At 42.2% G+C, this 530,411-nt stretch overlaps 9 protein-coding genes across 12 annotated transcripts; 3 read left to right on the top strand and 6 right to left on the bottom strand.

The window, feature by feature from the left end:
• Nucleotides 1-4,412: 4,412 nt before the first annotated feature.
• Nucleotides 4,413-8,314, bottom strand: mrpl20 (mitochondrial ribosomal protein L20). Its single transcript, XM_072586498.1, has 4 exons — nucleotides 8,147-8,314; nucleotides 7,865-7,975; nucleotides 6,240-6,317; nucleotides 4,413-4,766 (listed from the first exon to the last, which is right to left on the bottom strand). Exons 1-4 carry the CDS (start codon nucleotides 8,231-8,233, stop codon nucleotides 4,593-4,595), a joined length of 450 nt encoding a protein of 149 aa, XP_072442599.1. The 5' UTR covers nucleotides 8,234-8,314; the 3' UTR covers nucleotides 4,413-4,592.
• A 6,381-nt stretch (nucleotides 8,315-14,695) lies between these two features.
• LOC140487252 (uncharacterized) lies at nucleotides 14,696-18,446 on the bottom strand (the record flags this gene model as incomplete). Its single annotated transcript, XM_072586879.1, has 2 exons — nucleotides 14,696-15,124; nucleotides 17,925-18,446. Coding segments are annotated over 2 exons (951 nt in total), but the record flags the coding sequence as incomplete, so codon positions are not given.
• A 37,256-nt stretch (nucleotides 18,447-55,702) lies between these two features.
• LOC140487062 (transmembrane protein 88-like) lies at nucleotides 55,703-93,167 on the top strand. Its single transcript, XM_072586499.1, has 2 exons — nucleotides 55,703-56,373; nucleotides 90,181-93,167. Exons 1-2 carry the CDS (start codon nucleotides 56,098-56,100, stop codon nucleotides 90,448-90,450), a joined length of 546 nt encoding a protein of 181 aa, XP_072442600.1. The 5' UTR covers nucleotides 55,703-56,097; the 3' UTR covers nucleotides 90,451-93,167.
• A 137,943-nt stretch (nucleotides 93,168-231,110) lies between these two features.
• vwa1 (von Willebrand factor A domain containing 1) lies at nucleotides 231,111-278,655 on the top strand. 2 transcript variants are annotated; one of them, XM_072586501.1, is made up of 6 exons: nucleotides 231,115-231,443; nucleotides 249,346-249,909; nucleotides 267,432-267,710; nucleotides 270,759-271,031; nucleotides 274,479-274,754; nucleotides 276,939-278,652. In XM_072586501.1, the coding sequence occupies exons 1-6, from the start codon at nucleotides 231,338-231,340 to the stop codon at nucleotides 277,001-277,003; spliced, it is 1,563 nt and encodes a 520-aa protein (XP_072442602.1). In that variant the 5' UTR covers nucleotides 231,115-231,337; the 3' UTR covers nucleotides 277,004-278,652. The 2 variants fall into 2 exon arrangements, with proteins under 2 accessions (XP_072442603.1, XP_072442602.1); XM_072586502.1 differs by lacking the exon at nucleotides 267,432-267,710 and having other exon boundaries at nucleotides 231,111-231,443; nucleotides 276,939-278,655.
• Nucleotides 278,652-293,668, bottom strand: LOC140487064 (uncharacterized). Of its 3 annotated transcripts, XR_011962702.1 has the most exons (6): nucleotides 293,581-293,668; nucleotides 291,602-291,711; nucleotides 288,297-289,215; nucleotides 286,563-286,736; nucleotides 284,054-284,228; nucleotides 278,652-283,228 (listed from the first exon to the last, which is right to left on the bottom strand). XR_011962702.1 is itself a non-coding variant. In XM_072586503.1 (5 exons), the coding sequence occupies exons 1-5, from the start codon at nucleotides 293,634-293,636 to the stop codon at nucleotides 284,153-284,155; spliced, it is 1,335 nt and encodes a 444-aa protein (XP_072442604.1). In that variant the 5' UTR covers nucleotides 293,637-293,668; the 3' UTR covers nucleotides 278,652-284,152. The 3 variants fall into 3 exon arrangements, 2 of the variants coding, with proteins under 2 accessions (XP_072442604.1, XP_072442605.1); XM_072586503.1 differs by having other exon boundaries at nucleotides 278,652-284,228; XM_072586504.1 differs by having other exon boundaries at nucleotides 278,652-284,228; nucleotides 293,101-293,654.
• Nucleotides 293,669-293,888: 220 nt separating this feature from the next.
• On the top strand, nucleotides 293,889-353,395 carry atad3 (ATPase family AAA domain containing 3). Its single transcript, XM_072586505.1, has 16 exons — nucleotides 293,889-294,134; nucleotides 294,381-294,457; nucleotides 297,651-297,752; nucleotides 298,295-298,354; nucleotides 302,573-302,642; nucleotides 303,936-304,101; nucleotides 307,445-307,514; nucleotides 312,841-312,996; nucleotides 314,565-314,621; nucleotides 314,764-314,889; nucleotides 322,287-322,411; nucleotides 323,064-323,115; nucleotides 329,074-329,144; nucleotides 333,168-333,335; nucleotides 339,488-339,596; nucleotides 351,002-353,395. Exons 1-16 carry the CDS (start codon nucleotides 293,918-293,920, stop codon nucleotides 351,176-351,178), a joined length of 1,803 nt encoding a protein of 600 aa, XP_072442606.1. The 5' UTR covers nucleotides 293,889-293,917; the 3' UTR covers nucleotides 351,179-353,395.
• A 9,962-nt stretch (nucleotides 353,396-363,357) lies between these two features.
• tmem240b (transmembrane protein 240b) lies at nucleotides 363,358-367,376 on the bottom strand. Its single transcript, XM_072586507.1, has 4 exons — nucleotides 366,675-367,376; nucleotides 366,406-366,512; nucleotides 365,539-365,747; nucleotides 363,358-365,007 (listed from the first exon to the last, which is right to left on the bottom strand). The coding sequence occupies exons 1-4, from the start codon at nucleotides 366,729-366,731 to the stop codon at nucleotides 364,859-364,861; spliced, it is 522 nt and encodes a 173-aa protein (XP_072442608.1). The 5' UTR covers nucleotides 366,732-367,376; the 3' UTR covers nucleotides 363,358-364,858.
• A 166-nt stretch (nucleotides 367,377-367,542) lies between these two features.
• Nucleotides 367,543-462,385, bottom strand: ssu72 (SSU72 homolog, RNA polymerase II CTD phosphatase). The gene is made up of 5 exons (XM_072586506.1): nucleotides 462,207-462,385; nucleotides 445,275-445,418; nucleotides 371,232-371,371; nucleotides 371,022-371,140; nucleotides 367,543-367,835 (listed from the first exon to the last, which is right to left on the bottom strand). The coding sequence occupies exons 1-5, from the start codon at nucleotides 462,284-462,286 to the stop codon at nucleotides 367,734-367,736; spliced, it is 585 nt and encodes a 194-aa protein (XP_072442607.1). The 5' UTR covers nucleotides 462,287-462,385; the 3' UTR covers nucleotides 367,543-367,733.
• A 56,810-nt stretch (nucleotides 462,386-519,195) lies between these two features.
• Nucleotides 519,196-520,971, bottom strand: fndc10 (fibronectin type III domain containing 10). The gene has a single exon (XM_072586509.1). It carries the CDS (start codon nucleotides 520,578-520,580, stop codon nucleotides 519,810-519,812), a length of 771 nt encoding a protein of 256 aa, XP_072442610.1. The 5' UTR covers nucleotides 520,581-520,971; the 3' UTR covers nucleotides 519,196-519,809.
• Between the last annotated feature and the right edge of the window lie 9,440 nt (nucleotides 520,972-530,411).

Below are 530,411 nucleotides of genomic sequence, written 5' to 3' on the forward strand. Positions count from 1 at the left end.
CACCATGTGTTCTCACTCCCGCTGGCGGCACCCCTCACGCAGCTCCATCAGTTCATTCAGTCCTCGCGTGGCCTCCAGTTTAACATGAGCTGTTCACTCATTCACTCTCGCTTCAATTCCCAGCTACACAGCAGGAACTGGTGTAACTAATCACATCTGGATGGAAAACTCAACCCCAGTCACCTCCAAACGAAGCAGACCCTAACAGATGTAAAATTTGGAGGTGCTGTTGTTGGACTGGGGTGTACAAAGTTAAAAATCACACAACATCAGGTTATAGTCAAACAGGTTTAATTGGAAGCACTAGGTTTTGAAGCACCACTCCTTCATCACAACCAGTTGATGAAGGTGCGGCGCTCCGAAAGCTAGTGCTTCCAATTAAACCTGTTTTTGTGTGATTTTTAACTTCTAACAGATGTATGTTAGTTTACAATGATTGTCAGTGTCAATGCCCACTTACACTTAGGCCACTTTTGACTTCTTCAGTCTCACTTGACAAGAAACCCAATCTGTCTCTAAACTTTGCCAAAATATTTCCCCATCAACCCATTAGATAGTCCTGATGAAGAGTCACCTGACTCAAAGTACTGACTCTGATTTCTCTGCCCAGATGCAGCCACACCTGAGTTTCTCCAGCAACTTGTTTTTATTTGCAATCTCCAGCATTCACAGTTCTTTGTTTTATTTTAACCCAATAAAGAGGCGGAGATGTTTTCATGAGAGCGAGGAGGTTTTGGCATGTCTGAGATGTACAAGGTTTTGAGGGGCACAGGCAGGATAGTTGGGGGAGGAAACTTCTCCCCTTAAAGGAGTCTATAACAAAGGAGTATTGTTTTAAGGTAAGGAGCAGGGGGTTTGAGGAAAGTACTTTTCACCTGCGGGACTCCGGATGTGTGGAGTTCACTGCCCGAGAGACAGAAACCTTCAAGGCACTTAACTATTTAGATGAGAAGTTGAATCACCATAGCATACAAGGGTTTTGGACCAAATGTTGGAAAAAGCATTTAGAATAGATGGATGTTTGATAACCAGTGCGGATATGATAAACCAAAGGGCCTGTTTTTGTATTGTAAACAATATCACCTGTCAGCCAAATACTCCTCTCATGCATGCTGAAGGTGAGACTGAAATATATTTGGCACTTTGCATAGCATGGCAGTCATTATTTACAGGGATATCCAGCACTGGATCAGCTATGTCACTTCCTGAGGGAATGATGTAGTGGTAATAATCCTGTGTTCTAGACTAGACTTCGACAATGGGTTCAAATTCTGTGACAGAGTGAAATATAAAACAAAGCTAAACAATGATGACCTGATTAGCATTAAAAGAACATGTGATTCCTTAATACACTTTAGGGAAAGAAATCTGATGTTGTCTGGCCTACTTATGACTCCAAATCCACGCTCATGTTGTTGACTCCTGGGTGAGATAAGAAATGGCTTGGTCGGCCAATCAGTTCAGGGGCCCAGCCAGTGATCCCTTCATCTGATGAACAAATAAAAGAGAAACCTCTGCCATCCACAAATTACAGCAGCAAGTGTTTGCCAACACACTCTCCATAAATCAACATCAGTTCCCAATTCCCCTCACATTCAAGGTATTTTAGAGTTGCCTATCCCACCTACAGATGCATTCATGGCCCTGAAATTTGCAGGCCAGCTCAAAGGAGCTCCAGCCCTCAAACACAAATCACCAAGCTGCATATGATTTTTTTACCTCAGCGTTAAGAAGCTTCAAATATCCCTGCCTCATGTTGGGGAGCTTTGGTGGATGAATGAGGGTCAAACATAAATAAACTGAAAACAAACCCTCATTGTCCCAAGAATCGGTTTCTATCAAATGAATATCACCCTCTCCCTGGGCAGCTACACAAAGACCTTTTTACACTGGGATAGAGCATGGGAAGTGGGACCAACCAAGTTACTTTTGGTGGGAGTCAGCACAGACACAATTGCTACAAGATCTGCTGTGCTCTAATTGATCTGATTCTTTTATGATTCTATCACTGCGCTGTTCAGCGGGCAGCAACCAAAGTAACAGCCAACTATCATGTTTTCAGTAAACATTACATTTGTTTTCTGTATTTTAGACCTGGGTTTCTGGTTGGAATTGGCCATGCTCCACCAGTTGTTATTATGGCCAATCATCTAACTCAATGGCCTGTTCCTGCTTTCCCCCACCCCCTTATCCTTTGATCCCATTAGCCCCAAATGCTATATCCGATTCCTTCTTGAAATCATACAATGTCTTGGCCTCAATTGGAATTCACTACCACAGAAAACACAGGCTCACTGGGTGAATAAATTTCTCATCTCCAGCCGAAATGGTTCACTCACTATCCTTTGACTGTGACCCTGGACTCCCTCACCATTAAGAATGTCCTTCCTGCATCTATCTTATCTAATCCTATTACAATTTTACAGGTTTCTAGGAGATCGCCCTCTTTCGGAATTCCAGCCAACATAATAGTGATTCAACCTCTGATACGTCAGTCTGTGTTCTCTCTTTAACAAAGACATCCTTCCTCAGATAAATGATCAAAACTGCAGAGTACTCTGGGTGTGGTCTCATTGAGGCCCTGTTTAATTGGAGCAAGACATCCTTGCTCTCCAACTCCTTCAACAGGTAACACAAAAATTCCACTCCACCACATCTTTTCCCAAACACATTTCATGCCTCAATTGACCAGACTAGCTGTGATGTGGTCACTAATGGACATTAAGCACATATATCCCTGTCTATGTGTGTGTGTGCATGATCCTTCAGCTTCCAGACACAAACTGACTCAGCAGCTCAGATAATCAGATGCCACTTTCATCTAGGATTCCCATACAGGACAGCAACTTTTCCCAATCCCATCCAAACAAACCTTGGGAACTGTAGGTCAGTGTGTATCGAGCAATCACTGATCTTTGACACTTACCTTACACCCAGGCAAATCTTTCATGAGTGAATCCTATGAAATTCCAGATAGCTTTCTCTCTTAGCAGGACAGAAAGGAACAAGAATAGAGGAGATGTGGGATAGAGGCGGTGAGGGATACAGAAACTTGGAGAGCACAGGAGAAAGTGAGTGAAGAGGGGAATAAACGAAAGTAAATGATGGAATAGGAAAGCTGAGGGAAAGACACAGAGGGAGAGAGTGGATAGATATCAGTGCAAGAGATGGGACAGAGCCGTGGAGGGGCAGGAGAAAATGTACATCCATTAAAGTGAAGAGGGAGAGTCTCTGCGATTTGTTTTTGTTTAAAACATGCAACACTTCCAGCCACTTTGAAAACTTGTGCTGTCAATCTCTGCAAATTTCAGTAACGGAATTTGGACCAAATCAGGCTTGTGTGTCCAGGCTGGAGAGGTCCAATTTAATCGAATGCTCCAGTTCCTCTGTCCCCAGAACCCAAATCCTAACTCTTCAAGAACTTGTTACATGTTTGAAGCTTCCCAGGGAATTTGCTTCCAGGGGTTTGGTATCCCAACTGAACAACCTTCTCCACAACAGAAAATCCCATTTTGCACTCGACTTCCTACAATGGTTTCAAATTTGTGACCTCGGTCGAAGGCTGACTTACCAAATGGTTAGCCGCAGCAACTGTTGGAGTCACTCGGAGTTAGCTCTACTTAAGAATGCCTTACTTAAGCTCCCTTACAGAAACAATGGCCCAGCTAACAGTAGAGTCATAGAGATGTTCAGCCTGGAAACAGACCCTTCGGTCCAACCCGTCCATGCCGACCAGATATCCCAAACCAATCTAGTCCCACCTGCCAGTACCCGGCCCATATTCCTCCAAACCCTTTCCTATTCATATACCCATCCAAATGCCTCTTAAATGTTGCAAATGTACCAGCCTCCAGCACATCCTCTGGCAGCTCATTCCATACACATACCACCCTCTGCGTGAAAAAGTTGCCTCTTAGGTCTCTTTTATATCTTTCTCCTCTCACCCTAAACCTATGCCCTCTAGTTCTGGATTCCCCAACTATAATGTGTCTCATTTTCACAGACATTCCTGGACGAGTGAAGTGTTTTAACTCAATTACATTCATATTATAGGAGAGGCATTGTGTAAAAACTGCATTGTGTTTGATTGACCAGGTGTATGTCATGTCATAAAAAGGCAGCCAGTGACTAAATACAACATGACAACTTACAGTTTGGGTAAAACTGTAAACAGTATTGGAAGGAAACAATGAGAAGGATAAAGGCAAGGAAACCTGCAATCTGACAAATAGGCTTCTCACAAAACCCCTTGCTTGCCAACATATTCACTCATTCCACAGCACAACAACATCACTCCTTTCCACCCCATTTCCTGTGAATGAACCAAAGTCCTCAGGAGGATTTCCAATGCTTCTTTCTCCAACCAACATGCCCGCTCACCCCACCTCTCCCTCACCCAGCAAGTTACTGCATTTCAATATAAAAAAATCTTTATTCAACGAATTCCACACAATTCTCATTCAACGCAGTCAAGCCCATAAAGTGACCAAAAGTCTTGGGAAAAGCAAATATCTGTCATAAACGTTTCGTTAAAATGGGAGTAAAGTCAGTCATGGTGAGAAGTGTTCGCATCAAATATTCACATTCCATCCTTAACTCGAATGTACAATGCGTGAAAACACACCATTGGGTTCTCGGCCATCACCCAGTGCATCATGGAAGCCTTCTTCTCTCCTTCGCTTAGCCAATGCTGCCAGGGACTTGAATGTCTTTGGTTCATATATGGCCAAATCCGAAAGGACTTTCCTGTTCAACTCCACCTGACACTATTGAACACAGAACAAACATTTCAGTTAGCAGAAAGGGACCTCATACAATTTCCAAAGTAGCTTTTTGTTTGAAGTCTTAGGATATAAATGACTTATTAAAACGCAGTCCTGCTCAATACATGTAAAGTATTTTCCAAAACGCAGTAAGTCGCCATAGTCCTACCAGGTCATTGGGATACCCACTCACTGGAGATAGAGGGAGAGAGTGAGAGAGACAGACAGACAGAGAGAGGCAGAGAGAGAGAGAGAGAGAGGCAGAGAGAGAGAGGCAGAGAGAGAGAGAGAGAGAGAGAGAGAGAGAGAGAGAGGCAGAGAGAGAGAGAGAGCGAGGCAGACAGAGAGAGAGAGAGAGAGAGAGAGAGAGACAGAGTGTGAGCTGGTAGTGGTTTAACCAGAGGATGACCATGCCTCAGGAGGGGAAAGATTGCGAAGGAGAGTCTCCCACGGTAACCTCAGCTGGTGCAACAATTTGTTGATGAAGCCACACTAGTTAGGCATGTTCAGTTCATTGTGATACTCAATTTAGAAATACACAGAAAAGGTCCATGTCAAGCCTGGTCAAACACCAACATTATACCGCTGATCATTTCGGAAAGTTGCTAACAATCCTGGTCTTTGACCTTTGACAGCACTACTCTCAAACCTTGTCTCTGCTTCAGCAGCCATCAGGCAGACTACACTCTGGGCCATTTTCTGGCAACACCTTTGGCAACTTACTATTTATGTTTGTTCGCTGAGCCCTGTAACATATCCACCTCAGAGAGTGAGCAGCTCACGTTGATGCTCTCGAGAGAACAATGGATACGCAAGAAGGAACTGAATGTATTGATTTGTGGTTCTGCTCTTCACCGTCATTTCTAAGCTGCAACTGGGAATTCCTTTAGCGAGATCTATTTTTTTTTCTCCAAAATGTTAATACACAAGATGGAACAAAATAAGTGATCGTTCCTGCTCTGCTATTGACTTTAGCTTTCCTGCACTCTGTTGGACTTCACATGGCAGAAAGATGAACCACTTACAGACTTCGTATTTTCATGGTGCCCCTACTAAAGCTTTTCAAAAGAAAGAAAATTGTTTTATTTTGCAAACAGAAAGCCTTTTGCTCTCCAAACAGTGGTTGTGGCAATGCCCAGCAAGATCCTAAAGCAGCAACTTGGAATAATGATTTTTTGAATACAAAAACAAACAGTGACTGTTGGCCAAAGCACTGGGAGATCTCCCACACTGGTCTTCAGTCCTGTCAGCTGGGGTTGCCTGACACCACATGCAAAAGTCAATGCCTCTGATGTGTCCTCAACTGAAGTGGCAGCTAGATTGTGTGTTCAAGTCCTGAATGGGCCTAGCGTCCACAAGGTGCCTGCAACCAACAGAATCAAATGTAATATACAGTGCCAGAGACTATGACCTCAATTAAATTTAACTTGTTGACCCTTGAAAGTCAGTCAGGTCCGTTTAGACAAGCAACCTCACCTTAACCAGGTTACTGATCAACATGGGGTACTTCAGTCCATGCTCCCGGGAGGCAGCTGCTATCCTGTTTATCCAAAGCTGAAACAGAACAAAACATTTTTCAAGATCTCCTTTTAACTGGGTTAATACAGGATGTTTAGGATAGGTACATTTTCAATAGAAATCAGGTGAATCATCTTCCTATTTGTAAAAGAACTGTAGATGCCGGAAATCAGAAAAAAAACAGAAATTGCTGGAGAAACTCAGCATGGCTGGCAGCATCTGTTCTGAGGAAGTGTCACTGGACCCGAAACGCTGACTCTTGATTTCTCTCCACAAATGCTGCCAAGCCAGCTGAGCTTTTCCAGAATTTGTTTTTGTACTTGCCTACTTGTGCCCGTTCTGATGATTTAAAATACAGCATCTCCATAACTTGGGTTTGGGTTCACTCTCTCTTGCAGTCAATAGTTCAGGTTTGTAAATATGTTAAAGTGGGGCGGCTTTGTGCAACAGGTGGGTTAGGGCAGCTGGGGGTGAGCAATAAATGAAAGTCTAGTGCACTTCCTATTAACCTCCAAACAGCAGCCCACTTAAAACATAATTACCAGGAACAATACTTAACAGTTACCCGCTGAGGACAGGCAAGGTGGGACTCTAGGGGAGGGGATAACTAACCACAATGAGCCAAGAAAGGGAAGGATAGTACCAGATTGAAAGAAAAAAATATAACATGGCAAAGTGATAAACAAGAGGTTTCAGAAAGCTCTAAAAACGACCAGACAAAAAGAAAATACACAGAGGGCAAACAAGCAAATAATATAATAACAAACAATTAGAGTTTCTGTAAATTTATGAAAAGCACAATAGAGACCAAAGCAAACATACTCCTTTAAAGAATGAGGCTGGGAAAATAATAATGAGGAAAGGGCAAATGGAAAAGCAGTTGAAGAAGTACTTTGCATCAGTTTTCACAGGGTGGACATTAACATCATTCCAAAATTACTAAATAATCACAGAGTTAAATGTGGGAGGAGGAGGTGGAAGACTCAGGCAAACAAATAGGGCAAAAGGCCAATATGTTCACTGGCCCTGATGGGTTGCTTTGTAGGATTTTAGAAGAAATAACAACAGACATTGTGGATGCTCTGGTAGTAATCTTCCAAGAACCTTTAGATTCGGGAAAGTCCCAGACAATTGGAAAACTACCAATATAGTACCTTTATTACAGGGATGAAGACAACTGTATGAACTAGTTCTTGCTCTGTTATTCTGAAGGTCTACCACTGCGTGTGAACTCAACTCTTGATCATGATCCTAAAGTATTTAAGAGAGGCTGTTTGACCTGAAGCCTCACAGTTCACCACCTTCCCATTCAAACAGCCTCCTGATTGTATTTACTCAAACCTTCCCAATTGTACAGATGACCGAACCTCAAATTTGTTCACACGGACCCCTTCTCTCCCCACGGGCCTGGTCCAGCCACTTGCAGACTGTGACCATGACTCGCCCAGTACGACTTGCCGATCTTTAGCAGAACCACATCAGTTTCTACGGCCCTCGGAGGGCTGCCTGCCTGTCGGGGTTCACTCGACTGCCCAGGCCCAGTACGTGCGGCCACCCCTGGTCTGCCCCGCCTGCCCGTTTACCGTCCTCATGTTCCGCTTCTTGAGTGTCCTGGCCCTGGTGGAATAGAGGAAGGCTCTCCGCACCGCCCGCAGAGCCAGGCTGTAACATCGGTTCTTCCTGCCTCGGAAATGCTGCGGAAAAAGAAAGGCCCTCATGAGAATCGGGGTCTCAATGACATGGGAAAGGCCCCGGGACAGCCAGAGGCATCCATGAGGAGGTCTCAGGTGCCGGACGATAATTCGACTCTCTCATCCACACCCGCTCGGCCAGGAGCCGATGCCGTTTCCTTCGGCCTCTCTCACCCGGGCATGTTTCAACACCTCCTGGACCCGCCAATAGCGGTCAGGCCCTCGGCTCCGGATCCAGCGGGACAGCGACAGAAAAACCATTGGTGGCTCCGGTACCCTCCGCTTCTCGCCAGACTCGGCCTCCTCTAACACACCGGGGGGTAATGGGCCTCAGTGAGCTCCACCTCCAGGTGGGAGGAACCTCAGCTCCTGCATCAAGCCGCAGCCTTTAAAAAATGGCATCACTCCTTTACAATGCGATGTGTTTCTTTTAGAACACGGTGTATTTCCTTCAGAACACCGTGTATCTGTTTTAGAACGCTGTGTATCTGTTTTAGAACACGGTGTATTTCCTTCAGAACACCGTGTATCTGTTTTAGAACGCTGTGTATCTGTTTTAGAACACGGTGTATTTCCTTCAGAACACCGTGTATCTGTTTTAGAACGCAGCGTGACTCCTCTAGAACGTGGTGTATCTCCCTTGAAATATACAGTTTAAAAACTTTATTCCACTCCTCTTGATATTTTAACTAAGCCAGCGGTTCCAATAGAGCTCCAGATCCCTGTTCAAGCACTCATTGAGCCCTGACCACATTCTGGCGATAATAATGAAGTGTTCTGCATCAGAACTGGCACCCCCACCCTAGTTCCAAGCTGTTCCAGTAAAGCTACAGCAGTGGCATTCCCCACAATGTGAAAAGTTGCCTGAATATGTTCCATCCACAAAAAGCAAGTCAAATCCAGCCTGAGAATTACTGCCTCACCCATCGATTTTCAGTCATCAGCCAAATGATGGAAGGTGTCATTGGCAGTGCTATCAAGGCACACTTCCTTACCGGCTCGGTGATGCTCCGTTTCGGTTCCCCCAGGGCCACCAGATCTTGACCATTGCAGCCGTGGTTCAAAATTGTCAAAAGAGCTGAATTCTGAAAGTGAGTTGAGAGTGATGGCCCTTGACATCAAGGCAGCATTTCATTGAGTGTGACATCAAGGAGTCTTGGCACAACTGGAGTCAATGAGAATTGGGAAAAGTTTTCTGCTAGTTGGGGTCATATCTACCACAAAGGAAGATGGTCATGATTCTTGGAGGTCAATCATCTCAGCTCTTCAGAAGTCTCTTGGGATTGAGTCCTCAATCCAAACCTCCTCAGCTGTTTGATTAATGACCTTACTTCCATTGGAAGGTCAGAAGTGAAGTTGTTCATTAATGATTGCACAATGTTCCACACCATCCTCAGATGTGGAGGTAGTTTGTGTCCGTGTCCAGCAAGGCCTCGATAATATCCATGCTTGGAACAATAATAAGTAGTAAATATCACTACACAAGTGACAGGCAATGACTGTTTTCAAAAAGAAAGAATCTAACCCTCTCCCCTTGACATTCAGTGGCATTATAATTGCTGAACCCCCCATTGTCAACATCCTGGAGATTACCTTTGATTAGAAACCAAACTGGACCAGCCGCATCAATATTGTGGCTACAAGGACAGGTCAGGAGCTGGGAAGTTTAAAGCACGTGACTCACCTCCTGAATTTCTAATGTTCACAAAGTACAAGACAGAGTTCAGGAGTAGATGAGGGCAGCTCCAGCAAAACTCAAGGTGATTGACACTGTCCAGGACAAAGCAGCCTGCTTGACTGGAACCACATCTACCATCTTTAACATTCACTCCGTCCACTACTGGCATCAAGTGGCAGCTGTGTGTACCATTTATAAGGTGCACCGCAAGAACTCACCAAGGCTCCTTTATCACTGTTCCTTCACTGTAGTTAAAATCCTGGAACTTTCTTCCCGACAGTACTGTTGGTGTACTTACGTTCCAGGAAGGAAGTCCACTACCTAGCCAGCTATGCCTACTTTCTTGAAAGAATTAAAAAAGGATGTACATAGCATACATACAGTGTACATAGCATACATACATACATACATTCTGCCCAACAAGTCCACACTGACTCTCTAAAGAGTGTCCCGCTCAGACTCACCCCCCACCTTATCTCTTATCTCTGTAACCTGGTATCCCCGTGGCTAATCCACCTAACCTACACATCCCTGGACACCTTGGGCAATATAGCATAGCCAATCCACCCTAACCTGCACATCTTTGGACTATAGGAGGAAATCAGAGCAGCCAGAGGAAACCGACACAGACACAGGGAGAATTTGAAAACTCCACACAGGAAGTCGCTTGAGATCGGAATCGAACCAGGGTCCATGGGCTGTGAGGCAGCAGTGCCCACCATTGAGCCACCGTGTTGCCCTGTTTTGCTTAAAAAAAAATTCTTTAAAAATGCTAAAGAAAAGTCACCTTGTGTAATAAGCAGATTGACCAACTCTTGAGTTAACTGAAGGGACAAATTGGTATGGAGGTGGAATTCAGAATAATAACAGTGGCAACTTTCAGACTGGACACAGCCCTCCTGGTGACTGGGGTCTTTTGGTTGGTAACTTGCAGCATTCAGATCTGTTGGTGCACACACACCTACTTGCCCAACCAGGAGACTGACTTACAGACAGGCAGAGGAGTGGGCTGACGGCAGAGTTTGGGATGAATCGTCCTGGAAAGACCTGACCTGCAACAAAAGATGAAAAGCCAAAATATGGAATAGCCCCAGAAAATCCAGGACAGTTCTCCCCACCTCTCTGTCCCACTTAAAACCTCCCACTTTCACCAAGCTTTTTATTTTACCTCCTTAAGTCACTTGGTGTCATCGTTAGAATGTTTCATTATCTTAAAGGTGCCACATAATCATTAATAAAAACAAAAACAGAAATTGTTGGAGGAACTCTCGAGAAAGCAGAGTCAATGTTTTGGGGCCAGTGACCCTTCATCAGTTCAATATAAATATTCATAGCATAGAATAACATCCCTACAGGGTCAGGTGGAAACAGGTCATGTGGCCCACACCAACCCTCTGAAGAGTAACCCTCCCAAACCCATTACCCTATCGTATTGCTTTATATTCACCTCTGGCTAATGCACCTAACCTAGCAAAATCACTTCAAACTCTAGAGGCACTTGGTACCATTCAACTGGAAAGGTAAAAGAACACAAATAAATCTTATCTCTAACATTCACACTCAAACCCAAGAAAATGTATTACAACTTTATTCATTAACCAATGTAATGAATAGAAGGATCTGGAGTTTTAGTTATAAGCCATGAATCAGGATCTGACTGAAAAAATAAACAAATCTTTGAATGTTGTTGCCCAGTTCACACACAAAAAATAAACAGTCTGTTGCGCAAACCCACAGTAAGTACAAGTAGGACCGCAATTTACGTTAAAGAACATTCTGTTGTTAGACCCAGTTGAATGGACAATGGAACTTAGTTCTTCTAATGTAATGCATGAGTTCGAAATTCTTATAGACATGCACATCTTTATAATCTAGTACATGTACCAATTACAACTTAAATAGAATCTGATGTTATTCATAATAGTAACATCAGGGATAATGTCATTTTGAAAAGCTTTGCATTATTGAATTAAGACTATCCACTGTGGCTGAATTGGTACAGCACTCTCATATTTGGTATCTGAGTCACATTTTTCTGGGTTTAAGTTCCACACTATGGCTTGAGTGCAGAAATCAAGGCTTACACGCCAGCAGGACCTTGATTAGATGGGTCAGTGGGCGGAGGAGTCTCAGATGGAGTTTGATTTCGATAAATGTGAGGTGCTGCATTTTGGAAAGGCAAATCAGGGCAGGACTTATACACTTAATGGTATGGAAAGTGCTGCTGAACAAAGAGACGTAAGAGTACAGATTCATAATTCCTTGAAAGCACACTGGAAGATAGTGAAGAAGGCATTTGGTATGTTTGCCTTTATTGGTCAATGCATTGAGTATAGGAGTTGGGAGGTCATGTTGTGGCTGTACAGGATGTTGGTGAGATAACTTTTGGAAAACTGTGTTCAGTTCTGGTCTCCCAGCTATATGAAGGATGTTGTGAAACTTGAAAGGGTTCAGAAAAGATTTTCAAGGATGTTGCCAGGGTTGGAGGGTTTGAGGTATAGGGAGAGGCTGAGGCTGTTTCCTCTAGAGCAGTGGAGGCTAAGGGATAACATTATAGAGGTTTATAAAATAATGAGGGGTCTGGATAAGATAAAGAGCCAAGGTCTTTTTCCCAGGGTAGCAGAGTCCAAAACTAGAGGACATAGGTTTAAGGTGAGAGGGGAAAGATTTAAAAAGGACCTAACGGGCAACATTTTCATGTAGAGGGTGGTGCATGTATGGAATGAGCTGCCAGAGGAAGTGGTGGAGGCTGGTACAATTCAAACATTTAAAAAGCATCTGGATGGGTCTATAAATAGGAAATGTTTAGAGGAATATGAGCCAAATACTGGCAAATAGGACTAGATTTATTTAGGATATCTGATTGGCATGGACAAGTTAGACTGATGGGTCTGTTTCCATGCTGTACAGCTCTGTGACTCTAAAAAGAACATGGACGAAAACCCAAGAATTATCTTCATATTACTGCATTATCTCTGGTTAGTATCTGTAGTATAAATTGTCTTCTCTAATGCTGTGAGCTCGAAGTGTGTGAGGGTTAACATTCACTGCAACACTCACAAGAGAACTTTGCAAAACATCTGGTCTCTTTTTATGTTAATTTATAGACGCAATCTCCAATGTTGATTTGTCATTGGGAGCTGGGGTCATGAAGGAGAATAGGAACAACCTTTTAAACACAATCTTAGACTTGAAAAGGCTGCAATTCTCTTAGCCTTGGTGTTAGTATTTGGTGTTCCTCCATTTGCAAAGGCTATTTTGAAATGGCTGCCGAAACTCTATCTGATACGACAAGTGTGGAGTTGGAAATGGAATCTGAAGACAAGTAACACAACATTAATGTTTTTCATTTGGCTGGACGTTGAGGGGGTGGGAGGTGGGGAGCTGCCTTGTTTGCCACTCCAGAGGATACTATGGCAGTTTGACTGACAAGATATAACTCTAAACCTAATGCATTTGTACACACCTGGACTAATAACAGATATGGAAGTCAATAGCATTTTGAAGTGGCGAAGATTAACACACCTCACAATTTAATTTACAAGGGTCGTGGCCCATTGGGATCCATTACGAAGTATTTGCTAGCTATGTGTTTATTGCCAACATTGACGACACAAGCTTGTAGCTCTATGATTGCTGACCATATATCTCCACAAGGCATGTATTGTAGTGTGACTAATGTAAAACCAGATGATGTGGCACATTTTACACCTTAATTCCATTTCACATATCGAGTTGCTTTAAAACAATCTCTCTCTGTGATGCAAGCTTACTTACGGATCATTATAGTGTGCAGCTACAGCTCAGCAAAGTGTTCCTTCCATTAGTGATGCGTACGATCGATGACATAAGGTCAACAGGACTCAGATTGATGGTTTTCAGCAAGCAATACTGAGGGGAATGAGAGGAAGAACTTTATGTATACAGTGAGTGGTACTGACCTGGAACCTTAGTGGGTGGCACAGTGGTTAGCGCTGCTACCTCACAGCACCAGGGACCTGGGTTCAATTCCACCCTTGGGTGACTGACCTTTGGAGTTGAACATTCTCCCAGTGTCTGCATGGGTTTCCACTGAGTGCTCTGATTTCCTTCCACAGTCCAAAGATGTGCAGGTTAGGTGGATTGGCAATGATAAATTGCCCACAGTGTCGGGGATTTGCACGCTAGGTGGGTTAGTCATGGGAAATGCAGAGTTACAGGGACGGGGTGGCTCTAGTTATGATGCTCTTCAGAGGGTTGGTGTGGACTCGGTGGGCTGAATGGCCTGCTTCCACATTGTAGGGATTCTATGATTCTAACTCAGCACCAATGAGGTGGGTGTTGGAAACAAAGACAGTGATATCAAAAAGAAATGGCCTCTTTCTGTGCCATTAAAACTCAAGTGAATTCCTCTTCTGCTGACACCAACAGTGGGAACAGAAGGAAGAACCTCAGAGGTTGCTGCATATTAGTTTGAGGAAGCAGCACTGAGTAAGTCGAAGGACAAGAGTGAGAAGGAACAGGGTGCTGAGGAGGTGAATAAATCTGCACTTTAATATCAACAGAGTTCGGAATCACAACTGGACATTGGTACTGGGTAGGGACGGAACACTGCCATTCCTTTTTCATGAGAAAGAATCCTTCAGCAGATTAGAGCAGGGGTGGAAGCTGTTTTAACCATCTAGACTGTGAGAAGCCCTCACTCGTGCCAAAAATCATCAGACTGCCCTGCTCTCTTCCAAAAAGCTCACCATAAATTTCCCTCTGTCACAATGGTGACAAGTTGCATGGGGGTGGGACTCCATTCCACAGTGAGTTTGGACCATTTGGTATCGTGTCGCACTTGGGGATTGTGATACTAGGGCCAAAGGCGTAGAAGCTTTGTAGCTGTATACAATGGTGCATTACACAAGGTATATCTGTGTTCAATCTGTGCTACTGTGGAGTACACAAGTGAACAGTATGACTGTGTGCAGAGTATAGCATTGTACCTAGTAGAGTGATTTGTAATTTTTGTGACCGTACATGGTATGACTTTATTTTAAATTTAAAACCAGAAAGTAATGTCATTTCTGCATTTCAGAAGTGATTTTTCCAGATAAGCCAAAACACTTTTCCAAAGCTTGTGCTGATGCTACAGTGAGAGGGGTTTCATTCCATTGATTTGTAGCATCCACATTCGCCCCTTTGCTCAGCAGGAGGTGGATGGTCTGCTCATGACCTTTCTCTGTGGCCAGGTGGAGTGGGGTTTTCTGCAGCCAGCCCCGGGCCTCAATGTCAGCTCCATGGTCTATTAGATATTCTGCAACTGTAGTGTCTCCCCTCTCCGCTGCTCGGTGAAGTGCTGTCATCTTCAAGCTGTCTCTAACGTCCACACTGATCCCTCGTTGTGTCAGCACTTCTATTATTTGGAGGTGACCACTCAGTGCTGCAGCATGGAGAGCAGAGACTCTATTACTGTCTGCAGCCTCATGTGCAAGTAAATCTATGATTACCTACAGGAAACAAAGAACAAAGTAGTATCTCTGCTGTACTTTATCAAGAAGTGCTATATACAATGGTTAAAGCACAAATTGAGGCTTTACTAGTTCACGTTGGCTCCTTGCAAAAGCAACTCAGTCTCACTCATCCCTCTCACAACAGTTTCCCCTCCCCCACCCTATTCCCAACAGCTCTGATCACTTTTCTACAGTTGCTTAGCCATTCCCTTTTGGAAGCTTCAATTGTACCTGACTTCACTCAGGGCAGGGTAGAAATTATGGATCTGTTATTTTCCAGTCTGAACCCCTGACTCAGGCCTACGCATAGGCCTCAGCCTCGATCTGAGCCTATCAGGTCCCCCTGGAGCCCAAGGTAATGGGCACAGAGATGGTGACCTCCAACATGCCCCTGCCTCGGTCTCTGTCTCAACCATACTCTCTGTTCATTCCAGGTCCCCAAAACTATCTCTGCACATCCCTCCAATGAGTGCAAAAAGGATGCAATGATGTCGAATTTTATTGTTTGATGTTGAAGTAGGATGGGAAATGTATGGGACTTAGGAGCAGGTAGAAGCTAATCAGGTTGTGGTCTCAAGTTCACTTTCCTGTCTGCCTGGCCTAGCAAAAACTAAACTCTTCAAAATGAAATTCAATGACGTTGCCCCTCTTGCTAACTGCAGTCGGGAATTTGGCACACTAACAACTCTCAAAAAGAATGCAATCTCCTCGTCTTGGTCTTAGAAGGGAAACCTCTTATTTTTAAATTATATCTCCTAGTTCTACTCTCCTACAAAGAGGAAACATCCTTCAGTATCTAATCTGTCCCTGAAATCAGCCCACATTCATCGAAACTGCAATGGCTGTAGGCTCAACTTGTTCAAACTTTCTTCATAAGATAAGTCCTTTAGCCCAGGAATGAGTAAAGGTAACCTTCCCTGATCTGCTTCTAGTACAATTGTATCTTTTTTTTAAATAAGAAGAACAAAATTATATACTACTCCGGATGTGTCTCACAGGACCCTGTCCAGCTACAGTAAAACTTTCCTACATTTATATTCCATTCTTTTGCAATAAGCAACAACACTCCATTTGCCTTCCTTTTCACTTGCTGTACTGCATACTAATGTTTTGTGATCCATGTATCAGGACACCCAGCTTCCCCTATACCTCCAAGTTCTGCAGATCTCATTCTGTTTAAATAGTATACTGCTTTCCCACTCTTCCTGCCAAAGGAGACAAGCTTACATTCTCTCACATTACACTCCATCAGCCAAATGTTTACCCATTCACTTAACTTACCTTTAACCCTTCACAGATTCTTTAGCTCCTCCTGTCAATTTATTTTCCTACTTATCTGGGCGTCATTGGCAAAATTACCTCTTATACATTTGGACCTTTCATTCAAGTCATTGATGTTGACTGTAAATAGTTGAAGCCCTAACACTAATTGCTGTGGCATTCCGCCAGTTACAGATTGGCAACCAGAAATCCCATTTGTCCTTTCTCTCGATTAGTTAAACCAATCCTTTCCCCAAGCCAACATGTTACTCCTACACATGCTCTCATGTAATTAAATAATTATTCAATACCTTTGGCATTTCCTTGTTGAATTCCCCCAGTCTCACTCTCTGGAGGACCAAAACTAGTTTTAGTTAATTGTTTTCTAAGAGAAGCAAGATAACTTGGCTGATTTTGAATTACTCTAGTTTCGACTATAAGTTGTATCTGCAGCTAGGAGTTTAGACATTGAAATGTAGAACATCAAAAAGATATTCTCACATTTGGAGCAGCGAGTTGAGTAGGACAATCAGTCAGATCTGCAAAGCTTCACTCAGGTGAAGTGGTCAGAAATGTTGTACCATTGGCTGAAGTTGTGAATGAATTAAATGACTCGTCATTTCTTCTGTATAAGTTTGAGTTCACTGTGAAACAAAGCAGCTGCTCATTTGAACCAAACCTCACTTCTTCCAATGTTAACTCAATCCAGCATTGGAAACAATGAGTCATGCAAATTACATGAGTGTTCAGGCTGGATGCCGGGAGATTTTATTGTCACAACTCTGGGCTATATTTCCATCATGCAAGTCAGTTCCAATAAAGGTACCATTTTCAGACATGAATAACATCTTTAATATCTTGAAGGTATCTCTGACAGACCTGAATTAAAACAGATGCTGAAGTTCTGAAACAAAAATGGATAATTGCTGAAGAAACTCAGCAGATCTGCCAGTGGAGAGAAAACAGTTTCAAGACCAGTGACCCTTAATCAGAATTACCAACACATTCCCACTCCCAACTTTCCAAACAAATCTCTGTTCATGAGATCTAAGGTGGGGGGGGGGGGGGGGGGGAGGTGTGGGGGGAGGTGTGTGTGTGTGGAGGGGAGGGGGGATGGTGGACGGGTGGGTGTAGAGTGTACAGTATGGCCTTTCACTGGTTTATATAAACTGTGGATGAGCTTGGCTGTAGTCAATTGTGAGCTGAAAATGTGTTGCTGGAAAAGCGCAGCAGGTCAGGCAGCATCCAAGGAGCAGGAGAATCGACGGTTCGGGCATGAGCCCAGGAATGAAGAAGCTCTCTTCCAAGCTCCTTGGATGCTGCCTGACCTGCTGCGCTTTTCCAGCAACACATTTTCAGCTTTGATCTCCAGCATCTGCAGTCCTCACTTTCTCCCTGTAGTTAATTGTGTTTGTAATTGGACACCAAGCAGAAACAAGAGAAGCTTATGTGTGATCTGCTTCTACCAATGTATCGTGAACATGGCTGTGATGTTTTGTTTGTCACGTCAGCACTGGTGCCTGTGGTCTGAACGTACCTCCCGATGGCCATTAGCAGCAGCAATTGATAATGCAGTCCTTCCCGCAGCATCTTCAGCATTGTGTAAGGCTCCATTGTCTAGCAGCAATTGAATGATTTCTCTGTTTCCAACTTCCACTGCCAGATGCAAAGCTGTCATGTTGCCACTTGTTGTACAATTGACTGAAGCTCCATTTGAAAGTAGCAATTCTACTATGTGGGCTTGGTCACTCACAGCTGCCCAGTGCAATGGAGTCCAGCATCTTGCATCAGGCATGTCTTGGCTGGCACCGTGGCTCAGGAGATGCTGCAGGGTCAACGTGTGCCCATTTGCAGCTGCACAATGCAATGCTGTCATCCCACAGCTGGTACATGCACTTGTCAAAGCTCCCCGACACAGCAAGAACTCAGCAATCTGGCTGTGCCCATTCCATGCAGCTCGATGAAGAGCAGTCCAGTCATGCCTGTCCATGGCATCAATTGGTGCTCCCCGATGAACAAGAAACTTAACCAACGCCAGACAGCCATTGAATGCTGCATGATGCAGAGCGGTCCACCCATATTCATCCCTGTGAGTAATAAGATGACAATGTCAGAACAGTTAAATGCTTAACTCCTCCCACACAATGTCTGCAAACAGCACTGCCATAGATTCGACACAGCCTTGTTCATTTGCTGAGAAACTGCCCCCTCCTAAATTAAACACATTCTATTCTGCAATCTCTGTCTAACATATTACAATACAAATAGGGACAGGGAAAGATCACCTGGTTATCAACCACCCTCAAGCCACTCTGCAGTTCACACAAGGCTATGGAAGACTAAGGAGAGAAAGTTCCTCAATGTGCCAAGTCTTTGAATGGGCCTCAAAACTCAATAGGTAAAAGTGAGGACTGCAGATGCTGGAGATCAGAGTCTAGATGAGAGTGGTGCTGGAAAAGCACAGCAGGTCAGGCAGCATCTGAGAAGCAGGAAAATCGACGTTTCTTGAAGAGCTTTTGCTCGAAACGTCGATTTTCCTGCTCCTCAGCTGCTGCCAGACCTGCTGTGACTTTCCAGCACCACTCTAATCTAGACGCAAAACTCAATATGTTCGATCATTGCAACACCAAAGTTCTTCCACTGTGTGGTAATCGGTTCCATCAAATGCTCTTCTATGATGGAACCTCTTGAACTCAGAAGAAGAGGCAGGCAAATTGGCTGAAATTTGAATTCAAGGAAGTCCTCACACTCCTTACACTCACTATCAGCAAAGAGGAGAAATGGAAGAAGATTGATGAAGAATGTTCATTGTTTGGAAGAGCAGCTTAGGGTATCCATGAGGATTTTGAAGCCATCAAAGGATTTGAAGGAGAAACATTGGTCATTTGATGCTCAGAGAGCTGTGTGTAATCTACCTATAATCCTATCCTACTGACCCCTATGGTACATACATTATGCTATTTCACAATGTCTTTCTGGGTCAATGCTTTTCCCAGCAATGACTTGCAGCCTACCTGCCATCTATTGGAGCTCCATGCTGTAGCAGTGTCTTCATGAGGCTGGTGTTGCCACTATAAACTGCCTGATGGAGATCAGTCCATTTGCCCAGTTTTATATCTCCTGTCATATCATGTTCCACCTCACTGACTGCTTCACTGTTATCCACCAGTCTCCGAAACAAGTCCATTGTCATCCCAGGGGCGTCCTCCCTCTGTCCAGAGTCAGTGAGTTTAACATACCGTTCAAAACTGGAAAGTACAAAGACAACAATCTTTTGAATGTGGAGTAGTGTTCATAGGTGTATGATTTTTAAAAAGCACTGTATAAAGCCATATTTGCTGGTTGAGGAAAAAAGATTTGATCCTACAGAGATGGAAATTGGAGTGGGGTCCAGTATTTCCAATTTTTGCCTTTTGTAAAACCTTTGTAGAAATGTGGGACAGGAGCTGAATATATGGTAACTCCTACTCTTTGTGCTCTCCTACCCTCAGCTCAAGCATGTGTGTTCCTGACATGCAGCATTGAGAAAGCTGTTGGAGGATTCACAAAAGGCCAAAGCTGAGAGATACCACAAAGCTTTAAAGGTCTCACAAATCTGCAAAACCAACTCTTCAATGCTGAGGCCAATCCCAACATGGTCAGGAGTCCATTAACATTTCTTAAGAAATGTTACATTGCACGTGGATCTTGGGATGTTTTAGCTTGGGCCACAGCTCCGTGGCTCTCTGTGTGTTGCTCACAGATTCTCTCTCTCTTTTTTTCCTCACACGCTCTCATAAGAACTAGGAGCAGGAGGAGGCCATTCGGCCCCTCAGGCCTGCTTTGTCTTTCAGTACGCTGATCTCACCTCAGCCTCAACTCTGCACTTTTTTGCTCATGCTCCGTTATCCTTCAACCCTTTACTAATTAAAAAATCTGTCTGTCTCCTCCGGCCCTCCTTAGTGGCTCAGCGGTTAACTCTGCTGCCTCACCGCGCCAGGGACCCGGGTTTGATTCCAACCTTGGGCGACTGTCTGTGTGGAGTTTGCGCGTTGTCGGCGTGGGTGCAGGTTAGGGCGGATTGGCGGTGATACATTGTCCCATAATGTGCAGGATAGGTGGGTTAGCCAAAGGGAATGCAGGGTTACAGGGGGGTGGGTCTGGGTGGGATTCCCGTTGGAAGGTCGGTGTGGACTTGATGGGCCCGCTTCCATACTGTGAGGATTCTATGATTAAATAAATATGCAAATCTACTAAGAGGTGGCAAGAGCTATCCTGTCTTACTACTTCACTGACACTTGTGAAAAGCAGGGGTTACATTGACGGGGAGATTTCACTGCATGCGCTCACCTACCTGTGATTTATTGCTTTTTTTTAAAGAGACAAGAACAGTAGGAGATGGGACCCAAAGAGAAAAAAATCTCAGCCAGCAGGAGATTAGAAAGGATGTTTTGAAGACAAGAGATCACACATGCAGGATTCTCAGAAGACTTGACCTGGTAGATACAGAAAGATTATTTTCCCTGATAGGAAAGTCTGCAACCAGAGGGCAGCAGGGATCATACATTTAAGACACAGATGAGGAGGAATTTCTTTTCTGAAAGGGTAGTGAATCTGTGGAATGACTCACTGCACAGGGCTCGATGATTGAAGTATAATAAAGGCTGAGGCAGTCTCAGTTTTCATCAGTGAAGCGGGGTTGAGGGTTATGGGGGGAAAGACTGGAAAGCGGAGTTGAGGATTACCAAATCAGCTGTGATCTCATCTAATGGTGGAGCAGACTTGATACGCTGATTGACCTCTGTCTTATGGTCTATAAGAAGGAGACAGAGAAGCCCATCACAATTTGCATCTTTTTTTAACTCGCATTAATAGGTGCACAAACTTTGACAAAAAAAACCCAGCCATTTACCTGCACAACCACAATGTGTTGCTGGTGAAAAATGACCTCTATTTCAATAATCAGGCTCGAAACATTAACTCTGCTTTCTCTCCACAGCTTCTGCCAGACCTGCTGAGTTTCACCAGCAATTTCTGTTTCAGATCTTCAGAATCTGCAATGATTTGTTTTATTCTAATTTATCATTGGTGTTTTGTTTCTAGGTGCTGGTGTTGGACTGGGGTGGACAAAGTTAAAAATCACACAACACCAGGTTATAGTCCAACAGGTTTATTTGGAAGCACTAGCTTTCAGAGCGCTGCTCCTTCATCAGGTAGCTAGTGAGGCAGTATCATAGGACACAGAATATATAGTAAAAGATCAAAGTGTCATACAACTGATGCAAAGTATTGAACAAACCTACATTGCTGTTAAGTTTTTAATCACATAGAATGAGTTGCAGGTTTTGATTCATTAATATGTAAATCCCAGAACTTCTTTCAAGTCAAATTCTTGAGATAAGTTAAGGTTTTATTAAAAAAAAGGTGACATCTCAGCTCAGACAATGCATTAAAGGTGTGAGATTAGCGTCTGTTTGCATCCCAACCTTGAGTCAGACTGGTTCTGTTTCCAAAGTAGGAATTTATAAAATGTCACATGGACTAACTGCCTACAGATTGCGTGCTTTTTGAACAAAATAGAACATTTCTTCAAATACAAATCTGCACATGCAAATTCACCCCATAGATTTATGTGTGTGTATGTAAGTGAGAGAGAGAGAGAGAGAGAGAGAGAGAGAGAGAGAGAGTGTATGCCCGTGCTTAATAAAGTGTGTGGGTGAGTGTGACAGAGTATATGCCTGTGAGAGTGTGTGTGTGTCTGAGATAGAGCATGGTGTTGTGTGATTTTTAACTTTGGCTTGTTATGTTATCCAGCACTAGACACTGCTCTTAAACATAATGGCCTGTATAATTTTTAAGAGAAGGACTGAAGGAAATAAAATTGAATCATGCACCTCACTACCGATCATTAGCTCGACTACCATTTGAGTGACGTGCATCTGCAATTTGCTAAAACAAAGTCTTTTAACAAATGACTTCCATTCTGATAAATGCAAAAAAAGATAATTTAAAAATCATCCTCTTTTTCAATTTGTGAAACAATTTTTCTCAAAGAATGTCCTTTAAGTATGAAAAACCGTGTTAGAATAATGTGCTTATCATATAAGAACGATACCTGATGAGGAGTACGAAACAAAATCAAGACTTTATTCTCTTTCTATCAACTTCAGTCCTGAGGTGTGAAGACCAGCCTTCCCTGGTGTGTCTGCTCCACTATTCCAACAGGGTGTACAATGATCACTGTTTGTTTGCAGTGGGTCAACAGAGTTTGGGGAGATCACTAAGTGACTATTGTGTAGCTCCTTTAAGACATAATCCTAACAAGTAATAAGTAGCTAAGCAACTCTGATAAATGATACCCTTCAAATACCACATGGGATCACTGCAAAATTACTTTGCTAATCCTCTCAGCACCTATTTCACTTCCAAGTTATGTACCTTTACTGATTCTTGTGGCGTTTGCAAAGGCATAAAATAAGGAGTCTACTTAATGGAGAAAGTGTAGAAAGTGAGGACTGCAGAGTTGAAAACTGTGGTGCTGGAAAAGCACAGTAGGTCAGGCAGCATCCGAGGAGCAGGAGTAGCAGAAGCCCTTTGTAGACCTGGGAGAGTGTGGCCCTGAGCTGGGGCAGGGCTGACTGCAGGGAGAGTAGGTGGTGGTGCATGGCTGCGAGTGTGGAGTGGAGGATCCGGAGCAAGAACCGTTTCTGGGTGCTTTAGATTGGCTGTCGGTAGTTGTTGGCCTTGTCAGATCCAAACTGTGATAGTCTAAATGCAGTCTTGAGTCCATGTAGGATAAGTCGGTTGCATAGGCAGGTGCTGAAGATGGAGGTGTGGCTATAATAGCGGATCTACCCTCCTGCTCCTTGGATGCTGCCCGGCCTGCTGTGCTTTTCCAGCGCCACACCTTTTGAGCCTATTTAATGGCCCAGAGCAGATGATGATGACAGCCAGCAGTCAGAGCACATGAAGACCCCCTGTGCTGGTCTGCTGCGGAGAGCCCTTCGACAGAGACTGTGACGTTTGTCTTTCTAACTTCCTTCTTGTTTTTCTGACCTATGGGTATACTGTGTATCGCTGTCATGTAACGTTTCTTCCTTTATTTCTCTATTCTGTAACTAAGGATTGTACCGAGTTACCCTGTAACTAAGATGGTGCCGTATATTGGTGACACTCTTACACTGTAACTAGTCTTGTAACTGAAGATTCTGTACCTTTGTATCTAAGTTGACACTACAACTAGCAATTGAACAACTTTTTTCTATAGTCATTTGAGTACGTGACAATAAAGCTAATTCAATCCAATACATGTGATACCAATAAAGAAATGGGTAATTTATAATCTCCCCTGGTATTGTACATGGAGAGTAATGGAGATGCTGATGTAGTTAAATTTAAGCTCTGGATAACTAGCTGGATGTAGTTAGTTTTAAAATGGATGTGATAGTGACCATCCTTTACAAAGCAGCAGAACAGCAGCTGCAATCACATGTGAAGGGACATCAGGATGTTGTACATGGCCAATCGAGGAGGGAAAAGGGCCGTTTGAAGGTGGCCCACCTTGTCCACAGGGTCTCTTGGGCTTGAATGATGGTGAAAAGTAGTGTAGACAGAGTTTGGTCTTCATACAGTGGAGATTCTGAGGAGTGTTGCAGGCCTTCACCCCAGTTAACATTCTGATACCTTTGGCCATCAAAGTTGCCGCAGTCTGAATTTTCAGGGTTAGCTCATTTCAGGAGACAAAGCTTCGATATACTGTGGGGCACACTCCCATGAAGCACATTCAAGATTTACTATTTGACAGGGCTAACCATTTCACCAGATTCCCCATTCTAGGCAAAAGTGAGGACTGTAGATGCTGGAGATCAGAGTCTAGATTAGAGTGGTGCTGGAAAAGCACAGCCAGTCAGGCAGCATCCAAGGAGCTGGAAAATCGACAGTTCGGGCAAAAGCCCTTCATTAGGGGCTTTTGCCCAAAGCGTCGATTTTCCTGTCTTCTTCTCATGTCTCCATCCTGCAGCAGTCCAACATAGGCCTTGTCTTGGACATGGAGCAACATGTTTTCTGTCTGATTGCTAGTGGTCTACTTCAAAATCTAAGCACGTCAAGGGAAACCAGGCAAGGTAGGAGGCTAAATGAGACAGTACTGAGTGGTCCTTGAGGAACCTGAACTTGGACTGGTCCTGGAGTTTCCTACAGAAGAAAACTCCAAAAGATTGATTCAAAAAAGGAGGAAAAAACACTGTGTAAAATTGCAAATGCCCAGTATTTTGCTCTTAGAACACCTCCAGTGTTTTGAGATGAGGATTTCACACTAAAGTGAAGGAAGTGGGTGGGGACTTTGGGCATTAACCTGTTGGGCTGAATGACCTGTTTCTCAGCTGTAATGGGGCATCAAGTAGTCGATACATCCCAGGCAGAGTGTTGGACAGCAGCCTGAAACTGCAGCCATTCCCACAGCGATTGATCCAATTGTATCACAGAAAGGTGCCTTTATTCTGCAATACATTAGAACTTCAATAATTGGCCGACACTCCTGGCATTTCCCACGGGTGCTTAACGTTGAACATTCTGTTTTTGTTAAAATTTAATCAAACAAATAAAGTAGACAATGTGGTGGCCTTCTGCACTGTAATGGGCTTTCTGGCAGAGCTACAAATAGTCTCCTGTTGATTCCCCACCACAGGAACTAAGGGAACTTTCCAAATCTAGGATCCAGTGGCCAAGTTCAGAAAACATCTGGTCACACACTCTCCTTTGCCCATTGTTGAGACTCTTGAAGACCATCTTTCTTAGAAATGGAGCTACTGACTGAGCTGAATTGCCCTGATGCTTTACTTGCATTGAAAAGGGCATCTATCGGTCAACACAGATCACCTGCATCCATCCAAATCGGAGAGAGAACAGATTCAGTAATTTGTGGGGATGACCCTGTAAGCAGCTCCACAAACTGCTAACAGCACAACCTCATTTTTTACAGACATTGTGTTGGGATTGGGGAGAGACCTTAGGAGAGTGGTTCCATTAATCCTTTCTCCACCTCGTTGACCAGGATTAAAAGCTTCATGATATGGTACCTCTGCAAGAATTGATGGTGCAGTGGTAAGCTCACGAGCACACACTAGATTAGCTAATGTTCTGGGGACATTAGTTTGAATCTCATCACGGTAAATGATGACATTTAAATTCAATAAACATCTAGTGATTTTAAAAATACTAGTATAATGATGTATTTTTTTAAAAAAGGTCTGATTTACTAACAAAGAACTGCAGGTCTGGCAGTGTCTGTATAGAGAAAGCAGAATTAACGGTTTGGGTCCAGTCACCCTTCTGTTCTGAAGAAGTGTTTTTGGACCCAAAACATTAACTCTGCTTTCTCTCCACTGATGCTGCCAGACCTACGGAGCTTTTCCTGGTTTTGAATCTGATTTACTAATGTCCTTCAGGACAGGGAAGTCTACCAGCCTCACCAGATCTAGCCAATATGTGCCTCCAGACACACAGTGATATGATTGACTCTTAGGTGCTCTCTGGCAATTAGTGATAGACAAGAAATGTTGTTTTGCCAGTGATGCCCATGATCAACCGTTGATAAACTGGCGCAGTTCTGCAGTGACCTCATTCTCACCTGATCAGAGTGGAGCCCCTGCAGCACCACATAACTCAACAGTCATTTCCGAAGGAGTCTACCTTTCAGCTGAAGTGAAATTTGATGAAGAAGGTAATTGTAATTGAGTCAATGTCTGTCCTAGAAAAGAAAATCGCATTTAACTGCAGTACTGCTAAATATCAGCAGATGGAAGTGTTGACTGTTTAACAATCTGTACTCCTTCAGAGGAGAGTTATCAAACCAAACTTGGCAGTACTTGGAACTTGATGGGACACCTCTGGTAGCCATTTAGCAGAAACTGGCTTCTAAATTCATAACCCTTGATTATTCAAAGCTCCTCTTCCTCCTTCTCTTGGGGTCCCAGTTTCTGCCATGTGCTCACCACCTGTTTTTGGAACCCCCCAGTTCCTGTTTCTTATTAAAATATCCTTACTTGTTTTGACAAACCTGCGTGCTCCTTGCTTTTGTTTTAGATTCCCCGATCCCATTTTTACAAAGCCTGTTTGCCCTGCTGTTTATTGCACCCAGTTCATCACCAGATCCACTAGTTTCTTTCACTGTTCCCAGACGAAAGCCCAGTCAGGATCTCTAGGAGATGGGAAGGAAAGAAGGATAGATAGAAAGAAGACTGATGAAGGAGGTAAAAAGAGAGATGGGGTTAAAGAAATCAGTAATGTAAGAGCCAAGAAAAGGAAGAAACGGGAAGAAACAAAATGAAACAAGCTTGAGGCAGGAGACAGACAAAAGTGGAGGAGTCTAGATGAGAGTGGTGCTAGGAAAGCACAGCCGGTCAGGCAGCATCCGAGGAGCAGGAGAATCGATGTTTCGGGCAAAAGCCATTCATCAGGTGGAGGAGTGTCAGACCAACTAAGAACAATTCTCTTTTGAGGTAATTTGAGATTTGAAAGCTTTCTGCTGGAACAGAATAGTTTGAGAACTGCTGAATCGGGTGATGGTTTATTCAAGGAATGAAACAAAGATCTTTGTTAGCAATAAAAACAGAGATAATGTTGGAGATACTCAGCAGGTCTGGCAGCATCAGTGGGGAAGACAAAGAGAGTTAACATGGCACGTCCCATTTGACTTTTCTTTCGAACAGATCATTAACGTTTAGGTCTTGAGTCTCTCGGCAACATGGAGTGAGTGTGGGAATAAAATAGCTTCCTGGACAAAACATTACCTGGTCCTTCTTCTGGGACGCACTGTCTGATCAGTGCTTGGGCCTGCCTGACATATGCCTCAGAGATAGATCTGTGAGAATATTCCCCTGCATGCACTGCTGCGATGCTCCTGCAGATGGCACCAATTTCTCAATAACTCCCTGTACATTACCAGTTCAAGAAGTCAGCTGTGTAATACAGTCTTGAACTCTTCATTGCCTTACTTCTGTTGTAGGAAAGGATTTGGAAAGGATTATAAGAGATAAGATTTATAATCATCTAGCAAGCAGCAATTTGATTTCAGATAGTCAACATGGTTTTGTCAAGGTAAAAACAATGACTGCAGATGCTGAAAACCAAATACTGGATTAGTGGTGCTGGAAGAGCACAGCAGTTCAGGCAGCATCCAACGAACAGTGGTTTTGTCAAGGCCAGGTTGTGTCTCACAAACCCTCATTGAGTTTTTTGAGAAGGTGGCCAAGCATGTAGATGAGGATAGGGCAGTTGACAAGGTATACATGGACTTCAGTAAAGCCTTTGATAAGGTTCCACATGGTAGGCTGTTGGAGAAAATGCAGAGGCATAGAATTGAGGGTGATTTAGCAGTTTGGATTAGAAGCTGGCTTTCTGAAAGAAGGCGGCGAGTGGTGGTTGATAGAAAATACTCAACCTGGAGTCCAGTTACTAGTGGTATGCCACAAGGATCTGTTTGGGACCACTGCTGTTTGTCATTTTTTTATAAATGACTCAGACGCAGGCATAGGTGGTTGGATTAGTAAATTTGCAGGCGACACTAAAGTCGGTGGAGTAGTGGACAGTGTGGAAGAATGTTACAGGTTGCAGGGGGACTTGGATAAACTGCAGAATTGGGCTGAGAGGTGGCAAATGGAGTTCAATGCAGCTAAATGTAAGGTGATGCACTTTGGGAAGAATAACAGGAAGGCAGAGTACTGGGTCAATGGAAAGATTCTTGGTAGTGTAGATGTGCAGAGGGATCTTGAAATCCATGTACATAGATCCCTGAAAGTTGCCACCCAGGTGGATAGTGCTGTTAAGAAGGTATATGGTGTGTTAGGTTTCATTCGTAGAGGGATTGAGCTCCGGAGCCGCAATATCATGCTGCAACTATACAAAACGCTGGTGTGGCCACATTTGGAATATTGTGTACAGTTCAGGTCCCCATATTTCGGGAAGAATGTGAAAGCATTGGAAAAGGTGCAGAGGAGATTTACTCGGGTGTTGCCTGGTCTGGAGGGAAAGTCTTATGAGGAAAGGCTGAGAAATTTGAACCTGTTCTCATTGGCAAGAAGAAGGCTAAGAGGGGATTTGATAGAGACACACAAGATGATCAGAGGATTGGATAGGGTAGACAGTGAAAGTTTTCTTCCTAGGATGATGATGGCAGCTTGTACGAGGGGGCATATCTACACATTGATGGGTGATAGATTTAGGACAGATGTCAGAGGCAGGTTCTTTACACAGAGAGTGGTAAGGGTGTGGAATGCCCTACCTGCTAATGTAGTTAACTCAGCTACATTAGGGAGATTTAAACAATCCTTAGATAAGCACATGGATGATTTTGGGATAGTGTAGGGAGACGAGCTGAGAATAGTTCACAGGTCGGTGCAACATCAAGGGCTGAAGGGCCTGTTCTGTGCTGTATTGTTCTATGTTCTTTGTTCTAATACAATAGACTGGATCAGCTGCCTTGACCTATTGGAATAGCTTTCACTCTGAGGGTTAAAGACTGCACCAGAAGAAGTTATACCCGACTTGAAACATTAACTATGTTTCTCTCTCCACAGATGTTGCCAGACCTGCTGAGTATCTCCAGCACTTTCTGTTTTTATTTCAGGTCTCCAGCCTCTGCACACAATACTTTGCCTTTATATGAAAAGAGTGATTCCAACGGGCCCAGGGACATACTTGATCCTCCACCCAGTGGAAACTTGCACTCCACAACTCACTACCTCTTGTCTGATCACAGGACCACCCTTGTGTCCTCTCTCAGTGATAGCAGTCACTCTCGACATGAGCCTCCCACTTTCAGCAGCTGACAGATGATGTACTGAGTGACAGTGCTCTGGTGACTCCTCAGGGCCTTTTGCCTTTTTGTAATTAATTTTCAAACAAGGGGTTGAACATATTTACAGTCATAGAGTCATAGAGATGTACAGCATGGAAACAGACCCTTCGGTCCAATCCGTCCATGCCGACCAGATATCCCAACCCAATCTAGTCCCACCTGCAGCACCCGGCCCATATCCCTCCAAACCCTTCCTATTCATATACCCATCCAGATGCCTTTTAAATGTTGCAATTGTACCAGCCTCCACTACATCCTCTGGCAGCTCATTCCATACACGTACCACCCTCTGTGTGAAAAGGTTGCCCCTTAGTTCTCTTTTATATCTTTCCCCCTAAACCTATGCCCTCTAGTTCTGGACTCCCCCACCTCATGGAAAATACCTTGTCTATTTACCTTATCCATGCCCTTCATGATTTTGTAAACTGCTGTAAGGTCAACCCTCAGGCTCCGACATTAAGGGAAAACAGCCCCAGCCTGTTCAACCTCTCCTTAAAGCTCAAGTCCTCCAACCCTGGCAACATCCTTGTAAATCTTTTCTGAACCCTTTCAATTTTCACAACATCTTTCTGATAGGAAGGAGACCAGAATTGCACACAATATTCCAACAGTGGCCTAACCAATGTCCTATAGAGCCACAACGTGACCTCCTAACTCCTGTACTCAATACTCTGACCAATAAAGGAAAACATAAGAAATGCCTCTTTCACTATCCTATCTACCTGCGACTCCACTTTCAAGGAGCTATGAACCTGCACTCTAAGGTCTCTTTGTTCAGTAACACTCCCGAGGACCTAACCATTAAGTCCTGCATTAAGTATAGGTCCTGCTAAGATTTGCTTTCCCAAAATGCAATACCTCACATTTATCTAAATTTAACTCCATCTGCCACTTCTCAGCCCATTGGCCCATCTGATCAAGATCCTGTTGTAATCTGAGGTAACCTTCGCTCACCACTACACCTCCAATTTTGGTGTCATCTGCAAATTTACTAACTATACCTCCTATGTTCACATCCAAATAATTTATATTAATGATGAAAAGTAGTGGACCCAGCACCAATCCTTGTGGCACTCCACTGGTCACAGGCCTCCAGTCTGAAAAACAACCCTCCACCACCACCCTCTGTCTTCCACCTTCAAGCCAGTTCTGTGCCCAAATTGCTAGTTCTCCCTGTATTCCATGAGATCTAACCTTGCTAATCAGTCTCCCATGGGGAACCTTGTCGAACTTTTTACTGAAGTCCATATAGATCACGTCCACCGCTCTGCCCTCATCAATCCTCTTTGTTACTTCAAAAAAACTCAATCAAGTTCGTGAGACATGATTTCACATGCAGAAAGCCATGTTGACTATCCCTAATCAGTCCTTGCCTTTCCAAATATATGTATATCCTGTCCCTCAGGATTCCCTTCAATAACTTGGTCACCACCGATGTCAAGCTCACTGGTCTATAGTTCCTGATCTGTAGTTAACTTGCTCTGCTGACCTGCAGGAAATTGGATGTCCTGAGGCTAGGGTGGGATGCCTCTGCCTTACAGATGGATTGTAAGAAATTACATGATCATCTCTTATTATTCAGAGCCATTTACATGGCCATTTCCTTGCCATTCAGAAGCCATTTGCATTGTCATCTCCTACTATTTACATTTTCATCCCCTATTCAGAAATCAATAAGAACAGTACACTTGGAATTTGACTATTCCCCTATAGTTACAACAAAATGATTTGCAACAGATTTGACCATTAAGGGATGATTTGCATTACATTGTTTCTGGAGACGATGTGGTCACTGCATTGTGTCTTGAGTGGCAAGTGACTGTGGGTTGTCTTGTGGGCATCACAAATTGTGATGTAAAGATTTTGTATAAAGGAAGGACTATTTCCTTTGTCTGGGGAGAGCTTTTGACATGACTCTGTAAGCTCTGTCAGGTGTGTGTTAAATGTTCCTCCAGAAAGTTTGTACTGTACTGTGAACATAGAACATAGAACATAGAATGTTACAGCGCAGAACAGGCCCTTTGGCCCTTGATGTTGTGCTGACCTGTGAAAATAATCTGATGCCCATCCAACCTACACCCTTTCATTATTATCCATATGTATGTCCAATACCCATTTAAATGCCCTGAACATCAGCGACTACTGTTGCAGGCAGGCTGTTCCACACCCCTACTACTCTCTGAGTAAATAAACTACCCCGATATGTGTCCTAAATCTATCACCCCTCAATTTAAAGCTATGTCCCCTCATGTTAGCCTTCACCATCCAAGGAAGAAGGCTCTCACTGTCCACCCTATCTAAACCCTCTGATTATCTTATATGTCTCAATTAAATCACCTCTCAACCTTCTTCTCTCCAATGAAAACAGCCTCAGTTCCCTCAGCCTTTCCTCATAAGACCTTCCTTCCATATCAGGCAACAACCTAGTAAATCTCCTCTGAACCGTTTCCAAAGCTTCCACATCCTTCCTATAATGTGGTGACCAGAACTGTACGCAATACTCCAGGTGCGGCCTTACCAGTGTCTTGCACAGCTGCAGCATGAACCTCGTGGCCCCGAAACCTAACCCCCTACCAATAACCGCCAACATACCATATGCCTTCTTAACAACCATATCAACCTGGGTGGCAACTTTCAGGGATTTGTGCACCTGGACACTGAGATAACTCTGTTAATTTATACTGCCAAGAATTTTACCATAAGCCCAGAACTCTGCATTCCTGTTACTTCTTCCAAAGTGAACTACCTTGCACTTTTCTGCATTAAACTCCATTTGCCACTTCTCAGCCCAGCTCTGCATCTTATCCATGTCCCTTTGTAACCCACAACATCCTTCGTCACTATCCACAACTCTGCTTATCTTAGTGTCATCTGCAAATTTACTAACCCATTTTTCTAAGCCCACATCCAGATCATTTATAAAAATGACAAACAGCAGTGGCCCCAAAACAGATCCTTGCAGCACACCACTAGTACCTGAGCTCCAGGATGAACATTTCCCATCAACCACCACCCTCTGTCTTCTTTCAGCTACCTAATTTCTGATCCAAACTGCTAAATCACCTTCAATCCCAAAACTCCATATTTTGTGCAATAGCCTACCATGTGGAACTTTATCAAACACCTTACTGAAGTTCATATACACCACATCAACTGTTTTATCTTCATCCACCTGTTTTGTCACCTTCTTGAAGAACTCAATAAGGTTTGTGAGGCACGACCTGCCCTTCACAAAACCGTGTTAACTATCCCTAATCAAGTTATTCCTTTCCAGATGATTATAAATCCTATCTCTTATAACCTTTTCCAACAACTTACCCACAACTGAAGTAAGGCTCATTGGCCTATAATTACCAGGGTTGTCCCAACTCCCCTTCTTAAACAAGGGAACAACATTTGCTATTCTCCAGTCTTCTGGCACTATTCCTGTCAACAATGATGACATTAAGATCAAAGCCAAAGGCTCTGCAATCTCCTCCCTGGCTTCCCAGAGAATCTGAGGATAAATCTCATTCAGCCCAGGGGACTTATCTATTTTCAGATCTTCCAAAATTGCTAAAACCTCCTCTTTGTGAACTTCAATCCCATCTAATCTTGTAGCCTGTATCCCCATATTCTCACTAACATTGCCCTTTTCCAATGTGAATACTGACGAAAAGTATTCGTGAAGCAATTCCTCTGTGGCCTCAGATTCCACAACAACTTTTCACTACTATCTTTGATTGGCCCTAATCTTACACTGGTCATTCTTTTATTCCTGATATACCTATAGAAGGCCTTAGGGTTTTCCTTAATCCTATCCATCATCAACTTTTCATGTCCCCTCATGGCTCTTCTTAGCCCTATCCTTACATCTTTTCTGGCTAACCTATAACTCTCAAGCCCCCTAACTCAGCCTTCTCACCTCATCCTCACATATGCCTTCTTCTTTCTCTTGATAGGATCTTCAACTTCTTTAGTAAACCATAGCTCCATCTCTCGACAACTAGCTCCTGCCTGACTGGTACATACTTACCAAGGACTTGCAGAGCTGTTCCTTGAATAAACTCCACATCTCAAGTGTGTCCATCCCCCACAGTTTCCTTCCCCATCCTATGCATCCTAAGTCTTGCCTAATCGCATCAAAATTGCCTTCCCCCCAGTTATACCTCTTCCCCTGTGGTATATACCTATCCCTGCCCATTGCTATCGTAAACGTAACTGAATTAGTCACTATTGCCAAAGTGCACACCCACCTCCAAATCCAAAACCTGGCTGGGTTCATTCCCCAGTACTAAATCGAATATGGCGTCACCCCTTATTGACTTGTCTACATACTGTGTCAGAAAACCCTCCTACACACATTGAATGAAAACTGACCCATCTAAACTACTTGAACTATAGTTTTCCGATTGGGGAAGTTAAAGACCCCATAACAACTACCCCGTTACTCTCACTCCTATCAAGAAACTTCTTTGCTATCCTTTCCTCTACATCCCTGGATCAATTCAGAGACTGACAGAAAATTCTCAACAGGGTGACCTCTCCTTTCCTGTTTCTAACCTCAGTCCAAACTACCTCAGTGAATGAGTCGTCAAACGTTATCTCAGCTGCTATAATACTACCCTTGATTAACCGTGCCACACCCCCGTCCCCTCTTTTACCATTATCTCTGTTCTTGTTGAAACAGTTAAATCCCGGAAAGGGCCACAACATCGAAATCCCAGGTACTATGCTGCAAGTTAAAAAGAACAAAGAACAAAGACAATTTACAGCTCAAGAACAGGGCCTTCAGCCCTCCAAGCCTGAGCCGATCCAAATCCACTGTTTAAACCTATCGCCCAATCCTTAAGCATCTGTATTCTTCTGCTCCCCACCTACTCATGTATTTGTCCAGACGCACCTTAACTGAATCAACCGTGCCTGCCCACGGTTCACCCACCTTATTCCTAATGGTCCTGGCATTGACGTACACATATTTCAAACCAACGTCCTGATCACCGGTGCGCTCTCGCAACCTTGTAAACCTATTCCTGACCTCACTACCCTCAACCTCCTGTTCACTGGAACTGCACTGTGCTTAACAAATTTTCGCTTGTTGGTGTGTTGTAGTTGCATCAAGTGTGTAAGAAGTACCTCAGAAAAAAAAGAACCTAACAAGAACCTGACTGCCAAAGACTTCACTCTCGCAGCAGAGAACTCAAACGTTTAGCTCCAGCAGCCAGCGAAACCATCAACCGAAAGCAAAACCAAAATCCTTTTGGGTCGGTGTGAGCCTGACACCGTCCTCTCATGATTATTTTTGTCATACTTGTTAAAAAAAACCCAAGGAGAACTCGAAGCAGTTTACCAACTCCCGGTCTGAAGAAAACATTTTGGCACCACTGTGACCTTTGCTAGAGAAACAGGACAGAACATATCTTTTAATGGCACAGTGTTGTCACAAAGGAAAAAATGTAGTAAAGACAAACACTTTGAAGAAATCCACAAGTAGCATCGTTTACCATCTTGGTAGCTAACAGTACACGTGAAGCATGGAATCAGAAAATGAAGTTTTTTTGATTCCAGCCTCGGGCAACTGTCTGTGTGGAGTTTGCACGTTCTCCCTGTGTCTGAGTGGATTTCTTATGGGTGCTCCGGTTTCCTCCCACAATCCAAAGATGTGCAGGTTAGGTGGATTGGCCATGCTCAATTGCCCATAATGTTGGGTACATTAGTCAGAGGGGGAGTGGTTGCTCTTCAGAGGATCGGTGTGGACTTGTTGGGCCAAATGGCCTGTTTCCACACTGTAGGGAATCTAAATCTAATCAAAATTTCCCAGTTAAATACATCCTACACTGAAACCAATCTGCTGCCTTAAAAATGAATACGTTAGTATGGAGCTGATTTTCTACAGTTAAATTGGTAGAAGAGTTTGAAAGGAGAGGATTGGTTACTATAGTCAATCATAACATCCATGTTTGGCACAAGAAATTAAACATTTATCGGGTGTAAGAAAATAATTCAAATTGTGCCTGTGGCTTTCTAGAGAAACATAGAATTCAACAGGAAGGTGAAAAATAACCTAAGTTTATTCCAAGGCCTGAGCAGTTTCAACACAGCCAGGGGAACAGCTGGGATAGTTTAAATAAGACTCACTGATAGGCAGTGTTTGTAACTTGTTAACTGGATAATTTGTTAATTTGGTAGCGGGTTTATTTATATAACATCTGACTAAGTGCTATCCAGTTAATCTCTACAAGAAATGACATAAATAACTCACTAACATCCATAAAGTCAACTTAAGTGACCTATTTTTTAATCAACCTAGTCAGAGATGTTGTTTAACACCTCTGGAACTGGTGGGTCTTGAACCCAGGCCTCCTGGCTCTAAGGTTGGGACACTACCACTATGTCACAAAAACCATTTAAAGCATTAATGGATATGAACCCAGGATCCTACTGTGTACCAGGCAGGTGCTTTAACAAAATAAGCCATGGTATCAGCAAAGTTTTATTTAGCCTATTTTTCTTAGTGATCTATTACACAGCTCTGGAGCAAATGAAACTTGAGCCTAAACCTCTAGGTCTAGGGGTAGGGAACCAACACTGTGCCAACTGAGGGCCTTTCAACTTAAGTGGAGGCATCTACATGACATTGACTACAGCTGTTGATAAATAAGACCCAACTCTATCATCGCGTGGCAACAAATATTGGCCTCAGAGATGCCTATGACCTGAGGATATTTCAGTCCCAAGACATCAGTGCAGGACTTCCTCAGGGTACGGTCTTAGACCCAACTATCTTCAGCTGCTTCATCGGTGACCTTCCGGCTTATAGAAATGGGAATGTTCACAGATGACAGCATGAAGTTCAGCGCCATTTGCAACTCTTCAGATATTGTTGCAGTTTATGTCCATGTGCAATAAGGTTGGAGTTGATAAGTGGCAAGTAACAAATGGCATACAATTGCTGGGAAATGATTTTTGCCAATGATCGATATCTAATCATTGCCCCATCATGTTCAATGACATTACTATCATTGATTTCCCCACTGTCAACATCCCAAAAATTACCATTGACTAGAAACTGAACTGGATCAGCCATATATGGCTCAAGAGCAGGTCATAAACATCCAATAATGCATCTCCTGTCTCCCTAACGCCTGTCCACAATCTACAAGGTACGATTCAGGAGTGTGATGGAATACTCTCCACTTGCCTGGATGGAGGCTTCAACAGCACTGAAGAAACTCAACACCATCCAGGACAAATCAGACACTTGACTGGCACCCCACCCATAACCTTCAGCATTCACCCCCTTCATCAATGCAAAAGAACATCACTGTGTACTATTCAAATGAATTAGATTGTAAGGGTTAAACAGGGCTTTTCATATTTACAATAAAAGTAAAGAGCATGCACCCCCTCCATTTCACTTGAATATATGATTGTAAACCTGTACTCAGTCTCTGGTGGTCATTTATCAGAAGTAACAACATCATCACCTACAAGATGCACTGCAGTAACTCACCAAGGCACCTTTAATTGCACCTGACAGATCTTTACCACCTAGATGGATAAGGCCAGTAGATACATAGGAATTATCACATCCTGCAAGTTCTCCTTCAAACTACTCACCAGCCCAAGGACTGCAGCGATTCACGGAGACAACACAATTAGGAAGGGGCAACAAATGCTAGTTTAGCCAATGATACGACATCCTATGTACAAATAATGAAAAAAACAGAGTGCCACTAGATTCACAAAGCTTTTCTGGATATAGATCACAGCCTTGATCAGAAAATAAAGCATAAAATTATTTTTATAATATATTATTGAATTTATCTCCTACCCTGATGCTTCTTGTTCCCAAGAAATAAGATCATGACCATGAAACCATCAGTGCAGGTAAACTGGAATACCAGAACTATGGAATGCATGATCCAGCCATCAGGAAGGGGTTCAGAAAGGTGGATGGCCATGATTTTTTAACACAGTTTTCTCGTATAAACATTTACTGGTATTGCACCTGATGTAGCATCACAGCCAAAGAATCCACCCACTTAGAGTTTATCAATCACCCACACCAGCTGGCATTCAGTATGATTTTATACTACAGGCTGCTCAGCCTATGTTCATTTAGTTAGCCAACACTTCACTCCCCCCCCAAAAAAAAAGCCATCTGCCCAACTCCACACTGCTGACCTTGAATAAATCTTCAGGTTTTACCTGTTTTATCCATTCCCAGTGTTGCCTCTTCTCTCGTCTAATCCCAGCATTGCTCCTAAACTGTTAACTGCTCCTGGTGTCTTGCTAGCACCCTGCATTTGTCTAATGATTCCTGTCTCGCTCTCTATAGAGACTCTTTACCGGTGCTGTGTACTACCAATGCTGAGCTTCCCACTAATTGCTCAGGTCGGACCACCCTGATTATGAGGGCACAGAAATGTACATTTTGACCTACAAGCAGGCATAGTTATCTGAATCAACATGGGCAGGTGGAACTTGAACCTGGGCCAGAGGTAGGCACATTATCACCCTGCCAATAGAGCCCCTAATATAGGCTTGCCAGTATCTTTAATTAACCTGTTGAGTTGAATTATGACACATGTCTGGAGCAGATGGGACTTGAACCCGAGCCAAAGACCGAGACATCACCACAGCACCATAAGACTTGTATGGTTACTATGTATAAGCAAGTCTGATGATAGATCGTCAACAATGTCTTGGACAGCTTCCAATCTGTCCTGACTTAGTATTGTATTGTGGAGTGTACGATAGACAATACATATTAAATATTACAGAAGGACCAGAAATCATACTGAGGGAAATAAGCCATTCTATTTCACCTTTCTATGTTTTATCACTGTCTACACCACAAGTCTAACACCCACCTCTGCATCCAACATGCAGTGTCTTGCTCCTGCCTGTGATTAATTTTATCTGGCACAGTTCTGTCTATTTACAGATTCTATCAAATCCATTTTCTAGCTCTTTGACTGCTTCCTCAGATCAGACTACTCATTGAAAAATGCAATTCATTCACATTGGGGTTCTGCTTCCATGTCATCCCAAACAGCACATTAAAGGATTGTGTCATTATTTCATTCCCACCTTAACACTGCCTGCTTTTACTGACCAACATTGAGTTTTAATTTGTTCCACTAATAAAGGCTGCTGGAAAGTTTTCATAACCTAATCGTTTTTCACAATTAAGTGCAATGTTTTGAGTGAGAATTGTTAACACAATTAACATAGAACAAACCTAATTGTACAGTGGTAGTGTCCCTATCTTGGAGCCAGGTGGCCTGGGTCAAGTCCCACCTCCTTCAGAAGTGTATAATACCATTTTGGAAGAGGCTGTTTAGACAATATTGAAAACAAACTTTGAGAGCTAGGGTCTGGTCAAAGCCAGGCGATATTATATATATCATCTGATGACCTACACAAAAGCAGAAACATAACCTGCTGAATGTTCCTGGGACAACATCCACATATTGAGGCGAATCCACAAATCCCACCCATCGATACTAAGTGACCCTGTTCAATGTTACCTTTCTCTGCAAACAAACAGAAATGTTTATGAGAAAAGTTATATTCTATTGTAACAGGGAATTATACATGAACAAGTACACCACATGGTCTACACAGCTGGGAACAGAGATTGATACAGTATTGGCTACAACACACTGTATAAACATGTGTAATAAAGAGTTCTGGTGTCGTCTACATCACATTGTAAATACAGAATCAGGAACTGTACTAAACCAACCTCTTTATGCATAATTATCTGATTAATGAGACAGTGAACCATCTCATCAATTATGAATTAATTCCTTCCAGTAGTGGTTAGCAATAAATGATGGGGGTGAATGGTTCCTTTTGCACAGTAACAATTCCCAGGCTTGGATTATATCTATGCAGGATCATTATGACATTATTCATTTTACTTATTGATGCTACTCACTGGCTTGACTGTGTTTTGTCTGCTGGATGCTGATATGTGTGGAACCCCATTGTCATATTGAAGAGATTTAGTGTAGAATTCCAATCACGTTTGCAATTCAGAAGTTGCAAACAATTCAGTTTGCCTGTTATGGCTTAGTATCCACTCTTGCTCTCTCTATGTATAAAGATATACATAGGAACACCTAAGTGTCTGCCCTACATTCATTATCTGCCTCCTATTATGTTAAAGGATAAAGTTGATTTGAGGATTTTATCAACGGTGACCTAATCTCAAGGCAGAGATGACAGCTTCAATTGCCACTAATTTTCAGCACAAAGCAAATACGTGTAATAACTGAATACAGCTATCTAATATTGCAGATCAGGTCAGTGAAAAAATCAGACAGTCTTACTTTGCAACTTCTCTTTAACCCAGACAATATTACTTTAGATCTTCCTAGTTACCACAGATGGTCTTTGATGGTTTCCCACTTACATCCTCCATTAACTGCAGCTCATTTTAAAACCTCTGCTGCCTACATCCTCTCCTCCACCTACTCACCAGCCCTTTGATTAGATTACTTACAGTGTGGAAACAGGTCCTTCGGCCCAACAAGTCCACACCGACACGCAACCCACCCAGACCCATTCCCCTACATTTACCTCTTCACCTAACACTACAGACAATTTAGCATGGCCAATTCACCTAACCTGCACATTTTTGGATTGTGGGAGGAAACCGGAGCACCCGGAGGAAACCCACGCAGACACGGGGAGAACGTGCAAACTCTACACAGACAGTGGCCCGAGGCAGGAATTGAACCCAGGTCTCTGGCGCTGTGAGGCAGCAGTGCTAACCACTGTGCCACCGTGCCACCCTTGAACCCTGACCTTCACTCACCATCTTCCTGTGTTATTTGAGAGGGTATTTTAATTGGCCTGTACCTCAACTAAAGAAAATTAAATCAAACTAATGATAGACTTCTACAAAACAGCGATCAGAGTACAGTTAGGATGGTAAATGCTGCATCAAATATGCGTTAAATCAACAGAGAAGCTACAGTGTGAAATATATTCATCAGGATGATGTGATGGCTGAGAAACTAGAGTTAGAAGGACAGTTTGTGGTGTTCTGTCACTTAATGGAGAAAAGGACATTTAATTCAGTTTAGTTTTTAATGATTAAGAGCTTTGATCAATAGTAATCATTTTCTCTGGGTGGGGAGTCAGCACAAGACTATCATTTCAAAGTAGGAGTGCAAGGAGAGAGATTACAAAACACATTTTTAGGCATGAAATGCTGAGCTACAGGGAACGGTTCCAGCACTGCCTCATTTGTTAAGTGATTTTTGTTTTGTTTTGGGATATGGGCACACAAGAGCTGACCTCCTTCAGAGTAGGCAAATAGAACAGTCAGGATCTTACTGAATGGTGGGCAAGTCTCAAAGGGCTGACTCCAACTCCTCATTTGTGTGATAGCACGGCAGCTTAATCCTTACATTACAGGGCTAATGATTCAGGGATGTCAGTTCAAATCCCACCACAGATGTTTAAATTAATTTAATAGAGTCATAGAGATGTACAGCACGGAAACAAACCCTTCGGTCCAACCCGTCCATACCAACCAGATATCCTAACCTAATCTAGTCCCATTTGCCAGCACCTGGCCCATATCCCTCTAAACCCTTCCTATTCATATACCCATCCAGATCCCTTTAGATGTTGTAATTGTACCAGCCTCCACCACTTCCTCTGGCAGCTCATTTCATACACACACCACCCTTTGTGTGGAAAAATTGCCCCTTAGGTCCCTTTTATATCTTTCCCTTCTTACCCTAAACCTATGCCCTTAGTTCTGGACTCCCCCAGCCCAGGGAAAAGACTTTGTCTATTTATCCAATCTATGCCCCTCATGATGAGGAAGGATATTTTGGCTATTGAGGGAGTGTGGCGTAGGTTCACAAGATCAATTCCTAGAAAGGCAGGACTATCATATGTTGAAAGATTGGAGTGACTGGGCTTGTATACACTTGAGTTTAGAAGGATGAGAGGGGATCTGATTGAGACATATAAAATTATTAATGGATTGGACACTCTGGAGGCAGGAAGCATGTTTCCGCTGATGGGTGAGCCCAGAACCAGAGGAAACAGTTTAAAAATAAGGGATAGACCATTTAGAACAGAGTTGAGGGGAAACGTCTTCACTCAGAGAGTGGTGGATATATGGAATGCTCTGCCCCAGAAGGCAGTGGAGGCCAAGTCTCTGGATCCTTTCAAGAAAGAGATTGATAGAGCCCTTAGAGATAGTGAAATTGAGGGTTATGGGGATAAGGCAGGAACAGGATACTGATTAAGGATGATCAGCCATGATCACAGTGAATAGTAGTGCTGGCTTGAAGGGCCGAATGACCTACTCCTGCACCTACTGTCTATTGTCTATGATTTTATAAACCTCTATAAGGTCACTCCCCAGCCTCCAACGCTCCAGGGAAAACAGATAAAAAGCTGGTTTCTGTGAGTATTAGACTAAAGATTACTATTAAAAACCCATCTGGTACTGCTGGAGGGAAGGAAATCTGCCATCGTTCCTTAGTCTGGCTTTATTTGGTTATTTGACTGTCATTGACACTTTCTGCAGTTGTCCAGCAAGTGATGCAGTTGTACCTGGAAGAATAATAAACACTAGCCTTGCAGGTAACATCCTGACCCCTGAATTCCAAAATGATTCCTTGCCCATTTGTAAATGTGTTGAGAAAATGCTGCCGGGTTTTTCTGTGAATTGTTACAATTCTCACAATGGAATCAGGTAAGGAGTTCCAGAGTTGTGACCCAGCAACAGCAGGAGAATGGCCTAAGACGATGGGGGACTCAGAGGTGAAGGGGCTGACAAACATTGCTGCTTTTGGTAATCTTATTCATTGTTCTTTCAGTGGGCATTACCGCAAGCTCAGCATCACAAACTGAACTGAACAGCTTGCTTGAAAGTTAAGAGTCAACCACATTTCTGTTAATGACCTGGAGTCCAGACCTGGGTGGTGATGGCAGATCTTCTTCCCTGTGAAGGACACTAGTATCCTAGAGAGGTTTTGTTACTAGTTTGGTATTCCACATTGCAGAGTCTAGCTTTTGATTCCAAATTTATTAATTGAACTTGAATTTCACCAACTGCCATTTTAGAATTTGAATATTTGTTCCTAGGATATCCAGTGACATTCCCACTACCCTACTATCTCTCCTCATTCTTACTGATAGGAAAGTGCATCCAGCAGGTTGGATGTATTACAGACAACACACACTAGTCAGGAAGGGAGGACTGGTTTTAGAGTCCAGTAGCAACACAATAATCAAGTGAACTGCTCTGTACTGGGTGATGCTTTATTAATTGGGGATTGATACAGCTTTAATATTTGAAGCAAAGAAAGGTTAAAGGGAATGGGATTCATTTTGGGTTGCACTGGCATTGACCAGCATGAACAGAATGGGCTAAGTGGCCTCATGAAAGAGAAAAACACAACACATGTCTCACATCCAGACTGCTATCTCTCCTCCCATTATGTTCACAGTCTGACATAACTCCCAGAGGATGACGTGTCCATTTGCTTAGCATTTCTCCCTTTTACGCCCATCCCTTTGAAACTTCCGTGTCAGGTGTGACATTCAAGTTTCTGTCTCCACCAGACACTCAATTTACATCTGCAGCCAGCTTTTGACTTCTTATTAACAAAAAAGTTGAGTTAAAAGTTCAATATGTTAACAGTGGCTCAGTAATAGCACTGCTGCCTCCCAGCACTAGGGACCTGGGTTCACTTCCAGCCTTGGGTGACTGACTGTGTGCAGTTTGCATGTTTTCCGTGTCTGCGGTTAGGCCATGCAATGGTGTCCAGGGGTGTGCAGGTAAGGTGGATTATCCATGGGAAATACAGGGTTTGGATCTGGGTGGGATGCTTTTTGGAGGGTCAGTGCAAACTTGATGGAGTGAATGGCCTGCTGTCACATTGTAGGGCTCAATGATTCTATGTCTTAAAAACTTCGGGATTCCTTTGTCATGACATTAGTTGCTACCACAATCTATAATAGCTATTATCAATGTCCCCATCCAATAAAATGATGAATGAAGGAAGTCTGAAGAGCCTTGTTAGCTGTTGTGCAAAAAAAACATTGCCAATTGTTATTCTTGCCCTGTGGTAAGTGGTATTGGGTGAAAGTATCAGAGAATAGAATCCCTGCAGTATAGAAACAGGCCATTCAGCCCATCAGTTACAATCCGACCGTCTGAAGAGAATCCCACCCAGACTCATCAACCCCCCCCACCCCCCTCTCCCCCATTCATATCCCAGTAATGCTGCATTTCCCTTGGCTAATCCACCTAGCCTGCACAACTCTGGATACTACGCGCAATTCAGCACCACCAATCCACATAACCTGCACATCTTTGGACTGTGGGAGGAGACCAGAGCACCCAGAGGAAACCCATGCAGACACACAGAGGGAGAATGTGCAAACTCCACAGAGACAGTTGCCCGAATGTGGAATCAAATCTGGGACCCTGGTGGTGTGAGGCAGTAGGGTCTCCGTGCTGCCCTGGTAGTTAGGATATGTTCATTTTGATAAAGGGTATTTCCCTGATGTGGGCAAACAGGCCCAACATTTACTGGGACCTCAGCAGCTTTGTTCAATTAGCATTTTCTGCTTTACTGGTCTGTAGCTTTTTTGACAACCGGCTGTTGGAAGCTTATAATTAAATTGGAGAGTGTTCAGAAAAGATTTACCAAGTTGTTGCTGGGAATGGAGGATTTGAGTTCTAGGGAGAGGCTGGGACTTTTTCCAAGGAGTGTAGGAGGTTGAGGAGTGACCTTATAGAGGTTTATAAAGTCATGAGGGACTTGGATAAGATGAAAAGCAAATAGCTCCCCAGAGGGGGAGAGTTCAAAATGAGATGGTATATTTTTAAGGTGAAAGGAGAAAATTTAAAAGGGAAATGAGGGCAACATTTTTATATACAGGCTGGTTCGCATGTGGAATGAACTGCCTGGTAGACGCAGGTACAGTTAGGACATTTAAAAGACATTAGGACAGGTACATGAATAGGAAAGGGATATGGACCAAATGCAAGGAAGTGGGACAAGTTCAGTTTGGGAAACTTGGTAGGCATGCAAGAATTGGACTGAAAGGTATGTTTCCCTGCTGTACAACTGTATGATTGTATGACTATATAATGCAAAAGTGAGGACAACAATATCTTACATTGTTATAACACAAATTGATGCTTCAGAATCAGATGGAGATGTTCTAACTAGCCTTCAAATGGCACTGATCACAGCTACATGGAAAGCATCTGAAATATTTGCAAAGATCAAGCCAAAAACTGAAACATTGCTGGGGGCTTAGTATCAGGGCCTCACCACATTCCTAACTGGATGGAAATTGTAGGTCTTCCTTTAACTATTTTTTTTTGAAAAGCTGGTGATTAATCTTTAGAGGATTTATGATCTTGATGCTAAGCCCAATACTAGGCAGCCTGACGTCTACCAGTGTATTGCTACTCACCTGCCTCAGAGAGCTGAATTGCTAAAAGCTCTTGAAGTAAACTGTTACAATGTCAATACGATATATCTGCTTTGAGTCTGCACAATGAACTCTGTTTGTCTGGGAATTTGCAGCCACTGCTGGCATGGGCTAGATTCAGTGTTGGTCATTCTAGGGATGCCAACTCTACCTGTCACTAGGCAATAACCATCTGCCGCAGTGCTACCTCCTCAGCCCCACTTATAATGTGCAGAGGACCTTTCCCCTGCAAAACATGCAATTGTCTGAAATAAAAACAGAAACTCAGCATCTGTCAAGAGAGAAGCAGGGTCAATGTTTCAAATCTAATATGACTCTTCTTCAGACCTGAAGGGAGGTGAAAGGGTGATGGAATCAATGTTGTTGGAAAGGACTGGGAGGGAGGGTGGAGTGGTTGTGTCAGAGAAAAGGTTAAGGGAGATTGTTCTGTGACACCTTTCATCTCCAAATGGCGAAGGAAGTGGGAATGGTTGTAGAGAGGACAAGATATTGATTCAGAAGCTAATAACAGAATGAAGAGGTGCTCTGGCTGAAAACAAGACTCTGAAAAGCAAGCTGCAGACACAGGTGGGAGGATGGGGGGAGAGATGAATAAGCCAGATATTATTTAAGTGGAGGACAGCATTCATGGCCTGATTTAGTTGAACTCAATGATGAGTCTTGGGAGCAGTGAATTGCTGAACCAGAAATGGAGGTGCTGTTCCTCCAGCTTGTGTCCTCTGACATGGTCTTCTCCAGGAGTTATTTAGGAGTGGTCTGGCCGTGCTGTCGGGTGTTTAGTCTGATATGGCCAGTGATGTGAAGCTTGGAGCAGAGCAGCACCCCTTCCACCACAGGCTGTGTATAAGCAGGAGCAGGGTGAGCAATCTGGGAAGGAGTGTGGGACAATGTCAACAGTATAGGATAGGCAGAGTTAAGCAATGTCACCACCATCGCAACCTGCCAAATCCAGACATGAGTGATCGTGGACAATTCAACAAGTAACAGGACCAACTTTGAGACATATCCTACTGCTTAATGGTGTGAAAGATAAGGCTGAAACAACTGTGGCCAATAAGCCAAAAATGCTGAAAGAATCATAGAATCCTTCAGTGCAGAAAGAGGCCATTCAGTCCATCGAGTCTGCACTAACCCTGCATCCCACCCCATCACCATGGCCCACATGGGGTTTTACCATGGCTAACCCACCTAACCTGCACATCCCTGAACACTATACTGGTTATCTTTTTTTAAAAAATTGGTCAATCCACCTAACCTGCACATCTTTGGACTGTGGGAGAAACTAGAATACCCACACAAACAAGGGAGAATGTGCAAGTTCTGCACAGACAGTTGCCTGAGGCTGGAATCAAATCTGGTTCCCTGACATGGTGAGGCAGCAGTGCTAACCACTGTGCCACCAGTGACCCATTTCAGCCTCTTCCTCAGTTCCCCAGCATCATGGATGAAGGTCAGTCTTCAGCCAATTCAATTCACTCCATACAATATGAAGAAGCAGCTGAAACCACTGGATACTGTAAAGGCCATGGGCCCTGTCAACATTCCAACAATTGTACTGAAGATCTGTGCTCCAGAAATAGCCACATCCCCATTCAAATTGTTCCAGTGCAGCTATAACACTGCTTTTGTCTGACAATCATGAAAATTGCACAGGTGGGTTCTCGGCTCAAAATACAGGACTAACTAACTCGACCTACCCACCCAATTACTTCCCCATCAGTCAATGCTTGATCATCAACAAAGTAATGGAAGGCACCATTGACAATGCTATCAAGTGGCACCTGCACTATAATTAGCTGCTCACTGTCGTTCAGGTTAAGTTCTGCCAGAGTCACAGCTCCTCTCCTCATTACATCTTTAGTCCTAAATAGACAGAAGAGCCAAACTCAGGAGATGAGCTGGGAGTAACATCAAGGCAGCACTGGGACATCGAGGAGTCTGGGCAAAACTAGAGTCAATGGGAATAAGGGGGAAACTCTCTGCTGGTTAGAGTAACTCCCAACATAAAGGAACACCTCTCAGTTGTGGAACATCATTGCAGGAATTCATCAGAGTAGTGTCTTAGGCCCTACCATCTTTAGCTACTTCATCAATTACCTTCCCTCCATCAGAGGGAGAGATATGGGGCTTTTCACTGATGATTGTACAAAGATCAGTGCCATCCAGCACTCCTCAGATATGGAAGCAGCTTATGTCCAAACATCGTAAGACCTGGAAGAACTTTCAGGTTTAGGCTGATATAAGTGGCAAGTAATATTCGTAAGAAATGACCATCCTCAAAAAGAGAGAATCTAACCCTTTTCCCCTTGAAATTCAAAGCATTTCCATCACTGTATCTCGATTATTATTGGGAGTTACCGTTGATCAGAAACTGAACTGGACCGGATATAAAAATTCAGAAGTCTCGAGAGCAAGTAGGAGACTGGGAATTCTGTGAGATGTAATTCAGCTTCTGGCTCCTAAAGCCTGTGCCCTATTCACAAGGCACCAATCTAGAGTGTGAAGGAATACTATCCACATGTCTGCATGACTACAGCTACAAACAGCACACAAGAAGCTTGATACAATCCAGGACAAAGCAATTCACTTGACTGGCACTCCATCCACCATCCTCAACAATTATACCCTCTTTTGCCACAGTGGCGATAGTGTGTGCTATCTACAAGCTATACTGCAGTAACTCATTAAGGCTCCTTTGTCATCACCTCCCAAACCCAAACCTTTACCACCAAGAAGGACGAAGGCATCAGAAGCAAGGGAACATGGCCACATCCCCTCCGCACAACACACCATCCTGATATGGCAATATAGCAATAGGTCAGAATCCTGGAACTGCCTTTCGAACAGCAGTATCACCTCCTCCATCCCCACCCCCAACCCCCCACCTCAATGGCCTACAAACGGTTCAAAAAAGAGCCTCACCACAACCTTCTCAAGGGCAATTAGGGATGGGCAATAAATGGTGGCCTAGCCCACAACATCCATATCCTACAAAAGAACAAAAAAGGCCAAACTAAGGACTTGGATCCAGGAGATCACAACAGACAAACACATGAGCTTGCTGCTATTTCTATTACCTAAGATAACTGATTGTCCTGAACTGACCATACAGTTCAGAGGGCAGTCATCAATGAAGATGGCCCTCAGCATCCTTGTCATGGAGACTGTAATGACTAGAGCTAAGGAATGCTGGGGAAAAAAAAGCATCATTTTGATAAAGATCATGCCCATTGAACGTGAGTTGATTAGAATCTTTGGTCAAATGCGAATCAGTAATTAAGTCTCCAAAGAAAATAAACTCGAGTTCGACAAGAGCAAATTCAGATCTTTCAAAGACTTGTGGCTGCAATGATGTGCTAACTGGGCAGCAGTAAATCTATGAGATCTATCTTTCTTTATTGCGAGATAATATGTCATTAATTGCTTATATTGACCACAGTTTGCCTGTTAATTCCCATTTAATTTCTGTTGATTTTTATTTGATTTTTGAAGTAAAATGTATAAAAGGTGAAATATCTCCTAATTTCTTTTTCTTTGGGGTTGTTCAGTGAATTGGTTCTTTTGCTTTGTTGGTTTCCATGGGGAATGTAATTATCAGGACCCAGCATTTATGGGTTCCAGCAAGCTTTTGGCATTCCCCAAGTTACTGATGTCTTAACTGTCCTCCCATGGTGCCACTGAGAGAATGCATCAGAATGGCCATGGACTTTTCAGCTCAATAAAAAGATCAACAATCTTCCGATGTCAGGTCATAAGGTCCAGGGACGAATGTATTATCTCTTTCTTTGGAGATAGTAACCATGGGAACAGCTGGACTGACTCTACATTGTCTCTAATGGTACTTGACAAAGTGATAGATAAGCATAAAAATAGAATATCAAGTTTTCAATCAGTGTTTATGAGCACTCAGCCAAGTTTTCTTCATAAATCTAAAGTGTCGATGCAAATTAAAATGCAAATTCCACCTGGTCCGGGACCTGATCCATTTCTGTCGACGGGCTGGTCTGCCGAGCGCCTTCCTGTCTCTCGACCAGGAGAAGGCGTTCGACAGGGTCGATCATGAGTATCTGCTCGGGACTCTGCGGGCATTCGGGTTCGGGACGCGGTTCGTCGCCCGGATCCGACTTTTGTATGCCGCCGCAGAGTGTCTGGTTAAAGTTAACGGGTCCCTGACGGTGCCCCTTTGCTTCGGGAGAGGAGTGCGTCAAGGCTGCCCCTGTCCGGCCAGCTGTATTCCCTGTGCGTGGAGCCTTTCCTGCGCCTCTTGTGGAGGAGGTTGTCGGGGCTGGTTCTGCGTGGCGCGGGCACGACGTGGTCCTCACTTTCACTGACCCAGCTGACCTGGGGAGGATGTGCGAGTGCCAGGCCGTGTAATCAGCAGCGTCTTCCGCCAGGATCAACTGGGCCAAATGTTCCGGACTACTGGTCGGTCCGTGGCGGGTGGACTCTCTGCTGGAGGAGTTACTGGGGTTCAGCTGGAGTACCACCCATCTCCTCTACCTGGGGGTCTACCTCAGCCTGGCTGAGGAATCCTGGCCAGCCAACTGGCAGGAGTTGGAGGCCAAAGTCTCGGCTCGCCTAGGCCGCTGGACAGGACTGCTCCGAGTGCTACCTTACAGGAGTCGAGTGCTGGTCATAAACCAGCTGGTGGCCGCCATGCTGTGGTACCGGCTGGTCACTTTGGTCCCTCCTCCTGGTTTTGTCGCTGACATCCAGAGAACGTTGGTCGACTTCTTCTGGGATAAAAAGATGGTCTGGGTTGCTACGCAGGTTCTGAGTCTCCCTATTGAGGAGGGCGGTCAGTCGCTGGTGTGCGTCTGCACCCAGGTCGCGACGTTCCGCCTTCAGACCTTGCAGCGATACCTTTACGTCGAGCCTCCTCCTAGGTGGTGCGCCCTGGCGACGTATTTTTTCCGCCAGGTGCATAACCTCAACTACGACATGCAGCTCCTGTTCATCGACCGTGACGGTTTGGAGGTCGCCCTCAAGACACTGCCTGTCTTTTACCAGGACCTGATCACTGTCTGGAACATGGTCGAATCACGTTGCGCCTACCCTCCGGCTGGAGTAGCGGCTGTCGTCAGGGAGCCGTTGCTCAGGAATCCGCACCTCCGCACTCGCGGGTTCGAGTGGCTGTTGGAGGGGAGGGCCGTGGCGGCGAGGGCGACCAGGGTCAGGGACGTGCTGGGTGCCGGGGGCCTGGGCTGGACCCTGCTGCAGGACATAGCGAGCAGGGCAGCGGTAGACGTCCGGTACGTGGCCACCGCCATTCGATGCCTTAAAACAGCGGTGCTCGGACCCGATGTAGTGCACCAGTTGGAGGATGCTCAGGTGTGCGGTGGGATCCCGTCCGCGCTCACCCCGGCCCGGACGGAATTTCACATTGGCCCCAGGGTCCCGTACTTCCCGCGAGAGCCCGTGCCCCACAACCTGAGCCGCCTCCGGAATTTTCATTTTGTTCCCTTTCAGGGGGTAAAAAGGCGGGCCCTGTATAGACTGCTGCTGCACACCATCCACCTCTTCTCCCTCATCCACCGCCCGGACACACCTTGGCGTGCCTATTTGCCACCGGGCAGTGGGGATCCCCAGTGGAGGGCTCTCTACGCGGGAGTCCTCCCCCTTTCTCTCGGGGATCTGGGGTGGAGGGTGCTGCACGCAGCGGTCCCCTGCAACCGCAGATTGTGGTGGTTCACGGACTCCCAGCCCAACTGCTTGTTCTGTGGCGCTGTGGAGTCCGTGGACCACGTGTATATTGAGTGTGGGCGTTTGCACTCTCTTTTTGACTTTCTTAAAAACCTCCTCCTCTGCTTTTGGTTGCACTTCAGTCCCACGCTCCTGATCTTCGGGCACCCGGTACGGAGGAGGGAAGGCAGGTCCGAAGACCTCCTCGTGGGTCTGCTCCTGGGCCTGGCCAAACTGGCCATCAACAGGTCCAGGCAGCAGGCCGTGGAGGGGGTCGTTAGGGCCGACTGCCTGCCCCTCTTCCGCGGTTACATTAGAGCCCGGGTGTCCTTGGAGAAGGAGCACGCGGTCTCCACCAACACCCTGGAGTTGTTCAGGGAGAGGTGGGCGTCACAGGGAGTGGAGTGCATTATTTCCCCCTCCAACTCTATTTTGATTTAATCCCTGCCCTCCCCTTCACTGTTTGATCACACAGCATTGCCCTTTGATGTGAAGGGCAGTGCTTGTCACTGGCCACTCGGATGTTTCCTATCTTCCTGGTGGTGGAAATTGAATAAAGATTCGTGCACCTTGTGTCTCTCACTGTGTCTCACACCTGCACACACACACCATGGGTGCTGGGGAAAAAATAAGCACTACCGCAGTTAGGCAGTAGTGTGAGAAAAAAAAAGGAAGAGAAAGAGGAAAAAAAAAATAAATGCAAATTGATTTTTAAAAATCAGTTTATTGGCAAATCTTGCAGGAAAATATGTTGAAATCTGCATTTTCTCATGTTTGAACTAGTGTTGTTGATGGCCACTTAACAATGAACCATCACTAATGATAGGCCTCTCTTCTTAGATAATTTAGAATACGCTGAAATAATCACCTAACGACAGCAGCAATCTACCATACCACAGATACAGAAAGCACTGAGTGATGATAATGAGATCATTGTCAGCTTGATAGGGAGTGTGTGGGTATTACTTGCTCCAGGAACATGTGCTGGGTCCTTCCTTATTTCCGTATATGGTTCCCCGAATGATTCAGACACACAGTGGAGAATGGTATCAAGGTTGGACTGATGATCCCAAATTTGACGATACCTGTACTTGTTGACCAAAAGGAAATATTGCATTTGTATAGCCCTTTTACAACTGCCAGTTGAATCAAAACACTTTACACCTATTTTGGAATGTAGTCACTGCTATGATACAGGAGACATGGCATCAAATGTGCATTCAGAAAGCTCCCTCAACTTCAATGTGCTAATGATCAGATCATTTATTTTTGTAATATTGACTAATGGGAAAATATTGGCCAGGATACCAGGGAAACTTTCCCAGTATTCTCCAAATAACCATGATGTGGAGGTGCCAGTGTTGGATTGAAGTGGACAAAATCAGAAGACCCACGACACCAGGTTATAGTCCAACAGGGTGGTAAAAACAATGACTGCAGATGCTGGAAAGCAAATACTGGATTAGTGGTGCTGGAAGAGCACAGCAGTTCAGGCAGCATCCAACGAGCAGCGAAATCGACATTTCGGGAAAAAGCCCTTCATCAGGAAGTTCAGTTGAGTCCATATGGTAGAATACAGGAGTTTCAGAATTCCTTTGAAATTGGTGATGATGTAACAAGACGATGGTTATAGGCAGGAGATTCAGTTTACTCTTCAGGTTTATAACCTGGTGTCATGTGACTTCTGACTTCAGACAAATAGATCATTGTATCCACTGGGCTTGGGTTTAGTGTCTCAACCAAAAGACAGCACCTCCAACAGTGCAGCATTCTGTGGAATATCAGCCTAAGTTTTGGTGCTTAGGACATTGAGTGGAACTTGAAGTCATGACCTTGTGTGTCAGAGGCAAGAGGTTCAGTGGACACAGTGATCCAGCCACGTTTCATGTGGACACAGTCTCCAGGCCCTATTTGTGCTGGTAGGCGAAATCCAGTTGCTTTCAGGCTCCTTGGAGTCTCTGTATGAGCTGCTGTGTGGTTGTTTTCAAACATGTATATATTTAGCAAAGAGTGGGGATAGATGAGTGCTATTCTGGCTGGCAATCAGTGTCTAGTGGTGTGTCTCAGGGATCAGTGTTGGGACCGCAACTATTTACAATCTATATAGATGATTTGGAGTTGGGAACCATGTGTACTGTAACAAAGTTTGCAGATGGTATTAAGATGAGTGGCAGAGCAAAGTGTGCAGAGGACTGCAAAACTTTGCAGAGGAACATAGGTACATTGTGTGAGTGGGAAAAGGTCTGGCAGATGGAATACAATGTTAATAAATGTGAATTCATAATTTTGGTAGTAGTAACAATAAAATAGATTATTACTTGAATGGTAAAAAGTTGCAGCATGCAGAGGCACCTGGGTGTCCTTGTGCATGAATCACAGGAGGTTGGTCTGCAGGTGCAACAAGTAATTAGGAAGGCAAATGGAATTTTGTCCTTCGTTGCTAAAGGGGTTGAGTTTAAAAGCAGAGAGGTAATGTTACAGCTGTACAAGGTGCTGGTGAGGCCACACCTGGAGTACTGTGTGCAGTTTTGGTCTCCTTACTTGAGAAAGGATGGACTGGCACTGGAGTGGGTGCTAGGTTGATTCTAGAGTTGAGGGGGTTGGCTTATGAGGAGAGCGGAGTAGATTGAGATCATATTCATTGGAATTCAGAAGAATGAGGGGGGACCTTATAGAAACATGTAAAATTATGAAGGGAATGGATAAGATAGAAGTAGAGAGGATGTCTCTACTGAGAGGTGAAACTAGGACAAGACGCCATACCCTCAGGATTAGAGGAAGCAAATTTAGGACTGAATTGAGAAGGAACTTCTTCACCCAGAAGGTTGTTAATCTATGGAATTCCTTGCCCAGGGAAGTAGTTACCGCTACTTCAGTAAACACTATAAAGCTAAGGTAGATTTTTTAATAAAATAAAGGAATTAAGGGATACGGTGAGAGCACGGTTAAGTGGAGCTGAGTCCATGAAAAGATCAGCCATGATCTTATTGAATGGTGGAGCAGGCTCGAAGGGCCGGACGGCCTACTCCTGCTCTGAGGTTCTTAGCAAAGTGAGAACTCTAGTGGAGTAACCTCACATTCAGCAGCCTGAAGTCAGTGGATAAGAGGGGACATCTTTTATTAAAACTCAGTCAGGGAATCTGGATCTGGCCCTTGTTGGCTGCGACAGCCTTTATTACACATTCCTAGCTCCCCTTGAGAAGGTGGTGGTGAGCTGCCATCTTACACTGCTGCAGTCCTCTGTTCACTAAGGAATGAATGATCCGTCCAGATTGTTTGATGCTTTTCAGGACTTAGCAGCTCTGAATTTGTTACCAAGGGCTGTGAAAATATATTGTAAAAGATGGAAGCAGAATGTGAGGAGGTAGGAGCCAAACGGCATCGCAGTGGGGAATAAAGAGATGAGGAGGACAGAAATAGGGGAAAGGATGATATGGAAGAAAGGAAGGGAAATGAAGAGATGAAGACAAGGGAAAATCAGTGGCAATGAAAGGGAAGGTCAATGGATAGCAAAAGAAGTAAAATGCATATAGATTTTAATGAAGTGGTAGGAAAGAACTTACATTCATATATCACCTTTCACATCCTCCGTATGTTCAAAAACATGGACTAGCAAGAAAATACCATTGATATGTAGTCATTGTTATATTGTGGGAAAATATCAGACAGAGCAAAGTTCCACAAATGAGATATTTGGTAATGACAATGTCTACATCTGGATCTCTGATATCTGTTGTTCTAATATGGTTGTCTGCAGCATTGACTGATATAGATTACAGGAGGCTACATTGTCAGTAAACGTGGCTGTTTATTAAACATAGTAACTACTAACTGTTCACAGGACAAGGCTCTACGTGAGGTTGTTTGACAGACCCATCTCTCAATCGATGTGGTGGCCGTATGACCTTACATCACTTTCCCTGATAATGTAGGCTACTTTATTCAAATATTAAAATCAACCTCTTACACTATATTCCCCTGTCTCTACTCATTACATCACTCACATTGCTTATCCAACAAGTCAGCTTCAGAAGAATTAAAATTATAATTAAAAGTGTCTGGTTTTTTTTATATTCACCTGAGTGTCAGTGTTTGGTGACTCTTAAAACATGCCTCTGCTCCCAATATGTGTTATTTGAGAAGTAAGAATATCTGCTGTGTTCCTCCGGCAACATTTTGAGATCACCTCCTCATAAAGTTCTGCAATTGAGCTGTGGCAAGATGCAATTCTTGCACTGATACAAAGGCAGTGCGACCCTGTCTCCCTTCTGCCACATGCCTAGGCCTCTGAAAGGGCTGTCCGTAAGACACACACATTCTACTATCCTTAGACACAGCATGTGAATGGACTCCTACCTTGCACTTTGCAGGTCAGGTTCTGTACGGCCGTTGAACTGTGAGAATATGGAGTGAACATTACTGTGCAGGATGGTTTCTATAACTTGTTAACCTTGCGGTATTATCAGGGCCTCCTCACCATACCAGGATTCACAGTTATCCTATTGGATCTCTGGGAAAGGTGTCTGCACTGCAGATAATCTTGCAGGTGCTGCATACCCCATGGTGAACTGGGCTATTGCAAAGCCATCCTTCGTGCTGATACAGATTCACGTTGTGGACTCTAGGTTCCAATTAAGGGGAGTTTGGTGCTGCGCTTAATGGAGATGAGGAATTAAGTTGTTAAAACACATTTGTCAATGGGTTGATGGCAGAATATGAAAAAGAGAATGGGGGCAGATTTAAAAACTCATAAATCCCCTTGGCAAATAATGACAGAATTGATACAGCCCTTCATCAATTAAATTATTAATTTTGCTTTATTTTAATTTCTGAAATTAATAAAGTGATTGCAAAGTTATTGATATTTAAATAAATTGTTGGTCATGCAACTGAATTATGTATAAATTTTATCCCATTACCAGAGCTTCATCTATTTTAGGCAGTGGTTGGCTACAAAGTATGATGTAATATAAGTATTGCTATGAGCTACTCTACACGAATTATAGAACAGTAATTTTATTTGTTTATGGTTCCTCGATGCTGCAGTGTAAGAATCAATGTAAAATTTTAAAACTGCATTGTGCTGTGTAGCAAAATATTATTAAGGTAATGCTATTGGGAATTACTCCTAATGTTGGATTGAGAACATAAGGACTATTTATTTCCTAACTGCAGGTTTGAAAAATGCTACACTTCAGTCCACTACTTGTTCTTAAGCACAGAATGCATGGTACTTCTTTAAGATTTTGCACCTTGTGTGTGTAATTGCAGCTGGTACCTGGTGGATGCTGCTTCAGTTTATCCTGACTGTCTGATACCCAGGTGCTGATCTGGGTGGTGCATTCTGTGGCTGGGGATACAGCACAAGGGGATTGGTTCGTGGCGGGAAGGACTGCATCCTCAGGCTGCTTGTTAATCTCGACTAACTGGCTTAGTGTCAAAAGGCTGATAGAATCAGCTGCCGTTTGTGGATGCTGCTCAGGCAAGGCTGGAACTCCTCACCAGCCCTCAACGCTAAGAGTAATTCATATCAATTGCAGGACGGGGCGCCGTTAATGTGGGAATAACAGGGTGACCGACAAGGAAACTATTTGTGTGGATCGGAGCCTGTAGCCCCAGTATCTCGTCGGACCCCGAACGCTGAAGCTGGGAGCTGCAGCAAAAAAAAATCAATTAACTGTGGAAGACAAATCAAAAAAGAAATATCTGCAGTGGTAAAATGGCAGGGCAAGAAATTGAGGACTTTGATGCCGACAGTGTATCGGACACAGCTTGCATGCTCAATCATGTTCACCCTCCACCGTACAGCATTGATGACCAGCCATGGCCTCTGGAAACACGCAGCATGTGCGAGTTCTGGGGATGGGCTTTCCTGGTCACTGCCTTTAACTTTCTGTTGTTCCTCCTGAACTTTGTCCTCATGGGCACTGTGTTTTGCATTGTGCTGCTGCCCACTATCGTGGTGGTGTACTTTGGGTTTCAATGTCACTCCAGGGTAAGTAAGTCATGGCTAATTCTCAATTTGTTTTGTAGTGGCTGTGAAATGAAGCTGAGGGCCCTTCTGCCCCAGTTGAAGATACAATCCTTTAACTTTAGTCGGTGGTAAAGACTGCATGAATCTTTCGATAATTATGCCTTTTCCATGATTGTGGGTGAGGTGTTCTCGTTGAATGTTAAAGGATAGAATTGCACCAGTTGTGATGAATAGAGAGAAGGGATTGTGCCCCTTTTATGTGGATCTAAATTCACCTCTTCATCTGAGTGATAGAGGACTGCTACTGATAATGACCTGCTAGTGAGGAAGTAACATTCCTTAAAGCTTGTCTAATATTAATAAAAAAACTTTCAAACGCAAACAGATGGTGCAGCAAAAAAAAAACATTAAAATGCTCCAGTTCTGTCAGCAGTGCCAGTGAGTGAATCTTAGCTACTGCTCTGCAGCTGCATGTGATGCCTCGGGTGTGAATCATACTGTAACAATATAGCCAGAAACTTCAGTCAATGAGGCATTTTCTGTAGTTATCTTACGTTAAAGCAAATTTTTATCTAAAGGTGTACTTTCGAGGTAAAAGAACTCAAGTTTCAACCTTCCACACATGGTAGAGATTGCAAGGGTCTACCTTTTAAACAGGATCTCAGAATTACCTTAACAATGCTTCCTTTGAGAAAAAAAAAATCATGTCTGAATGTAAAAACAAAGAATACATAAGGGAATCTTGATCCATCTTTATAAGTCACAAACCAGGCTATTGTTTGATTTAATGATGGGCCGCAGGCAACGTGGAAGTGTAGGTTTGATTCACATCTGCACCTGTCAGTAAGTCACTGCAAAATTCCCAAATTCCTACTTTAGGGGGATCCGGTTACTTGTGACCATATACATTTAATTATCAAGGACTGCAAAACGTGGACAACTTACCTGCTGAGCCACATTTTCTTTATTCTTTCATGCGATTGAGCTTCGCTGGCTAGACCAGCATTAATTGCCTAGTACTAACTGCCATTGAGAAGGTGGTCGTGATCCATCTTGAACCCGTGGCAGTCCAAATGGTGTAGATACACCCACAGTGTAATTGGAGTTCTAGGATTTTGATCCGTGGTCTTGTGTATATCTCGGGAAGGGGTGTAGGTGGAAATCTGCAATCAAGTTGCTTCCTTGTCTGCATTCCCAGATGTTGATGTATGAGAACTTAAACTGGAGAAATAAACTGAAATTACCAGTAACTTTTAAACTGCTTCAGCATCAAGGAACTTAAAAATCTATCAAGTGATAGAGTGAGTCAGTATTTTCCATTAACAGGTCTGTACCCATTGGAAAATTTCCTTTTTGTATTAAAATAATCCCCTCTCTATGTTTCTGAGTTTTAAGCGTACAGCCTTAAGAAACTTTCCCAGTTCATGTAAAATTAGCTTCATTTGAAAACCCACAGTGAAATTGAATGAATAGTTGTGTGTTGCTAAACCTAAAGTAATCTCAACACAAATTCATGAGGGAAACAAAAGAGACATGATGTGAAACTAAGATTACACTGTACCTTAGCAACGCACAGTGAGCTACTCAGAGGACCACATTTTTGTTTTGCTTCTCTGATGATTACAGCTTATACCTGATGCTGTGACATTGACATGACTGTGGCATTTGGTGGAGATGGACACAGTATTTATTGTTCTGAGGAAGGGTCGCTGGACCTGAAACATTAAATCTGCTTTCTCTTCACAGATGCTGTCAGACCTGCTGAGTTTTCCCAGTAATTTATGTTTTTGTTCCAGTATTTATTATGTCACCCTGTTGTGGGAGGCAGAGACATGTCTGGCTAAGGTCTTGCTGTTCAAACTTTTAGTTACATCCCAGGGTTCGCTTAGTACAAGTCTTATGGTATCCAGTTGTAATACTTGTTGGTCAAGCCTTAAATCAAGACAGGAGGCTGGTGGGGATGAGAAGGAAGAAAAGCCCCACATTTCTGGGCAAAAAGGGTTACGGAAGCCAACAAATAATGGATATCTGGTAGAAATGAGTTCTGCAGCAAATTACTTCCATTTGCCCAGATAACGCAAAGGTTTTTATTCAGATTATTTTAGAGTGTAGCAGAATCCATATTACACATTAGTTTGTGTAAACGTAAGAGAAAGCCAAATGAGGAGCTTGTATTTATTTAGCAACTTTCATAACCTCATGAGGTTCCAATGTGCTTGTCAACCAATGAAGTAGGTGTAGAAGATTAGTCACTGCTGCAACATGGAGAAATGGGCCGGTCAGTTTATGCACAGCAAGATCCCACAAACCACAATGGGCTAATCAATCAGGTAATTTGCTTCTGAAGAACGTATTCATGAGATAAATCATGGGTAACACCCTAGAAGAACTCACCTGCTCTTGGTCAAATGGTGCCATAGTATCTTGCACTTCTATATTGGTTTAGTGTCTTTTCTGAAAGTGTAGCATTCCTTCAGTACTGCACTGCAGCGTTCACCTAAATTATTGGTTTCTTTCATGTGCTGTGCCTGATACAAATGATCAATATTTTATGTACGTCAATCATTTCCATTTGACTTTAAAGATTACCCTGAGCTCCTATGTTTAGGAGCTGGAATATTGAGTGGAAACAGTTGGCAGCTCTTCTCCATGTTTTCACTTCTTGCCACGAGTCTTTATTCAGTATTCTGCACATAGATCTGTACTTTCAGGTCCCAGGGTTCCTTTCACTTCAAAGTGCTGTTGACGTATCGTGAATCACCCTCTGTGGCCATAACACTCCTGTAAATGCCAGGGGGGTTGTTAAAGCTGCAATGATTGATTGGAGATTAGCAGTAAAGTGTTGGGATGCGTTTGGATGCTGTAAACACCATTATTTATAACATGTCTTAATCACAGTGTAAGTTGAGAATCTCCTATTTTGTTTAACAGCAACGTATGCTATTTGATGGTTCAGATGTTTAAACTAAGTTAAGTAGCAACAAACAATGGGGTCTTGGACCTGCAATTCTGTTCCACTACCACAACAGGGGACTCCTCCACTGGGAATACAATTCCTATCTGAATTTTCACAGCCCAACAATGTAATTAATCTGCGCTGGAAATACTGAAACCATATGTTGCAAGTAGCTTGGTGGAGGCCTGTATCATAAAAAAGGAAGGACCCTTCTCCAGGAGATTGTTGCTGTCATGAAAGCAGTTTCTCAGAAGTTGCTGGATCCTTGCTTCCACCTTTATGAGCATTCTGAGAACCTGCTTCATGGGAAGGCAGATGAGATAGGGCATCCCGTGGGTGACAACTTCTTCAATGTCCTTTTAAGTTGCCAGAACCTGCCTCCCTTTGAGAAACACCTGTGATAAACAGTGCAGAAACCCAGAATAACCAACACAATGCTTACTGCTGCAAGACCCCTCACAGCAAAGACATTCCAATGTGTACTGACCATGGACCAATATGTTTAAGGTAAGCTACGTTATTTGCAAAATACATAGAATTACTTTTTCTCAGTCCTTAATGTTGATCAAGAGAAATCTTATTTTACAGAATTATTTAATTTTTGGGAATGTTGTGATTGCTACAAATCCAGGTTAAACTGAGGCAAAGGAGTGTAAAACATAGAGTCTCTTGTAGTCAGACATTAACCATACCTTGTCATGTAAGAAAGCGGACCATGAAATCACCACAATCTATTGGAATGTCCACACCAATACTTGCTATCATCTAAGATCAAGCAAAACTGTGGATTATTCAAATCCTCCTAACTTTCACCATTCTGTCACGGCTCTCTGGCCTGCACAGATATTCAATTTATTTTGCATGATTCTGTTCCACATGTACAGAATTTATATCTCTATAAGACCTGGAGAATTTATTGATGATATCTGTTGGTCCTTAATATGGCATCCAATGTAATCCTGTTGGAGTCATCAGATCTTAAATAATATTTCTCCTTGGCTCCACCACACTCTGTTGCATTGTTAACCAACCAGCTAACCTCTCATCCCCAGCCTCCATTTGTGTAATGCCTCTTCCTCATTACTTTTGCCTTCTTTGTGCTTTATTTGCTTCTTGTCCTGCCAGTGAGCTCATTTTCTTGCTAAATTTCTCTTGGTAAGCTTTCTGCAGCCCTTAAACTTTATGAACTGCAAATGCAATAAATTGAATCTTTAAGTGAGCCATACTTACAGCTGTTCTCTGCACTGCTGGATGACAGCCCAGTCTTTGGAGTCTGTGCCACAATATAAATGAGGCAGTAATTTCCTTCCAGGGGCAAGAAATACCACCTCATTACAAAGTGATAAATACAAATGGTTTCTGCTGAAACTGCTTGCCCTAGGGGATTGCTATTTTCTGCAGGTTGGAGATGAAGTTAAGAACCGTAGAATGATCAAAAAGGCTAATGGAACACTGACCTTTATGTCTAGAGGAGTGGAACCCAAGGACGTAAATGTCATGCCTCAGCCACACAAAATGCTGCTTCTACAACATCTGGCATTTGCAGTTCAAGGCACTCTGAACACCTTGAGAAGGAGATATTGGCATTGGAGAGTTACCAGAATGAAACCTAGACTGTGAGGATTAAATTCCAAGAGGCGTTATATAGAGTCATAGAGATGTACAGAACGGAAACAGACCCTTCGGTCCAAATTGTCCATGCCAACCAGGTATCCTAAACTAATCTAGTCCCATTTGCCAGCATTTGGCCCATATCCCTTTAAACCCTTCCTAGTCACCCAGGTGCCTTTTAAATGTTGTCATTGTCCCAACCTCCACCACTTCCTCATTCCATACATGCACCACTCTCTGTGTGAAAAAGTTGCCCCTTAGATCCTTTTTAAATCTTTCTGCTCTCACTTTAAACCTATGCCCTCTAGTTTTGGACTCTCCTGCCCTGGGGAAAAAGACCTTAGCTATTCGCCCTATCCATGTCCCTCATGATTTTATAAACCCAAAATATTACCCCTCAGCTCCTGGTGCTCCAGGTAAAATAGTCCCACCCTATTCAGCCTCTCCCTATAGCTCAAACCCTTCAACCCAGGCAACATCCTTGTAAATCTTTTCTGAACCCTTTCAGATTTCACATTTTATCTATACCAAGCGACCAGAACTGTGCTGGGGTGAATACCTTGAAATTTAGAGTGAATAGATTAGGATTGATGAACATATTACAAACTCAAAGCTAATGCACAGGTCCCCACCCACCCCAACAATGCTCAATGTCTTAGAGTTTCACACTGGCCTCTAAACAGGTAGATTTCATCAGAGGACACCCTAATTAATAGGAGAGGTTGGTCTCCAAAACAGCTCAAACCAACAGCTTTAAGAACCCCAAATTCATCGATGGAAAGCATTGGTGGTTTTTGAGGCTATAGCTTTAAAATTGTTTGGAAGGTATTTTATTTAATATTATAAAAAGGAAAATATAAAATAATATCGTAAAAGTGGTAGTGATTAAACTAGGCTGCTCCAGTTCAAGATTTAACCTTGGTCATTCTGATAGATCATAAAGCTTTCTGTGCTATATAAATGTCATCTGTAGATTTAAATTAAATTCACTCTGCAAATCAATTAGATTTGGAATTTTGACATTGAATTTTGTTTTTGAAATAATGGATTTCATAATTGTATTAGGGGCTAGTTGTTAAGTAGTAAATTCACTATTATTTCTCTGTCTGATCCTTCACACCTTCAAAATGGTTATATTTTTCCCAGAATAATTTGAATATTTTGGGAGGGGTTGGTGGTTGGTGGGGGTCTAGTTGTAGTGGCAGAGAAAGAGAACAACATGAAAGCCACTTCCTTTGTAATAGTGAAGTGCAGTAAGAGAGCATTAAAAATGACCTGCCTCACTGCCAGTCAGGCTATCATCAGTACGAGTGGATTTTTCACAGAGCGAACTTCTCTTAACAGCAGGATGAAGCATTTACTGGCATAGTGAGTGACACTGACTACTTTTAAATGATGGGCAGGTGAGTGGTTCCCATAGATCAGAAACATCAATCAGCCGATAAGATAACACCCATCACAACCAATTTTCACAGAAGCCACTTTGTTTCTGAAATGGACATTGACGACTGTTGATTTATTTCAACGGAGACAGCTGTTTCCCTTCATCCTGTCTTGGAAAATCAGTGCTAATAAGGGTTCCCCTGGCAACTTCACTGCCACCAAGAAACTTGTGAGAGATGGGGGATGCAGGAAAGTGAAAATAAATGTCGTGTGCAGCCACAAAGAGTACAGCACAAGGCCCTATGTCGCTCAGGACTGTGAGTAGGTCCAGCTCACCTCTATTACTGAGTTTTTCCAACAGATTAAAAGAAACATTCATTCACTTTGTGATGATGGCTCTGGGATTTCCTAATGGACTACTCATCTCTTTTTTATTCACTTGTGGGGCATGAGATGTGGGAAATGGGACACGAGCGTTGCTGGGTGAGGCAGCATTTATTGCCCTTGAGAAGGTGGTGTGTGAGCTGCCTTCCTGAATCACTGGAGTCCACATGCTGTGGGTAAACCTACAATGCCATTCAGGAGGGAACTCTAGAATTTCGACCCAGTGACATTTCCAAGTCAGGATGGTGAGTGGTTTGAAAGGGAACTTGCAGAGGGTGGTGTTCCCATGTATCTGCTGCCCTTGTCCTACTAGATGGAAGCAATTGTGACATTGGAAGGTGCTGTCTGAAGATCTTTGGTGCATTTCTACAGTGCACCTTGTAGGTAGCATACACAGCTGCTCCTGAGCATTGGTAATGGAGGGAGTGGAATGTTTGTGGACATGGTGCCAGTAAAGAGGGCTGCTTTGTCCTGGATGGTGTCAAGCTTCTTAAGTGTTGTTGGAACTGGACTCACCCTGAGTTGTGCCTTGTGGATGGTAGTCAATAAGAGTCAGGAGGGTAAAAACAATGACTGCAGATGCTGGAAACCAGATTCTGGATTAGTGGTGCTGGAAGAGCACAGCAGTTCAGGCAGCATCCGAGAAGCAGTAACATCGACGTTTCGGGCAAACGGCCTTCATCAGGAATAAAGGCAGAGAGCCTGAAGGGTGGAGAGATAAACTAGAGGAGGGTGGGGGTGGAGAAAGTAGCATAGAGTACAATAGGTGAGTGGGGGAGGGGATGAAGGTGATAGGTTGGGGGCAGGGCGAGGGTGGAGTGGATAGGTGGAAAGGAAGATAGGCAGGTAGGACAAGTTCATGGGGACAGTGCTGAGCTGGAAGTTTGGAACTAGGGTGAGGTGGGGGAAGGGGAAATGAGGAAACTGTTCAAGTCCACATTGATGCCCTGGGGTTGAAGTGTTCCGAGGCAGAAGATGAGGCGTTCTTCCTCCAGGCGTCTGGTGGTGAGGGAGCAGCGGTGAAGGAGGCCCAGGACCTCCATGTCCTCAGCAGAGTGGGAGGGGGAGTTGAAATGTTGGGCCACGGGGTGGTGTGGTTGATTGGTGCAGGTGTCCCGGAGATGTTCCCTAAAGCGCTCTGCTAGGAGGCGCCCAGTCTCCCCAATGTAGAGGAGCCCGCATCGGCAGCAACGGATACAATAAATGATATTAGTGGATGTGCATTAGTGGATGACTTGTCCTACCTGCCTATCTTCTTTTCCACCTATCCACTCCACCCTACCCCCCCCCCCAACCCATCACCTTCATCCCCTCCCGCACTCACCTATTGTACTCTATGCTACTTTCTCCCCACCCCCACCCTCCTCTAGCTTATCTCTCCACACTTCAGGCTCTCTGCCTTTATTCCTGATGAAGGGCTTTTGCCTAAAACGTCGATTTTACTGCTCCTCCGATGCTGCCTGAACTGCTGTGCTCTTCCAGCACCACTAATCCAGAATAAGAATCAGGAGATGAGTTATCCACTCCACCCTCGTGGTATTTCTAGCCTCTGGTCTGTTCTTGTTGTCACTTGTAAGCAAGAATGTACTCACTGCTGATTGATACGGATTGTACCTCCCAGCTCCTGTGATGGATCTGCTGTTGATCAGCTAATGGGATTCAAAATTAGTCAAGGTTTTATGATCAGGATGTAAGTTGTTGGAAAGCCTTTCCAGTTGAAATGAAGTAGTTGAGAAAATATACAATTAAACTGGACCAACACTCTTTAAGGTGGAGTGAAGATACAAGGGGTCATTCTCTTCCCCTCAAGGAGATCAATGCCTTATTCAAAGGAATCATCCGTTGGCCCTAAAGGTCAACCTACTCCCTAGGTGGAACAACATTACCACATAAGATGATCACATGGTCATCAATGATCAACTCCACCATTCACAGAGTAGACTTAACAGTTTAGAGCAACGGAAGATCAATTCCTTCTTTCTCCACCATTTTTTACATTTGTTTTCAGGATGCCTGGCGTTTTGGGTTGAACACCCTTCTGAGATGAAAGTTAGGACTGCAGATGCTGGAGATCAGAGTCGAAAAGTGTGGTGCTGGAAAAGCACAGCCGGTCAGGCAGCGTCCCAGGAGCAGAAGAGTCGATGTTTCAAGCATGAACTCTTCATCATCATTCCTGATGAAGAGCCCATGCTCGAAACATCGACTCTCCTGTTCCTCAGATGCTGGCTGACCAGCTGTGCTTTTCCAGCACCACATATTTCGGCCCTTGTGAGATGAGCCCCGCTTGGCTGCCCTGGTCAGATTTGCTGGTGTCAGCTAGCCAGTGTGGTTACCTCTCTTGAACAAGCTTGTTGGCTGAGTCATATTTCACCCTTTCAGTCATAAGCAGTTAACACCAATGAGCCAGACTGCTTATAACAGAGACTTGTCATGAGCTGGTAAGGCTTTACCCCTTACACTGTAAATGCTTGAGCAAGGAGTGCCTTAGTTATGGAGGATCATCCGCCGACATTTCCGCCACCTCCAAACGGACCCCACCACCAGGGATATATTTCCCTCCCCATCCCTATCTGCTTTCTGCAAAGACCGTTCCCTCCGTGACTACCTGGTCAGGTCCATGGCCCCCAACAAGCCACCCTCCCTTCCTGGCTCCCTCCCCTGCCACCGCAGGAATTGCAAAACCTGCACCCACACTCTTCCCTCACCTCCATCCAAAGCCCCGAAGGAGCCTTCCACATCCATCAAAGTTTTACCTGCACATCCACCAATATCATTTATTGTATCCATTGCTCCCGATGCGGTCTCCTCTACATTGGGGAGACTGGATGCTTCCTAGCAGAACGCCTTAGGGAACATCTCTGGGACACCTGCACCAATCAACCCCACCGCCCTATGACCCAACATTTCAACTTCCCCTCCCACTCTGCTGAGGACATGGAGATCCTGGGCCTCCTTCACCACCGCTCCCTCACCATCCAACGCCTGGAGGAAGAAGGCCTCATCTTCCACCTCGGAACACTTCAACCCCATAGCATCAATGTGGATTTCACCAGTTTCCTCATTTCCCCTTCCCCCGCCTCACCTCAGCTCCAACCTTCCAGTTCAGCACTGCCCTCATGACCTGTCCTACCTGCCTATCTTCCTTTCCACCTATCCACTCCACCCTCCTCTCTGACCTATCACCCCCATCCCCACCCCCATTCAACTATTGTACTCTATGCTACTTTCTCCCCACTCCCACCCCCCTCTCATTTATCTCTCCACTTTGCAGGCACACTGCCTCTATTCCTGATGAAGGGATTTTGCCCGAAACGTCAATTTTGCTGCTCCTTGGATGCTGCCTGATCTGCTGTGCTTTTTCAGCACCGCTCTAATCTAGACTCTTAGTTATGAAGGAGCCAAGTAACTGAAGATGCCTGTGCTCACTGGAGAATACAGGAAGCAATCTACCCTGCCAAGTAGACTCCTCATATTTGGAGTCGGATTGGTAACCATGTGTTTCCCATTTTTGCCTGACAAGTTTCAGTTCATAAATGTCATTTTTAGTTATTCATGGCATTCTTAAGAGGCAAACCTTTTGGCCTGTCATCAGGAAGCTGAATTTTGCTTCTTGCTTAATTAAATTCCCCCCGCCCACACTTCGAAAAGCTCTGTGCAAACCCAGAAATAGTTGCTCTAGGTCATTTTAACCAGTCTGCTGGGTGAAGAGATGCTGAGATTGAACTGATTGCCTGTTTAACAGAGTGCCTTGTTCTCTCTCCTTTTTTAAAGTCATTGGAGAGTATGATTAGGTTGTGGGTAATTTCAGATCAGGAAATAAGCAGTGGACTCAGTCACATTAAGTTCAAGTTAACATGTTCATATGAATTCACAACGTAGCTTCATTCTATTACTGCTGTTATTTATAGTTTTGTTAGTTTTAAACTGGTAAAATATAAATAATTCTCAGTTATTATTTTGTTGACATTACGTGTATTTTTTATCAGTGAGAGGTGAGAAAGAATTTTAGCTGTTCGTGGTTTGGGAGATGGATTTCTGTTTATTGCCACTTGTTTTTGTGATAACAGAATTGATTATTGTAGCCAAGCACTGGCTGCCTCTGAGAGAGAGTTCAGAAGCAAATCCTTGTTTATTGCTACAAAGGTACTGGACTGATCTCAGCTGGGAACTGGTACTGTTAACCTCTATATGAAATCTGGACTTGGTTGGCTAAAAGCAGCTGTGCTGTTAAACTTTGTCACGGCGCAAAAAGCCAGACTTCAAAAGAGTTAGAGTAGTGTTTCAGATGTTACTGAACTATACCCCAAAGAACTGGCAGTTGCAGGATTGTCTGCCCATACGCCATGATCCAGAGTTTGCATTGTGACATTTCCCATCTGCCTCTCGGAGAATTAATCAGAAAAGACAATGTTGTGTTCCAATCACAATTTTACCCAGCAGCTCAATCCAACATTGCAACTCCTTTGATTCCTCACTGTGTCCAACATTTAGTAATAAATGGGCAGATGTTCTCTCCAACTAAATACTGAGAAGACTGCAGCTAACGTCTTCAGTCTTCACCATAAATTCCATTCCCGAGACACCAACTCTATCCCTCTTGCAAGATACCAGCTTGACTTAAACCAGGCCATTGACAACCATGGCATCCCATTTGACCCTGAGCTGAGGTACCAACTTAGTCTCATCTTCATCACCAAGATCTTCCACATACGCTTCAATAATGTCAGCTGTCTTTGCCTCAGTTCATCTGATCCTGAGACCTTCATTCATGCATTAGTAATCTCTGTATTTGAGTATTTCAATGGTCTCTTGCCTGGTCCATTACTTTGCACCCTATGTAAATTTGAGTTCTTCAAAAACTGTGTTGCTTATCATCTTCCTCGCACTAAGTCCAGTCATTTAGCCTGCCAAACCAACTGGTGACCATTCTCACTGGTCTACATTGTCTCCTCATCCAACATTGTCTCATTCTTGTTTCCAAGTTCCTCCAAAGTTTCACGTCTTCCCATGTCTGGAACCTGCTTCAGCCCAATAAAGCTCTGAGATCTCAGTACTTCTTCAATTCAGGTCTTTCATGGTATCTCTGACTTATTACTTACGTCTCCACAGTAAACTCCTTTCACAGCTTCTTTGCTCAAGCTTTCACTTATTTTTGTATTTAATAAGATTGTTGCATCACTGCTGATCCTATTCCTGCCAGAATGCAACCAATCCCCTTCACAGGAGTCCCTAAAGGCTGCACGCCCCTGTGCAAACCTCATCACCAAGATCACAGGAGTAGTCTTTCACAAGTTCCCTAAGGAGTGTGATTTTCACCCAATTGATGGGAAGGCTGGCTTCACTTTGTTGCCCAGTAACTGCTCCCTATGTCCTATCCCCAATCCTTAGCTGAAATGGTTAAAATCAGGAAAAGAAGAGACAGACCAACAGGCACACCACTTTGGCTTTTGTTTAACTGTTCCCTCTCCATTCCATGCAGAATTGTTACAGTCTCAGAAAGGGGCTATTAGGCCCATCTGATTTAAACCTGCTCTCCAAATCACTGTTTCACATGGTGGTATTCCCCTGTCTTCTCCTTGCAACTCTGCTCATTGTTCCTTTTCAAATAACCATTTATTTTTCCTTTTGAAAATTTTTATTGAACCTGCCTTCACCGCTCTGTCAGACAGTACACTCCAGATGCTAACTATACACTGCCAGAAAATGTTTTTCTCAATGTCACTTTTGCTTCCTTTCCTTTTAATGTTTTAAATCTGTGCCCCCTCTTTCTTGATCCTTTCACAAGTGAGAAATGTCCCTTTTTACTCTGTCCAGAGCGTTCATGATTTTGAATACTTCAATCAGATCTCCTCTCAGTCTCCAAGGTGGAGAGTTCCAATTCTTCATAACTGCAGCCCTTCATCCCTGGAACCATTTTCCTAAACCTCTTCTGCAGCCCTTCCAATGCCATCACATTCTTCCTAAAGTGCAACACCCAGAACTGACCACAAAACTCTAGCTGAGGTCAAATTAGTGTCTTGTACAGGATCAGTATAACTTCCTTGTTGTTGTATTCCATACTCCAGCTAAAAAAGCCCCAGATACTGTTTGATTTATCAACTCCTTTTTTATGCTGTTCTGCCTCTTTAAATGACTTATGCTTGCATGTACATCCGGGTCCCTCTGCTCCTGCACCCCATTTAGAGTTGTACACTTTATTTTCTATTGTATGTTTATGTTCATCCACCAAAATATATCCCCTCACATTTCTCCACATTGAAATCCATCAGCCGTTATCCATGCCATTCACCAACTTGCCTATTTCTGTTAGAAGTCCTACACCATCCTCCTCACAGCTTGCAATGCTTCTAAGCTCTGTAACAAATACAAATGTTGAAATTGTACCCTGTATACCAAGGTCTACATCATTAATATATATCAGGAGAAGCAATGATTCCAACAATGATTCTGGGGAATGCCAATACAAGCCGTGTCCCAGCCTGAAAAACATCCATAAATTAATATTCTGTGTCCTTTCACTCATTCAATTTTGTATCCATGTTAGTTTTTAAAAATTTATTCATAGGATGTGGACATCACCCCATGGGTCAGCAGTCAGACGGCAGTTAAGAGTCTAGAGTCACATGTTGGCCAGAGTGGATAAGGATGGCAGTTCCTTCCACAAAGGAATTGGGGAACCAGATGGGTTTTTTTTTGTGGTTCCTCTTATTCCATGAACTCTGACTTTGCTTACAAGTCTATTTGTGCAGGACCATATCCAAAGTTTTCTGGGTACAACAAAGCATAACCCATTCTCTTCCAAAGAAAAAACTCCAGTAAGTTAGGTCAATACGAGTTTCCTTAAAGAAATCCATCCTGAATCTCTTTGCATTTCATAGAATCGTAGAATCCCTACAGTGTGGAAGCAGGCCATTTGGCACCTTGAGTCCATGCTGACCCTCTGAAGAGCATCCCCCATGCTGACCCTCCATTACCCAGTCCCTCTAACCCTGTTCATGTAACTATTCACTTTGTCCTGAACTCTCATTTCTGTATGTTTCCAACCACCAAAGTTAAATAGACGGGTCTGTAGTTGTTTGATTTACCCTTACATTCTTTTTAGAACAAGTGTGTAATGTTTGCAATTCTCCAATTCTCCTGCACACCCAAAGATGACAGAAAAATTATTGCCAATGTTGCTGCAATTTCCCCTCTTGTTTCCCTCAATATCCTTGCATGCATCGCATTTGGTCCAGTTGTTTGCATTATTTCAAATTTGATTTTAAGGTGACTGAAGCAGATTGGCTTCTGTGGAATGGGGACCAGAATGTTGGAAGGAAGAATCACAAGGAAAATACATTTGTGCTTCATAGCCAAATAAACTATGCTATTGATTATTTATTCGCTTTTAACCTTACCCATTCCTTCGCATATGGAAACTGGGTTGAATTTCAGACTGAGATCAAGATTGAGATTTATTTTTAATTACTTGCCTCCAGATCATAGAAACAATATTATCTCACAGAATAAAAACATGAAGTGCAATGGAAGACCAGGTTGGAGGCAGTAACTGATGCAGTTTAGGTTCAGTCCCAGCGAGAAATTCTACAGAATGAAGCTGTTAAATTAGTTGTCAAAGTGCAGTGTCGCACTTCACCAGTTTCATTATTCGCTTGGTGCCTATTACCTTCAATATAACCATGATGGATTATTGACAGATATTTCCAGAGACACACGAACAATCGATGGCTTCGGCAACACTGACTAGATAACACAATTTGAGGGAGAGCTATCTCTAATTTGACTGTCACTTACTGCAAATCTATTTCATGTTTCATGGCCTCTAATTCAGTCTTTGAGCCGCATCCATAAATTCAGAGACACAATATCAAGGTAGATTAAAAAAATGAAGTTCTGAGAATCTGGTGGTGTGAGGTAATGGGAAGGGACAGTCAGTGGCAGCTAATGAAACGAGTGGAAGGGAGAGTGAGTAAGCATCGGCGTTGAAGTGATGGATTTGTCTCATATTGTGTCATTTCTCAGTGCAATATTCACAATGAAATCTATTAATTCACATGTGTAGCGGATCACAGCCGGCATGAAGGCATAGAGCAGGCGTTATTAGTAATGTTGCTGCTGGATGATTTTGACGACTTTTGGCGGGAAAGTAGGAAATGAGGAATTAATTCAGTGTGGCTTAGTAAGTGTATTTTGGGATGGGGTGGGGGAAGTGGGATGAGATAAATGTGGTTGGGGGTGAAAGTCTCTGTTCCCAGTGATGGGAATGTTGCATGGCAACAGCGCACTGTAGCTGGGGTAATCCCAGTGGGGCAAGTGAAGCCCTCAAATGGACCACAATTGACAGAGAGGCAAGAAGGAGGTCCATGGACCCTCCCAACCAGAGCTTAATGTTGATGGAGGCGAGAAGGTGGTGGAGTTTAGGTACGCCATTATCCCACTTAAATAAGTTCTGTTCTTGCCTTCGAACCTGCCTGTACCAGGAGCAGAGGATTTTATCCTTTTTTTGTGGCACATAAAGAATGACTGTGGGGCTTCAGCCACTTGTAACACCCCCTCCCCCACCCCAGTCAGGAACTGGTCCTGACTGGCCTGTTGCTAAGCAATGTTCATGAGAGCTACAACACTGCAGCTGGATTGTCTCCCTGGGCTGGGGCTGTCCTTCGATCAAAGACCCTTTAGCGACCAGAAACATTGGACATTGGGTATGGGTGTGCTTTCTGGAAGCAAACCATACCATCACTCTGACTAGTGACACCCCCTCCCCTTCCCTCCCTCTCTGCCTATGACCACCTAACACCACATCATTCCCCCCACCCCCCACCGCCCCACACACACACACACACACATCAAGCTTGTTTGTTTGGGTTCTACACGATCCTCAGATTCTGGGAATAATCTTCTGGCAGCAGCATTTGCATCCTCCATGGAATGGCTGAGTGTGACCTGCAGGGCTCTGATTGGCTGGCAACTCTTATCAGGTGGGACTTCTGGCCCTTGGCCTATCAAAAGCCCCCTGCTGGCCTTATCACTGCCTGATTAGCATGTGGTTTGGTGGGTCTTCTTTGGAAGAGGCAATGCGGTTGCTTGCCAGTTCTCCAGTTTTCATCGCTGCCACCATGTTGGAGTTTAAGTTTATCTGTTAGTTCAGCACTGGCCAGGCATCAAGGGGTGTCTTTAAATGGATTTTATTAACAATATGTACACGGTATTATTGCAACAGAGTTCTCTAACCTAAACTGCCCTATTTCCAACTCGCCAGCAGAGTCTCTCCCACATGACAACAGAGACATAGTTACATTCTCCATTTCCACATTAATGCCTTGTGCTCCTAGATCAATGATTCCCATTAATTAGGCATTAAAGCAGATTGTTATGACCATGGGCATGTCGATGCAGTACTGTTGTTCATTCTAGAGGAACAGAATTTAAAAACAGCAAAGTTATGCTGAACTTGTTTAGCACGTTGAGCACACTAAGAGCACTGTGCAGAGTTCTGCACCCCCCCTCCACCAACACACACAGTGGAGAAAAGAATACAGAGGCACTGGATAAAATGAAACAAAAATACCATAATAATGCCAGATCTGAGTGATTATGACTTTAAGGAAAAAATAAATAGGCTGTTGTTCTTTTTTCACTCAAAAAGAGAAGGTTGAGAAGTTCCTTACAGAGATCTTTGACATCATGAAGGGATTTGATAGATTAGATGCAGAGAAGATATTCCACATGTCGAATCATGATTATAAGAAACTCACTACTAAACTCAATAAAGAATTTAGAACAAATATCTTTACATGGGGGAATATTAAAGTGTGTAACCTGGTACCTTATGATATCGTTGATTTGGATAGTGTTGATCCAATTAATGGAAAATCAAATAAGTACATAAAGGAGAAAGAATCTGCTGATGGGGGGGAGGTAACCTGTGTGAAGCATAGTCACCAGCACTGATCAGATGGGCCAAATGGTTTCTCAGTTGTAAAAGATGAAAATAATGTCTTGTTCTTACATTGTGCATGACATCCAAAGTATGCCACAGTAAAGGAAGTGCTTTTGAATTGCTAATTTACACACCAAAATCTCCAATAAAGAGCAATACATTCAAAATAACTTTACCGAGGCTAGTGTCCCATCACTATGTCACCCTTTGTTCACTAGTACACAGCCAGCTTCGAGTCAGTCCTCATCTGAGGAGATTCTAATCTCCTGGTTATGTTGGTCAGCCAAGGCTTTCCTAATTAGACCAATCAAGAACTTCATAGTTAACAGCTTCAACCTGGTTCCAATCACTATGACGATAGAGAACAAATAATTTGACTGCAGGATAAACATTGACCAGGACGTTTTACTATTCCGTTCCCCCAGTTCACCAATTTTTCAAGTCAATACAAGGATGTTTCACATTTTAGATTTTCTATTTTTGCTCTGGTTGGTTAAACGTGGTCAATAGTACTGATGTGCAGCTGGCAATGCTGCCAGCCCTCCTCTCTCTCCTGCTAAGCAGCTGTCTCCTCTGCTACTGTCTGTCACTACATCAACAATTCTGCTGTTACTCCTTCTACAATAGCTTTGCCCATGCTGACCCTGATTGAGGTGGCTGGCATGTTTCCAATTATCCTGTTGTATCCATCACAGTACAGTTGATTTCCTTCCCTTGACCCCTCCATAATATTGGTGAAGCCGACCCTATTGTCTGAATTTTAGTGTTGGCTTAATGCCAAGCTTGTAGGCTTTTGTCCCAGATCAGACTGGCGGGTCATATTAAGCAACACATCCTTCAGCTGCTCAGAACAAGCAGAGTAAAAACTGTCTCCAACCAGCCTGTGCTTGCAGAACTCCTAGCCTAGTGCCTTATGTTGGATGCAATCCTGTAATTGGACAAAACTTGCTAAACAATCATGATTGCACTAATAACTAATTTAAGATGAATAGTTAGACTTACAATGTGACTCACTTAGTGGTGCAAGCAGCTGCATATATTAACACACAGGATCCTGTCCTTTGCAACCCAGAAAGAAGATGCCCAGCTGAACAAAAGGTTGGACGATAGACATTCCCTGGTGTATGACCCAGCAAAGCTCTGGCCAATCAAAGTCAATTTACCTAGTTTGAATTTGAACAAAGGTTTGACAGTTAACCAGAATGGTACATTCTCCATGGCAACACTCTACTAATCTGAGTCCATTTGCAAATTAATCAGCACCCTCATCTCCTGCAGTATAAGTTGTTGTTCCCATTGAGGTTTGAAATTCTTGCAATTCTGCCCTGAAAGTTACAAGGTGAAAAGATTTTTCAGCCTGTCTTTTTCTCAGCAATACCTAGATTTTGTAGAATCAAGTGACTGTTCACTTTTTGTGTCCTTTACCTTAACAGAAAACAGAAGTAATGGAAGTTATACTTGCATAATCAGGTTAATGATACTTCAAAGAGAAAGGTAAATTCCACTTGAAATTGACAATACAACAAAAAAGCTTCTGTCTTACGTGACCACAAGAAGACTCCTTCTAGAGGGATTGCACAACAGATAAATACAAAGACTTTTACATGCAATCTCTGGAATGCCAGAACATTCACTTTCCCCTGAACAGATTCCGTTTTTGAGTCACATTCTTTGACAATTGCATTCCATCCAAGTTCCCCTGAATATGGTTAACACCAACGAAGCACATGGGAACAGATCATTTCTCAATGTGGTCACATTAGTTCTGATGGCGTAGCTTTCCATAGCTCCTTTCTAACTGATTAACCACTAATGCCCATTTCACAATCAGGTTCTCTGATTCAAACTTCCAATTCTTTTGCATGCCTGATTTATTCATATTGCCTTTAGAATCCAGACCTTTTAGCTTGCCTGTAAATCACTTCCACAAGAGCTTAGACAGTTTTATCTTACTTCTTTCTGTCTAACAGAAGGCTGACGTTCCTTTCGTAGAGAGCTCAGCTTGCACCAAAACACACCAGGAATTTGATAACTGTATCTTGCTGCAACAGCACAGAAACAGGTCATTTGGTTCAATTAACCTCTGCTGTTGTTCACATTCCACATGAGTCCTCTCTGACTCAATCGACATCATCTCAGCCATTTTTCTCAGCCATATCTAAAAGCATTTGTTTTGACTTTTTTCTCTGGCAGTAGCTCCCATATTGTGCCTGCTGTCTGAATTAAGGAATTCCCCCTAATTTCTCATATGGATTTACTAGTCACTATCATATTTTCACAAGCCTTGTTTCAGATTTTTCCATAATGGAAACATTTGCTTCATGTCTCCTCTATCCAGTCCATCTACAGTTTTAAAAACTCCATCAAGTTTCCACTAAGTCTTCTCTTTTCCAGACACAACAGCCCCTATCCATTTGACCTTTCCCAATACCTGACTTCTCTCAATTCTACTGCCATTCCAGTTGTTACATTCTCACCAGTGTGTCTATGTAATTTTCAAAGTACAGAGTTCAGAACTGCATATAGTCGTCCAAGAGCAGCCCGATCAGGGTCCTTTACAAGTTCAACACAATGTTCGTAGTTGTGAATTCTACATACCTAGGAGTTGCTAGATCTTTTAATTGGTTTTCCCTCCAGTTTTGTTCACCTTTCTCTTCCTTTAATATTACCTTGTGTCTTCTTTTCTACAGCCATTAAAGCTGGCAGTATTATAAGCTTAGTTACAGGCGGAGGATGACATTCCTGATGAAGGGCTGATGCCCAAAACATTGATTCTCCTGCTCCTCAGGTGCTACCTGACCTGCTTCCAGCTCCACACTCTTCAACATTGTCCCAGTTACAATGGCAGACCCAGCAAGAGCACCCAACAGCGGTGTCTCACTTGTGACCTCACCAGGAAAGGCAGGCACCATTGATGCAGGCGCGAGATCACAGTAGTGCCTCAATGTAGGGGTGCTCTGAAGAATCTAGAAATGCTTGACAAAGCAAAGCTCATGTTGGTGTGAGGGAATCCTTCATAGGATGGCTCATCGCTCTCTGACACCTGCAAATCAGAGAGGGACTTATTTAAAGGAGTTGAGGGCCCATTGGCTCCCTGTTGTGGGGCTGTCTCGATGTAATGACCAGATTACGGTCGTAATGCAAGCCCTGTCCACCTTTGGGATGAATCCAGTGGTGTCAATACTTGAGCTCTGTTTGGGGTCTTTGTTACGCAGACTTTGTTTACTGTAGCTGCTGGGTGAGTAGGCAGAGTTTATCAGATCCCTCGTCCAGCAACAGTACTCAAAGGTGGGAATGTGTCACAGGAATCTGTTATATTGTTTCTGGTCCCACCTCCAAAACCACTTAGCAAAATTAAATTTTGGGGTTTGATCACCATTAAAAGTGCTGAATCTTTCTGTGATGTCATTTAGAAGGTTTCAACCAACATCCACAAAGTTTTTTTTAGATCTGCAGGTCTGAACCTGCCTCCAAGAGACATTTTGCCTGACAGTTGCTTATCTGATGATAATGTGCTGGTGAGAGCTCATTTGAAAGAGACAGAATTCATGCTAACAGATGATATGCAGCAGATAAAAATCTCAGGCTACTTAAGGAGTAGCCATTCGCAGTGTTTTCTTCTTAGACAACATCAATTTCACATTAAAACTCAGGCTTCAGGGGCTCTGGGCATGTGCTGCTGCATCTCTATCTGTTAATCATCCCGTTTCAACTCCATGAAGATAGAGGAAACACCAACTCAGAGTGAAACTAATGAAACAAAGAAGGCAGCAATGGAAGGAGCTATTGTGGCTCTGATTGACAGGGAAGGAATAGATAGTTGATGCTGGCAGTTAACTGGTCCTCTTTCGTATCTCTTTATGTAAAATCCAGGCTCATACATTGTACGTCCCTTCCTTACCAGTATTAATGTTGCTGGGCAAAAGGAGGCTAAACTTCATAGGCACTGGCATAGAAATATAGAAAACAGGTGCAGGAATAGAGTCAAAATGTGTGGTGCTCAAGAAGCGCAACAGGTCAGGCATCACCCGAGGAGCAGGAGAGTTGATGTTTCAGGCATAAGCCCTCCATCAGGAATGTAGGCAACTCAGCCTATCAAGCCTTCTCCACTATTCAATATGGTCATGGCTGATCATCCAACTCCATCCCCTGTTTCTGCTTTCTCTTCATACCCTATGATCCCTTTAGCCTTAACAATTATAACTAACACCTTCTTGAAAGTGTTTTGGCCTCATCTGCTTTTTCTGTGGCAGAGAATTCCACAGGTTCACGAGAGTCATAGAATCATAGAGATGTACAGCATGGAAACAGATCCTTCGGTCGACGACCAGATAGCCCAACCTAATCCCAACCACTCGCCAGCACCTGGCCCATATCCCTCTAAACCCTCCTTATCCATATACCCATCCAAATGCCTTTTAAATGTTGTAATTGTACTAGCCTCTACCACTTCCTCTGGCAACTCATTCCATATATATGTACCACCCTCTGTGTGAAAACGTTGCCCCTTAGGTCTCTTTTACATCTTTCCCCTCTCATCCTAAATCTATGCCTTCTAGTTATAGACTCCCCCACCCCAGGGAAAAGACCTTGTCTATTTATCCTATCCATGCCCCTCATGATTTTATAAACCTCCACAAGTGAAGAAATTTCTCCTTATCTCAGCCCTAACTGGCCTAGTCAGTGCACTTAAACTTTGTCCCATGGTTCACCGCATCTAGCCCTGTTAGAGTTTAATAAGTTTCTATGAGACCTCCCCCTCCATTCTTCTTAACTCCAGCAAATATAATCCTAACCGATCTAGTCTCCCTTCCTGTGTCAGACATCTGACTCATATCCAGGCTGGATCTGAGAGAAGCTGAAAGTATTTTCCTGGTCTTGCAGAATCATAGAATAAAATCCCTATAGCGTGAAAACAGGTCATTTCAGCCAACAAGTCCACACCAACTCTCCAAAGAGTAATATACCCAGCCCTATTACTCTACATTTACCTCTGACTAATACACCTAACCCACACTTCACTGAACACAATGGGCAATTTAGCATGTCAAATTTACCTAGCCTGCACATCTTTGGACTGTGAGGGGAAACCGGAGCACCCGGAGGAAACCCGCACAGACATGAGGAGAATGTGCAAACCCCGCACAGGCAGTTGCCCGAGGGTGGAATTGAACCCGGGACCCTGGCACTGTGAGGCAGAAGTGCTAACCACTGAGCCAACGTGCCGACCAAGAAGCTAATCTCAGCAACAGAGCCTCCAAGTAGACTTCATTTTCAAGGCCCCTACATCTTTCCTTAAAACATGGGCTCCGAAACAAGGGTAGAGATTCTACCCAGTAAAGCAATTTAAATCAAGTGCAAAGATAAACAGCCTGCCTGAAGGGCCCCAATGCCTTTCACACTGGTCCAATCAGCGAAGAGGAAAATCAGGGCACTCAGTCAAAAGACAGAAAAACATCAATGAGAGAACATAGCAGAGAAGGAGAAACAGAAACAGCAATATACACACAAGAAAAATGAGCCACTGCACTCGACTGGCCGAGGAATGGATGTAGCGATGCGATGTCAAAAGAGGTCCCTCTGTCCATTTGTGTAAGCGCTAATGATTCAAGATTCATTACTTTGAAAGGAAACACTGTTTTCACTTGTTCTTTCTCACCTCTAGCCAATGTTTAGTAACACCATGCAATAGGTCGGGGGATCTTCTGTAATTCTGCTTACAATTCTGGTCACTTTGCCTTAGGAAAGATATTATTAAACTTGAGAGGGTGCAGAAAAGAATTACAAGGATGTTACTGGGATTGGAGGGTTTGTGTTTTGGAAGAGGCTGAATAGGTTGGGGCTTTAGATTAAATGCCCCACAGTGAGGAAACAGGCCCATCAAGTCCACACCAACCTTCCGAGGAGTAATCCAGCCAGACCCTCTAACTAATGCACCCAACACTATGGGCAATTTAGCATGGCAAATTCACCTGACCTGCACATCTTTGGATTGTGGGAGGAAACCCACGTAGACACAGGGAGAATGTGCAAACTCCAAACAGACAGTCACCTAAGGCTGGAATCAAACCTGGGTCCCTGGCGCTATGAGGTAGCAGTGCTAACCACTGAGCCACCGTGCCACCCAATTCCCTGGAGTGTCAGAGACTGAGGGGTGACCTGATCGAAGTCTATAAAATAATGAGGACTATGGATAGGGTGAGTAGCCAAGGTCTTTTTCCTAGTGTGGGTGAGTCCAAAACTAAAGGATATCAGTTTAAGGTGAGAGGGGAAAGATTTAAAAGGACCTGAGCGATAACTTTTTCACACAGAGGGTGGTGCGTGTAAGGAATGAGTTGCCAGAGGAAGTGGTGGATGCTGGTACAATTGCAACATTTAAAAGGCATCTGGATGGGGATATGAATTGGAAGGATTTAGAGGGATATGCAGGAAAATAGAGCTGGGTCAGATGGAGATGTCTGGTTGGTGCCGATGAGATGGATGAAGGGTCTGTTTCTGTGCTGTATGACTCTATGACTCTAAGACTCTAAAATGTCCTGTGGGAAATTTGCAATATGAAAACTCTCAAACAGCATATAATTGTACCCAGGGCCATTACACACAGAGTCATCCGAGAACCTTTTTGAACGTCCCCATTTTAAAGTGATGGTGGAAGAATGGAAAATGCAATCAATAAATAAAATATTTTGAAATGTGCAGGAATTATCCATTACAAGTTAAATTTGCATCGCTATTTACTTAGTGGCAACTGCTGTGATGTCACTATGGTTTTAAGAGGTGTATGTTGTCCTTTTCTTGTGAAGAGAGGTTTTGAGCCGTCGGTGGTGAGATGTCTCCTCCAGGCCAATAAAGCAAACAACTTCTGAGGCTTGGGTTTTCTTATCTGTGGTTATTTATTATTATCTTTGCTTTCTTGTTCATTGTCAACTGCACAATACAATCAAGCATTACAGAAAAGGTAAGGTGCCACATAGGGAAAGCAATAATAATTCATCAGAGTGATTCCGGGTTGGTTTGTTGGACAAGGAGACATTGGGTCGACTGGACCTGTATTCACTGGAGTTCAGAAAAGTGAGGGGGGAATCTCAAAGAACTGTATAAGATTCTGATGTGGTTGAATAAACTGGATGCAGGAACGGTGTGCCCCCTGGCCGGTGGGCTTTCCCCCCACCTCCGCACTCCCCGAATAAGAGGTCATGGTCTCAGGGTACGAGGTTATGTCAGACTGAGCTGTGTTGGTTTTGGGGCCTTGGTGATCACAGTCACCTAATATAGGCAGCTGATAATTTATAGCAATATTTTGATAGTTTATTGAGTTTGTTAAGAAGCGGATATGATACATTGATAATGAAACAAAGAGGAAGTGTGACTGTGATAACCACAAGCTCATGACTTCAGGATGACTGTTATCCCCTTGCCTATCTCCATTTAAAGGTTAACTTGCAATCCTTTTAAGAACAAAAACTTGTCATTTTTCAAAACACTGTATTGGTAATAGTGTAGTATGGTGCCTGATAAATCTCTAATGTGAGTTATGACCTCAGTGATTTTCATAACCTCTCCTCTGTTTTCATGCACTGGAGATCTGTTTATATTTGGCTAGTTAATGCTGTAACACACATGTTACAGAAAGAATTTCAGTTTTAGGGAAGACCCCAGTTTCCAACAGATGAGGCGCAATTTGTTCACTTGGGGTTAGCAAACCAGTGGAATTCTTTACCTCAGAAAACTGCGGAGGCCAATTGACTGAATATTGCTTCAGGGAGAAACAGATTTCTCGAGGATAAAAACATCAAGGCCCTGAGGAGAGAGTATGGTGTTGAGAATGAAGATCAGCCATGATCATGTTGAATGAGAGAACAGGCTGAATGGGGACTCCTCCTGCTCTGTTTCTAAAACTGATAACTTCATGCACAGAAACTTATTAGTTACAGAATAATCTTTCTGTTATAATGAAGCAGCAATTTTCAAATTTGATTTTGGCTGTGTCAAACATAATTCATACTTCAGCACTTATTGTATTCCAAGATCACAAGATGGTGTTGTGTGTTAGAATTCACGTACAGACATGTTGCTCCCACATCATATGAAGAGAGAGGCTTTTCTTACATCAAAGTGAGCACCCTCCATGTCTGAGCAATGATGCCACAGCTACACCTGACTACATTCTCACCCAAAAATCACTGTTCAGGAGGAATCATTGGACATTGATCACAAACCTAGTTGATTTCTTCTCTCTAGCTGAGAAATCAGAGGCACAATTTTGTGGTTTGGTTCCTGTCAAATAGCAATCTTGACCCCACAATGTGTTGGGAACAATCACTCAGCAGTGACTTACTGAATTGGTCATTTTGTGACCAAAAGGAGGACTCATTGTCAAAGTGAGGGTTTTTCTTTTCTTTCACAGGATGTGGGCATCACTGGCAGGGCCAGCATATATTGGTCATTTTAATTTCCCTTGAGAAGTTGGTGGTAAGTCGCCTTATTGAACTCCTGCAGTCTGTAAGGTATAGATACACTCACAGTGCTGTTGGGAGCTCCAGGATTTGGACCCAGTAACAATGAAGGAATAATGGCGTAATTTCAAGTCAGGATGATGTGTGGCTTGGAGAGGAACGTGCAGGTTCAGGTGTTCCCATGCATTTGCTGCCCATGTCCTTATAGATGGTGGAGGTCATGGATTTGGAAGGTACTGTCAAAGCAACTTTGGGAGAGTTGTTACAGTGCATTTTGTAGACAGGATGCACTGTCACGAATATACCTCAGTGGTGCATGGATTGAATGTTTATGGTGATTGATGACATACCAATCAAGTAGGACTGCTTTTTGCGAACTGTTGAGCTTCTGTTGTTGGGAATGTACCCATTCAGTCAAGTTGTGCACATTCCGTCTCACAATAGGAGGTGAGCTACTCACAGAAGTTGGAGCTTCTGAACTGCACTTATGGCCACAGCATTTACAGTTAGCTTTTTTAATCAACTTGTTTGGACATTTTTTGAAACAGGGTAGGTGGGACTTGAATCGAGCCTCCTAGTTCAGAGGTATGGACATTACTGCTGCACCACAAGAGCCTGTATTTGCAGGTGCTCTCCCATGCAGGTAGTAACCAGGCTCGAGTCTTGGGGCTTTTCAGGCTAGTATGGCTATATGCAAGCAACTCCACTGCATTAATCAACTGACTAGAAACCATTCGGTTTCTAACTCAGTGGTGGGCTCTCAGAGATAGACAGCTAACTAGAAGCTCTCCGACATTGAAATAGGTAAGGGATTGATGGCCATCATCCATTCTCTCAGCTCTTTTGAAAGGTTTGGATTAAGAAATGGTCACATTTATGAGCAGGTTGCCACGGTAAGGGGTGTACACTCCTCAAGCCTGTCTTCAGTGTCAAGACCAGATTAGTCTACCATCTGACCACAATGAAGGATGTGCAGACTGACTGAAAATCTCATTAATGGGCTCTTTTGCTGACTTTAATCTACAGTCTGCTACTTACAGGAAGGAGGCCCCCAGCATCCCTTTAGGGAAATAGAACCAGGAGTGGGCTGGTGCTGGTAGATCATCACGATGACCAGCAGCATGAAATTATGGTCCCATTCAAAGGAACTGAGTGGGAGAAAATTCTTCTCCCGTTGTCAAATCCCTAATGCTACACCAACCATGATCAACCAAATGCCAAGTAGTGCAGGAAATTGTCACAGCTTAATATGATGCCACACAATCCAGGAGGGAGAAAAACACCTGAGCAATTCTGCCTATGGCCTCTAAGATAAACTTTGTGATAAAACTAAAGTAATAAAATTAAAGTATGTTGTTAATTGAGGCACAGTTGTCTGTGGGAGCAGCCTCACCTTGATCCAACCCCAGTGAATGCAATGTGGCAAAATTGTACCAGTCAGCATGTTCATCATGGCTACTGCTGGCTACTCACTGGAAGTGAAAAGCATCTCTTACAGGTAGGAAACCTATTCTGGGGAGCCAAAATAGATCTACAATAAATCAACCCATTTATGGTTTACGGTGAAGATAGCTCGGATTATTATAATTTGTAATAAGAGGGAAAGAAAAATAATCCTTAAATAAAAAGGGGAACATGTCATGGAGTGATCATTGGTGGAATAATAAACACTTGAGTGCTGTACCACATCAATTGTGAGTGAGTTGGTAGGTGCACCTTCCCCGACTGACCCAGGTACATTTGACACAAATCGATCCAGAATTCTATTGATTGTCCCATTCCCACTGTTGCTGTAGCTGCAAAATGTCGCCTTGAACTCACTGCTGAGTGGTTGCTGCTCCTGCCTCAGTCAGGGATTTAAGAAGTAAATCAGGGTCTTATGATTGCTGTGGAATTCAGTTTTCAATTTGAGGGCTATATGCTGAAGGAGGGGACTGGGAATCCGGAGAAAAACGAACCAATCGTTAAACTAGTGTTCATTTCACAAGGAGGAAGAGTAAACCTCCTTTAAACTCCACAAACCCAACTAAGCTTGAGGTGTGAGGCCTGAGGCCTTCCGTTACATCATTCTGCAAATGAGCATCAAAAAAATGTCAGTTTTACTTCATATGATTTTATAATGTGGAGAGATCGGATATAGCAGAATCCATTATTATCGCTTTTAAAGTATTGAAAACTAAATATTTCAAAATGTACAATGCACAGAAGTAGATAGCTCTCTGAGAGATCTAGCACAAATGCAATAGGGCCAAATGGCCATCTTTTGTTTTGAAAAATTCTGCAATACTGAAATGATAAGTATATTTTCTTTCTGAAATATTAGATATAATATTTAATGCTGAGATTGTTACAAGGATTTACCCAGTGCTTGGTCTGAATTTCTCAGCAATTTGAACACTGCACAAAACAGTTGATCAGGTGCTTTCAGCTAAGTCACTGATGACAGATTTTAATTGAACACTTAAGAAGCTAAACCACTAACAGACAAGGAAAGTGAGTGTTTGTTATGTTACCTACTTGGGAGCAGCTGGCAAACTCCTCTCCTGTGCTAATATCGTGACTAGGTTTGGGGGCGGAGAGGAACTCTCTGGAAAATGGATTTCAAACAAATAACCTTAAAAAGAAATTGGATGACAGCATTTGAATGGTTTCTAATTTGCTGCCTGAATGATTCCAAGCAAATGGGGTGCTTGAGGAGATTTTTGAAGCTGGCTCCTGAAAAGAAAACTGACAGAAATAATCAGCCAACAAAGATATCCTCCTTATCGGTAATCATAAAAAAAGCTCCACGCATCCAATCCACAGGAGATCAAATTAGCACAAAACATCATTTTTCATTTGACAAAGAATAATTGAGAAAATAAACAGTACGTTATTAGAACTCTAACTCTACATAACAGTCAATTCTCCGTGTTCCATACGTAAAAGCTCCAATATATAAAATTCACCGTGATAATGTTCCTTCTGCACTGAAATATCAGTCTAGATTATGTAGCTGCTGCATGGAGTTTGAAGTCAAGAGTAACCAACATAAAGGCTTCTATGTACAGTTACCAATAACCTGCTCTCTGATGCTCCATTGAGGTTCTGCCAGTGCACTCAACTCCAGATTTTAACGGACTGTAGTGCAAGTATGAAGGAAAAGCTGAATTCCTGAAACGAGATGAGAATGATTATCTTTGACAGCCAAATAGCATTTGACAGTGTGGCATTGAATGGCCCCAGTAAAATTATGCCAATTGATTCAAGAAACAGCTCTCCACTGATTGGAGTCTTTGTGAGCACAAAAGTCAGTCATTATGATTCTTGGAGGCCAATACTGCCACAAACAAAGCTTTTCACTGTACTTTGATACACATGACAATCAATCAATCAATATTCTCAGTTTCTGAACATCTTTGCTGGAGTTTCTCAGGGCTATGCCCTATGCCCAATCATTTTGAGCTAATGGTTGTTTCTAGCTCCAGTCATCTTGAGCTGCTTCATCAAAGGTCTTCTCTCCCCACAAAGTTGGAGATGAGTGCCCAGTGTTGAGGTCCATTCACAAGTCCTCAGAGTTGAAGCAGCAAAATCTGGACAATGTACAAGAATGGACTGCTCCGTGGCAAGTAATGTCAACTACAAAATGCAGTGCAACAATTCAAGAAGTCACTTTTAACCACACCTTCCAAAATTACCTCTTCTATCACCCAGAAGGACAATACAACAATCACATGCAAGATCCCCTCCAAGCCACACATCGGCATGGAAATTTCATCATTCCTTCACTGCCTCTGGGTCAAAAGTTTTCTTCCCAACAGAACTATGAAGTAGAGAATTCTAAAAATTCACAATTCTTTGAGTGAAAAGATTCTTCCTCATCTCATCCCTAAATGGCTGACTTCTTACTTTTGGACTGTCTAGCCCAGGGAAAGAGCAACATCAATGCTAGACACTCATTTGTTGGCTTTATGATTGTGAAATTTGAAAGTGATTGGAATAATGGCTCAAATGACACTGTAAGTGTAGCAATTGAATGTGACAGTTGAATGTACCTATAGTACATGCACTACAATGGTTTAAAGAAGATTGCTCAGCTTCATCTTCTCAAAGGCACTGAGGGATGAACATTAAATGTTAGCCCCACCAGCGATGCTCATATTCAATGAATGAATGAGTAAAGTTGGACAACATAAATATTAAATGCAACATTTTAATATATAATAAAATTTACAAATGTGGTCCCAAATACACCCACTGACATCAGCTTAAGGCATCTGACAAATGGCGTGGATTGAAGCCTGCCACTCATCTTTGCATCACCCATTTCGACCTCAGTTGCAAAACGTTTTAAGAGCGGGTCAACCTTTGAACCGAATAGCCTTCCTCGGCCTAACATTGGGGATGGATTTCTAATTGCCACTCTACAAAGGGAAATGAGTTAGGAAAACTTACTGCAAATTCTGCAGAAATGCTGTGTTCCTGACTATGCACATTGGTTTGCAATGGGAGTCTTTCACTGATATACCAAGTTCAGGAGCATTCAGATCTTACAATGGATTCTTACAATGGAATGTTTGAATTGCTGTATCCCTGTAGTTTTCAATAGATCTATTGGGTCACTTTGGGCAATTAGCCTCATGGCGTTGCGGGCAGAGTGAGTCAGGGATTTGTTACGGGTCCAGGTTGTAAATCCAAGTTTACGAGTGGGAATGTTTCTCAGCACTTTGCAACTTCCAGTGCACCCAACCTTTGAGCAGTTACTGGTTCTGAAATGCCTGGGTTGACTTTTCATTGTGGAAATGTGATTTGGCAAATGCTTGCAGTTCTCTTCAAGTCTTTTTGTGGAAGATTCAGTATATCATTAAGAGGCACTCACTGTAACTGAGACAAATGTGAGTGCTACAGGTACAAATAATGGGTTTGTTTATCCAGACTCTACTCTGTATGCTTTTAAATGACTTTCAATTCACTTTGAGAAACCCAGCAGTATCATTCACTAAAAAGCCAGAGGATTTTTTTCTCCTCTGACTGATGTGAAGTAATGTTTCTGGATGCTGAGGACTGAGCTGGGTGCCAGTTTAATGAGTGCAAGGCATCTTTCCAATACATGACCATGTGCAGTTAGCAGCATAATAGAAATTTTACTGTCACTGTGATTCTTACTGTATGCCAGTATAATAACTCTATTCTGTCAGTAGGGTTTAACTACTTCTAATGCATAACATCACACAAATGAAAACAGGCAGTAAGCTTAACAAAGAAATCCTGTTACTTCATCTGTGAAAAATGCATTGCCTCATGTTGATGGAAATGTAACCTTTCTTCTATAAAGTGAAGCCTTGCTAACTGGACACGTTCTTTGTAATGGTATATATTTTCATTGTTAGATTACTAGGAAAGTGTTTGGCATCCTTTAGAGGAGATAGCACTGCAGGCCCAACACACACTTGGAATGAAAACGCTTTGCATTGTGAACGTGAAGTTTCAAATGGAAAACAAGCAGAATGTAAGAGCCAAATATGTTCATGTTAAATGGCGCCCACTATTTAGTTTGAAAGTGATACAAGTTTTATATCAGAATTGGGATCAAGAATCAAAGCATCAAAGTAAATCAAGGTTATCAGGTTCCAATTGACCTGCAATAATGTAATTATTTGGTATTGCTTAGATTGTATGCTAACTTGGTAGCTACCCCAGGAAATACTACAGCTTGCAATTTTCTTCCAGTGAATTAAGCAAATATATTAATACGGACTGACTAACTAACCCATTAAACCAATTATTATGCATCAGTAATGGTCGAATGAAGACAATCACTCATTTGTGCCAATTAATCTGAGTACATTGACCTTGATTGCCACCACCAACTCCATTTCCTAGCCACTGATACTGGCCTTCTCTCTGACACCATCATTCTTTTGAACAACTGCAGGAGGATAAGCCAGACTGGTCACAATCCCTCTTCCATAATTTTCTGAGCTTCTGAACACATATACACAACATCATGAAGAGTGTCTTTCTCCACCTCTGTAACATCTTTCAATGCCACTCTGCCTCAGCTTATCTTTTGCAGAGACTTCATCCAGGCCCTTTTTAAAAAAAAATTTCTAGACTTGATTATTCCCTGGCCAGCCAGACATCGTCCACCTTAAGTTCTTCAAAATCTTTGCTGCCAGCATTCTGTTCACCCATCATCCTTGTGCTCACTGGCTCCCAGTTTTGCAATTATTTGACTTGAAAGTTCTTGCCATTGATCTCAAATCCCTCTAAGGCTTTGTCCTCTATATATCTGTAACCATCTCCAGCCCTACAAGCCTCTGAAATATTTAACAATTTTCTAAGTCTTGCATCTTTTGAATCCCCAGTTTAACTGCTCCACCCCTGGTGGCTGTGTGTCCACTCGCTGAGTCCCTAAGCTCTGTAATTTGCTTCCTAAATTTCTCTGTTTCTCTATTTCTCTTTCATCATCCTTATGAAGCTCCTTAAATCTAACTCTTTGATTAAACTTTTGGTCATCTGGTTCAGTGTCAGATATTGATTGGTAATGCTTCTATAAAGTGTCTTATATTAAAGATACAATATAAATATATTGTAATCTTACACTTATAGATATATATTCAATCATCAAGATGATGTTACAGAAAGGTTTGAAAGGCCTAATAATGACTTTGGGAAATGTGGAGACCAAGTTAAAACTAGCCAAAGGAATTTCTTCATCCCCGCCCTCTACTAGACTTCTGCATATCATCTGTTACCTTGCTTTATTCCCAGCCTGTGGCACAGTGACTAAATGTCCATCTGTCCGAAAGACCTCCAAACATAAATGACTGTTGGCTATTATTCCAGTCTACTGCATCAATTCAACAGTTCACACAGACTAATATATGGTAATAAATGCAAATAAACACAAATACTGCCTGAGAAAGTGAAGGTGGAGCATAGAGACACTTAGACAGATGGTCGTGTTGTCCTTGCACTGTCGCTGTTTGTGGTGACTGAGCTGTCCAGGGATTGACGCTTGTTTTCCAGCATGACCTCTGAGGCAGAATGCCACCAGCTCAAACTGCGTTGCAAGATTCTGAGCAGATAATCTAAGCTGGCTCCTCAGCAAAACTCCCTGTACTCTGCTGAACAACACAGCTTTTGTCAGTCCTCAAGGGCAGACATTTAATTTCACAAACCTGCATATGCATACAACTGCTCTGAATGATTTAGCAAATATTTATCCTCTTCTTCCCTCAATGTTTCTGTCTTTATCTTCAAGAATGGTCATTGGACCCGAGACCTTAACATTGCTTTCTCACCACAGCTGCTGCCAGACCTGCTGAATTTCTCCAGCAATTTCCAAATTTTGTTTCATATTTCTAGCATCCAGAGTTATAGAGTCATAGACCCATCAGTCCAACTCGTCATGCTGACCAGATATCCTAACTCAATCTAATCCCATTTGCCAGCACTTGGCCCATATCCTGACTTGTCCGGACTTTTCCGACCTGCCTAGCTCCTTTTCCACCTATCCACTCCACCCTCTCCTCCTTGACCTATCACCTTCATCTCTTCCCCCACTCACCCATTGTACTCTATGCTACTCTCTCCCCACCCTCACCCTCCTCTAGCTTATCTCTCCACGCTTCAGGTTCACTGCCTTTATTCCTGATGAAGGGCTTTTGCCTGAAATGTCGATTTTGCTGCTCGTTGGATGCTGCCTGAACTGCTGTGCTCTTCCAGCACCACTAATCCAGAATTTGGTTTCCAGCATCTGCAGTCATTGTTTTTACGCCATATCCCTCTAAACCCTTCCTATTCATATATCCATCCAAATGCTCTTTCAGTGCTGCAATTGAACCAGTCTCCACTACTTTATCTGGAAGCTGATTCCATACATGTACCTTGTTTTACTTATCTTTTTATTCCTCTCCTGCTGGTAGGAGCACATTGACTGTTCTCAGAGATCCTGCTCAGTTAGGTAATCTTCAGGTGTGAGTCTAACTGTGGGTGTTAACAATATGGGGTATCACAGTCATTGCTTGACCCTTTTCCCACTGAATGCCTACACATGTTCATTTCCAGCCGGAATAATTGGATTGTGATTGAAAGAGGGAACCCTGGAGCTTTAACTCCTATTTTTGTCGTCTTCATGGAGACTCTGAGCTGGGAGATGTGCTTCACACTCATTATTGATGTGCAAACATTTTGCTCGTTTGTCTTATTTTGAAGAAGCTTTATTTGCTGTCAGTGTGACATCGCCCAGACCAAATATATTTTCAGCACAATCCCTTTTCAGTCTCTACTGACACATTAGAACCTGATGTTCTGAGGCTACAAGATTTTCTTTGTCCTGTGTGCAACTTTTATTCAGATATTTTTCTCATGAGTTTAATGTTGAAACGGAAAGTTGAGGTCGAATAGAGAATGTCACTTTGGATTCAGCAAACTATACAGAATATGTTACTACTGAAGGACATGGGAAAATAAATTCAGGAAAGATTCAGGTTAGTGGTGCCTGTGGTATGAAACATTTATTTATTGTTACACACAAGGACTTTCCATCAAAGAGGTGCACCACAGGTCATCACAGAGACTAGTCTGTGAATCAATGAAACAATGATCATCTAATGAATCATTCCTAATCGATGGAACTATCGCCAATCTGTAATGAAAAGCAATAAATCTGTGGGTTTCAGAAGATAGCCAAATTACAACCTTATTAAAAATGGACAGAAATACAAAACAATGAACTACAAATCACTTAGATTGATGTCAGAAAAGGAAAAGTGATGGAATCTGCAATCAAGGACATTGTGGGAGTGCTTGTCAGGTAAAAGGATTTAAGAGACCGAGAATGAGGATAAAATCCATCTAAAAATTGGGCCGATATGTCAAAACGATAAAATTGGCAGAGTAGTCACAATGACTGACGTTTGAATGTTGCTGTCTCTCACTTCGCTAATCACAAAATGTGTTCAAAGTATGTAACAAAAATGTATTATTATTCATAACCATTTCTAATAAATTGCATAGAAATCTTATTATAGAATTTTACGCAAGCAAATTACTTAGAATAAGCGTTGTCTATGTGAGTTGAGACTAATTTTTGTTTTATATTTGAACTGCAGGTTATTCATTCCGATGCCTACTACTGTAAAACTATCCTCGATGATAACAGTTCCTCTGCACTCATCATTCTCGGTTTTGTCCTAATGTCTCCCCTGATTGTGATTGCCATGGTGACCTACTGCAGTGTGGCACGCCGTCTGCGTCTCTTCCTTTGCTTCCTACCCTACTCCCGAGCCATCTACAAAGGCTTGAAGTGGACTGGGCATGACCACCCCAGCTTCTGTTGCTGTGGAAGAGAATGGGATAGCAATTTAAAGGCTTGGGTTTGATCGGGTTTGATGATAAGTTGTATGTACTGCAGCCTGTTACTGCATTTGCATCATAATTGTATGCTCCATCTTCTGTCTCCTGCATTGTGAAAATATTGACAGTGACATTTTAGCATTAAGATCAAAGCAGTGATTACTGGGAATACATACCAGGTCCCTCAACATTTGTAAAGGGAAAGGAAAGATTGATGTCTTGGGTTGAGAGATATCAGAGCTAAGATATCATTCTGAGCTGTTGTGTAGTTCCAACAATGCAGCTTCCCCCCGTCCGTTTTTATTCCTATAATTTGAAGTCGAAAATATTTATTCTAGTCTCTTTCAAGACGAGTAGCCTCAAGCATTTTCAATTATTTTTACTAGCTTTGCCTACATTATACACATCTATGTGCAATATTTGTGCATCTGAGTGTTTTAAGCTGCCTATGTAAACATGTCACACGGTAATGACTTTTCCCCTCCAGTTGAGATACTGCAGCGCTAACACTGGCGGGAAGGTTTCCCTGCATTATCTAGCGTAGGTTTGTCACTGATTACAGCAAAGAGCCCGATTGCTGAGAGGGAAGCTGGTTAGGATGCTAAAAGCCTGAATCACTTGGCCCACACGCCATGCCGGACAGGGATTGAAACATTCCCCAGAGCTGCTCTTGCCTCCCTACCAGTTGTATTTAAAATGGAGGCAGAATATTTATACATATTTAAATATATCTATTTAAAAGAGCAACGCACATTTGTGAGTGGACTGCTTAGCCATCACTGTCAGAACTACCATTGGGCAGATTCGCAGACGGAGTTTATTTGTTTGATTTATTGTTGTCACATGTACCGAGCTACAGTGAAAAGGATTGTTTTGTGTGCTGTACAGGCAGATCACACCATACAAAGTGAGTCAGAGCTGCAGAACAGTGTTACAGCTGCAGAGGAGGTGCAGAGTGAGAGATCAAGATTTAAGATTTTTATGGATTATTCCATCCCACCCAAAACTTCCGATTTCTTCGGGGTTAAAACCCCCTAATTAGGAGCAAAACGATAAATGAGTTAGTAAATTACATGAGTCCTGCAGACTTTATTTTTCTTTATTCTTTCTTGAACGGTATCAGTGGCAAGGCTTATATTTGTTGGAACTGAGAGATTTAAAGAGTAAACCTCACTACTGTGGATCTGGAGGTCAGGTAAGGATAGCAGATATCCTTCCATAAAGGATTCATGTGTATCAGATACAGTTTCACCACTATCAAGATAGTTTTAAATTAAACTTTAATTCCAGATTTATTAATTGAATCAAATCCCATCTGTGTGATTTAAACTCACACTCCAAGGGCATTAGCCTGGACCATTACATTACTAATCCCGTGATATTACTGCCAGGCCACAGTCTTCCCTCAGCTCAGGTCTTTTGTACATCAGTAGTTTCCCGATTTTCTCTACCACCTTTGTATTAACATGCACCAAAGCTACTTTTATCAATTAGAAAGTTGCAGTCCCAATTTCCCATTGACAGCCATGATCAGAATACTTAATAAAAACCAAAAGAACTGCAGATGCTGCAAATCAGAAACAAAAATAGAATTTGCTGGAAAAGCTCAGCAAGTCTGCCAGCATCTGTGGACAGAAATCAGAGTTAACATTTCAGTGGCCGTTGGACCCTGAAACATTAACTCTGATTTCTGTCCAAGGTGCTGCCAGACCTGCTGAGCTTTTCCAGCAAATTCTATTTTTGTATCGGAATACTTCATGCTGCAATACTATTGATGGCTGTAGTGTGATGGCACATTGTTATATTCTGTGGCAGAACAGCTACAGACTGTACAGTGTTTGAAAAATAGCCTGAAGGAAAATTCCACAAAAAGTAATAAGATTGCAAGAAAATAAATTCACCCATCACAATGCTTTGAAAACCAGATTGATTATCCTCACGTCAAGAGTTCATTGCCAAATTTAGAGTTTGCAACCATTTTTTAAAATATCATCAAAACGGGAACAAGAGTGTGGACCTTGCTGTCTAGGTTAACACACTTCAATTACAGAACGGCTGGCAAATGAAGAAAGAGCTATCCAATTTTTGTCAAATTAATAATCAGGGAAAGTTTTCTCTGATGCAAAGCTGACAACTTCCAAATCTGTTGTCCCAGGTTGCTTTTAGGATTAGTATTCGATGGATCGAAACAGTCCCAGCTTGTAAATTCTGGTCTGTATTTGCAAGTCATGACCCTTTTGCGAATGTCAATCCCATCTGAGGAGAAACATTATGGGAGGACAAATATCTAGAACTTAGAGATTCACTTTACCTTGGTGCCTCAATCAATGCAGGAATAGAGGAGCGAGAAACATGATTTTAAATGATGGACTCATTCTCTGCTGAAGTCATGGCAATGTTTACCTGCAGTGCCCCTGAATATCAATATCTGGTTTGTATGTTTGCTGATGCTCCGACACAATTGTGAGAACCCGTGTCCTCAGTTAATACTGAAGTGTAAATAACAGTTAACATACGCTGCTTGTTTGTTCCGTTACCTTCTAAAATGCCTGAAGTAAGGTTCAACCAGAATAACTTTGCTATCACTGTCTGCCTTGTCCAATAACGTGATCGTTTTAACCCTTTGCTTGCACCTAAATGACCGGCTTCAGATTGGGCAGCTCGTGAGAACAAAATTAACAAAATGCAAACTGTTAAAAAATAATTAACTTGTAAAAAAATGCTAAATGAATAAAGTGACTGTATGCAGAAACTGGGAGAATGAGGCATCTTTACTTGAAATTTCATAAAGATTTGAACAGAGTATTTTCAGTGACTCCTATCATTCACACATGCAATGAACAGCTCTGAAACCTAACTCTTGTAATTTTACTATTCAACAACAGTACGACAGTATTCAACAACAGAAGCTTCTGAATCTCAGTGTCATAGTATCATAGAGATGTATAGAATGGAAACAGGCCCTTCAGTCCAACTCGACTGTGCTGACCAAATATCCAAAATGAATCTGGTTTCCTTTGCCAGCATTTGCCCCAAGTTTCTCTAAATCGTTCCTATTCAAATATCCATCCAGGTGCCTTTTAAATGTTGTAATTGTCCCAGCCTCCACCACTTCCTCTCATTCCATACACGCATCACCTTCTATGTGAAAACATTGCCCCTTAGGTCCCTTTTAAATCTTTCCCCTCTCACCTTATACCAGCGCCATCTACTTTTGGATTCCCCTACCCTGGGAAAAAGACTTTGGATATTCACCCTATCCATGCTCCTCATGATTTTGTAAACCTCCATAATGTCACCCATCAGCCTCCGACACTCCAGGGAAAATATCTTCAGACTATTTGACTTCTCCCTATGGCTCAAACCCTCCAGTCCAGGCAAAATCTTTGTAAATTTTTGCCGTACCCCTTCAAGTTTAACAACATATTTCCTAGAGCAGGGAGACCAGAACTGAATGCAATATATCAAAAGTAGCCTAACCAATGTCCTGTACAGTCGCAACATGACCTCCCAACTCGGTTACTTAATGTATGGTCCAAAAAAGGCAAGTATTACCAACACCTTCTTCACGATCAAAAATATAAATTGCTGGAAAAGCTAAGCAGGTCTGTGGAGAGAAATCAGAGTTAAAGTTTTGGAATGTCTTCCCTACCCTGTCTACCTGTGACTCCAACTTCAGAGAAGTATGAACCTACACCCCAAGGTCTCTTTACTGGGCAACACTCCCCAGGACCCTACCATTAAGTGTATAAGTCCTGCATAATCGGTCAGTGCCAATGGAATATTTTTACAATATGGCTGTAACCAATGTTGATATTATAACAACATTTATCAAAATGTTGGGTTAACACCAACATCCATCATTGCAGGTGGAATAATATTATGATGTTGACATCAATCAACACTGGAACAATATCACAACAATATTGACAGCTCTGAATGCTCTCACCAAGTCATCACAATACGATTTCTCAGAGCGGTTAATTTGTTATTACAATTTGGACATTTATTATTCTGGCATCAAGGGAAGGCTTTGATCTGGACCTGCCTCTGTTGCTGTACATAACTGTTGCATGCCTAAACTAAAAGTGCTGAGGATTAATGGGAATTTGTACTTAGGCCTCAGCAAAATTAATAGTGTCAGCGTTGGTCACACCTCCACTGGGAACATGTCTGAATGATGAGATCAATGTTGAGGTTCACTCAGGTGATTTCTCGTATGGAGGAAATGTCTTATGAGCAAAGGTTAAACAGGGTGGGACTCTACTCACTGGAGTTTAGAAGAATGAGAGGTGATCTCATCGAAACATACAGGATTCTTAAGGGGATTTTATTAGAGTAAATGCTGAGAGGATGTTTCCCCTTATAGGAGAGTGTAGGAGCAGAGGGCATAGCCTCAGAATAAAGAGGCACCAATTTAAGACTGAGGTAAGGCGGATTTTGTTTCTCTCAGAGGGTCATGAGTCTTTGGAACTCCTTGTCACAGAGAGTTGTGGGGACAGAGTCCTTGTGTGTAGTTACGGCTGAGTAGGTAGATTCTTGATCAGTAGGGGAATCAAGGATTACAAGGAAAAAGCAGGAAAGTGGATGTGAGGAATATCAGATCAGCCATGATCTTATTGAATGGCAAAAGAGGCTCAAGGGCCGAATGGCCTGCTACTGTTCCTATTTCTTATGGTCTTATGAACTTGCCTATTTCCTTAACAACAAGCTACTAGTGTATCTTGAGTAAGATCGGTTTGGAAGCAATTTTCTTTTAGCTTTTTTAGCTTAATATTTTTAATATTTAATACTGTTTAATGTTTTTATCTACCACTGATTATTGCAGTGTAAAACCGCTCTTGCTGTTGGGAGAGATATTCTTTTATCTTGTGCTTCCTGAACAAGGATGAGTCCCAGGGGATTAATCAGGGGACTGTAACCATGATTAGTAGCATCCAGGTATGGTGGCCCACAATTCACAAACCCTTTTTCACCACGTCACAGGAAGTTTGGTAAAGATTTCCATTATTGAGTCTTCAAAGTTAAGGACAAAATCATCTTCATATGCAGTTGGAAACTGTACATGCACAGTAAGTGCACAATTTACATACCTTGGGTGTCGGGAATTCATTTCGCAGCTAATGTTATTCTAAACAAACTCAAAGACAAAGGACTTTGAAAGATGTGTGTGGAGACCAGATTTATCATGTAAATTGTATTCTATTCCTTCCTCGGGCATGGATATTCATGATTTACAAATGTAATCTCTACGGTTGCACAACAGCTTGGTGTTGGCAGGGTTTAAAGCATCCAACTGCACAGCCATCCAGGATACGGTTGGATATCATTCCCTTGTCAGCTTCCTTTGGGTGTTGAATTGTTTTTGATCTAGACTCATTTCCTGACAGCAATATGTGCACAGCAATGAGCCTGCACCTGCCATCAAAGGTTCCCTGGTTTCCTGGAGTGGAGGACGTCCTAAGGCTCCTCAGTCAACTGCATGTCCATCTACCTCTCCCTAAAACAGGGGAGTGGTTGCTACACTGCTCACTCACATCCTCACAAAAGTACAGCTGTGCATTCACTTTAGGTTTCCTTTCGTTCCATTTATGTCTATTTTCACCTCTGAACCCATCCTTCACCAAGGATCACATACATATAAAACCGATTTTGAAGCTTGATTAAATAAAATAACCTCCTTTTCCATTTGCAGACCCTCATATTTAGATTCATACATCATTTTAAAAGGGATTTGATAGCCAGAAATTCTATTCACTGTAATTGGCTCCAGGTGGGAGAGCAAGCCTGTACATTATTCCCATGCACTGGAGCACATATTACAGGGCAATCAGTGGTCTGCAGCCTAAACTGGTGAAAGATTCACAAAACCCTCATCACTACAAAAACTATCTCTCAGTGCTGACAGCATAGAAATGCAAAGCTAAAGTCTAAATGCAGATGCCGACATCTAGCCATGTTGGCAGCACACAGGGCTAAAGTATACCAGTTCTTGGGTAGAGAGAGTGCAAAAGTATATATATTTTATCACTGCTTCGAAGAAGAATTGCAAAGCTGTAGCATCCATGGTGAACTGCACTGTTCCATCAGACTAAATTCAAGGTTGCAGTATTGATTCGTGGGTCAGATATGAGGGATCAAGATAGTAATCTGCAAAATGTGGGCTCAGAAGGAATCAAGATACTAACATCTTTACATTACAGTAGGCCACAGCCTTGAGTGTAGACGATGAGGCAGAAACATCCAGACTGCGAAAAGAAAGCATCCATCTCACTCCCTCCCTTTTGTGGGAAGACATTATAGAGGTTTATAAAATCATGAGGGGCATGGATAGGATAATTAGACAAGGTATTTTTCCTGGGTTGGGGGAGTCCAGAACTAGAGGCATGGGTTGAGGGTGAGAGGGGAAAAATTTAAAAGGGACCTAAGGGCAACTTTTTCATGCAGAGGGTGATGGGTGTATGGAATGGGCTGCCAGAGGAAGTGGTGGAGGCCAGTGCAATTACAACATTTAAAAAGCATCTGGATGGGTACATGAATAGGAAGGGCTATGGGTCAAGTGTTGGTAAATGGGACTAGTTAGCATGGACAATTTGGACCGAAGGGTATGTTTCCATGCAGTATGTCTCTCTGACTCTATGACTGTAAGTAAAAGAAAATCCTTCGTAGCTCACTACTCTTTCTCAACCTGCTCTGTAAACTGCTGCCTCTGAAAATTCCCTACTGAAAGGAAATTGGAGAATAAACACCTTCACAGACACTGAAAGAGTGAATCCTCCACCGAGGAGGGAAAACTTGAAGAGCGGTATATCCAAAATCTCACCCCATTACCACAAAATCGGAAGGAGTCAGCAGAAAACCAAGAGGAAACAACTCATTGTTTGAGATCCAGACTGGTGGCAGAACTGTGTTTCTCTGACCTTTCTTGTCCTCCCTACCACAATATATATGTTTGATCTTGCCTTTTCATGTGTCTATTTGAATGTGGATGGGAATTTCTAAACAAGGGGTTGAGCTGCAGTTATAGCATTAGTAATAAGCAATTCAACTTGTCTATTTTTTTTGCCATTGGTTAAACAAAGTTACAGTGAACAGTTATTCTCTTGTCAATGTTAAAAAAACTGATGTTCTTTTAACCTGAATTAGACAGTGAGGTAAAACTGGACAATCAACTTTTCACACGTGTGACAACTTCATGAATAGTGAGGCTTGATTACCAATGCCTCACTCCTGTCAGTCATGACAGTGAATACAAGGCAACTCTCGATACAGGATTACAGCCTTCCACATCAAGCTAGATTCTGTCATTGGATAGAAACTGGGGCTGCAGTTTCCCATCACTGCGTAGATACAGAGTCACAGCACTTCTTTGCATGGTAACCACAGGCTGATGATATTCCTACATTGAGGAGATGCATGGCCAAAGTAATCCATATTCAGAAAGTTCAAAAGCTACACATTTTATCTCTGGATAGACGCACTGCTACAGTTTTCCACGATAACGTAGGGAAGTGTTTGACCACTGGGTATGTATTAGAACTATGACATAACTAGAGGCTGCTATATATTAAAAAGTGTAAAGGGTATGGTTTCTCTCTGAAAATATTGATGGAATGGCTTTGTTTATATCATTTGTTCAATCTGTCACTTTCCCTTTCTATCAGATTGATAGTGCTGGGAAGCAAGTATGAAGCTTTCTGCCTGACCACTCCATGGTAAAATGAGTTAAAAGCTGTTTGCTGGGGTAAATTCATCAATATCCGACACCAAGTAAGAAGCCACATTGGAAAATAATAGATGTTAGATAATGAAGTTCTGCAGCATTAACTTCAATCCACCCAGCCTCCAGTGCAGCTTCTGGTTAGACATCTAGTATTGACAAATTTATTCTGGAAAATTCTCAGGCGGCAAAATAGTCATTTAATGTTTTACCATCCTAAGTATGTACTAGGTATCACCATGGCAATTGAGAGGCGACTGTTGCAGTGATACAGAAATGAAAATTATTTTCTTGATTGGTTGACACTCCAGTGTATTCTCATTTATTTTTCACACTGGACTTGAATGGCTGCCTTATTAAAAACTAATAGGTATCTGGAGATGTCATTATGGTTTGACTGCTTGTATGTTCTATAGATAGAAGAGATACCTATTCCCATAAAAAATAAATAACACTTAAAGTTGTCAGTAGACTTTTGAATTCTTTCTAGAAGTTCTGCTCACTGATGGTGGAATGGGCTCGTCCAAGTCTAAGGAATGTCTCACAAGATCTGTGCCAGAGAACTGAACGCGGAACACAAAGCGAATGCAAAACTATCCTTCCAGCACAATGTCCTGCTACTGGGGCCCAGCACACACACCCAAACTCACTCACACATGCACATGCACACAGTCACACTCACGCATATAAACACACTCACGCATGCGCACACACACATACACACACACACACACTCCTTACATTTACATAAACACACACTCACTGACACACACAAATGCACACTCACACACACACAAACACGCACATCAATTCACACACATACACTCACTGGCACAAACACATAAAAACACATGCATACACAGATACAGTTCAAAGTCCATGGAGTAGCTAATGGAAGGTTACAATTACAAACATGATAAAAATTGCACAGGGTCATGGTGAAAAGGCAGCAGTTTGGCATCAACTTAAAATGCTCGGTGAGCTGGTGCAGGCATAATGGACCAGAGGCCTCCTTCTGCACCGTAACAATTCTATGAAGATATTGGTTGAGTAGTTCAATAGAATTTAAACTCTGGATAGGAGCACTGGAAGGATTGAGTATTTTTGTCCAATATTACTAACAGTTTTGGTATATCCAATGTCAGAACACACACCCAGGTGGAGAGGCTATGGGCAATGTTTAATGGAGGTGAAGGTGATCTTCTTTGCCACCTAGAGAGCTGCTGAGAACTCTATAGCCCCTCTGTTTGGGAATGTTCACCATGTTCTCTGGCCTTCTGAGGTTTAAAGACTCCAAGGACACCTGCCAAGAGCTATCATCCACTCAGAGGCCACTAGGGTCTTCCTGACTTGACAGCTCCTCCCAGCAGGTGATAGCTGCTACTGGTACCATGCCCACTTGAAGCCTGTGATTGCCTGTGATTGGGTGAGGGGTTTCTGGGAAAAGAAGAAGGGGTTTTGGCAAGGGTGGGGGAGATCCCTCCTCAATGCTGGGTCCCTCAAACAGGCACTAAATTCAAAGGGAATTAATTAGCTCCAAATGGTAATGGAATGGGAAGGTCATTCATTTGCCTAAATTGCACTCACTAAAAGCCTACTTTGTCTCAACATTGTCTGAGAAGTAATGGGTATGTTAGGTTGAACTATGTTATTCTTAAGGTGTATAAAAATATGAAGTCTCTTTTTTGATTATTAATGGAAAGATAATTAGGAATTTGATAATGACACAGTATTACCAATTCTTTTGTTGCAGATATCATTTTATCAGAATTTCTGAAGCAATTCCTGTGGGGCTATGTCCTACAGGAATAACAATCAGTTTCCTATAACTTTTCCAAAGTTCGTGGTTACAGTTCCCATGATTATGATTCATGAAAAACATTCAGATGCGTCAGTTAGAATAAAATTGAAAGCAGCAAGATCGAAAAGCAGCAGGTGGTGAAATCTCGGGCGTTCACAACTGGAATAATATTAATTGCTAATTCACAATACAATGACAAGACTGCTCAGCAAGGAGTTGCAAATCTTTCCTTAACAGGCAAACAATGTCTTGTGTTACAGACTCAAAATGTTGCAGTGTGTGCACTTATCTTCAGGTCCAATTGGCAAGATTGGTGAAATAACTGCTGTTTTGGAAAATGTTATCAGCAGTGCACAGTGTGACAAAGAATTACTTTGTCCAGTTTCAACTTTTCCAGCTGAGTTGTGAGACACCAACAGGAACATGAACATTTTTCCAATGAAAGCAAAGTAACTGAGTAATGCCAGCTCAGTTCACACACATGGCCAGGCAATAAAAATAAATACAAGTTGATTATCGCACAATAAATCACTCACTGACAGAATTGCATTCATATAGTGCCTTTAATAAATTGAAACATTTCAAGGCCTTCAGTATGAATGCAATCAGAAAAAATGGGCCAAAAGCTTGGTTAAAGAAGCAGGAGTCATACAGCATTGTAGAAGGAGGAAGAGAGTTGAAATGGTTTTGAGGAGGGCTCACCAGATAGTAAGGCATTGATGCTGCACCTCATTCATCTTGGGGAAATGACTGCCCCTCACCCCCCCCATTCCTCCAACACATTCTGAGGGGTCCTGCAGCTGTGACTTCTTCCTGTGCTGTAAGCTCTTTCCCCTCTGTGAGATTTGCTTGCTATCACATCTGCTCCTCCTCCATCACCTTCTGAGCCAGGCAGACACAGTGATGAACATCTCACTGTGGCTGGACCCATCGCCCTTGCTGCCAAAACCCTGTGTTGGGGGTATTAGGAACGGAACATGTTCTTAGTTCTGAGAAAGGCCAGTGTTGGCATTCCCAGAGAATGCTGGCAGCACAAACTCAGTAGGCCACGCGGAGAGAAACCCTCCATGAAATCCGATGAAATTGAAAGCAGATCTTCAAAGGTTCTAGCCATTCAACTACCAGTGCTCTGTGATTGAATTAACCTTCAGCTTCCATGTGTTTTGAGTGCTGCAATGTGATCAATGAGACCTGGCACTCCCAGACCATGGGCCTTAGTGAGTAGCACCATTTGTACTCACACTCTCCCCAAGGCCTGATTCTAACTGGGACATTATCAGCCAATCAGCCGTTTCCTGATTTCATGTGGAGTGAAATGGATAGTCAAGAGACTGGCTTCAAGACAGGGATTTCAGAGTGAAACTGAAATGAATCATTTCTCGCTGATGATGATTGCGAATGTTACAGCCTTGTCTTCTATATTCAAGTGCTTGACATTGCCATAATTAAAGATGAAGATATTTGCAAAGCCTCCTATTACCACTACTTGCTTCATTATTTACCATCATTCAACATTGATTGTGGTAGCACTGCAGAGTCAAACTCTGATCCATTTGATCATGGTGTTACTTACCTCAGTCTATAGTACGTTGTTGCTACTGTTTGATATACCTGCAGTTCTGTGTCATAGCTTCACCATGGCCACACTCATTTATCAGTGCACCTGATGTTGTGCCTGGCATTCTCTTCTCCATTCCTCAGAGCTCCTGCTTTGCTAGCATCACCAAGACATGATGTTGCAGATTGTGAAGGAATAGAATTCCGCTGCTACTGATGGGCCTCGTGGATGCCAAGCTTTGAATTGCTGGATATGTTCTAAATCAATTCCATTTAGCACAGGGTTACCAGTACACAATTAATGCAGTGGAAGATGCCCTCTGTGGGAACAGAGGACTTGGTTTCAATAAGGACTGTTTGGTGATTTCTCCTATTGATACAGTCATGGACAGATGCATCTGCAGCAGCAACTAGTAAATTGGTGAGGATTAGGCCAAGTAGACTTTTTCCTACTGTTGAGTTACTACCTGTCATTAGTCTATTCTGGCAGCTAAGTCTTTCTTCATGTGACAAGCTCAGTGCTGCTCTTGCTAATTGACCTTGAATACAAAATACATATGATGCATTTGCTATCCTCAGTGTTTCTTCTTAGGGATTATCATGGAGGAATACTAAGGGAGAGAGGGAGAGGGGGAATGGAGATGGCAACCACCTGTAAGTATCCTGCCCATTTTTAACCTGGTGCCATGAGACTTCATGCTGCCTGACGTCAATGTTGAGCACTCCCAGAACTTCTATTTGTTGAAAACTCAGACAGTTAACTGGATAGCCAGATATTACATAATATGAAACCAGAATATTAATTAGAACAAAAGAGCTAGGTGAATGCTTGTATTGTAGGTGGAGCAATAGAAGTAACATTGACAGGTATTATCAGTCAGATAATACTGCTCTTCAGATTCTGGTTCATCCTACAATCGATTGGTTCAGGCAAAATGTAAATGAGTGTCTTTGGTAACAATAGCTCCCAAGAAGATGTGTAATTATGTAAAGTCAACAAATAAAATGTGCTAATAAATTGAAGCAGGTGGGAACATTTAATCAAGGTTTTCCATCTATTATATTGTATTGGAGAGTGAAATTCCTCTAGGGCTCATGAATGATTTTAAATGGTAATTACTGCACAGAATGGGATGAAGTAATTAAAATTAGACCACCAAGTGGGATATTTTTCTTAGTTTAGTTAGAATCATTCCAAAGGGAAAGGCTGTCTATGATTTCATCTGAGCACTATTCACCAGATGATCAGGTACCAATGTATAATCCAGTGAAAGGTAGCAAATCATAGTTAAGAATGGTTCTGCTGTAAGATATTTGCTGTTCTTATTAATACTAAACAATAAGGAAACGTCATCTGATAACCTGTCCACGAACAAAGACCTTGGGACAATATAAAGGGAAATGAACAAAGATTGTCAGATTGAAACTCCTGAAACACCAACAATCTGTTGATCTCCCACCCACAGCTTCCAACCTCATAGTCTGGGAACCCCACACTGCCTGGTTCTACCTCCTTCCCAAGATCCACAAGCCTGACCACCCTGGCCAACCCATTGTCTCAGCATGTTCCTGCCCCACTGAACTCATCTCTCCCTACCTCGACACTGTCCTATCGCCCCTAGTCCAGAAACTCCCCACATACATTCGAGACACCACCCACGCCCTCCACTTCCTCCAAGACTTCCGTTTCCCCGTCCCCAACGCCTCATCTTCACCATGGATATCCAATCCCTCTACACCTCCATCCACTATGACCAGGGCCTTCAAGCCCTCCGTTTCTTCCTCTCCTGACGTCCCCAACAGTACCCTTCCACCAACACTCTCATTCATTTGGCTGAACTGGTCCTCACCCTTAACAATTTCTCCTTTGAATCCTCCCATTTCTTCCAGACCAAAGGGGTAGCCATGGGCACCCGTATGGGCCCCAGCTATGCCTGTCTCTTTGTTGGCTACGTAGAACAGTCCATCTTCCGTAATTATACCGGCACCACACCCCACTGCTTCCTCCGCTACATTGATGACTGCATTGGCGCCACCTCGTGCTCCTGTGAGGAGGTTGAGCAATTCACCACCACATTCCACCCTGACCTTAAATTTACCTGGACCATCTCTGGCACTTCCCTCCCCTTCCTGGACCTCTCCATCTCCATTAATGACGACCGACTTGTCACCGACATTTTTTACAAACCGACCGACTCCCACAGCCACCTGGATTACACCTCTTCCCACCCTACCTCCTGCAAAAATGCCATCCCGTATTCAGAATTCCTCCACCTCCGCTGTATCTGCTCCCAGGAGGACCAGTTCCACCACAGAACACACCAGATGGCCTCCTTCTTTAGAGACCGCAATTTCCCTTCCCACGTGGTTAAAGATGCCCTCTAATGCATCTCGTTCACATCCCGCACCTCCCCCCTCAGACCCCACCCCTCCAACCGTAACAAGGACAGAACCCTCCTGTTGCTCACCTTCCACCCCACCAAACTTCGTATAAACCAAATCATAAGCCTACATTTCCGCCACCTCCAAACGGACCCCACCACCAGGGATATATTTCCCTCCCCACCCCTTTCCGCCTTCCACAAAGACCATTCCCTCTGTGACTACCTGGTCAGGTCCACGCCCCCCAACAATCCACCCTCCCTTCCTGGCACCTTCCCCTGCCACCGCAGGAATTGCAAAACCTGCACCCATACCTCCTCCCTCACCTCCATCCAAGGCCCCAAAGGAGCCTTCCACATCCATCAAAGTTTTACCTGCACATCCACCAATATCATTTATTGTATCCGTTGCTCCCGATGCAGTCTCATCTACGTTGGGGAGACTGGATGCCTTCTAGCAGAGCGCTTTAGGGAACATCTCTGGGACACCCACACCAATCAACCACATCGCCCAGTGGCCCAACATTTCAACTCCCCCTCCCCCTCAGCCAAGGACATGGGGGTCTTGGGCCTCCTTCACCGTCGCTCCCTCACCACCTGATACCTGGAGGAAGAACGCATCATCGTCCACCTCAGGACACTTCAACCCCAGGGCATCAATGTGGACTTCACCAGTTTCCTCATTTCCCCTTCCCCCACCTCACCCCAGTTCCAAATTTCCAGCTCAGCACTGTCTCCATGACTTGTCCTACCTGCCTATCTTCCTTTCCACCTATCCACTCCACCCTCCTCTCTGACCTATCACCTTCACCCCACCCCCATCCACCCATTGTACTCTTTGCTACCTTCCCCCACCCTCCTCCCTGACCTATCGTCTTCATCCCCACCCCCATTCACCCATTGTACTCTATGCTACTTTCTCCCCACCTCCATCCTCCTCTCATTTATCTCTCCACCCTTCAGGCACTCTGACTGTATTCCTGATGAAGGGCTTTTGCCCGAAACGTCGATTTCCTGCTCCTTGGATGCTGCCTGACCTGTTGTGCTTTTCCAGCACCACTCTAATCCAGAATCTGTTTCCAGCATCTGCAGTCATTGTTTTTACCTAGTTGATAATGTAATTGGAAAGCCCAAGCTTGGGTCAGATGTTATGTGTCACAAAATATTGAAATATACAACTTGTAGCTTCTGAGGCAACCAGGATGCTGAAATGTATGATGAAGATGCATGGTGAAGAACAGGCCTCAGCCGTGTTCAGTTAATGACAATAGCGAGACCTGGAACGTTTAAAGTAGTTCAGAACAGTGAGAAATCAAGGCACTGACACATGCTTCTAGAGAAATCAATATTTAATGAAACCATTGGGATTGACACAGGTACATGTGAGAGGAACTGAAATCAAAAGTAATGATGAGCATAGAGTTTGAATTTGCAAAATTGATATTTGGGTACTCTGAGTGAACAATAAAATTGCAGCAATTGATGAATAGGGAGAATTAATAACTGACAAGAATTACCACAAGATTGATAAGGAGAAAAGGAGAGTTAAAGAATCTTTTAAGTCCAGGATTTCTTAAAATATTGTACTGTAGCAATCTGCACAGTGAATTATGACTCTGCCTATATGATGATGTCACATGTTGGCTAATTAAAATTTAAATTACTTATCGTAGCTGTTTTGGTTAAGTAAGCCCTTACCAAATTAAATAGGAAATCTAAGGAATTTCACAGACACGGTGGGAGAGGATCATCTATAAATGAATTAAGGCTAAAGAACTGCTAGATAAATAATTATACATTAAGCCTGTTTCTGTGGCTAGAACTAAGGTAAGAGGGGTGCACTAATACCTTTCTAGTCCTATTCGCCCACTAGTCATAATATGTTTTAAATATAACCAGGCTGGTGTTATGGACAGTTGAATAGTCTCAGACTGTGTCAGGTTCAGTATTAAGAATAAACCAACTGAGTTTTTTTAATCAATAGCATGTTTATCACTAACGCAACTTAAACAAACAGTGATCATTGTCAAAAAAAAATATAAACTGTGCAAAGATAGATCTTCCTTATATTCTAACATCCCAAACTTAACATGTGGTCAGTAAGGGTAATAGGCAAATGATGGCTGAGCATCTTATAGAACATATTAAATAGCAAATACACTTAAACGGACCTTTAGGATTTTTCAGCAATCCTGTCAGAGATTAGTGACACTGTAGCTCATCAGTTCTTATGAAACTTTACAAGAGATTATGATTCTTCACTTTTGAAGACCTGGCCTTGAAACACCCTCAAATCTGCTCTATCAAGGACAGCCTCAATGAGTGCTCACATTCAAATGGTTCATCTTCCTTTCCTAGATCTATGGTCTCTTGGGATCTTCGAAATTGTGCTCCAGAGCTTAGTGTTAAGGATAATACTAGCTTTCCACATGGGCATCCCCAAACCTGCACTGCCTCCGAGCTCTAATCTACCTTGGTTGCCTAAAGCAAATATTGCTCATAGGATTTTAACACTCACTGTTTACTGCACAGAGCGATTAATGGCATACAGCCTCTTCTGAACCCCAAGTTTTCCAGGACTTTTCCACAGCCCTGATCCCAACATTTCACTGCCTACCAATTTCTAGAACTTCTGTCTGAATTCAAACAGTGCAGAGATGACCAACTTTGCCAGTGCCTTACCAACAGGTTCAATGTAGTTAAGTTTTTTCTACAATGCACATTAAGATGCTCTGCATGGACATTTCTTCTCTTTCTCTCTCTTTCCCTAAGACTTCTCTGAACTCCAGCTAGACAGAACTTACATAGCCTTTAGGAGCACAGCACAGTTTTGCCCATCATGGAGTCTGCCTCCTGAGTCTGTCACTAACTATGACCCTGCCAGAGTTTTTCAGTGACCTCTGAACTATTTTGAATGACCTACTGAAATTCCTGCAACAAGATCTACCCCCTATCACTAGCCAGAATCGAATGTACTGTATTTAGTTTTGGAGCAGTCAGATGTAACAAACCTTTCTATTCCTAACCTGCAATCTTCTTCCTGACCTCTCTGCCCCCACCCCCACTCCAGCCGATCACCCTCACCTTATCACCCTCACCTTAACCTCCTTCCACCTATCACATTTCTAACGCCCCTCCCCCAAGTCCCTCCTCCCTACCTTTTATCTTAGCCAGCTTGGCACACTTTCCTCATTCCTGAAGAAGGGCTCATGCCCGAAACATCGATTCTCCTGCTCCTTGGATGCTGCCTGACCTGCTGCGCTTTTCCAGCAACACATTTTCAGACCTGTCTGTACCGCTGAAAATTGTAACGTTATCATTTTCACAGAGTGCTTGCTATCAGCACAAATTGGGCCCAACAAAAAAAATGTAATTCATCACACTGTAGAGTCCCTATCCCTGAACTGGGAGGTCTGGGTTCAAGTCCCACCTGCTCCAGAAATGTGTAATAAAGTCTCTGAACAGGTTGATTAGAAAAATAGGTTAAATATTAAAAAAAAGTAGCCACTTACAGATTCAAGCTGATAAAGGCTGGGAGAAAGTTAAAGACAAAGAACTAATATCTGACAAGAGTTCGATTGATCAGGGCAAGAGACTCAAACAATCTTTTAAGTTCAGGAATTCTTGAGAATATTTTACCGTAGCATTCTGCACAGTATATAACATGTTGACTAAATAAAATTTAAACTAGTTATCATGGAAATATGGTTTAAGTAAGACTATCAAATTGAATGGGAAATCTAAGGGATATCACAAATGTGGAGGGGGAAATGAAAATTGAACATGAGTTAGCTAGTCAACTTCAAAAAGTGAAAATAAGTTACAATATTTTAGTAATAGAGATCTATATTTATTATGACATAGGAAGTGACCATCCAGTCCATTGTATTTAAAACTAAAGAGTCATTACTGAGCTCTAGATATTTTTGGAGAGGGTGAGTGCCAGTGGCCAGAGAGCTTGAAATACAGAGATTTTTGAAGTTTCAAAAGCAGGATAATATACATGCATAGAGAATCATGCACCTAAATCAGAGGCACACTTGCTCACCTCCCAACCTACCACAGTCACTGGAGCCATTGAAAGTCTGCCAAAGTAATAAACACACATGAAAAAGGATGTGAAATTTCAGCCCAAGGCAGCCAACTAGCACAGAGATGGAGCATTCTTGTTCCAGAAATTGAAATTCATGTGCATATCTTTCAAAAATGTGGAAAATTGCCCAGGTATTTCCTGTTCTGATAAGTCAAGACAAATCCAACCCAGTCAATTACCGCCCCATCAGCCTACTCTCCATCATCAGTAAAGTGATGGAAAAGATAGTCATCAATGCATCCGGATAACACTTACCAAGTGATAATCTACTCATTGATACTCTGGTTTCTGCCAGGGTCACTGAGCTCCTGACTTCATTACAGCTTTGTTCCAACAGGTACAAAAGACTGAATTCTGGAGGTGAGGGGAGACTGATTGCTTTTGATATTGAGGCAACATTTTACTAAGTGTGGCATCAAGGAGTCATGACAAAACTGGGGTCAATGGGAAGCACAGGTAAATTCTTCACTGGTTTGAGTCATACTTGGCACAAACAAAAATGGAAGGTAGTTGAAGTCAATCACCTCAGTTCCAGGGGTTCCTCAGGGGAGTGTCCTGGGCTCAACCATCTTAAGTTACTCTATGATAAGGTCAGAAATGGGGATGTTCATCATTCAGTATCATTTGTGAATCCTCAGTTACTGAAGCATGTCTGTGCCCATATACATCGAAACCTGGACAACATTTTAGCTTGAATAGATAATTGGCAAATAACAATTTCACTACACAAACTCCAGCAAGCGAGAATCTCATCATCTGCCCTTGACATTCAAGGACACTATCAGTGCTGAATATTCCACCATTAACCTCAGAGCAGGGTGGGAGAGTCTGTAAGAACATCAATAGTAATAGGAGTAGGCTATTCAGCCCATTGAGTCTGATCCAACATTCAATAAGGTCATGGCCAATTTGATAATCCTGAACTCCACTTTCCTGCTTTTTCCCCATAACTCTTGATTCCCTTACTGATTGTCTGATCTGTTACCTTTCTGATTTGTCTATTTCACTCTTGAATGTACTTGAGAACTGAGCCTATATAAGTCTTTGATGTGAACAATTCTACAGATTCAATACTCTTGGGGAGAAAAAATGTCCTCCTCACACACTGTGGCAGCAGAGTGCTCCATCTACAAGGTGCACTGCAGCAACTCACTAAGGCTCCTACATTTTGTCATTTCTTCATGAGATGTGGGTGTCACAGGCTGGCCCGGCAATTAATGCACACCCCTAACTGTACTGTGAGTTCACCCTTGCCTCAAGATCTGCAACAGTGTAAGAAGGTGGCTTACCACCATCTTCTCAAGAGCAATTAAGGGTGGGTAATAAATGCTGTGGTTCCCAGATACCGCGAACATATAAAACTTAAAAGAGGAAAATGCACAACCAAGCCAGCAGCATAGAGAGACAGAAATGGACACTCTGAGGCAGGCAGAAAGTCATATCCCGGTTGGCCATTTATTGTAAACTGAAGAGAGCTACATAATAACACTGATTCATTACTGTTGAAGGACTAAAAACCATTTGTTGCCACAGTAACCATGGTAGAAATTTGCTGTCATTGGCTACCATCTACTTTGGAAAGATGGAATTAAACTAGTGTTCTTTAGGTGCACAAATAACTGAAATGTCTGAAATACTAGACTGATTTTCAATGACTAAATTTATTGTCTCCCCTTGTGAGCTAGTATCCGTGATGAATCCATGATAAAATTTGTTAATGAACATTGGATTTATAGTCACTTCAGTGCTCCAAAAAATTCTTTTGAAGTTCAATGGCATTGCATCTTTATAATTCAATGACTTTTTCATTGCTTTCAATCTTCCAATTCCCAAACCTTGATGCATGAAGAGCTCTTCACATGTTCATTAGAATATGTTACATGTAAATCATTATGTTGTTTTATATCATTTCTTGCTACATACATTTCAACAGTAACTAAATCCAAATGTAACATAAAAACAGCAATAATCAAATGAAAATTGCCATTGAGTGACCAGTTATTTTTTATCCGTTCATGTGATGTGCAATATTTGTTGTCCATCCTTAATTGCCTTTGGGTAGGTGCCGGTGAGCAAACTTCTTGAACCACTGCAGTCAATCTGTAGTCGGTACACCCACAGTGCTTTCAGAAGGGGATTCCAGCACATTGGCCCCACAACAGTGAAAGAACAGATATATAGTTCCAAATGTATCTTGGAGGGGAGCCTATGGTGTTACATGGGCCTGGCCCTCTTGTCCTTCCAGGTGATAGATGTTTTGCAGGGTGCTGTTGGAGGAGCCTTGGTACGTTACCACAGTGCATTGTGCATCAGTGATGAAGACAGTGAGTGTTTAACCTGAGGGATGGATTGCCAAGGACTAGAAGTTTCTGAGCTTCCTGAGTGATGTTGGAGCTGCACTCATCCAGGCAAGTGGGAGTATTCCTATCACACTCCTGACTTGAGCCTCATAGATGGTGGATAGGCTTTGGCGAATCTGGAAGTGAGCAACTCATTGAAGAATTTCGAGCCTCTAATGTGATCTTGCCGCCACAGGTATTTGTATGGCTGGTCTATTTCATTCCTGGCTTATGAAAATGCCAGGGTGTGGATAGTGGCGAGTTCAGTAATAGCAATGCCATTGAATGTCAAGAGATGATGGCGGGGTTCTGCTTTATTGGAGATTGTTATTAACTGGCATTTGTGTGGTATGAATGTAATCCCAATATTAATGTAACCCACAACCAGCAACAGCTTTGAACTAAACTAGTTGTTCACAGAGATAGAGCAAGCTTCTTTTTAACCTTGTAAATATACTGAACTTGTTCATGCTGACCATCCAGAAGACACATTTATCATAAGATTGTGATGTTAACTTCTACTTGTCCACTTGCCTCTGAAACATCGAGCTTCAATTACAACTCAGGCCTTGTGATTTTGCCATGCTGTAAATTAATGACATGGAGATATATCTGGACTTTCTGAGGTACGTTTATAAGTCCCACCTGCCACAGAGGCAGTGTGAAAAAAAATTCAGAAAAAGATTAATTAAAAATAATTTGTAACTGACTGATGTTGTGATACTGGGATTTTGAACCACTGAATGATTACCGTAGAGAACAAGGCCATTCTGCCAGTCATATTTGTGCTAGCACATATGGAAAGGACAGAAAAGACCATCTGCTCCAAAGTCCATTCATGCAGATCTGGTGCAGATATGTACCAGTTATCCACATCTTTGGAAAATAAGAAATGGAAGCAGGAAAAGGAGATGTAGCCGTCAAGCCTGCTCTGTATTTCAATGGATGATTTTGGGCTTCAACTATACTTTTCTACCAGTTCTCCTTACCTCTTTGGTCTTCTTGAAATGCTTATATATTTTTACTTATCTATTCTGACTCTAATCATGTCATATGTGCCCTGGCATTGTACACCAAAGACTGGGGTCCTCCAGGGCCAGATGCAGAACACTGCTTTTAAGGCTGGTTCCAGGACAGGTTCTCCAATTTAGGACAGACCCAGATGGGATGCCTCAAACTGTTAAACTTCTGTGGGGGGAGGGATGATCTGGCTCACAATGATTTTTCACCCATCTCCTCAGCTGGTCACAGCAAAGTTAATTTTAAAGAGCTTTCTCCCTTTGTGGATACCTTTCTATCAGACTTACTTTAACATACATTGTAAAAGGAATGTATTTAACCAGGCTTTTGTGAATGAATAAAATTGAGTTTATTAATTATTAAGTGCAAGAAGAAATGGTAATAGAAAAATGTACACATAGATTGGAACTGAAAATTACTTCCAAATAAATAAAAGTCAAAAGTAGTGATAGAGATCAAATTCTGGACTGTTTATCAATAATAGATAGTCAAACATTATGGCTGTTGTGGTGGATGACGCTGGTAGTTGAAAGGTTAATTGCAAGATTCTCAGCTTTTCGGAAGACTGGAACTGTTGTGATTTCTTTCAGCAGTCTAGCTGGCAGCACTCAGAGTAAGAGAGAATCCTTTCCCATTTCTTTTGCTGCAATGACTGTTCTCAGAGATGTGACCCTCACAGCACACTATGTACACATCAGGATGTCAGACCACACACACAGCTACCAGCTGAAACTCACGTTTAACCACTGTCCATGTGGATCTTTGAAAGTGGGGAAATGCAACTATGTTCCTTGCCTAGGCTGCTGCCTTCTTTTTCCCATCATGTTCACATTTTGAGGGACTCCCAGGAGATTAAAACTCCGCTCATATGAAACTTTCTCATTTTGCAGCTTCTTTGACATCCTGTCAGGTGTGATATTCTAAAGTCTCTCTCTCTAGACAGCCACTGAATTTAATCTACACTCAATGTTTGGCTGTATGTCCTTTTTCTTATATTACAATGAAAGTTTGATATAGGATAGGTGTTCTGGATTTATAATCCACGGTCATGACATCAGACACCTGCCCACTTCCCTGTGAATCTGAATCAAAGTATTTATTTGGTCCACATTCCCAACTCCTGTCTAGGTTTTTGTGTGGCCTGCAAATGTGTGGATTGTTCCATCAGTGCCTTCCTCCAGATCTAGACCGCAGCCGTTTAACTTCAGAGACCAGCTGTACTATTCAAGCATTGCATTCAGCTCACTGCTGAAACATGATCTGCAAGCTAATAGCAGCAGGGCGTGCAGTTTTGAGACCTGGATAAGGGGAGTTCTAAGAGCTACAGCATAGCTTATAAGCAAAGCAGGTTTAATTACTGTATTGTGAAGTGTCTTTCCTTGTCTGTAGACAGAATCTGCAACTGTGGTATTTTCCACATTTTTGAGGAAAATGTGGCTGCTGTCCAAAATATTCACCAGTGTTTGAGATGTTAGTTGTTAGGCCCAGGTTACATGCTACCACATACACCTCATTCAAAAGGGACTGATTTTGCTCGTAGCTGATGAAAAGTATTGTCAACCCCCAAACAATAGACCAGGATGTGGGGGAGGAAAACAAGATTTAACTTCGTCAATAGTCATCAGAGCACGTGTTGTGCCTCAATAATTGGGTGATATCCAGATAAAAAGAGGATGGGTGTTGGCTGAGCAGGAGTGTCTGTTATAATATTAGCTCACAACCTCTCTGTGGAATCGAGTGACAGTTGCAGAAGGAAGATGCAACAAAACATGTTGCATGTTTTGTCACTAGACGCATTATCACAGAAATTAGAGGCATTAAGTTACATTCCTGATAAGTTTTGCGATAGAGAATGGGGCACTGGCAGTTGTCTTCCAGTATAATATAGCCAAAGTTTCAAGGATTAGTAGCATTTGCTCTATTCTGCACCATACAAAGCAACCATACAAAGCTTAACCCACAAATGGAGCATGTCAATGTAAAGCCTGGAGAAGATGTGTGCAAAATCTTTCAGCATCCACTCGTACCATTCGGCACCCTTGACAAAGGAACTTTTTCCTAAGCAGGCATTTAAACGCCTTACATTTCAATATCTTCTGCTTTGCCTGTGAATTAATAGCAATTCCCATCATTGTCAAAAACACTGAATGAGATCTTGAAACAATAATATTCTTCTGAAATGTCGATATTGCTTCCCAATTAAATAAAATGTACTCGCCATTGAAGGCCAGTTAATCACAATAAATAGGAACTCTTGATATCCAAGGATTCAAAGCTGAACAGCAATTGCAAGATTCTCCTGGGTGGTTCTCCCACATTGCACTGCACCAGGCTCTAACTATGGGCGTAGCCTTCCTGCTTTCTGTTTCTTGTGAATTCAATGGAACTGAGGGCCTTTAAGAGAGAGACAGAGGTGCATTATTTTATATCACTTTATTTGACCATATTCATGGTCTCCAAATTACCATGCCCACTGATCGGTAGTTGAACAGCCTCCAGGGAGCAATGATACTGTTCACATTTCTGATATATCTTCATTATTGTACCAAATGCCAGTTAATGAAGGATAATTATGGAGTCAATCTTTGCTTAGTCATAGTCATATCCATAGAGGGACACATTATAATCATATGTCTTCTGATTCATTCACCTCCAATGTCAATGTGTCATACGTGATTGAATTTCTATTAAATCAATAACCTCCACCTGCATAATATTGAATACAATTGATATACAGTTAACAACCTTGTTCCGCTCAAACAAACAGATCAGCTATTCTTCTCCTCTGAGGCAGTCCCTCATGACCGAGGATGACTTCCCTCCAATTAGATTAGATTCCCTCCAGTGTGGAAACAGGCTCTTTGGCCTAACCAGACCACACCGACCCTCCAAAGAGTAATCCACCCAGACCCATTTCCCTCTAACACTATGGACAATTTAGCACGGCCAATTCACCTGGCCTACACATCTTTGGACTGTGGGAGGAAACCAGCGCACCCGGAGGAAACCCACATAGACATGGGGAGAATGTACAAACTCCACACAGGCAGTCACCCGAGGCTGACATCGAACCTGGGACCTGGTGCTGTGAGGCTGCAGTGCTAACCACTGAGCCACCATGCCACCCTTGTTTCAATGGGTTCTGAGGTGATTGGTATGTCTAATGTGTGACTGCAGGTTCTGCCATATGTGAAGTTGATGGTATTGAAAGCTGGGGTAGATGGTAGCTTGGTGTTTTGACTGCATCTCTGCATCTGCGTCCTGTCAAATTCTTTCAATGTATTCATTGCCTTTCTGAATGCACCTTCTCCATTATGGTCAGCTACAAGCCAGTGCTCCCATGACTTTAAAGGGATATTTTTGAGCTATTCCGGATGTTGTGAGGACATCCCTAACCTAATCAGCTAATCCACCCAAAGAAGGAGGAACATTGTATGATGCTATCAATCACCTCCTGCCAAGCTCGCTGGACCACAGGCATCTGGACTCAATGATCAGATGCTTTATTGTTCTCCCTGCAACATTATGTCATCAGAGCAGGGCACCTCGCCTATTGCTGTTTTCAAACATTTCAGTCCAGAAGAACTTTTAATGGAGACTTTAAGCTGTTGTGGCTTTTTAAGGCTTGCAAGAAGCGAAAGAAATTTCTGCTCTCCATTGGATGAGTGCCACCAGATTCATGGGTATTCCACCTGGCATTGCTGGCATTGTGCTCTTCCACTGAACTCAGAAGTACATAATCACACAATGGAAAAGGGGAGGAAATGAGGACCGTTAACTCAAGCTATGTTTCCCTGCTTTGCTTTTTCAGACATTAATGCACTTCTAAATGATGGGATTGACTCTGTTTCAACAATCATTCATAGCAAAAGATGCCACATTCTAACAACTGTACATGAAAACATCCTTGAACTTCCTCCCTTTAAGTTTCCTGTCTTGATCTTCTGACCTCTCATTATTAGTTCACTAAACCAGCAGAAAAATCTTGAAACATTTAGCTTCTCAAGCACTTTCAAACACTCAACATGAAACATCCCGTAGTGTTAGGTAAGGGGTAAATGTAGGGGTATGGGTGGGTTGCGCTTCACCGGGGCGGTGTGGACTTGTTGGGCTGAAGGGCCTGTTTCCACACTGTAAGTAATCTAATCAATCTAATCTAATCTAATCTAATCCCTGAACCTTCCCTGAGAATACGTCTAAGAAAATTTGATACAGTAAGTTTATTACTCTGTTCCTGGTAATAAACCTGTGAATCTTCAGCTTCAATATCCATCCTGTGATGGTAATTGGTGCTCAGAGACAAGAAAAAGAACGAATGACTTTAATAACCATTGAATTTGTCTTCCATGAGTTTGGATCAACAAAAATCTCCTTTAAATTAATGTCTGGAGAGAAACTTTCAGCATTGTGAAGCAGATACATAGCAAGGCATACCAAAATATTTAATGCTCTTGATAAACTCAATGATAATTCCAAGAATCCTGTCAGCCTCCCAACAGAGATGAGAATGTTGTAGTAATTCATTTGTACTCATTGACTTTTCACTCTGTGCTCGCTCTACATAGCACATGGTGAAGGTCCCCTTACCTATGCAGTTTAACGAGCTGCAAAGTTGCCTCACTGTGCCATCCAATCCAGAAAGAGGCTTGTGAGCCCACACCCAGCTTCATTCTTGTCTCACTGATGCTGAGAACTTCCTTCAAGTTTTCATTGTTTTAAGGCTCAACTTTTCTCCGCATTCCCCTTGCTGGCCTCCAAACCCGTCCCCACAAGAACTGCTGTTTGTACTTCCCCCTCACTGTGTCCTGCTCACTCCTCACCCCTGCTCTTGTCAACTTTCATTGTTCCAGCAGCACTGAAATCAAAATCCTGGTCTTGTTGATCAATTCCTCTCTCCCCAAAGTACATTTGGAATTCCTTCAACCCCAGGTCTTTAATTTTATGTCCATGGACTTTAATGCCATTTCCTTTCAACTTTCTGAATTGATGGCAGGGATTTTAGTCAAAGTCCGATCACCCAAAACTCCATTTTTAAGCTTTGTTCCTTTTATTCCTAAAATATGCCTTTACATTGTTTTGGGCAACTCTCAGTAAAATTCTGTTTGGATCATTCTGTTCTTTCCAAGATCTCGAATTATTTCATGACCTGTTCTTGCCCATGTCTCCCACTATCCTTTGATCCATGACCTCCAGCTGGCCCTCTACCTGGCCAGTTTCAACCTTTTCACTCTTCATTGCTCTTTTCCCCTTCCACACGCAGCGTTGTCAAATCCTTATTAAAGGCACAATTCAAACACAAGTTGGCTCTTTCTACTTGAGTCATTTCAAAGCTGCTTCAATTCCATGCCACTATATCTGATTGTTTGTGGGAAATGTTCTCACCTTCTGGTTTGCAGCAAGTTAAACTTTCTCTCCTTTCATTTTGGAGCCTGGACTGTCAGATATTTTGCAGTTGACAAGTTATCCACTCAGGATAAAAGGCTTGTGAAGTTGACTCATTGCTGATCTCCTTTATTTGAGTTGCTCTTTGATGTGTGAAACTCTCATTCCAGCTAAACACGCGATATGCAGCATTTTAAAATTGGAAATGGGTTGTTTGCATAACAGTGGTTACAAACTTTGAGTTCACAGGAATAAGGTTATTGACTTTGTGTACAATGGTGGGGAGATGCTGTGACATGTTCCATCTTTGGTGAGTTTGAACAAGATACAATATAGAACTAAGGGATCAGTACCAGGCAGGTTTGCTGCTGCACTGTCTGCTGTCATTTCATAATGGCTAAGGGTTCCATCACTGGGGAATTTATAATGGAGAACAAAGAAACTGCTGACCAAGTCAATACATATCTTGGTTCTGTCACAAAGGAAGTCACAAATAACATTCCAGAAATGTTGGGGTACACAAGATTGAGTGAGAGGGAGGAATTGAAGGAAATCAGTTTTAGTAGGGATATGGTGTTGGGGAAATTCATGGGATTGAAGGCTGATAAATCCCCAAGCCCTGATGATCTATATCCCAGAGTACTTAAGGAAGCGGCCCTAGAAAAAACGGATGCATTGGTGGTCATCTTCCAAAGATTCAAGAGATTCTCCTTGCTGGCTTCCAAACCCCTCCCCACAGGAATTGTTATTGTATTTCCCCCTCACTGTGTCCTACTCACTCCTCACCCCTGCTCATGCCAACCTTCACTGGTTCCAGCAGCACTGAAATCATAATCCTGGTCTTGTTTAGCAATTCCTCTCTCCCCAAAGTACATTCGGAATTCCTTTAACCCCAGGTCTTTAATTCTATGGACATGGCTTTTAATGCCTTTTCCTACCTACTTTCTTAATTGGTGGCAGAGATTTTAGTCAAAGTCTTATTGTCCAAAACTCCTGTCTTAAGCGTTGTTCCTTTTACTCTTAAAACTTACCTTTTCAATCGCTTTGGGCAGCTCTCAGTATAGTTGTGTTTGGATCAGTCTGTTCTCTCCAAACCCCCTGACTACTTCATGATCTGTTACTACAAATTGGAGAGTAGCTAATGTAACCCCTCTATTTAAAAAAGAGAGATCAACAGAAAACAGAGAATTATAGACCAGTCAGCTTGACGATGGTAGTGGAAAATGCTGATGTCCATTATGAAAGATTTAATAACAGAGCACTTGAAAACAGTGGCAGTATTGGACAGAGACAGCTTGGTTTTTTTGAAAAGGAAATCATGCTTGACAAATCTACTGGAATCCTTTGAAGATGTACCTAGTGGAGTTGATGAGAGGCCCCCAGAGGATGTGGAATATTTGGATTTTTGAAAGGCTTTTAATAAAGTCCCGCATAAGAGAGTACTATTTAAAACTAAAGTACATGACATTGAGATGGATCGAAACTGGCTGGCAGACAGGAAACAAAGAATAGGGATAAACAGGCAAACTTCAGAATGACAAACAGTGACTAGTGGGTACCACAGAGATCAGCTACACCTCTAATGAAGGATTTGGATGAGTGAACTTAATATCTCCATATTTGCAGATGACACAAATTTGCGTGGGAGGATGAGCTGTGAGGACAATGCAGGGATGCTTTAGTGTGAGTTGGAAAAGCTGAGTGAATGGAGAAATACACGGCAGATACTGTATCAGTGAGAGGTTACCCACTTTGGTAGCAAAAATAGGAAGGCAGATTTTTATCTCAATGGCCATAAACTAAAGGGGGGAAATGTGCAATCAGACCTGGTTGCCCTTGTACGTCAACCACTGAAGTGAGAGTGCAGGTGTAACAGGTGGCGAAGAAGGTAAATGGTACAGGATACAGATCTTGGTAAGACCTACACCTGGAATATTACGTGCAGGTTTGGTCTTCTTATCTGAGGAAGGATGCTCTTGCTATAGAGGGAGTACAATGAAGGTTTCCCAGACTGATTCCTGGGATGGCAGGACTGACATATCAGGAGAGGTTGAATAGGTTATGATTATATTTGCTGGAATTCAGAAGGGGGATCTCATAAAAAAAATATAAAATTCCAACAGGCTAGTTGTAGAAAGGACATTCCTGAAAGTGGAGAAGTCCATAACTAGGGTTCACAGGCTAAGGATATGGGGTAAACTATCTGGAATTGAGATGAGGAGGAGTTTTGTCACTGATAGAACGATGAGCCTGTGGACAGCTACCTCTTAAAGCAGTCAAGACCAAAACATTGCATGATTTCAAGAAGGAATTGGACATAGCACTTGGGTCTAAAAGGACCAAAAGGATATAGTGAAAAAGCAGGAACAGGTAAATGAGGTGGATGATTAGCCATGATCATGCTGAATAGCAGAGCAAGTTTGAAGGGCTGAATGGCCTACCACTGCTCCCATTTTCTATGTTTCCCTGTTTCACACATCATCCATTTTAATAGTGGGTTAAAGGACCTGGTAATGGAGACCAATAGGAGCTATGCCAGTGAATGCCTATAATTTGTAAGAAAGGTTATTCTGCCTTTAAAATAGACACAATTTTACAAAATGGTTCCTAGAAGTCACATGACTGCTCTTATTGATTCATTATGAACTAAAATGCAGACTAAATGAATGTTACATCATCTTAGCATCAATCACAATGGGCGATCTTTAGAATCTGAATAACCCTTAGACAATGGAATGTCCTTCTAAAGGTGTGTGAAGTCAAAATTTCTGACAGAACAGGAGACTGGAAAGGCACCAGGATAATTGTCTTTGCTTTGTGGAACAATGATTCATTAAAAGTTAACAAAGACGTTATTTTACTTTGGCTCTAGTAAGTCAGGCTGAGTCATAACATTCTGTAAATAACTCCAAGATGAATTCTGACAGACACCATTGCAGATAGAGAGAGAGAGAGAAAAATAGAGAGAGAGAGAGAGAGTTCTCAACAGCAAAACAGACAAAGTCAAACCAGCTAAGGACAATTGCAGTGTGATGGAAATGAAACAAAAGAGCTTTTCACTCCCTCTCAGAACCTTTTCTGCTCAGTCCACCTACAGGAGAAATTTTCAACTGTTTGATTACAAAGTCATCACAGCTGCAGACTTCAAATTTTCAACCACTTCACCTCAGAAAGTGAAATCTGCAAGCAAACAGGTTTTCCAACAGACCGATAATATAATTATGAAAGAAGTATTTAACAATGCCTTCTTTTAATCTTTGTCACTGTATTTCAGTTAATTATTGTATCACTTTTTAACTTAACTTCTGGTAATAGGTGTGTAATAAATTAATTTTTATCAAGGCTAAAGTTTTGCTGCTTGTTATTTTTAAATTTGAGCACTTGAAACACTAAAAAGTGACTTAAATGATCTATGCAAATTCACAGGTCAGAGACCACTCTGCCCACATGCTTGCTGTGGTCATATTGATAGCAACGACACGGATTATATGGCTATAATGTTTCTTGTTGCAAACCTACCTCTTTAATTCTGATTTTCTGCTGTTTTACTGCAAACAAGTATAACAACTAGTCACAAATGTGTACAGTGCACAAGACATTTAGTCTATGCCTTTGCTATAAATATATGATCTTTTATAGGTGCATTAAAAAGAAACTGCTTGCTTCAAAATCTAGTGAGTGTTATCACCCCCGTTGATGTTATTGCTGGCTAAGTCAGATCTTAGATTGAAATTTGGCTTGTTGATCATATTTGGGGTTGTTTTTTGGTTTTATTGAGATGGTCTTTCACTGATACACACCTACACAATGCTGTGGATTTGGTTTTAGCAATAAAACCCAAGTTTATTGTCACAAAAGAAATGAATAAAAAATGGAAGAAATGAAATGATTTTGATACAACAAAAGTTTAAAGATTTTGAAACATACAGTAAAATACAATCCTATTTATCCCAACAGCAATCTGATTTTGGGAACTGTCAACAAGTAAGTCCTGGAGGACAGGTTGCTAAGAGAAACAGCACGCAGCCATGAACTGGTATCGGAAATGGTGGAGGCTCTTTCAGTGGCAAGATAATGAAGAGAGGTTTTGGAAAAGGGAAGGCAAGGCATCAAAGGCCTGCTTCAGAAGTGTGGCTCAGCTCAAGTTGCTGTCAAAAGCCATGTCAGTTACCAGATGGAAGGAGGAATCACAATAGTGCCACCTAATGCTGGGAGGTGCATGCTGCATGATAAGGAAATGCAGAAAAAAGTTGCAATTTTATAGTCGGAGCAAATTACTGCAGATGCTGGAATCTGTATTGAAACCAAAACAAATGTTGAAAATTACAGCAGGTCAGGCAGCATCCATGGCGAGGGGCAAGCTAACATTTCGAGTTGAGAGGACTCTTCATCAGAACTGACAGCACTTATGCAATGGTGGGTGTGAAGGGGCTGGGGGGCAGAGAGAGGATGGAGTGCTGTGGCAGAAAGGTTGTTGATAGTGCAGATTAAATGATAGGAATGTGAGAATGGCAGAACAATGCTGCATCTAACTGCCAGACTGGAAAGAACGGACAGTCCCACTGGCATGTGGTGGAGGGGAGAGAGGACGTGGTGATAGAGAATGTAACAAGGAAAGTTAAAAGAAAAGGAAGGAATGGGACTGGGTTCGTAAACTGAAGATGTTGAACTCAACATTAAGTCCAGAAGGTTATAAAGTGTGTAGTCTGAAGATGGGACGCTGTTCCTCCAATTTGTGCTGTGATTCGCTGGAGCATTGCAGTATCCCAAGGACAGGCAAGTGAGCATGTGAGCAGGTGGAACAAACATTCCAAGACCCTTACAGATGTAGTCCGTGTCGTAATGCAGAAACCGCAGCAGCCTGTTTCAGCATAGCAAGCTCCCACAAACAGAAATATGAGAATGTCTAGTTAATATTTTTGCGATGGATAAACATTGAAGATAAAGACAGGGTAGGACCAGAGCGATAACATCCCAGTTCTTCTTCGAAGCAACATCATAGGATCTTTTCCAGCTGAGTGGGCAGATTGTGGGACCTCAGTTTAACAGCTCACCTGAAAGACAGCACCTACAACAAACCAGTACTCCTGCAGCATTGCACTGGAGAGCCAGCTTGAATTTCTGTATTCAAGCCTTTGATATTAACCTAGGTGAGAGCACTACCAGTTGACAGCAGCAATTCAAGTATCCAGACATGAAAGGTTTCAAGTCATTACTCAGCGTTGCACCATGTGTGCTGCAGGAAATATCTGTGGATTGCAATTCTAATGCATTGTGCATCTTTCTAGAAAAGACCCTTCATTAGTCTTAATTGTTCCCTCTTTTTATTTTTCAGATGGTCCCCACCCATCTGTCACCACATGGCATCTTTTCTGCCCGATTAGCAATCTGCTGGGAATAAACCTGAAACAAACACTGCAGAAACAGGACAGCTCTTTGCTGGTTTTTATTAGCTGTAGGACTTGCAATTTCTCAATTTGACCATATTGATAACTGCAGCTGAACAAGTAACCATCATTGAATAACCAAATGACTTTCCCACTGAGGATAAAATCAGCACACGGCACGTACAACAATAACACTAACATACTGACTGCTTATTTAGAGCATGCCAAGAACAAATCAGGAATATGAAAATTACAGACAGTATACATGCTGAGAACATTAAGCAGTTATTTTGTGTATATGGATTAATTAGTTTTACTACACTAATTTATAACTAATCTGGTTACAGAAGTTAAATAAACAGCTATCCAAGTTATGCTGTGTTGCCATTTCCAAAAGCGATTGGCTGTTTTTCAGATGTAAGTCTGCTACAGCCCACAATAACTGCATTGTTAAAATGATATGCTACTGTGCTGTCTGATTTCATTGCTCATGCAGGGTACATAAGAAGAGAAGCAGACTATTCATCCCAAACCTGATCTAATCTGATCGTAGCAGATCGGTATCAACTCTGTTTACTGTATTTGATTCATATTCCTTCAGACACTTAGCTATCAAAAACAAAAGGAGCTCAGTCTTGATAATTTCAACTAACTCAACCTTTAGGGGAGAGAATTCTAGTTTTTTCACTACCTATTGCATTCACTATTTGACTATTTCAAAATGGTAATCCTTTCATTTTAAGATTGTGGTTTCTTGGTCTGAGTTTTTCTACCACAGCAAATCACTTCCCATCACTTTAGCACTGCATTCATTTTCACTGTCCTCACACTCTATTACTCTGCTCTACCATTCAGTTCTATTGCTCTGTCTATCCCCTGATTCGACCCATCACTCTGACACTATTCATCTTCCCCATCCACTGGGCTTCTTCAGTAAAACAAGGTTTTCTTCTCTGTACCATTTCAACACGATGCGGAGGTGCTGGTGTTGGACAGGGGTGTCCAAGGTCAGAAGCCACACAACACTAGGTGCCACTTCACCTGATGAAGGAGCAACACTGTGAATGCATGTGATTTCAAATAAACCTGTTGGACTATAACCTGGTGTTGTGTGACTTTTGGCCATTTTAACACAGTAGTGCTTGGATTTTTTGCATCTTACATCTCGTTAAATAGCTTTAATTTTGAACCTTAGCCTGGCAGGATTGGTGTTGATGTGTTTTGGGTTGTGATTGTTATAACAATCTCCTTGCTTGATTGAGATGTTGCAAACAATGGTCCTCTGCTGAGGAGTGATGCCATTATTGAGCCTGATTTGTTCCCGTGTAGGTGTTACAAGTAGACTGCAAAAACAATGTTCCTTTAATAGTCCTACATTCAAGAAGAAATTCCCCCTCAAATGTTACCAACTGTCAATGTGCCAAACACTTTGTAATTACAATCTCCATCTCCCACAATAAAGACCCCAAATGTGACCTTTACCCTTTTGACTGGAAAATAAAGTTCTGCCAATCTGAATTTCAAAGAAAAAATATGGCTCTGTAGAAAACAAAATGTCAGTTGCCCCGCTGAGATTTATATTCTCTAGTTTGTCACAAACATCTATTTGATCTTGCCCCATTTTCAACCTCCCACTCCCTGACCCTTAAAACAGAAACAGCTAGTGAGTCTCCCACTGTTTCCATGGCAGATAATTCTCTAATTGCCATGAGGCTCTGTCCTCATTTAAACAATAATTAACTTCTCAACAATTTACAGAAACTGTTCCATAGGAAGAAATGACAGGCTGTGACATGAATGCTTATTAAAGTCAATTTAGATTAGATTAAATTATCTACAGTATGCAAACAGGCCATTAGGCCCAATAAATCTACACCGACCCTCTGAAAAGTAATCCACTCAGACCCATTTCCCTCTGACTAATGCACCTAACGCTATAGGCAATTTAGCATTGCCAATTTGCCTAACCTGTACATCTTTAGATTGTGGGAGGAAACCAGAACACCCAGAAGAAACCCACGCAGACACAGGGAGAACATACAACTCCACACAGACAGTCGCCTGAGGCAGGAATCAAACCCAGATCCCTGTGGCTCTGTGAGCCACTGTGCCACCCCATTTTCTTGGGTGTTGCTATTAGAGGGACAAGGCATTAATAAAGACAGGGTTTAACTCTTAATGAATCTTGTTCTAGTCTAGAAATGCAAATAATAAATGGCAGGTGTACCCACACCTGAAACAAAAAGGACTGCTTGTTAATGATGGCAATGATAACAAGGAGTAAAACCACTAGATTAATAATCAAGAGGGCCTAGGCGAATGTTCTGGGGACATGGGTTCAAATTTAAAATGTATTAATGTATTCATAAATGTATTAATAAATCTGGAAGTGAAAACTAGCCTCAATAATGATGACCACAAAACAATAATCAATTGTTATAAAAACCCACATGGTTCACTAATATCCTTTCAGGAAGGAATTTTGCTTTGCTTACCTGGTCTGGCCTACACATGACTCCAGACACAATGTGGTTGATTCCTAACTGCTGTCTGAAATGGCCTAGCAAACTAATCAGGTGCAGTGCAATTAGAGATGGACTCAAATGTTGTCATTGCCAATACTGCCTTCATCCCATGAAAAGATAAAATGGAAGAAATCCTTTATTTGTCCACGGGCTGTGGGTGTCTAGGCCAGCATTTAGTGATGATCTAAATGATCATCTAAAATTGCCCCCAGGGGGCAGTCAAGAGTCAACCACTTTGGTGTGGGTGCAGAGGCAAATATAGACCGACAAAGATGGCAGATTTACTTCCCCGCAGCGTAGTGTTATACCAGTTGGGTTTTAAGACAATTAGCATTGGTTACATGGTTGTCAGTGGACAACTTCTAAACGTTCTTGACATCAGATTTCACCATCTGCTAAAGTAGGATAATAACCCAAGTCTCCAGAACTGGGGTTCTGGATTACTAGTCCAGTGACAAGACCACTCCTTAACTGGGTGGGACAAAGATAAGAAAGGCAGAAGTGAGAAGCACTGAGCCCAGGCACAGAAGTGATGGGAAGTCAAATGTCAATAAGTAGAGTGTTTGTGAATTCTTGTAAAGAGTGAATGTTGGTCATCACAGAGACAGTGAAAAAGCATTGAAAGTACAATTGGGCCTGAAAGGGGTTGGAATGCGATGACCAGAATCTACCTTGGTATCAGAGCAAGTGACAACAACCAGCTCTGTGTGCGTTACATGCACTTTATGCCAACCATAAAGTAGACTTGTTAATTAAAGCTGACCACCGTGTACTGATTTTATTTTTAGTGCACATCATTCATTAGCCAAGTCTGTCAAGTCCACTGCCAATGAAGACTTTGAACCTTGACCTAACCCATTTCCATGGCTGCAATAGAAAAGCAGCTTTAAACAAAAACTAAAATGAAAAGAAATGGTTTATCAAGCTGTAAGAATTAAAAACATTTCTTTTCTTGCAACATTGGCGAAGAGATACCGCAGTCATTGATCAAACTTTCATCCCTAGCAATATCAATGTTCATGATGAATCCATGCCAATAATATGAACATCCTTCTCTTTACCCCTAGATATTGGCTGCTTTGTTGTACATTCCCAAACCCCTAATGTTGTAAGAAAATTGTGAATAGGCTGATAAGATATGAAATTGCTGAAACAAATCTTATTACAGGTCTCCAGAGTGTGCAGCAGGGAGATAAGATGCTGCTCCTGAAGCTGGCATTGAAGTTGATGGGAACAATCACAGAGTGATTAGAATGAATTACAGAATTAAAGCAGATTTGCTGGGAGATTAAACCCTTCACTATGTACAGAATGGAAAGGTCCAGCGATGTACATGTCAAAAGATAAGTTCACAGGAAGGGAAACTGGGTAGGACTGAAGCAAAGAGTGTATGAGGTTTCTCATAGTGGCACCTTTTTACCCAAAAAAGTGGATATAATTAAAAGATTCAAGGTGGGATTTTGTTCAGGCATTTAGGAAGGCTGATTACAACTGACTTGTTCGCCTGGAGTGGAAGTTAAAAAGGAGCTTTGTGGGATTTAAAATGCAAAACTATCCAAAGGAATCATGTGGCTTGAGAAATGATGATTCTGAGTTCAATATCAGCTCGGAGGAAGAAATAGGGTCAGATTGTTACCATTCACCTCAGGCAGGTAGCTGTCTCCTGCCATTTGTATCAATCCCATTATCAGCAAATTGGGTAATGATGTCAGAGTTAGAACTGAGAACTCAAAAAACTGCAATTTCAGAGTGAGACAGATGAAACTGAGGATGTACAGAACATCTGAGCCAATTATTCAGCTCTGAGTCTGGCTTATCTGGAGAATGAGTGACACATCTGGTTGTGTAGAGCAATAGTTTACAAATGGTATCATTAGCAAGCTGCAGTTTAGAGACTAATCCTCCTGCCACAGGGCTATTATTTTTAATTGTGCAAATTTTCACTAGTTTAAAATATATCAGGATTCTCCAAATTTATATCAAGCTGTTTCAGTTTGCTCAGTGATTCCATTTTTTTCTCTTACCTTAATTTTTTACAATTCTTAGCGTGTATTTTCAGATGTTACATATAAAAAGGTTTAATATCTGACTTGACAAAATAAATAAATGCTTGCATCTATTCCCTTACTTCCATCAACAAAATAAACTGTTGATTTTATCGCCCACATTCTGTTTCTTGCTTTTCAGCACATCCTGTAAAGACTTTATTAGGAAGAGTTCTTCATTAAGGTTCATATCTGCTTTTGAGTTCAGCTCAGATATGACTATCAGAGGAGAAAGTGAGGACTGCAGATGCTGGAGATCAGAGTCGAAGAGTGTGGTGCTGGAAAAGCGCAGCAGGTCAGGCAGCCTCCAAGGAGCAGGAGAATCGACGTTTTGGGCATAAGCCCTTCAGGATTCCTGAAGAAGAGCTCATGCCCGAAACGTCGATTCTCCTGCTCCTTGGATGCTGCCTGACCTGCTGCGCTTTTCCAGCAACACATTTTCAGCTATGACTATCAGAGGCCAGCATGCTGCATCCACCCACACAGGGATCATTGGAATTCTGCCTACAATGGCAGACAGTATCATTGACCTCATGGTTTCCTGAAAACAATAATCCTGGAAGTGCTGAGTGAACAGAATGAAAGAAGAGACTCACTGTGTTGTTGGGGAAGGAATTCCAGGATTTAAAACACCAAAGATTCCGAGGGGTCTTGACAGGCTGGATGGGTGGGAATGATATGTTCACTCATGGAAGAATCAAGAACTAGGGGGGGCCACTGTTTAAAAATTAGGGTTTGTTCATTTAAGACAGAGATGAGGAGAACATTTTTTATAGAGGCCCATAAGTCTTTGGAACTCTGTTTTCCTAAGCTGAGGAAGCAGAGTCTTTGATTATCTATCTTTAAGAGAGAAATAGATAGATTCGTGACAAGCAAAGGAGTGAAAGGTTATTGCAGAAGGCAGGAATGTGGAGTAAATAGATCAACCATGATCTAAATGAATGGCAGACCAGACTTGAGGGGCTGAATGATCTATTCCTGCTCTTGATTTGTATAAACCGTTTTCATATTATGAAGCGTTAAACAGCAATAAATCAGTGGACTAACAAAAAGGACACCAGAATTGGACTATGCAAAACACTATGCTAGGTAATGCTTCAATTTTTATAAGGGATTTAACAAAGATTGCACATGGATTGATTCTAGTTAACCTTAAATGTTGTGAAACTCAGTAAAATCCTGGGTATAAATAAAAGATTGGCTGGAGTGGAACGTGTAAAGGTTCAATGTCAAGTTAAGCATTAAGTGGAATAACTCAGACTTACCAATTTGATATCAAGTGACTTGGACAGCAAACCCAATTCACATTAATCAAAGGCAATTGAAACTTAATTGTCAATCATAAAGTACTGCACAGGCACAGGACCCGAGCAACATTTTTCAAACAGCTCAGAACAAAGTTGAACATAGAACTTGACATTTAACATTTCCAAACAATGGAAAGCAGCAGTTGAGAAAGTCACCAGAATCTTTATTGAAGTAGAAAATAGAAAAAAGTCAAAAGACGTCATAATAAACTTTATTGTGAATATTGCCTCCATGACTGAAAGCACAGTTGCCATTGTGGAATGAAAGGCCAGACTGTGCAGAAGCTGCTAAATTTAGAGGAGTGGAAAAATGGCAATGATTGTTATGAGGTCAGCCTGGAGGACATTGTAAATTAGGAGTTCCCTGATTGGTGCTGGTAATCTTGTCCAATAAGGGAGCCCTGGCTGACAGATATAAACAGGAATGGGCAGGAGTAGCGGCTGTCGTCAGGGAGCCATTGCTCAGGAATCCGCACCTCTGCACTCGCGGGTTCGAGTAGCTGTTGGAGGGGAGGGCCATGGCGGGCGAGGGTGACCAGGTTCGGGGATGTGCTGGGTGCCAAGGCCTGGGCCGGACGCTGCCGCAGGATACAGCAAGTCGGGTGGTGGTAGATGTGGTCACTGCCATTTGACGCCTTAAAACGGCGGTGCTCGGACCCGACATAGTGCACCAGTTGGAGGATGCTCAGGTGTGCAGTGGAATTCCATCTGCGCTCACCTCTGCCTGGTTGGAATTTCACATTGGCCCCAAGGTCCCGTACTTCCCGCGGGAACCTGTGCCCCACAACCTGAGCCTCCTCCAGAATTTTACTTTTGTGCCTTTTAGGCAGGCCCTGTATTGACTGCTGCTGCACACCGTCCACCTCTTCTCCCTCATCCACCGTCCGGACACGCCTTGGCGTGCCCATTTGCCACCGGGCGGTGGGGATCACCAAGTGGAGGGCTCCTACGCGGGAGTCCTCCCCCTTTCTTGCGGGGATCTGGGGTGGAGGGTGCTGCACACAGCGGTCCCCTGCAACCGCAGATTGCGGTGGTTCACAGACTCCCAGCCCAACTGCTTGTTCTGTGGCGCTGTGGAGTCCGTGGACCACGTGTATATTGAGTGTGGGCGTTTGCACTCCCTTTTTGATTTTCTTAAAAACCTTCTTCTCTGTTTCTGGTTACACTTCAGTCCCACATTCCTGATCTTCAGGCACATGGTACGGAGGGGGGAGGGCAGGTCTGAGGACCTCCTCGTAGGTCTGCTCCTGGGCCTGGCCAAATTGGCCATAAATAGGTCCAGGCAGTGGGCCGTGGAGGGGGTCGTTAGGGCCGATTGTCTGCTCCTCTTCCGCGGTTATGTCAGAACCCAGATGTCTCTGGAAAGGGAGCACGCGGTATCCACCGACACCCTGGAGTTGTTCAGGGAGAGGTGGGCACCAAAGGAGTGGAGTGCATTATTTCCTCCTCCAACTCTATTTTGATTTATTCCCTGCCCTCCCCTTCACTGTTTGATCGTGCAGCATTGCCCTTTGATGAGCCACTTGGGTGTTTCTTGTCTTCCTGGTGGTGGAAATTGAATAAAGATTTGTATACCTTATGTCTTTCACTGTGTCTCACACCTGCACACCCACAACATGGGTGCTAGGGAAGAATAAGCACGATCGCAGTTAGGAGGTAGTGTGGGGGTTTTAAACGGGAAAGAACGGGAGTGTCAGTCATCCTGTCTAAAGAGAAAAAAAACAAAAGTGGAAGGGCCCTCTTGTGATGCAGTGGTAGTGTCCCTGCCCTGGACCAGGGAGGCCTGGGATCAAGTCCCACTTACTCCAGATGGGTGTAAAAACATCTCTAAACAAGTTGGTTAGAAAAATAGGTGAAGAAAAATAAAATATAATATAAACAGGAGTATCAGAGTTTCTGTTCACTCTGGGAACTGCCTCTGAGGGAGCTGGGTCAAGGTAAAGGACTCTCACATGTAAATAAAGGGTGACTTGGTGATGGGATACCAGCCTCTGAGGAGTTATTTCAGAAAGCTTTGGAACTTTTAGGATTGAACTCGAACAGGGATAGGAGGTCCAGAAGGATTTACAAATAAAAAAAATACAATTGTAAATGAGAGACATTCCCTGCCAAAAGCCAATGTTGTATTGTTTGGATTACTCTTGCAAAAGTATGCTGCTTGAATCCATGGTTTTCTATGATGAACTCTTTATGTACCTCATCACCTTTACATGAGGTTTGAGCTTCTGTCTTAAAATCATAGAATCCCTTCAGTGTGGAAACAGGCCATTTGGCCCAACGAATCCACCATGACCCTCAGAAGCGTATCCCACCCAGATCCATTCCCATGCCCTATTACTCTACATTTCCACTAGCTAATGCATATAGCCTACAAATCCCTGAACACTAGGTAATTTAGCATGGCCAACCCATCTCTCCTGCACATCTTTGGACCATGGGAAAAAACTGGAGAACTGGGAGGAAACCCATGCAGATACGGGGAAAACATGCAAACTCCACACAGACAGTCACCTGAGTCTGGAATCAAACCCAGGTCCCTGGCGCTGTGAGGCAGCAGTGCCAACCACTGAGCCACCGTGCAGATCTCTTGCAGATCTCTCTACCTACTATGTGGGTCAGGCATCATTGTTATATTATCATCATCACACACACTTCAGATGTTAACCCCATCACTCTAACAGTATAGAGCAGGGAGGAGGCAGTTGTGGTACAGTGGTAATGTACATACCTTTGGCCAGGAGGTCCAGGTACAAGGCCACCCACCCCAGAAGTATGTCATAGCATGTCCAAAAAGATTATATAAAAAATAATCAGAGAGGACTGGGATGACAAACATTTCGTAGTAAAAGCTGTGTCCTGTGGATGCTGGGCTTTTGAAATAAAAAGTGCTGGAGTCTCTCAGCAGGTCTGGTAATGTCTGTAGAAAGAGAAAGAGAGTTAACCATTCCAAGTCCAATTTGCATTTCCCTCAGAAGACAGAATTTGTGCTATTAGCAAATGGACATTAAGCTGAAGACTATGGAAAGTAGAGAATAGAGGGTCAATCAGGATAAGTGAGTCTAGAAGTGACAAAGGCACTCATGAGGATTTCAGTAACATTACATAAATAGCTGTAATATAACTGTGGTGTAGCTCTGTGTTATAGAGGTATAACTTTGAGGAGGATTTAAGTTCATTCACACAAAACCAAATGGTGTTAGGCCAAGCAATCCAAAGCACTCAAAGTCCATAGCTCTGCCACCTAAATGAAATGTGTGGAGCTGAGAAATCTTCTATCGTGGGTTTACAGTTTGAGAGGCAACTGAAAATAACTTAAAAACTGGCCAATCCACTTCAGCTTCTCTGCTTAATTCAAGTACAGAAATATTCTGCTCTATATTTACATTGTTCTGAATGAATACTCATTAAAATTTTGATGGAGGAAATCATTTATGAAATTTGAACTGAATAAACTGGGTAATTCTTGGTAATTATCTTCTACACAATGCAATGCTGACAGAAAGAACATAGATAAAAGAGCATGGAATGTTCCAGAAACTACAAAGTCCACACCAGAGCAATGACAGACACGATATTGCAAAATGTTCCCTTACAACTGCAGCAGATACAGAATCAATGGACAGATACACTTTAGACAAATTACAGTGTACCTCACAAATAAATAAATCATTCAATTTCAAACCATGAAGACAGAAAGCATCATAACAATGGGGATTAAATTGATTCTGCTCAGCAATATAAAATACATGTTAATGAATCAGAAAGCCTTTTCCACCACTGCCCAATTTTCTCTTTCATTTAAGCTCATGATGTAAAACAACGGTGAATTCATTACACATTTTGTGTGACCGTCCATGACTAGTTTCTTCAAAAAGGCTGACATAAAGGCTTGTCAATGTTCGAACAGCCCTGATTTCCCAGTTTCTCAAATTGCTTCATGTTTAGTCAACTCTAGCAACTTTCAGTGCCTTAAAATTTGTTTTGCTTGTCCTTACAGCACAGTATTTAACACAGAACAAGTCTTGTGCTGTACCTTCCAAGCAACTGCATGGCCAAATATACAGCCCAGTGGGAACATTGGGTACAAACAGAGATTCCTTACCTTTGCTCTCAGCGCCATTGACTGCAGATGGTCTCCTTATGCTAGCATAGGTGTCGTGGGGTGATGAAGATACCAAACAGGTAAAGTGGACCATGCCATCATCCTTAACAAAAACAGAAATTGCTGGAAAATCTTGACAGTTAGGAACATGGGACTGGGATATCATAGCAATTACGGAAACATGGCTCAGGGATGGGCAAGACTGGCAGCTAAATGTTCCAGGATACAAATGCTATAGGAAGGATAGAAAGGGAGGTAAGAGAGGAGGGGGAGTGGGGTTTTTGATAAGGGATAGCATTACAGCCGTGCTGAGGGAGGGTATTCCCAGAAATGCATCCAGGGATGTTATTTGGGTGGAACTGAGAAGTAGGAAAGGGATGATCACCTTATTGGGATTGTATTATAGACCCCCTAATTGTCAGAGGGAAATTGAGAAACAAACTTATAAGGAGATTTCAGCTATCTGTAAGAATAATAGGGTAGGGGACAGGGGACTTTAACTTTCCAAACATCGACTGGGACTGCCATAGTGTTAAAGGTTTAGATGGAGAGGAATTTCTTAAGTGCGTACAAGACAATTTTCTGATTCAGTACATGGATGTACCTACTAGAGGAGGTGCAAAACTTGACCTACTCTTGGGAAATAAGGCAGGGCAGGTGACTGAGGTGTCAGTGGAGGAGCACTTTGGGGCCAGCGACCATAATTCTATTCATTTTAAAATGATGACGGAAAAGGATAGATCAGATCTAAAAGTTGAAGTTCTAAATTGGAGCAAGGCCAATTTTGACGGTATTAGGCAAGAACTTTCGAAAGCTGATTGGAGGCAGATGTTCGCAGGTGAAGGGACGGCTGGTAAATGGGAAGCCTTCAGAAATGAGATAACAAGAATCCAGAGAAAGTATATTCCTGTCAGGGTGAAAGGGAAGGCTGATAGGTATAGGGAATGCTGGATGACTAAAGAAATTGAGGGTTTAGTTAAGAAAAAGAAGGAAGCATATGTCGGGTATAGACAGGATAGATCAAGTGAATCCTTAGAAGAGTATAAAGAAAGTAGGAGTATACTTAAGAGGGAAATCAGGAGGGCAAAACGGGGACATGAGATAGCTTTGGCAAATAGAATTAAGGAGAATCCAAAGGGGTTTTACAAATATATTAAGGACAAAAGGGTAACTACGGAGAGAATAGGGCCCCTCAAAGATCAGCAAGGTGGCCTTTGTGTGGAGCCACAGAAAATGGGGGAGATACTAAATGGATATTTTGCATCAGTATTTACTGTGGAAAAGGATATGGAAGATATAGACTGTAGGGAAATAGATGGTGACATCGTGCAAAATGTCCAGATTACAAAGGAGGAAGTGCTGGATGTCTTGAGACGGTTAAAAGTGGATAAATCCCCAGGACCTGATCAGGTGTACCCGAGAACTCTGTGGGAAGCTAGAGAAGTGATTACTGGGCCTCTTGCTGAGGTATTTGTATCACCCGATAGTCACTGGTGAGGTGCCGGAAGACTGGAGGTTGGCAAACATGGTGCCACTGTTTAAGAAGAGGGTAAAGACAAGCCAGGGAACTATAGACCAGTGAGCCTGACCTCGGTGGTGGGCAAGTTGTTGGAGGGAATCCTGAGGGACAGGATGTACATGTATTTGGAAAGGCAAGGACTGATTCGGGATACTCAACATGGCTTTGTGCGTGGGAAATCATGTCTCACAAACTTGATTGAATTTTTTGAAGAAGTAACAAAGAAGATTGATGAGGGCAGAGCAGTAGATGTGATCTATATGGACTTCAGTAAGGTGTTCAACAAGGTTCCCCATGGGAGACTGATTAGCAAGGTTAGATCTCATGGAATACAGGGAGAACTAGCCATTTGAATACAGAACTGGCTCAAAGGTAGAAGACAGAGGGTGGTGGTGGAGGGTTGTTTTTCAGACTGGAGGCCTGTGACCAGTGGAGTGCCACAAGGATAGGTGCTGGGCCCTCTAATTTTTGTCATTTACATAAATGATTTGGATGCGAGCATAAGAGGTACAGTTAGTAAGTTTGCAGATCATACCAAAATTGGAGGTGTAGTGGACAGCGAAGAGGGTTACCTCAGATTACAACAGGATCTGGACCAGATGGGCCAATGGGCTGAGAAGTGGCAGATGGAGTTTAATTCAGATAAATGCGAGGTGCTGCATTTTGGGAAAGCAAGTCTTAGCAGGACTTATACACTAATGGTAAGGTCCCAGGGAGTGCTGCTGAACAAAGAGACCTTCGAGTGCAGGTTCATAGCTCCTTGAATGTAGAGCCGCAGGTAGATAGGATAGTGAAGAAGGTGTTTGGTATGCTTTCCTTTATTGGTCAGAGTATTGACTACAGGAGTTGGGAGTTCATGTTGCGGCTGTACAGGACATTGGTTATGCCACTGTTGGAATATTGCATGCAATTCTGGTCTCCTTCCTATCGGAAAGATGTTGTGAAACTTGAAAGGGTTCAGAAAAGATTTACAAGGATGTTGCCAGGGTTGGAGGATCTGAACTACAGGGAGAGGCTGAACAGACTGGGACTGTTTTCCCTCGAGCATGGGAGGCTGAGGGGTGACCTTATAGAGGTTTACAAAATTATGAGGAGCGTGGATAGGATAAATAGACAACGCTTTTTTCCCTGGGGTCGGGGAGTTCAGAACGAGAGGGCATAGGTTTAGGGTAAGAGGGGAAAGATATAAAAGAGACATAAGGGGCAACTTTTTCACGCAGAGGGTGGTACGTGGACGGAATGAGCTGCCAGAGGATATGGTGGAGGCTGGTACAATTGTACCATTTAAGAGGCATTTGGATGGATATATGAATAGGAAGGGTTTGGAGGAATATGGGCCGAGTGCTGACAGGTGGGACTAGATTGGGTTGGGATAACTGGTCGGCATGGACGGGTTGGACTGAAGGGTCTGTTTCCATGCTGTACATCTCTGTGACTCTATGACTCTAGATCTGGCAGCATCTGTGTAGAGAAATCAGAGTTAATGACCCTTCCTCAGAACCTCTCCACAGATGCTGCCAGACCTGCTGAGCTTTTCCAGCAACTTCTGTTTTTTGTTTCTAATTTCCAGCATCGGCAGTTCTTTCAGTTTTTAACCATCAGCTTTAACGTGGGCACACAAATTCATTCTTCTGTTACAAGTATCAAAGCAGACTTGCCCGTATAGGTCTGATGGAGCACTGCCTGGAGGTACCATCTTTCAGTTGAGATATTAAACAGAGGGTCTGCCTGTCTGTCTTCTCAGATGGACATAAAAGTTGCCATGGTACTACTTTATCCTTAATGTCCAGGCTAATATTTATCCTTTTATTAACTTTTTTTTATTTCAAAAATATACTTTATTCATAAAATGATTTGATGGTCTGTACGTTTGGTCATGCCATACATATGTCAACATTTACATACACAGATCAGAATTTATCATTGCTATATACAGGTCTGTGCATTTCTCAATCTTATGCACATATATTTGGCTGAGGCATCAGCAGAGCCCAAAAAACGTCCGCATGGGCCCCCTGTTCTTCTTTAGGCAGGCCGATCTTACATGGTGGTCTTTCCCCACCGCGCCTTGGCGGCAACTGCCCCAAGCTTCAGCGCGTCCCTCAACACGTAGTCTTGGACCTTGGAATGTGCCAGTCTGCAACACTCAGTCGGGGTCAACTCCTTCAGCTGGAAGATCAACAGGTTTCGGACCGCCCAGAGAGCGTCCTTCACCGAGTTGATGATCCTCCAGGCGCAGTTAATGTTCGTCTCGGTGTGAGTCCCGGAGAACAGGCCATAGAGCACGGAGTCCCGCGTTGTGGTGCTGCTTGGGACGAACCTCGACAAGCACCACTGCATTCCTCTCCAGACTTCCTCTGCATAGGCACATTCCAGAAGGAGGTGTGTGACAGTCTCGTCCCCACCGCAGCCTCTTCGAGGGCAGCGTGCGGTGCGGCAGAGAGTCCGGGCGTGCATGAAGGATCTCACAGGCAGAGTCCTTCTCACCACCAGCCAAGCCATGTCTTGGTGCTTGTTGGAAAGTTCTGGCGATGAGGCAATCTGCCAAATGGCTTTAACAGTCTGCTCAGGGAACCGCTCGATAGGATCCACCCTCTCCTTTTCCTGAAGGGTCTCAAGGACACTACGTGCTGACCACTTCCTGATGGACTTGTGGTCAAAGGTGTTTTTCCTCATAAACTTCTCCACGAAGGACAGGTGATACGGAACGGTCCAACTACTCGGAGCGTTCCGCGGCAGTGAGGCCAGGCCCATCCTTCGCAACACCGGGGACAGGTAGAACCTCAGTACGTAGTGACACTTGGTGTTTGCGTACCGGGGATCCACGCACAGCTTGATGTAGCCACACACAAAGGTGGCCATCAGGGTGAGGGTGGCATTGGGCGTGTTTTTCCCCCATTGCACCGGTCTTTGTACATTGTGTCTCTTCGGACCCGGTCCATCTTTGATCTCCAAATGAATTGGAAGATGGCCCGGGTGACTGCGGCGGCACAGGTCCTGGGGATAGGCCAGACCTGTGCCACATATCGCAATACTGAGAGTACCTCACACCTGATGACCAGGTTTTTTCCCGCGATGGAGAACGACCGTTGCCCCCATCTGCCTAGTTTCTGTCTCATCTTCCTGATCCGCTCCTCCCAGGTCTTGGCGCACACCCCAGCCCCCCCGAACCAAATACCCAGCACCTTCAGGTGGTCAGTCTTGATGGTGAAGGGGATAGAGGATTGGTCGGCCCAGTTCCCGAAGAGCATGGCCTCGCTCTTGCCTCAGTTTACCTTGGCCCCCGAGGCCCGTTCGAACTGGTCACAGATGCACATGAGTCTGTGCATGGACAGCGGATCCAAGCAGAAAACAGCGACGTCATCCATGTACAGGGAGACTTTAACCTGTAGGCCCCCGCTGCCAGGAATAGTCACCCCTCTCAGGCTCGCATCCTTCCTGATGGATTCGGCAAATGGCTCTATGCAACACACAAACAAGGCGGGTGAGAGGGGGCATCCCTGCCTGACTCCAGATCTTACAGGGAAGCTATCTGATTCCCACCCATTTATTGAGACTGCACTGACAATGTTGGTGTAGAGCAGTCTGATCCAATTTCCGATTCCCTCCCCAAAGCCCATTTTGGAGAGGACATCCCTCGTATATGTATGCGATATCCTGTCAAAGGCTTTCTCCTGGTCCAGGCTGATGAGGCAGGTGTCCACCCCCCTGTCCTGCACGTAGGCGATCGTATCCCTGAGGAGTGCAAGATTCTCAGAGATTTCCTGCCCGGTACAGCACAGGTTTGGTCCGGGTGGATCACCGATCCCAGAGCAGACCTAAAAGGGATGGCGATGACCTTTGACAAGATTTTGTAGTCTGTATTTAACAGTGAGATCGGTCTCCAATTTCTAATTTCCTCCCTCTCCCCTTTCCGCTTGTAGATGAGGGTGATGATGCCTTTCCTCATGGATTCACTCATGGTACCTGCCCGAAGCATACTGACATACACCTCCAGCAGGTCCTGGCCGATCAAGTCCCAAAAAGCGGAATAACTCTCGACCGGTAAGCCGTCGCTTCCGGGAGTTTTATTCTTTTCGAAGGACTCGAGGGCCTTGGTCAGCTCATCCAGAGATAGCGGCTGGTCCAGCCTCTCTCATGTTCCGTCGTCTAGGACCTCCGTGAGAGAGGACAGGAACGACTGGGAGGCCGCGCTGTCGGTTGGCTTCGAGTCATACAGACTGGCATAGAAGGATTTGCTGATCCTCATGACATCAGCCTGAGATGACGTTACCGAGCCATCTTCTTCCTTCAGGCTGCTGAGCACAGAGCTCTCTTTGTGCGCCTTCTGGAAGAAGAAACGTGAGCACGTCTCGTCCTGCTCCACCGAGCGGACCTTGGACCAGAAGATTATCGTGGAGGCCTCCGAGGCAAAGAGCGAGGCTTGCTGGCCCTTCACCTCCTGGAGGTCCTCCGTGACATCGACCCCCATCGTCTGCAGCAGGAGCAGGTTCTGCATACTTTCCTGGAGCTGGGACAGTTTTCCCCGCCTCTCTCTCGCCTCCTGGACACCTTTGAGGATGAAGAACCTCTTGATGTTCCCTTTTACCGTTTCCCACCAGTCCACTGGGGACTCAAAGAGGGGCTTCACGGTTCTCCAACCTGCGTAATCCCTCTTGAGCTCTTCGATGTTTCCCGGGGTCAACAGCTTAGTGTTCAGTTTCCACGTTCCCTTGCCCACCCGCTGTTCGTCCTGTAGGTGACAGTCGGCCAGCAGGAGGCAGTGGTCAGAGAAGAACACCGGCTTGATGTCGGTGGATCTGACCGAGGGCGTTCGGGACACAAACAGGTAATCTATCCTTGAGTGGATAGACCCGTCTGCCCGTGACCAGGTGTATCTACGCTGCGCTCCATCTGCAGGGGTGCTGAAGACGTCGTGCAGCTTGGCGTCTTTGACCGTTTCCATCAGGGCTCTGGACGTAGCGTCCTGTTTACTGTCCCCCCCGCTGGATCGTCCATCTGCATCAATGATGCAGTTGAAGTCTCCGGCCAAAATGACCGGCCAGGACGTAGCCAGCAGCAGTGGAAGCTGTTGCAGGACGGCCAACCGTTCACTCTTACCCGCTGGGGCGTACACGTTGATTAGTCTCACGGGAGCGTTTCTGTATTTAACATCCGCGACGAGGAGGCGCCCGCCCACCACCTCCTTAACCTCGGAGATGGTGAAGTTGCCCCCCCGCAACAGGATACCCAGGTCTGAGGAGCGGTTATCGTTGCCCCCCGACCACACTGACGGTTATCCTTTTATTAACATCACAGAAACAGATTACTAGGCCATTATCACTTTGCAGGTTTTGGGACCGCTTTGTAAACAGAGTAGCTGTTAGATTTCCTGCTTTAGTATATAGTGACTGCATTTAAAATTAATTACCCCATTTCCCTTGACTTTCTATGAGAAGTTTGGTGGCCATGAGAGCTGCTATGTAAATTCAAGTACTTCCAGCATTCTTTTGGTAAATGTAACCACATCTTTGAGTTGCCTGATCTTTCTCAGCTGAGTGAAGCATAACATCCAAGGGGAGCAACTTCTGTTTAAAAACATGGCTTCAATTGAGGAGTTATCAATCTTCATTAAACTTCATTCAGGTTTATTTGTGGCAAAAAAAAGAAAACTTTGCAATGACAAAATGATAATTCAAAACATTTTAGCACAATCCTGAAATATTGAGACCCTGAAATGCCAAGCTTGTCTGTAATATAATTTAGCAAAGAGCTGTTTGCAAGACAACAGGATTGCTGACCTATTAATACAATTGTGACCATCAAGGCAGCTTCATTTGCATTTAGCTACGTTTTCTTTGTGTAGACTTATGGCTAAAAAAGTGTTATTGATATGATGGAGCTGGCTGTTAGCTGGCACAGCAGTTAAGGAGCAGTCTTGAGAAGTATATGGCTATCAATCCCATTCAGATCAATGAAGGGGAGCAGAGTTTACATTCAGATTCACAGTGAATGAAAAGCAGAATAATACACTGGTTGATGCTGGATTCTCTGCATTGCTTTTTCTGAGGCAAAATTACAGTCATAGTGAATAACATAGGACACCACAAGCGAAATATCTTCTCAACATTTCATTCCTGCTGTATTTTTGATATTCCTGCCAGTCCTCCATCTCAAGTCTCTATCCATGCAGTTGCTCTATTATTGTTGGCCCCCATTTCCATGTTGGTATCTCTGTGACGAAATAAGTGATGCTGGCTGTATCAGTGTTTCTCCACCTGTGTGAGCAACACATATCTGTATCCATGTCAATATCTTCACGTCTGCCACAGTACAATTTGTTTCTGCTTTCAGCAGTGTCTCTGTCTCTGTATCCCTGGTCCATTGTTCAAAAGGTACATTTAACCTTTACATATATTAAGCCAGCAATTCAAATACTGATGAAGTTATTACAGAATCTCTGCATGCTGTATAAGTGTCTGACAAGATTAAAACTTTTTTTAAGTCATTCCTGGAATGTGGGCGTCACTGGCTGGCCAGCATTTATTACACGTCCCCAGTTGCCCTTGAGAAGGTGGGGGTGAGCCGCCTTCTTGAACTGCTGCAGTCCACCTGCTGTGGGTTGACCCACAATGTCATTAAGGAGAGAATTCCAGGATTTTGACCCAGCGACAGTGAAGGAATGGCGAGGTATTTCCAAGTCAGGAAGGTGAATAGCTTGGAGGGGAACCTGAAGGTTGTGGCAGTGTTCCCACGTATCTGCTTTCCTTGTTCTTCAGATGGAAGTGAGTCTGGAAGGTGCTGTCTGTGGATCTTTGGTGGATTTCTGCAGTGCATCTTGTAGATAGTACACACTGCTGCTACTGAGTGCCTGGAGGTTTCCTGGGCCATGTTTAATCTGACGCCAAAAACTTCATAGGGTCTGGAGTCAACGCTGAGCACTGTATGCCACCATGTCACCACCTCTGCTGGGTCTGTCCTGCTGTTGGGATTTAATTGAGTGCAGTAAGCAACACCCACTGTGATGATGCAATGGGGAATTAGTCAGAGTTGAAAAGGAGTTGGTAAGAGACAGACATGAGGCTCCAGTGCTCCCAACAATCTGCAATAATGTACAGCGTATTCATATAAATTGTTGAGTAATGTGTTAAGCTTCATATTGTTCACAACAGGACTCTCACTTAGCCAGAAAAAGATGGCTATCCTCATCCACATGAAACCATTTAATGGCTTGGAGGACCCCGTAAACAAAACTGCTTATTTTTGCACTTTCCACAAATGCAAGTTGAAAGAAACAGAGGTTCCGAGATTTCAGAAATGGAGACGTGCCCTCCTTAGGTGAATTAAAACTTGCTTGCATCTCTAATGTGTGTATTGGTATATCCATTAGTTGCCCAACTCTTCGTAATTAATTCTCAACATGTTTTTCTACAGCTGTTACAGATGGAGCAAGATGTGAAAGAAGAGAGACTCTTTTGATTTCCTTTGGTCTGTAAACATTGTTGGGGTAGAGGGTGGGGGCTGTCGGCGACCAGGGATGGGGAGGTGGAGAGTGTAACAGAAGCGAGAGAAATGAGCATCATTAGGTCAGGGATGGGGGACCTCGGTGTTAATTATTCAGGCTAATATACATGTTTAGGCCTTCTCAAGACAGCTGTCACTGTCAACATCCTGCACTTCTGATTGACAGCAGCAATATCCACTGAAGCCCAAGTTTCCGATGCTCCAGTCAAGGTCAGAGACACTCTTGGAGGAGCCGCAGACAGCATCATTATTGAAAGTGTAAACTTCCTAGGTAAATACTGTGGTCCCGATTTGTAATCCCTACAGTGTGGAAACAGGCCACATCAAGTTCACACCAACCCTCCAAACAGCATCCCACCTAGACCCACTCCCCTACCTTATGCCTGTTACCCTGAATTTCCCATGACTTAGCCTGCAAATCCCTGGACACTACGGGCAATTTAGCACGGCCAATCCACCTAACCTGCACATCTTTGGACTGTGGGAGGAAACCAGAGCACCCGGAGGAAACCCACGCACACATGGGGTGAATGTGCAAACTCCACACAGACAGTCACCCGAGACTGGAATTGAATCTGTTTCCTGGTGCTATGAGGCAGCAGTGTTAACCACTGAGCCACTAGTGTGATAGCAGCAAACATCACCATTGCATTGCTATGGGATGTCAGGTCATTGTGAACCGTCATGAAGAAGGCCAGAGGAACCGAATGTGTGCCTGCTTCTATACAGTAAACCTCTCTCAACTGTCATTGGCTTATTCCCCACAGAATGTACACAGAATGTACATGCATTGCTTTGGCTGTGCTATGAGTTATTCACGTTGCCAGCTGCAAGCTGGTGACTATTTCTCAGCCTGTCTATTATCCTGCGGGGAGGAATGAAAATTGGATTAATTTTATAATAAAAATCCATTTTGCAGAATCAGCTGCAGCACTTTGGTTATCTATTCAATTCTATCCTGCTGTGCATCTAAACAGCTTTTTCAACGATACACGAATGGGAGGAGGCATTTCCATGGTGAATAATTTCTTTCTGATTTCCTGTGTTGTTTAAATGGGCACATTCAGCGATCATACCATTAGTGGCTCATTGTCGTTTCAGATCCAAGTAGAATTAAATATTAGAAAGCCTGATTAAATCAGTCACCCTGTTAGCTATTGGGGCCACTCTGTAGCCAGGAGTTGTAACTGTATTCATTATCCCTTACACGCTACCATAGGACCCCAGCTCCACATTATCACTGAGCTCAGCTCCAAGTACCCACTTATTTCAGCTCTTGGCTGTAAATGAGGACAGTGAGAGTCACCTTACCTAAAATCAGTTGCCCTTCCCCAGCCACAGCTCCTTAATGTCGTACGCACTGTGGTCGCTCCTGAGGGTTTGGCCTTGCAGTTCCATTGGGTTGGTGTTTGTTTCTGAATAAAGTACGGCAGTAATTTCCCATGGCCTCCCGCAGGATGGCTGATCAGAAGACTGCAGCTCTTACAGTCTATCATCAGGCACTTCAGAAGGATTTACAGCCTTACAATCAATTACCTTCAGTGGCCAACAAGTCCCAACATGGGACTGAAACCCAGAACTTTCAGCCTTGAGATAGGGATGTTACTGTCTGCACCATAGGAGCTCCTTACTTCTTAGTTAATCAACATGGCGTTATTGGTTCCTTTGTGTCATTCATTTATTTAGAACATGCTCTCCCTTTCCTATCACTCTGTCAGGTGGGTTCTGAGACTTTGCTGTGCAATGAAGAAGCTATCCTTCCAGTCCCAGACTTCTTGTGATTCTAACATTTTAATGAGGCATCTCCCATTATTTACAAGAACAGGCAGCCTTATTTGATGGCCATATGTCACAGTTTTGTTCCTGAGAATATCAAGACAATTAAAATGCCATTGTGAGCGTGCATTTATTTAGTGCTTTTCACACGCAAAGAGCATCACAGCCAGTGAACCACTTTTACAGTCACTGGTCGAATGTAGGAAACTCCAGAACACAACCCGCAAGAAAATAAGAAAACAATTTTTAGGTTGAGGGATAGTTGCAGGTCAGGATTTGGCAAGAATTCACTGGCTCTTCAAAAAGCACCACAAGAATATTTGTACCTACCAAAAGATGACCCGGGCTATTGTACAACATTCAATAATGACATTCAACACATGGAGGAAGTAAGGGCTGTAGATGCTGGAGATCAGAGTTGAGAGCGTGTTGCTGCAAAAGCACAGCATGTCAGGCAGATTCCGAGGAGTGGGAGCCCTTCATCAGGAATGAGGCTGGGAGTTTGGGGGGGGGGGGGGGGGAGGGTGGAAAGATAAATGGGAGGAGGGTGGGGCTGAGGAGAAGGTAGCTAAGAGTGCAATAGGTGGATGGAGGAAGGGGGTAAAGTTGATAGGTTGGAGAGGATGGTGGAGCGGATAGGTGGGAAGGAGGATTGACAGGTGGGACAGGTTATGAGGGAGGTGCTGAGCTGGAAGGGGGGAACTGGGATAAAGTGAGGTGGCGGGGGAGGTGGAATTGAAGAAACTGGTGAAGTCCACATTGATGCCCTGGGTTTGAAGGGTCCCGAGGCAGAAGATAAGGCGTTCTTCCTACAGGCATTGGGTGATGAGGGAGTGGCGGTGGAGGTGGTCCAGGACATGCATGTCCTCAGCAGAATGGGAGGGGGATTTGAAATGTTCGGCCATGGGGCGGTGAGGTTGATTGGTGCTGGTGATGTTCCCTAAAGCGCTCCGCGAGGAGGCATCCAGTCTTTCCAATGTAGAGGAGACCGCATCGGGAGCAACGGATACGATAAATAACATTGGTGGAAGTGCAGGTGAAACGCTGATGGATGTGGAAGGCTCCTTTGGGGCCTTGGATGGAGGTGAGGGGGAAGGTGTGGGTGCAGGTTTTGCAATTCCTGCAGTGGCAGGGCAAGGTGCCAGGAGGAGAGGGTGGCTTGTTAGGGGGCATGGACCTGACCAGGTTGTTGTGGAGGGAATGGTCTTTGCGGAAGGTGGATAGGGGTGGGGAGGGAAATATATCCCTGGTGGTGGGGTCCATTTGTAGGTGGCAGAAATGTCGGCCGATGATGCGATTTATGCGGAGGTTGGTGGGGTGGAAGGTGAGGACCAGAGAGGTTCTGACCTTGCTGCGGTTGAAGGGATGGGGTTCGAGGGCAGAGGTGTGGGATGTGGATGACATGCATTGGAAAGCATCTTCAATCACATGGGAGTGGAAATTTCAATCTTTAAAGAAGGAGGCCATCCGGTGTGTTCTGAGGTGGAATTGGTCCTCCTGGGAGCAGATGTGGCAGAGGTGGGGGAATTAGGAATATGAGATGGCATTTTTGCAGGAGGTAGGGTGGGAGGAGGTGTAATCCAGGTAGCTGTGGGAGTCGAGTGGTTTGTAAAAAATGTTAGTGTTGGGTCTGTCCTTGTGGATGGAGATGGACAGGTCCAGGAAGGGGAGAGAGGTATCAGAGATGGTCAAGGTGAATTTGAGATCGGGATGGAATGTGTTTGTGAAATCGATGAACTGTTCGATCTCCTCATGGAAGTACGAGGTGGCGCCGATGCAGTCATCAATGTAGCAGAGGAAGAGGTGGAGAATGGTGCCGGTGTAACTCCGGGAGACGGACTGTTCTATGTAACCGACAAAGAGACAGGCATAGCTGGGGCCCATGGCTACCCCTTTCATCTGGAGGAAGTGGGAGGATTGGAAGGAGAATTGTTGAGGGTGAGGACTAGTTCAGTCAAACAAATAAGAGTGCCAGTGGAAGGGTACTGGTGGGGATGTCAGGAGAGGAAGAAACAGAGAGCTTGGAAACCCTGGTCATTGCGGATGGAGGTGTAGAGGGATTGGATGTCCATGGTGAAGATGAGGCATTGGGTGTTGGGGAAGTGGAAGTCTTGGAGGAGGTGGAGGGTGTAGGTGGTGTCCCGAACATATGTGGAGAATTCCTGGACCGGGGGGACAGGACAGTATTGAGGTAGGTGGACATGAGTTCGGTGGGGCAGGATCAGGCTGGGTTAGTCAGGCTTGTGGATCTTGGGAAGGAGAATTGGGTGGTGCGGGGTTCCCGAACAATGAGGTCGGTAGCTATGGGTGGGAGATCCTCTGAGGTGGTGAGGTTGAGTGCAGTCTGGGAGATGAAGGTTTGGTGATGGGGGGTGGGGTCATGGTTGAGAGGGCAGTAAGCGGAGGTGTGTTTGAGTTGGTGCCTGGCTTCAGCGGTGTAGAGGACAGTGCGCCAAACTACCACTGCACCTCTTTTGTCTGCTGGTTTGATGGTGAGGTTGGGGTTGGAGCGGAGGGAGTGGAGGGTTGCGTGTTGTGAGGGCGAGAGGGGGAAGCAGTTGGACAGGTTGAGGTGGTCGATGTCACGGCAGCAGTTTGAAATGAAGAGGTCAATGGCAGGTACCATGACTGCAATGAAGCCTTAGATTATATGCTCAACAGCCAGAGTGGGACTTGAGTGAAAGACCTCTAGCTTAGAGGTGAGAGTCCCAGTTGACCAGAAATTGACCTCAGGATTCTGGCTAACAGAGAAAAGAAAATACTCTGCAGGACCATAATACCTAAATGATTAATCAGCTCTGAAAACATGTTTAGACTCAAATCCACCTCCTCTTGATGAATTAAGACCGGGGACCCTTGGATTAATATATATTTCTTGGTTAGTGCGTACATTTCTATGGAAATCAATATGGGTGATGAACAACTATTGAAAAATCAGTAGCTGAGTAACACAACCCCAATAAATTAAACAGTAACAGAAGGTGATTGAGAATAATTAATTTTATAAGGGAGATTGTTAGATGAATTAGATATACAATAGAAATGAGTTTGGTAAATTCTCAGTGGTTTAGGATAATGAATATCTAAAATAATAATTGAAAAAATGACTTAGGTTTCAAATCATTGCTGCATAAATTAATTTTAATATGAATTGTTTGTAGATTCTCATTATCCAAGAGTTCATTGGTGGCTGAGAAATTAACTGTTTACTGAATGGGTTGCTGAATTGCAGTTTAACGTTCCCTGAGTAATTATTGTTCTTCACAGTTACACCTCAAATAAACTGGGGACTGAATAATAAGTGAAGATGTATAGTGAGTTCCCTAGCATCCAGTGACTAGCTATTCCTCTCTAAGCCTTTCCCAACATTTGACTAATCTCCAGCTCCTTCTAGTCTATCACGTCAGAATCTCATTGTTTCCTTCATGACCTTCTTTTATAATTCTGAGAGTAAGGCTCATTTTGTTAAATACTGAAAGTTAATATGCAAGTTGACAGAGTCTAGTGATAGCCTTCCCCAGCCAGAGCTTTATTTCTGGTTCACACATCATCAACTCCAACAGCACTGATTATTTGATTGCTACATTTTATATACCCAGTTACCCCTTAATGAATAGCTCTCCATTGCCTGTCCCCTAGTTCCATTAAGTCAGAGGCATCCCTCTTAGACGACATGTGATGATAACAGTCTGGCAAGTAATGCAGAATGTAAGGTTTTCTGAATCAAGAGTGATTGTGTGCTTTTCCTTATCTAGTTTAACGGGTGTTGGAGGACAATTGCAGAGGTCTAAGTCATCTATGCTGACCAGATATCTTAAATTAATCTAAGTCTCAGCACTTACCCCATATCCCTCTAAACCCTTCCTACTTGTATACCCATCCAGATGCGTTTCAAATATTGTAATTGTACCAGCCTCCACCACCTCCTCGGTCAGCTCATTCCATACATGCACCACCCTTTGCGTGTATGTTGCTCCTTAGGTCTCTTTTAAATCTTTCCCCTCTCATCTTAAACCTATGCCCTGTCCTTTTGGACTCCCTAACTCTGGGAAAAATACCTTGTCTATTCACCCTATACGTACCTCTCATGGTTTTATAAACCTCTAAGAGATCGTGGCTCAGCCTCCGACGCTCCAAGTAAAACACCCCCGGCCTATCCACTCTCTCTCTATAGCTCAAATTGTCCTATAGCAGGGACACCAGAATTGAGTGCAATATTCCAAAAATGGCCTAAGCAATGGATCAAAGGCAGAGAAATAAAAACAAAGGAAGGTTGATAGATCAGCTTCATAAAAAATTATTGTTGTGATTACTAATGTTAATGACATGAGACCTAGGGTAGGTCACAATCATCTTAGTGCAACAATGAAGTTTGGATAGGAAAAGTGAAAGTTTTCAGTCCTACTATGACCCACTATCTAACATGACTCAGCCAGGTGAGGGAAGTGTTGAATGATGTCAAGTGCTCAATGCACAGTCAGACCATGGATCATTTAAGCTGATTTTCTTTTCTCTCTATTTCAGAACATAAAGATTGAAATTGGGACAATTTGGTCAAATGTTAGATGCTGAATAAATAACCTCTTGCATAAATGAGAGTGCAGAGGGAGTTATAACATTTATAAACACCACATCAGACAACAGCACTCACCTTCCAACTGCCTCATAATATGGCAGGGAAACTCATCACTTGCTCATTGTAACTGATCTCCTTCTGAATTGCAAAGAAGCAAATTAATTCTTCAAATATTGAGCCCTTAAGCTGATGAATTGGATATCTCTCTGCACCAGTGTTGTCCATAAAAGTATGCCTAGATTAGAGTATTGATGTTTGTGTCATTTTAGAGTTGTTTGTGTCAATTTCATCGATCATTCTCGGGAGGTGATCAATAATGGTAAAATCCAGCAGACAACAACGTACAAAATAACTTACAAGGAGCCACCTGGGAAACAGAAGCCACATTTACAGGAGAGAGAGAAGGAATCGTGTCTGGAATAACTAACCAAGTCAACACTGAAGCATAGAAAATGGTTAACGTGGATGCTAGTGGAAAAAGTCTTATATCTGTTGCATGTGTGCCCCCCTTGCCAACATTACATCCCTTGATCTGGCACTGAGCATCTTTGAACACAGTTCTAACACAGTGAGGCATTCAATGTGTTAGCCATGTCCCATTTAAGAATGGAAAGGAATTCTCCAATCCTACATTGTGAGACCTGATGCTATTCCTATCGGTCTGGGAAGTTAGCATACTCTCCAGACAATAATTAAATTGCCAGTCGGAAGCATTTGTAGAAGATATTAATGCCAGGAGCTCAGCTCCCAGGACATGGCTGCAATGCATGAAAAAATTCAATGACCTCACCAGAATTATCAAGGGAAGAATCCTGCTGTCTAATGTTCAGCTCATGTCAATTTGATGTAAAGCAAAGCAAAGGAAGCTTTGAGGTCAAATCTCAAAGTATTTCTGGGAAAAGCGTCATTTGATAAAAGATAAGATTCAATTTCGGAACTGTTTAAGCTAATGTTCACTGCCAGACGGTTATGATCATAACAAAAAAAGAAACATTCGGAAGCAGAGGGGGAATTCTACATTTGGAGCTGGACTTTATGTCTGCCTTGGGCTGAAAAGCCAATGGGAAACCTACTACGTTGCCCCCTTAGGAAAGGCTTACTGTGCCAAATGGGCACTTTTGATGGCACCACTACTGAGGTGGTCATGGCTGCTGCTGGAATTACAGGCATCAGGTAGGTAGTGCCAGAAAAGGGTCCTTATGGGAAAAGATTGTTAGACGCTAGCAACAGTGGCAGGACTATAGCGGTGTCAATCCCTTATGAAGCACTGAGTTCCTTTGAATGAGAGACTCCCCTCCTTCTGGGAATCACAAACAGGCTGCACAGTTTTACCTGTTGTGCACAGCACATGTTGAAATGCCCTGCTGCCACTTGGTTGGCACCAACAGCCCACGAGGGGTCACTCATTGGCCATTCAAGGGCCTCAATGGACAATAGAATGGGCCAGGCTTTCCCAACCCAGAAGCAGCAAAGTTCAGCAACATTATCTTCTCCGCTAGCTAAGTGCTTTTCCTGCCTCCAGACACGACATAACAAGCCATGAAATTCCAACCTTAGAGAGCAATTGTCACTTGCAGGGAGTTGAATCTCACAATCAAAGTGAGATATCCTTAATCAGTGGTAGACATGTAGGGTTATCCACGGTAAGAGGGAAGGTTGTCACAAGAACATGGAGAATCCCAAGTTTCATGCCCAATTTTCAAAACTGTCAAGTGATATACACAGAGTGAAACCACCTCTACCAGAAGAGCAACACTGGGGAATGTAAATGTTAGGATTAATGGCTTTTGTACACTTTTTAACCAGGACTGGGAGATAATCTATTTAGATTTATTCACTAGGAAGCTGAACAATCAATAGGTTCACAGATTTGAAACTCAACCAGATGCTGTCATTGAAGGGAATGACATAAACAGAGAGTAAAGAGACAGTTTAATACTCCTGGAGATTATTACACCTTGGGGCAGATAATGTAATTGCCCAGTTAAGGTAATTATATGAAAAGCAGTTTCTAGCTCAAATTCTTGAGAGTTGAAAATCGGAAATAATGATATTGTTCAGGATCTGTCAGCCCCAGTATTAGCAATGCACAGCATCATTCTTCCAATTTAATATTGCCAGACACTTTGATGAAAGATTTCCACATATCAGATTTTGTTCAAGCACTGGGACTTTATAAAGAATATTTGTTACTTTAGATTTAGTTAGAACGTACACTGAACATTGCAATCAAATTATTGAAAATGACCAAGCCAGGAAGTAGTGATTTCCAGCACTCATTTTCTACTGTGAGACCAATAGCATCATGTTAATTCTGTATCCAAAACTCATGTAGCAAACAGTATCAGCGAATGTTTTCAAATCTATGTATGAGCGAGGATCATCCCATGTGTTCCTGCATCAGCTAGGCTGTGCAATATCCCAAAATGTTCAATCAGACAGCATTGTTGTGTCTGTAAACAATTGCAATTTTTTCTGATAAGGTTAAAAATCACACAACACCAGGCTATAGTCCAACAGGTTTATTTGGAAGCACTAGCATTCGGAGCACTGCTTCTTCGTCAGGTGGTTGTGGAGTATAAGAGACAGAATTTATAGCAAATTTCTGATCTTTTTCCTCCACAACCACCTGATGAAGGAGCAGCGCTCAGAAAGCTAGTGCTTCCAAATAAACCTGTTGGACTATAACCTGGTGTTGTGTGATTTTTAACTTTGTACACCCCAGTCCAACACTGGCACCTCCAAATTATCTGATGAGGTCACAGACCTGAAATGCTGTTTACTCTGCGTCTCTCTCCACAGAAGCTGCCAGATCTGCCGAGAACTTGCAGCATTTTCTGCTTTCACTCCAATTCTTATCAATCCAGGTTCACCAATAAGGGGTAGTATAGCTACATTCCACACTGCCTTGAGTGTCAGCTACATACAAAACTCACAGGATGAGAGATTGTCCTCAATCCCCATCCTCTGCTGGCTTTTCAATAAGAGATGAAAACTGAAAGAGCTGGAGAAACTCAGCCAATGTGGAAAGAACATGTGGAGAGTTAATGAAACATAACGTTTTCTTAGATTTTCAAGATGAAGTGGGGACTCTCCAGCTGTGCACTTCCCTCACTTTGTTCTTATTTAGCATTCTGAGTACTCATTGCTTTCTCTTCAATCTCTGAACACAAGAATATTTGGAAGTTACTTTGGGAGGAGTTTTAGCGCTAGTTGTTCTTACATCAATGCCACATCATTTGGAATTTAACATCTGCAGTAAAATTGGGTTCGTTTTGTCAATTATTAACCTTTTCTCAGCTTGTGAGTAACATGAGCAAGGTTCCAGCTGTTAGGCATCCTTCAGTCTGCCTTGGAAAGGTGAGTGTGGGACTTCTTCAGTCCTTATGGTGGTGATGTTAGGCTGGGATGGTAGCGAGAAAGATTTCTGTCTGTCAATTGAAGGGGCTAAGTAGGGACTGACGTTAATCCAACCTGAAAGGCAAATGTTAATAGTGCTGAAGTCTGTAGTTTTTATTAATATTCACAGCTTTAAGTGGGTGGGTGGAAACAGCACACTATTTAGGAGAGTGGAAAATTGTGCACAAATCAAATATACAGGACAAATAATAGCTTGACAAATAGTCTACAAATTATTAAAAAGCTTGAAGACTCATCTCAGCCCTTTTACAGCCATTGCCATGGTTAAAGAGCAATGGAATTTAAAAAAAAATAAGAATAAAGAATCTTGTCATGTGCTGGAATTGAATGGTTTTATAAGAGGATGTTGGGATCAGAGTGACTACAGTGTGTTGCTGGACATCATAAGACCATAGGAACAGGTGTAGGCCATTCAGCCCCTGCTCCAGCATTCAATAGGATCATAGCTAATCCAACATTCCTCACGTTCACTTTCCTGCATTTTCCCCATAACACTTAATTCTTCTACTGATCAAGAATCTATTTGTCTCAGCCTTAAATATACACAAAGACTCTGCCCCTACAGCTCTCTGTGGCAAGGAGTTCCAAAGGCTAATGACTCTCTGAGAGAAGAAATTCTTCCTCATCTCAGTCTTTTAAAGGTGTTCCTTTATTCTGAAACTATGCCCTCTGGTTCTAGACTCTCCCGTGAGGGAAAACATCGTCTCAGCATTTACCATGTAAACCCCTTAAGATCCCATGTGATCTCCTGTCATTCTTCTGAATTCCAGTGAGTAGAATCCCAATTTGTTCAACCTTCTAAGACAATCCCTCCCAACTGGGGATCATGCCAGTGAACGTTTTTTGAAGTGCTTCCAAGTATATGATATCTTTCCCTAAATAAGGGGACCAAAACTGCTCACAGTACACCTGAGGTGGTCTCTCCAGCAACATGTACAGTTGCAGTAAGACTTCCCTGTTCTTCTACTCCAACCCCCTTGAAATAAGGGCCAACATTCCATTAACCTTCCCGCTTACCTGCTGCATCTGCGTGTTGGCTTTCTGTGTTTTATGCACAAGTATCCCCAACCCTCTTTGTGTTGCAGCTTTCTGCAGTTTTTCTCTACTTAAATAATATTCTGTTCCTTTGTTCTCCCTTCCAAAATGAACAACTTCACATTTACCACATTGTAATCCATTTGCCAAATTTTTCTCACTTACTTTACCTGTCAATATCTTTCTATAAACTGCTTGCATCCTCTTTGCAACCTGCCTTTCCTTCTATTTTTGTGTCATCTGCAAATGTGGCTACTGTATATTCCCTTCCTTCCTCCAATACAAATATTTATTGTAAACAGTTGCGGTTTCAGCACTGATTCCTGTGCAACCTTACTGATTACGGGTTGCTAGCTTGATAAAGAAATCCTTATCCTCACTTGCTGTTTCCTGCCCTTTAGGCACTTCTCTATCCACCACAATTTCCCACCTCCAACACCATGGGGTCTTATCTTATGACTTAACCATTTGTGAGGCACCTTGCCAAACACCTTCTGCAAGTCCAAATTCAACACATCTACTCGTTCCACTCTGATTGAAACTTGCGTGAAAAATTCTAATAAATTAGTCAGGCATGATTTCCCTACCTTAAACCATGCTGACTCCGCTTGATTAGATTATGATTTTTTAGATGTTCTGCTATTAGTTCCTTGCTGAGCTTCAATAGTCAATGTCCCAGCATTGCCAACACAGAGCTAGAGACAAGCTTGAAGCTGAAAGAGAGCACACCTTCATTACCTGTGTAGCCAGTTTGGGAGATGTTATTGTAACTGTGTATACCTTTTCATGGGATTCAGTTCAAAGAAAAAAACAGTGACCTCATCCTAAAGGACTCCCGCTGGGCTGCACAAATAATGAGGGTATGCTCTGTCTCAGCTTCACACCTGTCTGTATATACATGTTGGCAATGCTGTGACCCTGCTCTGTCTCTGTCACTGATTCTGGGTGAGGTGTGTGAATCACTGACCAGGGATGAGCAGACAGAGCTTACTGTGTCTCTGTCACTGACCCAGGAGCAGACTGACGTCACTGTGTCCATGTCACTGACCAAGGGGAGAGCAGACTGACCTCACTGTGTCTCTCACTGACCCTGGGGAGAGCAGACTGACCTCACTGTGTCTCTCACTGACCCTGGGGAGAGCAGACTGACCTCACTGTGTCTCTCACTGACCCAGAAGCAGACTGACCTCACTGTGTCTCTCACTGACCCAGGAGCAGACTGACATCACTGTGTCTATGCCACTGATCCAGGGGAGAGCAGACTGACCTCACTGTGTCTCTCACTGACCCTGGGGAGAGCAGACTGACCTCACTGTGTCCATGTCACTGATCCAGGGGAGAGCAGACCAACCTCACCGTGTCTCAGTCACTGGCCCAGGGAAGAGCAGACTGACTTCACTGTGTCCATGTCACTGACCAAGGGGAGAGCAGACTGACATCACTTTGTCTCTGTCTCTAACCCCGGGAGAGCAGACTGACCTCACTGTGACCCTGTCACTGACCCTGGGGAGAGCAGACTGACCTCACTGTGACCCTGTCACTGCCCCAAGGAGAGCAGACTGACCTCACTGTGTCTCTGTCACTGACCCTGGGGAGAGCAGACTGACCTCACTGTGTCCATGTCACTGACCCTGGGGAGAGCAGACTGACCTCACTGTGTCTCTCACTGACCCTGGGGAGAGCAGACTGACCTCACTGTGACCCTGTCACTGACCCTGGGGAGAGCAGACTGACCTCACTGTGTCCATGTGACTGAGCCGGGGTGAGCAGACTGACCTCACTGTGTCTCTGTCACTAATCCTGCTCTGCCATTCCCCAAAGGGCTATCGTGGCATACATCCCAGTTAGCAACCCTCAGACAGTGAGGGCACTGCAAAGAGAGAGTCACAAGTTATCTAAAAGATGCGAATCTGAATGTAGTTCAATCATTCATTAAAACAAGGCCAAATGATTCAGATGGGTCCATTCGGCCCAACCAGTCTGCATCAACCCTCCAAAGAACATCCCACCCAGACCCTACTCTCTCCCTGTAACCTTGCATTTACCATGGCTAACCCACCTACTAAAACAGCCAATGCACCTAACCTGCACATCTTTGGACTGTGGAAGGAAACTAGAGCACCCAGAGGCAACTCCCACAGACACAGAGAAAACACGCCAATTCCAAACAGACAATCGCCTGAGGCTGGAATTGAACCTGGAACTGGAGGCAGGTAGTGCAAGCCACTGAGCTACCTTGTCGTCCCAACTAGCATCCTTTTACACAGGCTTACACAAAGATGAGAAGCTAAAGACCATCTACGTAACTGGAAGAAAAACAGTGCAGCAATGACCTAAATTACTTTGTTGATTTACTTTTAACTTCAGGCTCAAATATTAATTTGATATATTTCAATGGAAGTCAAGTGTAACAGTTACTATCGTTGCACTATAAAGAACATTTAGTTCAACAATAAATTGCCAAATCTAATTGTTACAAACTGACATTACATTCGTCTTGAAAGAGTTGGCAGAAGCACAGGATGCAAAGGGTAGATAACCTGCCAAGAGTTTAAATAAATCTCCTGGAAGTATACTGTTAGTTTACACAAATCCTTCCAGGCATTGAGCATCAACTGAAAATGATGCAACTATTTCCTGGTGACGATCATGGCTCTACAACAATATGGAAGCTGTGGCTGTTAATGTTTAGAACTCACTCGTGTGATCACACAACATTGGACCAAATATCCACCATTTATAGTACCAGTGTGCAATTACAGGTACAGCTAAGGACCTGATGATATAAATATTCAAATTATTAATCTTTAAGTGTCATTGACTACCTTGGTCTTTGGTTTGGGAGATAAATTTAAAACAAACTGAGTTTCTTCAAAATGGCTGACAAAATCATCTGACCTGAAAATTGCCAAATTCAAGAGCGACGAGACTTCTCACCAAAGATATTGCTGGAACGAAAGGACTTAAATCCCAATCTCCTTATGCAAAGAAGTGGCTTCCCTATCTATTTCAAAGAATAGCAGGAGAACAAACCGAGAAACTTGCTGGAAAAACTCAGCAGGTGTGGTGGCATCTGTGGACAGAAACCAGCGTTCACATTTCAGGTCAAGTGACCTTTCCTCAGAACTTCTGGATGGTCAGAGGCTTTTTCCCAGGGGTGAAGTTTGAATTACAAGGGGGCGCAGGTTCAAGGTGAGAATGGGAAAGTTTGAGGGCGGTGTGTGAGGAATGTTTTTCACATGGAGAGTGGTAGGAGCCTGGAATACACTGCCAGGAGAGGTGGTGGAAATGGGCACATTTGTGACGTTTAAGAGGCATCCGGATGGTTACATGAATAAGGAGGGACTAGAGGGATACTGACAAATAAGGGCAGAAGGTTTGTTTTATTAGTTTAGTTAGGGCATGATGTTTGGCACAGGCTTGGAGGGCCAAAGGAGTTGTTCCTGTGCTTTTTTTTTGTTTTATTTTTGTCTCTATTTACAGTATTCCCAGTCCTTTCCGTTTTAATAACAGGAGAACTTTGAGAATGGACCATATTGAAACACTTTGTTAAAAATTGATTGTCCCAATTGTGTGCCAACAGCCAGGGTTCACACATCGAAGTCCTATTCTATCAGAAGTCATGATTAGAAGCTTGTGGGTTTTTTCTAGAGAAAGGAGGAAACAGCCAGTAACATCAAGTACAAGAACTCCTTGCAGAATCAAGCAACTCCGTCTCTCTCTCTCTCTCTCTCTCTCTTTTTGGAAGTGATGCAAAGTCGATCAGCCCCAAGGGAAAAGCAACTTTGAATGAAGTTCTTCTACTACATCCAGGCGAATCTGTAACTTTAGAACATTCTACCTCCTTTCACCTTGTTTTCTTACATGCAAATGTGCGAGTGTGTCATTGAATTTGGGAACAAATTTTTTATCCTTCTTAGAAAGTATTATTTGTGTAGTTTTCAATAAACTCTCTCCTTAATATTTGCCTGGCCTGTTTAATAGAAATAGAAATCTACAGTGTGGAAGCAGGCCATTCAGCCCATCGAGTCTAAGCTGAACCTTCGAAGGGCGTCCTACCCTTCAAATCATTGTAACCCTGCATTTCTCATGGCTAACCCACATAGCCTGCTCACCCCTGGGCACTATGAGCAACTTAGCATGATCAATCCACTGAACCTCTACATCTTTGGACTGTGGGAGGAAACCAGAGCACCCGAAGGAAACCCACGCTGATGGGGGAGAACTGTGATCTGATCCCCTACATTTTTATGTTTCTTCATATATTAAAGCTATTCTCAAGTACATATTGAATTGGGAAGAAAGCACATCTGTTTAAAAATTAAAAACTCTATTATACTAACTTCAGGAACAAAAAAGAGAAGAATTTATTCATCTCTCTGAACTTGGCCTTCACAGTATTAACTGATTTATACTTATCAGAACTCAAATAGATGAAAATTGTCACTTGGGACTAATCTTTTTTTTGATTCCCTTAATTACAGATGGTACATCTCATAAATTTTCTTCAGCCCTTTATTACATACTTTTCTTAACTTTAATAAGTGGAACAGTTAAAGCTCATTAATTTTCCTAGTTGCTAGGCAGTAATTCATTAAAATTGCTATAAAGTTGAATAAATATTATTGATCCTCATCCCAAAATGGAATATAGAGTGGGTTGGAAACCAATTCAAACCCAAATGCTCTCACACACAGACCCAATATTCACACTAAAGCACTCAGAGTGCAATGATGCACTCTACAACCAAACCGTATCCAGAGTCTGTGTAAGGAATCGTGTCCTGGTACTTTTCAGAGTGGGAAGGCAATGGCTAAGTGGTATTATTATGAGATAATTAATCCAGAGGCCCAGGCAATATTCTCAGCACCTGGGTTCCAATCCTGGGTCTGGGCCAGATGGTGGAATCTAGCTCCAGGAGAAATGCAGAGAAAGTAACTTATCCCCTACATGGCCTTCCCCAACCTTACAAAGGCACTGTCAATTGGGAAGCATTGTGGTGTGTCCTTCTTTACTTTTTGGAGATGCTGGGGTGTACAAAGTAAAAAAAATCATACAACACCAGGTTATAGTCCAACAGGTTTAATTGGAAGCACTAGCTTTCGAAGCATTGCTCCTTCGTCAGGTGGTTTGAAGGAGTGCTCCAAAAGCTAGTGTTTCCAATTAAACCTTCTCCACTTTGGTTGCACCATGAAGTTTGCCAACATCCTTAACCTGCTCCACAATGACATGGAAGTCATGGTAATGACAAATGGCTCCATCACCAACCCAATCCCCAATTGGACCACCATTAGGCAGGGCTGTGTCATCACCCCAATACTGTTCTCAATCTACCTTTCTGCAATATGATTAGGGGTCTAATGATGACCATGGTCAAAATCTTGGAACTGCCTCTCTAATAGCATTGTGGGTTTATGGATACCAAATCGACTGCAACAGTTCAAGAAGGCAGCTCACCATCACCTTCTCAAGAGCAACTCAGGATGGGCAATAAATACTAGCCTGCCAGTGACACCCACATCCTGTGAATGAATGAAAACAACGATGTCTGGGTTCATGCTGCATTTAGCATGCTTTCTCGACCCTGCATCAGATGTACTGGCTTGCATTCATGGAAATGTGGAGAATAACAGTTAATAATTGTGATTTGGAGATGCCGGTGTTGGACTGGGGTGTACAAAGTTAAAAATCACACAACACCAGGTTATAGTCCAACAGGTTTAATTGGAAGCACTAGCTTTCGGAGCGACGCTCCTTCATCAGGTGATAGTGGAGGGTTCGATCGTAACACAGAATTTATAGCGTATAAATTCTGCTATAAATTCTGTGTTACGATCGAGCCCTCCACTACCACCTGATGAAGGAGCGTCGCTCCGAAAGCTAGTGTGCTTCCAATTAAACCTGTTGGACTATAACCTGGTGTTATGTGATTTTTAAGTTAATAATTGAGTTAACTCTGTTCTCATAGATTAAGTTAAAGGTTCCAATGAGCAGAAATTGCACTAGAAATATTTATTTAGATGGATTCCACAAATAAAAAGGTACAAACAGAAGCAAATGCTGTATGTTTGGATTTGAAGATGACAGGAGGCTGTAAGGTTGAGTTCGTGCTTATCTGAACCTTAATCCCTTCCTCAGTCATGACAACTGTTAACGTTTCACACTCACCTAAGCAGATCTTACTGTGATGTCTGGTCAGCAGCATTTGCTGATGAAAATCCCTATTGTTAGCATGGGCTGAGTTTGTTTGAAATGCCTTTCAGGTTTTTTTGTGAAAGTGCATCTAAACATTTAAAGGTTGTGGGCTCTGTGCCAACTCCATGGTACATTTGTTGGTGGCACAAACATTGATATATATATTTCCTTCTGCGTTCAATATGCTTTGTGAAGCATAAAGGGAAACAACATTTTTAGAAACTTCAGACTATTTGTACTGACACAATCCACGTTTGCAAATATGCATGACAGGTTAAAAACTTCCATTCACTCGGCACACCAGTGAACATCGGAGCAGAAATTTCCCCAGTTCCAGTTTGCAAAATGTGTATGCATAATCCAACCCTTGCAAACCAATGAGAAAATGCATGGAAACAGGAAGAACCTAAAACCTCCACAGAATTTCAGGTCCTTCTATTTTACCAATAGCAGACACAAGACTAACTGATTTGCGTATTTCTGGCTTATTCGTATATCTTTCTTGAAGAGGATAGCTGTCATAGAATCAAACAGCATGGAAACAGACCCTTTATTCCAATGAGTCTATACCAAACGTAATCCTAAACTAAACTAGTCCCACCTGCTTGATCCTGGCCCATAGGCCTCCAAATCTTTCCTATTCATGTCCTTATCCAAATGTCTTTTAAATGTTGCAATTCTACCAACATCCACCACTTCCTCAGGAAGTTCATTCCACATTTGAGCCATCCTTTGTGTAAAAAATTTGCCCCTCATGACTTATTGAAATCTCTCTGCTCTGACCTTAGAAATGTGACCCAGAGTCTTGAAATTTCCCATCTTAGCGAAAAGACAATCACTATCAACTCTATATCTCTCATTATTTTATAAACTATCAGATCACCTCTCAACCTCCTATGCTTCAGTGAAACAAAGTCCCAGCCCAAGCAACCTTTCTTGATACCTCAAACCTTCCCTATCCAGCAACATCCTGATAAATCTCCTCTGAACTCTTTTCAGTTTAATTTCTATAACTCCTTGGGGATAATTTGCTTTCCCACATAACATAAATTTCCATCTCCATGGTTTCTTCCCTTGCTGCCTTTAGAATTCTTGATACTGAAGAGTGTAATTCCATTAATTAGTCACTGATTGAGTATATTTTTAGTAACTACTAACCTCTGTTAAAGTGGTCTTACACTCACCTCTGGTGATTCAACAATTCCAATATCCATCTAGTTTCTGAAAACTAAAAAAGCTTCAGTCATGGTGAATCGTCAAAATCATAGAATTCTCAGAGTACAAAAAGAGGTCATTTGGCCGATCAAGTCTGCACCAACCATCCAAATAGCATCCCATTTCACCCAATCCTTTTAACACTGCATTTCCCATGGCTAACCTACCTGGCCTACATGTTACAGGACAATTTAGCTTGGCACATCTTTGGACTGTGGGTGGAAACTGGACTTGGGGGGAATGCGCAAACTCCACACAGACAGTAACACAAGGCTGGTATTGAGCCTTGGTCCCTGGTACTATGAGGCAGCAGTGCTGATCACTAGTGAAAGCTCTGGTTGAACCGCAACCAGAATATTGGACTCAGTTTAGTCATTTCTTTATAAAAGATATGAGAGAGGCCTTGTGAAGTGCAGAAGAGAGATTTACCAAAATGGTTGCAAGGATAAGGACTGTTAGCACAGAGTAGGTTAGAAAGCTGGGATTGTTCTCTTTGGAGCAAAAGAGATTGAAGAGATGTGAGCAAGATTATGAGAAGGTGAGGACTGCAGATGCTGGAGAGTCAGAGTCAAAACGTGTGACACTGATAAAGCACGGCAGGTCAGGCAGCATCCGAGGAGCAGGAGAGTCGACGTTTCAGGCATAAGCCCTTCATCAGGAATGTCCTGAACAAGATTATGACAAGTAAGAGTCATGTCATGTGGTATAGGTGATTATGGCCTTCCAAATTTTGCCATCATAGCTGATGGTTCAAGGACTGGGTCAGGGCTTCCCAAAAGGGGGGAGTGTGACTCCAAGTGGAATCTGAGGCAGCAACGACTGTCATGGAGCTCCAACCAAGTGAACAGCTACAAGGTAGCTTTAATTCCCTGCATTTGCCCGAACAGCGGGCAGGACCTAAGTGAATCAACCTCGTGGATTGGCTCCTGCAGCAGGAAAAATGTTAGGCCTTAGGTACTTTTTAAAGAAAGCATGAAATGTCCTCTTACTCCTTCTTATTCCACACCCAGTGATTTTACAAGTTGTTCCAGCTCTTTTAACAATTTATGTAAATTTTCTCCACATCCATCCAACCTCCTGTTTAAAAAGGTTTGGTATAGTCTTTACCCTCAAAATTAAACTAGAGTCTCTCTGCTAGCAGAATGGTGAAGTAGAAGCCAATACCTGCATGGAAAAATCAAGACGCCACATTAATAGTGTAGGATAGATCAGCTTCCGATTGTTTCCACAGGTCGGCGCAACATCAAGTGGCGAAGGATAGGCACTGCGCTGTAATGTTCTATGTTCTAAAGGAGAGTGTCATTTGGAAAGCTGGTATATTGCACTAGTGAAGGTAGGAGGAGTCTTGTTATTTCTTCAAACTAACTGTGGCATCATGCCTAAAAGTGGGAGGTATTTCTGTTCAGAGTGCAGGAGGATGGTGGAGGGAGTTTGATTACGTTCATATACATGTACATTCATGGGTTGTGGATGTCACTGGCTAGACCAGAATTCCCCATTACCCAGAAGGCAGTTAAGAGTCAACAATATTGCTTGTGGAGTCACTTGAAGGCCAGACCAGGTAAGGATGGGCAGGAGGCTGGAAGGATATAGTAAGCCAGGCAGCATCAGGAGGTGCAGAAGTCTTGAAGCAGGGTTACAGCCGAAACGCCAATTTCTGCATCTCCTGATGCTGCCTGGCTTGCTGTGTTCCTCCAGCCTCCTGACTGTCTACTTTGGATTCCAGCATCCGCAGTCTTTTTTGTCTCAGATCAGGTAAGGATGGCAGTTTCCTTCTCTAACGCACATTAGGGAAACAAATGACAATTGACAATGGCTTCATGGTCATCATTAGATGCTTAATTCCAGATTTGTTTTTCAACTGAATTCAAAACCCACAGTAGGATTTGAACCTGTGTTCCCAGAGCATTACCTGGGTTTCTGGATTCATAGTCCTGCACTAACAGCACTAGGTCATTGTCTCCCACTCTAATGGAGGGGAAGTTCAGCAGGCTGCCAGGACCTACTGGGTTCCAATGTGTGGGCACCATGTTTGAAAGGCAGCACTTCACTCTCTGCAATCCAGGAGCATCACTCGAATTTGTGCCTATCACCCCCCGCTCGAGATGTTGGACACAGGGCACAAATGCAGTTCACTCTTCAGCAATGCTTCCTTAGATGCTCTCCTGTAGGTCCCGTGGACCTGTTTTTGTGGGATGGCAACAGGAGGTCATCCCGAGTGAAGGGGAGAGAGGATCATTGATTTACTGTGCCCCACTGAGGGTTAAATGCCACAGTCTGCTAAATGCTTCATGCCTCTGTGAGTACAAGCTTGTATTATAAGGTTGCTGAGGTCCGTCACACACAAGATTGGGGGACAGGTATCTCCATTAGATGCCTTTGGTGTACTGTGTATATCTCAATTAATTAGAGTGACTGGTGTTATTGTGCTTGTTCAGTGAAACTGTTTCTCACCTGTCTGCCAGGGTTCACTGATAAAACAATAAAAGGAACTACAAGTCATAGGCAGCATCAGGTCACTGATGTTACATCTCAAATAGCGGAACATACACAATGGATACATTTTCACCAAAGCATGATGTGGGATAAGAACACATCCAAACAAAGGGTTATGATTTGGAGGCGCCAGTGTTGGCCTGGGGTGTACAAGGTTAAAAATCACACAACACCAGGTTATAATCAAACAGGTTTATTTGGAAGCACTAGCTTTCGAAGCGCTGCTTCTTCATCAAAAAGGTCATTTCAGTCAGAACACCACAGAAGCTGCGAGTCATATACATCATAATGTTTTCATGTATTCACTTCATTCTTCGATGCGCCATTCATTCAGAACCCTTAATTCTTTACATATTTCAAACTACATTGTTTTTCGCAGTAATGCAAATGTAGATACAGAAATTCACAGCTCTGGGGATTCACATCTCATTCTTTATGCATGAATGCAGGGCAAGTGCTCTTGTGTGAATGCTAATGTCTCCTCATGCTTCTGTGCTATAGGAAAATACATGCACTATAAATGCAAATACAGCCAGACAGGGCCGGAGTCTATATCTGACATAAGGCTCCTGACCTCCTTCGAGGAGCATACAGACAGAAAGGAGTCCATGCCTGTGTTGAAGGGCAGATTGGAAATGTACATTCAATGAGTGAGAATGCTTCCAGGCTGCTTCTCCCAGCAACTGCTCTGAAATCTCAGCCTGTTTGTCCTTCCAACACAGCTGCTGGCCTGAGTCCTTGCGTATTTACACCATACTCCATCCTTGTTTCTACCACCTTGAGACTGGGGCTCTTACAGGGGCCTTAAGGAGAGGGTAAGATCTAGAACTTCCCTGATGGAAGCACACATTTAGCACAAAAGTCTTTCCTGTTCATGAAAAGGTGGGGACTCTGCACATGGGGTTTTGATCACCGAAAATGTTCTGCAGATTGCTCCTCTGTTTGTGGGACCTGTCTGTACAAACTGGATGTTCTCTTTCTTTGTTTCCCGCCTTCCATTGGGAAGGGAATGAAGCTTGCTGAAAGAGAATTCAGCCATTTTCTTACACTGCGATAAGCTGCTGCATGACTAATGTGCTGCTTGTTGAAGAAACACAAAGCAGTGTTGATTTCTATTGGGACAGACTGAGATAATCCCTTTAGTGGAAGTAAGCTGCAGGTCTTCAGTTAGGTCTCCCAAAAATAACCTCAGCAGCAATTGAAACCAGTGAGCTAGAGAAATATAGACAGGTCTTCTTCATCTGGAAACTGGTGAGTGGGTAACCTCCACGTAGGGAGCTTGCTCTGCTGCCTGATTCTAAACTAACCTTTTCCATTCAGCCTCATCTTCTTCAGAACATAGTATAGATGGATTACCTTGGGAAATCGATGCATCAATCCAATTCTATATTATCTACAAAGCTGGTTAAACAGGGTAACAGAGCACTAAGGAATGAACAATGGTATGCAGGGTAAAACCCTCCATCAAGTTAAGCAAAATGCTCTTCTCAATGATTTGGAGATGTCGGCGTTGGACTGGGGTGTACAAAGTTAAAAATCACACAACACCAGATTATAGTCCAACAGGTTTAATTGGAAGCACACTCGCTTTCGGAGCGATGCTCCTTCATCAGGTGATTATGGAGGGCTCGATCGTAACACAGAATTTATAGCAAAAATTTGCAGTGTGATGTAACTGAAATTATACATTGAAAAATTGATTGTCTGTTAAGCCTTTCATCTGTTCTTCTAAATGTTTACTTTGGGGATATTGCCCCACAGCTCATACCAGCATTTATTCAATGGCTTATAATTTGGGCATGGTTTTGGGGAGCAAGCAGAGAGTAGGGTTAACAGAGTTCTGTAAGAATAGACAAACCAGACTCAAAACATTAACTTCGTTTCTCTCTTCATATTTGCTACTAGACCTGCTGAGTTTCTCTAACATTTTATGTTTATAGGGTATGCTTACTTGACAATACTAAATATGGGTAGGATGCCAACTGGTGAATATTAGTGTCGTGGACATTGATAGAGATGGTTCAATTTCTGGAAGATAATTCTGGCTGAAAGCTTTTTACTTAGTTAGACCTGGTTTCACCTCCCAAAACTGTCTGGAAAGCATTGCAAATAAAAGGGAAATTTAAGACTTGCGCTTGTTAGACTCTTGTGCATTCTGAGGAGGAGATTTTGTGATTATTCCAGCCCTGTGATTAATGAGACAATAAGCTGTGCTCCAGCCACAGTCTCTCATGGAGCATTCTGCTCTTGAGATTATTTACGGGGCTGATGTTCAAACTGTTGCAGCTTCTTTTGAGATTGAGGCCCTGATACTTGAAGAGAAGAAGGGGAAGGTTTAGTGATCTGGAAACTTAAAAAGTATTGGTCACCCAGAGACACTGCCAAACTAATTTGTTTTTAGATTAGATTCCCTACAGTGTGGAAACAGGCCCTTCGGCCCAACAAGTCCACACCGACCCTCTGAAGAGCAACCCACCCAGACCCATTCCCTACATTTACACCTAACACTATAGGCACTTTAGCATGGCCAATTCACCTAACCTGCACATCTTTGTGACTGTGGGAGGAAACCAGAGCACCCGGAGGAAACCCATGCAGACAATGTGCAAACTCAACAACAGATGGTCACCCGAGGCTGGAATCAAACCTGGGACCCTGGTGCTGCAAGGTAGTAGTGCTAACCACTGAGCCACTGTGCCGCCTGATATGTTTGGTCACAGTTTTCTAGACACAACCAGCAAGAATGAGAGAGAGAGAGACTGGTTGTCAGGTGATGGGAATGTCATAGATATGGAGCAGAAAGCAATTGTGCCTTTTTTTTACAGAAATTTATTGAATTAAAACAGAATACAAATATTAAAACAGTATATCTTTTGGAACTTTATTGGGAGCCTGACTGAATGGATGTAGAAGACCTTGGGCAGAATCTTACAGGGAACTGAAACACTTTATAGAAGCTTAGAAAATCATGAGGGACATGGATAAGGTGAATAGACAAGGTCTTTTCCCTGGGGTGGGGGAATCCAAACCTAGAGGGCGTAGGTTTATGGTGAGAGGGGAAAGATTTAAAAGGGACTTAGGAGGCAACCTTTGCACACAGACGGTGGTGCGTGTGTGGAATGAGCTGCCGAAGGAAGTGGTGGAGGCTGGTAAGCTTGCAATGTTTAATAGGCATCTGGATTGGGTTTTTGAATAAAAAGAGTTTAGAGGAATGTGGGCCAAATGCTGGCAAATGGAACTAGATTTATTTCGGACATCTGGTCAGCATGGACGAGTTGGAACGAATGGTCTCTTTCCGTGCTACATAATTCTACAACTCTCTGACTCTACATGGACTCTGGGGGACATTTGCAGCAGAATTCCATAAGAGCTCCATCAAGGCTTATCTCAACGAGGCCAACTCACTGCACCTTTCACTCATCCCCCAGGTGCTGAGGCAGGTTTCTCACTAGGTAGGGTAGGGATGAAGGGGTACGGAGGTGGGCAAGTATGAGTGTGGTCTTGTCATAAATCAAGAGAGCTGTCTGCACAGTGAGATTAAATAGAAGTGGTCTATAACCTCTGGAGTTTAGAAGAATGAGACATAGTCTCATCAAAATATAATATTTTAAGTGGGCTTGATGGACGAGATGTTGACATTGACAGGCTACTGCTCATGGCTATTAGTGAAGTCTAGAAATACAGATGTCATAGCTTCAGGATAATGCTACAGCCATTTTGGACTGTTATGAGGAGAAATATCTTCATGCAGAGGATTGTAAATTTTTGTCATTCTGTACCCGGTAGGACTGTGACTATTCAGTCGATGAGTATTTTTAAGATTGAGATTATAGATATTTCAGCACTAAAGGAATGAAGGGAATGAATTGTTGAAGCCAAAGTCCAACCGTGAACTTACTAAATAGAGGAGCAGACTAAATGGACCATTTGGCCTACCTCCATTTCTTAGGTTCTTATATGAGTTCATCTTGGAGGTGGGGGGAATGGGGGTGAGGAGAAGGGGAAGTGGACATGGGATGGTGGGGGGAGGCGAGATACTTGTGGGGGAGTATGGTTGCAGGGCTTATTTGGAGGTCAGAGAGCTGGGTTGTAGGTGAAAAACAATTGAGATGGGACCCATCATGGGTCAGAGGCATGAATGCATTCACAAGAAACTTAACAGGTTGGCATTGAAGGCGGAATGCTCTGATAGTGACAAAAGGGTACTGGCAGCTCAGTGTGACCATGCTCACTTATCTTCAGCTGCCCGCTCCCCTGTTTCCTTCAGAACCCTACTACCCAACCTTCAAACTGAAGTAGAGATAACATTAGATGTGCTTACAAAATTTAAATGAGGAAGTCACTTACAGAGAGCTGGGTAGTTTCCTGCCCTTTCTCCCTCTATCACTGCCTCTCACCCAGCCCAAGCAGTCTCTGTTTAGACAAGAAAAGGACACACCAGGTTGGGTGGGTAGGATTTGCCATTTTTGATATTTCTGCTGCTCCATTCCCTCCCACCACAGTAACCCAAGTGTGGGCTGTAGATTGTGATTTATCCTGTTCAAGAAATTGTGGTCACCTGGCTTTAAATAATTAACTTTGGCTGAATAAAACCATGTTTGATTTCTGTAAATTATTAACTGAATACCAAACATACATTGTTTCTTAATGGACCCATCAAACAAACGCCAATAATGGTTTTTGTCTCACTTCGTGTCTGTCTTATAAATTGTACTGAATAAAAGCAATATTTAGTGCCATAAATAAAAACAAAGGAAAGCATAATCAGATGCTCACGAATTTCCTTGGGGATTAGCTGATAAATATCCAACTTTCAAGTTTAATTCCATTGTACTTATAAAACCAGTTATCAATAATTGCTACGCCAGGTTTACTGATGTTAAGATCATAAGATGTAGGAGCACAAATGGGCCATTCAGCCCATCTAGTCCACAATGCCATTCGCTGAGATCATGGCTTATATAATAATCCTCAACTCCGCATTTTCCACCTATTTTCCTTGATGTCCATACTAATAAAAAATCTATCTATCCCAGCCTTAATGAGTCAGCTTCAATAGACCTTGGTGGTAAAGAATTCCACAGATTCACCTCCCTTTAAGAGAAAAAGATCCTCTTCGTTTGTATTTTAAATGTGTGACCTTGACTCTGAGATTATGCTCTCTGGTCTGAGACTGTTCCACAAGGGATACATTCTCTCCATGTCTACCCTGTCAAGCCCCTGAAGAATCTTATTTTTCGATCCATTTGCCTCTCATTACAGAGCCATAGGTTATACAGCACAAAAACAGACTCTTCGGTCCAACTCATTCAAGCTGACCAGATATCCTAAATTAATCTCATCCCATTTGCCAGCATGTGTCCCACATCCCTCTCAACACTTCGTATACATATATCCTTTTAAATGTTGTAATTGGATCCACCTCCTCTGGCAGCTCATTCCATACATTCACCACCAAAAAGGTTGCCCCTCGGGTTCCTTTTAAATCTTTCCCCTCTCACCTTAAACCCATGCCCTCTAGTTTTGGACTCCTGCACCCCTAGGAAAAAGACCTTGACTATTCACCTGCATTCTTCTAAACCCCAATGAGTACAGGCCCAACCTCCTCAATCTTCTCATAAGACAGTCCCACTATACCGGAAATAAAACTACTGAGACTTCTCTGGACTGCTGTAAATGTCAGGACATCTTTCCTTAGATAAAGGGCCGAAAACGGTATTCCAGATGTGGTCTGATTAGCACCTTACAGAGTTTGAACACGATCTCCCTATTTTTATATTCTATTCCCTTTGAACATTGGGAATGGAACTTGCCTTCCATTTCCATCTTTGAATGTTCCAGTGTCTGGAACTGAAACTAACTTTCAAATGTTTCTCTGGTCAGGTACTACTAATCCAAAGACCAAGGTCCATGCTCATCAGGAGATGAGTATTAATCTCATTGCTAGTACCTCTTTGGTTTCAATATTCACTTGGCTGGTCAGTTGAGCTTTATAAGGATGGACTGAAGTGCTTTCACCCAGACTTGTCAAGAGCACTGGCCAATCCCTTGACTTGCTGGTCTCCAAGAACTTAAATGAACCCCCACCAGTCAGAAACATTCCAGTCAGCATCCTAATCAGATAATATTTGCTTCAAAAAAGCTGAATTGCCTAATTACCACTGCAGGCAAGTAACCCCTGTTAGTGTTCATCCTGCCTCCACAAAATTGACCCAGTTGTGGATTGAATTGCTGGAATGGACACTATGTGACCCTCAGCTGCCTCCAATCCCAGCCCCAGTGGGATGTTCAAATTCTGCCACCAGTATCTAACCCAACCCAATCGCAGATCACCTGCCATTTACAGAGTCAGCCATCTTCAGTTTCCATTGTATCAACCTTTTCTTAATACCCCAAGCTTAGCACATCCACCACTTCCAAGGGTCGGTTTTGGAACATATCAAAAAAGATGTATATAATTAAGTCCACACTTCCATCAAATACATCAGATGTATTAAGACAGATGTGTTTCTCCAGACTTCCAGCTGTGCTGATTACACCTTGTTGTGTCAAGAGTGACAAGGCTTAAATAAGTGCTGACATTTGAACTGACAGTGACCGATAGAGTGCAAATTATGTCAGAATGGGTTTGATGCTGAAGTGACATTGCTTGTCAGAAAAGACAAAAGAGTTTCAATTATTTGATGCCTTTTTAATTTGTTAGTCAGCAAATTAATACAATGTTTCTGACACTTTTTGGCTTCTTGAATGCACTACTGTTGCTACAATGGAACGTAACCATAAATTACTTAGCAACAATTGAATTTTTAGTTACAAAACATGTTTCTTTTTAAAAGAAGACAGAATCAAAGGATGACTATGGTTGGAAATTCATTTGCTGTCTGGCAAATCCCTAAAAAGGATCATAAGATGTCATATCTCACAAGGTGGAAAGAGAACTTTAAACAGCAATCCTTCAAAAGGTGAGATGCAACTAAAAGCAACTTGACCATGGTTAAAAGATAATGAAGGGCTGGCCAATCATCTCAGTAGAAAGTAATCTCCTGTGGATTAGATGCCAAACATGTTTGTTTCACACTGACAAGAATTTACAAATGAAGGCATTGAACATGAACAACAACAACCCCTTTTCTGTGTCTGTTACTGACTAATGTATTCTGTAAAGGTCACAGCTGGAGGACAACCATTAAACACCTTTACACTGCAGGTAAGGAATAACATTCTCACGTTCTGAGTGCTGGAAGCCAGGGAAGTCAGTAAAATCACCATCAAAAAGGAAACAGAACAAAAGCCTGTCAGCCAGTTTGCTGTGCTAAGAAACCCAAAATTAACTGTTACCAGTAACATCCAAGTCAATGGCTGTAACATTCTATTATCTATTCTACAATCCAGAGATTGATTTGTGCATCTTTTTAACTGTTACCTTTTGCTTCAACCACATTTCCAGTCTGTGTGAAACATTTTATGGTTTCTTCACGTATTTAGTAGCTAATCAACTCTTTTGGTTAACTTGACTCCATGTAAAACATAAACATACATGGATTGGGAAAAGGTATCCTTTTCAAATTAAACTTGTTGGGGCCAATTGAGAGAAGGGTTGAGCTAAGAAGGAGAGCCAGTTGATCTCCCTCCTCACCTGGGAGGGTAATCACTTGTGTGGCATTCCTGAATGAAGTTTGGGATCCTTACTAGAAGGCTGCTTGTAACCCAGTGAGGCTGTTTGCATATGTGAATATAAAGAAACTCATTATTTCCTGAGGGGATGAATTCCCTTAATGAATGTTTGACAGTGGATTCGAGGAAACATATCTCCTTATTGATTAGGGCTTTTATCATCGAAGGACCTTCCTCAATATTCTGCCTTCCTGTGTTAAAGTTGTGCTGGATAAATACAGATAATTATTGCTATGTTTCTTCAAGGCACACAGCATTTGGCTGAACTTTGCCGTAGTCAAAGATCAATTTCAGCTTCCTCTTTGGCTAGTTGGCACTGCTGAAATGATACCAAGTCGCACAGTCCCTGAGGAAGCCCACAGTCTCCTTCTTACAGAATTTAACAAAGGCTGAACGATAAGGCACACCTGGCAAAGAATGCAGAACTTGCGAAAATACAGGGCAGTGGTGAAATTTAGCACGTACCACTCTCTCTGTGCCAGGCCTGCAGTGGAGCCTGTGCCAGCAGGGCAAGGGAGAGTGAATTCAAACCAGACGCTGATTTAAATCAAGAGGCAGTTCAAAACTACAGCTCCTCCATTCCCATCATAACTGTGGCAGAAACATCGCAGCCATGTTATAAAATAACAGTACTACCGGCACCAGTAGATGCCAGCATACCTTTCGAAATGAAGGCAGATTCTAAACTAATAATTGCCAACAATCCACTCTCACTTGATCGCAACAATTGTTTTTTCAGCATGCAGCTATCGCCTTTCAATTAAAACATAGCCAACTGGAGCAAAATGGAGAAGCTAATTCCAAGGTTTTGTTGAATGGAAGAAGGAGATATTTTATTATCCAAAATAATAAAAATATGATAACTCACAAACCCAGTAATAAGCTTATAATGAAAATATGGGGAAGATGTTATAACAGACAGGACGGTAAAGGAGATATCAATTTATAGTTCTTAACATCTGTAAGTTGCAAGTGAGTCCTAATTATTTAGTTGTTTCCTCAGATTGACCAAGCTTGCAGCTGTTCACAGTGTGGTCTCCTCTCCACCACAGGAACAAAATGCCGGCTGGGTGACCGCTTTGTGACGGTAAAAATGATCCCGAGTTTCTCATTGCCTGTCATTTCATCACCCCACCATGTTCCCATGCCAACACCTCTGTCACAGGCCAGCTGCAGTGCTGCAGTGAGCCTGAGCACAAACTGGAAGAACAACATCTTGTCTTCTGCCTGGGACCCTCTAGCCTCTAGGACTCAAAGTCAACTTCAATAAAAGTTTGGAGGGATATGGGCCAGGAGAGGCAGGTTTAGTTTGGGATTCTGTTCAGCAATGGACTGAGGGTCTGTTTCCATGCTGTATGACTCTAGAACCTTACAGTTTTTAGATCAGAGTGGTTTTGCAAAAGCACAGCAGGTCAGGCAGCATCCGAGGAGCAGGAAAATTGACGTTTCGAGCAAAAGCCCTTCATCAGTCTAGAACCTTACAGCCTAATTCCATCCTTTGATGTTTTTCAACCCACCCAAAAACCCAGTCTTTTAGCACAGTCACCCACTCTCATGTACACCTAGACCAATTATCACATTATATGGGTTACGTTCAGCATAGCTAACCCACTTTCTCACTCTTAGCTCTTATTATCACTTATTTGACTTTTCTTCAATCCTGGCCTACTACCTATTATCTCCTTTTTTACCTCCCTCTTTCAAATCTGTCTCTCTGCACTCTGTTTCCATCTGTTCACTCATCTCCCTCTTCCCTCTCACTTACCACCAGCTTCGGCTTTGGTACAAATATCACTTTTCCCTAGCTACTAACAGTTCTGACGAAGAGTCACCAGACTCAAAATGTTAACTCTGCTTTCTTCCTGCAGATACTACCAGGTCTGCTGACCTTCTCCAGCAATTTCTGTTTTTGCTGCAGATAACATTGATTTCATGGTGAATGGTGTTTCATCACCAGGGTTGGTTTCAGAGATTGAGAGGAAGCAAAAGAAAGAGAAGGATTTTCAATATCCTTGCTGTTATCTGTCCATGTTGCTTTCTCTCTTTTTCACTGATCATAAGCAGGCTGCAGAAATATGGTTTGCTTGTATATTCCAAGCATAGCTCCATCTTCTTTTTCAAACTGAAACGCTATGGGTAACCTTACAACTCCCAACGTGTATTTACTACACAATTGCGAGCAAAACACGAGATGCACATTTCTTGTCTCCTCACTGGCCTCTCGATTAACATGGCAATTCCTATGCAGCTAGTTTTCAATATGTGAGTCAAATCTTTGCCAGTTGCCTGGACATGTCAGATGATCATAGCAGCCATTTTAGGTCAGTCATGTCCTTTTAAAAACTACTTTTGTCCATGAAAGTCTCAGAGTGTATTTCCACTGCAATTGTAGAAGAAGTCACAGGAGGTCAATTCCTAAATTTTAACTTTATTTCCCAAAGCAGACAGGGGATATTATGGTGGGAGCACTGGTACTGTCTAGCCATTTGATCCTCACATCAACAAAGTGAACCAAATAGCAATTTTAAGCTGTCCATTAAACTGCTTGGAAAGGTGCCTTCGGCCAGATCTTCTCTGTTTGGAGTGAACTGAAGTTCCAATCAGTATGTGCCAGATTTGAGGTCTGACTTGATTTGTGAACTCTGTAATGCATTTCTAGCCAATGTTTGGATTTTGCAATCCAGACTACAACTACTCTGCGTAACTCTAAGCCCCTCTGGACTGTAAATAAACAGAGCTACATTCACTGATATGGGTTAAAGTAATGTTTCTCTGCTGTCATCTGGTGATCTTCAATGACGACAACAGCATGCAGCGTCACAATGGTATAAAGTAAGGACAATTAATCTCTTCTCATCAGCTGATTTACTACGTGGGATTTTACAGACTGCAATAGTTTTAAAAAGGATGTAAAATGGCCCCTGCTATCCAAACACAGATTGGCCAAGTTTCTCAAAATTGATGTGGTTTAGATTAAAGACAGTCAAAGCTGAAAGGAACGTTTCCCCCAAGGGCAGTGAAACCGGTCAGCCAGGTCCCCCGGGAAGCATGGAAAGCTCTTCATTTCCTATTTGATTTACACCATTATTGGAATCTTCACATGCTGGAAATGAAACCCGACCTGCAATTATCTCCCTGAAAACATAACCTCAACAGGCATGGAATGTACAATCAAGCTGCTATTTCAAGGAGGTTTTTTTTAAGCAGACCAGAGGAGATGAAACCTATACTCAGAACTGAATATAAGTTGAGAAGATTCCCTCTGTTGAGAAGCAACGGTTTGTCAGTATTCATCAGAAGTTTAACTGCAATTGTCACTGACGGTCAAAGAAACCAAATAAGTAATTGTGGCTTCAGGTTAAAACCTTATGCCACAGGGAACCCAGAGGACTCTAAAATATAAATTTGTTTATCTTCATTTTTTTTATTTCAAAAATATACTTTATTCATAAAATATTTTGATGATCTGTACAATTGGTGGTGCCATTCATAGGCGCACCTTGCATTTCTGTACATACAGAGATCGGAATTAATCATTCGTATATGCAGGTCGATACGTTTACCATCCATTTATTTAGCTGAGGCATCAGCAGAGCCCACTTACTGCGTGGGCCCCCTGTTCTTCTTTGGCAGGCAAATGTTACACGGTGGTCTTTCCCCACCGCACTTCGGTGGCAGCTGCCCCAAGCTTCAGCGCATCCCTCAACACGTAGTCCTGGACCATAGAATGTGCCAGTCCGCAACACTCAATTGGGGTCAACTTCTTCAGCTGGAAGATCAACAGGTTTCGGACCACCCAGAGAGCATCCTTCACCGAGTTGATGATCCTCCAGGCAGAGTTGATGCTCATCTTGGTGTGCGTCCCGGGGAACAGTCCATAGAGCACGGAGTCCCGCTTCACAGCGCTGCTCGGGACAAACCTTGACAAACACCACTGCATTCCTCTCCAGACTTCTTCTGCATAGGCACATTCCAGAAGGAGGTGTGTGACAGTCTTGTTTCCCCCCCGCCCCCCACAGCTGCTTTGAGGGCAGGATCCGCCCTCCCCTTTTCCCGAAGGGTCTCAAGGACACTACGTGCTGACTACTTCCTGATGGACTTGTAGTCAAAGGTGTTTTTCTTCATAAATAAATTTGTTTATCTTCATTTCTACTGGACACAATCCCCTTTTAAGTGGGATGTGTATGTGGTGCACTGTGCAAGTGTGCATGCATGGTCTGCATGCGTGTGTGTGCACGTGTCTGTGTGTGTGCACATGTCTGTGTGTGTACTACTTCTGCTCTTATTGATCACATGAAAGGTCAAATCATTAACATTGTGCCTTCATTATTTTCCTCAGGGTTGGCAGGTAATAATATAGTTCTTCCTTTCACTCTAGAAGAACCTTCTGATTGGCTGAAACTCATCCATGCTGACCAGATATCCCAACCTAATCTAGTCCCATTTGCCAGCACCCATTCCATATCTCCCTAAACCTTCCTATTCATATGCCCATCCAGATGCCTTTTAAATGTTGCAATTGTACCAGCCTCGACCACTTCCTCTGGCAGCTCATTTCATACATAACACCACCCTCTGCATGAAAAAGTTGCCCCTTAGGTCTCTTTTATATCTTTCCCCTCTCACCCTAAACTTATGCCCTCTTGTTCTGGACTCTCCCACGCCAGGGAAAAGACTTTGTCTATTTATCCTATCCATGCCCCTCATGATTTTATAAACCTCTATAAGGTCACCCCTCAGCCTCTGATGCTCCAGGGAAAACAGCCCCAGCCTGTTCAGCCTCTCCTTTTACCTCAAACCCTCCAGCCCTGGCAACACCTTGTAAATACTTTTTGAACCCTTTCAAGTTTCACAACATCATTCCGATAGGAAGGAGACCAGAATTGCATGCAATATTCCAACAGTGGCCTAACCAAAGTCCTGTACAGCCGCAACATGACCTCCCAACTCCTGTACTCAATACTCTGACCAGTAAAAGAAAGCATACCAAACGCCTTCTTCACTATCCTATCTACCTGTGACTCTATTTTCAAGGAACTATGAATAAGCAATGCAGCAGAGGCACTAATGAAGAGAAATAGAGAGAGAGAGAGACAGAGAGAGACAGAGAGAGAGATAGAGCTGGAAGTTGTCTAATGATAAACTAATGATGCTCCATTAGCAGCAGTTGGAGATGCTCTTTTGCAGATGACACTCAAAATTCACTCCCATTTCATGTTGGAAGGATTCAATTTCACTTTCTTGATCTGACAAGCCAGACATTGTAAACTTGAAACATTCCCACAGCAAGATATCAATTAGAATTTTCTGAATTTATTGCTGCCAGACTGTAGGAGGATAAATTGTCAGTGTGGAGTCTAATGTCAATGATCACAAATGCAAGGTCCATCATGGATTTATCATGTGGTTTACAATGATCGAAATCTGCAGTCTCAGAGAGGGCACTCACCAAACACACAAATACAGACCAATAGGAGCTAATCTTTGACTATAAAAGGATTTGTTCCCATACATTCTGCCCTGTCCAAGCACAAGGGGTGTTATCTAATAAGGTCATCCTGACATTATCTGTCAGAAAGTGGCACTGTTAAAACTCACAGCAGCTATTGACATGGTTTCTAAACCTAGACCAGCTTCTTTACATCGTCTGTGTGCTTAATAAAAAGCTGGAGGTGTTTTTATCAAAGAGAGCTAGCTGAACTGCAGGGCTCTGCTGTGAAAAACTGCCCATCAAATCTCAACAACAGCAAGAAAGTGGCACCAGTGTAGGAAACAGCTGTGTGCATAAGCCTCAGACACTGGGGTGTGGAATTTTCTAATTTTCTAATTCCAAAAGCTAAGTGTGGAGGCTGGTTTAAAAGCGGGAAGAACGTCCTCATGGGACCATGTTGGTTTTTCTCTTGTGGTTACACTGAACATGCAAATAAAGCAACAAAGTTTTACAGGCAGGAAATTCAGAAGCACCCGGCAACACTTTCCAAGCATCAACATCTGGGCACCATATTGAAAATCCAGTGGGCAACACTTCACTCTCTTCAAGCCAAGAGCATCACTCAATCTCTGCTCATCACCTCCACACATCAGAGATCAGGCACTGCCTCCCTAGCGGTTCTTCTGAAGACTGCCTAAGGAGGAAAGTTCTTTTCCTCAGGGATAGCAAGAAGACTTCATCTCAACTGACAAAAGGAACCAGGACAGAGGTGATGAGAGTCAGTATCCATAGCTGGTCTGTGAGAACCTGGTCCAATGCTCTAAAAGGATTTGCTGTGGTCTGCCAGGGTATGTACCATTGTCTACTCAATGCTTTCTGCTCTCATGAGTGCATGTTAGAAATGCAAAGGTTGCCACTGCAGAGGACAGTCACAAGCAAGATTGGGTGTCAGATATATGCTTCAATCAACTCATTGCAGCCACTAATTTGCTGCTGCCCCCTGCTCATCCTCACAACACAGGAACAATCAGCATCTGATAACCATTAGCTTTTATCACAATTCGGAGAACATCTTTTCATCAAAGATTTGCACAGGACAATGACGCAACCACAAAGGGTGGCAACTTGAGTGGAGTACCCTTTCTGGGTTCTACCCAACTTACCTGACCCAGTCAGGTTTGCTGGTGACAGTCAGTGTGGCTCACGTGGGCAGGTCTGTTGGCTCAGTCAGGCTTTATCCCTAACACATAGCGTTTGTGGACTGAAGCAGCATGTTCTGAAAAAGTCAACTAACGGTGGAAGCAGACTGGAGCTTGCAAGCAGTAGATATCGTCAGATAGACCACATACATAAAGAACCTCATTAATCCACTCCCTTTACCACCGACAGTCAGTAGCAACAGTGTGTATCATCTACAAGATGAACTGCAAAAATTCACCAAAGATCCACAGACAGCACCTTCCAAACCATTGATCACTTCCATCTAAAAGGACAAGGGCGGCAGATACATAGGTCCACCAGCCCCTGCAAGTTCCCCTCCAAGCAACTCATCATCCTGACTTGGAAATCGATCCCTGTTCCTTCACTATCACTGGATCAAAATCCTGGAATTCCTTCCCTAACAGTATTGTGGGTCAACCGACAGCAGGTGGACTGCAGCATTACAAGAAGACAGCTTACCACCACCTCATCAAGAGTAGGTAGGAACAGGCAATAAACTGCTGGCCAGCAAGTGATGCCCACATCCCACAGGTGGAAAAAATTCATACGTATGTTCATAATATCAGGTTTGTGAACATGTGTCACATTTTTAGCTAACGAGCTTGTATTAGCGACTATAATTCCAGACAGCTGGAGTGTTAGTGAACTTTTATCAACATGCTACTGAATGCAAAAGAGCTTCAAAGGTCAGGAATGGTTCTGAGAACTAGGCAAAAGGCAAAATCTAACTCCTCAACAGAAACTGTTCCCCGCTCAATTAACGTCCTTCATAACATTCTGAGTGGGCACTGAAAATTCTGACCTGTGTGTGGCTGCACTTTTGCTGCTCCAGATTCACCAATTCTGGGGGTGACTCTTGACTGAAGCACAGTTCTTTTTTTAAAAAAAATGCAAATTTCAGTCTCTTTAAAAATAGCAAACAAGATTTTTTTTTAAAAGTAATTATTTTTCTTTTTCCAATGGGGCAAGTTCGAGACACAACAATTTAGTCCACCCAGAGATTGAGAAAGTTAAAAGCTAACGGAGATTGAACATCAATAAAACCAGGTAAAAACAATGACTGCAGATGCTGAAAAGCAAATACTGGATTAGTGGTGCTTGAAGAGCACAGCAGTTCAGGCAGCATCCAACGAGCAGCAAAATCGACGTTTCGGGCCCGAAACGTCGATTTCGCTGCTCGTTGGATGCTGCCTGAACTGCTGTGCTCTTCCAGCACCACTAATCCAGTATCAATAAAACCAGGGCTGGCGCACAAGTACTTGTGTCAATTTAAAATCTTATCAGTTGTGGAAATTGACTCCAAACACAATAAATCGCTTTGACATGAATGGTTGCTGCCATTTGTGCACAGTGAGATCCCACAAATAGCAATGAGATGAATACTTAGATAATCTACCTTCTTGTGGTGTTGACCGAGGGTGAAGAATACTGGCTTGACCCTGTGTGAGCTTCTTCAAAGAGTCCTAATGATTTTTTAACAACCCATTGATCCACCAGATCTGACACATGGGGCCCTGATTAAACTCAAGTAACTTACTTCACCATGTAATATTGCAATAATAAATAATATAAATTAGTTTATGCTGCAGCTGCCTCCTTCTTGGCACCAGCGAATCTGTTTAATGTGATATAATACAGCCGTGATCTTTCAAATGAGATGTTAAAATGAGGTCCTGTTTGCCTGCAGTTAAAGCTCCCATGGCACTGTGTCTCAGTATCCCTCAACCAACATCGCTGAAGCTCATTGTCTGCACATTATGCCACCGGTGGTTGTAGGTTCCTGCTGTGCACAAATCATTTGCCTTGTTTCCCACATTACAATAGCGACTAAACTTTAAAATGCTTAAACATAACCTAGGAGCAAATTACTGCAGATGCTGGAATCTGAACGGAAAACAAGAACATGCTGGAAGTCCTGGATGCTGCCTGACCCGCTGTCACCTCCAGCATTTTTTGTATTCAATGTTTAAACTGGTCAGAAACCATTGCAAAAGGCATTCTATGCATTCAAGTCTTGCTTTCTTTCGTCTAATTCAATTTTATTAATTCAGAATAAGCCTTCACTTGCATAGTGTCCCTGTGATGTAAAAGCTGGCTTGGTCTGATGACAGAGATCTCTAGACTTTCAGTTATTATCTGTGAGCATAATCCAATCATTCCATGTCTATTTCTCTGCCAATTGGACCATTGTTCTGTCTCACAGCATGGCTTTTCTTGGAAACAAACTCTACATTAATCTAAGCTTCTCTCTCTAAATTCCATGAAATCACAACAATTTGAATGAAACCCAGAGTTAATATTTGACTACACCCAGTTTATGTTCGAGAGCGTTCTCTCTTATCTTGATGCGGTTTCTGCATGTTGAAAGGTAGACACTGAACACTGAGAGCCATATGCGTGTTGTAGCTTTCACCCTGCTGGTTGAAGAAAGAGAATTAAATTATCTTGGCGTACACGCTGTGCTGTATCCTACTTCACAGTTCCAGTGATAATGGAGGATCAGCACACCAGGCTTGTTTACAAAATGCACTGACAAACACAAATGATGCATGACAGGACATTGCCTGCCTTCAGTCTCGCATTTTTCATCCATGAATAGGAAAAGAATAGAAAAATCAGAAGCCCTAAGGTGCAGACTTCATAAAACAGTCTCTCTCCCTCATGATGCTGTTGTCTCCACTGTTTAGTATTGGTGTTAGCCCACTCATCTGTGTGTCAGGACATTGTAGTTTCAAGCATCACCCCACCTTTGAACATTTTGTATATTGTCTGGGTTTAAACACCAGCCGCATAATTCAAAGGAACTGACCTTCAGATTTAAAAATCACACAACACCAGGTTATAGTCCAATGGGTTTATTTGGAAGCACTAGCTTTCGGAGCGCTGCTCCTTCATCAGGTGGTTGCGGAATATAAGATCGTAAGACACAGAATTTTTAGCAAATTTATACTTCACAACCACCTGATGAAGGAGCAGTGCTCCAAAAGCTAGTGCGTCCAAATAAACCTGTTGGACTATAACCTGGTGTTGTGTGATTTTTAACTTTGTACACCCCAGTCCAACACTGGCACCTCCAAATCATGACCTTCAGATGACATGGTAAACTGCTTTTTCTGATGTGGTTCAGGCAAAAATAAAGAATTGCATAGCATTTGTTTTGAAGAGAAGTTGAGTTTTTTTCAATCTATGGCTGACACTCCACCATTACCCAACACCTCCAACATTGGGAGGTGATGGAAGACAATTAATCCAGAGGCTCAGAGGACATGGATTTGAAGATAGATGGTGGAAATCAGTTTGAATTCAGTAAAAATCTGGAATTAAGGATCAAAATGATGACCAGGATTGTCAGGAATAAAACCATTCATTAATGTCCTTACAGGGAGGATATCTGCCATCCTTACCTGATCTGGCCTACCTGTGACACCAGATCCATAGCAATGTGGACAATAAATGTTGGCCTAGCCACATCCTGTGAATGAATTTTTAAAAAATGTCAGTTTAACTGGCTATTCATTGCATTGTTCTTTTGGGCAATTGGTCCACATGGAAAAGAGAATGGCAGCAATGATTACATTTCTATGTAATAAATCATAAGACTTTAGTTCATCTCTTGGGGGAAGTGATGAGATGCCAGACAGTTCTTTGTTCTGTTCCAATGAGAAAAAATGTTGGAATTTTCCTCAATTCCTCGAGTGATGGGGACAATGATAAGAGACATGGAAAAATACAGCAAGAATTAAAAGATTTGATTCTTGATGCTGAGAAGAAAAACCATGTCCAATTCTCCCCTCAAGGTTTTGAGGATGAGATTAAAATTTCGCTGATAAGTGGCAACCATTTTATTTCCATATTTTTGCACCTCAATAATATCCCAGCTGGTCTCCTCACGGTGCAGCTTGCAGTTCTCTGCTGTGAGACTAGGTGGCGACATTCCCAATTTGAAAGTCAGAATGGTTCCCACCACTTGTTTGTCAAAGGCTCTATTTCATGTCCCTTCACCAACGAGTCCTTGATTGCTCCATGGACAGCATCGTTCATCACCTTTCATCTACCAACATTGGCAAATCACCATATTACCATAGCTAATCTCAGACCAACTCAGAATTCAATTCAGCCCTTCAGGGCTTCACTTTGGAGTTCAGGAACACTTTTGACTTAATATAAGAACATAAGAAATAGGAACAGGAGTAGGCCATCTGGCTCCTTGCGTCTGCTCCAGCATTCAATAAGATTACAGCTGATCATTTTGTGACTCAGCTCCATTTACCCGCTCGTTCACCAGAACCCTCTATTCCTTTACTGCTCAAAAATCTATTTTTGCTTTAAAAACATTCAACGAGGTAGCCTCAACTGCTTCACTGGGCAGGGGATTCCACAGATTCACAACCCTTTGGGTGAAGAGGTTCCTCCTCAACTCGGTCCTAAATCTGCTCCCCCTTATTTTGAGGCTATGCCCCCTAGTTCTAGTTTCACCCACCAGTGAAAACAATCTATTTCCTTCATAATTGTATGTTTCTATAAAACACCCCCATTCTAAATTCCAATGAGTATAACCTCAGTCTACTCAATCTCTCCTCATAAGCCAACCCTCTCAAATCCAGAATCAACCTAGTGAACCTCCTCTACATCCCCGTCCTTTCTCAAGTAAGGAGACCAAAACTATCCAGAGTACTCGAGGTGTGGCCTCACCAACATCCTATACAGCTGCACCCTAACCTCCCATCCTTCTAGCAATGAAGGACAATATTCCATTTGCCTTTTTAATTAACTGCTGCATCTGCAAATCACCTTTTTGTGATTCATGCACGAGACACCCAGGTCCCTTTGCACTGCAGCATGCTGCAATTTTTCACCATTTAAATAATAGTCTATTTATTCCTACCAAAGTGGATGATTTCACATTTACCAACATTGTACTCCATCTGCCAAACCCTTGCCCACTCACTTAACCTGTGCAGACTTTCAGTTCCTCTGCACATTTTGCTCAACCACTCATCTTAGTGTCTTCTGTGAACTTTGACAAACTATACTTGATCCCCAGCTCCAAATCATTTTTGTAAATTGTAAACAATTATGGTCCCAACACTGATGTCTGAGGCACACCACTAGACACTGATTGTCAACCAGAAAAACACCCAGTGTTTTATCCCTACTCTTTGCTTTCTGTTAGTTAACCAATCTTCTACCCATGCTAATACATTGCCCATAACGCTGTGCACCTTTATCTTATGCAGTAGCCTTTTGTGCAGCACCTTGTCAAATGCCTTCTGGAAATGCAGATACACCACATCTCCCAATTCCCCATTGTCTACTGCACTCACACTGTCCTCAAAAATTTCCAGTAAATTAGTGAGACATGACCTGACCTTTCATGAACCAATGCTGTGCCTCCCCAATGGGACAAATCCTATCCAGATGTCTCGCAATTTCTTCCTTGATTATAGGTTTAAGCATTTTCTCCAGAACAGAAGTTGAGCTAACAGGTCTATAGTTACCTGCCTTTTGTCAATCTCCTTTTTGAAACAGTAGTATCTGTTATGGACCAGGCCAGACCCCCTCCAAACATTTCATTGAGGCAGCCCAAACCCTAACATTTCTAGTTGTTTTAAGCGGGTGTATGGTGGATATTCCAAGAGTGATGCAGCTGGTTCAACCACTCAGTTTTAAACAAATAGAAGTTATTTACAGACTATTGAATGAAACATGGACAAAAGAGAGCAGAATGATTTAACTTATCTGAAAACCCAAACGACTCTATTGCAACATGATACTGTTCCAAATTCTTCCAACATCCCCATAAATATCCCCTTGGCAAAAAAAAAGGTAAAATCAAACACAGGTTATTATAAAAAAGATGTCAAAGAGAGAGAGAGAGAGAATCAGCATGGAACTGCTTCTTTGGGTCCTCAGCAGCTTCTCTGGGTTCCCAGCTAAAAAAAACTGGACCACCAGCTGCAAAACAAAATAACTTGCTAAAACCAAACCAAACCGAAATCTGAACTGGGAGAACTGGTCACTCCTCTTTCATTGTAGAAGTTTTTTAAAGTAACACTTAAAAGCTTTTTCAAATTGATATTTCCAGACATATTGGAACCGCTGCCTTTACAACCCCTCTGAAAAAAGCCCAAGAACAATTGCAACATTTAAAAGGCATCTGGATGGGTATATGAAAAGGAAGGGTTTGGAGGAATATGGGTCAGGTGCTGGCAGGTGGGAGTACATTGGATTGGGATGTCTGGTCGGCATGGATGGGCTGGACCGAAGGGTCTGTGCTGTACATCTATATGGCTCTATGACTCTAACAACATAATCTTGTTAAAGGAACAGCATTGTCACATGTCACATTTGCTGTTTTCCAATTGACTGGAACCATCCCAGAGTCCACACAGGGACACAGGGCAATCTCATGTGTTTTCACAGGATGTATGTAATAGCTCTTAGCTTCTTTTCTTAATGCTGACTCGTTTGGCATTTACTTGGCAGCTGCCAGCCTTTGGATTGCATAGCACTTTAGCCTGAGGACAGGAAGAGATGGAATTTGTGGAGGATGAAGTGGGTAAGAGCTGCTGAATGGAGATGCTATACAGGGTGGTAGTCCCTGAGCATTGATATAATTTAGAATCCCTACAGTGTGGAAACAAATCCTTCAGCCCAACCAGTCCACATCGACCCTCTGAAGAGTAACCTACCCAGACCCTTCCCCTACCCAATATTTACTCCTGACTAAAGCACCTAGCCTACACATCCCTGAAACTATGGGCAATTTAGCATGGCCAATTCACCCAACCTGCACATCTTTGGATTGTGGGAGGAAACCGGAGCACCCGGAGGAAACCCATGCAGACAATGAGTAAACTCTACACAGACAGTCAGCCAAGGCTGGAATCGAATCCGGGTCTTTGGCGCGTGAGGCAGTAGTGCTAACCACTGATCCACCGTGCCACCAATTTGTGTGCAGTGGCTGAGTTAGAGTGAGTATGAGAAGAGAGCAGAGAGAAGACGATGACCCTCATGTTAACAGAATGCAGAAGATCATTGATCTTCTTCCTTCACTGCTGTACATTCTCCCTGACCCTGGAGACAACAATGATCCAAGCTTTGGTGTCAGTCTGACCACGTTCAATTTGTTGGCCTTTTCTGGTAACCAACAATTTCCCATCTGAGTAGAAGAGAGCCTGTAACTGCCAGGTGCCTATCCGGAAAGCACCTTCCTTTTCTGAGACATTTCGATTTGCTAGGAGGACAGTGTGTGAGGCTTGCAGTACCTGAAGTGGTGCTCAGATGGGTTTTCAATTTGGTGCCAGCAGCCTGCACTCCAAAAGGGCCCAGCAATGGGGGGAATTTCTCCTGTCCTGCCACGTGACTGCACAGACAGATCACCAAAGGAGTCAGCTACGTAATGAATGTAAGTGAAGGTTGGGAGATACTGTGAGAATGGTCTCTCTCTGAGCCACGATGGGACTCCAGTCATAAAACCCTTGAAAGTAACTCAGCCTAAAAATGGGAAAATCCAGTCCAATTGATGGGTACCACATACTCATTGATAGCATCCCATGGAGGTTTCACAACAAACAGAAAGATGAAACATGAACCAGAAGCAACTGCAAGTCACACAGAAAATTCAGGGCTGGATTTTGCAAGAACAGCCAATCACATGCTGATTGCCACACTGCCCTTTCTCTTGTACAAAAGTGAATTTGCTCCGTGTTCCTGTTTCCAAAGCAGACATGTGGAGCCATGATTCCTTCCTGATGAGCCCCTCTTTGTGCAGAACTGTTAGGAGAAGGCAAATGCTCTCTTTCTCACAACAGTCACTCGCTGTAATTCTGAAATGTAAATGTCCAGCAGCACAGGCAGACTGCCACCTGGACAGGCTCTGTGAAATGGCAAGTACATAAGGCAGGTGAGTGGTGAGGGTGCCAGGTGGGCAGGGGGGAGGGTGCCAGGTGGGCAGGGGGGAGGGTACCAGGTGGGCAGGGGGGAGGGTGCCAGGTGGGCAGGGGGGAGGGTACCAGGTGGGCAGGGGGGAGGGTGCCAGGTGGGCAGGGGGGAGGGTGCCAGGTAAGTCAGGTGCCAAGCAACTAAGTTGCAGGGCAAAAGATGGCAAGGGGGTGAAGGTGAGCGATGACTGTTTACGGTGGGTTGACTTGGGCAGGAGATATTGGCTACAGTGTGGGAGGGTGGTAGGGAATTGTCAGGTCCAGCATTAGGGAGAAGGGGGTTATTGGATCCTGTTATGGGATACGGTGGTAGGTGTCAAAGTATCTAGAAGGAGGGAACTGTTGGATAATTTGTAGTTGTGTGCAAGGTGGTGCTCAGTTTAATAGTTCCTTAGGAGTTAGACTAAATATGTAATAATCTGACTATGCTTGAGTAACCATTGATTTAACTACAGTGGGATCCTCCAACTTAAATGGATAGCTTCAATGGGCTCCAGTTGTGAGGGAACTGTCCAATGGAACCTTCAATTTCCCAGGCAAATCTTTGCGAGTCTGTTGCACAAGCGATTCTGCGGTGTCCTCCTCAGCAGATGCGTGTGTAGGCAACAGATTGTAGTAATGGCTTAGCGTGGTGTGGGAGAGTATATTAATGGCCAGGATTTGGTCTCATATTGATTTGCAGGAGATTTTGACATTGCTAACCTATGAATAGAAAGGACTGCTGTTTCTATGACGCTGCCCTGATTTGTTTAAAGGTCAATGCAACCTCCCAAACCGAAGCAAAGATTTTCAGCATCACGCTATCTGACTTCAAAGGATGCTGTTCAACTAACAATTCCTATTCTTGTTTATTGGACATTCCATTCTCCCAAAAGCAGCTATTTGAAATTGATCTTCCCCGAGTCTCAGAGATAGTCTTCACAGCTGTACTTGTTGTGTCTACATCGCTCTCCTTTATCTGGATTTTACCTCAACCAGACTGGGGTAAACACGCCAAAGCCAATGGATAAGCAAGATTAGCTTTAGAGCGCTTATCAGAGTAAGATCAATTTAACAAATACTTTAGCTAAATCATCCCTCTTCCTGTGTCGTTATTTTGATATCTTTTATCGAAACTTTTTGTAAGAGTTTCCTCTGGAACTCTCTTTGGCTGCGACACAATCCTTTGTGTGAAGTTTCTTCCCTGGGTCGAGCCCTGAGCGTCTCCCAAATACACTGCACTCAGTAGTTACATTAATGTTGTCTGACATTCAGCGTAAAAAGATTAAATTGGAAAGCTCTCCTTGTCTCAAATTAGCACTAATGAGCTGCGTTTCTCATCAATCGGGTCATTTGTAAATTAGACTCAATCCACAAGGAGTTCACAATCTGTCATTCTGCACACTCGTAAATCCCAAAAATATCTGGGTGCGTTCAATTCATATTTGCAGATCTAATTTATCAATTGTCTCCAAACAGAGCAAAACTTTCACACACAGGGATCACAATAAAGAGAAGGAACCTGTGCAATAGCATGTCGTACACTGACATGGATCCGATTACGGCTCACAGACTTGAAGTTCTGCAAAAGGAAAGAGAGACTGGTTGTGCAACAATGTAAGAGTGATTAGATCAAAATGACATTGCCTCTTATCAAAAAAAGTGATGGTCATTCGGGGGATATTGACGACTGAGGGGGCAAATTCTCAAGTGGTAGTTTTATCGCCTCTGAATCAATATATTCTGAGTTCAAGTCCATCTCCAAGACTTGAGCACAAAAAGCAAAGCTGAAACTTGCTGCCGTGTCAGGGAGTGCTGTCTCTCAAATGAGACATTAAATCGAGACCCCACGTGTCCTCAGGCGGACGGAAATGATATAAGCATACAAGTTTGCTGAGGTATATTTCCTATATTACACACTGAGCAAACCTCAAAGATTGAAAAGTGCTTTGAAGCATGGAGAGGATCCATGATAGGTGTTATACAAATGCAAGTCTTTCTCTTTCTTTATGAAGTGACAGGGACAATGTCAGAACCAGGGGCCAGCCACTGAGGAAAGACAGTCATGTGTTGGGTAAAGTACCTGTATTGTGATGTAGTTATAACCACACTGGAAGATGTTTGGAAGATGAACGCTGGCAAATGATTCTTTATACTTTGATTCACATTCCTCCTTCCCCCAGTAAATACCCTTGCTGAGCAGCCACATAATAATCAAAATTCTGGTTGTCTCTCTGCTCTCTGAAATTGTTGCCTTGGACATCTGTTGTAAATCACTTTCCTTTCCACTTCCTGCAGGTTCGGGTGAGACCAGGTGGCTCCCAAACAATTTGCATCAAGCATTCCTGCGCAAAAACACTGCACTCGCTGCTTTTTGAGAAAAATGTACTGGAAAAGTCACAGTACACATTCGCCAAACAACATGGAATACAGGTGGAACTAGCCATTTGGACACAGAACTGGTTCGAAGTTAGAAAACAGAGGGTGGTGGCAGAGGGTTGCTTTTCAGACTGGAGGCCTATGGCCAGTGGTGTGCCACAAGGATTGGTGCCAGATCCACTGCTTTTCGTCATTTATATAAATGATTCGGATGTGAACATAGGAGACATAGTTAGTAAGTTTGTAGATGACATTTAAAAGGCATCTGGATGGGTACATGAATAAGAAGGGGTTGGAGGGATCTGGACCAAATGCTGGCAAATGGGACGAGACTAATTGAGGATATCTTGTTGGCATGGACGAGTTGGATTGAAGGGTCAATTTCAATGTACGTCTCTATGACTCTATGACATTAAAATTGGAAGTGTAGTGGACAGCAAAGAAGGTTACTGCAGAGTACAGCAGGATCTTGATCAGGTGGGCCAATGGGCTGAGGAGTGGCAGATGGAGTTTAATTTAGAGAAATGTGAAGTGCTGCATTTTGGAAAGGCAAATCAGGGCAGGACTTATACACTTACACTCCTGATGAAAGGCCTATGCCCGAAACATTGATTCTCCTGCTCCTCGGATGCTGCCTGACCTGCTGTGCTTTTCCAGCACCACTCTCTCAACTCTGATCCCAGCATCTGTGGTCCTCACTTTCTCCTTGGAGGATTTTAGCTTTAGGGAGAGGTTGAATAGGCCAGGGCTATTTTCCCTGGAGCATCAGAGGCTGAGAGGTGACCTTATAAGAGGTTTTTAAAATCATGAGGCATATGAATAGGAAAAGTTTAGAGGGATATGGTCCAAGTGCTGTCAAATGGGACTAGATTAATTTAGGATATATGGTCGGCATGGACGAGTTGGACCGAAGGGTCTATTTCTGTGCTGTACATCTCTATGAGACTGTAACTGCTTGTCTTCGCTTAATGTCTATGCTGCTGAAAAGCATTTCAAGCTGCTTCAAGAAAGTACAAGGAAAAATGCACACCAAGCCAAAGAAAGGTGCAGGCTTTTGTATGGCTAAAGGAAGAGGGGGAAGTCAAGAAGCAGAGGGAGTTTTTGCTGGATTGTTTATGTGTACCTATGGTTTGGATGATCTGGGGTTTGCGGAGGGTCAAGGCTGGGAAGCCAATGAAAAAGCTTTGGAGCAGCAATTCAGTGTAACTAGCAAAGGCATGGATGAGGACTTGGATTGCAAATGGTTAGAGGCAGGATTGGGTGGCTAGATGTAGTCATTGAATGGAGAAAACGCAGCGATCAAACTCAATTTAATATCGACAGAAACTGGAGATTGTAACAGTCTCACTAAGTCTGACACTTCAATGGCTGGGAGATCATTAGACCCTGTAGTGATAGATTGGAAACTCTGGTGAAGGCCAACATTAATAACTTTAGTCTTCCTAATATTGAATTGAAGAAAGTTGAGTCTTATTCATGTTTTGATATTGTACAAATAGTCTGACTGAATGGAAGAACCAAGGAAGATACAAGAGTGGTAAAAGGTAGATCTTATTGAACAGATATGGAAACTATACCAATGGCTGCAAATATCACCAAGGTCAGCATAAAGGTGAGTAATTCTGGATTAGTGGTGCTGGAAGAGCACAGCAGTTCAGGCAGCATCCAACAAGCTTGGAAAAAGCCTAAACATTTCAGTACAAAAGATGGAAAAAGTGAACGCTTTCCTGGGGAAATATATTAGCCAGAATTGGATTAAAAACAGAAACCAAACAAGGACTGTTCCACAGTGATGTCACACAGATGAAAGGTTACAGAAAGACAGTGTGGTCAATTGCTTCAGGGGCTTTAGTGACTGCGAAGAAGATTTCGGAGACAACACCAAAACGAATTTATATGATATTTTAGCTCTGGTCCATGTAAGAAAAGAAATGCAATGGGAGGAAGTTGAGAGAACAATAGGCAACTGTTACAGTTATAATGACCACGGAGAGGTGGGGCATGAGAATCCTGGCTAGGATAGGAGTCAGCACTAGGGGAACTGCATGCAGTGTTTGCCTTCCTAACTGGGAAAGTTATTATGTGGAGGTGCTGGTGTTGGACTGGGGTGGACAAAATTAAAAATCACACAACACCAGGTTATAGTCCAACAGGTTTATTTAGAAGTACTAGCTTTTGGAATGCTGCTCCTTCATCAGGTAGCTGTGGAGCAGGATCATAAAACACAGAATTTAAACCAAAAGACCACAATGTCATGCAACTGGTATGATATAGTGAATAAACCTAGATTGCTGTTATCTAGACAGTGGAACAGTTCTTGTTTGGTACCTTACAGGACTTGCTAACAGATGGGAGTAGATGTAGCAGCAAAGTTATTTCTGTCAGACTATTGTGAATAGCCAGCAGTAACTGATGGCAAACATACAAAGGTGCATCTCCAATATTGCAAGCAGGAAGAATTTACTCAAATGCAAAAGGGATCAAAGGTCAGAGTCATATCCAACTGCAGGAGATCTGTAAGTGCACTCTGACAAGTGCTTCAGGTCAATTAAGACCATGGACACCCAGTTATGTGCAAATTGCAATTTGGAAAGTCTGGGAGATTATGAAGAGCTACAATGGTGAGGTGAAACCATCCCTAAGAGAACCTATTGACAGTGCTGTGCTGGAGTTCCCAGAGAGTCCAATTTCTGGGGTGGCACCATGTAATTTTATTCATGCAGAGAAGTTAGCTTTAGGGCAAACTGCAGAGGAAGGGTTGAGCTTGATTATTTAACCTGTGCCCACTGCCAATAGTCTCAGAAAAATCAGTGTATGAATCTGTGTGCCCTACAGCTAGGAAAGTTCCCTGACTGCCACTGTGTAAATGTTTCAAACAGTTTTTATGATTTGAGCAATTCAAGCACTAGCATCTCCAGACCTCTCTAACTCTCTTGACTTTAATGAGCAATCCCAGCCTTTAGGAGGAGACTGCCTGTTTTGTTAGCTTGGGTCAAAGCGTCTAGAGCAACAATCACTTACTGGGAAAAGGTTTAGCTGGCTTGTGGCAAGGGGCCCTGGTAATTGGGTTTACCTGAGAGAGCAGCCCACTGTTGTTGGACACGGCATTTTGTTGAGTGGGGCTGCAATTTTGATGTGATTTGTAGCTCGGCTCAGTGGTTAGTGCTGCTGCCTCACAGCACCAGAGACCCGGGTTCAATTCCATCCTTGGGTGACTGTCTGTGTGAAGTTTGCACACCCCTCCCACAGGTTTCTCTTGGGTGCACGGGCTTCCTCCCACAGTCAAAGATGTGCAGGTTAGGTGGATTGGCCATGCTAAATTGTCCTGTAGTGTATTATACGCGGCAAATGCAGGATTACTGGGAATAAGGTTTAGGGCAGGGAATGAGTGGGATGGATGCAATGCTGTTTGGAGGGGCAGTGCAGACTCGATGGGCCAAATGGCCTTCTTCACCACCTCGATTCTATGAGTGGAGATCACCTGGAATCAAAGCTGCTGAGTCCATGGGGTTGCATATAGTGGGAGCACTCATCAAAATGGAAGTTTTCATGGGAATCAGTTTTATTAGTTTATGCCATTTTTAAAAAGTGCAGTAAGTTAGATATAGGAGAAGCAAGAAAGTAGTCAACATTATACATTAATAATGAATAGTGATTTTAATTAATAATGTTAATAGTTATTAATAATAGCTCAATTAGTGGCTTGGTGGAGTGTTATCAGGAGCTTATAACTTATGCTGCTAACGTTGATAACAGAAACGAATGGAAGATATATTTGAATGGTCTGTCCTTTCACTGGTTAAACAGTCTTAGAGTGAAATGGTAGGCTGACCAGCCTTCCCAAGAGGTAGGGCTGATGAAGGGCTTTTGCCCGAAATGTCGATTTCGCTGCTCCTTGGATGCTGCCTGAACTGCTGTGCTCTTCCAGCACCACTAATCCAGCCTTCCCAAGAGTTAAACATTAAGGCAGATTTATCTACTGTTACATTCCCCACATTTGCATCCCTTCTGAGAAGCAGTGAGAAAGGAATTGACACAGTTAATCAGTTTTTTCAACATGTCACTCAATTTCAAAACAACATAATGGTACAGAATATTCTAGAAAGGATAATATTTACAATACTGGGAGAAGTTGTTAAAATTCAGAGGAAAGCCGAGGGGAGGAATCAGATGAACCATATCGAACTTCCATTGACAACAAGTGCTCAGGCGGAAAATAAGGCAGATAATGGAGATAGCCAGAGTCAGATCCCATCCTGAAATTCATTTACAGCTCTTTCACACATTGGCTGGGTGCTATTGTTTGTATTTATTTTTCACAGGCGCAGTGAGTCTGCAATTAAGAATCGGGGCATCAGTCAGGCTGCTGTTTCCTTGCCACCTTCGTGTTAATACCACATCACAGTGCAATCCAGACCTTTAAACCTGGTGTACTACAAAACCAGACTCAGACCTGCTCACAGGGGGAGACTATCTCACACTACTTACATTCATTGATTGCCACAGTCTCGTTCCAGTTCCCTGCTAACCCAAATCATCAAAGTACCCTGTGGGCAGTTTTCTTCAAGGCTCACAGGGAATAGAAAATTACAGAATAAGAAAATGAAAATACATTAGATCTCACAACATCTCAGCATGTGCCCATTAGCATAAAGCTGCTTTGTCAGACTCGTAGCTGAAAATATGACTCCGTTTCTGCATCCATAGCACGTAAAATGTGGAAAATACCCCAAAGGTGTTTCACAGAGATGCAATGAGAAAAAAGGAATACAGAGTAACAGCAAGTAAATGATTATGGTGATAAAAGCAGCTCATAATTTGAGGAGCAACACGATGTTACATGATGTAATGAGTAACACCAGGTAATTGGATGATATGGTTACCTTGAGGTAACTGATTATAGGGGCAGCATAAGGCAAGTGGATAAAATATAGCATGAGTAACAGGTGGCAAATGATTATGGGGATGGCACACCGAAAGGTTGTCGAACCAATAACAACTCAATAGTAATTATGATCAACACCTGGTAAATGACAGCAAGGGGAGCACAGATGAAATGACTTACACTTGCCTCAATAAGCAAGTAATAACACAGAGTAAGTGATGCTCCACAGTCCAACATGTAACATGCAGCAACTGATGACTTGTTATCTCCACAGCACTTTAGTGATGAGTCTCTGGTGAAGCGCTGGTGGTATGTCTTGCCTCTCTATTTATAGGTCTTGGTTTCTTAAGGTGGGTGATGTCATTTCCAGTTCTTTTTTCAATGGAAGATAGGGTCCAAATCAATGTGTTTATTGATGGAGTTGTGGTTAGAATGCCATGCCTCTAAGAATTCTCGTGCGTGTCTTTGTTTCACCTGTCCCAGGATGTGTGTGCTGTCCCAGTCTTAGTGGTGCCCTTCTTTGTCTGGATGTATAGAAACTAGTGATAGTGGGTCGTGTCTTTTGGTGGCCACTTGGTGTTCATGTATCCTGGTGGCAAGTTTCCTGCTAGTTTGTCCGATGTAGTGTTTTTTACAATTCTTGCATTGTATCCTGTAAATGATGTTAGTTTTGCTGGTGGTATCTAATGGATCCTTTAGGTTCATTAGTCACAGTTTTAGTGTGTTGGTAAGTTTGTGGGCTACCATAATGCCAAGGGGTCTGAGTAGTCTGGAAGTCATTTCTGATATGTCTTTGATGTAAGGTAATGTAGCTATAGTTTTTGGTTGCATGGTGTCTGCTTGTTTGGGTTTGTTTCTGAGGAATCGGTGGATTGTGTTTATTGGGTACCTGTTTTTATTGAAAACGTTGTATAGATATTTTTCTTCTGCTTTTTGTAGTTCTTGGGTGCTGCAGTGTGATGTAGCTCATAGAACATAGAACATAGAACAATACAGCACAGAACAGGCCCTTCGGCCCACGATGTTGTGCCGAACATTTGTCCTAGCTTAAGCACCCATCCATGTACCTATCCAGTTGCCGCTTAAAGGTCACCAATGATTCTGACTCTGCCACTCCTACAGGCAGCACATTCCATGTCCCCACCACTCTCTGGGTAAAGAACCTACCCCTGATATCCCCTCTCTATACCTTCCACTCTTCACCTTAAATTTATGTCCCCTTGTAACATTCTGTTGTACCCGGGGAAAAAGTTTCTGACTGTCTACTCTATCTATTCCTCTGATCATCTTATAAACCTCTATCAAGTCACCCCTCATCCTTCGTCGTTCCAATGAGAAAAGGCCTAGCACTCTCAATCTATCCTCGTACGACCTATTCTCCATTCCTGGCAACATCCTGGTAAATCTTCTCTGCACCCTCTCCAAAGCTTCCACATCTTTCCTAAAGTGAGGTGACCAGAACTGCACACAGTACTCCAACTGTGGCCTAACCAAAGTCCTGTATAGCTGCAACATCACTTCACGACTCTTGAATTCAAGCCCTCTGCTAATGAACACTAATACACCATAGGCCTTCTTACAAGCTCTATCCACCTGAGTGGCAACTTTCAAAGAGCTATGAACATAGACCCCAAGATCCCTCTGCTCCTCCACCTGACTAAGAACCCTACCATTAACCCTGTATTCCGCATTCTTATTTTCCTTCCAAAATGGACAACCTCACACTTGACAGGGTTGAACTCCATCTGCCACTCCTCAGCCCAGCTCTGCATCATATCTAAGTCCCTTTGCAGCCGACAACAGCCCTCCTCACTATCCACAACTCCACCAATCTTCGTATCATCTGCAAATTTACTGACCCACCCTTCGACTCCCTTTTCCAAGCTCATTGAATTAATGTCCTGATGCAGCTCCATTTGTGGGTGTTGGGATGATTGCTTCTGAAGTTAAGTATTTGGTCCGTGTGTGCTGTTTTTCTGTAGACCCTGGTTTGAAGCTCTCTGTTAACTGTACGTTCAACTGTCACGTTTAGGGAGTCCTCCTCTTTTGTGAATTTTATGCCTGTCAGGATATTGTTGATGGTGTTGTATCTTTCCTCTAATTTGTTCCATTTTATGATGGCAAAGGTGTCATCTACCTTGCAGACCCAAAGTTTGGGTTGGAAAAATGGGACTGCAACTTGTTCAAGTCTCTAAGTTACTGATTCTGCTATGAACCCTGATATTGGTGATCCCACAGGTGTTGCATTGACTTAAGAAACCAAGACCTATAAATACAGAGGTGGAATATACCACCAGCACTACACTGTAGACTCTCACTGATGATGTTACCTAGTATGGCGATAAAACATCTGAAAACAACCCTTCCAGCTCAACGAGCTAACTTACATACTTTAGTAATGCAAAAGGAATATCTGATTAAAATGTAACAGGTAAGTGTTTCAAACTGTAATGGGACTAAAAGTGGTAAATGATTAAACGTGGAAAGGAAGTTATTTAAAGGTGATAAACATAGCAGCATCAATGATTTGAGATGTTACTCAGGGGAACTGCTATGTACACTGACCACCTGGTACAATCCAAACCAATGTCAAGGAAATGTTCAGACTGAAAGTTCCTTTCCTCCAGCCATATGGGACATGTTTGAGGCAAACACAGTTTCTGTCAAACAGGCCTCGCAGGAAACTTAAAGTAGGAGATTAGAACCTCATATATTGGTCCTCCCAAAACACAGAACATCCTGCACACTCTGGTTAACTATCACTGTGAAAGTGTTGCCCGTTCAAACTGAAAAGACTTTTCAATCTGTGAGGCCCTGTAACCTGCAATATAAAGTGAAATAAATAACTTTCTTTTTAAGAAAACATCACATTCCTGATAAATATTATTGTGAATATTAGTTCTATGAGGCCTCTCAAATATGAAGAAAATGTTAGTACAAATATTCAATCTAAAGAGTCCTTGATTAGATTAGATTACTTACAGTTTGGAAACAGGCCCTTCGGCCCAACAAGTCTACACCGACCTGCCGAAGTACAACCCATCCAGACCCATTCCCCTACATTTACCCCTTCGCCTAACACTACGGGCAATTTAGCATAGCCAATTCACCTAACCTGCACATTTTTGGACTGTGGGAGGAAACCGGAGCACCCGGAGGAAACCCACACAGACACAGGGAGAATGTGCAAACTCCACACAGTCAGTCACCTGAGGCGGGAATTGAACCCGGGTCTCTGGCGCTGTGAGGCAGCAATGCTAACCACTGTGCAACCGTGCCACCCACTTGCTTATAGGCAAGTCCTTGCCAAAATCCCTTCTTCAACCCTCTTTAAAATGTGAACTCATCCAAAACTGCACTACCCACACCCTAATTCAAACCAGTTTCTATGCATCAAACACCTCAGTGCTCAGTGACTTATATTGGCTTTTGGTGCGACAGTATCTCAATTTTGAAATTCTCATTCCAGTTTTCAAATCCATCCATGGCCATGCCCTCTAGATCTCTGACGTCGACCCCATGCCCTCTAGATCTCTGACCTCGACCTCATGCCCTCTAGATCTCTGACCTCGACCCCATAAGCCTCTGGGAGCTCTGGGGTCCTCAAACTCTAGGTTCTTATGTGTTCCCAGTTTTAAATCACTCCACTGTTGTTGGCCAAGCTTTCACATACACGTCAGCTCCGAAACACCCTCCTTAAAAAAGGAGAGAGGGATCAAGAGAGGTTTAAGACAAGAAAATTAAACATGTGGTGGTTTTGTCACTCGACTATTAATCCAGAACTTCAGCCTAATATTCTGGGAACATGAGATCGAATTTCATTATGGCACACAGTGAGATTTGAATCCAATAAAAATCCAATAAAAAAGTTAGAGTAATAACAACATTGCAGCCATTGTTCACCATTGTAAAAACCCATCTGGTTCACTACAGTCTTTTAGAGAAGGAGATCTGCCCTCCTTATCTGATTTGACCTACATGTGACTCTAGACCTGCAGCAATGATTCTAAATGTGGTGGGCAATAAGTGTTGGCCTGTCCAGCATTACCCATATCCCATGAAAGAATAGATATTTTAAAAAGACATTCCTTAAAATCTACCACTTCAACCAAGCTTTAGTACAACTAATCTATTAACTCAACTGGTTTGGTGTCAAATTTTCCATAAAAATCAGTTCTGTGAAGGGTTGAGACATTATTAACCACATGGAGGATGCTACACAAATGTACGTCATCATTGTGTTATATTTCCGTCAGGAGTTACTCTATATTATATTACTTTAGTACATTTGATGAATTATAGCAGTGGAGAAACAATTCTGACATTTTGGCAGCAGCAAGATCGCACTAAATATCAGAAAGTGCGTCTTAGAATTCTACAGATAAAAAATAAATATTGGATAAGTGAAGGATGGATAAAAGGCAAGAAAAAAACAGCCTATGCTCTAATAGTCAGAGCCAATTTAATAACTGAATGATGCCAAGAACCACTCCCACAAGCAGCTGCTAAACTCTTTCAGCCTGTGGTACTTGCCTCTGCTACTTGCTGCAGTAGCTTCAACAGCATTCTCCACATTTGGGAAAAATGAGAAATCTTAGTGCACTTTCAGTCACAGGCCAAAGGGCACCAGATCTGTCAGGCAGACATCATTCTCCTGTTAAGAGTTAGTTCTCTATTTATTCCTCGACCACTTCCTTCCATGTGGTCATGACTCCAGCTTTGCCCTCACACTCTCACCAAAGTGCAGAAGGAGAGACTATGTTGCTGGATTCCAAAATGATTATGTCTGTATATGTTTCTCTCCATCCTGATTTAGCAACGTATTTGTTTAAAAAGATCACGTCCTACTGTACAGAGGAAATTACAGCTACTGCCTGGTTTTCTCACAAAGAAAGCAACAGACACAGCAGTCCATAGTAACAAGAAACTTCCAGCTGTTAACATCCTCATTATTTCCATATTTGGTGTCATTTCTGGATGGAGATGATGATATCTATCCCTCATATTGAAGTAGGAGGCATCACCCTCGTGCCAGCCTTACGCTTATTTCATGCTGTTCCTTCTACCCAATCTTAGAGCCTGATACAGTTTGAAAGGGTGTGGAATCAAATTGGGTGCCCTAATCTGGAATGAACTTTGTTTTAGCTTTTAGATTTTAACTTTTAATACACAGGAGAACTGAAGTCAGTAGAGACAAGACATTCCATATTCAACTACCACAGTTGTGAATGTGGTGATGATTATTTAATCCCAATTGTGTCAGGAAGATGCTTACTTGTAAATCAACTGCTTTACAGAGAAACATGCTCTCTTGGAGATCACAAGGTGAATCCAGATGGGGAAGACCACTTGATCACTGTATGTTCAGCTATCAAGAAGCAATTGCTGTATAGTACTTCAAACTTGAGTCCATTGATCCTTGAATTTAAAGTGATATCCTGGATGTACCTTCTCCAAATTCTGGTGAGGCTACAACACAGATTTGTTTGCATGCTAGCAGTGGAAGCAGCAAGTATTTGACAGAGCTAAGCAACAGGTCAGAGTTAAGCTTTGCAGTCTGGCCATTCCCAGCCAGCAATAGGTGGTTGACAATTAAACAATGAGCAGGAGGTGAAAATTCCAAAATCAATGATGAGGGAGCCCACCACATCAGCACACAAGACAAGGCTGAAAAACTTGCAACCAGCAACAGCCAGAAGCTTCCATTGGATGATCCACCTCGGCCACCTTCTGAGGTCATCAGTCTACAGCCAATTCAATTTACTCCCATATGATAACGGTAAATGGCTGAAAACAATAGATGCTGCAAAGATTATATACACACACAGTCTAACCCTGTACAATTAAATATTACATTATGCAGTTTTTATCCAAAGGTGCATCTTACATTATCTTCTTATGAGCAGCAATCCCACTGCCACTTTCTTGCTAAGGAAATTCAGCATGTCCACTAAGACGCTCACTAATTGTTTGGATGCACCGTAGAAAACATTCTATCAGGATGCATCACAACTACGTATGGAAACTGCTCTGCCCAAGCCCACAAGAAATTGTAGAGAGTTGAGATTACAAACCTAATCCATTACACAAACCAGCCTTCCTTCCATTGACTCCTGCTACACTTCCCACTGCCTTGGGAAAGCACCCAACATAATCAAAGACCCCTTCCATCCTGGTTATACTCTCTTCCATCGGGCAGAAGATATGAAACTTTGAAAGCACGTACCAACAGATTCATGGACAGTTTCTTCCCCGCTGTTATCAGGCTTTTGAATGGACCTCTCATATACTATAATTGATCTTTCTCAGCAACTTCTCTGTAGCTGTAACAATTCTCTGTAGCTTTCTGTTCTATTACCCTGATGCACTTATATATGGTACGATTTGCCTGGATAGCATGTAAAACAATACTTTTTACTGTATCTCAGTACATGTGAAAATAATAAATCAAATCAAATCAAAGCCACTTTTCTATTCATCGCATAGTCTCTACCAGCTGGCAAATCCATTCTCTCTCCATTTTTCTCCTGATGTTTATTTATTACCAAACTTAACACTCAATATTAACAACACCATTGGAAATGATTGGACGAGAAGCTTGGTTTTGGATGAAACATGGTTATTGGGTGGTGACACTTTTCCACCTACTGTGGCCTCTCCATGAATATGCTTTCTGGTTCTTCTCAAATTAACAAACACATGTAAGCATGCTTCATAGTTAAGTTTAACTGGAATAAATCATTTATCCCTGCCATAAACCTACACCAGATCATTGTGTTCTTAACAGCAAACAATTTCTCACAGCTCAGCTGGAAGCTTTTCGCACCCTGTAGATTGCATATGACTGAGATATTCCTGGAAATTACCATCTCACCTGCACGAAAACAATAGAATAAAACAGAGAGGTGCAATAATGTTACTACTAAGGTCACTCACAAGGGCTCCGTGTTCACAATTTCCAACATTCTTGTTCACTGAAGCATTTCAACCTGTGTGTTTCCTGCAGGACTGAATGTAAAGAGTTATAAAGAGCAACAGGAACAAATGTCAAGTTAATAACTAACCAAATGATCCATTGATATTGAGGGTACATTAAAACCGAGAACAAAGCTGTCTCCCATCACAACCTGTGGCTGTACAACAATCAAACCTCTGACTGCAGAAACAAGCAAACCATTTCTAACCACTCTTACTTGGAAGTATTTGCCATGTTAGCATTTCAGCTTTAATGAGTAAACCTGGCTGATCAAGGCCCAACTGACCTTTTTAAATATAAAGCTCTCGTGATGGTGGATTGAACAGCCTCTGCAATTGTAATTGCATTTCAGAATGTTGCACACTGCAGAGAAAGCGACCATTTTCTTCCAATACTGCACTATTGCACTCAAAAAATGGAGCAATTGTACGTGGCGAACAAAACCTACTTACCACTGCTTTTACAGCTGGTCTGATTTTCTAAGGATGATTACTCTGGAAGATAGAGAGATCTTGTGGTGCAGTGACAGTGTCCTGACTTCTGAACCTGAAGGCCTGGTTTCAAGTCCCACCTGTTCTAGAGCTGTGCCATAACGTCTCTGAACAGGTTCTATTCAGAAATTAAAGTATTTGGAAGCCAGAGCTCAAACAAGAGTGTGCCTCATTCATTAATTCAAACTGGAATCAAATGACTACATCACTTCCTTCTCCCCACCCAACAACCATGAACAATGCAAATCCTGAGGCAGTTTGTGCAAATTTAAAACAACCCTCATTTGATCTCAGGCAAAACTATAGCTGCCAGAAACATTTTTTTCTAGCATTAATTTGTGGTTGACTTTTAAGTTGGAGTTTGGCACCTATTCACACATGTTGGTGGGGACAAAGATTCACAAACAGTTTCTAAGCAGCACAGCTCTTTCAGGTTATAATAGTTGCCAGCACACTCATATCCTGGTGAGCTTTGATCTCAAAGCTATTCCAAACTTGGGAATATAATCCAGGTTGACACTTGAAGTGTAGTTTTGAGAAAATGTTGCATTTTTGGAGGTACATTCTTCAATGAGATGTCACATTGAATTGACCTGTTATACCCTCAGGTTGATGGAAAGACTGCACAGCACAATCTAAAGATCCTTAAATGTTCATCTTTAATTTGTCCCAAAGTTCCTCCCAGAACCAACAGCGTGACAACAAAAAGAGTCACTGGGGATTCATCTGTATAGATGTACAGCACAGAAACAGACCCTTTGGTCCAACTCATCATGCCGACAAGATAGCCTAACCTAACCTAGTTCCATTTGCCAGCACTTGACCCATATCCCGCTAAACATCTTCCTATTCATATACCCATTCAGATGCCTTTTAAATGTTGTAATTGTATCAGCCTCCACTACTTCCTCTGGTAGCTCATTCCATACACATACCTTCCTCTGCATGAAAAAGTTGCCCCTTAGGTCCCTTTTATATCTTTGTATCCTGTAAAGCCGCAACGTGACCTCTCAACTTCTATACTCAATGCTCCGATCAATAAAGGAAAGTATACCAAATGCCGCCTTCGCTATCCTATCTACCTATGATTCTACTTTCAAGGAACTATGAACCTGCACTCCAAGGACTCTTTGTTCAGCAATATTCCCTAGGACCTTACCATTAAGTGTATAATTCCTGGTAAGATTTTCTTTCCCAAAATGCAGCACCTCACATTTCTCCAAATTAAACTCCATCTGCCACTTCTCAGCCCATTGGCCCATCTGATCAAGACCCCGTAGTACTCTGAGGTAACCTTCTTTGCTGTCCATTGTACCTCCAATGTTGGTGTCATGTAGGCAAACTTACTAACTTAAAACCCCTATGTTCACATCCAAATAATTTATGTAAATGACAAACATTAGTGGACCCAGCACCGATCATTGTGGTGCTCCACTGGTCACAGGTCTCCAGTCTGAAAAAAAAACCCTCCATAAGCACCCTCTGTCTTCTACCTTTGAGCCAGTTCTGTATCCAAATAGCTAGTTCTCCCTGTATTCTGTGAGATCTAACCTTGCCAACCGGGCTCCCATGGGGACTCTTGTTGAATGCCTTACTGAAGTCCATAAAGATCACATCCACCGCTTTGCCCTCATCAATCCTTTTGAAGAAGTAACAAAGAACAAAAAACAAAGTTTTCTGGAGAAGTCACAAAAAACTCAATCAAGTTTGTGAGACATGATTTCCCACACATAAAGCCATGCTGACTATCCCTAATCAGTCCTTGCCTTTCCAAATATATCTAAACCCTGTCCCTCAGGATTCCCTTCAACAATTTGCCCACCACCGATGTCAGGCTCACCGGTCTATAGTTCCCTGGCTTGTCCTTACCACCCTTCTTAAATAGTGGTACCACATTAGCCAACCTCCAGTCTTCCAGCACATCACCTGTAACTATTGATGATACAAAGATCTCAGCAAGGACCCAGCAATCACTTCCCTAGCTTCCCACAGAGTTCGAGGGTACTGGGGATTTATCCACCTTTATGCATTTCAAAACTTCTAGCATCTCCTCTGTAATCCAGACATTTTTCAAGATGTCACCATCTATTTCCCCACATTCTATATCTTCCACGTCCTTCTCCATAGTTTAGTATCTAGTATACTCATTTAGTATCTCCCCTATCTCCTGCGCCTCCACATAGAGGCTGCCTTGCTGATCTTTGAGGGGCCCTATTCTCTGTCTAGTTACCCTTTTGTCCTTAATGTATTTGTAAAAACTCTTTGGATTCTCCTTAACCCTATTTGCCAAAGCTATTTTATGTCCCCTTTTTGCCCTCTTGATTTCCCTCTTAAGTATACTCCTACTGCCTTTATACTCTTCTAAGGATTCACTCAATCTCTCCCGTCTACACCTCACATATGCTTCCTTCTTTTTCTTAACCACAACCTCAACTTCTCTATTCATCCAGCATTCCCTACACCTATCAGCCTTTCCTTTCACCCTGACAGGAATATACTTTCTCTGGAGTCTTGTTACCTCACTTCTGCCTCCAATCAGCTTTCGAAAGTTCTTGCCTAATACTGTCAAAATTGGCCTTTCTCCAATTTAGAACTTCAACTTTTAGGTCTGATCTATCCTTTTCCATCACTATTTTAAAACGAATAGAATTATGGTCACTGGCCCCAAAGTGCTCCCTCACTGATACCTCAGTCACCTGCCCTGCCTTATTACCCAAGAGTAGGTCAAGTTTTGCACCTTCTCTAGTAGGTACATCCACATACTGAATCAGAAAATTGTCTTGTACGCACTTAAGAAATTCCTCTCCATCTAAACCTTTAACACTATGGCAGTCCCAGTCTATGTTTGGAAATTAAAATTCCCCACCATAACTACTCTATTATTCTTACAGATAGCTGAGATCTCCTTACAAGTTTGTTTCTCAATTTCCCTCTGACTATTGGGGTGTCTATAATACAATCCCAATAAGGTGATCATCCCTTTCTCATTTCTCAGTTACATCCAAATAACTTCCCTGGATATATTTCCGGTATATCCTCCCTCAGCACAGCTGTAATGCTATCCCTTATCAAAAATGCCACTCCCCCTCCTCTCTTGCCTCCCTTTCTATCCTTCCTGTAGCATGTGTATCCTGGAATATTAAGCTGCCCGTCCTGCCCATCCCTGAGCCATGTTTCCGTAATTGCTATGACATCTCAGTCCCATGTTCGACCCCCCCCCCCCCCCCCACCCCCCCTTACTAGTTTAAATCCTCCCAAGCGGTTCTAGTAAATTTCCCTGCCAGTATATTAGTCCCTTTCCAATTTAGGTGCAATCCATCCTTCTTGTACCGGTCACTTCTACCCCAAAAGAGATTCCAATGATCCAAAAATGTGAATCCTTCTCCCATACACCAGCTCCTCAGCCATGCATTCATCTGCTCTGTCCTCTTATTCCTGACCTCACTAGCACGTAGCACTGGGAGTAATCCAGATATTACTACCCTTGAGGACCTCCTTTTTAAATTTCTGCCTAACTCACTGTAATCTCCCTTCAGAATCTCAACCTTTTCCCTTCTTATATCGTTGGTTCCAATGTGGACAATGACCTCCTGCTGGCCCCTCTCCCCCGTGAGAACATTGTGCACCCTCTCTGAGGCATCCTTGATCCTGGCACCAGGGAAACAACACACCATGCTGATTTTTCTCTGCTGGACACAGAAATGTCTATCTGTACCTCGGACTACAGAACCCCCGAACACAATTGATCTCTTGGAAGCTGACATATCTCTTGTTGCATTCGAGCCAGTCTCAATACCAGAAACTTGGCTGTTCGTGCTACATTCCCCTGAGAATCCATCAACCTCTACATTTTCCAAAACAGTATACATTTTCCACAAAAGACTCTTGCACTGGCTGCCTACCTCTCTTACCCTTCCTGGAGTTAACCTGTCTATGTGACTGTATCTGAGACTTTCCCCCTTCTGATAACTGCCATCCATTACATACTGTAGCTGTTGCAAATTCCTCATTGCTTCTGTCTGTCTCTCCAACCGATCCACTTGATCTGATAAGATTCGCATCCAACAGCACTTATGGCAGATATAATCCACAGTAACCCTTAAACTCTCTTTAAACTCCCACATCTGATAAGAAGTACATATCACTCTATTAAAGGCCATTTTTTTGTTCTTTCACAATCTGCAGACCCAGAAAATAACACCGGCTTATTTCTCGACAAAACACTGCCCCAGGTTAAATTAATAGCTATGACTTATATTTTAAGTTTAATCAAGAGACTTATCTCCAAAAACATATAATCAAGAAAAAACCCACTGTACTCACTAATGCAGCCTTTCTCTTGGACAGACTTAAAACAACAATTTCTCTGCTTTGTTCCTGCTTGCCCTGACTGTTTGATTCACTCCCATTCCCAACTGTACTGGGCTCATATTGATCTCTTTCCTTGCTATTCCCCTGGGTCCCACCCTTACAACCTGGCCTCTCCAGCAGCTCGAGCAAATCTCCCTGCCAGAATATCCATCCCCTTCCAATTCAGGTGTAATCCGTCCTTCTTTTATGGGTCACTTCTATCCCAGTGGAAATTCCAATGATCCAAAAATGTGAATCCTTTTCCCATACACCAGCTCCTCAGACATGCATTCATCTGCTCTATCCTCCTCTTTCTAACCTCACTCGCTCATAGCACCGGGAGAAATCCAGATATTACTACTCTCGAGGACCTCCTTTTTAAATTCTTGCCTAACTCTCTGTAATCTCCCTTCAGAATCTCATCCTTTTCCCTTCCTATGTCATTGGTTCCAATGTGGACAATGACCTCCTGCTGGCCCCTCTCCCCCTTGAGAACATTCTGCACCCTCTCTGAGACATCCTTGATCCTGGCACCAGGGAAACAACACACCATTCTGATTTTTGGTTGGTGGCAGCAGAAGCATCTGTCTGTGCCTCTGACTAGTGATTCCTCTAACACAATCGACCTCTTGGAACCTGATGTACCCTTCATTACATTAGAGCCTGTCTTGATACCAGAAATTTGGCTGTTTGTGCTACATTCCCCTGAGAGTCCGTCACTCTCTACATTTTCCAAAACAGTATACTTGTTTGAAATGGGGATAGCCACAGAAAACTCCTGCACTACCTGCCTACCTCTCTTACCTTCCCTGGAATTAACCCATTTATCTGACTGTATCTGCGGCTTCTCTCTCTTCCTACAACTGCCATCCATCACACCCCTAGCTCGTGTAAATTCCCCACTGCCTCTCACAGTTGCTCCAACTGATCCATTCACTGCACTTCAAAGGTAATCTATTGGTATAAATTGTTTTTAATAATCTTGCAAACATGCAGAGAGTTTATCTAAATGAAAAATTGTCTTTTCTTCCAATTCACTGGTTGCAGTTCGTGACTACAGTTCTTTACTTTGAAATAAACATGGATAAAAGAACCAGCATAGTTCGATAACTGGCAGAGAGAGTCAGTTCTGCACTCCAGCAGCCTCACTCACAGGGAAGGCATGACTGAGAACTAAATCAACATCTTTGTTACTTTACTTTTCTAATTAATGCTCTTTGTTGTGTAATAAATGGTTAGGATTGAAACACACTGCCTTATAGGGTTGTGAATACAGATATAATGGTTGCCTTTAAAAGGGAATTGGGTAAATAAAAGTGCATGAAATCTACACTTAGAGTCATACAGCACAGAAACAGATCTTTTGGTCCAATTCATCTATGTCAACCAAGTTTTCCAAAATAAACTAGTCCCATTTGCCAGCATTCGGCCCATATCCATTTAAGTCTTTCCTATCTATACACCCGTCCAATTATCTTTTAAATGTTGTAACTGTAGCCACCTCTAATACTTCTTCTGGCAGTTCATTCCATATATGAACTGTCCACTGTGTGAAAATGTTGTCCCTTTTAAATATTTCCTCTTTGCCTTAAAATTATGCCGTTTAGTTTTGACCTCCCCTCCCTAAGGAAAACACCATTACTATTTACCTTATCAATGCCCCTCATGATTTTATATATTTCTGATAAGGTCAGCACTCCGTCTCCTACAGTCTGGGTCAAAGTCTTTGTGGTAGGTGAAATTGAATGCAGAGAAGTACAAAGTGATATATGTTGATGGAGAAAATGAGGAGGGTCAGTATAAAGTAAAGGTTACAAGTTATAAAAGGGAAGAGGAAGCAGCGGAACCTGGGAGCAGCACTCAAAATCATTTATTTTTTTCAAAGGATACTTTTTTTGATTTTCAGGAGCTCCTTTTTCCATTTTGAGTGGTTCCTTTGTCATTCCTATATTTGATGATACAGTGAGATAGTAATAATATTATTGCCGGTTTTTATGTTGAGTTTTTTTGGGAGGGGTTCACTTTTGGATACACAAGATAACACAAACACCAAAGAATGTATACATACATTAAGCAGATTATTAAATCTTTTCACCTGTAATCGATAAATAAGAATGCTTTTGTTAAATGATTATAAATAAACCTCCTGTACTCCATATCTTTCTATATAAATGGTTAAATACATATCTTGTATTAAAAAATGCATTATTAATACTTTGATTTACAAATAGCTGTCTGAAAACCTTCATAAGAATTGAATGTAGAGCGCTGACTATTGTCTAGATGAATAACTTACTGATTATCCACCGTTTCCTATTTTGTGTCTTTACACAAAAATACCTAAGGCCTCAGCTATCCTGATTGCTTTTCCAGAATGTAAAATAGTGAGCAGTTATGAGCTTCAACAAGCTTGGTCAATGATAGTCACACAATGCAGAAAGCCTGTGGTACCACCCTGATGGACCTCATTCTTGAAGAAGGGCTTATACCCAAAACATAGATTCTCCTGCTCCTTGGATGCTGCCTGACCTGCCATGCTTTTCCAGCACCACACTCTCGACTGTGATACCACTCTCCCAATTATTACAGGTCAACAGACACTCTGGTCTGGTGCCTGCTATCTAAGTCAACACATGTGCTCTGCTCCTCTACCCAACCCCCACTTCCTGCACCCAACAGTTGGTCACTGCACTGAGAGGTACTTAGGTTGCCTTGCTAGACCAGGTACTACCAGCTCCTCCAATCATTATTTCCCTCCCTCCCATCTTTGCCTGTTCCTCCAATCACCATTAACAGCTCTCCTCCAATCATGATTTTCCTCTTTCCTGCCCTTGCCTGCTTCTCCAATCACAATTTGTAAATTCTCTTGCGGGATGTAGATGTATCTGGCTGGGCAGCATGAATTGCCTTTCCCTGCTTGCCCTTGAGGAGGTGGCGGTGAGCTGCCTTGTTGAACGGCTGCAGTCTATGTGCTGTAGGTAGACCCACAATGTTTGTGGGAAGGAATTTAAGGATCTTGACTCAGTGACAGTAAAGGAACAATGATACATTTCTAAGTCAGAATGGTGAGTGACTTGGAGGGGAGCTTGCAAGTTATGGTGTTCCCATGTATCTGTTGTCCTTCTCTATCTAGATGGAAGTGATTGTGGGTTTGGAATGTGCTGTCTAAGGATCTTTGGTGAATTTCTGCATTGCATCATGTAGATAGTACATACAACTGTTACTGACTTATGGTGATAGAGGAAGTGGATGCTTGTGGATATAGTGCTAGTCAAGTGGTTGCTTTGTCTTAGATGGTGTTAAGCTAGTGTTGTTTGAGCTGCACTCATTCAGGCAAGTGGGGAGTATCCCATCACACTCCTGACTTATGCTTTGTACATGGTGGACAGGTGTTGGGAAGTCAGGATGTGAGTTACTTCTGAGTATTTCTTGCCTCTGACGTGCTCTTGTAGCCACTGTGTTTATATGGTGAGTCCAGTTGAGTTTCTGGTCACCTTTTTTTTCAAAAATATACTTTATTCATAGAAATCGTTGGTACATGTACAGTTAATGAGGCTGTTCAGATGTATACTCTCTTTACTTATAGAGAAGAAATTAAGTCGTTGATGTTCACCATTCTCTATGCTTACAGTCAACCTCCTGGCAATTAGCTGAGGCATCAGTGGGGCCCAAATACTGAATGGACCTCTGTTTTTTTTCTGGCAGAAGGACCTTAGACAGTGATCTTTCCCCACTGTGCCTTGGTGACAACTGCTCCAAGCTTCAGTGTGTCCCTCAGCACGTAGTCCTGGACCTTGCAATGTGCCAGTCTACACAGCTCAGACAGGGTCAAGTCCTTCAACTGGAAGACCAGCAAGTTTCAGGCAGAGCAAAGAGTGTCTTTTACCAAGTTGATGTTCATCTTGGTGTGCGTCCTGGGGAACAGGCCGTAGCGCACAGTGTCTCGTGTCAGCGAGCTGCTAGGGATGGACTTCGACAAACACCACTGCATTCCTCTCCAGACTTCCTTTGGAAAGGCACATTCCAGAAGGAGGTGTATGACAGTCTCATCCCCTCCACAGTCACTTTGAGGGCAGGGTGTGGTGGTGCAGAGAGTCTGGGCATGCATAAAGGATCATACAGGCAGAGCCCTTCTCATCACCAGCCGAGTGATGTCCTGGTGCTTGTTGGAAAGTTCTGGCGATGAGGCATTCTGCCAAATGGCTTTGACAGTCTGCTCAGGGAAATGCTCGACAGGATCCGCCCTCTCCTTTTCCTGAAGGGTCTCAGGGACACTACGTGCTGACCACTTTCTGATGGACTTGTGGTCAAAGGTGTTTTCTTCCCAAATTTCTTCACAAAGGACAGATGATATGGAATGGTCCAACTACTTGGAGTGCTCCACAGCAACAAGGCCAGCCCCATCCTTCGCAACACCGGGGACAGGTAGAACCTCAGTACATAGTGACACTTGGTGTTTGCATACCATGGATCCACAAAGGTGGCCATCAGGGTGAGGGTAGTGTTGGGTTTCTTCTTCCCCCCTTGTCTAGGTCTTTGTATGTGGTGTCCCTTCAGACACAGTCCATCTTCGATCTCCACATGAAGTAGAAGATGGCCCGGGTGCTGGTGCAGGTTCGGGGAATAAGGCAGACCGATGCTACGTATAACAACACTGAGAGTACCTCACACCTGATGACCAGGGTTATACCTACCATGGAGAGCAACTGGTGCTCCCACCTGCCTAGTTTCTGCCTCACTTCCCAAGACTTGGCACATGCCCCAGACCATCCAAACCAAATACCCAGCACCTTTAGCTGGTCAGTCCTGACAGTGAAGGGGATAGCGGATTGGTTGGCCCAGTTTCCAAAGATCATGGCCTCGCTCTTGCCTCAGTTTACCTTGGCCCCCGAGGCCTGTTCAAACGGGTCGCAGATGCACATGAGTCTGTGCACTGACAGTGGACCCAAGCACAAAACGGCAATGCCATCCATGTACAGGGAGGCCTTAACCCATTGGCCCCTGCTATCCGACTACCACCCTTCTCAGGCTCGCATCTTTCCTGATGGACTCGACAGAAGGCTCTATTCGGCACACTAACAAAGCAGGAGAAAGTGGGCAGGCCTGCCTGACTCCAGATCTGATTGGAAAGCTTTCTGATTCCCATCCATTGATTGAGACAGCACTAACAATGCAAATTCCCTCCCCAAAGCCCATTTTGGAGAGAACTTCTCTAATGTGCATGTGCAATATCCTGTCAAAGGGTTTCTCCTGGTCCAGGCTAATGAGGCGAGTGTCCACACCCTTGTCGATCGTATCCTTGAGGAGGTGATCATATCCTTGAGGAGCGCAAGACTCTCAGATTTGATTGGAGAAGCTCCTCATAATCTGTCACTCTCTTAGATGGGTCTGACTTTTGTCAATTGGCCATCCCATTGATTGAATCTTTGTGGGAAATTTGGCAGTTTTACAAGGGTGAGTTCACCTACTGCCCCCATGTATTTTGACTATTTCCTGCTGGTATACAGTATGCACACAAATCATTGAAAGTGACAGGTAGTTGAGAAAACAATGATTAAATGTATCCAGGATCCTGAGCTCTATAAATAGGGGCACAGAACACAAAGGCAAGTTAACAATGCTAATCCTGTTTTAAAACGCTGGAGTCTTGTGCCATTTTAGGAAGGATATGAAGGCATTAGAGAGGGTAGAGTGTAGAAACATAGTTCCAGGGACTTTGGTTTCAAAGCTGGATCAGAGAGGTTGAGCTGTTCCCCATAGAGAAGACAAAATTAAGATATTTGATAGAGATGTTCAAATTGATGAGGAAGCTGAACAGGGTGGACAGAGTCAAGCTGTTCCCATTGCTGGAAGAACAGGAAGCATTACGTTCAGGTTAATGGCAAAAGGTCCAAAGGTGACATCAAGAGAAACATTGAAATCCAGTGAGAGATTAGGCTATGGAATGCACTGCCTGATAATGATGTGAAAGCAGATGTAATAATACCTTACAATAGGTACAGGATAATTGTCCGTAGGAGGGAAAAAGCAGGACAATGGGAGAAGGAGAAGGGAGTGGCACGAGCTGCACTGCTCTTGCAGAGAGCCAGCATGGTCACATTGAGCTGAATGGCCTCCTGTGCTATAACCATTCCATCATTCCATTCGATCCATGGGTGTAGGGGGAAGAAAACCGGGCAATGGGATTAATTGCGTTGCTTTTTAGATTAAGTCAGTGCGGGCTCTGTGGACTGAATCATCTCCTTCTGTGTTGTCTGATTGAACCATTTTGTAATTAGTCAGGATTATGTTTGCCGCAATAATAATTTGCCACCAGGAAAGATTCTCTGGAATGAGTCACAGTCTGCATGCCTACCAAAAATCACAGGATTGTTATTGCAGTTGAATAGGCTGATCCAGCCAGCTCCTTGAGTGAGCACTTCACCCACTCCCCTGCCTTCTCCCCATACCCAGCACATACTCTTACTCTGATAAAAATCCACTTGCCTGTTGAATGCAATGATTGAACCTGCCTCTGCCACCCTCTGACAGGGCATCCAGCTCTGTGCTGTGTGTAAAACACTTTTTGCTCATGTCCCCACTGCTTCTTCTGCCACATGTTGGAAATGCTTCCATCAATGGAAGAAGTCTCTCCTTATCCACACTATTGACTTTGAATGAATCGATGCAATCTCCTCTCAACCTTCTCCAAGTAAAACAATCCCAACTTCTCCAAACTGTCCCAGATGATAATGGCAACCACTCATCAGTGACAGAATGAGACTGTCGGAATATCATCTCAACATCTCTTCACAATTTGTCAGATCAGTCACGTTACCAGCAGTTTATCCTCTGGGTCCACACTGCCCATCTCTCTCCTCTTCAGCGCTGTCCTCCTGATTTGTCACCTAAAAGGCACATCTGGAATTCTCTCCTCCGAAGAGCTGCTGAGAACCAATTGAAAATTCCAAAACTTAAATTGATAAATTTTCATGAGGTTATGGAACTAAGATGGGTCGATGGAGTGAAGGTAGAGATCAACCATGTTCAGTTACAACTGCTCTCCACCAGGACATGGACCGGTTGGGAACTTGCCTTCAAAACTGTGATGGCAACCTTTGCTCCTAAAGTCACAGAAAAGGAAAGGAAGTTATTTCCAAATTATTTTCTCACACCAACTCTGGCATACTTGCTTCTGTCTGTCTGATGTCTGTGTGTAACTGGACTGTGGCATGTGTGCAGTGTTGCTGAGGCATTTATAATGTGAGCAGGTGGGATGTATAGATGCAACCGCAATCATTAGTTGTGCTTTTGTATAAATATGACCATGCCCTCTGGAATATTGTAGCTGAATTGTGACTCTCAGACTTGCAAGCTAGGCACATGGCAGAGGAACCAGCCTTGCAAGCCCATTACAAAATCTTGAAATTGCTGAAGGCCCAAATTCTGAGAAGCCAACATGCAAAAACAGATGAGTACAATGCAATTCATCGTTTTTGTCCCCACTTTGAAATTTCAGCCGATTGACAGGAGTTCTTAAAGTTTCCATAACCAAAATGAGGCTGTTGCCATTGAAATCCATCTCCAGCTGTTTTCAGGAGCTTAAAGATTCCTGCTCACCAACTGTTTTCATGCAAACAGGCAGCCAACATTCATTGAATTGTGAGCCAAAATCAGTGAACAACTTCCTTCCGTTGCCCTGTGCTCCCCTCACTGTCTATCCCTCCAGAGACCAGTTGGTAAAGGCTGAGCCGATTCCTTTTTGTGAGGTTTCCAACAACACCAGTCCAACTAGCCACGTCTGCATAACTGAAGGCAGAAACTCTCAACACTCACAGAAACCCTGTAACACAAGTTCTGAAAAGGAATGTAACCCATTCCATTACTTTCTAGAAACGGCCTTGGCTATCGGCCTCTATCCAAAGCTGTTTTTCAATTATTCTTTCGAGTTGTCAGCTTTTTAGGGCTGGTGCCAACTCTTTGAGGCTGTGTTTAAGCTTCTGTGTTTTGTAGGTTGGCGTGTACTACAAGAATTCCAACTTCAATTTCAAAGCTTCTCGTGACATGAAGGCCAATGAAATGAAGAGTTTGCTGTTTTGCAATTAAATTTGTGGACTAGGCTCTGGCATCTTTTCAACTGAGATTTAGATTAAGTGTGAGTTTAATAGTTAAGTGTTTACATTGGATTAATTCCAAAGAGTATTACTGGAGCCGATGCACAGTAATTTTAGAACTCTCTGCATAAGATGTTGATAGTTGATTAAATCAGGCTGGTACGAATTACTGAACTTCATGTCTGAGTGTTTGAGCCAACATTTATCCCTCAAACACAGCACTAAAACGATTACCTGGTCATTCATTGCTCTTCATTTAGACCTTGCTACATGCAAATTGACTGCCACATTTGCTATATTGTCAGTTCCTCTATAACGCAATGTTTGCATTTTTGTGCAACTCTGCATTAGAGAAAAATTGTGCTTTCAAAACAGCGCGTAAAGTGTTGGCGATGTAATCGTGTTACAGCCAACACAAGTTTTAAAAGTTCACACTTTAGCATCCTCAATTCATCAATCGCATAACAGCGAATTAGTGTTAACAAAATGCACATTATAGCAAAAAGACCTCTATTGAAGAAAACTACACTTCAGTAACATTTCACTGCCTCACAATAAGTTTGCAATGTTCTGAGGTCCTGAAGAAAGTTATGTCAACGTGGGTTATTTTTTATTTTCTTATGATCGCTTAAGAAGAGGCAGCCTCTATTCATAATAATAGTGAAGGTTTATTTAATGTCTAATTTTACAAGCTAAGCATTTTTCTTCAATTCTGGGATTTAGTCAGTCCTGCATTACCTGAAAGGGACTGGCCTCAATAATATGGATATCTTTCAACACAAATTAAACTTTTATTAACATCTTTCGATTGAGTTCTGACAATGCATTTGGAACCCAGTTTAAATTTTACAAATGCCAGGCTTTTTTCTAAGAGGATGGGAACCCTGCTAAAGGAAAGGAAGCAGGAGCTGGCAAATCCTTTTATGGCACCCCGTGTGGGTTAAAAGAAACAAGTGTTCTCCAACTTCACCCCTTCAGGAAGCCTTTGGCATTCCCACTCCAGACACAATCTCGCTATACTCCATACTGTGATTGTCAACCTCCACTGTGCCATGGCCCAATGGATTCTCTCCTTCCAGTTAATTACAGTCGCTCACCTCCATCTCCTATACCCTAGTTGCCTCTCTTTCCTCCCCATCCATTTCTTCAATACAGCTTCATTGACCAAGTTATTGGCCTCTCTTCTTCCCTTCAACCCAAGCCACTATCTATCCAATTGAGATCATGGTTGACCTCCATCAGCCCCATCACACAAGCCCCAGCCTAACTGTCAAAGGTCATCCCCAAATATCTCCCATGGACAGTCATCCACCATCAGTCCCAGTCCCTGAGCCAACCAGAGTGTCATTCTGCATTATGCTGGACAGGAAACAGAGGGAGAAAAATCATAATGATGTCCTGCTGCTAAATCTGGCAGAATCTTCATGTCTCTGACATTGCTGGGTATCTTCCACACCTCTTCCTGAATATCTAGGCCCTTGACTAACTGTGGATAGAGAAATAGAAGAATTTTAATGAGGGTATTTTAAAGAGATGACAGGTCAGATATTAGAGCCAGGACTCTATTTATTGGTTAAAAATACCTCAGATTACAATTTAACTAATTAAGTTGGCTGGGTCAGTATGGTATTCCACTTTCAACTTCCCAATTCATTCTCATTATTTTGCACACACTGGGTTGTTGGTCTAGGCAGAAAGTTCTTATCATTAATGGCATGTAATAATTATAATCATAAACGTTAGATCCTTGTATTTGGAAGGGTACTTTTTCCCACTGAAATATCAATACAGGCCTCCCTGAAACTCTTCTCTTTCCAGTATAGATGTTCCCAGCTTCCTTGATCGTTCCTCATGGTTCAAGCACCTTAGCCCCAATGTCTGTTCAGTTGCCCTCCTGGGAGCTCTCTCTCCAAAGCCAGGTGTCACCACTTTAGTGCAGTGGTTACTCTACACAGTTCTCAATGTCTGGGACTAGACAGAAGCTCTACACACATTCTCATCTTTCTGTGACCCCTGACATTTGGCTGTTTGCCAGTGAAGACTTGAATTGCCATAGCACTTTTCAGAACCACAGGACTTCTCAAAGCTTTACAGCTGACAAAGTAGCTGTGAGGTGTCGTCACTTTGCAATGCAGGAAGCCCAACGACTAATTAGTGAGATCCTTCAAACAACAATATGATAGTGACCCTGCTTCTCTTTTGTTTGCATGTTTAATTGAGGAATAGAGTCATAGTGGTATACAGCACAGAAACCAAGCCAAAGATCCAAGTTTCTGTGCCGGCCAGACATCTCAATCTGACCTAGTCTCATTTGCCAGCACTTGGTCCATATCCCTCTAAACCCTTCCTATTCATATAGCCATGCAGAAGCCTTTTACATTTTGAAACTGTTCCTGCCTGCACCACTTGGCAGCTCATTCCATACATGCATCACCCTCTGCATGAATAAGCTTTCCCTCGGGTCCTTTTAAGTCTTTCCCCTCTCACCATAAATCTATGCCCTCGAGTTTTGGACTCCCTTACCCTGAAAAAAAGAGCTTGGCTATTCACCCTATCTATGCCTCTTCATGTCTTTCACAGCAAGGAAAGAGCACTTTTGGCACTGCAGGGCTGCTTCTTGGATCAGTTATGGAATGTTGAATTCTCTTTTCCTGGAGACAGTGGTGTAGATGCAAATATGTCCAAAAAGAATCATCCACTGTAGTGATGAGGCCTCCAGTGGGATTTTCAATTCTCAATGAAGACAACGGTTTCAGAGAAAGGGCAAAGGCTATTTCCCCGGCAGTAACCTCCCCCTGCCTACCTTACTTCAAAAACCAATACGTTTTCCATCACAAATGGGGTCACAGTGGGGACAATTTGAAAATGTCGCTAAGGTCAGCGATTCATAAAAGCAACTCGTGTTCTTTGTGAGTAGAACTTTTTTTGCTGTTATGAGCTTTGCAAAGTGTGCTTTTTAAATAGCGTGATCTTATCAGGGCTGAAATGATGTGGGCTTTGGCAAGAAATGTGGTCCAGCACCAACCTAACATCGACAGCATGTGACAGCTAACTACATGGCAAACACATATTTATTTAACTAAGTCACTATGTTGGGAAGTATGTGTTAGATAGTCCCCTGCCAAGGCTGGCCGGGCTGCTATTGGTATGGGGAGTCCCAGTAATGTCAGTCACGAGTACAATCTACAAGCAGTCCAGGGGTTTGGCCATGGTTAGTCCTCCACTTAGTCAGCTTACGGTCGGGTGATATGTCTGACTACAGTCCAGGGAGTGGGCACTAATCACTGCTGTAGGACCAGTAGCAGCACTCAGGGGATTTGCATATTGGCAGACAGGGGATCTGCAAAGAGTCTGGGGTCTGGTTAGTCACGTTTAGGAGCTCCTCATTGAAGGTTTGGGGTGAATGCAGTCCGAGGACGGTGCAAGTGCGGGCTGTGTTGGCTCATTGCCAAAAAAGGGATGGAGCAGTCCAGGCGGGCGGAGAAATCAGAGGCATGTATCGTGTTGGAGGCAAGGATGGAGACAGAGTGAGGGAGTCAAGGTATAAGGGCAGAGGCATGTGGTTAGATGGTACCACATCGGAAAGTACGGTAGGTTAGAGCAGGAGGGGTTGGTTATTGACAGTGACCACCACTATGGTCTCCAAGGGGGTAGTGTACAGGGCCATGGTGGATGGCAGTAAGGTATAGTGCTCGGGTCAAGGAAGAAAGTTGGAGGTGAAGTTCAGGGAGGTTGTGAGGGATGGTGGAAATGGACTGGTGGGGTAAAGGGGACATGGAGACTCTGGGACAGAGACCAGGCAGAGCTCATTGTTAATGGTATCAACTGCAAGCTACCTTCCCTGCCATTACTTGCTACAGTTGAGTAACTGGAAAGTGGCTGGGACAATGCCCTGGGTGGGAGACATCAGTGTCAGTTTGATGGGTCAAAGGGAGGACTCTGTGTCTGCTGGGTACTTGGACACTGAAAATGCAAACTGCTTTTAATTTGCAGTCATTTCAATGTGCACAGGGTGAACATGCTTAGGGTTCAAATGCTTGTTGAAGGTGATTTTCATCATGCAATTGGTCCTTGCAAGATGAATCTTGGCATCTCAATAAAGCATGTTAGTGGCACTGACTTAAAAGGTGCACCGGCGGGTTGTGGGGGGAGGGGGTAGGGGGGAGTTGGGGGGGACTTGGGGGGGTGACTGTCTGGTACGTGATGTGCTGCATCATCCTGGCGTGCTGTGTTCTGTCCGGTTTGAGCAGACGATGAAGCAATGTACTGAACTGGGAGAACAGAAGCAGTCTTCCAAGAAAGAGACAAGCACGCTGGGGGAGTGGGGGCGGAGAAAGAAACTCTCGGTGTTCCTGACAGAGTTCAGCTTCACTGAATACTAGAAGCCAGACCGGATCTGACTGACACATGGTTCCAGTCGATGGGAATTGGGTGCATAGACAATTGTGCACTGTAAAACAGGCATTACGCATCATGCCAGCATTCAGTTTGCGACGTGGGGGTGAACTGCAGCCTCTCTTTGTTTTGCTTGAGTTCAGTTCTGCTGACTATAAATAAAAGAATGGGGATGTAGCTAAATATATGGCTTCAGTGAGATCCAGCTAGAGATTTCAACAGGGCTCACAAGCAGAAATCCTTTATGCAACTTGATGAAAATGACACAGCTCCAAAAAAAAAACAAGATTGACAACATTATCACCATCCCAGGATATGTCCTGCCTCACCAGCAGGACCTACTTACCAGAGATGGCGGCACTATGGTGTACAGTCAGGAAGGAGTTGTTATGGCAATTGCAATGGGAGTGACTCCAGATACTACTGACTGAGGGGGCCAAGTCCTAAAGGAAATAGCTGCCAGATTGGGTCTGCAGCAGGTAATGAGAGAACCAACCAAAAGGTTGTCCTTTGACCTCACCTGTCAGCTATGTACCTATTGCAGACAGTACTGGCAGGTGTGTGACTACTGCAGAGAACTTGTGGAGATGAAGTTGTGTCTTTATGTTGAGCATAGCTTGCATCATGTTGTGTGGCATTGCCATTGTGCTAAATGGGCCAGACTTCAGACAGATTGAGCAACTCAAAACTGGGCACCCAAGAGGCCCTAGGGACCATTGCCAGCTTCAGAAGGCTGAATTTCCAATGAATGCCACCACTATGGGGCACAATGAGCAGAAAGTCATTCTCAAGTGACAGGAAGCAGCCACCAGTCCAAGATTGTTAGGATGTAAACTAAAACAGGGAGACAGTGAGGTCTGCAAATGCTGGAGATCAGAGTTGAGAGTGTATTGCTGGAAAAGCACAGCAGGTCAGGCAGCATCTGAGGAGCAGGAAAATCGACGTTTTAGGCTGGACCCCTTCATCCAAAATAAAACAGCCTATCTCAATAAAACAAGCTATTTTATTTTCTCCTGGCAGTCTCTTCCCCTATGGCGTCCCAATCTCCTCCCAGCCCTTTCTATACTCACAAATAAAAAGGAGGCCGACACCTATTCAGACTTCTTCCTGCTCCTAATGCCAGACTCCTTCCACTCCCACTCTCCCTCCCACTCTTGATGCTGGCTGTCGTGATCGTGATCATAATGAGGTCAGCCAGATGGACCTCATAGAATGAGCTCCCTTATTGGGACTGTTAATCTGGTCCAATCAGGGAATCCTGGCTGACACATATAAACAAGAATGTCAGAGGTTTTGTTCACTCTGAGAGCTGGCTCTGAGGGAGCTGGATCAGTGTGTGAAGGACTCTCCTTTTTGTGTCAGGGAGGGGACTGACTCTGAGCTGGTTGCCCACATCCAATGTGTACTGATGCTGTCGGTTACTGTTTGTTTTTGGAGGAAATCTGATTCCTGAACAGGCTGAACTATATAGCCAGTTTGTTAACTGGTATTCCTTTTTATTGAGGACTGATTTTTCAATTGCAAAAAAAGATAAACGGGAATGTCAGAGGTTCTGTTCACTCTGAGAGGTGGCTCTGAGGAAGCTGAATCAGTATTAAGTACAACGCATGTGTTAATAAAAGGTGTCTTGGTGATGGGATACCAGCCTCTGTGGAGTCATTACATTGGCCTTCTCTCAGTCCCAATCCTGGTGCAGGCCCCCCTAACCCCCATTCCTAATATAGACCTTCCCCACCCTCCTTCTTCTCCAGACCTTTGTCCACCACAGCTCGAGTTGCAGATTCCACCTCACCTCCTTTCTCCTCACTAGCAGTGTCTGCGCTGATGATGGTGTTACTACACATGGATGTGGTGACATCAGCCATACACATGAGGTGTGCCCTGTCACAGAGAGGTGATGTCACTGACTGTGACTGCACATGCTCGGTGACCGTATTGCATTATCTTTTAATCTTTCCAATGGCAGAACTGTATTCAAACCCAATCTGTAACCTCATGATCTAGCGTGTCCCCCAAGCAAGCCAGGACAGCAACCCTGGTTCAATGAAGTGTGCAGGAGGGCATCCAAGAGCAGCACCAGGTATATCTAAAAATGAAGTATTACCCTGGTGAAGCTACCAAACAAGCCTACTTCCATACTAAACAGTGGAATCAACATATGATCGACAGGGCTAACTGATTCCACAACCAATGGATCAAATCTAAGCATTTCAGTCCTGCCACATCTGGAGAATGCTACAACTTACAGAAAGTAGAGGCTTCACAAGTATCCCAATCTGCATGGTGGGTCAGCCCAACACATCAGTGTAAAAGACAAGACTTCAACATTTGTATCTATCTTCAGGGAGAACTGCCAAGTGGATAATCCATATCAAGTTCCTTTTGACGTTGCCAGCATCACAGATGCCAGTCATCAATCAATTCATTTTGTTCCACAAGGTGTCAAGAAACAACTAAAGACACTGGATACTGCAAAGGCCATTGGGCCCTGATAACATCCTGGTGATTGAACTGAAGATCTGTATTCCAGAACTAGCCATGGCCCTAGCCAAGCTGTTCCAGTGCAGTATTACAATAATATTAGCAGTGAGCCCCAAAAATGTAAAACATTTCAAAGGTGTGTCCTGTATTTGAAAAACAGGACAAATCCAACATGCATAATTACCTCTCTGTTACTCTATTCTCAACCATCAAAGTGATGGAAAGGGTGGTCAACAATACCATCAAGTGGCACTTAAAGGAATAACTTGCTCACTGACACTCACCTTGGTCTCTACCAGGATCACTCAGCTCCTGATCCTATTACAGCCTTGATCCAAACATGGACAAGAGGGCTGAACTCCAGAGGTGAAATAAGGGTGACTGCCCTTGACATCAAGGCAGTATTGTACTGTGCGTGGCATCAAGGAATCCAAGCAAAACTGAAGTCAATGGCCAGTTAAAGTCATAACTGGTAAAAAGCAAGACTGTTATGGTTGTGGGAAGTCAATCATCCCAGCTCTAGGACATCACTACAAGAGTTCCTCAGATCTGGAGTCCTTGCTCCACCCATTTTCAGTTACTTCATCAATGCCAGATGAAGGTGCCAGAAGACTGGAGGTTGGCTAATGTGGTGCCACTGTTTAAGAAAGGTAATAAGGACAAGCCAGGGAACTATAGACCAGGGAGCCTGAAGTCGGTGGTGGGCAAGTTGTTGGAGAGAATCCTGAGAGGCAAGATGTACGTGTATTTGGAAAGGCAAGGAGTGATTAGGAATAATCAACATGGCTTTATGCATGGGAAATCATGTCTCACAAACTTGACTGAGTTTTTTGAAGAAGTAACAAAGAGGATTGATGAGGGCAGAGCGGTAGATGTGATCTATATAGTCTTCAGTCAGGCGTTCAACAAGGTTCCCCATGGGAAACTGGTTAGCAAGGATAGATCTCATGGAATACAGGAAGAACTTTCCATTTGGATACAGAACTGGCTCAAAGGTAGAAGACAGGGGGTGGTGATGGAAGGTTGTTTTTCAGACTGGAGGCCTGTGACCAGTGGAGTGCCACAAGGATCAGTGCTGGGTCCATTACTTTTCATCATTTATATAAATGATTTGGATGCGAGCATAAAAGGTAAGGTTAATTGTTTGCAGATGACACCAAAATTGGAGGTGTAGTGGACAGTGAAGAAGGTTACTTCAGATAACAACTGGGTCTTGATCAGCTGGGTCATTGGGCTGAGAAGTGGCAGATGGAGTTTAATTTAGATAATAAATGTGAGATGCTGCATTTTGGGAAAGCAAAACTTATTAACAGGACTTATACACTTAATGGTAAAATCCTAGGGAGTGTTGCTGAACAAAGAGACCTTGGAGTACAGGTTCATAGCTCCTTGAAAGTGGAGTCACAGGTAGATAGGATAGTGAAGAAGGCATTTGGTATGCTTTCCTTTATTGGTCAGAGTATTGAGTACAGGAGTTGGGAGGTCATGTTGTGGCTGTACAGGACATTGGTTAGGCCACTGTTAGAATATTGCATGCAATTCTGGTCTCCTTCCTATCGGAAAGATGTGATGAAACTTGAAAGGGTTCAGAAAAGATTTACAAGGATGTTGCCAGGGTTGGAGGATTTGAACTACAGGGAGAGGCTGAACGGGCTGGGGCTGTTTTCCCTGGAGCGTCGGAGGCTGAGGACTGACCTTATAGAGGTTTACAAAATCATGAGGGGCATGGATAGGGTAAGTAGGCAAAGTCTTTTCCCTGGGTCGGGGAGTCCAGAACTAGAGGGCATAGGTTTAGGGTGAGAGGGGAATGATATAAAAGAGATCTAAGGGGCAACTTTTTCACACAGAGAGTGGTATGTGTATGGAATGAGCTGCCAGAGGAAGTGGTGGAGGCTGGTACAATTGCAATATTTAAAAGGCATCTGGATGGATATATGAATAGGAAGGGTTTGGAGGGATATGGGCCAGGTGCTGGCAGATGGGACTAGATTGGATTGGGATATCTGGTCGGCATGGACGGGTTGGACCGAAGGGTCTGTTTCCGTGCTGCACATCTCTATGAGTCTATGACTCTATGACTCTATGACCTCCCCATCATCATCAGATCAGAAGTGGGGATAGTCACTGATGATTACACATCATTCAGCACCATTTGTGACACCTCTGATGTGAAATGGCCAGTGCCCGAATGTAGCAAGATTTGGACAATATCCAGGCTTGACCTGATAAGTGACAAGTAATGTTCACATCTCACACCTACCAGATAATGAACATTTCCAAACAAAACAGAATCAAACCATTACCCTTGACTTTCAATGGCATTACCATTGATCCAACTATCAACATTCTGGGTGGATACCACTGACCAGAAACTGAATTGGAATTACCAGAGAATATTGTTGCCATAAGATCAGGTCAGAGGTTCAGAAATCAGTGGTGAATAAGCCACTCTTGCCCTCTCAGTACCTGTCACCATCTACAAGATACAAACAGATGTATGATGGGAAACTCTCCATCTGCCTGAATGAGTTTGATACCATCCCGGACAACACAGTTCACTTGATTGGCACTCCAATCACTGCTTTTGACACTGAAGCATTGTAGCAGCTCTCAGAAACCCACCACCGAGGCTCCTTTGATAACTTTCCAAATCCACAAATCACAAGAGGACAAGAGTAGCAAGTGCATAGCAACATTATCACCTGCAAGTTCATTTTCAAACCACTCACCATCCTACCTTGGAGATATATTACTAAACCCTCACCGTTATCGGGTCAAAATCCTGGAAATCCCTTCCATTCAGCACGGCCGTGTCCCTACGGACTGCAATGGCTGAAGAAAGCATCTCACTGCCAGCTTCTCCAGGGTTTTTAGGGTTGGATTTTAAATCCCAACCGTCCTATGAAGATAGACAAAAAATTGTGAACTACCCTTACGTTCTCCTTGCTAATCGGCATATTTCAAAATCATAGCATTTGTACACACATGCAGTAACTGTAACCATAATTTATAAGCATATGTAAGGTACCTTCTTAAAAGTCTATGCATTTGGCTAAAATATGCAGACTTGGTTAAAACTGCATCCTAGTAGCCACACCCAAGGCTAGTCTGCAATTTTTAATTCGACGCCAGTGACCCAAAGAATAATCAGATGGTGGAGATATTACTGACATTGAAGCAGACAGAATAAATGATGTGGTAATTACAAAGGAAGAATATTGAAGCAGACAGTATAACTGATTTGCTGAGTTACCAGTAAAGGGATATTGGAGCAGACAGTATAAATAGGTTTGGATGGTTTTGTTGGACCTGACAGCTTTTTCAAGTTCTTACAAGTTCCTTATTTTAAATTTGTTCATCATTTGTACTTCTTCTGCCACAAGCTGTTCATCCAGCAAACTTTTAACTGTTTGGCTGAATAATGATAAGTCAGGACAGTAATGAATTAGAATCGTCTAACTTGTAGCATTGCACCTGAGAACATAGTACGGGTAGCCCAGACATTGACAGAATAACTAACTTCCAGCAGATAAACATGACAAAACTCATTTTCCCTAAACACAGGAACACAGGGAGATAGTTACAAGTACAGGTAACTCTGTGGAGACAATGTGCAATCTATATAAATCGGAGCATGCAGAGGCCAAATGTGTATACACACACACACACACACACACCAGTTTTCAGATGCAGTCCCATTTCCCTGAGATTTTGGAAGAAGGAACAGCTCCTTAATGGCTTTGATAAAGGCGCACTCCTGACCCTGATTCATTTTGAGTCTAGAGCATGTTGTAGCTGTCACAGCAGGAGGCTGACCATGAACACATAGGCATTGGAACTACAGGAGGCATTTACCTGGGATTTATTTTGAAAATTGTCTACAGATTGGCAATGCCCGATAGAGTGGCCGGGATTGGGGGTATTTCCTCTTTGCTTTCCAAAGACACTAATCCAGTTCCCCAAATTATTTCTCATTCCAAGACTTAAAAATTATCACACACCCCTCAGTGTAATCTGAGAGAGATGGGACAAAGTAGAGTGAGGGTTGCAGCTACAACTGTTATTACTCTGTATTGCTTCCTTAAAGCTCATGACCCCCACTTGGAATCCCAACCACCATTTTGGGAATGCCTACCCTAGTCCTCCTGACTCTCTGAACCAATCTGTGGCTGCTAACCAGGAATGGAGTCACCCCCCAAAGCTTCCTTCTCAACTTCAGCAGCTCCCACCAATGGAGCTACCAGACTGTTTATGCTTCTATTAGCCGTCCAGAGTTAGAAGCCATCTTTAATTGGTTACCTCCTATTGCAATCTGTGTTTCATCCTTATGGTAGGATAGGGACCCAGGATCGAAAGTTCAGATCCAAACAAGTGTCATAACCAGGATGCAAGCATAGGTACACAATGGATGAATCAGGAGTGTAGTAGTCAAGAATGCATTGTCTCTCTGTCTCTCTCTCTTTCAGACACGCATAGACTTACACAATTACACAAATAAACAAACATTGACAAACAGATACATGTGCATACAGGCACTTCAGCTACATGTGATTGTAGGGACAGGATTATATAGAACAACAAACTCTTTCTGCAATTGGTCATTGCTAATGCATTCTCTCATTTTTTTGCAATACAGATAAAGCACTATCTTTTAGTTGTGGTGGTAACATGCCAGGGATTAGGTGGGGCAGCCAACTAGAGCACTAGTTCAATTGTGTTACTTGCTTTGAATTCCAGCCAAAGAATCTGAAGTGGAAAGTTTCCTTTCCTTAATGGAAAAGAGTTTGATTCTTTCACCCCTATTCCCAGTGGATTTGAAGCCAAAGTCTAAAAATGGCCAGAAATATAGAATTATTAATGTCAGGAGTTGGAAAAGACAGAAGCTGCATTGGGCGCAAATGCAGAGAATTAATGTTTCTCAGGAAAGCGTTTGTCTATCACCCCATTCTCAATTTGCAAGATTGATTGCAGTAAGTACGACGATTATGGGATGTGCAACATGGTGGCCTTCCCTGGTATTCACACCCATAAGATTTATAATTGTAAAATGTCATTCCCACAAAAATGTTTCACCAATCAAGTGAATGAAGTTCATTGCTGCTGAGTTCTGGCCAGAGGCGAAGGATTATTAACCCACACGGATACAACATTTTACAAGATGCAAAGAGAAAGAGCAACATACTGCAGATACTGGAAATCTGAAATAAAAACAGATTAGGATGAAAACACTCAGTGGCGTCAGTGAAGAGAAGCATCTGTGGAGTGAGGTTGTCAATTCAGGTCAAAGAGTGAGTGTGAGCATGAACATATACTCAGAGAAGAAATGACCTAAAAACATGATACAACAGCACATGCACGGTGCAGCCCGCATTAATGGAACTATCTGAAAGACATACTTGGAAATAGTTTCTCAATTTGAGTGAATCACCTTCCCCAACCTAAAAACACTAACATGGATCTCTGTGTGATTCATTTTTCACCATCGTTGCTTCAGTTGTTGTTTTGGTTCAGCCAGGACAAAAAGGTTGTTGGTTCAAACCAAGGCTAGGGGATTTATCCTCATAAACTGGATTGTTTACTTAGGGTTGAAAATGTGTTGCTGGAAAAGCGCAGCAGGTCAGGCAGCATCCAAGGAGCGGGAGAATCGACGTTTCGGGCATGAGCCCTTCTTCAGAAAAGAGTTCCCAGTAAAGGGATATTGGAGCAGACAGTATAAACAGGTTCGGATGATCTTGTTGGACTTGACATTCCTGAAGAAGGGCTCATGCCCGAAATGTCGATTCTCCTGCTCCTTGGATGCTGCCTGACCTGCTGCACTTTTCCAGCAACACATTTTCAGCTCTGATCTCCAGCATCTGTAGTCCTCACTTTCTCCTGTTTACTTACGGTGCCATCATGTTGTTGAGATATTGCATTGAAACTTGTGTTTCAGACATTCAGGAGAGTTCTAAAGGCTTCATGGGACTGTGTATGGAATGGGGAATTTCTGTTGCTTGGTCAACCACTAAAGATTCTAACATGCCTGTGTCAGCATGAAATCAGACCAGCCACTAAAACAGTACTACTACAATAATATTTCTACTACAGTACTCTGAAGCATTGAAAAAAATGGCAAGGAACTTCCCTCAATCCTGAGACCTACCACATCATACAGCAGCAGGGAGATGGAAAATGAAGTGGTGGATGATTTCAAAAGGAAATTGGATGAGCTTTTGAAAAATGGGTTGGCTAGTGAGGGGAGTGGGACTGATTGGAGTTGATGGGCTGACTGGCCTCCTTCAGAGGTATAATGACTCTGTGACCATGTGAGGGTGGCTCAAGACCTTGATTCTTGATTGGATTTATCGCCAGTTCTAGACATTCAGTGAACATCAACTCTAGCACATACCCTCACCCATGCATTTCTCAACATACACTCACCCCCCACACACATCCCCATTTAGATACACATTTGCTTCCGTCAATACAATAACTGCCCCCAGCAGACTATTATATGCTCATTGCACTCTGGAACGGTTGCCGCTTTTTACATCCCTGTTGGAATTTTTGCTGTGATTGTTTGATTGAGACTAAAATAGCCCCAAGTCAATGACATTTTTAAACACGCTATACAGGGCAAGAATGGTAGAAGTTGCAAATAAATAAAGTTCAAAGGTTTATTTTTGCTGAACTTCAACTTGTATATTTAATTTGTAGTGCAGGTGTTTGAGTTGTGAACAAAGTAGGCGGATGTGACAGATTGAGCTATAAATACATCATATTTAGACATGGCTTCCTGCTCCTCCACTGTGCAATTAATAATAGTACAGCCTGAAATGTCTATCCATGAATGTGGGACAGAGGAAGCAGATTTCATTCAAGAGAAGTCTTTGAATACTTTTTCATGAGCATCCCATTAAATATCATAGCAAACATAGTGGCCTCAGTTTGAGAACTGACTTTGCCCCATGGTTACTGTGGGGAAAGAGTCCACTTGCACTTGGCATAGACTAGGACATTCACAGTCTCAAAGCCACATGGAAATTATACCACAGTAAAAGGTGAATGATGAGCGAGGGTGTGTGGATTTACATCATCACAAATAATCCAAAATGTGGGGAATGGGGGTTTGGAGTAAACTGTAGCAATTGTTCTATGGAATCATTCGCAGTTCATGGTGGGCTGTGTTATACAGATGCCATTAGGATATCTCATAGTTCATATACTGATGACAAAGACATGCCTAATGCTCATTGTATTCTTTGCCCAGTGAACTGAGTTCTCATAATGCACAGCATTCAGGAAATGAACTGCAAAGTGTTCACATAATCACAGGGTACAAAGTACTCTAACTTGTGCTAAAGAGAATTCACTTTTTGAATTTAAATAAAGGAGTCTTTTCATTAAACTCTTCAGTCAGTTAGCTCTGAGTGTTCACTGAAGCATAACAAAATTGACAGAATGGAGGAGAGGTAGATGAAAGTGCTTGAATTAGAGCAAGCCCTGTTCCTTCACCATCTTTACATTCGTCAATAGTGTGTCCTCCTACTTGACAAGGCTCTGTCCAGTTCCTTTCAAATAAAACAGTTCCTTTCATATAAAACAGGGTGTGTGGAAAAAAGCAAGTTAACAAATGCACCTGTGTCAAATATTCAGATGCCAACACATTAATTCTTGATATTAATAGAGCTTATTTTGAAATGCTTTGGTAGCCTAAAGGTTGTGTAATGGGTATGCCCTGATTGAGACTGAATCGCATTAAACTTTTGCCAATGTAAAGAAATTTTCCAGCTCTAGCACATACCCTCACCCATCTCAACATACCCTCATCCCCCACACACATCCCCATTTAGATACACATTTGCTGCTGTCAATACAATAACTGCCCCCAGCTAACTATTATATGCTCATTGCACTCTGAAATGGTTGCTGCAGAATAAAAGGAAATTAATGCAAATCCTCTTTAAAAGGTGACAAGATTAATTCAGATATGATAGAACCATGACTTTGACACCAATGACAAGAAAGGTGCTTGAGGAAATCACTAATCCAGAACTTGCGTGTTGCTGAAAAGAAGAGACATGTGATTAAAGCTTTTTCTCATGCACTCATCTGGACAGAATTGCAAGAATAGCAAATCTCAAAAGTAACAACAACTTATGCTACATCAGAGGGGTATTAAGTGGAATCTGATCCATTGCAATGGAGAATGTACCAGGCAATGCTTGTCCCTCAAGTTTTGTCTAATTAAAAAGGCACAATGTGTGGACACATTCTTTCTGTTTGCAACAGTATACAGTTAATAGTAGGGTCGGGGAGAGCAATACCCCAACAAAGAGACTTCGGGGTGCAGGTGCATAGTTCCTTGAAAGGGGAGTCACAGGTAGACAGGGTGGTGAAGAAGACATTTGGCCCCTTGCCCTCATTGGTCAATACATTGAGTGTAGGCATTGGAATGTTATGCTAGGTCTGTACAGGATACTGATGAGGCCACTTTTGGAATTCTGCATTCAATTCTGGTCGCCCTGCTGTCAGAAAGATGTGGTTAAACTTGAGACGGTGCAGAAAAGATTTACAAGGATGTTGCTGGGATTGGAGGGTTTCAGCTATAGGGAGAGGCTGAATAGGCTTGGGTTATTTTCTCTGGAGTGTCAGAAGTTGAGGGGTGACCTTACAGAGGTTTATATAATCATGAGGGGCATGGATAAGGTGAATAACCAAGGTCTTTTCCCAGGGAAAGGAAGGCCAAAATTAGAGAAAAAAGGTTTAAGATGGGAGGGGAAAGATTTAAAAGGTACCTGCAGGGCAATGTTTTTATGCAGAGACTGGTGTGTGTATGGAATGAGCTCCCAGAAGAAGTGATAGAGGCTGATACAGTCACAACATTTGAAATGCATCTGAATGCGTACATGAATAGGAAGGGTCTAGTGGGATATGGGCCAAATGTTGGCAAAAAGGACCAGATCAATTTCAGATATTTGATCAGCTTGGGCAAGTTGGATGAAGAGTCTGTTTTCATGTTGTATGATTCGATGAATGAGCCCATGGTGTATCTTCAAGCAAATAATAGTCACATTGCAAGCCTGAATGATAATCGTAAGTTGATTATTAATGCATTATTTGAACAATTGGGATTGTTTAGCATGTGCTGTCCAATACGAAATCACACCTAATGTTAGACACTAGCTTCTGAGTTTTACAAACACAAGCTGGTTGAGTACAGTCAGTATTCTATCTCTTGCAAACAACCAACAACACATGTCTCTTTTTCAGCATTATTCTAACACATGTGGGATAATTTGGATTAGAGGAACATTCAATTGATATCTTACAAACCTTATTGTGTTCTCTAAACAAGTACAAAGATGGCAGATGAGAGAAGATTGGTTGGTAGTCTCCCTAGACATCCAAAAAGATTTTAAGGCATTGTACAAGAGTTTTGTCTACAAAATTAACTCCTCTGGTATTAAAGATAATACATTGAGCTAGACTGAGAGCTGGCAGACAGGCCAGAAGCAGAAAATAGTTTCAATAAATTTGGATCTGTTAGAGACCCATCATTAGTGGGATTCTGCAGGGATCAGTGTTCAGACTATTGCTCCGTACTATTTTTACTAGTAATCCAAATGTAGGTGACATTATCTCTGAATTTGCAAATAATGCTGATCTTTATGTGAATTCAGACTGTAGACAATTCTTAATGTCTTCAGGCACGTCTTAACATTTTGGGAGATTGATCTGGCAAGAAACATTTATTTTGGAAAGTGGCTTATTTCACATGAGAGCAGAGCAAACACTGAGCACACATTTAGCCTTCAGGGAAAAGCATTAAGGATGAGCAAGAAAGAAAGAGTCCTTCGCTTTCAAATGCAACGATATATGAACAATGCCAAGAACTGTTAGCTGCTTTGAGTAAGGTGTTGAAATACATTCCTTGGAGAATTGATTATAAATGAGAAGACATGCTATTTTGTCCTTGTACATTACTTTGGCCAAGATGGTTTCGGAATGTCATACCTAGTTTTGAGCAGTAGGTGATATTGATACTTTGGAAAGTGTGTAGAGGAGGGTCACAGGACAAATTCCCAGTATAAAACATCTTAGTGATCAAGATGGGTTAGAACTGTACATTTTGGAAAACTCCATACTTTGGAGGTGTAGAGTTACAGGTGATCTGCTTGAAGTTTATCAAATAATGAAGTGAATTGATTATATTCTACTAACAGCTTCTAGTGAAATAGATGAGGGAGGACCAGGAGTCAGAGTTTGTTGTAGAAGGTTGAATCAGAATTTTAAGTGAAAGGTCAAATTGAAGTTAATTGTCAGGAGGAGGTTCATTTCCCAGAGAATAGTGACTCTCCAGAATGAGCTGCTAAATTAGGCAGCAGGCAATAACTCATTTAATTCCTTCAAGTAGGATCTTGACCTTGTTCTCATGAAAAATGCAGACACTGCAGGATGTCCAGGGTCACAGTGGTCTCCTGGATTGGCTTCAATCGTCTCAGAGAACTTGAGAGGAATTTTCCTGGTTTTGTTTCCCCAAGTTAGCCCTGCCTTTCTCTGCTTTTTGCTTGCCTCTCCATATGGTTTTGTAAGAGATATTATATTATATAACTAATATATACACAAGGTAACACAATTGTGTGGACTATTGGGTGTTTACCTGTGGTTCATTACTCATAAGTTTATATAGCCCTTCTAAAGTCTAATTTCTTTGGCTCAGTTTCCATCCTGATTGTTTATTTGTGGAATAATCTTTTAAGCTGTTGTCAATTATTTATACAGTGAAATCCTTGAAGATTCCTCTATCCCAACAGAAATAACTTGCTTAACAATTTCCTGTTTTTTTCAGAAAAAAAACTTTGCTGTTCCCTTCTGTATCTTTACAGAGGCAGTAATATCCTGACTGTATCCATAACTTCAGCCTGAGGTTTTGCCAGTATTCACTGCAGTAATCATGCAATCTCTTTAGATATGTATTCTGCCCTTCCTTTAATGGAACCGAGTATTTTTTTTTAAACTGGATCCAAGCAACCTGTTGATGGATTGATAAAATACATTCACTCAATCTCTGATTCACAGTTCCAGCCAGCACACACTGCAATCCCAAAATCACTTCCCACATCAACATTCTAAGTGCTCAAATGGGAAGTCCTCTCTTCCAATACAAGGAGGTAAGAAAGAGACAAAGATACACAACGTCACTCATATTTTTAAACAAAAATCTCCTCATTACTTGTAGCGGGTTCACAGATTACCAAACAAGGTAATGGGTTTTATCATTTGCATGTATCTGGACTTTCTTAATAGCATTTTAATCACCTTTATTTCATGTCAGTGGCCTTTTGTGTGAACATAACTTGTCTTTAAAACATAACCCAAGTACATCCAACTCCTTTTCTAATTCCTTTTGTGGAAAAAAATTGTACAATACAAATTCCCACATGTAGTAAGCACATTACCTTACTGTTCGCTTCCACAAATAATTTCATACTTGGTTCTCTCTGTCAGGAACATCATGCCACCTCAGTCTTCCACCTCTCACACAATATCCATCGACATGTCTGGAAATGAGTTCAAGCCATGTCCCAAGGAGTGGTTCCTGTTTGCATTGAAGTGGGGACAAGTTACACTGAGTATTGGGCCTCAGATTTCATTGAATTGAGAACACAAAGCAGGACAGAAATGCCGGTCATCTGCAGGGGCTTAACCAGTGAATTAGTGTTGGATTTCAGGTCAATTCCTCATTAGTAGCGGCTCTCAAGTATGGGGCTGTGAGAGAGATGGTGACTAGGAGTCATGGACAGTGATCAAGAGGAATAAACTGCTCAGGGAGGTGGAGAGTAGAAAGTGATCAAAAGTCTTCAGCACTACAAACCAGTTTAGTGCTGGTCTCCCACTGTCCTTTGAGCTTTAGTGTGACAACATAGGAACCATGCAGCTGGCTGCACTTGGGCCACAGTAACTTTGTAAAAGGAGATTACAATTGGCAGTAGAGCCTTTGTTTGCATGGTCCAAAGATCTAAGATCAATTTCAATCATTGTCCTTGACACCTCTTTTTCTGGCATTGTCAATGTAGTAGGCAGTGTGTTCTATCATGATGGGCAATGTAGACTTGCAGATGTTGTGCCAATAAATGAACCCTTGAGACTCTCCAGAACAGCAAACTTCTAACTGTTGCATTTAACGTCCAATAAAATCTTCAGATCTCCCTTTGCACACCTTCCCCTCGCTCGAACATTTTTCCATTGCTGTTATGTTACAGTTAATTCGAGAGTTGTTGCACACTCCATACTGAGGCCATATTGATCTATCTAACTCTCTGTTTAAAATGTGTAGGAACCTGCATCATACAGCAATTGGACTGAAAGATTCACTCCTCTAATTCCTGGAATGGGTGAGGTGACAGTTGTTGTTATCTTATGAGGAAAGGCTAGGACAGGTGGGACCTCAATCCATTGGAGTTTCAAAGAATATAAAGCAACCTAAGTGAAACCTGTAAGACCCTGAAGGAACTTGACAGAGTAGATGCTGAAAGGCTATTTCCCCTCATAGGGACACTGTCTAACAATAAGAAGCACCAGGTTTAAGATAGAGATGAGAAAAATTCTTCTCTCTCTCTGAGAATCTTTGGTATTTCTTTCTTCTCCTGAGAAAGGTAGAGGTGGGGGGGGGGGGGTAATTAAATATTTCTAAGGCAGAGTCTTAACCAACAAAGGAGTCCAGGGCTAGACAGGAGGAAGTGTGAGACAATGGAAGCCACAATAAGGATTGGCTATCCAATGGAGGAGTAATATGGAGGGGCCGAATGGCCTAATCCTATTCCGATTTTGTGTTTGCAGCAACTGGGAGTTCTAAATGTTGTTGAAGGTGTAAGGAAGTGAGGGCGTTGGGCTATGGGAGACCTTAGTTTTCATTTCTGCGGGTGATAAGATGGTTAAACTTTGGGTTTGTTCAAGTTTTGTTTCTCTATTTTGCAGGCACGGTGCCAGGTTCGCGGTGACGCTGTGCCTCGGGTTCAAAACGTGAAATAAATGTACAGAGAGAGAGTCCACCGCAGAGCTCTCTCCTTCTGCCTTCGCTCCAACTCTTCCACCCAACCCCCCTCCCAGTGCACGGGGCGGGAGCAGCTCCATTCGCCGGCACAGCGGCACGGGAAGCCGGCTCCACTTTGAAATGTGCCCCGGGTGGCTCGCACGGTCCCTCGGAGAGTCCAGCGCCGAGGTGCCGCTGGCTGGAGAATGAGCAGAGACCGACAGAATCGGGGGCTGCAAGCCGCCATGCTCCCACTCCGGGGCAGCAGTCTGCAGTCCCTCCTGCTGGCCGCTTGGATCTTCCTGTGCACAGGTGAGCCAGAATGCAAGGGGGGGGGGGGCGGCAGGACCCTGGGGAGGGGTGAAGGGAGGGTGGTTCAAATCTGTCACTTGAGGAAGAAGTTACATTTCAGCAGCTGAAGACAAATCTCAGTAAGATGTCAGGTTTCTCAGTTTCCAAAACTGCAGGGTTTGTGTGTGTAGCTGGAATGGCATTGATGTTATTTATGGCCAGCACCTCAGACCCACTTTGGGGGTAAATTGTTCTCTCTCCAGGGCTGGGCAGGAGAATCCTTGCATCAAGAGTGAACCCCATTCTTCCTCCCGGTCCTGGGTTGGGGGGGGGGGCGAAATCTACACCTGAAATCTCATTCTTGCCAATTTCACTCCTTCTGACCCAGAGACAGATCTTGCTGGAACTCAGGGGAGACGGATTGTGCAAGATGACTTGATTGTTTTGTAAAAGTGTGGATGGTTCAGAGTTTCTCATCACCTGGTGAGGGCTCTTTCTCTTTCTCTCTCTCTCTCTCTCTCTGTCTGGGTTCGAATTCCGTTCAGATCCACAGCCCCAGCTGGGACGGATCGGAAACAGACACGGCTCTGTATGGACTGAGGCATCTCAATGGCTTTCCCGGTTAAAGGAGACAGAATCGTCAGGGAACCAAGTTCCAGTTGTTTCTCTGTCCTCCGCTGGAAGGGGACGGGGGGATGAGAGCGAGACACGGGCCCGGAGGGGGCACTGAGGGGAGAGAGGGACCTGGGGAGGATGGGAGGGCCATGGGGAAGGGAGTTTTGGATGGGAAGGGGCATAGGAGGGAGGGTGATATGGGAGGGAGGGTGGATGAGGGGAGCGAAGATGGGGAGGGGAAGGGGAGAGGGGGGACAAGCGGGAAGGGGAAGGGGGATGGGAGAGGGGAGACATGGGGAGAGGGGAAGGGGAGAGGGGAGACATGGGATCAGGAGAGGGGGGACAAGCGGGCAGGGGAAGGGGAAGGGGAGAGGGGGGACAAGTGGGGAAGGGGAGAGGGGGGACAAGCGGGGAAGGGGAGAGGGGGGACAAGCGGGGAAGGGGAGAGGGGGGACAAGCGGGGAAGGGGAGAGGGGGGACAAGCGGGGAAGGGGAGAGGGGAGACAAGCGGGGAAGGGGAGAGGGCGGACAAGCGGGAAAGGGGAGGGGGAAGGGAAGGGGGGAGGGGAGGGGGAGGGGGAAGGGAAGGGGGGAGGGGAGGGGGAGAGGGGGGACAAGTGGGGAGGAGGGTACAAGCGGGGAGGGGAAGGGGAGAGGGGGACATGGGATGGGGAGAGGGGGGACAAGCGGGAAGGGGAAAGGGAGAGGGGGACATGGAATGGGGAGAGGGGGGACAAGCGGGAAGGGGAAGGGGAGAGGGGGACATGGGATGGGGAGAGGGGGGACAAGCGGGAAGGGGAAGGGGAGAGGGGGACATGGGATGGGGAGAGGGGGGACAAGCGGGAAGGGGAAGGGGAGAGGGGGGCCAAGCGGGATGGGGAGAGGGGGGCCAAGCGGGATGGGGAAGGGGAGAGGGGGGCCAAGCGGGATGGGGAGAGGGGGGACAAGCGGGAAGGGGAGAGGGGCGACATGGGATGGGGAGAGGGGGGAGAAGCGGGAAGGGGAAGGGCAGAGGGGGGACATGGGATGGGGAGAGGGGGGCCAAGCGGGAAGGGGAAGGGGAGAGGGGGGACATGGGATGGGGAGAGGGGGGACAAGCGGGAAGGAGAAGGGGAGAGGGGGGACATGGGATGGGGAGAGGGGGGACAAGCGGGAAGGGGAAGGGGAGACGGGGGACATGGGATGGGGAGAGGGGGGCCAAGCGGGAAGGGGAAGGGGAGAGGGGGGACAAGCGGGAAGGGGAAGGGGAGAGGGGGGACATGGGATGGGGAGAGGGGAGACAAGCGGGAAGGGGAAGGGGAGAGGGGGGACATGGGATGGGGAGAGGGGGGACAAGCGGGATGGGGAGAGGGGGGACAAGCGGGATGGGGAGAGGGGGGACAAGCGGGATGGGGAGAGGGGGGACAAGCGGGATGGGGAGAGGGGGGACAAGCTGGATGGGGAGAGGGGGGGACAAGCGGGAAGGGGAGAGGGGGGGCCAAGCGGGAAGGGGAGAGGGGGGGCCGAGCGGGAAGGAGAAGGGGAGAGGGGGGCCAAGCGGGTGGGGAGAGGGGGGCCGAGCGGGAAGGGGAAGGGGAGAGGGGGGACAAGCGGGAAGGGGAAGGGGAGAGGGGGACATGGGATGGGTAGAGGGGGGACAAGCGGGAAGGGGAAGGGGAGACGGAGGACATGGGATGGGGAGAGGGGGGACAAGCGGGAAGGGGAAGGGGAGAGGGGTGAAATGGGATGGGGAGAGGGGGGACATGGGATGGGGAGAGGGGGGACAAGCGGGAAGGGGAAGGGGAGAGGGGGGACATGGGATGGGGAGAGGGGGGACAAGCGGGAAGGGGAAGGGGAGAGGGGGGGACAAGCGGGATGGGGAGAGGGGGGACAAGCGGGATGGGGAGAGGGGGGACAAGCGGGATGGGGAGAGGGGGGACAAGCGGGATGGGGAGAGGGGGGACAAGCGGGATGGGGAGAGGGGGGACAAGCGGGAAGGGGAGAGGGGGGCCAAGCGGGAAGGAGAAGGGGAGACGGGGGCCAAGCGGGAAGGGGAGAGGGGGGCCAAGCGGGAAGGAGAAGGGGAGAGGGGGGCCAAGCGGGAAGGAGAAGGGGAGAGGGGGGCCAAGCGGGATGGGGAGAGGGGGGCCAAGCGGGAAGGAGAAGGGGAGAGGGAGGCCAAGCGGGGAGGGGGAGGAGAGGGGGAGACAAGCGGGAAGGGGAGGGGGGACACGCGGGAAGGGGGGAGGGGGGACAAGCGGGGAAGGGGGGAGGAGGGACAAGCGGGGAAGGGGGAGGAGGGACAAGCGGGGAAGGGGGGAGGGGGGACAAGCGGGGAAGGGGGGAGGGGGGACAAGCGGGGAAGGGGGGAGGGGGGACAAGCGGGGAAGGGGGGAGGGGGGACAAGCGGGGAAGGGGGGAGGGGGGACAAGCGGGGAAGGGGAGAGGGGGGACAAGCGGGGAAGAGGAGAGGGGGGAGAAGCGGGATGGGGAGAGGGAGGGCCAAGCGGGAAGTGGAAGGTGAGAGGGGGGCAAAGCGGGGAGGGGGGGAGGGGGGACAAGCGGGGAAGGGGAGGGGGGGGACAAGCGGGGAAGGGGAGAGGGGGACAAGCGGGATGGGGAGAGGGGTGGCCAAGTGGGAAGTGGAAGGTGAGAGGGGGGCCAAGCGGGGAATGGGGGAGGGGGGACAAGCAGGGAAGGGGAGAGGGGGGGACAAGCGGGGAAGGGGAGGGGGGGACAAGCGGTATGGGGAGAGGGGAAGCCAAGCGGGAAGTGGAAGGTGAGAGGGGAGCCAAGCGGGGAAGGGGAGAGGGGGACAAGCGGGGAAGGGGAGGGGGGGGACAAGCGGGATGGGGAGAGGGGAGGCCAAGCGGGAAGTGGAAGGTGAGAGGGGAGCCAAGCGGGGAGGGGGGGAGGGGGGACAAGCGGGGAAGGGGAGGGGGGGGACAAGCGGGGAAGGGGAGGGGGGGGGACAAGCGGGGAAGGGGGGGGGAACAAGCGGGGAAGGGGGGGGACAAGCGGGGAAGGCGAGGGGGGGGACAAGCGGGGAAGGCGAGGGGGGGGACAAGCGGGGAAGGGGAGGGGGGGGACAAGCGGGGAAGGGGAGGGGGGGACAAGCGGTATGGGGAGAGGGGAGGCCAAGCGGGAAGTGGAAGGTGAGAGGGGAGCCAAGCGGTGAGGGGGGGAGGGGGGACAAGCGGGGAAGTGGGGGGGGGGGGACAAGCGGGGAAGTGGGGGGGGGGGACAAGCGGGGAAGGGGAGGGGGGGGACAAGCGGGGAAGGGGGGGGGGACAAGCGGGGAAGGGGTGGGGGGGGTACAAGCGGGGAAGGGGGGGGGACAAGCGGGGAAGGGGAGGGGGGGGACAAGCGGGGAAGGGGAGGGGGCGTCAAGCGGGGAAGGGGAGGGACAAGCGGGGAAGGGGAGAGGGGGGACAAGCGGGAAGGGGAAGGGGAGACGGGGGACATGGGATGGGGAGAGGGGGGACAAGCGGGAAGGGGAAGGGGAGAGGGGGGACATGGGATGGGGAGAGAGGGGACAAGCGGGAAGGGGATGGGGAGAGGGGGGACAAGCGGGATGGGGAGAGGGGGGACAAGCGGGATGGGGAGAGGGGGGACAAGCGGGATGGGGAGAGGGGGGACAAGCGGGATGGGGAGAGGGGGGACATGGGATGGGGAGAGGGGGGACAAGCGGGAAGGGGAGAGGGGGGCCAAGCGGGAAGGAGAAGGGGAGACTGGGGCCAAGCGGGAAGGGGAGAGGGGGGCCAAGCGGGAAGGAGAAGGGGAGACGGGGGCCAAGCGGGATGGGGAGAGGGGGGCCAAGCGGGAAGGAGAAGGGGAGAGGGGGGCCAAGCGGGATGGGGAGAGGGGGGCCAAGCGGGAAGGGGAAGGGGAGAGGGAGGCCAAGCGGGGAGGGGGAGGAGAGGGGGAGACAAGCGGGAAGGGGAGGGGGGACACGCGGGAAGGGGGGAGGGGGGACAAGCGGGAAGGAGAAGGGGAGATGGGGGCCAAGCGGGATGGGGAGAGGGGGGCCAAGCGGGAAGGGGAAGGGGAGAGGGAGGCCAAGCGGGGAGGGGGAGGAGAGGGGGAGACAAGCGGGAAGGGGAGGGGGACACGCGGGAAGGGGGGAGGGGGGACAAGCGGGAAGGAGAAGGGGAGAGGGGGGCCAAGCGGGATGGGGAGAGGGGGGCCAAGCGGGAAGGGGAAGGGGAGAGGGAGGCCAAGCGGGGAGGGGGAGGAGAGGGGGAGACAAGCGGGAAGGGGAGGGGGGACACGCGGGAAGGGGGGAGGGGGGACAAGCGGGAAGGAGAAGGGGAGAGGGGGGCCAAGGGGGATGGGGAGAGGGGGGCCAAGCGGGAAGGGGAAGGGGAGAGGGAGGCCAAGCGGGGAGGGGGAGGAGAGGGGGAGACAAGCGGGAAGGGGAGGGGGACACGCGGGAAGGGGGGAGGGGGGACAAGCGGGAAGGAGAAGGGGAGAGGGGGGCCAAGCGGGATGGGGAGAGGGGGGCCAAGCGGGAAGGGGAAGGGGAGAGGGAGGCCAAGCGGGGAGGGGGAGGAGAGGGGGAGACAAGCGGGAAGGGGAGGGGGGACACGCGGGAAGGGGGGAGGGGGGACAAGCGGGAAGGAGAAGGGGAGAGGGGGGCCAAGGGGGATGGGGAGAGGGGGGCCAAGCGGGAAGGGGAAGGGGAGAGGGAGGCCAAGCGGGGAGGGGGAGGAGAGGGGGAGACAAGCGGGAAGGGGAGGGGGGACACGCGGGAAGGGTGGAGGGGGGACACGCGGGAAGGGGGGAGGGGGGAGGGGGGACAAGCGGGGAAGGGGGGAGGGGGGACAAGCGGGGAAGGGGGAAGGGGGGAGGGGGGACAAGCGGGGAAGGGGAGAGGGGGGACAAGCGGGGAAGGGGAGAGGGGGGACAAGCGGGGAAGGGGAGGGGGGGACAAGCGGGATGGGGAGAGTGGGGGCCAAGCGGGAAGTGGAAGGTGAGAGGGGGGCCAAGCGGGGAGGGGGGGAGGGGGGACAAGCGGGGAAGGGGAGGGGGGGACAAGCGGGGAAGGGGAGGGGGGGGACAAGCGGGGAAGGGGAGGGGGCGTCAAGCGGGGAAGGGGAGTGGGGGGACAAGCGGGGAAGGGGAGGGGGGGACAAGCGGGGAAGGGGAGGGGGGGACAAGCGGGGAGGGAGAGGAGAGGGGGAGACAAGCGGGAAGGGGAGGGGGGACAAGCGGGAAGGTGAAAGGGGGGCAAGCGGGAAGTGGGGGCAAGTGGGAAGGGGGAGGGGGGACAAGCGGGAAGGGGGAGGGGGGACAAGCGGGAAGGGGGAGGGGGGGCAAGCGGGAAGGGGGAGGGGGGACAAGCGGGAAGGGGAGAGGGGGGACAAGCGGGAAGGGGAGAGGGGGGACAAGCGGGAAGGGGGGAGGGGGGACAAGCGGGGAGGGGGGACAAGCGGGAAGGGGAGAGAGGGACAAGCGGGGAGGGGGGACAAGCGGGAAGGGGAGAGAGGGTCAAGCGGGAAGGGTGGAGGGGGGACAAGGCGGGAGGGGGGACATGCGGGAAGGGGAGAGGGGGGAGAGGGGGGACAAGCGGGAAGGGGAGAGGGGGGACAAGTGGGAAGGGAAGAGGGGGGACAAGCGGGAAGGGAAGAGGGGGGACCGGCAGGAAGGGGAGGGGGGGACAAGCAGGGAGGGGAAGGGGAGAGGGGGGACAAGCGGGAAGGGGAAGGGGGATAACTAGGGAGGGGAAGGGGAGAGGGGGGACAAGCGGGGATGGGAGAGGGGGGAAAAGCAGGGATGGGAAGGGGAGAGGATAACTAGGGAGGGGAAGGGGAGAGGGGGGACAAGCGGGGATGGGAGAGGGGGGAAAAGCAGGGATGGGAAGGGGAGAGGAGGGACAAGCGGGGAGGGGAGAGGGGGGGACAAGCGGGAAGGGGAGGGGGGGACAAGCGGGAAGGGGAGGGGGGGAACACCAGGGAGGGGAAGGGGAGAGGGTGGACAAGCGGGGGAGGGGAGAGGGGGGACAAGCGGGGAGGGGAGGGGAGAGGGGGGACAAGCGGGGAGGGGAGGGGAGAGAGGGGGACAAGCGGGGAGGGGGAGGGGGGAGCGGGGGACAAGCGGGAGGGGGAGGGGGAGGGGAGAGGGGGGGACAAGCGGGGAGGGGAGGGGAGAGGGGGGACAAGCGGGGAGAAGGGGGACAAGCGGGGAGGGGAGGGGAGGGGGAGGGGTGGACAAGCGGGGAGGGGAGGGGAGGACAAGCGGGGAGGGGGCGGGGTGGGGGGGACAAGCGGGAAGGGGAAGGTGGGGACAATCAGGGAGGGGAAGGGTAGAGGGGGGGACAAGCGGGAGAGGGGAGAGGGGGCCAAGTGGAGAGGGGAGAGGGGGGACAAATGGAGAGGGAGAGGTGAGAGGGGGGACAAGCGGGGAGGGGAGGGGAGAGGGGGGACAGCGGGTAAGGGGAGAGGGGGGGACAAGCGGGGAGGGGGAGAGGGGGGACAAGCGGGGAGGGGAGGGGGGGAACACCAGGGAGGGAAGGGGAGAGGGAGGACAAGCGGGGAGGGGAGAGGGGGGACAAGCGGGGAGGGGAGGGGAGAGGGAGGACAAGCGGGGAGGGGAGAGGGGGGACAAGCGGGGAGGGGAGGGGAGGGGGAGAGGGGGGGACAAGCGGGGAGGGGAGGGGAGAGGGGGGACAAGCGGGGAGGGGAGGGGAGAGGGGGGACAAGCGGGGAGAAGGGGGACAAGCGGGGAGGGGAGGGGAGGGGAGGGGGGGACAAGCGGGGAGGGGACGGGAGGGGTGGACAAGCGGGGAGGGGAGGGGAGGGGCGGGACAAGCGGGGAGGGGAGGACAAGCGGGGAAGGGGGAGGTGGGGACAAGCAGGGAGGGGAAGGGTAGAGGGGGGACAAGCGGAGAGGGGAGAGGGGGGGACAAGCGAAGAGGGGAGAGGGGGGACAAGCGGAGAGGGGAGAGGTGAGGGGGGGACAAGCGGGGAGGGGAGGGGAGAGGGGGGACAAGCGGGAAGGGGAGAGGGGGGACAAGCGGAAGGGGAGGGGGAGAGGGGAGTCAAGGGGAGAGGGGAGACAAGGGGAGGGGAAGAGGAGAGGGGGGACATGTGGAGGGGAAGGGGAGCAGGGGGACATGGGGAGCGGGGGGGGCATGGGGAGAGGGAAGACATGGGGAGAGGGGAAGGGGAGAGAGGGGAAGTGGAAAGGGGGGACATGGGGGGAGGGGGGACATGGGGAGAGGGGGGGACATGGGGAGAGGGGGGACATGGGGAGACGGGGACATGGGGGAGGGGGGACATGGGGAGAGGGGGGACATGGGGAGACAGGGACATGGGGAGAGGGGAAGGGAGAGGGGGGACATGGGGAGAGGGGAAGGGGAGAGGGGGGACATGGGGAGGGAAGGGGAAGGGCAGACAAGGGGAGTGGAAGGGAGAGGGAGACCAGGGGAGGGGAATGGGAGAGGGGGTACATGGGGCAGGGGGAGGGGGAATGGAGAGTGGAGTCAAGGGAGGGGGAATGGAGAGGGGGACAAGGGGAGGGGAAGGGGAGAGGGGGGACATGGGGAATGGGAGAGGGGGGTACATGGGGCGGGGTAGGGGAGAGGGGAGACAAGGGGAGGGGGAAGGGGATGAGGGGGGACATGGGGAATGGGAGAGGGGGTACATGGGGCGGGGTAGGGGAGAGGGGATACATGGGGAGGGGAAGGGGAGAGGGGATACATGGGGAGGGGAAGGGGAGAGGGGAAGGGGAGTGGGGGTACATGGGGAGGGAAGGGGAGAGGGGGTACATGGGGAGGGAAGGGGAGAGGGGGGTACATGGGGAGGGAAGGGGAGAGGGGGGTACATGGGGGAGGGGAAGGGGAGAGGGGGTACATGGGGAGGGGGAAAGGGAGAGGGGGTACATGGGGAGGGGAAAGGGAGAGGGGGGTACATGGGGAGGGGAAGGGGAGAGGGGGTACATGGGGAGAGGGGAGACAAGGGGAGAGGAAGGGGAGAGGGGAGACAGGGGAAGGGGAAGGGGAAGGGGAGAAGGGAGTCAAGCAAAGAGGGGAAGGGGAGAGGGGGGATATGGGGAGGGGAAGGGGAGAGGCGGGAGAGGGGGGACGGGGGGGACATGGGAAGTGGAGAGGGGAGACCAGGGGAGGGGAAGGGGAGAGGGAGTACATGGGCAGGGGAAAGGGAAGGGGAGAGTGGAGTCAAGGGGAGGGGAATGGGAGAGGGGAGACAAGTGGAGAGGGGAAGGGGAGAGGGGGGACAAGGGGAGGGGAAGGGGAGAGGGGGGACATGGGGAAGGGGAGGGGGGGACATGGGGAGGGGTAGGGAAGAGGGGAGGGAAGGGGAGGGGAAGGGGAGAGGGGATACAAGGGGAGGGGAAGGGGAGAGGGGATACAAGGGGAGGGGAAGGGGAGAGGGGAGTCAAGCAAAGAGGGGAAGGGGACAGGGGGGACATGGGGAAGGGGAGAGTTGGGACAAGGGGAGACAAGGGGAGGGGGAAGGGGAAAGGGAGAGGGTGACATGTGGAGGGGAATGGGAGAGGGGACACATGGGGAGGGAAAGGGGAGAGGGGAGACATGGGGAGGGGAGGGGGATGGGAGAGGGGAGACATGGGGAGGGGAGGGGGATGGGAGAGGGGAGACATGGGGAGGGGAGGGGTCATGGGAAGGGGAGACATGGGGAGGGGAAGGGGAGAGTGGAGACATGGGAGGGGAGGGGTCATGGGGAGGGGAAGGGGAGAGGAGGGACATGGGGAAACATCGGGAGAGGAAGGGGAGTCATGGGGAGGGGAAGGGGGAGAGGGGGGACATGGGGAGGGGAAGGGGAGGGGGGGGACATGGGGAGGGGAAGGGGAGAGGGGGACATGGGAAGGGGAGAGGTGAGAAGTGGACATGGGGAGGGGAAGGGGGAGAGGAAGGGGAGAGGGGGATATGGGGAGGGGGATGCAAGAGGGCAGACATGAGGAGGGGAAGGGAAAGGGAGAGGGGCACATGGGGAGTGGAAGGGGAGAGGGGGACATGGGAAGGGGAGAGGGGAGAGGTGGACATGGGGAGAGGAAGGGGAGAGGGGGCACATGGGGAGTGGAAGGGGAGAGGGGGACATGGGAAGGGGGAGGGGGAGAGCTGGACATGGGGAGGGGAAGGGGGAGATGAAGGAGAGAGAGAGGGGGAGAGTGGAACATGGGGAAGGGGAGAGGGGGTAGGGAAGAGAGAGGGGAGGGGGAGGGGGAGGGGGAGGGGAAGGGGAGAGAGGGAGTGGGGGAATTGAAGGGGAGAGAGGGACATACAGAGAGGGACATGGAAGGGGACTTCTTTAATATTGTCCCCAGGGCTTGCTTATTTGCTGTCTCCCATTCTGTGCTCTCCTCTCCCTGGGTCGGATGAGACTTTGGTGCAACTTTTGAGAAGTGGGTGGCATCCAGCAGGCACTTCAAGGAAGAGGAGGTGTGCCAGCTGTTGACCTGCCCCATGTGGAGAATGCACTGGGGATAAAAGAACACTCTCTCATTTTAATGACAGCACCTCTAAACTGGGTGAACCCGGTGGACAACAGAGACCCTGGAGCCATGTAGTATCTCAACCCGCTTAACCTAATGGTTTTCTGTCCCATATTATTTCACTGACATCCCTCTTCCCCCCCCCTCCCCCCCACCCCCCGACCTTATTCCACCACATCCCCACCCCCACCACCCCCCCACCCCCCACCCACCCACATTTAGTTGTTGCCAGTATAATTTCAAACACTCAGACCCCTTTAGCTACAACCTGGCAACCAGCTCTGACCTACCACATCAGAATTTTTCTCCAGTTTAGCATGTATTGACTTTGCATTGGGTACTAGCGTCTAGCCACTCCTGAAATACAAAGCCGTCATATTGGAATGTGTACACACTCCCTAGTGATCACCCCACCCCAACCCCATGAGCAAAACAACAAAGGCTCGTGAATCCAAGTTATTACTGATAACATATTGGTGTGATTTTTAGCTGGTCCCCTTGTAAGCAATAAATGGCCATTTCCTGTTTGTGGACCAAGCCAGCGATAAACTTGGATTTGAACTGTATTGCAGACAGCAATAATCTCTCATCAAAGAGCAATGGGGCTTTCCTGTGCATCTACACAGTCCTCACACCTGGAATATAGGCTGCTATCATTTCTGAAATAGGGAGAAAGCATCTTAATGACGTTATTCAGGTTGAACATCCCAAAAGTGAAATTCATTAAAGCTGTCAAGAGCAGTTTGTTACAAACTACCCTCCCTTCTGGAGGTGTGTACTGTGAAGAGATGGAAAGAGTATGTGAGAATAGGGAAGTTTTATTTTAATAGAAAGGTTTGATTTATGAAAGCAATCTGTGGCTTCAAGTTTTGTCTTGCTAAATGTACTGTATATCTGCTTCATGTTCTACTGTATTACTAGAAACCTAAAGACACAGTGTTTACCTCACTCTGACAGGAGATAACACTCTAGTCAGGTGTCTGGAAAGTTAAAAAACAATAGACTTTCATATTTGTGACCATTCAAAAAAGATTACAACCTAAAATGTCAAGTCTGTTTTTCTCTCCAAAGTTACTGCCCAGCAGTAATGCTGTGTGCTTCCAGCATTTTTGGATTATATTTGTGAAATTTCCAGCATCTTGATTGTGTATCAGGCATCGCTGTTATTAATGGACCCCCTGTAGCATAATGAGTACAAAATGTTCAAGTTCAATATGAAGTCAAATATATAAGTCAGGAGATTGTAAATGGCCATCAAAAGGCTCAATTCGAAGAAATGGGAGAACAACTAACACACCAGTTTTGGAGAGGTCATGTAACAGTGCTTCAGCAGAGGTCAAGTGGAACTCCTTTTATAGACATAACACTGAGCATGAAAGTTAGTTACATTCCTGGTTATCAACAAGCTTAAACAAATGTGATCTTGAATAGATTAATAAACAAATTAGAGAACAAGAATAATAAATAATCTTGAAAAAAAATAAACTGGAATTAATAATTAAGCAATCCAAAAATAGTAGTCAGAGGTACAAAGAAAAAGCTAGATAAAAATTGTAGAGGCAGTGGCTTGGCACTTTAGTGAAATTAAATGTCTTTTCCAGTATTAAAATGTATTAGGCTAGGGAAGTGCTTTGAAGTGTTTCGCTGTTATGTTATTTTAATGTGATTTGTTGTTGATAACTTCAACATCTGTAAACAAGTTTGAAACCGAACATGAACACAAGTCATAAACATCCTTTCAACAATTCAGATAGGACAATGTGTGCTTCCAAAACAGGAATAGCCTAAGCAAAATTCATCACTTCAAATGAGTAAAATTGTACTCTTTAGACAGCTTAAAAGAGCACAAAGCAAATATGTCCTCGGAGATGGATGATTGTTTATCTCAGAGGGCTGAGAGACCAAAATGGAGATTTGAGTAACACAAACAATGAATATGAGGGAGACACTAGGTAGGAATTAGGCAGCAGAAAATTGAAAACAGGGTAAACTAGTGCCTGTATTGGAAAGCAGAGGTACAACTAAAGATCCATTTACTTCAAAATAAAATGACGAATGGATGTCAGATTGAAATTTGAGGACGATCAGTACAATAATTTAGTAAACAAATCATCATAGATTCAGAAGGACACTGCCTGACATACACCTTCAATGTCATCAATGAAGTGACAACTCCAGTCAACTGTGGAAAGTCCTATATTGACTTCTAAAAGATATTTGATGTAATTCTGCAACGAGACTGCTAATTAAACTCAGTATGTCAGTGATCCAGAGTAAACCCTCTGATTAGATAAATCATTGATCAAATAGTTGGGAAAAATGAGTGCTTGCAGAAGGAATTAAGTTGGTCTGGACAGACTGGTGTTGAAACTATAGCTATTTTTAATTTACGTAAATGACCTGAATTCAGAAACTAAATGCAAAGTGATCAATCCTCAGATTGTACCAAAGTAAGAGATGCAGTGAATTTGGAGAAAACTGCCCTGAAATTACAGAATGAGTTGGATAAAATATATCATGGAACAGAATGACAGTTGCAATTCAAGGGAAGTAAATTAAATTTTGTTCACACACATGTAAAGACTATTTGGCAGATTTAGTCCATGATGATATTGCAGTAATTATCAATAGAGCTGAAAGAGATTTAGGATCCTTAATAGACTTGACACTTGTCAGGGGGTATTTTGACTTTGTGTGATGGTATTAAGTGGGTGAGACTGAATTAATCACTTACTATATGCCTCCAATGCTTTAATTTCCCAGTTAAGTCAGGAGAAGAAAAAATTAGAAAGCGTATAGAGTGGATCACCATATCAACGTTTCCATTTTATATAACCACCCAAACTGCTTGGAGTGTTGCAAGGAGTCAACGGCAAGTGTGCCTTTTCTGTTAACTCTTAAGATCCAGCCAACAAAGATTCCACCTAGTAAAACATACAGTGTGGTAAAAGGATAATAAATACTTCTTTATACAAACATTGTTTAATATGTGGAACAAACTTTGAAAAAAGTTAATAGGGAAAACAAACTTACAATTTTTTTTCAGAATGAATAGAATGCTGCAATGAAAAGAGTTTAGGATCCTTTTGACTTAGTTAAGGTGGGCTGAATGATTTTCTAACATCGGACAAAAATATACTGGCAATATATTTTTAAACATGTGATTTAAATATAAAATTACAGCAATCCACACATTAGCAACGTCACACGGGTACAGTATTGACCTGAAGCACATTATTAAGACATGGTTGAAAGAACTTCATTCTTTAGATTAGATTAGATTACTTACAGTGTGGAAACAGGCCCTTCGGCCCAACAAGTCCACACCGCCCCGCCGAAGCGTAACCCACCCATACCCCTACATCTACCCCTTACCTAACACTACGGGCAATTTAGCATGGCCAATTCACCTGACCTGCACATCTGGAGTGTGGGAGGAAACCGGAGCACCCAGAGGAAACCCACCCAGACACTGGGAGAATGTGCAAACTCCACACAGTCAGTCGCCTGAGGCGGGAATTGAACCCGGGTCTCTGGCGCTGTGAGGCAGCAGTGCTAACCACTGTGCCACCGTGCCGCCCATTCTATGCTTACCCTCCACTATACTTGACATAGGAGAGCAATGGTTAGGAGAGTCAAACATCAACATGGATGAAAGATTAGCTGGCTATCAGAAAGCAGACAGTAACTGTAAATGCGTCCTTTTCAGATTGGCAATATGTAATAAATGGTGTGTCACATGGATTGGTACTTGGACCTTAGCTACTGATAATTTATATTAATAAAAGCACAGGAGGTATGGTTCCAAAATTTGCTGATGACCCAAAGATAGGTAGGAGATGTGTGATTACAAAATACATTGATGGGTTGCGTGAGTCAACAATGATGTGGCAAATGGAGTATAATGTGAGTGGCCTAAGATGCGGCAAATGGAGTATAATGTTGGAACATGTGAAATTGTTCCTTTGACAGGAAGAATGAAAAAGAACCATATTATCTAAACAATGTCAGAGCTCTGAGATGCAGTGTTTTCAGGTGTCTGTCTACATGAATTGCAAAAGGTTAGAATGCAGGTACAGAAATAGTTAGTCGAAGAGTGTGGTGCTGGAAAACCACAGCCGGTCAAGCAGCATCCAAGGTGCAGGAGAGTCGATGTTTCGGGCATAAGCCCTTCATCAAGAATGAGCAATCCTCATTCCTGATCTCTAGCATCTGCAGTCCTCACTTCCTCCATACAGAACTAATTAGCAAAGCTCATAGAAAGTTAGCATTTACCATAAAGGAAACTGAATGTAAATGTAGGGAAGCTATGCTTCAGTTGTGCAGGGCAATGCTGAGACCACATAATAGTGGCCATCTTATTTACAGAAGGAAGTAAATTGTAGTTCGGAGAAGGCTTGCTAGACTATCACCTGGCATGGGAGAGTTGCCTTCGGAGGAATGATTAATAGGCTAGGCTCATATCTGCCAGAGGTTAGAAAACTAAAGATAAATTGATTGAAATAACCAAAATCCTGAAGGGTTTTGACGGGGTAGATCTGGACATGATGTTTCTGCTCATGGAAAATTCTCAAATTAGGGGTCACTTTTTTAAAAATCAGGGTTTGCCCATTTCAAACTGAGGTTAGGCGAATATTTTTCTTTGAAAGTTGAGAGTCTTTGGAACTCCCTTCATGTTTGGGTGGTGGAAGCAGAGTCCTTGAATATTTTTCAGACAGAGGTAGAGAGATTCTTGTTAAACAAGGGGGGAAATGTTATTGGGGGTTGGCAGGAAAATGGCTTTGAGGTTACAATCAGATCAGCATGATGTTATTGAATAGAAGAACTGGCTGGAGGAAATGAATAGCCTACTCTTGATCCTGATTTGTGAGTTCCTCACTGTTACTCTGTAATTAACTTATGCGATACCTGAGTGTGTGTTGGGCAGTATAGATGGAGCTTTACTCTGCCCCCTGCTGGTGCTGTACCAGCTGAGGCCATGCTTGATGTTTACGTTGCATGTCTGAAATGCAAAGTTTTTCATGAATAGTCAAACAAAGTTCACCTTCATGAGAAAAAAAGTTCATAACTTCTTGTAAAGTGTATTCCTAATCCAGTCCATTCTTAAGTGCATGAATGTGTTTAGTCTTTATAAAGAATTAACAACAGCTGCAATTTACATGCAGCAATTGTCTCGCTGAGCGGGGGTAGTGAGCTAGTTCACAGAAGGATTCTTGTGATGTGGTGATAATGTCCCTACCTCTGGGAGAGGAGTTCTGAGCTCAAGTCCCGCCTGCTACAGAAATATGTTATAACATGTCTTAATGGAATGATTTTATTTAAAAAAAGCAACTGTTACTAGTTGTGTAAAAGTCTATTTTATTTAAGAACAGGAAGGGTTTAGAGTGATGTAGGCCAAAGACTGGTAAATTGGACTAGATTAATTTAGGATATCTGGTTGGTATGGACAAGTTGGACTGAAGGATCTGTTTCCATGATGTACAGCTCTATGACTCCATTTTGGACAAATACTGCAAGAGCAATTATTTTATGCACCAACTTTTATTGGAAGTGACAGAAACCCATTGATAGCAGGGTGACAAGGGTACATGACAAAGAAGGCTAAGTGGCTTATGTGCACTGGGAGTGCCTGTCTTTGATCTGCTGTGTATGGAGTATGATTGTCTCAAGTTGAATGAATCATATATTATTGTGCTTCAAGCACAATAGAGTCACTTCTTATGCATTTACACACTGCTTGGGGCCAAACATAAATCTTTTGTATGGCTGTTAGTCAGCCTTACCAGCAGCTTGTATTACCATCAATTCTGGTTTGTGTGTCCTCTCTTGAATCACTGACTACCACATTTACTTACTGTTCAGATTTAATTTTTATTTCATTAACTCGCAGATGCAAGTTTCATATTTCTTTTAAGGGCCACTTTGGAAACTTTGAACCTCACTGTGAAGTTCTGCTGTGTAATACCTGCCTAATACACTGCTAGTTACAAATGTCAGACAAGAATTGAGGGGAATGAACCAAAGTATAGCCAATGAACATGGCAGTGTGGTATGACAGTGAACTGGTTTGAGGGAAAGGGTACCACAGTAAGAAGAATGGTCCAACCATCACTCATAATTTAAATCTTCAAACTACTGAAATCCACCTTGTCACGTTTTCCCTTCTGATTATAATTTTTTTTTATTTTAAATGTTTTATTAAGCCTATCTTTCTAATCTACCTGTTCAGAGCTGTTGTGACACAGTTCTGGAGTAGATGGGACTTGAACCCAGGTCTCTTGATCCAGGAGTAGGTACTCCTTTATGCTTCTAAGGCTTTGTAATGATGTGGATTGATTCGTAGAGCTGCTCTTCACAACCTCAAAGTGCCCCAGAGCCAATGAAATATCTTTGAACTGCAGTGAATTTTGTATTAAACAAATAAACAATTTCTGAGTAGACTCCTACAAACAGCAGTGAAATAAGTGACTACTAGTTGTTTGTTACCAATGACGGATGAGGGATTAATTTGTCGAGGGCACCAGCAGAACTCAAAGCAGAAACTGCCAGAAATGCTCAGTCGGTCTTGGCAGCATCTGTGGAGAGAGTATGAGAGTTAAGGTTTCAGGCCTGTAAACTTTCACCAATGCTGTCAAATGTTGACTTACTCCATTTCCTTGCCCTAATAGTTGATGAGTAGACCATTTTACCGAAAAAATTGATTGTACAGTATTCCTTTCCATTTTTTCCTTTGATAGGAATTAATTGCAATTGTGGGATAATTAACAGAAAGCAATCAAGTGCAAAACCTCAACTTATGCCATAAAAACATTGGAAAACTCATAGGTAAAGCTAGTCAGCCAGCAGTTTCCATTTTGAAATCATTGAATTTTCAGTTTTGGAGGCATTTCAGGTTATTTATTTACTGTAATAACCGCATTTAATAAAACCTAATAGACGAGACAAACAGAATTGTGCTTCTCAAAGACCACATCAGTTTGAGACAAGTGCATTCATTCATACATTTCAGAGAGGATGCTGAATGTGTGAATGATTATCTCCCACTGAGCACAACACAGGATTGATTGCATTTAAGCAGACTATTTAAATAGGGTGGATGATTAGAGTGAGAAGATTTGATTGACAGCTCATCCTGCCAATACCCAATACAGTGGAGACAGGTCAGCAGTTATAGAATTTCATAGAATCCCTACAGCGTGGAAACAGGCCCTTTGGCCCTACAAGTCCACACTGACCCTCCAAACAGTATTCCACCCAAACCCATTCCCCCATTACTCTACATTTACCCCTAATCTACATATCCCTGAACACTATGGGCAATTTAGCATGGCTATTCCACCTAACCTGCACATCTTTGGGTTGTGGGAGGAAACTGGAGCACCCAGAGGAAACTCACGCAGACACAGGGAGAATGTAAGTCAATTTAAAATAAAGGTGTTCGCCTCGAGTTTGAAGTTGGAAGCAGCCAGAAATGCTTTCATTGTCTAATCAACCCCATTAGAAATGCATCAATATCCTTTTGGCAGGAGGGTTATCAAAATTGCCTCTCCATCCCCAGAACCATACTCACTATTGATTGCTGGAGTCAGATAGTATATTCTGACTTGCAACCTAAAGATTCTCAGGATCTTTCTCATATCTCGACACCTCAGTGTCGAGATCGTTAGTAACATTTGTAAATAGAATTTAATTCTGTGCCAATGCAAATATTGATTCGCAATAAAATCCACAAGAAAACACTGAAAGCATCCAGCAGATTGGGCATTATCAGTGAGAGAAACAAGTTGATGTTTCAGCTCAGTTGATAGCTGTGCCTTTATTCTAATTTAATCTATTGTCTTTCTTCCTTCTTGCACAGGAGCTGAATATTCTGTAGAGGATGCAGAAGGAGATCTGCTCTTCTTGATGGACAGTTCTGGGAGTATCTTGCCCTATGAGTTCACTGAATTGAAAGAGTTTGTTGTTGATTTATTGAAGCCATTCACCATAGGCCCCAGCGATGTGCAAGTCAGCTTCATGCACATTAGTGATGACCCAGTGTTGGAGTTTCCTTTCAACAAATACATGTCAAACACTGCTCTCCAATGGGGTCTTCTGAATATGGAGCAGAAACTGGGCGACACCAATACTGGCAAAGCAATGACTCGTGCCAAGGACACCATGTTCACACAGAAAGCTGGTGCCAGACCAGATGTTCCTAAAGTCCTTGTATGGCTAACAGATGGGGCATCATCAGACGATATATTAGAGCCCATCCAGCTCCTCAAGGACCTTGGAGCAACAATTTTCATTGTTAGCACGGGCAGAGGCAACTATATGGAACTGAAAGCAGCAGCTAGTGACCCATCAGAAAGGCGCCTGTATTACGTGGATCCGGATGATATATACGTTATTACTGAGGAGCTGCGTAACGAAATTCTAGGTACATCACTGCTTTGGTCACTATTTCCATACAATCATTTGCATCTGTGATATGTTCTCTCCAATCCTAATACCATCATCTTTTGTCACTGAAGGGTCCAGAATCTCCTCAGTCCCCTATGTGTGCAGTTCACCGACTGCCTTGAGAGACTAAGCAGCTCCAAGGACTGTGCATGTTCAGTTTTTCTGCAATAAAAAGGAGGCAAAAATCCCAGGCATTCAGTACCAGAGGTTGTATATTGGTTGGAGATGACAAAGTTGTCTTGAGTTTTGTACTGAAAGTTAGAAATACTTTTCATCATGTATAAGGCAAGACTTCTTGATTTCTTCAGTAGGCTATTAATGCACTTGCAGGTAGTTTTTGAACATGTCTGTAACTGGAACAGCTGCTGAAACTGGGGATGGAGATTATCCACGCTTCAGTAAATACTGAATCTCTTATGGTGCATTCATGAGGAGCTTTTACTTGTTTAGAAACATTAATTGAAGACGTTTATTTACTACTGAATCATGCAGGCATCTAGTTCCTTTAACATGTGATTGGAGCCCATGGTCAAAGGGCATGAGTTGATCATTTTAGAATAACACAAACCACTGAAGTATTCAAGGAAACAAATGTATTAAAGACAACCATATCGAGAAATATTTCTGTCTAAAGTTGCAGGACTATTCTAATGAAACAGTTTGCCAGCATCTGAATTAGGGAGGAACAAAGTTCTGTAATTTGTGCTGCTTCAGATAACGTAATATGAGTTGAATACCATTGTAGCACAATTTGAAATGAAGCAGTATCAACTAATTTAAATGTTATCTCCCTCGCACAAAATGATATCAGATCCTTGAGTTATGGTCACTAGGAAGGTTTCTTTGGAGAGAAAATAAATTGGTTAAAAAGAAAAGGTGAGGAATAGGAGCAGATTAGCTTGAGGAGCAAAGGGTAAAAATGTGGATAAGAACTCTACTTATTACTAACCTTGGTATTGCCAGTGTTCCAAATAATACAGAAAAATCATAGGAATATTTTTGAAGCATAAACAAGAGCTGAGCAAATATCCAGCACAGAACTTGCCACGTGGAAGCAGAAGCATGTTGCCAGGTTTGGAGGATTTGAGCCACAGGGAGAGACTGAACAGGCTGGGGCTGTTTTCCCTGGAGTGTCAGAGGCTGCGGGGTGACCTTATAGAGGTTTACAAAATTAATGAGGGGCATGGACAGGATAAATAGACAAAATCTTTTCCCTGGGGTGTGGGGGTCCAGAACTACAGGGCATAGGTTTAGGGTGAGAGGGGAAAGATATAAAAGAGACCTAAGGGGCAACTTTTTCTCACAGAAGATGGTACATGTATGAAATGAGCTGCCAGAGGAAGTGGTGGAGGCTGGTACAATTGCAACATTTAAAAAGCATTCGGATGGGTATATGGATAGGAAGGGTTTGGAGGGATATGGGCCGGGTGCTGGCAGGTGGGACTAGATTGGGTTGGGATATCTGATCGGCATGGACAGGTTGGACCGAAGTGTCTATTTCCATGCTGTACATCTCTATGACTCTATATATCAAAGACTGATTCACGCAGGTATCTTTGGTGAGTTGTATGGAGAATGATTAAAGTGCCATTTAAATTAATGAGCATAATAATTCTCATAGCCAGAGTTTAGAGGGTTGTATGATCTGCTATCGGATTAAGCATCACCTGTTCTGAGCCACTAAATGAGACAGGGTTGGCTCCATGTGACGGCTTAATTTTTTAAAAGATTGTTGTGGGATACAACATTGCTGACAAGTCCAACATACATTGCCCATCTTTCATTGCTCTTCAGAAGTTGGTGATGAGCTACCTCTTTTAACCATTACAGTCCTTATATTAAAGGGTCCTTTGTATGAGAGTAGTTCTTGAACTGCCAGCTACATTCCTGAATTACAGACTCATACCTTACACGTAGTTGAACTGCCTTGAGACATATAACTGGCATTTTAATTCACCTTCAACACAATGATCTTATTTCTCACATTTTCTTTGCTGTTGGTCTGCAATAGTATGTTATACCATGCACAGAAAAATAGGCTGTTGTATTCACTTAGACTTATAGGACAAGTTGCAGCAGCTCACAATGTAATTGGAGAGAGAGGCATAGAGTTCAAGAGTCTCTGGGTTGGATTTTGGCTTCTATGACAAGTAAATCAGGTCAAAAAATATTCTGATTCACCAGATTTACCTTGGTAGAAGGTGCTGTGACACACTATGTGTTTGCTTTGGGATTTCGGATGTGAGATAGAGCCTGACCTACTGATCCTTGAAGCAGAACACTGGCAGAAATGGACCCTGCAGCACGTGAATGCAGGCCTTTCAGAAGACGCACCTCTCGTCTCTGGGACTTTGTCCGAGATGTGATAGGTGATTTTAAGCCCTCTCACCTTCACCTGTCACACTCTCTTATATTCCACAGGCCTCCCATGGGCCCTTATGCTTCCCATGCCATTCCGATTCTCACATATATCCCCCGGGTGGAGGTGGATACTGCAGATGCTGGAGATTAGAGCCAAGATTAGAGTGGTGCTGGAAAAGCACAGCGGGTCAGGCAGCATCCGAGGAGCAGGAAAAAACATTGATTTTCCTGCTCCTCGGATGCTGCCTGACCTGCTGTGCTCTTCCAGCACCACTCCAATCTTGACACTTCTATTCCCCACCCAACTCCAGGTGTCCTTTACTCAAATGCCAACTCACTCAGTATCCATTATGCATAGACCTCAAAAGCCATGAGGAGATAAAATAGAATAAAGTTCGAAAAAATCTAATATAGCTCTCACTAAACAAACTTGGTAGTAAAACAAACTCTCCAGTCATGAAAGCCCATTCAAAACTTTTAAATCTCAAGTGCTTTGTCACTAATAACTACAATAATATTCTGCAACAACCATATTCAAAATCTTTTATTAGACTTTTCAACCTGTCAATCAAACTTTGCTGAGGTAACTGAGTTTCAGGAACTTAGCCAAACATTCATAAAATGCACTTGGGGAATTGTCAACAATCAACTATTAAAATTTCAAGAACCTATGCTACACCACCTGGTTTGTTAACTAAAGCAATACAGCCGAATGTCAGTTCAGAAGATTCACTGATTATTGGAAATTTATTTGATAGTCTAAAGATCAGAGGATTTAAGAAATCATCAACGAATGAAAGTTAGATCATCCATATTTGCCCATCAAGCCTATTTATGTCTATTCCACAAATTTGTGATTTCTTTTCCCTGCTCTGTCATCCAGACAGCCCTCCATCACACCTCCTCCATTTCCAAATCCATTGCCTAAACCTCCCCCCCCTTCCAAACGCAATAAAATAGAGTCCCTCTTGTCCTCACCTACCACCCCACCAGTCTCCGCATCCAATGTATCATCCTTAAACACTTCCTATCAACTCTAATTAAACCCCACCACCAAGAACATCTTCCCTTCCCCACCACACTGCCTTCCACAAGGACCGTCTCCTTCGCAAATTCTTGGTTCGCGCCATTCTCCCCACCAACACCCCCAGGTGTGTTCTCCTGCAACCAGAAAAGATGCAAAACCTGCTGGCACACCAGCCCCCTCACCTCCAATCAGGGTTCCAAACCGTCCTTCCAGGTGAGACAGAGGTTCACCTGCATCTCTTCCAACCTAGTTTTCTGTATCAGGTGCTCCCAGTGTGGTCTTCTCGACATCAGAAAGACCAAATGTCAGGGCATGGTTCGCCAAGCACCTCAGCTGGGCTGCAGTGTCCGACCTGACCTCCCAGTCCCCGCCCATTTTAATTCCCCTTCCCACTCCCTTCCGACATGACCATCCTTGGCCTCCTTCATTGCCATAACAAATCAAATTGGAAGAACACCACCTCATCTTCCACCTGGGCAGCCTACAGACCGGAGGACTCAACTTTGAGTTCTCCAAATTCAAATAACCTTTCTTCCCATCACCCAACTCTCTTCCACCTACCTTCCATTCCTTCCATCAACCAACCAGGTTTTACCCTCTACCTGGCTTCACCTATCCCCACCTCACCAACCTGCACCCCCCCCATCCCCCTTATCTGCATCTCCCCTTACACCCACCCCAAGCCCTGAAGAAGGATTACACCTGAAATGTTGACTTCTCCACCTCCTGATGCTGCCTGGCTTGATGTGTTCTTCCACCCCCCCCCCGTTTGTCTGATTTGGGGACAAGACCCTTTCAACAAAAGGGGGTTTGTTTGAATTTAGCACTGAATTCACATAATCCTGCTGGGTCTACCTTATGTGTGAGTCACTTAATGTCCTCTTTCACCCATCAACAAAAGCTGAATCTGGAAAAATGGGGCAAGACTTTAAAAAATTGTCCTTCTGTTTCACTCTCTTGCCTAATCAAACAGTAAGGTTGAAATGTCTTTAGATTTTATGAACACTTCACATCAGAAGATTTGTCTCCTTTGAGATGCCTATAAGTTTAAGGTTATATCCTTTCCCTTTAATTGTTAATGATGTTTGACTGTGGTTCATTGTGTCTGACCCCAATTTTCCTGAATTGCACAAAAAGAAATTGAAACAGAAAATGCAGTTACTCCAACTGGGATTACTCCAACTGTAAATTAAAATTTACAAATAACCTTTAGAATCCTTTTAGTGGCTTAATTACTCAGCTTTCAGCTAAGTTAAGACACTTGATACATAACTCCTCCCCCACCATTCTCCCCATTGGTGACCCTGTACACAGAGCAAAAAAACCTGATAATGAAATTCTTTTACTCAGCTGACCAGGTTTTATGCCAATGTTTGAGTATGCGAAACAAAAGGACCTTTCTAAGATGGTGAACATGTAAATGCAACACAGAAGGAATTCATAGCACAAAGATATTGGCCCCCGGGCATGGGTGAAGCCCACATATCCTAGTGTTAATTATTGGGCACTGAGAACAGAACACAACAGTAAATAATGACCGTAGGACTATAGCAGGTTCAAAAAGGCAGCTCACCATCATCTGCCCAGAAGTAATTAGAAATAGGCATTAGTTGCTGCTCCCAACAACAACATCCACATTCTGTGAATTAAAAAAATCATAATATGGAAACATGTCTCAATACAATCTTGGGATAATCATCAGAAAGAAACTGACACTGTACCCAAAAGAGGCATTTGGACAACTGACAGAAAGCTTGGTCAAAGCTTTGATGGATGGTCTTAAAGGAGGAGAGAGAAATGGAAAGGGTTAGGGAGGGAATTGCAACTTGTTGAACTCAGACACATGAAGGCTCAGCTGACATATATCCCCCTTAAACTTTTCACCTCTCACCTTGAATGCATGACCTCTTGTTATTGAATCCCTCACCCTGGGAAAAAGCTTATCTCTATTTACCCTGTCTATATCCTTCTTGATTTTGTAGACCTCAATCAGGTCCCCTCTCAATCTCCTTTTTTCTAATGGCAACAATTCTAACCTATTCAACCTCTCGTCATAGCTAGCACCTTCTAAACCAGGCAACCATCCTTGTAAACCTTCTCTGCACCCTCTCCAAAGCGTCCACATCCTTTTGGTAATGTGGCGACCAGAACACAGTATTCTAAATGCAGCCAAACCAAAGTCTTGTCCAATTTTAACATGACCTGCCAGCTCTTATACTCAATACCCAGTCCAACAAAGGCAAGTGTACCAGATATCTTCTTGACCACTCTATCCACCTGTGCTGCCAGCTTCAGGATACAATGGACCTGAACTCCCAGATCGACTTTTCCCAAGGCTCTTCCGTTTACAGTATAGTTTGCTCTAGAATTAGACTTCCCAAAATGCATCACCTCACATCTGCCTGGATTGAACTCCATCTGCCACTTCTCCACCCAACTCTCCAGTCTATCTATATTCTCCTATGTTCTTTGACAGTCCCCTATGCTTTCTGCTACTCCACCAATCTTCAGGTCATCTGCAAACTTACTGATCAGACTAACGATGCCCTCTTCCAGATCACTTATGTATATTACAAACAACAGTGGCCCGAACACTGACCCCTGTGGAACACCACTGGTCACCTTTCTCCATTTCAAGAGACTCCCTTCAACTACTAGTCTCTGTCTCCTGTTGCTCAACCAGATCTTTATCCACCTACCTAGAACACCCTGTGACTTCACTTTCTCCATTAGTTTACCATGGGAAACTTTATCAATCGTCTTACTAAAGTCCATGTATATGACATCTACAGCCCTTCCTTCATCTATCAACTTAGTCACTTTCTCAAAGAACTCTATTAAGTTGGTAAGGCATGATCTGCCCCACACAAAACCATGTTGTCCATCACTGATAAGCCCATTCTTTTTCAAATATAAATAGATTTTATCCGTCAGTACCTTCTCCAGCAACTTTCCCACCACTGACATCAGGCTCACTGGTTTATAGTTACCTGGAATATCCCTACTACCCTTCTTGTACAGGGGGACAACATGAGCAACTCTCCAGTCATCCGGCACCTCACCTGTGTTTAAGGATGCTACAAAGATATCTGTCAGGGCCCCAGCTATTTCCTTTCTCGCCTCCCTCAACCTGGGATAGATCCCATCTGATCCTGGGGATTTGTCCACCTTAACATCCTTTAGCCTAACCAACACATCTTCCCTCCTTATGCCAACCTGATCCAGAGTAAGCAAACTTCTATCTCTAATCTCAGCATTCATCACCTCCCGTTCTTCAGTGAACACTGATGCAAAGTAATCATTGAGAATCTCACCCATTTTCTCAGGTTCGAAACATAACCAACCTTCCTTATCCTTTAATGGACCAACCCTTTCTCTGGTTACCCTCTTGCTTCTTATATAAAAATAGAAGGCCTTGGGATTTTCCCTAATTCTGTTTGCCAAAACTATTTCATAACCCCTTTTAGCCTGCTTGATTCCTCATTTAAGAATGGTCCTACGCTTGCAATATTCCTCCAAGGCCCATTCTGTTCTTAGCTGGCTGAACCTTATGTATGCTTCGCTTTTCCTCTTGGCTAGTCACATGATTTCTCCTGTCATCCATGGTTCACAAATCTTGCCCTTCCTATCCCTTGTTTTCAAAGGGACATTCCTATCCTGCACTATCTTCAACCTATCTTTGAAAGCCTCTTACTTATCAAATGTGGACTTTTCTTCAAATAGCTGTGTCCAATCACATTTCCCAGCTCCTGCCTAATTTTGATATAATTGGCCTTGGCCCACTTTAGTACTCTTCCCTTAGGACCACTCTCATCTTTGTCTACGAGTATTCTAAAATTTGCAGAATTGTGGTCACTATTTGTTCTTTAACTTGTTTAGGTTGGGTATTGGACCTCATCAGCTTCATGAGGGACCATTACATGTGTGAGTCTGTGTTCTTAACTTTTCAGCAACAATTCTAAATGATGCAGGCTAGGGTTCCTAGGGCTTGGGAAGCTGGCATCCAGGGGGCATTACAATTGACGGAGACAAACACACATCCTTTTCCAACACCTCTTGTGGGTCGGGCCAAGCAGGACAGCTTCCCTTCCCTCACCAGTCCCCCTCCCCCAATGTCACTGTTCAAGTCTTTCTGTCATGATTCCACCTCCTTCTCTCAGATCTCCATACCAGCCCACTACCTCTCTTCCCCATGTCCATGACCTCTCTCCCTCTTTCTTCTCCAATCCACAGCTTTGATTTTGTCCTGCTTGCCTCCTCATTCAGTACTTCTTAATCTGCCTGGCATGAAATGTAGTTCCAGAATTCGAATGAAATTCTGCCATTAAATTTAGTACATTCTCCATCCTTCCAATGTTTTCAGGTTTCATATCTTCTCTGTTCCCCATAACATTGGGGATTTGGTTTTAGACAATTAGGCCAAGGAGGAGCATGTAAATGAAGAAAAGGAAGAACAAGGGAGTTTAGCTACAGGGCTGTATAGTCCTATTGACTTCAAGATTCAAAAACTTTGGCTAAACATTGTCTTACAACAGTTGTTGCTTTGTATAGCAGAATAGTACTGTGTTGTCTAAAATATTTGCTGCCAGTTGTTGGTTGCTGTTCTGGCAAAGACACCACAATGCAGTCTCTCGTTAACAAGATTAATAGAGTAAGAGGTGTCTGAAACTCCTGTTCCTATTTTATAGGTCTCAGTACTCTAAAGAACCACCCCTTCAAGGCCTTTATTCACTACTGCTGGGACATCACACCTTTAACTAGCTAGCCCCTACTTGGCAGTGATTGACTCATTTGGCTCAAGCAACATGTGAAGTTTCCAATGATTTAAACATACTGAACATTGGCAGTAGCAAAGCCAGAGTGAAATCCAATGGCTTGACTTAATGTGGGGAACTGTGATGAAACGATATAGTAATGTGTAAAGAATACAAAGAATGAAAAGCCTCCATACACTGTTGTTTGGTACAAGCTCCCTCAATCGTCCCATTCCCCAAGTTCCAATTTTAAGTGCTTCTGAAGCAGTTACTGGTTTTTAAATTGTGTGGAGAATTGATGGCTTTAGAATTTGTTCCAGGAATAATTCTGAACCACAGCTGCTGGCCATCATGAGTTCGCAAATCATTTTTCACAATCTGATGTGACACTGCTTTACTCAGTAGGAGGGAGGCTCTTTGGAGTTGGAAGATGTTGAATAAAGCAGACCTGGTTGAAATATATAGAAAGTCAGTAAGGCAGCGGAATAAACAATAGTAATCCTATACAAATTTTAGGAATCCAGGCCCGTGTTACCTGTGACTGCATGTTTCCAATCCTTGGCATAGTACTGTAATTAAATTGTCAACTGACATCCAATGTAAACCATCTGTCCTCATCCTTCACAAACTGTCTGTGACCATTGGTATACTTGTCACCACCCTTTCCCTCCAACTTCTCCTCCCGTTGCTTGGGACCATGAAGTAAATCTGGGATGCCACTTTAAATTGCAAGCGTAAGGTAAATATGATCAACTAAGGTTTATTTTTGGGACTGATATCAACAAATCCCACTTCACACAGAGTGGAATGGAAAAGAAGCTTTTGAAAGCAATTAAGAGACAACTGGACATTGTAATGACCAAAGGGTGGTCAGCATAGGTAGACAGATTAAGATGTGCTGAGCAACTGTCCTCATCTGTAATGATTACGTGAATTATTTATGCAGAAAGACATAGGGTTCATATAAGCAACTACTGCCCTCCCCCAAGTCGAAGACTGCATTGTTGAGGCATGTGAGGACCAGTGCCATAGAGGGACATGTTTCCAGGGCATGTTGTTACACTGTACAAAACATTCTTGACTTGATGTGTAAGTACTATGTAAGTACAGACCACGCATTGTAGCAGCTGGAACCCTCAGCCTTAATTGCAGTGAACTGTGACTTGCTGCTTCCCACTCCCAGCTAGCATTTTTCAGCTGCTTCAGGATTGGGGACTGGTTTAAAAACGCAACATCTGTCTGATCATCTGTTGTGTTGTCTCAGCCATGAATTCTGGCTCGTTCCACTTGGAGCTTCATTTCCCTTTTATAATTTTGAAGCTGTAACATGAACATCACTCAGACTTCCTCCAAGGTGTGTGTCTCTCTCCTTTCCAGATCTGCCTGCTTATCTGCTCTTGCACGCTTCCTCTGCCTATCTCTGTTGCTGTGTCTCTCCCTCTGCCTGTCTGTCTGTTTCAATCGCTAGACAAAATTTAGCTGAAGAATCTATTTTGATCTAAGGCCTGAGACAGTAGCTTTGTATGGGCGGCACGGTGGCACATGGGTGGCACGGTGGCACAGTGGTAGCACTGCTGCCTCACAGCGCCAGAGACCCGGGTTCAATTCCCACCTCAGGCGACTGACTGACTGTGGGGAGTTTGCACATTCTCCCCATGTCTGCGTGGGTTTCCTCCGAGTGCTCCAGTTTCCTCCAAAAATGTGCAGGTTAGGTGGATTGGCCATGCTAAATTGCCCGTAGTGTTAGATGTAGGGGAATGGGTCTGGGTGGGTGCACTTTGGCGGGTCGGTGTGGACTTGTTGGGCCAAAGGGCATGTTTCCACACTGTAAGTAACCTAATCTAAAGCTGTGGTAGGCTTGTCAGGTATTAATGGAAAACTTGAATTAAATGTGATTTTTGGGGTTTAGGTTCAAAATTTTACAGGATCCTGAAAAACACTTACTTTTATGAATCTGTGCAAAATTAATTCTTTCATGGTATTGAATTCAACAGCCAGCTCCTGCCTTCAGGCCATGTTGGTAGATTGTGCACCTCACAACCAATTCTATTTATTATTGGTACCAGGTGTCTTGTCTGCAGATTTTCCAAGTGTTTTGCTGCTTTTTTTTTGATAAATCTAAGTTACCTAGGCAAAGAATGAGTTAACTGAAGAATTTGACATTTTCCCAGATATCGGGCCAAATGTTTATGGGATTATGCCATCGCAGACAGAGAGTAAACAGTTAGTTACTGTGTCTGTCTCCATCCAGGGTAACCCAGGCATTATGCTTAAAGCAAAATAAAGATTAAGTTGCCCCCCTCTCTCACTATACTAAAATTTCTGAGAGTCTCACTTCTATATCAGGTCACATTGTACTGGTTATATCAGGTTGTACTGGTATGTTGCGCAGATGGGAACTGGAAATTGCAAAAGGACACTGATTAAGTCAATAGCTCAAATTTCAGACATGGAGTCCAACGTGGAGAATGGTGAGGTCATCCATTTTGTATTGTGGGTAAACATAGACAGTCCTTGTATATGTAGCAGAAATAAAGATCATTGATGCAGAAGCCAAAGTCTCCCAAGTTCCAAGTTATTAGATGTTCCATGGACACACAAACATCAGAAGGCAATGGTTAACTGTAGAAAATGACAGACCAACAGACACTGAGGTCAACTTTTTAAATGTCTTCCTTCTGTTTTATTTTCCAACTTCCGACTATTGCCAGAGTTATTTTATAACTTGACTCATTGTGTTAGTCCATGCATGTTCCATAAACTTTACTGTTTTGTCAACATATCTGATGCTGGTGGTCTAGAAAGTTAGCTGAAAATGTTAGTGTTTAGCCTTAACAAGACATAGAATGTGCACTATTATGGCTACACTACTGATAAGTAACATGAACAAACGAGTTATACTAAATTTTAAATGCAATGTAATCTATGTGTTGTTTAATATACTGATTGTAATCTCTGTGAAGATTGCCATTCTCAGCAAAGTTTGGTGACCTTTTTAACTCAAATAGCTTAATACAAAAATAGTTATTTATCCACTTTATTTTTAAACATGAGAGGCTAAATACTTCATCAATAGTAGGAGACTCAGATTTGTGGAGGGACAAAGGTTGTTCATTTATACAACTCACTAAATGCTGGTGAGCAAATATAAAAAGTAACCAAAACGGCTAATGAAATGTTGGCAGTTAGGGTTTGGATTACAAGGATGTCTGGGAGTGATGCTGTGCTCCATCCGGAATCCTGGTCAGACTCCACTCGGAACACTCTATTCCATTTTCGGCATTACATATTAGGAAACATACATTGGTCTTGGAGGGAGTACAGATTGACTTGAACATACTGGAACTCAAAGGGTTGAATTGTGAAGGCAAGAGACATAGACTTGGCTGGTGTTCCCTTGAGATTATGGGATGGTCTCACTGATATGTTTAAAATACTAACGATTTGATGGGATACATACAGAAAGACAACTTTCTGTAGTAGGGAAATTGCAGGATAAAAGGACATCTTAAATTTAGAGCTTGTCATTTAGGAGATAAAATATTTTTCATTGAAGAGGTCGTGGAAAGCTTGTCCCTTCTCTCTCAAAAGCCTGTGAATACTGGGTCAACCAAAATATTCAAAATGGAGATAGCTAGAGTTTTGTTCAGAGGGAATTTGAGGGTAAATAGATTTGAGACATAGGTGAGCCATGATCTGATTGACTGGCAGAATAGCCTTGTGGGGATTTTTTTTTCCATGTTCTTAGCATAATGATAATATTTAGAAACTGTCAGCTCTCCATTATACATTTCTCTCAACCAATCCAAATACAAATGAGCTTTGATCCCATCACAATGGCAGGACAGCATTCCCGAATATTCAAAGAAGAAAAATTGGCATTTATAAAGTACTATTCGCACCAGTTAATTAGTTCATTGTGATGTTGGTTGATGGATAAATATTGACCAGCACTTCTGGAAAAACTTCCCTGTTCTTCTTCAAATAAGTGTCATGGAATCTTTCATATCAAATGTGTACAGTTGTGGGTTCCACATTATAGGAAAGATGTGAACACATTGGAGAGAGCAGAAGCAATTTAAAGAAGAATGGTTCAAGGAATTAGAAATTCAGTAATGAGGATAAATTAAGTTGGGACAGTTCTTCTAGAAGAGAAGAGAGCTAAGAGGAAGTTTTAATGAGGATTTCAAAATCACGAACAGGCTGGATTGTGTAGACAGGGAGAAGTTCTTCCCATTTATAAAATGAAAAAACCAAGATTTAAGGGCACAGATTTAAAGTGACATGCAAAAATGTAAGGGTGATTGGAAAAAAAATGTGTTTTCATTGAGTGAGTAATTTGGATATGGAACACACAGCCTGGAAGTATGTTGGAGGCAGGTTCAACTGAGGCATTCAAGAGAGCATTCAATGATTGATTTGATTGAAGTATTGTGTAGGGATATGAGGAAAGGGTAGGAGATTGGCACTAGGCAATAAGACAATGAGAAATAGCAACAGTAATGGGCCATTCAGCCCAACAAGCCTGTTCTGCCATTCAATCGAATCATGGCTGATAATGCTCATTTAACAAGCTGGTACAGGCATGATGGGCTAAATGGCCTCTTCTACCATAATAATTCTGTGATTCTGAATGTGACAAAGCACACAAGGCCTTGTGTCTGAAATATCAGAGTGCAGGCCAAATCTAAAACTACAGGTCAGTAGATTTAGTTTTACAAAAGCTCGGGAGTGAGCTGGTCCACCTGGGTGTTCAATTTGATTTTCCACACTTCACTATCAAACTGATTGCGGGTGTAGATCGTGGATCATTGAAATTTGAGATCTAAATTCCTTTGGCCCACTGTGTAGAGGGAAGCTGTATTTATCATGTCACACTACGCATAACCCCCGGGGGTCCCATTGCGAAGGGTTGCTGGAAAAACAGATTAGTCGCAATAGAACCAAACTTTCCTAACTGGTTCATTTTTAAATTAATTCAAAGCAGAACTGAAAATTGAGATATTGATTTAAATAATTCTATACAAAGTCAAATATCTGATTTCTTTGGGCATGTTTCACTGATTTTATGGATTGAGGTTGAGAGGTCTGGGCATAATGAAAACTGATCCTGTTAGGTGGTTCCACTAAGAAAAAAACCTGTCAGAATTCGGAATAAATCCAATTTGAGTGGTATGTTCATTTTTTCAAATGTTGAACATAAAACGCTGGAAGCAATCAACCAGGGTGGCAGCTTTGTGGGGAGAGACACAGTATTAATGGATGAGATTTTGACACTTCCAAAATTTTACAATGTAATAATGTACACACACAACAAACTCAATGACCTCTCAACAAAGGAAAAAAATACTGGTGAAATGAAAGCAGCTTGGCTCTTGTAGCTGATTCTGAGCTTCAGGCTTTTTTTGTGGATTTTTTTATAGTTAATATATAGCAGAAGCAAAAAATTTTTATTTTGAATCATTTTTTGGAATTTTTACAGTCCAAAACAAAAATACACAAAGAAGCAAAAACGTAAAGGAAAGATTTCTTTCCACACTGGGTTTGTGGGAGTGGCCTCCACGTGTTTGTCATGTTTTGATCTGAAGGAGCTTGTGGGAAAGGCCTGTCCATGTGTTTGTTTGAAGATTCCAGAGAGCAATTGTTTGCTGTTTATATATAGAATATAGAACATTACAGTGCAGTACAGGCCCTTCAGCCCTCGACCTGTGAAACCAATCTGAAGCCCATCTAAATTTTCCATTCTCGTCCATATGCCTATCTAATGAGCATTTAAATGCCCTTTGTGAGTCTACTACTGTTGCAGGTAGTACGTTCCAGGCCCCTACTACTCTCTGAGTAAAGAAACTACCTCTGACATCTGTCCTATATTTATCACCCCTCAATTTCAAGCTATCTGGAAATTTGAAAGCTGGACAGAGGACTTGAGGAGAAGGCTTTGATAGAGTTTCGGCTAAGTGTTTGTTTATTAAAAAATTTGAAATATTTTATTCTTTCTATCTTGCGCATGCTTACAATAAAAATCTATGGGTGAGGAAGAGTAGATTTTCTTAATATATAAGGTGCTTTTAAGAGCTTTTTAGGCTTAATGTCACTTAGGGCATTCAAGAGACAGTGTGTCATAGCTAGTAGATTTAGAGAAGTGGTCACACAGCAGAATCAGTCAAATGGATGGATGACTATCAGGAAAGGTACAAAGACAGTTCAGAAGCCTCCTGTGTCTATTCCCCATCAAACAGATATTCCATTTCGGGTACTGTTGAAAGGGTATAGTGACTGAGAAGAAAATAGAAGTGACAGTCAGATCTTGGGCACTAAGAATGAATCTTAAATTGAGCGGGGTTCTCACGATTTAGTAGAATAATTGTTATAGGGGATTCTCCTGCCAGGGGTACAGATAAGAGATTCTGCAGCAGTGAGTGTAAATCTAGGATAATATGTTGCCTTCTTGGTGCCAGGGTTAGGGATGTCTCAAAACAGTTGAAGCACATTGTCAAAGAGAAGAGTGAAAAGCCAGAAGTTGTAGTCCGTGTTGGTAGGAACAACATAGTCAGGGAAAGGGTTAAGACTTTGCAGAGTAAATATAAGAGATTCGGTAGAAGGTTAAAAAGCAGAACTCAAAGGTAGTAATCTCTGGTTTACTCCTGGTGCCATGTTCTAGTGAGAGTAAGAATAAGAAGATAGGGCAGATAAATCAATGGCTGAAAAGATGGTACAATGTACAAGGATTCAGATTTTTGGATCATTGGGATTTCTTCTGGGGTTGTAAAGATCTGTTCAAAAGGGATGGGTTTCACCTGAATTGAAAAGGGACCAATATCCTGATGGGGAGATTCGCTAGTTCTCTTTCAGGAGTCTTTAAAGTAGTGGGCAGTGGAGTCCTAAATAGCAGTAAAATTAGAAAGACAGACGAAGTTGAGTCTGAATCAGAGAAGAGCAACTTAATTAGAAAAGGCAGACAAGAGCAAGTCAGAAAATGAGGTAACTGAAGAATTAAACTAGTTATTTCAATGCAAAGGGTCTTACAGGTAAGGCGGATTAACTCAAAGCATGTTTGGGAACATGGGACTGTGATGTCATTGCTTTTACAGAAAATTGGCTGAGGGAAGGACAGGACTGGCAGCTCAATGTTCCAGGTTTTAAATGCTATAGAAAAGATGGAAAGGCAGGCAAGCAAGGAGGGAGGTTGGCATTTTTGATTAAGGAAAACATTAGTGCTGTAATTAGAGAAGATATATCTGAGGGATCGTCCAGTGGAACTATATGGGTAGAAACTAGAAATAAAAAGGGAATGGTCACCTTGATGGGATTGTACTATAGGCTCCTCCAATAGTCAGAAGGAAGTTGAGGAGCAAATATAGAATCATAGAATCCCTACGGTGTGGAAACAAGGTCTTTGGCCCAACAAGTCCACACTGACCCTCCAGAGAGTAACCCACCCAGACCTATTGCCCCTACCCTACATTTACCCCTGACTAATGCACCTAACCTACAGATCCTGAACACTATGGGACAATTTAACATGGCCAATTCACCTAATCTGCACATCTTTGGATTGTGGGAGGAAACCAGAGCACCCGGAGGAAACCCACGCAGACACGGGGAGAATGTGCAAATTCCACACAGGCAGTCACCCATGGCAGGAATTGAACTTGGGTCCCTGGTGCTGTGGGCCATCATGCCACCCCATATGTAGAGAGATCTATGTAAGAATGGTAGGATTTTAATTTTCCAAACATAGACAGGGACTGCTATAGTGTTAAAGGCGTAGCTGATGTCGAATTTGTTAAATGTGTTTAAGAAAAGATTTTTGTCAATATGTAAATGTATCTACCAGAGGAGCAAACTTGACCTTCTTTGGGAAATAAAGCAGGGCAAGTGACTGTACTGTTAGTCGGGGAACACTTTGGCAACCTCCTCCTCAGTGGGATGTTGCTGCTGGGATACTTTGTACACAGGCACCCAGCTCACAGATTGCCCCAGGCTGCATCTCAGGGCTGCATGCTCACTGTCTTAGTGCTTGCTCACTTTGAGCCTACCTGGATGCTGACAGCATCCCTACCTTGCCTTCTGGCACAGTCACAAAGTGAAACAACTTGTCAGAATGATCAGTCAAGCAGGTAGATAACACCATGCTACACCACTCTCACATCTGCACCATGTGCCAGAAGTCTAGGCAGCAAACACATTGCCTCTGCTTTGACCAAATGTCTGAAGTAAAAGGGGAAAAGACCAATCACATAATGGGAGCCACCCTTCAGTCCCAGGGTCCAGGCAGCCTCCAATATCAGTTGAGAGCTTGAGTATGGTCATTTGACTGCTCAGGACAGTCAGGGTCAGGACCCTCTTCTGTGGGGGGCTTGAGGAACCAAATGTCAGGTACTACGCACCACCTGTTTTAGCTCTTTCTGCCTGAGAGGTATCACTGAGGTGAAATATTGAGTACTTTAGGTGTTGTTGATGAGACGACCAGCAATGTTTGTAATTCCTAATTGCCTGAGTTGGGTGAACTCACAGAGCATTTGAGTCAAGTGCATTCATATAGTCTGACATCATGTGGAAACTAGACCGGTAAAAACAGCACATTTCTTTTCCGAAAGGAAGTGAATAAACCAAATGGATTTTTATGACCATCAATGGTAGTTTTATGCATGGAGCGGTTCCCAGGAAGACATCGCTTTCAATTCCAGATAGTATTTAGTTCAAATTCCACCAGCTGCCGTAGCTGGATTTGAATCCATGCCACCAGGGCATTAGCTTGGTTCTTTGGATTACAACCCCAGTCTCATTACCACTAAACCACAGTCTTCCCTTATTATTGCTGACATAACAGTAACAACACTTCATAAGCACTTCATCTGGAAAGCACTTTGAACCATCATATTTAGGTGAAAAACATTAAATATACACAGTTTGTTCACGCAGGAGAAGATTACTTTGTTTTGCACCAACCCTTCACAATGGGACCCCAAGGGTATCTTCTGTGCAGTAACATAATAAATTTACCCTCTACAAACCAGTCAAAATAATTGAGGTCTCAAATTTTGACAATCCATGGTCCAAACCTATAATCAGTTTGTGAAGTGTGAAAAACAAATTGAGCACAAAGCAGACCTGCTCACTCTCTGACTTTTGTAAAACCTAACCGAAGTCCGTGATATGGACTTGCAGCTTTAGTTTCAGACTGAATTCCAATATCATACACATACAGATACAATTATCTCTCACACATCTCCTTTACCAAGGTCCTTCCTGTATGCACTTCTACATCACCTACCTTGTCTCACATGCATGTATATACACGTCATTGCTTCAAGTTTACTGATAGCTGCTCCTCCTGGATTTGTTCCCTTGCAGAGATTATCCGGGCTAAAAAACTGCGGGCAATGGACATCACAGCAAGCAGCTTTCGCTTGTTGTGGCCTAAGCTGCTGAGCAGCGACTCCGATTATTATTTGATTGAGTACTCTCCGCTCACTGAGCCTCAAAGGAAATCCTGGAAAACTGTCACTGGAGATGAAACAAGTGTTGTTCTGAGACAGCTACATCCAGAGACCACATATGAAGTGAAACTTACTCCCATAAACAACAACAACTATAACAAACCACTCATGATAAAGGTAACTACACTAGAAGGTGAGTTCCGACTATGCTTGGTGTAACCCTGACACATCTGAAAATCAGAGCGTTGTAATTTCCAGTACATTACCTTTGGTTCCATTCCTTTATTCCTCTCTCATTTCTTCATTCTCCTGGCCCCCTAGCAGAAAGGTTAGCAACGGTTTCTGCAGTAGCAATGCCAAATTATGCAGTTTATGGTGGCAAACAGTTCATTTGACCCAGGTTAATGGTTTGTGGTCCACTTGAACCTCCACCCACCTTTCTTTATTTAACCCCAACTTCTATTCTTGCTCTTGTAATTATCCAATTCCCATTTAAATACATTCTGTTTTATTTGCCTCACCTATACCTTACTGAAGCACATTTCCAGTTAAAGAAATTTCTCCTAAGTTTAATTTTGGATTTATTCATAACTTTGTTACCCTTGTGATCCCTAATTTCTGAATCCCCTCCAAGTAAAACATCTTCTCCATCTACCTTTCTGAATACCTTCAACAGTTATGAGGCCAATCAAGTCTCTCTCTCCCAGAGAATGCAACCCTGACCTATTCAGTCTTTCCTGGTAGTTATTACTTCAAGGTCTGGTATTAACCTTGTACAATCTTTCTTGCACCTTCTCCAATACTTTCTATTAAAAATGTGACAAGAATAGTGCATATGGAACATCAAGTGCAATCTAACCAATGTAATATATGTTTAATCTGACTTGTCTGCATTTCCATTCAATTTCTCTTGCTGGAAGCCCCTTTGCTTAATGTGCTTCTATTTTTAAATGGTCTTATTGATGTATGTCACTCCTACTAGGGATATGTGTATCCGTACCTCTAGATGCTTAGTTTTCTGCATAAATAGGGACAGGATATTCACAAATGACTGTAAAGTACAAGAAACCGGACTCTCTCTAATAGATCAACCCACTTCCTCACTATTGTTCCCTGTAAAAGCACATGGATGGCTATGCAGCAGCCTGGATGGTACTAGGTTGGCCACACACATGTTTTTCCTTTAAGAAAGCATGCCAAAACAGTTACAGGTACACAGATTTAAATGAGCAGGCCAAGGCATATCAAAATAAAATTGATGGGGGATATTGCTTCTCAATAAGCCCCTTAAGGCCCTCTCTCCAGCAACTCCTGTGAGCTTCCTGTCTTTGTTAGTAGGAATCAGCTGAGTATTTGACAGAAACTGTTTACTGCATTTGGAAAACAGTTTAAAAGTGTGTTCAGGGCCAAAATAGCCTTGAGAACTGGAACCGTGAAGTTTTTGAAGGCAGCTCAGCTTGGGCAAGGTTGTGACCCTAATGCCCAAGGCTTCTTGCAATGAGACGTCACTGTGACAAGCCTGGGGTCAGACAAATAAAGTGTTAGATATATCTCTGTACATGAACACCGAAAGAGCTGTATGCAGATTCAAATGAAGGGAACCAAATATTCTGAGTTTATTTACACACTCTTTTGCAGTAAGACAGGTATCTACTATTGTAAATACTGTGGTACTTTGCTGTATAAAGACAATATATTTTCCAATAACTGAAAGCAGATGGTACCTGTTTATTCTGGTCACTGTTTGCCACAATCCGGGCTGAAAAAGACCAACAGGATACATTTGATCATCCTGTTATAGTCCATTTTGTTTTTCCCATTTGCTTACAACATTACAAATCTTCTCTTCCAAATCACAACCTATGTTTCTAGTGATCAGTACAATTCAGCTATTCAGTAGGTGCTCTGTACAAATGAAAGACAATTAGTTCAATTGTAACAATTTTAATCCAGGTAATAGAATTAACACGGGCTGTCAAGAACCTGAGGCCAGGTCAATAGCTACTTTTAAAAGCAAATTACTGCGGATGCTGGAATCTGAAACCAAAAGAGAAAGTGCTGGAAAATCTCAGCAGGTCTGGCAACATCTGTAAGGAGAGAAAAGAGCTGACATTTCGAGTCGAACTGACCCTTTGTCAAAGCTACTTTTATATTGGTTTTGTACACAAAGTATCATCTGCTTCTATTGCATTGGTCTACTGTTGCAGGTCCGTCAGTGCAATCTTTGTATCAAGATTGACAGCATAGAACCAGGTCATTTGAACAGCTTATCTGGGCCAATGAGCTGCCTCCTACATGGCTTCATCTCACCTTATCAAATTGCCTTCATGTATTATCCAGCTTCCTATTGATGTATCTTTGCTATTCACACCAATCATTTTATGTGGTCACAAGTTCCACATTCTCACTGGCTCTTCAGTAAATGTGTGTGTTTTTCCTTAATTCCCTAATAGATTTATAAGTGTTTTACATATTTATCTTAGAGCACTTAGCTTAGGACTTGTTAAAGCTCCTCCTCTTCATGTCCAATTTATAAAATGCCTTCATAAATTTGAAGACCTCTATCGGGATACATAACAAAATCAGTAGGTCTGGTAGTGTTTGTGGAAAGAGAAAAACAGAGTTAAAGTCCAATATCTCTCTTGTTCAGAGCTTATTTTAAAAGATCTGTATTAGAGTTCATTATGTACTGTGCTTGATTTTATCAGTGCCAAGAGGCTAACCAGTAGCACAGTACCAGTTTAGGAACCAAAAGAGCAAAAATGCACATCTAAGACCATATAATTAATATAAATAATTAATTTAGCAGCAGGCATCAGACATCTGATGGACTGATCAGTCAGTTGGATATATGGGCAATTAGCTAAATTGTTCCTTGTAACTGTAATCCATTGTAAACAGCTCAGGAGAGCTTGCACAGTGGTAGTGTCCCTACATCTGGGTTCAGGTCCCACATGACCAAACCAGGTATCAAAATATATTCATACTGGTTGATTAAAAATATCAATGAGCGTTTACTTGTAATTATATTTATCAGGAGTTTCAAAGCAGGTAACCACTTACATTTCAATGAAGTCAAACCACTTACTGCTGTGAATCTAGATACATAAATGAGCACTTTGAAAGAACTAATTTATTATTATGAATAATTGTGCTAGATGTCATAAAGTTGTGAGCATGCCTGCAGCTGTTTAATTGTACAAAATGAACTCAGGAATTATTTTGTTTCTTGTGACTCCAGATGAGAACAGTCCACAGAGAGTTGTAATCTCTGAGTCACGACCGAGGAGTTTTCGGGTCAGTTGGGCTCCAACTCCACCTGGTGTTGCTGCCTATGAGGTTCTGTATGGGATCCTGCCTGGGGGTGAACCCAGGTTACTCAACATCGACAGTAGCCAGAATACCACCATTGTCAACAACTTGGAGCCCAACACCACCTACTTGGTGACTGTCTCAGCCGTGTACCATTCTGGCAGGAAGAAAGCATTATCAGCCAAAGCCTGCACTCAGGACGGTAAGAAGTTCAGCCATGGCAGCCCAGAGAAATTGTGAGGCTGTGTGTGATAACATTGTTTACATTCTTCAGCTCTCTGGCTCTATTTGACCCATGGCTGGGCAGAAGTTTCATTCACAAGAGGAAACCAGAAGGTAACGCCTATAGTTTCCCGAACCTGGCTGATATGCCAGTCTTCTAGGCATTTTTCAGTGAGGCCTGTTCTGGCGAAGGGGACTGACTGTACCTATAAGCGATGAGTCTATTGAAAGGTCTACTAAGACCATTTTAGAGAGCCCAACTGGAGTGTTCCCGTTGGTATCCTAGCACTCTGTTATAACATAGTCTAGTCATGGAAGATGCCTCTTGGTGGCAAGGAAAAGATAAGGGCGTGGTGGAGATTGTGGTGTTTGTTGGGGGTAGAAATGGCAATGCTCCATTCTTCTGGGAGGTTCCCCACTCTGACCCACCATAGCCCACAAGGAAACTGGCCGTTCATGGGAGGAGTTACCGGTTTATGATGTCACCAGGTAGCAGGGCCCTATTGGATGCGCTTCTCCCATCTCCTCCAACCTGAGGCACCCTTTCTCCATACTCCTTGCATCAGCAACTCCCATTTCTGTGAGGACTGCCATTGTGTTTTTGCTGGAGGGGCTTCCAACAGCATTCCCCTATATAGTCCTCAGCATTAACCAGATACTAGCAAGTACCAAAAGCCACTAATTAGCCAGCTAACTTTTTTAAAAACTCACCAGACGTGACATGGGTTGGCATCAAAAATTTCACTCAACATTGAGTTCTGATCCTACAATGAAAATTCTATTTCAGGTCACTCATATCTCAACTATGTAGGTCACTAAGCCAAACACAAGCTCTGTTCTATCATCTCACATTCATTTTCAGAATGTTTGAATCGAGGCTTAAGGTATTTCTAGGAAGTGTCAGAGGCTCTGAACTTATCACAACTGCCCATTTGTCCCTTGATTGACTCTACCTGGTAGTTACACAGATCATTCCAGGAAGGTGTGACTGAATGTATCCACTGTTTCTCCCACATCAACGTGTTTGATGGCCAATTGCAAAGATCAAGTTGCCATAGTCCCAGAGGACCAAAGGGCTGTAATCTCATTAGAGAGAAACGACTAGTGATAGTTTAACCTGAGGGTCACCATGTCTTAGATGAGGGGCAAGGATGAGAAGGTAGGACCTTTTATGGTGATCTCAGCTGGGTCAGTAATCTAAAGATCTCAGACTTCATCATAACTCAGATCACTTAAAGCTTGACATGTTATGCTCCCAACTGGGAAATTGCCCTGATTCTATTCCTGGAGTAGCAACAAAAGTTAATGATTTAATCAAAGTACTTAATGTTCTGTAATTACTTGTCTATTGGAATCAACTTAACAGGATACACTGAGCAGGTCCTTGTACTTAACAAAAATTCTTATTTATCACAAAGTTAATTTGAATTACAAGTAACAGCCTGTGAATCATCAAGATATGACTCTACTAGTTGAAACTTGACCTTTCTTTTTTTAAAACTCTTCAACATGATTTGGATGTGAGCATAAGAGGTATAATTAGTAAGTTTGCAGATGACACCAAAATTGGAGGTGTAGTGGACAGCGAAGAAGGTTACCTCAGATTACAACAGGATCTTGATCAGATGGGCCAATGAGCTAAGAAGTGGCAGATGGAGTTTAATTCAGATAAATGTGAGGTTCTGCATTTTGGGAAAGCAAATCTTAGCAGGTCTTACACACTTAATGGTAAAGTCCTAGGGAGTGTTGCTGAAAAACGAGACCTTGGAGTGCAGTTTCATAGCTCCTTGAAAGTGGAGTTGCAGGTAGATAGGATAATGAAAAAGGTGTTTGGTATGCTTTCCTTGATTGGTCAGAGTGTTGAGTACAGGAGTTGGGAGGTCATGTTGCGGCTGTACAGGACATTGGTTCGGCCACTGTTGGACTATTGCGTGCAATTCTGGTCTCCTTCCTATCGGAAGAATGTTGTGAAACTTGAAAGGGTTCAGAAAAGATTTACAAGGATGTTGCCAGGGTTGGAGGACTTGAGCTATAGCGAGAGACTGAACAGGCTGGGGCTATTTTCCCTGAAGCATTGGAGGCTGAGGGGTGACCTTATAGAGGTTTACAAAATTATGAGGGGCATGGATAGGATAAATAGACAAAGTCTTTTCCCTGGGGTGGGGGAGTCCAGAACTAGAGTGCATAGGTTTATGGTGAGAGAGGAAAGATATAAAAGAGACCTCAGTGGCAACCTTTTCACACAGAGGGTGTACATGTATGGAATGAGCTGTTAGACGAAGTGGTGGAGGCTGGTACAATTGCAACATTTAAAAGGCATTTGGATGGATATATGAATAGGAAGGGTTTGGAGGGATATGGGCCGGGTGCTGGCAGGTGGGACTAGATTGAGTTGGGATATCTGGTCGGCATGGACACGTTGGACCGAAGGATCTGTTTCCATGCTGTACATCTCTATGACTTTATGACTCTATGACATGCAGACTGACATGGAGAAACAAAAAAAAACCTAATTTTACGAATGGAAGCATCTTGAACTAGATCAATAGCACGAGTCCACAAGATTTGCTGAGCTTATCTTTGTGGTTGCAGGGAATTTCTGTCCTTCACTCTCTTTTTTCCAGTTCTTTTAATTTCTTTGAAGGAGACTCAGTTTACAGCAACTGGTGCTGCAGAATGGGAGATACACAGCTTGTTCTTCCAGAAGTCTGAAGGCTTCTCACTGTTTTGTTCACAACTGCAAGCTGTTCAGCTACTCAGGAACCAATTGCAGTTATCATCGGACTGATGACCTTTGACACCCATGACTTGTCACAGTTGCACAAACCAATCAGCTATTTTTTTTGCTGGTCAAATCTCACTTGCTTACATACCCTGGTGCCAAGCCATTTATAAATAGATTGCCCAACTGTTTGAACAAAGCAGCAGTATAAACACCACACATAACGAGTTTCAGTAGTTTTTGTTTTTAATTGTACAGTAATTCCTTCCATAATTCTTCATTTTAAAAGTTATTTTTCCATTTCAATTCCCAACCAAAAATACAGAAAATAAAATGATAGTTTTTTCTCACATGCTACTCCATGTAACCTATTAACTTAATATTAGCTCAGACACTTCAATGCCTTTAAAAATGTAATGTTTATTTACAATAACTAGCAGTAATAAATATCTGTTGGATTCATCTAGTATAATCTATGTTACAAGGGATTATAAGAATTGCCACATCAAGTGAAATACCTTGCTGAAAGCAAAATACTTCTAGTGGAACAATCTGTACCATAATCTGGCCACTCTCTTGTCCACACACCAACATAACAAACAACAGTACAGCAGAACAATTATTTACCACTGGGTATGAATCACCAATCTGAGGTCTTTTCCCTAATTGAAGGTCATTTTTGTCCTCTGTTTTTGATCTGAACAGTGAGTTTCCAAGTCAACCACCTGAAGCTAACTGACATTAGCCCCACCAGTGTCATAGCCTCATGGGACCCTGCCAAAGGAAGAGTGCTCAACTACAGAGTGCGCTGCACCCGTCATCGAAGAAGCCCCTCTGTGAGAAACATCCCGGCACAGGTCCGAAGTGTGCTCTTAACAGATCTTATTCCTGGCACTGACAACCGGATTTGCGTGAAAGCAGTGTACAAAAATGGTACAGGGCAAGGCTTGTGCAGGACGGTACACACACCTCAGCAACAAGGTAGGTAACTGAATCAAGCAAGGGCTACCATGCCTGGCCATTTAGCCAGGTGAATTGTATTTATGAGTGCATACATGCAAATAAATTATGTTGCAATAGCATCCAATAATAATTATATTTAGTGCATTAAGATTGTCCTTTGTCTCACTTAGAGTTGCCAGTCATTAGATAATTTGCACATCTCATCATAACTTTAGATTAATTGTAGATTGCTGCATATAGAGAATGAATTTCAACATTCAGGCAGCAAGCTATGGAGGAGGCCATAATTCCAAGCTGACTGCTCCTCTTCTATGGCTACATTTGTGTCCAGGCATCCTTGAGACAAAACACGTGGTGTCCACCAACACTCTCAATGCCTTTAAAGAGAAGTGGGCAATACAGGGTGTATTGCCTTATTTCACTCTCCAGCAATGGCAATTTTATATACAGAGTGGTTCGTGTGTGGAATGAACTTCCACATGAATTGGTGGATAAAGTTACAGTTACAATGTGAAAAACACATTTAGGTAAGTACATGAATGAGAACATTTGGAGGAGTATGGATCAAGTGCAGGCATATGGGACTAGTTTGGGATTATGGTCAGCATGTACTGATGGGACCGAAAAGTCTGTATGACTTTATAACTCCATTTTGATTTTGTTCCCTCTCTTTTTCCTTTACCTTTTCCTCACTTTTAGTGTAATTGTATTGCCCCGACAGACTTTGCTTGTAAACGGTAATTGATTCAGAAACACAGGCGATTTAGTGGTGGAGGATAAAGGAAAGAAAAAGTGTAGGGAATGAACAGCAACTTGTCCTTCTCTAATTAAACACCTCCTAAATGCAACAAAGTCTAACCATAAAATCTGGTCCCCTGCTTTTAGTGCAAATACTATTCACATTCCACTACAGCAACATAAAGCTAGTCTCAGTGATGGTTACCAAGAGAAACATCACTGATTACAATAAATGACCCATATGGTCATTAATGCAGTTTTTGGAAAGGAAATCTTCCGTTTCTACATGAACCCACAGAAATATGGTTGACCAATAATTGCACTCTGATATGGCCAAGCAAGCCACTCAGTTCAAAGGTGAGTAAGAATGGACAAGAGTACTGACTGTGAAAGTAAACCATAAAATAATTAAAATAGCTCCAAATTATGCATGAACCCCTGCCAAACCGTACCGTTGCCCTCAATGCTTTGTCAGTTGATTTGGACTGATTTGGATGTCAGTTTAATTGCAGCCTAATAATAGCATTCGGGTAAAAGGATCACATCAGCACAGATTTCCCACAGGAATGCCTGAACATTTTTAAGAGTATATTCCATTTCAGATAACCAGACTGATTCAAGATTTGCCTGATAGTTAAGTTCACAAGCAGCTAATGTCAGCTTGTCCATTGTTTCAATTTACTGTTTGAATACTTATAGTAAGACTGTATTGGAACTCTAAGCAGAGCACGAGCATAAATTCCAGGGGCATTTGAACTGTAGCTGAATATCGTATTATCAGCCAGAGCACTGGGAGATGGTTATTGATGGGGCAGTATTACAGAGACTCAGGATTGCTAATGGACAAGTTAGGATTACATAGGGATTTATCTTACTATGAGATATTGGGTATTGGAATCAAGAGTATTGATGGATTGATTTCAAGGACTGACATTATTAGGTTAGTTTGGGTTCTAGAGGAGCTGCCATCAAAATTAAACTTGGGATACTTGAAGCATATTAGAGGGATGGGTTTTAATGGAAGAATTAGCGTAATATAGTAACCAACTTTGGGTTTGTTATAGTACTTGGAGGAGACATGCATCGATGGGCTATCGAGTACCAGAGGGACAGACTATGATTGATAAGCTTGCATAAATGAGGAACAAGTGACAATGAGTTGGGTACTGGAAACAGATAAGTGACTTGGTGTACTGGGAGCTACACTGTGATCAGTAAATTATAAAAACTAAACACAAGTATTGATAGGTGAGAGGACACCACTGGGACATTCTGTGATAGATACTAGAGGAATGAATACAAATGGATAAGTTAGAGTACAGGGAAAAGCAGCAATGGTTAAGTTTAATGTAAGAGGGTGGTATTTGAATTTGAATAGCTTTTGTTGATCCTTAAATTAGATTTTCTTGCAAAATGTAAGATTTTAACCATCTATTCTAACTCTTGTCTGTTTTCCTCTTTCAGATTCCTTATCTCTCGGGACAGAATCTGCCAAATCATTCTGCACTCAAGAGGATCCTTGCTGGTAAAATGATGAATAAATCTTCAAGACAATAGAAGCCATAAAACAACAGGAGGACTCACCACAACCAGAAATTAGCTGGGATTAATAATAAACTTTCTGCAATTTACTTGTAGTGTTGAATAACACTCAATCAGGGGATGGTCACTCTTCATCAGTATTGCACAAGCAACTGAACTGTGTAGACTCCCAGTAATTCATTGTGCTGAGAATCCAACTTCTCAAAATACTCAACCCTCCCCATTTTAAGTCTGACGATCCTTCACATTCTTGTTGTTGGAGTTTGATGAGAATTTGGTTGATAATAAGAGTGTTGGATCATTTTCTGCTTCCCATTCTTGTTGGATACAGCTGAGATCCATGCAGATGTGACACTGTTAAGATGCTATTCCACTTTGATACATCAAATTGCAAAAATCTGGTTCGCAGGCAATCCTGCAATGCACCTTTGGCACAAGTGTGATTGAGCTTTTTCTATGATGTTTTCAGTACTAATGCCAAAGGTGAGATATAGTTCTGTTATTGCAGGATTTATTCTGAGAAACATCTCAAGAGGCAGTGTCACAGCCATACCAGTTCAAAGCACTTTTACTTATTTTTAATAAACATGTTTGAAAAGAAGTTGGCCTCCTCAACCACAAAAAATGTTTGCTGTTTGAAAATGAATGACTTTGTTTGCGAGGTCAATGGGCAAAATAAAATATCCAGGGTAGATTCTGATCCTTCCAGAATGTCACAGGCTTGAATCCTATTTTGCAGTGAGTTAGCTCATCTCAAGCAAGCTGCAAAGCAACTAAAATGTTAACCAGGATTCCTCCTTCTGATTACCATCTCAGTGCTTATGTGAATGTGTGGTTAAGAATGAATAACAAAATCTGAGAAACAGAAAAAATGTAAGATCTTAGATTGTGCCAGAAATGGGGCTGGATTTTACTTTGACACTTTTTAAAGGAAGTCCAAATTACATGATTTTGTTTATCAGATCTGAAATGCTAACATGATAGTTCAGTAGCTACCTAATCTCTGTACAACTCTGTAAATTTAGCAGTCTATATGTTTGGTTTCTATACAGAGTCATTAAATGTGTAGTAGCCATTCCTGTATCAAGTAAAATGTGAATTCATTTGTAGTGCAGATAAAATGATTCCACAAGTAGTTACACTATAACTCATGCTTTGAAAGTGACGTATTCTCTTCTAATAACTTGAAGCTTTCCCTAAATGGGATGGTTGGCCTTCTTCTGTGCCCTGGTGATTCTGTGTCTCTGCTAAAATAGAAAGTACATTGGGCAAGTTATTGATGACCGCACTCAACAATGTGACTCATTATAGTTGTCATGTTAAAGAGAGAACATGGACAAACTATAAATGTATGTTCTACACATAGTGAAAATTGTCAGATGGAGACCCCAAGTTGAATGTTTAGTCTTAAGACTCTTTCTATGCAATGTGACAACATGACCATCGTGTCCCAGTAAGTTATTTTCTTCCTTCTATTTATGGTTTAAACTTTCATCATTTTATCATTCCTGACTATTAACAGTGACTAACTTACAAACTGATTGTTCTTTCAGAAGGAGTACTGATTCATTATTTGCAAAATATATTTTTAGAAAATGACATCTATTACAATAATGCTGTTATTGTAGGGTTTTTTAAATAAATACTTTTATTGAGAGCGTGTTTTTAAAATCAACTGTAAAACCAAAGAATCACATTGAAAATATTATTGTGTGTAGGATGAACTGATCCTTTCAATTACACTGCTATCAGTCCATACTGTCTGTTATTCAACAGTCCTAATATCAGTGAATAGTTATATGGAGTTTATGGATTTTTAGACCATCTCTACTCCAGGCTTGATATCTTGTTACTGGTGGTTATGTATCACTTGCAGTAAATTTGCATTCCTTTAAATCCACCTTTTAATAGATCAGTACACATTAACCAGAATACCAGAAAAGTGAATCATTACAAAATCAATCTAAGAATGAACAACACAATTGCACATTAATGCAAAACCATGTAGAATGTGATTGAATACAGTTTAGCATTCTGTGAATGCCTTTTGCTTAAGAATAATCTGCTTTGAACCACTGGTAAAAAGATTTTATTTCCCATCATTAGGATACAATAGAAAATTTTAGGCACTGATAAAAAAAGTCATATTAATAAATAGCCCATATTTGATTAAAGGATTCAATTTAAAATAATTTGAAACTGTAGACATATCAACATTTATAATAATCTAAGGCATACAAGCCAGTAATTGCATTGAAAATGCTGACAGCAATCAAACACAATACTCTTGGATATTAGGAATGCAATCTAAACAAAGTGTAGACCTATGGCTCAGTTAAAAGAACCTATGTCCCTTAGTGATTGTCTTCTCATAACTTTGGAAGGTAACGGCTAATGCTGTTTGTAAGCATAGGTTCAATGAATGTATACTGTGCAAGTTCCCTCATTCAATATACACTTTGCAGGAAAAAATAATCTCTGAAACATAACTCTTTGCCCATTTCAGTAAATCCAACCTTTATGATAATTTTTAGTAGCCTCTGACAGTTGAGTGAAGGTTGAAGTCATTTTTGGTGCTGACTCCATTTAGAAACTAAAATTTTGATTTGCATGCTATCTCCTAAGCAATTTATTTCAGGCTGCTAAAAATGGAAGAGAATCACGCTAAGACCATAACCTGTCTAAAGACACGAGGTCAATTGGAGGATTTCTACTTGATGTTGATTGAGATCAGTTAAGTCAGTACAGAACTAAACCTTGGACTTTTTGGACACTGGCTGAACTACTCACTGAATAATACATTACTGAGACAAAGCTGACCCCCTGCAGCATAATGCCACCAAATGGTGCTGCAAATCTACAAAATTACATATTAAAAATTCAGCAATGTCACAGTGAAAGGTCTTGAACATTAATTCAAGCCATGATGTTTACTGAAACACCACATACTATAATTTATCAATGTTCCATTGTGAAGTTCACTGCATACCCAATCACTAATGTAGACACACATTAACAGATGAAGTTCTAGTATATAATTTTTTACACCAAAATCTCAAATTAGTAGTGTTGGCATTCCTCCAATCTACTGAATCTAATTCTGTCACAGTAACATAACACTTCAATTACTTTCAATACACCATTTTCTTTCTTTCAAGGTTGATTTTAATTGCAATCCCTGCATTCTAACATCATAGAGGTATTTTACCTCAAAACATACAACCTTTAAATTTGATAATGTGCTAACACCAGCCAAATCAAAATAACCAACTGCTTGCCTTCCTACCCCTGCCTCATGTCCTGTACAGATCCTCTAGCCTCTGATATCCTTTTACATTTTCTCCTTCTATTCAGTGTCACCCCTTTTATCTTCTGGTCTTAATGGCCATTTGGAAATTATCACCATTTTTTCTTTTCGCAGTGGCATTTTTTTATCTTGAAATTTTTGCTCCCTAGTTTCTGACCCCTCTTTCTCTCCCCCTCCCCCTGTCATCTCAGACAGGTAAACACATGGATCCTATCCCCTCAATCAGCAGCACCATGGAGCATCTGCTCTCTATATACACATGATTTGGAGGAGCTGCTGTTGGACTGGGGTGTACAAAGTTAAACATCACACAACACCAGGTTGTTGAGCTGTTAACACTCCACTCTTAACATTTTTACCAGAAGTCCGATTTTACAGCAGCAGTTCAAAGGGAAGTTTGTGTGTGTAGATATGTTAAAAATCACACAACACCAGGTTATAGTCCAACAGGTTTATTTGGAAGCACTAGTTTTCAGAGCCCTGCTCCTTCATCAGGTGATTTTTAACTTTATATATACACACAAACTTTCCTCTGAACTGCTGCTGTAAAATTTGACTTCTGGTAAAAATGTTAAGAATGGAGTGTTAACAGCTCAAAAGTTTCAGTGCCATTATTGAAAATCAGAACTCTGACTCAAATACAACCTGAGCAACTCAGCGTTCTCATGACAGTACATCATGACAACCCCATACTGTAACAACAAAGCAGTAGCTCAGTTGCTTTACAAATTAATATCATTGAAGACTTAATTACCGTAGCATCAAAACTTCTATTTGTAATGAAGTTTGAACATGAATCAAAGTGTAATTAATCTTTGTTGATAAAGAATGGGCAGGAGGTGTTTTTCTCATTTTTGCATAACTAACCTGAAGGCAAGATTGATTTTGTCTTTTCTTGGGGAATGACAGGGCACTGCTGGGTGAGTGGCCATGCTTTGCATGCATCAGCATTCACATGTTTCCTTTCCTGTTATTTCAGTAAGTATGACACAAAATCTATAGCAAGGCAAATAACCTCAGTAACACCATGTATTAATCACATAATGGCTCATTTCTTTTCCTCAGAAAAATCACTCAATTTCTCATTTATCTATTAATTAATTCATACTCAACCTTCAAAATATATTACACATTGTGTCCACATACTGCCCCATATCAATTAAATCACAAACCATTTAATGATGTAAATACAGCACCATTAATGATATCAATATACATTTCTCTTCGACGAAATCCACACAGCCAAATATAACAATGCTTTCAGAATTATGCCCCACTCCACACCATTTTATAACAACACTCTGCCCCCAACAACACACTATGCACACACTTGATACCAAATACCTGCATCATCAGTAATCAACACTGTCTGGTCACTGTCTAATCCCCAATAAATGATGACCATATAATGCCTTCACACCTATGATACTGACACAGACCTTCCTAATAGTACGACTTAGCCTGTGATTCAACATATTGCATCATTATGGAACAGTAAATAAGCAAAGGTAATAGAATGCTGAATTGTTGAAAAAGCAAGAGAGCAAGTTGGAGGAAGTAATGCTGATACACTGCTCTGGCCATATCATATTTACTCACAGAGACATTAGGATGATGCTTAAACCTTGGAAACAGTGCAAAACATAATTAAAACAAACAACCCAATTAATACTAACATCACACTATCAATGATAAATGCATTGTCCTCTTAATAAAATAAGCAACCAAAAGCACCTTACATAAATTATAAACTGTCTGATTCCAGTTAACAATAGACTCTTTATCCCACCTCCAATCGACAAGAAGCCTTTCTTCCCTCCCATTAATGATAGATCTTCCTTCTTCCAACAAAAAAACCCTCTGTCTCTCATCATCAGAAGGGCTCCCCATTCCCCCAATTGACGATAAACACAATGACCCCACCAAAAACAAGCCCACAGACAACAAATGCACCAATCCCCACTGATGACAAATGCATCAATAAATGCATTGATCCCTACTGACAACAGTAAATGCACCAACCTCTTCACAATTTTGACACTTTTATGTCTATCACTTATATTTACTACTCACCTAAATGGTGACATGCAAAATTAATATTACAGTTACAGATCAGAACTAATTTTAAAACAAGAAACGTTTGTGTTGCCATTGTTTGATCAGTTATTTTCAATGAACCTATCTTGAATTTAATTAAATTGTTCAATTACTTCAGCCAGCAGATACTAAAAGGGATGATTTTGCCTAACCAAGCTATTTTACTTCCTTTAAGACATGACATACCAAGTGGATTATAGAAAGCTCTACAAAGAGCAGCAGATGCACCCTGCCAGAATTGTTGAAGGGTGAAGTTAAATAAGACAAAACTGAAAAAGCAGATTTGCTGCTTGACATACATAATCACGATGTTACTGGAATCAATAAAGCAAAAGAAATGCTGAATGGATTGTGTACAAGAAAATACAAATTTCAGGAAATTATAATGAGCCAGCAGTGCAAGCAGACCACATCTGGACAACAAGGCTTTTGGAAAATATTCAAGCATTAAGGATGTGATGTGAAGGCACGAGGCTGATTTTGTGCATCAAACAAACTAAATTATGAGGCAAAATTGAAGAAACTTGAGTCTTTCGGCCTTGAAAGGAAGTGACTGAGTGAGAACCTTAAAACATTATATAATGAATAAGCATTAAAGAAAATGTTAAATCAACAAAGTATGAACTGCTGGTTTAAATTAATAGAAGGCACATTAGAACTGACGTCAGTTGGGTAGACAAATCCTGATGAAGGGCTTTTGCCCGAAACGTCAATTTCGAAGCTACTTGGATGCTGCCTGAACTGCTGTGCTCTTCCAGCACCACTAATCCAGAATCTGGTTTCCAGCGTCTGCAGTCATTGTTTTTACCTAATTGGAAACAAATACCATGGAATGATACAATTAGATACTGTGACGGGGGTTGAAGGGTGAGAGTGTTGAACTTATATCTACAGATGTTAAGATGGGCCAAATGACCTTCATGATCTGCATATATCCTATGATATTGCATATGCTACAACTGCAAATGCAGCATCTAAGGAACTATGAAGCACAAGTATTAACAACTCATTCACTTCTTGGCAAAGAATTGGAATTTTTGCTGCAAATCTATTTTTATAATGTTGCACCTTTACAGAAAGTCACCATGCTTGCAGGATACAAGCGCTTTTCTTTCTTGCATTTTTGAAACAAACAGCTTCATCAAAATGAATCAGGATTAGACAGCAAACCTTTGCTTTCCAGGAGAAAAGTTTCAAGAAAATCATTCATACTCTTTACATCAAATTTATATCATTTCATGATGCAGTTACTATACCACCAATCTGACAATATAAGCAACACAGAGTCACATACAGTTATGGTTCACATTCTACCTGCCTGCTGATTGCTAACATCTATGCACATAGTTCTATTTCATTATCACTTAATATTATTGGAAAGCAGGGAATTCATAAACATGCCCAGTATTCAAACCACCTTAGTAATTCTTAAATTCAACTTCATTCTGCTTCATTCCAGTCAGAATGAAACGCTTACTCCTGGTGGAGGTCTCACATTGACGTTTGATCATACTGTAGTGTGTCAATGAGACCTGACTACAGAGGATAATAGTTCTACTTTCAAATAGACACATGTGAGAGTCGTTTTTCTGAATGCCTGGATGATTGAATGTTAGCAAACCAGAATAGTTACTGTTGAATATCACATAGAATCTGGGTTTCTGTGACAGTTGGTTGGAACAAAGTCCTTGGATGCAGAGAGCAGATCCTCCCGATATTTAAAAATAGACCGCTAGTCCTTGCTGCTTCGTATCAATTCATTATTCTTGTGAGCTTCATAATGGAAGCGAGATCCTTTCATTTCATACCTAGAAAGATGAAAAATCAATCTTCTCAACTCATCAAAAACAAATTGGTCTCAAAATAATGATCCCAAAATACCAGAGATTTTGGATACAACGAATCACCTTAACCTACCACAAATATAAAATGAACACTGGATGCTCAAGTAAATGCAGTTCAGGAATCTAAATATGAGCTTCAAATGTCATAAATCATGACAGCAAGGGTGCAGTAATTTTTTACAACTATCTGACCATCAGATAAAAACATGCATGTTAAATTGTCTCAATTTTACTGAATAATTTGTTTGTAGAATTTGATGACCTTTAAAGCAAATGGTGGCTGAATCAGGTTTTGTTGCATTCAACTTAACACTACATCATTTTGTTGCCAGGCATGACAGAAATCATCTAACTGCAACAAGACCCTGCTAATGTCCTTTTTAGACTGTAATCAATTTTAGAAATCTATGATTTATAACAGACCACAATCAGACCAGTCACTGATGATTTATAACAAACTCTCGCCAGTCACAGGTACTTGTGATTAATGGCGCAGTCTATAAATAATATGCATATTCTATGTTCACACATCCTCGCTTGTGGCGATAGCAGCAAATGAATCATGCCATGTCCTTTTGGCTTACCAGAACTCCTCAGGAAGATTAGTGCCAGCAGTCAAACATGTTCTTTTTACACTAAGTGTTGCTATAGGGTAGTGTTGCTTGGTTAACTTAGCATCACCTTGGGTCATTCAATTCCATGTTGTCCTTTTGGGTGTTTTATATGCTTTTTCATTTGAATTTTTGACTCCTGTATGTTAAATGATTTCATTAGATAAATCTTAACTCCCTGTGCCTTTGACACTGTCTGAACCATTAATCCAAATCCCCTGCTCTTTATCCAAGTATTTATCCAATTCCTTTTTGAATATTGTTATTGAATTTGCTGCCATCACCCTTTCAGGCAATGTATTACAGATCAGAACTCTGTCAAGCAAGTTAAAAATCACACAACACCAGGTTATAGTCCAACAGGTTTAATTGGAAGAACACTAGCTTTTGGAGCAACGGTCCTTCATCAGGTGGTAGTGGAGGGCTCAATCCTAACACAGAATTTATAGCAAAAATTTACAGTGTGATGTAACTGAAATTATACATTGAAAAATTGATTGTCTGTTAAGCCTTTCATCTGTGAGAATACACTTCTTTCATGTGTAAATCATAAAACCACAAAACCTTTTTTTAAATTCAAAAGTTACATTCTCGGGTAAGCTGTTAACAATGGTGATAGCTAGACAATATGTTGAAGGTGTTAGCCCCCTGTGTTCTCTGTCTATACCATGATGTTTAGATTGATTCTAATTTAAAAAGTGAGATAACAGAGTTTTACATAAATTCATGCAGTTTTGAGCTCAGAGTTCTACATGAATGCATGCAGTTTTTGAGCAAAGTACATTGTAACCCTGCATGAATTTATGTAAAACCCCGTTATCTCACTTTTTAGATTAGAATCAACCTAAATTTCATGACATAGACAGAGAACACAGGGGCCAACACCTTCAACATATTGTCTAGCTATCACCATTGTTAACAGCTAACCCGAGAATGCAACTTTTTAATTTTAAAAAAAGGTTTTGTGATTTACACATGAAAGAAGTGAAACTATCACTGTTTTCTCACAGATGAAAGGCTTAACAGACAATCAATTTTTCAATGTATAATTTCAGTTACATTACACTGTAAATGTTTGCTATAAATTCTGTGTGTTAGGATCGAGCGCTCCACTACCACCTGATGAAGGAGCGACGCTCCGAAAGCTAGTGTGCTTCCAATTAAACCTGTTGGACTATAACCTGGTGTTGTGTGATTTTTAACTTTGTACACCCCAGTCCAACACCGACATCTCCAAATCATGACTACTGTCAAGAAAAGTTTTCTTATGTCACCTTAGGTTTCTTAGAGTAACATCTTCACTCTTCTTGTTCTGGTACCAACCATTTTCCCACTACAATCTGGTTCTCTTTGTTTATGCTATCCAAAGTATTCATAATCCTGAACACCTTTGACAAATCTCACCTTAACTTTTTTTATTTTAAAGAGAACAACTCCAGCCTGTCTAATCTCTCCATACAAGTTTCCTATTCCTGGTAATATAATCTCTTCAACCTCCCTAATGTGTCTTCACATCCTTCCTGAAGTGTGATGTTGCTGTTTAGGTATATATTCAATACTTTAAAGTTAGGATACTTGCACAGAATATATACGCAATAATGAACAGTAGGGAGCACTTGGCTTTTTAATATCTCCTGTGACTAATTCAAAAAGAGACTGCTTTACATCTCTCTCATTCCTCACTTACCACTTTGGCTGTGGACCCCGGATTCTCTCCAGTTCTTGTTGCCGTTTCAGCTCCAGGAGAAACTCTTCCTCAACTCGGAGACGTTGCAACCTCAGATGGGAGAGTTCTTGTTGGTATGGTGACATTTCCACCAATGATTGTCTGACATCGCCCTCTGCCAACGACTGCAGGAATCTGCAGGAGGAAGATTAAGGAAGCTGAGGTGCAACTGTTTCCATCACAAAATGTTTCTTTCTTCATCAAATATCATGTTCTGGAATCATTGTATATTATTAATTTCGCTCCTAGATTTTATCTTACTGAACATAATGTCTTGAAATGCAATTTGTCTCTTAAAAAAAAGTTTCTCCCTGCAAAATGTATCTGCTTGTTCATTTATTTTTTGCTGTTCTTGTTAAACTTTCTCACAACAGCCAAGTCTAGTGATTTCTAAAGCTTAGTAAACTATTCAGTATGGATGATCAGCCATTTTTAGTTTTTAATATTATAATTTAAATGTTTATTTAATGCAGATTGCACAATTTTGCGATTTTAGGTTTAAACTAAATTAAATTGCAAAGGCAAGAGAGGGGAAAATTACAGAAGCAGAAGAGGTTAAAGGCTATCAGGAGTAGATGGGAATGTGGATTTGAGGTGACAATCAGATCAGTCCTGAATCTATTAAATGACAGAGCAAGCTTGAGGGACTAATTGGCCTACTTCTGTTCTTTGTTTGTACGTTAGGACACGAAGTATTGGGTTAGAAGTTACAAGTGGATTTATTTTTTTGCATAAAGTCTATAAGAACAAATTAGGTGGCTCTCTGATGCTTAATAGGTTAAAGCCAGTGAGCATTTTACTAACACACAAACTACAAAAGGTTGTGATCTTATGATACAACTTGTATTAAATTAGCTGATGTCAGGTTGAAGGCTTAGGTACAATAGGCTTCAGTGTCCTTAGGCTTTATGGGGGCACTGAGCAAATGGAAACACTAAAAAAACTAAGCTACTGAAGGGACAGGAGTTGTGTGTGCCAAAGTGATGAGTTCTTGGTGCTGTTGCTATGTACAGACAATATAAAATATTTTGGGGTCAAAGACAGAAAGAAAATTTTCTTTAAGTTTTTGATAATATCAACATATGGGCAAGGAGATAATAAAATAGAAGAGAAAGTGTACTGATGGATAGTTCATGTAAAGAAACAACAATAGTATATAGAAAAAATTGCCAAAGAAATTAGAGCACAGATTGCAAAAGAATTAACCTGTGGAAAACACTGGTACAGCCACTCACAGAGCAATGTTGATAATTTTGGTCTTAATACCAAAAGGAAGATATTTAAGCATTGAAGGCAGTGAAACTGATACTTAAGTTTTGGGAAGAGGTTGAAGAACCCAGATATCTTACGGATATGGGAAGGTTCAAAATAGATATTAATCAACATTTATAACCAAGTCTATAAACCCAATGAAGTTGTCTAGAAACATGAATACAGTTTGAAACTTATAAGAAGGAAAATGCAGTTTTAATGCCATTGTACAAAGTGAATGTGTGGATTGGATTACCTAGGAAGGTCATGGAAGCAAACAGAATAAGAAATGGTAAGAAGAATTAGACAGTATTTTGAGGTTTTTGTCAATTGAGAGGGATTCATTTTTGGTACAGAGTCCTGTATTTTTTTAAAAAAACAGATATTATGTATGATTTCTACAACTTTGTTTGCAGCAGAGTGATACAGGCTGAAGAAGACTACCTTTTACTGATTTCCTGAGCAGAAAGAGATGACACAGCTGGGGCTGCTAAACTGTATGGAGTCCACAAGAACCTTGAGCTGTCATCCAGGCTCTGACTTGACACAAGTTGGGAGCTTGAATTGAATTTCTCTGGTCTGTAGGAATATGATTGTGTAAGTCTGTTGGAACTTATCTTGCTGCTCCTTGGCCTCTGCCTGTTAATGGGGGGAGGGGGCTGTCCACATGCATTTACTTTCGTAGAATTTGGTCTCCAAACAGGTTTGGGAGATTCCGAATAGGACTGCAGCCAACGACTTCTTTTACAAGCTGGGGACAGAGATCGTGATCGAATGTTCCTAGGGCGCCTGAGAGTCTGAGCTCGATCTCTGAGGAATGATGATCTGGTTCGTTCAGGTGATTGAGGCCGGACAGGTATCTGAGGAGGAAGAAGAGCCCTGACTCCAATTACATGTGGCGCACCAATCTTAAGCGGAAATCTTTCTCTGTAGGTAATGTCTACAGGTGAGATGGAAGATGTTATGTTGTTTTTGCTGGAGAGTTCACTCTCTGTGAGACCCACCACTCGATCAACTGGTGAGATAGCATGAACGGGAACACTAAGGTCTTCAAGTGCTGGATATCTGCCAAGTGACTGCACTAAATGCCTTGGCCTCAGAAACCATTCTGACTCATCAGAATTTGTTGCTTGTCCAATTACATCCTCCTCAGGAAATGTCCCACCAGTTGAACCTAGCCAGTCACCGTTTTTGCCACTGGATCTAAAGATGCCGTCCGATTCTCCTATTTTCTTGTACTCTGTCAATAATTCAGGGCTCAGACTGTCAGTCAAGCCTTTTACCTGCACCTTCAGTTCACTTAAACTTTGTTCCAATTCATCAATGCTGGGACATTCCTTGCTGCTGGCTGACACAGGCATTTCTAATTTTAAAAAGTAGATAAGAATTGGTAAATTACACAAAATCAACATTGATTTAATCAAGATGAAAATGATCTTGAAATTGAAGATTCTAACACATATGAAATTTAACAAGGAATTGTAAAGAAGGTTGTAGGGAAAAGTTGGAGAAATTAAGGGATAGAAGTTACCACTAATAAAAGAATAAATAGCTTTACCTTCAACTGAAATTTCTATAATTGCAATGCAGGACATGGCAGCTGCCTCATTTGTATCACACATAGTGATTTGCAACATTAATATTAAGAGATTATACTCGTACAATTGAGCTCAATCTTTAAACTAGCTTTATTCTGATTTATTTCAAATAATTATCACAAACCTCCAGTATTATAAATAAGCAGCTGATAATTGCAATTTCAGTGATTATGATGGACATTGGTGCTGCTACTTAGGTGTTGTGTGCACTTATAGCATTTTAAGTTGACTTCATGCTATAACAACAACCTCTTTGCTTCAGGACCATAGCAATACTATTAAACAGCGCATGAAGCAAATCGCACATTACTCGGTGTTATGGACGAGACCAAACCCTCTTAAAATATTCAAATGATAGTCTAAACCCTAACTTTTTTTTATTTTAAAGGCAAATGCCAGGCATTGAATTCTGGATGCAACTTGATTGGTCAAACTATCAGTCTTGAAGCAAAATACACTTTATTTATACACTATAGTTAAAATACAACAAAAGAAAGAATTGGAATATCTTAATTCTATTGGAAAACTTAACAAAATAACAGATTATTCAACTACTAATCAGTAACTGTTCCAAAATAGTAAGATCACATAAATACACTCTTGGCAAAGGCAAAGTCAGTAAAATAAATTGTCTCACATGCAATTCCAGCAGCAGGAAGAGAACCCCCAGCTTTTAGCTGTAATAGAGAAAGGAAAAACAGCTTCCATGTCCAGCTTCAAGACCTCAGCAACAACTGCTTCTGAAAAATTAAAACTGGTTCTGTGGAAGCTTCACCCCACCCATTCATGTTGCTTCTATTGTTTCTACTTAAAAAAATACAAGGCCTCACTAACTGCTTACTTTATTGTCTTTGGTGCAGACTGCTCTGTACCTCTGACTCAACCTTTCTTGATTAAAAAAAAGGACAAAATACACCTCCTAAAGCATAGTATTGTCACATTTGGTGCTATTAACTTTAAAGGAAATACTTATCATTGGAGACTTTGTCAGAAGGTGGAATTGTCAAATACTAAGGGGTATAAGTTTAAAGTGAGTGGGAAAAAGTTTAAAGGAGATGTGCAAGGTAAGTATTTTACTCAGAGGGTGGCAGATGCCTGGAATACACTGCCAGGTGAATGGTAGAAGCAGATATGCTAGCAACGTTTAAGAGGCATTACACATGAACAAGTAGGGATGAGACAGATACAGACTGTGTGCAAGTAAATGGAATTAATTTAGAATGGCATCATGGTCAGCATAGACATGCAGGGGTTTGGTTGGGGGGTGTGGCTGGCAAAAGGCATGATCCAGTGCTGTACTATTTTCCATGTACTTAAAAAGGTACAATTACCAGTTTTGAAGAAGGGTCACTGGACCCAAAACTCTGCTTTCTCTCTATAGATGCACCAGACCTGCTAACTTTCTCTACCAATTTCTGTTTTTGTAACTGTTAGAGGAATATTCGACATTTAAAAACTAAAGTGATACAGAGAAATGGAAGTGACTAGTACCAGCAGTAAGACTAGTATGAAGAAAGGAACCCTTCCTCATTACAGATTTGCAAAATTTTCTGAACAGAAGATGATCCTTTCACAAACATAGCCAAAGAGTAGCCTAAATGGAGGTCATAGAAAGAGTGAATATTATTTCACTTGTGATAAGATGCTGTTGGTATTTTAGGACCTGCTACTGAGCTAGTGAGGTTGCTGTCAGGAATGCAGTGCAAAATAATTTGCATTATAAATTTAACCAGAAGATCGTAGGTACGCAAGTTCCCTTCAGTGAAGCTTTCATGTTCTCTTTCTACTTACATTTCTCTTTTTCCCTGTTTGGCATTCTTTATCCAGAGGGTTGGAGATGTTGTCATTAGATAAGGTTAAGACAGAGTTTGATAGATTTATGAAGCCTAAGGTAATTAATGGAAAGAGAAATAATGCAAGATAGTGAAATTATGGAAGAAGATCAGTCACAATTGTGTTTATTCCTGGAGATGGCTCCAGGAGCAAAGGCATCCTCCTGGACATATTTCTTATGCTCCTTCTCCATTGGCAGCACTAATGTTATTTATCAATCCATAACAATCACTGTTCAGATTGCCAGCATTCTTGAGACTTGATTCAACTAACTTCATGTAAATATTAATGTCTAATTTTTATACTATAATATCATACCCTTCAGTTTATCATCCATGAGAGTTTTTGCTGTGTCTGCTGATATGTCCCTTTGCTGATGTGTGGTGAATGTCCTTTGAGAATTTGTAAGATATCCATTTAGTTTCTTCCTGAAAAGGAAACAAATATATCCACTACAACCTTGTTGCACATACATGAAATCTCTTAAGTCTTGTGGTTCTGGGGTGATAAACCAATTTATTTGTGCAGGATTGGACCCCAAAGGCTCGAATTAAGCTACAACGGACAAATATCACTCTATTCTATTTTCCACTTCCACGAAGTTGCAGCTCACTCGCCTCAAGTAGATGGAACCATATCATTAAAAAATATAGTTTCTACAGAGGTTCTAGAAGGACTGGTGAGCCAAATGGCACTCTAACCACAATCAGGTTTACTGTTCATGAAATTTTGCTCATTGTATCAGCATTTACACTACATAGTTTCATAGTAACTAAACAACACAAATAAAATTGTGTCGCAACATGCATGATCCTTAGAGAGAGATTAATTTCAATCAGAATATTGGGAGAATTTTCTTGCTGTTCTTCAAATGGTAAAATTAAATCCTTTGTATCAAGATGACAGGGGAGAATGGGGCAAGAAGTTAACATCTCATCCAAAAATGGGCACATCTTGACATTAAATTGCTAATGTAGAACAAGTCCTTAGAAATGTAATCAGTGAATGAAAACTTATACAATTAACACTTGGTTTGGTACAAGCCAGTGTTGAGGAATTGAGCTATATCATCATTTAGAATGAAATTCATTAATTTTTGATGATTCAATAAGCAAATTCTATTCTTAATTAAGAACCTTTTATCTAACTTTTAAACTGTTTTGAGAATCATATACCACAAACGTCTATTTTTCTGCCACTTTAAAGCTAAAGTGAAACTGGGTGTAAAAGCTAAAAACAGCTGCTTCGAGAGAGATTATACTGTAATTCGTGACTGTTTTCTTAACAACAAATTTAATACATAGATAATTTTGGGATCGAGTCAAACATTACCAATCATATCAATTCTGCAATTTAAACAAAAGTTAATGGGACAAGTGTGCTGCTCGCAATGCCATCTCTACTGTCCTTCTTTAGTGTCACTTGAGAAGTGCTGGTGATCTGCCTATTACTGCAGTCCTTTAGTTACAGATACACCCACAGTGCTGATCGGAAGGGAGATATACCCAATAGAGAAGCACTGGCAATTTACTTCTAAGTTAGGAAGATGTGTTGCTAAATGAGCAGGTGGACCTTCTAGGTAGAGGCCATGGAAATGGAAGATGCAATCAAAAAAGCCTGAAACTGGGTGTAAAAGCTAACTACACAACTACCACTAGAGAGATTATACTGTAATTCGTGACTGCTTACTTAACAACAAATTTAATAAGTAGATAATTATAGCAATCCCATATTTAATTTCTTTCCCTTGCTGTCAGAGAAAGCGTCTCCTCCTTAAACTGTCGTCCTTGTGGTGGCGGTACTCCCACAAAAGATACCTTGTAGGTTATTCCAGAATGTGATCCAACAACTGAATTAAATGTAATTCAATTCACGATAGAGTTTATCTTGGAAGGAAACTTGGATGAGAAGTCTGCTCACAGCATTGCTGCTTCTCTCTTTCCGGGTGGAATTGGCGAGTTGCTGCAGTGCAGAGATGGCAAAAGTGGAGACTGAGGCGAACCCGGGCTCAAAACCAAAACCACAACTGCCACAGTCAGCAGAAAAAAAATTTAAACGCTCTGAATTTTATTTTACGATTGAGTTGGTGAAATTCTCTATCCATCACTTCAGATAAAAATTAATGGCGGAGTATCCACAAGTAAACAGGAATAAACAGGGCCGCTGCTGTCGCGGCGTCCATAGCAACCGCCCTAGCAACGGCCCGTGGGGACGGGCCAAAGCTACCCCGGACAGGGGCCGTCGCCATCCTCAGCCGGATTACCATGACCCGGTGAAGCCAGGGCTCCAACGCCTACCTCAGAGGGCTCCTGACCCCGTGCAGGACGAACCCACGATCGGCGCCGAGAGCCATGGCCACCGCAACCGAACCTCCATTCAGACTAGCGCGAGCCAACCTCTGACCCCCACCAAGGGACCAATCACGACGCGCTCTCCTTAGCGGCCGCTGGACCAATCGACGTTGAGTACTGCCCGTGGTCCTGGCCAATGGCAGGGAGAATGCGCACCCTGACCAATCGGTGTATTGAAATGTCGTGGTCGGGATTGGCCAATCGAGAGCGGGGTCAAGGAACGGTCTCGCGCAGGCGCATTAGCTGTAGAGGTCACCGCACCGAGCCGCGTGCGGGAGTCGCCATGTCTTGGATCTTTGGTTTGAACAAGGGGAGCCAGCAGCCCGGCTCCGGTGACACGGGATCCCCAGTACCGCCCGTGCCCCCAGCCTTACCCCCTGCCGGAACCGGTGGGGGTAGCGATGGCTCTGACCGCGACCGGCATAAGGACAAATGGACCAACTTCGACCCGACCGGCCTGGAACGCGCGGCCAAGGCGGCCCGGGACCTGGACTCATCCCGTGAGTGACCCGAAAGCCGGGGACCCGGGCTTAGTGAGGCCTCGATTATAGGTCTGAGGGCATAGGCAGCCTCCAAAAGCCCCGTGTCCTGAAACGGATTCCCCTTGAATTATTCGGACGGTGGGTCGGCCTATGACCTTCAGCCTGCTTGTGGGCGGTGGGCTCAGTCTGACTGCTGGAGTCCGGCTGGCCATCTTCTCCAAATTCCACTTACTTGTCCGCTCTTTCTTTCTTTCCTTCTTTCAGGTCACGCCAAGGATGCCCTGGATCTCTCTCGTCTACAGGAGCAAACCCTCCAAATGGAGCATCAAAGCCGCATCAAGGTAATGGAACACACGGATCGAAGTTTGGGAGTTGGGAGGGAGTGGTGCGATGCAAAGAGCCAGCTCTGAAGGGCCTCCGGAGTGGAGACAGGGTCGGCGGGGGGGGGGGGGGGGATCTTGCTGCGATCGGGCAGTTGTAGGACAGGCGAAAGTCCTTAAGCACAGCAGGCCAGGCAGCATCCGAGGAGCAGGAAAGTTGACGTTTCGGGTAAAAGCCCTTCATTAGGATTGAAGCGGGGAGCCGAGACGGTTGGAGAGTTAAATGGGAGGGGATGGGGTGGGGAGAAGGTAGCTGAGAGGGCAGTAGGTGGATGGAGGTGGGGGTAAGGGTGATAGGTCAGAGGGGAGGGTGGTGCAGATAGGTGGGAAGGAAGATGGACAGATGAGACAGGTCATGAGGGTGGTGCTGATCTGGAAGGTTGGAATGGGGTAAGGTGGGGGGAGGGGAATGAGGAAACTGGTGAAATCCATATTGATGTCATGGAGTTGGCGGGTCCCAAGGTGGAAGATGAGGTATTCTTTCTCCAGGCGTTGTGTGGTAAGGGAGTGGCGATGGAGGAGGCCCAGAACCTGCATGTCCTCGACAGAGTGGGAGGGGGAGTTGAAGTGTTCAGCCATGTGGCAGTGGTGTCGGTTGGTGCGGGTGTCCTGGAGATGTTTTCTGAAGCGTGGGCCTGACGCAGTAGTCACGGAGGGAACAGACTTTACTGAAAGCAGATGGGGTGGGGAGTGAAATATATCTCTGGTGGTGGGGTCAGTTTGTAGGTAGTGGAAATGGCAGAGGATGATGCAATGTATTTGGAGGTTGGTGGGGTGGAAGGTGAGGACTGAGGGATTCTGTCTTTGTTGTGGTTGGAGGGGTGGGATTTGAGGGTAGAGGTGCAGCAAGTGGGTGAGATGTGCTGGAAGGCATCATCAACCACATGGGAGGGGGATTTGCGGTCTTTAAAGAAGGAGGCTATCTAGTGTGTTGTATGGTGGAACTGGTCCTCCTGGGAGCAGATGCAGCAGCGGTACTGGGAATAAGGGATAGCATTTTTGCAGGAGGCAGGGTGGGAAGATGTCTAATCCAGGTAGCTGTGGGAGTCAGTGGGTTTGTAGAAAATATCAGTGTTGAGTCGGTCACCATTGATGGAGATGGAGAGGTCCAGGAAGGGGAGAGAGGTGTCAGAGATGTCTGGGTGAATTTAAGGTTGGGGTGGAATGTGTTGAAGTTGATGAACTGTTCAACCTCCTCGTGGGAGCACAAGGTGGCATCAGTGCAGACATCAATGTACCGGAGGAAGAGGTGGGGAATGGCACCGGTGTAACTGTGGCAGATAGACTGTTCCATATAGCCGACAAAGAGATAGACATAGCTGGGGCCCATGCGGGTGCCTGTGGCTACCCCTTTCTCCTGGAGGAAGTGGGAGGATTCAAAGGAGAAATCGTTTAGGGTGAGGACTAGTTCAGCCAAACGAATAAGAGCGTCAGTGGAAGGGTACTGGTGGGGACGTCAGAAGAGGAAGAAATGGAGGGCTTAGAGGCATGGCGGATGGAGTTGTCGAGGGATTGGATGTCCATGGTGAGGATGAGGCGTTGGTGGACAGGGAAACGGAAGTCTTGGAGGAGGTGGAGAGTGTGGTGTCCCGAATGTATGTGGGGAGTTTCTGGACCAGGGGGATAGGACAGTATCGAGATATGTGGAGATGAATTCGGTGGGGTGGGAACAGGCTGAGACGATAGGTCAGCCAGGATAATCAGGCTTATGGATCTTGGGTAGGAGGTAGAACAGGGCGGTGCAGGGCTCCCAAACTGAGGTTGAAAGCTGTGAGTGGGAGATCCGCTGAGGTGAGGAGGTTGCCTGGGAGGCGATGGTTCAGCCGGGGAAGGAGAATTTCAGAATTTAGAGGTTGAAAAGAGTAGTGACCCTTCTGCAGGGTCTATCAGTAGGTGGAGACTTAATTCCTCTTACAGTTTACTCAGCAGATCCACCCTTTGGAGAGATGGTATAGCATTCACTAGTGACTCTGTGAACTGTATTTTGGACTATAACGTGGGCTTTAAAGTTTGATTTAACTAGTTGGATGTTGTTTACCTTGAATATGTTCAGGAGAGAATGGAGTTGTTCATGTGCAGTGTTTCACATTTTAAAAGCACCACTGGTTTGGGGCATGAGTAGGGTTCTTAATGTTTAGAGCAACTTTGTTGCCTTTTGTTTGCTAGTCACTCATGCATAAAAGTAAGTCTCAAATGCAGTTTTGTCCAGTCGCCTTCCTACAACTCTGATTTACAAAATGTATAATTTTTTCACAATCATGCAGCACCGAAACAGGCACCAACTAGTCCATGCTGACTGTAATCCCAAACTAAACTAGTGCCACCTGCCTCTGCTTGGCCCATATCTCTCCAAACATTTCTTATTCATGTACTTACCTGAACTGTCTTTTAAAAGTTATAACTGTACCTGCATCCACCACTTCCTCTGGAAGTTCAATCCACACGTGAACCACTCTGTATGAAAGAATTGCCCCATATGTCTTTAAATCTTTTTCCTTTTACATTAAAAAGCCCCCTTGTCTCGAAATCCTGCATCCTAGGGTAAAAGGTGCCTGCTATTCACCTTATCTAAACCTCTCGTTATTTTTAAAATCTCTATAAGGTTACGTTTTGACCTTCTAATTCTCTTGTGAAAAATGTCCATTCCTGGTAAATCTCTTCTGGACGCTGTCCAGCTTAATAATATATTTCCAATAACAGGGAGACCAGAACTGGACATAGTACTCCAGAAGAGGCCTCAACATTATCTTGTGCAATCTAAGCATGATATCCCAACTCCTATACTCAAAAGTTCTGACCAGTGAAAGCAAGCATGCTAAATGCCTTCTTAACCACCCTATCTACGTGTGATGCAAACTTTTAAGGAATTATGTATCTGAGCCCTGAGATCTTTGTTCTACAAAACTGCCCAAGTCTCCATTTTTAATTGTGTAAGTCTTGTCTTTGTTTTACCAAAATGCAATACCTCGCTTTTATCCAAATTAAATTCTTATTTGCCACGCCTCAGCCCATTAAACCAGTTGATCCCGGTCTCTATCTAATCTTAGATACATATTTCTAAATTTTGGTGGATATGTTGAAGCTGTTGATGCCTCTAAATTTATTCCTGACTTGTTCTGCTGACACATTACATTTTTTGTGATTCTGCTTGCAGGAATATGAAGCTGCTGTGGAACAACTGAAAAGTGATCAAATCAAAGTTCAGGGAGAAGAGAAGCGGAAAACACTGGCTGAAGAAACAAGGCAACACCAGGCAGTAAGTATTTGCAGTTAAAATAGTTTTTCTGGGTTGCAAGGAATGGATGTCTAAACTGAATGAAGTTAATGCCTACAAGTTCATTAAGAGCCAAGTGTCCTGAGTCATTTGTGCTAGGCTCCTAGAAATTGGTAAAAACAGAATTTACAGATACCTGGCAGTGGATTATATCACTGCCTGAGGGCATTCCCATGCGTCCCTGAGCTGAGGGAAATGCTTGCAAGCGTGAGCTGTGGTTTAGTAGAGTGCACAGAAGAAGAATGTTTGATAATAGTAAATTTCTGCACACACACTACATATTATATAAATGTCAAGTTTTAAACTTGAGAATTCAGGCCAAATACTTTGTTATTAATTGAATTCCTTCACAAATGGTGTAACAACTTCAATTAGATCAGGATTTAATTGATATTAATCTAACATTTCTTTTGATAAGAGGTAGTGTGACTGGCTTTTCTTATATTTGTCAGAAATAGATAAAGTACACTGAGATTGTCATTTGTTTTAAGCCCACAGATTAAATTTGGCATCTTGTTTTACAGCGAGCTCAGTATCAGGACAAACTAGCAAGACAGCGATATGATGACCAACTTCGCCAGCAGGTAAGCGGGCATGAAGTCCTAGGTAATTTTGTATGGAGATGGAGGGCTGAGTGATTGAAGCTCTGGAAATGTAATCAATCTTTTAAAAGCTTTCCTTCTTTCTAAATATAAAAAGAACAGAGTTCTAAAACCAGGCAGAAGAGTGCCATAGCAAATTGCATAAGTAATAACTCACATCAAATAGAATGCAAAGGTCTTTTATAAATGCGCAATTAGTGAAAGGATGGTTGAGGAGAAAATGGAACCAATTAGAGACTGACAAGGAGGCAAAGAGCATAAATGAGTGATTTAAGTGAGTACTTTTTGTACCAGAGCAGAAGATGCTGGCAAAGTAGTAATTAAAGATGAAGGCAATAATGATTTTGGATGGAAAACATAGATAAAGAGCATGTGCTTCAAATGTTAGCAGTCTTTAAAAAAGAAACGTCACGGAATGGATAGGATGCATTCTAGTTTACTGAAGGATGTGTGGTTGGAAGCTGTGGCCAAAACCTCAGAAGTTTTCCGGTCATTCTTGTTCTCTGAAACTGTCTCAGACTGGAGAACTACAAGTGTTGCACTCTTGTATAACAAACAGTGAAAGAGTGAATCCAGCAAATGAGCAATTTGCATGATGTTGGTGATGGGGCAGCTTTTAATCGATAAATGTCAGGACTCAGTTGCCATTTTGCGCGTCAGTAAAATTTTGTTTGAAGCCAGCTGCTGTTTTGACTAACTCAATTGAGAGTTCTTCAGATTAATGGAGGGTTTTTTTTTGAAGATGGTGTTTCATGTGTATGTAGACGTGCAAAGAATCTTTTGAAATACAATGTGATAGACAAATTAATAAAATTAACCTCTGTTAAATTGATGGAAACATGCATCCAAACTTGACTAAAAGACAGAAAGCAAAGAATAGTAGTGTGCAGTTGTTTTTCATAGTACTACATAGTATTAAGTTAGAATTAGAATCCCTACAGTGTGGAAACAGGCCCTTTGGCCCAACAAGTACACACCAACCCTCACAAGAGTAACCCACCCAGACCCATTCCCCTACCCTGTATTTACCCCTGACCTACACATCCCTGAACACCATAGTCAATTTAGCATGGCCAATTCACCTTACCTTTACAACTTTGGATTGTGGGAGGAAACCGGAGCACTTTAGTAGACAGATTATCATATCAAAGTTTGCAGGTGGCACGAAACTCCAAAATATGGTAAACGGTAAAGAGTATCATACAGAAGACTCAAGGAAAACAGACTGGTGAGACAAGTAAACATGTGGTGATTGAGATTTAATGCTGTGAAGGGTAAAACTGTTTGTTTTATGGGGAAGATTGAGGAAAGACAATATGAATAGTACAATTTAAAAGCCGGTGCATGAACATCGATACTTTGGAGTGGGTATTCATAAATCTTTGAAAAGACAGGATAAGCTGAGAGGGCTTTCTTTTTAAAGGAAAGTGAATTGGACCAATAGATTTATTAATGAAAGCATAAAATACAAAAATGAGGATGTAATGCTAAATCTTTGTGTAGCACTGGTTTAAACCCCTCAGCTGGACAGTTGACTCTCAAGAAGATGTCTTGGAGAAATTTACTAATGTAGTGTCATTGTCCAAGGACTGGAGAAGATTGATCTCCTTTATATAATGGTTAAGAACGGATTCAGTATTGCTATTCAAAATAATGACTGAGTTTTAAAGGGTACGTGAGAAGTAACTTTGCAGTGTTAGGTTCCCAAGGTTTCGTGCATGAAATGCAATTTGCACACACCAGCTTCTGCAAACAGTCAAAGTTTATTAAAGCCTGTACAAGCTTGGTGACCCATTTTGACACTCTTCGCAGGTATGCGAAGTCAAGTCAAAAAGGCCCTGAACAAAGGAAAACACATCCACTTTGTACAGGTCAGTTGGTAATGCCAACAGGTACTCTGGCCACCGCTGTAACCCCCCCCCCCCCCCCCTCCAAACAACCACGTTACTCCAGGTACACCAGTAGGATGAGGCCATCCTTGGAGATAATGTAAATATAAATGCCCTAATCCTGGGGAGTCGTTACGCAAATGATTTCCTGTATCATTGTCTTGGGGAATCAATGTAGATGTGCTATGTCCTAGCTTCAAGGTGTCACCTGCAAACAAATTCTGAATCTGCTGCTCCCCCAGACAGTGTAGATGTCATATGCTTCAGTATCAGCGAATGACTATGAAAGCGTTTCTGAATGCAAGGTACTGAATGATAATAGCAGAAGAGTATTAGTAAATGACTGGCTATATGAAGTGTGAGTCACTCACATTCCTGCATGAATGTTGTCCTCGCCCACTTCCGGAATATTCAGCTTCTGGAGAAAGGCAGTAAAGTTGAACCCTTGAACCATTACATTAATGTCCAGAGAGATAGTACAATTTAAACTTTTAACATTGCAATAGGATAGTGACAAGAATACATCCGTTTAAGATGGTTGACAAAGGAACCAAATGCAACGCACAAACTTATTACGCACCAAGTTATTAGGGTGGCAGTGGAACTAGCATGCAAAGGAGAATTTCATGAAGGATTGAAGGGAAAATGTGCAAGGCTACAGGGAACAAGTACGGGAATTGGTCTAATTGTATCACAGTTATCGAAGAGCAAACGACATCCTGTGCTGTGCCATTACGCGATTCATGTTCTCTCCTCTTTCTGGAAATCCAGAATCTGATTGACTTTATTTTTCCTGATATCATTTCAAGCATACACGTGTGTTGGTTAATGATTGGGGTGGAAAACCTGGTTGGCTTTTTCTGTTGCGCGCTTTCGCTCGTCATATATCCCTATGGGATGCTGAGTGCAGGTAACTCAACACAGGCCAGGGGTGGCATCATCCTAGCTTCTGTGATTTAGTGTTGCATTGCTTGGTATGTTCTTGGTCTTTGTGTGATTGAGCATAGCTAAGGATATGTGATGCATAGCTCAGTGTGATGCAGTGGTATGCTGGGCAATAAATATGCCTGCTGAGCCAGCGAAAGCACGCTAAAGCAGCAAGTCAACTTGTAGGGTCTCACTATGTAAATTCTATATGAAAAGAAGCCACTATCTGTATCATAGCATTAACAGTGTCACTTACAGCTAATGAGCTGCTGTTTGTGGTGTAGTCACTGTTGTAACATAGAAAATGTGGCAGAACATCATGCACAGCAAGATCCCAGAAATAGTGAAGTCGTAATGAATCCGATGTGTTTTACATTTGTTGGTTGAATTATAAATATTGGCTCAAACTCTGGGGGTAATATTGCTTTTCAAAATGGCACAGTGGGATTTTTTCCATCCATCCAAGTAAGAACTCAGTGCTTTGATTTTAATATTTTGTCTGAGAAAAGGCATGTCTGTCTGAATCTTAATTCTTAACCTGACTCTAAAGACGAGTCATGCTGTGGATGAATCACAGCTGGCATGTCATGTATTACAATACCAACATCTGACACCAGAGGAGGCTAGAACGCGTGTCAATGAATCTCTTCAGCATGAAGTACGCATACTCAGTACTGCTACCAAGTCCTGTGTGGGGCAGCTGCGTACAGTGTAGTCACTGAAGTCCCAAAAAGCTGCTGGATTTATAAACAGTTTTAAGTTTGTTTGAGGAAGATGGCAGATTGTATAATGTTAGATCCATGAGATTGGAGCATCCAGTTGACACTGTTTAAAACTTGAATTGCCCTCTGAAGGCAACGTACTGAAATCAGGACAGTCTGATACTGTCAGTTGATGCTGACAGTCCCAGCAATAAGTCCTTTTTTTTAGAACAAGATATCATATCGTTATGCATGAGGAAGATCATTTGGCATTTTAAAAAATTCATTCAATGCTTGAGGGTGTCACTGGCTAGGCCTGCATTTATTGCCCATCCCTGATTGTCGAGTGGGAAGTTAACAGTGTTGTGGGTCTGGAATCACGAGTAGACCAGATCAAGCAAGGATGACTGTTTCCTTCCCTAAGTGACATTCGTGAACCAGATGGGATTTTCCAACAATCGTCAAATGGATTTGTGGTCGTCATTAGACTCTTGATTCCAGATTTTGATTTTATTGAATTCAAATTCCACCATCTGCTGTGGAGGTTAACTATCACGATTTAGCAATACCTGTGCCAGTATGGCTCTTGAGCTGAAATGTTGCAGTGCTTCACCAGATAAATGATTAATGGACAAGGCAATAAGCATTGTCATTTCAAACCAATTATTCTGTGTTTTTATTAGCAATTATTGAATGAGGAGAATTTGAGGAAACAGGAGGAATCTGTTCAGAAACAGGAATCTATGCGAAGAGGTAAGGTATTACAGTTATATTCTCGATCAATTTATACAGATTAATTTTGTTAAAATTCAGATTCACTTTTAATCTTGAATTGGTTGCTCCTTTTTAAATTGAATGAAAATTGTTCAATATTAATCTGGTCCAATATGAGAGCTGTGCAGGATTGGAGAGATAGAGAGTAATGAATTGAACGCTGTTCACTTCTGATGTTAAGACAATCTGAAAGGAACCTGCTTCCAGCGAGCTGCCGAATTTCACCAGGTTCCGCATCCCCTTCACCCCCCCCCCCCATCTTATCCCAGTTCCAACCTTTCAGATCAGCACCGTCCTCATGACCTGTCCCATCTGTCCATCTTCCTTCCCACCTATCTGCACCACCCTCTCCTCCGACATATCACCTTTACCCCCACCTCCATCCACCTATTGCACTCTTGGCTAACTTCACTCACACACACACACACACACACATTTTTCTGTCCCTTCAGGCTGCTAATGTGGAGCTAATGGACAGCTAGCATTGGGCTGTTGTTTGTAAAGGGATACAGCAGTAATAGGTCAACTATCCTAATATTGGTGGGTGCAAATTATTGAAAATGTTCTGAGGGTCAGTGTTAATTGTCATCAATCAGGAACAAACAGGATAGGTTTATAAAACAGGGGAGTGAGTGGAAAGGCAGATAGCTAGAATAAAATCCCTGTTACCATTTTACAGGAAGAATGTGATCATATTGGAGACGGCATGGTGAATGTCACCAGGAGTAGAGAATTTTTAATTGAAGAAAGATGAAATAGGTTGGGGTAGATTCCTTTGGACAGCTGCCGGCTAAGAGGTGATTTAATTGAAATCTGTAGAACTCGAAATGCCTGGACAAGTGAATTTGCAAGACCCATTTTTGTTGCTGAGTTCAATATCCAAGGGAACGAAGATTTAAACTATTTGCTGTAAGGATTGGGGAGTATTGATGGAAGTTAATTAATCCAGTGAATGAGAGAGTTCTGGCTTTCAGTATCTGAAAGGGTGGTAGAGATAGAGAAGACCCTCTTCACATTTAAAACTGCCTGAATACATATGTGAATCACCATAACCTTCAAGCCTACAGATTAAACAAAAGAGCTGGAAAGTGGAATTCAGCTGAATAGTTCCTTTAGGGATAATAGAAACACAGTCGACTGAATGAAGGTTTTTTTTCCCTATGATACTAATAATTGTGTCCAGCATTAAGAAGTTTCTCTTTATAAACTTGAATATTCAGTTCCCCAGCCATGGTGAATGGTATTGTTTTGATCTATCTTTCCCCACTGTAGCCACCATTGAACACGAGATGGAGCTCCGACACAAGAATGAGATGCTTCGAATTGAGGCTGAAGCTAAAGCCCGTGCGAAGGTTGAGCGAGAGAATGCTGATCTGATCAGAGAACAGATCCGTTTGAAAGCTGCAGAGCATCGTCAGACTGTCCTTGATTCCATTAAGTAAGTGTTAGGTAGAGAGAAGGAACGTGACTGATCAGTTATCTCTCTCCCTCATCAAACCATTGCATTTCTTTCCTTACCATCAATATCAGGGTCTGCTTTTATCTGCTGCCTTTGGTATTTACTGCCCGTTGAGGTGCAGTGACATTTTACAGATTAATAAAGATGCCCTCAAATGGATGATTAATGATAGTAATTAAAACGCCTGACATTGAACTGCCTATTCTAGATCTGAGTGACTCATTGTTTGCTGAAGAAATTAACACTTCCTGGCCACCTAACGTTTGAGCATTAAAATCTGACTCTAATCTTGCGATTCTCCTCTCATTAAGAAAAAACAGCTGCTACTTTTACGACCATAACCCCCTCTCATATTAGACCAGAATTTACCTCACTGTAGTTACTGGAGGTGTATTGAGTAAGATCCATTGTTAAGAACTACCAACTATTCCATGCTTGGATAATGAGAAATGGGTTGGAATCAATATATAGACATTCAGCTCCTGGAGCCTTTATCTGCTTTTTGATATGATCATGGTTGATCTCACTTAGATCTCATACCACTCTCCATAACCCTTCAGTCTGTTAGCAAAGAAAAACCTGTCTATCTCCTCCCTAAATTTACTCAATGTCCCGCCATACACCACTGTCTGGGCAGTAAATTCCACAGTATCACGAGCCTTTAAGAGAAGTAATTTCTCCTCATTATTTTAAATCTGCCATCCCTTATCTGAAAACTATGTTCTAGATTGGGCTACAAAAACGTAGAAGTAACCTTATTGGTTGTGTGCACTGGCATTACCAATCTCTGTCCCCACTTATCATGGAAACTGCTTTTGTAAACCTGCCACGCTGTACAACGATTGATAGATGTCTGGATGTTAAGGATAAAGTGCTGTGGGGTAGTGCAAGAAAATAACTGAGTGGAAATCAGCTATGATCCATTGAATGATAGAGCAGGCGCGAGGGTCATTTTACTGAAGACTGAATTGTGTCTGCGTGTCTACATTATTTGTCCTTTGTTCCTTACACCCCTTACACTTGAACATTCCGTTCAGTCTTTATGTTGTGTATGCAATGCCACAGAAGACTCATGGGTTGCTCAGTAAGTATCTAAACCCTTTGGTATAGTAGTTGGTTAGAGCATACTTGCTCTCTAAATGACCTCCTTCTCATCGTCGCAGGTTCCTAACTGACTGAGAGTAAGCTAAGTGCATCGATTTCAGTTGTGGGGAGATTGATGCTTTTCTACTCATGGTTTGTGGAGTCATGTCGCAGTGATGTATTAATTTACTGGACTGAAATTGCAAAATGTGTTGCTTTACATATAGACTGGCAGGCAGGAAAGTGGATTTCAGCTGTCACGGAGTCAAGGAGTTGTGCAACTTGGAAACAGACCCTTCAATTCAACCAGTCCATCTATAAGTGATAGATATAGGACAGATGTTAGAAGTAGTTTCTTTACTCCGAGACGTAGAGGCGTGGAATGCCCTGCCAGCAACAGTAGTAGACTCAGGCAGCATCAAAGGAGCAGGAGAATCGATGTTTCGGGCATAAACCCTTCTTCAGGCTTATGCCCGAAACGTTGATTCTCCTGCTCCTTTGATGCTGCCTGACCTGCTGCGCTTTTCCAGCAACACATTTTTAAGCTCTGATCTCCAGCATCTGCAGTCCTCACTTTCTCACAGTAGTAGACTCGCCAACTTATGGGCATTTAAATGGTCATTGGATGAAAATGGAATCATTTAGGTTGGATGGGCGTCAGATTAGTTTCACAGGTCAGCGCAACATCGAGGTTCTGTATAGAGTCATAGAGATGTACAGCATGGAAATTGACTCTTCGCTCCAACTCATCCACACCGACCAGCTATCCTAATCTGATCTAGTCCCATTTGCCAGCAATGAGCCCATATCCCTCTAAACTTTTCCGATCCATGTATCCATCCAGATGCTTTTCAATGTTACACATACCTCTGCCACTTCCTCTGGCAGTTCATTCAATACATGCACCAGCCTCTGCATGAAAGAGTTGTCCTCAGATCCCTTTTAAATCTTACCCCTCTCAATTTAAACTGATGCCTTCTAGTTTTGGGCTCCCCCATCCTAGGAAAAGACCTTGTTTATCCATCCAATCTATGCCCGTCATCATTTTATAAACCTCTATAAGGTCACCCCTCAGCCTCTGATGCATTATGGAAAATAGCCTGAGTCTATTCAGCCTCTCCCTATAGCCCGAACTCCAATTTTCCAAGCTCGCCAGCATCCTTGTAAATCTTTTCTGAACCCTTTTAACAACATATTTCCTATAGCATGGAGACCAGAATTGAATGCAGTGTTTTAAAAGTGGCCTAACCGATGTCCTGTTTGGCTGAAAAATGACATCCCAACTCCTACACTCCATGCACTGACCAATGACAGCAAGCATGCCAAATGCCTCGTCCAACACCCTATGTTAATTGTTTTATATCTGTTCAATTTTGGGTCCAAAACATTAGGTGTAGCTCTGGAGACACTACAGCATCAAACTGTAATGGGAATGTGGAAACAACATAGTGAAGTTTGATCTCTCAAACATTTGGATTCACATTCTGTGTGTGTAAATATGAACAACATGCCATTCCCGGTTTGTTGTCCTGTTACCTGCAGAGGTGAGTCCTCTGTAACCTATTGCTGCTTTCCCTTGAATTATTTATACATCGAATTTTACAGCATAAAATTTGCAGTTCGGCCCAACAGGTCTGTGCTGGTGTTTCAGCCTGATATGTGCTTCTTCCAACTTTATTTATCTCACCCTTACTATATTGTTAACAATTGTTTGCAGGCATAAGTAGCTGTGTTGCACATGTTCAGTATTGAGATCAGAAATTCAGGAAAGTGCATCTACCTTGAGATACATAGTGATTATACCCATAAAATTAGAAGCTGTTTAATCTTAAAAATGTAGGCAAAGATTGCTTTAAGTTTCATGCATTGAATTTTTCCACTGGTTGTAAGGTATTTAGAGATTTAGGCTCAGATTTGTTCCATTCATAAAAATAATAGTGTCTTGATTGAAAATGTAATTCATGACTTTAGCAGCAAGGCAAGAATAACAGGACTGGTTTCACAATGTATAATCTGATAGAAGTTTTGATTTGTTCACTTTGAACGAGCATGACTGAGCAAACCTTTGCTTGCCTGTTTCTAAGTCAGTGAGATGTAATGTGATCACTGTCCCAAAAGCTTTCATTTATTTCCTGCAGTCTGTTTTATTTCCCAAGAGACTGTGACTGTTTCCATTTCTTTGCAGCTGTTCGTGATGTTTTGAGTTGTGGTGATTGTTCTATTTTGTTCTTTCACTCAGGACAGCTGGTGCAGTGTTTGGAGAAGGATTCCGTGCATTTGTTTCCGACTGGGACAAAGTGACAGCTACAGTAAGTGAGAGTGCGGTTGGAAGTTGTAATATTTCTTGGACACGTGTGGACTCTCTAGGGTGCCAATAAATGAAAACAAATGCTTAATTATTGTCGTTGTCCGCAATCACTCACTAACGGTACGGTGGCACAGTGGTTAGCACTGCTGCCTCACAGCGCCAGAGACCCGGGTTCAATTCCCGCCTCAGGCGACTCTGTGTGGAGTTTGCACATTCCCCCGTGTCTGCGTGGGTTTCCTCTGGGTGCTCCGGTTTCCTCCCACAAACCAAAAATGTGCAGGTTAGGTGAATTGGCCATGCTAAATTGCCCGTAGTGTTAGGTGAAGGGGTAAATGTAGGAGTATGGGTTTGGGTGGTATACGCGTCGGCGGTTCGGTTTAGGAGATTCTGTGCCACTGGTCATGGGTTCTGTAGGTCCTTGTATGGCTGATGAGGTCTTTCCTAGAGCCATATCTCCACCTACACTTTTGGCAGGTGTTTCTAGGAGGTAGAAGCGGTCCTTGGCCTTGAGATCATTAACATTCCTTTCTCCGGTGCCTTTTCCATACTTCTTGCTGAAGTGTGTTCACAATGAATGAGTTGTACTGCTGGGTCAGTTAAGTGTAAGTAAGATTTTGGATCATCTTGTATACTTGATTTACTTGCCACCATCAAGGCAAAGCTAAGTAGTAAATACCCAGATATTGTGTCGAGATAGGTCTTGAGACTGAAGCTGGCATCGTAGGATTAAGTTTTTGGAGAAATTGTTCCAAGAGTTATGAAAAGAAATGTTTGAGAGGAGTTTGTAAAAGCAAACAAAATGCATTGAGTTGATGCAAACAATCTGCAATATTCTATCAGTTTATGCTCTGTGCTAGAGCAAATGAATATATGTTAAAACTAAAGAAAAATACATTTTCCTGTTAAGGTCAGAAAGGCAAAATATTTAGAATGATTGAAGAAATTAAACTGCATTTATTTCAATGCAAGGGGAAGGCAGATGAACTGAGGGCATGGTTACGAACATGGGACTGGGATATCATAGCAATTACAGAAACATGGCTCAGGGATGGGCAGGACTGGCAGCTTAATGTTCCAGGATACAAATACTACAGGAAGGATAGAAAGGGAGGCAAGAGAGGTGGGTGGGTGGCGTTTTTGATCAGGGATGGCATTACAGCTGTGCTGAGAGAGGGTATTCCTGGAAATATATCCAGGGAAGTTATTTGGGTGGAACTGAGAAATAAGAAAGGGATGATCACCTTATTGGGATTGTATTATAGACCCCCTAATAGTTAGTGAAATTGAGAAACAAACTTGTAAGGAGGTCTCAGCTATCTGTAAGAAAATAGGGTGGTTATGGTAGGGGATTTTAACTTTCCAAACATAGATTGGGACTGCTATAGTGTTAAGGGTTTAGATGGAGAGGAATTTAAGTGTGTACAAGGCAATTTTCTGACTCAGTATGTGGAATATACCTACTGGAAAAGGTGCAAACCTTGACCTATTCTTGGGAAATAAGGTAGGGCAAGTGACTGAGATGTCAGTGGGGGAGCACTTTGGGGCCAGCGACCATAATTCTATTAGCTTTGAAGTAGTGATGGAAAAGCATAGACCAGATCTAAATTGGAGGCTGGCAAATGTTGACGGTCTGAGGCAAGAACTTTCAAAGCTGATTGGGCGCAGATGTTCACAAGTAAAGGGACGGCTAGAAAATGGGAAGCCTTCAGAAATGAGATAACAAAAGTCCAGAGGCAGTACATTCCTGTTAAGGTGAAAGGAAAGACTGGTAGGTGTAGGGAATGCTGGAAGCCTAAAGAAATTGAGAGTTTGGTTAAGAAAAAGAAGGAAGCATATGTCAGGTATAGACAGGATAGATCGAGTGAATCCTTAGAGTATAAAGGCAGTAGGAGTATACCTAAGAGGGAAATTAGGAGGGCAAAAAGGGAATGTGAGACATCTTTGGCAAATAGAGCTAAGGAGAATCCCAAGGGTTTTTACAAATACATTAAGGACAAAAGGGTGACTAGGGAGAGAATAAGGACCCTCAAAGATCAGCAAGTCAGCCTATGTGTTGAGCCACAGAAGATGGGGGAGATATTAAATGAGTATTTTGCATCAGTATTTACTGTGGAAAAGGACACGAAAGATATAGAATGTGGGGAAATAGATGGTGACATCTTGCAAAATGTCCACATTACCGAAGAGGAAGTGTTGGATGTCTTGAAACGCATAAAAGGTGGATAAATCCCCCAGGACCTGATCAGGTGTACCCTAGAACTCTGCGAGAAGTTAGCAAAGTGATTGCTGGGTCTCTTGCTGAGATATTTGTATAATCGATAGTCACAGGTGAGGTGCCGGAAGACTGTTTAAGAAAGGTGGTAAGGACGAGCCAGGGAACTATAGACCAGTGAGCCTGACGTCGGTGATGGGCAGGTTGTTGGAGAGAACCCTGGGGGGCAAGATGTGCATGCATTTGTAAAGGCAAGGACTAATTAGGGATCGTCAACATGGCTTTGTGCGTGGGAAATCAAGTCCCATAAATTTGATTGAGTTTTTTGAGGAAGTAACAAAGAAGATTGATGACGGCACATGAGGTCTATGTGGATAAAAGCAAATTCCAATGTTCCAGTTCCCATGCCCACATGTCTGTCCTTGGCCTGCTGCAATGTTCCAGTGAGGCTCAATGCAAACTGGAGGAACAGCATCTCATCTTCCGAGTAGGCATGTTACAGCCTGCCTGTCTCAATACTGAATTCAACAACTTCAGATGATTATCCCATCTCGACTCCTCTGTTTTCATTCTGCTTCATTAATTTTATCTTTTTAAAATTTTTTTTCACTGTTCTGTACATCGATACCCACGGGTGAGGTGGTGGAAGACTGGAGGTTGGCTAACATGGTTGGCTTACAAGGTGGTAAGGAAAAGCCAGGGAACTAAAGACTGGCGAGTCTCACATTGGTGGTGGGAAAGTTGAAAGAAACCCTGATGGACAGAATTTACATGTATTTGGAAAGGCACAAACTGATTAGGGATAGTCAACATAGTTTTGTGCATGGGCAATCATGGCTTGCTTACTTGATCGAGTTTTTTGAACAAGTAACAAAGAGGATTAATGAGGGTGCAGCAGTGGGCATGATCTATGCAGACTTCAATAGGGCGTTCAACAAGGTTCCTCAAAGTAAACCAGTTAGCAAGGTTAGATCACGTGAAATGCAGGGAGAACTAGCCATTTAGATACAGAAGTGGCTTGAATGTAGAAGATGGCGTGGTGATGAAGTGTTACCTTTTAGTCCGGAGGCCTGTGACCAGTGGTATGCCACAAGGATCAGTACAGGATCCACTGCTTTTCGTCATTTATATAAATGATTTGGCTGTGAACAAAGTAAGTTTGCAGATGGCACCAGAATTGGCAGTGTAGTGGACAGCAAAGAAGGTTACCTTTAGAGTGCAATGGAACCTCGATCAGATGAGCCTAAGGGCTGAGGAGTGGCAGGTGGAGTTTAATTTACAGGATATTGGTTCATCTTAGTTTTTGAATGCTGGATTTTCTGTGCCATGGATCTTTAGGACCAGAATGTGCCCTCCAGGCTGCAATGCGCTCTAACAATGGCTGACACAACATTAAATATAGAAGCAAAGTGTGGATTAATTTTCCCATCATGGATGACAGATAGCAATTACTGATAATTGGCGATACTAATTAGTGACTTAAAGGTGTGGGAGAAAGTGAGGACTGCAGATACTGGAGATCAGAGCTGAAAATGTGTTGCTGGAAAAGTGCAGCAGGTCAGGCAGCATCCAAGGAACAGGAGAATCGACGTTTCGGGCATGGGCCCTTCCTGAAGAAGGGTCCATGCCCGAAATGTCGATTCTCCTGCTCCTTGGATGCTGCCTGACCTGCTGCGCTTTTCCAGCAGACTTAAAGGTGTGTTAAGGCTTTAATTTTTTTTTTAAATTCTGTGTTCAACATGAATGCCTTCTCTTATTGAATGCTAAATATTTACCTTGTTTTGACTTGTGGTGTAAATTAAGTGGTTGTATTTGATCTGGGTGTGGAAGTTCCGTCTTGAATTATTGGTATGTGGACATATGAATCAGCAGAAAGTTTGACAATTACATAGTATTTGTTAATATTTATTTATGACAGCTTTATGTTGTAAATTATATTGTGTCCAATAGTCGTCCTGGGTGTAATTGAGAGATTGGGCTATAAACCTCTCAGTACAAGTGTAGTGATTGCCATTAATGTTGAGCATGCTCTTTTACTACAGAGGAACCTCAATTATCCAAATGTGATGGGTGGGCACTCTTTTGTCGAGATAATCGATTATTCGGTTAATGATGAAATGCCTTTCTTATGGGGCTCAGAGTTTTTAAAGTCGGCTCCCCATTCAGGAGACTAGCAGCAGCACACAGCATGTGTGCGACCCTGCCCACAATACAGCCCACTGCCCCCATCCAACACCGCCCCCCAATCCGGTCCACCCCCACCTTCCCCCCCCCCCCCCCCCCCACCTTTACATTTACGGCTAAGTAAAAGGGCAGGTTTTGTTTTGTTGTTGGGAGTTTGCTTAATTATTTGCTCTTGGAGCAGTGATTTGTTACTAATACTTCATTGAAATGGAAACAGTGCAGATTTTTAAAGTGGTGACCGTTTCAGAATTATACAGTATAAAACCAGTTGGTGCAAAACTAGTGAAAATTACATAAATACTTAATATAAGCTCAGTTTGTTGTTTTGGGCATTAATAATAACATTCCATTTCAGAACCTTAGCTCTCCTGTTCCTTCGAAGTTCCAAATAAACTCTGCTATACCTGCCCTCCATCATCCCTGTTTTCTCATTGGTTAAAAAACTAAGGCATGTTGTGCATGCTTTTGCAATTTTTAATTTATCCTTTTCCTGGTATCAGTTGACTTTCCTTGTTCACATTCTCTTCACAAGACTTTGAAGAGCAAAATCACCTAAGGAGCTGTGATTCTGCAATATCAAAATCAGTATTCAGAAGTTTGGTTCTGTAAGAAGGGTCAATGGAGTGGAAATTTTAACTCTGCTTTCTCTGCCAGACACTGAGTTTCTCCAGCAATTTCTGACTTTGAAGAGCAAGTTTGGTATTGTGTAACCATTGTTTTCTGATTAGTATCATTTTCTTTTATTATTTTGCTGACGTAGCATTGTGTGACTTGAGCCCTTGCTCTTTCCAATAGAGCAGAGTAAGGTTTCTGAGTGAGAACTGGTGCTTTCTAAATTCAAAGTGTTGAATTGTTGTGCCTTCCTCCAAGAAATGGCTGTAACTCATTATGTGGTCCAATTTTTTTTCCTACTATTGTTTCATCTTTTCAGGTGGCTGGGCTCACACTCCTGGCTGTTGGCGTTTACTCTGCCAAGAATGCTACAGGAGTCGCTGGGAGATACATTGAGGCCCGACTGGGAAAACCATCCCTGGTTCGCGACACCTCCCGTATCACATTAGTGGAAGCATTGAAGCACCCGATCAAAGTAAGGTGGCTTATTGATATATTTCCCTCTTCACCCTATCCGCTTTCTGCAAAGACCGTTCCCTCCGTGACTACCTGGTCAGGTCCACACCCCCTAACAACCCACCCTCCCTTCCTGGCACCTTCCCCTGCCACTGCAGGAATTGCCCACACCTTTTCCCCTCTCCCCCATCCAAGGCCCAAAGAAGCCTTCCATCAAAGTTTCACTCGCACGTTCACCAATGTAATTTATTGAATCCGTTATCCCGATACGGTCTCCTTTACATTGGGGTGACTGGGCGCCTTCTCGAAGAGTGCTTTAAGGAACATCTCTGGGACATCCGCACCAATCAACCCCACTGCCCCATGGTTGAACATTTCAACTCCCCCCTCCCACTCTGCCGAGGACATGCAAGTCCTGGGCCTCTCCACCGCCATTCCCTCACTGCTCGACGCCTGGAGGATGAACACCTCATCTTCCGCCTCGGAACACTTCAACCCCAGAACATCAATGTGGACTTCACCAGTTTCCTCATTTCCCCCCCAACCTTACCCCAGTTCCAACCTGCCAGCTTAGCACCATCCTTGTGACCTGTCCTGCCTGCCAATCTTCCTTCCCACCTATCCGCTGCACCTCCCTCTCCGACCGATCACCTTTATCCCCACCTCCATCCACCTATTGCACTCTTAGCTATCTTCTCCCCAGCCCCAACCCCCTCCCATTTATCTCTCCACCCCAGAGGCTCCCTGCCTCATTCCTGATGAAGGGCTTTTGCCCAAAACATCGATTTTCCTGCTCCTTGGATGCTGCCTGACCTGCTGTGCTTTTCCAGCACCACTCTAATCTTGACTTATTGCAAAGTCCAGTAAGCTTCAGTAATTGTTACTGAACAAAGTTCAGGCCTAGACTGATGTTATTGCTGTACCTCAATTATGAGAATCAGTGGCATTATGAAATCCTGAAGAAAGAATAGCAATAGAATGTCAAATGATGCATGTGACAAGTGTTCCATTTGTGTTGGGTGGGCGGGAGGGTAGCATGTCGCAACCATTCACAAATGGGGAAACTCTGAATGGGGGTTGGTGGCAAATAGGGATGTGAATGTTTAAATTCACTCATGAGCAATGTGTATTTTAAAAGCTCTTGTTTTTATTACTTTCATCAGGCAAAGAGGGTATTTTAATCCGTTTGTTTAATCGGTGTGAGATGTCTGGTTTTCAACCAAATTTTGTAGTGTATAATGTAATTTAACATTGAGTTAACACTGAGTTTAAATAATAAACAGAATATCCCAGCACTGCAACTAAAATAAAACACATGCTGGAATTTCTCAGGCCAGGCAGTAATTATGGAAGGAAGTAGAGATAATGTTTCGAATGTTGATGGTCATTGACCTTAAGAGTTAGCTGCTTCAGTCTTTACAGCTGCTACCTGACATACTGAAAATTTCTGCTGTAGAGCCGGTGGTATTTTGCTTTTGTATTTCCTTGCCTTTAGGTATAAGAAGTGATGTAATGGGTTTTGCTTATTTGCTCTGTATGAACGATAATATTAATTGTGTAATTTAAACTGGATATGTTTTTCCTCAGGTTGGTAAGCGTTTGATGAGCAAGCCACAAGATGCGCTGGAGGGAGTGGTGTTGAGTGTGAGTTGCTCCATTCCTTTTCGGTTTTTTAAAATGTATGTAATATTTAATACATTCAGTTCTCTGTCTGGAGAACTGAATTGATTTATAATTTGATTCTCTGAATATATCATTTGTTCTCTATTCTTATTTCCATCCACAGCCCAAATTGGAGGAACGTGTCAGAGATATTGCCATTGCAACCCGAAACACCAAAAGCAACAAAGGACTATACCGAAATATCCTAATGTATGGGCCCCCAGGAACAGGGAAAACCCTCTTTGCCAAGGTACTGTTGTTTAGTGCGTGAGAGAGAAATTGGGAAAGGGGTGCTTCCTGTTTGTCTTTACATATCAGAATGTAGGATATTACAGTTAGGGAAATGGTGATTTTAGATTGCAGTGCAAAAAGGATAGATTCTTGGGCGAATAGATTAATAATGTTCAGTCCTTTATGAAAATTTCAGATAAACAGTAAATAAATTACACCCCGACAAAATTCTTCTTGCTCCCCTCCACCATCACCCTTCCTCTATCTTCTCTGCTGTAATTGATAATCTCTGAAAACTTGCTTTGAGCAACAGTAATTGCCATGCATAATCAATGAGCCAGTAGCCCTGGTATTCTCATTAAATGTACTGTTTAAGGCTATAAAATACTAAAGTATCATAGGCATGCAGCTTGAGGCAGTTATAGTAACATACTGTTTTATTGGTTCACTGTCAGTGTTAAAATAAGGCAGACCTTGCTTGTGTATGTGGTCTGTCATCTTGGGTTGTCCCAAAGCATTTTACATCCAAGTTATTACTCTGTGTACAGTCAATGTTGTAATGCAGTAACCAATTTCTGCAGTGAGGATCCATCATATAGATATTCAATTTGTGATTTATTTTTAGCAGTGCTAGTTTGCAACAAAAGCTTTTACAAAGAGACTAGGAGATCACTCATGCCTTTCTCGTTAAATAATATCATCAGATCTTTCATGTGTACCTGCACCGGCTGAGTTTAGAATCTTCTCTCTAGATGACAGTACTATAAAGATTGACTTTTGCCATAGCTGGAGCAGAGATGAGAACAAGTCAGGCAAACAAAGATGAAACATGATCCATTTTAAAAACTCATTGTGCATTGGTCTCATTTCTTCAAACTTTCTAGTGTGTTACTTGCTTTCTTGGCTTTTGTTAACCATGGCACGTGTTTCCAGAAGCAAATCTCCTTGCGTTTTATCATGACTTTCACTAAAGCAATTCATATAGTTTGTGTCACAGTTGCAAAAAAAAGTCATAGTGCACCTTTTGTGATTAAATTAATGGTATGTTGCCAGGTGATGGTGCGAAAGCTTTGCTCTGACTCTGCAGTGATATATCTCACAGGTGGTATTCCAGCTAAATGACAAATTAATTATCAGCAGTAGCTTTTCACCCAAAAGAGTGCAGTGTCTGAAAGGATTTCCACCATTATTCGAATGACTGAAATTTTCTAACTTTGCCTTAAACTTGCAATTTTCAATACTTTGCCTTGACATCAATTCACCAACACATTTGTTTTGGTTCAATGTGGAATACTCCAACTTGGCCTGGGATGCAGGCATATGTGAGGTGTTGATCATTTGTGATATTTGTCACCAGATATGCTCAGCAGGGGATTAATAATAACAGACTGCTTCACGGATTAGGATGTGCTGCTCCTGCAGAATTGTAGTTGGATGGTGATAGTTTGTGCATGTGACGATGGAGGAGGAATTAAAATGTATAAGAGAGTGGTTTAGCAATATTCGTTCCAGAAAATGACATCTTTCCTAATTGGTCTTTAAATTCTACTGGTTGTAGAGTGCAGTTTGCAGAAAGACCGAATAATATGCAGCTGAAAGGGCTGAAAAGCAGTAAGTGAAATGTATGATGAATTTACAATCAGGCAGGGTTGTTTTATGATCAGATCCATGCTGTGTTTACAAAATCAGTGTGAAATAATCTTTTAATTAATGCTGCTGTAATTGTGTAAATTTTTAACGATTGCTTTAGTGAGTCAACACTTGCTCCATGGCAGTTTGCACTCGTACATTACTCTAATAAGGATTAAAAATAAAATGAAGCAATTTATTCCATAATTGAGTAGCATAATGATCAGTATATCGCCAGCTGTTACTGAGGTATGAAACACTCTGAATTTATAAAGTTCTTTGATTTGATTTACCAAGGTGCAGTGAAAAGTGTTATCTTATGCGTTTTATGAGTAGATCATACTATACAAGTGCCTCAGGATAGCAGAACAAAGTGCAGGGTACAACATTATGGCTGCTGAGAGAGATCAGCATTAATATTAAAAAGGTCCATTCAAAGGTCTGACAACAGGAAGGAAAAAGCTGTTTTTGAATCTGTTTGTATGTATATACGGACTTCTATATCTTCTGCCCGACAGAAGAGAGTGGAAGAGAGTAAAACTGGAGTTGATTTGATTTATTATTGTCACATGTACCTAGGTACAGTGAAAAGCTTTGTTTTGCATGCAGTACAGGCAGATCATATCATACAAAATGCATAAGGGTAATAGAACAGTGCAAGGAATGCAATGTTACAGCTGCAGAGAAGCTGCACAAAGACGGTGGTCAATATTGCATTTGATATGGGTGGGTTACGCTTCGGCGGGGCGGTGTGGACTTGTTGGGCCGAAGGGCCTGATTCCACACTGTAAGTAATCTAATCTAATCTAAAAAATTTGAGAGGTCCATTTAGAAATCTACTGACAGCAGGGAAGATGCTGCTCTTGAATCTGTTGGCATGTGTGTTTAAGCTTTTGTATTTTCTGCCTGATGGAAAGAGGTTGGGAGAGGTTGTAACTGGGGTGGGAGAGGTCTTTTGATGTTGGCTGCTTTTCCAAGGCAGTGAGAGGTATAGATTGAGTCAATGGATAGAAGATTGACTTGCATGATGGACTAGGCTATGTTCACAACTCTGTAGTTTCTTATGGTCCTGGGCAGAGCAATTGCTGTACCAAGCCCTGATAGATGGTTCCTGTGCTGCATCTATAAAAAATTGTAAGAATCTCCATGGGTATGCCGACTTTCTTTAGCCTCCTCAGGAAGTAGAGGCATTGCTGTGCTTTCTTGCCATGAGTGGATCAGGACAGATTGTTGGTGATTGTCACTCCCAGAAACTTGACGCTCTCAACCATCTTCACCTCGGCACTATTGATACAGAGCCATGCCCTCCACTCTGCTTCCTGAAGTGAGTGATCACCTGCTTTGTTTTCCTGAAATTGATGGAGAGATTGCTGTCTTTACACCATGCCTTTGAGCACTCAATCTTTTTTAGATTACTTAGTGTGGAAACAGGCCCTCCGGCCTAACAAGTCCACACCGACCCGCCGAAGTGCAACCCACCCAGACCCATTCCCCTATGTTTACCCTTTCGCCTAACACTACAGGCAATTTAGCATGGCCAATTCACCTAACCTGCACATTTTTAGACTGGTGGGAGGAAACCGGAGCACCCGGAGGAAACCCACACAGACACGGGGAGAATTGAACCCGGGTCTCTGGCGTTGTGAGGCAGCAGTGCTAACTCACTGTGCCACCGTGCCGCCCACTCCATGTACTCCTGCTCATTGTTGTTTGAGATCTGATCTATGATGGTGTTGTCGTCATCAAACTTATAAATGGGGATGGTATGGAATTTGGCCACACAGTCATGAGTGTTTAAGGAGTGTAGTGGGGGGCTGAGTATGCAGCCTTGCGGGCCACTAGTGTTGAGGATTATTGTGTTGTCGCCTGTCCTTCCTTACTGCGGTCTATTGGTCAGGAAGTCAAGAATCCAGTTACAGATGTAGGAGTCAGAGAGCTAGGCCTGGAGTTTGGAGATGAGTTTGTTTAGGATTGTGATGTTAAAGGCAGAGTGTAGTAATTAAATAGGAGTCTGACATAGGTATCCATTTTTTGCAGATGTTCCAGGAATGAGAGTAGGACCAGGGAGCTGTTTGCTGTGGACCTATTGTGCTGGAAGGTGAATTGCAAGGGATCAATGCTTTCTGAGTTGATGTGAGCCATGACCAACCTCTTGAAGCACTTCTTTGGTCTGTTGTGGTGGGTGATACCACTTCTGGTTCTTTTTCTGAGAGTATGGTAAATGGGGTCCGAGTAGATATCTTTGTTGATGGAGTTCCGGTTTGAATACCAGGCCTCTAGGAATTCCCGTGCATGTCTTTGTTTAGCCTGTCCCAGGATGGGTTATTATCTCTGTCAAATTGGTGTCCCCCGTCATCTGTGTACAGATACTAGTGATAGTTGATCGTGTCTTTTGTTGGTTAGTTTGTGCTCATGTATCCTGGTGGCTAGTTTCCTGCCTGTCTGTCAAATGTGTAGTTTGTTGCAGTCCTTGCAGGGTATTTTGTATATGATGTTCGTTCTGCTTGTTGCTACAGGGTTCTTCGATTCATTAAGAGCTGTTTTTAGTGTGTTGGTAGGTTTGTGGGGTACCAGGATGCCAAGGGGCTGGAGTAGTTCTGGTCGTCATCGAGATGTCTTTAATGTATGATAGTGTGGCTAGAGTCTCTGGGCATATTGTGTCTTTTTTAGGTTTGTTGTGTAAGAATAGGTGGACTGTGCTTATCAGGTACCCATTGTTCTTGAATACATTGTATAGGTGCTTTTCTTCGGCACCTCAGTAGTTCCTGGGTGCTGCAGTGTGTTCTGGCTCTTTTAAATAGTGTCCAGGTGCAGCACCGTTTGTGGATGTTGACATGATTGCTCCTGTCAGTCAAGCAGCATCTGAGGAGCAGGAAAATCGATATTTTGGGCAGGAGCCCATCATCATTCCTGATGAAGGACCCCTGCCTGAAACGTCAACTTTCCTGTTCCTCAGATGCTGCCTGACCTGTGCATTTCCAGCACCACTCTAATCTTGACTCTAATCTCCAGTATCTGCAGTTATCACTTTCGCCTGATTGCTCCTATAGTTGAGTATCTGGGCTGTATGTGTCACTTTCCTAGAGACACTGGTCTGCAGATCTCCATTGGCTTTTCATCCTACTGTGAAATCTAGGGAGGGGAGTCTGTTCCCTTCCTTTTTGATGAACTTCATACCAGTAAAGATGTTGGTTGTATTTGTGGGTTTCTTCTAATTTGTTCCATTTCATGACAAAGGTGTCATCCACATAGTGGACCCAAAGCTTGGGTAGGAGAGGGCTGCATGGCTGCTTCTGCCAAGAATTCTGATATTGGTGATCCCATGGGTATCCCATTGATTTGTTTATATGTCTTGTCGTTGAAGGTGAAGTGGGTAGCTGCAGCAAACATTACATTGGACAGACTGGCGGAAACTAGCCACCAGGAGACAAGAACTTCAACTAACCACCAAAAGACACAATCAGCTATCACTAGTATCCTTACACACAGACAATGAGGGACATCAATTCGACTGGGACAATATATCCATCCTGGGATAGGCTAAACAGAAACAAGCACAAGAGTTCCTAGAGGCTTAACATTCAAACTGGAACTCCAACAGCAAACACATTGATTTGGACCCCATTTAGCAACTTCTTGGAAAACCAGAAGTGATATCACCCACCACAACAAATCAAGACACACATATAGGAAGTCGGACAGAGCACCAGTGCTTCTTGATGTTGGCTAGCAATGGTGACGAAATGTCTGAGAACAAACCTTCCCGCTCATCGAGCAAATCTACAACCTGAACTACAAATCTTGACAAAAATTGCAATCTTTAAAGCTTGTGTAACAATGGTCGATGTTCAGACCTTTGGGGCAGGAGATGTGTTGGTGGAATTTCGCTAGCACATTCTTAAGGTTAGCCTCATTGAAGTCACCGGCTACAATGAACATGGCTTTGGGTTATTTGTCTCAAGACTGTTTGTTTGTACTGTCGTTTGCTTCATCAAGTACACACTTCACTTCTGCATGGGGTTGGATGTAGCCTGCTGTCGGGAATTGTGAATTGGTGTTAATTAAGATAGGGGGGTTGGAGATAAAACAATTGATAAATGAGGAGAATCGTAAATCTTAAGGTTTAAAAAAAGTGTGTGAATAGCAGACTGCTTGGTCAGACTATAATCGATTTTTCCAAATAGCTTCAGTGGCACTGTCCAAGTAATGTATGTGAAACAGTCACTAAATATATTAGCGCTGTGGCTGTTTAAGGTTACTTAAACCGCTGACAGCGTATCCTTGTCTGTGCAACTGAATTATTTTAGTTTAATTTAAGGAAGTTGCATTGTCCCTGAAATGATAACTGCTTGCACAGAGGATTTCTGGTTGCATGACACTTGGTTGCTTATGCTGTGCAATGGATTACATGCAATGGCTGCTCTGTGTGGCAATTTCCTATCAGATTTGTGCAGTGCTGAGATGTCATTTTCTTCCCAAGGGCAGATGTTTAACAGTATTGCCTGTAAAGTGAGCATCAACAGGAATATCTCATTTGAGAGTTTAATAACTATACTGACACCTCTTCCAACAGTTCCACAATTTCACAGGATTTCTCTCCATTGTAAATAGCCTCGCTGCTTAATCACTCTAATCGTGGAGATTTGCATCAACACTTGTAATTGCATAAAGGAAAATTAGTCTTAAATTATAGTGTGTGGTAGGACTATATTTAGAGAGCATACTTCTTTTTATATAACACTGTAGTGATTCAGTTTGTGCTGGAACTAAGAAATACTGGACCTGAAACACAGCCAAAACCCTAATGCAATTGAATGTACTGGTATTAATTGTATACATTCATGTCGTAACCACATTTCTCTGATTGATTGATAAGTTCTTATGCATGCAAACCTGTCTGTTTTTGCCTTATCATTTCTTATGACCACATTTATTTTGGTAACTGGGCAAACCTATTACACTGTAGTTATACCCTCCTGTCAGTAGCAGCACTTCCATTGGTGGGTTGTTGAAATTGTAGGGTGCTAAGTTTATTTTGAGGGTTTTTGTTCTAACGTGGAGTAGGAAATATAAGAGTTTATGTATGAATTCTGACATGCATGATTTAGATCTGTGCACCATGATATAATTATCTCCTACTTCAACAAAGAAATATGTTTAATTGAATACTCCTGTGTGCTAGTATGCTAATATTAATGGTAATAAAAGCACCAGTGTTAATGTAACCACACATGTAAGTGTTAATGCAACTATTCATGAATATTAATATAATAATTTTGAACATGCCAATTATGCAAATTGTGAGAACAAAACCAATGTAGAATATAACTTTGTATCAGTCTTCACTCAGGCTGGTGGATCAAATTTTAAACCAAGACCCTGCTGCCCCCATTGGTGGCTTTAAATGATCACATGACACTTTTAGAAGAGGAGCAAGGGAGTTATTTGAAGTTCCTAGCCAATATTCATCCTTCAGTTCAACATCACTTTAAAAATAATCACTGACATGGTTTTTGTTGAGACATTGCTGTGCATTGATTGATGAGCCACATCTCTTGCTTTACAACAGTGGCAAAGACTCAAAGGAATTTTGATTACCTATAAAGCATTTCAGGTGCACATCTTTAAACCTGCTTTGGGAAAGAGGCACAAGAATCAGAATACTCAGAGCCTACAGCTGAGATCAATGCCTCTTCTATTCACTTTGAAAATGGGAAGCTCGTGGTTCAGGAAAGCATATCTACTTTCAAATTTATTCTTCTTGTGACTTGCTTTTTTTTCCTTCAGAAACTAGCTGCACATTCCGGCATGGATTATGCTATTATGACGGGTGGTGATGTCGCTCCTATGGGTCGTGAGGGTGTCACGGCCATGCACAAAGTGTTTGATTGGGCAGCCACCAGCAGAAGAGGGTGAGTTTGTCATTTTGATTTGGGAGTGTAAGAGTGTTAGTATGTCAAAGGGATGAGTTAATTGCATGTTAATTCTTGGTGGAGGGGGATACTGACTGAAAACCTCTCCATGCAGTAATGTCTGTTTGGCTCTTGCTTTGTACAGCAGTGACCTTAAGGACTCTGCTACTTTCCACTTAATTTTTATCTGATTTTGCTCGGAGCTGGATGTTGCTGCTGAGAATTTGCAATACTTTTGTTTGTTTCATCTTGTGTTTGCTTCCAGATTAGAACTAAAATGCAATTAACCATGTGAACCCCTCCCATAATATTGCTGTGTTAGGGGTTGTGTACCTATGTCTTTAAACATTTTGGCTGAGGCTGCCAAAACTCATTTAACGGAGCATTCTTGCAACTATCATGCATCAGAGACTTTCACCTGAAACAGAATTTGCCACTTGATCCACTTGCACCAATGTGCTTAAAAACGTGGGTGCCACTTACTGTTTGTTTCCTGGGAGTGCCTTATTCTTAGATCAGTGGTCCAAGTGTCAGCACCAGTGGTCCAAGTGTCAGGGTAATGAGAATTAATTATTTTGGGCTTTTGGTTTAAATATTTCAATGTGTTTATCTGAAGTCAAAGGAATGATCATAAATTGCCTCCTGTGCACAGGCTTTTGCTGTTTGTGGATGAGGCGGATGCGTTCCTTCGAAAGAGAGCAACAGTAAGTGTATTACCCACATGTCCTTTTGAAAACTTTACAAACAGAAACAATTGCTAGGGCACAAAGTATTGCCTGTCCATGGTCTTAATTAATTGTGAGCATTTAAAACAAATGCACATTTTTGGCGAACGTCATAATTTTTTTTATTACAACCTTCTTTTTCTCCTCGATTTGTTCTTAGTCCTGTCCCAGTGCCACTGTGCTGTGGGGTACCATTGTTAGACTTTAGTTGACTCAGTAAGGTTGAGTGACCTTGGTTGATCAGTATCAGAGGATTGGAAAAATGCCAGTGTGACACCCTTATTCACGAAGGGAGAGAGGCAACAAGTGGGTAACTATAGACCAATTAGGCTGACATAGAGTCATAGAGATGTACAGCATGGAAGCAGACCCTTTGGTCCAACCCGTCCATGCCGACCAGATATCCCAACCCAATCTAGTCCCACCTGCCAGCACCTGGCCCATATCCCTTCAAGCCTTTCCTATTCATATACCCATCCAATTGCCTTTTAAATGTTGCAACTGTATCAGCCTCCACCACTTCCTCTGGCAGCACATTCCATACACATACCACACTCTGTGTGAAAAAGTTGCCCCGAGGTCTCTTTTATAAATTTCCCCTCTCACCCTAAACCTATGCCCTCTAGTTCTGAACTCCCTGACCCCAGGGAAAAGACTTTGTCTATTTATCTTATCCATGCCCCTCATGGTTTTGTAAACCTCTATAAGGTCACCCCTCAATCTCCGACACTCCAGGGAAAACAGCTCCAGCCTATAGCTCAAATCCTCCAGCATCCTTGTAAATCTTTTCAGGTTTCTCAACATCTTTCCTATAGGAAGGAGGCCAGAATTGCACGCAATATTCCAACAGTGACCTAACCAATGTCTTGTACAGCCGCAACATGACCTCCCAACTCCTGTACTCAGTACTCTGGCCAATAAAGGAAAGCATACCAAATGCCGCCTTCACTATCCTATCTACCTGTGACTCCACTTTTAAGGAGCTATGAGCCTGCACTCCAAGATCTCAATGTTCAGTAGCACTCCCAAGGACCTTACCATTAAGTGGAAAAGTCCTGCTAAGATTTGCTTTCCCAAAATGCAGCACCTCACATTTATCTGAATTAAACTCCATCTGCCACTTCTCAGCTGATCAAGGTCGCGTTGTAATCTGAGGTAACCTTCTTTGCTGTCCACTACATCTCCAATTTTCGTATCATCTGCAAACTTACTAACTATACCTCTTTTGCTCACATCCACATCACTTCTGTAAATAACAAAAAGTAGAGGAGCCAGCACCGAATCATGTGGCACTCCACTGGTCACAGGCCTCCAGTCTGAAAAACAACCCTCCACCACCACCCTCTGTCTTCTACCTTTGAGCCAGTTCTGTATCCAAATGGCTAGTTCTCCCTGTATTCCATGAGATCTAACCTTGCTAATCAGTCTCCCATGGGAACCCTGTCAAACGCCTTACTGAAGTCCATATAGATCACATCTACTGCTCTGCCCTCAATAATCCTCTTTGTTACTTCTTCAAAGAACTCAATCAAGTTTGTGAGACATGATTTCCCATGCACAAAGCCATGTTAACTATCAGTCCTTGCTTTACCTGTACATATACATCCTGTCCCTCAGGACTCCCTCCAACAATTTGCCCACCACCAACGTCAGGTTCACTGGTCTATAGTTCCCTGGCTTGTCCTTACCACCCTTCTTAAACAGCGGCACCATGTTAGCCAACCTCCAGTCTTTCAGCACCTCATCTGTGACTATCGATGATTCAAATATCTCAGCAAGAGGCCCAGCAATCACTTCTCTAGCTTCTCAGAGTTCTAGGGTACACGTGATCAAGTCCTGGGGTTTTATCCACCTTTTATGCGTTTCAAGCCATCCAGCACCACCACCTGTATAATATGGACATTTTGCAAGGTGTAACCGTCTATTTCCCTACACTCTTTATCTTCCATATCCTTTTCTACAGTAAATACTGATGCAAAAATACTCATTTAGTATTTCCCCCATTTTCTGCAGCTCCACACAAAGGCTGCCTTGCTGATCTTTGAGGGGCCCTATACTCTTCCCTCATTACCCTTTTGTCCTTTAATGTATTTGTAAAAACCTTTTGGATTCTCCTTAATTCTATTTCCAAAGCTATCTCATGTCCCTTTTTTCCCCTCCTGATTTCCCTCTTAAGTATACTCCTACTGCCTTTATACTCTTCTAAGGATTCACTCGATCTATCCTGTCTATACTTGACATATGCTTCCTTCTTTTTCTTAACCAAACCCTCAATTTCTTTAGTCATCCAGCGTTCCCTATTCCCTAAACCAGCCTTTCCTTTCACCCTGACAGGCATATACTTTCTCTGGATTCTCGTTATCTCATTCCTGAAGGCTTCCCATTTTCCAGCTGTTCCTTTACCTGCGAACATCTGCCCCTAAATAGCTTTCAAAAGTTCTTGCCTACTACTGTCAAAATTGGCCAATCTCCAATTCAGAACTTCAACTTTTAGATCTGATCTATCCTTTCCCATCACTATTTTAAGTCTAATGGAATTATGGTCGCTGGCCCTAAAGTACTCCCCCACTGACTTCTCAGTCACCTACCTTGCCTTATTTCCCAAGAGTAGGTCAAATTTGCACCTTCTCTAGTAGGTACTGAATCAGAAAATTTTCTTGCACACACTTAACAAATTCCTCTCCATCTAAACCCTTAACACTATGGCAATCCCAGTCTATGTTTAGAAAGTTAGAATCCTCTACCATAACCACCCAATTATTCTTACAGATAGCTGAGATCTCCTTACAAGTTTGTTTCTCAATTTCGCTCTGATTATTAGAGGGTCTATAATACAATCCCAATAAGGTGATCATCCCTTTCTTATTTCTCAGTTCCACCCAAATAACTTCCCTGGATATATTTCCAGGAATACCCTCCGTCAGCACAGCTGTAATGCTATCCCTTATCAGAAATGCCACTTCCCCTCCTCTCTTAACTCCCTTTCTATCCTTCCTGTAGCATTTGTATCCTGGAACATTAAGCTGCCAGTCCTGCCCATCCCTGAGCCATGTTTCTGTAATTGCAATGATATCCCAGTCCCATGCTCCTAACCATGCCCTCAGTTCATCTGCCTTCCCCATTAGGCCCCTTGCATTGAAATTAGTGCAGTCTAATTTATTAGTCCTACCTTGTCCCTGCCTACCCTGACTGTTTGACTCACTTCTGTTCTCAACTGTACCAGTCTCAGATTGATCTCTTTCCTCACTATCTCCCTCTATTGTTGGAAAAGCATTTAAATTTGACTTTGAGGAAGTAATGGCAGAACATTTAGAAAAGCACAATCTAATCAAGCACAATCATTATGGCTTCTTGAAAGGGAAACTGTCTGACTTTTAAAGAATTATTTGAGCAAGTGTCAACCAAAGGGGAACCAATAGATGTGTTCTATTTGGATTTCCAGAAGATGTTCGACAAGGTACCTCACAAAAACATAAGATCCCATGGTGTTAGATGTAGTATATTGGCATGGATAGAAAATTGGCTAATGGGCAGGAAACAGCAAATGCAGATATGGGTTTCTTTTTTCACCTTGGCAACCCTTGACCAGTGGGATTCCACAGGGATCAGTGCTGGGACTGCAACTGTTCACAATATACATTTGGAGAAGGAAATATATATACTCTAGCCAAATTTGCAGAAGTCACACAAATAGGTGGAAAGTCCAAGTTCAAAGGGGGATGCAAATTGTTTACAGAGAGATGTGGATAGGTTAAATAAGTGGGCAATAAGTTGGCAAATGGAGTATAATGTGGGAAATGTGAAGTTGTTCATTTTGGAAGGGTGAACATCAGACCAGTATTATTTAAATGGAGAAAACAGCAGAAAGCTGTAATACAAAGGAACTTGGGGCACTTGTGCACAGAAAGTTAGCATAAAGGTTCAGGAGCTAATCGGGGAAATTAATGAAATGTTGGGCCTTATTTCATGGGTACTGGAGGAGGCACATCTTATTGCAATTATACAAAACGCTAGTGTGATCGCACCTGGAATACTGTGAGCAGTTTTGGTACCCCAATTTAAGGAAAGATTTTTTGGAGGCAGATCAGGAGCAGGTTCATTTGGATTATCCCTGGTATGGAGGAATTGTTTTATGAGCAAAAACCAAATGGGTTGGGTCTGTAGTTAATAGAGTTTAGAAGAATGAGAAGTGATCTCACGGTGGCACAGTGGTTAGCACTGCTGTCTCACAGTGCCAGAGACCCAGGTTCAATTCCCGCCTTAGGCAACTGTCTCCCTGTGTCTGCGTGGGTTTCCTCCGGGTGCTCCGGTTTCCTCCCACAGTCCAAAGATGTGCAGGCCAGGTGAATTGGCCATGCTAAATTGCCTGTAGTGTTTGGTGAAGGAGTAAATGTAGGGGAATGGGTCTGGGTGGGTTGCTCTTCGGAGGATCGGTGTGGACTTCTTGGGCCGAAGGGCCTATTTCCACACTGTAAGAAATCAAATCTAATCTAATCTAATCACATTGAAATTTATAGGATTCTTAAGGTTTTGGCAGGGTAAATGCTGAGAGTAGGTTTCCTTTCTGTAACCAGAGGGCATAGTCTCAGAATGAAGGGATACCAATTTAAAACTGAGATGAAGAATTTCTTTTCTCAGAGGGTTGAGCATTTTTGGAGCTCTGTGCCACAGAGCCATGGGGGCAAAGTCCTTGTGTGTATTTAAGGCTGATCAGTAGGGGAAATCATAGGAATTGTGATGTCGTGTTGCAGCTGTAGCGAAAGATGGGAGGGCCACTTTTTTGGAATATTGTGTACGGTTCTGGTTCCCCTACTATAGGAAGGATATTATTGAATTGGAAAGGATGCAGAAAAGATTCATAAGGATGTTGCCCGAACTGGAGCGTTTGAGTTGTAAGGAGAGTCTGGAAACGCTAAGACTTTTCTCTTTGGGTCGTAGGAGGTTGAGGAGTAACCTTATTAGAGGTTTATCAAATCAGGCCATTGGTAAGGTAAATAACAACAGTGTGTTCTCTCGGGAAGGGGAGTTCAAAAGTAGAGGGCATAATTTTACGGTGAGGGGAAAGATTTCAAGGGGACCTAAGGGGCAACCTTTTCTCACAGTGTGAATTGTATGTGGAATGAACTGCCAGAGGAACTGGTGGACGCAGGTACTATTATGACATTTAAAAGATATTTGCACAGGTACTTGGATATGCACCAAATGCTGGGAAATGGGACTAATTTAGTTTGGGACACCTGGTTGGCATGGATGAGTTGGACCGAAGGATCTGTTTCAGTGTGCCTCTGAGTGGTCGTGAGGAATATTTGATTAGTCATGATCCTATCAAATGGCAAAACAGGCTCTTCCTGTTTTTTGTTTCTTATGGTATAAGCATGCACAAGCTGGTTTAACTTCTCCATTAATAATTGGGAAATACAGTGGAAAAATATCATTCCTAGATATGATCCTATTAAGATTGAGTTTGGAATATTTGGTTCAGTATGGTAGTTCTTTTTATGTCTGAGCTACTGCTCTTTCTGTTTCACATCTTTGGTTTGAAGTGTGTTTGAAGAAATAATGTTTTGGTTTTTTTAGAAACCTCTGCTGCTCTCAACAGGACTCAGAGCAATGTAGCCCCTGCATTTGTTACTTTAGAATTGATTGGTTTCCAGTCGTAATTAATTTCAACACTTGGAGGAAGAAATTGAGTATTATACAGATTAATAATAACAAAGGCACTAGAAAAGAATTAATGTAATTGCACACCAAAACTAACTAACTTTGCCATGTTATATCCTTGTGATCTAGATCAGAGAATGCACTGCAAGCTTCATTGTACTTTATCGGTGTCAAACTGAGAAATGTTTACAGTTTTCAACAGCTGCTAATTGTTGCTTTATGAAATGCAATATATTTTCTTTCATATTTTCTTTTTGCCCTGATGTGCTTTTATAGGAAAAAATTAGTGAAGACCTGAGAGCGACATTGAATGCATTCCTGTACCGGACAGGGGAGCAGAGTAACAAGTAGGTATTAGCCTCAAAATCAGAAGACAGTAGGTCATTTAGGAGCCAAAGGACAGTTGTCACAAGATGCCTTCGTGAACAAAAACATAAAAGGATTAATATGAAATAAGTTGCTGTGTGTGACATTTGATGGCTACAGTTGAGTTTCAAGCCAGTCTTAATAATAATTGGACTTTACCTGAAATTGACCACTTTTTTTGCTTCCCCCATGCGTGAGCTGCACTAATAGCTCGGGCAAAGGATACAAATTGGGTGGGCATTGGAAGTAATGTTGAACCTTGTCATCTTTGCATGGATATAAATGTAGATACAGCTCCCCCTAACTGGTGAGTCACGCTCAAGCTGATGGTTTTCATTTTTAAATGCACTATTTCCAGTCAGAGTCTAAATCGATGTAAGTTTCTACCTTAATCCCCACTCAAAATAATTTATTTGTATTCTTCAACAATATCTCAATTTTGTGGAAGAATTAGACACTGTAATAATTTTTAACATGTGCAACTTTACCAAGGCAACCTTTTACTTGTGTAAAGAATACAGACAGTAGCAGTCGGAGTCCATCATCCGACTTTAGTTAGAAATTTTGTTGATTAAGCATTGCCGTTCTACTTTTAATTTTATCTATACTTCTAAAAAAAATCTATTGGTATGGCATCCTAGTGCTGTCATTTACAATGTCTATAATTGCAAAGCTGAGCTGAATAAATTTATGGTTCTTGACTATGTGCTTTCATAATTATTAACTAAAGTCTGAATGCTAATGCACTTATCAGTTGGAACCCTTATCAGCACTTTCCAGCTAACCTCTGTCATACTTCCTGCTTATTGATAGCCTCCCAGCCTGTTTTTTTTTAAATGGTTGAAGGAAAAATTGTTCTTTGAAATGAGAAGACAATTACAATTCAACTGAAAGGATGAGGTGATTGATAAGCAGCAGCTCATAATTTCACTTTGAAGGATATATTCTATTTTAAGATTAATTCTTAGTTATTGCGATTCTTTTATCTGCTTTTATGAATCATCTTATTTCATTTCTGTAAAATAGCTGCAACCCTGTGGTTCTGCACATGGGGTGAATTGAGATTATTATAAGATTTTGAACCAAAATGTGAGAAGATAATGGCAGACTTTTTTGTTTTGCTCAAAGTCCAAAAGAAAGCATGATTGATTTTTCCCTTGCCAGATTTGGATCTGAAACCCTACATTTGTTGCAAAATGTTTCTGGCTATAATTTGACATTCTAAGTTTTTTTTTGAAATTTAGTAAAAGACGGGTAATGATGGTTGTCTCAAGTGAGTTAAGTCCAATTCAAGAAGCTGAGGGTGCAATCTTATTCTGTGTTTTTACCCCTGTCCTCTACTTTTCCACTACTTTTGATTTTCCTAAAGTCGTCACACTCAAGAAACTCCCCCCAGGTCCAGTTATTTTCTTTGGTATTCAGCAATTATGTTTCAAACAAAATTATTGACTAAATATCCAAGTTTTGTATTTTAAAAATCCACGAGAATGTAAATGAGTTTCTGCTTGCAGAATTTTCTTAATTTAAATTCAGTTTGTTGACTGGAAACTAAAAGTTAGTGTTTGCAAGGGCAGTTTGAAATCCAACTGTGGGGATGTGTGACAAGTGAGATTAGCAAAATGCAGAAAACTGCAATTGTTGCCATCTAGTTACTTAAAACGATCAGGCTTTCATTTACAAGGCATATGTGTACATCTATATGCGTTCTAAACACAAGGGTTAGAAACAGTGAAATTATACAGTATTCCTTCTGTAATTCACCTCACAACCTGAAGTGAAACAGGAGTTTTCCACTGTTAAATTGATTAAATGGAATCTTGAAATGAGAAGTGCATGATGGGTGTTCAGTTTGTCTAGAATAGGCCATGGCGATGCATTCAACAGTACATTAATTGTGGTTGTAAATGATAATTAAACAGTACGTATCTCATTTCCTCGTTGAAAGTAGGTTGCAAAATACTGGGTTTTCTCCTATAACCTTATGGTACATTGTGGTCCTAAAAGAAGTGAGAGAATGTGGTGCAGCTTAAAAACCATTCATGAAGTGATGGGGGGAACAGTGGTGTTAATCGGTGGACTTCTAAGAAGTAGAAACTGGGCTACACCCATTGCCAACACAGCAATAACAATATCACTTGCAACATTTTGACACTGACCCTCCAATGAGTTGTATACGGTCCATAAAAAGATGCAGGTAGTTTTTCTATAACTCAATGGTTGGAAAGTAAGAGCAATAAATATGTCCTTGGCAGCATCATTTGTACCTGGAGTTTTGAAAAAAAAATACACTACTAATATCAGTTCAGAAAGTAGTAATACTGAAACTTCAGATAGCACCAGGAATATCACAATCCAGATTTACCAGTGGGCTTTTTATCCAGTGCTCTGTGCCTGAGAGATCACTCAGAAACTAGAAACTGTGTACTGTTGCAGTCTATCAAGTTAATTATTTAAACTCTATTTCAGTAGCATTCTTCCCAAGTGTAATTAATTGCTTAACAGTGACTTTGCTTTTCAGGACAGTGGATTTTGTTCTCTGTCACAGAATCTTAACTCCTACGCATGTTGCAGGTGTTCTGCTGAATCATTGGATGAGGGTGTTGACTTTCTGCTGAGGAGATTTTCTCCTTGATTGAGATCTGATCTATTAAGTATGTACAAAGCTGTTCCTGCAGTGAGTCAGCAACTTTATCTAGTGTGCAGCTGTGTCTAGTAGATCAAGTTGGTGTCTGGCAATGCGTTGCTTTCACTGACTTCTCTAGTCTCTGTTAGGGCAGGGGTGGAGGCAGTATTATCAGCTATCAGGTGAATCCAGACCCATGACTGATCATTGATTAATAATCCCTGCTGGAAGCTCGAGTTTAGATTGAGTTCTGCTGTGATGCTTCTCATTCTGAGAAATGTCACATTGATTAGACTTGCAGTTGGAAGTTGCCCTTCTGAATTCATACTGGAAGGTGATTGGTGTCTGTGTAACCATCACCCCAGCAGTGAACACTACTTTCAGGAAAAAAGAAACTGCTAACAATGCACATCAAGCAAATATAATCTATATTGAGCATTCATATTTCAGTACTAGCTCTTGATGTGAATTTAACAACTGAAAATTTCTTTATTAAGCACAAAGTATTATAATTTTATGCCTCAAGTTTTCCTTCAATGGATATTTTGCACGTTGCAATCAGTTGGAAATATCAATTATTATGTTTCTCATTAGATTATTTATTTTTGAACATGGAATTCTGGCAAGTGAACTCTTTCAAGTTGTCATTCTGTGTCAGTTTGCAGTAGAAAATATTTATGCCTAAAATCAGAACATTAATGTTTCATTTATAGGCTATGTAATTTCTTCCTTCAAATTTACATTAGCTTTGATTGGACCAACGCTCCACCAATACCTCAGAGTCCTGCCTTTAAAAACAACGCAAGTGTCAAAGAGTATCTATAATTATGCCCCTGAGTATTTTCATAGATAAAGAAGGCACAATATGAATTTCATACATGCACCATTGCACTTTTCTGAATTCCCAGAGGCACTGAATTATTTTTAAACGTTCCTACACAAAGTGACTTTAGAATAAACCTTGCTGGAAGCTGGTTTGACCGTACTGATGATCAGTAACAAACCTCTTTGATAAGAGATATTCATCTGTCTGCTGTCCATCCTTATATCTCTTCTATATTCCACCCTCCTTTAGCATCTTAACATTTGCAGCACATACCAGCTGTTTCCATCCCCATGTATGACCTCTCGCACAAATCCACATATCTGTTGTAAATTTGTTTGCTGTAGAAATGATTGAGGTAAAGGATGCATTCAACCCTACTCTGGGCTCATCATTTTCCAGAACCAAATATGAGGAACGTAACTAATTGAGATGAGTAATGATTTACCCTCTTTTTAATGTTTTGCAACAGAACACATTGCAATGTGCAGCTCATTATACACTTCTGTGATATACTGGCCACTTGACTCATTACTGCTCATCTGTTTTTCCTAACAGGTTTATGCTGGTGTTGGCTAGCAATCAACCAGAGCAGTTTGACTGGGCCATCAATGATCGTATTGATGAAATTGTTAACTTCGATCTGCCAGGACTAGAAGAGAGGGAGCGATTGGTCAGACTATATTTTGACAAATATGTCCTGAAACCGGCCACAGAGGGAAAACAGTATGTGCTCCTATTTACTGGTAGTGTTTGGCAATTATTAGGAAATCTTGCTGTCATCTTCTGCTAATTTTAACTGTCTCATTTGCAAAAATTCCTTTTTATCCCTTTTTGCTCCCATTGTTACCTGGCTCCCTTCAAGTAACCGACCTGCATGTTAATCAGTGTAGACAAAACACTGTGGGTGCCAGAAATCTGAAATAAGCAGAGAATGCTGGAGCAATTCAGCAGGTCTGGCAGAATTTCTGGAGTGAAATAGACTTGATGTTTTAAAGTTGGTATGAACAGACAGTTCTGAAGAAGTCATACCAGACTCTGAGCATTAACTCTGTTTCTGTCTGCCAGACCTGCTGAGTTTCTCCAGCATTCTCTGCATTGTGTTTACATTGAGACTGGGCTGGCAACTGACATTGCTGCTAATGAGTAGCATTGGGATGTGCAGGTCAGCTAGCATTTTCTGTTTCTTGTTCTCCCCAGAAGTCAGGTTTAAATTAGAACTGATGTATGCAGGCCATAATAAATTTCACATTAGGGGTGGGTCTCCAGTTTCATGATTTACCCAAAAAATCATGACTCCACTTGATCTGAATTCAGGAGCTTCAGAACACAAGAAGTCACAAGTTTTCTGCTTGTGTCTTTTCTACCTGAAGCTTGTTTTATTTTAGATCCTGTTGAACTACTCTTTAAATCCTGAATGACGTGGGCAAGAGCCGACATTGGGAAACGGCCAGCAAGGAACCCCCCAGTGTTGGGAGCAAACAAGTCCTAGTTTCCAACCAAGTGTTGAACAGTGAGACGAGATTCTCACTAGTGAGCAGTGATAAGCCTGTTTGCATGTATTGGTATTATCATTATGATAGCATCTTTCCTAGATGATAGTTTGCCATTCAAGTTAGAGCAGTCACTTGGCGACTGCAGCTCACTGCTCGTTTCTCCCGCCCTCCAGGCACCAGTGTCTCTGGTTACACACAATGGGCAGCAATCAGCAGCCACTTTCCTTCTGCCCAATTAACATGATCCACACTGGGCAGTTGCGGACTGGCTACGTGCTGAATCCAGTGATTGCCATTTCTGTGGTGATGGTATGTCAGAGTGAGTTAAAAAGGTATCAGCAGAAAACTTGCCCTTGGAGAGCAACCCTCCATGAAACTCACCAGAAATAACACTTAACCGATTTCTGGTAAAATTCACCCCATGAAATCTGTCTGGATAAAGAATACTCTAATTTATAAATCAGGATGGTACTGGGAGCTTCACATTAAATGGAGGTGTAGGGTCAGAGCTGGTTGTGATCAATAACTATTGCAAACGACCTCGTGAACTAAGTAGACATTTCAGCCAACTTCGTCCTTTTTAAAATTGTGCCTTGGTTTTATCCTATTGGACAAGCATTCTTTTTTATAAAAACACAGTAATCATATTTGTGAAGATAAGTAATTCTATCTACAAACTATTTTATCTAAATATTGGTCTTGTAGAATCAGATAAACTGATTTGCAGCCTAGGCTGATACTGGTAATAGTGTATTTGCTGATCCTCTGTCTGAAATCAGTTACCTTACTATAGTTCCTATTAAGCCTGCTATGGGCTGTTACTGTTAAAGGAATACAGGAAGAAATTAACTTTGCTTAAACAGCCAAAGGCATTGTAGAATGGGAGTCTCTGTACCTAGATTTTGAAACCACTGCTCTGACCCGAAGCATAGGATCCAGTGGAAATCGTGTGTTTGTGCTTTTACTGGAATATCTGTTACCAAATATCCAGCTGCTCAGTTGACCAGTACAAATTTTGCATTCTATACATGTGAAATCACGACTTCCTTGTAATATGCCAAAGTCTGAATAGCTGTTATTGTTTTTTTAAATTTCGATTTTCACATGGATGGAAGCAAGCCATTAAGCGCGCAGTTAAATAAAATAGATATTCACCTCAGACCCAGATTTTAGCTAGGAGAAAATGAGGACTGCAAACGCAACAGATCAGAGTCCAGAGTATGTTGCTGGGAAAGTACAGCAGGTTAGGCAGCATCCAAAGAACAGGCGAATCGACGTTTTGGGCATAAGGCCTTCATCAGAAATGAGGCTTGTAGGCCAGGGCTGAGAGATAAGTAGAAGGGGAGGTGGGGCGGGACGAGAAAACTATAGGTGGATGAAGATGAAGGAGAAGGTGATAGGTCAGAGGGGGGAGTGATGGACAGGTCCAGAGGGTAGTGCTGAGTTGGAGGCTTGGGACTGGGATAATGTGAGTGGAGGGGAAATGAGGAAGCTGTTGAAATCCATGTTTATCCTATGTGGTTGCAGGGTCCCTAGGTGGAATATGAGGCATTCTTCCTCCAGGCGTTGGGTGGTAACAGCTTGGCGGTGGAGGAGGCCCAGGACCTGCATGTCCTTGATGCAGTGGGAGGAGGAGTTGAAGTGTTCAGCCATGGGCTGGTGGGGTTGGTGGGTGTGGGTGTGCCAGAGATGCTCTCTGAAACAATCTGCAAGAAGTGTCCTATCTCGCTGATGTGGAGGAGACCACACCGGGTGCAATGGATGCAGTAGATGACATTGGTAAATTTCTGGTGGATGCGGAAGGATCCCTTGGGGCCTTGGACGGAGGTGAGGGGAGCGGTGTGAGCGCAGGTTTTGCATTTCCTGCAGTGGCAGGGAAAGGCCAGAAGTGGGGTGCGTACTGCTGGGGTACATGGACCTGACGAGGGAGTCGCAGAGGGAATGGTGTCTCCAGAATGCTGATGGGGTAGGAAGGGAAATATATCTTTGGTGGTGGGGTCTGTTTGGAAGTGGCGAAGGTTGGTGCATTGGAAGGTGAGAACGGTGGGGGGGTTCCGTCCTTGTTGCGTTGGGTGAGGTTGGGGTTCAAGGGTGGTGGTGCGTGAAGTGGAGGAGATGTGCTGGAGGGCATCATCAACCACATGGGAAGGGAAGTTGCGATCATGGAAGAAAGGCCATCTGGGACTTTGAGGTGGAATTGGTCATCCTGGGAACAGGTGCGGCAGAGGAATTGGGAATAAGGAATGGCGTACTTACAGGAGATAGAGTGGGAGGAGGTGTAGTCTAGGTAGCTGTGGGAGATGGTGGGCTTGTAGTGGATATATTTCCCTTCCTACCCCTATCAGCGTTCCGGAGGCACCATTCCTCCTGGCACCTTTTCCTGCTGCTGCCGGAAGTGCAAAACCTGCACCCACACCGCTCCCCTCACCTCTGTCCAAGGCCCCAAGGGATCCTTCCACATCCATCAGAAATTTACCTGTACTTCTACCAATGTCATCTACTTCATCCGTTGCACCCAGTATGGTCTCCTCTACATCGGCGAGACAGGACGCTGTCTTGCAGATTGTTTCACAGAACATCTCTGGGACACTCACACCCACCAAACCCACCACCCCATGGCTGAACACTTCAACTCCCCCTCCCACTGCATCAAGGACATGCAGGTCCTGGGTCTCTTCTGCCAAGCTGTTACCACCCAACGCCTGGAGGAAGAACTCCTCAAAGTCTGCCTAGGGACCCTGCAACCACCCAGGATAAACGTGGATTTCAACAACTTCCTCATTTCCCCTCCACTCCCAAGACACTATTCAAAAGGGCCACAACACACTGCAGTACACCAGAACTGCAAAAAGATGAAGAAGAACACCTATATATTCGCCAAAAACGAATACCCGCGCAATTTCATCAACAGATGCCGAAGAGAAAGACAACAGAATGAGGACATGCCGCTACCCAAAGGACTAGCCACACCACCATACATCAAGAGCATTTCCAAACTGACAGCCAGACTGCTGCAACCACTAGGACTCCTAACAGCACACAAACCAACGGCCACTCTCAGACAACAACTCACCAGAACGAAGGACCCGATACCCAGCATGAGCAAAACCAATGTAATGTACAAAATCCCATGCAAGGACTACACAAAACACTACATAGGACAAACAGGAAGACAGCTAACGATCCGCATCCATGAATACTCACTAGCCACGAAACGACACGACCAGCTATCCTTAGTAGCCACACACGCAGATGACAAGCAACATGAGTTCAACTGGAATAACACTACTACTACAGGACAAGCCAAACAGAGAATAGCCAGGGAATTCCTAGAGGCAGCTTTCTGATTAGATTAGATTAGATTACTTACAGTGTGGAAACAGGCCCTTTGGCCCAACAAGTCCACACCGTCCCGCCGAAGCGCAACCCACCCATACCTCTACAGCTACCCCTTAACTAACACGATGGGCAATTTAGCATGGCCAGTTCACCTGACCTGCACATCTTTGGACTGTGGGAGGAAACCGGAGCACCCGGAGGAAACCCACACAGACACAGGGAGAACGTGCAAACTCCACACAGTCAGTCGCCTGAGGCGGGAATTGAACCCGGGTCTCTGGCACTGTGAGGCAGCAGTGCTAACCACCGTGCCGCCCACATGGCACTCATCCACAGATTCAATCAATAAGCACATCGATCTGGACCCAATATACCGACCACTGCAGCGGACAGCTGGAACTGACAACCAGAAGCGGCAGATTCAAACCACTACAAATGTCGGAGGAAAGATCACAGAAGTGCTTCACAGGAGGCTCCCAAGCACTGAGGATGTCACCTCGACAGGGGACGAAACGTCTGCAACACAAATTCCCAGCTCGGTGAACAGAACCACAACAACGAGCACCCGAGCTACAAATCTTCTCACAGACTTTGAAATTCTGTTTATTTCCTTATACAAATGGCACTGTAAGACAGCAGGTAGCATGATGAGAGATGGATGATAAAATGAGACTGTCCACCCATTCAGGTAGACAGATTAAACAGCTTTGTCTTATTTGAAGAGGAAGATGGCTTTTCTCCTTGTGCCCTGACCAGCCTTCATCCCTTAATCATTACAAATAAAACAGATGAACTGATTATTCATTTCCTTACTATTTGCAGGACCACCTTGTGCACCAGTTTTCTGATGTGTTGACCCACATTGCAGCTATTCTTAAAGTATTATGCTTGTCCTGAAGAATTTTAGGATGGCTTGATGTTATATAATAAGTACCAGATAAATGAGTTGCTTAAGGTAGAGTGTAGTAACACATAAACTGTATCCTTTGGCTTGAGGTATTCTGTCCCAGTATCTAATTTTAAACCCAGGCGAGAAGATCACAGGGTGCACAAATGTGAGAAATAAAAGCAGGAGTAGACTGCTCAGTTGCTCAAGCCTGCCCCACGATTCAACAACATTGTAGCCGATAATCTCAACTCCTGTTCCATGCCAGCTGCTAATGACCTATCAATCTCAAAAATCAGTCTCTATCCTATTTTAATACATGCAGTATTCCATGCATCTCCGTTTTAAATGATTACCCCATAAGCGAAAACATCTCCTCAACATCTATCCTGGCAAGCCCCCACAGAATCAATAAAATCATATTCCTTGAATTGACACTATCTACACACACACCCGTCAAACTAATTAACTTGAACCCTAGTCCAGAACGGTAGAGTTTATCGAGGTTTGAGCAGAGTTATAGCTCAGGTTGAGGTTCTGGATGTAAGTTTATTCGCTGAGCTGGAAGATTCGTTTTCAGATGTTTCATCCCCATTCTAGGTAACATCAGTGACCCCCCCGGAGAAGCTCTGGTGGTATGGCCTGCTTTTTATTTATGTGTTTAGGTTAGGATGAGTAGATGAAGAAGGACACAACTTTGACTGGGACAACACATCCATACAAGGACAAGCCAAACAGACGTGTGTGAGAATTCCTAGAAGCATGGCACTCCAAATGGAACTCTTATCAACAAGCACATTGACTTGGATCCCATTTGCCACCCCCTGAGAAAATGAACAAGAAATGGCATCACCAAACCAGAGAAGCCTAAACACACACATAAGAAACAGGCTGTACCACCAGTGCTTCTCTGAAGGCTCACTGATGATGTTACCTAGTAAGGTGATGAAACGTCTGAAAACAAACCTTCCAGCTCAGCGAGCAAACCTACATCCTGTACAATTTATACGATTCACCAGGAAATATCTGTGTAATGTTAAATATTGCAACGCCATAATGTTCTCGTCAGGAAGTCAAAGTTTAACCTAGAGATGCTAATTGGACATGGACATGTCAATTACAGCACTTGGTGATCATAATCTTGTCCTGTTTCACAGGCGCCTGAAAGTGGCACAGTTTGACTATGGCAAGAAATGCTCGGAGCTTGCTAGAGTTACTGAAGGGATGTCGGGCAGAGAGATTTCCAAACTTGGAGTAGCCTGGCAGGTATGGCATTTATTTTCATTCTCAATATCATTGGAGTGGTGAACTCCTCGAAAATAATCCTGCAAACCAACTGCAGCAAGATCAAGAAAGAGATGTAAAAGTGGATTATTCTCCATAAATAACGTGAACATTTTCCTTCCCTCAGGGCTAGAATGTTTGGGCAGATTTTCAGTGAATCTCTTTCACTTTTGTTGGCCAACTCCTCAGATCCGATTGGTGACATTTTCAGTTTTTCAAGGGGTGGATGTTTGGGAATGAGCAAACAACGAGAGAAATCTCTTGTTGACAGTGAGACTATTGACTTCCTCACTTGCTGGAGCTTCTGGGTATCCCAGCTGCTGCTTGTTATTCCCATTGCGTTTAGCTAATGTCTTCAGGAACCAGTTACTTTAGGTATCAATCTCTAGATGATGTTCAGTTTCGATGTTTGTGTGTATGTGGTTTAGTTGACTGCTTGAGTATACTTACACTCTCCATTTTTATTGATTTGAAATGTTGCAGAATTCTGATCAGACTTTTGTGAAACTGCATCTCTGAAAGATTTGATTCCTTTCAGGATTTAAATTATTATAAGTGTTACCACAACTAGTTGAAGAGTGGTGATCAGTTCCCCAACTTTCAACCTCTCCTATCTAAAACAAAAATTTCTTCTTTTACGTAAGGCTGTGCCTCTCTAATTATAATGTCATTGACTGTTTTCACCGTAAACAATAAGGAGCCAACACAGGGTTTTCTTGAGTGAACGGAAGAGCAGTTTTTGTTACTTTCCAACCCTGCGAAATATTACAAAGATGCAATGTCACGCGTATGAACTGTGAAATCTCATGAGTGCTTTCTCTTCCTCTTTCGCGCACACATTCTCCTATGTACTTATTCATAAGCTGATAAGATATCAGAGCAGAATTAGGCCATTCATCCCATCAAGTCTCTTCTGCCATTCGATCATGGCTGGATGTGCTCCTCATCCCCATTTTCCTGCCTTCTCCCCATAACCTTTCAACCCATTGTCAATTAAAAATCTGTCTAACTCATCCTTGAATTTACTCACTGCCCCAGTATCCACTACACTTTGGGGTAGCCTAACCTGTTCAATCTCTCTTCTGGGATCAATCTAGTGAACCTTCTCTGAACTGCCTCCAAAGTCACTTCATCTTTCCTCAAATAAAGGGACCAAAACTGCGCACAATACTCTAGTTGCAGTCTCATCAATGCCTTGTATAGTTGCAGCAATACCTCCTTACCTTTTTATAATCTATTCCTTTAGTTATAAAAGCCAACATTCCATTTGCTTTCTTTATTATCTGTTGTAGCTGCATGGTTTCTGTAACTCATGAATGAGGACACCCAAGTCCCTCTGTACAGCAGCGCCCTGAAGCCTCTCCCCATTTAGATAAGAGGTCACCTTCCCATTTTTCCGACTAAAATGCATCACCCTCTCTCTCAGTTGTCTCTGCCTCTCTCTTTCTTTCTGTCTGATGCTGAATCTAGTGTCCAGTACAATGTACAATTTAAAACACTTGTGATGTCCTGAGGCATAAGGTTTAACCTGACACCATGGTTGTTTAGTTGATTTCTGGAAACCTCAGCAGTATAGAATATTACAATTTTCTGTGTTCTCAGCATTCTGATGTTTCATTCCAATCAGTGGGCACTTTTTCATCTCAAGAGACAGAGTTCTTGACCTAAGCTGTATCCTTAGCTGCTTGTTTCTCTGCCAAAAACGGCTCCTTCGGATACCAGCTTGTTGCTGTGTTCCATATTTGAGCTAATTGAAGTTGCATCTCCATCATATGAAAATTCTTATAAAAATATAAGTCTCAAAACTAGAAGTTATGAAGCTATGAGAAGGAAGTTGGTTGTGGTGGTTTGAAAATGTAAAAATGTTTAATGATAGGCAATGGCTAGTTACTTTAAAAAAAAAATTCATGCTTGGTTTTCAAAAACACATATTAGTTCGTGGGAGGGAGTTTAAAATGTTGTAAAAAGATGTGTACATTTTTGAGGATGGAGAGAAGTGATAAAGGGGGAATAGATTAGCGAGAAACAAAAATGGATTGCAAAAATTCTGCAAGTATGTGAATAGGAAAAGATCAGCAAAGACAAATTGGGTTGGTTACAGGAGAACTAATAAAGGGAAATCGAGGAATGTTACAAAAGCTTGAATGTATCTTCACAGAGAAAGGTACAAGGAGCCTGCCTGAAATGCTTGAGATTCAAGGATAGTAAGAGTGAGGAACTGAAATAAATGTCAGTTTAAAGGTAGTATTGGAGAACTTAATGTAACTAAATTTGAAAAATCGTGGGATCTGAATGGCTGATTTCTGGAATGTGTAATTATTCTTTAATGTATTCTCTGGCCTTCAGAAGAATGAGATAAAAAGGTAAAGTCACCATAGTCTTTCCATGTCAAAGGGCTGCTCTCTCATTAGAGAGAGTGATTGGTGGGGTTTTAACCTGAGTGTCAGCAAAGCTCAAATGTGGGAAGAAGCTGTGAAGGAAATTCCTTCATGGTAACCTCAGCTGGTGCAGGAATTCAACCCACGTTGGCCTGACTGTATATCACAAACTAGCCATCCAGCCTACTGAGCTGTCCTGCTCCCCCATCTAAACACCACCACACTCCAAACCAATGAGAGGTGGACATCGAGAAACTTAGGCAAGTCTTAAAGGGGTACTCTTGCATTTTTATTCCTATGGAAACCACAATAGTGGTGATGCTTTTTCATGCCACCTCATTGTAGTTTGCTGGCTGGTTTTGTTGCCTTTAGATAAAATGATCATTTTAGCTCTCCTATCCATTGTCTAATGCACGTTAACTTCACTTGTATTTTTAAAGGCCCATGGCACTGTGGTATTTTCTAACCTGGTCACCCTGAAGTTATTGAGCTACCAGTTCAAATGAAGCTGCCACCTGCAGCAGATGAGATTAGAGCACTGCTTTGGCTGGGGCTGTGGTCAGTTATTCACCACCCTTGTATGTCCTAGACCGATGTGGATGCCGTGAGAGTAGGCAAGACTGCAGAAGATCTGAACCATTCTAGTATTTCTGGCCCTGTTTCCTGCTGCTAGCACACACGCATGATCTCCAACTCGTCCCTGAGCCAGTAATCTCATGTTCACTCTCAATATGTACAGGGCTGCTATAGAGTCCAGTAATGTCTTTTATGTGTAAGTAAGCCCGCAGACACCTTTTGGCAACCTCACGGAGTTTCGTAAAGTGGGGGATTGATGTGAGACGAATGTTGCTTGGGAATTTTTAGTTTTTAAAGAAAGTTTATTTTCTTCATTATATCTTTTATGATTGCAGCAAATGCTGCTTCCAATCAGACTAGTGCTCTAATTCTTTAGGCTTGCCTCCTTTCTTTGATCATGTGCCTGCTCAATGGCTTTCTGTGCGCTATAAACGGTCTCTGTTTTTCCAATTGCACTTCCTATGCCTAATCTCCAAAAGAGAACACTTTTCCTAGGTGTTCAGTGATTTGAATAGATGGGATTTTATTTCGGCTTTGTCACTAAATTGGCTGTCGTTGTATATTCTCTGTCCTGTACATGCGTGCTTTTTGGGTGGGGGGGTGGAATGTTTGGGTTGGAGAAAAGAAATGGTTTCTTCACTGTTAAATTGAATGTCCAGTGTAAATATACAGTGGATCTTTCACCCTTTATAGGTGCGTGCAGGTTTCTGGCTACTTCTCAGTTCAACAAGACGATGTATCCAATTGAATCCTTGTTGACACAGAGGTTGGATTATTAACACTTTTTTCCACCATTATTAACCCTGTTCCAGTTGTATGTTTGCAGCTGAAGTTTACTGCATTTGATGGAAACTACTGACAAATCTGAAAATAGCAGGGGACATTAAATATCTTTTGATCCTGAGAGACCATGTTACTTCCACTTGAAGAATTGCAGCTTTCCAAATGTATTAGGCTGTTTACCTTACATAGCCACTGCCACATTTACAGTTGATTTTGCTCTGAATTAGAAGTTGATCTAATTGAAACAACTTGTGGAATGAGAGTAACACAGCTTTCAAGACAGATTGGGTACAGTCAGGCTGTGATGTTAGGTTAACTCCATTTTTTAAAAAGCTAGTGTGCAAGTGGCTTACAATTAGGCCTGAGTAATCTTATCTTGTAGCTAACCTAGTTAATGTAAATTTAGCCATAAGAAAGATTGAAAGATGCTTTAAAATAAAATTTGAGGGGAACACTTGAACTGATGTAGTTGTATTTGACGGTGTTAATGGTGGTATCCTTGTAAATTGTGCTGTGGCTGTGTTTTGCTTGGGAGGAGTAAGAGTACAGAACTGCGTCAAAGCCAAAGCTAGCAAATGACTGACTTGATACTACCGTCCAAAGTGATGATCAAGGTGCAGTGACTTCAGCATTTTGCAATGTTACCCATTTCCCTCATTAAGCAGGAACCTGCGACAATTTTAGTGTGCTGCAGACATTAGACAGATTGGCTGCTCATCTGAACAGATGGTGTCAGATCCATAGTGGGGTTAGTTGCTTGACAGTGAAGTATTTTTATAGTTTAAAAAGCGTGCATACACATACGTTCATGTTTTTGCATCACAAAGGCAATAATTTGCATTGATGTAGTGCCCTGGCAGATCTTCAGCACTTCCCAAACACTTGACACTTGAAAAGTGTTTGAGATTCCCCATTTAAAGGCTGTGGGAAGAAATAAATAAGTTTAAAGAATTCCCCAACAGAATAAAATGGAATGTTTCACCTCCACCTGAGGAAGAAGACAGGGATTCAATTTCATGTCTCATCTGCAAAATAGAACCTCCAACATAGCAATATTTGCTCAGCACTGCACTGGAGTGTCATCTGGATGTGCAGAAAACATAGCCTTCTCAAGCTAGTGAGTATGCTATCCCTGAGCTAATTCAGCAATGAAAAGGTGCAATTAGCTGAAAAGCCAGGTTTAGTACTTCTGTTTGTCTTCTGACTCAGTTCAAATAACTGCTCACGAGGATGAATACTAGTTTTTTTTTAATTCCCTCCTTCAGATAAGTGTAAGCAGCATCTTTGACTGCAGTAGTTTGGAGTAATCTGATACCTAAAACAGGTCCCATAGTACTTTGCTGTTGAGTAATCTTGAGACTTGAACGAATGTTTGCCCCGTGAGAGATTCATTCGGGAAATGTATTCCACATTTGTTTTATTAATTGCAAGTTTTTCTTTCATGAAGCATTATTAATTGATTTTGCTATTCTGTCTTAGGATCTAATTTAAACTGGTTTACTTGTTGCACTAGTTCTAATTGGCACAAAATTGATAACTTTAGTCATTATTATTATTAGGTGATTTTAATTGTTCATTAATTAGAAGAGAGAAAGTCAGGGGCCCTCTTGTAGAACAGTGGTAGTGCCCCTATCCTTGGAGCTGGAAGCCTGGCTTCGAGTCCCAACTCTGCAACAACATCTCTGATCAGGTTAATTTGAAAAACAAATTGAATTTTAAAGAAAAGAGACAAAGTCAAAGTGGGCCAGGTTTTAAAAATGTGTGTCCAAGTATGCTTCTTGTTTCTGCAATGAAGAACATTGCTTGATTTTAGTTCTGGGAGAATATCTGTTTCAGAACAATTGGAAATTAGTATTCAACAATGGATTCCTATTAAAATAGGAAAGCATAGCCATAGCTTATCCTCCAAAAACCACAACCAGGTGTTGTTATTGTCAGGAATGCTCAACAATAGATCAGTAAGAACAACCCAGAGAGTCTAAACCACCTTCCATTGCATTCAATCACATTGCCATCAGATGTCCCCCCCACTATCCACAACTTGGGCATCACTGTTACCTGAAACAATTGAACCAACCACATTTAACTAGAAGACCAGATCCATTAGAATTCTGCAATTGGTAAATTATGTTTTGATTGCCCAAAGCCCCTTCCATCATATATAAAGCATGCATTGGGAGTGTGGTGGAATACTTCTCATTTCCCTGGTTGAATATAACTGCAACAACACTCAGCTCAACATCATCCACAGCAAACCATTATCTTTAAATATTCACTGCCTCCACAAGCAATGTGGGTTGCCAAGTGTAACTCCGATACGAAACACTGCAGCTCATCATCAAGGCTTTTTTGATTGCACCTTTCATTTCCATGGCTTCTACCTGGGAATGTCAAGATCTGCTCATTCCACTCTTTAGCAACGTATCTTTCTAATTTGGAACTAAGTTGCCAGTGCTTCTCTATTGGGTAAATCGCCCTTCCGATTAGCACTTTGGATGTATCTGTAACTAATGGACTGCAGTGATAGGCAGATCACCAGCACTTCTCAAGTGACATTAAGGAAGGACAGTAAAGATGGCATTGCCAGTAGCGCTCTTGTCCCATTAACTGTATTTTTTAAATTGCAGAATTTATATAATTGGTAATGTTTGACTCTATTCCAAAAATTATTTACTTTAATACTTACAAAAATAGGCTCCTTTGTATACTGGTTGAACATTACTGCTAAAGGGAGCAGGATAATCTGTGAGCCAGCCACCTGTACACACAAGCATTCACTCACTTCAGAGTATTGGAACGTTTAGTAGATTATCGATGCTCTAACTCCCACTAGCAGGTGTTGGCATTTTCCAAATAATGTCAGTTTGTGCAGATTCTCAAATACTGTGCTTATTGGATAGGGCACAAGCCAAAATCTATGATCCTCATGCATGACACATCTGCATCTAACCACAATGGAGTCTTGTTCTGATGTCAGCACTAGAATTATTGCTTAGTATCAAAGTACTCGTTCATCTCAACACCTGTGTCCTTACTGTCAAGATGGGGCAAGAGCAAGAATTAAGTTCACCGATCTGCTTAAAAAGAAATCACAATGGGAATAGTTTTAATAATGGATAATGTGACTTGCAGAACAGTTTCTTATTCAGCATTATTGTCCTGATTTTGCTTTTCCAAATTCAGTCCACTTGTGTTGCCTTTTGAGACTGAGGGATCAGAAACAGTGGCGTATTCTGCCTAACTCTGATTTTATTCCCTATATCTGTTTTTTTTTAAATATACTGGGTGTGAGTACAATGCAGATGGTTGGACTGGTGATCTGAGAAAAAGGGGATGGGAATTTATTGATGGGAATTTAAAGAGGCTGAGATGTCACTGTGGTGCTCATGACTACAATTACTGTAAAAATCCATCTCAATAATTTGTTAAACCTACTCCTAACTGAAATGGCTCCATTCAGTTTTGAATGCACATATTGATGCATTGTCTGAATGTAATTAAAGCCGTAAATCTGCAGCATTTAGACACAGGCTCCGACATGATGGATGAACTCGATTTTCATTGAACTGATTTCAGTTTGCTTATTTTGCTCAATGGAACCAAACACTGTTCCAAGTGGCATCGAGTAGTGTGAATACACTGCCCAGTGTGGCACTGAGCTGTGAGTGGACTGCATGGTGAACTCAAAGTTCCTGATTTGATTTTTATTTTCTCTCTCTCTCTCTGATTCCACTTATCATGGCCAGGTCATTCAGGCAATGTGTCTGAGGCAGTTATGGAACTGGTCCCCAACATTAATCACTGTTTGTGGAAAGAGTAGAATTCAAGGAAACTTTGTGAACACCAGTCCAACAAAGCAGCTCTTTTCCAGAGCTTGTGTCTGCTGCTCGATTACTGAAGAGAACGAGTACTTTGCATCAGTGTTTACTGTGGAAAAGGACATGGAAGATATAGATTAGATTCCCTATAGTCTGGAAACAGGCCCTTCGGCCCAACAAATCCACATCGACCCTCCAAAGAATAACCCACCCAAACCCATTTCCCTATGACTAATGCACCTAACCCTACGGGCAATTTAGAATGACCAATTCACCTGATTTGCACATCTTTGGACTAAGGGAGGAAACCGGAGCACCCGGAGGAAACCCACGCAGACACTGGGAGAATGTGCAAACTCTACACAGACAATTGCCTGAGGCTGGAATCGAACCTGGGTCCCTGGTGCTATGAGCTACCATGCCACCCTTACTATTCCAGAAATTAGGTAGAGATATTGCAGTGTGAAAGCTGGATGAGGAGTATAGGATGCAGAAATACTAAAAATCAAATTTTTTGATAGAATGTAGGGAAATAGATGGTGACATCTTGAAAAGCATCCATAATGCAGGGGAGGAAGTGCTGGATGTCTTGAAACACACAAACGTGGGTAAGTCCCCAGGACCTGATGAGGTGTACCCTAGAACTCTGTGGGACGCTAGAGAAGTGATCGCTGGGTACCTTGCTGAGATACTTGTATCATCGATAGTCACAGGTGAGGTGCTGGAAGACTGGAGGTTGGCTGATGTGGTGACACTGTTTAAGAAGGATGGTAATGACAAGGGAACTGTAGACCAGTGAGCCTGACATTGGTGGTGGGCAAGTTATTAGAGGGAATCCGGAGAGACAGGATGTACATGCATTTGGAAAGGCAAGGACTGATTATGGATCATCAACATAGCTTTGTGCGTGGGAAATCATGTCTTATAAACTTGATTGAGTTTTTTGAAGAAGTAACAAAGAGAATTGATGAAGGCAGAGCGATCGATATGATCTGTATGGACTTCAGTAAGGCGTTTGACAAGGTTCTACATGGGAGACTGGTTAGCGAGGTTAGATCTCATGGAATACAGGGAGAACTAGCCATTTGGATACAGAACTGGCTCAAAGGTAGAAGACAGAGGGTGGTGGTGGAGGGTTGTTTTTCATACTGGAGGCCTGTGACCAGTGGAGTGCCATGAGGATCTGTGCTGGGTCCACTACTTTTTATCATTTTATATCAATGATTTGGATGTGAGCATAAGAGGAATAGTTAGTAAGTTTGCAGATGACACCAGAATTGGAGGTGTAGTGGACAGCTAAGAAGGTTACCTCAGATTACAATGCAACCTTGATCGGATGGGCCAATGGGCTGAGAAGTGGCAGATAGAATTTAATTCAGATAAATGCGAGGTGCTGCATTTTGGAAAAGCAAATCTTCCCAGGACTTATACACTTAATGGTAAGGTCCTCAGGAATGTTGCTGAACAAAGAGACCTTGGAGGGCAGGTTCATAGGCTCCTTGAAAGTGGAGTCACAGGTAGATAGGATAGTGAAGAAGACATTTGGTAAGCTTTTCTATGTTGGTCAGAGTATTGAGTACAGGACTTTGGTTAGGCCACTTTTGGAATATTGCGTGCAATTCTGGTCTGCTTTCTATTGGAAGGATGTTGTGAAACTTGAAAGGGTGCAGAAAAGATTTACAAGGATGTTGCCAAAGTTGGAGGATTTGAGCTATAGGGAGAGGCTGAACAGGCTGGAGCTGTTTTCCCTGGAGCGTCAGAGGCTGAGGGGTGACCTTTTATAGAGGTTTATAGAGGTTTATAAAATCATGAGGGACGTGGATAGGATAAATAGACAAAGTCTGTACCCTGGGGTGGGGCAGTTCAGAACTAGAGGACATAGGTTTAGGGTGAGGGGAAAGATATAAAAGAGACCTAAGGGGCAACTTTTTCATGCAGAGGGTGGTGCGTGTATGGAATGAGCTGCCAAAGGAAGTGGTGGAGGCTGGCAAAACTGCAATATTTAAAAGGCATCTGGATGGGTTTGTGAATAGGAAGGATTTGGAGGGATATAAGCTGGGTGCTGGCAGGTGGGACTAGATTGGGGTGGGATATCTGGTCAGCATGGACGGGTTGGACTGAAGGGTCTGTTTCTGTGCTGTACATCTGACTCTTTAATTACAGTAGTTCAGTGGTTAGCCTCCCAGCTCCAGGGACTCTGGTTCAATTCTAGCTTTGGGGTACTGACTGGAGTTTTCATGTTCTCCATGTCTGTGTGGGTTTCCTTCCACAGTCCAAAGATGTGCAGGTTAGGTGGATTAACCATGGTGAATGTGGGGTTGTAGGGATAAGGTGGGTCTGGGTCGGATATTCTTCGAACGATGGATGCAGTCTTGATGGACCAAATGGCCTCTTTCCCCACTGTAGGGATTCTGTTATTCTATGCCTGGAAGTTGCCATGTCTCAATTTCAGGCTATTTGCGGGCTATTTACGCAGTGTTGAACATGCCACCTCTCAATGGACTCTGTTGGCTTGGTTTGAGAAAGGATTCCAGAATGCTGGTGTCAGCCAAATTCAGTGTCTTGCAATCATTCCAAGAAAGTAAAATAGCTCTCCTCCGAATTTGTACATTCGTCGTTTTCAGTCTGTTTGAAAGAAATTGCCTGATGTTCTTATTGCTTTCACTGACCGTGTAGTACGAGTACTAAATATGGCCTATCAATCCATCATCTAATTGTCATGTTTTAGACTTCGACCCTTTGTTATCTAAATGTTTTTATAAAAACAAGAATATTGGGCCTTAAATGGCAACAGTGATCATCTGGTCACAAATTGAGGCAAGTATTGAGAGACCCATGTGTAATAAACAAAGATGTCTGCATTGGAATTACCATTTTTATATAAAAATATCAAAACTAAACACTTGAGTCAATGTCAAGAATTGTCATTTGTATCAATTCACGATTGTCACGATTTTACATATTGGGGATTGAATGGCTTACATGCCAATTAACTAACATGGAAAGACAATGAAGTTAGATTCAGGAATATACACACTTAGCTATACTTTGGCAGCTATTTTTGGGGGTAGACAGAAAGGGAAAATAATTCTTGAATAATGCACTTTCACAGAGAACTCCAGTCTACAAATTATGCTACTGTTGAGGATTCACATCAACAATTAACCAACTGTGGACTCAGTTTGAGAATCTGATACCTTGAATGCTCCTCTTTATAACAGTAACTTGTGATCTCCCTTTCTGTACCAGACTTAATGCATTTTAAACTTACTATCTGATACTATGTTTTGTTTTATTTTAGTTTGTTTGGTTAGTAGGTAATAGAATTGCTATTTTTCACTCAGTAAAACCTTGAGAATTAGCTCCTTTGTTTTCAAGAAAACAGTATCAGTTAAAGTGTGATAGCCATGTGCAAAAAAGAAAGTAAATGTTATTTGTGACCATCCAAAAGGAGAACTAAGAATTTAAAAAAGGAACTGGTTTCCACTGCTTTACCTGGTTGTAACAACTGGTTTGCTGTACCCTTTATTCTGCTCTGAGGATGATTAACTTAATTAAAGAAAATTTGCAGCAAAATGAGCAAAAGTAAGGAATTAAAATCTGGTTGTAAAATGCCTGCAGAGAAGGCTCCTTTCTATAAATCTTGCATTTGAAGCACGTTTGTTAAGCACTTTAAGGAGAAAGTCCTAATCCAGCAGGAATTCTTTTTAAAATATCTTCTTTCTAAATTGACACTAGTTGGGTTTCACCTTTATTGTCTACATGACTGGTCTAATATAAGACTACGTACATTCTTGGTAACCTATGTATCTGTGTTCTTCCTGTTGTGCAGGCTGCAGCATATGCCTCTGAAGATGGTGTTCTGACTGAGGTAATGATCGATTCCAGGGTGACCGATGCAATTCGGCAACACAAGCAGAAAATGGAATGGCTGAAGAATGAGGGCAGGGAGAAGACTAAAGATGTAGAGCATCTTGTGCCACCCTTTCCAGAGGGCACACTGGTCTAAGTGTCAAACAGAACGACTGTACCTTGCAGCTGAGCTAAGAACCCTGGAAATGAACTGAACTACATCAACGTAAAAACATGCTTGAATAAGCACTCTGCACTCTTAAGGGGTATTCATCAATGACTGTCCAATGATATGAAAAGCTTTGCACGAGTTCAACCCAGACAGCAGTCAGTTGATGCCCTCTTGGACCTCCAGCTTGCCCTCAGCAGATTGTCTGTACGTTTTGAAACCAGTCGAAAGTAGCTCGTTAAAGAGAGGAGATGTGAAATGGCATTTCTGTCAGTCTCCGTCTGTCACACCAGCTGTAGCATCTGTGTGTCCTGTCATTCACTGGGTATTCATTGTTTAGTCTGACCTGGGAGGAGCAAGTGATTGTGAACTGTGTAGTTAAGTATCAATGTGGAGGAGCTGTTTTGCGTTGGTGTGTGTTTTGGTTCTGGATTCCTCTCAGCACTGGCCATGATTTATAATCTAATTGGATTCATCATGTTCGAGACCGAATCCCTTACTGTCCACCTACCTCAAATGTACTTCTGGAAATGAACGTTTTCACTCCTCTTTCAATAGCGATTCCTACAGATTCACAGCCAGGTACAATTGTGATGTGAGTAATTATTGGATCACAGCGCAGAGGGTCACTGAGCTGAATTTTACTGTGAGAAATTAAAACTGCCATATTAGAGTCACTGAACTTTTTCAAATAAAGAATGAGGACTAACTAGAAACTCCTTCTCCATTGTTATAATCCCATACAGTTGAAGCATGTTAATGTCATCTGTATAGAATTAAATTAGCCTGATCGCTGAGCCCTTTATAGCTGTCCTATTCATCTCCTCACTAATGACCCCGCTAAATACCTGATTATGGAATTCCTGTAACTGGGATTAGTGGACAGGTGGCCTTCTTATTTAGCTGACTGCACAACATCAGAGCTCGAATCTGAGATTTTTGATATTAAAACTTGAATAAATGAAACACTAATGTATCCAATTTCTACGATAAATCATTTTAAAAACATTTATTTTGTCAGAAATTTATTTCTAGAACTGTTGCTTTCCTTCAAAGTAAAAATTAGAGTCATGCCTCAAAAGTTAAAATATTCTGTGGTCTTGTGCTGACCCAAAAGCAGTACTGATTGCATTGGCTTAAATCTAATTTTCAATGATTTTTACATGAAGTAGCATGGCCCTTAACAACAAGAGGTCTCCTTAGTTATTCCTATACCTATCCCTTGCCCAAAAATTCTCATCCACCTTCTTTCAAGTGTCTCTAAACTTGATTGATTTCATACAGGGTATTGAATATGGCACAGAGACCTTATTAGTCCCCTTCAGGCAGAGAAACCTTTTGTGTTTGCTGATACTGGTGCCCAAGTTGAATGAGGAAAGCCATGTCTTAGCCTCCCTTACAAAAGTGAACTTGTACTTTGCCAAACCTAAAAGGAAAGTAGGCATTTTTAAGAGCTGTTAAGGGTGGATAACAAATTTTGGCCTTGCCAACAAGGAACAGTGAAACATTTTGAGTCAGCTATTGCAGTAATTGATCTCCAACTTTACACTAGTGCTACCCACATGACAGTAAGGAAAGCATAAAAGGAGAGAACATCAAAGCATTCTTTCCAGACACTTAAAAAAATGCCTTGTATGTGCCAAACTATTGACATAAAGGAAGAGTATTAATTTCAAATCAGAGAGCTCTGTCCTCATGGGCCAATAGTTATAACCCATGGCCAGAGTTGGATTTATCTGGACAGGTGGGTAGGAGTGTGAAAAAGGCAGTGGTTTCCATACTTCCACCCTCTGTCTCTTTTGGCTTTCAGTGATGACTACTGCATTATATATGTGCATTTTGAGCTGTAGGCCAAAAGCCTGCTTTGGAATTTGGCTTGTTAATTATTCAATATTGTTCATGATCATGGTTCCCCTCAAAAGTCTGAACCCTATACAGATGTATGGTCCAAATGGGGATTGGCTGCTTGGAGTTTCTATTACTGCCAAGAAAAATCAAATCCCGTTTTAGCCATCTTGTAAATTACCTTCTGTCTCTCCCTCCCCAGAGTAGCAGTGTTGCTGTTGAAGACTGTGTGTGAACTTCATTGAAGTAACAAAATGAAAGTAGCAAGAATACCTTAACATTATGTTTGGGCAAGGAGGCCAAGTAGGGTTTCTGGTCTGTTGTATGTATGTCAAGTAAAACATGATTTGTTGAAATGATTCTAGTGACTTTACAGTCTGGAAAGCTTGCATTTCCTCGTGTACATTGATTATAAAGTGAACAATATTATTTAAAACCTACCGTACAATTATATTCCAAAAATGGAATGATTTTAATTTGATAAATCCTTTTTTATTGGATTAAATGTAAATCCTGCTTTGTAATAAATCAAAAGATAAGCTATTAGAATCAGCCACATAGCAAATGGTTTACTTTTGTGAGAAAAGATGAGTTAGTTCTCACTGACAAGATTCTTGTCTCCATTCATAATGTTATTAGGGATGGGATCTTTCTGAACGTTGTATCCAACCCTCTACATTCATTCTGTTGGATGGGGCATCTGCTGGTGGGTTATATTAGTTTCCTCAGCAAGTATTTGCCTTGATCAGATTTTAATGGCTAATTGCATACAGTGGGCCACCATCTTCCCCTCAGCACTGACTTGGTACCAAACACTTAGTACCAAGGAGAAGGCATTTCATCCAGTAATATGAAAACCTAGAGTATCCAATCCCTTATGCCCCAGTTTCTATACTGCGTAAATATGTTATAGTTACAACATGGTTCTCTTGAAGTAGCCCTTCCCCCAAGGGAATCTAAGGCCGTGACTGTTGGTACTTCACTCAGCTGCAGTCTCCAGTCAGTTCATGCCAAGTGATGTATCAACAGCCATGAGCAGCTTATGTTTGGTGTCATAAACCCAGCACTGAAACCATGGCTTAGCGTGCCTATCTCTTTTATTCTAACAACAAAATGCCTGCCATGGAACCTACAATATACAATGAAGCTTTGTTCAGTTTCTCTAACTCAAAAATGTCTGTGGAATAACTAAAGCTGCTTTGATTCTGGGAGAAAGTAATATTGCCATTGGAGATAAGCTAAACCTCGAAAGCAATATTCGCATGAAAGTATCATTCCCAAACATCCTCCTGTGGATTGAAGGAAAGTGACACGGACTCATACTTGAAATTTCTCAGTCACCTGAGCCTAAGGGCCAATGGATAAATGAAGGTTTAGCAAGTTGACTCTGAATTAGTCATTCTCCATTCTTTAGGTGGGTAGAAAATGTCCAGCTAAAAATGGACAAATGTGATGTGCTTGTGCCAGGGGAGCCACTGTCTGAAGGTGCCCACTATCTGAATTTGCTGAAAGCATTGCCATTCAACCCTGGAATTAACAGCAGTCTGCATTTAGTTTCTAAATTTGGAAGGGTGAAGGTTCCAAGTTTTAAAACAAAATTATGGAGGTGAGTAGTTATTACACATGACATGGTCTTCAAGAAAATGGAGAAAGGAAGATGGATGGAGTTGCAAAGAGTGAGACAGGAGGTTGGATGCTCTGCTAACAATAGTAATATTAAGGGAGGATAGAAATCACTGGATTTGAGGAGATTGTAGGAAGAAGGTGCTCTGAAGCTGTTGAGCTTCAGATAGAACTTAGAATTCTAAATGCATTGGGGTGGAGCCAAGGCAAAGATTGTAAGCATTTTTAATAGAATCTGATATGGATGCTAAAGCTTGACATCAGAGGGGTGTCAGGAGCAGCAGGAAAAATGGCAGCAGACAGCTGCACACCATCTCAATCTTGGCTAGGAAGAAGTTTATCAAATCTGGAGGAGAGGAGTGTGCTGAGGACAGATCTGGAAATGGTTTATTATGGAATAAAACAGTTGTGGTTTATTTATGCCTTCTAGGATTTCCTGTAAGAATAGAATTTGTATCAGAAACAGTGGCCATAAGGACTAGTCGATATACTTGACTAGAAGCATTTGATTGAGGGAGATAACTTTCTCAGGAAAATTGCAAATGCTGTTGTGATGAATAAGGGAGAGTGGGAATTTTGTGTAATGTAATCAAGTTCAGGAAAAAAAAAGGAATTAGGAGATCAGCTGGAATTAGTTAAATTGAGATTGTGAGGCAAGATACTATATTGCTAAAAATGCAAGTGTTTAAACAATGTCTGTCATAAGGATCTCTTGAAACATCAACATCAGTCAGTGGTGGTATTTTAATGTGTCCCTGTGATTGGCAGAAACCTACAGAGAAGATTATGTTCTTGGCAATGAAGCTACCGATCAATCAACAAAGCTAATCAACAGCCTCTCAAGAGCATTTGGTTTTAAGTCCAAGCCACTGATTATAAATCAGAAAGTCTATTATTAAATATGATTTTGTTGATTATAATGTGGATGCTACTTTTTGCACCGCTTCAAAAGCAGTTTGATTCACAGGAAATTCCGGCAGCAATTAATAATTCAACAACTTAATGTGAAGTTATAATAAAAAAGCCCCTATAAAGTATGAAGATATTTTGTACACCATCATCTTCTTGCGAACACCTTGAGGAAAGGATAATAATAATGTGGCTTTCAATGACACACCTGACCTTTGAACAAGTAAAACAAAAAATGAAGCTGTGAACTTAATTTAACCTTTTAAAAACATTAAAATTATGATAGTTCGACCAGACTTCTTAGTTCACAACTAGCTTTATTTAAAGAGTTTCAGAAATTCCTATGCCCACATATAGAATAATTTTCCATTTAAGTAGGTAATATTCCCCTTTCAGAAGGACCTTGGAGGAGGTTTGACGGAGTTTGGAGCATAAAATTGAAGCAAAAAAGATGAGGCAGGAGAATAAAAGCTTGCAGATCACCATGAAGGTAAACAGCAAAACTTTTATAAGTGCAGTAAAATAGTAATAAAGAGATGTCCTCACTTTTGAGCATATGGTGGAAATTCTGACAAAAAACTATGTTTCTATAACACATTTAATGTTGGGAAATATCCCAACCAGCTTCACAGGACAAAGCAATTAGCCAAATGCGGTGTTACAATTCCTACCACTTAAAGTAATCACTTTTTGTGGTTTCAGAGTGGTCGGAGAAGGAGCAAGTACAGTTCAATGTGGTAAATCATTAAAGAAAGAACAGTGCAAGTGTACACCAATGACAGGAGTCTTTTTAAAATGGTTTTCAGATGTAAATACCAAACAAAGCAATTAAGATTCTTGGTTTTATATTTTGGGACACTGAATATAAAACTGAAAAAGTGACACATACAGAATGGTTAGAATATTGCACACAGTTTTGTGTGCAACATTATAGAAAGGATTTTCGAATCATAGTAGAGTAATACTGGAAAAGAGATACCATAATTATTAAGAAAGACTTATCATTACTTTCCACTGTAATTGAGTAGACACCCTATTGAGTTTTTCAGAACTATGAGTGGCTATACAAATGAAATTGTTTCCACTGATTAGCAAATTCTTAACAGAAACAGAATTATCACCAGAAGAATGTAATACATGGGGTTATTAGAATATGGAATGCACTTAAGATATTGACTCAGGTTAGCATTTAAGATAATTTGTAAGGGGCAGAGAGAGGGAATAACAGTTAAAAATCTATCAGTGGCATATGTATGAGAAGCTAATTGACGTAGACTCCTATAATATATGATTCAAATCTTCTGAATTGATAAGGTCAGATGAACAGTAATATTGCTCCCTTAGCACTTTAGCACCAATCCTTTGGGGTACAGTTGATACTCTGAATACATGGTTATTGAGAGAGTATGTGTTAAACAGCCTATGTAATATTATAAATAAGGCTTTTGAGAGACACCAATGAATAAAAAATGAAAGTGATGCTGCACATTTTTATAAATCTTGATTGTTTAAACATTCTAATGAAGCTGAGCAATGATCCTTAGTGCTCTGCAAGATGCCAGAACATTTTTTACAACAGTTTGCCTTTCACATTCTCAATTAAAGGACACCAGTAGATGTAGCTGCTGTTCTTTCTTGCTCAAGGCATAATTGCCCCTTGTTCTATTCTGAGGTTCAAATCCATTTAAACCAATCATGGTTTAATTACTCCGCTGGGATTAAAATAAAACGACCAGAGTTGTAAAATCTTGCATTTGGGATTATTCCCACTGCTGTAATAATTATAACTTGCATTTCTGTTTATAAGTAAAACTTCGCATATCTGAGTTGTACAGACCAGATGGTCTCAGCGAGGGTTCCTCAGTGTCCTTGAATTAAGGATGAGAAATTTAGTGCCTGCTCCTCATCACTATCCAGTGATCGTGCCTGGAAGCTGCGTGTATGCCTGTACACACTTCGCAGGTGATGACAAGATCAAGTTCGGTGAATACCTGCTGACACTCGCTGTCTCAGCTCACACATCAAGAATGGCCACTTGGATGAAGCACCAGACACTTAGAACCTTCAGGAGAAATGGGAAGGAAAGAAATTTGGCTTAATAGAACAGCAGCACACAGGGGAACTTTCGTTGGGTTGACCCATTTACAGAGTTCATTTATAGAAGGTGACTCACTTCTACCCAACAGCACTGTACAGGAGCTGGTTGCTGTCTGACTGATCTTCTGTTTATTGTTTATTTACATCCTTTCATCTTGGTTGAAAATATAGTTTGAAGCTCAAACTAATTTTAAAATGATAACCTTTGGAATTTTGTGCAGTTCATTCACTTAACTATAAGCTATTAACTGCTTAATAGGGGAAATGTACTGAGTTTCACAAAACGTTTACAATTAAAAGTCTCCTTTGGAATTCAGTATATTTTCCTCATTCAGCAAAATGAATCTTTCAGGTTAAAGGTCAATGATAATGCCTGGTGCATTGTGTCAAGCACTCTCTTCTGCTGTCACAGGTCCCTGATAGAATAGATACAATTCTTCAATCTGCTACAAAGTCATAGATGCAACACCTTGAGAGTTTTATCTGGTTTGATGGACGGCTTTGGAAACACAGACTTTGGACAAATCCAAGGAACTAACTTTAAACTGTATTAAAAAGTATTTACATACCACAGCACACAAACTGTTCTGTCCAAGTGTTTATGCTCCCTCAACAAGACTATTTCAGATCCTTTATCCATATTGTCCCTTGTGTTAGGCTTGTAATTTAATTCAAAAATATTTTCCAAGTGTATCCTTTCCACACTATTTACTATTTTATAAATATACAAAGAGGTCACCATTTTTGCACCTTCTGTCAAAATTGAAAATTCCAAGTTTCTTCGCATCTCCATTATCCTGATCATAGGGATTATCTTCAGGATCTCTTCTTGCATTTTCTCTGATGCTTAGATATCTCCCTTTTGTCTCAGCAACCAGGACTAGATACTCTATGTACAGTCTGACTCAGTACCGGAATTCAATCTCAAATTCTTTGAGTTATTGTGCTATTTAGTATTCAGTGGGTCCTATTGATTGCCACTCTTAATTGGTTGAATAGGTTGGACATCGAATCTACTGAGGCCTTTAGGCCTCCTCCTACTTTCGCTGTCTCAATGCCCCATGGGTCATCAGGTTTCTTTCCATGTCTTTTCACAACTGTCCCATCAGCCATTGTCCTATCCAACTTATTTGGAATTTTTGAGGTTGCTTCCTTTCATTTGGTTACCACTCTTGGTTTGCATTTGCCTGTAAATTTGCACATTCTTTGTTGAATTTATGAAACCTTTGATGGTTGGGTTAGTGAGGAAGGTGACTGGGGGTGGGTGAGGGTTCTCAAGGGAAGCAGTAGGGAGTGATGCACATGCCAAAGGACTAAATCACCATCCCAACAAGTCTAACAAGAGAAGGTTGATGAGTGATCAGATGTGGGAGAATAGCACAACCTCCACAAAGAAAATGAAACGCACAGGACTAACAGCGAAGGACTCAGTACTTAAATGTTCTAAAAGTTGGATGCACACCAATGTGTGGGAAGATCTCACAATTATGCCCACTGAACCAGATTATCTGCAGACATTTTTAATCAATAAAGTGAAAACATTATGAATAATAATTGATCCAATGCCCTGACACCACAAAGAAAAACAATGCACCATAACACATTGTGAAGTGATTACTCACCATCACCTATACTCACCAACACCCACATCTGGCACCTGTAAGCATTGTTGTTCCACATTTGCAAATCTTTCTATGGAGCAAATTAATTCGCAGCCTGCAGACTCTCAGGTTAAAAACCTGAATGACTCAGTGAAACCCCCAGAAATCAATAAGTCCACCTAGAAATGACCTCTCCATAAGTTCACCCCCCAATTATAATCAAAAATTCGTGAACTCACCACATTATCTCTGCCAAGTTCAGGAATCAAAATTCCATTGGGTACCCTTTCTATTGAGTATTTCCCAGTGACAGGCACAGTCCTGTTCTTGAAAAATACATTTAACATCATAGTTCTTCAGCAAATGTGCAAACTTCATCCAGTTGAAGTCCTTGAGGAAAGATCATTTTATCTCCAGAATATATCAGAATACACCTGCACAGACCGGAGGTTTTATAGATATATCCAAACAGAAATCATACAAAAAGATGGATAGCAATGAGGCATTAAACAACAGGGACACCGTCACACAGGATCAGCACACCCCCATTAAACCAATAATTCCACAATTACTGTTTGGGATCTTCCTTTACATGTTAACCTACACTCAACATAAGGGTCTTCTGCTCTTATAATCTAAACTGTTAACATGCTGTGAACAAGAGTAAAAATGGCTCCGTATTGAAATGTTCAGATTAGAAATCATGGCCCTGATACAATCTCAAATCAACGTAGAAAATGTTGGATGACCTGAAGCCCTTTTCAGAACTTTCTTGTTGAATATAAAGCTGGACAGAACTCAAGTCCTGACATACAACATACAGCAACCTGCCCCAAAGAAGTGAACTTGGGGGTGGAAATGGTCACAATCCAATCTAAAGGTGTCACTAACAAAACAGGAATCACATTACGTATAGAAATGGAGTCACATCTTAGATTGTATGCAAATGAGAAAGGACCAAATTTGGATACAAGGGTAATGCAAGGTGCAAACATTGAGCGACAATAGAAGATCATAGGAAAATTGACCGAGGTGGGATTTAAGGAATATTTCAGAAAAGAGTCAGGTAGGGAGGTTTTTGGGAGAATTTGCAAAGCTTAGGGCCTAGATGTTTGAACACGTGGTTATTTGTCAAAGGTGGATAAAGAATTGAGTTGTGTAGAAATCTCAAGGTTACAGGTGGTTACAGACACAGAAAGCACTTAAAATAGTGAAATTTGGAGCAAGGATGTGAATTTCAAAACCGAGGCATTGCTGGATTGGGAACCAACAGAGTTCAGCAAGTAAAGGATGTTAGATGAACAAGACTTAAAGCATATTTCTGGTGGAAGACCTGAGGCAGAGTGGAGTTGGGTGATGTTATGGAGGTGATAACGAGGCAGGCTTAGAAATGGAACAAGTTGAAATGTTTTGTCAGGAGAAATCGAATGTCAACATTACAAGTGGTCTAGTTCAGTGCTTGGCTTTAGCAAAGGACAGGGATGGAATCAAAGGCTAGGAAAGTGTTTCCGGTAGGAAAATAAGACAAAGGCTGGGGTTAATTAATCTTTAACTGAAGCAAATTTCTCCTCACCCAATATGGGATATTAGACAAACAGCATGACAAATCAGAGGCTGTGGAGAAATTGAGCTGGTGACAAGGCAAGGTTGAAGTTCTGATCTTCAACTTTTCAGCATGACGTAGATTTGGAAAAAGTGCTAAAAACAGTTCCACAAGAACGGAGACAATTTTCATCAAAGAAAGCAAAAAGCGCATAGGAAAGTGAAGCAGGAGTAGGTCTTTTGGCCCATCCAGCCTGCTCCACCATTTAACCAAATCATGGCTGATCTGCTACTTCAGTGCAATTTTCCTCCATTATCCCTCAATATCTAGAAATCTATCAAACAGGTTGAGGTTCTTTATACCAGTAAAAAGAGAAAGCAGAGTAGTAATACAATGGAAATCTTGATGATTATGATGGAGTTTGATAGAGTAAATGTAGAGAATGCGTTTCTACTTGTGGGGGATCCCAATCTAGAGGTTGCAAATGAAAGAAAAGGGAGCTACACATTGCTCATAAGAGAATAGGCAACACAATTGTACATGAAAGGTTTGCAGTGAATAGAAAGAGAAACTGCTCATGAAACGGGAGTGTGGTGACGGTTGCATTATACAGGTTCACCGTTTAGAGAATTGAGGACAAATTAAGTTATGTGTAGTGAAGGGGTTACATTAAGGAATGTTGATTCAAAAAACCTAAGGCTCTTCACATAAATGAGATCAAGAAAAAAAGATGAGCAAAGAAAAACATTAGAGAGATAATTAAAACTTGGTCAAAGGGTGAGTGTAAAGAGAGCTTGGGTCTTAAGAGAAGTGGAGAAGTTTGGTCGTGAATTCCAAAGCTTGAGGCTGATACAGCTAAAGATGGGCTGAAGTATGAATGATTTGAATATACTTTGTTCTAATTATCTGACCATTTATCCTTAGCACTAAATCCCTCCTGTATTTAACAATGCATAATGCAAATTTCAGTAATTTTTGACTGAATCATCAGGAGTATTATGTATGCAAAAGCAAAGTCATACTGAACAGATGCAGTCACTTAGGACACAGTGAGATTACACTGCACACAAGGATGGACTACAAATGTTTCCCACATCAGCAATGTCCATATCCACTGAGTGAATTTTAAGAATGGCAGCATCCTATAGAAATTTTGGGGTCAGATTCACATTATATACACAGATAACCATATTAGACTATCACTGGACATAAAGGACCAGTCATATTGCAACACAAATGGAAGGATTGATAGTAAACACAAGGATGAAGTGTTTAGATTGTATACATAAAAATGACATATTACAACATAAAGGGAGCACACTGCACACCAAGTGGGTCACAGTTTAGACAGAGAAAACAATTTTCCTTTCCTTTCATTATGACTCAAGTCATTTTATCCAGATAGTAGTAAACATTTCATTTGATGTTTGAATGACCTCTAAACAACCTCATACACATGAAGTGAGTGAGCTCTGCCTTCAGAACAAATCTCCTGACTGTAGCCTTAACTTCTACTTCATATGAGAGAGATACAGCTCAGCAAAGGACTTTGGTGAACATCCTTCAATACTTACCTAAGTGTACCCTGCTCTCTTATGAATATGCCAATTAAACCTTCCAGTTCATATCTTACACTTGAGCTTAGTTAGACCATAATGGCAGAATAGATGGAACAAACTGTTCTCAAGAGTGTAAACTAGAGATATAGGAATAATTTTCAAGTGTAAAAGATAAGAAGACAGCATTAGAACCTTTAATCCTTTTTAAAACTTAATTCCCAAGCCAATATTTATTGAGAAGCCCCAGAGAAGGTTATGCTGAATCAGCTTTTTGAAATCAACTGAATAACGTTAGATAATTCCAAAAGGCAGTTAAGGCGTGATCACATCACTCTGGGCTGGGGTTACACAGGCCAGGCTGGGGAAGGCTAATGGATTTCCTTCACCAGAGGTATCAATCAGATGGGCTTTTAAAGACAATCCAATAGTTTTGAAGCTATTATTTCTGACATTGCAGAGGTTCATCAGGTTGTGGAGTGCTATGTACACACTTTGGAATACATTAGATAGCAGATTATAAGAAAGGGAGACAATGGAAAAATAGTTGGCATGCAGGATTACTGCTCACATCAAGTATGGTGGGGCTGAATGGTATGTTCCCATGTTGCAATTTCAATGCAATTTTGCAAGTCATTTGACTTCTCCCAATTTGTAATATTAAAAAGAAATGGCATTAATAGAGAAGACTGCCCCTAAATCCACAATGACTGCCATTTATTGGGTTATTTTCATACAGATTCTATTGAGGTCACTAGCTTTCTGGTTCTTGAGATTTAGTTAATTGGACTGTGATTATCAGGATGGGGGCTCTGGTTACCAGGAATCATCCTGCTTATGGGGCTCCCAGTTACCAGTTCTGGTCACATTAGCCATTTCCATTCTTTCATTGATCCTTTCATCTCTATGTAAATTCTCTGGATAGTGTCCATCCATCCCAGGGAATTGACTCGAGTTCTGGCACCCACAAAAAAAATCTAATCCTTACACAAATCAACATCAAAATGACTTTTAATTTTTTTTTCTTGGACACATTTCACATCCACCTGTTCCATATTTTTAATGTACTTTTTTGTGCCTTCAGCCCATCTCATCCTTGTACATTTCACACACATTTCCACAAGATAACAAATCAGCACTAGTGAGAAAGAAACTAACAATTAACAGGCATTGGAACAGCTCAGATATCCCTCTTTACCTGATCTCTCATCCCAGTCAGAATTGTGTTCAAGTACCTGAGAGCTGATAGCATTGGACATATGTCTTTCTGGAGATGTATGGGAATTTATTGTATTTTCCTCTGAGAAAGTGGGGGAATTCAACATTATTAGACAGTTAGCAAGACAGGTTTGGGCATTTTCCAATCAATCGTTTTTATATTACTAACCAATTCTACCTGCTACCCTCAAGAGTTCACTCTCTACACCAGGTAGATATTCCAGCTGCCCAGTTAAATCTCCTGTTCCGCAGCAATTACTGGAGAGGAATGGCAGGTACCAACCTTCCAGTGCAAGAGGGTTTGTGTAGAGATGCACAGGATAGGAAGGGGCAGATAGTTGGAGGGAATGGGAATGACTGGAAGAGGCAATTTAACAGCCCTCACATCTAACTAGACAAAAGAATTACAAATTTTAGTTACAAATTACAGTTCCTTCTGTTGCAATATTAAACTTCAATAAAAGGAGGAGCCATGGGAATTGATATTTTTTAATTGTGGTGGCATGTACACAGTACTATAGACTACTGAATCTTTGCACATCATTTGGTAATATCCAGCAGAATTGCACAATTCTAAATTGCTTCAAACCATGGGGTCTGGGACCTGATTTCAGCCTTGAATTTCTTGCCTGAAGATGCTCCTATTACCAAAAACCAGGTCCAAACATTCCCACTTCCAAATAATTAAGATTCCTCCACAACAAAACACCAGGGCATTTTAAAGTTTAAACTGATTGATTGGACTAAATTTCTAACCAACACTGGACATGGATACTCTCACTCTGCAGTGACCCTAAGGACCAATGTGCTCCTGGGTTGGTTGCAATTATTCAGGTTGTGATTACATTTCATCCACAAACTGTGGGATCTTAAACGTTACCTTTGAAAGAGACAGGAGTCCCATTTATCTGCCAGGTTACACAGACTCTGGTTGACTGGTAGGTGGGTGGAGAGAAGTCAGTGTACACAGGCAGGGAAGGAGGTCTTTGAGCAGATATTAACATAATGGGGTGATTTGCAAAAAAGTTAAAACCAGATTACCAGTGAGTCATCTCCGAGCACCTCTTGTCCTACGTACTCAAATAAGAAACGAATACAGAGAAGCAGCCGCTTTGGGCAGTTACCCAGGGTATTTACAGAATGTACAGGTCACTCCAGCTGCCTTATGACAGCCACCATCACATCAGGAGCAGCAGCATTGGTTTTCATCCAGTTTAAAACAGTCTGGAGTTACCACAGGCTCCTAGTTGAGTCCCAGCTTTCCGCCAGTTAAAAGTTACAGGTGTCGGGGGCTAGGGTGCCCGTTGTGATATAGTTTCTGTTTGATATGCACCATGTTCCCTGCTGAGTCCTCATACTGCCGGTGAGAACGTCTCCTGAAATCCTTCAGACTGCATAACCTTGGGATCCAGGACCAGGAATTATCTGCAAAAGGGGATGAAAAAGCATCTTAGAGAAGTGCGTATGTGCGTACACATCAGCAAAATTTACTCTCACACCCAGTGCCTGAACCTCTGTCTCAATCCGGATTCACTGTGCCCAGTGCCTGAACCACACTCTCAATCCAGATTCACTGCACCCAGTGCCTGGACCTCCATCTCAATCTGGATTCACTGCATCCAATGCCTGAACCTCTCTCACTCAATCCAGATTCACTACTCCCAGTACGTGAGACTCACTCAATCCAGCTCAACGCAGCACAGGGTCTGGACAAATCAGAAAAACCGAGACAAACCAATCACAAATTTTAATGTCTTAGAATTTCAATGAATTTAATCCTCAGGATCTGTCCAAACTGGATTTCTGAATCAAACTGGCCCCAGAATGGGTCAGGGTCAGGGAGAGATAGGTTGGTGAACCCAAAAGATTTAAAAACGAGGGTAGGTTTTCAGTGCAACCCAGCTACATCCAAAAGGCTTGCCCACCTCCCCACCATCCTCTCAGTCAGTTACTCACCGTAACGCCGGCTTGTCCTCCATGCCCTGACAACACAGTGAAGGACACCATCCATCCACACCAGGAACCAGCTGATACAGAAGCCCAGCAGCAGGCCCAGCATCAGGTCAATCTCCTGCTTTGTCACATTGTCCGTCACAAAGTAATTTTCTGAGGAATCGACCACAGACTGATCCGCATCATAGGGAATTACATAGTGAATGTGGTGCCTGAAAGAGAGTGGGGGCAAGAGAGTCAGAGGTAGACAAGACAGAGAGCAGTGAGACATTGTTCAGTGAGCTGGCAAGTGGGCTGGGGGGTGCAGTAAGCTGTGAGTGCTGGGGTGGGAGATGTGGGGGTAGAGGAGGGAGGTGTGGGGGATGTGAAGGGGGGCTAATGTGGGAAGGGGGAAGACTTGTGGGGGGAAAGAGTCTGAGGGGAAAGGGAAAATGGCGGAGGGAAGAGGGGGGCTAATGTGGTGGGAGGGGCTATGGGGAAGAGGGTGGAAGAGTATAGGGGAGAAGACATGAGTTTGGGGAGTGAGGGATGGGGCTGTGGTGAGAAGGAATGGGGACGTAGATGAAAGGGAATGAAATAGGGGCTGCAGAAATAATGAAAGAATAGGAAGACAGGGAGATGTGAGGGAAGAATGATGAGAGGTTTGGGGAGAGGGAATGCAGTGTTGCTGGGGGGGGGGGGGGGGAAGGGAGTGATGAGAACAGAGCATCGAGGCACAGGGGGTGACCATGAGTAGAGGGGATGGGGGTGATACAGTGAGGGGGGTCACACCAGTCAGGTCCCACTAAGACAAAAGAGGAGGCCCCTCCCGCTGCTGGGAGCGATGGCGCTGGGGAGGGGGTGGAGGGTGAGAGGGAGGTGAGCACTTACCTTCCACAGTTGCAGTGACAGACCCGGTCTTCACCTCGTAAATGCGGGAGGATGTAATTGTGGAAGCGGTCCAGCAGCGCGTTCATATCCACGATGCAAGCTATCGCCTGTAAAGAGCGGACAAGTAAAGGCAGAGCAGGTGAGTGTGTGTGTGTGTGTGTGTGAAGCCCGGACAAGCCGCCGGCTCGGAAAGCCTGGCCGCCGCCGCCAGCCTCATGCAAATTACCGCAACACACAGCATGCAGCAGGCGGGCCCGGGCGCTGCTTACCATCACCATGGACGTCCCCACCAACATGAAGATCATGGTGTTGGCGGTGAGGAGCATAAATCGCAGCCACTGCTTCCTCCTGGCCGGGGGTGGGGGGTTGGAAGTGGGTGCAGCGGGTCCTCGGGCACCGCTTCACTCAGTGGCCGCTCTCCCCCTGCTCTCAGTCCCGGGGGGGTGGGAGGGAGGGAGGGAGGGGGAAGGGAGAAGTGGGGGGGCCAGTCCTCCCGGACCCTTTGAACCGTTCACCCTCCCCTCCCCCGTCCTCCCTCACTCAGTCCTGTCCCTCCACAAACAGCAGCAGCACGTCCCCCCATCCCCCTCGGAATCCCTCACATGCGCCACATTACTGCCGCCGCCGCTCGCTCGCTTCCTGCCGCAGTTACAAATTGATCCGCCCCACGGTCGATAAATAATTCAGAGGCAGGGCTTAATTGGGAATAGGTGGCAGCAGCAACAGCAGAGGCCAGAGGGCGGGGAGGGGGTGAGAAGAGATACAAACCCTGAAACGGTAGAGTTTTTTTTGGAGGGGGGTGGGGGAAAGGAAGAGCTGGAAGGTGGAGTTACCCCCCAGTGCCTTCCTTTTTCGTGGTAGGTGCAGAAACCCCCCAACTTGGTGTTGACATTGCAGCGCCCAGGCAGGGCTGTGTGTGTGTGTGTGTTAGGGAGGGGAGGGAGGGAGAAAGACGTTGTACTGCCGATCTGTATTCATCACCACATCCACAACTCACATCAAACCCACAAATTAGCACCACACCGTTAACCAATCCATCCCACCGCTGTCTTCTTTCTTCCCCCCCCCCTCCATTATTATTGTGTGTAAACATTTGAATTATGATGATTGGAGAAATAAACAGACAGGAGGCTGGGCTCTGACCAAGGGTTCTGTTTTAATGAAGCTTCATGTTGGAGACACTTTGCACCATCGTTAGATGGAGACTGTGCTACAAGAGAAGAGATTCATTCGGACACGTTACAGTACCAGCGCCGAGCAGCGGTTCAAACTTAAAATAAACTATAAATTATATACAGATCAGCACCGCAGAGCCCACCGCCCCGCCCTCAGTAGAAGCAGACAGTGTGAAGGAAGGTCCGGCCGCTCTTCTCCTCTAGCTCCTGGATAAGCTCATCAATCTCATTCTCCATGTCTTCAGTCCGCTGGATCTAAACACAACCAACACGGCAAAAAGGTCAACGTTGAACAGTAGGACCATGAAAGGACGGAGAGGCGAAAGAAGACTAAGTGGGAATGGTACGGAAGGGAGAGAACGAGAAGGAAGTGAAAGAGAGAGGGACGAGGAGCACAAGAGATTGCTCTTGCTCCCCGAGCGTTACAATGGCAAGTGATTTACTGGCTGACCTCTGCTCCAATTGATTCAACTGGAGGTTGGTTACAAAGGGAATCTCACGAGTTGAGAGCAACTAAAAAACAATCTGGACTCTTCTTTTAGCAGGTGGGGGGAGAAAGAGAGAGGGAGAGGGAATCTTTTCAACCAAACCACAATTTAAATATTTCCATCAATATTTCATCCACTTTCCCAGCTCCAGTTGAGGGAGGGGTCAGCCTTGCGCCTAGTTCTGACCTCTCGTGAACCATAATCATTGGGAGAGTTCAACAGGGGCAGGTCCAGAGGCTGGGCTCTGGAGCCCTGGCGCAAAACCAGCACTGCACGGAGCGGTTTCAGAGAGTTTTCCCCTTGTTGGGGGTTAGCCCACTGCTGGACTCACCTCCCCCATTTTATTTCACGTTCTGTACTCAGGTCGGGACTAAGGCCCTGACGCCGGTTTCTCAAAGCCTTCCCTTTCCTCTTCTCAATTCCCTCCTTCCCATAAGACTTCAAACTGTAGAACCTTGCAACATTTAAACAATTTAGAGGGTCACAAGGTTCTGGATTCAAGTCCCACTGAGTTAAGCACAAAAATCATCGAAAAAGTGTTTACTTATTTTCATTCTAAGAGAGAAAACCAGTTATTCAAACATCAAGAATAGGGAGAATGCTAGAATCTATTAAGGATGTGTTAATGGAACACTTAGAATATCAATTAATTAGGCAGTATCTCCAAATTTATGAAAGGCAGGCTATGTTTGACAAATCTTGACATTTTTGCAGTTGTAACTAGCCGATTAGGCAGGGAAAAACGAGTAGATATGAAGCACTGGATTTTCAAAAGCTATTAATAAGTCGGCAATCATGCATGAGGTTATCGTATGAAAATTGGCTCATGGGACTGGGGTTAAAGAAAAACTACAGTAACCAAACAGTAGGGATAACAGGCCATTCCCAAAGTGGGCAGGCTCTATCAAAGTGTACTGTAAAAGTCACCACTTTAGGTCTCAGGTCTTTACAATCTAAAACTTAACCCCCTCATCTGAGTGTATTGTATCCAAGTTTGTGATTATTCTGTCAGTTAGCTGCAAGAAGGATGCTAAAAGGCTGGAAAGGAATATGGACAAGAACACAGAAGGTAGAATGTGTGGGGATGTATAAAGTTATCTACTTTGGAAGGAAAAAAAATAGGAAAAGCAGTTTTTTTTTAAAAATGCAACCATTGGGAATATTAGAGAAACTTGGGTATCTTGTATATGAATTAAAGCAGATTAAAAAATAAAAGTGAACATTTAACTGCAATTGTATAGCATCTTGGGGAGACCATATCTGCGAGTGCTGTGTATTGCTTTAGTCTCTTTACATAAGGAAGGATATGCTGGTTTCGGAAGGAGTGCAGCCAGGATTCACTTGACTGATTCCCAGGATGAGGAAATGGCCATTAAAGGAGAGATCAAGTAGACAGACTACATTCTCTTAAATTTTTCAAATGGGAGATTATCCCATTGAAAAATAAAAATAAAAACATTGATAGGATAGGTACAGGAAGGATGGCTCCCTGGACCACGGAGACTAGAACAAAGGGTTAGAGTCCCAGAATAAGAGGAGTTGCTGTTTAACAGGCTTCACTCAGGGACCTTTGGAATTGTCTACCAAAGAGAACTGTATATGCTCAGTGGTTAAGTATGTTCAAGACAGAGATGGATAGATTTCTGGATACAAAGATAAAAGGATATATCGTGTGGGAGGGGAGATCAATTACAGTCTTGAACAGTTAAGCAGGCTCAAATACAAAAAAAGGGACAAATAGAGTCATCATCCATTTGTGTTCATATTTCCATTCTAGTAGCAAATTTGCACTCAACGATTTTGCTAAATATACTTTGGCTCAATATCTCCCAATAGGAACGGAATTCCAAGAGACCCTGGAACCCAGCAGTGTTCTTCACTTCATGGTGGGTTTAGGTATCAAATTGACAGTGCAGGGGTTTTAGATAATCAGCTTCAAAGTAATAGTGACAAGATATGACCTAAAAGTGAGCAGACAATGAGCTTAACTGGGAATACTGGTTAATTTTTAGCAATGAAATAGTATTTCATCACTTTGTCCTCCCAAACGCATTTTACCCAAGTACAGATGTAGGTTACTGCACTGCATGGATATCAATTGGTAACTGGATACTTTCTATGAATTTTGCTACTTAGTAAGTATCCTAGTGTTCCACAAGATACTCAGCATGAAACTCTAGGACACTTTTCACACTGTCCAAGAATTTGGACCTTTGGGATCAACATTCCCACACTATGAATATAAACCAAACCAGTTGCAGCCTTATATTAAATATCACTATAGAAGCCATTTAGTTTCTTGTTATACAGGAAATATAGAATAGTAATAGTTGTCCAGATTAGGTAGCGGAAGTGAAGAGAGAGACAACATTCTAAGAAGAATAATTACTTCAGAAAACAACTACAAGTAATTGCAATATTTTGGCACCAACAACTTGTTATCAGCTTTACCCCAAAGAATCTTCAGAAATCAAACTTGCATACTTTAATCCAATTTTGCCAAGGATACAGCTGCAGTAAAAGTGGCATTGGTGTAACAAGCTTGGAGCATCACATAGAAGATCCTAGCACTGGGCATTCTGAAAGACTTCATTATTGTTCTATCAAAAAATGGCTCAATTTCTATTGATTGCTCCTCACTTGAGCCACAGTCACCTCCTGAAGAACACATGCCAAATTGGTAAACTTACCAGTGTCAACATGTTGCAAAACATGTTCCATATTCATTAGTCCATCACGTGAAAGTAACTATGTAAAATTCTTACAAAAATGTCAAAATTGCAATGTGAATAAAATGTGTTAAGTGTTCAGTAAAACAGATAAATTCACCTGCAAACATTTGGCTGGATTACAGGAGATCGCATTTGGATTCATTGAGAGATGTTATTCTGTGCTGTGCACTGTTTGATATCCTTTCCCAGTCCTCCCAATACACAAAAGGTGCAACACTTACACATTGGCACAGTTCACAAATGAGGAAAGCTCCGATTGTGGCTTCTTCATGATTATCCTGAATGTCCACGTTTATGACATGCACTGACTGGAATGTCTCCTGTTCTCTCGAATTCAGATCTGGGAAATCATAATACGGGGGCATCAGCAAACCACGTTTCATAAGCAGCAAGGTCAAAGGCTTGGCGAACACAAGGGATGGCCATTTTACCTTCAAGCACCTGATCGTATACCCGTTCCTCACAGGTCACTATTAGATCAAACTGGTCTTTGCAGGTCTGGAAACGTTCTGGTCGAGATTTTATCCTCTTGTTTCTGTCCAACATGTGAAGAATTCCGTTCTGTGTATATCTGCACTGAGGTCAAGGAACGTAATGTACACATGAAGTAAACTATAAACGTGCATAGGATTTGGATTTTCCAAAACTTATATGCTAGACCCAGTTAAAATAATCTCTAATTTACATACTCAGATTGCAAATCCAGGCAGAATATAGGGGAATAAAAAAAACTTAATGTAGGTGTTGCTGGAGAGAACAGTATTTTTATCTCTATTTGCTCTTGTACAGAGTGACTCGCTGAGTGATTTCAGGGGCAGTTAAGGGTTAACCACCAATAATTACCAAGAATTTGGAACCTATATAAACCAGACTGGGCACAGTTGGCAGATTTCCTCATCTAAGAAAAAGGACGAGTGAACAAAAGCTCTCAATGTCCTTTAGGGAATACAATTTGTCGTCTTTATTTGCTCTAGCTTACAAATGAGCTGAAAATGTGTTGCTGGAAAAGTGCAGCAGGTCAGGCAGCATCCAAGGAACAGGAGAAATCGACATTTCGGGCATCAGCCCTTCTTCAGGGCTGCAGAAGGACTCATGCCCAAAACGTCGATTCTCCTGCTCCTTGGATGCTGCCTGACCTGCTGTGCTTTTCCAGCAACACATTTTCAGCTCCGATCTCCAGCATCTGCAGTCCTCACTTTCTCCTGGCTTACATATGACTCTATATACCAATAATGTCATCACTAAAATGGCCTAGCAAGCCACTCAGTTGTATTAAACTGCCACAAGGACTTAAAGGAATGGCACCAGTGACTCCTAAACTCCCAGAATGCAGTTCAAAAGGAGCAGCCCATCACTGACTTTTCCAGGAAAATTAGAGTTGGGTAATAAATATTAGCCTATCTAGCAACACTCACATTTAATGAACAAATAAAACAAAATGATAAGTTGTTACAACAATCAATGATTGTTTTGTGGTCATCTTTAAGGCTAACTTTCAATTCTGGATTTATTAATTTCAGTTGTGGTAGGATCTGAACCCATGTCCATTGAACATTGGCCTGGATCACCAATCCAGTGAGATTACCTTCCATCAATTTCTCCCATTTGACTGCCTGCTTCAAATTTACTTGTTCCTTGTATGGTAATATGCAGAAGGCCCTCTTAAAAATTAACAAACAGCTTTCACAAGACTCAAGTTTAAGTTATGAAACCTGCAGTATTTGGTCCTGATGACTTTAGTATCAGCATAATGGAATAGCTCAGCCCAAACAGCAATGACGATGAATTGTGTTTTATCATCGCAATCACCTAAAGTTTATGCAGTGAAGGAGGTCTTTACAACTGCTGAGAGAAAAACTGTTTTCCAGCCAAAAGAGTTTACATTAAAAGAAAATCCAATCTTATTTAAACCAAAAGCAACATTCTGTTCAAACAAGAAGCTTCTTCCCCAGTTTTCAGGCTACAATATGCATCTCAGTCATCACAAACAGCAATAACACTGTCTGGAAAGTTGCAATCACATGGGTTACAGCATGAATGGTTTGATGGCTGCAGTGAACAAGGTGTTATAAAGCCCAACAAGGTAAATGATTACTAGATCAATACAACAGCAACACAACCCATTCAATAAGGAGCTTCCTTTGGTACGGAGCTAAACGTCAGTCATATGTAGACTAGATCTCACCCCACAGCAGCAAGTAGCTCAGACCGCTTGGTGCTTCCAGTTTGTCGAGAGCCTAATTTCCTTTGGAGATTTCAGCTCTCCTCCAAAGTCCTTCAATGAAGATTTGGCAGAGTGAATATCCTATTAACCATCATATTCACTGGACATCTGCCACCTAACTGCTATCAAAAAAACCCTGCTACTTTAATCATTTGCAAAAACAGAGCACCAATTATAACCAACCACTCAGGTGAGAGAGAGCATGCATTTGACTTGGAAACATATCTTGACTGTCTGAATAGTTCATTTTCTCTCTCCCTAAAATGAGGGGGCAAGTTTAAAGATATGCACACCAGTGATCAGCTCACTAACTGTAACCCATAAAGAAAATCCCCAACCTCAAAAGGTTAGCTGAAAAATGGGAACACTACATTCACGTAAACAAAATGGCTTGCTCCATCTCACTAGAATTTGCTGTTTAACCACAGAATTCCGAAGCTGACAGGTTTTCCTCAGTATTACTGCACATAGTAATCAATGGGAATAAATTTAAACCTCAAATGTTTCAGAACAGGAGCAGCTGTCTAGCTTTTAAGGTTAGAGTAGGATGCTGATGATCCAATTATCCACTACATGGCCAGTTACAAGTCACCAGGAATTTGGAATACAGAAATGCTTTAAAATCAATCTTACAAGTAAGGTTATGGCTGTCAAGATAAAATTAGGTAGACTACCTCCTGAAATAAAAAGAGCTGCATGAGCAAATTCTGCAAGGATTACATTGAATTTGTGCAAAACAGTCTGTTACATTTGGTTAACTCAGGGAAGTCTGACTATCCGAACCAAAGATTCAACCAGCTGAGACACAAAAAACCCTGGTTCGTGAACTGTGCTAAGGATTGTCTTGAGTTGCTTTGGAAGTACCCCATAGGTGAAAAGATACATAGCCCAATCTCTCAGAAAAATAATGTCAGAGCAAATTAATTTTGGACACAAAGTCAAGTTGTGTCTCTCAAGATCAAAAATGACCCAAAAAAAACCTGAGGTTTTGCACAAACACCAAATTGTATCTCTATCAAGCAATGTGACATTAAAATGCTGTGAATTTTATTTCGAATTTGTCACTGTGCTTTGACTGCCACAGTATGTGTACGTATCAAACCCCAGTAGAGATGAGAAAATTGTTTAGCCCGATTGATTCTTGAATGCAGAAATCTGACTCCATAGAATGCTACCCGTTCAGTTTTTCCTCCACAATGATTTGTTAAATTGTTTGTGGTAATTAGCTTTTAAATTTCTTACAACTTAGCACTGGAACTAAATGGAATTAACATTTAATGGCAATTCTGGTACATTTTAATTTGCTCCAACCATCTCTGAAATAATGAGAAATCTGGATGAGGGGGAGAGAAGACAGCAATTGTCAGCTCCAGTTGGGTACTTGAAATAATATTTTTACATACATCACTTTTCATAGCTTCAGGACAACCCCAAATGAATTACTTTTGAAGACTGGTCATCTTTATGTAGGGAAACACTACAGTAAATCACTTATTTTGGAATAGACTAACTCAGTAGCTGTATTCAGTACCAAAGATCATGGTATCCACCAATATTCATCTCCCATTCGAAGCTTTAGCCTCAGCTAGCTTGTTGAGGGGTGGTACTGATGATCAGCCCACCTCATAAGGAGTTACTGCTAAATATTCCAGAACACACTGCCATGAGCACAATCATGTCCGATCAAATAGTTGGATGTCACTATCCACCTGCCTCCAGTTAAAGTTAGTCCACAGCTTGGAGGGAAGAAAGGTTTATTAAAGCAGTGGGTAACTTGAACCACAGCAGTGAGGGCAGAGGTTCGATTAATGGGCCATTAACTAATACAAATTATGTGCAGAAGTACCATAACTAGCTTTTTGGCAATTGTAACAGTGCAGTGGTTGTGTTTTGTTTCGAAAGGGAAAAAGAGAAGAGAAGGGAAAAACAGAGGGAAGAGAAAACAGATGAAGCTTTCAATCCCAATTCTTTTCCATATTAAACAAGAAAATGTGGGCATGTGCAGACTGGACTGTGCCTTGCCTGGCCATGCCCATCTGTTTCACCCCAATTCTATTGTACATTGACAGTTATTATTCAGTGCCAGACCAAAAAAAAAAGTCACTGAACGGGATAAATAGCCAAACTGTAATGGAAGAAACCTGGCCTAGTAATGAAGGGCAGGGAGAGAAAACACCACCAAAAGGCAATTTGAAAGTCAAAGACCACAATGTGGCTTATTCAGAAGTTGGTCCATGAAAATAGGCAAGTAAAACATTGGTAAATGAAGGTAAATCAAACAACAGGTGTCCCTTAGACATGTGGAAAATATCTCAAGTGTGGAGGAAGGAATCGATAAATGAAAATCAAAAGATACATTACCGAAACAGGGCATTTAGTAATTTGGATGTGCATTACTGTCGTTTGAATGCTGTCCAATAACAATTGTGTTTATAATGTGTGGTGCATTTATAGCAGTTGACTTTTTTTTTAACCTCAAGGTCATTCCATTCCTTCTCCAGGATATATGTCGTTCTCCTTTAATGCGATGGTTGCATACTTTTACAACTCTGCATTGTAGAAAAATCGTGCTTTAGAATTAGCACTTAAAGTGTTGGCAATTTAATCACGTTACAGCCAACACACATTTTAAAAGTTCATGCTTTAGAAACAGTGTCCCAAATTCGTTAATCGTGTTACAGCAAATTCAGGTTTAACAAAACGCATTATAGCAGAACAACCTGTATTAGTACAGGTAAAATTAAATTACAAATGGATGAACATTCAAGGCTGAATCTTGGAATTGCTGGAAATTTAGCGACGTCTGGAAATGTTATTAGAGCAAAACAAAAGCAAACGCCAATTCAGAATGTTTGTAATGACACTGCCAAAAACATTTTGCTAAGCACAAAGATTTATTATAAACATACAAGTCACTGTGGACTTTTTACATCAATGTTCTGAAGATGTTCTTTAAATAAATCAGCCTAGATTAATTCAGCAATTATATCCACAATTGTTCTGTTTACATTTAGTTGAACACATACCTGCACCCAGCACAGAAAGGCAGGGTCTATTATCTCTTGCTGAAATATTTGATGATTAATACTTGCTTTCCATCTTGAACACATCAAATAGAACAGGCCACTTGATCTCTGGTATCTTCAGGTGCAAGTTATGCTGAAGCTCTAACTTGGAGGCATCAAAATATTTTGCACTTTAATAAATTATTTTAATAATCAAGACGTTGAGGGGGAGGAAGTTATGGAGACATCCAAATATAGAAGGAAAACTGTGGTTGAGCATTTAAAGCACAGATTTGTGGATCATCTTGGGAAATGAGCATGGCTTCAACCTTTCTTAGTGCAACATAGTCACTTCCAGACTTCATGTAGAACAAGACTGACCAATAGCTGAGCATGTCAAAATGGAGAGAGAGAGATTTTGCTTTTACTGATTGACATTGGCCCAGGATCTTTCCAAGTAAAAAACTTATACAACTGTACCTTCAAGAAACTTATACAACTGTACCTACTTGAACAATTGACTGCACCAGTTAGTCATCAAGCCCCCAAGTTTTTCTAATGAATATTCAAGTTGCAGTTGAAAATAATTTGCTAAAAAGCACAACAGGTGTGGCAGCATTGTTAGACAGAAATGGACTTCTGAATAAGTCATTATAATACATTAATGTTGGTTCTCCCTTTCCACAAATTGACACTTCTTCAAAAGTTTGTTTCTGACTCACCAGACGTTGCCAGAGCCAGTGAGAGTGAATGTTTATAGCACTTTGTTTTACCACAGGTGTTGAATAATGGATTCACGTGGAGATTAGGGAGCATTTTGAGCAGGGAATGTCAGCAAACAAAATGATCAGTCATGAAATAGAAAAGATTAGATTTGGAAGGCCAAGGGGTCCTCTCATTTCAAGTCGTGTACTTGCAGCAAGCAGCCTAGATGGTTGAAGGAGCAGTGCACCAAAAGCTAGAGATTTCAAATAAATCTGTTGGACTATAACCCTGGTGTCATGAAACCTCTGAGCTAGTCTAACATCGGCACCTCCACATCAACACTACACATACACAGGAAAACTACAGCTTGTTGAAGACCATCCTTACTCACTACTTTTTTTCTCAAGATGATCCTTGGAAAGGATTCTATTTTAGTGGAGAATTTTTGCACATGATGTTTAGTTACTAATAATTTTTCACATTAGTTCCTGTGTATGAAAGCAGTGGCAACGTGGCAGAGAGCCCAATTACACTGTGAAAAGGTACAAATGGTCTGTTAGGATTATTCTCTCATCATCGCTTGGCTAGAGAAACTGTAAACAAAATTCTTAATTTCTGCTGATATTCCCTTTCATGTCTGCACCACTTATTCCAGGCAGAGTAAAACACCTGGAGCCAAAATGGATATTCCTGACCTAGATCTACTGCTGCAACCACAAGGAGATTGCTTTACATATTGCACAAAAAGACAGAACAGGCGGTCCATTAAAACAGATGACCTTTTCTCCAATCTGAGTAGAAATGATCAGAGATCAAATTCCACTCCGTCATAGCTGCAAACCACCAGAACAGAAAAAGTATGGATCTAGATGTTCACATTCTAGTAGAAGCTTGGTGCTGTATGATATGGCTTACAGGACAAGAGGCCATTCAGCCTATCAAATCCTGTCACTTTCAAAATGCTGTCCAATTAGACCCTCTTCATTATGTCCATGTTGCTGCATTTTCACTTATTTGTCAAATTCCCTTTACTTTCAAACTGCTTCTTAACTAGTCATTGCATTAGGAAAACCCATATTATCCCTAGTTTTTTTGGTCACTTAAAATCTCAATTGATGTTTTACCCTTCAGCCTTGGGATACTATTCCTCTTTATCTAAACCCTTCAAGATTTTAAGCAGCGCTATCAAAAGTTTCCTCTTCAATTTCTCTGCTCTCAAGGAGAAGGAACCCGCTTTGCCATAGTTTCATCCATTTAACTCAGTTATGGAAACGCTTCCTCATCAGCCAATCTCTAAAGGGTACTGGCCTTGTGTATTGTCTCTGGACTAGTAATCCAGGGGTAAATGTTCTGGAGATCCAGGTTTGAATCCTATGATGGGAATTTGAAATAAATATTTAATGACTACCATGAAGTCATCTGGTTCAGTAATAATGTTTAGAGTGCAAAGCTACCAGCCTTCACACTCCAGACTCACAGCAACATAATTGACTCTTCATTGCCTTCTGAAAAGATTTGAGAAGTTATTCAACAGTATCGACCAGTGGAAAGGACTGGACAGACCACCTGTCACTTTACAACAAAAACAGCCCTGTCGATACTGCGTACTGGGGGCTAGTGTCAAAACAGAGAGCTCTCTTTCGCATATCAACAGGGAGAAAGCGAGGACTGCAGATCAGAGAAGAGAGTGTGGTGCTGGAAAAGCACAGGCAGGTCAGGCAGCATCCGATGAGCAGGAGAATCGACGTTTTGGGGATAAGCCCTTCATCAGGAATCATTCCTGATAAAGGGCTAATGCCAAAAACGTCAATTCTACTGCTCCTCGGATGTTGCCTGACCTGCCTGTGCTTTTCCAGCACCACACAATCTTAAATCAAAAAACAGCCTGATATAAATCATAGAGTTATACTTTACAGACAGTATTTCAGGCACCACCACCCTGGGTACATTCTGTCTCACTGGCAGGACAGACCCAGCAGAAGCAGTGGAACAATGGTATAGAGTTGGGAAGGAGCTAATCAAGGAGTCCTCAACATTGACTCAATTAAGTCTCATGGCATGGCAAGAAAACTTCCCAATTAAGTTTCAATAGCTGAGCTCAATGCTACACAACATTTGAAGGAAACACTGGATTCAGTAAAGTCACAGAATGTACTGGGTGGAAAAATCCTCACAGAGCTGGGTCTGTGGCAGGTGGTGAGGGAACCAAACAGAAAAATGTATTTTATTTCATCTTCACCAATCTGCCTGCTGCAGGGGCATCTGTCCTTTTCTATAATGGTATAGTGTGACTACTGCAGAGTCCTTGGAGACAAAGCCCCACTTCACTTTGTGCTGTGAGGCACTACCAGAGTGTTAAGTGGGATAGTCTTTGAACACATTTAGCAACTCAAGTCTGAGCATCTCAGGCAGTGTAGGCCATCAGCAACAGCAACAAATTATTTGAAACCTCATAGCTCAGCACATCCACATTCAATTTTCACCAAACCAAGGGATCAATCCTGCTTCAAAGAAGAATTCAGAAGGGATCAGTCAGGCATAAAAAAATGAGGTGTCAATCTACAAAGCCACAACATTAGCCAAATAGCACAGCAGCAAATTTTAGAACAAAGTGATTCTACAACCTTTGGATAAGACCAAAGCTCTGCAGTCCTTCCATATCCAGTTGGGAATGGAGGTGGATAATTAACTCAGAGGAGGGGGGGGGGGGGGGAAAAGAGAAGAGGCTCCACAAACCACCTCATATTCAAGGGAAAGCTCAGCACATCAGTGAAAAAGATATAGCTGAAGCATTCACAACAATCTTCTGCCAGAATTACTGAATGGACAATCCAAATTTGTTCTCCTCCAGAAGTCCCCAGCCAATTTGATTAATTTTGTGATATCAAGAAAAACAGTTGGAGACACCAGATATAGAAAGGCTTTGGACCTTATTAACATTCCAGCAATAGTACTGAAGACTTGTGCTCCAGAACTTGGTGCTCCCCGAGCCAAGCTGCTCGAGTACAGCTTCAACACTAGCATCTACCTGACCATGTGGAAATTTACCCAGGTGTGTATGCATGCAAAAAACCAGGAAAGTCCAACCCAGCCAATTATTGCTCCATCAGTCTACAATCTCAGAAGTGATGGAAAGTGTCATGAATCAACAATTGCTCAGCAATAACTTACTCACTGACACTCAGTTTGGGTTCAGGCAGGGTCACTCAGGTCCTAACCTCATTACAGCCTTTGTCCAAGTTGGGACAAAAAGAGCTAAATTCCACAGGTAAGAGTGCGACTTTAACATCCACGCCACCTTTGATGGACTGCAGCATCAAGAAGCTCTAGCAAAACTGGAATCAATGGGTATCAGAGAAGGAACGTGCCACTGGATTGAATCATACCTGGCATGTAAGATGATGGTTCTGGTGGTTGGAGGTCAGTCTTCTCATATCTCTGTAGTTCCTCAGCAGTGTCCTTAGCCCAAAGAACTTTAGCTGCTTCATCAATGATGCGCACTCAATAATAAGGGTCAGAAATGGGAATGTTCGCTGTTGACTATACAATGTTCAGCACCATTCACCCTTTGACAAACCATGGCATAAGTGCTGCAAATCCCCAGGAACTTCTTGGAGTTACCAGTGGCCAGAAATTGGAACTCGACCAGTCATAGAAATACAGTGGCTAGAAGAACTGGCCAGAGTCTGGGAGCCTTGTAAGTACTCACCACCATACTCCCCAAAACCTGTCCGTCCATCTACAAGGCACATGTCAGGATGGATACTCTCCACTTGCCTGACTGAGCCTGTGGCTGCAACAAAAGCTTGATACCATCTTGGACAAGGCAGCCTGTTGACTGGCACCACATCCACCATCTTTACCATTCACTCCCTCCACCACCGATGCTCAGTAACAGCAATGTGTACTACCTACAAGATGCACTGCAGAAATTCTCCCAAGGGTACTTACAGAGCACCTTCCAAACACAAACCCACTACCATCTGGAAGGACAAGGCCAGCAAATACATAGAACACCACCACCTGCAAATTCCCCTCAAAGCTGCTCACCTGACTTGGAAAAGTGACAGTAGTCATAATCTTTTGCTCTCCTGATCTGAACTCCCAATGAAGATTGAGGTTTTGGAACCCTCCCGTGAAGCACTCTGGTGTGCTTTAATACAAAGGCACTTTAAAAGTTGGTCAGAAAATTAACTTTTTAAAAGGAGAGTCTTGAAAGATGTACACAAGGTGGAAAGGTTTAATGAATTGAAGTCAAAGCCAATCATGTTTAAGTGATAAGATTCACAGATTTCTTTGGATAGTTGCAGGGCTGAAAGAGATTAAAGAGATGGGAAGATGCAAGACCACAGATTTGTAAATTTGTTTTTAAATGGATGCAAATATTATAACCACTGCAGATAAGGAAAAGGAAACCCAAAACAGTTGCCCTACCACAGAATTTGAAAGAACATTCCAAAATGTCACATTCTCACTTGATGCTTTTTAAAGATTGATCTGAGTGCACTCCAAGCCAGAGTGATTGCGTGTATTTCTTGCTTTCTATTTACACTGCAGCTGCAGTCAGGTTCATAAAAAAAAATTGAAGTGGAGGTTAAAGATTTGTTCTGTTTTGTCTTTAAATCCCCCAACGTCGCCATATTGGTTTGTTTTTCCATCTGTAACAACTGTTTCTTGAAGGCGAGAAATCAGACAGCAAGCTTTATAAACTACAAGTGCAGGACCACTTCTCATTTTGGTCAGCCAGGTGCATGAGACTGAAATTCATGTCCATAAACCAAATTACTCAAATTTTAAATCTGCCTTAATTTTACATTTAAGGTATGAAATGCACAGCAATATGGACTCCTAGAAACGTAGGATGTCAGTGACCCAGCACAAAGCAGGATGGAGAAGTGATGGAAGGTTCATCTCGGTGGCTTGGTAGGAGGGTGGAATGATGAAGAGATTCAACTGCAGTACAACTGGATCTACCAATCACTTGGTAATGACTTGTGCTTTAGCTGCGGCATAGCTCTCTCAATTAAGAATCTCCAGTTTAAAAGGAGAAATTTCTTTATTCAGACGGTGATTAACATTTGGAACTCTCTCCAGCAAATAGTTGATACTGGTCATTGACACTATAGGAGGGATGTGATAGCACTGGAGAGGGTGTAGAGATTTACTAGGGTGGACAGTTTAAGTTGTGAAGAGGGATTGAATAGACCAAGGTTGTCTTCCTTAGAGCAGAGGGGATGTGATTGAGATGTATAATATTATGGAGGGGCATAGAGAGAGTAGACAGGAAGAAACATTTCCCTTTGGTGGAGGGATCAATGACCAGGAACACAGATTTAAGGTAAGGGGCAGAAGGGCAAAGAGGAGAGGGGGAAAAAGCTTTTTCACTCAGTGGGTGGAGAGAGTCTGGAACACAGCCTACACGAGTTAGAGGCAAAAACCCACATAACATTTAATTAGTATTTGGATATGCACTTGTGAAGGCAAGGCTATGGGTCAAGTACTAGAAAATTGGATTTAAAAACAGCAGTTTTTGACCAGTGCAGATGCAATGGGCTGAAAATCTCTAAAACTAACATATTCAAAGCCGACTGAAATAACTCTTGATGGCTTTGTCAAATTATAGGGGATAACCAAGGAAATGAAGATTGGGCTGTGATAGACCTATCATACTGACTAGTACAGCAGGCTGAAGGGACAACTCCTGCTCCCACTTCATTACCACATAACCATCATAATCACCAAATCATGCTCCAAATCAACCACGGGCAAGGAAACTCTTTCTGATTGTCATCTACCTCCCTCTTCAGTGATAAATGAGTACCTTTCCAGGTTAAAACTTGGAAGATGGACTATGGGTAGCAAAGGTTGAAAGTATACTCTGGATAACCAAGATGAGAGCCACTACTGACTAACCTCTCGAAGGACACAGTTGACAGCCTGGGCCTGCAAGAGTAGCAAGAGGGAAAAGCAAACTGGACTTTGTCCTTGTCAACTTATTTGTCACAGACACACCTGTCCATTATAACTGAGTTGGTAGGAGTAATCTCTGCTAAGTCCTGAAGGAAATGAAGTCCCATCTTCCACTACGCTGAACAGGACAGTTTCAGAACTGAAAATTCAAAACTGGACATCCATGAGGTGCCAATTCTTGGTCAGTGAAATGGCACAAGCATGCCACAAAGAGAAATATTCCCTAAAACCAATGGAAGAAATCAAACATTTGTAGTCCTGCCATACCCAGTCATAAAATTGATGGATAATTAGGCTCCAGTAACAACCTATCATCAACAATGGCAAAGCTGAGCACAAATGCAAAAGACAAATACTGAAGTATTTGCAACATGTAACCTTTATTCAGGAGTGCTGAATGATCAATCACAGCCTCCACTTGGAGGTCCCACAATCTCAGAAGCCAGTCTTTAGCCAAATTACTTCAACTGATGAGAAATAGCTGAATGTCCAAGATACAAACTAATCTGGACCATGACAACATCTAGCTGCAAGCAAAGACTTCCACTCCAAAACTAGCTGCACTTTTGTTAAGGTGCTGGGGTACACCTACAATGACATCTTCCTATGCCCAGTGACATGCTGGCCAGAATCTGGCTACTCCCAAATATCCGCATGATGATTCAAAATGCAAACAGTACGACCAAGTGGCACTTTCACCATTAAGTGACTCAACAGTGTTCAGGTTCAATGTGTCAGGACCCCTCAAGTCAAGGCTTCATTACCATCTTGTTCCAAAGCAGACTCAATGGGAAACTAGGCAAAATTCTCCATTGACTCAAGTCACTTACAATAATTGTTGTGAGGCCAATTTGCTCAGTCCCAGAACCTTAATCATTGGCAGGATGGTTTGAGGAGTTTCAGTGGGTGTGACAAAGATTTAACAGGGGGTTTGCGTGGATTTAGGATTAGCACCAGGGATTGGTCAACCATAGCACTGAAGAGGAAAGTTGAGGACAATTACAAAACCGTGACCAGGAATTTAAATTAGAGAACTGCAGATGTTTTGTTTTGTCTGCAAGCCAACACGGTCAACTGGTTTAACTGGTCAACTCATTTGTGCCAAAACTATTACTGTTCAAGTAAATTAAAATGCAAGCTTTGAATATGCACACGGTGCAGAAACGCTACAATCCATGAAGGGGCAAGCTGTTCTCTAGATGCTGCAAAATATTACAAATACCTTAGCTATGCCAGAAAGAGCATACAACACACCTTTAAAAACTGTGCAAATTACAACTGGAACACTATCAAAGGAAAACATCCAGACTCAGATTTAAATCCACCCACACACACTGCCCTCTGTAAAGCTAACAGGGCAGCCAGTTCAGTTAGTTAGATCCAAAATGCACTCCTAAAACAGATTCAACTATTGACAAGCCTCAAACCCAGCCAATACCAAAGATCTTCACATCTGCTTGGAAACAGCACTAGAACTCAATTTTAACAGAGTACATCTTCCAGGGAAAAATGATGTGCAGCTATAGTAAGGAGTGGTCACAAAACCAGGGTTTTAAAAAAAAAGGATGCTGAAATGAAACAGAATCGTGCAGGAGAGTGACAGCATATTCTTTAAAGGATCGATGGGTCAATGAAGATGCATTGCAAAGAAAAGGAAACAAAACATGATGGTGAAGTTTAGGGACTAAGAGTTCTGTTCAGAGGGAGCAAGTGGGTATCAATAGTTTAGCTGGGTGGGGATTGATGAGAGCTGATTGGAGAGAAGCTGAGTGTCAGGAGGTATGAAAAGGAGGCAGCATTAGTTCCAGTCTCAACAAGACCCATCGCTCCTTGTAGTTGGCACTACAGTCAGCTGGTAAAGGGGCCAAAAGTCATCAAGATAAACAAAGGGGTGTATTTTCCTGGGCCACTTAGAGCAAGAGAGCATTTGACTGGGTAAAAAGACAAGTTAAATAAGTAGTTAGGACCTATTTAACTACACTTGTGTCACACAAAACATTATGGTATTTCAAATCATAATAGAAAAATGTCTTGAGAACAGAAAGTAACTACTGCCTCCCACTTCAGAGAAAGCTTGCCATGCTCGGATTTAAATCCGCAGGATCTGCTTGCTTTCAGTCTTTGTTAAGATAGCAACTTAAATTCTGACTCAAATCTGACAGCTTCATTTCGCACATCTTTCAACTAAATGCCACCTTGTCTTCATTTTTCTTTAGATGAAAAATCTTGACAACTTGAGACTAGACAAAGCTAAAAGAGAGCTCCCTTTCATAAAATTGGGGACTATTTGGAAGAACTGGTTTAAAAGTGCACTAAAGAAATTGTCAAAATTTCAGTCCCATTTCCATCGTTAATTGAAAAAAAGGTATGTCACTCAGATCACGAATGCAAGGGAAATCCAACAGCACTAATCAATGGTGAGTTGACCCAAACATCAACCTTAAGAACCTGCAAGATCCATTCAAAAAAACCAAAGCACAACCACCTATCTGGAGGGGCAACTGCTTCACACAATGGGTGGTTGCATATATGGAATGAATTGCCAGAGGAAGTGGTAAATGCAAGTACAGTTACAACATTTAAATGATATCTGGACAGGTACATGAATAGGAAAGGTTGAGGAGGATGTGGACCAAAAGCAGGCAAATAAGACTAGTTTAGTTCAGGAAACTTGGTCAGGACGGGTTGGACCAAAGGGCCTGTTCCATGCTGTATGGCTCTGCGATTCAGTCACAACCCAGAGTGTCAGAACAAAATGGACTAAAGCCAACTTTGAAAGTTTCTGAATCAGAAATTTCTTAATTTCAAGGATACTCCAAATGAACAATGGAATGGTAACAATATATTCTAAATTATAATTTATAAGCTAGATATGACAAAGTATTTGTAATTCAGAACAGTCAGGGTATAGACAGAATCGCTCCAGGTTGGGGGCTGGAAAAAGGCTTTTAGAAAGACTGTTGCAAGCCAGTGCATTAGATATAGAGATGATAAGTGGGTTTGTTTTCAGTTCTTTATCAGCTGAATTTCACAGTACTTTTTTGAAATTAAGCCAGAGGTATTCAGGTTAATTCTGTCAGTCATTATAGACTGTATAGAACTTTAAATCCAGTCAGTCATTCTATGGAGGACACTACTTTGCCATGTGATTTTAATCAAAATGCAGACAATTAAATTAGCTGTTTCACAAACGCTTGTTTGTGGGCTGCTGGCAGTCACAACATGATCCTTCGCATTTCGTCAGGAACATGACTTGGTAAAGCACAGCCAGCAAATCTTTGGTTTGTATGTATTTTAGCACTCAGACTGCTGTACAGAAACTGATGAGAGAGGTGTTACTTTCTGAAATTAAGGAGTCATGGAAACAAAGCTAAAATCTTGCCAAAAGCAAGTTGTTCTACCCATCAAAAGCCTTGAATTTTAACTGAAAGACAGAGGTCCCTGCTGAGGACATTGTTTTAGAAGCTGAATTGTTGTATTTTACTTATAGAAAGCAACAGGTGTTACAATAATACATCTTGGAGTGTGGAGCAGATTTAAAGGTTGCAACAATTTTATGGTTGAAGACATTTCAAGAATCTGTTGCAAACAGTGTCAATGGCTGTAAGTACTAATCTTTTTAACTTGCAATAGTCAAAAAAAGATGGAAGACAATGTAGTCTATACCTTGATTACATTGCTTCACCTGTTACAATTAAAATGCACATTTGCAAGATAAAATATAACTTTGCCTGCATGAGCTATGTGATTGCTTAAACCTATTTTTCACTAGCAGCAGGGCTGCTGAAAGATTGCCCAGTGCATATTTTAAGGACGTTCCAAATGATCATTTTAAACAGGAACTTTCTGTTCTGCCCACGGCCATAAACAGAAGATCAATAACAATATACACATGTGACACAAGTGCATTGCATTGAAGCGAGTGCCGCTTATCAAAATGAATGCCTAATAGCAGAGGGCACTGGGCGAAGTTAGACTTGAAGTGGAATCCAGTTCAGCTAATTTAATTCTACTTCATTTTCATTAACTTGCGCTCAGGGAGCAAAAGGCAATTTTGATATTATGCCAAGGTTCCCATTTGGTGGTAGGAACTATTTTGATGAAATCCCATTTTATCAAGTATATTAATGAATTCAGAAAGCAACAAATTTATCTACAATTTTAGAAATTTAATTGTAGATTCATATCAGCCCTTTTTAAAACGAATGTAATAAGTTGAGAGAAGAAAGTGAGCAACTGTTATATTGCATTCCATTTGTTAACTTCAGACAATAGCTGGTAAATGTTAATAGATCATACAAAACCACCTAATTCATTTTCTGATCTGCACAGAATGGGATAGTCTCATCTAGAATACTACGATGGTCATTATTGCTGGTATAACATAGGGCAGATAGGAGCATAAGGACAGGAAAAAAAGTGAGAATTAGAAATCTTGAAAGAATATTTGTATCAAATGTAAAGCATAAGAGTTGTTCTTGCTCAGATCATTATTCCAGTCTGCATAGAAGTTACAAATCTAACACCAGAAACTAATTGAGATTTATTAAGAAACAAACAAAAAAACTTTTTGGGAAAAACTCAGCAGGCCGAGCAGCAAGTTGAAGCATCGATGAAATATGTTCTCTTGGTGATGGTGATAGTGGTCGTGGTGGTCTCTGCAGCAGAAATATGAACTATGCTTTCTCTCCACAGATACTGCCAGAGTGCAGAGTTTTTCCCAGCTATTTGAGATTTATAAAGGAATGGACTGCGATAGAGTTATCAGGCTGTAACAGAATAGCAAAATGGCACTCAATTTAACCTGAACGTTTGAGAATACAACATATATAAAATGAAAAAACCTTCCCTGCATACACCATATGGGTGGAGTAGGGAATTTGGGAGTTTTTGGGAAGCTACAGCCATTGATTACAACATCAGAAAAGACACTGGAGGGCATGAGTGGGAAGTGAAAAGATGTTACACTCAAATAGAGAGGGGTAGAGGCATGCAAACGTTGAGAGATCAAGTGAGGGACTGAACAGATACTTTCAGTGAATCACATTGCCCCCAACAAATGAAAAGATTTTGATTAAGCCCCATGAGGCTGATACTCCAGGTGGTGCAGTGCTGAGAAAACACTGCAGAGTTGAGTGTCTTGTTGCTCAGATATTAAACCAAGCCATTCTGCCTTCTCAGATGCCTAAACAATAACTCAACATTATTTTAGGAGGAAGTGAGATTTCCATTCTGCACTACTTTGGTCCAAACACTGATGAAGAGCTGAATTCCCAAGGGGAAATGAGAGCAAGTGCCAAATGCTAACTTGAACACGAAAGTATGGCATCAAGGAGCCCTGAAAAAAAAATCTGAAATCACTGGAAATCAGGGGAACTCTCCAATTGCTGCAGTCATTGCTGGCACAAAAAGGGAGATGGCTGCTATCACAAAGCCAATTATCTCAGTCCCTGGACAGGCAGGGTAGTTTAGGGTGTAGGTTTGCTCACTGAGCTGTAGGTTTGATATCCAGACGTTTCATTACCTGGCTAGGTAACATCATCAGTGGCAACCTCCAAGTGAAGCGAAGCTGTTGTCTCCTGCTTTCTATTTATCTGTTTGTCCTGGATGGGGTTCCCGGGGTTTGTGGTGATGTCATTTCCTGTTCATTTTCTGAGGGGTTGATAGATGGTATCGAGATCTGTGTGTGTGTGTTTATGGCGTTGTGGTTGGAGTGCCAGGCCTCTAGGAATTCTCTGGCATGTCTTTGCTTAGCCTGACCCAGGATAGATGTGTTGCCCCAGTCGAAATGGTGGTTTTTTTCCCTTCATGTGTAGGGCTACAAGGGAGAGAGGGTCGTATCTTTTTGTGGCTAGCTGGTGTTCGTGTATTCTGGTGGCTAACTTTCTTCCTGTTTGTCCTACGTAGTGTTTGTGGTAGTCCTTGCATGGAATTTTGTAGATGACGTTGGTTTTGTCCATGGGTTGTACTGGGTCTTTTTAGTTTGTTAGTTTTTATTTGAGATAGAGTGTTGGTGGGTTTGTGTGCTACTAGGATTCTGAGGGGTCTTAGTAGTCTGACTGTCATTTCTGAAACTTCTTTGATGTATGGTAAGGTGGTTACACAGCCAGAAACCCTAACCACCTTACCATACATCAAAGTTTCAGAAATGACAGCCAGACTACTAAGACCCCTTGGAATCCTAGTAGCACACAAACCCACCAACACTCTATCTCAAATAAAAACTAACAAACTAAAAAGACCCAGTACAACCCATGGACAAAACCAACGTCATCTACAAAATTCCATGCAAGGACTGCCACAAACACTACGTAGGACAAACAGGAAGAAAGTTAGCCACCAGAATACACGAACACCAGCTAGCCACAAAAAGATACGACCCTCTCTCCCTTGTAGCCCTACACACGGACGAAAATAACCACCATTTCGACTGGGACAACACATCTATCCTGGGACATGCTAAGCAAAGACATGCCAGAGAATTCCTAGAGGCCTGGCACTCCAACCACAACACCATAAACAAACACATAGATCTAGATACCATCTATCAACCCCTCAGAAAACAAACAGGAAATGACATCACCACAAACCCCAAGAACCCCATCCAGGAGAAAGATATAAATAGAAAGCAGGAGACAACAGCTTCGCTTCACTTGGAGGTTGCCACTGATGTTACCTAGCCAGGTAATGAAACGTCTGGATATCAAACCTACAGCTCAGCGAGCAAACCTACACCCTAAACCTCAACCTGAGCTACAAACCTTCACAAACCTTGCAGGCAAGGTAGTGTTACAGAGCCAGCCACCTGTAGCTGCTTCAGCAATGACCTTCTTTCTGTCATAAGGTCAGAAGTGGAGGCACTCTCTGATGATTGCACAATATTCAGCATCATTCATAACTCTTCAGATATTGAGATGGCCTGTGTTTGAACAAAGGGAAAAAGTGAGGACTGCAGATGCTGGAGATCAGAGCTGAAAATGTGTTGCAGGAAAAGCACAGTTCAGGTAGCATTCAAGGCGCAGGAGAATCGACGTTTCGGACATGAGCCTGAAGAATTCCTGAAGAAGGGCTCATGCCCGAAACGTCGATTCTCCTGTTCCTTGGATGCTGCTTGACCTGCTGCGCTTTTCCACCAACACATTTTCAGCTGTGTTTGAACAAAGCAGCCCTCAGTTGATAAGGTGAGTAACAACCTGGCAATTCTCTAATGAGAATCCAACTACATTGACATTCAATAACATCACCTTCACTAAAACCTCAACTAAAAACATCTGGGGGTTACCACTGAGCAGAATCTAAACTGGACCAGTCACAAACACAAGAGGTGGTCAGAGGCTGGGAATTTGAGGTGAGTAATTCACGTCCTGAATTTCAGCTAGCCTGGGTGAATCCATACCAATCACTGACAGCAATATAGTCCATCCACATAGTGCACTGCAACAATTCACTAGGGCTCCGATGACTATTTTCAAAACTGGTGACCTCCACCAGCTAAAGGAGCAAGAGTAGCAGGTGCATGGAAACGTCACTTCCTGCAGGTTCCCCAAGGTGGCACACCACATCCTAAATTTGAATTAAAAAAGATAATTCCCTCCCTGTTCTGGATCAAACATCCAAATTGGTTTTCCAGTAGAAATGTTGATGTATTTGCACCAGATGGACTACAGCTAAGAAAGCAATTCCCTAACACCTTCCTTCAAGGAAAATTAGAGATAGACACAACTGGTCAGCCAGCAATCATTATACCCATAGAACAAATTTTAGAAATTTGTTGTGTTCACAGACCACCTTTAAATCAAGAAAAATATTCAATTGTGCACAAAGATCAATGCTGCACCTACAGGTGTTGGAACAGTTTGCCAACTATTTGCTCAAGGAGGAAGGGTTGAAAAGAACAAATGAGGTAAGAAAAGGTGAGCCAGAGTGGAACAGGAAACAAATTTCAGAGAATATGGGTCTAAATTGCTGTAGACAGTTACCAAGTTTGTTTGGAGGATAGAAAAGATGTCAGTCAAGAGTTAGAGGAACAGATTTGAGGATTGTAGAAGGTTAGAGAGAGGTCAGCAAGGCAGTGGAGGGATCTGAACATGTGAATATTAAAATCAGTGTTTTTGAAGAACATAAGCTTATGCACAGCAATGAGGAGTCATATCAAATGGGTCTTGGTGGGAGAGGAGATTCAGGTGGTGATGATTTGGATGGGTTTAAATTTAAAGATTGTGAAGATATGTGACTGTCCTTAAAACAGCAGATAAGGATAAGAAATAATAATAAATAATAATAATAATATCAATATTAATAAATAATATTAATAATACGGGTTTCAACAGATGACCCGAGTCAAGAATGGAGACTGGTAATAAAGAGGGTGGAATTAAGCCGTCTTGGAAATAGGGAAGAAATGGAATCAGAAGCTTCAGTGGTGGATAGATACTTTAGACTAAACAGGGCTATTGTCTCTGAACGTGTCTCCACATGTGGCACCACAGGTTTTATATTACCAGCACCACTGGGTACTGCACTACCAGTACAAGGCAGTTATTGGGCTGCATGGATCAAAATATTTAAATCACTAACTCCTCGAAGAATTATTCAGGTTTTATGTAGCAATATTAACAATTATCAGTGCAGCTTGAATCTGGAGGTTCCAAAGTTAGATAGAATGTGTTACAACAAAACAGGAGAATAGTGGATAAATGCAATACTAATTGTAGCAAAACAAATGAGGAAACATTCAAAGTACCACACCAACATAATATTAGAAAGATGTAATTTTATCCTTGAAGTCTTTGCTAACACAAGTTGTTTTAAAAAAAAGTTAGATCAGCTACTCTCTCCTGCAATTTTCCTACCATCAAGCATCAGAACACAAACAGGCTTCAAATGAAGCATAAAGGCAAAACCTTAAAATGAAGGTTACTTCTTTGATGTAATAAATTCCTCACTTTGTTTTATACAAAGTTCTTTGAATGATGACAGCTTCAAATAGATCAGGTGGAGCTTCAGGGACATTCTTTTCCCATATGTAGAATTCCTAATTTTGTGCTAGGCAAGTATCAGTTAAAACTGACATGCATCATCATGGTCCAATCACCAAGGTACTTTCTAACACCCTTTTCCCATCTATAACTATATCCTAGCAATTACCACCAACCCAAAACTTTACTGGATTAGTTATGTTAACACTGGCTGCAAGAGCAAGTCAGATGTTGAAAGTCTGCAGAGGGTAACTCAGTTACTGACTCCCCTAGCCTGCCTACTGTCATAAGATGCTAATCAGGAGCGTAATGAAATACTCTCTATTTGCCTCAATAAGCACAGCTCCACTAACACAAACACCTCATACACCGACTCCCTGCAACACTGGCATACAGCAAGTGTATGCCCCGCTACAGATGCATTGTAACAATTCACCAAAGTCACTTCAACAACACTGTCAAAACCACTGACTTCTCCCATCCAAAAAAGGTGCAGCAGATTCAGGAGAACACTAACCACCTGCAAATTCAACTTGAAGCCACATACCCCTTTACTTGGAATGGATTGACAGTTCCTTTGTTGAGAGTAAAAACAATGACTGCAGATGCTGGAAACCAGATTCTGGATTCGAGTGGTGCTGGAAAAGCACAGCAGTTCAGGCAGCATCCGAGGAGCAGGAAAATTGACGTTTTGGGCAAAAGCCCTTCATCAGGCATACAGGCAGAGTGCCTGAAGGGTGGAGAGAGGAGGGTGGGGGGGGGGGGGGGGGGGGGGGGTGGGGAAAAAGTAGCATAGAGTACAATAGATGAGTGGGGGTGGGGATGAAGGTGATAGGTCGGGGGGTGGGGAAAGGTAGCAAAGAATACAATGGGTGGATGGGGGTGGGATGAAGGTGATAGGTCAGAGTCAAAGTCAAACCCCCTCCTTAAAATCACTTTGAATGTGGACTTTAGTGATCATGGTGACAGCTCACCAGCTTCTAAAAAGTACAAGGAAATGATAACGAATGGTAGACTTGCCAGCAGCATGCATCCAATGTGAGAAAATAAACTAAGCCACTTTCTCAGTCTCTGATGATCAGGTCTTGCAACAGCAAGTCATAACAGAGGTGTTCACAACAGTTACCATTTGTAAAATAAGATTTGCAGAGACTCAATTGGATAGAACAGATTCAAAGTGCAGTTCACTGAATTATAGTATTAACTGTAAACTGATGTCTGAACAGGCAATGGGGTGTGGTTGCCAACATGACACACCCACGTAAGAGATACGAGGGGTATAGTTTTTACCTGAAGAAGCATCAAGTGGCTGAGTTTATCTTTATGTTACTTTTTGTTAAAATAGATCCTAGTTCCAGTGAACAACTGGAAAACCATTCACCCACTGGATATGATTGTTTCAAGTAAAGGCTTATTTTTAAAAGGCTTCATTTTTAAAAGTGTTTGTGCACTTGACCTCCTTTGGTCTGACAAATTCAATGTCCCAAAGGACTGGTCTCCAGGCTGCTGGATTAGGGATATAGAACCTGCACCTCAACAATTGTAATTTCTTCAGATTTTAGAAAAGTGTATCAGTTGCTACCTAGACAACATGAATTTTTAAATAGCTAGAGGATAGCCTTAAATCTTTGGCTAAAAATAGATGTAACAACCAACCCAGTAAGTTAGCAAACAGGGTTTTCACTTCCAGAATTGGCCCTCAAATCCTGCCGATCTTCATTGGACAAGTTCCTCCACAGTTATTTGCTATGCACCATGTACAAAATGAGGGGCAACAAAGCCAGCTCAGCCCCTGGAAGATGAGGCAAATACAAAAACTACCAGTTCCTCAGAACTCCCCAGCAACCTTAATAAGCTGGGTGAATAATGAAAGATACACACTTTTTGGTTGCAGTTAAGCATATGGTTCAACTCTGAGTGAGGAAGCAGTACATCAAAATGTTTGGGTCAGCTGGATCACAAAAAAAGTTAATTTTCACTCACATTGACAGGCATAAATTTTCTTAAAGAATGGGGTTTTTTTTGCATGTCATAAAGGTTGATGTGACTCAAATCACTTCAGTTTGTGGGTAGTGTCCAGTTTTTACATGGAAGATTTCTCCAGATTACATGTTCTGATCACCCTTAAGTACCTGGCATGGTGCTACGCTCAGTTGGTTGAAATGTCTGCTGTTGGTAGCTTTAATACAGAAATGTCCTAGAGAAATTAGAGTTGCATTCCTGTCAAAGTCATTGAATTAAATTTTGTGTCAAATGCCTACCGTGATTCAATAGATCACTTTATTTGTTAAATTTGAGTAAAGAACTATTGTGGAATGTGCAGAATCATTTTATACCTCCAAGCTCTTGATGTTAGATTTGTTGACAACTGGAGTATTTAAGTGTTCATGTTTTGCATCACTGATGCATTCAATAGCTGCTCTACAGTGACATGATGAAACAACTCACATACTGCATGTTCTTTTCCTTTGCGGACAGAAGGAAGGCAGTTCTTCATTTAAAAAAGATTGAAACCCATTAGGCATAAATGGATTAGATCCTACAGTCTTTATAACCTTTATGGGTTTCGTGGTCATCTTTTGAGCTGTTACTTTTGTAAGTATTAACTTATCTAGAGGAAGGTCCTGAGCTGCACCTGTGTGGCTCCATCATTGTTCAATACTCCAAATAACTCCAGCAGCTTCTGGGAGAATCACAAAAGGTATGCTCTCCCCAGGTAATCCAATTTCAAAAAAGGATGCTATTTATACAAACTTACAGGACGCATGTGGCAAGGTTCACACAACTGGCCATCAACAAAAACTAAAGGTGGTGGAACCAGAAGCAACATGGATAGTAAACTGGTATTGGGGCACATGGACCAGTGGCATTCTTCAGAGATCTTGGAGTTCCATTTAAGGGAAAAAAAAGGAACAAAATTACAATCGCAAATTATGCAACCCAGTTAAATGGCAGATTAAGTGTGCAATTAAGAAATACATTGACATTTAGCAAACTAAGTGAAAGGGCAAAGCTGTGACAAACAAGCTCAATGAGAGGAAGTATGGGGTCAGCTACTTCGTATCTTAGAGTAATAGATGAATTAGAGTATTTCAGAAATGGGGACATTGGCAAGTTGGAGAAATAGATACAGAAATAATTTGAAATACCTTCAAAATGACTTAAACAGCAAAGGGTATTAGATTAGATTAGATTAGATTAGATTACTTACAGTGTGGAAACAGGCCCTTCGGCCCAACAAGTCCACACCGCCCCGCCGAAGTGTAACCCACCCATACCCCTACCCCTACATCTACCCCTTACCTAACACTATGGGCAATTTTAGCAATGGCCAATTCACCTGACCTGCACATCTTTTTGGACTGTGGGAGGAAACCGGAGCACCCGGAGGAAACCCACGCAGACACGGGGAGAACGTGCAAACTCCACACAGTCAGTCGCCTGAGGCGGGAATTGAACCCGGGTCTCTGGCGCTGTGAGGCAGCAGTGCTAACCACTGTGCCACCGTGCCGGGTATGTTAGTCTCATCTTAGGGGAGTTGGTGTGGAAAACAAGTGGATGTTTAACTCCAGTTTGAAACAGTGAAGCAGTTTGCATCCAAAAGCAGCAAGGTCTGGACAATATTTAGGTTTGGGTTGACAACCAGCAAATTGTATTTGTGCCACACACGTGTTAGGCAAAGACTATCTCCAACAAGAGAATCCAATCATGACCCTGACAATGACAGTGCCAGTGCCATTGCTGAATCCATCTGACTAACAACATCCTGTTCACCCAGAAACTGGACAATCCATATAAATACTGTGGTTACAAGGGGTGAAAAGGCGAAATCCTGCAGTGATTGATTCACCTCCTGACTCCCAAAGCCTGCCACCATCTACAAAACAAGTCAGGAGTGTGACAGAATACTTTCCACTTGGCTGGATGAGAGCAATTCCAAATAACAAGGAGCTTGACACCATTCAGGACAAAGCAGCATGGTGTCATGCATTCCCTCCAATGCAGAGTAGCAGCAGTGCGCCCCATCTAACTGATGCACTGCCAAAGTTCACCAGCACTTTCCAAATCCACAACCATTACCAACTAGAAGGGTAAGGACAGAAACATGGGAACAACTGCAAGTTTCCTCCAACTCACTCACCATCCTGCCTGGGAAATACATTGTTGCTCCTCATTACTGGGTCAAAATCCTGAAACTGATCAGCTAACAGCATTCTTAGCCTACCTACACCAAATAGACAGTAGCTGTTCAAGGCAGCAGCTCACCATCATCATAAGGTCAACTAAGGATGGTGACAGGTGCAGCAGGTAGTTGCGTTGTGGGCTTTACCTTCCGGAATGAGTGAGTTTTAAAAAAATGTACCGAATATTCAGAGAGTTATAAAGGGTTAAATTACAAGGATAGATTGCAAAACTAGGTTTTTAAATTAAAGTGATGGGAGATGTTTAAAATAGTGACAGCTTTTTGATATAGGTACAAAGGAAATAATTTCTTCTGGTGGCACAGCTCAGACCAAGGTGGTATAACTTTAAAATAAAAGCAAGGCTTTTCAGGAGTGATGTCAGATGCACATCACACAACAGAAGAAATTCAGAACACTTCCCAAAAAGCTGTTACGGCTAGGTCATTGATCTAATTGAAATGGTAGAATATAGCAAGGGACAGGATGACCTACTCCTGCTTCTATTCTGAGTCACAGACTGGATTACAATTCCAAGAGAATCAAATCCAGTCTTTGTTAATGTCAATCTACTGAACAGATGCTGTATGTAAAACATTAAAAAAGAAATTTAACTCCTAATAAATTTAACCACAATTAGATCCATATCATTTTAAAGGGGACACAACAGGCACAGAAGGATGTGGCAATCTGCCAGATTGAACATTTGAGACAGTTCAATAAAAGCAAGGACCACAAAATGACCTCAAGCTTGTCCTCAAGGTGTTATTTTAGTATGTTAAGCCTCAAATGAACTGTCTTTTAAAAATAATTACCTACAGTAAGTGATGCATTTGTTTCTATCTTGCATCCATCATAACTCACTCCTGGTTCATCAGGTGGAGACATTTTGGAAAGTGAAGTAGTAGGGGAAGAGAAGTGTGTGAAGGAAATTGCAAATCAGTAAAATAGAACAGCCAGCTAGCACAGAATGTGATCCCCTTGACCAAAAACAAAAAATGAGCAGCCAGGTTTACTTGCTGCAAAAAATTAACAGTTCTGTTTTGAAAGGCTTTTAAAAACCAACAAGCTATGATGGAGAAATCTGAATTGGTCTATCTATTTTTAGAGGCATTTATCCTCCTGACCAAGTATGAACAGACTAATTAGGAATAGAAGTAGGCCAATCAGTCCTTCAAATCTGCTCTACCATTTAAAAAGATTACAATTGATCGGTTTGTTCCAAATTCATTATTCCCAATGACCTAAATGGTTATTATTGTGTCAAGTTACTAACTACAGAAGTAAACTTGGAAACCTTTTATTGACAGATTGGTTATAGGCAACTCTTCACAGTGCAGAGACCCTAATGTTGACATGTACAAGTCATTTGAGTAAGTTCTGCAATAACAAAACTGCTGGGTTTTATGTATTCAGCGCTTTAAAGCTTTCTGTAAAGGGGACCTGAAAATCAGAAAGGAGAAACTAGTCAAATACAGGTAAAAATTGGGCAAAACTGTAGCATAGCGGTTACAGCACTGGTCTGGTAATCCATAGGTTCAGGATAGTGCTCAAGATAAGTTCAAGTCCCACCATCATTGATGGCAGAATTCAAATTCAATTTTAAGAGATGGAACTGAAAGCTAGTTATTAATGGAGCAGCAATTATGGCAAAAAAACCCACTGGATTCGCTAATGACGTCAGCAATAACAGCTCACTGACACAGCTTCAGTCCCTCGGTGTCATTCAGTTCCTGACGTCATTACAAACAGTCAAGTGATCTGAACTTCACAGGTGAGGCAAGAATGGCTGCCCTTGACATCAAGGCAGCATTTGGCTGAGTAGCAAACTAGGCGAGCAAAAATTGTGATCAATGGAAATCTGGGGAAACTCTACATTAACTGTAGTCATAGCTGGCATAAATTGAAAATTATTGTGGCTGTTGAAGGTCAATCATCTCAATCTCAGGACAAAGCAAAAGGTCCTTGAGGTAGTGTTCTAGGCCCAAAGATCTTCAAATTGCTTTATCAACGACCTTCCCTCCATCACAGGGTCAGATATGGGGATGTCCATTGTTAATTACACAATATTCAGCAATGTTTGCAACTTCAGGCACTGAGGCAGTCCACATCCAAGGCAGCAAGACCTGGTTGATATCTAGCCTCAGGCTGACAAGTACACAGGCAGGAGGCTGGAAGAACACAACAAGCCAGGCAGCATCAGGAGGCGGAGAAATCAACATTTTGGGTGTAACCCTTCTGACAAGTGGCAAGCAAACTTCATGCCACACAATGACGACAACCACCTCCAACGAGAGAGAATTTAACCATTATCCCTGACATTCAATGGCATTGAAACTGCTAAAATCCCAACTAACAGCAGTCTGGGAGTTACCACTGGTCAAAAATTTAAGTGGACTAGCCATCCAACACTGCCCACAAAAGCAGGTCAGAAGCTATGAATCCTGCAGTAAGCAACTCACCAAAGTCAAACAGAGCCAGTTATGTAAATATTGTGGTTATAAGAGCCTGTCAGAGGTTGAAATGTCATGGCAACTATTTCCCTTCTTGTTCTTACAATGCCTGCCCATTATCTAGAAGCAGAAATGGAATACTCTAGCTGTCTGGATTGGTGCAGCTCCCACAACACAAGAGGACACACCTCTGTTTGCTTTATCTATGCACTCTATATTCACCCAGACTCCCTGGGTAACACTTTCCAAACCCACAATCTCAACCACCTGGAAGGCCACCGGCTACATGGTCCCCTTTAAGTCTCTACCAGAGTGACTCGGAACTAATTCGCTGTTCTTTCACTGTTAAAATCACTAAGTTAAAATAATGGAATTTCTTAACAGCACTTCAGGGGACCTATATTAATAACAGCAACAGTTTAAGGCAGCAACTCATCACCTTTAAGACCAATGAGGGATGGGCAATGAATACTGGCCTCGCTAGCAATGCCAAAGCACCATGAATTTATAAAAATAATCTGCAAACTCCTTGCTCTGACCTACATGCGATAATCTATAAAAAGGAGGTTGACTTTAACTGCCCTCAAACAGCTTAGCAAGGCACTAATTTCATGGGTAAACACAGACTGGCAACAAAGGTGGCCTTGCCAGGGACACAGCTTGAAAGATGAAACTGGTTTTTAAAATATAAATGCTGAGAAAGTAATTGAGACTTTGGATAAACAATTCTCTAGGATTCATTGCTTGGAATAATTATTCAAAGTTTCAATTTCAACAAGCATTCTGCTGTTGGATTTGAAGACTTCAAAATGTCACATGAGCACTTAAGCTGAGAGGGAAACAAAACAGCTAGAAAGTTAAAGTTTCAGTCACAAATTTCCAGAATTGTACAAGCAGAGCAACTGTGCAGCACTTCAAGTATCAGCTGATCAGAATCAACTTGGATCAGAGATGGCCAAGTCACCTCTGATTAGCGACATGCTTTGAGGAGGTTACCAGAATGCCAGATAAGGGACTGTGAATGTCAGCTATATGGACATTGCAGAGATCTGATCAAGGCATCTGATCAATTTTGCGAAGGTGAGGACTGCAAATGCTGGAGATCAGAGTAGAAAAGTGTGGTGTTGGAAAGCGCAGCATCCGAGAAGCAGGAGAGTTCATGTTTCGAGCGCGCACTTATCAGGTTTCCTGCCAGGCTGCCTGACCGGTTGTGCTTTTCTAGCACCACACTTTTTGAATCTGATCATTTTGTCCAGATTAGCCAAAATGAGTATACTCTCAATTATAAAGTAATTGTGTGACATGAGTTAACAAATGGTCCTGACGCGGTTGGGGGGGGTGGGGGTGGGTCAGTTTTCTCAGTGCCCCTAGATTTGATCCAAGAGATTGGAGTTCAAGTAAAATCTGTCACAGAGACGCATATGTTAACAGGTTGATTAAAAATAACATTTCATTTTCTAATTTTTGAAATGTAGTAACAGCATTCCCTACAGATTTGTACAGATGGGACATCAGCTTTTTAACCATACATATCATTGGCTTGAATGAAGGGAAAGACAGCTACCCATTTGTAATGGAGCTAAGTTAGAAGTAAACTGCATGGATCGAGGGTGAAGTTAGAAGGGGAAAGTTTAAGTTGGCATAAATGGCAGATGGAGTACAAGGTCGCAATTCCAAGTCTGCTTTGGGTCATGAGCTAGAATTTGTCCTCAAAAGTGGAAGACTAGGAAACTTGGAGCAAATATATTTAGATAGTCAAATTTCAAAAACTACCAAACCAAAAAAACAATCACTTAAAAAGCTAGAGGACAGGTAAGAAAATAATTTCAAAGGCAAATAAAATATTGTTTCTTGTCTTGAGTGCCCACCTAGAAATATGAACTTTCAGAAAAATATACTAGGCTTGGCAGACAGTGGGGGTTCATCAGAATAGCAGGATTCAAGAAGCTATGAAGCTGCATTGCATAAATGTGACTTGTTTCATACAGTTTAGAAGGATGCAAGGTTGTCATATCAAAGCGTTCAAAATTAAAAAGGCGTTTGATGAGCTAGATTCTTCGAGTGGAGCAATCCAGAATGAGAGCACACATCTTTAAAATCAGAGCTAGATCATTTTGAAAATAAATCATGAAGGAGTGGAAATTTAGAACTCTCCAAAAGATTGGATGCTGGATCAATTGAGCCTTTCAAATCACAGGTTTAAGGGAAATCCTTACTTAAAAAAATTGACATTTATTCAAAGTCTTGTTGCTTACATGTATGATCAGTGTAACTTGGTTTCAATGCCAAAAGGTGGTTTTTAGTGTGGAACCATATACCAAGTGCATCCCTATTTGCAAATGGTACAAGAAACCTAGGGCAGCGTGGGCATTAACAATGTCTTAAAAATGAAATTTGCAAATGTTCACCAATTGTTCTACTGGTCACTTGTGAGCAGAGGTAACGGAGCCCAGAGCTAAAACTCACCTTTATTAGCTAGTGGTACTAAGCCACTGGAAAATATATGGAAGATTCAGATCAGTGATGATCTAATTGAAAGATAATAATAGGTTACTGAAAGAGCTACTCCCATTTGGTACTGTAGCACGGAGGCTCACAACACCAGGGACCTTGCGCAACTTTGGTATTTGCACATTTTCCCTGTGTTTGCAAGGGTTTCTTCCAGGTGCTCCAGTCTCTTCCCACAGTCTAAAGTTGCGCAGATTAGGTGGATTGGCTATGCTAAAAAGCGTGCCATCGTGTTCAGGATGCACAGGTTAAATGGGGTAGCCATGGCAAAACCCCTTGCAGGATTATGGGGGTGGGGTGGGTCTGGGTGGAATACTCTGCAGGGTTGGTGCAGACCAATAAGCCAAATTGACTCTTTCTGCACTATAGGAATTCTATGACTCTACGTTTCCAAGTGTACTTTGCCTTGCATTCCAGAAAGTGTTTGATGCTGATATGAAGTAAATCGGACGAAATCTAAAGAAAACTCAAGTATGTTTGGTCACTATGACCTTTAAACTAGTTAATATGACAACCAGCAAGTTGCTCAAGCAGCTTACCATGCAACTGATCAGATGAAATCTCAATTCCCAAGGCCAAATTGTTCAGTAATTGTTCCCAAGGTCAACTACCCAACCAAGACAGTGATTTGTGTTAGTATATCATATCATTCGATTCAATACCACTTACATGGAATGGAATGGCTGTTGAACTGCTTGGATCTACGGAAGTAGTCTTCAAGCAGATGCCAGAATATATCCTCTCTCTGTTCAGTGAGGTAGTTCATTTTCTTCAGATGCTTTGGAGCTTGACATTTGATGAAACGTTGAGATGCAATTTACATAATACCTTTCAGTCATCCGCTTGATCAATTTAGTGATGAAGCATCAGTTCTCATATAAATACCTAATTTGAGGATTTGCAGAGAACAGAGTACGTGTACAGGGGGTGCCTGCAATACTAAATGTCATAAGACAAAGCTGTTCAGAAAATTATCAAACAAGATTATATTGACTATGTTACACTCTGCTTTATCATTCATCTTTCGGAAGAGATGGTATATATACACATTTAGCTATTCAGCTTTCCACGAGTTTAGGAAGGAAGTACAACACTAGTTTATGCTCAATTAAATCAGAGGGGCAAAATAACCCTTTCCCTGTGTAAAATCACCAGCCACAATTGTTAAAAAAAAGAATTAATATAGTCAGATCTGGCCCTAAAAACCCATGTCCACCCAAACGGATTAGGCCAGGAAAATACCAGCATGGCACTGAAAGTTTGCCAGGGTCCCCAGTATCTGAACTGCTCATCAGGAAAGAGCCCCTGCAATAAAAGGTGGTCACTACAAACATGGCTATGATAACTGAATCAGTGGTCAGTTACAAGTAACCTCTGGAAAATTTCATTAAGACTTGAGATATAATCAATTTAGAAGTGCAGGAGGAGGGGTACACTGTGCGAATCCCTCTCCCCACACTTCTCAAATTAAGTTTTGAGCACGCAACATCCATGGGATTATAGAAGAGACCACAATTGAGGGCAGTTTTATAGGTGTCATCCAGAAAACAGTCTATGAAAACCAAAAAAAAAATTAAAGTTTCTTCATAAGACCAGATAGAATTCACAGAAAAAGTAAAATACTATGGATACTGCGAGTTTGAAATAAGAGCCTGAAATATTCAGGTCATGACTGCTTTCTCTACATTGAAGATCCCTGAAAACTAGCAAAGCTGGAAAATATTATAGGTTTTGAAGTGAAAGTGGTAACTGTTTGAACAAGAATAAAAGGGATGATCTGTGACAGGATGAAGCACAAGATGGATTAAATGACAAAAGGTTTCATGGTGTAAGGCTGAAGGGTGTAGGACAATTAAAACAAGTAAAACGCAAAGAGGAAATAAAATATTCGGTGGTCAGCCAGTGGAGAATCAAAGATTTAACCTAATCAATGGCCCTTCACCATTTTGATGAAAGATTATTGAACTGAAACATTACGTTGGTTCTCTCTCTATGCATGCTGCCTGGTGAGTCATTCAGACATTTACCTATTGAGTTCAGCATTGACACTATTTTGTTTTCGTGCACCATCTAGAAGTGGTGAGAATGACAGGATCCCAAATAGGATTTAATTAACTTGACTGAATGGGCAAACATAACAGATATAGTACAATTTGCCTCAATACAAAGCTATACACTTTGATGTGAAAAACAATAAGAATTATTTAAATAGTGCTAAATTAGAAACTGTGGATATACAAAGGTATCTGGGTGCTTATACATCAGTGAAAAAAGACAGCAGGTGCAGCAGCAATTAGAAGATACATGGTATACAGAACAACCTCTATTATCTGAGCGAGACAGGTAGGGAGTATTTGGTTTGGATAACAAAGTTTGGATAACTGGTCAGGGTTCCTGTGGAAGTGACAATAGCAGGAACAGGCTTCCCGTGGCAATAGCAATAGCAGGAACTGGGTTCCTGTGGCGACCCTATTCTTGCTCCCACCTCCAGCGTAGACTGCCTGCTCTTGCTGTGCTTTTATTTAAATTTAATAATTTTTTAAAAACAGGACCTTTGTATCTTGTTCAGATAATCTAAAATTTGGACAATTGATATTTGGATAACAGGTTGTTCTGTACATTTTTTTCTGCAAGAGGACTTGCGTTCAGAAATAGATTGCCTTATTGCAGCTATACAGGGCCTTGGTGAGACCAGACCAGATGAGTGGCATGTAGTTTTGGATACCAGCAAATCGTACTTCATTGAAATTCTTCACTACAGAAGGCTGCAGGCCAAAGCACAAAATATATTCAAGGAGACAGATAAAATTTCAGATTTTAAAAGGGGTCTGGGGAAAAAAAAAGACTACAGCATTAACACACAGGATCAGGAGTGCTCAATGACAGAGCAGGCTCAAAAGCCCAAATAGTCCACTACTAATTTCTATGTTTTTAAGTATAGCTGCCGTAAAAGGTGAAATAAGAATAAACAAAACAAACTGTCGAATACAAAGTTGAGCCTTGAAAGCTATAAAGTGCAGAGTCAAAAAGAGGTGGGGGTATTCATGAAGCTTATGTTGAGCTTCATAGACACTGCAGTAGGTTCAGGACTGAAAATGTTGATTGGGAGCCAAGTGGAAAGCGTACAGTTTCAGGGGACTGGACACATGCAAGTGTGCATGTGTATGGAGGTATCTCACAAAACAGTGTAAATGGTACATGGATTAAAAGTAGCACATTATTTTGCCTGGAAAGTGTTTTGGGCCACAAGATAGTGAGAGGGGAAGCAAAAGACTGGGTGCTGCATCACCTATGCTTCATGAAAACAAGGAGCTGATGGAGGAATGGACCAGTATATTGTGGAAGGAATGCCAAGTTGGGTCATGCAGCAGGTGACAGACAGTGACCAATTTAATATGGACACTGGTGGGCCAGGCCTAATTGCGATTCTGTAGAGGAGGGTGTGACAGAGCGGTGTGAAAAATAGGCCCAGGAGGAAAAAGGAAGACATGTCAGAAACAGTTGTACAGTTTGTGAGAAAAAGTATAGTCAAGGTCGCTATAGGAATCAATGAGCTTATATTGGGTTAACATTTTTTCCCCATAAACAGAGAAGTCAAGGAAGGGGAGACCTGGAGATGGATGTAAAGGTGAGAGTTGTGTGAAAAATCGGAAACAAAAGTTAATCAAATTTCTCAGTTCAAGGTGAGAACAAGAAACAGCACACAGTCATGAATATAGTGGTAAACAAAGATGCCGATGGGGGTCTAGAGTAGGCAGGGAACAAAATTTTCTACTAAAAAAAAGCAGGCATAGTGAAAATCCACGTGTTAACTGAAGGAAGTGAGAAATGTGGAAGAAGTTCTTCAATGGCAGAATAAGGCCAGATGGAACAGGAGATAAAGTATCTGGATTAGTGGTGCTGGAAGAGCACAGCAGTTCAGGCAGCATCCAAATAGCTTCGAAATCGACGTTTCGGGCAAAAGCCCTTCATCAGGAATCATCAGGCTTTTGCCCGAAACGTCGATTTCGAAGCTATTTGGATGCTGCATGAACTGCTGTGCTCTTCCAGCACCACTAATCCAGAATCTGGTTTCCAGCATCTGCAGTCATTGCTTTTACCCAGGAGATAAAGTAGTCAGGTGTTCGCTCAAGGAAGCGAACAGCTCAGTCTAATGTCATGGAGTAATGGTAGTGCACAAGGATTGGTGCTCCATGGTGAAGAGGTATAACTGATATCACCATCAGGAAAAAGATTGTAACTTTTGAATAATAAAGTATGATTAAAATAGAAAGTCTATAACCTTCTTTATATCAAAAAAGTTATCCACTGCTCGATTATTTCCTGAAGACAATGATTCTGAAGGGATGCATCAATACTTACTACAAACACATGCCATATAATTACTATAATTGGCTGTTTTTCCTCTTTGTTTAAAGATCAATTGGCCTTATGACATATTTTGAAATGTAGCATGAATTTCAGCCTCAATAGTATCCATGTAATAGTCGACCCCATAAATTTAACCTTTAAGTCTAAACAATTTTACTTTTAAATGAGTATATACAGTTACTTGTCTGCTCCCATACTGGATCAGTATACTGCACTCCAACTGTTGACCACCTTGCAAATGTGACGATATCTTAAAAGATTATATTACCAGAACCAGAACTCTTACTGGAAGGGACAAAAAAAAACAACAGATGCAAATCAACACAACCAGGACTAAAGCAAAAAACAGAAATCCAAATAACCAAGCTCCTTTAATTTTCATTTGTGCACTTCTCTATTTTAGAGATTATAAAAGTCAAACAATTAGTATTCAGTGTTTGTCATAACATGCTTAAAATGTTTTCCATTAAATACGGACATATTGCCAATAAATTGCTGGGACTAAGGCTGCTACAGAAGGTGGTGTGAAGAGTGAAATATTCAGTTAATTCAGGAAGAGCAGTTGGACTTTGTGATAGCTGTACTCAGAACTGTACTTAAAAAAAGTTGGACTAAATTTAGCAGTTTATCACAAATACAAGTACTCAGGTCAAGAAACGGCTGCTGCATTGACCACTAATACTTTAAAGAATGTCAAGCTTTAAAGGATAAAATGTGAAACACTATTGATTTGAGTATACCCCTGCCTTACTAACAATTTAGTCAGATTAAAATATAACTAGCACATGGTTAAAAGCTAGCATATGCTAGCATGATGCTGCTTCGTAACCAAAAGGAATAACTTGGTTAACACCTAGTGATTTTAACTTGGTTTCAAAAATAAATTTTCAAATCAGCTCATTTTAAATCCAAAAACATCCCTGCTGTCTAAATTAAGCTATACAAATTTCAATTTAAAACTCTTTAATGCTTGTGTTCTGATACAGAGTAGTGTATCTCATCCGCCCTGTTTAGGTCTGCTCCATTTCAATCACCTTTGGCAAACCATAAGGAAAAGCTAAGAGTGCAGCTTAAATACTGACAAGTATGCAGACACTGCCTGAAGCATACCTGAAAATGGTTAGTTTTACTCACTCATGAATGGTACCTTTAAGTGAACAATTTGGTCTTAGCACCTACCAGACTTGTTAAAATTACAAGGCTTGCAAAACCTCGAACTTCATCGCTTAAAAATACTTCCAGAAACTGACAGTTCACGAAAATACCAGTGGTAAACTGCCATATTTAGCACCTACATTTGGAAATCTGTCAGCAGAAAATACCTGAATATCTGTGTGTTGTTTCAGACATTCAAGAGACCAAATCCTTTTCAAAGTCAGATTTGTTTTTATTGCATTTAAAAAGTCAACTACATACATATTCAACACAGTTCAATGCTCATCATAACTGAACCTCCATTTAGCTTTCTTAGTCTTGATTCTTACATGATCGCTGCATAGCCAAGAGGCAAACTGCTCATGAATCTATAGATACTGCCTAACTAAAACGCCTGCTTCCTAACTTACTTTGGGTTGGGGATGGGGTTCATGCCATGCAACCACTCAAATTGTGCCCAGAGCCAAAACCAGAAATTCACAGGAGAATTGGACATGAAACTATGTTTTAGCTCTGGGCACACTACATGATGTCCAACTCGGGTGAAGTTTTTAAAAAGCTTATGGAACTTACACTGAATTGGAATACTTGGTGAAATTTTACATACTAGAGATGCACAGCAGATGTAGAATTACGTTTCCAAGTTTGACGCCTTTACCTGGCAAAGGCATTCAGGTATATATGCAACAGCTACCCAGAAGGTAGACAACCCATTCCCTATAAAAAGTCACCAGGTAGTGGCAAACATCAATTAATTCAACTTTGCTTCCATGGGGGTAATTCAGCTTGGTTCCCTTGGAAGCACTACAGTGGCACAGTCTTGTAGCTTCAAAACCCACAAGACTTCATTGGATAATCTGGACTGACATTCAAGTGTCATACCAAAAAACTGCTGCATTGAAATGACTCCATTTTGATGATGTGAAATCCCATTCTAAACATAAGGATTTGTCTTGTGTCATACTCAAAACTCTTCCCCTAACCATTAGGGTAACTACGATTTTACATTTTGCTGCAGGTATTGCTAGATTCATGGTTGCACTTGAATCCAAATGCCCAAGTGTTGTAGAATTACAACTATTTACAGGACTCTCAATTGACCTTTTTCACAATTATTTGAGCAGCTGTTTACAATGATCATACTAATGGATCGCCAATTCTGTAATTCCTATCACCACTGCGTAAATAGCCGTTTTAACAATTAATTAGTCTGATCTTCACCAGAAGCATGGCAAATGTCAGCTAGTAAGCTTCAATTTAACAATCTAGCCCTTTTGTTTGTGGGAGATTGGCGTGGGAGAAGGCTACTCAAGTCCTGACTGAAGTATATTCTTTAAACAAATATTACAAACTGCAGCTCAACTACACTAAATGCTAAGTAGCCAGGATTGTCTCAATAATTACATTGGTTACTTACGCGATAGAAGATAAAATTTTCTTCTTCATTTTAGGAAAATGAACCAAGTATTTGTTGAGTATGCAACAGCCTCCAAATATAATGCAGTCAATGAGCAGACTCTGTTACACTGAAGATATGGAATTGTTAAATGTATTGTACATTCAAAACTGCACTTCTCAGTCCTCATTCTAATCTTCTGCAAAAACTTGCTGTAACTACATCACCCAGGCTGCCCACACCACCCCAAAATTTAGACAGAACAGGGCTTGTCATGTTATACTCCAGAGCAGAGAGTGAGAGCAGCAAGAAAGCAAAGTTAAATCACCTTGGCTCATTTAATTAAATGTATCACTTAGTTTTTACACTGTTGGATTCCTCTGCTTTTTCACCTCCTTTTCTTGCTTAAGCATTATATCCTCAAGGAAACAGAAGGAAGATTACTTACATTTATCTTTTAAATGATTCACAGACCAAATATGTGAAATTTTACTGGGTGCTATCTTGCTTTTTTTCCAGATTGAGTCATACACAATGCTGCACCATATAACATTCCCAACAAGGCAAGAAAACAAACAACTGCAGCTTAATGCTGATTTACTGGACAGACTAGGCAAGGTCCCTCACTGCATTAAAAGCCCATTATGCAGTGACAACTCTACTGTCCACCTAACACCTGCAAGCATGGTAACTTGGCATCAAACATGGAATCAAACTACTGATATTCAGCCAAGTGTATTGCAACAAGTTGATATTTACAAGGGCAACACCAAGGCCACTACTGCAACAAATTTCAGATTATATTAAATAGGAATGCAATGGTAGGGTTAAGTTTAAGGATTTTTTAAAAAGGATAGCTGACCTTCCCACAGACAGTAGCAATGAAGGTGGTATAAAAAGTTGAGTTTCCTAGGAATTGGTACAAGGGAGCACTTTTTCTTGATATATGAATCACCTAACCAGGATCTGCAAGCCACAATTTCAAGATTTGCAACTGACAAAACATGAAGAGTATTGATAGACTTTGACAGAATGCAAAAATGGCAGAGTCATAGAGATGCACAGCACAGAAACAGACCCAACTCATCCATGCCGATCAGATATCTAAATTAATCTAGCCCCATTTGCTGGCTCTTAGCCCATATCCCTCTAAACCTTTCCTATTTATATACTCATCCAGATGCCCTCTAAACATTGAAGTTGCCCCAGCCTCCACCACTTCCTCTGGCAGCTCATTCCATACATGCACCACCGTCTCCGTGAAAAAATATTGCACTTTGTCCCTTTTAAAATCTTTCCTGTCACCCTCTCATTCTGGACTCCCTCAGCCCAGGGCAAAGATCCTGTCTACATAACCTATCCACGCCCCTCATTATTTTATAAACCTCTACAAGGTCACCCCTCAACCTCCAGCACTCCAGGGAAACACTCCTGGCAAGTGAAATTTAAATTCAGATATTTGACATGATACATTTTGAACAAATGAGGGAGGAGAAGCAACATAACCAAAGGGTACAATGCTAAAGGGGATGAAAGAACAGCAAATCCTAGGGGCATAGGTACATAAAAGGTGGCAGGACAGGCTAATAAAGTCATTAAAACAACATAGGGGATGTTGGACTTTATAAACTAAGGCAGATTGTAAACAAGGAACATTCATTGTGCCTCCATCCTTGTGGCATTCCACTGTGAAGTAAGTTTGCAGATGACACCAAAATTGGAGGTTTAGTGGACAGCGAAGAAGGTTACCTCTGATTACAACGGGATCTTGACCAGATGGGCTAGTGGGCCGAGACGTGGCAGATGGCGTTTAATTTAGACAAATGTGAGGTGCTGCATTTTGGAAAAACAAAGCTTAGCAGGATGTATACACTTAATGGTAAGGTCCTTGGGAGTGTTGCTGAACAAAGAGACCTTGGAGTGCAGGTTCATAGCTCCTTGAAAGTGGAGTTGCAGGTAAATAGGATAGTTAAGATGGTGTTGGTATGCTTTTCTTTATTGGTCAGAGTACTGAGTACAGGAGTTAGGAGGTCATGTTGCAGCTGTACAGGACATTGGTTAGGCCACTGTTGGAATATTGCGTGCAATTCTGGTCTCCTTCCTATTGGAAGAATGTTGTGAAACTTGAAAGGATTCAGAAAGAATTTACAAGGGTATTGTCAGGGTTGGTGGATTTGAGCTATGGGGAGCGGTTGAGTAGGCTAGGGGCGGTTTTCTCTGGAACATCAGAGGCTGAGGGGTGACCTTATGGAAGGTTATAAAATCATGAAGGGTATGGATAGGATAAATAGACATGGTCTTTTCCCTGGGGTGGAGGAGTCCAGAACTAGAGGGCATAGGTTTAGAGTCAGAGGGGAAAGATATAAAAGAGACCTATGGGGCAACCTTTTCAGAGGGTAGTGCGTGTATGGAATGAGCTGTCAGAGAAACTGGAGGAGGCTAGTACAATTGCAACATTGAAAAGGCATTTGGATGGGTATATAAATAGGAAGGGTTGAGGGATATGGGCCAGGTGATGGCAAGTGGGACTAGATTGGGTTGGGATTTCTGGTCGGCATTGACAAGTTGGACCATGCTGTATATCTCTACGACTCTATGAATCTATATTTTTTGATAAATTGGCCCGATAAATTAGATTATAAGTAATCTAATCTAGATTGGGTTGGGATTTCTGGCCCCATTTCAACTGGAGCGTTGAGTGCTGAAGAGCCGTACTGGATTTGAAATCTTAACTCTCCACAGATGCTGCCAGACTGCCGAGTTTCTTCAACATTGTGCCATTTCAGATTTCTAGCATCCATGGTGTTTTGACAAAATGCTGGGCTCCACACTTGAAAAAGTGCAAAGAGATTAGACTAGGATTCCAGAGATCAAGGACTTCAGATTGAAGGCGGCAGGGCTGTACCCCTTACGGAAGGTTAAGAGGAGATTTAAGAGAGGTACCTAGACAGAGTAATCAGGAAGAAACTGTTCCCCTGGCAGAGAAGCCAATAACAATGATATGAGGAATAACATTCTGCAGCAAGTGGCAAAGATTGTGAATGCATTCAGAGTGTAATACTGACAGAATTCAACTTTGGCTTTCAAAGAATCATAGAAGACCTAGATGGTTTTTAAAAAGTTGCAATGTTGTTATGAGGGTTAGTCAGACCACACAAATTGTTCTCAGGATAATCAAATAGCCAGCCCAAATGCCTTTTTCCTGTGCTGTAATCTATATGATTACAAAGTAATCAATTTATTCCTTGGGGAAAGACTAACTCCAAACTCTCTATTCTACATTTGCCGTGATCCCACAGTTTACAAAATGATATCCTCAATGGCTCAGTCATACTCAGTGAGATAAGCTTGAAGTCACCAATGTCCCACTCTTTATAAAATGCAGTTTCAAAAAATTTAAAGTTAAACTCTTAAGGAGATATGAGAAGACAACATTTTAGTTGGATTTTACTTACCTCAGAGGACTGTGTTCACTCTTCAAACTGAAGACCTTTCAATTACTACTAAAATAAACCCCAAAGTAATCAAACTACAGGTTTCATTGTACAGAATATAGGACCTCTACAGCAGTTCTCCTTGAGCTCTTAGAATTTGGTCTCTTCAAAATTACTCTAATTCCCTTCCAGTCAAAAAGAGCAAATATTGAAAATAGAACATGCATGCTCTCAATAAAAACTGTGCAACATAGGATAACCAAAGGGAAAGATTTAACTGCGACTCAAGTGTGTTTTACACAGTGACACTTGTCTGCAAAAGAATAATTATTTAAGTGTCAGAGATGCAACTAGCACTAGTTTGAATTCAGGTGAGGTGAAGCAAAGAACTTGATAGGATAAACTGCATGGAAGTGCTAGGAATAGTGCAGATTTCGAAGTAATGAAACTGATCTACCTGCAGTCAAGAACTGTATCCTCTGCAATGACCATGATGCCTTATCAATTCTGGTCTCTGAGCATCCCAACGACATTTGATAATCTGCTTGGACCACTGGCTCCATCCAGGTTCCCTATAACCACTGCCATGAGATATTATCACATCTACTCAAGCCATGGCAATCTGTATGCATAAGTGACTTGTACAATGTCACAACTCATTTCGCAGTAGTATTAGCCAATGTGGGAGCAAGCCACATAAGGCAATACCAAGGCAAATACGCAAAGGCCTGGTCAAAGAACGGGCTTAAAAGGAAAACTTACAATAAACTGGAGCAGAACCAGAGAGCTTTAGGGAGTGAATTTGAAAGCTTCAGGCCTTGGCAGCTGAAGGCATGGTGCTAATCGCAAAGAAAATTGGAATGCCAAAGCCGGATTGAAGGGAGTACACTACTTAAAAAGGGCTGAAGAGGAGCTTTGAAAACGAGATTAAAATTCAATGCATGGCTTAATTGGGAGCCAAGGCAGGCCAGCAAAATAGAAGAGTTGGCTGAATAAGACTTTATACTTGAAATATAGGCAAAGTTTTGAGTGTCCACAAATTGATGGAATGTAGAATGTAGAGCATAAGAAATTGAGAGAAGACTCTTGTGGTTAGTGGCAGTGACCCTACTTCTAAACCAGATATATGGCCTACCTGCACCAGAGATGCATCATGACATTTGACCAGATTGATTAGAAAATATCGGATTTCCAAACAGAAGAGGAGATGGGAGTGTTTTGCTCCAGTTTCTACATTTTCCCTCTTTTTAACCATAAAGCGGCAGAGGCCTTCATTGCCTTGGCTCCTCACTTCAACTCCTCTGGCTTATACCTTTTAAGAAAGTGAAAACTGTCACCCTTCCCAACCAATTTACTTTGGATTTGTTTTATATTGAAAAGTTGCTGTATGAATGTTGCTGATTGCCAATCTACAGAACAGGTTGCAGCACTTCTAGAGAATGACCAAGCATGGAATCCTTGATATTCCTGTTTTGATGGCATAAGCCATTTCTACTCAAGTAAAAGTTGAAGATTAATCATGCTGAAGCATCACACTCCACCAGAAAAGTTTGACCCTTAAATTAATAGGGAGTATGTATGCTCAAACATGAAGAATTCATGCATCTGATCTTAACCACTGATCCGAACTCCTGTCTGAATTCTTAAATATACTGTTGAAATGTCTCTGGGGTTCATAGATAAAGAATGTGAGTTGTCAGCTCAGATGTAACACTTTTTCTTTAAAGTCAAAGTGCTCCAGTGCTACACTGCTGGAATTACTATCTTTCAGATCAGAGAGACACGAAACAATGCACTGGATATAAAAAAAACCCATGGCACCATTTTCGTTAAAAGTGCAGGGAAGCTAGTCTCAAGACTCTTCAATATTTCTCACTCAAGACACGTCATACAAAAAGAGATTACATGGCCATCACATTGCTGATAGTGGAAGTTTTGTCGTGAGTAAATAGGCTGCCACAATTTATTATAAAAAGTGACTACTCATCAAAACTGGTTCATTGGCTATAGAGCACAAAGGACATCTGGTGGTCATGAAAAGAGCTGCATTCGTGCAAGTTTTCTGGTTTGATCTGGCCCATTTTATAGAATTTGATTCCTTCGACGCATTTCCCTCAAGTTGCACAGATTGAATATTTAGCCTGCTCAACTAGCCAAATTGAATCAAGATTCAATTCTTCTGTTCCTTCGTTTAGGTATTTCATATAGAAACAGGAACAGGCAATTCAGTCTCTCAATCATGGTTGATCTCATCTCAGACTCAATGCAACTTTCCTATCTGCATGCCTTAACCCTTTCATACAAAATCTCTCTTCAAATTTAGTCAGTGTCCCAGCATCTACCACACTCCGGGGCCGGGGGGGGGTCAAATTCCAGATTCACACCCATTAACCTACAACTATAGCCTCATTCTAGATGCTCCACAAGGGGAAAACTGACACTAAGTATACTTTGTTAATCCTCTTTAGTATCTTATATATCTCAATTAGATCTCCGCTCATCCTAAACTCTAGAGTATTGGTCTGAACTGCTCAATCATGACAGGAGCCCTTCATCTCTGGAATTAGTTGATTGAATCTTCTGTGAATTGCACCCTCCACGCAAGGGGCACAAAACTGTACTCAGTCTCCAATTGCTATCCCTCAAATGCCTCTGCAATTGCAATGTTTCCCTACTTTTATACTCCATTCTTTCCGTAACAAATGCCAAATTTCCATATGCTCTCCTCTTTACCAGCTTTCGCTGCACAGAGTCTACTGATATAACAGTTCCATTCCCGTGCAATCCTGCATTAGAAGAAAATTGCGTAATAACAGCACCATTTAATCCAATGGAACCAGAATCACATTATAGCCAATACAGGTAAAGAAAGTTGACATTCTACAAATAATGGTCTAAATTATTCAATGACATGATAGCTAATTCACGCAGAAGATATGCACATTATAGCGGAATAACTGTACTGGTTTTCTGAAAATCATGCACCAGGTCAGCCAGATCCTTTTATAGTGAAGTATTTTGAAGCTCTCTCCATTTAGATAATAAATTGCCTTTTATTCTTCCAACTAGTATGCATAACCTTCTCACTTAACCTCATTAAACTTCACCTTAAGATTTGACTCTTCATCTAACCTAGCCATACCGACTTGTAAATGTCTTACTGATTCATTACAACTGACTTTCCACCTCTGTCATCTGCAAATCTTATACGCTCTATCCCTGCATCCAAGTCATGAATTTAGATTGTAAATAGTTGAGGGACAGGGACTTAACCCTGTGGCACTGCAATAGCTACAGCTTACTAAGCTGAAAAAGACCCATTTATCCTAGCGCTCTGCTGGCTATTGGTTAGCCAATGCTTTATCCAAGGCAATATATTATCACAAATTCCATAGTTTTCTAACCTTGGATATTAACTTTTTTCTGTGACACTTTAACAAATGCCTTATAGAAGTCCAGATATGCTACATCGTGTATGGAATGAGCTGCCAGAGGAAGTGGTAGAGGCTGGTACAGTCACAACATTTAAAAGGCATCTGGATGGGTATATGAATAGGAAGGGCTTGGGAGATATGGGCCGGGTGCTGGCAAACGGTACCAGATTAGGTTGAGATATCTGGTCGGCATGGATGAGTTGGACTGAAGGGTCTGCTTCCGTGCTGTACATCTCTATGATCCATAGGGCCCCCCATTATCCATTTTGCTTGTTACATCTTTGAAGTATTCTAGCAGTCAAACAGGGTGTAAAAATTATGCTTACTCTGCTATATAATAGCACTAAATGGAATAGCTAACTTGAGTATGTAACAATTAGGGAAGGACAGTAAAACATTTAACAAATAGGTATGTTTAAAATAGATTTCCTTGCCCCCATCATCAAGAAAGAAATCACATCCTACAGTACATGCACACAAAATTTCAGGGAAGTGAAAAGTCCAAGGTGTATTATAGGGGTGAGGAATCTGTACACTGAGTAAATGTAGAGGGCGCAGGAGCAACTTGAGCACTTGTAATAACATCCCTAGAAAAACAGAGCGAGATACTTGCATGTTGGGAAATCAAATTACAGACAATGAATTCACATCTCAATTTCACCAATTTCTAACTAAGATTCTGGTGAAAGTAAAAGTTGAGTCTCAAGTAAAACTGCAGAGCAGAAGGCTGATTATTTAAGTGTTGTAACTGATACATGCTAAAGCCAATGGGAAAATAACTAGGACCTTTGCAGCTGAATACGATGGAAAAGTTTGATCAAATTGACAATCGTGGTTAGTCACCAACAGTCACTATGTCCAAGTGCGGTTTCCTTTCTGATACTAAGATAAAAGGCAACACTTTACTCACCTACATCAGAAGATTAAAAACAATTCTCAGGAAGAGAGTTGAAAGAAATTGTATTTGATCTTAGAAGTAAGTTTGTAAAAATGCTAAAGTTTAGTTAGGAAAATTTATAGATAAAAATTCAAAGATCATCTCAAACTATTTATGTCAGACTTAGAGAACAAAAACAGTACAAAAGAGAACAAAGCTAGGCTATGACCATAACTGGTGGCATAGTGGGCAGTAAGGAAGGTTATCTAAGGTTACAAAAGAATCTTGATCAATTGGGCCACTGGACCGAGGAGCAGAAGAAGGGAGTTTAATTTAAATGAGTACGAGGTGCTGCATTTTGCTAAGATGAACAAGGGTGGGACCCACAGTTAATGGTAGGCCCTGGGGTATGTTGTAGAATAGAGACACCTCGGGGTTCAGGTACATAAATTATTAAAAGTTGTGTCACAAGTAGACGGTGACAAAAGGCAACATTTTGGCACGCTTGCATCCATTGTTCAGGCCATTGCGTACAGGAGTTGGCATGTTATGTTGTGGTTGTACATGACACTGGTGAGGTCAATTTGAGTACTGTGTACAACGGTGGTATCCTGGTATAGGAAGGATATTTGTAAATTAGAATGCAAAAAAGATTTACCAGGAACTAGAGGGCTTGAATTGTAAGGAGAGGCTGGAACTTTTGCCCCTGGAAGGTAGGAGGTTGAGGAGTGACCTTACAGATGGTGTATAAAAAGATGAGAGGCATAAATATGGTGATGGGTAAGGTGAATGGCAAAAGGTCTTTTCTCTAGGTTTTGACTGGGGGGAGGGTAGGGGGCAAAACCAGCAGGTAGATGTAAAAAGGGACCAGACAGACAACCTTTTCCACGCAAAGTGTGGTTTGCATGTGGAAATGAACTAAAAAAGTAAGTGGCAGATGCCGATACAGTTACAACACTTAAAATATATTTGGACAGGTACATAAATAGGAAAGACTTAGGGGGATATGGTCCAAACATAGGCAAATGGGATTACTTTAGTTTGGGAAACTTGGTTGGCATGGACAAATTGGAGCGAAGGATCTTTTTCCATGGTAATAATGATCATGGATGACAACTGCTGAGGCTGCTTCCTTGGAAAAAAAGCTCAAGCATCTCAATGAAAAACAGAACTGCTAACCAGCAAAAAGAAAAAGTGTTGTGCTGTGAACAACCGACTGATTTGAAATTTACCAGCAAGATACACAAAACGAAACCAGAAACGGTGACTCAGCCTTCTCTCCACAAATGCTGCCAGACCTGAGTTTTTCTAGTAATTTGTGTGTCAGATTTCCAGTGTCTGAATTTCGCTGCTTTTGTTTAGAGCTATTAAAGCCGTGGACATTAAAGAGACAGTTCTCTGGATTGATATGGTTAAGGTTTTAACCATAAAAGACAACATAAAAGTTGTAGATAATGAGTCTACATAAAACTTGAACACAATTTAATTTAGTATACTTAAGACTGAACTAAGCATGCAGGAAGAGCACTACAGAAAAGATGTTGATTTTTCAGTTCTTACTGCGAAAAAGCAAACAAAAGCAAGAGAGAAAATTTCTGGAGTTTTCATCACAGCAATGCAGATCAAGTGATAATGACAGGTGTTATAAAAAAGGTAGAACAAGGCATGTAAGATTATTTCCAGTAGTTCAATACAAAAGGCCATACATTCAAAAGCAAGAGAAATCTGTTTGCAGAACTGCAAGGGTATGGACATTAATACAGGTTTAGTAGTTGAAGTAGATAATACAATAATGATCACATTAATGGATGAAAGTAAAAAGAATTAGGGACAGAATAGGTACTTAAAGTGAAAGTTAAATAGTAACAAGGATTTGGTCAAACGGCATGTTCCTCCTATATACTACAACGGACCAATGTTGTGACTCTTTGACCTTTAATTAATTTAACCAAATTATTTATGGAATCCTTAAAACCTAGCCTAATGATATTAGTTGTATTTATCATGGATGTTAAGTAGTAGTTAATGCATCAGTGCTTGATCCATTTAGCTCCGCTACCCTAAAGGGTGTATGGACAGGTGAAAGCTGAAAAGAAATTTGGACAGCTTTTTCACCTATCATCCAGGACTTAGCCTCCATTTATTCTACATAAAAAGGAAAGAAACACATTTTGAAGGAGGTTTCTGAATGGGTCAGACAGATCAAATTAGAAAATTTCAATGTTAAAGGTTTCAGATAACGAGGGACAGTGATACTATCACATCAGGGAAGTTTAAATATATCAGAGAATGAAGTTGCACGCTTTAAAAGAACACTTTAGAAATGCTGAGATGAGGCCATTATGCTTTGTAAATAAGGACTCTGAATCTACCAAGCTAGTACAATACAGTCCAGTATAATGGATTAGAGTTTGGCTACAGGCTGCAAGTTCAAGTTAATTTAAAGGTATGTTTGTCTGAAGAGAGTCTTATTCAAGCAGTTAAAAGAACAGAAAAAGGCCAACATAAGGCAAAGCACAAAAATGAGTACTTTTGGACGGGGACTGGTTACAAGTTTGAGCATCAGCTTAAAAGACAAAGTAGAAAATTAGTAACTACACACAAGCTCAGTCATAGACAAAAGCCTAATGGAATTTATGGAGGGGTGGTGTCCCTTCAAGAAAGCAGGGTTACATTAATTTATCTGTGGGTAACAAGAGGAAGTTCTGGCTCATTACAAATGCTGAAATGGCAACCATATGTGAAATCTTGGGACATATTGGGAGAATCATGAGACTTGGGTGAATCCAGGATATAACTGGGCACAAGGCTGATGAAGTTAAATACAAGATCAATGTGCCAGACGTTTTTCAAGTTTGCAATAATTAAACAATCTTTATTCTTGACAGGTACAGTTCATGTTTCTAATGGCTTTTGGGTCTTAACCACATAACCTAGGGTCATGGTGTATGGTACTAACAAACCTCTGCACTGAACCTTCAGTTTAAACCATAGCCCACAATACCATAAACATATGGTATTGTCTCCTCCCAGTGTCTCGGACAACACTGATCCCTCAAACAAATACCAAAAATACATCAAAAGATCAAGATTGTTGGTGTTGGAAATCAGAAATAAAAACTGCAAGTTCTACCAAACTTTCACAAGTTTTAAATGTTAAGAATTGCTTTTTTCTCTCTGCAGATGCTACAAGATCTCCGTATTTTTGTTTTTAAAAAGTGTTGTTGGTGGGACTGTACTGTGGGTAAATTGGTTTCTGTTCAATCAGCTGTGAAGTGCTTTCAAGCAGGGTAAGGACATGAGGGCATTTCATGAATGCAATGCAGTTGTCATTTTCTTGGCTATTGGGTTTAGTGGCACAAATAGATTTGTATCATTAACTCAGGTGGCATGTTACTGTTCCAATGACATTCAAGACCAATTGTGAACACAGCCTCGAAGAGAAAAATTAAAATCCATCTAAATTAAAGGATATCTACAGGGAACAATTTTGATAGGATAGAAATTATATTGCGAATGGGGCAAAAAGTATTAAAAGTAGTACAGCAACTGTGAATACATAAACTCATGCAACATCCAAATGCACTCATGCTTCAAAGATTTCTCAGAATGATTACAATACAGGAGCTGTGCTGCCTGCGGGAACAATTCACCGCATCCTTTTCCCATTAGCCCTACACATTCTTCTCCTTCAAGTAAGGTAATTTTTAAAAATATTGATCTTTTGAACCACCTTGATCACACATTCAGGGAAGTTCCAGACACCACTTTTGCATTGTGGAAAAATAGTTGCTCATGTTACCATTGCATCCTTCACCAATTTCCTTAAATGTGCATGCTCTGGTTCTCAACGTTCCCAATGGCAACAGACCAATTATCATTTTGAATACTTCTCAAAATAACCTCAATCTTTTCCCTAAGACCGTCCCAATTTCTCCAATCTACCCTCATAAGGGCCAAGTGCTGAAAAGTGGGATTAGAGTAGATTGATGATTGACAACCAGCCTGGACATGATGGGCTGGAGGGCCACTTTTGTGCTGCTCAAACTTTAAGACTCAATTACTGAAGGTCTTCACTCCTAAAACCAGTCATATGGCAATTATGGAACTGTTCTCAAACACTGGTCACTGCCTGTGGAAACAGGAAGGCAACGTAAAGAGTAGAATTAAAGGAAACTTTGTGTCTGCTGCTCGATTACTTAAGAGAACAAGTACTTTGCATCAGTGTTTACTGTGGAAAAGGACATGAAAGATACAGAATGCAGAGAAATAGATGGTGACATCGTGAAAAGTGTCCATATTACAGAGGAGAAAGTGCTGGATGTCTTGAAACACACAAAAGTGGATAAATCCCCAGGACTTGATCAGGTGTACCCTAGAACTCTGTGGGAAGCTAGGGAAGTGATTGCTGGGCTTCTCGCTGAGATACTTATATCATCAATAGTCACAGGTGAGGTGCTGGAAGACTGGAAGTTGGCTAATGTGGTGCCACGGTTAAGGAGGATGGTAAAGACAAGCCAGGGAACTATAGACCAGTGAGCCCGATGTCAGTGGTGGGCAAGTTGTTGGCGGGAATCCAGAGGAACAGAATGTATGTATATTTGGAAAGGTAAGGACTGATTAGGGATAGACAACATGTGTTTGTGCGTGGCAAAGTCATGCTCCACAAACTTGATTGATTTTTTTGAAGTAACAAAGAGGATTGATGAGGGCAGAGCGGTAGATGAGATCTGCATGGGCTTCAGTAAGGCGTTCAACAAGGTTCCCCATGGGAGACTGGTTAGCAAGGTTAGATCTCATGGAATACAGGGAGAACTCGCCATTTGGATACAGAACTGGCTCAACGGTAGAAGACAGAGGGTGGTGGTGGAGGGTTGTTTTTCAGACTGGAGGCCTGTGACCAGTGGATTGCCATGAGGATTGGTGCTGGGTCCTCTACTTTTCATCATTTACATTAATAATTTGGATGTGAGCACAAGAGGAATAGTTAGTAAGTTTGTAGATTACACCAAAATTGGAGGTGTAGTGGATAGTTAAGGTGGTTACCTCAGATTCAATGGGATCTTGATCAGATGGGCCAAATGGGCTATTGGAGTTTAATTTAACTATTGTGAGGTGCTGCATTTTGGGAAAGCAAAACCTATTGGCAGGACTTATACACTTAATGGTAAGGTCCTATGGAGTGCTACTGAGCAAGAATACCGTGGAGTGCAGGTTCATAGCTCCTTGAAAGTGGAGTCGCAAGTAGATAGGATAGTGAAGGTATGCTTTCCTTTATCGGTCACAGTATTGAGTACAAGAGTTGGGAGGTCATGTTACAGCTGTACAGGACATTGGTTAGGCCACTTTTGGAATATTATGCGCAATTCTGGTCTCCTTCCTATCGGAAGAATGTTGTGAAACTTGAAAGGGTTCAGAAAAGATTTACAAGGATGTTGCCAGGGTTGGAGGATTTGAGCTATAGGGAGAGGCTGAATAGGCTGGGGCTGATTTCCCTGGAGTGTCAGAGGCTGAGGGGTGACCTTGTAGAGGTTTATAAAATCAGGAGAGGCATGGATAGGATAAATAGACAAGTCTCTTCCCTGGGGTGGGGGAGACCAGAACTAGAGGGCATAGATTTAAGGGTGAGAGGGGAAAGATATAAAGAGAGACCTAAGGGGCAACCTTTTCACGCAGGGTGGTGCGTGCATGGAATGAGCTGCCAGAGGAAGTGGGGGAGGGTACTACAATTGCAACATTTAAAAGGCATCTGGATGAGTATATGAATAGGAAGGGTTTGGAGGGATGTGGGCCAGGTGCTGGCAGATGGGACACCTGATCAGCATGGACGGGTTGGACCAAAGGGCCTGTATCCGTGCTGTATACCTCTGACGCTATATGAATTGCAGATCTGTTAAGCAACTATTCAAATAAATGTCAAATGAAAGACTGAATAATGGAAATCAGAACATTGTAAGTAGTATAATATTCCGATTAACAGTAAGCAATATCCACATCAGGCATGTGGCAATGTCCAAGAGAAAAAAACTAAGCAGCTGCGCTTGACATTCAAAGGCATGACCACAGACTCTAACATCCTGCAAGTTATAATCAACTAGAAACTGAACCATCTTTACAAATACCACAGCTGCAAGAGCAGAACAGAGCTTGGGAATTCTGTGACAAATAACATCTTTCATCTTCCAAAATCTGTTGAACCTTCCAGGACAAAGCAGCCCACTTAATTAGCACCCAATCACCGTCTTCACCATTCGTGCTGTTCACCATCAGTATACAATAGCATATCTTCTACAAAACATATTGCAGCAAATCACTGTACTGATCGCAAACAGTAGTGGCGAGCAGTGATTTTTTTCAAACTGGAGAAGATATGCAGTGGGGTTTGCCTATAGGAACACTGCTTTTCTTGATCTAAATTAAAGTCACCTATACTTGGTGTGCAGGACAGAATTTCAAAATGGACAAATGACAAACTAAAAACTAGAATCTTCAAGGACAGTGACAGACATCAAGGGAACATATGATGGTGAATGGGCAGACAAATAGCAGATAAAATGTAACAAAGAAATGGGAGGGCGATAAGATATAGGGAAGAACAATGAAAGACAACAAAATAAAGGACATGAATCATTAGGGTTCACAAGCAGAGGGACTTAAGGCAATTGTTGAAAGTAGTTCATAAAACATACAGGATCCTGGACTTTAAAAATGGAGGCAAAGAGTACAAAAGCAAGGGCATTACAGCAGATCTTGAACACACTGCTTTGGCCTCAAATGGAGTTTACTTTAAGGAAGGTGGGTGGGGGGGTGGAGTCTGTGAGGCATTAGTGAGGGTGCAGAAATTATGAGAATGACTAGTGACAATGGATTCCAGTTACGTATGCAGATAGGTGAAGTTAGGGTCGAGAGAAATTTGACATATTCAAATTCACAGGAGTAGAGGGGAAGAAACTGCTCCTATTGTTGGAAGGCTGGAAAACCAGAGGAACTTAAGGAAAATGGCAAAAGAATCAAAGAAACATAAGGGCAAACAATGTTAGAAAAGGTATAGCAGAGAAAGATTAAATCATAGCTTGGAAGAGAAAACATTTGCAAAGCTACAATGAAAAGCAGAAGTTGCTCTTGCGGTGAGTTGGAATAGCCAGATGATAAATGGCCTCCTCCTGTGCTGCAACCATTCTGCAATTGTACTTTATAACAAGGAGCAGATCCCAATGAATACTGGTTGAACTAATCCAACAGGGCCAATAACTGCCTTAACAGTCTAGTCTTCATCAGCAAAAATGATTGAAGGGGTCACAGATAGTGCCATTAAGCAGCAGTTACGCAGCAACAACATGCCCAGTTTGGATACCATCATTGCAGCATTGGTGTAAACATGGACAAAACAGCCAAATTCCTAATGTGAGGCGAGATAGCGACTCTTGACATCAAGACAGCATTTGATAGATCATGGCACCAAGTAGTAAAGCCAAAGTTAGAGAATCATTGAAAATACTGTTTTAGTCACAAATAGAACAAAGGGAGAGTGTTGTGGAAGATCAATTCTCAGTCCCAGGACATCATTGTATGGAGTTCCACAGGATAGTGTACTCGGCCCAACCATCTTCAGCAGCATCTCTCCAGGTAGTCAAAATTGGAGATGTTCAGTGTTGACTACACAATGTTCAGTTTCATTTGTGATTCTTCAAACACTCAAGCAACTTGTTCCCACACATGGTGAGACCTGTACAATTTCCAAGTATGGTTGATAAGTGGCAAGTAAGATTCACAACATTCAATAAGAGAATCCAACCATCTCCCACTTATATTCAGTTTCATGAACATCAGTAAATACTCCATTAACATCCAAAAATTGAACAGCTATTTGAATACTGTTGCTACAAAACAGGTTAAAGGCTAGGTATCACATGGCAACTAACTCCCCAAAGTCTGCCCACCATCTACAAGGCACAAGGAAGGAGTGTGATGGCATAGTCTGCACTTGCCTGGATTAATGCAGCACTAACATTCAAGAAACATGGCAATTCAGGACAAACAGCCTGTTTGATTGGCATACCATTTTGCATCTGACACGTTCACTCCACCACCAATTGACAGTAAAGGAGTATGCATCATCTATGCATTGCAGCAAAACTGCTTTGACAGCACCTCCTGCACTTGTGAGCTCTAATCACTTAGAAAGGCAATCAAATTCTTCTCCAAGTCACCCACAATCCTAACTTGAAACTATACCTTGGTCCCTTCACTGGAACTGGGTCCAAATCCTGGACCTTCTTTCCAACAGTACATTAGTTGTACCGTCTGTCCATGGATTGCAACAGTTCAAGAGGACAGCTCACGACTACTTTCAAGGGCAGATGGGACTAGGCAATAAATATCATGTTGGCCTGTGACATACACACCCGTTAGTATAAAAAAAAATGAACAAGGTATTACTAGACTGGAACAAATGGGAATTTAAAACACTCAATTAATTCTTTACCTTCGCAATAATCTACCTGTAGGTCTGATGTTAGGGAATTCTAGATTAGAGGCAATTCAAGAGACAGACTATATAACTGAAAGACAAGTGGACAAATGAGACATGATCTTTGTGTCACTATTGTTATTGTCTGATCTAGTGCTTGTATTCACATGAACACTACTTGACATCCAAATATCAACAAACGTCCAGCCGAAGACTAGTATTGATATAGCGCCTTTGAATCAAAGCAGTAATGTGCTTCATGGGAATATTAAGCAATTTCTGACAAAGTATACATTAGAGACAATGAACAGGAGCTAAGTAAGAGGTGGGTTTTATGGAGCGCCTTTTGAAAAAGAGCAATTTAGTTTCGGGATTTCCTTTTCATGATTTGGTCCTTGACAGCTGGAGGCACAGCCACCAAAGGTGATTCAATTAAAATTAAGGATGCACATGATAATCGAAAGAGCACAAACACCCAAGAATTGTGAGGATGATGGAGATTACAGATTTAATAAGAGATGAGTTATTTGAAAATAACGAGAAGTTTAGGTATTGCTGAAATATGTATGCCAGCAAAGAGAGGAGGAATAGATGGATGCCATTTGGTCCAAGCTAGAAAAGATGCTGCAGAATTTTTGATTGTATCAAGTTTACGGTGGCAAGAATGTAGGCCAGCCATAATGGCACAGTATTAAATTAAGTCTAGGATGTAGTAAATGCCTTGATGACTATTTCAGCGAATTAGGTGAGGAAGAGTGGAGTCAGGCAATTTTACAGAATTGGAAGCAAGGAGTTTAAGAGTCCGGTGAGGGTAATCTAGCGATGATGATTTACTAAGCTGAACACTACTTGCAGGAAGCAAAAGGCAAGGGGACAAGTAGTACCCTGGATGGAGGACTCAAATGGCCACCAATACTGTTTCAGTAGCAGCACAGCTACAAAAGGTTGCAGCTGTTAGGCTGGACCTATAGCAGAGGATGACAATGTCAACATGGATTAACCCACAGTACACTATTGTAGTACCAGCTCTAAATGTATGTTTATGACAGCTGTGAGTGATCATCTCATACTCATGGAGATAAAGGCACTTCACAATGAAGTCACATGCCATCACATTAAAAGGCACTATCATTCTGTTGAGATAGCTTAAAAGACAGGATAGCTCAATTGAGCAAAAAGGGGTAGGGCATTCTGACTGACCAGCAACAAAACTGCTCAGACACAAGTTTTATGGCCTGCCCCTCTCAATCAAAAAAGGTGGCCAATGCTGATTTAATTGGGGCATGTTACTCTCCAGTCAACTATAATTTATGTACTAACTCGATGCATAGCACAAGACATGCACAATAAACAGTGGCAGCTGGCTATCAGTACGAAATCCCACTTCCAATAGATCAAGCCAAAGCTTGGCAATCCTGTCATTTGGAGGCACGGAATTTAGTGAACAAACAAAGTGAAGACGGTAGTTCTATTTGGATTTTTGGAATAGTAACAGTGGAATAGTGAACTCATCAGTGAAGTAGCAGTCCAGGAATCTGGGCTAATGTTCAAAATCTTACAACAGATGGTGAAGTATCAATTCAATTAACAAATCAACATGAAATCACCAATTGTAGTAAAAGTCCATCCACTTCACTAATGTCCTCTATGAAAGCAAAGTCCTAACTAGGTCTGGATAGTGTGACTCCAAATCCATAGCATTATAAATGATTTCATTTTTTTTTAAAAGAATGTTCATTCATGGAATGTGGGCTTTACAGGACCTACAAGCCAGTTAATTGTACCAATACAGTAGTACGTCAAATTTTTAAAAATAGGAATAAAGCTGGACAGGCCACCCAGCATCAATCAAGGCACCAGAAATGACTGTTGCAAACAGTACAAAGTCCTCCTTTACCAACATTTGGAGGCTTGTGTCAATTTGAGAAGCTGCCCCATAAACTAATCAAGCAAACTGAGGAAGGGTCACTTAACCCAAAATATTAACGGCTTTCTTTCCACAGATTCTGCCAGACCTGCTGAGCTTTTCTAGCAATGGGGTTTTTTGAACCTGACATTATCGTATGATTCTGTGAGAATGCCCAAATCCCAAACTCCAAACATCACTATCACTGTCTCGCTGACAGGACAGGACAGGACAGACCCAGAGGTGGGAGCTGCTCTGGAAGTCTTCACAATTGATTCTGGATGCCGTGAAGTCACATGGCATCAGGTCAAAAATGGGACAAGAAAGCTTCCTGATTACCAGCCCTCCCCAACCCCATAAAAATCCTCCATTTGAAGGATGCACTGCGGTGCACAAAGAGCGACATGGAAGCACATTACAGATTACACTGACTAGAGTCCTAAAGGACAAAGCAAGGGTCTGCAGGAGGTGATGGGGAGAAACAAGAGGGTTAAAAACATACTTCTCTCGTCCTTACCGATCTACCTATAGCAAATGCATCTATGACAGCATTAGTACAAATTATCCACAGCACAGTCTTGGTGGAAACAAAGTCACACCAACTCCTTATCCAAGGAAAAACTTGCTGCCTATGGAAGAATTGCAAAGGTTTGCCAGACTGATTCCTGGGGTAACAGGATGGATGGATGGACGAGGAGACAGTGGACCAGTTAGAGCCACAGCATGGAAACAGACCCTTCAGTCCAACTCGTCCATGTCAACCAGATATTCTCACCTCATCTAGTCTCACTTGCCAGCTCCAGGCCCATATCCCTCCAAACCTTTCCTATTCAAATAAGCATCTAGATGTCTTTTAAATATTGCAATATTACCTGTAGTTCAGATGAATGAAGTGGATCCCATAGAAACCGCTAAGATTCTAACAGGATTAAAAAGGGTAGATGCAGGAAGAATGTTCTTGATGACTGGAGAGTTCATAACCAGGGATCACAGTCTAAAAGATAACAGATAAGTCCTCCTTACGTCTATCCTAAGAGAATCTCTTCACCCAGAGTGGTGAACATGTGAAATGGTGTCACAGTAAACCACTGAAGACTATCAAGAAAGTGGTGGATATAATTCAGGACTAAAAGGATACAGGGAGAAAGCAGAAATATTGCACTGAGTTGGAGGATCATCCATGATTTTAATGAATGATGGAGGAGGCTTGAGCAGCCAAATGGCCTAAACTTATGTTGGCGATAACCTCCACTGCTTTGTGGGGAACTGCCATTGTACGGAAGGGATTAGATTTTGAACAGATCTAGCAACACGTAACTAGGCACCCTGAGGCATGTGGATCATCAGCAGAATTAAATTTAATTACAGATCTGCAATCCTGACTATCAAGCCAGGGTATCAACACTGGTTCAAAGCAAAGCTCAAGACAGATTGCCAGGAGCAACTGCAGGCATACCTAAAATTGAGGCATCAACCTGGTGAACTGACAACACGGGAATACAGCATGTCAAACTGCATAGCAGCAAGTGATGGAGAGAGCTAAGCAATCCCACAACCAACAAATCAGATATCAACTGATGTAGAATGCCTCACATAGCTATGGAGGAGAGGATTAGGCAAAATGGGAGGATATTTAATTGGGGAAGAGGAAACTATGATGCGATTAGACATGAGTTAGGAAGCATGGATTGGGAGCAATTGTTCCATGGTAAAGGCACTATAGACATGTGGAGACTGTTTAAGGAACAATTGTTGCAAGTGATGAATAAGTATGACCCTCTGAGACAGGCAAGGAGTTGTAAAATAAAGGAACCTTGGATGACGAGAGCGGTGGAGCTTCTCGTCAAAAGGAAGAAGGTAGCTTACATAAAAGGTGGAGGAAGCTAGGGTCAAGCTCAGCTTTAGAGGATTACAGGCAGGCAAGGAAGGAGCTCAAAAATGGTCTGAGGAGATCCAGGAGGGGGGCACGAGAAAGGCTTGGTAGAACGGATTAGGGAGAACACAAAGGCATTTTACACTTGTGAGGAATAAGAGAATGGTCAAAGAAAGAGTAGGGCCGATCAGGGATAGCATAGGGAATGTGTGTGGGGAGTCTGAGGTGGTAGGGGAAGTTCTAAATGAGTTTTTTGCTTTTGTCTTTATGAAATAAACGAATTTTGTAGTGAAGGAAACCTTTGAAGAGCAGGTGTGCATGCTGGAATGGATAGAGATAGAGATAGAGGAAGCTGATGTGCTGAAAATTTTGTCAAACATTAAGATTGACAAGTCACCAGGCCCGGACCAGATTTGCCCTCAACTGCTTTGGGAAACGGGAAATGCAATTGCTTCGCCACTTGCGAAGATCTTTGCATCCTCGCTCTCCACTGGAGTCGTACCTGAGGACTGGAGAGAGACAAATGTAATTCCTCTCTTCAAGAAAGGAAATAGGGAAATCCTCGGCAATTACAGACCAGTAAGTCTCATGTCTGTCGTCTGCAAGGTGTTAGAAAGGATTCTGAGGGATAGGATTTATGACCATCTGGAAGAGCATGGCTTGATTAAATGCAGTCAACGCGGCTTTGAGAGGGGCAGGTCATGCCTCACAAACCTTATCGAGTTCTTTGAGGATGTGACTAGAAAAGTTAATGAGGGTCGAGCTGTGGATGTGGTGTATATGGACTTCAAGGCATTTGATAAGGTTCCCCATGGTAGGCTCATTCAGAAGGTCAGGAGGAATGGGATACAGGGGAACTTAGCTGTCTGGATACAGAATTGGCTGGCCAACAGAAGACAGCGAGTGGTAATAGAAGGAAAATATTCTGCTTGGATGTCTCTGGTGAGTGGTGTTCCACAGGGCTCTGCTGTTTGTAATTGCGCATCGACTGTTTGTAATTTTTATTAATGACTTGGATGTGGGGATTGAAGGATGGGTCAGCAAGTTTGTAGACGACAAAGGTTGGAAGTGTCGTTGACAGTATAGAGGGCTGTTAAAGGCTGCAGCAGGACATTGACAGGATGCAGAGATGGGCTGAGAGGTGGCAGATGGAGTTCAACCTGGATAAATGCGAGGTGATGCATTTTGGAAGGTCGAATTTGAAAGCTTAGTACAGAATTAAGGATAGGATTCTTGGCAGTGTAAAATGGCCACCCAAGTGGACAGGGTTGTTAAGAAAGCATATGGTGTTTTGGCTTTCATTAACAAGGGGATTGAGTTTAAGAGTCATGGGATCTTGTTGCAGCTCTATAAAACTTGGGTTAGACCCCACTTGGAATACTGCGTCCAGTTCTGGTCGCCCTATTATAGAAAAGATGTGGATGCTTTGGAGACGGTTCAGAGGAGGTTTACCAGGTTGCTGCCTGGACTGGAGGGCTTATCTTATGAAGAGAGGTTGACTGAGCTCAGACTTTTTTCATTGGAGAAAAGGAGGAGGAGGAGGGGGGTATACAAGATAATGAGAGGCATAGATAGTCTCTGGCTATCGACTCTATTTCCCAGGGCAGAAATGACTAACACGAGGGGTCATAGTTTTAAGCTGGTTGGAGGAAAGTAGAGGGGATGTCAGAGGCAGGTTTTTTACACAGAGTTGAGACACCATGGAATGCGTTGCCAGAAGCAGTTGTGGAAGCAAGGTCACTGGGGACATTTAAGAGACGACTGGACATGCATATGGTCAGAGATTTGAGTGTGCATACATGAGGATCAGTGGTCGGCACAACATCCTGGACTGAAGGGCCTGTTCTGTGCTGTACTGTTCTATGTTCTAACTATGCAGTCCTGCCATATCCAGTCATGAATGGTTCTGGACAATTAAACTTACTGAAAGCAGCCCCACAAATATCCTCAAATGTGGTGGTGGTGTTGGGGGGCACAGCATACCAGTGACCAAAGACAAAGCTGAAGCTGTTGCAACTTTCTTCAACCAGAAGTGCCAGTTGGATCATCCGTCTCAGCCACTTCCTTCAGCCAATTTGATTCACTCCATGCAATAATGAGAAAATTGCGACGGCACCAATGACATTGATAAAGGCTATGGGACCCAACAACTTATGCTCCAGAACTAATTGAAACCTTAGCTAAGCTGCCCCAGATATCACAGACATGGACAATTATTCATATATGTTGTGTCTACAGTAAGTAGGACAAATGTAACTCCAATCAGTTACCACCCCATCAGTCCATACACAATTTAAGTGATGGAAGGTCTAACAGTGCTTGAAAGCAACACTTGCTCAACATTAACACAATCAATGAAGCTCAGTTTGGGTCTTGTCTGGCCCACTTCGCCCCTGACCTCATTACAGTCACAATTCAAACATGGACAAAACAGCTGATGCACAGAGAGGGAAGGGAGGTTGACATCATATGACCGAGTGAAGCATCTGGGAGTCCTAGCAAAACTTTGCTCAATGGAAAGAAAGGGGAAACTCTCTACAGGCTGGGTTATACCTTACACAAAAGGAAGGTGGTTCTGGTTGTTGAGAGTCAGCCAGCCAGAGGACATATTGCAGGAGTTCTTCAGGAAATATACTAGGCCCAACTAACTTCAGCTGCTTCACTAACCTTCCATTATCATATGATCAGAGGTAGGAGTGATGATCTAGGAACAAGATTTGGCCACTCAGCTTAAGCCAGTTGTTATTCAATAAAACATTTCTCATGACACAAAATGGCAACTACCAAAAATTACATTTGTTAAATAACTATTTTCTAACTTTTTTTAAAAATAGGATCTAGACTTGTCCACAACTGGAAACATTCTTTCCTCATTCACTTTATGACCATTCAGGATCTCGTAAAAACTTCAATCAAGTCACCCCTTGCTCTTCTAAACTCCAATGAACTCAAGTCCAGTCCACCCGACCTATCCTTATATGATGATCCATTCACTCCAGGCAACCTCAAATCTCTTCTGAACCAGCTTTGACATATTTACATCCTCTTAAATAATGAGATCTTAAAAGTGCACACTGAATGGGAGATAGGGTATCACCATGTCCTGGAGTGAAGCTTTTCTTCATTATAGTATGAATAACTGAACAGAAAAAGGATGACATTCCATTAACCTTAATTATTTCTGTCCTTGCATACCAATGCTGCAGTCAGTCATTCTCCATTTAATGCACAAGCTTTTTTAAAATTTTTCATGCTTGAACACCTTGATATTTTGCATTATACTGAACCAGCCATATTTTTATCCATTCGTTCGAGCTGCACAATGTTTGGCACCACTTGTAACTCCTCAGAAAATGAAGCCGCCCTTGACCAAATGCAGCAAAACCCAGACTATAGTCAGGCTTGGGTTGATACATGGCAAATAACATTCATGACACACAATTGCCAAACAATGACTCTCTAAAGAGAATCCAAACATCCTTTGACATTCAATGGCATATCACTGAATGCCCCACTATCAGTATCCTGGGGACATTACTAACCAGAAGCTGAACTGAATCAGCTACATAATGTGGCTACAACAGCAGGTCAAAGGCTGGAAATTCTGTGGCAAGTAACTCACCTGATTGCTCAAAGCTGATCCGCAGTCTACATGGGACACATCAGGCGGTGTAATGGAATATTCCCCATTTGCTTGGATGAGTGCACCTTCAACAACCTTCAAGCTTGACACCATCTAAGATAAAACAGCCCACTTGATCAGCACCTTATCTAACATCTTCGACATTCACTCCAGCCACCATTGATCTGAGCAGCAGTGTGTGCATCATCTAGCATTCCAAGGCTCCTTAGACAGCCTTCCAAATACACAGTCTCTAGTACCCTGAAGGACAAGAGCAGCACGTGCATGGGAACACCACCACCTGCAAATTCCCCTCCAAGTCAATCATCATCCTGACTTGGAAATATATTATCCCTCGCTGAGTGTCAAAGTCCTGGAATTCTCTCGCTGTAAGTAGATATTGTGGGTCTACCTACAACACATGGACTGCAGTGATTCAAGACAACAGCACACCATCGTCATTTCAAGAGCAACTAAGGATGGGCAATAAATGCTGACCAGTTAGATACATGTCCCACAACAGAATTTTTTTAAAAAGTGACAAGGATGACGTGTGCACAAATCTTCAGTTGGTCTGTTCAATCCTTTTCCGTCTCCTCTGTAAAGCCACTGCTGTCAGTCACTTGGCTACAGCAGCCTTGATTCACCACATAACATTAAGTAACAGCAGTCACTGAACAGAGTAAAAGTTGCAGAAGTAGTACTGAAAGATGGTCTTGGTTCAATTTATTCTCATACAGCTGCAACGCCTGCAATCAGCATCAGTGAACATGGAGAATTGTCTTGGTGTGTCCTATCCAAAACACAAACAGGACCAACAACATTTAACACTCAATTCAGGTTCTGTCTGGACATGGGTACCAACGTTCACTCCAAACAGGAGTGAAAGAGCAGAATTTCAGAAGTGACAAATTAACATTGTGAAATGTTGTCTTGGTGTTAAAGTGCAGAATACAGTAGAACAGAAATTACATGGAAATCTACGGAAAAAAACCTGACAGTTGTCCCTAGTACAAAGGAAGATGGCTGTGGTTATTGCAAAGTCAATCATTTTCGCCCCAGAAGATAACAGCATCTCAGACTGAACTCCTTTCAATTGCTTACAGTGAACTGTGCCCCACGTCAAAGGAAGGCTGTTTCCTAATTGCTTGAACAGCACTAGCTTCACAATTTCTCCATCCGCCATCAACTTACTGTGATTTGAGCATATTCGATCCAAAAGGTTACACTGCAAGTAACACCTTCCAAACCACTAAACTGTCACCCAGAACAAGGAAAACAAATGCACTGGACTACCAAGTTTCGCTTCAGTCATGGTCTCCAGACTTCGGACAGATTGACCTTTTATTATCAGTGTTGGAACAGGTAATAAGTGCCTTCTTTGCCAGTCAAATCCACAACCTGAACATAAAGGTCCACAAATGCTGCTGGAATTGTTGCATTTTCAGAAAATTATAAACTAAATGACACTTATTGCTGGACAAAATCAGCCAACATCTTTCAGACATTTTATGCTTAACATAGAGAATGTAACAAACGCACACCTGGTGTGATGTGAGAACTGAATACCCATGCACCTACCCAATTTCAAGGGGTGGAAGCCAAGCTGCACCAAATTCTTTCATTTACCCAGTAGGAGTGTTGGACCATATTCCCCAGGAGGAGGAAAAATATTTTGGAAGAGGTTTCTCAATTACAGTTCAGGTACTTAGACAAAACTGTATCTGTACTCTTTAAAAGTTTTGAAAAATAAGAGGCGATCTCATGGAAACTTATAAAATTCTTAGATCAACAAAGTAGATGTCTCCCATGGTTAGGGAGTCTAGAAATAGGGGGCACTGTTTAAAAATAAGGAAGAAACCACTTAGGTCAGATGAAACAGCTTTCATTTTATCTGGATGGTTGTGAACCTTTGGAATTCTGGACACAGGTTGGGCAATCTTTAACAGCGTATTTTACGTCTGATTGGTACCTATACTTAAGGTTAGGCAGATCACTCAGTTACCAATAAATTATTTGTTTTGGTTAAGGGCTATGTCTAAAGTACGTGAAGGAGAAACATCCAAACTAAACCAAACTGGTAAGGGATCTAACTATTGAACTCTCAATTGCAGATAAGTCCAAAAACTGGAGACATGAGCACAAACATCTCAGCTGAGGGAGTGCTGTATTAGTGGAGATTTTATAATCCCATACATGCATCACTTTCCTGATAAAATTTAAATTATCCTTGGAATAGGTTTGGAGGCAAGATTATATTAGAGGCAATCATTTTCAGCACTCTCCCGCTCTGGAACTGAACTATTGGTTCATGATTTGTACCCTGGGCAAAATAAAATCCCCTTGTTCAGGGTGTTCCCACTGCCAAAACGGAGGAAGCAAACATTCCAGTTAAAGATTGCAGCATCCCTGTGTTCGTTGAGCAGCAGCATATCTCTACACATCGCTCCTTAAGGGCATTGTGGACCAACTTACAGCATATGGACTGCAGCAGTTCATGACAGCTGCTCACCACCGCCTTAAAAATATCTAAGGATGGGCGAATGCTGGCCAGCCAGCAACCTCAACATCCCACAAGAGAATAAAAGAGTGCTTGAGACATTACTGGTTCCAGAACCATATTATGGCTGTAGTTAGGATTATCTGTAGAGTCTATTTGGGGAGTAGCTATATAACAGACAGTGTTCACTGGCCATCACTACATATCTTGGCAGAATCTAAAGCCACGAAAATTCACGTACAGTTTTCCCAAGCTAGGTCAGAAACTACATGAAGCTGCAAATGTAACAATAATGAATATTCCAAAAATCTTTCATTTGTATTTTTGAATATACACAGCCAGTTAATTTCAGGCATTTTTCACAACTCCTAAAATGTTGCAAAAACAAAATGAGGGATAGCATCAATGGACAAAGCTATAAATTTAGAATTTGTTGTCCTTTTAAAAAGGGGGTTGCAATAAAATAAGAGGTGGGGCAGAAAGACAAAGACAGAAATAGCAAACTGAGAAACAGCCAGCTACAACAGCACTGGATCCATTAAGAATACTGTGCATTACTGATTTGAGAATGCTCATTTAGTCCACAGTAGCTCACAGTAAATTCCTTCATCTGATCATTTTCAAGACTGGTAAGACCCAAACTGGAGTTCAACCAATTGTTTAAAAAAACAAATCTATAGTCCAAACCCCCATTTTCAAAAAGACAAATTGATAAACTCTCAGAGCTTCCTCTGAGAAATAAGAATTCAGTGTGCAGGAAGTATTTACAGCAAGCACCAGAACACTAACTCTTCAACTATTTTACAGGGGAAAATATTAACTAACCTACTGGTGTCCTTCGGTACATGCAAAGTACACGAAGAACAAAACACCAAATGAAAGGTAGAAGAAAAAAAAAGGAAATGGCCATAAGTTTTTCAACCAAAAAGCTTTTACTGGAGAGGTTAGAAGATAAAATTTGCCGCCACAATGAATAACTGATGAGAACAGGAGACACTGGAGTGGAATATAAAAGGAAAACAGTATGCTGACACATTCAGATGAACAGAACAGGATGTGAAGCATAAATGCCAGATGAACTCGTCAGGCCAAATGGGCTGCCTATGCTAAGCAACCGACACATGTAGGTAAGAAAGAAGCTTGACTCAATTTCATATACCTTTAGTCAGGCATTTGGAAGTCCAGTGCAATATTCCATCATTCATTGTTTAGAGAAAAACCAACTGGTTCATGGCAGATTCTTAAATCCATCTACTCGAGAAATTATAAATCCTCAGAAGCAATAAGTGGTACAGGTGAAAGGTTTGTATAAATTCAACTAAACAAATTAAAGTATTCTGATAATTCTACATTTTTAAAATTCAAGAATGGTTTTCACTGACATATGAATGATTTGAGTTTCATCACAAGTACAATTCAATCAAGGCAAGCTTAAATTAACTAAAGAATAGCTTCGCCATGATTCAAGGTAACAGAGCCAGACAAGTAAGGGAGGCTCTGGCTCTGTGCAAAGCAATTGAAGTTTCGGTAAAGTTAGCCATGACACCTTAGAATCCATGGGATAGAGCAGAGGTCTCATGGCTATCCTGTTGAAAGGGGCTTGTGTAACTGTCAAATGAGAACAATGCAGCTTATCTATAATCCTACCAATTCTCTCCTCTTCACATGAGGTGAAATAGACTTAATACTTACCACTGGTATTCACAAATGAAGCATAGCTACTTGGCAAGGAAATAAAGAACGCTGATCCCTGCAGAAATGCACCAGAGCAAGTCAGTGACTTCCTTATAGGCAAATGCTCTAAATGATTGTCTGAATGGCACATTACTTCAAGACACAAATTCTGCAAAAATCAGTGTTTTACTAATCAAACTGAATCTTAGGAAACTTAAGGTTGGTAAACTAAGGTATGCTTGGAAGTCACGTTGGATTAACAAAGTTTTTGATTATAATCAGTTCTACTTGCTATAATTTTAAAGATAAATAGAAAGTGTCAACACTGGGCTAAGACTCAACTGCACTTCTAATGATTATGGAACTACCTAGAGATAAATTTCCAGCAATGTCAAGGAGGGACCACTTTTATGGCAGCGGTTTAATGCAGTATTTTGAGTGAGTAAATCCTTGTTAAAATAAACTGCATTGAAAACAATATACTTGCCTTTTACAGAAAAGGCATATTAGCCTGACTTTCCATACGGAAAGTAACTGGAGTCAATAGAAAATATCCTCAGAATAAAATGGAGTTGATAGGCAACTATTTCCATTACTTGAACATAGGCATGGTGGTAGGGCAAGATCTAGCCTAAAAATATGATACAAAGATATATGCCAGTATAAAGGTCTTGATTCAATGGCAAAATGGCCTACATGGGGCACATTAACAGAGGATGCTATTAAGGCATCAAAGTCCATGTCACACCTACTTGTATCCCACACAGTAAAGAAGGGAAGTTTGTTGGGAAAGATTAAGATTGCTCAGGTGTTTAATTCTCAAGGGTGTTTGGATGCACTACCAGGGCAATTAAACTAAAAACAGTGCTACATTGTCTTAAAAGAGGACTCTGGTTAGGCCTCAAACAGTATCTAGTTCGAGAAAGCACAAGTGCGCGAAAGAGGAAAAGACAGAGAGAGGGAGAGGAGTGTGCAGACTCAACACATACTCAATGTTACACACCCGACTTAAGACAATTATGACAGAACATAGTAACTTATACAAACCAGTGTCAATTTGGTCACCTGGTCTACTTTTGATTGCCTTAAGCCAGGAGAATTATCTCCCATGTTGATCTGCTTCCTAAACTGGATTATGGCTTAATGCAAATACAATTTTACTGGGTGTGAGCAATGTCAGCATTTGTTACTCATCCCCAACCACCCCAAAGGGAAGCGAGTTGTCGTCTTAAACCACTACAACGTAACGTTTGCACTGATTCAATGCTGTAAATGAAGTTTCAGTATTTTGATTGAGCAACAGTGAAGGAACAGTAACGTAGTCCCAAGCCAGGGTGGCATGTGGCTTGAAAGTAAATTTGCAGGGGTGTTGCCCACACATCTGCTCACCTTGCCCTTCTACATGCTCAATGTCATGTTTCATAAGTCGCAATGAAGGGGAGTTCATGCAGTGCAAACTGCAAATGGTACACACTGCTGCCTCTAAGTGGAGGTGGAGGGAGTGAATGCTTACAGTCATGAACAGAATACAGATCAAGCAAGCTGCTTTACCCTGGATGGTGTTGAGCATTATGTGCTGTTGGAGATGCAAGTGGAGAGTACCCAATACACTTATTTCTGACATGGATGTGGTGGTTAGGCTTTAGGGAGGCAGGTGAGGTAGTCACAGCAAAACTCCCAGGCTCTGACCTGCTCTCACTGCCTCAGGATGCACTCAATCAATCCCAACCCCCTCCATGGGAAGACACAGTTGGGTATTCAGCAATGGTGATGCCATTGAATACGAGGGAAAGTAGCAAGATTCTCTCTTGAAGACCATCGTCACTGCCCAACATCTGTGGTGCAAATGTTATCTAGGCCTTACTGCATTTGAACAAGGACTGCTTTCAGCATCTGATAAGTCTCAAAAATAAAAAGTACTGAATATTGCATAATCAGCAAACATACCTCTATCTGACCATATGCCAATGAAAGATTTACTGATGAAGCAACTGGGGACAGGTGGGCTTAGGGCATAAACACATCTGTTGGAGGACAAGAGATGCTGTAAAATTATGCTCACGATTGTGCACAGGCTAAACTGATGATTTTTTACAAGAATAGAGTGATGCTGGAAAAGCACAGCAGGTCATGCAGCATCAGAGGAGCAGGAAAAGCGACATTTCGGGTAAAAACCCTTTGGAATTTGCCTATCCAATGCTTCATATGGAAAGAAAAATATTGGAGCAAGATTATAATCTTTATCAAAAACAGAAGTTGCTAGAAAAGCTCAGAAAATCTGAGAAAGGGTCACCAGACCCAAAATGTTAACTGATTTCTCTTCACAGATGCTGCCAGACCCATTGAACATTTCCAGCAACTTCTGTTTTGTTTCTGATTTACGGCATCTGCAGTTCTTTCAGTTTCATATCATCTTTAAGCATAGTGTCATACAGCTGGTTTTTAAATGCACAGTAACGCTAAGAATGTGTTCAATTCCCACAGTGGCTGAGGTTACCATGAAGAGCCTCTCCCCTCATAAGGCATGGTGACCCTCAGGTTATAGCACCACTAACTGTCTCTAATGAGTGCGCACAGCCCTAATATCCGGTGAGAGTACGGCAACTTTATACAATTGAGTTACATCATCCAACAAGTACACAAATCAGTACTCCCATATTAGAGGTGTTTAAATGGTTGAAGTGATCGAGTACACATGAACTTGTCTTCTATAACCCCCAATTTAACTTTGCACTTCACAGTTACCCAGAGAATTTTTAACTTTGAATTACAGCTAAACTATAAACAGAATACCTATATATGGATGAAGTGAAAGGAAGTTCCAAGCCATCATTTAATCTAGGGCTCACAAGAGGCTACAAACTTTATTCTGAAATTCAGTAGTAATTTGCGTTGCTACAGTATTCCTCAAGCAAAAGATATCCTGACACAACCCAGGAGTTAAATCAGAAGCTTGATACTTTGCCCAAAATATCCATTCTTGCTCTTCAGAGTATTATTCCAATTCAATTGGCAGAAGGGCCTGTACTGCGCTGTAATGTTCTATGTTCTAAGTTAGGAATCTGCCTCAACTACAGTGTGCACAATTAAAAGTGCTGGGGTCCACCTGCTCCTCTAGTAAAGGTACCATTCCAACTTACTGGAACTGTGCATGTAGTGACCCAATTTCCAAATCAGCACATTTCACAGACTGAATGCTTTCACACTAACTGTCCTGGATACAGCAGAGGCTAGGGAGGTTACTAGCATTCAATTTCAAAAATAGATATGGAACAAGAATAATCTAAGGAGTGCAAGGATGCAGCACTATTTCCTGCATACTGCACTAAATATTAGGAGTGCTGTAGGTGATGTTGGGTACTCAGAAAAGCTAAAACAATATAATAAACATTTAAACACTGCACAACACAAAGATGGGAATTGTGCATTTGGGAGTACGAAGTACATAAATTGGATGAAAAAATTGCAGCAGTAGACTCAACTTCGTAGTAATAAAATTAAGTGGAAAAGGTGTTGAAGTCAATTATGAGAGACATAGTAACAGAACAAGGCTATTTACATGAGTTTACATAAGGGAAATCATGCTAAACTAAGCTTCCTTTTAAAAAAGGAAGTAACTAGAAGAAGGAATTGAGGGAGAACCAATGGATGTGGGTGCTTGGATTTCAGGAAGGCTATTGATAAGGTCCCAAAGAAGAGCCTACAGAGTAGAATTAAACAGGATGGCAGGTAATAATGACATGGATTGAGAATCAGGAGAGAGACTGGAAACAAAATGGAAATAACTGGATCATTTTCTGTGTGGCATGCAGTGACTAATGACGGATTGCAGGGATCAATTTTCAGATCACAACTATTCAATCTACATAATTGACGTGAATGACAACCAACTAATATTTCTATGTTTGCTATTGACAAAACGAGGTACAGGTGAGAAAGACATGAAAGCTACATGGCAATCTAAACAAGTTGAGTGCCTGTGGGCAAACACCAGATGCAGAACACAGCTAATTGTGGAGTTAGATACTTCATTGTGAAAAGCAGCATTATTTAAATAGTGATATATTGTGCACTGTTGATGCAGAAAGGGACCTGGTTGTCCTTGCACATCAGTCAATGGAAGTCAACAGCTGCAAAAATTCGGAAGACAAAGGATATGTTGGCCTTCCTTGCAAGAAGTAGGGATGTCTTACTGCAATTATACAAGGCCTTGGTAAGACTGATGGAGATGCGTATACAGTTTTGGTCTCCCCATGCAAGAGTAGATATTCTTAAAAGAAGCTGTTCAGAAATTTTATGACATACCTGTGGAGGAGGTGTGACCTGAACGCAGCCCTTCTGGCTCAAATGTGTCACCCACTGTGCCACAACTGCCCATGCCATACAGAGTGTGCAGTGAAGTTTCACTCGGCTAGGGATGCAGGACAGTCATGGGAGGACAGATTGGCTTGACTTAGCCAGTATTCAGAGTTTAAGAATAAGAAGGAACCTGACTGAAAATGTATAAAATTTAACAGGGCTAGAAAGAATAAATGCAGGGAAGCTGCTTCACCTGGTTTTGGCGGGGGGTTGTCATTTCAGACTGGGAGGAGGAAACATTTCTTCCCTCAGAGGGTGGTCAACCTGTGGAATTCGCAACCACAGAAGTCAGTCATTGAGTACATGCATGAAAGATATTGATGTCTTTTAGATAAAGACATATCAAATGCATGGAAGAAAACAGTTCATAACATGGAGGGGGAGGATCATCCATGATCATATGCATACTCAACAGGCCGAATGGTCTATTAACTGAAATCCTCCATTCTGTATTCAGACTGTATTCAGGGAACCAATGGTATACTATACCTACCAAAGTGGCATCAAGATCACCAAGACTTGTAAAACCATGAACCTTCACAGCAATAACTGAATGTAATTTGAATTCAGTCCAGAAATTCTTCAATTTTACTACTTTTTTTGGGTTTGGCAGAAACAAGTGTCCAAGTTTTGCATCTTCCTGGGCTACGTGCACAAGATTTAAGGTCCAACTATTAATATTGACAGCTTTTAAACCTTTTAAGCCCAATTTAAGCTTAAATCCTCCAGCAACTGCAACAAGAACAACCAGTTGCAAGCCTCTGGGACAAACAAATAATGAACCCAATACCAAGAGAATGGAATTGGGTCAGACTGCCAGGACTTGAGAATCTCCAGAGCTTTGCAGCCTTCAATTTGGTCAATATCCCACTACGCATGCTGCAATAACAGTGTGCTGTGTTCTCAACAAATTACTATTTCCATAGCTAAAGCAAAAGAAAATGTGACTGTCTTTACTAGATGGAGCAATTGCCCTCTTCTCCCATAACAATGCAATCTGCGGTTACTGTACAAAACATAGGCAAACCATGTTCAGATTTTGACTCTTACATTTGCATCAAAACAAACCATCTAAAACAAATTAAAGGAAAATCTAGAGGACTGGCAAGCCAAACAACTCCAAGTGAGGAGTTAAAAACTAAATACTAAATACCCAATTAAATGTATTATTTAATTCTATCCTTTAGTGAAAACTAAAAAGGTACAGAATTATAAAGGTAAATACTCCTGATTCTATAGTAGTTAAAGCAGAGATGTATTAGTAATGATCTACAGCTTACAATGTGCATTCTCTGCGCCATTTAAGTTATTCTTGTGAGTAGTTTCAGTCACTGCCAGCACTATTTAAAAATGTGCCCAAATTCCACAACAAAATTTCAAATATATTTATGTAAGGGTAAATAAAATCAAAGGACCACATTCGACTTAAACTAAAGAATGTCTGGAGAGCTCAGACCTCCAACACGTGGGAAATCCTCAATGGCTTTGGCCTCCAGCTGGAGTAACTCAAGCTCTGGGTTTGGAGCTCGATCAGCAGCTGAGGCACTATGACGCACTCGAGAGAAGTTCACAGATTGCATACCTCAGAACATGAACACCAAGTTGTTTAAGCAAGAGCAGAGAGAGGAAATAGGTGACTACTAGACAGAAGGGGACCAGGCATTGGAGAGGGAATCCTCCAAATGCACCTTGCTTCCACACACTATCAGCCGGAGGGAGTAGAAAGTTTGGAAGAGCAACAGCAGTACGAGAGAGGAGTAGACAGGTGCTTCTGCAGCCATGAAAAAATGACTCCAGTATGTTGCCTCCTAGGTGCCAGGATATCACAAAACAGCTGAAATAGATAAACAGTTAGAAATCAAGGTCCATGTTAATGATATTAACAAGTAAAGAGGAGAGAAATTAGGTAATACAAGCAGGCTTCAGGGAACTAGGTCAGAAATTGAAGTGCAGAACTCTAAACACCAATCGCCAGTTTACTCTTGATGCCATACAGTAGTAAAAGTATAGAAGGATGCAGATGAATCCATGGCTCGATAGACAGTACTGGAAGGATGGCTTCTGTGGATCTGTACAAGTTGGACCAGAATAGGACTAACAGCCTTGCAGGAAATACTGTTGGAATGGTTTTAGTTCAAAGGGGAAAAAGCAGAGATGGAATTAGAAGTTAAAATGAGAGCAACTGAGTTTGGAAAGCAGAGGAAACACGGGCTAGGTAAGAAGGAAACAAGTTTAGCAAGACCAAGTGGAATATACAGTGGAAGAGGAAAATGGAGATACACATCATGGTGGAGGACTTTGAAAGAGGAGGCATAGTGGGTTTCGAAGCCTCGAGAGGATAAGTCCACAAGTTTGGAGAGATGGAGCCTAGGCTATTGAGGGAGGAGATATCAGGGGCCATGGTAATTTTTTTTTAAGATTAGATTACTTAGTGTGGAAACAGGCCCTTCGGCCCAACAAGTCCACACCTACCCACCGAAGCACAATCCACCCAGACCCATTCCCCTATACTATGGGCAATTTAGCATGGCCAATTCACCTAACCTGCACAATTTTGGACTGTGGGAGGATACCAGAGCACCCGGAGGAAACCCACGCAGACACGGAATTATTTTCAAATCCCTTCTGGCTACAGGTCAGATACCAGGCTTCTGTTAACATTGCTCTATTATTAACAAAGGAATTAGGATTAGACCAAGAAATTACAGACCAGTCAGTCCAACCTCAGTGGCGGGGAAGTTATTAGATAGAATTCTTAAAGACAGAATACATCTGTACTTGGAGAGACACTGACTAATTAGGAATAGTCAGCATGAATTTGTCAAGCAAAGGTCATATTTAACAAATTGTTTTATTTTAAAGCACTAAGAGTCAATGTGACTGATGTATTTGATGTGGTCTGTGTGGATCTTCGAAAGGGTTTTGAGGCTGGAAGTCAATATAGTAGTGGAGTACTGTCTCTTTCCAGTGGGATGTCACAGTTTGGTGCTGTGGTCATTGCTGTTTGTTGCATACATTAATGATTTGGACTTAAATGTAGGGAATATGATCAAGATGTTCATGGTGGCATAAAAATTATAGGGCAGCAAATAGCAAGTAGAATAGCCGTAACCTGCAGGCTATCAACAGTGTTTGGGTCAACCAGACCTAGTAGTCACAAGTGGAATCCAACCCAGAAAAATGCAGTGATGCACTTGGGAGGATTACTCTATAAATGGTAGGATCCTGGAAAATACTGAGGATTAGATGGATCTTGATTTGTATACCCAAAGATCTTGAAAAGGTGACATATCAGATAGGCAAGGTGGGTACGGCAGCACGTGGGAATCCTGCCTTTATGAGCACGGCACAAAATACAAGAGCAAGAAAGTTATGCTGAAGCTGTATAAAGCTCTAGTGAGACCACAAATGGAGTAATGTTTTCATTTCTGGTGACATTATAGGAGGGTTGTGGATGCTCTGGAGATGGTGCAGAGGGAAAATATCATACCTTGCCCCAGCTGAAAGGGCTGAGCTTTGAGCGAAGACTGGATAGGTTGAGGTTATTTTCCTTGAAACAGCAAAAGCCAAGAGGGCACCTGTTACATGTGTAGAAGGTCATGAGGGAAATAGGAAGGCACTTTTTCTATCAATAATCAAGGGGCAAAGTTTTATAAGATCCTCAGGAGAGTTGAGAATTTTCTGCTCCCACTAAGGTTGCTGGGTGTCTGCATTTCTGTCTGTAAGGGTCATTGAGGCAGAAACTCAACATTCAAGCAGCATTTAGATAGCCACTTGTTTGGAAGCTAGAAAATGGGATTAATAGGGTTGACCACAGACAATAAACCAAATGACCTCTTTTTGTGGCAAATTTCTAAGTCGATACTGAATATAGTTGCTAACAAGCATCAGTTAGCCACAATTTAATTAAGCTTAACTTTAATCAATCATTCTCTTTTAGTTCCTAGGATGTTACCTTAAAGGCTAAATTAGTGTACTAATTGAATTTTCACAAACATTTGCACTGCAGTCATGTCAATTCTTAGAAACTGAGTTGCCAGTTGATAAAGCAGATTTTGAACCTACTTTTCATTACTGGAGAATAATTTAACTACTGTCATAACCTGTTTGGAGACTGGAGAATAAATTATTCTCCAGTCTCCAAACAGGTTATGACAGTAGTTAAATGCAAAATGAATGCAGAATATCTTGATTAGGAAAAATAAGGACAACTACATAGGCAAAAGATTAATTTGGTACGAATCTAGTTACACAACGTAAAATAAGCCAAAACAGCTGATAACAAGAGGAAAACTACAGGAGCATGAAAAAACTATCCATTTTTTAAAAGTGTTAAATTACTTTTCAGCAATTAGTTTGAAGATGAGCCAGTGATCATTATCACCGATTTAATTATTTTCAATATAGTGTATTTGCTTCAGCCTGTGCACAAATGCTTAAAAAAATGTCACAGACAAATTGCAGTATCAATTAATGTGCTCACAATTTAGTTTAATGCTGCAATTTTTTTCAAATAATTTTACTCATTCACCTTTCAACTACAGTGAATGTCACTAGTCTTTCACCCTGTGTACTGTAATCTTCAGTTAAATTATCCAATGGATTGTAAGTTTGGCGCAGATTACATACTTGGCTTTCTCCATGATGTCATACTAGCGTGAATTCATTCAACATGGATCAGACCCCATTCCATGTATCACATTTTGGCAATCAAGATTACTGGAATTCAGAACGAAGATGTATACTCAAATCAGAACTGAAGACATTAATCCACTGCACTAATTTCATAATTCAGTGCAGTAATAACTTTTGTTTATACTTGTTTGAGATTGTTCTAGTCAACAGTTGAGTCATGATTGTCTGCTCCCCATTAGAAAAAGTTCCAAGCATATTAATATACAGAAAGATCATTCAGCTATAAATTGGCTCTTATGTTTCTGCTGCTACTCAGGTGAAGAATGAGATGCCCAGTACCAAAGTTTCTATTTCTTTCAAATGAACATTAAAGATTATTACAGGATCTGAAGTACCTAAATACAGAGAACCTAAAGCTGAGTGAAGAAAATTTGTTGGGACATGGAGAGACGAAATCAATGGGGCCCTGCATTAACTACACAAGTTATGTGCAACCCTGTAACAGGAGTTATTTCACCTGCGCCAAGCTGTGCTTAGTGTAACACTTTGATTAAATGCATTACTCAACTAAAGCAGACTGACAAAACACCAGAAGGCGCAAGAGACCTGACTCATCCTTGGCATTGTATTTTCTTACCCTTTGAAATTTACAGAACTGCAGAGTAGGTGCACCACTACAATAAAAATACAAACACAGACACCTTGGAACCAGTGACCTAAAAACAAAGTGTGCCTCATGGATACAGTTCTTTGTCTTTCCTAATGAGATCACTGTACATCTGATCATATGTAGTTTTGAAATCGTATATATTTGGCTTGTCCGGAGCCGGTCCTGGTAGCTTCACGTGTGTTCCTGTGCCAAACGAACGGACATTGAAGCCTTTTTTGCTGCAAGAGGGAAGAGAAATAAACAACCTTAGAATTCAGAAAATCTCACTTTCAATACCATGAAATATTAAGCAACTTCTAAAGAATCAATTTTATGAACATCTTGGAACCTGGAACATTTGAGAAACTAAGTCTGGCAGCACCTGGGGAGAAAGAAACAGAGCCAACTGAATCTGGTAGGCCTCTGCAGAACTGAACTTCTGAAGACTCAACGTTAACTCTGTCTCTCCACAAATATTCCCAGACCTGAGTTTCTGCACCATAGTCGGTTTCAAGTTTCTAGAATCCACAGTATTTTGCCTGGATATCTTAAAAGGGTTAATCATTTAAAACCAACTAAACTGATGGCATACAGGGGGCAAATTGCAGAATCCCCAACAGCGATAGGGAAGTTGTGCAAAATCTTGAGTTTCCAAACTAGCTGGGTGATGATGATAGAAGAAAGGAGAGTAGGTGCAGTGCTGGACATTGACAGATTACTTAGTGGTCTCAACAGATTTCAGCTACAGCTACCTTATGACCAGTCACTACGAACCCACAAGTTTATATCAGCTAAATAAAATGCTTTCAGAATTTGCTGTACAGCACAAAAAATAAGGTATTTTGGCCAGCCAATTGATTAGCTAACTTTTCATTGTGTAGCAAATTTATTGTCATCAAATGATTCAATGTGACTTCAAACTGGAACCAGATTCAAAATTCACTTTCCAAATTAGCTGTCTTGCTATTCACCCAACACACCTTGGAACATGAAATAAATACACACCCTGTTGTATTGTATGATAATTACCTGGGCACAGCCCTCAGTGTTTAGCTGCTGCCACTCATTCCCAAGTTTCAAAACGCTTCAATGGCTGAGTCTGATTTAAGAGCATTAAAACATTACCCCAGCCGAGGAAACGTATTTACTTCAGTGCTTGTCTGCAAAATTAGGGCAGCTCAGTGGCTAGCACTGCTGCGTCACAGCACCAGGGACCCATGCTCAATTCCAGTCTCAGGCAACTGTCTCCCTATGCTTGCATGGGTTTCCTCCCACAGTTAAACACGTGCCGGTTAGGTGAATTAACCATTATAAATTGCCCAAAGTATTCAGGGATGTGTAGGCTAGGTGGATTAGTCATGGAAGATCCAGACTAATAGGGTAGGGGAATGGGTCAAGTTGGAATGGTGTGGATTGGTTGGGCCAAATGGCCTGTTCCCACAACATAGGGATTCTATGAAAATAGTGCACAAATCCAAACACTTCCAACCAAGATTTTCTAATAATGTACTTCCACAATAAATTCTGCCCAGAACAGTCACTAGATGCTTGGGTTTGTCAAGCAAAAGTATCAAATCTCAAAAAATTCTCAAGTAACATACCCGCTAATGTGCTTAAATGGCTAGATTATTTCAAAACAATAATCACAAGCAACAATTTGCACCCATAGTTTTTGTTAACATATTTGCATTTTCCTACACATAATAAATACCATATTTTTCTTGTTTATCCACAAATTATACAGATAGAACAAGAAATTAAAGGGTTGAGTGGTGCTAGCAGCTGCAGAGTGGTACAACTCATCTTGCAAGTTACTTCAAGTACTGTCGCCACATTGCATTGACTATGAATAGATTAGATTAGATTATTTACAGTGTGGAAACAGGCCCTTCGGCCCAACAAGTCCACACCGACCCACCGAAGCGCAACCCACCCATTCCCCAACATTTACCCCTTTACCTAACACTATGGGCAATTTAGCATGACCAATTCACCTAACCTGCACATCTTTGTGACTGCGGGAGGAAACCGGAGCACCCGGAGGAAACCCACGGAGACATGGGGAGAATGTGCAAACTCCACACAGTCAGTCGCCTGAGTCGGGAATTGAACCCAGGTCTCTGGCGCTGTGAGGCAGCAGTGCTAACCATTGTGCCACCGTGCCGCCCCGCATAGTCAAACAGTAACAAGCAGCGGAAGAAAATTTTTCAAAGAGGAACAGAATAAAACCAGTCCTCTCTGCAAAAAGCAATTTACTAAAGCAAGCTGCATCTACCATTAAACAAAAAGATTTATTACGAGGCAAATTGAAGTAAAAATTATGAGTCAAGATGCCAGTCTGAATTTCTTTATTGTAAGTAGTGATGGGTGCAAGATGTCACTGCATGTGTGAAAGAATCTGAATTTTCAAACTTAAATGGAAACAGAATCAAATTCCAAATACAAAGAAACCTCAATTAGCTGAACACGGATGGGGAGTGTTTTGTTTGGATAATCAAGTGTCGGATAAACACAGTTTAGCCAAGCATCCCGACCTTGTTCAGATATAAATCGGCGTTCCTCTATAGTCAAAATATTTCTAATTCTGTACTACAAAAGTATTTTCATTAATATCTCAATGTAGAAACTGGTGTATCAAACAATGATAAATATAAAATGCTTATTTGGCTGCCCCAAGCCTACATAAACAGTATGCGTTCCTTGCTCAGTTTGCAGACTAGTTACACTCCATAAGTTTCAAATTGGTTTGGTCTCTAAACTGCTATTAAGAGGAAGAAAATGTAGGTAGATTAAGCAAATAATTGCAAGTCTGAAATCTTTCTTACAGGAGAAGGTTGCAAAAAAATTACTTCATCGAACATCCTTGACCGGAGATTACAGGTAGCTCCATGACAGAACTCAGCAACTCAAGTTAAAGTTTAAACAATTTAAGTAAAATAATACAAGTGGCAGATAATATCTCACTGATTATTACATTGAAGGAAGAGTCCAGCTGTTGGGTAGAATTGAGAGCATGCATATAAGATATTTGGGATGGTTTTACACCATAGATAATAAGAGATCCTTGGCTCATTTCTTGGTCAAAGTTAGTTGATCTAAGTCAATTGTATTAGAGTCAACTGGTCGCCATTTATGCATGGTAGTGGAGAAGATGGGGGGAAAAAAAACAATAGTTGCCAATGTTTCATTCCAAGAAAGTCCACAAGAAATGTTGGGCAAGGTCAGGCCATTTTAGCAAGAGATCAAGAGATTCCATGGAGTTGCACCCCAACAAGAGGCTACATACAACGAGGATTGGAGAAAGATTCACAGATAATGTCAAATTTGCATCAAACAAGCTATTAAACTATCAGTGAAGGGCAATGACCTTTCACTTGACTAGTTGTTTATGATCATGATCCCTTTCCAGATGAAGAACTGAAGGTGCATCAGCCCATTAAACACTGTGGTCTGGAATAGAAATTTAATTGAAAACATTAAAAGCAGAAGATAGAACTAGATTGATGACTGCTCATCATTAAAAAATATATTACACAACATATTCAAACAAAAATATGCAAACTAAGAAAACAACTTTTGACCTAGAAAATTGACAAGAGCGTGGAAAGTAAACTCTCAGTATTCATTTTCACTATTCAAGACATTTGAACCCATAACATCACTTATGAGTAAACATCCATACTGTGCTTTTGTAGGGCATCACAATAATCCCCGTATCTGGTGGAATCTGTTGATTCCTACTGTCTCTCTCGAGGAGCTAAGATCAAGAGAACTGTTCTTTTGAGAAAAAAAAAGAACAAAGTTTAGATCTGAAAGTGATGCCAGAGAAAGATAATGGAAACAGATTGAATATTAAATTGCAAAACAGAATCAAATACTGTATATCCTTGAAAAAAGTCTGCATATCTAGACAAAGTGGTTCTTTCAGAATTTTGAGCCACTGTAATCATGAATGCCCAAATGGCAAAGTTCTCTTCAAGAAACATCATACCTGACAGTCAAATGAAGCTACCAGCTCTTAACAGGCACTGCACACCAATACACCAAGTTGATTTCACCTAAAAATCCCCTAAATAATCCAGGTCTAGATTCATATTTTTGAATTCAGTGATTAAGGTGAACAAAACTAGGGAACACAGTTGCAAACAGCTGCAAATGCCATCCAGGCAGACAAGTTGACTCGAGAAGAAGTTATGCTTAAAAACAAAGAAATTCAGGAAGGATTTGAATTTAGTAATCAGGTGGTCTCAAATTAGAAGCCCAGGTAGTCTTAAAAATTATTTTATCAGATGCAAGCACACTGCTACGACCAGCTTCTAATGCCCACTCCTAACTGTGTTGAAAAGTGGTAAACTACCTTCTTAAACGTTTAAGTACACCAACAGTAGTTGTTTCAGGATTTTGACCCAGCAAAATGTTATGGTTCCATGGCAGGATAGCATTGATTGATGAATTGTAGGAATGTTTAATATTTAATCTTCATTAGAGATTCATGAAATAAACAAAGCAAGTAATTCAAGTGCATCTGCATAGGTGACATGCAGGAATAATAAAATTCCCAGGATAAAAAGAAAAACATCCAAGGACACCTTGGATAGTCAGTGCTCTAACTTTCAGAAAACTTGTTCTGAAGGGTTAAAGTTTAGCAGCAGACAGTTTGAAACCCAGTGCACCCATTTGCAATTCAAGTGATGCAACATTAGTTGAGGCAAATGGGGTCAACTAGTTTGTCAAATAATAAGTTGTTAAATTCTGGTGTGCACAAGATCTTGCTGAATTTTTACTGATAGTTACAAGATGTTGAAAGCATCACATTAATATTTATGTTCTGGAAAAGGACAAAACAGAACAAGAACACATGAACTGTAGATTTGATTCATTTTGTGTGTCAGATCAACAGGCAGTTCATCGATCTTGACCGCATTGAAATATTCTTTTTAGAAGGATTTTTGTTTATTCAAAGATCCCAAACATACTGACTCATATTGGAAACAGTTCTGCATCATTTAGCCAAATGCTATTTACTTCACTCAAGCAAACATTTCATGCACTAGCCTAGACAAGTAGCAGCCAAACTTCTGTTGTGGATAACACAGGCACTTCAAGACTACATACAGTTTAAAACTACACTCCATTTGAAGCCTTGTTGGTAACAAATCTGAGCATTCTGATTTAATTTTATCAAAAACACTTTCATAAAATTTATAATAGAATAGAAGAGCCCAACAAGTCCACCTTCTTCATGAGTAACAGACCTCACCCACCATATGTCCTGTTCCCTTGCCTCACATTCCTTTAAGAATATGTTTGGGCAAATTGGCTTGAAGAGCTGCGATCAACTTCTGGAGACTTTTGACAAAATCCTATGTAATGCCTCAAGTCTAACTTAATCTAGTTACACAGTTCTTGTGCTAGATACCACAGCTACTCAAGTCTCCAAATCCATAAAATTCAAACTAGTAGTTAATAGAAAGAAAATTGTGCTGCCTCCAAATTGCTTGGCAAACTCATAGCTGGTGCCACCCAACATACCCAACTTGACATTCATACTTTTCATTAGGGTATCCCAGTTGAACAAAGAAACTACAGCCCTCCAAAGACCAAGTGCATCTGAACTTCGAAAGAAAGGGCTGCGCAGAGACTCAGTCATGTTTACACAAAGCTTTGAACTGTTTATTTATGTTCAGAATATAAATCAGAACAAATCTGCACTCAAGTTGCTGGCTATTAAATGACTAGTAGTTTAAACATATTTGATTAGATCACGAGCTCAACATTGCAGTTACTTTATAATATGGTTGCCATATTACATTAAAAAGAGCATAGTTTCACTTAATGTCAACAATATCTAGCATGAATGCAATCTTAACTGACGCCCAATCTAATACTGATGGGAAGTGGAGAAACACTTTGGATGATGAAAGGTTACTGTACTTCAAGTGAATTCAGACACAGAACTGAACGCAACATTAAAGCAAAGCCAAACTGCTGAGCAAGTGAAAGGAGTTAAGACAAAAGCTGATTAAAAATGAGCAGACTATAAAATGAGAGATTCGAAGAATTTACTGTATCATACTATATTCCAACAGCCTTAAAATTCAGAGGACAAATAGGGCTCATGGTAATTCTGAAAACTCTCTCCAAATGGTTTTTAAAGTTGGATTCTGTGTGAAGCAAATTTATTTTACACCTCAAATTCACAACTTGAAGTTCACATATCTTTGTCTTTTTATGGGTCCAAGTTGATAGTTCCAGTATTTCAGCAGCATTTCCTTCAAATATTATCTTAATTCAATCATGTGATTTGCTTAGGTTTTATCTATGCTTTTGCAACACTAAATATTACTTATCTGCTTTGAATTCCATCTTACAAAATACACAGTCTTGTCACATATGATGTGTTAGCAGAAACTGCAAAGTCACCACCCTTTCACTTGGGGACGGCAGAGGAAATATTAAAAATTCAATTACCCATTTCAAAAAGTAATCACTAACTTAAAATCTATAGCATGATGGGAAATTAGGATCTCTAATCAAAACCAACTGCTCATTCAACCTAACATATAGTAACTCATTGTTGTGGTTCTGTTCACCGAGCTGGGAATTTGTCTTGCAAATGTTTCGTCCCCTGTCTAGGTGACATCCTCAGAGCTTAGGAGCCTCCAGTGAACAGAACCACAACAACGAGCACCCGAGCTACAAATCTTCTCCCAAACTTTGAATATAGTAACTCATTTGGTATAGCAATAATTTCTTTATATAACAGAATCTATGAAGTTTTCAACAACAAGCTATGTACTTGGACTTAAACCTATTTGCTAACTATTCTGTTGGCAACTGCACCTCAAAATTTCAAAGGCCTGGGTTTTATTTAGACATTAAGCTGAATTCTGTTTTTGTGCTTCATTTTAGGATTCCGAGAAACCAAGAAATGCATATTATAAACAAATTTTATGGGCTCTAGAAAATCTGTTTTGTAAGGTTGAAGCTTTAACAAGCAAGGAGAAAAAAAAGTTTTAAAAAGTGCCATGTAAAATGAAAGCAACAGAGTATTCAGGTTAAATAGCATGGATTAAGAACAACGCACTTTTAGAAAGCTCCACGAGATTGTGGTAAAATGGTTGAAATAACCACCACCTGCAAAGCAAAGAACATTCAGCGGAGGAGTTCAAAGCAAGTAACTGCACAGGATTTGCTGTTCCTATTGCTGCAATAAAGTAGGAGACGACAATACCACATATCTGCACAACTGCAAGTATGGCTTATCTTTACCAAAAGAGGAATCAGAACAGAGCTCCAGGTGGTAATGTTCAAAAACCAGAATGCTGCTATGATTCAGTAGTTTCAACCATTGCTTTTAAAGAGTTTTGCACCAAAACCAAACATTGAATATTTCTTCATATTTGGCTTGAAGAAAATATCCCTTGATTATATCCTGAACAGGCATGAAACTTAGATTCACACTTAATTGTCTAGTCTAGTATTATTCTAGATCGTAACATGTACTTGATAGTAATTTGCAAAAATTAAGAAACTATTCAACACAGAAATCCTAGCATTTTGAAACATTGCACAAAGGGCATAAAAATTGAAATTATTCAGCTAAATAATTCTCAACACTCTAATGACTCTCAAATAAAACTCCCACCCGGGTAGAAAGCCCATTCAATCATACAGCCTATAGGCAACTCTTGATCTTGGCCAAGCTTGCAAATCTCAGTTGAATGGGCAGTTAACTTGTCTAACCAGTGCTGCTTTGTGGAAGATAATCATATAGTCAATAGGTTTTATCTCCGTCTTAGTCTGAAATTATATGAAGCTCATCATCAGTTCAGTACTGATGTGGGGCTATCATTCAGAGGAGATGAATCCTACAGGTCTAGATTTGACATGCAGTGTAGCAATGTCGCTTTTAAAATTATCATTGCTGTTGCCAAATCATGACCATGTCCCACTAACTTCAAGTTAATCCTATAGTAGATCTCTCGCTCTATAACCATACCTCTGCATTCCTTCAAACATAGCTTCAAACATTCTTCAGCTTCACCAACATAAAACTGCTACACTACTGACAAGTATATTTACAGCTGCTTATGACCCAAAGTCTGGAACGTCAGTGAATATGTTTATCTATGAATAATGGTAGTTTGTGAAATACCAGAAATAATCTGCAACCACAAAAGCCCTACAAGGCAAGGTGATGGCCAGAAGAAGCATAAGAAAAACATTCAGTGGTATGGATGGAGATCATAAGACATTTTGTGGAGGCTGTACTAGGATACAGATGATACGAAGGTTAAAGAGTACTTGTCCTTATTTTCATAAAGAAATGTGGTAAGAAATGGTAAAGTCCTGGGGAGTGCTGCTGAACAAAGAGACCTTGGAGTGCAGGTTCACATTTCCTTAAAAATGGAGTCGCAGGTAAATAAGATAGCAATGGTGGTGTTTGGTATGCTTTCCTTTATCGGACAGAACACCAAGTATAGGAGTTGGGAGGTCATGTTGCGGCTGTACAGGACAATGGTTAGGCCACTTTTGGAATAGTGTGCGCAAATCTGGTCTCCTTCATATTGGAAGGACCTTGTGAAACTTGAAAAGGTTCAGAAAAGCTTTACAAGCATGTTACCAGTGTTGGAGGATTTCAGCTACAGGGAGATGCTGAACAGACTGGGGCTGTTTGCCCTAGTACATCAGAGGCTGAAGGGTGATCTTATAGAGGTTTATAAAATCACGTTAGTCATGGATAGGGTAAATTGACAGTCTTTTCCGTGACGTGGGGGAGTCCAGAACTAGAAGGCATAGATTTAGGATGAGGTGAGAAAAATTTAAAAAGGGGCCGAAGGAACAACGTTTTCACGCAGAGGGTGCTACATACATGGAATAAGCTGCAAGAAGAAGCGGAGGAATCTGGTACAATTAAAACATTTAAAAGAGATCCAAATGGGTATTTATATAGGAAAGGTTTAGAGGGACATGGGCCAAGTGCTGGTAAATTGGACTAAATTAGGTTAGGATATCTGGTCGGCATGGACGAGTTGGACCAAAAGGTCTGTTTCCATGCTATACATCTCTATGACTCGAAATGGATTGCAACAAGCAGGATTAAAAGTTGAAAACGATAGAAGATTTACCAAAAATGTATGTTTCCAAATCGGATACTTGAAATTACATAGAATATAAAGCACAGAAACAAGCCACTCACCCTAACTAGTTTGTACCAATGCATAATCCATGGGTTAGCACACTGATCTCCTCCCTAAACTACATTTATTTTTTCATTGATTTTGACCATTTTTCTTCTCACTTATTCTAGTTTCCTTTTGAACATCCCATATCTCAACTGCCCCATGTGGTTAAGGGTTTAAAGTTTACTCATACAGGATTAGTAACTATCTTGTACTTATGGGTCCCTAGCTTTGAACCGCCAGAAAGAACACATTTTAATTAGATTACTTACAGTATGGAAACAGGCCCTTCGGCCCAACAAGTCCACACCGACCCTCCGAAGAGCAACCCACCCAGACCCATTTCCCTCTGACTAATGCACCGAACATTACAGGCAATTTAGCATGGCCAATTCACTTCACCTGCACATTTTTGGAACTGTGGGAGGAAACCCACGCAGACACGGGGAGAATGTGCAAACTCCAGAGACAGTTGCCTAAGGTGGGAACTGAACCCGGGTCTCTGGCGCTGCAAGGCAGCACTGCTAACCACTGTGCCGCCCGAGTTTACCTTTCTCTACATCTTTCTTGTCCAACCCATTTGTCATTTCAGAAATCTCCATCAGGTCACCAGTACTCTTTTCTTAAAAAACTATGTAAAAGGAGACAAGACAGTAATAACAGACTACTGATAGGATAGTGAAAAAGGCGTTTGGTATGCTTTCCATTACTGGTCAGAGTATTGAGTACAGGAGTTGGGAGGTCATGTTGCGGCTGTACAGGACATTGGTTAGGCCACTGTTGGTTATATTGCATGCAATTCTGGTCTCCTTCCTATTGGAAACATGTTGTGAAACTTGAAAGAGTTCAGAAAAGATGTACAAGGTTTTGCCAGGGTTGGTGGATCTGAGCTACAGGGAGAGGCTGAACAGGCTGGGGCTGTTTTCCCTCAAGTGTCGGAGGTTGAGGGGTGACCTTCTAGAGGGTTACAAAATTAGGAGGGGCATGGATAGGATAAATAGACAAAGATTTTTCCCTGGGGTCGGGGAGTCCAGAACTAGAAGGCATAGGTTTAGGGTGAGGGGGGAAAGATATAAAAGAGACCTCAGGGACAACTTTTTCATGCAGAGGATGTATGGAATGAGCTGCCAGAGGATGTGGTGGAGGCTGGTACAATTGCAACATATAAGAGGCATTTGGATGGATATATGAATAGGAAGGGTTTGGAGGGATATGGGCCGGGTGCTGGCAGGTGGGACTAGATTGGGTTGGGATAACTGGTCGGCATGGACGGGTTGGACTGAAGGGTCTGTTTCCATGCTGTACATCTCTATGACTCTACAGCATAATATTGCACTTGTTATTATTTACCCGTTTATTGCAGTGCCAAAAATGCCTTTTCTGAAGTAGAGCTGAAAAATGCGTTGCTGGAAAAGTGCAGGTCAGGCAGCATCCAAGGAGCAGGAGAATCGACGTGTATGCCCAAAACATCAATTCTCCTGCTCCTTGGATGCTGCCTGACCTGCTGCACTTTTCCAGCAACACATTTTTCAGCTCTGATCTCAAGCATCTCCAGTCCTCACTTTCTCCTTTTCTGAAATAGAGTTTACTTTTGTTATTTCCAGCCAGAGACAATCCCATATGCCAATGTGGCATTAGGTCTGCATCAGCATACTAGTCTGACCCAATTTCCCTGGCATTTGTAGCAATCAATGCAAGAGAGTCAAAATAGAAATGCTGAAGACAGGCTTAATTTGGATATACAATCACACTATGAATCAGCAAGCAAGCAGAGTCTGATAGTGCTATATGTGGTCAAAGACTGAGGTGTGGTAAAACACATTTTTGGATCATTGGAATCTGTTTTGGGGTAGAAGTGACCTGTACAATAAGTTCGGATCGCACCTAAATTGGAAGGGGACTAATATACTGGCAGGGAGATTTGCTAGAGCTGCTCGGGAGCATTTAAACTAGTAAGGTTGGGGGGAGGTGTGGGTGCGTGGTGCATGTGTGCATGTGCACTCAGAGAGACAGTGAGGAAAGAGATCGGAGACTGGTACAGTTCAGAATAGAAGCGACTCAAACAGTCAGGGACAAGGTAGGACTAATAAACTGCATTTATTTAAATGCAAGGGGCTTAAACAGGGAAGGCAGATGAACTCAGGGCATGGTTAGGAACATGGGACTGGGATATCATAGCAATTATAGAAACATGGCTCAGGAATGGGCAGGACTGGCAGCTTACTGTTCCAGGAGACAAATGCTACAGGAAGGATAGAAATGGAGGAGAGGGGGGAGGGGGAGTGGTGTCTTTGATAAGGGACAGCATTACAGATGTGCTGAGGGAGGATACTCCCAGAAATACATTCAGGGAAGTTATTAGGGTGGAACTGAGAAATAAGAAAGGGATGATCACCTTATTGGGATTGTATTATAGACCACCTAATAGTCAGAAGGAAACTAAGAAACAAACTTGTAAGGAGATCTCAGCTATCTATAATAGGGTGGTTATGGTAGGGGATTATAACCTTCCAAACATGGACTGGGACTGCCATAGTGTTAAGGGTTTAGATGGAGAGGAATTTGTTAAGCATATACAAGAAAATTTTCTGATTCAGTATGTGGATGTACCTACAAGAGAAGGTGCAAAACTTGACCTACTCTTGAGAAATAAAGAAGAGCAGGTGACTGAGGTGTCAGTGGGGTGCATTTTGGGGCCAGCGACCATAATTCTATTAGATTTAAAATTGCGATGGGAAAGGATAGACCAGATCTAAAAGTTGAAGCTCCAAATAGGGGAAAGGCTAATTTTGACAGTATTAGGCAAGAGCTTTCAAAAGCTGATTGCGGGCAGATGTTTGCAGATAAAGGAACGGCTAGAAAATGGGAAGCCTTCAGAAATGAGATAATGAGAATCCAGAGAAAATATATTCCTGTTAGGGTGAAAGGAAAGGCTGGTAGGTATAGGGAATGCTAGATGACTAAAGAAAGTGAGGGTTTGCTTAAGAAAAAGGAGGAAGCATCTGTCAGGTATAGATAGGATAGATCAAGTGAATACCCAGAAGAATATAAAGGCAGTAAGAGTATACCAAAGAGGGAAATCAGGAGGGCAAAAAGGGGACAAGAGATAGCTTTGGCAAACAGAATTAAGGAGAATCCAAAGGGTTTTCACAATTACCCTTTTTATCCTTAATGTAACTAGGGAGAGAATAGGGCCCCTCAAAGATAATAAAGGTGGCCTTTGTGTGGAGCCGCAGAAAATGGGGGAGATACTAAACTAGTATTTTGCATCAGTGTTTACTGAAGATATAGAATGTAGGGAAATAGATGGTGACACCTTGCGAAATGTCCATATTACAGAGAAGGAAGTGCTGGATGTCTTGAAACGCATAAAGGTGGATAAATCCCCAGGACCTGATCAGGTGTATCCTAAAACTCTGTAGGAAGCTAGGGAAGTGATTGCTGGGCCTCTTGCTGAGATTTTTGTATCATCGATAGTCAAAGGTGAGGTGCTGGAATACTGGAGGTTGGCTAACGTGGTGCCACTGTTTAAGAAGGGTGGTAAGGACAAGCCAGGGAACCAGTGATGGGTGGTGGGCAAGTTGTTGGAGGGAATCCTGAGGGACAGGACGTACATTTATTTGTAAAGGCAAGGACTGATTAGGGATAGTCAACATGGCTTTGTGTGTGGGAAATCATATCTCACAAACTTGATTGATTTTTTTGAAGTAACAAAGAAAATTGATGAGGGCAGAGCAGTAGCTGTGATCTGTATGGACTTCAGTGAGGTGTTCAACAAGGTTCCACATGGGAGACTGGCTAACAAGGTTAGAGCTCAGAGTATAGACAGAACTAGCCATTTGGATACAGAACTGGCTCAAAGGTAGAAGACAGAGGGTAGTGGTGGAGGGTTGTTTTTCCAGACTGGAGGCCTGTGACCAGTGGAATGCCACAAGGATCAGTGCTGGGTCCTCTACCTTTCATTTATATAAATGATTTAAAGTTTGCAGATGACACCAAAATTGGAGGTGTGGTAGACAGCGAAGAAAGTTACCTCAGATTACAACAGGATCTGGACCAGATGGACCAATGGGCTGAGAAGTGGCAGATGGCGTTTGATTCAGATAAATGAGAGGTGCTGCATTTTGGGAAAGCAAATCTTAGCAGGACTTATACACTTAATGGTAAGGTCCTAGGGAGTGTTGCTGAACAAAGAGACCTTGGAGTGCAGGTTCATAGCTCCTTGAAAGTGGAGTTGCAGGTAAATAAAATAGTGAAGCATTTAGTATGCTTTCCTTTATTGGTCAGAGTATTGAGTACAGGAGTTGGGAGGTCATGTTGCGGCAGTACAGGACATTGGTTAGGCCATGGTTGGAATACTGCGTGCAATTCTGGTCTCCTTTCTATCGGAAGAATGTTGTGAAACTTGAAAGGATTCAGAAAAGATTTAAGGATGTTGCCAGGATTGGAGAGAGGCTGAACAGGCTGGGGCTGTTTTCCCTGGAGTATCAGAGGCTGAGAGTTGACCTTATAGAGGTTTACAAAATTATGAGGGGTGTGAGTGGGATAAATAGATAAAGTCTTCCCCCTGGGGTCGGAGAGTCCAGAACTCGACAGTGTAGATTTAGGGTGAGGGGGAAAGATATAAAAGAGACCTATGGGGCAACTTTTTCACAGAGGGTGGTATGGGTATGGAAATGGAATGAGCTGCCAGAGAAAGTGGTGGAGGTTGGTACAACTGCAACATTGAAAAGGCATTTGGATGGGTATCTGAATAGGAAGGGTTTGGAGGGATATGGGCTGGGTGCTGACAGGTGGGACTAGATTGAGTTTGGATATCTGGTTGGCATGGATGGGTTGGACCAAAGGGTCTGTTTCCATGCTGTACATCTCTGACTCTATAACTGCCACCTTTAACACTTAAAAAAATGTCTAACCAAATCCCCATGAAAGCCAGTAGGAAACTGAAGGAAGCAAGCATTTTCCATCAAGTATTTGCCCAGTCTTGCATTTCTTAAAAATTGCAGACAGTCGATCAATGTTAGAATGTTGCCACCTGGAAGTTCATACAACTCAGCTCTTCAAAGTGCAATGAGCTGTGAAAAGAGAATTCGTCCAAAAACAATTTTCTAAGGTTATGGACTACACTAATTGGGTACACTTAAAACCCAAGAGACCACTCAGTGAGAAAAGTTAAAAATAGACTTGCCCCAAAGGATATGCGCTGTTGATAAAGACACTCATTCTGCATAAATTAATCACTTTCCCCAAGTGAGAATACTTAAAGGATAGCTTTCAATACAACTAACTGAAGGTAACGGAGAGCCAAGAGTAAAGATAAAGGTAACAAACATCAGTACTGTTGGGTGACCAACAATTCAAGCCACCTCAACATGCAACTACTGAATGTTAGTCAAAGGCAAATCTTTTGTGAAATCGAAGAGCAACTACCTATATTGCTCGTATGAAATAAAACCCATTGGCGCGAAATATTCCACTATTAGCTTTTCCTAGAGTTGAATTAGCCCCTTACTCTTGCTCAAAGTTCAAATTTTCTCTAGAAAAAATTACTGAAGGTAAAGGGCAACCCATAAAACTGAAATCTCCACATAAGTGCAAGACAACCCAACAACACGGAGAAGTGCAAGGAGAATAGTTTTAAAAGTTAGATACACTCAAATCTTTCAGAAAATTAACTATACACAGACAGTTGGAATGTTAATGCATACTTTAAAATCCAGAAAAGCCCCAGTAGAAAGGTTAACAAAAAGTGATCTGAAGTTTTTTTTTAAAAATGAAAATAAAGCTTTATGTCTGGCCCTGAATTTAGCATATCCAAATGATTCAAAACTCTGGAAGATCAGAACCTCAGATTCAAAACCTGCCAATTTCCCAACCCAGCAGCCCACCAAAGTTACCGGCCAGGACCAAGTCCAACTATGTTGCTCTATGTAAGTTCAATATCCATGAACTGACAAAATACACGAAAGGGCTCACCACAATTTTTACTGAAATAAGAACCCTTCCAGTCACATGTACCCAGGTTAGAGTGGGATGATGAGATATTTGTACACAGCATGTAGGAGTGACATTACACTTCACATTGCATGTTCAAAGTGTACAGCTTTCCAAGATGCCTCACAGAATACCTATTAAAAAACAAATTAAACCAGAAGAGGAAAAATCCAAATCAGAAGGATTTCAAAATTCAAAAGATTTGGATTTTAGCAAACATTAAAACAAGGCACCAAAACTGAATTTGATTTGATTCACTTTGAAGGTGTTTGAGCTTGAGAGCAAAACATATGAAAGTAGCCTGAAGGACATTGGACTAGAGCGAGTTTGGAGTTTGAAAACACTTTAGGCTTGCAACAGCAAATAGACAGAGGCACAAATGGTTAATAACATGAAAGTTGAAAGCAGCAAATGGGGGGGGGGTGGGGGTTGGAATTTCAGTTCAGAGTCAAATTGGACTTTGAACAGACCTACAGACTTCAGTCTGAGACAGATAGCAAGAAAGGAGTAGTGGGACAGAACTTGCAGCAGGGCCAAAAATTTTTGTTTTCCCAATACTCTATCAGAGAAAATTACTGCCAACCTTAATGTTAGATAAGCAGCCTGAAATGAGTCTGTGGGAAGTAGTGCTAGGGGTAAAACTATGCATAATCAGTACACAGTGGAACTTGTTTTTGATTGACATTACTATAATCCAGGACTGAAAACACCACAGCAGATTCTGCACTTTAGAGGAGTGTTTGGAAAAAGCACTTGAACAATAGGCATAGCATTGGAAGAGAATATAGTCTGTCAATCATTTCAATGATTGCAGGCAGGTCAAAAGGAATAGTACACCTTGGACAGATACAGGACAGCATTGCAACTTTAGGGGCTGTTTCAGTATTGTGGAAGTAGCAAATTCACAAATGAAGCAGCTCAAAAAGACAGCACTGCTAAAACAAGCACTAATTTTCAGAGTAGTAAAACATTCAAAAACTTGAAGAGAAGGGGAAGAAGAAGTGTGGCAAGTAGTTTACAAAAGGCAGATCTTTATGAGGCAATTACAAAAAGGAAATATGTGAATGAGAAAAACTATAAAATGGACTATTTTAATAGATTGCATGAAGGCCAGGAAAGAAAATTAGGTAAGTAACATTTTAGCAGCTATTTGGTCAAGAATAGATGGATCTAAGATTCAAGTCTAGGACCACTGCAATGTGGCAGAAAGAGAAGGCAAAAAGGAGAGAGAGGGAGGTGAAACACAGGTAAGTTTGCACAGACACTCAAAGAAAAAAGTAGAACGGAGATCTGACAAAGGCCATGAGATCATCACACATTCTAGGAGACAGTGAATGATGGTTAAGAGCCAAGGCCAAGTTTACATTCCAGGAATTTGGGGTGAGAAATAGGAGAACGAAACAAATAAATAAAGAGGAGTCATTAGTGTTAAGTTAGGGGAAGGAAAGATGAAACACACCAGTAAACAGTATGCGGCTAGGAAGAAAAGGATGGCCCAGAAGCCGCACAAAGATTTGTTTGGCGGCGTAACGGAAGGGAGAGAGAAGTGAACCACAATCAAGTCCTGTTACCGAGCAATTCATAGCTATAGGGTGCGGCCGACGGCATGTTCGCGGCGTCAGGCCCGGGCACTGGAATTAATCTTTTGCGGGCGCGTGTTTGGGCCCAGAACGATAGAACGGCTTCGACAAGGTACGGGACAGGCCCGCTGGCAGACGGAGGTCAAATCCCCGGAGGGGCGTAGTAAGGAGAACGGGCGGGCGGGCGGGCGGGCGGGCAGGCAAGACGTCGGGCCCGGTTTGCTGACTCCTGACCCGTAGGCCCGACGGACGGCGGGACCTCAGTTACCTGAGGATACTGTGTGCCTCCATACTCCGGTTCTGGTTACTCGAACACACCACGGCCACTCGCAGCGGATTCTGGGGCATCTCCTCCTCGCGCCGTCGCCAGAAAAACGAAAATAAAACGACCGGAAGCGGCAACCGCGCGACCGGAGCCCGGTCAGACACAAAATGGCGGCGCACTACCACCTACTTCCGGCGGGAATAATCCAAGTGCGCACTTCCGAAAACGGAAATGGCGTCATTAGAAACCCTGCCCAATTTTGTGTTGTTTAGCTGGAGCACCCACGAAGGAATTACAACAATGACATTCTTAATCGTGCCTTTTATCTTTTTTGAGGAGATTCTAAAACCTATGTTTTTTTTAATCGTGCCTTTTTAAAGTTCTGGATGATTTTAAACGTTTTGCAATCAGTTGAGTACGCTTGAAGGGTATTTACTGGAGGGGACATGGCGACCAATTGGTACGCTGCAAACTCTCACGAAGAACAATGTGATAATAATTTGGTAATCTGTTTTCAGGATGTTGATAGGACCTTATGGTGCTGAGGTAGAGTCCCTAACCCTGGGTACAAGTCCCATTGGCTCTAGAGGTGTGTAATAACATCTCTTAAAAGATTGATTAGAAAAATAGGTTAAGGATGTTGATGGAGAAATAAGTACTGTATACGATAGTCAATGGAGAAATATCTGCTGCTACACTTTGTAATAGTGCTGTGGGATTTTTACCTCCATCTGAGAATATCTTCTTTAGAAGACAGCCTAAATTTTCTGCTTTTGTGCCTAGAATCAAACTTCTAAAACAGACTCAAGGCAACTACCAACTGAACTACAGCCAACACAGCTCCTGAGCAAACATTTCTATAGATAAATAGGTTCAATTTAATTTATACAATTCCCATCAGACTCATTATTTACAAAATAATTTTAGTTGTTCCCAAGGAACTGATTTTGGAATATTATTTTGAACTAGCTACTATACTACCTGTTATTATATATATCATTATTAACTCTTGTCACTACTATATTTAGTTTTACTAGTCTGATAATACATGTTTAGACATTAATAAATCATGTCTTTTTATAGGTTACAGTTTGCCGGAAACTGAAGTGGATTAGCCATATAAATAACCAAAAGAGAAAATGCTGGAAAATCTGCCAGACCAGATCCGCAGTAATTTGCTTTTAGCCATATAAATACTATGGCTATAACAGTAATACAAAGACTGGGAATTCTGAAGTCATTAGCTCATACAAATGTAGAAATTAGGAATACAAGTAGGCTTTCAAACCTGTTCTGCCATTTTATACAATGTTGGCTGACATGATTGTGACCTCAACTCCATTCCATCTACTCCTGATAATGTTTCACTTCCTTGTTAGTCAAAAATCCATCTACCTTTGCCTTAAAAATATCAATTGATTCGCCTCCTGACTCCCCAAAGCTGACCACAATTTACAAGGTACAAATCAGAAATGTGATGGAATACCCCTCACTTGTCTGGATGTGTACACCTCCAGAAATACTGAAGAAGCTTGATATCATCCAGGTCAAAGCAGCTTGCTTGATTGGCATACCATCCACCAACTTTAGTTGGTTACCAACTGTGAGATGTGGGCATTTCTGGCCAGCATTCATTGCCAAATTTTCTTCTGAGAGAAGGTGTTGGTGAGCTGTTTTCTTGAACACCTGCAGTCTGTACAGATGTCATAATGCTGTTAGGAAAAAGATTCCATGATCTTGGCCAAGCAAAAGTGAAGAAATGGTAATATTGTTCTAAGTAGAATGGTGTGCGTGATTTGGGGGGGATTTTTGTTGGTGTTCTCATGCATCCATGATTTACTCAGTAAGTTTGGTGTACTGTTGCAGCAAGAGTATTAATACTGTTTGAGAGTTCAGCTTCTGGATAACGATAATGCCCAGGATGTTGATTATAAATAATTCAGCAGACGTAATGCAATCGTCACATTCACTCTTGATGGAGATGGTCATTGCCTGTCACTTGTGTGGTGAGAATGTCACTTGCCACTTAGCTGGCACCTGGATGTTATCCAGATTTTCCCACGTACAGACATGAAGAGTTTTAGTATTTAAGGAGTCCCAAATAGGGCTAAGCTTTGTGCAATCATCTGTGAACATTACTGTTTCTTCAGTTTTGCGAAGATCTTTGATGCCATATTCAGCAGAATGTAACCAGATATCAAGGACAGTCACTTTGACCTCACCTCTGGAGTTCAGCTCTTTTGTTCAAATTTTATCCAAGGCTGTAATGAAGTCAGGGGACGAGTGCCTCCAGGTTCCACTCGCTCCCAAAGAGATAATGGGTGCCAGTAAGCATATGCAGAAAGATGAAGCATGTACTGGTTCTCCAGAAATCTCATGAAGGTCCAGAAATGGCCAGTCCATGTTCACCATGGCTGTCACCATCAGCTTTGTAGAAGTTCAAGCCAAAGGAAGTGAACCTCCATGTGGGCAGGACGTAGTATGTCAGGTCCTCTATGCACAAACACCCCAAGGTCACCTGTTCAAGATACTAAGGCACAGGCCTCACTGTAGAGCAAACTTCCTCCATACCAGCTGTGGAGCTCAGGACTATATCAAGACAGTGGGTGGAAAAGGAAGAAGAAGACCTTCTGAAGGAACTTAGATGACCCAGGTTACACTTAATGGTGAATAAGAACAAAGAAATATGGGTGTTCCCATATTTATAAATACGTGTTTCCTGTTTTCTTCAGCTGTATAAGTGAATGTCTACTTGCAACTAGAACAATGAAGCTACACAGCTAACCATCCTTAGTGCTACGAGTACAACTGCAGGCTTGGGACCTTGAAAGTTGTTTGCAACATATTGGCAACTAGTGTCAATATTTTCAGGCTGCAATATATTACTTGTGTAACACAGCCTCGATCGAATTGATTCTTGATGCTGCATGATGTTGTCAAGAGAGGGGCCAAGAATTGGATTCCACGCAGTAGATCAATGCTTAACATTCACATGGAACATTTACTGCTGTCAGGTGTCTTTCACCTACAGTGTATGAGTGTCTTTCAAATGCTGTTGCCCTGCAAAAGAGCTGCTCATCACACGAAAGTAAAAGTCCTTCCCTGAAAGTATGAAAACGCTTACCGTCCACCAACTCCAGGTATGTGGTAGATGTTTCCCTCTCCATTACATACATGCAATTTGCATGCAGTCGTGTTTCTTACAATCAGTCACAGTCAGTCTCTCTATTTGAGTGCGCCCGCACCCCACCGACCTCATTCCCCCCCCCCACCACTGCCCAAAATAAGTCTTCACATTCCTTTGGTAGCCCTCTCCATCAACCCCACTGGGTTTGATCTTCTCTACATTCCCAATCCCTCATTTAGCCATTCATCTCCATATATTACCCTCACACCTCAGGCATATTAACTCATCATACCAGACATAGTAATGAATTGTATTCCATTGAAGACTGGTATCATCAGTAAATCCCCATTCCCACATTATCCCTTTCACTCCCTGATATATATTGAGATCCCCAGCTTTCCGCCTACCGCAATGGCCCTTGATAATCCCTCTCCTTGATCTCAGTGGACAGGCCACCAAGAATGATTGCAGTTCACACTCTTGACTGATCTGGACAGACAACCCCAACTGATGACTGATGCTGCTTTGATTAATCTGTGTGTAGCTCCTGTTATGAAGATGTAAAGGCCCTGTACCCTTAAGAAAGTTGGGGTGATATGGTGGTTCAGTGGTTAGCACTGCTACCTCACAGCACCAGGGTCCTAGGTTCAATTCCAGCCTTGGACGACTGTCTGTTTGGAGTCTGTTTGGAAATGGGTCTGGGAGGGTTACTCTTTGGAGGGTTGTTGTGGACTGGTTGGGCCAAAGGGCCTGTTTCCACACTGTAGGGAATCTAATCAAAACTAGCAAGACCTGCCTGACTCAGTGCAAAGTGTTCTGAACAAGATAACATTTGGTTGAAACAGCTAGCAGTAGCTGGGTTGCCACGAGACAAAAATTCAAATTCGGCCAATCAGTTAAAATTATGCCCCAAGATCCCAAACTCCAATTAAGTTTGAATTTAGTAATTTGATAAGATTAAAACCAATGAAACAATTTGATGTTTTGGGGTATAAAACCAGGAAAAATTGAACAGTTGAGGGAGAACTGCCAAAAGACCAACATGTAGGCTGCTAGCTCAAGACCTCTCTGAGAGGTACTTGTCTGTGGGGAGTCTGCGCCGCAGAACATCAAAACCGACCTGGAGAGAATCTACAGAGCAAAATCTACAGACGAAACTCAGTAAAGCTGACTGATTTTAAAATGTGATTTTTTTTGTAAATCTTAATCGGGATATTTTTTAATTGGAGTTAAAAGATAGATTTAAGAGAAGGGAGTTGGAAATAGTTGTTAGTTTTAATATTCTCTGTTAGACTTAAAGAATAAAGTTGTTCATTTTTACTTTAAATAGTGATTTTTGGTATAGTTCTTTGCCACTCGAGTTTTAACAGTGAACAGCATGGAGTGAGTCTTTTCTGTCTGGTTGGTTTAAATTAGCAGTGGGGTTTACCCTTGTCATAACAGTCCCCGTCTTAAGTTCCTGCAGCTGTCTGGACTGGTTTCACTAGACCCACAGAGCTGACCTTGGCCCACTCTGTGAAGTGTAGACATATAGACCCTCTCACCATGACCACTCCAGACTAACTGCCTCTGGGCTGATATCACAGGCTGCCCTTGACTTAAGTTGCCAGCATCCCCTGACTGAAGGATGTCAACATTGACTGAGGAATACTCCCCTTAGACTTTGACTCATGGCCATTTGTGCAGTGCAGTGTGTTTGCCACGTATGTACCAGATACATGGTACAAATGTGAGATCTAAGTGACACAGTGACATACAGCAACATGTCCACTCCCTTGACTGATAACTGTGAAAATCAGTTTGGTTCAATCTATATCAGCAAAGCAAGATAGAAGTAACGTGAATTTCTATGTTTTCGCTGAATGGCAAAACAGAAATTCTGTGATCATCAAAGTAGACACAAAATGAGTAAGCAAGAATCCCTGAGATGCAGCTTGGTCAAAATCTTGAGTGTGATGTCTGTACCTGCATGCAAAGTGTTCTGGCAGCTGCATTCCAATGCAAGATGTTAGGGTGCTCCAAAGTGCAGGAGTGAAATGCAAAACTATTGTAAATGAAATGTATTTGGAAAGGCAAGGACTGATTTGGGATAGTCAACATGGCTTTGTGCGTGGGAAATCATGTCTCACAAACTTGATTGAGTTTTTTGAAGAAGTAACAAAGAAGATTGATGAGGGCAGAGCAGTAGATGTGATCTATATGGACTTTTAAGTTGTTCGACAAGGTTCCCCATGGGAGACTGATTAGCAAGGTTAGATCTCATGGAATAAAGGGAGAACTAGCCATTTGGATACAGAACTGGCTCAAAAGTAGAAGACAGAGGGTGGTGGTGGAGGGTTGTTTTTCAGACTGGAGGCCTGTGACCAGTGAAGTGCCACAAGGATCGGTGCTGGGCCCTCTATTTTTTGTCATTTACATAAATGATTTGGATGCAAGCATAAGAGGTACAGTTAGTAAATTTGCAGATGACACCAAAATTGGAGGTGTAGTGGACAGCGAAGAAAGTTACCTCAGATTACAACAGGATCTGGTCCAGATGGACAAATGGGCTGAGAAGTGGCAGATGGCGTTTGATTCAGATAAATGCGAGGTGCTGCATTTTGGGAAAGCAAATCTTAGCAGGACTTATACACTAATGGTAAGGTCCTAGTGAGTGTTGCTGAACAAAGAGACCTTGGAGTGCAGGTTCATAGCTCCTTGAAAGTGGAGTCGCAGGTAGATAGGATAGTGAAGAAGGCATTTGGTATGCTTTCGTTTATTGGTCAGAGTATTGATTACAGGAGTTGGGAGGTCATGTTGCGGCTGTATAGGACATTGGTTAGGCCACTGTTGGAATATTGCGTGCAATTCTGGTCTCCTTCCGATCGGAAAGATGTTGTGAAACTTGAAAGGGTTCAGAAAAGATTTACAAGGATGTTGCCAGAGTTGGAGGATCTGAGCTACAGGGAGAGGCTGAACAGGCTGGGGCTGTTTTCCCTGGAGCGTCGGAGGCTGAGGGGAAACCTTATAGAGGTTTACAAATTATGAGGGGCATGGATAGGATAAATAGATAAAGTCTTTTCCCTGGGGTCGGGGAGAACTAGACGGCATAGGTTTAGGGTGAGAGGGGAAAGATATAAAAGAGACCTAAGGGGCAACTTTTTTCACACATAGTGTGGTATGTGTATGGAATGAGCTGCCAGAGGATATGGTGGAGGCTGATACAATTGCAACATTTAAGAGGCATTTGGATGGATATATGAATAGGACGGGTTTGGAGGGATAGGGGCCGGGTGCTGGCAGGTGGGACTAGATTGGGTTGGGATAACTGGACGGGTTGGACCGAAGGGTCTGTTTCCATGCAGTACTTCTCTATGACTCTAATTAGAGAAATGCTGCGAGGATGACTGGAGGTTTCATGCGCCCAAGGAACATGCATTGAGGATTTAGTGACTGCTGTCCAAGATGGAGAGCCATATGAGAAAGCAGCAAGTTGGAGTCAGAAACAAAAACAGAAATTCAATTAAAGACGGGTCACTGGACCTGAAACATTAACTCTGAATTCTCTCTACAAATGCTGCCAGACCTACTGAGATTTTCCAGCAATTTCTGTTTTTGTTTCAGATTTCCAGCATAAGCAGTTCTTTCAATTTTTTGTTTTGCAAGTTGGACTTGCCAGGTTACCGCTCAGTGTTTCATATTAGAAATTGCCACTATCTAGTTTTCATCCAGTGGAGGAAGAATGTGAAACTGCATATTGATAAGGTGATATTAACTAATAATGAGATGTTGATGCATGCTAATGCAGGCAAGTAGGTCTCTTACCTCACACTGCATAGAATCTCATGTTGTCATTCAACATTTGGTTGGAAAATGGAACATTTTTGCTCGAAGAACAAAGAACGATATGGCACAGGAACAAGCTCTTCAAACTTGGGAAGCTCCTTACTGGTGATTTCATCCTGTTTCCCAATTCTCTCTTCAATGCCAATGTTACTCTGTGGCTGGGAAGTGTAGTGATTGTAATGAAGTCAGCCAGCTGGACCTCATAGAATATGAGTTCACTGTTAATCTGGTTCAATCAGAACCGCTGACTGACAGATTAAAAAGAGAAGTGTCGGGGATTCAGACACTATTGATGGAGCTATGCCAGAGTCAAGGATGTTGCACATGTAAATAAAGAGTGACTTGGTGATGGGATATCAGACTCTGTGGAATTCAGTGGTGACGAGAGGAAAGCACATTCCTGAAGAAATTCAATCACAACAGTCGTCGATTGACTGTAAGCATTTGTTGCATCATGCCATTATTTGAAAAGCTTGACTTGTTTGACCCTGCCATTAAAGTATGTGAAAACATTGCATTTTTTTTTCCATGCAAATGAATTTGGGATAGATCAAAAGCAACAAGTAATTCTTCTCACAGCTACAGAGTTGACAAGACTGGGTTATACCCTTTGGAAGATAAAGTGGTGGTGATCAAAGATATTTCAGCTCCCATGTCTGTCCAGGAGCTTAGGTCATTTCTTGGGCTGGTAAATTATTATGAAAAGTTCATACATAACCTGGCCTCCAATCTGACCTATTTGCATCAACTCCTAAAAAAGGGTCAGCCTTCGAAATGGTTGCGTAGCCAAGCCAAAGCCTTTAGTGAATTGAAGAAACAACCATCATTCTCTAAGCTGTTGCAAGATCTGGTATTGACATGCAACACCTCTCAGTACAGCATCGGGATAGTATTAGCTCATAGGTGGTCCAATGCAGAGGAACACTCAATAGCATATGCATCCAGGACTTAGGATAATACAGAACGTAAATATAGCCAGATAGAGAAAGAAGAAGTGGTGGTCATATTCGGAAGCAGGAAGTTACATCAGTACCTTTATGGATGAAAATTTGTGATAATAATGGGTCACAAACCCATACTAGGTCTACTTAAAGAGGACAAGGCAGTGCCACCTATACCTTCAGGCCAAATTCAGCAGTGGGCTCTAATACTATGTACCTATAAATTAGGTCACCATCTGGGAGGCCAAGTATCGAATGTGGAAGCATTGGGTCACCTCCTGTTGGCAGATAGCCACCAGTGGTATGACCGTTGGAGGAGTCTGTAATAGTTTGAAATTCTTTTGGTACACTTCCAGTCACAGCAGACAATATCAAACTTTGGTCACAGAAAGATCAGATTCTGTCAAAACTGAAACAACTGATGGTGATGAGTGAAACCAAAGGGCTGGCACAACCACAACTGAAACCCTTTTGGACTTAGAAACACCAGCTCAGCGTAGAGGATAGCAAATTGTTATGGGAGCTAAGAGTGATTATCCTGGTCAAATGTCGCCACCAGATACTAGCTGAACTCCATCAAGCTCATCCAGGGGTCTCCAAACTGAAAATGCTGGTGAGACGTTATGCCTAGTAGCTAGGCTTGGATGCAGACATAGCCACACTGATGGGGCAGCGTACAGGGTCCCACCAAGGACAAACATTATGGCCAGTAGCTTCCCCACATCCATGGCAATGTCGGGGTAAACCTTAGCTGCAAGTACACATTGACTGTGCAGGTCCTTTCATGGGCTCAATGTTCTTAGACATTATGGACGCCCACTCACAACTGGTTGGATGTGCATAGCATCCATTCATCAAACATGGAGATAACAATTGAAAAGTTGCATGGATTTTTTTCAACACACGAATTCCTGGAAGCAGTCCAAACTTTGAAGGCATACTTGAAGAAACAGCCTACAGTGTTGCTAGATACCAAGCTGTAACAGTTGATATTTGATGATACAACCACCCCACATGCAACTACAGGAATAACACCAGCAGAGTTGCTAACGCATAGAAGACTATGCACCAGGTTAAATCTGATCTTCTTGGACCTGGGTGGAGGGAGGTGGCAGGGTGAAATGGCATCAGGAATACCAGTGCCAGACCCAAGACACTGAAGCCTGAATCGGATTGGGGCTCTTGGATTTAGCAATCTAATCAGCCTTCTCCTCCAGAATTCCTCTGGATCCCAATGCCAGCATGTGTCAGTTCCTGACCTGCATTTTCTCTTGGATCAGGACCCACAAATGAAAATTCTGCTCTGTGGCTTCTCTCATCTCTGTGTTGAAATGTAATAAGCTTTCTCAACTTCCCTGCTTCTGCAAATCTGGTCTTTTGCACTCCTCATCATCTTCATACCTTCATTGGCAGTTGCTGCCTTTTGCAGCATGGATTTCCTGGTTACTAAGGTGCGCTATAAACTTCACCAGCAAACAGCAACTGATTCCATAGGGATGCATTGCCATTGCAGTTGGAGCCTTGTGTCAGATAAGCTCGTCTCAACTTCAATGGGATTAACCTCTTAGCTGCAGCTTCAACATCACAATGGTTCCAAGAGTTGATTCTGTTATCCTTACAAACACAAGCACCAACCCTAGGATTTAAGACACTAGAGAAGATGGCACAACAGCATTTGAACCCTCAATTGTCAGATCAGATTGTGCCAACTTACAAATGTTATGGACCAGGCCAGACCCCTCAAAACATTTTAAGAAAGTAGCCCAGACTCTAACATTGCTAGTTGTTTTAAGAAGGTATAAAGTGGATATTCCAGGAGAGAATCAGCTGGTCAAACCACTTCATTTTAACCAAGACATACTTTATTTACAAGATCAATGAATGAAACACAAACAGAGTACCGAATAACTTATTCTATCTGAAATACCAACAGACTAACCCAACTTAATGATGCTGTTCCAAATACTGGCAACAATGCCCATAAACACTCCCTGACACAAAAGTTAAAATCAAAGCTAAGTTCTTACAGAATGAAAATCAGAAAGAAAGTACCAGCCTGGACCTTTTCACAGTACTGCTAAAACCAAGTCAAACCAGAGGAAAGCTGAGCTGAGAGAACTGGCCGCTCCCCTTTCATTGCACAAGTTTTTTTTTAAACTTGAAAGTCTCTGCCTGAGGCAGTATCTGTTAGCTGTAAACAAATTGGTCATATAACTCTTCAACAACCAGACCTTTCAGAGACTGTGTCAGACGTCTCTGAAAAAAAACCAAGGACTGCATAAGGTTGTAAAAGGAGTAGCTTTGTCACACAAGCCATATTTATGAAGTTGTAGGTCTGCTTCAAAGTACAATTGACTGCTTCTGGAAACCCTCTATTTGATGTGAATGCAAAGTCACAAGCATTGATAAGTACACAAGCCATGGAAATGTCATTATTATAAAAAGCAGAGTTGACAACTGGTATGTGAGAAACTCTTATCATTGGAGTTAATTCAAGGTGTGAGCAGTGCAGTATAACTCAGAGATGCAAACTAACTTTAACAATGAACTACTGAATTTGTCCTCTACCTGGAATCTGCGCTGGATGAAGTCTATCAGATTTACATATAAATTGAATTTAGTTTGTACACCAAACAATATACATTTAGATGGAGGATGCATTCATTATCTGAATGGAAACAAATCTGACTAGTCCTTGGAATTTCTTACACTTTAATAATCGATCTTCTCCCTGACAATGGCCTTCATTAACTAACTGACAAACATTAGATATAATAGACAGATTGTTAATGAAAATCTACTTTTTATTAGAGGAAACTGAATAGATTTAATTTCAATCCTTTTCTTTTTTAATCGAGCTGGAGAGTGGATGGAGAGTGGTTGCTGACAGCAGCAATCTGATTCTCTGAACAATGTCAGTCTGCTGGGAATAATGTGCTGAGCACTTGATCTAGAAGATATGCCAGGACAAAGCTGTCAGTGCAGGAGACGAAAGCAGCATCTTGATGACAGATGAGTCTGATCATCACTCCCCTCAGCCCCAGAGATGACAGATGTTGCTTTGCAAATAGTTCGAGAACTGCTAAAGCCATTCCATTTATTCTCAGAATTACTGATTGCCTGAATTATAATTGGCTGTCCAGTGACTGGCATGAGTTACAAATGGATAAAATGGCAAATTTAAGCAAGGGGCAAAAGGCTCATCAGAAGCTGATATGTCATGAACAATACAAAATGTGCAATTAGCTGCCCTGAAGGAAGCAAGGTATTGTCATATACTAGGTAGAGAAAAATCTGCCAGGATTTCTCCTAACCACCATCAGTGACCTTAGATGGAAAATGTGAAGATTTGGTCAGGAGGGAAAAAAAATGGATTCATACAGTGCTTTTCACAACGTCCTAAACAAATTAAAGCCAGTGATGCCTTTTTCTGAAGTGCTGTCACTGTTACAGAAACACAGCAACTAAATCATGCACAGCAAGATCCCACAAATGATAATGACAAGATGAGCATTTCTTTTGCTATGTTACTTAAGGGGTAACAATTGGCCAGGACATCAGGTTTAACTCCCCCGCTGTTAGTACATGAGATCTTGTACATCCACCTGAGAGGGCAGACAAGGTCATGGTTTAGCCTCTCAGCCTGTCATGAGAAATATTACATTTGGGTGTCAAATGAGATTTTTGTACAGAAGCCCTTCAGTTAATGTGCTTAAACATGGCTGGTAGTTGTGGAATCCTTATCCCAGTCAGGGTCTCAGGAGAAAGGAGGAAGACAATTGACAAAAGAAAATTATTGTATTTTCATTCCTGTCTCAGTTTCTGATTTGCATTCAGAAACATCAAACAGACTGAAGACAGTGAACAAAAAGTCAATCATATGTATCAAGTGTTTTCCTCAAATGCACAATGAGATCTACACTGGGTCTGCTGACATCTGATAAAGAAGAATAGTGCAGCTCAATTTAAAATAAACAGACTGTAAGTTCCGATTTTAAGAATCTTTTAACATAAAACATTATAGCGCAGAACAGGGTCTTCAGCCCTCTGTGTTGCACCAATCTAAAGCTCATCTAACCTATACTATTCCATTATCATCCCTATGTTTATCCAATGATGATTTAAATGCCCTTAATGTTGGCAAGTCCACTATTGTTTCAGGCAGGGCATTCCACGCCCTTACTATTCTCTAAGTAAAGGACCTACCTTTGACATCTGTCCTATATCTAACACCCCTCAATTTAAAGCTATGTCCCTTTATGCTAGCCAACTGAGGAAAAAGGCTCTCACTGTTTTTATGAACTAGGCCAGACCCTCAAAACCTCTTTAAGCAGGTAGCCCAGACAGTAATTTTGCTATTTGCTTAGCTCGGTGTGTAGTGGATATTCCCAGCGTAAATTAGCTGGGTCAACTGCCAAGTTTTAAACAAACAAAATTTACTTACTAAGTTACGAAAACACAAAACAGAACATAGAATACCCAATAACTTATCCTATCCAAACCCGACTTAATGATGCTGTTCCAAAAATACAGGCAACAGTCCCATTACACACATCCCTTAACACAGAAGGTAAAATCAAACAAAAGCTTACAGTTTGCAAGGAAAGAGAGAAGCCCAGCAGCTTTTCACACATCCCCTGCCATAACTGAACCAAAAAACCTCAGCTGCCAGGACTGGCCACTCCCCTTTCATTATACAAGTTATTTCTAAAACATGAAAGCCTGAGGTATCATCTGTTTAGGGCCCCAATAAACCATTCGTCTCTGCACTAACTCAGCCGTTTCGGAGCCTGGGATGCTTAACAACCCCCTCTGAAAAATATCAAGGACACAATAACTTTGAGAAAAAGGAACAGCTTTGAGACAAAGGACCAGCTTTGTGACACTGTCCACCCTATCTAATCCTCTGATCATCTTGTATCTCTCTATTAAGTCACCTCTTAATCTTCTTTTCTCAAATGAAAATAGCCTCAAGTCCCTCAGTCTTTCCTTATAAGACCTTCTATCCATACCAGGCAACATTCTGGTAAATCTCCTCTGCACCCTTTCCAATGCTTCCACACCCTTGCTATAATGCGGTAAAAAACCAGAACTGTACACAGTACTCCAAGTGCGGCTGCACCAGAGTTTTTTTTATTGCTGCAACATGACCTCATGTTTCTGAAACTCTGTTCCTCTACCAATAAAAACTAACACACCGTATACCTTCTTACAACCCTATCAACTTGGATGGCAACCTTTTTGGATCTATGCATATGGACACCAAGATCTCTCTCCTCATTCACACTACTAAGAATCTTACCTTTAGTCCAGTACTCTGTATTCCTGTTACTCCTTCCAAAGTGAATCACCTCACACTTTTCCGCATTAAACTCCATGTGCCACCTCTCAGTCCAGCTCTGCAGCTTATTTCTGTCCCTCTGTAACCTGCAACACCCTTCCACACTGTACACAACTCCACCGATTTTAGTGTCACCCACAACTTTGCTATCCTTCTACACCCTCATCCATTCATTAATAAAAATGACAAACAGCAGTGGTCCCAAAACAGATCCTTGTGGTGCATCATTAGTAACTGAACTCCAGATGAACATTTCCCATCAACCATCACCCTCTGTCTTCTTACAGCTAGCCAATTTCTGACCCAAACAGCTAAATCACCCTCAATCCCATGCTTCCATATTTGATGCAATAGTTGACCATGGGGAACCTTATCAAATTTTTTACTGAAATCCATATACACCACATCAACTGCTTTACCCTCATCCACCTGTTTGGTCATCTCAAAGAACTCAATAAGGTTTGTGAGGCATGCCTACGCTGCACAAAACCGTGTTGACTATTCCTAATCAACTTATTCCTCTCTAGATGATTATAAATCCTATCTCTTATAGTCCTTTCTAAAACTTTGCCACAACAGAAGTAAGGCTCACTGGTCTATAATTACCAGGGTTGTCTCTACTCCTCTTCTTGAACAAGGGGACATTTGCTATCCTTAGTCTTCTGACACTATTCCTGTAGACAATGATGACATAAAGATCAAAGTGAAAGTATCTGCAATCTCCTCCCTAGATTCCCAGAGAAATCTAGGATAAATCCCGTACAGTTCAGAGGATGTATGTGTTGTCATACTTTCCAGAATTGCTAACATCTCCTCCTTATGAACATCATTCCCATTTAGTCTAATAGCCTGTATCTCAGTATTTTCTTCGACAACAGTCTTTTTCCTGTATGAATGCTGATGAAAAATATTCATTTAGTACCGCTCCTATCTCTTCGGACTCCACGCACAACTTCCCATTACTGTCCTTAAATAGCCCTAATCTTACCCTAGTATTCTTTTATTCCTGACATACAGGAATAGGGTTTTCCTTGATCCTCTCTGCCAAAGACTTCTCATGTCCCCTCCTGGCTCTTCTTACCTCTCTCTTTAGATCCTTTCTGGCTAACGTGTAACTCTCAAGCACCCTAACTGTGCCTTCACATCTCATCTTTACATAAGCCTCCCTCTTCCTCTTGACAAGAGATTCAACTTCTTTCGTAAACCACGGGTTCCCTGGCTCAATCACGTCCTCCCTGCCTGACAGGAACATACTTATCAAGGACACGCAGTAGCTGTTCCTTGAACAAGCTCCACATTTCAATTGTGCCCATCCCCTGCAGTTTCCTTCCCCATCCTATGCATCCTAAAGCTTGCCTAATCGCATCATAATTGCCTTTCCCCCAGCTATAACTCTTGCCCTGCAATGTCTACCTATCCCTTTCCATCTTGAAAGTAAACGTAACTGAATTTTGGTCACTATCACCAAAGTGCTCACCTACCTCCAAATCTAACACCTGGCCGGGTTCATTATCCAGTACCAAATCCAGTGTGGCCTCACCCCTTGTTGGCACATCTACCTGCACACATTGAACAAAAACTGACCCATCTAAAGTACTCGAACTATAGCATTTTCAGTCAATATTTGGAAAGTTAAAGTGCCCCATAACAACTACCCTGTTATTAGAGGCATTTGAAAATTTTTAACTCAATAAAAGCCATAAAGGGATCTTTTATGTTTCTATGCATGAAACATAAGTGGGTAGTATGCAGGTGCAGCAAATAATTAAGAAGTCACATGGAATTTTGGCCTTTATTATTAGGGATTTGGAGTTTAAACATAGGGAAGTCAAGTTACAACTCCTACAGGATGTTGGTAAGGCTGCACCTGGAGTACTGTGTACAATTCTTGTCCCAGTGTTTATAAAAGGATATACTGGCAGTTCAACAGATGTTTATAAGGCTGATTCCTGGGATGAAGATGTTGACTTATCAAAGTTAAGCTATTATTTGCGAGAGTCAAGAAAATGAAGAGTGATCGTATTGAAAATCACAAGATTTTGAGGAGGCTTGACAGTGAAGATGCTAAGAAGATTTTTCCACATGGGGAATCTCAAATTAGGATCATAACTCCAGAATAAGAGATACTCATCTAAAACAGATGCAAGGGAATTTCTTCTCTCAGGGTAGTGAATGTCTGAAATTATCTGATCCACTGAAAGTATTTAAAGAGCGGGTAGATGGATTTTTGGAATATTGAGCAGTCAAGGTCTATGAAGAGCTGGCATAAAGTAGTAGTTGAGGCTGAGGGCAGACCATTCAGGATCTTATAGAATGGCAGGTCAGGCTTCAGGCTTTCAAACAAAAATAGAAATTGCTGGAAAACCTCAGCAGGTCTGGTAGCATCTGTGGAGAAAAATCAGAGTTAACGTTAGAGGTTGACTAACCCTTCTTCAGAAATGTCATCGTTTCATCATGATATCCCATTTATCTTGGTAACGGTGAGGCATTTTAGCCCGATGGGTTTATAAAGATACAGAAACAATTTTCTGTAGATCTAGTTTCCTCAATTTCTAATTTATCTCTTAATCCAAGATTTTATATCATTTCCTTCAATCCTGCCGAGCTTTTCAACTTTTCTCACCATACCTTTTGTACAATATCCTTCAAACCTATCAAGCCATTTTCCTCACTTTTATTGTAATTCATTCATGGAATGTGAGCATTAATAGCTAGGCCAATATTTATTGTCCATCCCTTCAGATTCACATGAGCCAGACCAATTAAGACTGGCAGATTTCCTCCCTTGAGGGGCAATACTTACCATTAGGCCAGCTTTTTACTGAATTCAATTAAATCTGCCAATAGTGGGATTTGAACTTGTGTCCCCAGAGTATTAACTTCAGTCTCTAGGCCAGTGACAACACCACTATATCAGTGCTTCCTCTTACTTTGTAAATATAGTTGAACTGTCTTAACTCCTGTGCTATCCATTTCTAAGCCCTGAACTGACCTATTCTACAATTTGATCATCGCTTGTATGAAAACGTTCTCTCAATTTTCTTTTTTTCTTTTTCTTTTTTAACTTCTGCTTTCAAGGATTTGAGCCCTCTATCACTATTTGCTGGATTCACTGAGTCACCTTTTTGTGTAATAATGTTTTCCTTTAGCTTTTATTAAACATTTTACAGAAATATGTTCCCATTAAAATTTTCTCCTTAATACCATTTGTACACATCACAGGGCAGGCCCAATGTGAATGCAAGCCTGTGGATTCACTGAAATTTGCTCACGCCCATAAATAGAAGTCACAACAGAGAAATTCAGTCTAATCAAACAATGAAGGCATTCACCCTTCAAATGAGCACATATTTATATTGACCAACTCCATTTTCACACCCTTTCATCACCATCTTCCTCATTGACCTATCCAAACAAATCTTGAATATTGCCACTTTTTCTGCCTCAAACAAATAGATTTAACCAACTCTCTTACATTTCTTACAATTAATCTTACATCTATAACCATTAACCTATTAGAAACAGGCTGTTTCCACATACCCTGTCACAGCTTTCATCATTTTGATATTTCTATCATATCACCTCATAACAAGTTCATCATTAACTCTCAGTTTTTATCTTTCATACTTTTCATATCTTGATCTGTAAACCAATAGTTCTTTCTTGAAACAACTTTATCAACCTATTATGGTGCCTCTAATGTCTAATCAGGTAATCCCTCTGATCATCAATAGCATTAGTAAACAGCCATTAAAAGGATGATGACTGATGCTAACTTTGTGCCAAAATGTACAAAATCTCATCGATTTAGGCAGACTGGTACTGAATTCCATCTGCCCAAATCCTCCTCTTATTAATTTCAGTTTTATTTAAGTCTTCTAAATTATTAACAAAAACTTCTTTTTTTGCAGTGAATAGAAGTAGCCCATTATGAACATAGGGAGACCGTAATGCTGGAGATCAGACTTGAGAGTGTGTTGCTGGAAAAGCCCAGCAGGTCAGGCAGCATCCGAGGAGCAGGAAAATCGACATTTCAGACTGGAGCCCTTCATCAGGAATGAGGCATTCAAATCCCTCTGTTGGCAGATTTAATTGAATTCTATGAAAAGCTGGCCTGATGGTAAGTATTGCCCTTCAGGGGAGGAAATCTGCCAGTCTTAACTGGTCTTGCTCATGTGAATCTGAAGGGATGGACAATAAATATTGGCCTAGCTATTAATGCCCACGTTCCATGAATGATTTACAACAAAAGTGAGGAAAATGGCTTGATAGATTTGAAGGATATTGGACAAAAAGTTTTGTGTTAAAAGTTGAGGGTTGCTGAAAAGCTAGGCAGGATTGAAGGGAATGATATGAATACAGGGTCAGGCACACCACTAGTCACTTTCAATTGCCTTGAACACCTACACTCAGTTTTCTCCTTTCCTGCAATTTTTAATCCAATTTGCCATTCTTCATTGAGATATTTTCAAATCAGTCTGTTCAGAGATGTTATTACATACCTCCTGGAGTAGGTGGGACTTGAACCTGGGGTTCATAATCAAGAGCCTTTAACATCCTTCATTGATTCCATACTGCTTAATTTTCTCAAGTTATCTTCTGTTTCTTGTTAAAGGCTTTTCTTAAATACTTTGTACACTACATCCAGTGGATTATATCCATCTAGCGGAAAGAGGCTATTCAGCCTGCACCAACTCTCCAAAGATTAACCCACACCCAACCCCACACTTACCATTGCTAATCCACCTAATCTACACATGCCTGGACACAACGGAATAATTTAACATGGCCAATTCACCTCACCTGCAGATCTTTGGACTGCAGAAGGAAACCAGACCACCTGGTGGAAACCCTTGCAAACACAGGGAGAACATGTAAACCCCACACAGATAGGTTCCGCTCAAGGCTGGAATCAAACCTGGGTCCCTGGCACTGAGGCAGCAGTATTACATACTGTGCCACCCATTTTAATAAAGTACAATGAAAGGGACATTAATAGCTATTAAAAAGTTTGAATATAGTGTACAAATTGACAATTCCATCCACACAGGTTTACCATTCTGCTTTTAAGAATTCTGCCTTTATTGGTTTATTTACAAATACACATCTTTTCAACATTTATAACATTTTTCCTAATTTCCTTTGCTTTCCTTCTGTGCTTTCATCCTTTTATTTTCTCTTTCTCTGTTTTAATATTATTACTATTCTTAGAAGTTCCCCTTAAACTATAATTGAATTTTAACCGTATTTATATATCATGGAACTACTTATTGCTTCCTTCTTTAATAAAATGTGCTTATTCTGTGCTTCTCCAGTTTTTCAGATTAAAAATATACCACAGCTGCTTTTCTGACCTGTGTGCTAATTTCTCCTTCCACCATAGCGCAATGGCACATTTCTATTATCTGCGCTGAAAATGTGTTGCTGGAAAAGCGCAGCAGGTCAGGCAGCATCCAAGGAACAGGAGAATCGACATTTCGGGCATCAGCCCTTCTTCAGGCTGATGCCCGAAACCTCGATTCTCCTGTTCCTTGGATGCTGCCTGACCTGCTGCGCTTTTCCAGCAACACATTTTCAGCTCTGATCTCCAGCATCTGCAGTCCTCACTTTCTCCACAAGTCTATTATCTGTCAATTTTGTGTTTGAAATGTTAGAATGTAGACAGCAATGTCAGCATTCTCAACATATCTAAAACTCCAAACTAGTAATGTCATTGGGATTCTTGTAAGCAGTAAAGGTTATTTGCAAAGGCTTCTAAAATAAAACGCTATGTTCTTTATCCATTAACTAAGCAATTATGTATGAACCGATCAGTGTTTTCCACTTCTAAATAATTAGTGCAGAATTTGAGACAATAGAAACCTCAATCAATTCTCTTTAAATTAGATTGCGGAAATGTAGTAATTGTCGATGCAGCAGCTCTTCAAGTTAAATTGTTCCTCGAAATCAGTTTATGTTAAAGGAGTTCTGTTCAAGCAAATACATTCCCTCTCCCAATGTAGATGGATTAAAAGGAGAGAGATTTTTTTTCATAGTCTGGGCCCACTGAACGCAAGACCATACTGCACTTTCGCTGATGGAGCATTTCAAATTAATCAGCCAGAAATGTAGCATTGTTCCTTTGTATAACCACACAAGGACTGTGCTGACTCAGCCATCAAAATTCCAATAAGATCTGTGATAAAGCAAGATACATTGTGGCTGGAACTTACACTCCTACCAGATCCAGTGCATTGTTGCAAGAAGGCTCCCTTCCTCTGTGAGTGGGAAAGAACCTGCTCCAAAAATGTCACTTCTTGCATTCCTATCTACAGTATTTGGAATCTAGTTCTGCTTTGAAGGGAATAGATTTGCTTTTCAGCTAAATATAATTCATCATCTTCAGAGAGTGATAAAGTTAAACACAAGGATGAAGGAACAAAGGGAGACAGGAAGTGATAACTAATGAAAAACAGCATTTCATCCTGCTGATTGAGGTTGTTTCTAAGATTCATAGATCTCCCTCTATACCTTTTTACAATATGTAGCAGTAGAAGTAGGCCATAAGACCCACTGATGCTATTCTACCATTCAATGAGATAATGGCTAATACGATAATCCTCAACTCCACCATAACCCTTGATTACCTTACTGATTAAAACTCTGTCTATCTTAGCTGTGTAGTAAAGAATTGCACAGTTTTAATATCCTCTGAAAGATGAGATTCTTCCTTATCTCTCTCTTAATTGAGCAATCCCAGACTCTAAGATTATGCCATCTGATTCTAGACTGTCCCACAAGAGAAACAATGTCTCAACATCTACCCTGTCAAGCCTCCTAAGGATCTTGTATGTTTCAATAGTTTGCCACTCATTTTTCTGAACTCCAACCTGTTCAATCTCTGCTCATAGGAAAATACATCCATACTCTGGATCAACCTAGTAAACTTTCTCTGGACTGCCTGCAATGACAGTATACCTTCCCTTAGATAACAGGACCAAAAGTGTTCACAGTATTTTAGGAGTGGTCTGGCTCGTGCCTTATATAGTTTAGCAAGACTTCCCTATTTTTATACCCCTTTCCCTTTGAAATAACAATCAATATTCCATTTACCTTCCCTGTTATCCTTGGAACTTGATGCTAGCTTTTTTTGTAATTCACATACTAGGATCCCCTCTCTGCTGCAGGTGTCTGCCGTCTTTTTACACTTAAATAAGGTTCAGATCCTCTATTGTTCCTGCCAATGTGCATAACTTCATATTTTCCCACATTATATTCCACTTGGCAAGTTTGTGCAACTCACATATTTTGTCAATATCCCTGTGCAGACTCTTTATTACCCTTACCACTTCCCATCTATTTTTATGTTATCATTCACTTCTCTCATCCAAATCATTGATATATTTTGTAAACAATGGTGGTCCCAGCATTTCCCACGTTACAGGTTGCCATCCTGAAAATGACCCTTATTCCAACTCTCTTCTGTTAGTTAACCAATCACCTATCCAGACTAATATACTTCCCCAAACACTATGAGCTCTTTACTAAGTAGGCTTATGTGTGGTACATTATGTGAATGCCTTTTGGAAATTCAATCAGGTTACTGGTACCCTTTATCAATGCTGCTTTCTATCTTCTCAAAGAATTCTAATAAATTTAAGGAGCATGATTTCCCTTGATGAAGCCATGCTGATTCTATTTGATTTATGTATTTCTAAATGCTGTGCTATTACTTCCTTTATAATAGACTCTAACATTTTCCCAATGACTAATGTTTTCTATTAATTGACCTATAAAAACCTGTTTTTGTCTCCCTTTTTGTTTTAAGATGTTACATAGACATTTTTCCAAACCTCTGAGAATTTTCTAGAAATCTCAGGGTTCTCAGAAAATTACTATCAGTACATCCTAGGATTCAATCCAATACGCCAAGGGAACCTATTAATCTTTAGTCCCACTAGTTTCCATAGAACTTTTTCTCTGGTTATATTTATTTCATCCCTCACCATTGCCGTGATTATTTAGCATTGTTGGAATATTATTAGTCTCCTCTACCATGAAGACTGATGCATAGTATTTCTTTAACTCCTCTGTCATTTCCTGATTCCCCATTATTGTTTCCCCAACTTCATCCTCTAAGGGGTCTATGTTCACTTTGGCCTCTCCCTTTATTATATATTTAAAGTTCATTTACTGCCCATTTTTATATTACTTGTTAATTTAACTTCTAAGTTTACTTTCACCTTTTTAGTCATCTTTTGTTAGTTTTTAAATTTTCCCAGTCCTCTGGTTTATCACTACTCTTTGCCACATTGAATGTTTTTTCTTTCAATCTGATACTATCCTTAACTTTCCTGGTTAACCATGATTGACTTATCCCCTTCCTAGAATCCTTCTTCCTCACTGGGATATATATTTGTTGCGAGTCATCTGTTTTCTAAAACGTCCATCATTGCTCATCAACTGTCCTTCTGCAAACCCTATTCTTAGTCTATTTCTTCCAAATCTGCCCCCATTCCTCTCCAGATACTCTTTGTAAAGTTTAGCACAGTTGTTTCTGACCCAAGTTTGTCACCCTCAAATTGGATGCTAAATTCTACCACGTTATGGTTACTGTTGCCTCAGGAATCTTTTGTTCTAGGATCACTTATTAAAACTGCCTCATTACCAGATACAAAATAACCTAAAGCTTGGTTGGATTGACAGCATGTTGTTCTACAAAACTGTCCTGAATGCACTCTATGAAATCTTCCCCCTAGCTACCTTCGCCAGTTTAATTTTCCCAATCTGCAAGAGGATTCAAGTCATTAGTCTACTGTCTTTTTAACATGCCTTCATTATCTCCTGACTTATTCTTTGTTCTACAGGTAATGGACCACTCCCACCTTTTGTCTTCTTCCCCATGTTATTTCTTACCTCCACCCAGATGGCTGTACATCTTCTCATTCGAGATCATTTCCTGCTACCATACATATTCTATTCTGTAGAAACAAAGCTGTCCCACACCCCTTTATTACTGCCTGTCCTTCTGAAAATTCACATATCCCCTTAATATTTAGTTCCTAGCCTTGATCTCTTTGCAACCATGTCTTCATAATGGTTATGAGATCATACCCTTTAACCTGTATTTGTGCCATTAATCTACATGCTGTGTTTGGACACTCTGACCCTTTCCTTTTATAACTCTCTATATCTTTTGATTCAATTTAGAGACAAAAATTTCAGAAAGTTAACTATGTCATCATCCATTTCATTATAGATTTATCCACTTATACAAATAAGTTAACTGAAGAGTAAGTAGATGTAAAGTTAAATGAGAGTAACAATGTAAAATAATTAAGTGTAGAAATGAAAAACATCCATTGTCCTCTGCCTCATTTCTTGGGTTACCATTACAAAACCTAGTTATCTAGTTCGGTCAATTTAATTTTATTCCTTTAATTAGTCAATATGGAAAGGATGATAAAGATGCAAAAATAGGAGTTGGTCAAGAAAACTGTCAGAGTGAAAGGAACAACACTTGTCCTTTCTCTTTGTCTCTCAACCCGTCTGATCAATAGATACTACAGTTTAATTAAACGCCTAATATTTTTAAACAAAGTAAGCTTTGACATAAAATTCTAAAAAAAATTCTCTCGATTGGGGAAGAAGCTCTCAGGAAGGAATTATAACACATTTTTAATTCCATTCTCTTCTGCTTGGATTTGTACAGCAGTTGAATTTGCAAATTGTCATTTCTGCAATCATAAACTAACATTCGGTTCATTAATTCACTTAAAGCTGCTTTATACTGTTGCTGTAAATGGACAGCCTGCAAATATACTGCCACTGCCCCCTACGGGCATTATGGAACAATGCCGATGAAAATATTCTCACGGCTTCAATTGGGAACGAAGTGATCAGACTCCATAAACAAGATGACTAAAACGTTGAGACAAATCCTGATTTCACTGACAGTTCAAAGAAATGGTGGAACCAAAAACTGAGCAGAACATTGGAGTTGTGATTAGAATTGCAATCAAATTTTAAAGAAGCAAATCTAATTGCTATACTCATTGTTTGAAAATTGGCTCATATTTATACAGCTGACATGTTGAATCACATAATTTGCTCCCTTCCTTCTCACTCCAATCCCACAATTTATATCACTGCTAAAGGTTATGACAGAATTACTCTGAATATCCATCATGGGAACAGGCCTTTCACCCCAGCTCATCTGAACTGATGATGTGCTTCTGTAAACCTTTTTATTCCTATTTGTTCATGTAAGTGTCTGATTTTCTTTTGAAAGCATCGTGCACCTTGCTTCAAATTACTTCCTGTGGTTGCAGGTTCTACATTCTAACCACTTTTTCCTCTTGATTTATCGGTCAATGTCTTGTAATTATGTTCTCTAGTTCTGTATTCTCCCATAAATGGAATAATTCTTTCCACATTCACATTCTCCATGCCAGTAACAATTTTAAAGACTTCCAAGAGGTTACTTTCAAGTCATCACTTTTCTGAAGAAAATTGCCTCAGTCTACAAGCAAAAGTGATTATAGTTCCCAATAGTTATAATAGCTCGGTTCTGGTACCATCCCTAAATATTTTATTTGCAATTTCTGTATTTTTATTTTATTTTTATGTTATGTAAACCAGAGCAATGCAGGGTAGACAAAACCAAAGTCTTATACAAACTTAACATAACTTCACCATTTTTGAATTCCATTCTTCACCATTTATAATTGTTTTCTGATGTGCAATCTGCTATTAATGTAATGCTCACCTTTCTCTCTAAATTTCTTGCTCTTCTACAATATTTAGTTTCTTATTTTCTAAGGTATCAGTGATATTTCTGTTTTAGCCCTCCATCTGTCTATGGTAAAGCCAATTTGTCCAATCCACCAGTTTTCTAATGTTTTACAGTTGCTTTCTCCAATTGTTATGTGCATTTTCCCAGTCTGGTATCACTCAGAAATTTTTATATTGAGTTACTTAGTCTTGAGTTTAAACAATTAATAGAAATTATGAAGAAATGTCCAAGCACTGATGCTTATGAAAGACTATTTTCTACCTTCTTCTAATGTGGATAATTATTCTTTGTTCCTCATTTCAATTTTTAATCATTGATTTAATGTCATTTCTGGAGTTCTGAAAGTGCACATTTGGTGCAGGCCATCAGTCACATATCTAGAGCTATTTTCTAATGCCTAGCAACCTGTCAATGAGATATAATATATGGCCTTGAGGAAGACTTGATATGGTTGTTATGCTTTGCACTATTGCAAATGTGTTAATAGAATCCGAGATATAAATATAGACTATTTAACCCCTCACGACAGTACCGGTAGAATTTTCCAATGAATCCTATTCCCTGTTCTTTCTCCACATTACCTTCATGTCATTTATTTATCGAATTTCCTGTCAAATGTTATCATTCAGTCTGTTACTCTGCCCTTTCAGGCTGTGCATTAAGATTCTTGTAATTCCTTATCTAAAAATGTATTTCCTTGTGTCATCTCTGTTTGGATTTGAAGGACAATCCTAGTTTCTTACATAAGGATTTTTAAAAATCACAGTAGCTTCTTTATTAGAAGTTATCTGTAATTTCTGTTTCCCAAGGATCAATCTATCTAAAGAGATCAAGTATTACCAAGTGAACTCCAACATTACTCCAAGAGCATAGGGGTTATTCACTGTGCTGAGGTATTTCTTGTCCCCATGTATCAAAGGAACCATGAATACCGATATTCATCTTTATCTGGCATTTATGTGATCCATAAAATACATAGAAAATGAAAATTGTAGAATCCAAGAGAAGATAGAGACTACTTGATGATAAAGGTAACATGATGCAGGTGTCAGAAATATCTAAGCCCAGTGTCAGATATGTATTTAAGATTATGTCCAATGAATTGAGAGATCAACTAAAGCAAATAAATTGGAGGAGGTGGTTCAACAACACCTCAGCAGATGGAATACCTTTAAACTTGTTGTGCTAAACCTGCAGGCTAAATATATTTCTAAAACTCACACAGTCAGTAATGTGACCCTAAGTCAATTCATGACAAATTAAGAGATAATGGAAGGAATTGGCCTCCACAAAGGCAAAATTTAATGAGTGTAAACACAAAGAAAAATCTGAAACACATTAAAAAAGGTGATGTTTAAAGCGAGAGGAGACCTTAACAAGATACATTGTAAACAAAGCCATGTGTGATTGTAAAAAGAAATCATTAACATGACAGCAAGAGAGCACACAGAAGAGATGAAAACTTTAAATATGTAAACTGGTTTGAAAATGAAGATGAGAAACAAAGTTCTAAATGTTCTAAATAACCACCTCCTCCATTTGCAAAGAGAGACATAGCAACTCACCACCACCTTCTTGAGGGTAACTAGAGACAGTTAATACATGCTGGCCAGCCATCAATGCCCACATCCCACAGTAAATAATTTTTAAAATCTCCAAAGACTTCACATATAAACTAAATGGGATTGAATTTGTCTTGGAACACAGAGTTATATTGGCAGCTGTATAGATTGTATGAACAAAATCTGTGAGTTCCTCACTTTTGGTGTACAAAGTGAAAGGATTAATGTGAGGCAATAGAAGCCAGAGGAAAAATGCTGAGGTTATCTTTGCTCTCCAGGATGGTCTTATAGTGGGCTGACTTGTTTGCAGAGAATGAAGCACATATTTTGGTCATACCAAATCTGACAACAGCCTACCAGACCAGTTAGGCTGCAAGTACATTAGAACTTGTGATCCTCAAGAGTTGAGAGAGCACAGCAGTGGGGCCTGTGTCAGCGCAATTGCAAGGCTGGAATAAAGTCTTGGTTTGAAATATTGAACCTAGAGGTAAGGAAGTGCTTAAACAGGCTAACTAGTACATGGAAAAGTATATTGGAAAGTGGAGGATCAAAGGCAAGTAAAGTTGAAATTTGGATTGTAAATTGATATTTAGTTTATTTTTCATGAATATAACGGTGAAAGTGGTGGGACTGCAGGACAGAATGGGTTTGGATGTGGGTGGCATTGGATAGTAAAGGATATGAGAAATTGGTTTAGAGTTCAAGACTAGGGTACAAAGAGCCCAGGTGAGATGGTGACGTACAAGCAATAAAGAGGAGTTTATCTTAATTAGGACAATAAAGTATGGGAGATTGGTGAATCAATGGGACAGTAGGTTACCGGAGTTGAAGTGAAGCTTATAATTACCAATGATGAGAAAACACTCACTGCAACAGATTCCAGTAAGTATAAAGGGTATTAAATGGAATGCCATTCTCTCTCACTCTGCTTTTCTATGATCCATTTACAGCACAGAGAAAAATGGATTAAAAGTAAACTTCACCAGAAAAGCTCTGTCTGAATGTACGTATTCAGTGATTAGAACATCTGAATTTGTTTGTATACTGGGAATGTCAGGTGGATTTAGCCTCCGACTTCGCTTGAAAGGAAACATAACTTGATGAATGGTCCCTTTTATTCTGAGCCAATATGAATGCCATTTTCTGAGAATGACCTGCCACAGGCACAATGAATTATCCTGTGTGAGAAATGACGTGTGCGTAAACAACAAACCCTGTGGGACCGCAGAGAGAAAATGAAAAATTAAGAGTGAGCTTTTAATGAAATTAGCCCTGCCTTATTGAGAACACTGGCAGATGGAAACGCTTCTCCTCAAGCAAACACAGACTCATCTAAGTGAACACAAGTTATTCATAGAACACATTATTGGAAACAACATCAAATGAGAGAAGCAGGCCTTGCACAATGAATGGCTCAGTCTGATTCACAATCATTATTAAGCCCAAGACAAACATTAGTTTTTCTTGTTCTTATTTTTCTAGATATTTTGTTCCCTTCATGAGTGCTTAGATTTTCTCATTGATTTCACATTAAAAGTTTTTTTAATTGTCAGTAGTGTTATGGACTAGGCCAGACCACTCAAAACACTCTTAATCAGGCAGCCCAGACCATAACTTTGCAATTTGTTTCGGTAAGTGTACAGTGAAAATTACCTGGGGTAAGTTAGCTAGGTTGACGACTAGGTTTTAAAACAGACAGAAATTTATTCACAAAATTACACAATGAAACACAAAGAACAGAATAAAGTACCCCTACAGAACTTAGTCTATCCAAACTAGACTTAATTATGCTGTTCCGAATGGACACAACAATCCCAAAAAGCAAACCCCTTAAACACAGTAAAAATGAAACAAGCGCTTACAGGTCGAAGTTAGAAGGACAGAAGGAGAGCGAGTTTAGCAGCCTGTTCCCACACTGCCCACAGCTGAACTCTCCAACTAGTTCTGGACTGAACTGCTCAGCTAGAAAGCTGGCCACGCCCTCCCCATCTTCACTTACACAGGTTACCTCTAAAAACATAAAAGCTTTGGCCTAAAGTCTCATCTGTTTATGTATAAACAAAAAGGCCTCTCAATACCCTTTAATCTCTGTATCTAACCCATCTAATTGGAGTCAGGGGCTGTTTATGATCCCTCTGAAAAAAATCAAGGATACAGTGTCCTTGAGAAAAGGAACAACGTTTTTAAAAAAAAGGACCATCAATATCAAGTGAAGTAGCTTCATTTTTAAAACCCCTCAAAAACAAACTGGTTAGTAGTCTAAAACACACGTATACACTATACTAACTATATACATGCAAACATGCACAACCACATGCGAATTCAGGGTGTGGCACACCTGCAACCGAACGCCTCTGTATCTCATTCGAATCTCAATAACGCATCAGCAATCGCGTTTTCAGGACCTGCCACATGCACAGTTGTCAAATTGAATGGCTGAAATAACCAGCTCCTTCTAAACAGTCTGGCATTTTTGTCCTTAAATTTTTGCACAAACATCAATGGGTTATGATCAGTGTATATGATTGTCTCAGATGCATTGCTGGTAATATAAACACTGCAATGTTGTAATGCCGACACCAAGCTCAAAGTCTCTTTCTCCACTGTTGAATATTTCTGTTGATGAACGTTCGACGTCCTGGAAAAGTACCTGATGGATCTTTCTATTCCCTCGTCATCCTCCTGCAGGAGCATCAAACTAACACCCACATCACTGGCATCGATAGCCACCTTGAAAGGCTTCATGTAATCCAGTGTGGCTAATACTGGGGCAGTGGTTATCACAGCTTTTGGGCTGTCAAAAGCCTTTTGATAGTCCACTGTCCACTGAAACTTGTTGCGCTTTTTTAACTATTCGGCAAGTGGAGCAGCCACACTGCTAAAATTCGGCATAAACTTTCGATAAAATCCACTCAACCCCAGGAACCGTAGTACTTCTCTTTTCATCGACTGTGTGGGAAATTCCCCAATTATTTTTGTTTTCACATTCTGTGTGGCCATTTATCCGTGTCCAATAACATGGCCCAGGAAGGTGACTTGGGCATTGGCAAATTCACTTTTAGCTAGGTTTACCACCAAGCCTGTCTTCCAAAGTCGATCAAACAATTCCGATAAATGCTGTAAGTGTTCCTTTCATGAGTGACTAAAAATCACCAGGTCATCAATATACACCACACAGTTGGGTAATCCGACAATGACCTTATTAGTTAGTCTCTAAAATGTGGCTGGAGCGTTTTTCATACCAAATGGCATGACTTTGAACTGATATAGTCCATTTGGCGTTATGGAAGCCGAAATTGCCTTTGCTCTGTCTGACAGAGGTACCTGCCAGTAGCCTCTGAGCAAGTCCAACTTAGAAATGTAAGTTGCTTGTCCTTCCTTTTCAACACAGTTCTCCAACCGCGGAATTGGATATGCATCAGTCTTAGTAATGGCGTTGATTTTGCGATAGTCTATACATAACCATTGAGTACCATCTGGCTTTGGCACCATGACTATGGGTGAGCTCCAGTCACTATAACTCACTTCGATTATGCCATCTTGGAGCATGTGTTCTATTTCCTTCTAAACCTATGCCAACTTTAGAGGGTTATGCCTGTAAGGATGTTGCTTAAACAGAACAGCATCTTCTATATCTACATCATGCACAATTAGGTTAGTACTTCCCAGTTTATTTCCACATATCTCCCCATGTGATAGTAATTGCTCTTTCAGGTCATTTCGATTTTCTTGTGGAAGGTAACTCAACAAGTTATCTCAATTTTTGACAACTTCCTCATTGTCCAATTTGATTTGAGGAATGTCCAATTCTGAACTCGGTTATTCCTTCTGTGCTGTAATCATTAACACCTCCTCCACTTGCTTTCTTTCCCTGTCAAAATACCTTTGAGTATATCCACATGACACACTCTGTGAGATTTCTTCCTGTCTGGAGTCCTTATCAAGTAGTTCATCTCACTCAATTTCCTCTCGATTTGATAAGGTCCACTGAACCTGGTTTTTAAAGTTTGACCTATTGCTGGAGGTAACACCAACACCTTATCCCCAATGGCAAAATTGTGAATTTGTTATTTCTTGTCTACTTCCTGTTTTAATGTATGCTGTGATACTTTTAAATCCTGTCTAGCCAACTCTCCAGTTTTATTTAGTCATTCTCTAAAATTTGACACATTGTCCAAATGTGTGGTCTCTGAATTCTGACTTATTAATTTATCCTTAATCAATTTTAATGGTTCACTTGCTTCATGCCCAAATATTAATTCAACTGGACTGAATTTGGTCAATTCATTGGTGCATCTCTGATCGCAAAAAGTACAAATGGAACATCTTTATCCCAATCATCTGCATAATCCTGACCAAAAGCCCTAAACATAGTCTTTAATGTTTGATGCCATCTCTCTAGCATTCCCTGTGATTCTGGATGATACATAGTAGGTTTGAATTGCTTTTTTCCCAAGTTATCCATAGCCTCCTTGAATAGCTTGGATGTGAAGTTTGACCCTTGATCTGACCGGATTCTATATTGGCAGTCCGTATCTAGTAAAAATTTTGATTAATTCTTCTACAACCCTTTTAGCTGTGATGTTGTGAAATGGGATTGCCTCTGGAAATCTAGTTGACATATCCATTATTGTTAAGAAATACTTATTCCCACTTTTTGTTTCAGGTAGGGGTCCTTCGCAAGCAATCAAGATTCTTGTGAAAGGTTCCTCAAATGCTGGAATAGGTATTAAAGGTGCAGGTTTTATTACAGCTTGTGGTTTTCCGATTAGCTGGCATGTATGACACATCTGACAAAATTCAACTATGCCCTTATGTAGTCTAGGCCAGTAAAAATGTCTTTGTATTTTACCCTGTGTTTTCCTGACTCCTAAATGACCTCCAAGTGGTAGCTCATGTGCCATTTGCAGCACTTCATTTCTATACCCTACTGGCAAAACAATTTGATGAACCTCTGCCCATTTCTCAACTGCTTGAATATGTGATGGTCTCCATTTCTTCATTAAAACATCATTTGTTAGATAATAACACACAGGAATGCATTCACTCTCCTTCTCTGTATATGCCTCTTGATATAACTGTTTTGAATTTTCATCTTTCTGCTGTAACTCAATCAGCTTAGCAGAGATAGATACTTGCATGTTTACCAATTTGCTCCTGCTCTGTCCCACTTATCTGATCCAAAAAAAATGTCCCCAATAAAGCCATGTCAGCTTCCTTATCTGTGCCTTTTGATCTCTCCTGCTACAGCTTGTGCCTCTGTGATCTTATGACGACACAATCTGGGAAGATCTCTGAATAAATGCCTTGCATTTCTTCAGTCGCCTGAGTTTCAACTGGCTTTTCAACTAGAATAGGCAGCATACCTGCAAGTGAATCAGCTATATCATTTGCAAGGACAAATTATATTCCTGGAGCTGAGAATTTGAACAGTACTTCTACCATAAATTCTCCACTCTTCTCTGGACTCTCTATCCTTCCTTTATATAACTGAGCACTTTTTGCCTCACCATGAATTCCTGTTACCAGTACCTTTTCTGGCAATAGTCCTTCAGGAGTACATATCTCCTCATCCTTCAGCACCACAGACTGAGAAGATCCTGTGACCCTTAATATTGTAACCTCTTTAACTGCTGCTCCTGGCCTATGTGAATAAACTTCACCCTTGCATGTACATTTTTCAAGCAATCTTGTACACACTGAGGCAGTTGTCTAATTCCCTTGTGCTTTTTGTTACCATTCCAACAAAACTTCCAGGCTTGTCTGGTTTTCCTACAGCTGGCTTTCTCCTAGCCCACCAACACTGTAGTTTCATGTGGCCCACTTTATTACAATGAAAACACTGGAGCTTTTTAACTTCTTTGTCCACATCAAGGGTTTCTTTTTTTACCCTGTCGTAAGTTCTCCTTATGATCTTCTCTTTGCCCCAATTTCAATCTCTCATGGACTGAAATTGATCTTGGAAGCCAAATCATATTTTATGGACCAGCTCATAATCCATCAACCACTTCAGTTGCTAACCTTGCCATTTTAACTCTCTGCTCTTCCACATTAAGCTTACTTTCAGCCTTTATCTCCAGCCTTTTAAGCTGCCTTCACTGTTTAAGTGTCAATTTTTGTAGTTCAAGCTCTCTCTTTTTCTTTCTCTTCTGCTAAAGCCCTTCGTTCTTTTCCTTTCTCTTCTGCTTCTAACCGTAACTCAAACTGATTCATTTCTGCTGCCCTTTCCTTATCCCTCACCTCTAATTCAAGGTGCTTCATTTGCAATTGAATTTTTGCCATCTCTATAGATTCTGATGGTTTCTCCAGCAAGTTTAAGTGCTGAGCTACTGCTGTAATTATCTCTCCTTCCCTCACAGAAGGAGGCAGCACCAATCCCAGCTTGTCTGCTCATTCCTGCAGCTGGTCTTATTCACCTTTTGCAAAACTTCCAAAGTCACTGCATTCACTTCCAGAATACTTTTGGCAACTGAAAGAATCACTACTATCCCAGGCTTTGTCGACCCAACCGAACTAACACCCAAAATAAATACTCTAGCACCCACCACTCGCTGTCTAAAGTCCTGCAAAGAGCCCTCAATCTGCTATGGACTAAGCCAGACCACTCAAAACATCCTTAAGCAGGCAGCCCAGGCTGTAACTTTGCAATTTGTTTAGTTAAGTGTACAATGAAAATTACCCGGAGTGAGGTAGCCGGGTTTGATGATCAGGTTTTAAAACAGATAAAAATTTTATTCACAAAATTACACAAAGAACAGAATAAAGTACCCCTACGGAACTCAGTCTATCCAAACTAGACTTAATTATGCTGTTCCGAATAGACACAACAATCCCAAAAAGCAAACCTCTTAAACACAGTAAAAATGAAACAAGCGCTTACAGGTTGAAGTTAGAAGGGCAGAAGGAGAGAGAGTTTAGCAGCCTGTTCCCACACAGCCCACAGCTGAACTCTCCAATTAGTTCTGGACTGAACTGCTCAGCTAGAAAGCTGGCCACACCCCCTTGATTTACACGGGTTACTTCTAAAAACATAAAAGCTTTGGCCTAAAGTCTCATCTGTTTACGTATAAACAAAAAGGCCTCTCAATACCATTTAATGTCTGTACCAAACCAGTCTAATTGGAGCCAGGGGCTGTTTACAACTCATCTGAAGAAATCAAGGACACAGTATTCTTGAGAAAAGGAACAGCTTTTAGAAAAAAGGATCAGCTTTGTGACTGTAAGCTCCAGTGAAAATACATCAGAACAATATTTGGCCACAGCCAATGTTTCCACTGAAACAGATGTGGGCATTAACTACACTAAATAGTTGGTAGGCTCAAATTAGCGGATACGCATATAATACCTACAACATAAATGACTGACTTACATTTAGGTGTATTAAATCTTGTGATTTCATGGTCTGGACAGGTGTGTACAACAGAGTTTCCAGAGTCACACATTCTGTAGTACGTACCATTATACCACTGGATATTAAGCCCTGTAAAACCTCCAGCTTCTACTTTGATCTGGACATTACCTCATTTTGAATCTTCAACATGGATTCACCTGTAGTCACACATCAAGGATACCCAATGTTCCAACCAGAATATCAGAGCAGCAACTTACCACTCTGATCTAGGGCATTACTGGTCCCTAAGCCAATATCTCACCAGACGTTCATAGGAGATCATCCCATATTGACAAGCAAGTCTGAAAAATGTAGGCCCTGAGTTCCGTTCTGATGGGCCCTACATTTTGCTGAGGACGGCACCTACACCAGCTATGCTGGGTCTATCAGGGTTGTATCCAGTGGGAGTAGTCATAGAATTCACTTGGGTACATCTTCTCATTCTTTCTTGGACATGAGAAAATGAACCTATTGGCTCTTGCCCCTCCCCAACTCCAGCATGGAATTTCTAAGCAATTTTAAATCAAAAATTGGCATTTATCATAGTTTTCTCAGTAAAATAGATTGACCTATGCTCCTTTATAATTATTCTGCCAATCTGACTATTGTATTAAATGCCACCCTTTCCCAAACATCCAGTCACCATTTGCCTGGGCTTTGAAGTCCAGATCATCAGGGTTCAGAATTTATATGTGGCCCTAGAGCTTCAGGCTAAACAACCACAACTAAAAGAGAAGTGATCGTCTAAGGGCGAAATTGATGGTGGAATGTGTTACCTAGGCATACAGACCAGGTGGAGTTTTATTATCCCAGCATTACAGCAGTTGCTTTCAAATGTTCCTGGATTAGAAATAATAACCAATGATCCAAGAATCCAGCCTTTCAAGTGGACAGGATAGACCTCCATACTGATATCTACGATAGTTGAATTGCCTTTAAGAACTTAGTGTCTTGAATGAAGGCAACTTGAAGAGGATTCTGCAGATTTGAATGAACACTAGCATGCAGTAAATACTTCAGTAAGGTCTGACTGGGAGAGTTGGGAGATGAGCAGAAGAAGATTGGTCAGCCATGAAGTCTGGGTCATGCCTCATACAGGCATGAAGATATTACAAAATCTGAAGGTGTATTTTTGAAAAATGAACACCATTTTTTAAAATAGCATAATGCCATAGCATGTGACTTTGGTAATATTAGCTTCAGACAAGCAAGTACCTTATTAAATATGAACAATCCCAGCCACTTAAGTCATTTTGCTAATGATGAACTTTAAACAAGCTAGAGTAAGATATTCCAGCTGAGTCATCTTCCTGCCTACTGTGAACAACAGGCAATTGGCAGTGGTTGCATGGTCACGATTAGCCTAATGATTTTTTTATTTCAGAGTTTTATTGATTTCAAATTTCATCACAGAGTCATACAGCACGAAATAGACCCTTCAATCCAACCAGTCCAAGCCGACCATAATCTCAAGCTAAACTAGTCCCACCTGCCTCCTCTTGGCCTGCATCCCTTCAAACGTTTCTTATTATGTATTTACCCAAATGTCTTTTAAATGTTGCAAATGTATCCGCATACAACACCTTCTTTGGCAGCTTGGGGTGGCTCAGTAGTTAGCACTGCTGCCTCACAGCACCAGGGTCCCAGGTTCGATTCCAGCATCGGGTGACTGTCTGTGTGGAGTTTGCACATTCTCCCCGTGTCTGCGTGGGTTTCCTCTGGGTGCTCCAGTTTCCTCCCACAGTCCAAAGATGTGCATGTGAGGTGAATTGCCCATAGTGCTCGGTGCATGCAGGAGATGGGTCTGGGTGGGTTACTCTTCGGAGGGTCGGTGTGGACTGGTTGGGCCCAAGGGCCTGTTTCTGCACTGTAGGGAATCTAATCTAAAAAAAAAGTTCATTCCACATGGGAACCACTGTGTGAAAAAAAAGTTGCCACTCAAGTCTTTTTAAAAATCTCTCTCCTCTCACCTTAAAAATGTGCCCCCAAGTCTTTTAAATCCCCCATCCTTCTCTATGCCCCTCATTATTTTATAAATCCCTATAAGATTACCTCTCAACCTACGCTGCAGTGAAAAGAGTCCCAGCATGTCCTCATAACTCAAGTCCTTCATTCCTGGTAAATCTCTTCTAAACCCTCTCCAGCTTGATATCCTTCCTATAACAAGGTGATCAGAAATGGACTCAGTACTGAAGGCCTCACCAATGTCCCATACTCAAAGGTCTGAGCAATGAAAGCTAGCATGTTAAACACGTTCTTAACTACCCTACCTATATGTGATGCAGACTTCAAGAATTACATACCTGAACCCCTATGTCTCTCTGTTCTACAACATTGCCCAAGGCCCGACTTTTAATTGTATAGGTCTTGTCTTTATTTGTTTTACCAAAATGCAATACCTCGCATTTATCCAAACTAAACTCCATTTGCCACTCTTCAGCCCTTTGGCCCAATTGATCAAGATCTCTCTGTAATCTTAGATAATCTTCTTCACTGTCCACTATACTATCAATCCTGATGTCATCTGCAAACATACTAATCATGTTTTCTATATTCTCATCTAAATTATTTATATAAATGACAAACAAAAGTGGGCCCGGCACAGCTCCCTGTGGAACACCACTGGTCACAGGGCTCCAATCTGAAAATCAACCTTTCACCATCACTCTCTATCACCTGCCATTAAGCCAATTTTGTGTCCTATTTGGCAAGCTTAATCTGAATCCCGTGTGATGTAACTTTACTAATTACTCTACCATGTGGAACCTTGTCAAAGGTTTACAACTTCAGGTTCATCTGCTAGCTAACCTCCTAGTAATTCTACTGCAAAAACACTTTGCTGTGTACTGAGTATAGTCTGCTTCTGCCAGTCTCCCCTTCAGCTAAAGCACCAATTCATCTTGAAAACTACAGGCCTGCTATGAAACAGAAATCATTAAAATTTGCAACTGTATTTTTCCCCACCTTATTTATACCTAATCTTTGTTTGTTTGGTAGTGTGTCTGATATGTTGCATCACCACATCTGGAGCATACGGGTGAGAATAAATATTTATTTTTAAACTCACAAAACATTATGCTGGAAATTGTTTAAATTGGGACAAAGCACCGTAATGGTAAACAAAACATTTGAGTAATAAATAATATAATACTCTCAGTTCACAAATACACAAATCAAATAAATAGATTAAATCATAAGATCATAAGATTTAGAATGAAAAACAGGCCATTTGGCCCATTGGACCATCAACAAGACCGTAGCTGATCTGATATTCCCACTTTCCTGCATTTTCCATAGTCTTTCATTCCCTATTGAATTAAGATCTCAGCCTTGAATGTACTTAATGATCCAGTCTCATCCGCCCTTTGCAGTAAAGAATTCCACTGATTCACTACCTTCTGAAATTCCTCCTCATCCCTGTCTTAAGTATGTGAACCTTTATTTTAAGATTATGCCCTCTGGCCTTCGACTCTCCCGTAGAGGAAACAACTTTTCCACATCTACCCTTTCAAATCCCTAAGAATCTTGTGTGATTCAATAAGTTTGCTTCCTATTCTTCTAAATTCCAGTAAGTACAGGTGCAACTTACTCAACCTCTCCTTATAAAACAGTCTCTCCATATGTGAATCAACCTCGTGAGTCTTCTCTGGACTGCCTCCAATGTCAGCATTTCTTTCTCTGGATAAGGAACCCAAAACAATTCACAGTATTCCAGTTATGGTCTTACTAGTATCTTGTGTACTATTAGCTACTTTTATTCTCTATTTCCATTGAAATACAGGCCAACATTTCACTTACCTTCCCTATTACCTGCTGAACTTGGATACTAGATTTTTTTGTGTGATTCGTGGATGATGACCACCAAATCCCACTCTTCCATAGCTCTCTACAGGCTTTCTTCATTTAAATAATCTTCAGCTCCTCTAGTCTCCCTGCCAATTTGCATAACCTCATATTTCCCCACATTATATTCCATCTACCAATATTTTTGTCCGCTTACTTAACTTGTCTATACCCCGACTCTTTGTATCATCCTCACCACTTGCCTTCACACCTATTTTTGTGCCATTTGCAACCTTAGCTACAGTATATCCACTTTCCCCTTCCAAATCATTCATATCTATTGTAAATAATTGTGGCCCAATATTGGTCCCTGTGGCACTGCATTACTTACAGGTTGCCTCCCTTGTCTAATCCTCTATCTCTGCTAATATGCTACCTACAGCACCATGGGCTCTTATTAAGTAGCCTAATGTGAGGTACGTTGTCAAATGGCTTTTGAAAATCCAAATATATTACATCCACCACCTCCCCTTTATATGGCCTACTTATTACCTCCTCAGAGAATTAAAGTAAAATTTTCAGGAGTGATTTCCTCTTCATGAGGCCATGCTGACTCTACTTGATCATATTATGATATATGATATGTATTTCTAAATGCCCTGCTATTACATCCTTTTTAATAGACTAGAGATTTTGCTGTTTCAATGTCATCCAATAGCCTTGTGATAAGTAATACTAGTTTGTGCCAATGAATAAATGCAGCATTCCACTGATCCCTGACCTGGTAAAACATGTTTGGCTCTGAATCTTGTTAAACTTTGGATTAACAATTGCCAGTGTGATTATTTTCACAACCTGAACCTTTCAGTCATTCTGTCAGTGATTTAATCAGAACGACAGCAATGCAGAAGTGTTTTCCAAGAGAATATTTCATTCAGAATTTCTGGCACTGTTGTCTTGAGGTGAATTTGGCAACAGCAACAATACTGCAGGCGCAGGGTTTATATTTACATTAGGAATTCTGTCAACACAAGCAAATATTTGATAAATTGGAATAGTTCAAGTCTGCAGTATTTTACTTCTTTTGAGTATTAATCAAATTCCAAAGAAATAAGTTGGCTTTCTAAACTGTATCTTGTTGCCTGTCTGTGAGAGATACATACATAGATGAAGATACAGTGGACACACTTAGAGCTCTACAAAGTGACAATTCATTTATTAATTCTTAAATGAATAACACATACTTTTAACTCCCTAATTTCTGTAACTAAATCCAAACGTTATTACATGGGCAAGTTCGCAGCTCGCCAGGCTGAAACTACTCGATGTCGTCATCACGCCTCCTGACATAGGGTACCTCTTTCACAAAATTAATTTTCGAAGTATTGTTGAACAAAAGGGATTACTTCAGGCTCTTTATACATACAAGTCTCTGTGCCATGTATATGCCTTATTTGGAATTATGAGTGACCAATTCTAAACATTTTGTCCAAATACATGTCTTATTTGGATTTATCCATGCACATGGGCAATCCTGGATGTTTTGTTCAAATGTGTGTCTTATCCGATATAGCCAGCAGTTCCTGATTTCCTGTAGTTTTAGCTCTTAGCAGATCTGACTGATACAGTGTAATTCCATTCACAAAGCAGCCCATTGTTAGGCCTCTTATCAGTCCCTGTTATCTTCAGCCTTATCCAACGATCTATAGTTGTTTAAGGCAGCATTACTCTTTCCAGAGAATATTCTGTAATTCTTGTTTCAAATACAATTATAACACTCACCAAATCTTATTGTTTTAGGGCAGTATAGTTCCTGGGCTAGATAGTAAATCTTTGTAGTCTTGGGATATAAGATATGTTTAGTTACATACAAATCTACATGAGCAGCATCCCAAGCATTATACTTACAAATTTAGTATAATCTATTATAAATAATTCCCCTCAGGATCTCCAGAGAATATTTGATTGATGTTCACGTGAACTATTGCCATCCAGCAGTCTAACAACATTGAACTAGTGTAACTAAAAGTCTCTCCAACTGAAACAAATATCCTACAAGAATTCCATTGCTATAGAAACAAGGCCATCATGAAAGCCAGTTTGCAGTTGGAAAACGTATTTGTGTGAATTTCAACCTGTATACAGCAAAGGTCTAATCAACTTATCTAATTCCTTGATTCCACTGGGGCTAGCTGGTTGAGGTACACTTCACCTCGCAGTGACCCATGTGGGGAGACAGTGTGCAAGCATTGATATGTTGAAGTACGGTTCCATGCAGGCCTAACTGGGAATCGTCATTTGGCACTCATTTCCACAGTACAGATTCCTGTTCTTAGGCAGCTTCCCTACTGCTAATCTGCCAGAGTTTGTGTCTCTATTTACTATATGCTGCAATACAACTCCCTTGACCTTGACAAATGCTATACTAAAGCTGTGTAAATAATCCCAATGATCCATTGCCAATTCCTTGCCTGGAAAACTAATATCCTCACCATCCAAAGAAGTTGAAAGTTAAGTGGAACTTTACCCCACCAGGATCTTCTTTGTAAGCCTCCATTCTGTAGATGGAGAGAATGTTTGCCCACTGACCATCAGGCTGATTATATAAATAATAGTTTATGTCTTATTATTGACCAATGAATATTGAGAGAGAGTAGTGGGATATGTACCATAGTAGATGCGCTCATTCCAGCTTCATACAATTTGTCAAGAACTCGTAGCTATGCAGTTGACAAGGGCAGCCTTATGATGCATTATGAGGCATATCTGATCTTTATTACCCTATTGATTCAAGGATTGGCGCTGATCCTTGTGATTTGCAGTAATGAATACTTAGCATTCTGCAGCAATGTTCCAATCCAAAAATAATGTTCTTTAATGCTCAGAATTCTGATTCCATCCTCCAACAGCTCCCTATTGCAAATTCTCTGCGAAAACCTTTTGTTTTAGAATTAGACAATAGTAAAGTACTGTAAGGCCTGTGTATTGTTTGCTTCATTGCTTTTTAGGATTGTGCAGTGAAATGAGAAAGAACTGTTTTCAAATCAGTGTTTTGGAACAATGGCTACATGCTTTGAAAAGCAAACAAATTGGCATCCATGGCAAGCATTGCAAGTAGTTATTTGTACAAGGAGTAATTGAAGTGGTTGAAGATGTATAAGAGATGAGGGGTTCTGTATTCAGATAAAACTGGTTGGCAACAAGACGTTGATTCATCTATGGACTAGAGACCAGTTACTGATAACAAGGGCCTGTTTCTTGCCAACAACTCTTGTGATTCATTCTCAGCTAACTGGACAGTTTGGAGTTAAGAGGAAGCTCAGAGATGGATTTGATCTCCACTAGCATACAAATGGTCTCTCTTTCCCTGCAGTCAATATTCATTTTAAATCCGAAGAAAAAGCTCATTTTTCCTTCCACAATTCATAGAATCCCTGTAGGGTGGAAACAGGCTACTCAGCCCAACAAATCCACAGAGTATTCAAATAGCATCCCAATCACACTCCCCCCCCCCCCCCGCTACCTTATCCCTGCATTTCTCAATGACTAATCCACCTAACCTACACATCCCTGGACACTGTGGGCAACTTTAACAAGACCAGCCCACCTAACCTAGGCGCCTTTGGACTGTGGGGGGAAATCAGACCACCCAGAGAGAACACAAGCAGACACAGGGAGAATACTGCAAACTCCACACAGTCACCCAAGCCTGGAATTGAACCCAGGTCCGTCACACTGTGAGGCAGCATTGCTAACCAGTGAGCCACCATTCTGCCCCATGCTATTTTGTAAGTTTTTAAATTGATAAGACAGAGACAAGACCTTTATAAGCTAGCCAGCTGCCTAGTAGGAGAATCTGAAGAAAGATGACAAATTAGCAATGTTCTGACCAGCATAAGAATCATTGCAACAACCCGCAAACAGAGACGACTGAACTGTGTCTAGATTTACTCTCCCCATAAACGAATTTTCCCTGTATGCATGTGTATGTGCACACTTGTGAAAGCATGAGAAAGGAACCATTAATAAAGAAATTAGAGTTTTAAAAATTAGTGTTACTAAGATGGCTTCTGTTTACCTGTAGCTCGAGCCTTATTACTTGTAATAAGTTGCAATTCTTGTTTAGTGGAGAAACCAAGTCCATGGTTTCTATCAATCTGAGTCTGAAAATCAAGTAAATTGGGGATTTTTAAAAACTTATTTTCAAATATTTAACTTTTGTGATGACTGAGAATAACAGGGCTTGATTTCCAACATGCTACCCCAGTGAGGTGTGACAATATTGACTCCAATACTGTCTTCCTCAAATTGTGAGTTTGAACTAATTGCAGTGCTTAAACTAACCAGCTATTAATATCATGAAGATATGAATTAATCTTCAAAGGCTGCCATGATTGACTTTCCTCACTGGTGGCTGAACAGTCTGCAAAATCATCAAATTGTGCGACTAATAATAGCTCTTGCACATTTTACTTAAATACAACATTGAACCTGATCCAACTCTGTCAGCAATATATTTGCAAACTTGTCAGAATAATTCAAATATGAATCACGTTATGAGTTTCTGACTTTGACACAAAATCATTATCTGCCCAAGGAATGGAAACCTGAAACTCCTTACTTCGGCTGAGGCCCAGACATTCAAAATGAAAAAGCTGAGATATATGATTGTTTCACAAAGATACTAAGAGTTATGGAACCAAAGTTGATAAATGCAGTTAAAATGTAGGCCAGCTATGATCTAATTAAATGACAGAACAAGCTCAATGGTTAAATGACCTCCTGTTTCTATATTCCAGTGTTCCTGTTGTATCTAATTTCCATCAAGTCTTCTACATCAAATCCCAATGTGTTTGAACAATTCTTTTTCACTCGCACAGTATGAATTTCCACTGTACCCAAACAATGCTCACTAGTCAGGAAGAAGCTGCCAAAGAATCCATGACAAAAGACAATCTACTTATTGTTCGTATCAAATATAGGGCCTTGATTTGAGTTTCCTTCTTTTCAGATGTCTACTCATGTTTTGCATCAGCCAATTGTACTACAAATGCAAGTCTTCATGTGGCTCAGATGGGAATGTGTTAGAATTGGGCAGATGAAAAGCCCATGTACTCGGTACATATGTGCATGGTGACATATGAGACTAAGAAAATGGCAGGCAGGAATAGACCATCTGGTTCATCCAATCCATCTCACACTGGCTTAATGATGGAAACATTGTGATTAAACGCCCCTGGAGCCAGATCACCTCCTGAGACAAACAAATAAAATCATAAAATCGAGAGGGAAACAAAGCTTGAAGGTTTCTCTCTAATTCTCTTAAATTAAATCCTAGTTTAGGGGATCGTATTGACTGCATTTGCATTAAAGGAAAAAAATAGGGTTTTTTTTAATAACAGCAATGACACATTTGATTAGGCAGCACTTTGGGACATTCAGAGTTTGTAAAATGTCAGCATATAGTTGCAAGCTCTTTCTTACAAAACCTGACCTTTGACACACACACAAACACATACATACTCCTCCACTATTACTAACTCACCACCTTTTCTCCCAATCTCTCAAAATCCCTGCATTCACACCTAATCCCTCACATCATGCTCTGCATGTACCATCTTTACAAGTTGTATTCCAAACAACACAAAATCACCTGCTTCTAGGCTGTGGTCTCTTTGCTTGTCCAACAAATTTGATTTCCAGGCAGGGAATTATTGTTACAAAATACGCTTGCCATTGAGTTGAAACTGTGCATTTCCTGATGACAATAGAACCTCTCCCCAACTCCAAATGGATTATCCTACCACAGTCAATATTAGGACCATTGACTCTCTTTGGAGCATTAAAGTTCTAATTCAAGCTTAATAGCTTCTCTAGACATTACAGCAGGTGCGGTCAGGTGGGAAGGGTGGAGGAACCATTTCATTCGCTGAAATAATACCTAAAAAAAAGGAAGATGGTTATCATTTATGAAGTCAATTATTTCAACCCAAGACAACATTAAAAATTCTTCAGGGTGGTGTCCTTGGCTCAACCATCTTCAGTTACTTTAACAATAACTTAGAGTCATAGAGTCATAGAGAGATACAGCACAGAAACAGACCCTTCAGTCCAACCCGTCCATGCCAACCAGATATCCCAATCCAATCTAGTCCCACCTGCCAGCACCCGGCCCATATCCCTCCAAACCCTTCCTATTCATATACCCATCCAGATGCCTTTTAAATGTTGCAATTGTACTAGCATCCACCACTTCTTCTGGCAGCTCATTCCATACACATACCACCCTCTGCATGAAAAAGTTGTCTCTTATGTCTCTTTTATATCTTTCCCCTCTCACCCTAAACCTATGTCCTCTAGGTCTGGACTCCCCCACCCCAGGGAAAAGACTTTGTCTATTTATCCTATCCATGCCCCTCATGATTTTGTATACCTCTATAAGGTCACTCCTCAGCCTTCGACGCTCCAGGGAAAACAGCCCCAGCCTGTTCAGCCTCTCCCTATAGCTCAAATCCTCCAACCCTGGCAACATCCTTGTAATTTCTTTCTGAACCCTTTCAAGAGAATAACAAAAGATTAGGATGTCTGGTAATGATTTCAAAGTGTTTAATTCCATTTATAACTCCACAGAAAATTAAACAAGTTGTGCCTAAATTCAACATGAACTGCACAATATTCATGATAGTCAAATAAATAGCAAGGTATATATTGCACCAAACACCACAGAATGACCATTTGCAATTAGGGAGATCCTAATCATCTCCTTTGACATCATTGAATGCCCCATTATCAACATTCAGGGAACGCAATTAACCAGTCATATAAATATTGTGGCTTCAAGTGCTCACTGTGGTAGGATTGTTTACCTGCTACAAGGTGCACTGGACCAACTCACAAAGGCTTCTCCAACAGCACATTTCAAACTCACAACCTCAACCATCTAGATCAATTTCAATGTTGTATTTAAGTAAAATGTGCAAGAGCTATTATTAGTCGCACAATTTGATGATTTTGCAGAATGTTCAGCCACCAGTGAGGAAAGTAAATCATGGTGGCTTTTGAAGATTAATTCATATCTTCATGATAATAATAGCTGGTTGATTTAAGTACCGCAATTAGTTCAAACTCATAAATTGAGGAAGACAGTATTGGAGTCAATATTGTCACACCTCACTGGGGTAGCACGTTGTGTAAGACAATCTTCACGCTGCTATTGAAGTGTTTGATTATATCTACATTTTAATCTGAAGAAAGATGACAAATCAGCAATGTTCTGACAGCATAAGAATCATTGCAACAACCCGCAAACAGAGACCACTGAACTGTATCTAGATTTACTCTCCCCATAACCGAATTTTCCCTATTTGCATGTGTACGTGCACACGTGAGAGAGCATGAGCAAGGAAGCATTTACAAGGAAATTAGTGTTTTAAAAATTAGTGTTACTAAGATGGCTTCGAACTGTTTACCTGTAGCAATGCTGTTATGCTTACCTGATCTTTGAAATAGTTTAGTAAATGAGTCAGTTCAAAGGCAATTAGGGATGGGCAACAAATGCTGCTTTTGCCAGTGACACTCACATCCCATTAAAGAATAAAGAAAAGAAATAAATTTTAGCTTGCATCGAATCTGCATTATACCTGACCTGGAAGTGCTAATTCACAAATAGTGCCAAAATCTTAGTTTTTATTTGTTTTTAAATGCTTAATTGGTCCCTTATTCTTGGATTTAAATTGATTAAAAGAAATACAATACCACCAAAAACAGAATTCACTGTTTCATTAATCTGCTGTTTACCAAACCACACTTGAGATTGATTGGCACCCGATATTCAGACATTAGCGTCATGCGCAAAATTATTGGTCAAATTCCTAACACTAGCAGCTGCACACAGGTCAATTCGCACGTGAATGCACTTTTAATGACCGGTATAGGAAAACCAAGAGGATAATTACAAGGAAATTCAGTATTTAAATGAACCCTTAAGTGATTTCAATATGAGTAATTAAGGGTGCTCCATCACTGAATGAACTGTTATCTACACAGATACATTTTGATGAGCAGAAATGGATTATTCATAGCAGCCAATTCACAGACCAAGTACTGCACTCTCTCAGATGATCAAGAGCTTATACTTGGCTCCAGCTGGCTGGTTTGGATTCATGTCAACATTCAGGACTCACAATTTCTCAACATTTGTTTTTGGGATATGTAGCTGTCTCTTTCTCTCTGACTTACAGATGATTAGTGTTCCATTTTGCAGCCCTAGCAGGAGCTGAGAAAATGAGATGTGTCTCATTTTCTGAGAAAGCCAGATTCAATTGAATCCAGAGAGGGTTCAGCATCTTTACAAAAAAAAACTTCCCTAAAGGGTATACAATTATTATACAGGGGCTTGTGACTTTGACTAGATTATCGTCAGGGGTTATCATGGTCATTCAGCTATCGCGCTTATATATTCTTCTCCTGATTGATGGGGATGATGTAAAAATAGGCCAGAAGCCAAATACTTAATGTTATTCAGAAAAAACAACAGAGGCCCTGGCTCTCACATTAATGTAAAAGATCCCATGACACTATTTCAGAAAGCAGTGGGGTTATCCCTAGTGGCCTGGCCAATATTTATCCTTCTCTCAACATCATTAAAACATTTAATATCATCATATAGCTGTTGTGGGAGCTGCCATTCCCAGCCTCACTTCAAAAAGGACTTCATTAACTATAAAATGAACTTCTAAAGTTATGAAAGCCAATATACAAAGGCAAGATCTATATTTTTCATTGATCAAGCATTCCAGAAATCCCATTTAACTCCCCATTTCCTTCATTTTTAGTGAGCTTTCATTAAAATACATAGAAGAAAGTAACCAATGAGATTTATGAATACAGCAACATCAGCTCTTATTGGTGCAACAGAACAAGGGGCTAGAGGGATAGTTGAGCAATTTATTGCTGAGTCATCTTTATCAGCAGGACGAATAACGTTGAAATAGAAGGTGTCACAGAGGATGAGTCAGAGAGGTGAGATGTAATCTGGGCTTTCGTTCTGGACTGACCCAACCAAGGAAAAGACCTTATCTACTTACCCTATTCATGCCCCTCAAGATTTTATAAACCTCTATAAGGTCACCTCTCAGACTCAGAGGCTCCAGGAAAAACAGCCCCAGCCTATTCAGCATGTTCCTGTAGCTCAAATCCGAAAAATGTGTTGCTGGAAAAGCGCAGCAGGTCAGGCAGCATCCAAGGAGCAGGAGAATTGACGTTTCGGGCATAAGTCCTTCTTCAGGAACGAGGAGGGTGTGCCAAGCAGACTAAGGTAAAAGATAGGGAGGAGGGACTTGGGGGAGGGGCGTTGGGAATGTGATAGGTGGAAGGAGGTTAAGATGAGGGTGATAGGCCGGAGAGGGGGTGGGGGCGGAGAGTTTGGGAAGAAGATTGCAGGTCAAGAAGGCAGTGCTGAGTCTGAGGGTTGAGACTGAGATAAGGTGGGGGAGGGGAAATGAGGAAGCTGGAGAAATCTGCATTCATCCCTTGTGATTGGAGGGTTCCTAGGCAGAAGATGAGGCGCTCTTCCTCAAGGCGTCGTATTGCCATGGTCTGGCGATGGAGGAGGCCAAGGACCTGTATGTCCTTGGCGGAGTGGGAGGGGGCGGTTGGGTTGGTTGGTGCAGGTGTCCCAGAGGTGTTCTCTGAAACGTTCCGCAAGTAGGCGGCCTGTCTCCCCAATGTAGAGGAGGCCACATCGGGTGCAGTGGATGCAGTAAATGATGTGTGTGGAGGTGCAGGTGAATTTTTGACAGCTATGAAAGGATCCCTTGGGGCCTTGGAGGGAAGTGAGGAGGGGGACGTGTGGGTGCAAGTTTTGCATTTCTTGCGGTTGCAGGGGAAGGTGCCGGGAGTGGAGGTTGGGTTGGTGGGGGGTGTAGACCTGACGAGGGAGTCACGGAGGGAGTGGTCTTTCCGGAATGCTGATAGGGGAGGGGAGGGAAATATATCCTTGGTGATGGGGTCTCTTTGGAGGTGGCAGAAATGACGAAGGATGATACGATGTGTCTGGAGGTTGGTGGGGTGGTAGGTGAGGACCAGTGGGGTTCTGTCCTGGTGGCGATTGGAGGGGCGGGGTTCAAGGGTGGAAGAGCGGGAAGTGGAGGAGATGCGGTGGAGAGCATCATCAACCACGTCAGAGGGGAAATTGCGGTCTTTGAAGGAGGAGGCCATCTGGGTTGTTTGGTATTGGAATTGGTCCTCCTGGGAGCAGATGCGGTGGAGGCAAAGGCATTGGGAATATGGGATGGCATTTGTACAGGGGGCAGGGTGGGAGGAGGTGTAATCCAGGTAGCTGTGGGAGTCGTTCGGTTTATAGTAAATGTCCGTGTTGAGTCGGTCACCCAAGATAGAAATGGAGAGGTCTAGGAAGGGGAGGGAGGAGTCTGAGACGGTCCAGGTAAATTTGAGGTCGGGGTGGAAGTTGTTAGTGAAGTGGATGAACTGTTCAACCTCCTCGTGGGAGCACGAGGTAGCACCAATACAGTCATCGATGTAGCGGAGGAAAAAGGTGGGGGTGGTGCCAGTGTAGCTGCAGAAGATGGACTGTTCCACAAATCCGATGAAGCTTGTAGCTCAAATCCTCCAAACCTGGCAACATCCTTGTAAATCTTATCTGAACCCTTTCAAGTTTCATAACATCCTTTCTATAGAAGTGAGACCAGAATTGCACACAATATTCCAAAAGTGGCCTAACCAATGTTCCATACAGTGGCAACTTGACATCCCAACTCCTATATTCAATGCACTGACCAATAAAGGAAAGTATACTAAACACCTTCTTCATTATCCTATCTACCTGAGATTCCACTTTCAAGAAACTATGAACCTGCACTCCAAGGTCTCTTTGTTCAGCAACATTCCCCAGTGTCACAATACTCATTCTTTTACAAGGTTACTATGCCCTTGTGTATTTTTTCAGAGAAGTACTAATGACCCAAGGTTCCATCATGTCTGAAGTTTGACTGGTTTGTTAGGGCCTTTTGTTTACCCTAACAGATAATAGCTCCAGCCTAAGTCTTAAAAGAAACTGGCATAATCAAAGGGGGTGGCCAGCTAGCTGCGTAGCAAGCCTTCATTTAGATTAGAGATTTTTTTATTCAGTTCAGAACTATGTGTGGAAAATGCTGTGGAAAACTTCTCTCTCTCCTTCTGACTTCGCAAAATCTAAGCTGTCTGTGTCATTTTTACTCTTTGTGCTCAGCGATGTGTGTACTGGGACTATTGCCAGTATTTTCAGAACAGCATCACTCAGTCAGGTTTGGATAGAATAGATTATCCAATATTCTATTTTCTGTTCTTTGTGTTTCATTCTGTAATTTTTAAAATAAATTCTGTTTGTTTAAAACTTGGCAGTCGAACTAGCTAATTTACTCTGGGAATATCCATTATACATAAAGCTAAAACAAATAGCAAAGTTACAGTCTGGGCTACCTGCTTAAAAATGTTTTGAGGGGTCTGGCCTAGTCCATAACAGATTGGGTCTCTTTGTGGGATTTAAACAGCAAGTGGTAGGTGTTAAGTGTCTTTTATTTTGGTTGGTTTGGTTGGTTTAAACAGCGCTCAGATAGCAATGGCTCTTTTGATCACTGAGGAGGTTCTGGAGGTAGAAGAAATTACCTTGAGGGTTTTATAAAAGGCAAGTGAGACCAAGCTGCAGGAATTAATAGACAAACTGGGGTTGAATTTACCTTTTAATGTGAGGAACGATGAGATGATTTCACCAGTAGCTCAGTATTTAATTTGCTGGAAACACCATCAGGATCTGCAGAAATTGCACGAATTCAATTGCAAATGAAGCAGCTTGAGTTAGAGGCAAGAGAGAAGGAAAAGACAGCAGAAATACAACAGTTTGAATTATGATTAAAATCAGAAGAAAACTCAAAGGCATAGTTACCTTGCAAAAAGAACCAGTGTTGTGACACTAGGACTTGACCATTGAGTGTATATGTCCTGCCCTGATTTGCCTTTCCAAAATGCAGCACCTCATGTTTATCTAAATTAATCTCCGTCTGCCATTCCTCAGCCCATTGGTCTATTTGATCAGGATCCCGTTATACTCTGAGGTAACCTTCTTTGCTGTCCACTACACCTCCAATTTTGGTGCCATCTAAAAAATTATTAACTATACCTCCTTTGTTCACATTTAAATCATTTATATAAATGACGAAAAGCAATGAACTATTTGCATCATCTCCACATTTGCCCATCCTGAATTATATGTCCCTCACAACAATCCATATCAATCATTCAAATAATCTGCTCAAAATGTACTATCACACTTACCATTTTTTTAGATTTTCCAACAATTTGAGATGGTAACAGTTGGAGAGAGGGCTCTGAGTTAACAGGGAAATTAAGCCTCAGGGACAGGAATTAACCAGATGTAGGTGGCTCATTCAGCTTGGCTTCACCAATTTGGACCTTATTGTTGAATACCCCCCTCCACTATCCCAACAGATCAGCTTCTCCATTTGGCACCAGATGTGCAACCATATTATTTGAGAGCTAAGAGGCACTGTTATTTAGTCTGGGTGAGGGAGAGCTGGATCTGCGAAGCTGGGCAGTCCCGTTGGCTTGGAGTCTTTATCATTTATCACTCTTCACAATTTCATCTGTTGAATAGTTCTTGGGGGGAAATGAGAACTCAATTCCCACTCCCAGCAAGTCCTTCAACTGTTGAGACTCTTAGAGGTTCAGTGGTTTAAGTATATCGCTCTCTGTGGCACACAACCAGCAACTCATTCTCTGTGGTGAACAGAAGAGACAGTGTAAAGACAGCTGGTTTGATGTGGAAGATAGGCACAAGTTGATAATGTTAGCAAGCATGAGACAGTGGAGGGCATTGACTGATCAGGTGCTGAAATAGGGAGATGTTAAGAATGTTAGGTACGGCGGCATCAGGGTGCTAGATGGAGGAGACACTTGAACATGTAAGAGGGTAGGGGGTCCTGAAATCAAAAGTATGGAGGAGGGCTAAGAAAAGCTGGAGGGTGGGGTGAAGGGGAAGGAGAAAGAAGTAGACTCACAGAAGGAAGAGGCAACACAGCAAATTTTCTTTGATAAATGCCTCAGAAGTAGTACCTGAGGTAAAAATGGGAATGATTGACACAGATGTTTGTTGGATGGGAAAGTGCACAGTGAATTGGTTTTGAAGCCTTTCTGGGTGATAAGAAACATCAGAGCTGGTGTCACCATTTAATAAGCTCATGGCTGATCCTTGGCTTCAATTCTACTTTTCCACCTGATCCCCAAATCCCTTATTCCCTTACGGTCCAAAAAACTATTAATCTCAACCTTGAATATACCCAGCAATTGAATCTTCATAACCCTCTAGGTAGAGCATTCCAAAAATTCACAAACACTGTGTGAAAAACATTCTCATCTCAATTCAAATCCCCTTGTTCTGAGATTCTGACTCCATTCTTAACTCTTCAATCTGGGGAAACTCAGCATCTATTTTGCCAAACTCTTTCAGAGTCTTATATGTTGCAATTAGATTACCTTTCATTCTTCTGGTTTCCCAAGTACATAGGCCCATTCTATTCAATCTTTTCTCATGGGCCAAACCTCTTAACCCAGTGAACCTTCCTTACACACCCTCAAGTCAAATATTTCCTTCCTTACGTAGTACCACCAAAACTATACGCAGTACTTGAGGTGTGATCTCTGCTAAGTCCTGGACAATTGCAACAATACTACCCTATTTTTAATATTCTAACCCTCTTACAATGATGTTTAAAGTACCATTTGACTTCCTATTTGCTTGCTATATTTACATATTAAATTTCCCTGCTTCTTGCACAAGGACACTCAAATCACTCTGAATACAAGATTGCTGAGATTGCACCAAAGTCAGCTCCATTTTCAGTTCCCTTGCTCAAATCTATCTGCACTCAGTCTCCACCATGTCTTTGCTAAATATTAGATAACCCATTAAAGTTGTAACCTGCTATAGTGGTACATTCACAGATCATCTTAGGGAGGCATTGGAAACCAAGAATGCAACAACATTGGATAAAGCAAAATAATAGAAAATTTATTCAGTATGCAGTTTTTTAAAAGTTACAGGAAAGTATCATTTTATGTTGAAACAAATATAAATCTTCAACATACCTCTGGCAGAATAATTGCCTCACCCTGTGGCATTCATACAAGATCTTGAGAGGATTGGATATGGTACACTTGGTGCAGGCAAAAAACTAAGAACACAGTTTAGGCTGTCTTTAAGTTTATTCACACTCTGAGTTCGATAGATTTTTGATAGATGAGGGAGTCAAGGGTTATGGAATTCAGACAGGAAAGTGAAATGGAAACTATAGAGACATCAACCATTCTTTTATTGAATGGTGGAGAAGGCTTGAAGAACTAAATGTCCTACTCCTGCTCTTAAGTCTAATGTTCAGAACTTTCTCTTGGAATGTGAATTGTGATTTAAAGGATGTAGATACATTTTGTGAAAAACTTTGTAACAATGAATGGACAATATTAAAATTATACAGGGATTAAACTGAGTTCAGCACCTTACCTCCTCATAGTTTTGTTCATCTTAGATAATATTACAAATTATTAACACGTTTTAATGTCATATTAAATCACAACATTATCCTGTTTTTAATCTGCTTGCACTAAAACCCTTGAGGTATTCATTTTACCCATTCTAGTTCACCCATCAGGAATGACCCTTTACTCTCATCACTACATCAATTATTTATAAAATAGTTCATGTTTTTCTGGTATTGTGCAATCCATGCATTCATTGAAATACCATATCGGTTACTGAAAGATTCTCTGATGTAAATTTAGCTTTCTGTAATTTGAACGTCTTCTTGTTTGTCAGTTATGATTTACCTTGAAATATTTTTTTCAGATCTGTCTTTCTTAGCCTTTTTACTTTCTGGGTCCCTTTTAGTAAGTTGTTCATTAGGGAGAGACCCTTTCATAATCAGCGGACAGAAGAGAAAAAAAAAAGGACTGCATCAGAAAAGAGAAAGAGCAAATCTAATAGATGTACTCAAAATCATGAAGGATTTGGTCATGGTCAATAAGGAAAGGCAATTTTTGGTGGTGAGTCAGTAAGTCGAGGACATAAATGACAAGAAGAATGTAGATTAACAAATTTGTTTTTCACAGTGAGTTGTTCAGACATCAATGCCCTTCCAGAGATGAGTGGAAGAAGAATTCATCATAAAAGTGAACTAACTTACTTAGCCTTTGCATGCTGCTCCATCATTCAGTGAGATTGTGGCTGATCTTTTATCTTGATTCCACCTTGCTGCAGTACTGTCATTCCCAGGATTACCTTCCAAAATGTACCTATCTTTGTCCTGATAATTTTAAAGGTAGAGCATCTAAAGCTCTATGGGAGATAGGGAATCCAATGATTCACACCTTTTGAATGAAGAAATTTCTTTTCATCTCAGTCCTCATTCTATTTTTTTTCTCTATCCAGAATGTCTTTACCCCATCTTCAAATCAGCCATGACACTTTTTGTCATCTATTAACCATCACTAATAAATCACTCATGCTTTCCAATTGATTAGTTTGCATGTAAAATCCATTAAGGGAAATACAGACTTTCCCTGCATTCCCTCCCCCCCCCCTCTACAAAATGAGGGAGAGGTAGAGTGAGAGGGAGGAAGCACCCCTTCATTCTAAAGAGGATGGAGAAAAAGCAAGGAGGCTGAATTTTTAAAATAGCCCAGTCCTAGACAGCACTAATGTTCCCAACCTCTCCACTATCTAAGTTTGGAGACAATTACAGGATTTAAAAGGCATCTGGATCAGTAATTGAATAGGAAAGGTTTAGAGGAATATGGGCCAAGTTCGAGCAAATGGGACTAGATTTGGTTAGGATATCTGGTCGGCATGGATGAGTTGGACTGAAAAGCCCATTTTGGTGCTGTACATCTCTATGACTCTGTGACTATATGAGACAAAGATAGCTGGATGAGCAGGTAGTGTGGAGGAAATGGGGAGGCTGAAGAAGGACTTGGACAGGCTAAGAGAATGGACAAAGAAATGGCAGATGGAATACAATGTGGGGAAAGTGGCAGATGGAATACAATGTGGGGAAAGTGTGAAATTATGCATATTGGTAGGAAGAATAGAGGCATAGACTATTTTCAAAATGGGGAAAGGTTTCAAAAATCTGAAAAACAAAGGGACTTGGGAGTCCTAATTCAGAATTTTCTTAAGATTAACATAGAGTTGCAGTTTGTGGTTAGGAAGCCAAATGCAATATGCATTTGTTTTAAGGGAGCATGAAAACAAGAGCAGAGATGTACTTTTGAGGCTACATAATGTCAGACCACATTTGGAATATTGTAAGCAGTTTTAGGCCCCACATCTAAGGAAGGATGTGCTGGCACTGGAGGGGGTCCAGAGGAGGTTTACAAGAATGGTCCTGGAGACAAAGGGGTTGTCATATGAGGAGCAGTTGAGGACTCTGGATTTGCATTTGATGGTGTTTGGAAGGATGAGGGTGGATCTGATTGAAACTTGCAGAATACTGAGACCCCTGTATAGAGTGGACTTGGAGAAGATGTTTCCATTAGTCAGAGAGATTAGGACTGAAGGGCACAGGCTCAGAGTAAAGAGACGACCCTTCAGAACTGAGATGAGGAAGGATTTCTTTAGCGAGAAGTTGGTGAATCTGTGGAACTCATTTGCCATAGGCGACAGTGGGGACCAAGACATTGAGTGTATTAAATGATGTGGAGATGCCGGTGTTTGATTGGGGTGGAAACGTCACCTGTTGAAGGAGCAGTGTTCCGAATAAACCAGGACTCTAACCTGGTGTTGTGTGACATCTGACTTTGAGTGTATTTAAGATAGAGATTGATAGCTTCTTGACTGTCAAGGGGATGAAGGGGCAGTGGAAGAAGGTAGGAGAATGGGGTTGAGAAACATTTCAGCCATGATCAAATGGAGGTGTAAGAGTCGATGGGCCAAATGACTCAATTCTGCCCCTATATCTTATTGTCTTATAACATTACCGACTTCTATGAATTATATTTTAATCAGATTTTTAATGGTACCAAGCTCAGAAATTTCATAACAGGGCTGTTGTTCCCAAATATCGGTCTAAGTGCTTTTGGATTCTGCTGAAGGGGTTGCACTGTGGAACTACCACCTGCACCCCAAATGTCTCCCTCTGAAACAGACTCAGGAACTCCAGGAGCAAGCTGACCAGAGCTCAGCACAGTTTGGTATGGATGACTTGAACGTGTACTGTCCCGTTTAGCTCGAGAGTCTTTTTAATCAATCTGTTCAGAGGTATTATGACATACCCCTAGAACAGGTGGGACCTGGACCCGGGTCTCCTGGCTCAGAGCTAAGGGCCGTACCACTGCATTACAATGGGTCCATTACCTCTGTAATAAAAAAACCCTGCAGATCTGAAACCAATAAAAGAAACAGCAGGTCAAGCAGCCTCCGTGGAGAGAGAAACTAGTTAACGTTTCGAGTCCAGTGACCCTTCTTCAGAACTGGACTCCAAAATTAACTATTTCTTTCTCCTCCGATGCTGCCAGATATGCTGAGTTTGGTCAGCAATTTCTGCTTGTGTTCCTGTTGAACCCTGCAGTCGGTATTCTAATGCTTGCATTGACTGTAGCCCCTCAGAGATTGGCCATTTGAGCCCCAATCCTATTAATCCTGAGATCACTTTTCACCATCAGTTGATTGACACCGTCAGGTGTATAGGTATCTCTTCATATGGAATCTCGTTTGCTTCCTCTTTATGTCCATTTGGTAAATCCTTTGTTGTCTACCTGGAGACATCACCGCCCGCTTTCTCCGCCAGCCACATATTCTTCTGCAAATCAGACCATTGGACTTCCTAGTCTTCTCATTTACCAACACTTGCATTCGGCTGCATCGATAACGCGCATTGTCCACAGAAGACTCTCTCCTCGTTGCTAAACGCTGCTTCGAATGTTTAACACTACACATGAATTAAAAACTTTAGGCTTCGGGAAGTGATTAACCCCCTGGGGCAGTCAGTCTGAAAGCAGTAAAATCTGCCGCGGCTTTGCATGCATCATAAAATATCAACTCTTATACAAAAAGACCGCACAATAATCAAATATTAACGAACGCCACTCTTTTAACAAACCAGTCATTTTAAGGATGACACTTTATTATCCGTCTCCGCAGGGACAAAATCGTCTCAAAGAAACATAATTTCAGTTAGAATGATTTTTGAAAATCATTTCACCGCTGAGAGTTAATGCTGGGATTCCAACAACGGGAAACTTTATCCGTTTAGAAGTTCCAATATAATAAATGTGGAGGGAGATTGATGGTGTTGGTACCAGATATTGAACCAGATCCCCAAAGATCTCCGCACATAGCCTCTCCTGCACTGACAGAGAGAGAGAAAAACTGTCAAATTAGGAGGTTCAGGCATAATCTGGATCCAGAAATATATCGCCACAGAAATCAGGGCTGCGAGCTGGAAAATGGGACTGGATAGGCTGAACCGATGGGCTGAATGGGCGCTTGGCTTGCAGTAAACACTGTACAGTTTTTGTTATTTGAAAATCTTGGTATTGTGTCGCTCAGCAAAACAGGAGGCCTGTTCTGGAATACTGTGTGCAGATCTGGTGTCCCAGAAGGAGATGATCAAACTGGAGAGGGTGCAGGTGAGCTTCACCAGAATGCCGCCTGGTAGGGAAGGTTTGAACTATAAGAAATGGGTAGGCTGTGACTTTTGTCACTGGAGCGCAGAAGATTCGGAGGTGACCTGATAGAAGTTTATAAGACAATGAGAGGTATAGAGTTAATGGTAGCTGTCGTTTCCCTATGGTAGGAGAGATATTTGAAAAAGACTTGAGGGTCAACTTTTTACACAGAGGGTGGTTCGTGTGTGGAATGAACTTCCTGAGGAAGTGACGAGTGCGGGTAGTTACAACGTTTAAACAAAAACATTTGGATCCGTTCATGAAAGGTTTGGAGGGATATGGGCCAGGAGCAGGCAGGTGGCACTAGTTTAGTTTGGGATTATGGTCAGCATGGACTGGTTGGGCCGAAAGGTCTGTTTCCGTGCGGGATGACTCTAGCTCTATCATTAGGATCACATTCGCGCTTTCGCTCATCACCTCGGGTTTCTCTCGTCCCGACCGTCTGCCAATCCCAGGATTAATTTCTCGTTTATTTTCCCCGTTTCTGACCGGCTCACTCTGCCCGCAGTGTAAAAGGGAAACTCTGTCCAACCTTCCTCCCACTTTGCCAGGAAACCAGAGAATACGCCACATTTACATCAACAGTGTATCAAAAGTGACTAAATCTGCAAGAAATTCAGTGAAATTCCGGGATCCTTGTCCTGAATCAGAGCTGTCACTCTCTCCCGTGAGCCACTGGAGAATTGTATTTTAAACACGGAGTTCAGATGTTTCCTCGGGTTTAGATTAAATTTTCGTTCAGATTTCCCGGAAACGAAAAGAATGAAACTCGGTAGTCCATTCCCCTCCCCACCCCTTTTCCCGGAACATAGCCCCAGTGTCAGACTCTGCTGGTTGTCACTAACAGTGTGAGTCTCTGCGCCGAGACTGGGAAAGTTGGGATTTGTAAACGTGCAGAAAGAATCTATCCTGAGTCTCTGACTGTTCTGCGCTGTATTGTTCTCTGACCCTCGCTGCTCGCTCCCTTACACTGTTTCCCACGTTGTCAATGCGCTCAGCGAAATTTACTCAGCGCCCGGTATTCGGGTTGTGGATTCCTTCCGCTTTCAAACAAAACTAAGACGCGCGGATACTGTGAATCAAACAAAACCAGAAATTGCTGGAGAAACTCAGCAGGTCTGGCTGCATCCATCAGCTGGACGGGAAAAGTTGATGTTATTTTCCCTGCTGGAGTTTCTCCAGCAAGTTCTGGATTGTTTTATGTGCTCTCTCTCTCTCTCTCTTCCGCTATGGTCCCATTTTCTATCCCTCCTTCTCTAAGCAACTTTCCGGTGTTGGTTTTGATATCTGCTCAGTGAGTGCCTGGCCTGTGTCTCTGATGCCTGTACGCTCAGTATCGAGATCCTCCCCTGTCGCCCGCAGATTGCGGAATGTGTGCGGCCGTGCTCCTGGTCTGCCTCACCTTGTCCTCCTCCCAAGCCCATCAATCCGACACAATTGCAGCCGTGCAACACCAGAAATAGTCAAACCTCGACCCCTTCAGTTTGAAAACAGCCGGATACTGGGTACAAAGCGCATACAAGTCAATGTTCGGACTTTATTCCCCTCGAACGGTACCTGTACATTTACATGGGACAGATTCTGTTCTCTGAAATAGAACTTAAATCTTTAAAAAAAAACACACACACGAGTCGAACAGAATTTGATCCGAACAGGAGATAAACGGTCTCTCGTGTTATCGGTTGTGCTTCTTCGTGTCCGAGAGCGATTGCAGTCCGCTCCTTCCGGGCGGTCAGCGTTTCCAAGGTCGCCTTGACACCGAAAAGGGGGAGGAAGTCACTTTTGAAGTGGGACACAGCAAGGGGCCAACTCCAGCTGGCTCCCAGTGTTCATTCCAACTCAAATGTAGAGCCGTCCGTCTGTGTCTGTCGACCTTCATCACCCCTGGAGTCCAGACGTTGCAGACAGATCCCTTCTGGGAAAGGCAAGGGGCCAGCAGACCGTGTGTGTGTGTGTGTCTCCCCGTCCCTCCTCAAACTGCAGAGAGAGGGCTGATTCCAGGTGCACTTTCTCCTCCTGGCTACTTTTGATGGCTGCTCCTGAAAAAGTTTGGTGTTTTTTTTGTTGGTTTTGTTTTTTGGTTGGTTGGCTCCTGTCTATAAAACGGGGGGGGGGGGGGGGGGGGTGTAAATTATGAGGTGGCGAGCCGGTGCTCCTCACGTGCCCGCTTGGCGGAAGGCCGGCCGAAGGCGGGGTGCATGATATTCTCGGTGATGTAGGCCACCAACAGGCAGATGATCACCAGCATCACGCAGATGGAGCCCCCGACGGCGGTCATGGCGATGACAATGTCCTGCATGCCGGCGGGCTCGGCGCGGAACTGCAGGCACTCCTCGTCCCTCCGGCCGCTGTACAGGGTGTGCAGGCAGATGCGGTACTCCACGCTGTCGTGGACGCTGCTGAGCAGGTAGTCGCGGCAGGCGACCCCGAGCTGCACGCTGTCGCACTGGAACTGGGTGTAGAGGCCGCTCCAGCTGCAGTTCAGCTGGAAGCCCCGAAGGTGGCGCACGCTCCGCGGCCGCCACTGCAGGAAGACGCTGCTGTTCGCCAGGACGTTCGCCACCAGCCAGGGGCCCGAGCGGTACACCCGGCAGCTCCCCGGGCCGCAGCGGAACCCGCTGTCCGTGCTCCTGAAGCAGATCCTGCCCCCTCCTCCTCCTCTCCCGTTCAGCAGCACCTTGTAGGCGCAAGTGCTGTCTTCCAGGCCGCTGCCCGTCTCCTCCTGCGGCTCCGGCTCGCTGTTGTTCGGCGCCCCGGTCTCCCCTGCTGCTCCTGCCCGCGCTCTGAGCAGCCCGGCTCGGCTGGTGTTCCAGGAGCTGCCGACCAGCGCGTCCCCGTCCTGGAGCCGGGGTTCGCCCCAGCGCAGAAGCAGCAGCAGCGGCGGCAGCAGCAGGAGCAGCATCCTGCCTCCCGGAGCCCTGGGGGTAAAGGGGGCGAGGAAAGGCACCGAGCCTCCGCTCTCTCTCACTCTGTCTCACTCACATCCTCCAGCCTAGGGGTTCCGCCAGCGCCTCCTCTCTCCCGTGTGTGTGTATGTGTGTGTGTGTGTGTTTGTATGAGGGGGAGGGGGGTCTCTCTCTCTCTCTCCCTCCCTCCCTCTGGAGCTGCTGCTTTCTCCTTGTAGCTGCCGCTCGCCTGAGAGAGTGAGTGCAGCCAGCCTCTCAGTGATGTCACTGCCTTGACTTTCAGTCCACCTGATGTCCTTGGGATGAAGAAACAGACACATACACACACACACTGGACTCAAACTCCCCTCAAACTGGGAGCTCTCCTCCCCTCCACGGTCAGGTACACACAGACCCCCACACCCACCCTCCTCACTCTCACACACAGCTCCCAGCGTCGTGCCTTGGCTGGATGTTCCTTTCTTAAACCGAATTCCTGAAGTACAAGGATCGTTGCAGCCACACGCCGTGTCCACGCAGCGAAGCGAGGCAAAACGCCCCCCAAAAACTCCCGGAGTCCTGCCCTTTCCAAAGACTCAGTGCCAACAGGCAGCGTCTGCATTGGATTCCCAGGCGGGCTCACGGTTTAAAGACCCGTTGGGCGCTTCTGTTGCCATGCCTTCTTTTTAGTTTCAGGAGATTAGCGTCTGAATTGGGTCGAACCTTGGAGAGGTGACTTCCACAGCTCCGCCCCTTCCCCTGCATTACCCAGTCCCAGTGCCCCTCACACTTGATACAAAACCCAGGTCCAAGTGAGCGATTATCGATTTCGATGGAGAAATATGGGAGGAAGCTCAAGTGGAACGTAAACACTGGCATGGATTTGTTGGGCCGAATAGCCTGCGTGCACTGTATCCTTTTCAGTTCCATGTACCCAGCAGCCACACCCGTATTGCACAGTCCCACTCCAGCTTAAACCACCTAGTTCCAGTTTTCCATCAGAACACTCAATCTCATCAAACGATATCTCTGTTTCACCCAGTCCCACACTGCCAACTAATCCTTATTGGTCTACCCTTTCCGAATGCACCTCTCTGTATCAGTGCAGCATCCAATTCCCCTGTAGCAGTCGGTGCCAGTGTCACTTTGAACCAGTGCTTCTGACGATTTTGTTTTCCTCCTTTTGCTTCCCCTGCTTTCGCGAAGGGTCTGGCTTCCCGCTGTCCTTTCGTTCACACCCTCCAGTACTTTGCCCAAATGGCCACAGTTCAAGTTCGAGTCTAGAAAGTGTTGATAGATTACTTTATCATTGTGCTCATCACATCGGAGCCTGACGTTAACATTACCAGATGTCCACATACAGACCCACATAATTGTTATAACTCAAAGTAATTGGGCTGTTCTGATGATCTTCCCTATTCAGCGAAAGCTCAAATCGTGCTCGGAAAGAGATGAGGACAAAATAATTCCTAAGTAGATCCCAAACCACGTACATTTGAAAGAAGATAAATGTCAAACTATAGCTGTTTTACAAAAAAAAAACCATTCAGTCTCAAAAACTCATTTGAGGAATAATTAGCCCTCTCTTTCAATACTACTGACGTCACTAAACTACATTTTCCCATCTGTCATAGAGACAAACACATAAAAAGTGAGGCACCCACAGAAAGATACACCTATAAAGATAATATAAATACACACACTTACCTCGGCACATTTGTACTTTTCATTCATTGAACAGTGTAGGCATGCTGGCAGGGCCTATATTCATTACTCATCCTGAATTCTCCTTGAGAAAGTGGAGTTCGTGAACTGGCTGCTTGAACAGGCTGTAGTCCATATGATGAGGGTACAGTACTGTTAGATTGGGGGTTCCGGGAGTTTGACCCAGCAACAATAAAGTTGTCTATTTCTAAATGTGGATTGTGTTTGACTTGGGCAGTTACTTAGAATTCCCAGGGCCCTTTTACCCTTGTCCTTCCAGATGATAGAGGTCAGTGGTTTGGGAGCTGTTGTTGAACAAGCCTTGGTACATCAGATGTGATTCTTCTGGCTGAGACACACTGCTGCAAATGTGCACTGGTGCTGGAGTCTGTAAATGTTTAAGGTGCTGCACGGGATTCCTATCAGGTGGATTGCTCTGCCCTGGATTGGTGTGTTGAAGCTGCTTTCAGGGTTGTTAGACTTGCACTCATTCCTGAACCTTACAAATATCTGCACAGAAATATGTATTCAGAGAGAGAGAGAGAGACGTATACAAACATGGGAACATGCAATCTTACAAATCTTTGTCTACAAACACAGAAGCATTCAGACTGTTGGCTAGACCTTATACAGAATATTATGGTTAGTTGATATTGTAATGAGTGATATATTGGCTTTGAAAATAACCATAGAAGAGCAGTGAAAATGATTCCTGGCCTTCAGAACTACAGTTGCTCAGATATCCTCAATAACCTATTATTTGTGTAGAGAAGTGTAAATTTAAAGATGATGTAATAGAGATCTCTAAAAACAGGGACTATTTTCACTGGAGCATCAGAGGCTGAGGGCTGACCTTCTAGGGGTTTATAAAATCAAGACAGGCATGGATAACCAAGGTCTTTTCCCCAGGGGAGGGGAGTCCAAAACAAGGGGGCATTAAGGTGAGTGGGGAAAGATTGGAAAGGGACATATGGGGCATATTTTTCACACAGAGGATGGTGTGTGTATGGAATGGAATGAAATGAGCTGCCAGAGGAGATGGTGGAGGTTGGTACAGTTACAACATTTAATCTGAATGGGTACATGAACAGGAAGGATTCAGAGGGATATGGGCCAAAAGCTGGCAAATGGGACTAGATTAATGTAGAATATCTGTTCAACATGGACAAGTTGGACCGAATGGTCTGTTTCTCTGCAGTCTGAGGAGGAGCATGAGACATGAGTTTAAATTTTGCCAGAGGGAGACAAGAATGGATGTGATGCAGGTCTTTTTTTTCCCTCCAGAAAGCAGTAAACCTGTAGAATGCACTGAAGGCTGACGTAGTGGTTGCTGATTCTCTGTCTACCTTCAAGAAGAAGCCGGACAAGTTCCTGACTGGAACAGAGATTGCAGCATCATACAAAACATCAAGTACCTTAGTAGATAACATTTAGTAGTTCACATGACACATGAAATTATTTCATTCGTTTGATGGTGCTGAAGAGACATTTTTTTCAAGAGCCCTTTTCCCCTTATTGGCTCTGTATTTTATTCATTACTGGCACTTCCAAGGAGTCTCTGTAATCGTGGGGCTTTTTTTGGGGGGGTGGGGGTGTTGCCAGCAGAGGTGGGGTGTGGGGGGTGTGGGGGGAGGTAGGGGGAAATTGGGTTGGGGAAGGTGATGAGGAGAGGTGTTAATTGAGAATCATCAATGTTTTACGTAAACTAATATGTGGAGAGATATGCACAGTTATACATACTCTTACACACATACATGTGCAGACAGTCATTGATGCAGCTACATACTTGGAGAGGCATACAAATACATGTAGTGTGTGACACATGCAGACAGAAACATGCTAACATTCAGATGCAGAATTAAAACACACACATGCAGTCAAACACTGGTGGATGCTATGACTCAGATGGTACCTCAGTACCTAGTTTCTTGCTAGATTAGGAAGCTCTGTTTTAAGCAAAGCCATTTATTAAGACAATAAACATTCTATTCTTTTCAGTTATCACCTGAAATCAAAGGAACTTTCTGAGAGGTTCAGAAACCTGACTTGAACCATGCTAACCTACTTTGTATTGGTACCCACTGCAGAGCTCTCTGATTCTGAAGTCCCATTTTTGTACTTTCGAAATCTGCACAGGACTTGGCCATTTAACTATCCTGTATCTTGTTTTACACATAACTCTATCCATACTTTTTGAACTCTACATAATTTGGCTCTATTGTGTAGAACCACTACAGTCTACCTATTCCATTGTAGTTTTTCTGGTTTTTCTTTTTACCTGTCAATCTTTAATTTTCTCACATCCCTCCCTGGTGCTCGAGTAATGCAGTTATGCACTTGAGAGTGCAACTTCTTTCTTATGTGGAATTGTTTAATTATTTAAAAGGTAATTTCTAGAGCTGGCTTGATCTTACAAAATTCATTATTACACACAAGCCTCAGTATTTCCAGTATCAATATTACAGATACTCTATAAACCGGATGCTACAAACCTCAGTATTACAATTCAGATGTTAGAAATACCTTCAAAAACCAGACTGACCCTATCAGTTTTCCACCTTTGTCCTTCCTACAGTGTTTCAAATTCTCAACTGAGAATCAATGCATAACATAACCTTTGCACTGAGGGCTGAATCATACCCAGCACAAAATATTATCTTTTTACATACAACAATCATCTTCCAACTGTTCTTGAGCATACTGATCCCTGTGCCAATCATAAAGGACTATCAGAGGAGACCCAGTCCTGTCCTCACTGGAAATGTGCCATTATGAATGTACAGCCTCTGGACGGGCAAGGCTGATTTTTTTTCAGTTGTCTGGCAAAGAAGCTCTGAAACTAACCATATTACTGCTCCCCTTTGTATGATGATTTGATAGGCTGGGGATCAAGAGCTAGGGACTATCTTCATCTGGGTTCGTGCTACACCTAAAGTCATCTATCACCTGAATCACAAGGAGAATTTAGTATTTTAGAAGTAGAAGCAGGACTGACTGCAATTCTGGGTGGGATAAAACTTACTAAAGAAAGAATAACTGAAAGACACCTAGGAGTGTTTGCTCCTCATCCCTAATTATGTAGTGCAAGTGTGACATAGCTAGTTTATCTTGCTGGGAACACTGATGCTGGAGTGTGGAGCTGGCTATGCAGCTAGGAACCATTTCTGGAGTAGTCAGTATGGTGCTGAGAATCAACATCCGGAGTATGGCTAAGAAGACATTTAGCACACTTCCTTCATTGTTCAGACCTTTGAATATGGGAGTCAGGAAGTTATGTTGAGGTTGTACAGGACACTGGTGAGGCCTCTTCTGGTGTACTGTGTACAGTTCCAATCGCCCAGAAGGATGGGAAGGAATTAGCAAGGACATTATTAAGCTAAAAGAGGATTCAGAGGAGATTTATCAAGGTGTGGCAGGATTATGGAAGGTTTACGTTATAAAGCAAGGCTGGATAACTGAGACCTTTTCATTGAAGCATAGGAGTTTGAGAGGTGACCTTGTGGAGGTTTTTTGAAATCATGAGGGGTATAGATAGGGTTAATAGTAGGTGTCTTTTCCCTAACATAGGGTTTTCAATACTAGAGCCATATTTTTAGGGTGAGAGGAGATTTATAAAAGGCTTGAGGGGCAATTCCTTTTTTGCACAGAGGATGATTTGGGTGTAGAATGAATTTCCCGAGGACCTTTTGGAATATTGAGTACAATTCTGGTCTTCCTCCTATAGAAAGGATGTTGTGAAACTTGAAAGGGTTCAGAATAGACTTACAAGGATGTTGCCAGGGTTGGAGGATTTGAGCTATAGGGAGAGACCGAATAGGCTGGGGCTGTTTTCCCTGGAGTGTTGGAGGCTGAAGGGTAATCAAATAGAGGTTTACAAAATCATGAGGGGCATGGATATGGTAAACAGTCAAGGTCTTTTCCCTGGGGTGGGTGGGTGGGGAATGTCCAGAACTAGAGGGCAGAGGTTTAGGCTGAGAGGGGAAAGATTTAAAAAGGGATCTAAGGGGCAATGATTTGACACAAACGGTGTGCGTTTATGGAATAAGCTGCCAGAGGAGGTGATGGAGGCTGGTACAATTACGACATTTAAAAGGCATCTGGATGGGTATGTGAATAGGAAGGCTGGAGAGGGAAATGGCTAAGTACTAGCAAATGGGACTAGATTGAATTAGATTGGCATAGACAAATTGGACCAAAGGGTTTGTTTCCCTGCTGTACATCTCTATGACTCTATAAGTGGATATTTACAATATTTAAAAGACACTTAGTTAAGTACATTGGGCGCTAGCTTTTGGGCAGCACGGTGGCACAGTGGTTAGCACTGCTGCCTCACAGCGCCAGAGACCTGGGTTCAATTCCTGCCTCAGGTGACTGACTGTGTGGAGTTTGCACGTTCTCCCTGTGTCTACGTGGGTTTCCTCCGGGTGCTCCGGTTTCCTCCCACAGTCCAAAGATGTGCAGGTTAGGTGAATTGGCCATGCTAAATTGCCCGTAGTGTTAGGTAAGGGGTAGATGTAGGGGTATGGGTGGGTTGCGCTTCGGCGGGTCGGTGTGGACTTGTTGGGCCAAAGGGCCTGTTTCCACACTGTAGGAAATCTAATCTACATGAGTAGGAAAGACTTGGAGGAATATGGGCCAGGACCAGGCAGGTGGGACTAATTTAGTTTGGGATTACGTTCAGCCTGGACTGGTTGAGCTCGTCGATTTCCTATGACTCTGTCCGGAGTACTCAGAATGCTACTGGGAAGCTCTTGCCTGAAGAAATGGGGACAGATCATGTGCTGTACATGTTACAAACAGACCACCTGGATCCTGTAGTAATGCAGTACGAGAGAACCATGATTTGTGGATTAGCAATAAGCCAGGCCTCATTAAACAAAGAGAAACATCATTGATGGAACGTTCTAGAAGATGGCACATAATGGAATAGAAAAAGTAATTCCAGTAACATACTTGCAGATATGTCAGTGTAGAAGAGGAAGGAACAGGATTTGGGAAGGGCCAAAATCATTAAGTATCTATACAGGGATAATTAAACAACTGGAAAGATTAGAGGAAGTTACTATAGTTCAGGACAATGGACCATCTTAAATGGCAGGACGTTGCCAGTTTGATTTGGGGGCTGGTGGCGGGGAGGGGTGGAGGGAATGGATGATACCAAATGGGATTGAAAAGCTTCTTCTCCAGGCTAACATTGTGATCTGGTGACATGAAAATGATTTATATTTTTTTAATTATTAATTTTTTTTTAAGAAAGGTGTCAGTCTCTGACCTCATGACATGATGCAAGTCATCTTGCATGTGTCATTGTTACTGACCATACTACCGGAAATTTTCATATTCTAAAGCTTGTTATAACATCACACTGTTGCAGATGTGAATATTACAAACCCAGCCCTAGAAACCTCAGTATTGTAATATTCCAGATTTCAGTTCTTCAGCTGCTCATTGCTGTTCTATTCTCTGGGAATTTGTCAAAGCATAGAATATATTGTCACGTATGCGGAGGAACAGTGAAAAGCTTTGTCTTGCAAACAATACAGGCAGATCACATCGTCAAGTAGCATAGATAAGTAAATAATAGGTGAACAGCAGCAAAAACAAAAACAGGCAAATGTTAAGAGTTTGAGAGTCTATTCAATATTCTAACAACAGTAGGGTAGAAACTGTTTCAAATCTAGCTGGTGCGTATGTTCAGGCTTCTGTACCTTCTCCCAATGGTAGAGGTTGTAGAAAAACATTGCCAGGGTGGGATGGATTTTTGAGAATACTGGCGGACTTTCCTTGACAACGGGCCTGGTAGATGGATTCTATAGATGGGAGATTGGCCTTTGAGATTGTCCCGGGCCGAGTTCACCACTCTCTGTAACTGTCTCCGATCTTGAATGGTACAGTTACCATACCAGGCAGTGAAATATCCAGACAGAACATTCTCTATAAAAGTTGGAAAGGGTTTTCACTGTCATGCCAAATTTCCTCAGCTGCCTGAGGATGAGGAGACATTGTTGGGCCTTTGTAACCAGTGCGTCCACATGAAGAATCCAAGAAAGCTTGTTGTGGATGACCACTCCCAGGAGCTTGACACTCTCCAGTCATTCCACTTCTGTGCTGCTAATGTGTAGGGGGGCATGAGTAACATCCCGCCCAAAGTCAATAATGAGTTCCTTGGTTTTGCCAGCATTGACAGCTAGGTTGTTCTCAGTGCACCATTTTTCCAGGTCTACCACCTCCCGTCTGTAGTCTATTTTGTTGCCATCTGAGATTTGACCGACTATGGTGGTATCATCAGCAAACTTGTAAATGGCATTAGTCTGGTATTTGGTGATGCAGTCATGGGTATACAGTGAGTACAGTAGGCTGAGTATGCAGCCCTGGGGGGCTCCAGTGTTGAGTGTTAGTGAGGATGAAATATTGTCCCTAACCTTCACTGATTGTGGCTTGTAGGTCAGGAAACTGAGGATCCACTTGTAGAGAGCGGGTCTTAGTCCGAGATCACTTAAGTTTAGTCTGGGGGGAAAAGCGGTGTTCCTGGTTTGGTAGATCTTGTTTGTGATCTATTTACACAATATACCCAACTCCAAAAAGATTCCAGGCCCCGAAAGAAAGCCCTAAAGATTAGAACTTGTACACTGAATCGAATTCCTACCAGGTAATGTCAACTGGTTAGAGAGGGCTTTGTAGTTCAGTTCTCTCTGTGCAAGGTTAGCTAAAGGTCAGATTTCCAACTTCAACCTCATATCTAAAACCAGGCTCAGCAATGCAGTGAGAATGAAATTTAAAATGCACCCAGTGGGAGGATGGCATCCATGAGATCTCCCAACAACTCTCCCCCACAAAGATTTGAGCATAATTCTGAAATGAAAATATCATTGTAAGATATTTACCTAAAGGGTAATATAAATAGGTATGAACTAAACACAAAATACTGACAAACAAATTTGGAATAAGATAGTTGGAATACTGTGAGAAGGTTTAGTGACAATTTTTTTTTTAAGTTAAACCCAGGTTGTTCAAGGCTTCCTGTGTAATGCTTGATTAAGAAGCCTGCACAGTTAAGACTTTTTAAACCAAAGTCCTGACCCGCTGAATACTAAACATCACATTTATCATGACAAAGCTGTCAGCCATGTTCTGGATGACAGAACGGTACCCGTGAAAGCTCCAATTGTTGTGATAGACAAACCTAATCAAGCTCAGCACTGTGAATTCACCTTCTGCGGCACATCTAAACGAAAACCAAACCACAGTGTAACACCGTGGATGCTGGAAATCAGAAATGAACACAGAAGGTGCAGGAAAATATTCACCAGGTCAAAGAGAATCTGTGAACAGAGGAACCAAGCGTTAAGGGTTGGTGGCCTATCATCAGAACTGACTCCTTCTGAAACTCACCATAACACTGTCTCCAAAAGATAGAAATAACGACCATTCGGCCCCTTGAGTCGGCTATGTCATTCGAAGATGACAGAATGAGTCCAGTTAGGTCGTGGCCTGACTGTAGGGGAGCTGTAGCTGCTGGTGGAGAATGGTTTCCATGTGTAACAGTATTAAATAGGATTCCTAAATCACACTGGAGGATCTTTGCACATTCTCCCAATGTCTGTGTGGGTTTCCTCCCGCAGTCCTGTGCAGGTCAGGTGAATTGGCCATGCTGAATTGCCCATTAGTGTTAGTGCTAAGAGGGAAATGGTCCTGGGTCGGTGTGGACTGGTTGGATTGAAGGACCTGTTTGTTTCCACACTGTAAGAAATCTAATCTAATCAAAAAAAATCTACTAAGTCACATGAAAAAAAATGTGCTGGAGAAAGGATGCAAGGTATTTTTAATTACAGTGTGGAAATTCAGCCTTCCCATAACCACAGATTTACTAAGCCCCCTCAAATCAGCAAATCTCAGTATTTTCATCTGAATTACTAAATTTAGTTTGGTTATAGTTTGAATAATAAATGCAATTCTAACAGACTCTAGTTGAAAAGTATAACCCCACCATTTGATAAATCATTTCTTCTTTGTTTTCTCAATACTCTGCTGGCAATGTGGCCCCGTTAAGTTGCTATATTCTGTCTCCTATTTGGAACATATCAAATATTTTCCAAAAATCCATCTAAACATATCCACTGCATTTCCTTAATTTATCCTGTCTA

Source organism: Chiloscyllium punctatum, chromosome 16, assembly GCF_047496795.1.
Source record: "Chiloscyllium punctatum isolate Juve2018m chromosome 16, sChiPun1.3, whole genome shotgun sequence".
NCBI classification, from domain to species: Eukaryota; Metazoa; Chordata; class Chondrichthyes; order Orectolobiformes; family Hemiscylliidae; genus Chiloscyllium; species Chiloscyllium punctatum.

Coding starts and splice junctions, on each gene's coding strand:
- atad3 (XM_072586505.1), top strand. CDS start 293,918: ATGTCTTGGATCTTTGGTTTGAACAAGGGGAGCCAGCAGCCCGGCTCC. Junction 304,102..307,444: donor ACTGTCCTTGATTCCATTAA/GTAAGTGTTAGG, acceptor TCTTTCACTCAG/GACAGCTGGTGCAGTGTTTG. Junction 329,145..333,167: donor ACAGGGGAGCAGAGTAACAA/GTAGGTATTAGC, acceptor TTTTCCTAACAG/GTTTATGCTGGTGTTGGCTA.
- fndc10 (XM_072586509.1), bottom strand. CDS start 520,580: ATGCTGCTCCTGCTGCTGCCGCCGCTGCTGCTGCTTCTGCGCTGGGGC.
- vwa1 (XM_072586501.1), top strand. CDS start 231,338: ATGAGCAGAGACCGACAGAATCGGGGGCTGCAAGCCGCCATGCTCCCA. Junction 231,444..249,345: donor TTGGATCTTCCTGTGCACAG/GTGAGCCAGAAT, acceptor CTTCTTGCACAG/GAGCTGAATATTCTGTAGAG. Junction 271,032..274,478: donor CAAAGCCTGCACTCAGGACG/GTAAGAAGTTCA, acceptor TGATCTGAACAG/TGAGTTTCCAAGTCAACCAC.
- tmem240b (XM_072586507.1), bottom strand. CDS start 366,731: ATGCTCCTCACCGCCAACACCATGATCTTCATGTTGGTGGGGACGTCC. Junction 366,513..366,674: donor TGGGGACGTCCATGGTGATG/GTAAGCAGCGCC, acceptor CGCTCTTTACAG/GCGATAGCTTGCATCGTGGA. Junction 365,748..366,405: donor TGTCACTGCAACTGTGGAAG/GTAAGTGCTCAC, acceptor ACTCTCTTTCAG/GCACCACATTCACTATGTAA.
- LOC140487064 (XM_072586503.1), bottom strand. CDS start 293,636: ATGGCTCTCGGCGCCGATCGTGGGTTCGTCCTGCACGGGGTCAGGAGC. Junction 291,712..293,580: donor GGGGTCAGGAGCCCTCTGAG/GTAGGCGTTGGA, acceptor TTTCCTTTTCAG/GAAGAAACTAAATGGATATC. Junction 284,229..286,562: donor CGGGGTCCACAGCCAAAGTG/GTAAGTGAGGAA, acceptor TCATCTTTCTAG/GTATGAAATGAAAGGATCTC.
- ssu72 (XM_072586506.1), bottom strand. CDS start 462,286: ATGCCCCAGAATCCGCTGCGAGTGGCCGTGGTGTGTTCGAGTAACCAG. Junction 371,372..445,274: donor ATTAGGAAAGACAAAGAACT/GTATCCATGAGG, acceptor ACCTCAGTGCAG/ATATACACAGAACGGAATTC. Junction 371,141..371,231: donor ATACGATCAGGTGCTTGAAG/GTAAAATGGCCA, acceptor ATGATTTCCCAG/ATCTGAATTCGAGAGAACAG.
- LOC140487062 (XM_072586499.1), top strand. CDS start 56,098: ATGGCAGGGCAAGAAATTGAGGACTTTGATGCCGACAGTGTATCGGAC. Junction 56,374..90,180: donor GGTTTCAATGTCACTCCAGG/GTAAGTAAGTCA, acceptor TTTGAACTGCAG/GTTATTCATTCCGATGCCTA.
- mrpl20 (XM_072586498.1), bottom strand. CDS start 8,233: ATGGTTTTTCTGTCGCTGTCCCGCTGGATCCGGAGCCGAGGGCCTGAC. Junction 7,976..8,146: donor AGGTGTTGAAACATGCCCGG/GTGAGAGAGGCC, acceptor CTTTTTCCGCAG/CATTTCCGAGGCAGGAAGAA. Junction 4,767..6,239: donor TGATCAGTAACCTGGTTAAG/GTGAGGTTGCTT, acceptor TGTGTTCAATAG/TGTCAGGTGGAGTTGAACAG.